This window comes from Acromyrmex echinatior, chromosome 4, assembly GCF_024713525.1.
Source record: "Acromyrmex echinatior isolate Ae372 chromosome 4, ASM2471352v2, whole genome shotgun sequence".
Classification (NCBI taxonomy): domain Eukaryota; kingdom Metazoa; phylum Arthropoda; class Insecta; order Hymenoptera; family Formicidae; genus Acromyrmex; species Acromyrmex echinatior.
Genome location: NC_141855.1, coordinates 5,251,806 through 5,739,392, shown reverse-complemented (window position 1 = coordinate 5,739,392; position 487,587 = coordinate 5,251,806). Strand labels below are relative to the sequence as shown.

Sequence of the window (487,587 nt, the reverse complement as noted above, 5' to 3'; positions counted from 1 at the left end):
CTGCAGAATTCGGGAGAGTGCCCGTCGCTATTGAAAACTTCGTAGTTAACGGCGCGGATGAAAAATCGCGAACGCACCGTCTGGAATCTTGAATCTGCGCTTGGCAGTCGATCGGTATTCTTACACCATCACTGCTGGTGGTACAATCTCAACTTCTCGTCGTCCTTCGAGGATTTTGTCAAAAAGAAACGTATGGAAAACGGAAGTAACGTTGAGCAACGATGAGGACGGCATGCAAAATGTGCAAAATGTGCGTTTCTACAAATAAACTATCGTTTTTTTACGGTTCCCATTTGACTTTGCGAATAACTGACCCTTGACTGCTGTGACTTATGTATCGTTCAGCAATAATTCTTCTCCTGGACCGACCGCTCGCCCACGTCGTGCGAAGGTTAATGGTTAGATGCTCTTATGCAATTTGAGTTAATAATTAAGAGTCTTCAAGAACAAAAACGTCAAAATATAAATCAAGCATGGCAACAATTGCCGTCTTTGTAACGTGAGAAGATATAGTGAAACGATAAACATCGTCCCGATTGTGTTTAAATCCGAAAATGCAGGAGGAGTCTAACAATGCCGAATAAGATAAAGAAAATGGCTGCTACTACACAATTGTTACAAAGAAAACACGAATGAAAATACTATAAAGAAAAAAAACATGAAAAAAAATGGCAATGTTCCGTAAAAAAAGAAATAAATACGTCTGTTTTCGCTCGCAAATCTCCCAATTGTAAAGGCATAGGACGGCAAGCTTTGTCGCGTCGTTTTGCGCCCGTTTTCGTATGCGACGAGGCAAGGTTGTATACAGTTAGGTAATAACTACGAATGCATGCCTTATCCTGGCGGTGAGTACTTAATGTAAATGATTTTGCCAAGTTTCACGGGACAAAGGGCGTAGTTTCCAAACTCACACGCCGACAACAGCCGCGCGGAAGTTTCTCTGAATTTTAATGAAAAATGGAACGGGTATCGCGCACGCTGGTCGTATTTGCGTTACGGATGCTGGTGGTAACGTAGTGTTGGAGGTAGTGTTGGAGGTCGCGATAGCTGGTGGCGGTATGGCGATGTGATGCTGGTAGCGAGGAGATGCGCAGAAAACAAACATGATTCTAGTTCGGTAAATTGTTTGAGATTATCCCGTATTATCAATTAGCCTCTGCGCACGCCTCGTGTACACGTTACGTTTCGTAATGTAATATCTCATGGAAAAAGGACGGATGACGTCTCTTTTATGGAATGCAGAGCCGACGTTTGTGTCGGGATCGCAACGCACGCCGCACGTGCCGCACTACGTATTCTCCCGAGATTTTATTTCGTACATTCGCGGGGATTCGGATCTCCGTACTATACGGAAGGGTCTTTCACAAGAGTGCTAGCAGAATGGAATAAAATCTCGTGGAATATTCGGCGCATGCGGTATTCACGAATTTTCAGGAATAAATTTTACGAGGACTTATATTTGACTGCGAAACAATTAGCGCTATTGCATTGCGTTCCACGTTTAGTTTTCAACGAGGTTTTCAGTTTCTACTAAGTTTTTTACTTTTGCACATTCAAGTGTGTTTACAATAATAGCTGTTATGCTTTTTAAATAATAATTTTATATTGTTTCTTTACTTCCAGAGTAACACAACGGCTCAAAAAATTAAATTTTTCGGAAAAGAAAATTATTTTTCAACTTGACAGGAAATTATAGATTAATCAATCAAATGATATCGGCAAAAAGAACGTTATACTCTTAGAAACATTATCTATCAAATATAATTTTCCTCACTTTTGTTTCACAACTCTTAAAAAATTCTTGAATTGTAACGTTGATTTTGAGATCCTACAAAATAACAAATCCGAAATAATTCATCAAAACGAAATATCAAAATTTATGTTTGTCTGACCAACTAAAAAAATTAAATTTAAAATAAAATAATTTCTTCTTCAAACTTTGATCACATAAATTGTCTTAACTTTAAATGTTTCCTTTAGAAGAAACTCCGTTTTTATTTACAAAAACGACACAACTGAAAATGTTTTCAATTCTTGTAGAAGATATTATTACAATCTCTTTGAAAACTTTCAAAATGACACAAGTGCTATTTAGTGGACGGATTGTGAAGTGGAATTAGTTTACAATATTAAGTGAAAATGGACCGAGAAATGTTCAACACAAATAAGTGAAGAAAGTTATATTCGGTCAAAGCAATAGATCTTAATGTCTAATAATACTTTCTTGTGTAAATTTTTACAGTTCAAATAAACTGCTCAATTATTTGTGTCGCTCGCACGAAAGAGAAACTGAGGTACGAATCTTGATGATATTTTTCTCAATAAGTTATTTACAGTGGTTTAAAGATACTTATCAGCATCAATATTATTATTGCTTGCCAATTTAATTTGCTTTTATTACGCACTCCAGCTTCGTTCTAAGATTGTATTTCAACAAATATATATATATATATAAAATCGGCGCGCAGTTTGAACTACAAAAATTTATTAGGTACTAAGACCTCACCTTAACTAAATATAGTCCTTTTCACTCACATTTATGTTTAAATTAGTTTACTTTTGACGATTGATAGAATGATCTTTACCTAACTCATTCTCATGAAAACAACATTTTTCTACTTGTGTCACTTTTGAAATAAGAGAATATTAGGAATATCTATGTCAGAGGATATAATAAAGAGTACACTCTACGTACACTTGGTTTAAGCTTGTGTAAGTACAAAACATTTGATGTAATGGCATAAAACGTTGTCAAATAACATATGAGAGGATGCTTACACGCGTGCGTAACAACTGTATAACGTGTGCCAACCATAACAAGACTGTCGCTCGGAAATCGACCGACGCGCAAGCATAAATCCAGTTTGCGTAAAAGGAACGTAAATCGTTTTAAAGCGCGCAATTTAACAGTCAGTTTATACGAGCGAGGTATGTTTCAAAGGCAGACGTACGACCATCCCGTTTGTCCTCGGTTAAATCGCGTTCGCAATCAGTCGCCGCAATCGTCGCGATCGACGACGAATTATGGTCGCGCCGACCCTGCGACATGAAACCCGGAGGGTGGCGGCAATTACACCCCGCAGGGCCGCACTAGCTCGAGGACAGGTACATCTGCCCTTTCTTTCCCCTATGGCCGAAATTATGTGTGTAATAAATATGCACACGTTCGCAACTATCGTGACAAAACAATGAATTTCGATGAAAGAATTACGGACAGTTATCTCGTATTTAACCCGAGAACAGTCATCTATAAGTTTCTTTGCATAAATGATTACTCAGAGTGATTTTACATCTCTTCAATTAAAAATACTATTATTATTTATACATTGTATATTATTGATTATTTTACAATTTATTAGTATTTGAAATCATTATATTTTATGGAAAGTATGATTTTGCTGAAGTATTTAATTTAGATAGATTCTGTTCCTGAAATAATTTTATCGAATCGTCAAAATAATTGTGTAAGATGCTCAAACTCGATAAACAATCTACTATAATCTACTGTAAAAAATTTTGATATTTTAGCTTAATTACTTTGATTGTTCAATAAAATTATTTTTCAAATCTATATCTAGCTAAATTTTTTTAATATTTTAATAAAATTTTCTATATACAGGTTTACTTAATATTTTTGAAAATAGTAAGGGAAGAAATAAAAACAATAAGTATGAATTCTCGATCAATAAAGATAATTAATATGATTGAGCTATATTTTCTCGCTACTGAGGTGTAAAAATTATTCCAGCGTGATTATTCCCAGGTTAAATGGAATGAATACAGCACGCATTTTGCTGGTTTGCTGAAGTATTTAAAAATTTAGTTAGATACAGATTTGAAAATAGTTTTGTTGGATTATCAAAGTAATTATGTAGGACGCTTGAACTTGAATTAAAACTCTTTACAATATTGTTTATTATTTTTAAGCGTACTATATAATTATTTTAATGATATAATAAAAGTTATTTTCAAAACTACAATATATCTACTTAAATTTTTAAATACTTTAGCAAAATCATTCCTTTTGTATTGATATATAATGATTTCACATACTAATAAATTGTAGATCAATCGATAATATATACATTATAATATATACATATATACTAATAATTATTATTATTAAAAATTAAAATTTAAAATTAAAATTTTTAATTATAATTAAAAATAGTAATTTTTCAATACAAGATTTATCAAAATCAGTTTCAAAAAGCTACTTGCATACGTTGGTTCATATTTAAAAAAGTATTTTGTGGCATTTAAAAAATATTATAATTAAGGAATTTATATAAAAATATTCGTCTTTATGTGCAAATGTTTGAATTTTAAATACCATATTCGAAAGATCATTTCTTTCGTCGATAACCGAGTCGATAACGCTTTCAACGTAATTGTTATTTTAAAAAATTGTATTGTTGCTACCATGTTATTTCTAATTGTTTTCAACGTAAAAAAATTCATGCGGAATAAAAAAGAAAGACTACGCTGCTGTATGAATTCCATCCTTGTGCAAATATCCGCATCAAATATTGTATCGAACGTGAGAAAACATGATAGCACGCCGATTCCAATCTAATGTTTCACGCCATTTATTGGATAACTGAGAATCGTTCATTTAACCGAGACACGATAGCAAGATTCGCTTCCATCATGTCCGTTTGAATATAATCGTTAAGTTGTACAATTAATCACTTCGCGAGAGAGAAATGCAAGAAAATACAGGAAATGGCGCGAAGAGAACTTTCGTTACTCTCATTCATCATCACAATTGATTATTACACTCGCTCCTTTGTTTTCAGAACGTTCTCTTCGCAACGGCTAATTGTCTTTATAATTCTCATATACCCCTTTGAAGTCGGGACGATACACTATATTTGATATGGCAAGTAGAGAAAATGAAAATGCGCATTACGAACAACCAAAAGAGATTCTAATTTACAATAATTATTTTTATAGTAATTTAAGTGTATATAAATTTAAACACAGACAATTTCAAATAGGTAAATAATGAAATAAAATTTACACTGGCAACTTTTTGAAAATAATATTATAATTATTATGTGTGCAAGAGAAAATCGTTGATGCAGCCCGACGAGTGATGCGAAATTCTGGTATGAATTATTATTTTCAAATATCCTTGGGATTATCTTCGCTTTAAGAAAGATGTCGAAAATATGGCAAATGCTTGCGCAAATTTCGAACTGAAAGCGTTGGTATCCAGGTACTTACCTTGTCACTGTAAATTACGCAGCAGGAGATTTGCAACACAGATTCGCAACGCAGCGTCGACGCCGGGCCTACAGCAGCCTCCGGTCTTGGCCTGACCTCGTTTCTTGGAGCGTCCATCGTTCATCTCACTTCACTCACTCGCGACGCGAGAACATTTTGAGCAGTCCATTCACGTACATACCGGGATAGCGTACGAAATATTCTCGCGCTTTGTTTCTACGGTTAAGGCTTCGGTTACAGTGGATGTGTGTTCTGATGAACTTTTGTTCTGACGTATTCGTCAGAACAAACAAGCAAGAGCGTTTTTTCTATCAGAGTTACACTGTATGTGTACAGTTCATCAGATGTCGCACGAACAAGTTTGTCATTTAAACGAGTTTGTTTCTCTGTCCGTATTCGTGCGACTGTTGAAATGGATATTGAAAGGCTACTATCAGTTTAGTTTGAAAAAATTAGTCTGTGGGATATGAATGAAAAATACTTATCATAAGAGATCTTGTGAAAAGTAGAAGATTAGTTTAAAAAATAATATTTTCCATTTCTTTCTCCTGAAACAAACATTTTATTCATGTATTCAGTTCTAGTAAAATTTTTAATAATATACTATTCAAGAAAAGAGAATATGAATTATCTTAAAATTCGAAATTTTGATATTATAACAAGACTATTATTTACAATACATTTACAATAAGTACCTCTTTTTAATGAACACGAATTCGTCAGAACAAAAGGATTTCCAATTGTTTAACACATCTTGACACAAACGTACACAGGAATTAAGTACAAACCGAGCTGCAAATTCAGACAACATGCATGTTGTAAAAAACAATATAAAAACGTCCAACACAAGTCATTTCAGCATATTACAGCAACATTGCAAATATTGCAGCAGTGTTACTGCAAGTTTCTATGTTGTATGAGCGTTTTTTAGAACATATATATCTGAAAAATATCTAAAAGACATAATATAAACCCATTTTCTAGATATGCGTGTTGTCTAGAAAGTACAGCGTTGTGCGCGATTCAATTAGAACAAAGTGAGTGATATGTAGCACCAGATAGTACATCAGATAAAATTAGGTTTATTTTTCATATCATGCCTATGTATTTTAGTATTTTACAGTATTTTTTAAATCAACGATGGTGATGGAAATTGCCTTTCCATTTCTCTCGCGTTTTCATTTATAACAGTCGCAGTTATTAATAACACAGGCTCACAAAAAATACCTGTGCTGGTGGAGGCCCAGCTATTCTTATGTATTTTGAGTCGCTGAATCTGATATCAAAATAGGATCATCCAGGGTAAATTTTCAATCTAGAGCGAAAAAATGACTCATTTTTTCCCATTTTTGACCCAGTTTTTCGCTCTAGATTGAAAATTTGTCCTGGATGGTCCTATTTTTGTGTCAGATTCGTATTCAGCGATTCAAAATACATAAGAGAGAATAGCTGAGTCTCCATTCCAGTACAGGGTACTATTTTTTGTGGATCTGTGTAATCAAAGAACATATCAAGTCTAGAGGAAATCAAAATGACGTATTTTAACATCAAAATGATGATTTTTTTGTTACTTTAACTATTTATTCACTTTAAGCATCAAAATAAAATCATTTTGAATTCTTTTTACCTTTATGCGTTCCTCGGGAACTATTCACTTATCACTGAAAAACATACTTACACAGTCAACAGTTAACTATAGTTGCTTTCAGGTTGAGGATGGATATAATGTATCGATAAGTACGGGAATTCGAACGCAACTTGTGTACGAAAGTGTCTAGGAATATTACAAATGGAAAACTCCCAAAGAGTTCGTTATTTAATTCACTGTGACCGTAGACTAATCTCGCACGCGGCCGCGTGACTTGCGGTTCCGAGAATCCGAGGTGTTTACGTTGCGAACCGTTGCGACGTACGTTGCGGCGGGCCAATTTTCTAACGGCCGTGTGACGTCTGTTTATCTATTCGCCCCGAGAATGGATAATGCAAACGAACGATCGTAAATACCCTTCAATTGACACGTTACAACGCAGCGCGTCGCCCAACAGTCTATCCAATCGCACTCTCCCCGATTATATTAGGCACGCGACGCGCCACGGACGCGGAAATAATGGCGCGCGGGGGGGGGGGGAGAGAGGGGGGGAGAGGGGGAGGCAGCCATTACTTACGCGGAAGTTTTGACGCGAGCGCGTCGGATAATACTGTGCGTGGTATTAATCAACGGTTCCCTGCTCGGATGATTAGCACGCCAAGGCAATATCTCATTCGGCACTCCTGATATTCGCACGCACATCACCGTTTGACCGATTATCAGAACAAAAGGGTTCTTTACTCACGAAAGCGGCACGAAGTCGTTCCGACGTGTCGCGATTACACTCACAATCAGAAAATATCATGCTGTTGCTAAAAAGTGAATACTCAATTTACTTTCTATACCTTTGGATTCATCGAATCTGTTGTAAATGCAGGTAAATGCGGAACGAATGTACGACCGAGTCCGAAACTGATCTATCTGACGTTGGTCGCGAATCGCGAAATAAAAGTGTCATGGCGGTCGCATGCAGCCTGCTTTACATAAAACGCGGGTCGCGCGTGTTGCGTCAGCCAATCCCGAAGCGACGCTTTTCAAATTGGCGCACCGGATTGGTTGAACGCGTCCGCGTCTTACATAGATCGAGTTTAACGCGCGATCGTTGCGCATTTGTTTCTCGCGTTGCGTATTTATTTCTCGCGTTGCGCATTTGTTTCGAACGGTGGACAAATTGTTCGGTACAGTGAAAAATGTCGCGAATTTACGTGTGATGTGTCTACTTGTGCGTATCCGTTTCAATACGAATAGCATTTGAAAACTGTCCAACTGTTAACTACGCGATCGTTCTTGAAGATAAATAAGCCGGACAGCCTATCTCGAAATAAGAACGGACTGTAAATACCGCCGATAATTCATTGGTGATCGAAGACCGCCATGACACTCGGCCTATATCAGATAACGCGGAGTGAAATGTGGTGAGTGAAATTCGATCGGTTCGCATTTTATCAAAACGCTCGTTATCGAATCAGCGAAATGCGCGAAATTAGTCGTGTTATCAGCGTCAAGCGCGAACGGGTCGCGTCGGTAGATGAGATCGAGATTATAAGTAAGTCAAGTGTTACTTGTTCTCGGAAACGTGGTACGATTTCGCTCCCTAGTCTGTCGTACACGAGGAGAGCTGTGTGTAACCGCGTATACCTCTCCCCTCCTCCTTTCCCCTTCAGAATAGCTCGATCCGTGCGGCCCTGGGACCACGACACCGCCTATCGCGTGAGGCACAGTATGCGCGCATAGTCGTCGCCTTTGTGATATATATCGCGGTCTCACTCGCACTCGCGCTGCGCGCTCTCTCTCCATCTCGCTCGTGCTCCGATGCACTCACACATATGCGCGCATACTTTCTCTCTCTCTCTCTCTCTCTCTCTCTCTCTCTCTCTTTCTCTCTCTCTCTCTCCCTCTCTCCCTCCCCCCCCCTCCCTCCCCACCAGGCGGCTGCCGTAACGCCGCGAGCCGTTGACTCGGCGTAGTACCATCAGTGTCGTGACGCGGCGCTCTCAGTCGTGCTCCTGCCGTGGCGCCATCACGTCGTTCAGTCGAGTCTGTGTTCCGTACGGCGCGGATCGGATCTACAGTTCGCTCTCTGCAGCTCACCGTGTTACTTGAAGGTGGACGGCGCCTTTCCGTCTTTTACGTGTATCGTGTGCGGGTGTATGTACCAGAGCGGCGTGTTCCTTTCGATCGTGAGATCTGACTCGCGTACTCGCGTGAATCGGCGCGTCTCACGCGAACGTGCCGGACAGCGGAGTGTGGAGAGTAGAAGAGAAACAGTGACGCCCCGCCGAAAGTGCTTCGAAATTTACTCCGCGAGTAAATTTCTTTATCGTCCCGCGGGCAGACGACGTGGTGTAAACTCGTATATAGTGTATACGGCGCGCGCGGCCAACTCCAAGCGGACGAGCGCGCGACACATGAGGAGGAGGCGAACTCGCGGCGCGAGTTCGGACGAAGAGGAGCAGCCAGCGGCCACCAGCATAAATCTCCTACGGGGAATGCAGCTTCGGGATCGTCGTCTGCGGTCGCGGACGGCCGCCACGCTTCGAGAGACATGACGCGATGATCGTCGAGGCACCTGGTGCATCCGCCCTGATCGCCGCACCACCACGCCGCCGACGCCGCCGTCGCCGCCGCTCGCGTCCTCTCCTCTCTCTCTCTCTTTCTCTCTTTTCTCTCTCTCTTTCTCTCTCTTGTTATCTCGCGCCCCGTGTGTGTATCGTGCACCGCCCGTAGCACCGGCCCCCGCAGAGTGTGACGGATAAGTTTCTCCTCGTGAAAACGCGCCAGCCAAAACGGGAATCATGGGTGATGTGCACGGGCTTCTTCTAGTTAGTGACCTCGGCCAGGAGGATATCGCCTGGGACGACGTCGGGACATCGGCAGCCGTCGACGTTGCCACGCTCCGCGGGGTGAGTCTCTCTCTCTTTTTCTCGTAACTGTTTTTTTAAATAATTAATTACGATAATTCCATCTTGATGGCCTTGTCGACGTCGTTATTACGAACAGATGCGTTTCTACCCTGCGCGAGGAATTCGAAGGACGCGCCCCTTCGCGCGAACGTTTCTTTTGTTTTTGTTTCGTGTAGATGACGTCACGCAGATGGTCTCGCGCGAAATGTTTACGTTGCAATCCGACACTTTTTACGCAGAACTCTCGTTAACACGAGAATTACACGCTCTTTTCCTATTCATCCGAGAGCGAATGTGGATCGTTATTTTATGTGATTACTCTCTTTTCTCTTTCGTAACATTTGATTTTATAGTAAGAAATTTCTGTGGAGATACGTATCGTACAGCGCGCGTTATATCTCTATTTTAAATAAAATCTTTCAAGGAACATTGTTTCTTTATAACGTTTGGTTTTATATTAGGAAGTTTCTTCTAGGAGAAATATATCGTACGTGCGTATATCTTTATTTTGAATGAGATACATAATATAACAAATTACTTTGTAGGAATAATATATCAAATTATTGCTCGTCAATATGATTTCGAGAGAATTCGATGAAAAGAGATGGCAGCGATAATATCATTAATGACAATGATATATAGTGGATTTATTTATTACTTACGCGGGGTGCTCTATATTAATTCGTTTGAGTTTCGAATATTATTGATCGCGTACAACGAATGTTCAATGTTTTCTGTAAACAATTAAATACGAAAAGCTAATGGCAATTATCACGGTGATAACATTTGTAAATTGAATGTTTTCCATTTCTTCTTTGCGTTTTTATTCCAATTGGATGTATAACTACAACATTATTTAATTATTTTACCTGATTAACTATATAGAAGTTATGAACGTGTGTATATATATATATATATATATATATATATAACGTTAGCTGTTCGAGAAAATGTAGATATGTGTAGTTTGATGTTAGATATGTGTGTTTTCTATATACTTTAGTTATTTTTGTTTCTTGACGATTAGAGATTTTCTCAAGATGTTTATACAGTAATCGTTTAAGATAACAAAAAATTCCATTTTGTCCCTTCTACGCACAAGAAGAAATTCTTGTTTTCTATTTTTTTTTGTTTTGACCATTGAACCTAAGGCGCTGCACATTATGGAGGAAATTTCCTATTAGGAATAGGAATAAATATTAAATGTTAGAGGAATTAAAATGTTAGAAACATAGATTGAATATACATACACTGAGAAAAAATGTACTCAATTTTAATAAACATTTACTAAAAATGGTAATAAATAATATTAATAGTTCTTACACTAAATAATATATGTTTATATTTTGTTTTATATATATATATATATATATATATATATATATATACACACACACACACACACACACACACACACACACATTTATTAATAATATATGTTTACATTTAATAAATATTCAACTAGTACTATTGAAATAATTTATTGAAATTTATTGTATTTTCTCTCAGTATATTATATTGTATATTATATCTCATCTAGATTCATTATATATCTGTGTATCATATTTAATCTCTTCACACAAAAAAATATCATTCTGTAAAAATAGTAATTACTCAATTTCTTTCCTTTAACAAAGAATGTCTTTTGATATAATATAATATTAAAATATAATTAAAATAAAAATAAATTATTATATTTAAAATGAGAATTAATTTTCTTTTGAAAAATATTATAAAATTGATAGAAAAAACGATTCTATGTAATAAACCAATCGAGAATTTAAGGATTTAGAATATATTTTGAATAAAGATTCAATATTCAAATTTCTGAGATGACAAATTAAAAAAATATGTAATATATAAAATATATAAATAAACGATAAACGAGCAATTAGAAATTGGCATACTACGTAATTAGCTTTAAAAAAATTTTATCTTACATAATAAAATTGAATAAATTAAATTGTACATGTTTCGACAGTATTCTAGCCTTCTTCGACAAATAGAGACACTTAACAACGATCTGTGTAGTTGTAGTTGAACATCTGTTAAAGCTTTTTTTTAAGGCTAATTACGCATCGTTCACTATGCCAATTCTCGTTTGTCATTTATTTACATTTTTTGAAATTTGAATAAATTTAATACTTGTGATGAACTTATGATACAATAGATTTGTGGATATATGAACTTTTGAAATGTTGAAACGTAAGTATTATATTATGATCTACTTACGTATAGTATGTATTTTTCTATGTGTATTCGTATTTTTTTATTTCTATAATATTTATACGTATATTTATTCTCTAATATTATATATTTATACCTGTTTTTAATATTTCTTCCGTTGTACGCGGGTTCTTATTATTTAATGGCAGAAAAATATTGTTTGTTCGATTAACCGGAAAATTAACTCTTAAACTTGCAAATCAATGTCCTTGTCGTACTGGAGCACTATGCGAATAACGCAAGAAATCTGATGATGACAATTACAATTATATTTCGAAGTAACGTTTTTTTTTTTTAATGAATACGAGACTGCAAGAGTTTCTTGTGTCGAGATGACTGCATCGGCACTTGACTTAAGAATCTTTATTATCTATAGTAAATGCAATTATGAAGTGTCTGCATGAATGAATAAAGCGAATGAATAAAAAGTCAAAGTAAAATCAAAAGTAATATCACAATAAGTAAAAGTAATTATTATTATTATCAGACCACTTAATATTTCAAAATTCAATATTTATGTTGTATTACATTTTCTTGTTATTGCAATCGCAATTGATTCGATAATCGCGCAAATACTGTTAAAAATAAAATGTTAATTTTAACAAACAAAAATAATTAAATTAATTAAAAGATTTTTAATCTTAAATGCAATAAATGTAGCATTAAAAGCAAGCTAATGAGAATTAGTCTAGATATGTGAGTGCAAAATTTTTTGATCGAAAATAATTACTCAAACGATTGTATGATGCCTCCTTTATTATATTTGAACGTTTCGACTCTCTTTAGAGTCTTCCTCAACAATATTAAAAAAGACAAAGTCACCCATCCATTGGAAGCAAGTCATTCACAGATTGACAAAACTGATGTTAATTTTGACATTTTTGCAGAATTTTCTCGGCATTTTCTCAGAAAGTCCACCATACTTCTTGATGTTAAAATTGACATTTTATTTTAAACAGTGTATACAAAATTAATCATTTGATAGTTACGTGTGTCGAAACTATTTTAATTACATTCAACAAATCGGACCTCATACTACATGAATCCAGACGTTCTAGATGAAACAGATTAGGAGTACGTGCGCGCTAATCTTAACACGGATATGTGTTGCTCCGTGCCATTAGTATTCTCGTGTTTAATTTCTATTTAAAGTTTCATGCTCAAAGTTTCGAGATTGTAGCAACTACGTCATGTAGTAATAATACATACCGACGCAGAAGCATACGCACACAAGCCCGCCGACATTCGCATCGCGCGCCCGTTAATGCGAATACGAAAGTCCCGAAGTTCCGTCTCGAGGAGTTTAAAACTATGCGTACTTACATTGTTGGACTTTAAAGCGGCGGGGTATGAAAAAGCCGCGCAAAGATTAGACGATGAATAAACGGTCGTTAAATGCCCGATATGAAATTCACGAGCGGACGGAGGAGATCGGTACTTGGCTCGCCGCTGCTAATACCGCATTACGGGATTTAAGCTCGAGGTATTTCAAGAAGATGTGCGACGGTGCCGAAATTAATTGATAATGTGTGACATAAGGTGCATTAGTGAGACGCGCATCTTGAAAGTAGCGCTCCGTGCAACATTACCGATATCGTAAACTAAAATCTTGCCAAGACGCTTCTATCTCTCTAGGGTTTTTTTTTTTTTTTTTTTGCATCACGCCTCCTATCGTATTCCGATGCATAATACATAAACTCCCGTTGACCGTGGAACATACTAATCCTCGTAATCCTCGCTCGATGCATGCTTTGCATCCAGACGAGTTTGCGATTTAATGCGTGTCGCATGATGCGCGCATTGCATTTTTTATGAATGCGCTACACTTGCTTCTCCTTCTCGAAATAACGATTCTCGGATTAACGCATCGGAAGCACAGTGCATTCTGTTTATTCGATCAATCGCGCAACTCTGCCTCGTACATACCGTGCACCATAAAATCCTTTCTGCATCCTGCAACCTAATAATAAACGTTGCCTCTCTTTCTCTTTCTTTCACTTCACTCCGTTCGCTGTGTATAGCTCATTGCAAGCTTCGAAATGATATCACGAGCAGAGTCAAAGAAAAAGAACGATGGCAGCGATACGAAGAACGACGGAGAGGAGCTATTGTAGATTGTTGTTCTTTTCTTACCTTTTTCAGCTCGATTCTCTCTTCCTTTCTCTCTTTCTATCCTCTAGAATTTCCCTCTTTCTTATGCTTAAACATTACTTAAACATAACATTATTTAAAATGTTACAATAACTATTATATTGACTAATTTCTCTCGTTAATTTTATTTGGTATTTTGTCTAATAATGTTTTTCACTAATAATTTCTTTATATTATTGCTTTTAATCATTAATACGTTTATGTATTTATTACAATTTTTTAATTATTATCTTATACCGATATCCGTTTTCGATAAGTTCCTTGCATTATTCCACACAATTTTATATTCACCGTTCTGTATCGCATTTTGTGGATTTAGGTCTTTTCACCAGCAATGTAAACGTATTCGCCTTTCTTGTTGAATCAATACTATCACAAAAGGAAATTCTATATATAGACCCATCCACCAGTAAGTTATCTGTTGGTGAAACCGGGCATTAGGAGACGGTCCCGAGAGAATGTAATAAATGATTTTCACTCTTCTTTACCCTCTGCCTCTTAGCTATATGGTTTTGGTGACGGGGCAGAATGAATTGATCCGACCAAGTTCTACGATTGAAACCTGCGTGTCTCGCACGTTTAGATTATTACACTCGGCGACGAAGCTTCCGCTGTTGAATCACGTACGGGTGAAGGATTAAAACGGCTTAACCGGCGCACACCGTGCTCGTCGTCGTAGTGTCAAAGATGTCGACGCTGCGCACGCGAGAGAGTCAGAGAGAGAGAGAGAGAGAGAGAGAGAGAGAGAGAGAGAGAGAGAGAGAGAGAGAGCAATACGTGTTTATACGGGGAACGAAGAAGTGACGGAAAATGATAAACGCGATCCGTGGACGCACAAAGTTTTGCGTGCGTTTAGTTTTTCTGTAGCGGTGACGCGTCGAAAAATTGCTTTGCACGTTTACGTTTGTCAAAAACAATGTTTTCGCGAGCGAATCTAACGAGGTTTTGCAATCAAATGTCTGTGCCATGTGATCCTTGCTTCTAGCTAAAAATTCTGCGTCCGACATTATAGTAACAAATACAATTTTTGATAAATATTTTCGTTTAATTGTGCTTTGTGTAGATGATACATTTAAGTTTTTTAATACAAACACCGAAGAAAATTTTGATCAAAAATGAACGAACCAAAAGATTCGTATCTATCTTGGTGATCTCAACTAGAATTATAATTGATTCAACAAAAAAATTCTGATTTGAAATACTTTTAAATGTCAAAAGAACAATGGTAACCCAATTCCTTGAATTAAAAATAATATTTTTGTAATTTTAACTTTCACGTGTGTTAAAATGTAAATCAATCCATTTATGCGGTTGGTTTCAAAGTAAACAACGTTCATATTAACGTATGTACTTTGTAAATAATAAACTAGATTTGATTCAAATTTAATAGATATATTTTATGAATTAAATATTATTATTCTTGAATTTCTACATTTTCTTTGTCTCTATTTTATTTTAGCGGGCTAAATTAACGACATATTGAGTAGAAGCAGCAATTGCGATCTATATATTATAGAAATGATTAAAAATAACTCAAATTGGATTTTAATAACATATTTGACATTATGAATTTAACAGTGTAGTAGACTGTATTTTAGATACATGTATACCAAGAAGATGCGTCGGACTATTGTAGCATGTATCATGCATAATTCGCGATGTTGAACGTGATTGTGAAGTAAACGCCGTGGGCGTTAAGAACGATGAGTATGGTAATGTATTTGTTACGACATTCGTTACGTGCACGTTTTCCGTATTAACACGCCGAATTAATGGAAGCCTCGAGGCTTTGAAAAAGCTCGTAACAATTTCCGAGATCCGAGATCCGAGATCCGAGATTGTGCAGCATCGCGCAAAGTAGTAACATCTCAAACGCCCGAAGTTATTCGAGGTTTACGACTGCATTTTCAAATTACCGCGGCCCATTTCCCTTCTAATTTCCGCGAGCTTGTTTCTTAGCTGCACATTATAATTATTGTACAGCGGCGCACGCTTGCACGCCAGGCGTTTCCAAAGTTTATCGCGCGGCTTGGAGGCGGTACGTTTAATATGCCAGCCGAGTTCCTCGCCGAGAGAGTTCCCTGTTCATTTCTACGATCGTCAAAAATTCGTCCGACCGTGAAGGAGCTGTCTGTTCCATGCGAGTTTCCGACTCCCGCAACTTAACTATTAATACAGATGACACTCTTCTATATATAATTCCGTAACAATCGCAGACTGGCCTTCGCGCGGCATAAATATTTATCGCCTCATTAACATATCATCGATTCTCGAGAGAATTCCCTTGTAGCTGTGAATCCCGGCGTCGCTAAAAGTCCTGTCGATAAAAGTCGATAAAAACGATTAATCATTACCTTCATGTAAAAACGGGGCATCATCGGCGGTAAAATATTCGCTGATTTGAAAGAAAAATGATTTATGCATAGTTAGCTAATAATTTAATCCAACCGACTCTCCGATTTTCCAATATCTAATTTGGATATTCATATTTGTATTGATTGCTTCCGTTATGCATTGAATGAACAATGAACGTTGTATATTTTGGAGCAGCACAAAATGTAAAAAGTATGAAATCTAATTTAACGAGATTTCCAAAATTCGATTGGAATATGTCTGAGGACGGCATTGGAATGTCTGAGAAACGCGGGTATAAATCCTCGCAACTGTCAGATGCGAATTAGAGATTGGATATCGCGACGCTGCCACCGCCATTGCCGTTTCTTCGACAAAAGTGGATGAGAATCTGAGTTACGTTAACTCGCTGATAAACGTAGGTGCGTGGGTGCCTGTCTGTGTAAATAAATCCCGGTCGCGAGATAACGCCGTAGGGGATATCGTATTCTCGTTCGTTCGGATGCGACTTTACGTTCCGAGATAAACCACCAATACGGGCCGTAGCGCATATTAGGCCTGGAGATTTTTCTTATCTTCTAGCTTCTACGACTGGATGACTAGACGACTAGAAGACTAGAAGACTAGAAGACCGTGAATGTGTTGAGCACAAATTGGTACTAATTTCTTTGCCTTTGTTGTTGGCGTTTTCACGATAATTTAATTAACGCAAGAGCAAAGTAGCGAAGTAGGGAGGGTTGATATCACGCAGTCGCGCGAAATGGAAAATTACACCTGAATTAGGTTCCTATGCGGGGCGAAATAGCGAGCCATTATATGAATTAACGTATCCAGTGGCACCCTGCGTGGCGTCGCGACGCATAGGGGACGCATATGCACCCCGCGCATATGTCGCTCTTAAACCCTCGTACATAAAAGGACCGATATTTCATCCGACACGTGGTGTTTTCGTGATCGTTCCGACTAGATCCGCCACGTAGCTGAAATAAAAGCTTTGACGGTTCTAATATATTCTCCGAGTATATGCTGTCGTATTTCTGCATTCCTAAGCCGCACTAAACCGTCAGTTGGCGATGTAAAAAGACGTTTTAAAATTGATAAACAGCAGCGTTGAATTATACTCTTGTGTCTTGAGTATTTAATATTTTTTACATTTCGATAACCATTTAACATTTACACGATTATGAATGATGATTATTAAACAGAATTGGTGGATGGTTACATTATTAAAGATTCAAACCGTTAAAGGAATTATATGGAAATAGTTAAATTATGTAAAATGTAGAAATAACAAATAGATACTTAAAATCTTGTTCATATAAACGCCTGTTCAGTATCGTTTATTAATTTTGATATATGATCATTGCTAAAGTGATCGATTTTATATAGATACTTAAAATCTTGTTCATATAAATGCACAGCATCGTTTATTAATTTTGATATATGATCATTGCTAAAGTGATCGATTGTATATAGAAAACGCAATCTCGACGCGTACCTCTATTCTTGGTCAATTCTCATCAAACGATTCCGCTTTTTCCTTTTATTGAAGTAAGACCCATTCAGAACGAGCGATTGAGAATTTTCCGCAAAGACCGACGCGCGATTAATTTCGCTCTTCGAAGCTCCGTTGAAGAAAACTCGAGATTTTCTGTCACGCGCTGCTGTACGGTAAATGGATGAAAATAGCCGGGTCGGGAATACTCTCTCGGTATCCAGTGGCACTAGCATCAGCATGGCGTAAGACAACGCTTACCTACCTACGTGCCTCCAAGTACTCGACGAGGACACGTTGGACCGGTACTACCGCTTTCTCTCTTTCTCTCTCTCTCTCTCTTCATCTTGCTCTCTTATAACTCGTCCTCTCTCTTTCTCTTTCTCTTCTTCACCGTCTCTTTATGCCTCCGTTCATTTCATCTCCCTCCTCGAAGTATGCTGTGCCCGAGCTCGAGCGCATCTCAATGCAACCGAACCGGTACGATAATTATTATCATGGTGCAGTGAACAAGCGACTCCACCCGATACACATGATACGATATGTGATCGGTACGTGAGTTTGCAATACTTGCACACGCAGTAGCGTGGTGTGTAACACGCGTGTATATAGATCACGATGGAAATGTGAAAAACGCAAATTTAAGAGTACGATAGTTAGGAACCGTGCGTTCTCAATTGTAATTTTCAGGAAGCGATCCGTTAAGTATGTGTACTACATGGTCTTTGAGAGGGCAACTCTTTTGGCTTTGCGTAATTCGAGCTTTGTGGGGAGACACTTTGTGAACGACACAAAGAAGAGCCTTGTCGATAAGATACAAGGAGAGAGAAAAACTTTTATTACTGTTTTATGCCAAGCCAGAAGAAGTAATAAGGTAAGAAAGAGAGAGAGAGAAAATATGTTTATGATCTTAGGATCAGATTTCTAAAAATCTTGAGCACTAAGTAACTAATTTACTACTTCAAGATGAAACAAAATGACAGTAATAAGTCATTTTGCATTATGTAATCAAGTTTTATTATTATATGAAGGGAAAGCAACAGAAGTAGGCAATAATAAATTCTTGGCAATCAAGAAGTATTTCACTTGATACTTTGAGATGATACTGTCATTAGTCAAGAATTATTTAGTATATAAATATATATAAATGTAATATAAATATGAATTTTAAGTTTAAAAATTTATATGTGCTTATATATTCGTCATCTTTAGTAATAATTTCTAATATAAGTATTCTAATTGCACAAGTAATACTTTAGTAATCTTTAGTAATATAATATAGAATAGAGACTTAAAAAAATTAAACTATGCGTAAGAAGGAAAAAATTGGTTGTCTATTTCTTGAAAATAATTTTAACAACCATTTCGAATTGTTTCAACTTTGTTCTACATTGTTTGAAAATTCTTTTAATGGAATTATACAGAAAAATGAGAAAATCTTTGTCAGAGAACCGAACTTCGCATAATCGCGATGAGATGCTTCTCGAGCGACTTTCTCGGAAAAGCGTGGACTGTGTCAACGTGTATCTTTTATTCATGAATCTTTTTTTTTTTCTTCGGCGTACCGTTAGAATTATGTGTTACGAATGTATTGGTGAAGTTCTCTTAGCGAAAGTATATCTTACCACAGTATTATAAGTTTCGTCCAGCAACTCGGCAACTTTTAATGATAGTTTTATTTCGCGCGTTTCCTATCGCCACAGTGCGACTACGAAGTTTATTATTAAGAGAGCTGGCGTGGAATCTGATGTCGTATATGGAGTTGAAGTACGTAAACTGTCATGCTTGGAGTTTATATGACTATGTTTATACGGACACCCTTAATCGAGTTTAATAACATCCGTAGTTGTGAAACTGACCAATCACAGCTATTTCTCTAAAGAATTAAATGACTGTGATGGGTCAGTTTTTAATAAATGTAGTCTATTATCAACGGCATATTTGTCGATGAATTTGAAATCAAATCAATTTTCGAGTGAATTTTATTTTGACACATTTTATTCTGCATTTAATTATTTTGTGCAATTGGTAATTGTTTTGTATCAAACTCAAGAAAAAATCGACTTCAAATCCATATATCGTCAACAGATAGTGCAATACAATCTAAATGCAGTGTATGAACGATACACAAGTTTTCGTTAACGATTTACTCTGATAGCGACGCAATTTTTTACGCTAACGATCGAACCAGACGGGCATTACAAATTTTTATATCGACGTTATTAGAGTTCATCAATATCCGATCCATGCACCACCAGCGCCGTTCTACGAGAGAAGTTATTTCCCTCCATTTCTATATCGGTTTCCTTCTGCGCCTCGTCGGGTTGAGAGCCCGCGGCCGAGGCAAGAAGGAGCGGTTGAAAAATTTGAATGGCTGAACTCCTGGAGCTCATAAATCTAGAACAATTCCACAGTAAAGAGAGAAAGAGAATGAGAGAGAGAGAGAGAGGGAGGCATTTCTTCTCATATTCCTTTTTCGCTTTATCGAGCCGCTCTGCCGTCGCGCTTCGCCGATTTAAGTACGGTTTTGTCACCGGTTGGTTGTGCGTTTTCCAATTCGCAAATCGCTTATTTATTAACGCGACTTGCATCGATAATCGATAGTGTACCGCGTGTGGCCGTATAATGCGATCACTGCGTAATTACGCTACAGGGACTGTAAAGCATCAAAACTATGTGAAGTATTGATCATAACGTATTTCGGAATGTGTTTTGTAGCGGATATATTTCATATATATAAATCGCATATATGTATGTCGCAAAGTTACGATACACAGATAATGTTTAATATATACATATATATGAAGAAAATTTCCCGTCGGATATAGAATATTCTATTTTAATATACGACATTAATAAATCTACTAAATTTCCCTCAGTCGACAAATTTTTGTCTTATATACTGATATTTTGTAGAAATTATTATTATCAAATCATTTTTAATTATAAATATAAGATTTTTAAAACTTCTTAGATAAAGTTATATCCGTCTATTAATGAAAATTCGAAGATGTTCTAGATTAACGAAATCGAATGTTAGAAACATCAGAAAACATTTTCCTCTGCGATATTTTTATCTTTGAAATTTCTTAGATATGCAATTCGCGTATCAGTATACAGGAGCATGACGCTAATGGTATCAATTCCTTTCAATCCCAATGTTTGACTTCCGCTCTTACGTCATTCATACGGTTTACCGAACAAAAATGGAGACGAGCTTCGTGTACAGGTTGTCAACGAGATCCATCGGAAATGTTGTCTCTCGCCTTGTCCAAAGTCGAGTTTCTCCGAGCGTTTTATCAGGGATGTCCCGCTCGTGCGGAAATTTTTCTTAACGAACATTTTTCCGTTTACATCTCACGCTTTCCTTCGTCGGACCATTTAAACGCTGCGTATTTATGGCTTCTCTAAATAATCCTATCCGCTGTAACGATGGCGCATACGCGGCGGATCATTGTAATCTCGGATAAACTGTATTTTGATAAACGAGTTTCTCTCCCGGCGGGGGAATTCCGCGCTCGCGTGCCACCGACAGCTTTGCAGCGAATCGGCCGGAACTTTCGAAGCAGGTTAAATTGCACGATAGTCGATAGACTCTGTTGGTCCATGTATGTGCAACACATGTCGCTCGGCGTGTAGATGATCCTTCGTCTAAATGATCGTAGAATATGCTTGAAATTTTTGCGAACTTGCTGAAGATAAATATAAAATGGAAAATAGTTTGAGTGGGTATTTAACGTGTCCAAGTGCACTATTAAATTCACATAATGTCAAATTATACCCAATTTGAGTCATTTTCATCGCCACTGCTCCTAATCAATATGTCGTTAACTTAATTAAAATAATGGAGTTGAATAGTTTAACTAAAAAATATATTAAATTTATTGTATTAATATGGACGTTGTTTATTTTGAAACTGAAATGGATTGATTTGCATTTTAACACCTACATTTTGATGGAAGTTAAAAAATAGCGAAATGTTATTCTCAACTCAAGGGATTAGATTATTATTTCTTCTTTCATATCTATTATTTGATATTAATGTAACTAATTTCAATCAATATTCCGATCGTATATAATCTCTAAATTTTCTAGCGTTTTGAAAAAAACATTTCTCTTATTTTGAATTTTTGTTGAGTTGGGGCAAATTGGAGTTTATTGTTATGAGAGGTTTATTTGAATGCACGTTTACATAAATTTCTCTCTTAATTTTGAACTCTTGAAAAACTTGCAACAAATTTTTTAAGATATTTCTGTATCTTCCTGTATAATTGTGCACGATTCTCGTCTGCTCTGTATCGATGCCGTGCCTTTTCGAGAAAGACGTATGCATCCTGGTGCGCGCAACGTGTACGTACGCTGTACGTCGTCGGCAGCAGGCAGCTCATTAATGTTTTCAAGATGAGGACGTGGTCCCTTTGACCTTTTAGAGAACGGCCGCGTACGCGCGAACAAGCAAAGGCCCCTATGGAAAGCCGTGAAGAGAAATAAAAAGCGCGTCTAAAATCTCCGAGAGACTCCTCGCTGTTACATCTTTCTGCTTACTCGCATTGCGAAGAAGTCGTATCTATGTGCTTAGGGTGCTTAGGGTATTCACGAATAACGATGTTTCTTTCAGAATTAATAAAGATGCGCGCCTGGTTAGCACCAGCAATCGATACTTAATTAATGTTCTCGTGATTCCAATCAACTTTTTATTACATTAAGGTACAAGTGCCGTTGCAGGTGCCGTTATACGCGAGTCATCTTTTTGAAAAAAAAAAAAAAAAAAAACTTTAATTTGCCATTTTGCCTATGGTTAAGATTCATTGGTTATAATTAATCGAATAATTAGTGCTAAATGCAACATGGATTAATTGTCATTAAATGTCAACATTAATCAAAATTTATAGTTTTTTATTGGAATATAGTTTACGATTGAAATAATCTATTTTTCGTGGAATAATAATTTTTGTATTAAATAATTCGCAAAAAATGCGACTTTGCGTCTGGTTTTTTCTCAAGAGTTAAAATAATGGAGATTCTTTTTTTGATTGATTCGCCATATATGTAATAGGGAAGAAGATGATAAAAGAAAAGACAAAAAACGCGTTAAAACGAGGTAAAATAGTTATTGCTTTCTTATTCAATCTCTTGTTTTCTATTAATGGCGGTCTTAACTCTTAACTAGTGGAATTTCAAGTTTTTAATTTTCTAGTTAACTTGTGATTTAGATTTAATTTCACTCAACTTGATGATAATGTAGAAATTGTGTTTTTCTAGCTACGATTAATCGCTAAACTGGTTTTTAATGGTAACTTTAAAAATTAGTCTTTTTGAAATCATCAGTTTAGTGATTAATCATAGCTAAAAAATTTTTTCAATTGTTATCAGATTAATCCTTCCTACCAGAATGTAAAATTTTCAATGTGAAATTTTTGATCATAATCTGTACAATCTGAATCGTTGAGATCCATAGTAATTTTTGTTTATTGTTTTGAACTCGTTCTGAACTAAATATAATATATAAATCTGAAAAAGTTTTTGTATATTTGTGAAACCTTTAACAAAAAGGTTTTATTGTAATAGGAGCCGAATTGTATTTTACTTATTTTTTTACAAATTTGAATGTAACAGTTTCGAAAAAAATGTAATATTGGATAAAATTTATAACTCTACTTTTATATGAGTGAATAAAAAAAATCCTTTTATGCTACAATACTTGAGGGTGTGTACTTAAAAAAAAATAATATAATGATGGTTTCTAAAAGTTGAATTTTTTGAGCCCTTGGAAATGAAGACTTTTATGAGTAAAGGAGTTAAGTTTTTTTCGCAAAAAAAGTAATAAAATTATTCTTTTAGCGGATTAATTATTAAATTCCTTTTATTTAAAATATGAGAGAGTACAAAAGTTCTAAAATAAAAATATTATATGGCATAGTATGTGTACAATGATATTCTTTGCTACCGATTTACTATATAAGGTTATACAGTACAGAGTTTTCTTATCAGTCGACTAATGATAGAAAAGGTTATACAGTATAGAGTTTTCTTATCAGTCAACTAATGATAGAATGAACATCTTTTGCGTTTCTCGAATTTAACGTGAAATTTTTCTCTCTGTGAAAAAGTTTCTTCTTCGATTTTGAATATTTCATGATTTATGTAGATCTTATATATCTTTATAAATATTGATTTTGCAATTATGTCAGTGAAAAAATAATAAAACTGAAAAATCTATTTTAACAGTAAAATTTTTACATAATATTAAAGTTACCGTAAAAAATATGTAAAACACGAGAATGAATTTAAATTTTTTATTTGCTCAAAATTGTACGCAATTTGAAGCATGGCTTGTTGAGGAAATACGCATGATTTTTATTCGTCCTTATCACGAAAAAAATACTGGAATATTTTGCACACACAATGTTAACATTATCTATCAAGTTTTTTTAGGAAGCAATATCGAACCCTGCTATCTATTCTTTTTCTTAAAATTTATAATAAAATCTCGATTGTGCCTTAAAAGACAACGCCGAAGGAGTATTACGTCTATAATCATAAATTAACCAGAAAATAAAAAATCGAACCCATGCATGATGTGTGTTTACTCGCTAGATTCATTCTTTTCATATGTGAAAAGCATATAAAAAAGATCAAACACGAACAATAATTAGTTTAAAAATTAGAGTTTATTTAAATAGCCATAACAAAAAAGAAAACAAATAAATACTAATTTTGAAACTATTAGATAACACGTTTCGATTTCACTTATTCATTTAGTAGTAATGGACATAAATCACACACACACACACACAATTTCTTTAAAGAAAAAGATTATATTAAATAGATGCAATTATAAATCGATTACGCTTTTCGATTGTAATGCAATCAAGGTGCAGATAATCTTGTCCATCACTCCTATCTCAAGACTAAAAAATAACTGATTAATCGTTTGAAATAATCGATTATATCCATCACTAATCTTGAACTAAATTAAAAAATTATTATAGAGGAAAATAAAAAAATAAGAAATTAAAATACATAGATAACCTTTAAAAATAATAGAATATAGGAAAGAATAAAAAGCAGACAACCAACTATGAAGTCACACGATAAGTTGAACATAAATTACATAGCAGAGATTGCAGTAAAGCAAATATTTTACACATCTCTCTCTCTCTCTCTCTCTCTCTCTCTCTGTGAAATCCATTTTACAACTTCTTCGTTTAATAAAAGTACAAGTTAATCATCAGTTATTATGACTAATTATCTCTAAACCGAATTTTTGACAGCTGCTAGTATTGCTGAGTTTATTTTAAGAACAAGCTTTCGATTGTCTCACATACCGCGGTCGTAAATAGTAAAGAGGAAAGTCTGTACAAGTTAAGATTTAAAATCGATCTCGCGATATTATCGGCACTGTAAATAATTCGGTACTTTCGAGCGTGAAATACGCTCGTCGAAGTGTATCTCGCCAGCGCGAAATATTACTTACTTCGCCCGAGAAAAAAGTATCGACTGGTTCACCCTCGTCGGTACGCTACTTCATACCACCTTATATTGGGCAGGCTCGTGCGCCGCCTCCGAAAAGATGTTTGTTTAGCCGTGCGAACGAATCTATCGGGTGTCTCATCTGGTCTATGTCGCCGCGTGTGTCACGGCGTGCCACGCTTTGTATCCGCGCTTTGTGCGCGACAACGACGAAAGCCTTCATCTCGTATTTCGATCTCTGCCCGACCGCAGATGTCCCGCGGTGTTATTATTCCGTCTTTCGTTTCGTTCCGCTCGATTCTTTTTCCTCCGCGCATAACACCGCGAGAATCGTGAAAAAAGAACCCGCCATGTCCGGTCCTTCTCGTTCGTTAGTACATACAATAAGAAGAACGACGAGGAGTTACGAGAGACGGTGGATTTGGGGACGGAAATGTTGCATGATATCTTATATACCAACCTTTGGGGTTGCCATATCAAAATTGTCAGAACTATAATAGAAGCTATAACATTTCGGTTGCAATTTCCGATGCATACGAAAATTGGTCGGAATGGTCATTGAATAATTTTACATTTAATTGTTGGTTATAGTATCAATCATAATCGATTATTCTTATATTTAATAACTATGATTGGTCAAGTTCTTATCCCTTAAGGCTTACTGTATCTTTTTTTTTGTGGATCAGAATTAATGCACGGTAACGTGGGAGGAGTCAGTCTTCAGAAAATTCCCCCGACAGAAAGAACGGTTCTGTTGAAGTATCTAAAAATGTAGCTAGACATAGATCTCAAAATAATTTTGTTGGATTGTAAAAATAATTATGTAGGACGCTCAAACTGATTGTTAGAATGTCAACAATTTTTTGCAGCATTGCCCCTGTGCTCGAGTTTCTTATGTAATTATTTTGATGACCCAACAAAATTATTTTCAGATCTACAAGTATATCTACTTAAATTTTTATATATTTAGCAAAACTATTCTTTCTTCGCTAACATAACCGCTTTAAAAAAAGACGACGGATAATCTATATATCGATATTTGGAATTAATATTTAGTATAATGTATGAATAATTAATTTGGAAAATATTAATATTTACCACTCACGTCAGTTTACCATCGGCTTAGACAAGAACATTACAGATTCTCTCTTCGTTAAAAGCTCCATCTACAGTTCGTCTAACGATCGCCTGTAAAATTCTCGTCAATCCACGTCGGAGCATGTCGACTTTTAGCATCATCGATGTAGTAACGGAACGTCGATACTTGGCATGCTTAGTCCCGATAGATTCGCACATGCCTCGACTGGACAGCGTATCTATCGGGTGTGAGTTCAATAAAGCGGCCTCAGTTCTCCACGACCGGTATCTCAGGGCCGCCGACCACCTGTCTCCACCTCTCTCTCGCTTGCCGGACGACCGATTGCGAGCACATGCCACCTATAACACGGCTGTCCCCCGGCCGTTAACAATTTTGGCACGATTCCCCGGGGGCACGCCCGCTTCTATAGCCCTCTTGAAAAGACCTTTTTCCATTCGCGCTCGCCTACTGTATGTCGCTAGCAGTCTCGTTCGCGATGGCCCATGCATCGTCGTCCCGGTAATGCTTCTGTTTTTACATCGTGTGACCTATAGAATGCGAAAGTACGAAAAATCGAGCTTTATACGAGCTTGGCTTCCGTAAAATTTAAACTCAGCGGCATTTAAACTCAAACAATTCAATAACTGTATATTGTTTTACTAATTGTTTAGATTGAATTGTTATTCATCTCTCAATAAGAAAGAAACACATTACTTGATCACCTTTCAGTGCTTTTAAATAACGATTTGATGCTATAGGAAACGTATTACAGCGTTGTTACAAATTAGCTTTTTTTTTTGATTATAAGAAAGCTTACATGGATACTGTTTATTATTTCGTGCTCGGCTTGTGCATGTTGTATTATTGATAAAGCAATTTTTTATTTAATTCTTCAACACTTTGCATACATTCGCATTTTTGTTTTGTTACTTTTTACAAATTTAGTATCGCAGAAGAAATGATATAATGTAGGTATATATAACTATAGGAATATAATGTATACTAATCACATATAGTGATTAGTAAAATAATTTTTATTGTTTTTTAAGAATCGATATTTCGTGATAGACTCTCTTTGGAATAACATCTATCATTGATATGTATGTATCAATTTTAGAAGTGCGATTTCTCATTCATTCACGAATACATCGATATTTTTGTCTATCAAATTATAAAACACCGATATATCTCGTACATATCGCAACAAGATTGCGATAATGTCGTTTATTATTGAGCTTCTCCATTTATTATCATGGCTATTATAAGTCTCGACGTCCTTGTGCGATATTCTTTTGTAACATGGTGGATTTAAATACTCTTTGTGGAGGAGTCCGTTACACGATAAGATATCAACGCGTACGCGTCATGCATATCGCACGGCACGTGCTCTTATTATATATTACACACAGATTATTCTCTGACGTTTGCATTAAACTTTGGGAGCGTATTCAGAGATTAATCCTCTTCGTCAGAAATTTAATGGAACGCCATCCTTTCCAAAATGATAGGATTTTCAACATTGTATATTTTAATTAAATTTTGAGTTAAGCTGTTAAAGTCTTACTATTAATTGAATAAGGTTTTGTTTTTATCTCTGAGGCCATAATTTGTCAAAAAATATATTTTAATTATCATCTTATCAAACATATTTATTTAATTTACGCAAAAGAAGAACGATTTATCTTAATTTTATTTCAAATTGTATTCCACATTTAGATATAGCTTAATAGATAATTTTGAAATTTGTTCGACGGATTAGTAACAATTTAAATCGAAATCATTTTTTTTTTTTAAGAATATTCAAATCAGCATATGATTGAGATAGAATAATATAACGATAAGTGTCACCATATCCTTTTTTTTGTACACGTTGATGCTCTTGCACGGATTAGTCAGGATGCGCGAATACTTTCGCGTAACTTTTTACTTTCCTTACGCCCGAGTTGAATTTAGTTAAAACTTTCGGAAGCTTTCGGTTAACGGCCGCGAGCCACTAGTAGCGAAGGGTAGTCGTATGTTTCCAATTTCTCGGAAAATTTCGACCCCGAAGTAATTTTGTTGAACGGCTCTTCGTCGGACTAGGTGTCTGCATATAGGTAATATAGGTCTTAACGCCATGGATCAAACGGATGGTGTTTCGAACCTGGCCTGAGGGGAAGGGGAGGGGGAGGGATGCTTTCTACCCCGCTACGTTTATTTAATTAAAAGTTTTCCCTCTTTCGACTGATGCCATGGAAAATGCATACATCTACCATCGTGTCGCTAATCTACCGCCCGCGGTAAGATATAAATTCCATGTTTTAGCACATGGAGATGCGATTCGCCGGCGTCGAGACGCCGTGATCCGATGCTGTTTCCTCGTGGTGAAAGCCGTTTCCATGGGGCTTCCGGAAAATAGCCCCGGTAGCTTTGCGTTAAAGAATAATGTGCACGAATGAAAGCTTCTCTCTTTCCGCACTCGAGAGAGATTTAAATAGGAGTTCGATGGGAGTCTCTGGATCGATGGTCGCGCGCCAATGTAATGTTTACGGAAGTTTCAGCCTGACCACATTTTCCGCGTGTTTTCGGCGGTGCAATCGTGCCGTACGACTACGCACATTTTCGTTTTCTGCAACGATGTTCTGCTTCGATCTACCCGAACCACATCGCTGAAGTTTCTCCTTCGCAAGTCGGTGCGAATTAGAGTCTGGCTTCGTTCCAACGTAACGACTTCATCGTTTGCTCCGCGTGGAAGAAAATATTAGTGACATTACTCTTAACAAGACGCCGGTATCTCTCGTCGACAATTAAACCACTTTTTTTCCCTCGTAAATTCCATTCATCCGTCGTCGTAGTCGTTCTTGTCGTCCTCGTCGTCCTCATCTTCATTCTCATCTTCTTCGTCGCCGTCGTTGCTGTCGTCTAATTTAACGTTGCGTGTTATATACTGATGAATACGGATGCGTTACGTGACGACGCAAAGTTGCGCATTTTATGTGGCAAACGTGCAATTTGTTTCGATATTCCCTAAACGTAAAGGCCGGCAGGTAGATCTCATCTGACGATATTTTGCGCTGAACGGATAAGCCGCGTCGATATAATCCACTTCATGTCCGTGATTGATGCCGATTGTTACGACGATAGCTCCGTTCGATTCCCGGCATAATACAGAAATCCAGCTTTTCAACGGATACTAGCACGCCGCCGCGCCCGGAAATTACTCGTTCGTTGACTTTATTCGCATCGAGTTTCCATGCGTCCATTAAAAGTCAGTTGAATACCGTTCGCGATGCGACATCGCCGTCAGCTAATTGCATGCGATACAAATCATTATTTAATTCATTAAAATTTCCGGCGCGATTAAGCGGGATTATCGGGTATTCTTTGACGCGTTAAAAGCGACCTCTTTAATTTTTATAAAACATATTCATTGAATCGTAATAACGAGTTCATATATTTATTTTGTGCAATCACGTATGAATGCAATCAGTATTTTGACGTAAAATTGTACAGCAAAATCTCTCAGATAGAGATTAATTGAATTAAATGAAAACTAAAATAATACAGTTTGTATAAGGTTATAAAAGGAAATAACTATAGTAACCCCTTTTTTCCTATACAGTTGAATATTTATTCAGGGATTCACTCGACTCTCGCATAGCTACTTAGGTATTACATCTCTCGAGACTGCAGTACATGCATTGTTAAGCCCGGAATGGTGACCTACCTTTTCGCAGACTAGTGCTGAATTTTTGTAGCTGTAGTAATATTTTTGTATATATGAAAAAGGTTTGCTGCAAAATTACTTAAAGTTTCTCTTACATTCATATATAACTTTCGGAACTACGGAACTTTTTCTCAAAGCTATCAGGAACTTCAGTTCACTCTTTGAAGAAGAAATATATAATTCTATCGATTACGTCGAAAATTTAAAAATAAAATGTCAACTTCAAGATTTGTATATATATGTATATATATATATATATATATATATATATATATATATATATATACATGCTCACGAAGAGATGAATCTTGCAAAAGAAATTAGCCACATAGAGTGTCATTCATTATTATTATTATTATTATAAATCACGTCTCTATCGTAACTAGATTAATTGATTAACAACGGAAATGTGTCAGTATACGTAAAAAATTGAGTAAAATTAATTTAAAATTAGAACGTACCGTTTCCGTAGTTGACGCTGATGGCGTTAAGTTCTCGAGAGAGTATGGCCGACCGTTCTATATTTCATTTTCAGTTGCAAAAAGGTAGCGCGAGAAAGAGACTGCCGAGCATTGTTAGCGAGCGGTTCACGAGCAGAAGTAATGCCCGACTCCGCATTGTTTCCCATTTACGTATGCCCTCGCGCCTCCGGGAACTTCTTGTTTCACGAGGTTTATATCTACGACGTCCTCGCGCCGTGCTTGGGGATCGCCGGCAACTTGTGTATTGAAACTTCTCTGGAGCAGCCCTCGTCGTCGTCGTTGTCGTTGTCGTTGTCGTTGTCGTCGTCGTTGCAGCTCGTCCGCGTCCTTGTCCTCACTCTCGCTCTGCGTTTCCTCGCAGCCGCGGAAAGGCGACATTAATTACGACCGTCAAGTTTCTCGACGACGAAAGTCCGTTTTAGCGCGCGGTGCGCTGCGCGTCGAAAAGTTTGCGGTGCCTTCCGCGGTAGCAATTAACGACACGTTCATCGGCGGTGGTTGGCGTTCGTTGTGCAACGGCCTGAAAACGAGACAGCTCTTGGCTCGTTCTTGAAAACGCTCTTTTCCGCGTTTCGCTCCCTGTACCCGCGTTTTTCGTTCGCGTTTTCCAGTTGATTGCTAATGCGCGACCATGGCGCGAAATAAACTGTCGTGAACATCATTCATCCTTCCTTGGCAAGAACCGCAAGGAATATAAAGCGAGAGGAACCGCCAAGTGGCTCGACATCTTTACACCCATCCTGTCGCGAACATGTTTTACGCGCGTTGGCGTTAACTTTTTACTAGGTCGAATGATATTGTCTTATTTCCATACTCTTGGAAAGAAAGGGGATCGCGGCAGACAAGACTCCAGGTCTTGTTGGCTTTTGTAATAATATCATTGGGTAAACAGCGATACTGTTGTGATGTAATATTCATGGATTGATTACATTCATCTATATATTATATTGCTTGAGGATTTAATTAATTTTGAAGAGAGGGAAAAAGAGAGAGAAAGATTTTCATACATATCAAATAAATATTTTAATATATTATATATCTATTTTTAATAGAACATTTATTATGTATATAAGCATAATTTTATATAAGTGTATTTTATATAACATATATTATATCTGTCGTATTTAATCTTTAATAGAGTATGATAAATTTCTAATTTAAAATCAAGGAAAACGTAAATAGAATTATAATGTAATAATTATTAGGAATAATTTTGTGGTGAAAATCTATTTGTGAATAAAACAATATTTACGTAATGAAAAATTTTATTATAAGAGATAATAACTATAGTTAGCAATATGAAATTTTCTAGTAACCCGCATCATATTTGATCATTAATCTACTTTCAGACAACGTTCTCGCGACCGTCGAAGTGAAACGCGCCGAAACTTCTGACAATCCCGCCATCCACGACACTGACATTAATTACGTCGTAATCAAAGGACTCCGCGACGAACGCCGAAAAGTTTGCGCCTGTTTACATTGCCAATTAACAGCTGCGGTATATGCTAAAACTAGATGGATAGGCGTTAAAGGCGCGCGTTTTCCGTTGAAGTAAACTTCTTGTTATCCACGCCGCTTTTTTTCTACTCTCGTATTCTGCACCGTTGCATCCTTGCAATTCCATCCTCGTGCAAAATAAACCGTCCGCGCCTTGACTGTTCTTTCAAGCAAGAAATGCGAAACGCAGAATGATGAAATGCAACGCGAAACGCACACACGATATGCTGTATAAAGCTCGTATTCCGCTTTTGGGGACGTACGCTTTGATCAATTTCAAGACGATTTTATCTTTGAGTAAATTTAAAAATTGAGATAAAATTATGAAATAATCGACTATTAAAAATTACGCGACATTGATATATATTATAGATTAAATTGAACAAAAAAAGAAAACAAATTAAATATACTTATCAATTAATTCTACTTTTTAATTAATTTTAGTGAAACTTTAGTTCAAAGATTATCAAAATATTTTTCGAAACTTGAAAGGATATGGAAAGCGTCTATGAAATTTTTGCTGGGGAAAGATCATCAAGTCTGAAGAGACACTTCTCTCAAGCTCGACAAAACATCCTCAGTATATCTTGCATATAGCTACGAGAGAAGTACGCGCTGAAAAGAAAACATGTCTTGCACATGGATGTAATCGACCGGTCATAATGCACTCGTTGCACTGCCGTGGCTGCACTTTAAACTCGGCCAAGCGGGATCGCCAGCTTGATGAACATCTCTCGGCCCGGATTTGCAAGAATAAGCGGCAGATTACGGGCCGAGTCGTAAAAAGATTTTCCGGAAAAACGGCGTGTTTAAGCACGTCATTAACGATATTAGCGGTTTCTCGCACGAAAGTGTGTTCCATATTCGCGCGCTTTCCTCGAATAAGATTTTTCACGGAGCTTGAAGGTTTTCGAATCGGACGATTTATGCGAGACGGTTTTAATATTAAAGCTTTAACGAGGCCTTGTAGCGAAGCTCTCGTATTTTCATAAATTCTAAGCGAAATTGTCGAGATATAATAGAAACGGCTCGCGGAATTGGACATTGAAACATTGAGATTCATCACAGCTGCTGTTCTTCACACTCGGAATACTAAACGAGGCCCTTTAAAAAAATCGCGCACTTATTTTTCCGCAGTATGCCGGCGCGTTTTTTCTTTGCATGAACCGCGCATGTGGCTAGCCTAATTATTTTTTCTTTAACAACTTTTTTGCCAGCACAAATTGGTGAACATAGCACGATATTAAATTAAGAGTATACAATAACAAAATAAAAAGAAAAATCATAGATTTTTTGTCTTTATAATATAATAGTCTCAATTTTGTCGATTATTTTTTTCTGAACGTACTAAAATTTCTTTATTTACCGGATAAACTCCGTTATGTTCTCGTTGCAATTTTACGTTGCAATTTGTATGGCAATTTAGAAAATGTGAATACGTCGCTCTTTAAGGATTAACTGGAAAAAAAAGTGCGTATCCGTCGGGATGCGGAAAATGCGTATTGAAATATCTCGCTTGTTTCGCTCGCCGCAAAAACGTTAAACTGCCGCGTCGACAAACTTTCGTAACCATGACGAGGGCGTGTGTGAGAAAGCTTGCTCTGCCAGCACGTTGCAATTAACAACATTCGCAGCGGTATTGTCGACAAACGCGGAGGCGTGTGCGACGCATGCACGTGGTGCATCGTGATGACGCGCGGCAGCTTCGGGAAGAGGAGTAAAGGGGGGAGGGAGGGGGGGGGGTGCGGTGGAACGCTTTATCTATCTTTCCTTCGAAAACACGCTTTTTGCGCTCGTTGCTTTTTTCTTCGCTACGCGTTTCTGTTTAACTCTCCCCCGACTGCTTCTCCGTTTCGCTTTGCGTCGGTAATTTACTCGTAGCACGAAATAAACCATTGTTACCTTGACTACTCCCCATGTCGGGTGTTCCCGTCAGTTTTCACAGTTGTGTTTTTATCACGCTGTATCGCGCTGTGCCATCGCGATGTCGGCGTTAAGAGACAGAGAGAGGGGGGAAGAGGGGAGTAAAGGGAAAGGCGAGGTCAGCGAGGGAACCCTAGGCTCGTTCGTGTGATGTCCTTTCAACGCGAAGTCTGGCACGATCACCTTTTTGGTGTTCCGTCGGGAACGGTGCTCTGCATTTCAGTTTCAGCGCGCCGATCTATGTCACTTTTTATGTTTCCCTTTATAGATTGACGTATAGTGGGTGAATTGAAGGAGAGACCGAGATAGCGACGAATTGTATGTACACGTTCATGAGCACGTTTGGTGTAGAGTTCGTGTATAAAATAGTAAAGGAGATAAATGCACGCTGATAAAATAAATGGTTCAGTTTAATGTAATTTTTTTCAATAGCTTTCTTTCATGCACCAATTGTATGCAAAGATAATTACATTATGAAAATACATATCGTGATTATATCTGGTAAATACGATTTCATTGGATCTAATTAATTGAATAACTGAAATTATCACAAATACGAACTTTGTCGAATATACAATATTCTGATAGTCAAACAAGCAGTAGTTAAAACCCGTAGTTACTTAAAAATGTATATAGCTATTACTGTGAGATAATATCTTATTTTTGATATTTTTTATTTACTTTACATATTTATTTCTAGTTTATTATTAGTTTTTTATAATTTAATTATATCATAATTATTCAGCTACATACATGCGTTGTTTCCTTTTATTTTTAAATTCTAGCAAAGCTTATCTAAAATATCACATACTTTAACGTTTGCAATTTTCTCCGAATATCTCTCTCGATTGTGCGCCGATTCCCTCTTATGACGCTATGCCGCGCGTTTATTTTATATTCCGGAAGTTTGCCGCGCCGTGCAGTGTGCCGTTTGCGACTTCCCGAGAACTTGGATTGCCCGCGTTGTACGTCTCACTGTGCCGGAAACTGCACCGTGCACGTGAAGGGTCGACATTACCTCACGGATAAAAAGGAATTCGTTTCCATTCTCGAGATTTTTCTCTGAAAATTTTGGGAAAATTTTGTAGGAGCTCTTTCTTGAATTCCTTAAACGATCGTATCTTCATCCCGATCTTTCACCGTAGTCGACAATGTCGGATTCTTCTTTTCGTATCGCAATCATTTCCGACTGTGATATTAGGGAAACAGTTAAAAGTTGAAGGCTGTCTAGTTAGGGGAAGTCGTTCCTACGTAGAATTGCAATTGAACTGGTTTCACTCGACCGCGTAAAATTTCGGAGTATCCTCGAGTGCTGACTAGGGCATAATCTAATTTTGAAAGTTGCACGAAGTTGCGCTCGGCAAGGCAAACAAGAAGCGGCGGAACAGTTCTCTCGCGAACCGATTTTTCCAGAATCAAGGAAGACACTCTCCAGGTCGGAAAAGCCCTGGTGTAACATCCGTGTTACGTAAAATCCTTCGTTTCTCTGGAAAGTATAGTTTCGTCAAGTAACAGAATTTGCCCTCGTTTGACAGCGCACAATTGTAAAAGAATCATATGATTGATATGCATGTGAGATTACTTTACTCTGTTCGAAGATTTTTAATATCTATACATCTATTTGAAAAAAATGTATTAAAAAAACTTTCGATTTAGATGACATTTCTGTTACGGCGTTACAGCTGAAATGATGTTGTATCGAAGAACATAAACAGTGGATCTAGCTATGTTACACGATTCATTCCTAATTCATTAGCGGCGGAATCTCGCTTCGTAACATTTACACATTTTCTCGGGAACCCCAGATGCAAAGTTTCAACTGTATTTTCATCCGGTCTGGAAGCAGTTGTGGTTGCCTTTACTAGATCACGATGCTGTCGAGTTTCGCATTTACACAACGCACAAATACGAGCGTGCAAATACGTAATTCAAACTAAACAGGTCAGCCCTCGGGCGGTACTTCTGTTAATTCTATTATGCTGACGGCAGAGAAGCGTCAAAAAGCTTAAAGCTATGGTTAAGTTGTATATTGAAAGCTGGAATCAATTGTGATGTAATTATTTTACTATAGATATTATATGCAAAAATATTTAATGATAATATTAACGATTATTTGTATTTACTTCTGTCGCCCATGTGTTTTTGACAAAGTATTGTCAGGAAAAATAATTGTGTTGGATTTTGTACTATATACGTTCAAAAAACAACAAGCTTTTTTAATAATAGATTAATAATAGCTTAACTTTTTTTTTTAATCGAAGTACCGGTCGTGGTATATAAATTTGTGCGATTTGAACACCTAATCAATTAGTTATTATCTAGTAGGTATTACTGATTTTTTTTTTGATGTACAAAAATACTATGAAGCAACTGTACGATTACGTATAAAGCGAAATTAAATAATTATTCAGTTTAGCGGCTTCAATTTTTAATAAAAATATGTTTATTAAACGCGTTTTTGCACCAAACAAAAAATCTAGCAGAAAAAAGCGTCGCGATCTACTCCACGAAACGAGATATTAATACTATCTATTATTTAACTGTTCAATAACCGCTCAAAAAATGCATGAAATTTCTATGAGATAACCGTCGCGTCGGAAGATATCACTTAAGATACTTAAGTCGTTTAAGTTGATGACTGTTCAGGTTAGAAAATCTGTTACATCGATGAAATATAGCGATATGAATATATTTATCTATTTATTGCCTTTCTACTGTTAAGTCATTAAGATTTGTACTTCTTTTTTATGCAGTAATTGCACGAAAAAGTGTTACATTTGGATTAGTGTCTTAAACAGTTCTGTTCAATTACTTGGCAAAAGTCAATATAACTGCTCAATAATCGAAACTGTATTAATTTTCTACTAAGGCTTTTTTTAATAATTTTCCTAGTCCGTCCATTCAGTTACTGTATATAATATTACTTATTCTTATTAATTGCAACACTACTGCATAAGAAACGGAGAACAAATTTTTAGAGTTTTATTCAGTATCTGTTCAGTTATTGTCTGGGATATTAATAGATTATTATTAGTCTGAATACTGCGCGTTAATCCATTTATTGTTCTGTTTTTATTCAGTAAATAGGTTTGGATTTCGCACATCTTTCGTGTATAATAACTGCAAAGCATTAGATCTTGAGATTCGAAGTAGTTTTACTTCTCAGTTACTAAACAGCATTAATATAACTATCCAGTAACTGCTCAAAAAATGCAATTGAAATGCAAATGAAATTTCTATGAGGTAACTGTCACTGTGTGTTGGAAGATATCGCTTAAGATACTTAAATTGACATTAATTAGAATAAATTGCTTCTTAGACTAGATTTCGATCGAGCTTAAGCGCAGCCAATGACCGACTAAACGTGTACTGAGCTTCATCAAACGATGGACCGATCAAAGGCCACGAAGTCTCTGGCGGATACCTCTCGTTTGTTCGATTCGAGAGCACGCCATTATCTCTCGCCTCTCTTATTAACGAGCTTTATGGTATCGGTCCGACCCCGTTCCATTATTCCGCGAAACGATGCTCTCGTGATGGTAGCGCGACGAGGGATTTTACGAGACAAGAGACGAAAACCGTCCGCGGCGCACAATATCGGGTTTGTCCGACGTGTTTACGGATTCGTGCATAATGTGCATCCCAACACCGCACGCCGCATACGCGACCGCGTACTTGTCCTCAAATAGTATCGGAAGCTCGGTCACTGTCAGTATGCCTTTCATAAAGTCATTATCCCTCGTAGAGGGAGAGAGAGAAGAGAGGAAGCGCGTCGACGCACTACTGGCTATCGATTATGCATCCTAGTCATTGTCGATGTACTTTCCAATATTGCATTCTATCTCCTCACACTACGTTGCTATTATGTTTATTAAGTGCGAGTGGCATATAGTGCATTATGGCGTAGAGCTCGACAATCAACGTCTCTTAACACTCTGTAGCACAAATCACGTTATACAGCAACAAAGTGATATTATTATCGGTGAATATTTGCTATTCTGTTCTATCTTTCCTTCATATTTTTCATCTTGAAAATAAAGGATTTATAATATTTAAAATAGATTAACACTAGAACCACCGGGCGATTATTATTGACCATTTCTATTTTTTAGATTAATATTATATTTTTTCCTATAAAAAATAAGATTCTGAAATTCTTTGATTTTTCAATAATCACGTTTTTTTTTTATATCGACGAAATATTTGGTTTTCCATCACTTTCTTTATTTCCATAATAATTTATTCGCTTGATCCCCATTTAATAACTAAGAAATGTTGGTAATTCTATTTAATATAAAGAAATAAACTTTATATTAACTACTTAATAAATATTTTAATTGTATCTAATATCAGTCAACATCTAATATCAATCGTTTCGTATGTTAAATCGATATGAGCGCAGACTGTAGATTTCATCGTCGTTATATTGATACTCGGTGTCTTGAAGTCTGATATTAAAAAGATCAAAGCCGCAGTCGTTCTCTCAGTACATGCGCATTTACCCCGCTCGCTTTGCTACAGTATTTGCAGTCGAGATGTATAAGCATTATGTGCACCGTCTTTATGCGCACGTCGGTGCGACTTCTCACAGAATTGCGTATGAAGCCGCAGATTGCCGCCAGCTTTATATTTCAACACACGTGAATGGCCTTTCGTATTCGTTTGTATATTCATTACTTCGAGTTAGGATACTTGATGTCAGGGTAGGGTACACTCTATTCAGATATATAGACAGATCATTCCATCGAGATGATGATTTTGCGTAAATAAATTAGCGAAATGAGTCCATCTAATCGAACAAAATTAAACATCTCTGTAAATTATGAAATTAATGAGAGTAAAATCCAGATTCAAAGCTTGGCGATACGAGATATACTTCAACACTATATTGATGTGATTCATATCTTTATTCGTTTATTTTCTTCCATTATGTGTGTATATATGTGTGATTCGGGTGTATCTGCATATGTCTCACGAATATAGGTACACTGAATTTTATGATTAAAAGAATCCAATAATTAAAATTTAGTGATTTAATTATTTCTTTAGATGGTCTAATTTAATATTAATTTAATTATCTAATATGGTATTTTTGTATTAATCAATGTTATTAGAAGACTTTAAATTTTATCGATAACAGATAGAAGAATTCCTTTTAAATATGCCGATTATAGAGCGATTTAGCAATGTCGAATTAAATTGGCTCGAAGAGTACTCGTACACATTCGTTGCCATTCTCTGTCACTTTACTGTGAAAGCGTCGATTGATCTTCTGATGAAATAAATGCAATTACGAATAATAATATTATATAGGATACATTTGATTTGAATTCTGTCAATTTTCAATTGCACTCCGGCGAATGGGTTAGATTTACATCGTGTCGACATCATGCGCCTAAGGGTTAAATTGGGCATATATATATATATGTATATATATGTGTGTGTGTGTGTGTGTGTGTGTGTGTGTGTGTATATAATATATATATATATATATATATATATACGCAACGTTGCAATACGCGTTATGCAATGCTATCTTTAGTACCATATGTGCGATCGCTAATCGTGATTTCGAGGCGTCGGTGAGCGTTTATGTATCCCTCTATATAATCCCATGTTCATTTATTATGCGGTGCCGCACGTTGCTCTTTCCGTTGATGTAAATGGTTGAATGATATCGCAACATACAATTTCAAGTCAATGTATCGAGCAGGAAGTATAATAGAATTTTTAATCTTTGAAGCACCATAATTTTATGTCCATAAAAGATAAGTATCAGTTGTATTGCTTTAATGTCAGTAAATATCATAAAATAATTTATAAGATATTTATCATCGTACTCTACAATACACTATAATCGCAAATTTTATATCTAATGTGTACTCGACGTATATATACGTGTTCTATTTAATATGATTATGGATCTTTAATTTTTTAATATAAATTTTATAATTTCGGTATGATGTGAGAATAATAAATTTTTCCATATAATTGTTGGAACTGAGTACAGCGTTATGTAACATGTGTCAATATGAGAGCGTAAGAACGCTCAAGTTCGAAGGATAACGGTGGGATCTATGGAGCAAATATTAATGCGTTTAGATCGCATTGGCGTGGCATCTGTGCGCGCGTGTCGACACGGGTATCATCGTCGACAGGATTAAGTTAAGCCGTTGTCAGATGATACGACGCCTGGTGCTACCCGTTAAAGTCGCTTGGATACGGATGAAAATACGCTACATTATTGATACGCGCGGCAAGGTAAACACTTCCCGAACGATACGTGTCTCTGCGTGGAAGTCGCGGCAAAAAACCCTCAAAGGGGGTGAACCGTGCGGCGGTATGTCGGGCTCTCTCGCCATATTTACAGTTGAGATGCAGATATTCATGTGCAAACATGCATCGTTTCTCTACGTGCAAAAACACGCATAGGATATACAAAATCCCAACTTTAATTTCAATAACAGATCTTTTGATAGATTTAACATTCCTCTAGATTTTTCAAATGCAAAAAATTGTACAAGGACACTCTCAATAATGTATAAAGTATAAGAATGTAATGATTGGCAATGAGAGCATAGCGCGCAATAAGTAACGCACAAGTTATAATTACTTAATTAAATTTAAAATACATAATTAAAAAGATTAGACGTTTCGACTCTGCTTTGAGCAATCCTCGCTTATATTCTATAAAATATGTGTAGTATACGGTACTTTCACGTTTTCCGGATAAACAACTCGAAGGTTCAAGAGAACTTCAAGACTGGGATGGTCTAGAAGTAGATTATTTCATAAGAAGTTTGAAGACCGAGTGAAATAAATTTGATTGGCCATTTAGGTTTTTTGTTCTTCAAGAAATGATATCTCGAGGAAAGTCAGCATTTTTAACTTTTCATGTTCCTTCAATATTCTTTTCATATTCTATGAGGATGTCTTAGTCGATAATTAAACTTGAATGTAAGTTTTGAAGGAATGAACTTTACTTGAATTTATATGAGTACAATAAGAGAGATTTTGTTTTATTTGAATCTCGAAAGTTCAGTTTTTGTGAAAAGGATTTAATTTTCTTACATAAGCAAAGACATACGAAATTAGTTAACGTTTTAGTTAGGAATTAACTCCGAGTTGATTAATTCCTGAGTAATAATTTCATAAGTTACGATCGGAGATTTTAGATCACACTGTACTTATTCTTCTTCGAATCATTCAGTGAAGTAGTGGTATACTTTCCTCGATACTTTCCTCAATAAAGTCATTTTTTTTAAGTTGAGATTGCATTCGAGATAGTGTCTGCTTGCTTCTTTCACTTGATAATTTTACGATATCCGAAATTGATATCAGAAATTGAATGTTTTTATACTTTCGTCTTGGTTATTTCTTTGAAGTTTACAAGCGTTATTCACTGTCAGTATAATGAAGAATATTATCTTTTGAATTCTTTACTGGACTACATACTTGTATAATCTGCTTAGACTCTTGATTTTACTGAAATAAATATATCTATCTTATAAGATCCACGTGCATGAATTATATAATACATAAGACATCACATATATGTAAATGTACGATACGACGTAGAAAATAGTAAAGTCGCTGATTTATTCGGAAGAAGCTAGATTATCCGGAAGAGAGTTAACTGTCCCTTTTGATTTTATTCCTGGCAAAATTTAAGTATCGCACGATTTATGTCGCTTTCGCGAGAGGAACGGAAAAGGAAATTTATCGCGTTCTCTCATCGTGTTCCCGAAGCTTTTTATCTCGCGGCGAATCGCCTGAACGCCTCAACAGAGTCGCTCTGTCTACACACCAATGAACACACTCCAAGTCTAATCGCGTTGGAAGCCAGCCTCCGGCGTGTATTTTTCCCTAACTTCGTTACGGCCGCGGTTATTTGCTCGCGCCTGTTTGTGCATTCGTTACATCGGTTTGCGTGCCGGTGCCGGCTTCCCTCCGACTTTTGACTTCGTTAGTTCGAGTTATGATTCGGAATCGCCGCAGGTGCGATTACGCCGCCGCATGTAACATCGACGTAGTCGATGGAAGATAAGTAAGCGGACGTTACTACGTCGAGCTTACTACACGCCAAGTTATTAGCCTCGGTTTTTCAACTTATTTAAGCATCAATTACTTTACACTTGCTTTATTCTTATTTACATCAAATTATACGTATAGAATTGTGAAACATCATACATAAACACTGCAACGTTTTTTTTTTCTAATATCATAATATCGATCGTCGTGTTAAAATCGTCGTTGTTTAATCAATTCGAATATAATATATTCGCATTATTATTCGAGTATTTTATTATTGCAAAGTTATGTAGATATTAAGTGTCATTCTTTCCCTCTTCAAAGGATCCATCATCGTATCCTCTACGTAAACGCGAGTCACAGAGAAAGCCAGTAATAGGCAATGTGCGATTTCGGAAAGCTAATTAATCTCGCAATGGTCACAGGCAAATGACCAAGCAAACGTTAACTAACGCGCGCGGCTGAAACGTTATCTTCGATCCGGCATTCGAGGTAATTGTCGCTGTTCCGATCAAAAGTCAAGCTGAAGTACCTCAAAGCCGGAGCGTGTTTGCGCGTAACCCGAGGCGAACGAAGGTACCTAACCCTCTCGAAAAGGGATGATGGCGGCGGTCGAAAACCGCGTGAGCGGCGCGGCTCGAGTCGTATTTACAGTCGAGATGCAGATACTCACCACCACCCGCGTGCAAACATGCATCGCCCGTATGTGTGCACTGTGTACGAGACGACGAACGGGCGCACCATCGCCGGCGTCGGCGTCGGCGTCGGCGTCGGCGTCGGCGTCGGCTTCGAATCGCTGCAATGGGCCCACACAGACAGCGACGAACGGCGTGCTTGTATGGCGTACGTAGCGGTGTACTTTTCTCCTAACGTCATTATCTTCGCCCGGGGGATTGTACCGGGTATTCGTTACCGTCGGTTTCGCATATGCGCGCGCGTTTCTCTCCCCTTCTCTTTCTTTCTCTATCTATCTATCTATATATATATATATATATATATATATACACGTCACCCATGCCGCGTTGTTGGTATACACATCGTCGTTGTCGTGGCCGCTACGGATTTTCTCGTCAGTATGCTAACGCATTCCACCGGTCGGGTGAATGAATAAAAAAAAAGAGAGAGAGAAAAAAAGGGAAGGGAAAAGAAAAGGAATGCAACGAAACGAGGGGCGGTGGGAAAAAATGGCCGAATCGAAACAGCTCGCGGCACCGACGCCGCGCGCCGTCTCGTCATTGTGCTCCTCGCGTTATACATAATACATGCGCGCGGGTAATATTAGTACGACGAATGCGACGACTCTTTTGACGGGACGTCGTTACCGGCGCTTCCACGTCTCTCACTCCCTCGGAGCTTTCGCATTTTCTACCCTCTCCTCCTCCAGCAGCATCCACTACCTTTTTAATGGCCCTCGTTCGCTTTTGCGCCTGGAAGTATTAATTTTCTTGTCGTTCCTTGCTAGATGATCTCACCGCACAAGATTCGCGCGGTAGCTTTCCTTCTTCCTCTCTCTCTCTCTCTCTCTCTCTCTCTTTTTCTCTCTCTGCTCCTCTTTACTTTCTTAAATAATAATTTGCATGTAGATGTACTTTGCGCGTAGCCATGATGTTCATCGCGAGTAGCCGCTCGTATCTTAGTCTCATAACGTATGCTTTAATGTATAATATTCAGAAATTAACCTTTGTGAAAAGTTGGCACTTTATTTTTAGAATTTTTGATATATAATTAATAGAGTTCCGGCTCTTCCTAATGTGATATTTGATATCAAAATTTGGAAAATTGAGTGTCAATTTCACAAAAGTCACAAATTACATCCATCATTTTGTAATTAAGAATTTTAATTGAATCGAAATTGATTGCAGGAAGAACAGTAACCATTTTAATACAGCATACCGACTATTTTATTAATATCAATAGAATCTTAATTTAGAAAGGCTCAATTGGAACCAGTTCTGGCATTATGTTGAATTAAACGCTGCTGTATTCCGTTCAATTCTATCTTTGTTCGCTCGACGAATACGCGATTACTTAACTATACCGCAAGTAATAATCGAGCCGCAGGAAACGCGTGATCGATCGGCACTTGATGCGTATGTGCATCATTAACGAACTGTAATATCGCTTCTGCGAAATCTCGGAGTTAGATGTGCGTATCGTAACTCCACGAAGTGATCAATTAGAATTGCTTCAAGGATACCGATGCCGCGTAGCGGGAGAAAGAATGTATCACCGCTTCGTTATCCGATCGCGTATTCATGTTGCATCCTCGCAAAATGTATTCTCGCGCGTTCTCGTATCATTGAAGTCTTCTAACGAGCGATGTCGAACACATTAAAGGGTTCATCCGATTTAGCCATGCCACATATTGCACGAAATTTACATCCACTCCGCCGCTATGGATTGCATAATGCTGCTCTTGCATTTTTCATGAGGCATGCGTGTTAAGCGTCATAGATGAATGGAAATGCGATTTTTAGAAAACTATCAGCTTATCCATATAACGTGTCTTTTTCTTTGATATATCACGTTCAATCTCTTTGAATACGATGAATATAACGAATCAAATAACGAGGATAAAGCAATTTAAATAAAGCCATAAACAATTGTAATTGTAATTTTTATTTAATTCCTCGAATATGTGCGCAGTATCATATTAATAATAAAAATGTATAGAATGCGAAAGAGTACAAAACTGTCAAAACCATTTTAACAAGAGTATGAAATTGCGTATTCGAATCGTATTTTTTCTGTAGAGATGCAAAGTCATGATGTACTATGCTTGCGTTTAAACAAAAAAAAAAGATAATACTTTTATCTTACACGAAGAATGAATTTAAAAACCTTCGTACACGACCGGGTTATTTTTATTATTTATCGTTTCAGCGATTTATTATATGTGATCTCTCGCGTGAGATGCGTTTTCTCTCTCGACGGATTTAAGCGAGATCGTCGCTCCGCGCGCGTCTCATAAATTCGCGCTCGTGTACGATATATAAAATACAGGCTCCGAATTTTTTTCGGCTGCACATTGTTACAGCCGACACCTTTCGTGGATCCGCAGGCTATGCGCATAATTTAATAACGCCCGATTTTCCCGCTTTCCGTCGCGGCGGTAATTGCTCCGTTTTTCCTTATAATGTATGGAGCTTTCGCAAACCGAACGACCTCGACAAACAAGCCGGTGGAATTTGCGCATACTTATGGACAATAGAAGGATCCACGGATCGTGAAAGATCGCTCTCCTCCTCTTCTCGTTGTATTATTACTCCGTCTTTCTCACTATGCCTGTTGTCTTCTTGCTCGGAACTATGTCGAGAGATCGAGAGTGAGCCTCGAGCCTTCGCTCGGGAGTAATTAAACGAAGCGCGTTGCTCCTTTAAAGACTTTGAAAACTAGCGCCGTAAATTACGCGTGCCGACGCTCACGTCGGCCGCGCGCCATCGCCTTTACCCGTTTGCTGACGAAGAAAAACGAGGCGCAAATATTAAGCTGAACCGCACGGCTGTCTGACGTTTCTACAGGGCGTTTCTGAGCCATCGGATGATACCGGACACTAGAGATATTTTAATAACGAATTCGATGGCGAACATAAAATCAATTTTGCCGTTATTAAAATTTTACAGCAGATTCAATCATGAATGTAGCTAAAAAAGGATTAAAAATTACCCTTCGCAATATCGAACTTTTATTCATAAAAATTTTATCAAAGACCCTATTTATTTTAATAAATAGGAAGTTAATGAGAGAAGAATTGTCGATGTATTAATTTTTTACATATTACGCAAATCGATAATGATGGACGTAAGACGTCTCAATGTTGCGATAAAGCAATTTTTCCTGATTTAAACAAGAGATGCTGAGATGAGTTTGAAACGTCTTGTATGATTACGTCACGCTTTTTCGACTTCTTTTTTATGGCCAGTATGGCGCACCGTGGACTTTTCTCGGTAATGACTCTTTGGCCCTTTCAATGTGCCGCCGTTTATCGGAGTTATTGCCGGCTGACGTCCGCACCCCCTCGCGCAATCCCGTTCCTTCTTTCCGGCGGCCATCGGAAAGTAATGCATCAGGGTAACTGTTTCTTCGCGTTGGGATATACGGTTTCAAAGGGTTAAATGGGACTCCGGGATTTCTAAAGTCGAAGGAGCCGTTATGAGACAGTCTGAACGCGTCGTGTTTGACTTCCGGTAATACATCACGATGTCTTTCATTCGACTCAATATTACTCGGAAAGATGAACGGAGGAATCTATCCTTGGTGCATGCTTTCATAGGAATTACAGGAAGTATTGGTATATAGAGACGAACTGTGGAAAAAAATATCATAACGTACTGACTGCCTCAATAAAGAATTAGTTTAGTTGCTTTTCTGTTATTAATTGTACACGAAAAGACTTGGACGTAGATCTGAAAATAATTTTGTTGTTTATTTTATTGAAAAATAATTATGTAGGACGCCAAGTTGGTTGCTGAAATGTTAAAACTTTTTACAGCATTGCTTATCATGTTTTACTTTTCTACATGAATTTTTTGGTGTGGTCTAACAAAATTATTTTTAGATTTGTATCTATCTAAATTTTTAGATACTTTAGCAAAATCATTTTGTCTGTGTAAAAATCCCGTTATTAACGCTGCTAAAATCTTTTAAATATAGAGAACAATTAAGAGTAATACAAAGAGATACCTAGCTTAGGAACAAGATTACAAAGGGACAGATCTGCCTTAATAAAAGAAAGATTAATATATTTTTACTTAACTGGCGTGAGTCGACAATTTAACATATATATATGAAATGGATCATAAAGATCGTTTACAAATATTTTCGTCAAATCGCACAGAAATTTCTAACATTAAGACATCCAACGTAATCGTCGTGCGAATGATAACCTTACCATCTAGATGTTATAAGCTAGAGATCCAGCTATTTCACATTTAACACCTTCGCTCTCTCTACATTAAATGACGTTGTGCACCTCTAAGCTACACCGCCGCTACGCTGAAAATGGCGGTAGCGACGTATATTTCGCAGCGACGCGTTTAATGCCCGTTTATCCCATGACTTTTGCCCGCTGAAATTCTACAGTAATTACGAATACGATATTCATTACGACGAAATTTCAGGCAGCGTTCCATTAAATTCCCCTGTCGAAATTGACATTATTAGATACAGATACTGTTAGAAGTCGCTCGGTACGTTCATGAATGAGTGAATAATCCCAGAGATTAAAATATAGCCCTAATTAGCACATCTTCCGAAGGTACATGATAAATTAATTTCGCATTATTTTATGAAATTCTCAATGTTCCTTCTTCTCCCGCTTTCGTTTATAGCGGCATATTTATTTCTCGCTGCTCATTTCATAAAGCGTACTAGTTTTCGCTTTGTATAAATTTCACGATAAGCAGGTAGTGCGAAATCGGAAAGGTTTATTTTTTAAAGCGCATATCGGCTTAACATGTCGATGAGAACGAAGGAAAACTTTAAACAGCAGCTTTAGCGCCGTATAATTATAAGCTTCTTGTACTGATTTCGCGGCAGTTGCACCGCATGGAATAATCAGATAAATTTCAGTCTCGTGGTTTGGAAAGTGCGATACGCTCGTTTAATGCACACAGCAAGTGCATTGAGAGCGCGGGTGGAGAGTTTATGTACGTTTTAATACAGTTAACGGTGTAATCGCCGCATCGCGGTGTTAACGCAACGCGGCGTGTCATTACACGGCGATTTTAATCGCTCGAGCGTTTCAACTTCGAAAGTCAATTACATCGATATCGAAGCGGCTTTGATCGCAATGCTCCCCCCCCCCCCCCCACGTAATTACAGATACGGTTGCAGACAAAGCGACGGGACATGGAATACGACTGGATCGTTTTCATTAAAAGTTAACGAAGGCGAGAAAGATTCGCTGCCAGTCCGCCAGCTCGCTTTCTAACGTCGTAAAACCTGTTCTCGATTGTCGAAGGTTACTTGTATAGGCTACGTATCTACCTGAGAATTTTTCACTCCGCGAAGTGACTGCCGATAACGAGGCTCTTCGCATAATTTTGGCGACGAAAGCGATTGTCGAATGCGTTCGTTAATTGTCACTATTGAGATTCGCACAAACGAGCGATTCCGTCATCGAATCTCGATATTCTTAAAGTACAAAATAAAGTCGAACATCAATTTATTATCAAGACAAGACAGATACGTCGAATAAGTGCATTTCAAGCGGATGCACCGGGAAACAATCGTATCATCCTTTATCACGTTGTTTCTTTGTGACCGTTTATCTCGTCGTCATAGCGCGATGTTCTCGTAATTATCTCTCCTTGCCTTGCGACATGCAGGGATGTTGTACGAAAACTTTCCTCCCTCCTCCCTCCCTTTTTTTTTGAAAAAACCTCGCCGGTTCGCATCTGCTTTGCCAGCATAATCGAACGACGGCTTTGACGAATCAATCAGTCGGCCGCGTCAGGTTCTGCAATTCAAATGAGAATTTTCCATGGGCTCGCATACGCACTCGGCTCGCCATGCGTGTACGGGGCCTTTAACTCGCGTCGTGTGTTGCGTTCGATAAAGCGGACTGTATCCACCTGGACTGCGTTCGTTATTATGGGATGAGTCCCCGCATATCCACCGCCGTCGCTCTAAAAGCCTCGATCGTACTATTACCCCTTCCCCGCTTTTAACTGCATTGCGTGGCTTCGATATCGCCGATAATCTTGCCGGAAGAAATTTTAGAAAATCATAGTCAGTGACCAATATAGCGACCTGCGTTTCCGACAATGTCTATTTGATTATCTGATAATTTCACCAGTAACAGACAAGTGTTAAAATAATATTAGCATACACATGATTAAATAAGAGAGTAATCATTGTGATAGAAAGTTTAATTCTCTTCTCTACGATTAAGAGTAAAAAAAGAATATACAATATAATTTGATTAGCTAATAATATCTTTAATACGGAAAATACTTTTTTAATAAACTTTTAATAACTAATTAAAAATATTGCAGAATGAATTAAGAACGTTAAACGATTGATTTAATATACGAAAAACGGTTTTGAAAGATCTATTGTTGGATATAGATATAAAAATAATTCTGTTCCAAATTCAAAAACGATGTGCAACGCTGCGCAAAAATATTTGATATTCTCTCTCAACCAGTTTGAATTTTCAAAATTATTTTGATGATTCAGCAAAATTATTTTCATATTTGTATCCAGCAAATTTTAGATCTTTCAGCAAAATCGTTCTTTTCGTGTATGAATATTTAGTAAAAAAAATTCCACGTAAGAATATTTTTTACGAAATTTTTGCGAATTTATCGACGAGGTGTTTTATTTTATCACGTACATACGTTGTTGACGTAAATCTTGTAAGATAGTTTCGATATCAGATTGTCGAGGACCAATCCTTAGAAGCGTAAGACTGGTGCCGAGACTTAGCTTCGGGCACAGTAATCTTAGCCACTTTGCTACTCGGTATCGCGTATAGGTTCGAGTTACACTAGGTTGCGCTATACTTTTCGCGATACTCGTTATCTTACCCTAGAAGCCACGATGTAGCGCGGCTGATCGGTTGAAATATCGCCCAAGTTGAAGTAGATAGTCCGTACACATACTCCAAATATCTCTTACCCAAGGCACGTATGTGAAATAATATTACTTACAAGAGAGCTCGCGTAAAAGTGTGAAATTATATATTTATTTGTTTACTATTAAAGTATCATTTTGAAAAGAATATGAACCGCGATGTGAACAATTAAGAAATAAAGACTAACTTCGCAAATACGTTAATTAGTAAGCCTTAAGGAATTGTTAATCATAATCAATTATTCTTCTCACATTCGACACTGTGATTAATCATTTTAATACATATTCTATTGTGTTGTATTATTCTAATCCCTAGAAGTGTAAGAGGTCAAGTTAAATCTTAATATTGAAAACAATTCCGTCTGGATTTATGTACCACAATCCAATCCTATAAACTGTGCGCCGAAATTTTGTTTCCAGTCTTGAAATTCAATCAGAACTGGAGCAGTAATATCATAAATTAAATTGACAAGCAATTTAATAATATTGATGCTCGTATACATCTTTATAAGTACATTATTTACTATTTGTTTACAAATATAATTATACACGAAATGATGATTTTGTTGAAGTATCTAGAAATTCAGCTAGATCCGGATTTGAAAATAATTTGGTTTGGATTATCAAAATAATTATGTAGGACGCTTAAACTAGTTTTGCTAGAATGTTAAAACTTTTTGCAGCATTGTTATCAAGGGCGTTTTACATAATTATTTTGATGCTACAATAAAATTATTTTCGAATCTCTATCCAACTAAACTTTTAGATATTTTAGTAAAACTTTTATTTTTTCCGTATATAGAAAAAGTAATTATAATTTGTATACAAGCATACGAACAGGGAGCTAAATAAATACACGTGCGTAAACTAAGACAGGGATTTAAGTAATTGTTCAAACAACACGAAACCGTGCATCCGCAACTGCATTGCGTCGTATATTACCGTGCATTAACAAATTTACGCGATTAGAAAATTACTACATATATTTCAATTGGTAAACTCGCCCGACAAGTAGTCCGAGCAATCGTTCTGAGTAAGTCGAAAACACGGAAAACGCGTGAATCGGTGGGGTGCATAGTCGCAACATTGGGGAAAGCAATGCGCTCGTTTGGTGCATCTCAAATGCAACGCGGGCGCTTCCACGAGGTGGGCGTTACGCCACGTACGACGAAATTTATGGTGTAAGCTCCTTCGAATCGACGTGCGCTTTGCTGAAATTCTCGAGTGATCAGTGTGTAGGAAGTTCGTCGGATATTCTGAATTCCTAATGCAATTCACGTAGAGACTAGAGCGCCTGTGGGAAATGTACCCGCGACATGTATGCATGTATGTATGTATGTATGTATGCGTACGTCTGTGTTTTCGCACAGTATGCATCTCCATATGCCGTTCGCGTGTGTATATGCATGTATGTCGACAAAGATCGCGCAAACGTAGGGTACCTGAGGTACCCGGACGAAAGTTTTGCCGCAAGAAGGTTATAAAGTGGGCAATAATCATCCTTGAGCGAGTGGAAATTCACGGCTGTGAAGAAAAAAGTTAACCAGTTTTGAGCCGAGTTTTCTTCGCTCGTTACGATTCCACGTCATATGTCTTCCCTAGATAACGTCCGTTTCCGGATGAAATAAGTGGGATCATCCTGCCCTGAGAGAGCTCCTCACAATCGTTCGACGCTCCAGATAAAATGGAAGCTCTTTGCGCACTTTCCGTGATGCTTTTAGTAACGTGTGTCGGTTAAGAATGTCGCCGAGACACTTCAATATAAGCAGATGGTCGAGAAATTTTTTGTGTGTCTGTTTGTAGGAGGGAAAATCTTGGCAACGTGCAACGACATGAAGATAGACTCACAGGCCGTTAATTATACAGAAGTCGGGAACGATTTTGTCGCCCATGGTCCCACTGACTTCCACAGAGTCATTACAAGTTTATAACGAAAAGCACTTTTTCCAATTATAAAGTCGTCTAGTCCATAATGGGGAAATAGCGTGTTTTTCTGCGAAATAGGACAAAGTTAATTTCTTTTAATTAAGTGTCATTTTCTTCTTAGAGACACGGAAAACATCGATTGTAATTATTTAAATGGAAACAATTTTATCAACCATTGTACATATAAATTTCAAATGACTGTAAATATCATGATTAAGTGAACATCTTGCTCAATTTAATTAAGATGACAATAGAATAATATTTTATTACGCCAAGATCGTCCGAGAACATGAATGAAACTACTTATACAAAGATTGTATAAGTTATATAAGATTTTTATAGTATCTGACTAAAAAATGATTCTTCTTCTGCAATCTTTATTTTTTTCCGTTCAGCCTAAATTTATTTATTGTTCTAGGCTTTCAAAAGGTGTGAAAAAGTTCAGTTACTTTTCAACATCTCTTTTATATACATAACGAAACAGATTTTTAATAAGATATCTTAGAAGGAAAGGGAGGGGGACTGGTTTCCGCCCTTCTTTATTTCGAAGAAAAGAGGGCGGTACAACTTTTTTCCCAACCATTCAGAGAGTGTTTAGAGTTGTTGATCCAACTTTTTCTCCCTCTCTCAGTCTCTCTCTGACTTAGTTTTTAGATTATTGATACAGCATAACTGTAATAGTTATTTTCTAACGATGTGTATAAAGATTTTATTAACTTAAATTTCACGATGTATTAATTTTTCCTTAGTAGCATCATTATGTTAATTTTTTGTTTTTTTTTTTTATGAAGAGAAATATATAAGAAAATGTAAGAAATAATGAAAAAAAGTTGTAGATACTCTTCTTTGAGAGTAAAATTTCACTAAAAATCCAGATTGCAGACGAAGAGTTAAAGTTACTTTTATACGTTTTTACAGACATATTGCTAGATCGTCAATAGTTGCTTATATGTCAAATGAAGAACGAGATTTATTTAACTAAAAGGCACGCAGGGAAATAGCTCGATATATCACGAAAGTGACTCGACCATATTTATCAATCGTACATACATATATATACACACACACACACACACACACAAACAGCATACTTAAACACATTATTGAAGGCACCCGGTCGTCGAACGGGTTCGTGAGAACACGAATCGTGTACACGCGGTGCGTGTAAATAACGGCGAATTTGTAAAACCGCCGATCCATTTGCGCGGCACTCGAGCGTGCCGAAGTCGTCGCCAACCTAATACTTCCTCGGAACTACGTTACGTCGCGTCGCACGGCGCCGATAGCTTTCGGCCGGGCTAGTAGCTGTCGACAACGACGGCAACGGCGACGGCGATGGCGACGACGACAACGAGGACGAGGATAAAAGCAAAAAGGACCGTCGGCAGTGCGCGCTCACGTCTCTCCGAGAGCGAATATAAAGCAAAAGCACTCAGTGCGTTTCCTGTCGGGGCCTCTTCACGCCGCCAGGGACATGGCCGAGATCCATAGGTCCCCCTCTTCGTCGTTCCCGTCCTATCCATGGGGCTCACGCACGTTTCCTACGCAAAGGGCGATGTATTCATCTAGGCGTCGTTTGAAAAGTCTTTAAAATTTAATGTAAAGCTCTAACTCTCCCGTTGTTGTACCGACTAAGGGATTAAGAGTAGAAAGGATTGGGGAGGAGTCAGAGGAGCAAAAGAGATCCACTGTAGAGAAATATCTCGGGTATTATACCACGCGGTAGGGTTTGCATTAAACGAGCAGCGGTGAATATACCAGTCCGAGAAAAAAGAAGAGAAAAATATAAAGCCCACGGTAAAGCTGGAAATGGGACGACGCTATTGCTATCGCCACTGTTTTAGGAGGGTGCGATCGAAGGTGGAAAGGAAGAAGATGAGGACGCTATGAATGGGTGATAAGTAGGAAGTTGTGTGTGTGTATGTGAGAGAGAGAGAGAGAGAGAGAGAGAGAGAGAGAAGCAGAGGCAGAATCGAAATGAAAATTAAGGGGCTAACACGGGGAAACGACGGTGAGGAGAAATCCGGCGGATTACGAGGGAATCGGTTTTTTGGATATTAACCTAGGCACGCGTGCCACAGACATGTACATACACATCCATTCACGGGATGAGTTATTTTTTTGAACGGAGAATATAGGATGCCTCGCGTAAAAGGACTGGTTGACATGTTTAATAAAAAAATACTAGGAACGAAAAAATATCGTAAAAAAAATCTTCTACCTAAATTAAACTAGGTTTGATCGTATCACAATATTTCTGTAGAACACCAATGTTATTTGCAAATAGGTGCGGAAAAATTGAATTGGGAAAAATAGACGTTTCACAAAAAAGCTGATTTTTAAGCTTTTAGGGATTTGCCAAGCTTGTTTCGCGGTATGTACATTTTCTATCAGTGACGATCTTTTATATTGATTCTGAAGTTCATTGAGTTTATTATTTTAGCGAATTTTTTTATGATAAAATACTTTCCTTTTTTTCCTCGCTAACCTTTTCAGTTCTTGTTTCAGTTCTTGTTTGTTATAGGCGGTTATCTTTTCATTTATAAAATAATACTTGTTGTTCTTGATATGTCAAGATATTGTTATAACGTTCTCAAAACCGAAATATATTTTCCTACAATGGCCTTCTGCTTTTAAATTTTTTTATACGCTCAAACTACTATTTATTAATAAAACATTGTGCTTTTATTAATAATATTTTCTATGCAATATTTTCTTAAGCGACATATAGAACCATTGACAAAATGTATTGCGCTCTTAGCTGCGTGCTGATAATTATTCCGTCAATAAGGTACTACCTGTTGCTAAATTTGGCAAAAGTGTCTCGCTAGCGACACGAGGTTACAAGGTCGGCAAAACGCGGTAAGAGGTAAATTATCGGATAAATCCAGCATGTCGCGCAGGACGAACGACGCCATGGTGAAACGTAACTTTTAGTACTCCGACCCTCCGGTCGATCTTGGGGGAAGCTAATCCGATCCTTAGAATCCTGCTTGAGAAAGACTCTCCCCGAGTCGTTCGAGGGAAGAAAAACGAGCGTAATCAGAAAATCGGGCGTTAAGGAAGAGAGCGACGAAGGATAGAGAGAGATTGAAGCGCGATTTTCCAGCATCTAGGTCAGATTCGCGCTTTGCGACATTTGCGACATTTGCGACATTTGCGACATTCGCGAACGGACGAGCGCCGGGAAGAATGGAAGAAGAGACAGCGGTGAATGAAGGAAGGAGAGAGTTGGGGGATGTAAAAAGGGTGGATCCATCTCTGCGCGGATTCTGATATCGAGCCCCCGTTGTATGATAGCATGGTATATAAGCCGATTACGTCCGGCTTTCGCATTCCGGCGCACGACGCAATTCCGTCGCTCTCTGTTTCGTATTAATGCGTAAAACGGCATTTACCAGGAGAGGGAGAGATCGGATGAGGAAGAGAAGAGAAATCGAGGGTGAGAGGGTGAGAAAGACTGAGCGGTTCCAGCGTGCAGGCTACTTATTAAATGAGCGCACTCGACTGCTCGGCGACGAAATCCCGTTGTCATGCTGGTTCACATCTCTACGCTTACGTTACATTGCTACATTTCTCTCTCTCTCTCTCTCTCTATATATATATATATATATATATATATATATGTGTGTGTGTATGTATGTATGTACGGCACCGTTCTAGTTATCTGCGCCTAGATCTTTTGTTCTCATAAACGCGCCAGATACGTCCATCTGCGGCTTTTGTTTCGGAAACGCGCGTGTCCGCCATAGTTTGGTTGTTTTATTTGCCATCCCGGGGAAGAAGTCGTAGTTTGGTGGAAACGGATCTCCATTGACAGAAATTTCGTTCTCGTAATATGCGTTCGACGCTACTTGGTTCTATACCCGTCGATCGTTCACAGCAATATGTACGTCGTGTTTAATACGATGATTTGAGTCCTGAATGAATAACACGGAACATAATGGTATTATGATAACTAAATCCTCATGGTATCTTTTGTATGACATGAAATCAGTTAGATTAATCTTCCACGGATTATCTATTATATCGAAAAGAGTGCAATACTGTAATGGGAATTTCCAAAGAAAAATGTTTGATATATTTTAAGTTCTATATTCATTTATTCCCCTCCGTCTGCAGTCTTCCTTTTTTTTACACAAATAAAATTTTACTCTCAAATTTCTTCGAAATAAAGAAGGACAGGTATATCTTCTCCTAAAATATCTTATTAAAAAATTATTTGGCAATAATAGAAACTCTGAATTTTTTTACATTTTTTGAAAACCTGAAAGGACAGTAAAAAAAACTTGGACTAAATGAAGAGAGTAAAAATATGATTGCAGACGGAGAGTTAAATTCCAATTTGAGCAGAAATATCGCATTTTATACTGCTATCATTCCAGCTTTAACGTCGTTTAATTTAGTAAGTAAATCGGAGATTAAAGACCGACATCGCGATAGCAATCCCACGTTTTATATGGTGCTTTTGCTCATTACATTAGGCACGATTCACGAATCCGATCCTTTTCGCGTCGAACGGATATGTTTTAAGATAAGACTTCAATCAATCTAACAAGACGGACTTTTCTAAGGCGGACTTTTCTTCGATCAATCGCATTCACATTAATCCCTCGATATATGAGTCGACTTCTGTTCGACTCGAGAAATAACGGGAGAGTAGCCAACGCCTGTAACAATATCGCTCGCGATAAAATCATGCGGATGCACTTTCCAAAGGGCATTCTTTCATTTTTTTTTTTTAATATATATTTGCGATGCTCGAATATGCATCATGGCGCATCGGACTATTGAGAAGCGCGATGTCAGATCGAGTGCCGCTCGTAAAATTGCGGGGGTTTATATCGATCGGATCGTTGCGCGAAAAATATGCATTCGTGCGCGCTGCGGGCAAAATGTAGTCAACGCTCCTCTACCATTGGGTGTGTGTGTGCGTGTTTATGTGTATGCGCTTACATCGAGTGGTGCCCTCCATTATTAATACGCAGTCATATGGACGATTAAACGCGGGCTTGCCCTCGGTCTCAGGGCCGATAATTATTTGTGGCATAGTTCGCGTTGGCCCGATTTCGAAAACCGCAACCGGCCGGGATTTGTGCGCCGATCGGTAGTCGACAAAATCATTTTGCCGAGTCATCATCTCCGCGTTGCCTTTACTTGCCGTTCGCTTTCCGGTTGTTCGCGCGATTTCGATGCGGCTCGTTCACCGCGCTGACGAGCTTCCCGGGACACGAGACTACGAATCGGTCGCCATTGTCGCCGTTTATTTGACCGATTAATCGCGACAGCTGTACACACACAAACCGAGCGCGGCGGAGCGCTCGAAAAACGAACGGCGTTACACTTTATTGGATTTCTGTAATGACGGGCGTCGCTTGCCCGTGTAATTCGTTCGACGACCCAGATACTCCCTCGTACGCGCGCGACCCTGTTCGTTACGTAAGCGAAGGCGACGGCTTGTCGTGTAAAAACCACGTGAGTGAAACATCACTTAAGGCGACATACTGTTGCTGTACCTGCTGCTGCTGCTGCTGCTGCTGCTGCTACTGCTGCTGCGACACGATCTTAATCGAGAGAATCGTTTTCGAACGAGCGTTTATCAAAAAGGAAATTATTTTCTTTCTCATCCGATTTTTATTTGATTTGCAAATGTTAAACCGAGTCTAAGTTGATCTTCTTCATAAAATAATAAATGTTCTCTGAAGAAATTGCACTCTGTGCAATTTTAGATATATCTTTCGAGTTAAAATGAAATGAAATGGATGGTAACAATTTGATCTTGTTATGCGTTATAAATATAATAAATATATAATAAGTTTTATATGTTTTATATATAAGATAAAAAAATTTATTAAATCTTAATTGAATTGCGAAAATAAGCATTACTATCAAATAGAAGCGTTTTTTCATTTATGAATTACTTTATATCTGCCTTTGCGATAGATTTTGTAAAAAACGGTGGAAGAATTTGTCATCTTAATGTCGCAGGAACTTGAGAAGTCCCTGCGGAGATACTTCCGCATTTCATCTCCTAATATCAATGCATTCTTGTCAAATTGACGTGCACTCTTAGGAGAGAGAGAGAGAGAGGTAGAGAGAAGAAGCAAGAGAGATCGTAACGATATCACTATCGTGTAGCATAGGGGCGCCTTGGCACGTATTAATGTCTCGACTGCGGAGTAAAACGAATGATTTGTTGGGGTGGCTTAAGCTTCGTTACTGTGGCTGCTTCAGGGTGGCAAATGGTGGTATGGTACGGAAGCAACGGAGGGAATCTCGTAAAGGGGAAGAGGGCAGACAAGACTGTGTGGGGCGTTACGGGATTGACCGAGAGAGAACATACGCGTGCAGGAAGCGTATCTCCCTGTGAGATGCTGCACTTTGAAGGAACAAGGATGCTGCGATATCTAGCCTCTAGGTTGAACGAAAGAGAGGGAAAGGGACAAGAGGAGGAAAAGGTAAAAGAGAGGACGAGGGAGGGGAGCCGACAGAGGGTTGCAGTCTCGTCTCATCTACTTGATTGCATCGCCCGGATTACAGCCGGGCTTTAACGCATCCCCCTCGGGACGTTCCTAGCGTGAAAACAAAAAGAGAAGCGAATGCGAAAGGAGCGTGAGTAAGAGAGAATGAGCGGAGGGTAGAAAGGTGCTGGACCGCTTTCTTCGCTCTCACTTTCCCCTGCCCTCCTCCCACGCTCAACGCTGCGGCGGGTGCTCAAGTGAAATTCCCTGAGAATAATTTTCACTTCTCTCCACTTCCTGGTGTCGTCTTCTTCTTCTCCTCCCCTTTCTTCTTGTCCCTTTGCTTTTTGTCTTTATGCGTTTTTTTTCCCTCTCTACCATCTCCCCCTGGTGCCCTGGCGACGTCGTCTTCTTTTGAATCTCCGAGCTTGAACCTTTTCCCTCGACAGTAAGCAGAATCAGCCGCATGCGAATTCTCGCGAGCGATGCTAATATAGCCCCCTCCCCTTCTCTAAATGAGGCGAGAGGGAGGAAAGTGGCAGATAGAGAGCGAGACTGCTTCTCATCTTCTATAGGGCTACGAATTTGAGCCGAATTGATTTTGCGCGTAATGAGCTTTCACGCTTTTAGGCGGCGCGACGGCCGCTTCAAAGCGAATCGTTCGTGCACGGGCTATAAAGCTGGATTCGATTAACTCTTCGGGGTACGGTTGCCAAAAAATTTCGAATAGAGAGAATCTGCTTAAGCGGATAAAACTTTTGAACTTTACGCTTTTTCTTGTTAATCAATATCATTCCTTCAACTAATATCGTAGCATTTATTTATAATTGATTTAAATTTCTTTGTAGGCTTTTTCCTAAATTGTTTATGGAAATTGTACATGGAAACATTCGGGCATAATTAAAAAGATAATAAGCGCGTTAATAAGCTTTTATTACATATAATGGAGAACGTTGTGCAATATTGAAGTCCGTGCACGCGTTGTCACGGGATTCAGGGTCACTTTTATCGAAAAGCTCAGATTCGCTTTATTCTATACTCGCGTTCCATTCGACGTCGTATTGCGTTTCAACGGTGCGCATCGATCTCGCGTGATACCCTGACGTCGCTTCTTCGCTTTTCTCGCTTTGCATCGGTGATCGGATAGAATTATTCCGGACGTGCCGAATGTAGTATGCGTCTTGCGACGTCGCTCGTGTGAGCAATAGCGCCGCGATTTCGATCTCGCCATCCTTTGAACGTCACGTGGGGACCAATCCTCCGCATATTCGATTGCCTATGGCACGCGTATATATATATGTATATATATATATATATCAGTTCGTGCAATAGTTGACGGCTTTTACTCCAATTTAATTAATTTCTGTGGTTATGTTTAGAAATTCACTTTATGGGGCATTAACGGGCTTGCGCTCGCGTCAGCTCGTCCCTTTCAAGACATAACGCGTGATTAATGCGAACGCGCGCGCGGGTATTAAGCTCGATGAAATTTTGAAAGCTCGTTCCGGACGATATATCTTTCCCGATATTGCCAGACCGTGCGATATTTTTGCGAGAAGATCCCCGTGACCTCGTCCTGCAGGGCGCGTTAAGGATCCCGGATCTCGCCTCACCTCGCCTCGCCTTGCCTCGCCTCGTCGGCTCGTCCGCAGATATAAACGTTTCAAACGGCGGGAATATCGCTAATCCTATTGTAGAGAATTTATGACGGTCTAATCGTCTAATGAATACTAAACGCCCTCACGCCCGGCGAACTCGCAACAGCAAAGATTCGGCCGCGCTAATAATCTCATTAATTCGTCCGAGTTTCGCGCGTATCTCGAGCATTTCTCTGTATTCATGCAATGAGGAAGCAGCCGGCGAATTCAGCCCATAAATCTATCGAGAACTTTCTTTCCACTATAACAGCACGTTTTGATTTGAAGGGAATGCTTAAATTTATTGAACAGTGTTGCGTGTTTGCTTTGTATCACGGAACGTTTGTTCCGCATTCCTGCACGTTTATAATACATACGAAGAGCTATATAAAGAATATTGTTTTTATACGCGGTCATGTTGCATTCTAAAATTAGCTAAATCCTTTAATTCTCTAAATCCTTTTAATTCGATGCTTAATTGCGAAAGCATTTAACGTTGAATATCAAATAGCAATTAGCGACGAGTCACTGTAAAAAAAATCATATATGAAAACCACGAGAGGAAGAAAATGATGGATTCTCAATCTCACTGGTAAAGATTACAGTGTCAGATATTGTTCAAAACGTGCACAATCGCCGAATATGATCTCGAAAGAAAATGAAAACGTTTAGTTAACCCCCAATTAGTGTTAACCGACGCCGGAGGGATTGGACGGCCAGACTGCGTATTCGAATTTACGGGTAACGCGCCGCCGCATTTCCCTGTATCCCACCCTTCCTTGTCCCCTTGCCTCCCTCGTCCCGAACGAGGAGGATCCTTATCAGCTCCCTCATCCCTCGTCCCTCATCCCTCGAGCCCAGGATCCCTGTTTCGCCGGCGGCGATGATTGGATCATTTTGCATAGCGTGACGTAGTCGACGCTTGTCCGACAACACCGTACATGGCGGCAATAACGCACCGCCGTCTCGTTTACTGCCCTTTGAGTGGCCGTGAAAGGGCGAGGGTTGATCGTCATGAAGCTGGCCGCCGCAACCGTGCAGTCTTCTGCTTTCAGACACTTCCACCAGCTGTCGCGAAGGGCCTTTCGGCGACCATCCACGATTTACTCGCACGCTCGACACGAGCCACTTGGCCCCGCCTTCGTCAAAAATTAAGCGTTTCCTTACGTGAAAGATTCCATTGAGTGACTTTGTACCTGCGGGACCACAATCTGTCTGAATTTACAAGCAGCAATTTCCTTCTGCAAAATATATTGATATATAATACAAAGTCTATTTGATTTATACACGTTATAAATATATTTGCGATTATATCAAATCTTGGATAAATTTTTGAGCTGTTGCAATCATATATTTATTATAAATCCTTAGATATTTAGAAATATTTTTCTCTTACTCTTTAAAAGTGGCACAAGTAAAAAAATGTATTTTTGTATTATTATCGTGAATGAGTTAGGTGAAAAGATTACTCTATCAATAATCAAGACTAAACTAACTTAAATTCTGAGTCCACCAAATAGTGCTACTCTTAATAAAGTTTTTAAGGAAAACAAGAGTGACACATTTTGAGTTGTGTCGTTTTTTGTAAATAAAAAGGAAAGTCTTCTACAGAGAACATTTAGAGTTAAGACAGTTTTAGTGATTAAAGTTTGAACAAGTTCTGTTTTGAATTTGGTCATTTTAGCTGATTAAAGTAAATATAAATAAACTGTTGGTAATATTTCGAGGTATGTCACTTTTGATAAGTTATTCTGAATTTGTCATAATTTTGTAGAATATCTAAATTGTCATCATAATTCAAAAAGAAACGTTTTTTTTCCGAGTTGTAAGATAAAAATAACAAAAATTACAATTGATCATGTTTCTAAGAGTATATTATTCTTTTTGAGAGAATACTCTTTTTGTTGATATTATTTGACTAGTCTAGAATTTTCTGTTACATCAAAAAATAGTTTTCCCTCTTTTCTTAATTTTTTGAAATAATTACATATAATTATGATAGGAATTTGGACTGAGATACGATGAGATACGATGAGAAATTTAATTACACAAGAGAAATCCTATATTTGGATAAAATGGATCTCAATGCTTGAATATTTCTGTATGAATTTATATACATATCTGATTCTATCCGCGCCCCAAAATCTTTTTCGATCTTGAAACACAATCACGAGCAGAGCCAGAGTAATAATATCACTTATTATCAATTATATTAATTTGACAAGCAATTTAATAATTTTTAATATTGTAAGTATCTTTATATAAGAATATTAATATATTAGATTAACAAGAATCATAAATTTGCGAATAATTTATTGCGAAAAACATTAACTTTTTGAATTGTATTTTGAAATAAATTAAATTAACGAAATAATTTCCTTAAAGCACAGCAGTATGTATAAAAATGAATGCTTTCGAATTGTTATTTAATAAAAAGACTAACGCCCACATTTGTGTGATAAATCACTAATCAACTGATTATTGAGTAGATCTACATAAATTCTGGTTCTGTTTATGTTCAGCTACAAATCAGCACATAAATAATTTCTAAACGATTTAGATATATATTGTTTAATCGAGTTTAATCATCTTTCGTTCTTAAAATAGACGGTGATTTTACTACTGTGATTTAAGATTTCTATCCGAACTAGAACGTTGCGACCTGCTTTCTCGGTGGCGGTTTCGCGCGAGACTCGGTGTGTCGTGCGTGCATGGAAGCGATAATGCATGATCTCGCTTAACGCCCCTAGAGTGTCGATAGGAATCGCGCCAAGGATCGATTGTGTCACGGGTTCTCAGCCGCAGCTGTGTCCACGTGTAGACGCCATTATAACAGCTGGTGCAAAAGCTCGCTCGTGTAAGCACGCGCACATACGCCCAGTTGCACACGGTAACTTATGTGACAGATGCAAAAGAGATTTGATTATTAGATCGGCTTTTTTTTTCTCTCTCACGATCGAGGGTGCATTCCACTTGACGCTCATCATCAAATCATTTTTCATCCTTGTTGTTTATCGAATGTTAAACGAGAACAAATAATGCTTGTATCAAGCATTGTGAGCATCAAATAGAACGCATTTCGAGTTGAACTTGTGATGCATATTGCGCACATTTTTAATCTTAATTTGAGATATATGATTTTAAGCGAGCCCAACTTCAACGCGGTCACGTGCTAATACGATGATTCCTCAAAATTCCAACAGCGTTAGACTAATATTTCATATTCATCGCCTGATGGCGAACTTCCCTAAACTTTTGGCAAGTTCGCACAAGTTTTTCAAGACACATTCGACAAATTTATCGTACGGTGCATGAAATATTAGACTTTGGTACTCTTGAAAATCATATGTCCATCAATATCTCGCAACTAGAACAGTAGTCATAATGCCGTTCTAGATGCAGAAGAAAGAAAATCGTGCTTCCACCTCGAAACCGCTAAATTGGCCTCTCTATCTCAAAGCCGCAGAGTTGGTCCTACTATTTCAAAGCCGCAGAATCGCATTGGTTAGCTCCTTCACCACAAAATGTTATCGTTTGTTCTAGTTCCAAAGTATTAAATCCATTACATCGTTTTAGTCTTAATATATAGCTTCTTATTATACATGTTACATATTTCAATGATTCTGCCTTTCGATTTATTTTCTTTACTTCTCTTACGTATGTAATAGCGTATACTCTATATCTGTACTATTAAATATACGATATCATTGCATATGAATTAATATGATTTCCTAAAATTTCGTTCATAAGCATTTTCAGTCACTTACTAATCTCGTACTAATAATAAGCTTATTGCCTCGGACAAATCGGGATAACTTTTCCCTTGCCGTAACTTATCCGGATGTCATTCCCCATTTATTCGAAGCAACACGAACCGCACAACGTGCCAGTTCTCGTCGTTCGGCCGGGAAAGCCCCGGCTTTCGTCCGGGACAACGTGCCCGTCGTCATCGTCGAAGGTTTGGCCCGGTCTTGGGTGAAAGATCTTATCGACTAATTGGAGCAGCGCGAGAGAACGGCGATAGAGGAGGATTCCCTCGTGCGGTGTCTCCTCAAGTTTAATACAACGCCGGCGTCTTCCCATCTCTCGGGAACCGACAGCTACCTAATTACGATCTCTCCTTTCCGACGAGGGGGAAAGAGATGGGAATGGGTAAAGAGACGGGGAATCAGGCAGGGCTGAATTGCTGGTCCGGTCAGGTACGACGAGGATTGTTGCCGCGCATCGACGCGCGCACACAACGCAGGGGGCTGTCGCTTCTGTTATCGTTATCACAACATCCCTTTTTCTCTACGGCCGAGCAAAGGACTCCCGCGGTTTTCTAAGATCTTATCGATTAATTAGAGGCTCGGCGAAGGGTGGTTGAGGGTGGAATGAATTCTCCAGCATGGGCGATGCGGTTCACGCTTTTAATATACCTGACTCACGCTGCGTTTTTTTTTTGTCGAGCAACGCCGCGCGCGGTAGATGTAATATGATTACGCCCCCTTCGCCTTGGATCTTGGAAGGAAATTTTATGCGAACGATCGCATCGATTATGCAAATGGAGAAAAGAGCTGTATGTCGGGACGGATTAATAGATAAAGAGCAAAAATGTAAGAACAACTAAATAGATAAGATAATGATAAATTATAATAGCGAATTTTCTTCATTGTTGATAGATTGATAGATTGATAGATAAATTGATTGATAATGAAAATTTTCTTTTAATAGATTTAATATATAACGCGTTGGTAGTTTTCTTGAAAAATTTAACAGATTAAAAACCTCAAATTTGTAATCTCCGCAATTCCTGAAAGTTGAAATATTTTAAACTCGTTAGTTTTCAAACGATCCCTTTATTTTGCTATGTTATTGTCATTTACCAGTAGCGAACATGCGATCGTGCAAAAAAGTATCCTGACTGGTTTATTTTAATCAACTTTCCATGCAAATATTCCACTAGGGGGACGAAGCGGGGATAAGCTCAAGCGGGGAGTTTAAATCCCCGGACATGCGAAGGGAAAGAGTTAAGCTCCGTTAATGAACACCCCGCGAAACTCTATAAAGCTCGCAAATACCGATCTTTCCATTCCTCTTTTTTCTTCTCTTGTTTCGATTGTGTGTCGCGGTTTAGTTTCTTTTCGCGAACGCGTCCAAGTGTACGTTTACCCACTGACATCGCGGACGCGCTTTAAACAAACAAACTTTAGGATTATCTCGGGGGCTCTGGGAATTTGCTCTACACGTTGTTTCTAATTCTATACGCTTCCCTGGGCTGAGGATAGTTGCGTGCAAATAAAGCCGCGAAGTGGATAGGCGTACAGAATACATGCCGGATATCGAACTAGTTAGAAACCTGCGTTCCCTACTTATTCACGCCTCTTGGAGTACGATTCTCTACAAACTGATGAAACGTGTACGAATCAGAAATAGAAAAATCGCAGAGCGAATCACGAATATATTATACATTGGGAAAAGAGTCTAGAAAAGAATCATATTAATTGGAATTCTAGTTGAAATAAATTGAAAAAAGTTGAATTCTAATTGATATGATCAGAATTTTTTAATTTGTTTATTTTTAACTAGAAATTTTTCTCTGTGGATAATTTCAAAAGTTATTCGTGGATATTGTCATAAATGTAGAATTATCGTAAAATCGTAGATGGATATTCCAATTATATACTACATAAAAATAATGTGATTAAAAAAAATCGTATATTCATATATCTTTGTAAGTATTGTTTTTTAAGAGTTAGCCGTAATGTTGTAGTTACAATTTATACATTATTATTTATACATCATTAACTATTATTATTTAAAATTGCCTTATGAAACAGATTCGTAAATAATATTTCTATGAATTACTCTATATTTGCTCTTTTAGAAAAAAAAGAGGGAAATAGTTATCGGAAATATTGATGTCTGATCCTTCGTTAGCCATGAATATTTCTCATTAGGAATGAAACATATCAATATTTTTTTACCATATTGTGAAGATTGAATTATTTTCCGTTCTATTATGAAAAAGATTTTGAAGTGTTAGCAGTCAGGAATATACGTATCATGAATAAACTTTTTATTAATGCCTTTAAATGCATTTTTTCAATTTTTTAAATATTATGCAGTAAGGAATATGAAAAGATTGTATTTTTTATAAAGCCATTTTTTTTTGTAGTACCATTTGTTTTAAATATTTTATTGCCCGAATAATATATACGTATGGCAACAAAGGTATAGAAAATTATTCAACAATTCAAAATATCAATATTTATTTCGATCCAAAACGAATCTATCTAACACAGATATCAAAAACGGAATGTATCAATATTTTATTTCCATAACTGCATCACTATAACAGTCGTGCTATCTAGATGTATGTTTCTATGTGTAGAGTGTATTTATATTTCCTGACTCACACGTTCCGCGGAAGAGAATTCACGCGGTCTGACTACAGTCGGTTCATCGTACCGCGAATCGATCGGCCGTAACTCCTTTAGGGACAAATTATTCCAACGTTCGATGATTCCTTCGTCGAGAACTTTTACGCCGCACCGGGGAATATGGAAGTGATGCTCGAATTTGCTACTTCATGGCACTGTGATTTTCACGTTATTGCAAAACGAATAGTCCTATTTCCATTTTATAAAGATTTTATTTTCATTTTGTATACATGAGGAAGTATTTCATTTGTAAAATGATTTAAAATTTATTTTTCTTGATTCTTACAACGAGAAATTATTAAATTTTTTTACATATATTTTTATACATATTTCTTTCAATAAGAGATAATTAAACTATTTACTTACAGTAAATAAATATTTACTGAATAAAAAATGATACTTAAATCAAATTAATTGGTCTTTGTATCAAATAAAATAAATATATTTCCGTTTAGTAAATATTTAATTTTGGTACTATTCAAACAAATATATATTTATTAAAATTTAAGACATTTTTTCAATGTATAAAATATAATGTTATTTAATTGCAACCATGACACATGATATAAAAAAACATACATTTTTATAACGTCACATGCATTTATTCTTTATTATCGTTGAAACGTTTGTATGCGTGGCATTGTAATAGTTCTGAGTTAATGGGTTTCGAGGATGTCGTTTCTTCAGATCCTCGTGTGCTCTTCTGCAAGTTTTATGGACTACAAAATTTCTTATCATGCAAGGTTCGCTTCGTACGTGCAATAAAATCGTATGCAAGGAACGAAAATAGAGTACACTCGTTTATTCCGCGAAACACGTTCTAGAAACTTCATGGTGGTCCAGCGATTATTATTAGCCGCTCTTTCATAAGCACCACAATTATGGTGACGAGACACGTGAGTGTAACATACTTGCAAAGTACAACCATGTTGCTGAATTTTAACGTCCCTATTTTTTTCCATTACGACGTAACTCACGATCATAAACTTTAATTTCTACGGACATGACTTCGTCTCGGTTATTCGGGATCTTTTGGAGTATATTTTTCTCAGCGCACAACGTTTATGGCGCGAGTTACACACGTAAAAATATAACACGTAGAAAATTTGGCGCGAAGTCACTAATTCTGAAGCGCGAGCACGTATAACCATAAGTCTCAATATAGATAAGTACCTACTATGATTTTGCGCTGACCATCATAAAAGTTCAGTATGGAAAAGAAAAAGGAGAACGAGGTGTTGTTTTCGAAAATATATACTAATATACATTTTTCAGCATCTTGGACGTGAATTATTAAGTGTTGGAATTAATTCGTAGCGTTTTTAATGAAAGAATGTTATTTATTTCACATGAGCATTAAAAAATACATTAATGAAAGTACTTCCCATCACTTGTAAAACGCTACGAATTAATTCCAACACCTGATATTTCAGCCGTTGTACTTTTTGTCCGACTTTCTGACATTAATAATATCTTTCAATTAATTGAAACTGTAAATTAATTGAAACTCTATTCCACAATGCCTTTTTTAATTTACCTTAATATTTAATTGATAATAAACGTGAATCTTGCTTTATTATTATATTTATCTACATCTCATTTTAGTATGTATGATTTGTTACGTGGGATTGATCACGCATCGACTTATTTAAGTAAAGAGGAAAAGAATAAAAATATGATGAAAATTGCAAGTAGCCCTGTTTTCACGCACCTCTCATAAAGAAGGGTAAGAATATTAACCGCGGGAATTATCCTTAAAATTTGAAGAAAGGAACATCGCGTCGTCGTTTGGAACTCATGCTTTTAAGGCAAGAAAAAAGGCGTTATGCAAACGCCAGATTTCTCTTGAATGGATAATGTCGGAGACATTACACAGAATATTTGAGGATTATTTTACTACTCTATTTCGTGTAAATAAATTTCCTTTTTAGTTTTTAAGAATATATTAGAAATATTGTAGAATACATTAGAATGTTTTAAAAATATGCTAGGAATAAGATATTTTTTACAAGTGACGAAAATACAAAAAATATATGTATTATTGCTACATAATATTGATATTTTTAACTCTGTTATTTTTATTCTCTCCAGCTCAAGTTTTTTACTGTTCTAGGCTTTCCAAAAATGTGGAAAAATTCAAGGTTATCTTTAAATATTTCTGTCATATTATCAAATAATTTTTTTAACAAGATATTTTAAAAGAGGAACTCAGCCTCTCTTTATTTCGGAGGAATTTGAGAGTAAAATTTCGCTTGTGTGCGCCAAAGAAGACCTGGATTAATAATATAGTTACAAATGGCAATATTATATAGTTTTTGTTAGCAATATACACATTTTTTATTATGTATACATTCAGCATGAAAAGCGATACTCTCTCAAAGACTTTCGTGATTCACCTCGTGGCAACAGAAATTTATAACTAGGCAAACTAGTCAGTCCGACGTCACAGTTCTGGGCGCTTTGTCTTAATTACGGAAAGATAATGGGGGCCGCATTTTCTCGCGTCCTTTAACGGAGCTCGGTGTGTTTCATCAGGCGTTCCGGCGGAGAGGCGTCGGATTTCGCGAACGAAGTCAAAGGTGCGACGTCCGCGCGAACGCGCGCGCGGCCATTGTAACGTCGACAAAGCGTCGTGAATGCAGCATCTCGAGCGCGAGGAAATTCCTTAAAATCGGAAGAAAGCCAGCCGTCCCGTTACGCGCCCGGCCGTTTCGCGCTCGCTAACTCGAGCTAAACGCGACAAAGGTGGCCATTGTGCGAGAATACGTGAGATTTCTCCGGGCCAGTCTGTATACGCGTATTGCGCGTTCGCGCTTATATATATATATATTCGCGTTGTATATATATGTGGCCCTATCACGAGCCATTTACGCTTATCGTCGCATGACACGACATCCGGCCTGGAGCTCACGTAGCGAAGTATCTTTTATCCGTTCCAAAATTCTCCGCCGTACCTGTTTTCTGATTCAGGTAGAAGGCTTAAGGGCGAGTCCACGTTGCGAGGATACAGCAGTAGGTAGTATTTTGATAAGAACACGATAAGATGCGGACGTGACCGAGCGTGAACTTTTTATCGAAGTACGAGTACAATCGTTAATTTTCTCTTGCGAACGAATTCAATTTCCGGTCCTTCAATTGTTCCTTTGCGAAGAGAGTCTGTTGGAAAGGTTACGTTAGAGAGAATTGCGGTGTTTTCAACTGAACGTGGAGATGTGACATTCAAGCCATCACATGAAATTTTGTTAGCGTGCGTTTAAATTAGGGGAGATACGCACTGCGGTGTAATTGGTACCGTCGGGAATATGGTATTGTAGTTTTTAATTAAACTGTGTCGTTACGGTTAACAATTAGCATCGTAATCCCAAGTATCTCGATTCGTCTTAACTTTTGTCTACTGCAATGAAATAAAATTAGATTTTTATTTTTTTTTTACATTCCCAAAATTTTACATATTTTAGCACTTGTGTTCAGAAATTAATTTTGTTTTTCACGGAAAGAATTTTTCACGGATGTTGCTAAAAGACTTAAAACTTCCTTGCTGGATACAGATTTGAAATCTAATTTTGTTGGATCATCGACATAATTATGGAAATTAAAAAATGATGAGCAATGCTGCAAAAAATTTTTATATTTTGTAGCAGTCAGAGTTTGTTTTCAATAAAATTATTTTGATGGTCCAACCAAATTATTTTCAGATCTGTGCAATATATATATATATATATAATATATATTGTATAGCAATATTTTCTCCGTACCCAAACAATAGCTTAATATTAAGCACTCTTCACCGGGACTTTCTTGATTAGTCACTTCACCTATCACGGCATGAATTGATCTTAAGATACAGTCGGACCCTCAGGCATCGCGAAAAGAGAGCTGCCAGGAAAACGTGAGTCAGATCCGAAAGCACGTCCTATTAACGATCAACCTGGAGCTGATTCACGCCACTCTCGAGGCTATTCGTTACAGCCGTCGGACGATGCGTGGCATCTGTGCGGCGCGAGAGAAGGAAAAGAGATAAAAAGGAGAGAGGAGAGGGAAAATATGATGGAACGAATGAGAGAGAGAGAGAAGAGGGAAAACGAAAAATGCGTTATTAGTTAACCCGGCAGCGTCGCACGCGTATATACTCATGCACATGCAGCGGCCTAAAATAGTAATATCGTGGGATATAACGAGGCGTCCGACGCCGTCGCATCGAACGTGTTTTATCCCCGACGCGGCCATAAATCACGCCATGTTTAACAAACTCCAGCGCGTCGGACTCCGCAATAATACACATATTCGCCGTGAATTTACACGCGCGCGCATAGGGCGCGAATGTTGCGCGCGTTCCGGTGATACTTGCGTTTTTTTTTTATACGTCCGGCGTTGTTTTATTTCTTTCGGTTTTAATCATTGTTTATCGCAGTCACGTGTACAGCATATTGCGTTCGAAAGGGGTTGACAGGGGGAGCGGGAATGGTGGATGGATTACCTCCCCCACAGCTTTGATGCACTTTTCCACGACGATCGCCATTGGCGAGTCAATCATCGCAACACGGTGTATGTTCGTGTGTGTTCGAATTTAGCAAAATACTGTGGTTTGCAATGGCGACGAAATGCGCTTTTCGCAATGTGTTTTTCTCTGCTTTTTTTTTTATTTTTGGATGTACATTGTTCAATTTCACCTGGTATTTCGTTACGTGCTGTTAACATGAATTTTTATGGCTGTTATTGCACGATATTTATGGTCGCGATTGTGCAATCACCGAATAGCATAATTCGCGGGATTAACGTGGCGCGCTTAATGGAATAGAATGAAAGATACGCCGTGCAGATAGATATCGAACAAATATGTATAAGGAATATATTTATTTTTTACTTTTTTTTCTACAAAGTACTTGCGTACTCTGATATTATGAAATCGTATAACATGATTTGCTTTTCGACTATAATGATTGTAGAGTACGATTTATTTTTTTTTTTTGATAAATAAATATATAAAATGTATTATACATTATTTTAATATCTTAAAAATTCTCTAAAGACATTTACTAAAATGATATATTATTCAAATATCTAATAGATATGTCATTACGTAAATTAGAAACGAAATCAGCGATGCTTATGCACATTAATATTACATATACACGACATATGAAATGTTTTCTTTCGTACTAAATATTAAAATAAAATTATAGAGCATAGAAGAAAAGGAGATTAGAAGTAAAATAAATAAAAATAAAAATCAGCTAATAATAAAATTAATCATCTCTAAGTCTGTAATGTGTAGTGATGTACTAACAGAGTCTGATAAAGTTTATACTAAAAGCGAGTCTCAGGCAAGGTCAAAGTTCTAAAGTCAGTGGAGGTCGATGTGTTACACACCACCGGCTCACTGCAATTTTGGGACGTTAATCATGCAACGTTAAGGCGCTGCTTCACCTTCGCATCGCGGTTATCGAGTTCGCGCTATTATGTTCTTATTGCCCGCACCATAATCATCTTTTTCTCTCCCCTGGCGAGCCTTAATTACCCTGTTTACCGTTTTCATAGGCGTCGTAACGCCGTCGCGGCTATGCACCGTCGCCGTAACGCGTTTGATGGACTTTGAAAACAACCCCCTCGGCATCTTCGTGAGTTAACTTCTAGATTAACGCGCCTTAATTTATTACGCAAAATATTACGCGGAGCTCTTAAAGTTCTCGATTAATTTCACAACTACCAAAAATCCACCAATAAAAATTTTCATTGAAATAAGCTTGAAGAAATACTTTTAAGAAAGAAAGACAGGAACGCATCAAAATAGATAAGTCGTTTCTAGGGCATTAAAAAATTTCACATTAATTAATCAAATTGTTAATAATGTTCGATGACAATTCTCGAGAGACTCATTCTTTGAAAAGTAATTATCACGATTATTTAGACGATCCGTTTAAATGGATATCCCTGAAATTCCTTCTCTATAGTTTGCTTGGCGACAAGAGCTTGGCCTTGCCCTATGTATCCCTGCCCTTTAAATTAAATCCACGCTTTACGGTCAGTACGCGGAGTGGCATTTCGTGATTTGACGCGGGACAAGGTTTACACTCGCAACTGCGGCGCATGTTTAAAGTTACTTGGCGAGGGATTTACGACGGGCACGGGACGATTGTTGTTACTGTCGCAGCAAAGCATCCCAGACGGAAAGGTTTAAATAGTCGCGAATAGAGAAATTTTCGAAATATGTGCACCTTGAAAAAACCGTTTGTAACGTACGGATTCTTTTGATGGGGCCGCATTCAGTTTCGACAAAAACTTTGGCACATCGACACGACGACAAAGAATAAATGCACGGTTTCTGAAAACACGACGGGGGCTGAACGATTATGGAAATAATATTTGCGATATATAATATTTCGTAACAAAGAGAATTATTTATGAAAAATTAATTAATATTTATAAATTATATATATTGCAATAATGTAATTTCTTACAGGCATTACACTATATTTATACAAAATAATACGCTACGAGCTTTTGTAACAATCCAATATATCTCTTACAGAAATCTAATACCGATCAATTTATTATCGAATGACAATAATTAATTATTTATTTGGAGTGCTAAAAGCACTGAATAATAATACTTTTAATACGTAAAATTAGTAATTAAAAGTATAACTGTTTTTTATTAAATTGCCCAGCATTAGAAATTTCTGTAAAGGATATTATTATTGCATTATTACGAAAGTACGTAGTCTGTTTTTGTTAGTTCATAATTTTCGCGATGAACTAACATAATGTCTAATTTTTCAGAGGGAACCCGGGGTTAATCGAGAGAAGTGTACCTATGGCTATATCGAATTCCTTAGCTAGTAACGAGTCAATACGCACGCACATGCACAGTATATACAGGAGGAGAATGTAGGGCGTTACAGTTCCGCTTAAATCGACACTCACCCTTTAGAGGTTCTCGAGAGCGCCGCTTTCCTAGTTTGAGGACGGATGAGGCTTATATATGTGTGTAGCTATCGAGTATTACGAGAGTGGCGAATAAGCGGACCGTGTCGACGAATACGGATCAGCTTTAATACCCGAATGATCCTTCGGTACTCGATATGGAATCACTCCCTCGATCCACGACGCACCGCGTTGCGTCGTTGCTCGTTTTTCATCACATTTGACGAATAGAGCGTACCGTCGGGACGCACGGAGGCTATTAAAACAATCGCAGATCCGGGGGGCTTATAAGAGTATTACATAATGTACTCTACAATTTTTCATGGAATATCATGATGTGAAATCATTTCCTGGCGTTTCCTGGCGTTTCCTAACGTTCCGTAAATTTTTGTATCGTTTCGAAGCTCAATTTCTCGCGCGTTTCTTTATAATATTTAACTCTCGAATAAATGTTGTGTGCTACTCAAGTTTTCAAACTCAATTAGATAAGATTGGCATATAACATTAATTCTCTTTGGATTATTTTTGGAATTCTTTTCTGAAAAAACATTCAAATTATTATATTTCAATGTACAATGTATACGAAAAATGCAATCTAACTTGTTATATTTGATATTTCGCAAACCACATGGATCTATAACGGAAAGTTGTTCGACATGACCTAATCGTCACGACGTGTATAGCTGCCACTCGAATCTAAATACGTTTTTCAACATCTCTCCCGTCACTCGGGTACACATTCACGGAGTGACAAACGTCATCGGTGCTCAGGCATTGGAATGGTGGGATCGAGGAGTGTGTTGGCGAAAAGTTTTATTTACTTTAAAAACGTGGCGCCAGAGATCCGCTAGTCGGCGCGCAAGGAAAATAAAGTTTTGTTGAATAGAGGCGAGAAGAGGACTCGTAGGAGGAAAGGAAGCAATAGAAATGAGAAGGAAGCCTAGAACGAAAGAAATTACGACGGCAAAAGTTGGCGGTAAAAATCCGGATAAGTTGAAGAAGTCAGTTATTGCGATAATACACCTAACTTATTCGTGCTAAACGACGGACGACTGATGACATGCGCATGCATGCACCCTTTGAGGTTGTCTGTCCGAAAACGCAAAAAAATTACCCGTAAAAAAGAGATTCGCTGACTGGCGCTTTACCGCGTGTAGCCTTACGAATAATCTGCACGAAAATGAAGTGCCTGCCTTCTCGCCTTATCTATAATTTACTCGCGTGGGCACCAGTGCGCCGTTCCCTGCACGGACTACTCGTGTAACACGTGTTTCAACTGCGAACTCTTTCCAGGGAGCAGAAGCTTGCCAGACTCGACTGGAAATATTACCTGCGAGCCCGAAGAAGTATTACTTTTGAATTCACACGAACATCTTCTCTCTTTTTGCTGTACGTTTCATTTTTATCGGCCATATATATCCGCCGATTATATTATCAGCCTCGATATTATTCGTGATTCTCTTGTCAATCTACAAAGTTGCAGCAAATAGAGACTGCACGAAGGAGAATAATTTAACATATATTCATACATATATGCCATAATATAATATCATAAATATTTTAGAGAACTCATATCGGTAATATAAATCACTATGTCATTTCTATCCATAGAGTTTCCAAAGAGTTAAATCTTTTGGGACACAAATTCCGAGAGAATTACGCGTATCGCAAAGCTTGGATTATAAACCCGATAGAAAAGAACCGCAGCTACACGCTCAATAGTGTGACGTCGTCCCCGTTCCGTTTTATTAAATGTAAAGCACAAGTTATCGCATTCGGCTCGCAAAATATCGCGGGTATCCAATTTCTCCGTACGTATTTTTCTCCCCTCTCTCTCTCTCTCTCTCTCTCTCTCTCTCTCTCTCTCTCTCTCTCTCTCTCTCTCTCTCGCATCGCGACTATCGATGCCCCAAACGAAAATTCTTCAGCCACTTCACGAGCACACTCGATGCCCCGCGATAATACCGAGAGGCATAATAGCCAGAGATGCAAGTTTTCCCCCCGTATTCCTCCCCATGCACCTCTTTCGTGACAGTGCTTTCGATTTTCCGCGCAATTTTCGAACCACAGGCGGACAGATGGCCCACGAATCACAGCCATTGTCGCTCAACAATGCCTCCGTACCTCACCTTCCCCGTGCAGCGCGCGGCGAGTCCTTGGTCGCGGTCTGCCCGTTATGTATATATTACCTATCCGTTATATACACACCCCACGGACATACACCGCGTATTATATCACATAACATACGCGCTTGGCGCGCATACGATCGCGTGTACGGGGTGTCTCGGAGTTAACACGCTAGCACAATGGTCGGAGGGATAGTATCAGTTTTATAATACGATGAATTATAAGGTATTGATCTATTTTGAGTTATCACGAGCCTTTAATAAATAATTACAATGTTATTTTTACAATTAAAGCTCGAATTAAACTTTCGAAGCTTAAAGTTTTTCCGGAGAATGAGACAAAAGGAAGACTTTATTACCCGGTTAATTTATTAAAAGTCCTTTGTCGATTTTCGATCGTTCCTCAAGTCGATAGCCATTGATACCTCGACTCTGTAGCCAGCCGTCATTCTTCTTAGTCACCTCTCTCTATCATCTGGAGCTGAAGGCTTATTCACGCGCGATAGATAGGTACAGGACACCCCGTACACGTACACCCATCTACCCACTCATACGTACCCCCTGGAGAGTATTACGTACGTACATACAGCGACTATGTGGCTGGGAATATAGGTGGTAGGTAATATTCGACGATGCCGAAAGCACGTTCGAGCGATCGATCTCTCGCCTCCCTATCCCCTGGCCCCCAATGCCCCCGACCTCCTTTACCCTTCTCCACGCGAGTGCCGGTTGCATTCGGGACTCCAGACTTCGGCGTCGCCACTGAGAGAGGAGTACCAGCCACTAAGAGAAGTATGAACAGCCAAGAGCGCGAGCGAGCGAGCGAGGGTGGATGGAAGACCGTTCCGGGGTGTGGGACGCCAAAGGGGTGCGACCGTCGGGGGTGGATACCCTACTAGGTATCTCAACTTACGATTGCCCCGGGGGCGTGCACAGAAGTGCAAAGCAATCGTCTCCCGGCCTCGACCCGTCTCGAGCTCTGCGGGCTCTCTTCTCTACCTCCCGGAAAGGGGTAACGTATCGAGATACACGCGAAAGCACCGAGGGGTTGGATATCTCTCGGCGGTCCGTTGCCGTTGTTGCTGCCTGGTTTCCAGCTCGATTTACAGCACAGGAACGCACGACTTACGGAATTCTCGTAGAAGTCCGTGGTCCTCCCTCCTTCTGTTTCTCTCTCTCTCTCTCTCTCCCTCTCTCTCTTGATCTCTGTTTTGCTCCTTGTTGTATATGTGTCTACTCTGTTTATCTCTTCGATCTTCAACGATCTTCTCCTCTTACCGGCGAAGCGAATCAGCCGACGTCGCGGATTTACGACGCGCGAAATTTGGACGACGGTCGTTCGTCTTCGCACGTTACTTCCGCTAACTTGGTGAATTTTCTTTCCTTTTCTCTTTGTGGAGCACATTTCTTCAGGCACATTGATATTTTTCTTCAAGAAGGCTAGAAACGTTGCGGGAGAGACTTTGTCGATTTGGAAAGACGCGGATCTGCGAAAAAAGGGCGGTACTCGTATTATTTTGCGGTTCCACGCCTCCTACCGACGTGAAATACACAGCCTATGGAGAAATTTAGTTTTCCACCTCCGAATTCCCGAGCTGTCGGCATTGGAATTTCTCGTCGCGTTATTTTGCGATTTTACACTCGAATTATAAGCAGATACGCGGCGCCCACGAATTTGCTTCACGTCTGCTGGAATTTTTGAGTCGTGCATATCGACGTTGTTTTCCATGTTGTTTTGTGGCTTCCACATGATACATGAATTCACGTACTTTTACTATTTCTCATGTTTAAAGTCTTGATTCGGAATTTCTCCGCTCATGCGTTAACATAAAATTGTCATTGTTAATACTGGACTAGTTTTTTAATTGCTATTTTTAAGTAGTGCAATATGTACCCTTTTGTAATTAAATTGAAATTGAAAAAGTCTATTTTTTTGTATTTCAGTATATATTAAAAATATGAGAAACTTAGTTTTACATTGGAAATTTATAACTTTAATGAATAATATAATTAAATAATAAAAATCTGAATATTCGTTTATCTACTATATTTTACATAATACTAAAATATTATTATATTTCAGTAGAAACAAAACATCATTGATATAATTAATATTTATCAATAATTGTAGTAAATGTTAATTTTATTTCAGAGATAAATTATTATCTACAGGTACACGAACAGGATAAAAGCTTTTGGGGGGTTTATCAATTAAAGTTAAATTACACACAATTAATTAAGAAATATATCTATCATAAGACTGCAGCTGGAAATTCTTTAATGATGCGCATTCGAGTTGATCTTCGTGCAGTAACTGGAAACGTACGGGCTTACGGAAGATGCGGGCACAAGGACGGGGTCGTGCGTAGCGAGATTCTGTAACAAACGACATGACTATACGTTATCTCGGAGACCGAGATACATGTCTTGGGGGAGGAAGTTTCCTCCTGTAGTTTCACACTCGAATTACAAACGGGAACGCGTATTTCGATGCTCTCTCCGCAAGTCGATAGAGCTTTCTTTCGCGCTCTATAATTCGCCATTCCCGTTTTCACGTGCCCCCTATCATTTACGCCGCTTCTGACATAGGTTTCGCGATTAGAATTGAAAAATAGGAGATGCACATTACAATCGACTTAACGTGTACATCTGAAGATATACGTATAAAATGAAAATTCTGAACAACGCGCAGAATCATTTTGACTATCTAACGCGTCAAAGGGTTAGAGCAGCGCATATTACTAAAGTATAATGAATGTTGGAACAAACTTTAGCAATATTTTTCAAGAGGAACATCCAAGGAGATGTATGAGCTTAATTAAGACCGGGCATGCATCATAAAGTTTCGTTTGAGTAACGTGAACGCGTGCGATATGCTGCAAAAAATTTGTTCGCAATTTCGAAAAAATTTAGACTGCATCATCATACATGCCTTTTTAAAACGAAAATGAGAGAGATAACTCCAATAGCTTTTCCGTTTGCACGAGTGTAAATTTTTATCAAGCACTTTTTTCAAGCACGAAAAAAATTCGTAACTTGAAATTGGGTAGATGAAAATCTCTCGCTCCATTCATCAACATATTAAAAATAATAATTTTAAAAAGATGAAGTTAAAGTGATAATAATTAGTGATATAAAGAAAAATGTAATATATACATATATATAATTTATTTTTTTACTATTCTACTTTTGTTCCTGATTACATTTCAAAACCGAAAAAAAAAATCTCGTCGCGCAATTTGCAGAATTAGATATATGTATTGTAAATTCACATAGAAATATTTAAGCTATTAAGATGCGTTTTGATTAAATATAGGATTTCTCTTATTTAATACAAGATTTCTCTTATTTAATTTTATTCTCATCGATTCAATTTCGTATTATAATTATATATAATTGTATATAACATGTATATATATATATATATATATATATATATATATATACTGAGAAAAATTCGAAATAGACATCTATACCGAAAATATATAACTTGGGGCAGTACAGATAACTTGGGACATGTATTTTCGTTAAATCATGGTATCTATTCATAGACCTTTAAAGAAAGTTTAAATTTTAAATTTTTTTTAGTGACTCATGGATGGGTGTCACGATTAAATTTAATAAAACTACATGCCCCAAGTCACATTTGTTAATGATTTATGAATTTAATCATACACCATAAAGTTTAAGAATTTAAAAAGATACACGGAAAGAACGGTTTTATTGAAATATTTAAAAATTTAGCTAGATACGTATCTGAAAATAATTTTGTTGGATTATCAAAATAAATATGAAGGACACTCAAGCTGGTTACTAGAATGTCAAAACTTTTTACAGCATTGCTCATCATGCTTGAATTTTCTACATAATTATTTTAATAGTCCAACAGAATTATTTTCAGATCCATATCTATTTAAACTACCCGCAAATTATGTAAAAAATATTAGGCTCCGATGAAATGAGTTAGTTTTCACACACATATATAATATTGTAATATAAAACTATAATGTGAACAAAAGATATTATTGCCACGTGGCTCAATAATGGATAATTTTTGAACTGTGACGTATTACAAGTAAAAAAAAACTTGTGTTTTCGAGAACATTTTTTATACATCATGCTTCAAAAAATATCCATTATTGAATCTTATGTCTATACTGAGAAAAAGATATTTAAAAATTTATTTGAGAAAAATATACTTATTTTATGAATAAATCTTTATTTAATATAGCTAAATAAAGCTTTATTCTAACAAATAAGCTAATCTATTTTATTTTCAATCAATGAGATATATTTCACAGAAATGTATATTTTATCATCACAATTAAATTTTTTCATAATTAATAAATATCAAAGAAGAAAACATCGTAACATTTGCTTCGCAATACTTTGACATTTTTCTCTCATTGTATTGGCATTTTTGTTTACCACATTAAAAGCTATATTATATGTGACAACTAACTCGTTTCACTAAGACCCAATTTCCTATGTAAATTAGTGCGGTGTCCTTTTTAAGTAAGTACTTTAGCAAAACCATTCTTTTCATGTACTTTAACTGCGAAACATGAAGTCAACGAAAAGCAAGAAAACAAAAATGTCACAAGCTCATTTTCAAGTTTGTAGTTAAAAGGTCTTATCTACTTTGGATAATCAACGATATTAGCAGCAAGTTAACTGCTTTGGTATTAGCGCGTAAACGCGTCGTGCCAGAATAGTTGGACATCGATTTTCATGCAAATGTGTGCGTGTGCATGTCTGTATGTGAGAGGGAATTATCTCTCGATGTTCCGATTCGGCGGTCAGAACAGTGTTCTCCCTTGAATCCGTGGATAGATCGATATCGAGCGATTGGAGAGCTTAGGCGGCGCGTCAGTCACCTTTGGATTCCTCAAAAATCGCCAGTTAGCGGTCAGTTTGCGGACGGGAGGTGCGCTCTATGCTCGGAATACTTCGGATAGAATCCGAGAGAGAACATTCTCGACGTCCTCGTCGGCAACTGTCGAATTAACCCCGCGGTATATGTATGTATGTACACGCCTTGGAGATACGGCACTTCCGGAGAAGCCGCGGTCAGCCGAGCCGCAATGCGATTCCGCCTGCAAATACCGCTCACCGGGTGGGTGTCAGTTTTGTCGGTTTCTTCGTCCAACTATTTCGAACTCCCGTTAACAGCTCGGAAACGACTTCCGTCGATTTGACGGAATGCATGGATCACTCCGTCGCCGTCGCCGCCGTCGCCGCGCGCCGCTGTATGCTGACTTCCCGATTTCTTTAGCCCGGAAATTCCTCGGCTGGAGCAAGAATTCCGGCCGACGGAAATTCCATCGTCTCCTCGATATCGCTCACGGTGCTCGGAATAATTCTCCTCGACGGCATCGCCTTACGCATCTTGTCACAACGATGTCTCGTGCATTCGCGAGAAGCAGAGATGTTGGACCCATTAAATTGCGAGTATCCAAATATTGTGAGATTATTCATGAAATTGAATAACGAACAAGTTCACTGATACGCAATACTTGTTCTGTGCTGACAATGAGTCAGTGTTGCAAAATTGATTGAATTTTAATGCGAATTTTATTTATGATACACGGAAAAAAATGTTTACTGGAGTATCTAAAAAATGTTATTTAAACACAGATCTGCAAATAATTTTGTTAGAACATCAGAATAATTATGTAGGATGCTCAAATCGGTTGTAAAAGCATTGCACAAGCATTGCTCATCAGGTTTGAGAATCTTATATAATTATTTTGATAATTTAATAAAATTATTTTTAGATTTGTAGCTAGCTAAATTTTTAAGTTTAGCAAAAACATTCTTCCCGTGTACCTGTGTATACAAAGATCGAATATTTCATTTTTGATTTATTTGATTATTATTTGTCTTCTGCTGACATATTTTTGCGACAATTTTTGCATAATGAAGATTAAAAGCATATAAATGATACATGGCGTCGCGGAGATTGGCATTCACGACTTTCAAAAATAATGCACCATCGGAACAAACACGCGATGTATTTCGGGACATACATTCTATCCTACTAATATGTACATATATGGATCCGCAGTCTGTCAGTCTCTTTTAAAATCCACCATACCGTGTCACGCTCGAACATTGCTCTCTCAGAAATATCGTAATGCATTTTGCGTGATATTTACTTATTAAAGTCTAGAGAGGAGTGTCATCGAGCGTTTATATTTTAGAACGACTTACCAATACTTCGACTAACATTTTGTTATTAATTAATACAATATTAAATATATAATGAAATAATTATACGTATCAAAATTACAGAACTGGATGTGACAGCGGAAATACAATTTTTATAGACAATTTTTAGTTAGATCTTTAGTTAGTAAATTTTACAAAAATGTTATTTTTGTGAACTAAATAAATAAAATAAAAAATAAATTGTACAATATTAATATTAATAATTAATTATAAAACAATTGTAATTAGTTTATATTATATAATTTAGAGAGAAGTGCATTTAAAATCACTTGTTATTTTTTAAAGAATCATAGATTAAAATAATTCCAAAATATTTTCGAGTATTTCAAGTATATGTACAAAATGCAGCATGATGTGTAATTTCTTCGATTTCGAAAGCGAAATGTGAAAAGTTTTGATTTTTCGGTCTTAGCTCGTCCTGTAAATTCAACCGCGAACTATACGTTGCGAGTGAATATTGCCGGGAACAAGCATTCGAGAGGCTTAAGTATCGAATCGATAGCTCGTAACGATCAATCCACGGATTAATCGCGAATTTCGTTGTTACAGAAATACTACGGGCAAAACTACGAGTCACTGGAGCGTCGTCAACACAACGCCGAGGCTTCGCTTTCTTCTACACGGGTGAGTTTCTATTTTTACGCTTTTTCTCTATCACTTTCTTTCGCGCACGTTTTTCATCTCTTCTTTATTATATCGCGTATTTTATATGTATAACAAAGAGAGTAAAAGTACGAATAAAGTTTTATTGTATACAACAATTTTGTAGTTGTAACAACATTGTAATTTTGTCGAATATTTAATTTCTAATCCGATTTCGGAGTACGTTTATTTATCTTTTTTCTCGATTACATATAATTTTGTTCGATTTAAAATAGACTTAATAAAAATCTTTCCAGACATAATATTACTTTTTAAAGTTAAATATCTTGGTAATTGAGCTTGAAATTACGTTTCTGTCAAAGTAAAGTCCATTCGAAATTAAATGCAAATTTCTTTTATCTTCGTTCATTTGTAAAGGAAATTTCTTAATATTCTAGTTTTTAACTTGTGCCAATGTTACTTAATTTTCAATTGTTTATAACTCGAAGTTGCCTCGATATTGCGACTTTTTTTTGAAGTTTAACTCTCGACATATAATATTCTTAAGTATATACGTGATTCCTATGACACTCTATATCTAGTTACGTGCATCTTTTAAGCAAGATACATTTTTAGCAGACTACAATAAACGCTTTCCTTACCATCGTTTTCTTATTCGTATTTAAGTGCCGTCACCGTCGTAAGAAAGTTTCGTTGCGCCGCGCCGTTGTATCGATATCGCGCTCGTAACGACGAGGGGTCGAGTTGGTTGACCCCGCATAAAGTGCGGGGCTTGTGGGTCGTGTGCCGGGTATCTTGAAAATCTCGTGGGTCAGGGCGTGGTACCGACAACGACAGAGCGGGGTCTGCAATCAGGCTGTGTCTCGTTCGCAGTGGCGGTGCGTTCAGCTAGGAGCTGCGCGAGAGCGTAGCACGCGCGAGTCTCTCTCTCTCCCTCTCTCTCTCGTTCCCCTCCCTGTGTAAACACCACCGCATACCCGCGCAAACGCACGCACGCACGCACATACGCAAAATCCTCAAAGACCTACACCCTCGCACTCGGGTCGACCGCCCATTCTGATTAGCGGCAAATAATACCCGTAACAATAGCTACCGTTTTCCACACAGCTTGTTCGTTTATATGTATTCGTGGTGTGCGTCATGTGTGCGCGCGCGCGTGACTCTCGACGTTGCGTACGTGCGTGCGTAAAGACCTTTTTGCGCCGATATGATCGAAGGGTCCGATGGCGCCCTTTGCACCAAAGCCCCGAAGACACGAGTCAGTCAATCCTTATCTACTTTCGATTCTCGTAACATCCCTTCGTCTTCATCTCTCTCCAGTTCTGTGTGTGTTCCCCTTGTGCCTTACGTCGATGGAATTTCGATGGTCTTCGAAACAGATTTATCGCGCCTCCTTTCGAGCTTCCAGGACTCTTTCGATACCTCTCGGCTGCTTTCAGTATCGATCACGTGGCGAGCGGTGGTCAGCTTGAAATCGTCGTATCCAGCGCTTGCGTTTTACCTCTTCTTTTTCTCCTCGTGTCTTCCTTTTACTTCCGCTTTGTATGAGCGTTGCGAGCTGCCGATATGTTGAATTCTTTATGAACACGGACGATTCATTCGCAGCGCGAAAATAGAGAAGAATAAGAGCTCGAAAAACCTGTTCGAAGAACTTTGGGTTTTGTCTAGTTCAATTTTTGAGGCGTGAAAAGACACGTCGTGTCTCGCAACAATGACAATAACGTCGAGTACAATGACGATGATGTCGATAAAAGCGCCGACGATTTCTGTTCCTTTCGGAACTGTTCGTCGTCTGTGAACATTGCGTTATCTCGTTCCCGCTTTTGTTTAACGTCGTTTCTTATCGTCGGCTGGAGCGACGAAAGTTATCGTTCGATCGCGACTACGGGCGAGGCGTCATCAAGAAATAAATGGCCGAGAAGCGAGGAGGTTAAGCTGCTTTTTCGCCGCTTAACCGCGCTCCTTCGTTATCCGAGTCTTGCCGAGACTTCCGAGACATTAAAGAGAAGCAACGTTCGGAGACAGGTCGACGGTTAAGCTCCGAGCTTACGGTTACGGTTAATAGCGGTGATTAACCCTTTGCGAAGCCAATCTTTAAGCGTGGATAAAAAATCACGCGAGATTAGCGAGGGATATTGGAAACTTCTCTCGAAAGGACGATACGATGTCGGAGACTTAGTGAGAAGATATCGTTTTATTAAGAAGCTCGAAAAGTGCAAAGTTGCTACAAATATTATGAACATCTATTGAATTCTTTCGCTTTAATAATCATTGATAAAGCGCCGTGAAATGTGCTTTTTATATGTTATTAAATTTTATTTTATCTTTTGTGTAATTAAATTTTTATTAATGTGCTTGCGTTTGTTATCTCAGACTATTTAATAATTAAATAATAATGTTGAAATAAAAACGTATTTCGTACATAATATCTCACAAATATTTCTGTTGTGAAAGTTTAATTTCGCAATTAGCGTTAGACGTAACTTTATTTGAATACGAAAAGCTTTCTTCCGAAAAATGATATTATTGTATACAAAATAGAAATTAATATCAAGTAATTTTTCGAAACTTATACATTAAAATATTATATTTCGGAACTTACGCGAAAATATTTTTCTTCAATCTTGTTATGTACTTTTAAATTATGATAAGCTTTCTTATTAATTTCACCTCGAACCGTTTATCGTAAAGTCAGCCTCATCGACCCCGAGTACATTCGATCTTTCGTTATCGCTCGAGGATCTCGGGTCCCAGTCAGCAGAAAGCATCTAATCCTCCGGAAAGCCCTCGTGAAAAAGCCTCGATCTTCAATTCATCCCGTCCCGTTCCGTGCGCGATCGAGCAACAGAGCGGAAAGCCTCGCCGCAACCGGAAGTCGGGACGGTCAGGACGGTCTCGGCCGGTGAGAGAGAGAGAGAGAGGGGAGAGGGGGGAGGGGCTTCTTTTTCAGAATGAGAATAATGACTCGAATTACGGTCATTTTCTGTGCGACCGCACAGGTGTCCGATTGTGCGCGCGACGGGAATCGGCCGAACGCAGACATGCACACACACGTTGCATCGCGGTGGCTAGCCACCACCGCCGCCACCACTACCGCCGCCACCATCGCCGCCGTACACGTGTCACCTGCACTTCCACTGCACGTCAGTAGCCAGCATTGCGGATATAGTAAAACTCACGCCGCGAGCTGACGAGGTGCACGACCGCGTTAAACGTGCGGCGGTGCATTTGAAGAGCCGGATTTAAAAGCAGCTCGAGTGTCGGCGGGCGAACGGCCGAATGTTAAACGCTCGAAAATTTAATTGAATACATTTTAATGTATACATGTGTATCGCACTGGTCCTGATTGTAATACCTACTTTATATTTTGAGATGTTTTATATTTTGTTTGTGAATTATATTACCGCAACGCTCAATTACCTAATGATAACGTGAGTATTGAATACGCTTGGCAGAAGGAAATGATACTTATATTAGTTGTAAAATTTTTTAAATCAGTTGCAATATTTTTCAAAGTTGAAACTTAGAATACTATATTGTGACATCAGCGTAACTTGCACTCTGATCATTCTTTGAATTGCGCGTACATCCATATTAATAACATTATTTAAACTTTAACTTCCTCCGTCTGCAATCTGGGTCCTTTTTAGCATAAGCTAAATTTTACTCTCTAATTTCACTCTTATTTTTACTCAAATTCAATTCTTATCATCCCTTTTGTACCTCCGAAATGTATATATTCCATCTATGAAAAAATTATAACTTTTAAACAAGTAATCCTGTCGATTTTTATCTTGACTTGTTTTAAAAAAGAAGGTTCATGTAAAAGTAAGTACAGAGATGAGTCGAAAAATTATCCTGAATTTTTTGAAAACCTAGAACAATAAAGAAACTTGGATTGAACAAGAAAAAAGACTTACAATTAGATTGCAAACGAAGGATTGAGGGTTAACTTTACAGTAACAAATCTATACATATTTTATTAATTTTTTTTATGCGTCTGATTTTCTCATCTTTAATTATCACATGTTTCCAATATCATTATATATCCAATATCACATGTTTCCAATATCATCATATACTCCTTTATGCTTTTTTGTCAAATTCTTGTTTTTCGTTATCTCGAATTCAGAGTTCGGCGCTCGAACCAGTATTTAATTGAACTTCTCGATTTCCCCGTTATGTGAAAAGCCTGTTCTTCCGACCTGGCGCCGTCTGGAATATCGAGGTCGCTCCGTATATCATGGCCGGAAAAATCGCCATTGACATTCGATCGTAACAGCCAACTACTGACCGAGTTCTCTATCTCAAACGCGAAACACGACGCTCGTTCGGAGTGACGAAGTAAGGCGTGCAAACGCATCGGCAAAACTGATCGATATATAAGAAGGTATTCCAAGACTTTTAGGAATCTTGATTTTGTTATAAATTCTGTAACGAATTTTACGTTCGTTTTTCCTCAGGCAAGATTTTGTAGAGAATTTAATACTTGAGATGAAATACTTTAGTAATTAAACACCCATTAATCAACGCGTTAAGCGCGATGTCTACACTCGGTTTGCATTCTCCGTTATTCGCTGACTGTCGAAAGTAAACCACTGTCGAAAGTAAACTATTGAGTTTGCCTTCACTTTGGCAACGTTCTTCCAGGAAAGCAGATGAGGATTCGGTGGTTTAGCTTCGAGGGTCAGCGAATGCCAGAGATTTGAAACGGTTTCAATGCGAGCGTACCGCGTTCACATGTTGATCAACGGATGAAAGGGGTAGTTGAACTTTGTTTCATTTATCTAAAGAGCTATAATCTAGTCTACAAAAAACACTATCCATCATTTATTGCTTTGATGTATCTTAAGACTCCTGAGTAGTCACCATATTAAGTCGTGACGTTAGAAGTGAGAAATGACACGTTAATTTGTATTTACGTGTCATTGGTAAATAAAAACAATTTGAATAAAAATGATGAAATCACATGAAATGCTTTTATTCAATGCGCATGCGTAATCTATTTTCACTTTCACGTGTTTTTTTTTATCACTTTACGATTGTTTACTAGCAGACGGGATAAGCAGTTTTCGTCCATTTTTACAAATGTTTTGCGATCTGATCATTTTGTTTTATCCAAATTGTATTTATTTACGAATTGCATGTAACAAAAATTAACGTGTCATTTCTCGATTCTGACGTCACGATTCAGTATGGCTGTGATGACTACTCAAGAGCCTTAATACCCTTAAGAAAAAATTAATACCAAGTTTAAAAGCAGAAACGGTACTTTCGAATTAGTACACGCGTGATGTTAAATAGCGAGTTAAATATACAAGAGGTAAAGTAGACGGCAAGTTAGAACCTCTCTTGAAAAATTGATCATGAAATGAAGGCGCGTTCAGACCAAAGTAAATCGCATTTAATTATTTCTTGGTTGGTCCGCAAAGACAGAAGCGGATTTGACTGCGCACATCTCGACAGTCTGGTTGGTTAAATGCATAGCAACAATTAAATTCTTCTCGAAAAACAGAAGGATTAGCGCCTTCTCTCTCTTTCTCTTTCCATTTACATCCGTACATGATAATTTTAATAGGTCGTCGTGCATTATTTAAACATTTTAAACAATTGACATCGTTGTGTTTCACCACTACTCACATCTCGCGCTGTACGTTCGTGTGCGTCGACTTTTCGTTTCGCAGCACAAAAATGAGTGCGAGTCGTCGGTACGTTTTTCCGCCGTATTTCAACGCGGATCCAGTTTTGGTCCAATCGGATGTAGTAAGAAACGTGGTGCGCGATAAGGGCCGCTGCCCCCGTTAAGGGTGGCGATTTTCCGTCACCTACTGTTGTCCACTTGCGCGAGAACGTATAATATATCGATCGAATCGTTTCCGACGTTCGATTGCGATCATAAAATCTGCTGTCGTTGTCGATGTCGTTGACCGGTATTTCTCGCTGACCGGTACTCTAAGCCGATGCGAATAAGCTTACAAGAACCACCGTCGCGTTCTACCTCTAGGACGCGAATCACGATCGGTTGACGCGTAAAAGCGATTATCGAAAGTTTGCTGACGTGTTTTTCCAGTCTTTGATTTCGAGGCACGTCGACTCGCCGGCTAGCTACAGGTCATGCAATGGCCGTCGGTGTACAACGGATACGTGTAAAGGAAAGTAGAAAAATAAAGTGGATACGCTATCTCGTTAACCTTTAAGCACCTTGTGAGCCCTTCGTTCTATGTTACACACTCGATTCCCGATTCTATATCGGATTTGCTTAATCATGACAGACTGGATGCAAGTAATGTTTCGTTTTATTGACAAATCGCATTCTGTCGTGATAATTTGATTACACAGACATTGGAAATTAGACAGACAAATATCAATTGATAGGTTTTTAATTTAATTTTTTTAAATTTAGTTTATTGCAAAACTTTATATAAAAGACTACATGTTAACAGAGTATAATAGACATAAAATATGATACATTAGACTATAGTTAACGTAAACATAAATACAATAGTAGCTTGCAAATGGTTAGACAAAGTAATTAATGGTTTCCTCTATTTTTTGTTGATCAAATTATATTTATTTTTAAAAACTCGTTCTCTTCAATTTGATAAGATTACATCAGATGGATAAACAAAATCAACTGTAAACATGTATATGTATGTGTATGTGTATATACACACATGCGCACGTTTTCTTCTATTTTCAATCGATATTAGTTATTTGAAAACCTCAAAATACTAATATAGATTACAACGAGATATATTATCGAATATAATATCTGATTCGCTTGATATACCCGCGCGGATATTATAGAACATAGATAGATTGAATGTCCAACGTTTGCGCGTTATTTGTAGACAAATATGGATCGCAAATGGTGTTTTAATCGCGTTTGTTTTGTCACGGCCGTTTCACCGTGGACGAGCGAATTAACGAACAAGCCCGGTGAAAAACCAGTCAACCGGCTGTCCGCTGTCTAATTTTTTTCCTCGATCCGGAGCACCGGCCTCCGCGCCGGTGACACGAAAAAGGTCGATCGCCGACAGCGTCAATCACGGTCAATGGACATAAAAGGGATTACCGAAACTTCACTAATGTGATTCCCTGCCGTCGTCATCCGGCCATCCTGATATGCACGTTACTTGCAGTCCGATCGCATGTCAATGGCAGCCGAGCCAGCGCAACAAGAAGGCAGAAGGTCGATAAGGCGTATCGTCGTGTCGGCCCTGACGGCCGAGATACTTTCTATTGTCCATAAAGATTCTGTGCGGTTCTATCGTCATATTTTGAAACGAGATATTGAGCTTTCAATCCGGCGACAGCGATTGTTATTAACTGGACCGTCGCGATCATTAAACGAATTGTTATTTATTTCAATGGTTTTTTTTTCTGCGTCTCTCTCTCTCTCTCTTTCTCTCAATATACTTTATATGTAGCGTTATTATTTTTCACCCAATGTGGCGAATGGACAATCGAGCCATTTTGTCCGTTAAATTAATTTCAATAAACCCGATTTTTATATTTGTGCGAACTACGAGCCGTGTTTATTCAATCAAATACATTCTAAAGACAAGTATAAAAAAAAATATCGATTTCAACATCAAAGATAAATTTTCTGATAAATTTTGATTTATATATCATTGTTGAAGGAATATGATATTAATACACGTAAATTTTTATTAATGATGCCTTGAGGCATCGATAAATTTTTGTTAAATTAAAATCGATAAATTTTTATTAATGATGGAGGAATTTGAACCTCACTAAATTGTGTCAATCTATATAAAGTATCTATCTGTCCGCGATCGTCGTAAATACAATCGTGACGTTTAATCATAATCGTTCGAACCGTCTGTACTCTAATTTCTGCCTCGAATCACGATATCTTCGACATGAAAGGCCCACGGATGCTGATTGCATCGGCGCCGTCAATCACGGCGAGGCACGAACAAAAATTGCGATTGTTAAAACCTTGGTAATGTGATTTTCGCGAGCGACGCTCTTTTCCATACGTGTCACTCGCACTTCAATTACGCGTCGCGCGACAGCTGAATTGTATACCAAAGATCGTATTGCAAACGAATAGGCGAACATAACGAAGAAGCGAGAGAAAAGCGGAACAGACGCGCCCGGAATCGTCAAAAACGCAGCGCGAAGTTTGCATAGAACGCAGAAAGATTTCTATCGATAGAATTGAAATCAATATTTGCGACAGATATGCTAAACATATTTTTATTGGATAATACGTGTCTGTAATAAAATAAAATATTCTGTATATAAAATAAGGCTGGCATGTACACAGTGCAAAATGTATTTGTACGGGAGAAAACTTTATTTTTAAAAAGTAAACATTATTCAGCGAAAAATAAATTAATGTCGAATTGATATCGATACGATGATTTCGATATCAATTCGACACCTAATTGATAGTCATTTCTTGCCGAGTGTAATTAACATATTATTCATAAAGAACAAAACAGACCGTATGTTTCTTAAAATTATACATAAAAATATGTATTAATTATTGAAAATATATTACCTTAAAAATAAACAAAATTTAAAAATTGTATTGTTTGGACGCTCAAAAAATATTCGTACAGTCGAGAAATTTAGTTTTTAAAATGAGGAATATATGTGAAGCTCGTTTGTTTATGTTAGAACAGAATGTATTTATTGTATAAAATTGCTAATTAATGTTTATTTTTTTACAAATAAGGCTTTTTTTAATACAAAATTTTATTTTACGAATATTTTTTGCACTCACTATATATTGCTTTTTAATTCTAATGAAATCATCAATATTATATTAGCAAAAGAGACAAAACAGACCTCCTATGTATTTTTCTTTTTATAACAAGCACGCATTTGATTATTGCTGTATGCCGAGAATGTTTTCAATTTCTTCTGCAATCTTATATGTTCTATGTAATATTTATCTTTTAATTCTTATAATTCTGTGCATTATAGAAACGTTTTCAAAATAATTCAGAAGCTTTAATTTAATAATCACAATGGCTAGCAAGCGTTATACACACGTATATCATGATTTTAAAACGTTATTCATCTGTAGTTAAAATACGTCAAACGTGTTGACGTCGGAGATTCTGTTCAAATATGCACATCGACGATATGCAGTTTCAATCGAAGCGCTCGATCGGTGTCTTCCAATTCTCCCGGCTAAACGATACGACGGACAAGGCATTCGACACAGGTATTGTCCACAGAATGACGATCGCCGCACTACCGCTTACAGTTTTTTTCCTATGGGAGAACGGATCCCGCGGTGATACGACACAGCATGAAAGCCGATTCCGTCGACGCCGTCAATCACGGCGCGCCGGATATAAAAGCGATTACCGAAACATCGCTAATGTGATTTTCCCGGCGAGCGGTTGTGAGCCCTCTCATATCGGCGACAGCGTGTATTGACTTTTGCTCGGTTCCTCCCGAATGAAAGATGGCGTCGTGCAACCGATCGATATACTACCCGGCAGAATTCCTTTTGGAAAATTATTGTTACGGCAACTTAAGTTATCGGACGGAGTTCTTTAAAAGTCTGTCGCGTAATTTGAAAATCAAATTTGAAAGTCGAAAGCACATTAAAATGTGGATGTCCACGTAATGTCGTTACATTATTTTAAAAGTGACACAATTAAAAAAATTAAGTTTAAAGGAAAAATTAATTTTTAAATAATGTTCTTTTTGTCATTTTCATTTTATATCCTTAAAGAATTCTTCTTTTCGAGTTGTGACGATTTTTCTTCGAAAATTACGACAAATTCAGAATAAATCATTGAAAGTAACGTAACTTGAAATATTAAAATATATATTTACGTTTATCAATTAAAAATGATCAAATTCAAAATAAAACAATTTTTTCTCCAAACTATTTTAACCCTAAATATTCTCTGTAAAAAACTCACCTATTTATTTACAAAAACTGACAAACTTATTGATGATAACATCTCGAAAGTTGTCACATTGAGTTGTGTAATTTTTTTACATGATCGTACGTAAAAATGGTAAATATGATTTTACCATTTTTTTTTGGATATTTTTCGTTATTTTTCAAATATTTAGTAGCATCCAATAGCATTTAGAGATTAATGAATTAATAACTACGTTTAAACCAACTTATTTTTTTACACGTGACGCTTCACTTCATTACATTTCTCTTTCGTTCCTTCTAGGAAGGTAATCAATTCCATAATTAACGAAACGAAGTTTGTAGAAATGTCACACTGGGACGATAACCAGTTTTTCGACGAATATTCTAAGGTAGTGCAAATGCCGCCTCTCAATGGGGATGAAATGCAAAAGGCGAAGAAAATACGCCCTTTGGCCACGGCGGGTCCTCAGCGCCCTTATCGAAAGCTTGCAGGCGGCGTCGATCTGCGTCGATGGTCTAAGCACTTTGCCAGCCAGTCTCCTTCTCTCTCTCTCTCCCTCTCTCCCCCGAAGGGAGTTCGCCGGGTTATTTACCTGAATAAACCGCTCGATAAAAAGAGTACACACGATCCCCCCGTCGGTCGACGTCGTAGCGCGACGTGCATTAATAATTTCACGGATACTTCGCGTACAAATCGCGCGCGTGCCTTCCCTTGCAACTTATTCCGTCATTCGAGCGGAAACGCGACATGAATTTGTTATGATGCGAGTTGACCGACGCGACTATACCGCTCCAATTATCGCACGTTCTTCCATGGTTATTTGTTCGCGACGCAATACACGGGGACTATAAAATTGCTTGTTGCCGGTAACATGATTAGCCGGCAGTGATACGTCGCCGTTGGATTTACGAATGGGCAAATGATTATTGTAGATACCGTACGGCGTACGGTATTTATAAATAAATAAATGGAGGAAAGCGGGAGATATACTTATGTATGTATAATGTCATAAATATACAGATTATTTCAGGGAGAAACTATGTTACAGATAAATCATTATTCCTCGTTGTATTATAATATCATCAGTTTAATAGTATGTAATGAGGTTGGCCTGTATTAAATGATCCATATGCAATATTAGGTCATACTAATGTGGCCATTGAACTTTAAACTCAATAACGTATCATAAATGGTGATATCTTTCTGTCTACTTGTTCAAATGAAAATGCCGATAATGTCACTATACTTATTTAAGATCTCTTTTGATAAAAAAACTGTTTTAATATCGAAAACATTTGCTATTTATGCATCGTACAATAGCATATCATTCTTATTGATTATTGGTCCAATATATAGTTCAATTATTTGAAATTCATTACAGATGTTACCTCATATTTCATTTATTTAATTCGTTCATAATTATCTTTCTGCAATATTATTGCATAATTTCGACTCGGCGTCATTTTGGTTTTGTTCTCTGCTAAATGTGCAAGATATCTGAAATATAATTTTAATTTGCATCAATTCCATTTGTGCATACCCATCACTCTCGCATTAAACGTCGCGTCGTATCGCTTAGTGGAAGTTGCATCGTTTACATCAGAAAAATTAGTACTCTCACCGGAGATTTACATCCGAGAAATTATCGCTATTAATATTCCACGAGAGATAAAGAAACAGCATATCGTTGATTAAGATTTCTAATAATCACATTGAAGTACATTAATGTACTGCATTGTAACTTCATTAAAACCGATACGTACCTTTCTATATCCATTTTAATTATTAGCAATCATAATACTTTATCATTTATTGTCACATAATGATATGATAATAATAATTATACAATTATGCATACTATAGTTATGATTCTCGAAGTTCTTTTGAATTCATATCTACTCATTAAATTTCTCTCTCTCTCTCTCTCTCCCTTTCTCTTTCTCTTTTCTCATTTAAAATAAAATAGCTATGCGTTTTCCATTAACGCTGGATAAGTAAGATAAACTGTACACATTACATATAATACGGTTTTAAAGAGACTAATTTTTCATTTAACTTTTGCTGTTGTTTCTTTGTAATTATTTAACTCACCGCTAATTCTTCACCAACTCCCGCATCAATCTATATTTATTATTAAAAATATATATTGGCATTAAAATATAATAAACGTCTTGATTAAATTTCACTTTCAGCTGAGATGTAATACATTGCTCATTACTGTCTCGAGATGTCACTTATCCGAAAGTCACGCTATTAATTATATCTCTAACGCGATAAGGCTCGTCGTAAAGCCGGAGCGTGTTCGGCAATTATCATTGTAGTAAAATCCTCACGACTCTCACGAGGCGTGCACGAACGGCTCTTCACGTTATTACTTTTGTCGAACATTACATGTCGTCGGCTGTCGCTTCCCTCTAATCGCAATTAATGCGAGCCGCGGGACTCTCACAGAGACCCGGCCTCGTTGCGAGACCGAAGTGGTGTCCGGTTATTAAATTCCGTGTGCTTTCTGTGTGCGCGAGCGACAGTGTCACTGTCAGTGCGTGCTTCCCGGTAATTCCGGCCGCGTGGATAACCGCCCGGCCATGCATTAGGTGGTGGATTTTATCGTCCGCCTGGGCTCACCCGACGCGCGATTATCATCGCGATACCTTCACCAGGCAGGACAGCAACGAGCACCTACCCTGGAAACGTGCTACACAACGCGCGTGACGGAAGTACATACGCTTGTTTCGTTGACGACGTATACAGGTGTTCGTGCGACGGCTACAATATACAGACCGTTCTAGAACTGTCGTGCTTTTCCCTCGACCGTAGATACTGAAATTGAAAATAAGATGAATTGAAAATAAGGAACGGAATTGGAACGACTGTAAAATCTTGTTAATGTCGAATACAAGACTGTGAAGCTAAGATTGAATCATCCGAATAAGCACTTTTAGCTGAAACCTTGAATAGATTTGCTGGAGGAAGGATTCGTTCAGACAATGGATCTTGTTTGTCTGTTTAGCGTTGAATTCAACGTTTATTGATTAAAAGTTATCACGTTGTGATTCCCTTTTTTGTCAATTATATTTATCAATATGGTTAATCTGCAGCTAATAAGTATACAGAAGATACGATATGAATAAAATTTTGTTGAAGCATTACAACATTCCAATCGATGACATTGTCACGTAATTTAACAATTTATAATTGAATGTGTGTTAATATCATTTTAAATTCGAAATATTACAATTCTATCCGTTCGTATCGCGAAATTATCGCAGAGCATTATAGGAATTTCAGGAAGCAATTTCCACGCACAGATCTGTCCTTTTTATGAGCATTCTTTACAGCTTAGTTCCTGACGGGGATTATGCAAACGTGAATCATTCTGTGCCTCCTCCTAGAAGGCATTACGTTGTACGTGGAAGAAGAAGCTACGTTGCGTTTAGCCCTGCGTTACACTTAACCCCCGGACCCAGAGGCCGGTACAGCCTGCTGATTATAGTGCATCTCTGCGCGAGACAGGCACGATGCACGCCACTCCGATAAAAGTCTTGCCGTTTTACGACGTAAACGATTTTCCGAGATTACGCGCGGTTGTTTCGCGCCGAGACCAGGTAATTGAGCTGAAATTGAAAGAATGTCGTTACTACGAGCGAGGGGGAGGTGTCGTTGTTCACAGTGTCGCTTATCGTGCCTGTCTCGTGTCTATTAATCACGACGAGAGATAATGAGGCCGTGTCGTCATTGCGGAGCGAGGGTTATCATGTACGTGTAATTACGCATTCCTAATATCTTCCGCCTTGCACCGGTAATTAGGCTCACTCAATGTGATCACCCACATTACCCGATTCAGCCCGATTGCGAGATTATCGTTTGACGAACGTAATTTTTGCAGCACGCAGAAATAATTTTGCGTTATTTCGGTTTCAAAAGAGAATTGACGCACGACAATGGAAATGCTGCGATTATTCTAGCTATTAATACAATGAGTACACTATCTAGCGCTCGATAAACGTTATTAAGTTCGATAGAAGTTCAATAGTCTCATGCTCGGTAAATATAATACAATTTTTGTAGTAGAAAATTGTCTTGAGACTATATTAATTTTATTACGTTTATTGAGATATAATTATGAAGGCTATTTGGAATTTCTGAGTGCCTGATAATGCCTAGAGTAATTTATTAAGAGAAGCCTTACTTAAGTATATTTATTTTGACATTATTTCCTCGTATTCGTCGATAAATAATGAGAAAGAAAGAGGGACTTTAAGAAATATACTTTTATTGTTTTATTACAAGTTAATATTGACTTTCTTATTACATTCATATAATGATTATTCAGAATATTTTATCTACTTCATTTTAAGATAATCTTCTGCAAATGTTACATATTTCTTGGATTTTTATCGTGGACTTATCAATATTTCACGATGGGGGATATCTCTCTAACTCATTCAGATTTGAATGGAATATCCTCGCCCTCGTATTCATGCGATCAAATGTTCCTACGTCACCGAATCGACCCGAAAACGTCAAATGATAGACATCGGCACTTTTCCCTGCAGATTTACTCTCGTCCTGTTTTGCTCCAAATCCGATTGCGTGCGTGCGTGCGTTTTGAAGCAGCCTGAAAAGTTCGCATTCTGAACCCAGCCGTCGTTCTGTTGATCTCTGACGTCACTTCCGGCCTTCCCGGCTGTTCCCTCCTTTCAAGATCCGATGTAGATTGCGAGCTGCAACGAGGCCGTCGTTCGTGCATGGGTTTTACGGTTTTGTTCCTTTGTTCGTTCCTACAGCCACGCAATACCTCTGTAGGCAGAGACGAAGAGGAGATGCGATGTATAGGAGCGTGATCGACGAGTTAACGTGACATATACTTGTAGGGTTACGAATGCCGCAGAGAGAGAGAAAGACAAAAGAATCCTCGAAGAGATTCATTGGAATTGAGACAAAAAAAAAGGCGAAATCTCACTTTCCTTTTGCATTTAATGCTATAGTTTGCTACAATACTTTTTTTCGATAGATTTGCCTGACACGAAAATCGCATTTGTACGTATCAATGAACAACTACAATTAATATTAATATGATTATTTATCTAATTCAATTTTTTATTGTAAATGTGAGAAGAAACACATCGCGTTTAATGATAAAAAAATACACGAATGTACAAAGAGATGGGACAGGATATGGCGAGAGAAGAAGGCAAACCCGATATTTGTACGATTGTGAATACTTTGCGATTACCGCAAAAGGAAGATCGAAGAAACTTCTCAGTGCAGCGAGAAAAAGGAGGAAACGCAGCGGTTACGGAAATGGTGCCGATCATTACCAAGGTACACCTGCCTTGCATCGCGAAACTGCCGGGTATAAGATGATTCACCGATAAGATGGAAGGTATCGAACGTGCACGTAAATAAATAGGCGCCCGATTCGTCTCTGTCACACTTAGAAATTCCACAACCACAATTTTACGAATATTTCTATCGCGAATTTCCTTTGATTTTTAATTAACGTAATGTACACTGAGGAAAAAATATTGTTGATTCAATTAAAGTCTATATTACGGGCTGTCATTAATATAAGTGATTAATTTATGTATATCTTTATCGATGTAAAGACATAAATTATTATTTCAATAATCAAGGCCTTTATATCAATAAAAATATACATGAATTAATTACTTATGTTAGTGACAACAGCCCGTAATAGAAAATAGATTGTAATTGAATCAACAGCATTTTTTTCTTAGTGTATTCTTAACGCAGTTCCATTAACAGAAATATCTCAGGCATTTTTTTTTTTTTATTGATATTACAAAAGAGTGCAACAAAATCTCGGTATTGTTCTTGGTGAAATCCCCGCTTTGTAAAAATACACGTTTAACATTTTCTTATTTATTTAATTACAAGGAAATTCATTATACAGGCGCACTACGTCTTCTCGTATACTGGCTTTTCCGTTTCGCGTAACAATCCGTTTTGAAATACAAACGCGGCATAGAAATGGCCTTGTACAAAAACCATCAGCAGCCGTGTACATCGGCATTGTAAACGTCGTAACTACGATGCTTCTTTTTCCGACGCGCGCGGCTTCGGGCGGATAATTTGTAGTAACACCGAACGTCTTTGTTTCGCGGCGCTAAGCGTTTCCTCGTTATTGTCTTCGTTGCAAGGTTGTAACAGGTACTATTGCGTATATCTATTCTCCGTAGATACCGTTCGTTGCCGTGCGGCGCATCGCAGTAAATACCTCACAAGAGCTGCTACAGTTGGAGAAATTGTTCGCGTAATGGTATCTCTTATTCTTACAAGCATACCTAAACCACCATCGCCCTTCGCTCGTTCGTTCGTTTACGATACCGCGCGTAGAGCGCGGCTCATTAAAAATTTATTACAATCTAGGTGGCTTCATGTAAAAGCCGTCGAGGACAAGGCATAAGGAAAACGATCGTGGCGACAGTTACAAGTTTTACAATTTCATTATCGTCGCAAAGTGATCTAACTGCTGTAGTTACAAATTATATACGCAACTATTCATTTATTAAGAGCAAGACTGAAACTTTACAGAGTCCGATATTATTTACAAAAAACCAATGGCTCGTTCGATCGACCCAATTTCGTTCTTTCTCTCTCTCTCTCTCTCTCTCTCTTTTTTCGAGCAAGCCATTTTATCTCGCCGTTGTGCCCTCTCTTCTCCATTCTGAGTTTTCTCCCCTCTCTCTCTCTCTCTCTCTCTCTCTCTCTCTCTCTCTCTCTCTCTCTCTTTAGTAGCTGTCCGGAGCAGCCTTGTCATATTTAACTATAGAATATTCAACCGCGAGATATTACGGCTTTCTCGTCATGGCTGCCTTTTATTTCGCGAGAGCTTTGCGCTCGACCGTTGTGTCGCGTCGCGCGACGGCAATTTATTTATATTAATTCGAAGTAATCTAATTCATGGTGGCTGAATACACGCTATAAAAACATGAAAAACATCGTCGACGTATCTTTTTGCAACCATTTTGTTTCACAAGCCATTTTCTGTGTAAACTCATTTATAATTTAAATTAAAATGATCCATAGGATTGATATGTCCGGACTAGAGTACATCGATAACGATATAATCGAGTATTGAGAGTATTTTCAATAAACTGCGATAAATCAAATTAACATGGTAAACATGCTTATATCAATAAAATAACTCTTAAATCTGCTACGTTTTTCAACTAGCGCGCATTACCTCTTGATTACTTATTATTATTGATGAGGAACCGTATATTTTTGTACGTAAGAGATTACAGATTTAATGTAAACTCAATTATGTAAAATCAAAATAATTTTCTATAAGATATAATAAACCATTTTCGAGAATAAAGGGGGAGAAAAAGGGACATTATGTGCTAATGGAAAGTGGAAACTTCCATCTAATATTCACGCGTCGTTGTCTGCGAACGTTTTGCTCGACTTTGTATTACCACGCCATTTTCGCAGGGAAACGATCGAAGAAGCTCTTCCATGCCACTCCTCGGCCGACTTATCTTACATCCATCTCGAAACTCCGGCAGAAGCGATCTATCGGCTTGGACGGCGCGCGAGATATCCAGTCGGTCCGGTCTAGCTACTCTCGAGACGATCGCTATTCCTGATTTATCGTCCTATTTTACTATTACAGTATTACTTCACGGTGCGCTTCGCAATTACGCTCATCCTAGTCTTTTCCTCGTGATGTTCTCTCGTGGTCGCGGATTAATACGTACACTTATCAGAGATGATTTATCAGAGCTTGACCAGGCGCGGTCGACGGACGCGCGCGACCCGTGATCGCCCGAAGTCACGGCCTCCTCCTCTTCCTCCTCCTCCTCCTCCCTCCCGAGACAATCAATTTGATGGGAATCTACCGGCGGGCGAAAATACCGTGGGCGGTCGTTCATCCTTGTCAGACGGTAATTAACGTAAGCAAAGATCGTTATCTTCTTTGAAGTCGGTGTTCTTCTTTCCTACCCGCCTGCTCGCTCGCTGTCTCTCTTTTTCACCAAGCGTTTTCCCTTCTTTCGACCCTCCTGCGTACGCGTGGGGGAACGGTCCCGAGCAGCACTTCCCACCCTCGTGTGCTTCTTGTATTCTCTCTCTTCCCCCCCCTCCCCTTTTTATCGCGGAGTCCCCTTACCTTCCACCCTTATACCCTCCTTCCCTTTCTATTCCCTTCCTCGTAACCCGCGGCTGTCGACCGTCTGCCGTTTTACTCTCTGTGTTTCTGCTTCATGTTCACGTCCCTCTTTTCTCGTCCTCCCTTCCCTTCGTCAGAGAACAACCCCCTGTGTTTTTCCTGATAACGCGACTGAGCCCGGCCAGGGATGTGTGTTTTGAATTTGCGACGCGATTTTCATTGGACCGCAACAAACGTGCGCGCACCCACCGTGTGTTGGACACGCGTGTCGCGTGGCTTTTGAAATTTCCGCACGACGTCATGACATTTCGTGGGATACGTAGCGTTAAAAAATTACTCCGGCCGAGCCGCTCTCTGCTCTGCAGGATGGAGCGTCAGAACGCATAACTGTTCCGGGCGTTAATTTCGCCGAGCTTAACTCTCTCTCTCTCTCCTCGTTGCCGTTGCGTTTGATGTTTTTGCGGTGGAAAATACTTTCAGTTAGTTCTTCTGAAGAATGTTGCATTAATCTTGAGCGATATCCGCGAACGTTAGAAACTTACTATCTCGCGCTCGAAGCACTAAGTTTCCTAGAATTACCACGCGGCTATCGAAGATCGCCGTATATTAAAGACTGAGATAGAGTGCTGCTTGTTTCAAAGTAGAAGATTTAACCGAGAGCTCGAATTGTAAGTGATTGGTATAATCGGAACTTTTACGTTCCGCAGGATTGATAATGAAATCTTATTTTTTGTGTTTTTTGATAATTGACCAAGCGTTCCATAAGATCCAAGGAGTAAATCACTGAGAGCATTACGATGTATAAATTTGGGGAGCATTACTGGGCATTACTTAAGATAATTGTGTATTATAATAAGCGGTATGAGATTATGCATTATATGCTATACTAAGGCATTAATAAGCATTACTAAAAGCAGGGTTTGCTACAGACTTGGAAAACCGAGAAAAGTCAAGGAAATTGAAATCCGATGGTCATGAAAAATCGAGAGAAGTGGAAAATGGGGAAAATGTAAAACAGTCTGGAATTTCGAAATTTGCTCACAATTTTTTTAAACTGCTTCTATTCCAAATAATTGTTGTAATTTTTTAAATATTATATCTGATTTATACTCAAATACGTTCAACACTTGCGCACTTTTTAATAAACGATTTTAATAAAATAATAAAATAATTAATAAAATAATTAAAATTTATATTTTATTCAATATTTTTATTTGATCCTTCTTTTTCGTTATAACTGCATTCTTCTTTCTAAAACTATTTTACTTTTTGCTGGTTTGAATTTGCATCCAAAATTTTACTATGCTATCATGCTAAGTATTTTTTGCGTTGTTTTTAGGAATATAGACTAGCTTTCCTTGAGTCTAAGTGTTAAAATTTACATATTAGTCATGGAAAATTTTCCATTTTCATCTGGAAAACCTGGAAAAGTGAAAGAATTTTAAAATTCATTTTCTGTGGCAACCCTGCTAGGTATTACTAAGGCATAAAATTTGAACATTACTAGGCATTAGTAGGCATTGGTGTACATAATTTTGATCAGCGGTTTATCCCTTGATAAGATCATTGCGAGCACGCGTTACATTCTAGCCACTTGACAAGTCAACATTCGTTAACACATGAAACGATGTGGATCCCGCACCGAGTGCGTGCAATAGGTACATGTACGTACACACGAATATACAAGAATGATGCAACGCACGTATGCACGGGGACGGGCACGCAACAAGGGTAGGATCGAATGAATCCATAACGGATATGACAGAAGGGTTACCGTTTTTCCCATTACTCCGCCCGTGTATCGGGATCCGGAAATTACCTGCCGTCATATTATCATACGGGGGTCAAATCGAGACCTCGTCCTCCCTCGCGTGTGCTCTCCGAGGGTTCTCTCGCACGCGAAATACCACCGCACCGTCGTATTCGCCAATCAATAGCCTACATGTCTGGCGGTCCGAATTTTCGACGGTACCAGTGCGACCGCAACGGGATAAAACTGCTTCAGAATGTGTATCCGACGGCGCGTTTAAAATATCTGCGCGTACGTACGTACGTACGTACATCCGGAAGCTGTCCATGGGAGAAATCGCATTCGCATTTCAGGGCATTGTAGAGTGCATCCTGTGCATTCTGTACGAACATTTGAATTTACATTACTCTTTCACTTTTGTATTTGTTATAAACAGATTTTGACAATTTGCTATAATGTACATATATATAGACTTCTCGATATGTATAATATATTTCTGAGAAAAAGATACGAGAATATTTTACAAAATTTAGATTTATTCTACTTTATTCTTATTTTTATATAATTTATCATGAGTTCTTTATATGGTAAATATTTTTTTTACTTTCATATTTTTGTATATAATTAATATTTATATGCAAGTGTCACATTTATATGCATAAAAAATGAGGGCTTGAATGAATGACGAACTCCATGAAGGCGTTCGGCGAAATTATATATTATACATGTGCGTAGAAATTCATTTCGAACTTATATCGTGAAATTAACACATAATTCTCTTTGTAATTTTGTATAATGCACGATATCATACGATGCATTGCATCCTCTTAATTCGTGCACTTTACGAGGGTTGATCCCCCAGCTTACCTGACCAGAATCCAACCCTGCTCGCGTGTATCTACGGGGTTCGCGGAGATTGATGGCACAGCCCGAAAATGGATGATATCTCATGAAAAAAAATAAGATGCGAGACGGAACGACTTTTTTCTCCTCCATTCCTTTGTCGTTGAATTATTGCGTGCGCGTACTCGCGGGTCGTAAAGTAATAATGGAAATGTACGGCGCGCTTTTTAATAATACTTTCTTCCTTTGCACCAACCACAGAGTGTCGAATAACAACCCCGTACCGCAGGTCGAAAGTTTAAACACGCGAAACGATATACTAACGCAATAACGAGGAAAACATGTGATACCTCTTTTGCGCAATATTCGCTATTTTTCTCACTCCAGTTTTCGCGAAACGGGTCAAAATTACGAAAGAGGTTAATTTCATTTGCCAATCAGTTTTTCATGAAAGAAATTTTTTTTTTCTCTCGGAAAAGAATTACGCCTTACGTTTCACGAAAAATTGCCGGGTCGTCTTATTTTTCCTCGTCTTATTTTTTGTCGCGACAAAAGAGGGTTGTACCCTTCCAAGTCGCCGCGTCGATTTAGGGACTCACGGACAAGGCGCTATCCTTTTATATACACATGCACGTACGTACGTACGTGTCATATCCCTGTCGTTTCGGAACATCCGCTGGCGTGGAAAAGTTGTCGAAGACGAAACTTACTTGGCCGGCTCAGTGAACTCTCTCTCGTGTCTCCCGCAGCTTCGCGCGCGCCGGATGTGTTTCCAGCACACGATCGTAAATACTTTTTATTTCTTCGTGTACACGGAACTTCTTCTATCCGTTTACCGTTGAAATCGCGCTGCACCGGATCCGCTTTCCATCGGGCACTCCTCACATTGAAGGGATTCGGAAGGTTTATGAGAATTGAAGGCCAATAATACGCAAAGCGTTGAGAAGCTTGGCTTATGTTTATTGTACGAGTTCGATGAAAGAACGTTTTCTGTCAGTAATTTAAAATTACAATATCGTTTCGTCACCTCAAAAGTTACACAATCCGAAAAATGTGATTTTTGAATTATTGTTACGATTGAGTTAGGTATACAGAGTCACTTTATCAATTATCAAAAGTAAATTAAACTCAACTTCACAATCCGTCTACCAAATAGTACTTGTGTCGTTCTTAAAATTTTCAGGTCATAATACTTCTACAAGAATGACACATTTTCAGTTGTATCGGTTCTGTAAATAAAAAGGAGAGTCTTGTACAGAGAACATTTGGAATTAAGAGTTAAGTTTTCATGAACCAACTTTGAAGATGAAATTGTTTTATTTTGAATTTAGTTAAAGTATTTTAGCTGATCAAAAGATAAATATGAACTGTTGGTAATATTTCAAGTTATGTCACTTTTCACAAATATTATTCCGAATTTGTTATAATTTTGAATATAAAAATTGGTACAATTAAGAAAGAGTGATTTTTTTTAAGGATTGTGAAACAAAAATGAGAAAAGTCACATTTGATTATGCTTTTAAAAATCTTTTGGCCGATATTATTTGATTAATTCAATAACTAAATTATTCTTTCGAAATGAGAGAACGTCTACTTTTTCTTATTTGATTTCTGATGTATAATATTTGTCAGTTTTTATGATTTTCATATTCTTTCTTTTCTGTAATTATTTCTAAACCATAGTACCGACAGTAGTTTCACAGACACCCTGTATGTCTCACGGATGTCTGATGGTTTTACGGCCTGACGATGAACCAACCCCCCGCTTGCGAGAAGACGCAGAGTGGTTCGTTAATGCGGCGCATTATGGGGTTCCATCGAGCTTAGCTTTGCGAGCGCGGTTCCCCGAGGGCATTCGCCTGAGCTGACGAGGATCTCGATACCGCTTGTAACCTACCGTGACGTGCCCGTGGAACAAATTATTTTCGAGTTAATTTAATTCCGCTTCGGTTTTATCTCCGGGCGAGAGGCAAGTGGCCGGGAATTGGATACTCGCGAAGTTTGGAATATTCACTTTGAGAGAAGACATCTGGTGTATATTTTTATTTTCGCGTGCTATTCCACGGAAGTGACTTCGCGGCTCTTCACATTGTGCTTTTCACTTTGCCTGTATGAGACCGACTCTGTCTTTTGTTACGGATAGAAGTTGATAACGAAGGCGAGACTCGAAGTAAAAAGCAGCGCGCAAAGTCACTTCCGCGGGATGGGACGCTGGAAACTTAGCTTTTTATTCGGGACTATCAATATCTAGTAGGTATGACTGAAAAACAGCAGTACAGATGTTTTAAAACCAATATTCTGAACTTTGCGTCTCCTCTTGTTAGCATTTATATCGAAGCTCTTTAAAAATAAGGATTGAAATGAAAACCTTACCATTCTCTGCTAAGCGATAAAAGATATTTATACGCGGTATGCATAGGATTATTTAGATCTGAAAAGTTCATAGAATTAATTTTTAATCCGCGAATAAACGATGAAATGCCATGCGGAAGTCCGCTCGTTTTACGTCGGAATGTCTCGCGTTTTTATGAATTACTCTCGATTTAATGGCGTGTGCGAGCTGGATTTAAATAGTAATTATAAAATGTTTGTTCTCGCGCGCGTCTCCTGTCGGAAATTTAATTAAATGTCTCGACGTACGGCGATGTTTTTGTTTAAATTTTCCGCGGTACGCGAACGCGCTAATTTTCTTCTCCAGACTGGCCGGAACTGTGTCAGCAATGCATTAAAAAAAAAAAGATCCATTTATGCGCGAATCTATGTCGAAGTTTGGTCTTAGTTTGAATAAAAATGTACGCACCCCGTGGTCGTTTATGATATCGCGACAGAAAGCAAAATTGCTTTGTGTAATTTAATATTTAACCATTGCAGCGCTATTATGAAAGCTTTAATTTGTTATGCCTCGTGTTCGTTATCGCGGTCGAGACTTGTATTCCGCTATTATTTACTATGACGTGTTAAGAATGCTTTAAAAAGCTCTCTCACACGTATTTCTCGCTTTTAACAGATGTAAATGGTGTACACGCTTTTGACGTTGTCAACTTAATATTATTAACTCTCTAAAGGTGAATGTTGCATGTTTGTTGCAACTTTCGCTTTAAAATTAAATTCAAAATAAAGGGGTAGATTCGAGATCTGTGCAGATTAGTTGCTCTTAAAAAGTGAAGATGGAAATGTATGTAGCATTGAATACTGAAATAAAATATTTCTAACTGCCAGAAAAGCTGTGGCTATATATATTATATACACACACACACACACACAATACATATCAATAATATAAATATCAATATATTCTTTACTTACAAATTATTTTTTAGCAAAAGCAATAAATAAATTGTTTCTTTTTTTTTTAAGGATAAGATGATGCCATTTTTAGAGAGTTAATGTTATTAAATTCGCGCAGCGGAATGCAAAATAAAATTCTTGAGCGAGTATCTCCTTTAGGATGATGGATATTTAAATTTCAGTAGAATGTTACTGCACTTACGTTTCCTTATTACGTCGCATTAGCGCGAACTCGAGCCTCATCTCGAATAAAGTAGACGCGGGGTAGGCGTGCTTGGAGTCTCGTTCACGCTGTTAAATGTCCAATTTATATTCGGTAGATTCAAGGTAAACTTCATTAACCAATTTTCTCATCTTCGAGATGCCGGTCTTTTACATAGCTCGTGTTTGCCTCTTACATCTTATAAAAGCGTGAATCGAGACTCATCTCAAACAAAACAAGCTCGAAGAGAGCCACGTCGCAGGAACGGTGCAATTTACGCCTGGCAGGTGTAAATTGAACGTCAAGTAGAACGGCAGCGTCCAATTTTTCTGTCTTCTGGACGATGCGAGAGATTGTGTGCGCATTTCCGCCGCTTACAATCCGTAAATTTAGTGTATTGGGCAGTTGAAAAGTATAAATGGCGAAATATTCGAATACTTACTACGTAGACTTTTAATATTACATGGAAAGGGCAGTTTTGCTGAAGTATTAAAAAAATTTAGCTAGATATAGATCTTATAGTAATTTTGTTTTTAGACCACCAAAATAATTACATAAGACTCAAACTGATTACTAGCATATTAAACAGCGTTATCATCGCTTCAACGTTTTACATAATTATTTTGATGATAAAATACAATTATTTTCATATCTGTATTACACTAAATTTTTAGATGCATTTTTTTCAGCAAAAAGTTTTTTTCATATTATATAATTTTCTGAAAATTTATAAATTTTGTTACAACATAATACGAGATATATACGAACGTGAACGAACTCTGTATTTTCTAATGACATTCTTATTAGGGATGTCAAATTAAAAGAATTTCATTTCTAGTTAGTTCGTCTGTTTCTTCAATCTCCTGAAAAATACGAATTTCCGTAGACAGCGAATGCCGGAAATAAACGATTCGACCATTATCGGTTTGCACTAGCGCAGCGACGGATAACACCATCCGCAAGCCGTTTTATTCCCGAGGAATCGATTAGAGAGTCGCTAATAGACCGTCGTAAATGCGTCTCGCTAATAATAGGTATCAAGCAGGAGAGAATTCGCGCGACGAAGGCCGGCACGGCTGCGGCGAGTCGCGCAAAAGTGTACATGGTTACGAATAATAGCGCGCGTCTGAGAGGGCCGTTAAAAGCCCGAAAGCCAACTTTGGGCATTCTATGGGTCAACACGAAGGTCCTGAGCAAGTTTCGTAGAGTGTATACATTCCATCTCGCAACATATTTACGACAGGGAAACGTAGTACAGCGGTAGCTGAATGGTTGTATCAACGTCGCCCGCTTGCTCGTTCACATATGTAGGAATATGTAGGATAGTTTTGACCAAACTGTGCGCCGTTAATATCATAAAGTTAAAGTTAAACCAGATGATGTTGATCAAATCTATCTACACTTTCGTATATTCGCGTACATCGCGATTATTGGGGTGAGTTGGAAACTTACCACACTTTTTTTTATTTTTTTTTATTTGTCATAATTAAACTCATAATTAATTAAAGTCAATATTCCTCAATATTCCTGACCCAGATTGTATGCGGTATATACGAGTATGTTAGGTGTTCGAACAATAACACCAATGTCGTTCGTAGTACTTACGTCATAAAATCGAGACTCGGATATTCGCCAGATTCGTAATTCTGCGGTTATTGTAGTTAATTACAAGTCAAAAGTTTGTTGTTACAAACTTTTGTATTGCAACTCTGCGCGGCATGTAATACCACTTCCATGGCTGCGAAATTTTAATTTTCATTTTTAAGTCCGCTTTTTATTGTCTTATTATTTACAAAGTAAGTTGATATATTAAAGTAGCGCATTATGAATCTCTACATATAATTAAAATATTAATTGAGTGAATACACGTTTTTTTGTAATTTAAAGAAGAAAGAGATTTCCATCGTCTCATCTTGTTTGAAATAATTTTATTATTACGAAGTTAAAGGATATTATAAAGTATTAAAAAGTGTTTTTATCGAAACACATTCTACTCTAATGTATTAAAAAAGGACGTGCCTCTATGTTTTTTCCTTTGTGAATTATCTCAAAAAAATGGGATGTGCAATACATTTTTTATCCACTATGGTCTCTCTCTTTCTCTCTCTCTCTCTCTCTCTCTCTCTCTCTCTCTCTCTCTCTCAGGATTAATATTCAATCTAATATCGCACGTAGATGGATATCCACACTTCCATGAAAATACTTCCGTGCTATTCAAATGACAAAAGGTGAAGTAAACGTGTAATTATACTTCTGTTTGAAATCATTCGACGTTAATAAAAATTTCCTCAGTTCACTTTGTCTTTTCGATTATAGAGTTCAAACGAGCTCTATAGCTCTAGCTAGCCTACCAGTCAGCGTAGAATATAATAAAATATTAACCGTATCAATATGGTGGATACCACTGGTTGATTAAATCATTCGATTATTGAGAAGCTCGAGAATGTGTAAGAACCGCGGCGCCCATTTCGCTGATATCGGTATCGTCTACCGTTTATCGATACTTTGTGTAGCACTATACACTTAGCCACATATAGTGCAGCCGCTCTCTGCTTTCGCTTTTACATGCACTCGTGTATCTCGGCACGTACGTGCATGCGAGAGTGCACGCGGCATAAATAACGACTACACGTGTCCGGCGAGTAATGCCTCGTAATGCATGCTGGTGTTCCGAGAGTCGAGACGGAACGAGAGACGTAGGGCCGAGAGATAGACAGTTGTGGGGAGGAAAATATGAATATGCGGGAGAGGGCGCGACAAAGAGGGTGGGCAATGAGGAGGGGAAGGAGGGTTTCGGTCGCGGTTAAAGAGAGGACTACCACCGACATGTACCGCCATCGCGCCGTCGGCGTCGCGCCAACGTCGACGTCAGCGTCACTACGACCGTCGGAGTTTCACGTGATCCACCCGCGGTGAATGCATGCCTCTATAAATATGGTCCGTGCGACAAGACGCGGTGGCCTCTTGCAGAGACGAACCGAGAGGAGAGGGGGATGAAGAACGGGGTGTACACACTTGTGCAGGATATGTATGGGAAATACAACTTCGGCCTCTCGCTCGACGGGCGAGTTATCGATATCATATCATAACTCGAAGAAGTCGGATACGCCGCCACCGCTGTCCTCTTGTCCGCGTCCGCGTCGAAGTCGTTGTTGTCCTCTTACCTTTCCTTCCGCACCTTTCCTGTATATTTTGTGTGTGTATGTGTATATATAAAATATCTTTATATGTATATATAACGCCTACGCCTTACCAACTTTTTATTTATCGGCTTTGTCGGAAAATCCTCTCCCTCTCTGCTCGCCCACTTCCACTCTCGCGTCCTCCGTCCTTGTGTACTTCCGCTTTGCTATATTCTACCTTAGTTGCCCTTCTTCTCTTCTTTCTTCCTTCCAAACCACCGACTTCTCTTGAGTACCGTCGTTGTCGTCGCGCTTCTTCTCGCCTTATTTTCCTACTTCTTGCGTCCTTTATTCCTTCCCTTTTTTCTGCCATTCCGTTTCCTTTCTCCACGAGTCATCTCGTGTCTCTCTCCGAATACTCTCACGGGTATATATCTCTCTCCAAGGCAGCTAATTGTGCTCGCTAGCTCTTGTCGTTGTCGTCGTCGTTCTTGGTTGAAAGGGCACGAAACTGGGTCTCGTCGCCGATGTCATCTCTTCAGTACGTGCGTATGTTAGTGTCGTCAAGTATCCATGTACGAATATTCAGATAGAGATGCGAGTGCGAAGAATATTGCGGGTTGCTCTAAAGAGATATGTTACCATCTTATGAAAGTCTTCGTATTATTCTTGCTATTCTTGTTTATCGATAGAAAGCGATTGAAATTTATTAGTTACATGTATGCTTATATTTTTATCGATATTTTCAAAATATTCTTTTACATATTTAAATGATATTTTACGATAACTGCAAGGTAAATAATGAGATTAAAATCTTACTATAATTTTGTAACTGGAGTTTTAAGATATTTTCATATAAAGTACCTCTTATACTTTAGCTACTTTTATATGTTAAATAACGGCAAAAATAACTTTGTTTATGTACATATTGATATAATTTTTATAAATAGCTTTCTACATGATTTGTTAATCTACATGATGTTCTTCATTAATATTATTATTATTATTGTCTTGTAATTGACCTTTAAATATAATAAGTAAATGGCTACTGCATCCCATGCATAATTATCTCGCCCTGCGAAAGGAAAATAAAAATTATTACCCAGAAGTCTTAAAGTTCATTACTTTTTTATTACTCTATCTTATGAAAGTATAAATAATGTAAATTTAATTCTATATACGTACTCTATTAAGAAATATAAAGATACAATTTGTTTGAGGTATGTTCTGAGAATTCCACTTACCTATTTAAAAAAGCCCGCAAAGATTATCAATCCGGATAATCATTTCGCCTCAGCGAATCGATGAATTCGAATTCATTCTCTCATATATCTACATATCATTACAAACTCATATGCGCATTTTTGTAACAATACAAGAAGTATTTAAAGAAAAGGGTGAAGTTATGGATACAATTACTAAAATTAAATATAATAAGAAAAACAAAAACTAACACACACGTATTGGACAACGATGAAGCAAGATAATTAAAATCAAAACTCATCTATTATTTATATTTCTTAATTAGGAAAAAAAACATTTTAAAGGAAAACATTTATTAATGCACGCCGTAAACATTTGTTTCCGTGTCGCATCTAAATGCGACTCGTTGCAACTATCGTTAACTAGGGTATCTTATCTCACGAGTAACCACATCTGCATCCAGACGCCGTGGTATCGCGTCTTTAACGACCCCCGGTGTAAGTATGCGAGCAGCGTGCGCGTGCAGTGGATGAGAGGGTATGAGGGGTGGCGGAGGACGACGACAACGACGACGACGACGACGACGACGACGACGACGACGACGACGACGACGACAACGACGACGACGACGACGACGACGACGTAAATTTAAGCTAACCGTCTTCGACTCGCACGCCGGGTGAATTAATCGAGTTAATTGTTGTGTACTCTGCCTCTCCCTTCGTCGGCGTTTCTTTGCGCCTAATTAAGTGCATTCGGCCGAGCAGCAGGGGGGTAAAGTTAAACGTCGCTTAGTGCGCACGAGCTCGACCCGAGCGTCGTTGTTCCTCCTCGTGGCGTACGAAAGTCCCGTCTTTTGTATCCGCGTCGTCTGGCGACGACGTAGCGATTCCTCCTGGGGTCCTGGGTAATTGTGAATTCGTTGCCGGGCGTCGCGACGCAGCCGTTTCGCGTGGATGACGCTGCTACGGCGAATTGGAAGTCGAGTTAACTCTTCCCGTAGGACTCCAGGACGATCTCGTTGCTGGAATAAATTGTTTTCTCGCTTTTACTTAGATATTTATCGACTGATTTTGTCGATGTCGTCGATGAGAAAAACTATTGATTCTTATTTCTCTAAAATAGAATATATACGTAAAAGAATATAAAAGAATTTATATCATTTACATTAACATCTTTTTTTTTTTTAATCATTTTCATACATAATTTTATATTCGATGTAATTTATTGATATTTTTAGTTCTATTTTCTTATATTAAAATAATGAAATAATGTAGATACATTGCAAATACGTAGAATATAAACATGCAAATTGCAAATAAAAATATATGATACTTGATAGAGCAAACATTTTGGATTCGATAAGGGAAAAATACGCGATGTGAAACTAGATAGCGCTAAATTAAATAACCCGATTAAATATTATAGTTCACAGAGAGGAAAAGCAGAACAAAAGTAACATTCGTGGTCTACCGAGATAACTCGTATTTAACGGATATCCTCTCTCTTGGCTGCGCTAGGCGCCGCCGCGTGTCACGGTTCGTGCAGTTATTTTCTGCGGCAGCATCGGTGTACATTATCATCTGTTAACACTGCCAACGGGAGATTTCTCTCCCAACGCGGCACGGGTTACCGCGACATGTTCCAGACAACCGAAATTATTCCGCGGGAGAGATGTCGACCATCTCGCTTTTGAAAATACAAACGCGATGTGGAATACATGAATGTCTGAAGCGTACGAATCCTTTCTCGCGCGGCGAGTGCATTTCCATCCGATATCTGGTCGACGTAAGTAGCATTCCATCTAGCCAACGTAGCGTTGGTCGACGATCGATATGGTCCGTATACGTCGATGGGTGACAAATCAGTGCGAAGAAGGCTTAACTCGGAAACGTGAATAACATTCGATCTACCTTGGCGGTGCGATTCTCGACATTCAACATGGTATATTTCGAGGGCGAACGCTCAACAGTACTATCTAGCCGATCTTTTCCTTTTTACAGAGTTTTTTTTTTCCAGATAAAGCTCGAATAGAATATTGGAAACATTTATCTTGAATGTGCCTATTCGCTTTGGAACGAACTTTCAGGAATTCGACTTATTGCACTCCTGACCTCAGACCTCCCATGGTTTTTGAAAAGTACCAACTCCGATATTCTATAGTTTGAGCGTAGTTTCAGGACAAATAACAGTTTTAGGATACCTGACATTAAGCGCAAAGCGGTTTAAATCTACCGATGCAGACGAACAAGCGCTGTGGCGGGAGAAGTCGGGAAGGAAACGTACGCGTCGTTGTCCTAGGCGGGCTATTAATTTTGTATTTCGCTTAAACACGCGACGATGGGACTGCACCGGCGGAAATTCATTTCCAGACTGCCTCTCTCTCGCTCTCTCTCCTTCTATTTCTCTCTTCCTCTCGATGCGGCGTGGCGCGCGACCGCGGCTCTCTTATTGCCTTCCGCGCCCGAGTAGGATGCCTCTCAACACACTCGGTTACAGAGGCGGTTTATCGAAAGTTTAAATTATTTCGCCGCACGAAGTCGACGGAGAACGACGAACGGAGGAACGGTAAGGGGCCAAGAGGGATTTTCTCGTCAAACGGACGCGGTTCGCTTGTGCCTTATATGCCTCTCCTTTGGAAGGAAAATCGATGTCCTACGACCTGGAACGATTTTCCGCGGACAGATTCGAAGTGAAATCGGTAGTTTTAACTGTCAAATTCCCGCGAGTTAACCGTTCAAATACCTGACGGATTTTTGCCACACAGGATATGGGACAGGACACGAGTGGTTGGAGATTAAAAATTTCCAGTAGCCTTGTTTCATACAAATACGTTTTACTCAATAAATGCAATGCTGTTGAAACCTCTCACAGGCACACGTGAATTGTTCCCAATATAAACACGTTATGTAGACAAATAGATTTATTTAATTTTAGGGAGAATTATGTTAAATATATACTTAAATTATGTTACAAATATCGATCTTAATAAAATAGGATTGTTAGCGATTAGGAAATCAAGGATAACCTGGAAAAGGTTAATTAAAGTCAGGGTAATTAAAAATTAGTCAGGGAAGAACCGAAAATATCGGGACAAGTCAGAATTTATTAACCTAAATTTAAATTACTGTAATACTAATTTGAAGTTTAAACTTTACTGCTTCAAAAATTTTTTAAAGAAGCATTATACCTACATATATTTTTTGTATGATTTTTTTATTTTGTCGCGAGCAATTTGCAGAAAATTACTAACACAAATTGTTAAAAAGAAAAACTTTGAAAAAAGTCAAGATAGGTAGACATTTTGTAAATCATTCGAATTAAAATTAATAAAAATGATAATTAGAACGTGTAGTGTTTTAATAAGATGATTAAATTTCAATAAGAGCAATGTGCAAAACAAAGATAAAATATGCTGCTTTTTCCCGTCAAATATTTGTTTTATCTCTGCATATTACCAGTATCGTATAATATTATAAATTTTATTATTTATATTTGCAACTTATTCTTTAAAGTAAATAATTCTTTGATTTATAAAATGTATTATAATCATGATTTCTTTAAAGAAAAGTATACATAATACTCGATACAAAAGAATATTATACCTAAAACAAAACAAAAGTGTATGTACATATATTAACAAAGTGAGTTTATGATATGTTATAGATTATAAATATTACGAAAAGCTTTATATTACGTTTATAGCGTTTTTTCAAACAGGAAATATTTTTTATTAATTAATTAATAAATTAATTTAGTACTGTTACAGCGAAGAGAATACATTTTTATGAATCTTAGTTGTCAATCATAATTTAAATATATTGATCCTCTAGAATCATTTTATTCAGAATTTCTTTTAGTCTTTAATCAGGGAATTTTAAAAATTCATAACCGCAAAAAGTCAGGGAACATTTTTTTTCTATTTCGCTAACAATCCTGAATATTCTTTGTAAATTTTGCTTTTATTTTGCACATAGATAAGGAATATTATTGATATCTAGACATTATAGTGAGGGCTAAATCAGTTCCATATAATTTTATTATTTTTTTATCGATACAAATTATACGAAAGGGATATAAAAAATAGATAAATAAAATAGATTTAGCTTAATTTTGCTTATAATCCTCTTGGCTTATTAGAAGTGAGAAGTACACGCAATAATATTTTTTCGTGGTGGAAATTCCGCGCGATGTTTATTGTCGAATGTGTTAATTGCGATTAGTATGGAGCCGACCATATCATGCTGATCCTGTAGAACGGCGAAATACGTGCCGGTCGACCGCTCGCAAGCAAACATCGCGCCATACAGGTAAAACGATCACGCCGCTAATACGTGACTGGCAGGCAGCGTGTAAACGAGATGTCCGACAGTATACACAGACAGTCAATTAAGATTGCAGTTGCCGTAAATCGACGAACCGGGTACCATCCATTTCCGATGAGAGCGTAAACGTGAGGAACACGACGATCGTTCGCGGCACGCCGTTGCCATTTCGTCGAATTCGTTTGAAGCGTCTTCGAGCGAGGAAATGCGATACTCTCCTTCGATTATCGATGCCGACGGCTAGTCGAGCGAAGCTTCTCATCGGAGCGCACTCTTGATCGGTCTCGCAATGGTACATTAAACGCTTTGAAGGGCGCGGCTGAGCAAAAGGGAAAATGAAATACGCCGGTACCTCGAAGGGCGAACGGTCGATTTAATTTCGCTCTGTGCGCGAACTCTGGACAAGACAACAGCGCGGAATCGCAGCGAGTATCTGCGTGTTTTGTATCTGCGCGCGCAGCGAACGCATCCGAGTATTTGTTAATTTAATTCAATTTGTTAACTTGACACACGCACGTGCATCGCCGACCGAGTACGATCGTTCTGGATCAAACAACACGCGGACGTGCGTTATTTTCGCGAACGGCGTTTTAGCCGAGAAAGATACTTTAATCAGTTCAACTGACCGTGTTCGCAGACAGTTTGTTGAAAAAAAAAAAAAAAAAAATTTTAGCTGCCAAATACATATAATATTGTTCCTATATTAAAATAGAAAGAATAATAAATGACACATCTAGGTGGCTTTTTTTATATCCATAAATTAGCAATCGAGACTGCCATCAAAACATTAGAGAATTTTTATCTTTTAACCGCTTTTATTTTTTTCCACGTTCTCGTTGTTATATTGATATTAACAATTATCCTTTCCATCGCTGATCGAATTATCCGTCGAAATTTGAAAAAAACACAACGCTCTAGAAATAACAAACGTTATATACATACGTATTACGCAAGCTGTATATGATGAGCAGCTTAATGAATAAATAGGAAGAACAATAAACCAAAACGCTTTTACTCTACACCGTGGAAAATGGTTGTAGGAAAATCCAGTTTAGTTACATTCTATAAATTGTGCGAGTGATCTGAGTGTTTAAGCGTAGGTGACAATCACCGTGCGATTGGTGTGTAAAAGGATTTTATTAGCGTTTTACGAGGGCCGTCCCGTTCCAATGCCACCGGGTTTGATGATTTTTTTTTTCCCCGCGGTATTAATTAGCGAAAAATTCTCGTAAACGATCAGGGGAAGGAGTGGCCGACACACACGCTGTATTTACCGGATGTGTGCAATTGCGACGCATCGCAGCACTGAGTATTCATACGTGGCACGGTTGAATTCCCATGTCCGGAACGCTCGCAAAAATTTCAATGAATAGAACAGACCGCGCCGCTGCCGTCACCCTAAATATTCGCGCCCCATCGAGAGGGGTAGGTTCCTCCCTCTACCCGGTAACCTAACCGGTGATATACCCTCACTGGAGATATCCCCGCTAGACTTTATGGCCTTCGCTTAACCCTAACCCACATAAGCGATCCCTAACTGCGATCCAGTATTGGGACAAAGACGAGGGGCGATCAGTTAATATTTTTAGCTTTCAGCTAGGCACTACAGGCGATACTAATGACGAACGAGATTATGGTGATTATCGCTTTTTCGGATATCGCGTTTGAAACGAAACCTCTTTATTGAAAGGAAAAATCCTGGCCGTTGTAGTCTTTAATTAACAGGCATTTTACGATTTTCCGCGACCCGCATGCGCGACCTATTGAATTTGTCCATCCTTTGAATTGTATATATTTTTAACGTCGTAAATATTTACGTGATTTACGGTGAATTTAACGAAGTTTATGCTCATCGTACCGTAATCTCGATGACTCGAGACCGTTTGGAGTTACAGCGAGTTTGCTATGCGGGCGTTACGGCAATTGTTTAACGCGAGTTTATGACGCGATCAGTTAAATATCAAACTTTACAGCGCGCCAGAGAGGCACACTTAAAATCCGGTGATCTGAATTTACAGCGTATTACAGAACTGAATGCGCGATTAAACAACGATGGAAAGCTCGTGGAAAGCTTTATGAGGATTTCACAATTCGTAAAATATTATTAATTCAACTATATAGGGCGGATGCAGTTGAAAATTTTGATACGAAATATTCTGTAAGCATTAAGTTAAATTTTGGAATAATTTGATCTCACTAAATTAGTTAAGCTATGTGCAATTTGTGAATTTTTGTAATATTTTATTATATATTTCAGTAACCAGGAATGTTAAATTTAGAATCTTATTGCGTCCACAAGTCTATGTAAAATTAAGTAGATAATAAAATAAGATGTCATCTTATTATAATATTTATCATAATATTTTATTAGTCGGAAGCTTTAAAAATACTTGACGTTTCATTTAGATACATCAAACAGTTCAAATGTCATATGTACCTCTTACAAATGGTTATTTTATTGTTTCTTCTGCGGATGCTAGACTCGCTATTAGAGTAACACCAACGTTACAGCTGGACCCGCATAGTCCCACTTTTCTAGGGGGAGAGGGGTGAAAGTCTCTCTCTCTCCCTCATTAATACTCCCGTTTCCCTTTGTAATGGGCGTCTCATTCCGCCGCCGGAAACTTCACAATTTATTCCCGTTGTTCGTCGGACGTGGAGAACGTCGCCGAGCGACATATAATTGGGATTATCAATCGCGCGCGCAGCGCAACTCTCTCGGCAATCGGGTCAGATAGCGCAGGGGCAAAACTGGACGGTAGAAATAATTGCGACATCAGCTGACGCGCTCGTTGTAAATCCCAGACTTTGGCCCGCCATCTGTCACAACGAACTTGGCGCCATACGCCACGGCGGTTTCTTACCGATCTGCAAAGCGAGGCAGGGCGGCGGCGACGGAAAGTTTGGTCTCTCCCCAGCTTCTGTTTTCAGCATACCAAGCTGCCTGCTGCCGGGAAAATATCGCGAGCTTATGTGTCATCAACAAATAATTACACGTTGCCACAACTACCGCTACACCGCCACCACCGTCGCCGCCACCGTCACCGCCACCACCACCACCACCACCACCACCACCGTCACCTCCACCGTCGACCGGCATGTCGCCCCGAGGCGAGAAGTTTTTATCTCGCCCAGAAACTTCCGGGTGCATAAAGACGACACGACGGGGACGATGCGATGCGACACGGGAGTCTTTTAAACGTCGACGGAAGAAAGTGCGCAATAAGCATATTTCACGCGTGCGCTTCTTCTCGGTCTCAAGGGAGAGAGATTCAGCTCGTTTTCTCGCAAGATAAACCGCGGCGAAATTTTAGTACGCGCTTTGTTCGAGGCTGGAACGATAATTAATCGCGATCCCGTCTCTCTCTCTCTCTCGTTGAATGCTGAATAGAAGATGAGTAGTTTTAATTACATTTAAATAATTTGAAAAGAATATTTAATGTATAGAAAATTTAATGGATATTAGTATATTTCGAATTATTATTATCTCATTATATTAAAGAATATGCATTTGAAATTTAGAAATATATAATAGAAAATTTAATGAATACTAATACGCTATTACTGTCATTAATAAAAAATAGTTAAATTAAAAAAATTTATAACAAATATATATATATATGCATGTGAATATTTGTGTTTATTAAATATTTGTTAGTGGATGTTGGAAGTGAAATGTTAGCCAAATCTCATTTAGCGCTCGTAGGAAACCTTTTTGAAGAGAAAAGAGATAAGTGGCGAGAGCCGAGTCGCAATGTCATGCATAGAAAGAATATATATCGCGATCCTCGTGTTTTCGAACCAATTCTCATGCACGGCGCTCAACGTGAAAGAAGCAGCATCTTGCTGCGTGCAAACACGTAAATACGTAAGGAAATCATTTCTTATCCAGCGCGTCCGCCCAGATCAAACATTTCTCCACACTGGGAGCTCTCTCTCTCTCTCTCTCTCTCTCTCTCTCTCTCTCTCTCTCTCTCTCTCTCTCTCTCTCTCTCTCTCTCTCTCTCTCTCTCTCTCTCTCTCTCTGTCTCTCTCTCTCTCTCTCTCTCTCTCTCTCTCTCTCCAATGTTCTCGACCCGAGCTCGCTCTCGGTTATTTACTAAGCGAAAAAACGACAGTAAATCGAGCGACTGGTTAGCGCTCGCGCGCTTTATCACGATTTTATCTGGGAATATTGACAAGATAGTCCGTGGAAAAAGAGATATAATTTGGTCCTTTATAGCGCGCTCAAAAGACGCAGCCATTCCCGGAAGTTTCATTATAACCGGGGCTCTATAATAAAGCATTTTTCCTTCGTTTCTATTTCGGCTTCGCCTCTCCCTCTTTCATTGCTCGCCGTCTTTCGCGTAGATTCGCCATACTTTCATCATGGCGCAAATTGAGCGACGTTGTTGAGATCCATCCGGAAGGAGGGAGAGGGGAGATTCTTACGGGCGAACGACAGAAAGTAAGTGGAGCATTCCATGCCAAATCGATCAGCCGGTCCGATCAAAGCCGGGAGCGGGGCTCCGAATGTAATTCGAGCGCGCGCGCTGCCGAGATTGCTGGGGAAAAATCTAATTTGAAACTTAAATGGGGAGAATTTGTATCCCCGTTGCTCTCTTACGATGATTCTTCGCGCGTAGGAAATGAAACTCAGCCCGGGCTCTCTCTCGTGCACCGAGCATCGAGCGCGGTGCGTTTATGTCTCGATTCGATTCTGATATTCCTCGTATACTACTCGAATATCTCTCGCTTCTCGGTGCTATACTTTGGCAGATCCTCCGCAGCATCATGCAAAATCTTAATATCGCGGAGAAAAGGAGAGAATTTTTATGAAAGAAGCGTTATATTATTTTCTCGAGTTTATGTCGAACTTTCTTACGCAATGGTAAAACAAATCGAAAAATAGAGAGAAGTAATAAAGAAGGATGAAAAAAGAAAATTTAACTGTTGAAAGCATACATTAGAAAAATTATATCGACATCCAACAGACGATTCTACCTTTATCGTTTCTACACTGAGAGAAAAATGTTTGGTATTTGTAATTATAATTATATATTACTATAATTATGATTATTATTGCTATAATAATAATAGCAATATATAAATAAATGTATATAGTTGACAATCTAAAATGACTATAATTATAATTATTATAAACAAAAAATAGTTGAAATTATCATAAAAATGATTCGAGGAACTATAATTTTACAGTTATAGTTACAACTATATACAGTTATTTACAGTTACAATTATATATATTTGTTGCTAGAACTATACACATAGTTACTGTTATTATTATTATAGTAGTAATAATTATAGTATTATAATATATATAATTATAGTTACAAATACTAAACATTTTTCAATGTATGTTTTCACAAGTTTTCTGGAGTATGTTTATACATGCGTGTTTTAAACGAATTACATTCGTGCAGATATAAAGTTTTATTTGACCTATATTTGCGAATGGCATTCTTTGCTTATCGCATGAGTTTCGTTACTATTAAATTACTGAATGTATCTATTACGATGCCAATTATGTCGAGATCGAATTAATTATGACGATAGATTCATCAACATATGATAATGGTAATAATGACAAATGTGGGATGCCGCTCTCGGTAAGTGATCGTTTGGAGTTTGCAGTAATGGCGTAGTTGTGCGATACTATCACCGGTAAACATTATCAGATGAATGGGGCATTGATATGTAATTTACAGTAATTTACAGTAATTTGCAGAGTCGACTTAAACTGCCTGTCTGTATATAACAATTACTTCGATGTAAGAAGCGAAAAATGTTACAAATAATTTTAATATTCATAATATAAATTAAAATTTAACATTTATATTAATATCTTGCTGTAAAACATATTTTGTCTTATAATATCTATACATTTTGTATAATAAAATTAACTAGACAGATTTAATTCAAGGTTTGTAAGCTACTAGAGCACAATAATAGCAAGATCAGGAATTAATGGAAACGACAGATGGTCCGCTCGTCTATCCATAATAACGAACGCATTAATACACACGAATGTAACAATAATCGCGCGCGATAGGAGTCTCGCCGGCTGTTCTTGTCGGGCTACGTTACGAGCTTAGCGGCTGGAACATTAACGTTACTAATGCGCGAATCGTTTTGTTGACTTTGAGGCTGGTTGGCCCGAAAGTTTTAGGGCCGAGGGGACGCGAATTAATGCTGGTTATCCCGCGGCGGCGCACACGTCGTGTGCGGTATGGTTTTGTGCCAAATAGAGAAGGAAGAAGAGAGAGAGAGAGAGAGAGAGAGAGAGAGAGAAGCGAATGTCTGAGTTAGCGTTAGAGAGCCATGGATTATCGCTGAGCTCGCGCGGGACTCGCGAACATCGTCGAATGCGCCGAAGTTCGTTCGTTTGTGGGCCAACGACGTTAAGCTCGCTCTCCGCTAGCAACGTTAGTCCTCCTGTGCACTTTGGAGAACTCAAAATGATCCTGGCGCGTCGCGTATAATTTCCTTAACCGCGTAATTTCCACGATGTCAATCTCGTTTCACCAAGTTTTCGTTTCACCCATACGTGATTCGCTTTTATCTCAGTCTACTACTTCTTCAGAATTTTTAATGGGACGATTAATGGTCGATTAAGATACTCAATATGTTTTTCTGAGATTTCAACCTCTCATAAATTCATTAAGACTCATATTCTCCATCTGTGTATACAAGAATGATTGATACGGTTTTATAGACGCTCTTCGATTACGTAAAGCGGTACACAAAATATATTTATTGATTGCCGCAAGAGGAGCTCGGCCTGAGCCTCGATCGCGAAACTTGTTGCTTCGAAAACCGAGCCGCGACAAACGGTTCGCGTGGAAAAGGTTTTGCGCTTCGCCTCGAGCGGCGGTCCTTGCAGCATCAGTGCGGTATAGTTCGCGGACTGCATTGTCAGGCGCGGTGCAACGACGCCGTAAAGACATACTTGTCGCCGTAAATACGCGGCTATAGCGCGACAGCTTACGGCGGCAGGTATTGTTCGGCGTGTCAGATTGTTGACTTAGTTTCTTACCTGCGGGTTTCGCGACAACGCGGGTTTTGATCCAGGGCTTCCGCTCGCCATTTTGACGAAGAAAGCCGCGATATTGCGTCTTCGAAAAGACATCGTGACTAAAAAAGAATTTCAATATTCCAAGTTAGGGTTCCTTCAAGCTGTTAGACTTTTCCCTTTATAGAATTTTATCACAATAATAAGGGCCTTAACTCTTATCGATGATAATGATAAATAAGAAAACGATAATACAAATAAATAACGTATAGAGAAAAATAATAAATATGAATTAAAGATTATGTATTTTTCAACGTCTACTCCTAATTTCTACGCGTCTCTTTTTTACCCGACAAGAATTTTACTATCAATATTTTAATTGTAATTAACAAGGAAATACAATAAAAATTCCACATAGCCGTACAAAGTGCACTTTTATATTGTGAATATTGTGAAGACATTCATGCGTATGTATCGTTCGGAATTCGGCAATTAAATCTTTGATCGTCGACGCCGATGAACAGTAAAACACAGAATGCTGCTGTCAACGGTCTTTCGATGATATTATTAATCGAGTTTATCCGCGAGCGAAGCTCCATTGTCTTTTGATTGCGCCATCGGTAAAATATCTAATTGTTTCGGCCGCATCAAGCGCGCGCGGACCGCGCCATTAGCGCATCGTTAATACTGAATTGCAACAACCACGAAACGCTTTGTGCTCGAAAGCGTGGCGCGTTCGGATAAAGAGCAACCGAGAAATATATCCCGAGTTTGCAGGGCAGTTACATTAACGGCAGAAAATACCGGAGCTATTACATCGCGTCGGTGAATTCGGAACATACGTTTTCGAACTTTAATCGGGATCGATGAATTCACTCGACTCGTCGCATGCCACGCGCGGCGGCGGAGAGACGCGATCGGCGGGGGACGTATCGAAAATAAATTCGCGCGTAATGCAGCAGCGCGCGCGAGACGCATCGCGCGCGACATAATTACGATTGCACGCAGTTATGCCGCGGGGCAACCAATTACAAAACGTTGTTTTTCGACTATTGTTCCACGTTAACTGCCACCAATTATTCGACTCTGCTGCAGCACGCACCGCCAATAAACTACCTATGTCCAAGCGTATTACGCGAAATAGACATGTGGTTATAGAGAAATCGATAGCCGATTATCCCTTGCAAAATTCCGTTCGAGTTAGCGTGCCCGCTTTCGTTTGGTTGTCATTACTGGTTACTGTGAAATGTTATATCGCGCATACGTATGTATTTCCAGAGAGCGAATCCAAGACTCCCGGGGATAGGCTCTGTGTCTGCTTCTTCTTCCGTGACCACGTTCAATTTAATTACGCGTGAAGTTCCTCCCGTTCCCGCGTTCGTAAAAACGTGTCTGGAATTGAATTAACTTCTGTTTGTCGAGAGCATCGTGTAATCTCTCTTAGATTACTTTATGACTAAAAGCTGCGCATTCGTGACGCACGAAGGTGCCGCGCCTAGCGCGCGACAACGTCGAGAGAGAAAGGGGGGGGGGAGGGGGAGGGGAGGTCGACGACCGTTCTCGATACTGGAGAAAGAACGTTCGCTTTGTCGGTTGCTTCCGCGCAGGAAATACGTGGACACGGGGGTGTTTCATTGCGGGGTTCCGCATCCCGCGGTTTTCCGGAAATATATTTCGATGCCCGACACCAGGAGAGGCATCGGATTTTCAACGTCGACTTAATCCGATCGCGATCTCTTGGCTTACTCCCACGATCCTGACCTACTTCATTTGCTGCGAGTATTTTCGGAACGTGGGTTATATCTCTTTAAGATTTCCGATACACACAGGCATTCTTCAGAATAATCTCAAATATCTACGCGCACAGCTAGAAAAAAATCGTGATTAAACGCGTCGATTTCGTCACGCCTGCGTTCCAATACGAGACTCGATTAAACGTTAAAACGATTGACAACACTGTCGAAAATGCCGTTCACGAACGAGGACGGCTCTCGTCTCGATATTGATATCGCTTTCGATATTGATCGAAGGATTCTACATCCGCGCTCCATTCTCACGCCAGCATATCGCGATATGTGCCGCGATGTTTTATTAAAAATTGACGATTTCCATTGAGTCGATTTCGTTACATATAGATACGTTACATGTAGATTTTGTTACATGGAGAATGATCTTTGGGCAGACACAAAACAATCGGATATATCTCATGAACCGCTATGCTTTGCGTAATTTAAGATAAGATTTTGCGTAAACAAGGAACGATTCATCACTGATGAGTTATTGCTACACACACACACACACACACACACAGACACACATATAGAACATTAATATTTTTACAAGACGAATATTTCGAGACATTCACAATAATTTATTCGTACAAACTCGTAAAAAGCTTTATATTTCTATATGTATTTTAATCATCTCGTCATTTTTCATATTTTCCATATTTTTATGAAAATTCGTGTAATCATGTGCGCCTCATTACGATGGGAAATGAAAAAAATTCTTATTTATATGAACCAGTAATAGTTTTGCAAAAGTTCCTGTACTCTCAAATTTTGTGTTTTATGTTCTTTTCCTCGGATTATATACATATTTCTAATGCGTAGATCACTCATTCGAATTACAGGTACATTTCTCTTGGCTTCCATATAGAAAGAATTTGCTAAAGTATTTCAAAAAAGACTAAAAATTTAACTACAGATACATAGATCTAAAAATTTTATTGGACCGTCAAAATAATTATGGAAAAACGCTTAGGCGTTGATGATAATATTATACCGCGAAAAATTTTAACATTCCAGTAACAAGCTTGAATATTTTATATAATTATTTTGGTGGTCCAAAATTATACATTTTAAATCTCTGTATGTAGATAAAGTTTTAGATACTTCAACAAAACCGTTCTTTTCATCTATATTTCACCAGGAAGCTACCAACAACGGAAGTAGATCCAAGACCGGATGACAGGAGTTTGGTTGGTCTAGTCAGTTAGTCTACTGTATAGTACTCACGGTAGAGTAAGTTCATCATTAGCGGTGCGGCTTCGAGGTTGACTTAGTCCGATACTCGATAACGCTGTTGGACGAGTTGCTCGAGAGTGTGAACTTTCCGAGGGAGAACCGGCGGGACTTAAATGAACATTTTTTTCATGCGGCGTGGCGGCCAAAAGTGGGAATTTATCGATCTCGCGTTGCATTTTCCCGTCGCTATGTAGCGAGCTGTTGCATTAACGACCGTACAGTTGTGCGCGAATGTTCATACACGTGTACGCGTGTATAAGCATGTACGCGGGTGCCACAAACACGACAATTTTATCGCGCCTCGACGATAGAATCAGACGGCCGTTCGTTCTTTAAAATGCGCTCGAACGCATTCCAAGGAAATGATGATGCATCGTTTCTAGATGGGCGGTATGAATTATTTCACGCTTAGGCGAAACGAGGTCGTCATCTTCGGCAGTGCTTTCTTCTACTCGTCGATGAGAATGATCATTTTCCTTATCGTTTATAAGAAAACTATTTATTTGTAGATATCGCAGATACTGTGTGACAAATAAGGCGATATCATAGAAGAAAAGAAAGATTTGTTTTTTTTTTTTATAGAATTATGTATTTTATGACAAAAGTAAAAGGGATTTTTGTCATTTCTATGATCATATTTCAATACAAGCACGAGTACGTAGATATTCAGTTCAGCATAGTTCACAAAAAGATTTGAGAGTTACGGCTCAATAAATATTGCCCTTCCGAACAATAATATATTCCAACTCGCTTTACTCTCTTTCAAGGGAAACATTCCATTTTTTCCGCACAGTGATTTAAATCCACACAGAAGATAAATATTAATATTTTAAAAAATCAATTTGCCCTTTTTCAAAGGCATATAAAGGATCCATCGCTATGCTGTTTACCTCATACGCCACCGATAGATATCAAACGATCGTTTGTACTGTAAAGCCGCTTCCTGCATTTGAACGCATTCCAAGAACGAAGATGCATCGGTTCTAGAAGAGCGATATAAATTATTTCGTACTCATATATACGAATCGGGTCATGTGCGCGATGTTTTCCTGCTTGTCGACGAAATATTGCTGTGTTCTTTCGCAATACATTGGTAAATAAATTGAAGATTTATTTAGGTTCCCTCTATATGTGAACGCAGACGCCATTAGCGAATTTGACAATCTAGATGATATTCCTGTGATATTTACAAGAGAAAATAATATTATAATAATAATAATTATTATTATTAAAATAATAATAATAATATTGACGGCGATAATAAAACGCGAAATATAAGTAATAACTATAAAGTAATAATAATTCCAGTTTCTAGTTTATGAGCGACGAGTTTCCATTAGCGACATGCAGTTGAGCAACGCAGACTCGTGGATTTTATACTGCGTCGCAGGATATCCACTTGATTGCGCTTTTATATGCGCAACTGCATAAATGAGTTACGCGAGTAACCGGCTTGCCAGGCGGTTTAAGTGGCAGACGAGATGATGGATGAGCGTTTTATCGGAAACGATTCTGGATTCGTTGTTTCATTGGTTTTCTCCTCTATCGATGCTCTAAGAGAAATGACGTAGAGTGCCCTGATGGATCTATCCGCGTTATCGCGATGAACTTCGTCTTATTGCAGTTCACGTCGATTAGATGAAAAATAGACTATTCTCCATTTTTCAACTAATTTATGCGAACTCGGGTAAGATGACATTGACTATGACAAATTAATTTCCGTTATTGCAAAATATTGCGCCTAAAAATTGTTACAGCGTCACACGATAAGTTGTCGATCCGCATATAAAGTTGCATAATTGTTTATTTTTCCTATTTTACGAGATACATGTTCAGAAAACATCTTTCTCTCTCTCTCTCTCTCTCTGTCTCTTTTCTCTCTTTCTCTCTTCTTCCCTCCTTTTCTCCCTCTCTGCCTCCTCCTTTTTTTATCGATACAGTTGCGATCAAGGTAAATTTTGCTATTGATTTTTCTACTATTCGACTATTTATTGTTGCACTACAATTCAAACGGATATTACTGGTGAACTGAATTTACGCCTACAAAAAGCTCTGAATACTTGTATTCGTTTTATATTTGGAGCTAAATTGGATGAACACATAACTTCCTATCTCAGCAAGCTGGATTGGCTTAGAATTGGATCCAATATTTTGTGGGACGTATAACCTAACCTATTCTATTTTGCAGAATATGAAACCTCAGGATATTTTTTTCAATTTTTAACGTAAGCATGATAACTGCGAGATACCGAGGCTCCAAGAAAACCTTAAACTTACCTATTGTCGCACTGAACTATTCACAGTCTGTTGCTTTTCGGCAAAATTCTGAAATGCAATATTCCTTCCCTCAAATATCCGCAATACGTGTATCAATAATTTTAAATGCAAATTTTATATTTTTTGTTTTGTAACCGCTCCTTATTTGATTGAATCTTTCGTGATATTCTCGTGCTAGTTTAGTATTTCCTATATGTACACTTTTACGTACATATCATTCATGCATGCATACATTTACGTGAATCCTCTCTTACATGTATATTTTTTATTTGTTAGATATTATTTTTTAATTATTCTTTTATTGATGTATTTATTCTTTTACTTGTCAGTATAAATGTTTCTAGTGCTTGAAAAGATGTTATTCTGGAACGCGCAATAAATAAAACTATTTATCTTCCCTTTTTCTCTCTCTCTCTCTCTCTCTCTCTTTCTCTCTCTTTCTGTCGTATATCTTTTCGACTAAAGTGACACTGTCTAGTATGTTTCATACTTGACATTACACCCAATGAGTAACGTAATCTGCCGGTTCTGCGAGGGTCAAGAGATAAAAGAGAGAGAGAGAGAGAGAGAGAGAGAGAGAGAGAGAGACTAGATCCGCGTAAAAAAGAGAAATGGGAGAGAGGGGGCGTTGCCGGAAATGACGAGGAAAAAAGACGCGACAGCCGAGAGTCCGAGACGGATGTCAAAATGGTTCCGGCATGCTGGAAAAGAGAAAAAAGTATTCTGCCTACAGGGGACAGAGAAGAGGGGAGGGGAGACGCAGCGAGACGCAGGTCCTCCTCTGAAAGGTCGGAGTTGCGTGTAAACGAAGAACCATTAATCAAAATCCGCTCCCGTGTCGTTCGGTATCGTTGAAATCGGAACAAACGGATCGCTTGTCCCCTTCTCCTCTCCTTCCTACTCCTCTCTCCATCGCGAGTGCACGAATTCCCATATTAAATGCGGATATATCACGTCACGAGCAGAGTCGAATGCGCGATACGTACCGTTCGTCCGCCAAGGGTAGAATCCATGGGTATCGTGAGAGCTCGCGTCGGGCAATCGTTCACGCTCGTTCATGCAAATTTCCGAAAGCAGCGAAAGCAGCGAAAGCAGCGCGAGCGACGGATGGCCGGGCACGTTCCAGGCGCGCGCGGAACAAAATTGGCTCAAATAGATTCCTGGACCCGAAACGACCCGGACCGTCGGCGTCGCCCCAACGTACGTTCAAACATGACCATTCCGTTCTCGGGCTGAGATAATACTGCGTGCAATCTTCATGTAGCAGAAACAAAACTCTATATCACGTGAATGTTCATTGTAAAATGTGAGTTACGAGTATGAATCCTGGAGCTCGAACTTATTCGACTCTAAATATGACTCTATCATTCTTTTTGTATCCTGATATTAACAATGGAAGTAAGATTTATATAATATTTAATGTAAAAATAAAAATGAATCTGATATATGTTGTCAAGGATTCTGAGTAATCTTGAAGAAATTTTAATCGTCGATCGTTATTCGTCAAAGAGTTATTAATTGTTAATAAGTTTTTCAAATGTGTGTTTAATTTTTTCAATGCTGTTAGGAGCATAACAATTTTTCATATGAGTGGATCTCGCTCGCAAAGTCATTGGGGGAGGCTCCCTTTATCTTTATTTTTTTACCTTTTAAACAAATTTATATTTTTGAGCCAATTTTTCAACTTTAGAATCAGATGATGAATAGTTAATCGATAATACATCGAAGAGGAGCATACACATATTCTGAAGAAAAAAATTAAGCTTACAATTTTTATTTAATACGAAATACATCATTTTCAAATTAATAACACACATATTGCAATACTAATTATTATAAGTGGCGGAAAATCCTTGAAATAAATCAAAGAATTTTTTTGTGAAAATAGTTTTTAAAGATTTTACGCTGTATAATATTTCTAATCCAATAATTATTCAGAACGTTGTCGTAAATCGTGATTATATACAATCGTCTTTTTGCCTTTCAAAGTAAATACGTGGAGTTAATTATATCCAATTTCACTATTATGAGTAACAACGTTGCTCTGATAGGCCTGCTACTATTGAACTACAGGATGCTGTTTTTAATTAAATCCTATTCACAGAAAATGCCGTTAATTCTATTTAAGTTTTAAATCATCGTCCGTCCGGCAGAGAGCACGAGATAATAAGTGCCTGCTAATACTCTCGCATACTCGCGTATTTCTCTCCGGCCTTTCCGCAATACAAACGACTTCCTTACTCCTGAATAACGTCGTGCGAATGCTAAATTAACCTCGGAATAAGTAAAAAAATTCTGTGCAACACGCGACGCGATATTTCACGTACGGTCGTTTCCTCTCCCTCTTTTCGTAGCTCCCTCGTTTTCTCTCACCCGTTTCCTTCGCTCTCCTAAGTTATACCGTCCTCTGAACGTTGCAGTATTAATTATCGCTTGTAGCATGTAACATCCATTTATTATATATGTACCTATGTGTACTGTATTTATTACCGAGCTATTTCGATAAAAAATAGAAACGGATAACGATCGAAAATTATTCTACAAGATGCAGACCGATTAAGATAAGGCGGTAACGCACGCGAATTTGTGGGGAAAGCGGCGTCTAGAAATCAATCGGTACAGAAACACTGAACTTGTGTGAGACGATATATATATATATATACACGTACATGTAGTAGCCGCGGTCTCGCATCTGTCGATTAACGGAGTCGTTGTTCATCACGCGATCGCGAGTCAGCAAATTAATCGCGGGCACGCCAAGGTATGTACTTTTTGCCGCGAAGAAAAGGAAAGGAGGAAAGAGAGAGAAGCAGTGGCGCGAGAGAAAGAGCCGCAAGGTCGGTTTTCTGTAATTGCCAGCAAAATAGTTTCCTCATTCTTCTCCACCCGTTTCTCGGCCGTCTCGGAAAATCGAGTTACATCGCAGCCCGGCGACCGATCGAAGCCCGGCGATTGTGTGCGCGGGTGTGTGCACGGCCTTGCCTTACCTGGCCGCTTAACACGCCCAATGAAATTCCGATGACGTAATTGCCGCGCTAATTAGATAATTGTGTATTCGACTTTGCGATCGCTCGACGGTGAATTCGTAACGAAATAACGGGGCAATAAAAGCACCGGCGTGTACAACCTGCATTTTCGCCAACAACCTTCTTTTTCTGTCCTGCGATCCCCTTCGAACAATCCGCTTTTTACATCGTTTTCAACGAAAGGTGCTTTCATTAACTTGAACGGAGATGCGACAAGAGAAAATTACAGACGAGAGTGAAGTGTGTTTTTTCGCTCTTTTCAAGTTTTATTTAGTCTGTAAATTTGAGAAAAGTTTATATGCATTATATATTGCTTCTTTTTAACAATTTCTTTCTTCTGATTTATTTTTTGATATATTATTGTTTCCTTACTATTTTTTTTTTTTTTCTGAAAAATTGTGACGAGATATTTTTTTCAGAATTGTTCATAGCGATAGACTCGTAATTATGTTTATTCTACGCTCGATACATTATGTATATCTGACTTAATATTAATTTAAATCCTACTTTTCAAAGCACTTAATTATGAAAAGTATAATAGAATTGCAACAAAGAATGTCGCGCCTTTTATTAAATTTTTATTAGAAAAAGATTCGGAAGTATTTAAAGGATAGATAAGAATATAGTAATCGTCATGATCGAGATATTATATATAGTCTGCTCTGTTTTACAAAATGGAAAGGCGACATATCGTGATGCCAGATCAGAATGAAATTACATAGAAATTTTCATGAGCGATATTGAAATCGTACGCTTTACAATTTACGCGCGTACGGGAGAATATAAGAGAATGCAGAAAAATATAAGGATACGGATAAGAACGAAAAAGACTAAATAGTTTGGAAGCATACTGGAATCAATGCCGTTATAAATCGTGATCGTTATTGGTCTATTGATCTATCATTAATCGTGTCAACTGCCGTAAGTAAATGCAAAAAGATAATTATCCCTTTTCCTTTGCGAAGTATCGCCAGCTACCAGCAATTTCGAATAATGATCAACTGCGTAAATTGTAAAGCAACAATAATATTTAGAGCAATACTTACAGGTTGTTTACAATGCATTCTTTTATGTTACAATATAACATAATAGGTATAATATGATATAATCTAATACAATAATATTGGGTCATTTAAAAAGTATCCGCGGTTTTTTCATTCAAAAATTGAACAAAAAACCGCGGATACTTTTCAAATGACCTAATATAATACATAATATAGTATATATACTAGATATAAACACGATAGATTATTTCTCAAAATACAATACAAATACGATACATTATTTGACATTACAAATAATATGATCGCTATTATGGCAGTTTCCTGAAATCGCTCATAGTAAAGAAATTTCAACAGTACCTATGAAAAAAAGTCTAGCACAGCTGATGAAGCCTGATGTTGTAATGACGCGCTGCTGAATTTTCGAAAATAGATTCTGCGATGGGCGTAGTTGTGAGGACGCGCCCAGCTGCGCACGATCCAAAGAATTCGTGGGTCAATACCTTGCAGCTGCACGTTTTTGGGCGACGGGTGTGCGTGTGTGGTTTGGTGACCGTAGAAAATGCGGAAAGATCAAATTTATCTCCTTCATCTCGCGTGAAGTTGCCAGTATTGGGTAAGATGACTTTTGAAAGAGACTTATTTCGTAAAGAAAAAAAAAATGGTAATGACAGTCGAATACGATAGGAAAAAATATCTTACGTGTGTAATTCTTTTAGAAAAAAAAAAAAGGAAAAAAAAACATCAGCGGAAAATTGTTGCGGTGCCAACAAAGAAAAGGATGTGTAATCCGGAAGCATTGATGCCGTTTGGTATGCCATTAATAAACAGCGCATATATTTATAAAGAGACTTTACTACTTGTGAATCGCCAATTCCCAGACATTCTTTTATAGAAGTAGTTGAGCTATAATATATTAATGTGTCAGCGAAAAGATAAGGTTTTTAAATATTACAGAGAAATTCGGTCGCTGAACGTGCGTGTTAGACGGCTTTAATGCTCCCGCGTGTACAATGTTAATAAATAAAACAATCGTGCAGGACTGCGCGACAATACGTAAGCTATTTTCAAAGTAGAATACGAGATTAAAGAGGCAAGACGGCACGAGGAAGTGGAACAGTGCCGAGAGAGGAAATGTAGTATAAGATCTCAACGAGGAACGGAATTCGAGAACTCGGATCGACTCAACCGGTGTATATCGAATACGAATAATATGAGAAAGTATCGGCTTCTTCAGCAGTACTTCGATAAAGTCGATCGTATCTCACGATCGTTATCGTTATGTTCGAGGAAGAAGGTCTTCTACGAAAGTATTCGATCCCGCGATTTCATTTCTCGCGCCGTACTTTCGATACGTCTCGGTACGTCCGTAGAAGTGTTATTATAAGAGCCGCCTCGTTCTTTGCCAATCAATTTCACATCGCGAGTCGAAGCATCGTATCGCAGAGAGATAGAATATGTGTGTGTGTGTGCGTATGTGTGCGTGTGTGCGTGTGTGCGTCCCACCGATCTGTCGCGAAAATGGAAAGCCGCAAAAAAACGCGTGTGCTCCAGGTGCGTTTCCGCGGCGCTAAGAATCTCATCTTCTTTTTCCTGCACGCGTCTTATGTTGTTTTAGCTGCGAGAACAGCTCTAAGCGAATCCGCATCCTCCTATATCGATATCATGAACGGTGCATCACCGAGATAATGCACGTCTCTGTTTTCGTTCTAAATTATTTTTAAATATTGTATAAAAGGACTTTTTCCAATTTTATCGAAACTCACAATTATATATTGTTCGTGCCCACAATATTGTGTTGCTTGTTTAAATTATTAAAATGTTGTTCTTAAATTAAAATCGTCTTTATGTCTTCTGTCACGTAATTACCATCAAATGTAGTAACGTGTCACGTGCATTAAAATGCATTAAAACGTAACGTATAATCTGTAGATTAACTCACCTCATCCTAAAATGACTTTACAAAAATTCGAAAAATTCTGGTGACCGCAATTTATATAAAGTTAATGTATGATAAGATTAATGTACGTTTATGAATATCGCTGTGTCATTATATTTTAGTAATACATAATTTATGTTCGTTGTTACGCATATTTCTACCGTGATCACGTAATTATGCTGGGAATGAGAGAGCTAAAGTATGAAAAGAGAATCGCAGTGCTTGCCGTTGCTAGCAACAATGTTAATGCCTTTTTAACGTGCACTACAAGAAGCACGCTCGTTTGCGCTTAGCTCATAATAGTACCGCTAATCTATTCTCTCTATTTTCCACCCTTGCGGTGACTCGAACCATCCCTATGTCTCCACTCGCTTCGCGTTCGGGGGTGCTTCTCTTCCTCTCTCTCTCTCTCTCTCTCTCTCTCTCTTTCTCTCTGACGTGCTATACAGTTTATCGGGGAGTGAAAAAAGCGTGAAGTTTTTTCGACACGCGATCGGACGCAACGTACGCACGCACGCACGACGAATCGAGGGGACACGACGTCGAAATAAAACGGACACGGAAGAGGACGGCTTTGGTAGACAAGGGCGTCGTCGCTTTTATGCCCCATCCAGCCATTCGTATCTGTTGAAGTATAAACAGAAATATGCATGCGCCTTCTATTTTTCGCGAGCGCTATCATCGTCGCTGAGTGTCGGGCATTAACGTCAAATGCGCCAAATGCGTACAGTTCGATGATGGTTTGCGGAAGCGGCGGGAAAGGGGATGAAGTTGTTGCTTATATTGGGGTAACGTGATAGTCTGCGGTCGCACCCACATGCGCTTGATCGCTGCATACTATCAAGGCAAAGGTATACAAACGCGTGGAATGTTCATCGGATATGTTTGAACGAAAAAATCACGAAAAAAGCTCACAAAAGAACACTAAAAAATATGAGTGTGGATTTAACATCATGAGTGTTAAATACAACTCACACCGTGTGTGAGGGTTCGTATAAACACCAATATGGTGTATTTATAACATCATGGTTTCAAATCCACGTACTGAAAAAAAGAATCTGGTAACAGCTATCAAATATTGAGTATTTGATTGAATAATTTTAATCAAATATTCAGTTAATATAACTAAAAATAATTGTACTTTTCCAGATATGCAATAAATATTATCGAACGTAATAATGTAACCGTTTGATAATAATTATTAAGTATTAAAAAAAAAAAAAGTAAAATTCTTTTTGGTTATATTAACGGAATATTTAATTGAAATTATTTCACTTGATATTTGGTAGCTATTACTAAACTTTTTTTTCAACGTAGTATTAACTCCGCTGCATATATCATCGTTGGTATATTTTTTAGAGCAGACATTTTTTACATTTGTGACGTTTTGCAGAATTGGGCAAAAGCATTTTCGATACAAGACAAATTTCAGATTACGAAAAATATTTTGTATTTTTTAAATAAATACGCAACGAAACCACGAAAGAAATAACACATCCGCGCAATCCATTATTCTAGATTGTTTTCATATTGCGTTTCTCGCTTGCAAACGAAGTCTCATCTCGTATGAGATATCGCAATGCGTTGTTCCGTGTGGACGAGAGATTGTCGAGCCGGTTCTCCGACGTTTTCTGCGTTATTTGATTTAGTCTCGCGAGAGTCTCTAGATACTCTCGTTTGCGAAACGAAATGAGAAAGTTAGGAGACGAAGCGTGGTCCTCCACTTTGGTAAAGCTTTTCAGGTACCAGAACGTTATAGTTCGGCACAGATGCAAACTCACAAAACGAATCCGAGATAGATTAGATAGAAACATGTAATTGTGTAATGGAAAATTGTGCCATGCGTACATGTTGTTTTCCGTACAAGTACGAAAGTTCAAATTCTCGTAATAAAAAAAAAATTTATTATTTTAGTTTATAATTTTGCAGTCTACAATTAATATACGCGAGAGCTAACAGCTAATTTCATTACATTCAATTATATGAGTAATTATAATTATAAGAAGATGTTATTACCTACTAACTATATTACTTTTTTATTACTTTTGCTTATTATATTATAACATTTTTTTTTTAATTCTGGAAGAATAAATTTCTTAACATTAATTACAAGGATTAAAACAAGCTTCCTAATATATGTAATCTCTACTTACATGGAATTGGAAAGACACGCGATAAGTTTGGTAACATAATACGTGCATGCGTGTGTTACACGCGCTCTTATGTGGCACGACATAATGTCCGGTTACAATGTTCTCTAGTGGAAAGTGTAAGGCGATAATAACGCACTTTAGCGCACGATCAATTGGATTAGTCCGCATATACGGTTGACTATTATTACGGGCCTGCTCGTACCTCGAAACGCTGTCACGCTTCGTTTTATAGAATGGCATTCGCTACGGCGCGTGTGTACACGCACGCCGTTCCTCTCCTGTCGATTTTATTCTCTGCCCCTGGGCGCGTATCCAAAGTGACATAATGCGGATCAAAAGGGAAGACAATGCAAGGACGATCCATTCATTATTCAGCCGGCGGTAAATTTTAAAGATAACCGAGCTTTGTGAAGCAAAATCCATTCAGGATATCCTATGTGTTAGAGGAGGTTTATTATTATTTTGCTTTAATATTTGATACGAAATTTTCTATCTTTTTTACTATTATATTTATATATATTATATTTATACATATGTTACATAATTTTTTGATTGAGTTCTCTGATATAAATATAATAATAAAACAATAATAACGGAGGAAAAACTTTCATGTTCTCTCATTTTTTTTTAAGTAAATTATTCGATTCTTAACATTTGTCGAATTTCTGTTCTCGTATTTGAGCATTTCTATTGGTAACTATACATATAATTTCATTTAATATCGTTGGCAACATTTTGAAATTATTTGGATAGAAGAAGAAAACGTATTATAGAAGGTGCAGAGAGTACAGTTGTGAGACCGGCAAAGAGGTAGAGAAACGGCTCTCTACCGTATATTATTCATCGATTGGCTCTCGACACGCAACGATACAACTGCGCCCGGCCGCGAAAATCGCGATCGTCCCTAGACAATCGGATCCTTCCGCGCGGTAACGAAAAAATGCAATTCAATTACGGGCCAGCAGGGACAGAGAGAGAGTCAGCGACGCGGATCGCTGATGCAGCAATTAGCGCGAGTAAACGCTCGGCGGAGCAACTCGCATTTCCTATCCATCGCGGCAACAATTCCGCCGAGAAAACGACCGATAATTAGACGATTTATCACTCGGGCCCGAGCTTGCGCCCGCGCTGGCCGAGTGGCCGACCCATCTGCACGATGAAAAAGAATCGCGACAACGAACATACACCGTACTTGCCCGCTAATAAAAGAACATTTGTCAAAGCAAACCGCCTACGCAAAGTATGTGGAAATGAATTTAATTGTTTTTGCCCGGGTAAATGATAAAATGGAAAATTGTAAAGAATTATGTAATATTTCAAACCTAGGGGGATTCTAAAGTCCGCTTTACTGATTAAACGCAATTTTCGTAAAGAGTTTTCGTATGTCTTACTTTTGCAGATTTGAAAATCTTTTTTCAGAATTAAAATATATTAATATTAGTCTAGTGATTGAGATTATACCAACAACGAATTTTTTTTTTTTTTTTTTTTTTTTTGAGAAATTGAGATTTTTATCATTTCTTATTAGTCTTAAATTCCGTCTAGAGAATTGAGTTGAAATAACATTTGCTTGATGTAAAAGCTCTGTACTTACGAAATTGGAAACTCCAGACTTATTAGTAGGTAATTTACTGATGTACGAAGAAACAATGTGGAGTTCTTAAAATTAGACTTAGACATCTAATTTGAAACGAAAATCTTTTACAAAAATTTTCACGTATGTATTGATGTAATTATAATGATGTGTTGATGATACATAAATCATATATGTGTAATAGTTTCAATTGAATTAATGAAACAGCGATTCTGTCGGTCTCTATTTTAGAATCCCTTTAATTATAATATAAAAGATTTTTCCTTTTTTTGTAAATACTATTTTTAATAATACTTTTTGTATCACAAGATATTCAAACTAAATCTATAATGCAAAAGGATGAAATAACGTTGATGATAAAAATATTAATAAGAAATGTTAACTGAGACGTGCGAAATATGATATTTAACTCTTTGCAATTTTAATTAATACACTGTTGGTTTTGTAGATGAGTTTATTTCTGTTTCTGTCAAAAATTATTCGAGAATGCGGATATAAGGGCGAACAAGCCATTTAGAGGAACGTTTTGAGCGTAATGGTTAACCGATAAAGAGTAATTAGTTATTATTTTATGTTCCACGTAGTTGGCGGTCGAATTTGTCGATCGTATCGCAGTTACTCGATAAAAACAAAAAAAATTTTCGTTTTTGCGAAAATCGAACTCATATATCCTCGACGTAATTTGCGTACCGCCGATTAGATCGCGACCAGGCTTTACCTTCGGAGATTTTCATTTCGATATAGCATAACGTTCGCGGCGAATTTTCGCGGAGATACATCCAGCTTCGTTCGCCGTTCGATTTTCGTTCGATTTCGTATCATCGGGCGTTCACATCACAGATCGTAATTTCTGGTACGGCTCATGTATGTACGTATTGTCGATTATATCACCGACGGTGTCTGTCGAACGCGGCCGAGCAAATTTTTATTATTGACATCTTGAGTGGATATACATTTCACCGTGCTCGACTTTGAACGATCACCGCGATCGGCACCAAATGGAATTTAATCAAAATGTAATTTTGAACCGTTGCCAATACGATCTGGATCCGAAGGAAACTTTTGTCATTGATATTCGAAGTGAGAATGCATAGTTATCTAGCCTTAATTTGAACGCTTGCCAATCGCAACCGAAGAAAACTTTTTATTATCGATATCTTAAGCCATCGGAATGCGCACATATTAGTCAATTCAATTTTGAAACTTTGTCAATCGATCGCAAGCGACGTTTTCAATAATTAGAGAGGTCATATCAAACTGTAAATGATAAAAATAAAATTTTCCAGAAACAAAACATAAAACTTTTTTATATTTAAGAAAAAAAAATGCAGAAGAAGCGTACTTTATTCTATTCGTTTATTTTCTAGCCTTTTAAACAAGCGTGTAGAATTCTGTTGAACCTTCAATTTTCGTTAATCGTCCTGAGCGAATGCGCATTTTACCTCACTCTGATCGGTAACTTTATTGCGTTATTGTTTTTTGGACAACCATAGCGTTATCAACGCGATGATAACAGCTCGGACGCTTTATTCGAACCGACAAAGAGCCGATAGCACACGGGAGTGTTTTCACGGGGTGCGCGCCACTCGCGATGAAAATCGGGACACGAGAGGCCAGAAGAGGAAAATCGGCACCTTTGTACACGGTCACAGTAGGGCGCGACTATGTGCATCGGGGTAAATATCGATTCGTGGTAAAATACAATCAGTCGCGTTCCACACACACACACACACACACACACACACACACACACACACACACACACACACACACACACACACACACACACACACACACACACACACACACACACACACACACACACCCACATACGTCTCTAGTCAACGTATATAAACGACAGATACGAATTCGTCGTACAAATTCTTCATTACAGGTCACAGTTAGGCGAATTTAGATCTCCGAACGATTTTGTTCAGTCTTGTTTTCACTCGAACGAAATGTAAGATAATCATTTGAAAATACGTGTTGAAAAATAGAAAATAGCATGCTGACTAAATATTGCATGCAGAAAATAAATAATCTTTATTTTATGTAAAGGATATATAGAATGATGAATTAAAGAGAGAGAATACTGTTCGTATTTATGTTATTTTTAGAAAATCCGAAAACTAGGAATTCTTCTCATTCGTGGAGGATTAATCTTAACATTATATGAAAATATTCGGATTATTATAATTTTTTATATAAACGTATTGCTCTTTCTCTTTAATATTTTTCTTTTTTGCAAGATACGTATATCCGAGAAATTGGTATGTGTTTGTGTGTTGTGTGTTGTGTGTGTGTGTGTGTGTGTATGTGCGTGTGCGTGTGCGTATGCGCGTGTGTGTGTGTGTGTGTGTGTGTGGTGCTCATGTTAAAAGTACAGTACGTTTTTTTATAGAAAAGGAAAATTTAGAATCCATATTGACGCATTTATAATTACGGTGCCTCGAAATGGATACAACTTTTAATTAAGGCATTCTTCCGTACGGTGCGGCGTTCGCATTACAATGAAATAAATCAATCGACAAGGGAGATGGAGAGCGTACGGAAATATCGAAGCATTCGAAACATTTCAATTCCATGGAAAGACGGAGTGTCTGCGATCGAATTATCTTTTTAATCAAGAAGGTCTCGGCTCGCTTAGCTTTGCAAATTCGGCGATCGTAGAGCGAAGGAAATATATGCCGCGATCGCGGGACAATTCCTCTCTTTTCTCTTTCTCTCTCCCTCTGTCTCTGCTTCTCTCTCTCTCTTGTTTTCTCTCTTTCTCTCTCTCCCTCCCTTCAGTTAAAATTCAATCTGACGATGTCGGTAACGCGTCCCGCTCTCGAGCTGACGGTATACGAAATCGGAAAAGGATCGCGCGAATTTTCAGAATTTCATCAAAAATTCAACGGGATTCTCGTGCCGGAGCTTAAACTGATTCCGCCCCACGTGGCCACGATCGTGGCTGCCGCCTCACAACGTTTCCCCGATTCGCTCTTCTAATCTGACGACGACCAGACATATCACGGAGCAAAAAAGTGCTAATTGTCCGATAGTCATTCTGGAGAGATTTTGCATTATGAATTTATCAAATTTTCCTCATATTCGTTCTTTATATATTTTCATTGTAATTTCCCGAAAAATATTATCTATAATAGTTAAAAATAATTATTACTAAAAAAAATCATCTTTTACGAACAATAATTAAATACGAAATATGTTTTAAGCCCTTCATACAATTCTTTATTACTTATTTATTTATTACTTGTTCCTAAATTTAGAACAAGAATGACAAACAATAAATTTCTATTATTTCTTTGCACACTTAATTATTTTTATTACTTATAATTTATCGTATGTTTTTGCATATATTTATTAATTTATTATGCGCTTCTATTTATACATACATACATTTTTTTATCACGTTTCATTAATATTTACGTATATTCTTATTGTATGCTTGAAAAGATTATCCTTTCAGGATATACTGAAATTCTCTTTCTTCCTGTCTCTCGAAAAACCGACAGCATTCACGCGCGAGACGCTTTTGTAATCCAAACTTTGGGTGCGATACGGCGAACGCATCGACGCTTAAATTCTCCACGAAGACTCCCCTCCCTCCCACTCTCTCTTTCTCTTGTCCTCTAGTTACCGTTCACTGCAATGAGGAGCCCAACGCGTCGGTACATTTTTCACTGTCTTACGGTCCTCCCGCTATAAATCTTCCCTCGTTTGAGATAGAAGAAGATAGAGAACGGAATCTATTTGCGGATCTATTATTCATCGTTGCGCATTGTCCGGTCCCCAGACGGGGCTCGCGTTTCGCTCGCTCAGCTCGCTCTCAGCTCGTTTCCGCTCGCTCTCTCGACCTCTTGCGAATTTCGCGAGCTCGCGGATCGCCGATCGCGAGTCAGAGCGTGAGCGGGAGATTCCGCTCACGTTTCGAAGACGATCTTATGAATGCAGGCGAAACGAAAAATCGGTCCCACGAAGAAACTTACGGAGCGCGCCGTGATTCATGCACAAGCTAGAAAAGGTAACGGGAAGGATGAGAGGAAATACTGAGAAGGGAGGAGGTTGACGGCAAATGTAAACGGATCTTATCTCGGTCGATGAAGCACGCCGTTCGATATTTCTTTATATATATATATATACATACATGTATGTGTGTTTATGTGTACACGCATGCACCCCACACATGCATACAAACACATCGTATCGTGGATATCGAGATCGGTATAATGGAATTCCTCGTTATATAAATTTCGGTGCACATTTTTCCCACCGCCCATCGATCTTTTCTCTCGCACCCTTCTCTCGATTTTCTCGTCTGCTCTCTCCTCTCTCTCTCTCTTTCTCTTGAAGTGCGCGTAGCCTCTTACCGATACGTTTTATTCTACTCTCCGTACTCCATCCCTCGCACCATCCCTCCGCGACGATTCCTCAAACGTTTTCTCCGAGAAAACGAAATTCCATCGATAAAACCGCCGTCGTTTCTCCGAATGATTTTAACTTGTGGAACAAAATGCACCGCGGTGATAAAAAGTGATCCTTCCCCCTCCTCCATCCTTTCCTTTCTCCTCTCTTCCCTTGTCGATTAACTGTCGTTCCATTCGCTCACTTCGATCGAGAGAATAGTGAGGTAGTTATTCTCTTCCGAGACTGACGTTTTCTCTCTCTTTCTCTCTCTCTCTCCAACTGTATTACACTTATCTCACCGCTCTCTTTCCCGCTTGCGATTACGGTTTCTTATTTTTCCTGTTTGTTCTAATAATCGAATAATTCCCCAAGTTCTATCGCGTCTCTTCCGATCCAATTGACAATTCTCGACGATTCTTAATCGTTCATCGCGTAATTTTTTATTCTCCCCTTCATTCTTTGTTTTGTCTCGTGCGCGCGCGCGATAACCGTCCAAATGGTCTCGTTCAGCGACTATTATCACGAGCTTGGAATTCGGTAACCGTGTGCGTGATTTATCGGGCCGGAAATAGAGTTCACGAGGTTACGCGGTTGTACCTGGCTCGACCATAAACAATCGTTGGCGTCGAAAAATTTGGGCGCACCAACGATCCGGTGCATTTATCGGCGAGGTCCGGTGGCCCCATTTTGTCCGCACACCCGGTACCATATCTCTCTCTTTCCTTCCTCTCTCTTTCTCTCTCTCTCTCTCTCTCTCTCTCTCGCTCGCTCGCTCGCTCGCTCGTTTATGTATTATGCATTGGCATCTCTAATATCGGTGCAACGTGCTATTGATTTAACACTACTTACGTATGCGCGTTAATTTCGTTATACCACGCGTGCCAAATATTTTGTGCGAGACTACACATCCTGGAATATATTAAAGTCAGCTTATGCTGTCCTTGCACGAGACGCCAATCCTAGCTTCGATCAATTCAGTTTGTTCGCAAAAAATCATCTTTTGTGATTTATCTTTCGTTGTCTTTATCTTTTTATTGTGGATATTACGATAATTGGTTATTCAACTTGATCTTGTTTTTATCTCCTATGTATGCACATATAATTATTCTATATTGAATACATATTTGGATTTTTAATCTAATCATAGATTTCCTTCTATATCTAATTTATATTTATAATGGATATGATGTAGAAGAAATGTAAATTCAATTCATTACCGGTGAAATTTCGCTTTCTAAAATGCTTTTTAAATTATTTCTATTCCGTAATATGAAGATAATCTTACCAGGGCGAACTGATAATATCTCAAATTATGACGTAACAACATTTTAAAGTTGAAGATGTGTACGAAGCTCTTCAAGATTCATGCAACATGGTGTACCGTTCTCTCACTCTAGTATTCCATTACTCCGAATATATTGCGTAATTGCGGCAGCAAAAAGTGATGTTGGAAGGGAAGTATCCCGTGACAGTCATACCACCGCCGCACATTGTATAAAGTCATATCCATACATGAATACCAATTAAGATCGAGCTTGCATAAACAAAACGATTAAAATTATTCGCACATTTTAAGTATACATGATCCAAGCAGTGTAGCAGACCAGGAATCCATGCAGCTACACCTAAAGAAGCTTCCATAAGAAGCTACTTTGATACTTTTTCCAAAACTCGTGATTTTTATTTGCAACTTTACATGCAAGAGCTCGCGTAAGCTACATTTAAAATCAACTACCTTTCCCGTTACAAGATCACGCTTGTATTTCTCGTTCCACCGGAAGATGCCGGATTACGTTATCCATTCCAGACCTGCAGAGCTAAATGTGCACGTGACGTATAAAGCAAATCGAGAGCTCCGTTCTCGCGCCGTGTACATTTTCCGTTTATCTTTTTTTTTTTCTTCTTTTCAAGATTTCCGCATCACCGAGCGGCCCATCTCGAAATTCACCCGACGGGAAAAGGAGGCGCGCGCATCAATCCTTTCAGTAAATAATTTTCGCTGGGCGGAAGGGGCCGCTTAAAGCCGACGGGAGCAGAGATTTTCTCCGATTAATTTCCGCCTCCATCCTCGCCGCTCACGCTCGTCGTTCCCGCTTGGCGTGGTTCTTAGTTTCGAGTCCACCGGGGCGTATCGCATCTCTTCCTCCTCCCCCGGATTCTCCTCCGGGTTGTCATCATTCTCCTCCTCCTCTCTTTCTTGCACCTCTGTCTTTCTTTTGTATTATGCATTCAGGTTATTCGTTATTTATAAGTATTGCCTTTAAACTTTTTCAGACCTTATTGCTCGCGGAAGTTAGCCAACGCCGCGGGTAATACAAGTATGATTTATCCTCGCCTCGTCTCTGACCTCGTTTGTGCCGTTTCCACTTACGAAACGCGCGGCATTTTCACTGTCAAGAAACATTTGTGCATTATTCTCCTTCGAACCTCTGTTTGAGGTGTAAATGGAAGTGATTTTGACATTTTTTTTTTTCTTTATTATTTCTTCTTTATTAATAGAGTGCAAGTTTAGAGGTCGAAAGCAATCTTTGACATATCGTGAGAGCTGTCAGAAATAAGAGAAAATGTTTTTGTGCGATTTTGAAAGCGGAAGGAACAAAATGTGTCTAAAAAGAAAAAAGAAAAATATGTTTTTTATTTTTAGCATTTCTTTTTGCGACACTTTGATAATATCGCGTTCGACACAGTATGTCGAGATAGTTTCTGTCCCGTTAAATGTCAGAGGTCGATGGTGAAAAAAAGAGCGCTCTCCGATTAATTTCCGTTTCTCGATCTTCCGTGCAAAGCGCATCCGGCTATTTTCGGACTCGACGAGGCGTGTTATACATTCGACGTATTATTGCCGCCCGTCGTACCGTAGAATTTGCGTTTCATCTCTCGTCGGAACTTTTGACAATTTACAGTTATTAATCCTTCATTTGTAATCTGAATTTTTTTGGCAAATAAAATTTCATTCTCAAATTCCTTCCAAACAAAGGAAGACAGAGTCCGTTTGTGCAGCGCTAAGTTATTACTTTTTTAAAGAAATTTCCATTTTTTCCTCACTTTTCAATTTTTCAAATTTCAATTTTTATTACATAAAGGTAACATTTAAGTTAAAAAAAAACTATTTGCTAGTGTAATAGAATAACTTTGAATTCTTCCACATTTTTTGCAAAGCCTAGAATAATAAAAAACTTGGGCTGAACAAAAAAAATGCTAAACAGGTTAAAATTAAATAATAATAATCTCTGTGCACTCTATTTTTCGCTCGTAGAAAATCGTAGGTCTCTAGACAGTTTCATTATATTCACGTTTACGTCGGAACGAATCTATTAATTCAATTAAATTTTAGCGTTGTCACTGTATCCGTATTAAGCTGTCGAGTAATGATGAAGAAATGACGTTGGAAAATCAGTCAGATTACTGTGAAAAACTCGCTCCCCAAGTAGAAAATATATAGTGATTGCACACAACTACTTCCTGAACCTTCCTGAATGATCGAGAGAGTTAGTGATTAAGTTGACGTGAATAGAGGCGATTCGGTGAGCATGGTGTTAAGATAAAATCTGATTCAGTTCCTCTCCCTCCGATTCTATTCACGCACCTTCGCTACGTCTCATTCTGCCTCAGATAGGACGCGCACGGTCACTACAATAATTGCTGCTTACGTGATTTTATCTCCCTCAGCACGGAAAAGATCGAGGTCTACCAACAAAAAGTAATGCTCTACGCCGATTAATTTCCATCTCCTCCTCGCTTTCTCTCGCTTTCTCTCTCTTTCCCTATAGCGTGCTCGTTCGCGCGAACGCGCGAGCGTGTTTTCGAGTCCGCCGAGGCATATTATACTCGCGACGCATCGTCGTGCTCCACCGCCCCCGCCGCCATCATCCCCTTTCCGTTTCTCGTCCCCCAAGCCACCCGTCGTCCCTCGTTCGCCGATCCCGAATTCGTTATAACCAGCCGAGAGCCACGCAACCGTAACTTCGCAGGATACGATGTACGCTACAGAGAGCTCGACTAAATCAAATTTACAAGCTGCTGAGTGTTTCTCTCCCTCCCTCCCTTCCTCCTTTGCTCTTCCTCCTCCTCCTCCTCCTCCTCCTCCTCCTTGCGTCTACAGCCGCTTTTCTGCCACCCCCCCAGTCCGGTATCCTCGGCACCGACGACTACGTGTGCTTATACTGCGGCTCGAACCGCTATTTTCGTCAGAAGTCATTTAAAAGTTTTTCGTGCCGCCGTCTGCGCGCCGAAGTAGACTCTGAATTATTTATTCGGTGCCGGCTGCGCCCGGGTGTGCACGCGTCGCGTTCGTCGGGGGTTACGGTCATTATTTCCACAGTCGATCGTTGCATTATATGCAACCGCGTTGCAGCACCTTTCACGACCGGCGAGATGTAGGAGATGAGAAGCCGAAAACTTTTATGGCTATCCGATGGACGTCATGGAGCCACTTCCTTTGCGTCTTAATCGGCTCGGGCTGAGTATATACGATGCGGTTATTGCTATTGCATATTACATCGCGTGGAAGTAACTTGGGAAGATATAATGTAACGCTGTAAGACATTTCCCTCGACGGATCATTATTTAAGCATTATTGAATAGATTTGATCGAACTGTAAGTGATTGAAATGAATTACTTAACGATGATTATGAATTATCGAAAATATTGTTTAAAGTCAACAGAAATAAAACAATGGTTTGCTAATAACAATGGTAAAGGAATATAGAAACAGAAATGTGAAGGATAAAAGAATGGAATTAATACACGAGTGCAATACACGAGGTTTGTAATTAAAATTTATGCAGTTTGTGAATAACTATGAGTATAATATTTATGCCCAAGAAATTCGCCTATTTTAGTGATACATTATTACAGAAATCGATTGATAATATTATCGAATAATATTATTACCGGTGACAGAGATACAAATACAATTATGTATATTGATAGGAGGAAGGAAGAACGAGTTTTAACAATGATAATATTGTATATGCGTTCGACTGTTATAAATAGATGTAAATTTTAATTGATAAATAGTTGTAATGCAAATAATTAATTCACTAAAAATATGTGTGAGAATAATAATAAATTATTTTATAAATATTATCGATTCTTTCTTACAATCCTACAATTATATATGCATTTTGTTTATAAATTATTGTTAATAAATTTTAAAATAGCAAGATTATTGAATATTGTTTATAAAAGATTTTATGTATTGATAGAATTTGATTTATGATAGATACTACTTGAATTCAATTAATAATCGAAATGGACAAATAATTTTTTGTTTTACACAAAATTTGATAGCAATGTATTAGTAAAAATTAAATGTTAAAAGTATATACAGGAAGTCCCGAATTTAAATGTTAGAACTTTGGGGAAATATATAGGGAATTAATAGTATAGTAGTAGGTAGTAGTAATGGAAAGGGACCATATCAGAGTTCCTGTATACTTAATCAAAGAGTCACTTAAATCTAAAGAGTTCTGATTCCCACTAAATCAGTAGATACGGATTACGAAATTCCGTATAATACGGAACGCGAAGTTCAAACTCGTCGGTTACGAGTTTGTCGTTCTCACGGAGCCCTATGGCATCTCATAGGAGGTCGATAAAGAAAAAAAATTGTTAGGGATATCGTTTTTGCTTCGTTTTGAAGAAAATCGCAAAAAAGGATAAAATAGTATTCATTTTTGTACTTATTTATTATTCATTCATATTTATTTCACGTTGTCACTTTCTTTAATATAGATATTATTCAAAATGTGGACCTCTTGTAGCAGTAGGTCTGTTTTTTAGCTAAATTTTTTGCACCGTTTAGGTTTTCATCCTCTTCAAACGAAAGAAGTGAAAAGAAAAATAGGAAAGATGAATCGTGCAAGGAGTTCTTAAAAAGAACAAGCCTATTGACTCGTCGTTCCGGTATTTTTCCGTTCGAAAATCGACACGTACATATACCTACTTTTGCATCATCTCTGAAATATTATCATCGCAGAAATCATACAGAAAAATATTTCTTTTTTAAACAACTCTTTTTTAACTACTTTTTTAAGAAAGTTACATTAAAGAAATAATGTGATTAAATAGACGTGAATAAGTAAATACAAAAATAAAAATATGTTTTGTCTTTTTTGGGGATTTTCTTCAAAATGAAGAGATAGTTTATTGGTCCTCTATATTCTCTCAAAGTTTTGATATTTAAATTCAAGACCCTATATATATATTTGATAATAATTGTAATATTTTCAATCTCTATGATTGAAATCGTATTTAATTATTGCTCAGTTTCCGTTCAGTGCTTCATGAATCATCTCTGTTCTATAAATTGTTATATTTAGAATTCGTCGTGTCGCGCTATCTCTTTAATACGATTGAATCTTTCGTTTATCAATCTTCCAATAGATGAGTTAATCAGTATTTTATGAAATGGTGTTTCCTGAGTTTGAGATTATTTGAAGATTATTATAAATTATTGCAAGGTATAAGCAGATTGATTGATGTTTGTGGAATTGTATAACTATTGATTAATCGTCGAATAATAACAGATTATGAATAGTCAGGTATCGACAGTTTACAAGCTGGTATTGGTAAGCTCTCGGATAATCGATGCTTTTTCTGAACTACAATATACATCGCCTAGGAAAGGAGAAGATTAATAGTAATCTGTATTTTGTGCAGAATAATGTTGATTACTATAAAGCCGTTTCTGTTAATTTTTTTTTGTAGCTTTTATTACTATTTTAAATACAAGAATATTATATATCTTTCTAACATTTCGAAATTATTATCATGATAAACGTTCGATATTATACGCTATATTATTTATAATAAATTAATAGATATATACGTTTGAAATAAAAATTGTAGGATCGATATTAAAATTCGTTAATATTTTAAAAAGATCTTAACTTAATTCTAAATATAGTCGTTTAGATAGCGTGATGATTATTAGAGATAAAGATATATTCCAATCACAAGAAATAATCACCGTTTACCGAACATTTCATTTTGGTCGGTTATCTGATGACGAATAAATTCAATCTAAAGTGATTATTAAACTACTACTAGTTACCAAAGAAATATAACTGAGTTTAGTTGTAGATGGAAAAAAAGAAATAAAGTTAAAGTATAGTTACTGAAAAAGAGTAACTCTAACTAGAACTTCGTTATAAGCAACGAGTTGCTTCCCAATCCTAGTCTTGTATTAATTAGCTATCAGAAAAAATTCATATCTTTTAGCATCAGATATTCATAGCGTCGTTAATAAAAAAAATATTTCTTTCTTTTATCGTTAATATGAACGGATATCACGTCACCGTCTTATTATAAAGTACGACTCGTGTAACATAAGAAGCACACGTTTGCGTTTCTTTCTGGTTGTGCAAACGAGTAAACTTGGAACATGCATGATTAGCATATAGCTGGTCATACTATGAAGCATATATACGCGCATGCATATGCATCGCATAGGCTGGAATTAGCTTGAAATGTTTAATTGAACGAGCATTATCGACGTGCAAGTCTGTTCGCCGTCGCCGATTGATGTATTGCGTAAACATGGTGCTCAACCAAATCGACGCTCACTTTAATAATATTCGCAAGTAGCTAGACATGCGGGCGGACAAATCGGTCAAGTATTCTTCCAATTTAATTTATGATGACTCGGTAATTTTTAAAAGCAGTGAATATAATTAATATTTTTTATTTCCGATTAATTAATTGTTTGTATCGTCTTACTACTAATTTTGAATTTGCATAAAATGTGAAAATAAAAAGAATAAAAAAAGAATTGTAACACTAAGTTATGTAAAATAATTAACAATGTAGGTTATTTACAAAATTGCATTTTATTGATTAACATACAACTTCTCTTTATGCAATCACGCAGAGAGAATTTACATTATACAAGCTTCACAAGCGTATACGCACGAAGCGACATGCGTGAGGATGAACGAGAGACTAACAGGGACGGTGAAGCAAAAACCTGGTCCATGATAAATGTCCCGACACCCATCACGGCGCAACATCACGGCGTATCCCTCAAAACAGAGCTACAATCGTGGCCTCTCGTAACCATTATGCTAAAATGCAATCTCCTGATAACCACAGTCGCGCCATCGCGGAGCTTAATCTCACCTATCTCTGTACAGCCGTCGGGGAACGGAAACAAAATGGGAATGAGAGACTGGTTCCGCCTGGCCGGATGATTCGGGATAAAGAGGGCGGAATTGGGGATGTAGGAGGGATGGCAAAGAGAGACACAAATCCAGAGGAATAGGAGGAGAGAGAGAGGGGGGGGGAGTGAGAGAGCGCGAGGGCGGACAGTGGTAGCCGAGACTGGAGATACGAAAAGAAATAAATTCCGCAATCGATAAGCGTCCGGTTAAACGTCACAAAGCGCACCGGTGTGGGTAGACGAGGCACTTTCGATCCTTGACAAAAAACACAATCGCCGATATCCAGAGGATATAGAGCGCGCGCGCTTGCTTTGCCTCCCTTTTCTGGCTCGCCCGCATCTTTTTTCTTTCCTAGCGGAAAGTCGAGTCGATGTCGGAGTACACGTTGTAATGCCCGCGATCTCTTTAGATTCATTTCTCTTTTCCTTTTTTCTGTTTCTCCTTCTCTCTCTCTCTCTCTCTCTCTCTCTTCTTCTTCTCTGTCTCTAGAGGGGCTCTGTAATTTTACTACATTGCCAATAGAGATATCCGGTCAAGAATTATTTCCGCTGCTTGAAGGATTGTAAATTTTCTAAACGAGATCAAGTGTTACGTAAATAATTTTCTGTTATTAACACAACATAAGACTTTTTATATCATTTTTTAATTAAAATATAAATACAATCACTTGTTTTTGTGCTGACGAAGGCTAGAATAGCCGAAACGTTTTATGATTTAATGTTAAATATTGAATTAAATATTTATGTTAATATTAAAGCGCACTAATTATAGCGCCGATTCCTGTTAGCTTTATTTTCTTTATTAGTTTCGTTATTATAAGGAATCTTATTGTTTTTTTTAATTCTGTTTTTTTTCTCATTTTGTAAGTATGACTAAAATAGAATTTACAGATACAGCATGAACACAATTTACATTTTGCTATTCCATGTTTCTGTTTAACATTTCAAAATTTAAATTCTCTTCATCGAGATTTTAAATTTTGTCGAGATAGTTCAGAATAAACGCTGTATGTGTAGTTTATTTAAAAGTTAAAAGTAGTGCAAGTCAAATATCAAAATGGTTTCATCCTATTTGCACGACGAACATAAATGCATTCATGGACAACACGTGAATGTTGAATGTTAAATGTCGATACCACTAAATTTTCTATCGATATATGAAGCGTGACCTATTTATGGTACAAATCAACTGAATAAAACTCAACTGCAAGTTAAGATATGCATTTATTTCAATGAGTTTCAAAATTCGAAAGTTTTTGCTGTGACTTTCTTACGCGAGCTATTTATTATGGAGATGTAAAATCGAACAGGAATGTTCGTACCCTTCTTCCGAAATAAACAGCTCATATATCGACGTCGTATCTTCCATCATGACGTAATTCGCTTAGCTATCGACATCCATTGCCACGACTTAGTCAGCGGAGGAAAGAAGTATTCCCCGAGTAGCGGCGGCAAAATCGTTCGGCGTTTAGCTCTCTTTCGGAAAGTTTAGATACCTCTTCGGGATCCTCTTCCAGGCGAGCGAATAAGCAGGCATTAAAGGCTTAGACCAGAGATCGAATTGGAAGTACCTACGTAGTCTTCCTGCACCTTTCCTTTCCATCTTCTTCTTGCAATTCTCTCTCACACATACACACACACACACACACACACACACACACACACACATCCACGCACACACTCTCCTGATCGCCATCGTTCTGTAACGAGGACCAGGTATGGTCGCACTGGGATAGGTTAAGCATCGAGAATTGCCGAGATCCTCGAACGGGTTCGCAAGGCATACCGGAAGCAGAGGATCATCTTGCGATTGTATTCGAACTCCAGATCAAACTAGATCAGGTCAAGCCGAGCCAGTTTGGCCAAACTCATATTTTACTATCAAGTACTACTCTACTTTTTTCAAATTGTGAATAATATTGTGTGAGGTAATACGATGATTCCGAATGTCAAAATCATGTTGATACATATATACGAGACAATAGCGCTCTTTCACATGCAAGTGTATGCTTGAATAAGTATACGGCGGTAGTCAATGATTGCATATTTACACAACTATAAACTGGCTTTATTCTAGTATTAGACAAACGTTCTATTATTCTATTACTACCGATTGTAATTATGACGTACCGTTAATACCGGAAACTATTATAACAAATTTCATACTAATTGATCAATTGATACATATATAAATAACTGATAATTAGGAAATATCCTGTCTTCTGTATAGAGATTAACTTCGGAACGTACCAAACATAAAAATATATAAACATAGCATATAATATGTATTGTCATGCGTTTAATATTATGCAATGTCTGTCATTGTTATGTTGAAACATTTCAATTTGCCGCCTGAAAGCACGAATCTGTAATTTTACATTTTAATGCGCGTTACGCTCTGTCGTCTATGATAATTGCAACATTTTTGACTGTTATTTTTTAGATTAATATGAACACTTTTTTTTTCAGTGTCGCCGAATCACTGCGAAGCAATCCAAGCTGAATTTCGACGTTTTCAGAACGCATTTGGTGAGTCGACATTTATTTTGCACAATTAATTTGCCCATTAATCTCACGCACGCAGCGTATAAAATAATTAATGGAGTTAGTTCCATTAATGGCGTATTATAAGCATATTTATTTTTAATTTATTAAGCAATTAATTAAAAAAAATAAAAATAGCTTTATCTCTTCACTTTGAATTTTATTTAACTATAATTATATGAAATTTTATTGCCCAATATTTTCGCGCGGCATCTGGAAAGTGTAATATATAATATCTACAAATACGAGCTTAAGATAAGAGTGCATCTGTTTGTTTTTCCATCGTACATAATTCAGAGAGTATTTGTGCATGAGAAATTATTTCTCTTTTCCACGAGAGATATCGTCCTGCTCGCCCAAGCACTTCGTCTGGAACAGTTATGTTGTCCAATGCGTTCGAAAACCTCTCTCCGTGATTACCTTCCGCGGTGTCCCTTTCCATTCCCGGATAAAGAAGTGGGCTTAAAATCAGAGCCGAGCTTAAAATTGCTCTACCAGCGAGCGCCGCCGACCTACAAGCTCGTTCTGTCGTGGCAGGAAGCGAGAACGTAGGAATGGCTGAGGTTAAGTATCGAGGATCGTCAAGCTACTCGACCGATTTCGTTCCAAAGATGAAAGGGCTCTTAATGGAGTACCATTGTCTGGTTTCGTCCAAGTTTCGTCTCGTGACGTCTCTTCTCCTGGCTCAACCGAGCTGAGACACTCGCCGTTTTATCGTTCGGGATTTTGGATTCGACCAGCCGCCGCTTACAAGGCGGTCCGTAAGACGAGGGAATTGCTTGAACCTTCAGTGTAATTAATGGCTTCATCAGTTCGCCCCGCCGACTAATTAATTCGTCGTCTTCTGAAGACGTGTCACTCTCCCCCCTAAAACTTTCCCCGACACTTCTAATACGGAGATTCGAATATTAATCGACTGAGCGTGAGAAAAAACGAAGGACTTGTTGCCGAAGACATTGATTGAAACTCTGGCTTCATGACAAATGTCTTGTCTTTGATGACAAGGATGTTACGTATGTTACTAGCGAATCTCCATTTTAAGATTCGAGAGATATACTATTAGGTGTTGGAATTAATTCGTAGCGTTTTACAAGAGATGGGAAGTACTTTCATTAATGTATTTTTTAATGCTCATGTGAAATAAATAACATTCTTTCATTAAAAAACGCTACGAATTAATTCCAACACCTAATATAAAATAGCATATTCAAAATAATGGCGCAGAATGTTTATTTCGCAATTGTTGGAAGTTTTCTTTGTCGAGATAAAACTAGTCCTTTAGTTTAAAAAGTATAATTCAATCAATGCAAAGCGCTTAAGTGCTGTCTTCTGCTGAAAGAAGAAACAACCAAAGAATATACGTACTTTTGTGTATATTTTGTATTACAGACTTCTACAATATAATGTATGTGTAAAGTGTTTCAGAATCCCGATTTTAAACTCTTTGCAGTAATATAAAATTTTACGGAAATTCAGTTTTTATAGTAATATTTTTATATCAAAACCATCTTAAATAAATGTAAATAAGATAGAGATCTTACATTTGAGATTTAATACAGGGTGTTTCAAAATTCTTTCTAGTTTAAAATACTATATTGATTTCAAAAAAAAAAGTAATAAAAAAATTATTTATAAATTTTAATTTTAAGATATAGCTTTTGAAGTAATAAGGTGTTTAAATATAGCTAATTATAGACTAAGTTTAGACGATCACTTGTGAGTATTAATGTGCCAAAGTGTGCACTTACTGTAATACTATTGCATATGACTCATGGATAGATGATTGTCTAATCATAATCTGTAATTGGCTACATTTAAGGGAGGATCCTGATTTAGAACCTTAAAACAATTGAAATTGATTTTTTTTTCGTTATTGGTTATATTTTTATAGTGAAACATTCAAGTAAGAAAATAGTTCCTAAGGTACTATTTTAAAATTCAAAAAATTAACAAAGTTGTAAGCGATTTAACAGGTAGCCGACTATTTGACACACTCAGGTAGGGATCTCCGCACAGCTTGTGGAGATATGTTTGTGTTCGAAAAACCTCAAGCATTCAAGGGAAATAGAATCACATGCACAATAAAGAACATCTATTTTACGGACCATGAACAGATTAACCAGAAATTAACTGTAAATATACAAAAATTTTGTATTAGTATCTAAAACTTTAAACGCGAGCATTTAGCATTTTTCTTGAATTCATGTTTTCCAACTCCGTTGACATCATAACTCACAAATTAATAATCGAGTCGACTTTATCTTGCGCGATATTACGTCCTGACAATGTACATAATTCGGCCAAATATTAATAAAACCTTTTAAAAAAAATTTGTACTTGACTATTAATATAAAATGTATATGTATACCTCTAAAATTGATTAAAGTTATAGTTTAAAAACGTTCCTAAATTTGCTCCACTGCTTAAAATAAAAAATAAATTTTTTCATAATATTTTTCGAGAACCATCTTGATATAGCATTTTAAGTCGCGAATTTTGAGGTCCTATATATTTACCTAGCAATATATTCAAAGCTGGAGAATTAGACAAGATTTTCATAAAGCAATTGTTTGATGAAGCTTTTGTGAGAAAAGCGTCTACAATATGGTTCAATTGCACAATTATTAGTTAGCTATTTCGATATATTATAAAACGAGAATTGCTATTGCGTGTCGAGTCGCACTCAGTCGAGGAGCGATAATTTGCGAAACTCATTAGCACGTTCTCAATTCAATTTAAAATATATATATCTCCCTTTCTACCTCTCTCCCTCTCTCGTAATCTCACCGAATTTCCTGACGCTGAGATTCCCGCATATGTATTATTATATGCATTATGCATATGTTTCCGGTCGCGCCCCAATGCACCGTTACGTCCTGACGACCGTGATTCAAAGATACATATCTCAGATATGTATATGTCTCAGAACTGCGAATAACAGAGGCGGAGGTGAACCCAAGGAGAACATTGCGCAGTTCTTGAAATATCAATATTTTGACCTTTGTAAATCTACCTCCATCATTAAAACGTGTTATATATGTTAATAATTAAGTGCTAATTTATTGCTAATTTATTGCTTTAGTCCCGAATTTTTATTGCTCCTATCTATTCATAGGAAATTAATAGCAAAAGTGGAAGTTCTGACGTTACGCTAGCACTCCCACTTCCGAAAAACACAATTTATTTGTTTACATTTGTTATTCTATACGTGTCTTTTGAAAGTTGGAATGCTACGTAGCATAATATAAAATCAGCATTTTTACTTTTAATATTCGAAACTAGAGTAATAAATTAATAATTATAGGAAGAATGAAGAAAAAATTCTAACATATCGATTTTATATACTCAAAACTCATTTTTAACTCAAACTTATTTTTAATAAGTTTTTGATTAGGTTTTGATTTTATAGCATATTTCATGATTACAAATTATTATGTTAAACTTCCATTATGCATGCAATTAACAAAAATCAGTTTTAAAGTTTTTTTTTAAATATAAGATTTTATTTCTTCTCTTTTTTTCTAAGATATGTAGCATTGAAAATTACAGTGGAAATTACAGTGAAATTACCGAAAAAAAATTGAGAAAAAGTATGCTGACAGCCAACATTGTGCATATTAATCGATTTAAGTTTTACTAAAATTCGGTCATGTTCAAAGAATTATCGTGTTAATCCTTAAATTTATCATCGTCTTGTCGAAATAACACGTCTATACTTTTCAAATATGCTGAAGGAAAAATCGCAGCAGGCATTAAAAAGAGAGCTTCAACCTTCCTGAAATGAGAAACGCAGGTCAGAGAATGACTCGACAAAGTGGAAAAGGGGATTAACGAGAAAAGAGGGGTGGATGAGTTACTTGGGAAGGTTACGGTAATCCGACGAACTCATCGTGTAATTTCCCATAAGGCAGCACGAAGGAGGCTTGTATTCCGCTTTTGTCGAAACTTTCAGCAAAGTATATTTCACCATTCTAGTGTACCTACGTATATCTACGTCGATCCGCCTCTCACAACATTTCACATCGTTTACACTTTCTGTTTGCAGTTTCACTTTCTGTTTTAACTGATTTGTTTTTTTTTTATTCCTAATATATTGTTATAATTTGTTTGCGTTTCCCCCCGCTTTGACTTTCATGTTTATTATTATTATTTCATTTTTTAAATATTTCTTCTCTCACAGCGTCTGTCTCGCCGAGTTACATCTCGGAAACGGTGCAGTTTCGCGCGCGTGTTGCGAGGCTTAATTAGGCTAATGGATATCCGTAATTGATGCAACGAGTGTCCACTCGAGTGTTGAATAACGTCCGCTGCCGACCCCACCGCGTCGTGATATAATTCGTCCTCTCAGCAAGAAGCCCGTCCGGTCTCGTGAATTTTTCGGGCGTACGCTTGGCAGTAATCTTAGGATGCATTATTCAAAATTTATCTTGTCTCGCGAGTTACAAAGTTCCGTACTATGCGTACAGTATATAATGTAAAAATAGGCAACTTTTATCGTGGGGTCGAGTCTGAAAGATAGCATGAAAATCTCGATAATCGAAAAATATGGAGTGTCAAGAGGATAATGCTAATCTCAAGATTTTTCGAATCTTCTGATCTATCGCAAAATTATAAGTATAACATAATTTAGAATATTTATTAATCTTCTGGCAATTCTGTGTACATATATACTGGAAAAAGAGTTTGATTGCTTTAATTGGAATTCTTGTAAAAATGGACAAATCAGAATTTTCTAGTCGAATCTATTATATAATTCTAATTGAGGTAATCCTAGAATTTTTACCAATATGATCAGAATTTGTACGACCATCTTCTGGTTGATCCATTTTTAACTGGAGAATTTTTCTTTCAGTGTATAAAGTGATAAGCTCTAATATCAATTCCGGCAATTCTAGCAGGGGGAGATTTTGTGGTCGCAAAAATTTATTGAGATTCAAAACAAGAATGAAATTGAGATTAACAAGTTTATACGCGGAACGAAATAGAAATAAAAACTGAACGTTCAGGCAATACTTCTACGTCGATTGTTGCATTAATAACTCCCGAGAGATAACGTTGCGTTCTACGTTTCTCATCTCTTTCTCCGACAGCGAGCATGGGCGCGTAAAAATTGCGACGCATTTCTCTGTGCCACGGCTTCGTGCGAAACCGCCGGTGCTGCGAGAGAACGCACGGTCTGAAATATTAAACCGCGCTAAAAGCCTAAAGTTAAACATCGCACCCGATTAATTACGAAAACATGACCGCGGGCGTAGAAGTGCCAAGCTGTACCAGCCACTTCTCGGTATCTCCGTGCGTATTTTTCGCGCGGGGCTTTACCTTCCGCTCTTGACATATCGCCCTGGCGAAGGTTGGCAGCGGAAGGACTCGACGGGCAAGAGGATAGAATAGCATAGTACAAGACGCGATGGGACAGGACACGGAACGGCGGTGTATTCGGTTTCGCGAAATGCAACGGAGGTGCATTAAGCGCGCTACTCCTTTGGCCAGGAATATAATAGAATTTCCTGAGAGGAGAGAAGCCGTGGAGAAGATTAGAGCTGGCCGTTAGCTTGAGATCAGAGAAGGAGGAGTGCTCTCGTCTTTTATCCTGATTCAAGGTTCAATTAGAATATCGTCTGTAGTCGAGTCGAGCGATATATATTATCACGTCATCCGTCTCGATGACGATATTGATATTGGCAATGCCTTTGGCGATTCTGGAAAGTTTAAATTTATTGTACGTCAAAGTATATCAGCTGAGTATTTAAGATATCAGCTAAATTATTTTCTTCCACCGAAAAAAAAAAAAACATTTCCGTCTAAATATAAATTTTTAATAAAAACGCGAGAGTATTTCAAATACCAGCAGGTAGTAGTTCTCCATCGACAATATGAAATTTTCATCCTTTGTTTGCAACCTGGATTTTCGAACTTTAGTGCACATTTTTATATTGTTCTGTTTCTCGATTCTATTCTTAAGAAATATAGAATTGAGGTACTGGACTGTATAAAAAAAGTTCTTACATACTTATGAAAACTTTAACAACGAGGTTTTTACCATCGTACAAGTAAAATTTTTTACTTATTTTTTTACAGATTTCAATTTATCTACCAGAACTTTCACAATCAAAAAATGGATAAAAATGTTTTTTATATCCCAGCAGCGAAAAGAATGTGAAATGTTGTAAAATAGTGTTTTGTATAGATATTATTTACACATTTTTTAAGTATTCTTTACGAACTTTTAAATATGCAATTCCATTGAAAGCTCACAAAAAGCGTTATTAATGAAAATCTTTATTTGTTAGAAAAGTACTAACAATAAGCTATTTAACATGCTTACAATATCTCATTTAATATTTGTTTCGTTTCTTACTTTTTTACTGAAAACTGTGATTAAATATCCATAATATTCTTCATAAGATAATAAATCGGAAACCAATTAATAACGTACAATATATTATTAATAATAATTGCAGATTTTAATTGCCGTGTGAAAATACTCTAGATTGTTTATGTAAAAAAAATTAAATGACTACTCTCGGATTAAAGTCCAACAGTGTCAGTGGACGGTTAAAAGAATATTTTCATTTTTGCTCTTTTATACATGACGATAACGTTGAACAGCCCCGGTGATTAAGTAGTTTGCGCGTAAAGCCAACATAATCTCTCTAACCTATAATAACTTGATATCCAACAACATTATCGAAAGTGTTAGAATCCACCGTCGTAGCGAGTTCGCGACCGGCAAACATCACGGTAAAGTGGCGCGTAAAGAGGTGCTTTCGTACCGTTTTGCAATAGAACGGTACACGCAATAGAATGCTCCGTCGGCGGGCGCGATAAAAGGCGTGACAAAGGTAGATACGCTAATGTCGCCGCTCGCGAGCAGGAGAAATATAATGGAATCTATGACGCGTAAGCGCGTCTTACGGGGCTGCGAGCGGCGGGAGATAAGCTGCACCACCACCGCCATCGCTGTCGTCGTCTTTCGTATGCAACGAATAGGCTAAGTCACTCTCGGTGGCACTCGCGAAATCGATAACGAGCCTCGCCCGCCGTCGCTGCCGCGCCGCGTCGTCACGCTGAGGAGAGACAGTCGACCGACGGGCGAGAAACCGCGTCGTCGAGGTTCTCCGATGTGGAATTAAGCCTTCCGATATTATAACTTCCGCCTCACGAAGTGCGGAGGAGGAGGAGGAGGAGGAAAGGGATTCTCGAAAATTGACAGACTCGTGAATACGAGTCATTAAATGGAGACGTCCTATAAACGCGATAACAATAGGCAACATTTGCCTCGATATATGGAACAGATATACGAGATGTATATGAAGGATAGAAGAAAAATAAAAAAGAATCTTATGTAAATACATATGCATTGAGAAAAAAATGTCTGGTTGAAGCAAAATTTTCTAGTTAAATCTAATTAAGTTCTAATTGAGATAAACGGAATTTCGATTAATATAATAAAATCTTCTGACTCATCCAGAAGATCATTTTCAACCAGATCTTTTTCTCAGTGCATTAATAATAATCAGAAGTATGCGACCTAATGCAGCGAAGAAATTGTAACGAAGATAGTGTAATTATACCTATAGAAATGTGCAAGAGCAAAACCACAACCGCATTTCATAGGTAGACAATGCGGATATTATCTGGTGTCTTGGGACAGGAAGTTCCCATTAAATGCAACGTAATAGACAAAACAGTTCTTAAGAATCCTTATCTTTTCCCGTAGCCCGCCATTACGAGTGGCAAGCATTTGCGGAATTTATTTTTAATCGGATCGCCACGACGGAGAGAGAATAAAAAGATCCTCCCGCGTTGCGGGAGGCTGGCCTCTTCCCTTCTCCCTGTCGTTATTCCTACACAACGCTCGAAAATTCTCTGGACTGTAGCGGTAGCGGCTACCTTTCTACTTGATAGAAGGGGTGTAAGGGGGATGAAGGGAGGGGTAATACTCTCCCAAAGTTTTCCAACATTGTTTATCGCGGTTGCCGCGAGAGAATAATCGATTAAGGGAGCGCCTCCGATCTCCCGTTCTCTTTTTCCCCCCCTCCCCCTTCCGGAAACTTTCGTCCTTCCGGCTAACGCCAAATTACTGGTTTCGCCCGGGCCGCATCTGAATGGAGGCTGACAGCACTTCGCAGCTAACGTGCACTCAACTACTTAATAATGTAACAGTCAGCCAACCACTATGCGCCCATTATGTTTCCATGCACGTTGCACAAGAACCCAGAGGTAATAGCTTGCCGGTGGTTGTAATATAGGATTCGCATCCTGTATCGCGTTGCGTCGCTGTGTTTGTGCACGGCACAACCGACTTGCGTCGAGAGGGGGAGGGAGAGAGGGAGAGAGAGGGAAAGGATGAACAGAAAGAGATAGAGAGAAAGAGAAGGAAATTTATTATGTTCTGGAATAAATCCTCTAAGAACAAAAAGCAAAGCGCAACTGCTATATATAGAGGTGAGTTGGCATTTATAAGATAATAATAGAGAATATAATGTATCTACATAACAAATAAACATGTCGGAACAAGAAGATATAAATTACTGTTATGATGATAACTATATAAAGATTAGATATATCTGTATCAAAGAAATTTTATATGTTACTGTATGCTGTACTTATCTTTTTATTGATTTATTATTGTATTCTACAAATATTTTTTTTATGATTACGATTAGCGTGGAAGAAAGTATGAAGAAATATAACAAGAAAATATTTAAGAAAACATGTATACCTAGTTATTAAAGAAGTATCAAAAATTTCAATCAAAGTATCAATTTAATATCTAACGTAAATAACAGATTGATTTTACATTTATGAAACTGATGATAACAAATATATGTATCAGACAGTTGAAATGTCTTTGTTTTTCTGAAGAAACCAAAAAAGTCTTTGGAAGAAGAAAAACTCCTTTCTCAGGCATTTTCTTTCTTCCTTACATGCTTCTTTTTCTCTATTATCTTTTATCTACGAGTAAGTCAAGAACACACTGTCTTGTTCGCTTTTTCTGAGCTATTTTTTTCCATCAAATGATGCGTCGCGATTATTTTTGCGGTAGAACTGCACGACAAACTCGTTCTTCTTAAAATATGCTTTATCAGATCCTCCCGGTTTTTTTTCTTCAAAGATACGTGCACATGACATGCCTGTCGGCTCTCCTTTGATATCACTGTTTCGTGCTTCTCATAAAAGCCTTTAATCCAGAAATGTAATATGTTACCTAACGGCGCTGTTAAATCTCGTTTAAAAACTTTAGATAGACGCGACTGCGTGGAAAAAACACGTTTACAAACGTCGTTCGGGACTTAATTACCGTGATTTCTCCATTTAAAATTTAATCTTTCGGTATCATTCTCGGCTTTTCATAGATCAGTAAATCTCCATATGGCGCGCTTTCAATCTTTAATCCTGATTCGATAAAGCTCGAAGAATTAGAACGCAAAGTTTAGCTCTTCAATAATGCAAAGGGAAACGGTCGTTCTACGTGCTTCTACCTTAATTACGTACATTCGCGGCTACAAAGGAGTACAAGGCTATGCGAACATGCATGATTGGAAACTATCGTCACAATTGAAAAGTAGAATAAGCCTCTAGATATCACCGTCCGAACGGAACGTGCTTCTCATCCTGATTCCGCACGAACTTTGACGTGTGGGCGCATCTATTTTTCAACGTGCGTCTTTCGATCGGATTGAGATGTCACATAATATATATATGTATTCAGATAGTAGTTAAATCACGGACGATTTTATTATTAAATGACGATGCATAGACCACCCATCATACCGCCTTTCCCATTAAAGTCTACTCTTTTATCGAACGTATATATATATATATATATATAAAGTTCTTTTATATAGATACACTGCGTTAAAATCCTGATAAAATTAATATTTGAAAGTGAAAAAATTTCGAAATGAAAAGCTTTATTAGATAAAGTTAAAGTGCATCTCAAGGAAAATTTACTTTATAATATGATCATCGAGAAATTTAATATTAAGATTTGGACGGATAAATTGGACAGATGACAATCTTGTTCAAGAAAAGTCGATTATATTGATAGACGCGATTAGTAGATAGTCTCGTATTACGGATACACGAGATCAATCAAGTCATAAGGTATTATTCATGATATCTCAATTGAGACAGGATTACGTCGTTCGTTGGCGAAAAAATATCGTTTGTAAGCTTACAAAATTGAACGTATACACGTTGAAGATCGCATTTAATCAGTGAACGGAAGCGACTGTTGTGTCGCTAATCACTCACTGGTTAACCGGAAAAACCGTTCTTGAAAAAAATCACGTCGTATTTGGTATCGCGTGCGGAAATTGGACGCTTTATCGAGCACAATAAAAATTCGGTGATAAATATTACACACGCTCGATCGACGTGTACGCTTCGATATTTCGTACGCCTGTTGCGGGAATAGCGAATACGTGGCTTCAACAAGCCACTGCATGTTTTCGACGATAAACTTTATAGTCTGAAATAATAAAACCCCGACGATATTGGCGAAATGGCGCAAAACGGGGGCGTGCCGCGAGGAGATTGTCCTCGCGAGAGGAACGATTTAACACGTTCTTCTCGCGCGAGGGGATAAACGGGGGATTTTCGATAACTCGCCGATTATATCCGGACGGAACGTTTTACGAAGCGCATTACGCGACGTAGCGGGCGACTAGAAGCAGGATAATCTCGATTATTGAGACGGCATTTTGCTGGAAATTACGATCTCGTGCGCGATCTGTCGTCGCGAGTTTCGATCAGGCGTGAAGGAACTTGCCAATATAATTCGATTCTCTCAATATATGATTAATATATTAAGAAAAATAATATGATTAATATGATTAAATTAGTTTGTACATGTAGAACTTGATTAAGTTAATCCATCTACTTAAGAATTAATTTTATCGAATTAAAGGACTTAGAGGATACGATTATCCGGAAATTCAGACGATGGAAGCTTTAAGGATATTTTGGGATTAAGATATAACAGGAAATAATCGGGACAAAACCAAGTGATGACTAGTGTTGGACATTAAACATTAATCGTTTAATTTATTAGTTAACTAAAATAAGTCAACTAAAAATTAAAAATATATATTATAATTACGATAATTAATGTAATCAATTAATGAAATTAATTGTCAAACAATCTTGTATAATTAATTGATTAAAGTCCGGCTTAACTAAAGTAATTAATTAAAAATGATATATAGCACAATCACAATTAATTTAGTCAATTATTGGAGTAATTAAATGCAGTTGATTAAAAAAATAAAAATCCATCATTAATCATTACTAACTTTCAGTCACGTTTCAAAAAATGTATTTATTAATTTTTATGGTTATTATTGAAGAATGTGTTTGTCATAAAGATATTCAAATCGATGTTGACCTATAAATTATTCTATGTAAACTGGGAAAGACGTTACACACATTTCCTTAATGCTTAAGTCTTACGACTCAAGTTTTTTTATGTGATAAGGCACATATCGTTTATAAAAATTTATGTTTATGTTTATGTGTGCATGCGACATTAATGTAATAGTAGATAATGATGTGTCGCATTTTATCGGTAGAACGATCCAAGTTCGAACCTCATTTTGGATGCTTTCCGATTGTAAAATCACTAGACACTTGTTAAATTCACTTGCAAAGAATTGTGGTAAAGTAGGACAATTTCGAGATCTCCTTAAGAGGAGAAACTACAAACTGCTTATCACGAAAAGTATTCATGGATTATTTCTCTCAACGTATTAAATAATAGTCGATCCAAGTTTTTTTCTTTTATATTATATACATAATAGTTTATATGATTATTTCGTATTTAATATTTAAAAAAACATTATAATAATATGTAAAAATTTTTTTTTAGTGGAAGATATTAATTATAGATTTAATCTGTGCTTAATTAAAAACTAATGATTAATAAATAACGATTAATCTTTTAATTAGCGGCAGATAATGATTTTCAATCAATTGATTGAATTAATCACAGTTATACGTAATGATTTGTTTTAATTGTTTAATTTAAAACTACTGATTAAAAAATTTAATTGATGAATCCTACCTATAAGATTTATTTCAGGGCAACTAAAAAATTTTTATCATTTACTATAATCAAGAATTAAACTTTTAATCGTAATTATTAATCTATAAATTGATTAAATTTCGCCCAACGCTAGCGATAACTTGGTATTTACAGAGATAGATATATATTTTATTTTAGTAAACACGGCAAGAAAGTATCAGCGATTCTAGAAAACTTAACGAAACTAATTACGATTTGAACTTAAAATTCTTCATTTTCCTGGCATTTAACATATTATCTTACAACTGCTTTATTGCTTCCATATAATTATTTCGTGAATTTTTTAATTGTCCCTAGTTACTTAAAAACTAATAATTTGAATAAATCCAACTACACGTTGCCTTAAAGTTATTTTCTCTATTCTAATTATTGGCTACACACACACATTCATACAGTACATTTAGATCTATACCCTAAATTCAACTTGTAATTATTTAGATCCCTTACTGTAAATATTATACTTGGTAAGTGACTTGACCTGGCTTTAGGCCAAACCTCATTTTCTTTTGTAACCTGATCTAAAATTGTCTGTAACTTCAGGCGTTACTCAATCTAAAACTTACTAATTTTCTTGCTAGTAAAGGCGTAACAGCTGGAGGCGTAACCGGTAAATAGTGCTGAGACCGTGAAAAGGTCACTTACGTTGTAAAAACGATTGGTGGCTAGACTTACTTACTTTAAGTCATGATATAGGTCAGATCGCGTATAGGTCTTTCGGTATAAAGGTAGTTAAATTAACTAAAGATTAATGTTAGGAATTATAAAATTGTCTTTATTTTTTTTATTTTCTAACATTTTAAGAATCATGAAATGAAACGATCTTACTTTGTAAATCTCTTTTTTTATTCAGAATTACGATTTAACAATTTTCCAAAAATTTTGCAAATTGATTATTGCTTTAAAGAGAGACTTTTGTAAAAACGCACTTTTGTAAAAACAATTGGAGCAGAAATTTCTTTTGCATTTATTCATATCATTCATTCAATTTTTGCCTGAAAACATGATTCATTAGCATATTTTTTTCCGAGTCATAATCGGGTCAGCCATAATCGGGCTGCCGGTAAATTTTGCGTTTCAAAATTACACGAATCCGAGTAATGAGCCGTTTTTTTTTTCTCCAACGAACAGCGGTGGTAAAACGTTGCGCTCGTTTAAGCGCGATACTTGAAATTTATCACTCGGCGATTCTTGCGCAGATAAATGGACGGTAAATCGCGGATATCGCGGCTCGCGCACGACATGAGCGAGCGTTCCTCTTTCGCCATCGCCCGATATCGCGAATTGGTTCGCCCGTACTGAAACTTTTTTTGGGGCGGAGGAGGAGGAGGAGGAGGGGGGGAGGGATACGTGCGAAAAAAAAAACATTAGAGAACTCTCCGGTTCGCGATGAACGGTCAGAGAGTTGGCGAGGAAAGGGCGGAGTGAGAAGGGGGTAGGGCGGGAAATGAAGCACGTGTGAACGCTACGCGCGGCATAAAATTCGGGGCTCCCCTCCCCGTATGGCGTATGTAAATTGCGTGTGCAGCGCGCGACGCGCATGAATTTAACTGCCGCCGCATGTAAATTCAGCGCCGGTGCATGTAAATTTTATTGCAATCAGCTATTGTAAACAGGATTACCACACAGGCGCGACGTCGAAACTGGAGAGCGAGCCGACCAGTCGATGGAATCCTACGAATATTTCGGATTCAGGAACACGCGGCCGCAGATAGGCCGATCGGGGCATGCTTACGATACTTTGCCGCTGTCGAGATTGGGCATCGGTATTCGTGTCGAACTGAAATATCTTGGCATTTCTCCGGAGAAATGAGAAACGCATGAACGATCTTACGAGCTGGTAATAATCCTGAAATGTTTTACATATATTTATCCCTTAAACGGCACTGGTGCGAATTCCCACCCAGAGCAAAATTTCCAAAACATTGGCATTTTTCCTCGCATCATTTTTGAATAATAATTTTTTTATTACTTAATAATAATTTAATTAAATTTGATATGCACCAATCGCTTTGTTGAGAAATTTTACCCCAAGAAAATATGATTTTGTAAAAGTATTTTGGAGAATATTATCATGGTTAAAGAAATGAATGGAATCTCACACAAAATCTCAATTCACAACCAGTGTGCTATTTGAGGATTAAATATAATATGTGTTGTCTTAAATTTTGTATTAATTTGCAAATTATTCTATTATTATAGACTAGGAATATTGTTAAAGAAATATGAGATAATAGAGGCGCTTGTAGTATTCGAGAGGAAATGAGATAAATTATCGATCAAATTTAAGCTGCCCTAAGGCCACGCGATCCAAAGTGTAACTTGAGTAAATCTCTCTATTGGGCGTTGTCTTTCTCATTTCTCGCATCGTACAAGAGGCGTGCAGATCCTGGAAATAAGAGAGGGGCGGCGTTTAATTTCAAGTAGTTACGTTGCAAATTCAGTCGCTGGCGGTTTGCAGATTGTGCGCGCAAATATTTGCGCGCCGCGCACGTTGAGCATTTTATCGGCGCTGATATTAAATGGCGAATATTAATTAGAAGAAAAAGGGAGATATATCAAGACGGAAGACGAAATGACAACGAAATTTATCATTCTTTAAAATACGCTTTATTTAACTTTTAAAAAAGCTTTTTTTTTTTTGTTTATTTGCTAGCTAAAGCCAGAAAGCAAGAAGCAACGTTTAAACATTAGAGTTAAATGTCATGTACTTATACATATATTACGTAGATATATAAAAACATTTGTAATCTTGTATATTATGTTATGCAATTTTCAGTGTTTTATGCTTTTTGAAGTATAAAAAAAATTGTAATTCTTTTTATAATTATAATATACGGGATCTCGTTTAAATCTGCATCGGTGTTCGTTGATATTACTTTGTTTTTATGCTAGATCGTTGCATCCTGACGTTAATTACGTTCACTTTTGATTAATATTTGCTAATAGTAATTCTGATCTACAGCATGAAATCGTTCTAGCTCAAAGCTCAACCTCTCTCAGAGCTCGCGGTGACCTTTGGCTCCCATCGTGCTTCGGCTTTAGCAAAATCGCTAAAATCTTTCGCTTTGACTCTCGCCGCCGTCACCAATGCTGTTATATATGTCTCCAAGCATCGTCGTTCAAAGCGCGCAATAAGCAAGCAAGGCATGTAATCGACTATCTACTGGCAAATCCTGCGGCGAATGCAGTATCGCAGATTCTCTCTCTCTCTCTCTCTCTCTCTCTCTCTCTCCCTCTCCCTTTCTCTTTTATTCATCTATATCTATCTCACTTCCTCTCTTTCTCTATATAGCAATGTCACCAAATTTCGACTCCGTATTTACCGAACTATGCGTTATAACCAACCAAGCGAGTTGTTCGCGCCGTTGGCGTATCAGTCACAGTGCCTTCGTATATACATACCCGGCGGCATAAAACCCATTAGAATTCACGGCCCGCTGGGACAAAAGGAGCGAAAGGGAGAGGGATGCGAATTTATTAAGTTCTGCTGAATAATGCGTCGCACCACGATACGTGGCCACATTTCGCCACGGGTCTCATCAGGATTAGTGAGCGGTCGCTTTGATTTAGAACAAGCATTTCTCAAACGCACGAAAATAATTTGCGTTGATTATATATTGTTAGAAGAAATATATACGATATATAGGTACATTTATTTTGCCTACGTACAAAAAATAATTTTGCTGAAGTATCTAAAAATTTAGTTAGATACAGATCTGAAAATAATTTTATTTGGAGCATCAATATAATTATATAGGATGCTTAAACTGGCTGCTGGGATGTTAATATTTTTTGCGGCATTTTAATTAACGTTTAAGCGTTCTACATAATTATTTTGATGGTCCAGCAAAATTATTTTTAGATCTATATCTGGTTAAATTTTTACATATTTAAGCAAAATTGTTTTTTCTGTATAATTACATTGAATCTTGATTAAAGGAAGATAATCGGGGGAAGAGAGGGAGGGAGGGGGGGAGAGAAAGAGAGAGAGAGAGATTTGAATATATGCAGTTCCATACCATTTACTAAAATACAGTTGCCTTAGTCCACGAATCCAATTACGCGATTTTACGACACAGATGTAAGATAGAGGAATGTGAAAACGGATTGTGATGTCCGAATCGATCAACTTTTCAGCATGATTGACCAGGCGTAAGATCGAATCTCGGTCTCGAGAGATCGTGCGTCGCACAAATGTAAGGGCGGCCGTTTCATAATGGAAGAATGACGAGGAACCAGTCGTCGTTACGTTTACACGTCAACCAGCATGTGATGATATGGGACGGTTGTGAAGAAGAATTCCTCGAGTCCTTCGGCGATAAAGAAGATTTAGATCGATTTAAGATTCCAATTTCCGGGGTTTCTCGCGGGTTGGACCTTTCCTGCCCACCAACCCCCCTTCGATGCGACGTCGACGAAGTCGGGAAGTGCTATGGGCATATCGCATTGAAAGAAGTAAAACAGTGTTTCTCAAGTTTTCTCGTAACAGATCTACTTTTATTGTTCTCTTTCGACACGTCAATAAAATTAAAAATATTGATATCTCTCCATATGCAATTTACGATCCTACATGATTTTATGAAACAGGGAAAATTGATAACTTAATTAAAAAGTGACATTTTGATTTTGTTTGAGAGAGAGAGAGAGAGAGGCATCGAGGTTATGTATCAAAATAATTCCAATATAAAATTGATTTTCGATGTTTATTGGATACTGAATTATTCACTGAATTATCCATACAAATAATTTTGCGCGGATTTTAATAAAATGGCTCACGAGGTCAGATGGTTTCGTTTTTTAAAACATTTTTTCTTTAATACTGAGAGACACTGAAGTAAAGGGTTATTCAGTGACGTAAGTCGTTGGTGCCCCAGCTTGCGTAAAGAGAACGGTCGATCCTCACCGTGCGAATTACCTCTCTCTATTTCTTCCTTTTCTCTCTTTCCCTGCCCCTTCATCGTTTCCCCTTTATCGCATTCCTATTCTTCGAATCTGCTTCATCTTCCTCGCCTCGCTGTTCTGTGCGGACGACTCGGGTTTTTATCCCTGGCCGACGTTTACTTTTTGCCAAGCCGTGTCGTATCCACGGAGATTGTAATTTTAATTCCTACGGTATTTTACCTCTCATGCCACATCGTTCGTCGTCCGAAGGCGGCTGTTCCTTGTACGTCTACCTATGTATACGTACGTGTATGTGTTGCGTGCGGATCTTTGGTTCGTGTATCACACCGGCTAACTCTTCGTTGAACACCTCTTCTCTTTTTCTTTCTTTGCCATTCCTGCCCCTGGGCGAATTCCGATCCTTATTCTTCAGTACGCTTAGATACTTTCTGATAAGTATTCTAGCCACACGGTAGTTGCGATTTTAATTCTTACTTTTTTTTATGAAAAAGTAAGAATTGATCCGCAATTGTACCGCAGCAGTATCAATCACCGAGTTAAACTTCGGCAACATTTTATCCAATTTTGTTTTTCTGTGCCATCCAAATTCTTTTCCTCCATTTCCTTACCGGATTTCTTATCGTATCAGCACTCTATCTGGCTTTATAGGCTACTTAGATCGCGGAAGATCGAGATTTAAGACACAGCTAGATGGACACTGCTGGTTCCTCCAGTTCACACTCGATTAGATTCGAATTACCAATCTCCATTTTCTCGTCACGTTCCGTTTTTTTCGGTCTCTCCTCCCTTCGTATTTTCCTCAACTCGTACGCTTTTCTCATTGCTCTGTCGTCATGTTTTCTCCTCCTCCCTCACTCCTCCCCCCCCCCTCTCTCTCTCTCTCTCGCAAGCTCTTTCGTTTTGCCCTTTCCTTATACTGACTTTTTGCAGCGTTTCCCATTCAGTGGAATTCTAATTTTAATTCCGCGGCTTTTAGCTTCGTCTCGCTGCAATCTATCCGTATAATCGTCCACAAAGTTAGATAGCGAACTAATCTCATTTCAACCTTTTCTATAAAACGCCACGTTTCGCTATTATATTATAAAACAATTAAAAGGTTTTTAATTTATAGAAGCTTATTTTACTTAAAGGTTTAAACATTCAAGTTACGAGTCGTACCAATAAAGCCAGCCAGAATATTTATCGAATATAGCGCACATTTAGTTATTATTGAAACACTTTTATGAATTATTTAAACAAATTACTATGAATTATTTTAACAAATTATTATGAATTATTTAAATAAATTACTATATTATCTGTTAAAGAGAGATATTTTGATTTAATTGAAGTTATATAGATATTCTATTATTCTTAAATACATAGAAAGTACGATTTTGCTGAAGTATTCAAAAATGTATAACTGAAAATGTATAACTGAAAATGTATAATTGAAAATTTTGTTGGACCATTAAAATAATTATGTAGGTCGCTTAAATGTTGAAATGCTGCAAAAAGTTTTAATATTCTAGCAACCACTTTAAGCATCCTATATAATTATTTTGATGTTTTAAACAAAATTTTCATATGGAAAGAATGGTTTTGTTGAAGTATCAAAAATTTAATTAAATACAGATCTGAAAATAATTTTGTTCAATTATCAAAATTATTATATAGGACGCTCAAATTGGTTGCTAAAATATCAAAATTTTTTACATTTATTGCTTTCATCATGCTTGAGCTTCTTAATTAATTTATTATTTTAATTATTTTGATAGTCCAACAAAATTGTTTTCAGATCTGTTGTATGCTAAATTTTTATATTAATATTTTAACAAAATTATTCTTCTTTGTTGTGTCTCTTACGATATATATGAATTGTTTTTATTTTTATGGTTCTCTTTCTTTTTCTCTCTTTTTCCTCTGTTTCTCTCTCCCATCTCTTAATTTCTTCAATTTTGTAGGACGATAAATAAACGAGATACAGATATATATTCATGCGATAATATTTCTTTTAATAAAGCTTTTAGAGTCTATTTTATACTATTCCTATTCGAGGTAAACGGTTTATATATTCGTGTATTTACACATTTATACGCGTAATCTCATTCCTACTCTGGCAATGGAATATCTTTGCGACATACTTTTGAATCGGGTCGAATATTACGCGCACTCCACGTTATCCTCCAAACAGACTATCCTGCTTTAAGGTCTACTTAGATCGAGTAAGATCCAGATTTTAACGAAGGGGTACAAGGGCGAGTCGGCTGCCACTAGTACCCGGGGTTTGAGTAGATGGTCGACTCGATCCAAATTACCAGCCTCGGCTTCTCCCGCTTCTTCTTTTTTTCCCTCTTTCATTCGTCGCCATTCCCTCATCCTCCCATCCCCTGTCCCCGTTTCTCTTCTAGTCTACCTCGGTGGATATTCGTCTTTTCTTTTTACCCGACCCTCGTCTTCATTGTTGTCTTTCTTCTCTACCCTCTCTGACTACACTCCTTTCACCCATCCCCAGTAGCTTCCTCTCATTTACTTTTTCTTTATTTACTTTTTATATCTGCGTTCTAACCCGTGTCTGCCACTACCTGTCGTAACTTCTTGACTATTTTAGGATTCTTGCATAATCTAAATATGATTTATAATATCATCGAATTTTTCTCTTTACATCGACATGAGAAACATCATCGCGTGCTGTTCACGTTGATATATAAAACTTCTCTTACTTATTAAATCAAGATAGAGACAGTCAATTTATTCTAAAGAAAACTAAAAATATAATATAATTTTTATAGTTCAATTTAACTACAAACACATTTAATTCTATACATAGTTAGTTAGGTGCAACTCAAGTTTAAAATATACTAATATATTAATTTGTGCCCTTTTAAAATACGTTTAGTAAAACGGGTTATTATTAAAAAACAAAATTGATAGTCAGATTAACAGAATTAAAATATTTGCCAAATAGAGACAATTGTTACAGTTTTCTAAAATGATATTTCATAACAAAATACGCATTTTGTTAACGAAAGAGGTACACAATCTGTATCTTGATGTCTATATATATATATATATAAAACTATGTAAAGAAATAAATTATTTCAGTTATTTTCAAATATAACAAGTTTTATATAAGATTTTATAAATTATTTCATTATCGCTCCGTATCCACTAAAAAATGTATCACAAGATTGCGGTTTCAGCGAATGCCTTGGGATTAACTCGGGCTGACTTGATTCGCATTGGACACTTCGAATTACTTGTCACGATATCCTTCTTCCACACGTGTTTTTTTTTTTCTCCTATTTTTGCTGACCTACCTTGTTGATTGTTATTTGTGTTTTTTCGGACTTTCCTTCGACGCCCGCCGCGATGATGGCGTTCCTTTTTGCCACCGCTCTTTTTCTTAACCAGCTTTCGCTTGCTTCTTCTTTTGTCCAATTGCTATGTACATTTTTAGCGTCCAATCTCGTCCGGCTTTGATGCTCCCTAAAGCTCCTTTCTCCTTATCTGCGCTCCTTTATCCGGTCTCCATTGAGCAGGTCTCATTTAAAAAGTGCATTATTATCTTCACACACACACACACACACACACACACACACACACACACACACACGTATATAAACTATATTTTTCGCCGTCGACGAACGTGAACGATAGAACGCAGAATTAAATATTTCTTCGTCTAACACAGGTACTCTTTCTTCTCTTCATCGATTCTTCATTTTCTCTTTGACCGTGATCTCTTTTCTCGCTATAATTTACTATTCCACTCTGCTTTCCTTTCGAGTCAGTCGCCTTTGCCCAGCTCGCTATAAATTACTCTTTCGTTACTCTGGGCGCACTAATCGATCTAGCTCGCGCCTTTATCCTTTCGCTGAAACTTTCGACCGCACCCTCAATCCTCCATTCCTCTGTCTCCGCGTCCCTTCTCGACCCGCCCTGTCGGTGCGTCCATATTCCGCCTTTCCTCGATAGTCTGCGGTCCATCGAGTTCAAGATCCAGATCTCCGTGGAAATACCTTCGTCTAAAATTCCCGGCCACCCCGACTCTTCACGATCTTTCGTTCTCTCAACCATCCCCCTGCTTCTATACTCTTCGAGTACTCCCTGCCTTTTTCTTCCACCTTTATTCCACTCCCCCCCCCCCCTCTCTCTTTCTCTCATCCGCCCCTTGCGTCGTCTACTCGTTTCGTTTTCTTTCTTTTCTCTTTCTATCTTGACTTTTTTCTTCATCGCGCTCACCCTCGTTCTCCGCCTCCATCGCCTTCTCGTAAGGAAGGTCGTAATTGGCCCTTCGGCCACGAGCGACCACGGTGGAAAGCAGCCGAGAAAGCGAACTACGGGAAAGGATTGGGGGTTTGCGGGGATAGGGTAATAGCGGGAGCAACGGTAGCGAGAGATCCTCGGGAGTGTCTACCCTATATCACGGAGACTGCCGGGAAGTACAAGGGACACGGGGTTCTTCCTTCTACTCTCCTGGGAGCGAGTCGGCCATCCCGTCGCTCTGAACTTTACCCGGGGTGAGATATGCAGAAATTAAATATTCATTCGGGTTACCATCCCTCGGTCTCTATTTCTCTTTCTCTCTCTCTCTCTCTCTCTCTCATTCATTCACCATCCACTTTTCTCTCTCCTACGTGTGTATCGTCCCATCTGATTCTTTTCTTCTTTTTTCTCGAAAGTAATGCCCTGGCTCGAAGCCAGTTCCGCCGAAGCTCTCGATGTTCGACATCCTTTCGTCTTGCATGCATCGTACGCGCCGTAGAAGAAAAGTGATGATGTGCATAAATGTACAGAGAATACAAAATTATTCATGCCCCAGAGATTATTCATTCTCGAATCTTATAGATACCAAAAGCAAAATTGGCAAAAGAAGATATCTATCAAATATACTGATATCACAAGTGCCACTGTCTCCGAATATTAAAGAATTTCATTAGCATGATTTTTGCGACTTAACTTAATAATTAAAGTTCTCTTATTATTCCCCGATTAGTTTTTGAGCAAGTATTTTATCATTATTTAAACTTACTTTAACGAGAAATTAATGAAGACATCGAATGCGTGAAATTTGACAAATCTAGCTTAAAACTACGCCAATAATAATCTACAAACATCGTGCTCCACTTCCGTGGTATCCTGTACAAGTATCGTTATTCCCTTCGCCGCGCATCTGACGCTCTCCGTTGTTCCGCCGCCTTTTCTACGAGCTCGACTATTTCCATGAACTCGGAATCGCGTCGGAAACGTACCTGTTGAACCAACCACCGACTTCGATGAAATAATGACGAGTGGCTTATGCGCCGTCTGCAGCCACCGCCGCGTCGCGCCAGCGGGAGGGCCGCTGGAGCATAGGGCAGGATGCAGCCGTGCTGCGTTGCGCAATGTGCCATGCCATCCTTCCCATCTCACCTCTCTATCCTCCCACCTGCATCCAGAAGAGGTATTCTCTGTCGGTGCGGAATTGCATCGTCCTCTCTGCATCCTTCATCCTGAACACATCCTGCAGGATGAACGCGGCTGTGGTTTTGAGGAGGCGAAACGCTTCGCTCGGGATAAAAGGATTTGTTTTACTGCTATGAGGCGCCGAGTGAGGAGCGAGGACAGGGGAGGAACGAGATTTGAATAGCGTTGTCGTCGTGTCGTCGCACAACGGGCGGATCACTAAATTGTCGGAATCGCACGGCCGATAATTTGCGCCGCCTCACCATCGGCGGTTTTATCGCCGGGATTGCTCTCGGAACTCGCGTTTAAGTACATTTGTAAATGTGACATTTTCAGTGAATATGAAGGGAATATAAAGAAAATGAAGTTAAATTAGTTTATTTCGACGTGCACGTATTGATACTTTGAGATTAAAACAATATTACGTGAAGCTTTAAAATTTACTTCGTGATTAAACAAAATATTTTCGTAATGGCAGAATTAATTTCATATTTATTTTAGATAGAAGAAACGAATAATAATTTCCTTAGTTCTTTGGTGTTTCGTTTATATACAAATGAGTTTCATATTAATTCTTTGTTCATTTTATTTTTTTCTTTGTTCCTTCTGGAATAAGTGAGAAAATTACGAATACAGATTTCAGAAACTAAAGGTTCGTTTTCCCGTGTGTCCTGGGAATGGTAATATCTACTCCATTTATATCCCACGCGACAAGATTTCTAATTACGTGAATCTAATCCACTCACGACTATTTCCCCGGTAAGAATTGATAACTTCTTTCCTCTCCCTCATCTCCTTTCAATTACCATAATCAACATTCTACGTTATTGGAACTTTATAAAATAAATTAAATAATAATTTGTCGATCTGTTTTAATTAATCGTAATTATTTTAAGAAATTTATTAATTTCAATATCGAGATTGAAAATATTGTGCGAGATTTAATAGAGAAAAGATTATTAATTTGCGAAATAAAAATTCGAAATAAGATTTCAGAATTTTCAGTGGCACATGATATTTTATACCTGATGAATGGCAAATTAATCAGGTTTCATGCCTTTATTATTATATTTTTTTTTACTTTATTATTAAATCTGTATTACAATATTTATGACCATATTAAGTATACATGATATACATATGTATACAAATCCAGAGCTAGGGAAAAATTGAAATAAATTCTGTAAAAATATTTATTTAAAGGATGGATTTATGAAAAATACTATGAAATAAATATTTTCCATAGTAAATGTAAAAATACTATTTAAAATAAGTATTATACACAATAAATATATAAAAAAGAGGCAAATTTAGTATTAACATTTATCTGAAATATTTACTTGAAATAAAATACTTGGCATTTCGATATTTCATGGTAAAACAAAATGTACTTCTATTTTCTACTTTCTATTTACTATTTTCTATTTTTTTGTTAAGAAATAGAAAATAGAAAATAGAAATATTCTTTTATCCGGAAATATCGAAATATCAAATATTCTATTTTAAATAAATATTAATATAAATGGTAAATACTATTTGTCTTTTTTATATTTACTACGCAAAATATTTCAAATAGTATTTCTATAAACGCATTCTTTAAATAAATATTTGTTTAATCTATTTTAATTTTTTTCCTGCATTAAAAATATATATTTATTATTATTTTCTGTTTTAACTATTTTCTCCAGCACAGTATAAATCTTTTGAAGAAATTTCAATAATTTATCCCAAAACGAATATCCTTCGATATCTTCTAGCGCGCCAGCGAATGCTTCTTGCACGAGAGAATAAAATTCCTTTCGGATGTTCTGGCTTCTCACGATTAGTAATAATGCGAACGAGTTTCATCATACGATGATCTCATGTGCGTGTCTCGGAGCATCGCTTTTATACCGTTTCGAGAACGTAACGATTCATAGAAATGCGTTATTACCACATTTGTGATTCGTCATCTGAGCAGTTATATGAAGGAAGTCATGTAGGATTAAGAATGGAACGTCAAAACCTATAAATTTTATTACACCTATATTCCATTTTATTTGAACAATTTTCTCTCTCTCTCTCTCTCTCTCTCTCTCTCTCTCTCTCTACTTATTTAGTCTTTAATAATCGTATCATAAATTATTTTTTATGATAAAGATGTCGAGAACGAAATGACAACCAAAATTTGTGGGATGGAAATAAAATGGAATTTTAGCTTCAGAAACATTTTCGACGAAAAGTTAATTCTCATTCAGAAATTTATGGACAGTTTTGTAGGAGATCCATTTTGTGATGAAAATCTCTCCTTCTACATTTTGGACTTCATAATACGACGAGACATTAATCTTTTAAAATGACTAAAATTATCGATGTTTTGCATGAATTCATCGATAATGAAAGGGTTAATAATCCGACAAGCTGATTTCATGTTTCAGCCAGAATCGTAACGACCCGACCGGTGATCATGCCGCGCGTTTCACGGCGTGGTTTGAATTTCGACTTGAATGCGAGCCAATATGGGGTACATAACTCTGTGCCGACCATTAGTTTCGCTTTTACGAGGCAAATGAACCATGCCCGTGCTCGTAAGATCGTGAAGTTTACATTTTTAACGACGGAACACGTTCGCCCCCGGTGTGCGTCGTGAATTTGTTTCGCGGTGGGCGAACGAGCGAGCGAACGAAACCGCAACGATCGATTCTCCGTGCTTAGAAGAGCGCTTCCTTTCGCAAAAGACAGATTTAATCCTAGGAAGAGTCTGATTTACAGCGTAACATTCTTAGGGTAGATCTAGCGATCTGTTATCAATCATTAAAAATATATTTTCCTTTTAAACTTAAATTCAGATTAATGCATCAATAAATGCACATATTCGTACTATAACAGAACTATGCTCTTTATACATTTCCAATGTAGCCTTTCATACTTCAAATATTTGTTCTTTTAAGGGAAATTTTTTACTAAAATTTTCTATGGTCAACAATCAAAAATAGTTTGTAGACTTATATTGATCAAATATAATTTTCTATAATTTTTCTAGCCAATGATCTACTTAATACTTTTATTAATATTTGAGTTTAGGTATTTATTATATTTATAAGGAAAGTAGAAAATTGTTGTATAATAAAAATTACAAAATAATTCTGTAAAGGTAACAAACAAGAATTATAACGAATAGTCTCATGGAAGATCTAAATATAAGCCAGACGGTTTAATTCGTGTTAGTAACACAGATAACTTTTGGTAATAAAGGGCAATGTTACAAGGGCATTGTGCCATGTTACAATCTCTACTGTTACTCCTGCGCTCCTCTATAATATCGATATATCGGAATCCCGATGAGACTCTGGCATTGTCGACTGCAACAGCGCGGTTAGAGGTATTTCCTATCGACAAGGGAAGGACTTTAACTAGTTAAAGCCACTTTCAGTAAGGGTCGCATTGCCGTAACCTCTTTATGGAATTACGACCCTTATGGAAAATTCCGAAGGAATTCGTCGGCGACGAACGGAAACTCGTTAAATTAATTTGCCTCAAGAACGCGATACCGTCACCGACGTAATTATAAAATTACGAGACTTGCGGCAAATTGATTTATGTGCATCTTATCAGTTGTGTCTGATTAAATACATGACTAAATATGTTTACAACGATCACTAATTCCTGTAATTTTGATTTTATTTCAGAGCGATCGGCAGAGAAGTGAACAACAAAAAACACACGTAGTAAGTCTTTTTATAAATATCTTTATAAATTCTATCCAGCCAAACGGCACGTTTGTGAACTGAAAATTAAAGTTTTTTTAAATTAAATTCTAAATTAAATTGAAATATTTAAGCTTTAAAATCCAGCTCACGTTGATAAGGCCTTTTCGTTACTTATTGAGTATTTACATTGTGATCTTATAACATTTTGTTTGTTTCGCGTATTTTTAACAAACATTTCGTTAGTTACCAAAATATTACCACAGTCTCAGTGATCGAATTGATTGAGACACGGAAAGTTCGAATTCTGGCTGAGGTGATATTTTTTGCAATAAATTATTTACAACTTTTTAAAATACTTACTAGCATTAAATTATTCACAGCTTTTTAGGATGCTTATTAGCTTTAATATAATTAAATTGCTTGGTATTTAAATTTAAAGATATTACTATCGTTTGATTCAATCGCTTTTAAAGATTGAAAATAATTTCGAGTGAGAGAAGGGGAGGGGAGTAGAACTGGATATGTATATAAATTCATACCACGAAATATTATTTAAGCATTAAGATACAATTCAGACCGTGAAAAGACGTTTTTTTCCTTTAAAATTTTTCTATTAACCCCGATAAAAACAAGGAGCAAAAGGAATCCGACAGTGTCCTTTGACATCGCTTACAAAAGTACAAACATACTGACTTTGGACACCAGTTCATACCAATCACAAAATCAATATCTCACTAAATTGACGTAACATTGTTTGCCGTTGCTCCACTGTATCGCAATTGTATGTGTACAGCAAACGTTGACGTAGATGGTCACTAAAGTTCAAAGTAATTTCAGGTCGCGCGGCAAAACATTTAGCACAGATTCCTTAGCGTCCATTGACGATCTCGGAACACGTTCGCGGCATTGTTTGAGTTTCGATTTGAACACGGTCCAATATGTACCGTGTGATACATAGTCGTCTATATTAGCTTCTCATTTGCCTGGTATACGCGATGTTACTGAGAAAGCAGCCAATTAAATTAACTATAATAATACGCGTCATAATCACCTTACATCACGCACCGTTCGATCAATTATCAATTACTTGACAGTGAAATGTCGCGATAAATTAACAATAGGATTATCATCTATCGAGGATTATTGTATAAAGAATATGATTAATATTAAATATTAAAAAATTATAATTAATTATGAATATTGTGTGATTATGACCCATATAAAAATTGCTCTTTTTGAGATATCTATATATAATCAGATATCAATCGAAAAAGTCGACTTTTAATTGAAAATCGTAATCATTCTCTTTTCGTCATGCGTGTAACTTTTTAAAGTTACAATTTACTACTGCGATTTCTATTTTACTCCACTGCGCTATATATTAGAAAGTATTCTCATTTTAAATCTGATTGCGTGGAACATACAAGTAGGATGAGCCAGATTACACCGTAATGTAAGAGAACCGAGTTATTGCTCCCGATTTTATATAGCGTAGAATCTTCAGATAAAATGAGAAAGCAATAGGACGCATCAGGGGGTTAATGGCGAAACGGTAACATTTACCGAGTCTTTCCGGGTACGCCGGGTATGCTTCGCGACATCGTCGTTCGAGTCTTGAACGACGATGTCTTGAATCCAAGCCAATCTGCGGATCGCTGTTTTGCTCTTCAGAGCGCGACGAATCGCATCATAAGGACGATCGTTATGGCGATTCCTTAAAGTCCTTATTCCATGGCTCACCACTACCATCGTTGCTGCCATCGAGAGAGAGAGAGAGAGAGAGAAGCGAAACCACTTTCTTAAATATTATTCGTCCCGAAACGTTCTATTATTCCACGCAAGACAAAAGCGGCTGGCAGGAATTTCGATTGTGCCACACTAGAGAATTTTCACCGAATACATGGGAACCAGCGGCTTCGAGCCTCTATTTCTTTTTCTCTCTCTCTCTCTCTTTTCTCTCTTGTTTCTCTTATCCCTCTTCTTTTTTCGCCAGGACGAATACGTCCCTATCGACGCGAATCGAATCGGCAGAATTATGTTGTTGCGTCGGCAAAACGAGGTATCTCGTTCCTCGCCTTCGACGGGCGCTCTAGTGTTTTATGTAAAGATCGAACAATTTTATTCCACGTCCTCGAGTACATACACTCTTCTTTTCTCTCCACATGTTTTTCTTTTTTCTCTGTCTCTCTCTCCCTATCTCTTTTTCTCTTCCTATCTCTCTTTCTTTCTCCTTTAGGGATCTCCTCTCCTACCGTTGGTGCCATAAATTTCATCCGCGTTACCCCTCCTTGCTTTGCACTGTTACTCGCCCATATATTCCGATATCCTAGAACTCAACCTTGTTCCCGCAACCCATTTCGAAGCACTCCCGCGGTTACTTTGGCTCACCCACCTTATACGTATATCGCGAATTCCGATATCGCGACCGCATCATGCATCTATAGGTATATTTGGCAACTATATCTTCGTGTGCGTCACATAGAACAGATAGGGCTTTCAGTTTCATCACCGTTTTGAACACCCGAGACAGAAAACACGGTTATTTTATTCATTTAAATTGCATTAACACCTCTGATCTGTAACATGTATTCAATTGAAATTTAATCAATTATTGTATAATCTTCAAAAACAAATTTTATTGATAGACAGAAATAGATGAATCAACATCTACGAATTAATTTATAAAAAAATCTTATCATAAAGTAATATTTGAAAGTATATTTTAATATTTATTGTAATTGTGCATGAATTTAATATACTTTATATATAAATTAATTTTATGATATATTATAATAGATTTTATATACATACAATTAATATTTAATATATGAATTTATTATGTCTTATATTTGTAAACATCATTTATTAAAATTTATTAAAAGTATTTACAGTTAGATATACAGGTTTTTAAATTTTATAAACTTTACAACAATGAGAAAGCACAAGTGGCATACTTGATATTCGTGCTATTTTTTGCTGGAGCACAAGAAAAGGTATGATGTATGAAATAGACGTCACATTAAAGATGATCTATTATGAAACGCCAGAGTCCGATGTTATAAAAATCCATCGTCCATCTACCGAGCGGACTTTTTAATACATCCTTTTTTTCTTTGAAATCTCGCGTTTCTCTTGTTTTGTTTTTACATGCAACATCAACAACGATGTGTCGTCCTTCGCTTTTAATCCACCCGGGGAAGTCGATTCTCTCGTGCAATTCTTCTCCCCTAGAACGATTTTCATTCTATTTGCTTGGCTGCCGTTTAACGGCCGTGCGCTGCTAAACCACCGCAATACGATGGATGCGCCAAGGAAACCGTATTTTTCTCGTCTTTGATTTTTCTAAAAAACGAACTCCATTTTATTTGTACAGTTACATCGTATTCCGTACGAATCTCTTTTCTACCTCGCCGGACATTCCGATATCCCAGTGCTTAACCTTGTTGCCCAAACCCATTTTGGAGCTTTCTTTGCTAGTCTTTCGTTTTTCTTTATTTATTTAATACAAAATCCCATGGCATATTGGTTTAGTGGATTTTCAAATCGTAAATTTTAATTTTTTAAAGCATATCACATTTGAATATCCGAAGTTCGTAAGATCATGTTTGTTTTTATTTTTTCTGAGATATGTACATATAATTACGATCAATGTCTTTTTATATTTTATCTACGATCTATGTTTTAAGTATTGAATTTATTTTTTATGTCCGTACATCCTTATTGAGATTAATTTTAATTATTTGTGTTGCGTATATAATATATGCCTTAATTTACGTTCTCTGCATATTTTACAAAGACAATTTTTTAGATGCGATAAAGGAGGATGTTAAAAAAGCGTAAGTAAAAGAAATATTCAAATAATATAAACTAAAAAGACTTACGGTACTCTAACAAATTAAACTAATAGCGGGCATGAGAATCAGGCGTGGTAAATGCTCAGATTAACGTTTTTTTTTTTAATAAGTCATATTTATTCAGTAAGTCAATTATTTAAAAGCTTTCAACATTGAAATTTGGATAACATTTTTGTGCTCAATTTTCGAGGTGTTTCTCAAACGTTACGAATTTTTAAAAAATTTTATCATATCCAGATGAAAATCTACAAAAACACTATCTCTTTTACTCATACCTTTTTATGAAAAATAATCATTTTATTCTTTTTTTGACATCTTCCTTTCTTTTCTCCTAATTTGTATGTGTGATTCAATATTCGATATGGTGATTTTTACCTTTCTTGCCAACGATCCGCCTTTTCAGCGAGACGGATCTATTCGACCCGACGATTTCCGTAATCCGTAATCCACTCGATTCTCGCTTGTCGGCGTGAAATTTTAATACCAAATCGATCTCACCGCCACGGCTTTATCGCCTGGGCGTGATATCGATTTCGACCGTCGCGACAATTACGATTGACGTTTCGATACGTGATCGAGGAGCGGCCCGATCGGATTCCTCGCCTCGACGTTGCTTTCAACAACAATGGGGGCTTCACCTAGCACAACCCGTTCTCCTCACGAGTTACCGTTCAGCGTCGAGTTCCATCATCACGAGAGACACACTTTCTTGCCAATAGTGTAACCCCGCAAGTCTCGAGAGAATCTTAGCATCGAAAGGAAAAAAGAGAAACGAGACAGGAAGAGATAGAAAAAAAAATAAGGAAAGAAAGCCAAGAGAAAGAAAAGAATAAATCTGTTTATTATTCTGAGACACATACAAGTCCCATGAAAACAAAGATATCGTAGAAACCAAGACTGAACGATACGAAGCAGCGTACGGTAAGAAATGGTAAAAATCGACAGAAAAGCAATCGACAGAAGCATAGAATAAATATGGAGGCCGATATATCGGCGTGAAAATATTTGCTTTATTTAGGAATTACTATGTAAGGTTGAGAATATCTGTGAATAGGCAAAGCGTTTATACAATGATGAAGCAAAATTACATGCGTTTGCGACTGCATAAAAATAACTTGAATAATTCATTTTCGAAAGAACTCGATGGGGAAAAAAATGGGATAGAAGAACAGTGAATCGAAGCGGAAGATAAAATAATCGAAATCGTGTGGTCATCCGAAATAACGGACGAAGGGCTCTCGTCAGCCTCTCCTGCTGCTGCAGAAGGTACGCTGTAAAAGCGTGAATATTACGTCACTGTCTCTCGCATTCACGCGCTTAAATATTCGGGCCGCGTCATAAATTTCGCCTCGCCGTCGTATGTGCCCTATACGCCGTTTCGTTATTTTGCCATGAATTCCGATATCCTGAAACTTAACCTTGTTTCCGGCAACCCATTTCGCAGTTCTCTCGCTTGTTCCGGTCCGGCTTTCCCGACACCGACGCAGGCTCGTACACGTTACGTTTCCTCGAGAGAAATACGATCTGATCTGACGTTCACGTCGATGCTCTCCCTATCTCCCTGTCTCGTTGTAATTCGATAACGTACATCTGTTCGAAAGAATTCGGCACGAAAATCCGGGATTCGTTCAAGCCGGCGAATGAATGTCAAATCCAGAATCGTCAACGTCCGTAAAACAAGCCAGTGTACATTAATTCGTTGAATAACACGAATCTTCGCACGTAATTTCAATCGTATAACTTTAAGTTTTGAACGTTAAGTTTTGTAAAATAATAATTGAACCGAGGAAGAATGGAATATGGTTGAATTGTGTTGAGACTCAAAAATCAAAGAGTATTAATAAAGTTTGATTAAACGAAAAGACATAAAAATTAATCTTCCTAGTCTAATATAAAGTTAACGTTTTGACTGTTGCATGAATTTTTGTCACGCTATTATTTTGTCCCTAAGTTTCATAAAATAAATGTAAATGATACACGACCAAAAATTTAATATTTTTCAAAATATTTGTGGATGTTGGATCCATGTACGTAAAAGATACGTAGCGTGGGGATAATAAATACCATTTCTCTGCGCCGCATCCATAAATGCAAATACACACATATTTATCATCCTCATGAATTTGCAAAATGTTTTTATAATATAATTTTAAGTAAAATTTTCATATTAAAATAGATTTTTAAATAAAATATGCTCTTTTAAATAAAAATCTTGACTAAGTTAATAGATCTTTTTAGAATTCACAATAAAAGCAATGTTCTTGATTCATATGCAAATGGCATTAAGTAGAAAATATGTATATATTCAAATTGATACATGCAGCCCATATAGATTTATATCCAATTGGATACACATGGCAGTCAAAGTGTTAATGCGAGCTTAAAGCAAAGATGATTTTGAGCGTTGATTTTTGATACAAAATTTAGTAACTGATAAGTGAACTTATCGTAATAATAGCATGAGGAAAGGGAGAGGAGGAGGAGGAGAGAGAGAGAAAGAGAAGAGGATTAATGTGCTTCTTAGCAATAATATGTCATCTTCTTATCTGTCATAAACGTACGTTAAATAAACGTCAAAGAATCAGGAAATGCATATCGATTATTCAGCACCAGTTATTGACAGATCTGTCAATAATATTCTTGCAATCGTAATATTAATAGTTGACAGTGGGCAAAATAAGTATAAAAGATTTGCTACCACGATCGAGGAACCGCAATCGGACTATAAATAATTAATGAACTGTATCGGGTGATGAATGGTATTTACCGTCAGATAGAATCGTCAAAACCGCGAATACTGCTTTCTGGGATATATGTATTTATACATCATTGAATCGGCGATCGCGGGTGCGGTTCGTGCACGTTTCAATCAAATCTTCGATGAACTTCGACGAATGTTGAATTCTTGACAGTACGGATGAACTGAACTTCACTCTTCCGGAAAAATCGGAAACACCCGGACGCTTTCTCCGGATTTTGTCGTGCACTGAGCAATTTTTCCTCCCGGTATATATTCCTTCGGTCATGCCGTTTGTGCCATAAATCCCATTTGGTTGCGAACATACCACCCTGTTGCTTTTTCCTTGAAATCCTCTATAAACATCCCACGCGATATCCTCGAACTTAACCCCGTTTCCGCCTGTCTCTCGTTTATTTCAGTTTGACTTTCCGTACACGCCGAATCCCATGACATTTCGGTCCCAGGAGAACGTAACCCATTTGTACGCGCGGGTCATTGGCGACTCGATCGTTTTACGGCTGGCAGAAATTATTGAAAAACGATCCAGTTTCTCCCTCTCCTACCATTCCGTTTTCCTATTGCTCTGTGAATAATGTACGCGACAAATTTTCTCGATGGCAAGTTGGCGAACAAATTCTGCAGCAAATTCTTATAGGCGCACTTCTACGAAATCCGTTTAACGAAGAATAAGTGTAAATTACTTAGTTAAATGTACATTAATGATATAGTTTTAAAAGAATTTAGCATAAAGAAAAATACATTAATGAGGCGATATGAGCATAGATCAATTTCATTCCATTATTATCATGTGAATTCTAATATAGAGCAGTATGATATAAAAGAAAAGGATTCACAGTTATAGACACGTTAGCATAAATTTGAGTGTAGATTTAACACTATGGATTTAAAAATCCATACCATATTAACGTTCATACATAACATTATGAATTTTAAATTCACGCCATGTTGGTGTTGATATAAACATCAATAGAGTGAAAAGTATATAAACACCGCATGTTAATACTCTTAATTTTTAGAATGTTGAGTAATTTTGATAAATCATGTACAAAGAAATAAATTAAAAGTAAGAATTTATTGTAATATATATTTTACAAAATTTTAAAGTTTTTTCGTCATTACAGAAATCAATGAAATATTACAGAACGTAATAACAGGGTCGTCTGCACAGATATAATGGAATAATCCGAGATCCAAGCGGTTCGCGACTTCGATCAATTGTTGTTGATATGCCATCATCATAAACCGCATTCCCTTATCGTATCACTGTGCATCGGGATACGTCGGATACAAACTATTAAATTACAACGGGTGTCGGTGCGCACGGACGTCAGTCCGGATATATTCCTTGCCGAAAAGGGTGCGCTAAGGAAGTTATCATGTTGCGTAAGCCGCCTGCAATTCCGTATCTCGTACGTGTCCTCGGCGTTCCGGAACACAGACTGCCATCCGGCATTTCTGTAATCAACGACGATGCTCTCCCGCTTATCTCCGCGCGAGTCCTGCCACAGTCACAACGTTGCGACGACTTTGCGTGATCTTGAGCAAAGGGTCGCTCGAGAGAGAAATGGAGAGGTAGTAGAAAGAGAGAGCCCAGAAAAGGAGAGAGAGAAGGAAAAAGAGACAGAGAAAAACATCCTCTCAGCGACATTGCGAGAAGATTACTAGAGCATTAGCAGTTAAATGTTCCGTTAAAGAGAAGGCTAAACGCGAATTTTCTTCACGTCGCGCAGGTAGAATTATTCACGATTCTACGGCGGTTCACAAACTGACGACAATTTAAAACACTCAGGCGTCGCGTTTTCAAAATCAAGATCTGTATTCATATGCCACACTTTTAGCTCCGTACGCGGCCATATATATCATTCCCAGCTCGTGTACCATATTAAATAAAAGTCTGAATCTGACGACTGTATTTAGTGCGACGTGCGGGAAGTATGACCTTTCGCTTTAAATTTAGCGCGGAAGAGTCTTAAATCATTCGTTGAATAATACGGAAGAGGCATTAAAAATTGGTCGTTCTATTATTGGGCGTTCTTAGAACAGAAAGCTCACGTTTCTCCAATGCAGGAGCGGTCCTTATTATAAATAAAATTGTCTTTTTTTACGTCGGAAAAGAGAGAAATTGTTCTCGTTACAGTTTATCGATACTTTTTCGATACGTCCCGCAAACTTGAAGTCTTATCTTAATGGAATGTGTCCAATACATCCAATACGACTATCTTAATAAGCCAGATCGCAACTCAGCGAGAATCATTCGCTCGCGATGTACAACCACCCTGAAATTGCGTAACCTCGTTTCCTTCCTATCTCGTAGGCAAGCAGGTATCGAAACTTTTCTATTTATCCTAGGCAAATCCACGGCGGCGAACTCTTTCCCGTGAGTTCGGCCGATCCCGGATATATACCGTATACCGGAAAGACCGTGTTTCGCCACATCCAAAGTAATCCAATCTCGCGCTCTTCACGAAAGATTCACCTTTTTTCATTTTTTTTTTCTTTTTGACATTCGTGATTATAATTTTTTTCTCGTTGATACGACGCGGTCTTTTCGCGAATTTCGAATTCGGCGTGAAGGTGGACCGACAACAGTGACGTAACAATATAATAATGGAGGTCACCGGGCTTGTATATCAAACCTCAGAAACCTTATTGCAAGAGCAAGAGAATGAGAGAGAGAGAGAGAGAGAGAGCTGCTCTTTTATTGTGTATACCCTAAGCCTGCACCAGTATTCTGAAACTTGCGCTACGGCGAGAGCTCGTTTCCTGTAACCCGCGTCGAATCTCGCTCGTTTATTCCGGTTCGACTTCGCTATATGTAGTATAGCAACACGCCCGCTCTGGGGAATTGCAGATCGCGGGAGTCTCAAAGTCCGTTCGTCTCGTTCACGGTAACCCAATAATGTACCCTTAGTTTACAAAGGACAGCGACGAGCGAATACAACATTGATCCGGTAATTAATTCTTTCGACCGGAAATCATCGCGTATGCCGGTCGTTTGCAAGAAATCTGAGTATGCAAAGTTGAGATTCAATCTGCAGGAATATATACATACGTCTCCATTTCTTCAGACGATCGTAAAATTAATCCTTAATCACTTTCTATTTACGAAAGAATTTAAAAAACGATATAGAAGTAACTAGAATAATTATGACAGCGAGAAGAGAAAAATACTTGAATATTGTTCAGTGATATCAATCTAATATATGAAGCATAATGACTACTCATTTAACAATCGTCATAAAATTATAATGAAACCGTGATTGCTAATTCATTGGAAATATTGCAGTGTCATATTTAATTCACTCATACATAGTGTCACAATCACTGTGATTGATTCTACATTATGAGAAATATACTTCAGTCAATTTTATTTATCGATCCAATTGTAATCTCTTCAATATAGTTATTATATATCAATTATATGAACGTTTCACGGAGTAAAACTTTGTGTCTAGTCATAGACTGTACATATTCGTGTACAGAAAATTGACTTTTGTTATTATCTTGCCATTTCTCCGCTGGAAATTTAATCTTTTATACGAAAATTTGATAAACGAAGTCCATTCATATGGCGAATTCTTACTGCGTCTTGGGAGTCGGCGGAAATAAAGAATACATCGCGCGTATAAATTTTTCACACTATCTGTTCATTGATACGTGATCCTTTTATGAAGCGCCGAATCGACTTCGAAGCCAACCGCGTTCGCAGATCGAGCTGCGGTAACGAAGGTTTTTAGAAACGAGATCCAATAACCGGTGCGGAGTTTTACTTGCCCGCGTGGCTATGGGCGCGTAATTTGCGCGATTTACGAGCGTATCGAGCGTGGAAATCAAAATTGCAGCTCGTGCGATGGGAATGTGAAGCTCTCAAGAAACCAGTCGAAGAAAACCTATGAAGCGTCACGCCGCAAATTCGAAGTCTCAGAAAAATTTCCGCTTTATTGGAATTTAACATTTCTGATAGACTGTAAATTTCCTGTAAAATGCATGTTTCTAGATTTTCGAGATTTGCTTAATATCTTTGTAATTTATCACGCATAATTATTTATTATTTTAGAATTAATTTTTTGTCTACAAAAAGGGCATTAAAAGTAAATTAAAAGATCGGCAATATTTGTCAAATTTATGAGGATGAAATGTTTGTTTTCTTCACATTATAAGTGAGAGTTAAATTGATAAAAATTAATCAAATAAGAGACAAATCCTTTTTTTCGATTAAAGCAGATCTTAGTACTTAATGCTAATATTCAAATTTATAAATATTATATAACTAAAAAATATATTTGCTAATTTACATATGAAATTATTGAGCACCAAATCATTTTACTCTCACATTCAGATTTTCACCAAAAAAATTTAGAATTGGTTATTAAGATTTTGATGAATAATGACTATCCATTACATTTTATTTTTAAGAATGAGAGAATTAAGTGCCTTATCAATAAAAGAAACCTCCAAAATAACGAAATAGATAATAAAATTGTGAAACCATATACAAGGTACCCCGGGTTCATAAGTCTATTTGAAGTCGATTTATTTTTATGATTTGATATCTTACATTTTCTATTGATTCTTGAAAGAAAATTAATATTTTATCGATGCAGCTTTGATAAAACATGGATTTTCTCGATGCAGCATTGATAAAATATCGATCTTCTTCAAAGATTAATATAAAAATGTAGCCGATATCAAATCAAACGATCCGAAAAATCAATATCGATATTGATTTGATTTCGATTTATGAACCAGGAGTGACTCACTATTCCGTGCGTTAAAGATAATTCTGAAAAATTTAAGCATGTGTTTAATAACATACAACAAAAAATTACATATATTAGTATTAATAAATTAATCGGTTCGTCAAAGTGCATAAAGACTACCAAAGATAAGATGAACATTGTTTACAAAATCGAATGCAAGGATTGTGATGCATCCTACGTGGGATAAACCAGTAGAAAATTAAAAACGAGAATAAAAGAACACTACAAAGAAGAAAAATTACTATACCATACTCGATTATCACAGAACATCACAACCAGGATGCATCACAACCATGAATTCGATTGGGACAATATTAGAATTATGAATGTAGAAAGATATTACAACAAACGATTGATATCGGAAATGCATATAAAGAATTAAAAGTACGGCTTAAACTTGAAAACGGATACAGAGGGCTTACACCATGTTTACAATGACTTGATTAATTATTTACGAATTTAGGTACGCTTGTTTCGTCACCCGTCGCGTTTGACTTACACGTAGTTAGATCCGTTGTAATTGTTTTAACGAACTCAATTATAATTTTAATGTGAGACGATAAAGAATTTCTATAATTTTACGTTTGAACAAATTTGCTGCGGTAATGGAGGTGAGTTTTTTATTTTCGTTCTGAGTAAATAGAGGGTACTTTAACTGACTGTCGGGATTGTTTCAACCATTACTTTCTTTAACTCATACTCAATTACAGTTGAAGAATTTTACAATCCTTCCCATTCGGTCAAGGAACTTGAGGGCAACAAGAATTGTTTTCATGTCTTCATACCTGCATCACTGTAGCAAGTTGGAACAAGAATAGAAAAATAGATTACTTATGGCGAATTCGATTGGAAGAACTAGTGCGCACTGGTGCATATTAAAGCCGTTGTACACTGATTTAATTTGAGTATAAAAGTGAAATGCAAATATTTCGAATTATAAAATACATATTTTACCTAATAGTACAATAAAATGTAATGAGTATTTCAGGATTTAATCGATTTCTATGTTATGTATAAATATATATCTTTGCATTATTTTGTGTACGACGGCTTTAATGTGCACCAGTGCGCACTGAGTGCGCCCAATCGAATTCGCTAATAGATTAATACATCTTGTGATAATTTTTTTTCTCCTTCTATTGTATTTACGCTGAGGATGGCTTGAACTTGAACCGAAATGTTCGTGTATGTAAGCATTGACTAACTGTTTTAAATAATTTAAATTTATATCTGGAGACATGGTAGCGTCCTCGGCGCTAAACATGGCGTGAGTAATTTAAACTGCTACTATTTTCCGCGCTGATTCCTAAAGCCTCTTTATTAAATTTTGATTTTGATTTAGAGAAGTCTGTTAATTGTTTGAAGAGTATTTAATTTTTGACACATCATTATTGAATTCCTGATGTTTTTTTTATTCTCGATTGCATCGGTTGAGTGAGTTTACTTTCTGTTTCTTTAAAGTTTTAATAAATTATTATTCTTTCTTTTTTTTTTTCCAGTGTTCACTCAGTTTAAGAACTAATAAACACTTCTCAAATTTGGACTTGGAGAGACGTTAATCATTGCATTTGAAAAATTTATAAATGATTTAACGATTTCTTTTTTAATATGACATTGCTGATGATGGGCGAGAATTAGCTGAAATATCCGATCGATTTTTGCGTTCACATATAATAATAAGTAAGTAATAAGTAAGTAATAAGTTTTGTATATACACACATTATATTTTTAATCATAGTGCATTGATTACAACGCAGTTTATATTTACTCTCTTGCCTGTAGTTATAATTCATTGTTTGAATTTTGAGACTCCATTAATTAGTAGATTTTATTATTGATAAGATCTCAATTAGAACTTTCACACTTTATTTTGGTGTAACTTTTAAACGATCAGATAGACTTCTTTTAATATTAATATTTAATTTACAGTTTCCATTTAAAACTGGGAAATTCTATAACAAGTAGACAGATGTTGTTCGTTAATCGAAGTTAGATTCTGCAAGACATAAAAGTAATAAAACTTGTGATCCCTAATGAACATTGAGACACATGAAGCTTTTGATTTAATGATCCCATCAATCGCGAAGGAATCGGAAAAAGCAATGTTCAGTCACGCCCAGTTCCGGTCTGATTCCTACCGGAAGTAAAGATCGCTAAGCGCCGTTCTCCAAAAATTATGTGTCTAGGTATTACGACCTGAGCATTATAGTCGAACGACGACTTACTGCGAAACCGAAAAATATGGTTCGCTCGTTTTCTCTCTCGGTTCGTTGTGTCGAGCTATGTAACTTTAAAACACATGGTCTATAAACTAAATTTTTACGTTTGACAATATCCGATCTATAATACGAACATAACTCGAATAAAGTAAAGAACGCCGAACGAATATAACATTTCTACTGGTCAATTTATAATAGCAAAGATATTGCAGTGTAACATTGCATTAATTTCTTATATAATACATTTATCTGCGAAATAAAATGTAACGACTGCATCAAAAGATATGCATTGTCGAGCCAAGATACTTCTCCTCGAGAATCTTCGAAGAGGAAAAGAGCGTTGTGAAATTTGATTTTCTCAATTCAAGCATTTCACTCTGAGCGATTGTCTGCGACCAATAAAACCGATAAGCGAACGCTCGCGGGGGTTAAAAGTAAAACTCGTTTGTGAGTCGCTACTCGTGAATGTGGTGATATATCTAATGCGCCGTAGCAGACGGTAGTAACGCAATAATGAACGTACTCCGGAATTTCCTGGAGACCATTCCTCCCCCGTCGCCCCCGTTCGCATCGTAAATTTCACCGCACTTTGTGCTGCGCTCTGCAATTTTACCACGGATTCCAATATCCCGCGACTAAACCTCGTTCTCGTAACCCATGCCGAATCTCCCTCGTTTATTTCGATTCAACTTACTGCAGCTTTCCCTCTTAGTCCTACCCCCCGCTCGTTCGCGCACCCCGTACGTGCTCCCCGTAGCCATTTCCTCGGGGGAAGGACGCCCGTTCGCCCCTCTAGACTCTTCAAAGACTATTTGTGCCGTTTGTGGTAATTTAGTCGTGTCTTCGGATCACAAAGGCCCGCCCGGTAGAAAATATTTAAATTCTAATTCGCCCCTCTTATACGCGGCACTCTCTCTCACGAGTATGCCCTTGCTTTAACGTGTAATAAAGCCGCGCCTAGTAACCCACGGGAAATACATTTACATGGGGAAGAAGGGGGTCAACAAGACCTACTTCCGCGCAAAGAGGCGAAGTCGCTCGCTATTTCGCGAAATGCTAAACGCGGCTTTGTCCCGTGTCGCATCTACGATCCGACGACGAGAGTATTTGTTGAGAGTATTTTTTATACGTTTTCTTAACGTTGCTCTTTATTATTCTAGAGGAAATACATTAACTTGCACCTTCTTTCACCCTCTTTCTTCCAATACTTTTCCCCTCGATCCAACACTTATTTTCTTTCATCTGTTATATTTAAAAAACAACCAGGCAAAAGTTACTTTTAGCATTCTATGCATACATACGCATATTTATGCAGCAATTGCGAAGTCTTATCGCCATTAGATTCTCGAGGCAGAAACTTCGATAATTTAAGTAAACGAATAATCTTATTTAAACGTGTGCTTAAGCTACGTATAAAACGATGGCTTACATATTTCATTTCTAAATTATGCATGAGTGCTCGTTTTATTCCTTTCTCTCTCTCTCTCTCTCTCTCTCGCGAGATGTTACGACAAGCATTGCGTTTATTTATCGAGCTTGCGCTCGCTCGAGAGCTTCCGTACGAGGAACATAATTTGGGAATGTTATCCAACGTTTCGTTATCAGAGGAATCTAACTGCGACGTACGCACACTCTCGTTTAGCAGACGGGAAAATGGTTTCTTCTCCATTTCGATCTGCCTAATCCGAACGCATTAGTCACGCAATGGCTACCTACAGATTCTCCTGAGTCATGCTCGAAGGTTTGCTTGAGGGAATTCCATCTCCCATTGAAAGTCCGCAATCCGATTTGTTCCTCGCTGTAGTGTGCATTGACCGACGGCAACTCGTCCAGTTGTAACGAGCCGCTGACTTCGTGACACCAAACGATCGGCAGAAATTCCCAGGTATCGTATAGTTAATGCAGACTACCCGTACTTTATTCGCATTACAAAGGCTTATCCAGATCTCCCGGAGAACCGTCCGACTCGACTGTCAAGGGATAAATCGAGCCTTAGCATTCTGCAGCAGCCACCCACTCGCATCTAACGCGATACATTTGTCTTTATCTTCGGTCGTTATCTCGGTTGCGAGCGTATCTCCCGCAAACTATTCCCACGTGAGTAAGTAGCTCGTTACGTGCGTGTAGCTGTATATGGCGTCGTCATCTCCCCGCGCGTTTCGTCCTCTTTCGGCGGAAAAATAGAGATCTTCGAAATTGTGCGAAATTAAATATCAACTCCTCGGCGAGATGATTTCTTGAAACCTCGATCGGGATATATTTGTGTTGAACGGTGTCTTAAAATTTAATTACGTATAAGCTATGTAAATTTCATAAGCTACGCTCTTTTGTGTATATAATCAGACAAATTACATACATACGTAAAAGAGGTAGATTTTATGTTAAGGTATACTGTGTTAAAAATTTTACATTTTACATGAAGATATGTATGCCCTACGGACGAACGAGATTAAACCTTCGCCAAGCGAAACAGCCTCAAAATACGTACGATACAACTCCAATTATATGACGTAGATCGCGGGTAGCCTCGAGGGCCAGTAAGTAATCAGTATACACCGTTACGAATTAATGAAAGATTACTCTCGTAGGAACTGTCGGTTGTTGTTACTGTACATTCGGAAGTACTTTTACACGTTTACAAACGATGCAGCGGAAAGCTAGGGTATACAAGCAGCACGGTGCTGCATCATTTATAGATTTTTTTTCTCAGTGCTTAATAACGGCGCGATTTATATAATATTACGCGACTTCCTTCGTCGACGTTCACGTGAATATAAATGCAACACAGATGTAAATGTGCAATGACGTGCGCATCATTATCGCGGTACTTCTCAGGTATCAACACACGCTCGATATCCATGCGGCTCCTAACGAGACTCCGGAGTCACGATCCAATTTCGACTTGCGATTCAAAATAGCACGTCCTCCCGTAAATATGTCGAGTAGTATGACGAACTCTCGTAGCTCAAACCCGGAAAGTGGAATATAAGAACTCGTTACGCATTCCATTCCACGACACATTTCAGTATCGCGGAGAATCAAACCTTATTCTTCCTAACTCACGTTTCCCTCGTTTATTTCAACTTACTCTGTTCTACCTCCAGTCACCTTTCTCTATTTCTCTTTCTCTTCCTCCTCCTCCTGCTACCCCCGTTTCTTTCGCCACAGCTGCTTCCGCGGGCCACGGCGTATTTGCTCCTTCTACGTTCAAACATCACGGAGTTACCTCTCTACCCACTTTAACCCGCGAACGAAGTTGCGCGCGATGTTGCAACGTCTTCGGCGATTCTTGAAGCTGAAAGAAACTACGCAAGAGATATCTACTGTTGAAAGTATTTTTTTTGCTCTCTCAGAAGATTCTGATTCTAGGCAAAAGCAGGAAATCTACGGTCTGTTTCAACATCGTAATATACCATTAGGTAAGCCAGACATATTATATCAAGTGCAACACACGCTCGCTGATGTCACAGTCGTAGATATCTTTAGCACAGCGGAATATGACTCAGTGTACTCAGAATCGTATTTCAGCATCAGCCAGAAAATAGCCGAGTCAATTAGAGATTAAAGGGCCACGGGAATAGCGCCAAAAAGACACGCGCGAATATATTTGTAGCAGAAGTTAATTTAAGTATAATCAGGTATTACTAGGTTCTTCGTTCCCAGCGGACCAGCTGGGTCGGTTACCTATTTTAACATGTACCGTCACGTACTTTAGCGCGACTACGTGCGGAATTAATTAGACTTGACCGATCTTGGTCGACCCCGGGATGGATCGATTCTGATTGCGAGAAGAAGGCGAGGGGTATCCCGAAAGAGTTCTCCGCGAATTCTATCCTCGTGCGCGTTCCTGAGCCACCCTCTATTCGCCCTGGGAATGTATAACGCTCGTTGGTCCTTCAGATCCCGCCTGCGGTAGTCACTTCTCGTCCGCGCCCCGGCGGGCTCGAAGTCTGCCGGTGACGGAGCAGATACTCTAACGCGTCGCTCTATCTCCCGAGCTCTCTCCCTCTCTCTCTCTCTCTCTCTCTGTTTTGTTGCGAGCAAAAGCCGAGAGATCTTCCCTCCTCTCGCTCTCTCTCTTGTCGTTTCCCTTGGCAACAAAACCGCCCCTCGTCAACCCCCCCGCTTTACCAACGTTGCCAACTTTTCAACACTACACTCCGAAATCGCAAGAATTATAGTATTTCACACATTGCAATATAGTATTTCGAGTTTATAGCGAGGGATGGTTACAGCAGATGAAAGTATTGCACGACTGGTGGAGAAATATCTGAATATAAAACACGCGATTATAATTGGAGATGACAATTTCCATTGTAGAGTGGAAATTCGTGAGAAAAGGGAGTTAAGTATAGATACTTTCTTACAATTTAGGAATCTTATTATCCATATCGCTTGTCTTTCGATGCACCTGAAAACTATATCTTCCATGGCACAGCATGTTTGAAAATGACCTAGACTCAAACGAGATTGAGTGAAACTGGAATTCGGTGACCCAATTTGACGGGGAATAATAAATTTTGGTTTGAAGAGGGAGCTCGGCTTGGAAAGTTACAGACCTAATGTCAAGTGCTGTAATTTGTGAGAGATTGCACAGCACGTCACGACAAAACCATGGCGTAAATGCTATAATTATAGTGCGGTTGGTAACGACGCCCTGCCTGTCCTCTCGACGTGCACATGTCTGACACGACCTGGTGTGCGTCCGATCGTTATTTGTGGAAGTAACCACCCGCTGTTGTCCTGCGATGGTCCCGAAGAGAAAAACGCGTCGGGCGGAAGTCACGAAAAAGTTGCCAAGTACAGTCGACGACACTTTCTCGACGATCCCTCCCACGAACGTGAACACATCGTCACGCAAGGAGGGTTGCGAAGGGACGAAAAGGAAAATGAGAGCGGTACCCTTTCTCTCCCTATAACACCCTCCGGTTTTTGAGAGGGCAGAAAAAGATTCAATTAAAGAGAGCCGCTTTGGAAACTGGAATTTTTCCTCGAATAGTTAACGTCGTTAACGTCGAATACGAACTTTAGAATTTAAAAGTCATTTTTTTAATTCCCTCGAGTGGCTGCGTATGCTGACTGGAAAGTAGGTTTTGTTGCTGAGTACTTTTTGTTCCTGATTCTCAGTTGTGAATATGTTGTTGATTTTATCGGAATATAAATCTGACAAAAATAAGGAAAACATTGCTATGTTATAGAGAAATGAATTTTTTAATAAAAAAAAAAAGATTTTTACAAATCCTCCAAGCGAATAATAATTATTTGAAATAGTTATTCGTAATTTTCAAGATGTAATTTGGAAAAAAAAATTGAAAATGTTCGCATGATACAGACATTTTTCTCTCTCTCTTTCACTAAATATAATATTTGTTATTATAGTTTGTTATTTTATCATATGTTATTTTTAAACGAGAAAATATAAACATTTTCATATGATCCATTGAGTGTTCAATTAAATAATAACGTATGAATTCAGCACGTTCGATTATATGTCACATCAAATGATTGAATCGAAAGCGATTATAAAATAATGAGCTTGAAGTGATCTTTTAGAAAATAGAACGCGACGAGCATTCGATATTCGAGCATTCGATATATTTAGAACGTTGCTATTTGGTTATCCGATTTTAATAATTAAAACAGGAAATAGGATGCGCTGAAAGTTCGGCCTGGCGCATCTGGCGGTGCGTTAATTGAAGGATGAAGGATAAGTGATCTATGAACCATTAAATTGTCTGATCGGCATTTTAACCGAGTCGGTGGAGAATACGTGACAAACGAGCGTCGCGTCGATGTCACGAGCAGAGAGATCAATTCATAGCGATTTATGATCTACGAGCAATGCTGATACTGCGAGGAATATATGTTTCTGAAGGAAAGATGAATTTTAACAAGATTATGTGTTCAATAGAGATGAGTGAAGAGAACCATATTCATCAAGGCCAGTCTTAATGCTTAATAATATTTTTGTGTGAATTTTCACAATTTCCAGTTCAAGCAAGCTGAGCGCCAATTATTTATTATTGAAACATAGTCTTAGAACTGGAGCACGTAATATCACAAATTAAATTGACGAGCTATTTAGTATTACTGATATTCTAATAAAAATCTTTAAAGCACTATAAATAACTTATTACGAAAGATATCATCTCCAAGATTCAAACCTGAATTTCCTAAATTTTATTATGCGTAAGCATTAATTGTAAAACCCGTCCTTGATCAAATATACGCCCCTACAGATTTATGTTGAACATTTCTCAATCCTTTTTTATTTAACAAAGATTATATCATTTGTTTTATTAATACAATTTATATACAGCATTTTTTTTTGTTACATCTATGTACACTAGGATTAAATTTTGCACATGTAAATACGATCGCGATAGCGTAAAGATTATTTGCAGACTAGTTTCTGACCAGAATCACATTTTGCAAATTTGATCGCTCTTATCTGACTTCTCAATTAACCGATTCAATTGCTTTCAACTATCCGCATCCGGATCGCCCGTTCGGTCGATCCGGACATCTCGAGATATCGCCGCCGGAACAATTCGTGAACGCGCCATGAATATAGAGTAAATAGTTCCGTACAGTTATTATTACACGCGTTATTAGGATCGCAGCCGCAGGAATATTGAAACGTATGCTCGCATAGGAGATATTTGTAAGTGGAGAGTTAGCGATCATGCGGTTCGGATCGCCCAGCCAATTCCGCCATATTGCGGATCCGTGCCGAAAATATTTTCACGTTGATTATACGATTACACTCTTAACACGATAGTTAGGGCAATTACAACGAGTGGGCACGGATGCAGACTCACCTCGGAGATTAAAAATCGCTGATGTCCCGGCGCACTTAATCCACAAAAGTGCACTCCACGATACAAAATCCGCGTTTTTAAACGCGATTATTCATCATCCTCTGCTACCATTAATAATTTTTATTACGCCTTTATCATAATTGTTGAAAAGTCACGATATCAATGTATCCGAGATACATAAATTCGGATGCTGCGATCGATAAAATGTTTACGCGATCTTTTCCGTTAATTTTTCATTTCTGATTTTTCAAAATTATTAACGGCTTTATCATCAATACAGACACAACCATTTGCGGTAAACAACAATTATCATAAGTCTCTGTGATTTTTCTTGATAATGTATATAAGGAAAATTCGCTCTCTCGCGAGTTTTTGTTTGCCGACAAGTCTCACGAAATTCTCTTCTATTTTTTTTTCCCTTCGCTGACGTTCGTGTAGCTCGTAAAACAAAACGCGATCGACGGTTTCCCGAGACGTCTGCGTCGGAAATTTCGATCGATGGGGCGCATTTAAGCGGTGGACAAAGCGCTTTCGGAAAAATAAGCCGCGAGTTTTTCTCGCTCGGTGAGTCAGAAGTTTAAGTGGCCGAGCGCGAAAGTAGAAAGAGAAAGAAGAAAAAAGGTCCACTCGGACCGAGAATACGAGAAAGAGAATAAGGACGGTACGAATGGGCTTTGACTTTCTATATTTGCGGAGAGAGAGACCGGCTCGGGATTCGCGCGCGTGGAAACCTTTCATTAATTTCACAAAGGACGCCACTTGACCCCTTAACCGTTGCCAGCGATTCTTACATTTCTTTTTTTATTCTTTCGAGAGCGAGAGCGCTCACTCCTGCCAAGAAATTGGATAAAGCGCAATGGCGACGAGCGGCTTACGCTTAACTCGTTAAACGCAAGCCGGACGAACGTGGAAACTTGTATTTCCGCACAATCAGCGCCGAACGTAGCATTTAGCAAATAAGATTCAAACTGTTGCTATAAATAAGAATCAAGCGGTCGCATTAGCGTTAAACTTGGATGGAAACGTAATACTCTCTAAAAGTGAATCAGTGACTTCAACTACACTCTTGTAACTGATGTAATTATCAGCGAATATTTACTGTTTTTTTAATAATAATCAACTGATTCGCTTTTACATTTTCACTGTACATTATTTTTAAAAGTATCGCGCTCGAGTTCACGTTTTAACATTACCTGTTTTTAATTATTTGTATATAATAATGTCTAATTTTAATTCTTATGTATTTTTATTATACTTCATTCTATTTATATAATATAATGAAAGACGAGAATGGAATACAGTTACTTTTATGAAAATCGATCCAGTTAAAACGAAACGACATCTTTCGTAGACGAAAATGGAAAATCGACATATTTGATCCTCTCGGTCGTGCTCGTTTGTAATTTTCGCTAGGCTGTGGTGGCCTCCTCTCTTATTTACATGTACTTACACTATCAGTTTCTATTCGCGGCACGATTCGCCGGTCCCAACTAACTGAATTCGCCAAATTCTCAATCGAAAGTCAATAATTGCACAGTTGGATTTGAACTCGTGTAATTCGACTGTGATCGGGGGAACATCGGTTAATCTCGACCAGGTACACAGAGCCGAGGCGCTTTTGTACAACATTTTCGCTTTATCTTCACGCCGCCACACGTTGAGGAATCCTCGTAGCTTCTCTCATCGCGAACTGCCATTAATGTAAATATTGTCTCAGCGCGTTAGTTAACCGCGTTCACCTCGTCTATTCGACACGTTCCCAAGTATTTCACATTTATTTTTCCACGCTAGTTTATCTATCTTCTCTGTCCGATTAATAATATTCACTCGGTTGATTTGCCACGCGGCGAAAATTTCTCACCCTTTTATCGCTAATCTGATTTGCTTCGCGAGAATTCGATTTTCATATTCAAGTCTTGGTAACCGAAAAGATTTTCACCGAGAAAAAGCGAAGATTTCCATGTATATATATATATATATATATCTCTTCTTATACTTTTTTCATAACTTCTTCATTATTACACATTTTTTAATCGTGACTCAATAATCGAAATTTTAGTATCAGAAATTGCGATATCACAGTTTAATGTTATTTGAAAAACATTTCTATTATGACACGTACACGTCATTAAATTTGAGGAGATTTCATTATATTATATGGTCGATTTTTCTGTATTATATTTCTAATAAAGAGAAAGATTAATAACTTTGTCGATTTAATGTGGCACAAAAGACTTTCACGATGAATTGGTTACCATTAATTCCAGGTGCTCCTCGTTACTAATTCAAAGAATTCACGGAGAATAAATCACAGATCCATCGGGTTGCGAATAAAATTGTATATATTAGATACATTGCTTAAATTTTATGTAATTATTAAGAAATAAATATCACATAATTTAACTCTTATTGAGTGTAAGATAAATATTTACAATAGCAGGTATTAGTCGCGTGTGATGTAATTCTAAAATTATTAAGCCTTTGTGGTCGGTAAATGGCTCGTGAATTATATTGGCGACAGCGTTAAGTTTCAATTATTACAATTTCTTCTCCGCGAAAATTACAGACCACGGTAATGACTAAAAGGAACAGATTACAAGGCTCGTTACTTTCCCGCGGTGTCGATAAATTTCCAAAGGCCCTCGTAAACTAAATGGAGCTTAAAATTTTTCGCCCGTGCTTTTCTCGCATTGACGTTCTATATAATTCAACGTCTACTATGTCCATCGACACGTCGAATAATAGAGAAGCTTTCCGTCCCGAAAGTGATTCGTCGTAATCCGTTTAATATAGTGCGTTTGAGATTACGAGTCGACCGCGGCTCCGCTAATGGCGGAATTTTTTGCTCGCGTTAACGACGCCGCGAGTGATTAATAAAGTGCAAGAGCGCGCGGTGCGGAGAGCGATTGGCTTGAATCGCCCTCGAAACAATCGTATCGCAAACTCGTTTTATCAACGACTACGCCTCCCTTGCACCTGCACTCCGCTGTAGCCTATATTTTTATCGCCACTTTTGCTCGCGCGTTTGTTCACATTACGAAGTGGGACTTTTATTCTTCGATAAATCTCATAAATCAAGGCGGAAAGTTCCCCCGACGTCTAAGTGAATTGGACATTTGAAAAATAACGCGAGTTAAGCCGAGGTAAGTGCGTATGCGGGGACAAGTATGTAGGGTGATTGAGAGTTACCGAGCACCTCTCTTCCAACTTTGGATAGAGATTTCTAACTTCTCTAAGGTGGAGGACTGGAAGAGTAAAATAGCATTAAATTTATTTAAAAAGTATGAAGATATTACATGCACTCGCTCCCTACGTGCACTTAGTTTTACGCGTTCTAAGTCATTGTTACTGTCAAAAAGTTGCAGTCGTAATATTCGAAGATTTCGTAGAAATCGAGATAGACCCAGTTTCGGTCAAATTCGTTCGTACTATCTTTTACTTAGATACTAAAAGATATTGTTTCTCAGTATGATGAATGCGGTAATAAAATCGTCCGCCGTGGTCGTATCGTCTCGATCGTCATTTTCATATTTATTCTCGTGTTTCTTGCGTTTACAGTGAACAGACAATAATAGCGAAACGCTCCGATCGAAGTGCCGAAACGTAATAATAAAAATAAAGAATAGGATATACGCGCGAGAGATGAATGTAGGTCGCTTGTACATGTATATGGCGCGATGCAATAATCGTGGAAAAGCAGCGGGAGTCCTTGAACGCGCACAAAGGAAACGTAACTTCCGGTGCCGATAAAAGAGTGCGAAATCGGCACTGCGCTCGCCCATCGCTGTCGTCGTCGATGTAACTTGTGAAACGCGAGCCCTCTCGCGTATAAATATCTATAAACACCGTGTATTTGCCCACGCGAAGAGAAGCACCTGTCTCCAGGTGAGCGTCGCTACGGAATAAATTCGCGAATGCGAGAGCATGCATTCAGTACGGAATAGTATCCCATAACGGAGATGTTGCAATCTTTGGAAAATAATATTTATTGTGTCGCGGAAAAACTTGCCGAGTATTTTTACGCGAAACTCCTGAAGAGAAATGAAACACGGCGACGCGCGCGTGTTTAACGAAGCGCGGTTACGTCACGTAACTGCAAAAATTGTCTCAGGATTCTTCCATTGCTCTGTCTTTTGTCGTAATATTTTGCGCTTTCTAAACGGATGTATGGATTTATTTAGACAGCTTATTCCCGGATATATTTAATAATGCATTTAATTTCTCGCTACTTTCGAAATCGAAAATATTAAAAGGCAGCAAATATTTTCCACGGATACGAAGCGTTTTGCCATTTTTTAGTTTCACAAGCAACGAAATTTAGCTCGAGGATATTGGCATGTTATAGACTTTTTGAGGAAGATGCATATTTTTCTAACTTCAGATTTAATCGAAATCCGTCGAGCCGTACATCTCGTATATAGATTACATAGGTATTTCAATTAACTTGCCACTTCATGCAAATACATGCACATTCTTGTCGATCGCGACTACAATTAATCGCGCAAATACAAGCAGTCGCGTTCGAGAGGTAAATATACACGTTGGGAAACGTCACGAATCGGACGCGGATTTATTTATGCAGCGATCGAATGCGCGTTTTATGTTTCGACGGTCGGATACAATGCAGATTTATTCTGTAAGCTGGCGTTTACGCGACGCTTCGCTGATCGAGGAACGATTTTTCCCTTGCCGTGAAAACGGACAGGCGGAAAAGCCGGATGAGACGCGAAAACTCGATACGTATCCGATGCGAATATGCCGTTAAATCGACGGATTTCGCGCCCATCCACCCGGGATAAGACCGCTTAATTAACCATAATTACTTGTACCCTCCAGAGATCTTTTCTCAGCAGACCTGCTGTCTGCAACTTGGCTTTCCACTTCGCCTCTCAATCGGGATTGCTAATTAAAATTAATCCTTAAAGTTTTTATCAGTCCGTGTCCATCAATTGTGTAGATTGGATTCGTTAATGCAGATTTGCCTCTGAAAATACTTTCAATATATATTGCTCTTCATAAATGTTTGATGTATGTATAAAATATTCAAAAACTTCGATAATAAATATCCCAAAAAAATTATTTTAACTGATTATACTATCGATTTTTCATATTAATAGAAACATATTTTATTCGTTGGAAAAACTATGAAGAAATTATTTATATCATAAAAATATTTAAAAAAATATGTAAGATATTCACTATTTGGGATGTAAAAAGATATACCTTTGATTGTTTCTATATCAATGTTATTAATTTAAAATCTTATTAGTTGTTCAGATCTTAAGCAATCGCAAATATCGTAATGAAGAAAACATTTAGTTGTATGCGGCGTTACAAGATCGAGGCTTTCGATCATTGTGGATTATAATTTGCGTCATAAAATAGTCGTTAAGCCTTAATTTATTTGACCAAAGCAATTTTATCGTCGAGAAATTAACTTTCGAGCTCGTTTACGGTTTACGATGTTTTCTGCGGAACGTCGCTTAACCGCACAGCATGCAATATCGAAGTACATGTTATTGCGTGCAGGGTAATTCCAAGTACCTTGGATGGAATCGCTACGTCCCAAGCATTCTTATCTTATATTTGCAACTGTAATAAAATGGCCACTTAAAAACATCTCCTTACATCGTTTACATCGTTTTACGCGTTCAATCTACGTCTAATAATATTATTACGCGTTATAAAAACGTTATTAATTTTAGTTTGTCACAGCTAACTTAGATCATCTTTCTTATTAAGTTTCTTAAGGAGATCAATCATTAATATCGACAAAATTTGTATAACCTACGTTGCCAGACGAAGGATCAATTTAGACGTCGACATACCCGCAATTTCGTGCAGAACGCCATTATATAAAAAGCCGTCCTATCGTTTCCTCGCCTCTATGGCGCTTAAAGTCACCGACTAATTGACTATGGTAATCAGTTAATTATTATTAATAAGGATCCATCGAGATCGCGTGAGCGGCCGTCGATAGGCGATGTCCGCGCCTCTTAATTCGCCGCGAAAATTTATGAAGCCCCGAGTTGGCACTCACCCTATCGCCGATCCAACGGCCTCTCCTCTTCTCGTAAATTATAGAACGTGGCATCCGATCGAGTGACATCCGCCGTGGCGTGGAGACGGAATTAATTACTTAAAACCGATATCGCCGCCCACGCTGCCGGCGTTGCAGTGTGTGAGTCGCGTCGTTTGCTTCCTTGATTCCGAAATTTCTCGTATTTATTTCCAGCTTGAAACTTCCTGTCGGATTACTAAAAATCGCAGATTCTAAAATCGACTCATCCTCTCGAATTTTATCTGTCCTGAAGGGGCGCGTCATAAAGCGAGATAACGTTACTCGACCCGGGGACGCATCGGGTAAACAAAAGCCGCTGCGTAAACACCGTCTAATCCGCTCATTGAACGTGATTAACATATTTGCGCCTGTACACTGTCGGAAAATATGTATTGACATGATTCTAAGCGTTTAATTCTCTTTTAAAATAATTACAGGAATATTAACTGGTTTTATCGAATTTATTTCTTTCATAGCTTCACGTACCGTTGCGCAAAAAGATTAAAGCCGATGCGAATTCAATGACTTTAATTTTTGATATTGCAACTTTGGGAAAACACGCTGCACGTCAATCGCCAATCTCCATAATTGCGAAAAGTCGTAGAGTGCGGTTTCTTGTGTATATATATATATATATATATCTCTCTCTTTTTCTCTACCATCAAAATTTGAATCCATAGAAACTTTTCTGCTTTCGCTATTATGTGACAAGTACGTGCATTTCTTCGTCAGAACACGCTAGTAAACGTGAATCAGCTTTAATGGGCCACTCCCTCCGCGATCGAGAGTGTAAGATGTGTAATTAAGCGTGATTAGCCGTCGCGGCTGTTTAAAATCTCTCTCTCTCTCCCTCCCTCTTTCTCTATTTCCCTCTTTCTCTCTCGTCCTTGTCCGTCTACTGTTTGTAATCCGATTTTCCGCCTCGTATAGCACGCGCACGACGAGACATTGACGCTCCGAATTTTGCGCGTCGTATCGCGACCCAAGAGCAACCTTCGTGTAAAAGCGTGATACAACTTTCGATGGGCCGTTTATTTGTACGTTTTGTTCGCTCGACAACAAGGATAATACTATATCAGAGCTTCGTGTGTAATGTCGAGTGAAAGCTCCGAAAAAATAATTAGTTAAATTTTAAAAGTTGATCACATGTAGTCGTTTCAAGCAGAACAAAGAAGCGCAATATACGATCTGATTCTTAATGATTTTTTTTATAAAGAACACTGTAAAATTTAAAATTTCATTTTAACTTAAAAACGTACAGTGAATTTTCTGAGATATGCAAAAATGTTAAAGTTAACACAAGGATTTTACCTTTTATTAATTAAAATAAACATTTTATTTTGTACAGTTTTACAAAGATGTTGTATTTCAAAATAAAAAATTTAAAACTTTTTTATAAAGATATAATACGTTTAATTAAATTTAATGTTTGTATTGTAAATAATAGTTTAAAAAGTAATTTACGGAGACCCAATGTTTTCTACTATATTCATATTTAATATAACGTTTTATATTTTTAAAATACACAAAATGTGTATTAATGTCAAATAATGTAGCAAAATGGTAATCCAATCCCTTGAATTAAAAAATAGCATTTCGTTATTTTCAACTTTCATATATGTCAAAATATATATTCAAAATATAAATCAATTTATTTGTGTGGTTAGCTTTAAAATAAATTATATCCACATCAACGATCTACCTTGTAAATAATAAATTAAATTTGATACATTTTCATTAATATATTTTCTTGAGTTAAATTGTTTAATTCTATTGTTTTAATTAATTAATAACATATTAAAGTACAAACAATAGCGACTTATAGAAATGATTATTTAATTAAGAATAACTTAAATTGGATATAATTTGATATAAATTTAACAACGATTGTAACAGTGATCGATGATTTACTGTCTTTCAGTGATAACCAATAAATTAACTTTTAAATGTAAAGGATTTAAATTTTTGAATCATTATACGATATTTATATTTCTCTTAGTTCTTTAATGAAAAATTCCTATTAAGTATTCCTTGTTGCCATTCGTTCATTTAATTTCGTTCGCATCGCGCATTATTTCGCGTGGATTGCAACAACGCAACGCGTGCGGGTAAACCGCAACGCAATTTCACGATGGGGACGCAAGTAAAGTGTATAACCGGCCCGCGAAATGTGCCCCATAGAATACCAGCTTCATCCGTCTCATGCCCGTTCAGTAATCCGATTTTCCACTCGGTATCGGTGGAAAACTCGCGCGGCATCGCGACAGTCGAATTTAAGCGACGCAACGGCGAAAGGCGGAATTTTCATCCTGCCCTTCTCGGCCGGATACATCCGCTTCCATCGCAGCGTGTGCATCCGGTCGTTCCTCCTCCTCTCTCTCTCTCTCTCTTTTCCCTGTTTCTCTCTCGAAAATCCTCTCGATATGCTAATACTCTTGATACCCATGTCGCACGTTAACTGGATTTTTTCGCGGAAACGTTTACGCCGCTTCGTTAGCTCGTAGAGAGAGCTCCATTGATTTCTTTCGCGCGCAAAGGAAAGAACTTCCATTTCCTCTCCGGCTGTTTAGATTCTCTTCCACGCGTTACTGTTACGCGTAATTTGATTTTCCTGTCACAGTTTTAGACCGGTATAATCAAAACTGTTTCTATTGTAGAAAAACGCTAAGCGGACAGAGCTTTTTTTTAAGGGAATAGATACACGTATAGTACAATGATATTTTGTTTTTATTAAGTTTGTACATTACTGCATGATTACAACCGCTTTTGAATGACTAGTAATTACTTTTTTGCGCGTGAGGAAAATTACAGCTGAAACATTAATAGGCGTAATTACACTGTTCAACAGAAAAAAGCACAAGAATGAAACTATTCATAGATATAGTCACTTCCTATAGTTTATTTGGATACTGAAGTTTTGTTTTCAAATTGCTTCATCATGTTATAATTTTGAGAAATTTGCAGTTAAAATTGTCAAAAGGGCTATTTTTACGTATTTTATCGTATTATAACTACCATATGTAATATGCTGATGAAGTTTTATTGTAATCAAAATTAATTATGTTATTAGGACTTTCAACCCTAAGCTGGATTTTTAGTAGGATTTTTGAAAAAGATTTTTAATATTGGCTATGTTATAAGAGAGATATTCATTTTTTTATTTGAGTTAAATATGGGATCTATCGCGGAAACGCTGTGAATATTAGGTTATTGACAATTTTTTTTTTTTTTATCAAATAGCTTTTAATTAAGTTTATTTAAATTTGAGGGCTTTTAGCCTGCTGAATTCGGTGTCAAAATTGGCAAATTCAAAATCATAGAAGATCTCTTACTAATAATTTTTTGCAACAGTTTCAAGTTTTGATATCCGCCATATTGAATCTACCATTTTGGTATTATGGTATACAATAATGTTTAAAACTTTTAAACACTTCTCAAAATTACATTGGCGGAGGAGACATTTTTCTCGTCAACCATACTACATATCACTTCGTTCTATTTAACTGCAGAATACAACACGCACAACACAAAATAATACATGTGTTGAGATTAATGTTAACCAAAATGTTAAGTATGTTTAGTGAATATAACTAGAAGTTTAGTATATTCAACTAGAAAATATTAAATAAATCTTTACACAGTATAATCTACTAAACGTTCTAGTTGTAAAATCTCAAGTTTTGTCATAATAACCAGAAATTCTGTTTCGTTTAATCAAAATGTATTCAACTATGCGTTTCGTTGAATCAAATCATTTTTCTCATTACAGCTTATTCGCAATAAACCTCACATTTAATCATGAATATTTTATTAACCATGAGACTAAAAATTCTTTTTGAGGGCTTAAAATTCTAACAACATACTTAATTTTCATTATAATAAGACTTTTCCAAAACATTACACATCATGAATATAATATAACAAAATAAAATCCTTTTTTAACTTTAATTACAAATTTCTTAAAATTGTGGTGAAGCAAATTCGTATTTAGTATCCAAAAACTAGAGAAATGACTAATCTCGTTCTACTGCTTGAAAAAAGACATCTTTTACCGCGAGCACTTATACATGAATATTATTTAAAAATTTTATAAGAATTTATTGTGATATAAATCGATTGTATTTGTAATTCGAATATGTGAAAGACATGCAATAGATGCTCGTATTAATTTAAACGCAGTAACGAGGATTATACGTCGCAAATGGAATTCGAAACCTTCGCTATCCGTATCAGTAATCACGGACAGTTTGGGGCGTAATTCACTTTGATCGCTTTTCGCACCAGTCGTTAAACGGCCGTTAATATCACTGTTAAAGGCCCTTATACGAGACCTATATACAGCCACTGTTACACAATAGTGATTAACCCACATATCAGAAAAGCGCTTCTCACTTAAATACACTGTTAATTCGTAATTTGCGGTAAATAATCCCTATTCACTTTAAATAGAATTTACGCAAATTCTCTCGATGGTCACATCGATTAGTAGAGACGAATCAATTTTACAACTATATCCGTGTAATGTAAACAAGTGTATAGAAATTTTGAAATATCGAGAATTAATAAAAATTAATAAAAATTGACAAAATTCCGCGACATTTATTTTATGACTGTAAATTAATATCGAACATAATTATTATAAAATTGGAATCATTTTTGTTTATCAGCCAATCGCTTGCATATGTTTAACCAAAAATATGAAAAATTTCTTCATTCATTCGACAAATTGCAATCTAATGTGCAAGCTTTCAGGCAGCATGGCACATTTTTACTTCCAATTGCTGTCAAATGTAGCTTCATTCAACAAAACGAATTTAATCTTTGGCGATTTAATGTTATGCTTTCACGATTATTTAATGCAATATATTTTTAAAGTGTTGTATACCTCATAAATGTTTACACTCTGGTTAAAACAAATGCTTTGCTTTCATTTATATTATACTCACAGTTCTTTTTTTTTAATTTGGGGTGCACTTTCGAAATAAATGGCTTCACTGCTAGCTACCGTATCCCCGTATGTTTTCATCATAGATTTTCAGGAACTCGTACATTTTTAGCCGCTTTAAAGATTTATATTTTTCAAGGAATTTTTATAAAGTACCATTGCAATTACAGCATAAACTTTCGCAGGGAAACAATTCGGCGAGGTGAAAACTGCAGAATAATGAAAGAATCTCTCATTTTAAATTTTCCAGTGGTTCGGTAGGCCCCGTCCGAGAGACGCGTAATTGGCACTCGTAAGCATCACGTTAAAAGTATACTCGCCGTCCTGTTCCATATGTCGCATGCCATTATTAGCCATTGGGCCGAATCCTCGAACACTACGACCTCGACAAAAGCGTTGCGCACTTAACTCAATCATGTATCGCGCGCGACGAATTCTCGTTTAATCAGCACCTTTTAAGCGGGCCCGAGATAAGACTCGTAATTAGTTCTACAGGTCGCTTTGAAGCGCTGTCTGGCCTCTCTCTTTGCCTCTTCTCTTCGACTACGAGCTACCCGACGCTTGCACCTAATCTGATTTTCCACCTCGCGTGTACGAGGCTGCCTTTCTTGAAAGACGAATTCGACCGGTGAACCGAAGACGTGCGGTGAACCGGGGCATCGTCTTCAAGGTCTTCGAACGATCTTCCAATACCACCAAAATATCGATATTTCAATGTCCGTAAATTGGTATTAGTTCGCCTCACGAGAGGAGCATTTTCAGGCCCCCTCACCTCGGCTTGAACGCTTCGAGAATTATGGAAATTGTATAGGAAAGAGGGGAAACACGATTAGTTAATTCTGTTTATTTAATCTTACCTCTTTTAATAAACAGTTACAGTTAACTATAATGAAATTCTGATAAATTCTTTTTCTTGATTTTTTTTGTTTTTTATATATATCGTCAGTTTCACGATTCTTTGGGCATTTTATTCGCCTGGAAAATTTCGAGCGATACGTATTCCCTTAAGTTGAAAAATATAACACGTCACAATCTCTTACCGACGACTTGTCAAAGTATCGAATACGTGGCACGGGACGTATCTCCGGGGATGTCATGCGGCAGATGAAGAAAGAAGAGAGAAGGAGAGAGAGAGAGAGAGAGAGAGAGAAAATAAGTAGGTACCTCAGGAAGACGGAAAAGCTGAGAAAATGCAGCAATCGAGACGCGAACACGCTTTCATCCCGCGTATCGAAGAAGCTCGATTGATTCGTCGAACTATCGTTATCCACCCTGCTGACAACGCGTCGTTCCACATTTCCGAGATCGCGATATTTCGTTCGCCTCCATGCGGTTTTGCCCTGGCAAATTTCAAAAGCGCTATTTCATGCGGTCGCTATTTAACCCCCTATTCGTCCCATTCGTCATCGCGTGTAGATATCGTGCGATTTTGTCGGTCCACTATCGCGCGGATGATGACGAAGAGCCGCGGATCGGGTTCAGTGTGGAGTTTTGCTTTAATGTGTTTACAATGGTTAGTGCGTTTTGCGGCATTACAGCGAGGCGTGCACATTCGTGTCACGTATTCACGCGGTAATTGGCGTAATTGGTGGATAATGGTGCCGCGCCATGCTGGATATTCCGAGGCGATGTTTCGGTTTGCGAGTAGACAACGCTATCTCCGCATACGAGATAGTGACTCGCATTCGCAAGACTACATTTCGGTAAGCAGAATGGTAACCTGGGCACGGATTTTGGAGTTTTGCCCTTAGAGAACTACTCCCTGGATAGTAGAACTCTGGTATGGACGTTCGGTCTATACGCATATGGGAAAACTGCAGCTTCTTACAGTTACCGTTGATAGTAAAACTATCCGATCGAAATGGAGGTGTCGGGGATGAATACCAATATGTGAATTTTACTCCTTGAAATGTAATATTCTTTTGGAAAGGTGCATTGGCCTGGCGCAAAACCCGACATTTTTATTTTAACTCTGTATTAATACTAATAAGGCCACGATGTCGTACACCAATAAATGCGCGCATGAAAAATGAGATATCTCGCGTGTAAGAGCGTAAAACGCTAACGCGAATTTTATGGAGCGTCTTCCTAAAATGGCGAGAATTTTATTCCCACCGTAACAACCGTCGGAGCAAGGCCGTAAGAATTGCACTCTCGCTTCGTGACAGCGTTTTATTTCATCTTTGAAAGTCCCCCGTTCGCGAGATATACAGCTATGAACGCGTTCGAAATGGAACGCTCCGTGGAAGCTTTGTCATCATCCATAGTTAAAGTTTTCCCGGAGATTTCGCCGAGGGATGCTGGATCGACGTCAACGGCCAGCTTATTGACTTCTATGTCGACGGACGTCAATTCGCAGTCGAAAACGATCGGTAAAATTTTATGCTGCTTAACTTTATTTTCGCGTCAAATCTATGACAAAAAATAACGCCAAGATTAGTGACGTAATCGACTGTCATTCAAGCGGATATGTATAACAAGAATGTTGTGATGCGATCTCTTTCAGCAATTTAATTTTACATCAATCGAAATTTTGTTTTTGTGCGCAATTTGCCTTGCAAATATTCGAAAAATTTAAAAATTCTGACGGTACACGCAAATACTTTAAACAACATTCTAATTCTTGTTAAAAATATTCGATTTGCTGTTAAAAAGTTTTCTCACTTTGTTGGTTATTGCGATAGGTATTACTACGTACTTCAATGGACGAATTAGTAAGACTTATCCCGCAAAATCGGGACTTCCGGGGGAGTTCAAACTCTGGCTGTGGTGATATTTTTTGCAATAAATTTCAGCTAGTCTGAGATAAAAAATTGTTTTAATAATTTTAGTTATTTTTAATGTATTTTTGCCTGCCAAATCCATTTTTCAATCGTGATTATCATGATATAATTTAAAAAAAAAGGCATGAAACATGTAAAAAATAACAATTTTGAAGGTTATCATGAAGTACCGACAGTACAGTTTTTTCTAATTTTTTTTATGCCATGCGAGAATATCAACTTCAGTTTTAAAATTTGTTTTGTTCCATTTTGTTGTGATTTTTCGTTTTTGAGATAAAGTGATAAAATAGCTCTTTTCTTATGTAATACAAGAAAAATGCATTTTATTCCATTTTAATACGGAATGTATTTAATTATGTGGAGAGAGAGAGAGAGAGAGAGAGAGAGAGAGAGAGAGAGAGAGAGAGAGAGAGAGAGAGAGAGAGAAAGTGCTTTTGTACTTATATAATATAATTGGATTGTATTAAATCAAAAAGCAACATGAAATAGCAAAATATAATATAACTATTTTATAAATAACTATTTCTCGAAAATGAAAAATCACATCGGAACGAAACAAAATGCAATTTAAATCTTAAATTGATACTTTCATGTAGTATTAATAAAATTGAGAAAAAAATTTGCTATCGGTGTTACGTTACAAAAAAATCTTCAAAATTATTGTTTTTATCTCATTGACATCATTTTTCTCAAAATTGTAATGCAATAGCCAAATTAAAAAAAATAAATTTGTGTTTGGTTAAAAAAAACGACGGTAAATGGTAATTTTCGTTCAGACAATGACCGCAAAGTATAAATTCACAGACTAATATTCTTTGCAATGTTTTAAAATGCTTATTAACATTCTTATTAAATTAACGATCCATGTAATTTGTGATATGATTTCCAGTTTCAATTTATGATTACGTTTCAAGTCCGACAAACCGAATCGGCGCGCAGTTTATAAAACTGAAAATATATTCATAAATTTACATATGAATTATTAAGCATCAAGATCTACTTCGACCAAGAAATAGAAATTCCTTCTCTTATTTGAAAAATAGTTGTAAACAGAAAAATATCTTTTCACATCGACGATTTCTCACATTTGAAGGATTCCCAGCGAAGGATTGCGAATGCGGAGACTTCATACATTTTTTCCAAAGAAATGAAGTCGAGTGTTCTCTCGGAGAAAGATCGGGTAAGGTTAAAATGCTTTGTTACCGATGCCACCATATACAGATGTTAAAGCCGCGTTCCATTTTGAAGAATTTTGTCAAGCGAGAGAGGAAAACGGGAAGCGAAAGGGGAGGGTGGAAACATTTGGCGAGAAGCTACCTCAAGTTGAAACCGTACAACACCCGTTTCACACCCCCTACCAGTCGCTTGTCAAAGCGTGACAGAATATGTGACAGCGGGATTGCATTTTCGCGTGGCGCTTCGCTGGAGATAGAAAAAGGCGACGGAAGCTCGCGTGTGCACGCGTGAAGAGAGCGACTCACGCTGCTGCTGCGTGAACAGACAGATAATACACGTAGCAGTCGAGACAGTTTGAAAACTGCATCCGGGAAAGAAGCCTAAGTAGATTTTGTCGTCGGCTAATCCGCCCGTCTATTCTGTCGGCGCGCGTTGCGCATAAACGTCCACGGTGAAATGTTATTTAAGGTACAACGATTTCCGCGGATGAGAAAGAGAGAGAGAGAGAGAAAGGGAGGAAAGGAGAGATCGGACTTCCGGGATTTGCGGGAACTTGCTGCGAGCGCCGCTTACAATTCGATGTAAATTGCGTTTTTAAAATTCCCACCGGTGCATTGTAAGCAAGAGAGGTCTGCTAATACAGGTGGCACGTTGGAAAATATTTGAGAAAATAGTTTATACAGAACATATAAACGTACATTAAGAAATTAATGCGAATATAATAATACTGTGTATTTCGTTATATTTTAAATATGCACTGAAATTAGTTAATTATTTTGTTTGTACGAAGCAAAATCTGCCTTTGAGCGAGATAATTTCTTTGTCACGCAGAGAAAATCCCCGCGTTAATAATGAATTAATGCAACGCGCGTGAGATGTTGAGAAATATTTGTTACAGGTTGTTTCAATGAAATTCAGAAAATCCATTTCGCTATGCTCCCATAGAGGAGACATAGAGAAATATTTCTGTTTCCCCGCATTGATGTAATTTATCATAATTACGCAAAGCAACGTGCATATATACCCGAATCTGTCGCAAATTGGGCTGCATTACGTCGCGCGGAAATCTGCGCAAACAAAAACCGCCCAGCGGATCCGCGTCGGCTTTACAATGTTATCTTGCCGAGCGTTACCAATTCCGGATCGTTACGCGAATAATAATTTCGACACGACGCGACAGACTAGCGGTATACAGCTTTGTTCAGTTTTTGACTCGTCGAACACGCAACGCAACGCCCAACGGAGATTGGGCGTTTTTTAATTAAAAAGATAGAAAAAAAAAATGCAGACGCTTCGCGCACAAGCGAGCTCGTCGTAATCGAATTTGCGACGACTTGCAATTACATGTGACGCTTTATGGAAATGACCGATAAAAAAAAAGTGGCGGGAGGGACATATGTGGGCGTTGGAGAATACCCGAGACTAGTCGAGCGAGATCGCTTCCCTCCCCCTTCCCCCCCCCCCCTCCCTCCTTCTCCCTCCCCCTCGGAAAAGGTGTGACGGCTCCGCTTCTTGAAAAAGTTCTGCCATTACCGTTTCCCATCGTCGTTCCCGCCCTCGCGGGAAAGCGACACGCCGTCAATTTTTTTTCGGGCCGTTTCCAGAAGAACCGTAAATCCAACCGCGGGATCGTTCGTCCATTTCCGGACCGTTTATTGAACGTCTGATATACGGCGCAGTCGGATAGCGCGTTCTAAAATATCGGGACGTCACCTTCCATATTTTATTTAAACAGAATTGGCGTCCGTTTTGTAGAAAAATTAACGTCGTCGCGATTGCTGCATTCGTTATTAATTGCTCGACTTGTTTTTTCATCGATTTAATCAGATGTTTCCTTAAAATGTGATTCCTTCATCGGGTACTTCAAGAAATATTGTCTCGAAATTGACTCTTCGAGACAATATTTTATTTCTTTCGATGCTTGTTGACGTTGATAAAAACGGTTAAAGTACCTATCTCTGCTGAATGAATATTATATACACTAATAAAAGCGCGAAATATTGCGTTTCAATTAAATCCATCAGTTTATTTCGGCGAGAATTGATTCCCACCACTATATACCGTGTTAAACGTTTCGCGCATCCGGTGTAAAGTTCGTGTCGCATCCACTCGGGTTTCGACGACGCCGAGACGTGCTTGCTTGCTGGGAGTCGATGCTTCTTCTTGAGAGAATTCACTGTCTCCACTTTTCAGCACGTTCGAAGTCACGACTTGTCTATCGAGTCTGCCGCGAACATCTTGCGCCAAGGAGAGAGGAAGAGAGAAGAAGAAGAAGAAGGAGAGAGAGAGAAAGAGAGAGAGAGAGAGAGAGAGAGAGTACTATGGATACAAACGCGTCACGTTCGATCGCACCGGCGACTTATCAAACCCGGCGATATGCGATGGCAGCGATCGCATTTCACCAGGTAGCGATAACTGCGAACGAAAGAAAACAATAAGTCGTGAAAATCCTGCCGTGCCGGCATTTGTCGCCTCCTCCCCCCTCCATCCAGAAGCGATGGCGAAAATTTGATATTTTTCACACACATTTAAACAGATAAATATACTCTGACAAATATGGATGTAGATTTAATACCATCAGTGTTAAATATGCATAAGTTTTACCGTATTGGTGTTGATGTAAGTATTAACATAGATTTAATATGTGGATTTAATATTATGAATTTTAAATCATGATGTTAACTCTATTCGACGCCAATCTGGTATGGCATACCTAATTAACTTTCTTTTTTCAATGCTTTCTTCATTATGTAATCATTTTTTATTGTATAATAACGTTAATACAATAACTTATATAATAATTATATAATAATTTTTTCTTAATAAAAATATATACAGTAATTTTATACCGTTATTTTCTTTAATGTTTGGTGTTTTAATTGAAAACAATTTTTTTTACATTGTACTCATTTTTGTAATAGTTATAAATAATGGAATTGAGCCATACCTACGATAAAAGTATAAGGTGTCACCATATCATATTTTCTAGAAAACTGGTTAAATTGAGGAAGTTAAAACACATAACGTTAGACGGCATTAATCTTAACATCACGTATATGAAACAAAGCTTTCTGTAGGTGCATTATTAATTTTAGTGATATGGTTTTCTATATTCATACGCCATTTTGCGTTAACTGTAGAATGTCCTCAGGAAATCACAGTCATATTTTATATGAATAGAGAGCCTTACACTTTCACATCGTTATCCAAGTGTGCCGTTTCTCTAGTGTGGCATCAAAGAGTAAATATGCATTATACGTTGATGTTCATATCAATACAAATTATGTTTAACATCTATGATGTTAAATCCATACTCATATTTTTTAGAATGTAATCTAATAATTAAAGGAGAGAGAAAAAAAAAATCAAATTTTCGCTATTGCTTCTGGAGGAGGAGGGACTACAAATGCACGACAGAATTATCACAACTTATTATAAATTCATGTTGATATCTACATCAGCATCAACACGGTGAGAATTATAAACATCGTGCATGTATGTTAAATCTAATCCATATTTTTTAAAAATGTAACCGTATCTACTGAAATAGATATTAATATTGAACAAAAAAACATTACAGTCACATAAATTAAAATTAAAACTATATTTTAGTAATGTCTTTGCGCATTGCTATTTGTCGAGATATTTAATAATAGAAAATAAAAAAAAATTAGAAGGAATGATTATGATGATTTATCTGCAATAAGATAAATTTCTGTTCAAATCATTTCTATGGAAAAATATTTGCGACTGAGAAGAACGATTTATATAATAAACGCTCATACCTGGGATGTGTGTTGTGTATTCAGAATTCTCTAAAAGATCATTCTTCTGCGAGTTATTTTGTATGCAATACCATCTCCGCGTGAAATTAGCAGCTCGGAATTTACAGGTATCTCGAGCTCTGAAAGTTGCAGATGCTAGAATTGTTGAGACTGATCACTCGGTCGTCTCAGAGTGGTAACTGAAGAGAACAGAGAGACACCGTCGCCGTCGTGAAGGAAATTATAACTCCGCTACGAGAAATTAATTATTACGCGACCGACTTTAACGAGCGACGTCTTTGATAACGGGCGTCGCGGTGATAAGCATTTATCGATCGTCATTATCTCTTTGTTTCGCTTTCTCTCTCTTTTCTATATCGTCTGAAATGATTTAACAAATCGGCAATACAGCGAGTTTTCTCAATTACGAAGCTGACGTAATTGTGGCCGATTTGTTAGTGACCCTCTCTCACATGCATGGAATTGAAGCCAAAATTTGATTTGCGAACAATCGATGTGGGATCAAGATACCCTTTTCATATATAGAAACATTGCAAAAAAGCGATGAATACTTTAGTTGAAATTTGCACGCGAAATTAACTCTGCGATGTGAGTCACGTGGAGACAATAAAACCGACAGAATTGGAGAAGTGAGTATAGAATGCGGTGAAAAAGAAAGTAGAAAAAATGAAAGACTATTTTACGACGAAACGTGCTACGAAATCTTTCGATTCTTCTTCGAATACAGTATTTCGAATACAGTACACTCGCAAAATCATCTAATCGCAACGCTATGTAATCTGTTAATAATGGCAAAATGCAATTGCGCGACGCAGTATGTTCACCGATGTGATCGCGGAATTTCGCGAATATCCGCTCGATCTATCAATAAAATTCGCAGTAATTTTAACTGGAATACTACTGCTCTCACATAATTTCCTGTGTATACGCTTCAGACACGTACGTTGTGCTCTGAAACTATGGAACATTGTGTAAATTCCATTCCGTAAATTTCTTGACTCCAGTCCGGTAGATCGAACGTTACCATCGGCACAATTATTTTTCGTGCTGTTACTCCAAACGCGCCGCGCGTTTATCCGATGGCCGATGCCGAAACGTTGCCCATAAAAAAATCACGGGGGTGTGCAACCGAACAGATTTGCAACGTGCCGTTTCGTCGCATCGTTTTCGCGAAAGGGGTTAAAGGTCGGTCACGTCGTTTTCGCCGGGCGAAAGTTATCGCGAATAAAAAGCGCGGGGGTTGCGGGGGTTGCGCGCGCGGTCGCTTTTAACGGACGGCGAAAAACAGATTCCGCGACGTTATTTTTCATTCCCGTCGGAAAAGGAGCAACGCTACGTTTCCCTCCAATCCATATATCCGAGCGGTTGCCACCAGTATCGAGCGAATGTCGATAGACTGCTGCGGCCCGACAGTCGGAATACAAACGGGGCGGCGATATTGCCATAAAAATATCCAGCCGCGTGTACAAAGCTGCCGGTTTTCCACCCCTCCCCCCCCCCCTCCGCGTTCCTGCTTCGCGTGCACGCCGTGTTCTCCCCTTTTGGCTTTTCCCCTCCCTCCGCCAACCCCCAAGACGAACACTCTCTGTTCAGCTGCTCTGTTTGCATAAACCGCATAAAACTCTGTCCGAGTTCAGTTAGGACGCATTGATAGATGTATCATAAACATAGAGACCTAGACACGAAAGTGCAGGCAGAATATTAATGATGCTTTTTGGAAAAGTATTTTCCAACCCTTCCCGTATATATCCAAAGTTTTAATATAGACATAGATAAAATGTTTAGATCGTTTCATGACAGCGTTCGTAAATTCTTTTTGAGTAATAGAACATTTTATGAATGTGAACAGAAAAAAGTATATAAGGATATACGAAGGAATGTAAAAAAGAATAAAATCGTATTTTATATATTAATTTTTAAGATAAAAATTTCACATTTTTTGAGTTGTAATTAAAATATGTTTATGAACTGAAAACTGAGTTTATATAGATCATAAACATCGTAATCCAGATACGAAAGCAAGCAGAATTACAATGATGTTTTCGAAAAGTATTTTCCAACTCTTTCTGAGTTTTAAATAGATATAGATAAGAATGTTTAAATCGTTCTCCTGATAATTTTCGTCAATTCTTTTTTTGAATAATAGAATATTTTTTTACGTGAACAGAAAGAAATGCATAAAAATGTATGAAGGAATATAAAAAAGAAAACCATACTTTACATACTAAGTTTTAAGATAAAAATATTACATTTGGAGTTTATTAATTTAAAAACGCCAAATAACGCCAATAAATTAAGATCCGAATATAATTTTCAGAGTACAAAAAAATTAATTAAACACTAACTTTAGCTGAACGATAATCGTGATAAACGTGTCGATGTGAGATGAGTGCAACGACAGTTTTTTGTAATAATGAGGAAGAACGACGGAGTGAAAAATGAAAGCAATTCGTTGTATATCTCGACAAGTTATTACGACCGCATCAACTTCGATACGTACCCATGATGGACTTCAATTAGCGTGCGCATATTAATGCTTCGTACATGTATGTACACGTCGTACACGTATACGCTAGGCGTTACGTGTGCACGTTACGTGTGTGTATGCGTGTATATGTGTGAGATGTCCGCACGAGTGCCGAGTGGAACAAAAAGGGCATCCGACCCGGCACCGGGAAAAAATTATAACCGAAATCGTTGTGCGCCTACGAAGCTGCTTTGTCCACTTTCATATGCGTACGTACGTGCTCGAATGCAAGAGCATGGAGTGGATACGTTTGCATCGTGTGTGGTTTGCAATTTGGATGAAAAGAGAAAACCGGGAAAAGCTTACATCGATCGCGTTATCGCCGGCCTTGTGTGTGTAATCAAGGTTTTGCTTTCCGAAAGCGTCTCTCGACTTAATAAAGTTTTCAGATGAACGGAATTTAGAGTGACCCTCGAGGAAAATGACATGCGAGCTTCGTGTTGGGCGCAGAATCGAGATTGCATTCTCTCAGAGCGACTCTCGATATTGAATCTCGCAAATGGGCAATCAGTCACTCTCGGAGAATCGAAGGATTTTTTACTTTAAAAATAGCGTATGAAAAATATAATTGTATATTGATTATACAGTTCCTCATTTCACTTGTATTTTTGTCCGATATCAGTCTAATGTTATTCTTTCTGAATTTATTGAATTTTACGATTTATATTTCAAAATAAGTATATATTATTGTTTAATTTTATTTTTTTTAAATTCTTTTATTACCTGGAAAAAAATGTTTACTGCGCTTAGAATTTGGAGAAATTCTCATCGAATGCGCATGTGAAAATTTTAGTTGCGAGACCGACTCTCGATAATAAAATTCTCTCGCTAAAGCATCTAGTTAAACATTACGTGAAGTTTTACGAAGTGGAAAATTTCGAGCTTTGAAAATATTGCATATTTCCATGTCGAGAAATTAGGTCACTTTTAGCTTGAAAATCCAAAAATGTTAGCATTAAGTTTATGCATTCACCTGGATATCATTCTAATAAATTCAGAAAGATTATCTACTGCCCATTATATCACTATTGATATCAAAATAACGTTTGAATCTTGAATCTAGGGAATGGGATTTTAAAAATATGCTGCTTCCCGTTTAAAATTGCGCGTTCTTTTGACTTTTATTTTTCCTCGCTCTCGATACTCGGAGTTCAATTAACGCACATATATACACACACACACACACACACACACACACACACACACACACACATATATATATATAGAAAGAGAGACAGAGAAGTATTGCGTTTCACCTATCAGGAGCGTAACCAGAAACGAATTTTCAGTCACGAAGATTTTTTTATCTCGTTAATATAGTTAATAAAATTGTATATATAACAACATTTTGTACTTTATATTTATCATTGAACACAAGAGTGTATATACGGAAAATACGACAGAATTAATGTGTTTTTTATTTATATGTGTTATGTTAAAAAATAAAACATAAACTGATGATAGCCTAAGGAAATGCATTAGTGTATCGCTCTCCTCCTACGGCTATAACTGTACCCGTTTTACCACCCGTTACGCTCCAGCCATGAAGCGTACCGGAGGTTCGCACACCCGTCTTTCCGATTTTTTTTTTTCCCGTTGCATAACATCGATACCGAGAGTTCAATTAACACGCACATAAATGTTTTGCGCGGGTGTGCGCGGACTGACTGGTAAAAGGCTGGGGTTCAGGGAAAAAGTTGTCAGAGAACGCGTATATATTCGCGGATGTGTATCTACGTACATAAGCGGTATCGCGTACACAAAATACCACGTGTGTATACAAAGGGTGCGGATTACGTAACTTGTGATTTAAGGTTGTATAAAAGGCATAAATCGAATTTTGGGAATCGCGCGCGACGAGACTCACACTGCCGTGTCCGACGTGAAATCGCGGCATCAGGCTGCGAAAAAAATCCACCCCTTTCGTACCGTTGCTCGGAAAAAATAGTGAAACCCGGTCCAGTCTTCCGCCACGCGGTCGCAACGATGTTGTTTGTTATTTTTTTCAATTACCTTCGTTTGCGCCGCACTGCGTGTTCGTTTTTCTTAGCATCGCGTGCATACGATATTTCCGGGATATTTTCGGTGATATTTTGATCTTGTGCCATTAAATACGTTTATTGCCTTTAACCACTCGAAAAAATATATCGTTCCCTTACACTTTGAAAATGACACAACTTAAAAAATGAAATTTTTATTATCACTGTTGTTACCATGGATAAATTAAATAAACGTTACCCTATAAAGTGAACTATATAAAAAATCGGGTTATGAAACGAAAATAATAAAAACATTTAATCGTATTAAAAATATATTCTTATTGCCAATATTATTTAGTTAGTTAATAATTTCCTGTTAAATTGAAAAATAATTTTTCTCTTTCCTGAGAAACTTAATTTTTTTTTAGTTACATTACTTGTGAAGTAAAAAAGCAATATTATTTCTTTTTGAATATATTATTTTTTTTATCAATCGGGAATTTAAAAGCACTTTGCTAAAAATCTTTACTCGTCATATCGTTATATTATTATATCGAATAAAAATAAGTATATTCTTATTTCGAAAAAAACGACTGAAACAAAAAATTATTGAATATCAATAGTCTTATACATTGTTCTCACTGGAACTGTTCTTCTCCTGTGACACAATTTCAGAAAGTTATACAAGCATATCCGTTGCTGAAACGGCTTATACTTTCGTGACTACCACTCAGTCAAAATAATTAAATTTTCTTTTTAAAACCGTCGTGTGGCAATTTCTCGAAATAAACGTTGAATAACGAACGCGCACGGAGCGATTATCGATTCTCGACCATTTTGGTAATTTCGAATTTCCGCCACTCGTGTTCCTCTGTTCTTTTTTTTTTCCTCTGCTTGCGAGCGTTCCAATTAGCGCTCACATTAACATCGCCGATCGCCGTGCTCGCGAACGAACGAACGAAACCATTCGCGTCGCAAATGCTAGAGGACGTAACGCGCGAAAAACGTCGCAAAATTGCGTCGATGGTGGGACAGGTCGTTTCATGCACGCGGTTTCAGTACGGCGAAACGCAAAAATCGAACAAAAGTTATTTGACAGTGAGGCTTATTTCCGCATCGCGCACCCGAAAACGGTCCCGAAGTTCGACGTGTCGTTAGAATCGATGATCATCGACGTATCGGCGGAATCGACAAAAATCCGGCGTACACGCGTATTGAGAGATAAAGCCGATGCGGCGAGCCGATCGGTCGGAATTTTCAAAAGCAATCGAACGAGTTTGTTCGCCGTCGTGACCGTTAGTCCAATTGAAATTACGAATAGTAGTGAAACAAATGGATTTGGAGCGCCGCCTGCCCTTTTCGTCCCATTATTGCCGTCGAGGGCGATTAATACTTTACCGGAGGAGGAAAATGGAAAACGAATACACGAGGCGCTCCATTACTGCCGAGCGAAATTTTAATGCGAGATCCTTTGATGAATTTGCGGTCGATTTCCCCGAAAGAGTATCTGATGGATTTGATGGCGGAGAGGACTCTCTATAGACGGAGAAGAGCGTGTTCGATGGAAAAAAATTTCGAGCCGCAACGTCGCTAGTCGTGGAAAAATTCGAGGGTGTTAGCGAATAACGAGAACGATACCTTCCCTCTTTTTTTTGAATGAAATAACGATATCGGCTTGACAAAAATCACAGCCTTGTCAATGCGCATTATTGTTAGAATATTATCCCAGTATTTTTTTTTTTTCTGTAATTCTCTGCACGGCCTATTGTCGTATTATAGGAAAAAAAATTAGACAAAATCGTTTCGTCGGAATTTCGGCAGAAAATATTCGAGTTGTTTTTTCTTTTTTTTTTTTTTTTTGTGTAGAGTTTGCATTGGAATCGGGCGAAAAAATTTTCAATTGAAAAAGGAAGCTAAACTAAAAAATTGTCCTCGTAACGCTTTGTCAACAGAATCACGTTGGCGGAAAACGTCAAGGGTTTAATCAGATACGTTAATATCGAGTATACGTTTCAATGCTCATCTGCAAGCTGATAAGCGTAATTCATAGCGGTGGACATGTCCGAAACACACGGGAATTAATTCAAATGGTCGAGAGAGAGTAAATCGGACGGCGCAAAAAATTAGCCATTTTCGCGCGATCGCCGAAATTCGAGCAGGACATTCGACGAACAGCCGGCCGTCCGGTGGGACCGATTCCCGAATCAGGGACAAGGATATCATTATCCAATCGACTGGCAGGCAGAGCCCGAACCTGTCGGCGCGGTACGACTATATCATTGTGCAGTGAGTAACGCTCGGTGCACACAGTCGATATATGCATCGCTGACAGATGATTGAGCGCGACGATTGCCGGATGGACCGTAGAATGTGGAGTCGGCAGGATCGGTAAAACCGACCGGCGAAACTGGTGAGGACATCTCGCGAAAACGCAGTAGCTGGAGAAACACGACGGTCAACAAATCTATGAAATAAATTGGAGACATTTGTACGCGATTTGCAACTTCGGAACATTTTGATCGTGAGTCGAAATCTTGACTGAGAGTTAGTGTTAGCTTATTCTTATCCTGAACATTCAGTGTACTTATTCCGTAGACAAAAAAGGAAAAAGGCAGAAAGGAAAAGTCCACTTTATTTTAAAAAGAATCACTTATTATTTATGCATGGAAGAGACGGTTTTACTATAGTATCTAAATTTATACCGAGAGAAATGTGTTTGTTGTAGGAACAAAAAAAGGAATGACAAATGTGATGGTTTGGTATAACAAAATCACGATCAGTTATTGTTGCGAATAATTTCTCATTACTCATTAATATAACAAATAATACACGATTTAGGATATAAATCAAAACAAGTAGTATTGCTAGAATAATAAAAGTCTATCAAAAAATAGATTGAGTTTTACACAAATTACTTTTATTACTAATAATTTTTTGGGATAAGTATTAATCACAAATTAGTATCAATTACAACAAATATTAAAACAATTGTTTGTTGTAACTATCTACAACTCATTTGTTAAAGGGCGGCTTATTAAGTTAACAAAATCCTTTCTCTGTGTAGATACAGATCTGAAAATAATTTTATTAGATCAAAATAATTATGTAAGACTAAAATTGCTGAAATACCAAACCATTTGAAGCATTGTTTGAGACTTCCACATATTTTGACCCAACAAAATTATTTTCAGATTTGTATTTAACTAAATATTTAGATACTTCAACAAAATCATTTTTCCATGTATGTATGTTTAAACTAATGATTATACATTCATACATCTCGTAAAGTAAACAAATGGCAATTTAATGTATTGCATCGCTACGGGCACGAGCCACTTTTTGACTGCGTAATAATCTCCCCATCGCCATGTCGCCGTTCATGCTTCATCGGCCTGTTCATGACACTATCAAAATTAACGTACGTTATGCAGGGTGTTCGTGGGATTATGATTTTGGAACAAGTATCATCAATTTCGGTAATGAAACAATAGTCACGTTGTAGCGCAGAGGAGTTTTCGACCACGACGAGGGACCGCGACTATCGACCGGCGAGTTACGAGACAAGCCGAAAAAAATACGCGAGCGTAATTGCGAGACTTAATTGAGACGCGCGCAGGTGCGCGGGCTTCAATTAAGTGTCGCCTTTCGGACATGTACGCGATTTAATTAAATTTACAGAGGACGGTAATTTTTTAGACGACCCGTAGATGCGCCCGGGCCATTTAAAGGTACCGCAGAGTATATGCATATTTACGCGCGAATTAAAATCGCCGGGCGGATCCGGTGAGCGTGGACGGAACTGTTATTTCTCGCGTTGCGACCGTTTAAGCCCACGCGGGACACTTCACGTAAAAGTATTACAGCACCGAGTAAAATTAAGATTAAATGTAATAAGAAGAATTATAAACGCGCGCGTTACGGGAAATGGAAAGATAATATCTTTTGTGCTAGATACAACAAACTACTCAAGGTAAAGAATTCTAAACGAAAAGAAACGATTTTGCTGAAGAATTGAAAAACTTAGATACAGATAAAAAAATAATTTTACTGAACCATTATAATAATTATGTAGGAATCTCGATTATGATGAATAATGCTGTAAATAGTTTTTCTATCAGTTTGAGCTTATTTGGATGGTCTAACAAAATTATTTTTCGATTAGTATCTGGCTAAAGCTTTTTAGATATTTCAGCAAAACCGTTCCGTTCATGTATGTCTTTTTAGAAAAACCAAAAAAAAAACGTAAAATTGCGACTTTTATGAGTATGTAGTTGCAAAATGATTACATCTGGTATAACCGAGTTCGATTAACGATTTAGTGTCACCGACCTGATGTATCAAAGGTCTTTTGTGTCCTCTAATAAAAAATGACCGAGCGATATCTACATCAAAAGTTACAATAGCTCACCGCGACGGGGTAATACGCAGAGTAATATTCTCGCTCGAATTTTTGGCATAAACGCTGCAGATGCCCCGAGGGGTAGTATTCAACGCGACGGGGCGGCTCGAAGGGTCAAAGGGCGTCGTTAACGCGGTCAGCGCACTCCGGTCGCGTATCAAAGTGCTCGAAAGTTCAGCGGTTTCAGCCTCGACGGCGGATTACTCCTCGGGATTAAATAAAAAAAAAAGAGAGAGGGAGAAAGAGATAGAGTGGAGAGAAGAAACAAACAAAAAGGTTGAGGCGCGTGGGTGAAGATCGCCGCGCGAGTCTTTTATTCGTTTACACTCGGCCGTTTCGTAGCGAAAAACGGCCACAAACTCGTTTCGCGCGTACAATTCCCATTCGAAGTGCTTTGCTTTTGGCTTGTTCCGAGATTTAATTACAAAAAAAAAGAAAGAAACACGCCAAGTTTCCAGCGCATCCGTTGCCTACTCGTTAGAGGAACGTGATGAAGTCGATAAGGTCGTCTAAGATCGATCGTGCGTATCGTGTTTTGAATAAGCAAGCGGCTCGATACTCTCGCAATACCGTTGAATCTTATCTAGAAGATTAAACGTGAAAAAATAAATTTTCGCTCTTCGAATTAAGAAAAAAAAGATCAAGTTATACATCGAGAAAAGGCTCGATAATGACTAACAAATATTTTTTGTTTAGCATATTAATCTATATTTAGCGCGTACCAAACATAATAATAGTAACTAAGAGTTTGATAATAATTACCAAATATTTATTATATAGAAGAACAAAAGTAGCGTTTATTAATTCAATTAAACGCTAAATTTTTGGTTATATATTAATTCTGAACATTTGAAATTATTTCATTCATTTGGTAGCTATTATTAGACTCTTATTTTCAATGTGGTCATGAAGCGTGCAACTTATTGTCGCTATTTAAATAAAAAGAAAGCAACGTCACGAAAAGTCTGGAAAATTGAGAATCGCTACGTTAAAAGTGGTTATATTCTAATAATGGTTATTCAAATCTCTCTCTCTCTCTCTCTCTCTCTCTCTCTCTCTCTCTCTCTCTCTCTCTCTCTCTCTCTCTCTCTGCCGATTCCTGACGAATAGCTACGAATTAGCTAAGGCGAAAAAGATGTCTGCGAACTCCTTAGAAGACCCGATCGACTTCCACGTTCCCAGGTACAGGATTCTATCGATCGGATCGATATCATGGTCGCAGATCGCTCGTCTGAAAGACAGGTTCCGGCGAACGGTCGAACGTGGTCTTTCCGTCGCTCGCACAACGAAAGTAATGGCTCTTTGAATTTAGCTGGCACAGAAAATGGAGACCTGCTCGAGGAAAAAGATAGAAATGCAAATGCTCCGTACACTCGAGACTCGAGATGACGACGACGACGACGACGACGACGACGACGACGACGACGACGACGACGACGACGACGAGTTCGCGTCGCGTGGTAGCATCCCGTACAATTGCAGTCGTGCGCTTTTCCCGCAATATCATCGTCCTTTTCCATGGAGAATTTTAGGACGAGAGTAAGACGTTTATTATATCTCCGGGAGCTCCAACATCATCACTAGGAATATCATGACAAGGATAAATATAATAATAATAGTAAAAATGATGATAATAATAATAAGAATAATAAACAACAATGATATAAGATTATCAAAGAATAGAATTTATTACGTATTTCTTGAAAAAAATTTTTTTATATATGAAATATTTTGTCAATCTAATCGCTTACGTATAAATTAATAAGATGAAACGTAAATTATAGTTTTGCAGCACTAACACACAGTTTAATCTGCTACTAATTAGTAGCTTTAACGTAGCCTCTGGAGAGGAATATCTGCCGCCATGTTCGCAGATAAAATATCTTCTATTCCCTTGGATATCTCCGTGCTTGGTAATGCCAAAACTGTTACGCAAAATGTTAGGTAAAATTTCACTAAAACTCTCGAAGGACCGTTAGCTGTTCGGGTATCATAAATTGTTATTCTATTCTACTCGATAAATTCTGGCGAGTCACGAACGAAATTTTGCACGGTGAAACTTCGCCTTCAGGCCTTACTGGACCACGTAAATCGCGGGTAAAGAATGGAAAAGCGCCCGCCCAACCACATCAAAAACTTAAGAGAGGTCAAGCCCGATGGTGTAACTATAGGTAGAGAATGCGAAGAAATTTATCAAATTTCTCGATAGTATCAAATATCTTATTCATCAATATTGTAGATTTTTTACAAGTTTCTGTACAATAATAAATTTAGTTTTTAATCATAAAGAGTTCAACTAATATCTTTGCAGAAATTCAGTTCTTTCTTTAAAATAAAACGAAATTATTATTGCAAAATAATATCATAAAATCTGCATAAATGTACAAAATTAAACTATGAAATTCAACAAATTTTACATTTTACAAATATTTCAATTTTACGAGTTGCAGTTGTAAGAAATAATGCATCATGACGTTCTCAATTCTTACGAAGGAATTCATAAATAATAGAAAATACGTAAAATATCTAAATTATAGATTTAAACTCGAGACGTATCAACATCGCGTCCAGTTTAATTTCTTTCTCCGTATATTATTTAACGCATTGTCAAAATACTTTTCTGTCGTGCATGTAATGAAAATAAATTGCAAATAAATGGCCGTTCGGAGGAAAAAGTTCGGGTAAGCTTTGCAAGGTAAAAAGTATGTGTTCGCAGGAGGAAGAGGCGCGGAGATGCGTACTTAAACTTCAAACTTGCCTCTGGTTGCACGTTTACTCGGTTAACGCCACCGGCCAGGCCGAGCTCTCTCGTGTTCTTGGCGCCACGCGCAAAAAGCGAATTCCATTTCCGCTCACACCCGCGCGTTTTGCACATCCGGCCCGTTTGTAAACGCGAAATCTGGGCGTTGCAAATACCGCTCGCGTCCAAGCGTCGGATGAGCGTCGCCGCCCCGGGGGCGACATCGAGCGTCGAGAGGGTAGAACAAGATTATTAACCCTTAACAGGCCAGGTTGAGGGAAAAAAATTGCACGTGTCTGCGTGTAGCGCGAAATGGCGTGACAGTACCGTGATCACAGTACAATGACTGATCCGTTAACGAAATGAAAAAGGATGTTGGATTGTTGCATTTTTTTTTGTCGCTAACACCCGGATTGCGTCAAGCCGAATTGTGGTTTTCGTAACGATTAAACTTTAAAATGATAACCTGGTCGACATACGTCGCGCGAAAGGTAATAAAAACTATAAAAAAATGAGAGCATATTTTTCGTGACAATAAAGTTGAAATATGACGTGACTCTTGCAGTGATAGATTTTAGAGATTAATCCGAGAGTGATCACCTAATTTTTTTTTTTACGTAAATGATCATCTGGCGTGTTTTTCTATCGTAATGAAAATCACTATCATTAACTAACATATCGTTGACTGTTTTTCGATTTATTAGTGTTTTAGAATTGCGGATATAAATTTAATCATACTTTTCGAAAAAAATTAGTAAAAGCAAACAATTATTAAATAAAATAAATACGTAAGTAGTTTGTTATGACATAATTTCTAAAAAAATAAAGATTTTACTTAATATATCGTTTTTTTATTTCAGACTTTCGATGGAATTGCATATTTAAACATTTAAAAGGTCCGTAAATATTAGTTACTAAAAAAAAGGAAGAAAATATGTTTAACAAATACCCATACAAAACAATATTTTACAAATTCACATTTTCTCGTTGTCGCTGGAATATAAAAACATCCCAACGACTATTCCCGGGTTAATTGAAGATGCGTGATTGTCGAAAGCAGATAATTTTCCCACGGTTCTCAAATATTATCAAAAAAATAATCTGTTGTTGAAAACATTTTAAAACGTAATCTTTATTTCACTAAAGATGATAGAAAATTTGTGAAACATGTTAAGTGAGGATACCTCGTGTTACGTGTGAATACGTAATTAACGTTATGTGCCGGGTTGATTTTATCGATGGCTGCGGTGAAAAATCAAATACATTTTTCAAGCGAACGCGAAGTTCGTTTACCGAATAATTTTGAGATATGGAAGTCGTCGATTTAATGGTCACCCATCGAATGTATTTCGCACGTGTGATTAAAAGGGTTCGACCGCAAAGCGGTTAGTAACATACGCTCGTTAAATCCACAGCTGGCGACATCAATTTAGTGGCACAAGAAAATTGACCGCTTTCACCTAATAAGATTAGGATTTATTTAATTCTTGCCACCGTGCGTAAATCCCTTTTCGGCGAAACTCTCTTCATTTACACGAACCATTTTCGAAGTAATTACAGCTTAAAATGTTACCGAAATCAACGGCACTATTAATGGTATTGATGCTATATTTCTCTTATTCGCCAAACGCTAATGCAAAAAGATAGTAAGTAAACATAATTATGGCTTTACATGTTTTACATTATTTAATCAGTGGCATGCATGAACAAATAAAACGCAATACAAACTCCGATCATTAGTCCTCGATATAAATTCCGTTTGCAATAGTCATAAAGAGCACACCGATGTACAAACGCGAAACGGCAAACATTCGCAGTCGCGTCCGGGTCGTCGATAAATTTGATCAAATTAATTACGTCCCAAAATAGAACCGCGTGTTTCAAAATCGATACGAGTGTTTCATTCTTGGAACAAACGTCTTGAAAAATAAGAACGATCGCAGGAACGAAAGAGCGAGTGAGATGTACGAAAGTGTGTGGGTTTAGGAAATTGGGGGTTCGAGGCATCAGGCCCATTGCGAACACACACACACACACACACACACGCACACACACACACAGTAGGCCAACTCGGAGCTCCGGTTTCCGGTGAAACGCCTAATCTGTATGTATGCGACGCATTTACATGAGCAGAGAGGCCGAGCGCGCATATCGCGGCCCATGCTAATGGACGAAAGGGTAATCTGTAATCGCTAATTACATCGAGTTAAACCCGACGTATTCACCCTGAAACGAGGGCTGGGCGTGACGTTATATTCCATCCCGTTTCACCCCGCCTCGCGACTACCGCGTTATGATTAGTGCGAGCGATAAGTCGAGATGTCTGGCGTATTCTCTCACGCCGGTTATCCGGGAACGATTAACCCTTTTCGACCCAGCGGCTCCAATTCAATTCGCATATTTTACGTCCTATCGGGATGCATAGTCGCACGATCGGAAAATAGCCTAATATTTATGTTCTGAATCTATACGAATCCAAGGTTGCGTCATATTTTTTATTGCTATTTTACGTTTACGCTAGATTTTATTAGGAAAGTAATAACTATGAAATAACGTGTTACTTATAACGTCGTTACAATTATTTTTACTTTTTTATAATAACAGTTTGGTAATGACTACAATTTTTCACGTCGATAACATGTCACGGTTGGAAAAGTGACTCTTGAAAAATAACTCGTTACATTTTTTAATGAGCAACGCATAATGATAACGAATTACTTTTAAAAAAATGACTTTTCCTATCCCGGCATTATTGTTACGTTATGGAAAATTGTAAAGTTATTAAATCGTTATTATAAAAAGAGTAACAGTAACGGCGTTACAAATAACGCGTTACTTCCTCTCCTGTATTTTGTAGTTTACGTGCAAACGAAATACGAGGAGCCAATTTGACAGAATGTACAAACGCGACAAATACGATACGCACTTCACACTCTTTATCCTTTTCTTTGTTTAGTGCAACTGGCTAATGAGTGAGAATAGCGAAGCGTCGGAACGTGGAAAAAGATAACAAGTCGACTTTACATGATGCATATCCACGTGATGACACTTTCGACACCGGCGAAGATAAATTCATAAGCAACGAATGAACATTCCAGCTCAAAAGACTCGGGCGAGTGTATCTTTGAAAAAAAAAATAAATAAATAAACAATTTTCACGTTGCATGAATATGTTGGCGACTGCGTTTCACCCGTGCGACGGCAGTCGTTCCGCTGTGATAGAAAAAAGAATTGTCACATGATACGCTACGATATCGATCAGGTGTTTCGTTCGAGAGCCCGTATAATTCGCGTTTCTGCAGTGGCGAACGGCGCGAGTGTAAAAAAAAAAATAGAAAGAAAAAAAGGGGGAAAAAGATAACGACAGAGCGAGACGGAAAATAGGTTGAAATGCCGCCGTAAACATTCGTATAAATAAATGTAAATCTGTCCGGTGCGCGCGCGAAAGCGTTTCATGTATAAAGCGGACGAATAAATGTAAATCTCGCTTTTCGGAAAATGGCATGCTTGAATAAAATCTCCGAGCGATATTTCGTTTCCTCCAATAAACGGGTGGGAGAAAAAGATCGGAGAAGCAATGGTCAGACTTGACGATCAGGTGCAGAATAGGTTTGCACACGTGGTAATTGATAGTTTTGCCACACAGAGCCGAGCTGATTACGCTATGATGATAATTAACTGCGTTTATAACCGCGTTATGGGCGCGTTGATTAAAGCTCGAGGTGACGCAACGCTAAAACGACCCCGGCAACTTTTAACAAAATTCCTCCGGCCGGGTATAGGATCTCGATTAAAGGAGAAAAAATATATTTCATCTTTTTCGAGAGGAGAGCGCGCAAACCATTTGCTAGGAGTGAAGAGGAATCCGTCACGTCGTGCGATACGCTAAACTCGTTATCGACGACGATATATATACCTCATATACACTCCGCGCGTCGACCATAGCTTTTACGGAATTCCACCTCGTGTTTAGAAATGTAGATGGGATAAGATGCTTAACTACGGAATATAGTTGCTCAATCCATTGGACTGAGGAAATTCTTGCATGGAAATTCAAATGCCTATCTCATGAAATGTAAAATAGAAGTACTAAGGAATTCGATTTAAAAAAAGATTCTTAACGGAATATTTCGGATCTGGCTGGAAAAACTTTAAATACTCGTCTTCATTTTGAAGTCGCTTCTTATTTAGCAAAAGTAAAGTCGGAGGAAAGAGCTCCATCTGAGTTTTTGAGTCATCCTTAATGTTTAACGTAGAAACCCTCAAGTAAGAGTCTGATCAGTCGAGACAAATTTCGTATGACGATAATATTTTGCTTTATATCGTAGAATATATGGGAAGGTGTTTATTAAGCACTTAAAGAACGTGACAGTCATAAAGTATTACAAACTATTATTTGCATTATAACAAAACATCTCGTCACCTTGCAAACCATGCAAGAAAAAATGTTACCAATTTATATTTATAAGAAAAATATCCAAATGTTGTATAACCAGTTTTAATGTTTCCGTGTTTTATTTAGTTCAAGATTGTTCTTAGGAAACAATTAAAAGTGATTAGATTCTTACTTGAAAGTCTTTAATTTAACATTGAATCTTTTGGTAAATAAGTACATTTACCTGGTGAAAGCACCGCATTTTAAAGACGTATCTCGACAATACTAAGAATACGACAATAACAAAGAAATGTACTATGCTTTTTACTCTAAACTAAATGGATATGCGATAGCACGAATCACGGGCGAGACCAACTGGCATGATTATTCGCCGTGGTTATTACACGTTGCTCTATTAATTTCTCCGGTTGTCTCCGCAGCAGACGATGACGTCTGAATCGGACACCGGTGTTCCGATTTCAACCGCATGTTGTCGCATACGTAATTCGCGCCTCGTGCACGCCGATGAGTCGCGTTGCTCTCTACCTGCCAACAGCGGCCTCCCCGAACTGCATAAATAATATCGAGACGCGGATGGTCTCTAACCTGTCCATTCACGTGGCACTATACATTGATAGCATCACTTTGTCGATAAGTTTGTTGGAAGTTTTAAGAAGAACAAACGGGATAGAACTAACGGAAGTTTAAAAGAAACTGAAGAAATAAATATATAAGTTTACAGTTATTTCGAGTGTCGAAAACCGTGCACATACGTAGTTGATAAATTTCCGTAATTTTTGTATCAATTTAACGACTAGATGAATACCTATGTTAGAAAGTGATACAAATATTATATTTAAAAAATGAGAAATATATAATAGTACACAATTTATGAACAAGTATTATGGTAATATATTTTTTTAAGTAATTATATAATAATTAACAATAATAACAATTAATATTTATAACAAGTTAAATTAACATTGCATTTTATTCGTTTATCTTAAAATTGTTTTAAAGCAGATTATTTCTACATTTGTTCATTTATTCAATTTATTTAAATTGTGTTATTTTAATACTAAGAAATGTTGAATATCAATTTAACACATAATATTTGAATGAACACAATTACATTATGTAAAATTAATACTCAGATATGTTAAAATTTCAATGTAAAAATTTTAGGACCGGTTAACATAAATAAAAGATTTTTATTGTGTAAGAATATAGTTTGTATTTGTGAAAGAGAATATCGGAAAAATTTTTAGATAAGTACTCCGCATACAGATACACGATAATTGAAGCGAAATCGAATTGAACTAATGAGATAAGAGAAAACGTGCATGGAAATATTACAAAAAACACAACAGTGATTTATAGCAATGAGCCAAACGACTAATTGAAAATAATGAATATGTAGGTAATGCAGAGAAAGAGAAAAAGAGAAAGAGAGAAATAGAGTGAGGCTGACCTAGACAGAAATTTATTGTGGAGAGTTTTTTGGTGCAGATAGAAATATAGATATACATTTATATAATAATATATTATATCTAAAATTAGCTGAAATAATAAGAGGAGAAACGTAGAATCAAGTATTCTATTATAGTTATAAAAATTACACTGATTATAAGAAAGCAAAAGTTGGCGCTTTCGATTTAGAAAATAAAAGGTATTAGGCATTTCTTCTTTGAAGATGCAGAGTTTTTGCACATAATAAATCTCACAAATCTTTCTAATAAAAATGATGGATAGATAATTTCCGTTTGGAATGTACCGACTTATCGAGGATAACAATAGTACTTGATTCTTCCTAGTAAAATCATTGATTATCTTTTTTATTCAAATTAAAGAAGATAAACGACGAATAAGGAGATGAGGGAGAATGAGGAAAAGTCTATTTGTGGCCTAAAACCTCATTAATAACGGCCGGAACTCGTGATGCTGCGTAATACGGCTGAAATGAGAAATGAGTAACGGGGTCATGCGCGCGTGGAGGACGCGCGGAAGTTCCGCATTCGCATAATCCTTTCCTAATGACGCGACCGTTTTTAGCTTTAATACGCGCACCGACACGCGCGGCAGTGATATGGCGAATATCCGGACGCGTTTCTCTGCGCGGCTCGCGTATTTCGTCGCGCGGATTAGCAATCCGCGCTGAAACGTATGTAAAGTCGCGCGTTGTGTACGACGTACTTATACGCGGAAAGGGGACAGACTCCACGTACTCCAGATTTGCTTTGGACTGTCCGAGAACAAATACCCGCCTTCGTCCAACTACGCTCATCCATTTAGACTTCAACATTGAGCAACTCGGCAATTAAAGTCTCGCAAATTTCTGGCTCCGCTCGAGAAGAGTGTTTGAAAATATGTTATACTTCCCCCGTGTCCTCCCATGGGAGTTTGTTAAACATTTTGCCGTTTATGTTGCACGAAAATAGTCTCGAAAGGCAAATATATCTCTTAGATTTAGTTTTCGATATCTGTCATGTTACACACGTATATTGGTGATTCCCGAGTAATGTATATGTGACTTAATGCGGACATACGGAGTGCATCAGTGCCCCGACACTGGTCCGACGAGACGAGGCGAGTTTTCGAAATAAATCCTTCCGTACGCGTAAATCATACGAGCTCTTTTTTTTTCTCTCGAAACGCCGTTAATATTCCCGGCATTTTTCGTGCGACTGTCACGCCGGACGATCGATTTCGCTGGATTTTTAGACTTCTGTTGACCCGGATTGTTATCGCAAGAAAAATACTCTTATCAATCCGACGAATCGCGTTCCCGTGATCGTGCATGAATGATGAATCTCCAGATAAACGAGGCTGAACGCAATCCATCAGATCACCGGCAATCTTGATTGAATCTGCTTGATCCGATAGAAACTCGCTTTGTGCTGTGCGCGAGGATTGAAACTACGTGAAGCGCGTAAAGATCGTGTTTAACCTTTCCGGAACCAGGTGAAAAAAATCAACATGGCGAACCATGTAAGGGTATCTCATACCTCATAGTATACTTCATCATAAGTATACTAATTTAGTACGACAAGCTACATAAAACGGTAACTTGCGCGTAGTATTTTTTAAAAAGTTAGAAGTTTATATCTTTCTTGCGGGGATATGTCACACCTAGTCCACCGAAGATTAACAATGTTATAGTTGTATCAATTGCTAGTCACAATGAGGCACCTTAGCAAAGAGAGGAAGAAAAAAACATCACCTGAGATCATCACCCTTTCGTTAAATTCGGAACATGCGAGAGTATACCCCAGTTTCACTCGATTGACATAGTGCCTATATCAGAACCCGTCTGGGTCGATATCGAATTTTTCTTTCCGAGAAGAACCAACTTTCTTTCCGTCCGAAACGACGCCGAGCGTCTTCGCCCATTTCGGGGATCAGCCATCCCGTTTAGGTTTTACGGCGTACTTGGGGCCACGGTGCGCTCGGACTCGTCCGGACGACGGTGTGCTCAGGCGTTTCCATCTCGAATAGAAGTTTTTACGCCCCGGGAGCTTATTATCCGCGGAACAGCCGTGGGCGCTCGTATTTCCGGATATAATTTAGCCAGTCGAGCGTTTCAGCTGCGCGCGGCAGGCTTAATTTCGCACCTACGTGCGCGATCGCGGCCAACGAAAACGGAAATAACTTCACCCTCACGTTACGAGCGCGGAAAGAGAGAGAGAGAGAGAGAGAGAGAGAGAGAGAGAGAGAGAGAGAGAGAGAGAGAGAGAATGAACGAGCGCGTTGCTGCTCGTCGGCCACGGCGCGGTGAGCTCCACGGAAAATAATTCAACGCTCTTGTCGTAAAACCAGCATAAATTGGGTGCGGTGTGCACCAGACGGTATCGATTCCCCGAGGCGACTGTCGACAGTGTTCTACGCTAGACTTGGGGAATTTGTCCACTGCACTCTCCAACAGTGATTCTTGAGTGGACGAAACTTGAATAGGTCTTGAATTAATGCGCGAATTTTATTCGAAAATTATTCTTGGTGGTATAAGAGTTTAAGTGTAACTATCGCAGTATTTATTTGCTGCTCCCAGTAAGACTTTTTTATTGCTAAATTAATCAAAATTTCCTCGTTTATTTTTTGCAGACGTCACGACGCAGCTTCACCGTTATCGGCGTTCTCCATCTGCTCGTCTTGGTTGGACTCTTCGCCCTCGGCACGGCCGAGGCGCGGACTTTCTGCCCTAACGGCTGTACCTGCGACGATGACACTTTAGTGGTTTCCTGTGTGGGTGCCAATCTGGATGTGATACCTATTGCGTTGAATCCCAGCATCCAGCGAATAGTGTTGAAGGAGAATCGCATCAAGATCGTGGACGCAGCAGCCTTCCAGTTCTACGGCGACCTGAAGAACGTTGATCTCTCCAGCAACCACCTGTTCACTATACCTAATGGCAGTTTTGACGCTCAACGACACCTTGTGGAGCTCCATCTGAAGCACAATAAAATCTCGGCGCTGACCGAGAAGACGTTCCAAGGTCTCAAATCCCTCACGGTGTTGAATCTACGGGATAACTACCTGGAGACGCTGAACAACGGCCTGTTCGCCTACTTGTCGAAGCTCGAGGAGCTTGATTTGGGTCAGAATCGCATATCGAAAGTGGAACCAGGCGCGTTTCAGAAATTAGGCACCCTTCGGGTACTGTATCTCGACGATAATCAATTGCGAACTGTTCCATCGTCAGCTCTGGCACCATTGAATGCCCTCGCCGAACTTCATATCGGTTGGAACGCTTTCTCCTCGTTGCCGGACGACGCGTTCAAAGGTCTCGAGCAATTGGCGGTGCTCGACATCATGGGCGCCGGTCTGGACAACATCAGCGATGGAGCGTTTCGCGGCCTGAATGCCCTCCGTACCTTGAAACTTGGCGGTAACAAACTGCGCGAAGTACCGACGAAACAGTTGGCGGTGTTGCCACGCCTTGAGGAGCTTACCTTAGGCCAGAACTTCTTCACGATCCTGCGGTCAGGAGCCTTCCAAGGTCTATCGACGTTGAAGAAGCTCGATGTATCTGGCGCCAAGCTATTTACTACCGTGGAGAAGGGGGCCTTCTCAGATAACGCTAATCTGGAGACTCTTGTATTGAACAGTAATAAACGGTTGGCTGTTATGGAGGAAGGTTCTCTGGCCGGCTTACCAAATCTGAGGCATCTAATGCTACGTGACAACGCCTTTATCACATTCTCGGAGTCGCTGGTCGCCTGGAATGAACTGCGCCGTCTGGATCTCAGTGAGAATCCATTAGTGTGTGACTGCAGTCAATTATGGTTGGCTGAGATACTCGTCCCGAGAAATTCAAGCCCAGTGATATGCGCCGAGCCGCCCGAATCTAAGAGCAAGCCCATCAAAGGCATGACCGCAGACGAGCTGGGCTGCGCCTTCTCGGATTCGCGCAAGCAGGTTCTGCTGGTGACGGTGTGCACTACAGGACTAGGCCTCTTCTTTGGTCTTATAATACTCTTGTATTACCGATATCGCAGACGTGTGCGAGACGCGCTCAAAGACTACAAGTGGAAGAACCGTGCGATATCACGAAAAGAGCACGAGTATCAGAAAACCTTCTCCGATGACGAGTACATTGTCCGTTCGGCACATGCCCATCATCATCATCATCATCATCAAACACCGCCGTCTCAGCCGGTGCCCACGCATCACCATCATCATCACCTTCAGCAACTGCAACAGCAACAACAGCAACAGCAGCAGCATGCTCAGATAGCAGCCGGTATCAAGCCAATACCGGTGACGGAGCTGTAGCTAGAACTACGGGCGGCGAGCCCCGGGACCGGTGGAGTTTGGTTCCTGCCTCATAGCAGCACCACCCTCGCCGAGGGCTTCACCTACATCGACGGTGAGACGGCGCGCCAGATGCGCCGCCCGGGGACGCTGCCCGTCACGAACAACGCGTCCGGTCACCGCGGAGCAGGAGGAGGAGGAGGAGGAGGAGGAGGTGGTGGTGGTGGTGGCGGCGGCGGCGGCGGTGGTGGTGGAGGAGGTGGAGGTAACGGAACAGGAGGAGGGGTCAGAGGAGTCGTAGACGATGGTACAGCATCGCTGAGCGCAGCGTCGATCGACGGAGTCACATCTAACAGCGCGAGATCCCATTACTCCAGTCACTCCCTGCGCCGTACGCCGCATTCGCAACCGCAACTCTCTGCCAGAGAGCCGGACGATCGGATACGGACTCTGGAGTCCGGACTTCAAAACGGAGTCCCAGCCGGTGGCCGCCATCAGTCGTCACCGCCACCGCTACCCTCCAGGCATCAGCCCAACTGCGGCCAATCTTCGTATCCTACTCTACCGGTCAACGGCCACGCTGCTCATCACTATCATCATCACACAAGAGAGCGGGAGAAAGATAGGCCGTCCGCTCGCGAAAGAAATCGTGAGCGAGACGGCGGTCCGCCGCCACCTCCACCACCGCCACCGGTAACGTCGCACCGGTCCGATAAGCACAGGGAGACCCAACTGGAGATGGAGTTGCGCGACAACCTGGACATGGGCGTGATCGGCACGTACCGAGCGTAGATAGTAAATCGGTCGCGTCACGTTGCAAATAGACAAACGGCAAACAGGATCTGTAGTCCAGAAAAGACGTGATCGTATGATTACCGTGGACTCCTCCGTTGTGTTTTACATCATATGGAGAAATTAACAATTTGAAAAGATGAAAGAGACCAGCGGAGACCAATCAGAAGGAAGTTCCTTTCGTCGCGCAATACAAAAAGAATGAAACCTAGTAAAACGGGAAGAAGACTGACCATGCTGACGAAGAATATCAAGAAGCGAGACCAAAAAAATCGCACTGAAGTGTAATCGCCATATCGCCACGATATACAATCTATTCAAGACTTTTATCCGTATACGATCGAAATATTAATATCATCGTGGATCGGCCATCGTAGATCAATTTCAAGATCAGTCGAAAGCCAACGATCGGTGCTAGAAAGACATTTGTTAGTTGATACTTTTATTTAAATTTTCGAAGGGAAAAAATGAAACTGAGGTTTTAGATATAATACATCTAATCGCCTTTACGACATACCGTTATTAGGAAAAAAAATTATATTAATTATTGATTGTGAGATTTTTGTAATATAACTTGATTAATGTAAAGTCTAAATATTAGCAATTCTTCGCGGATTACATTTTCACATCTGAAATATTTTTCGAAATTTTCAATTTTTTTTTTTCTAATTTTTAAAAATCAATTTTTTGGCCTGTAATGACGCAACAAACAAGCAAATAACCAATAGGCTCCTCATCGTAATCAAAAGGTGCGGATAAGCTTTGCATTAAGTATATCTGTAAAAGATCTGCCGCATCTTTTCCGGAACGAGATGTCATTCCGAAAATTATACACCTCGTCTGTAATCCTAAGCGACCCTTAATAAGCCCATCTTCCTGCGCGACTGCTCGAAGATTAATATCCTCTCTACGTCACCGTGGGGAGTCGTCTCAGAATCTCGAAGAAAAGAAGACCCAACGGACGCGGAATGACTTTCGCCAGGATTTTTATCACGTCCGTCTTATCACTGATGACCACAAGATCAGCACTGCCGATAAGTGTGATGCCAAACGGAAATCCCTCGCGCGAATAACCCGTGGGAAAACAGGGTCGGTCCACGATCTCCTTCCCTCTCCTTTTCCAGAAATGACGGGCCATCCGGCCACATGGAGCCTGTTGTGTTCCATATAATACATACATATACACGCGTAAAAATTCTATATGCGCGGTCGACTACTTGATCGTGCTGAAGACCGTCGAGCTCGATCGAAACTGAAGTTCGATAGCGCATCGGTCTACACCGAGTCATTCTTAAAGCCGATCCGAGGGCGAGAGCTTAACGAGTCCGTCTGGCTCTGAGGATCCCAAGATCAGATGATTCGAAGAACAGATACAACTCGTTAAGATCCATCGATCACCACTCGATCGTTTTATTCCAGACGGACGCGCAACTGAGAGTTTGTGTCGCGCGAGATGAGACATGTATCATATGCGAGGAGATTGACGTACTATAAGCAACGTAGGACGCAGCTATATAAATATATACATATACAGATACATATACAGATATATATATAAAAATAAAAATATATATATATACATAAATTATATATATATATATTCTAAACGGTCGAATTATTTTCTAAATAAAAACACCAATGTACAGAGGCACGACGGAGACGGTATAGTTGAGCTAGTGTCAACGCGTCCTCGACTATCTTTAACTATAAGAAATTCTAGATCGTCGTGGAGTTTCCGGGTACCTGCCTACTAAAGTTGAAAAGAGAGAAAAATAAAGGAAGAAAGAGAGACGATTGGTAAGCGGGTATCCGCGTGCGATTTGATCCCTCGATCGTTGAGGGATTGCGGGGATGGAGAAACTATCAAAACATTATCTGATATTGCGATGCGAATTAGCGATGTAAGGACGGTCGTTTCTTTTTTTCCTCTGGTCGATATGTAAGTTAAGGATAAGATCGCGTTAAGAATTTAACCTTAAGAAGGTTTACGCTGTTATTAGGGAACCGCGCAGGTTTCTAAAACGCGGGTATCGTCCGTTCCCCTCGTTTCAACGGATGAGTGTCTTTCAGATCGTGAGGTCACATCGATCTCTAACTGGATACTGCAGAGAATTCTCGCGGTAATTGTTCACTGTTAGATATCAAACGAGCAATGAGGTAACTCAATTTTTTGAGTTAAATAAAATTTTGTTATTTTTAACTTTCATGTACGTCAAAATTAATTCATTCCCGTGGTTAGTTTTAAAATAAACATCGTCCACATATTAATTATAATAAATTATAATAAATAAATAAATTATAATAATTATAATAATACAATAAACGTCTGTATGTGTGCAGTTAGTAAATAATAAACTAAATTTGGGTCAAATTTAATACATTTTCTTGAGATAAATTGTTTAACTTCATTGTTTTGATTAATAAAATATTAAGTAGGAACAATGGCGCCTTATAAAAATTATTAAAAATAACTCAAATTGGATATAATTTGACATTATGAATTTAACAGTGCAAATTCACGTTTATACTTAAAGATTGATCTAAATTGCGACATTCTAGAAGCTAAAGTCTTCTTCGTTACCGATGCTTTCGTTATCAAAACGTCCGTTTCTTTCTCTCTCTCTCTCTCTCTCCCGAACAGTAAATAATTAATAGATAATTAACAGATAATAATTATTAATTATTAATCTATTAAATTTATCATTAATAAATTAAACTCATCAACAATAATTATTTTTACAATTTTTCGAATTTCGATTTTGTTCCTCGTAGAATGCGTCTGTCAATCGCGAGACAATGCATCCCATGAGGAGGAACCGAGAACAGAGACACGATTCGTTTTGCCGACGTCAGGATTTGAATCCTCGAGAGAAAGGTTACATCTCCCCCCGCACTCTCCCACCGCGGTACAGTGAGTCGAATTCCTCTGGTCCGCACGCCGCCGAAATACTGCCATTTAATCGTCCCTGAATCGTGGTACCGATTATACCCGCCACGTGGATAATTTTCCGGTCGCTTTTACTTTCGATATTACACGAGGGAAGGGCAATTCCCGCGGCGGCGGTAGCGACACATCGGAAATCCCGCGGCCCTGATAAATCGCAGCTGCATTAAAATGCACGGGGCGCGGCCGAGTTTAAGTTAGTTCGCCGACCGGCGTAATGGCCGCGGTGGAGAGTACGAGAAAACGAGGAGAGGAGAGAGAGAGAACGGAGAATGGCGAGAGAGAGAGAGAGAGAGAGAGAGAGAGAGAGAAACGAAACGTGTACGGCGAAGATGTACTTTACGGAACGAGATTATTTTTCCGCCCGAGTGTACCCAGTGGAATTCCACGGTCACCCGGCCTGAGAAAGGTGACTGCACCTTGAATCGACTCCGGCGGCGGCGCGATGCAGCCGCTCGCACACTCGAATCGCTCGCTCGCTGCTGGGCGTGGAGAGAGAGTGGCAGAATTTCAGAGCTCCGGTGGAATCTGCAACGGGTTTAGGATTAGGCTTGGAGGCGTTTAACTTCGCGACACACCGGAAATCGGACGGAAATTGAGCACCGTTTAGTATTTGCAGAAGACGCATGATTTGCACTCACGAAGGGAGGGGGGGAGGGAAGAGGCTATCGCGCGTAATGTCGCGATTACTTCCGGCGCAGCAATTGCTTCTTTCGGACGATCTTCAATCTCGATAATAATGCAGAGTTGATTCGTTCTCGGCGAAACTTAATTCACGAAATTATACGTTAAATGCGGAATAATGTGTGCTAAAAAGTTGAAGGAATAAATCTCGCCGAATAAAACACCGGACGCGGTAGCGATAGCGGGCGGTGATTTATCGGGGGTAAATTACGGATGCATCGAATGGCGAAGAAAGAGACACGGGCGGGAGTGAAAGTTACTATCGATAATGGAGTAGTGCCGTCGTTCGGCGCCGCCGCCGAAGGAAAATATATTGCAGCTCCATTTTTAGGTATAACCGCGTAGAATTCTCTCTCTCTCTCTCTCTCTCTCTCTCTCTCTCTCTCTCTCTCTCTCTCTACCGTTGGATACATCTGCACATGTCTCAAGGACACTCATCCTCGCTCGTAAAACCCTTTCCACCCCGTTGACGCCGATTTGACGTCGGGAATTTTATTATTTGATACGCGACGCGAATTTGTCGGATAAAAGCAGGATTTACGGCGTACGACTGCGTTTCGAGATAGAATTAAATGTGTACATTGTCACTTATCACAATTAATAGATTGAATTGCGAAGGGAGAGCGAAATATATCTTTGTAACGAGTTTCGGCTGCCGAGGTTCGAGATTCGCGAGCAAACTTTTCAGGCAATCGCTGGAAACTGTGAGATTTTTAATTTTCCCAATATCGATAATCGAACTATATGTCGATGATTTTTCCGAATAGTTCGATGGTTTTGTAAGCATTCCATGCTGCAAAAAAAACGACAAAAAAGCGGTTGAGCGGCTCAAACTATATACATATATATATATATATATATATATTCACAATATAACTCTGACGTTTATGAAATATCGTTTTCGAGCCAACAGCTCTCAGAAATAAGTTCGATGCCAAATGAAACCGCGTAATCTACGCGGTTTCGATAGCCCGATAGCATGAAAGCATCATCGATTCTGAAAAAGATTTAGACTATTATTTTCGCTCAACTTTTGACTGCCACGAAGAAGAGCCAAACATACGATACAATTTCTATATTTTATACCGAAACAATTTTCAATATTTTATATCGAAAGGTACTTCGTCTCAACGTACCATAAAACCGGTGTTAAAGATTGCTTCAAAACTCACAATGTTCGCGCCATGTTCGTTTTGCAGAATAGGTTTTGCGGCATAAAAGATGACGCAAAAAATAAATAATCTCTTATTCTAACGTAAATATAACCTTTCTTGAAAATACGATTACGTTTATACACACTCAGAAATATTGTTATATTTGTACGAAAGATTGCAATACTGCTACATTATATCGTGCATTTGAGGATATGTGTAATGCACGTTTGGTGATGTGGCCGTGCTAAAGACAAGCGGGTGTTTCCGGCGCTTCAACGTTGAGGCATCGACAGAGAAAACTAGCGTAGGGACGTATCTAATTTCGCAAGTTTCAGAGAACCAACCGAAATATCCGGCGAAAACTTTGCAAATTTTCACCCGGCGTCTTTATCTTCGTCGAACTTTGCAAATCGAAGAGGTTTGCGCGACCTGCGCAGTCTCCTGCTCTCCCGATAATCTCATTCTCTTCTGGAATGCATATTTCGCCTTGCTCATTTCACACGAAGGACCTTTTTATATTCTTATTTATTATGATAAGACACAATCTCGAGGCACGATGAGAATTTTGCGTGCATCTTTCGCGAGATGACTCTTTTGTTTTTCCCATGTCGTCATTTTAATGAAAAAAAATTCCTGCTCTCATTTTTTTAATTTCGCAACGAACATAAAAAGAATTCATCGTAAATATATGCAGATATGTTGCAATATGAAGATGTGTAATACTATACGAATTAAATTGAATCAAAATTCGATACCGTATTGGCTGCCAATTTGTAATTGCGATTTTATTTATAACTTTTTACCTATATTGTATTTAGCCTTATTGTCAAATTGTAAATAAATGTGTATATTTTATTATTTTAGTATTAAATATTTAATTTTAAATATATATATATATTTTAAAAATCACTTAATATCGTATTAATCGTTACTGTTTTTCTTACACAGAAACGTTATTTATCTATATATTAAAATTTAACCTAACAATAATTATATTGTTAATTGAAAGTTATATTTTAAGAATTCAATTCGATTCGACGTCAAAAATCTTAATTCGCACACTTCTAATACAAACATCTTACGAACATCAAATGTATGATGATGGAAGAGAATTTGGAAAATGATTGAAAAAAACGTGTACTTTATAGAAATTCTCATTAAAGTAACGAAACCGCCTATTTTCATGTATTTATATTTTCATATATAATATTTTATATGTAGTAGAAGTTACGGTGCGTTTTCCATTTAATTTTCTGCCAAATTCGTATTGCGATATCATCGAGAATCGTTAACAGCGTGGACAGTGTGCAAACGGCGCCTAAGTTAGAATCATTGCATATATTTTCTCACCCGTACAATCGGTCTGGGGCTTTCCTCGTGATTTGCGATCCTGGTTAACTCTAACCGAGGCAACCCATTGGATAAATCTTAAGTAGCGTGTTTGTAATTAAAATGCATTGTAAATGTCGGGGTTCAAGTATCATAGGTAGTTCCGAACGGAAGAGAGAGAGAGAGAGAGAGAGAGAGAGAGAGAAAATATTAAAAAGGCCGTCGCGATAGAAGCGGGACGGCGAAAAAGTGTATATTTTACGATATGACCATCATACTAAAAATCATTACTGTAACGTTATCGTATCGCTAGTCAGTCGACGCGTTTCGAAAAGAGGAGAAAAAAGGAAAAAGGGGAAGGAGCGAAGAGAGTGGAAGGCGAGGAGCGTTCGAACTATCGAGTAAAATTAATTGAGATATTAAATTATTGTACAAAATTGAACGCCGGTAGTTCGTAAGGCCTATTATATAATTTTTCCATTTCGTATCGATTGCGTATGACACGCGCTTGTAAAATGATACGTACGAGCGAGATGTACGAGGAAACGTTTTAGAAGGAATATAAGCTCAATATTAAGTACGAAGAGAGGCGTCCGTTTACACTCTCCATAAAAATATCGAGTAGGAATATTGAAACTGCCCAATAAAAATACGAATAAAAATATAAAAATCTCGAATCAATCTTTGATTGATTCGAGATTGCGGACGCAGGACCAGTTATACGTTCCGTCTTTCAGTATCTAACATTCCTTACGAAAAACATTGCGCAATGTGTCTATTCTATCTATTTATATATAACGTCACGTATGTTCCATTTCTCACGTACGTCTTGTTCGTACATTTCATTGTAACTCGATCCCCTGAATCGGCGCGACGTCAAAAGGCGTGCGCTACCTCTCTTGTCTCATATCTCGTCATAACACACGACTCTCATCCGAGTTCCTTCTGCCGTTCGAGAGATAAGCTCGAGTTCTGCCATTCGACCGCGAGCTCGCGACGCCCGTTATCGGGCGACGACAGGGTGTCGATTGACGAATTCTGCGTACTTAACGGCGCGCAATGTAATCTCTCGCCGGAGGTGCCGGTGTGCAAGCACTGGGGCTTATCGACGTCTCTCGATAAACTTAGTATCAATGCGCGTTCTGTGCCATTGTGATCGCGATTCCCGGATGTAAGTATGCACGTGATAAGCGGGGAACTGTACGCCACGAAAAGGCAAGCATAACGGTCGATTCTATCTGTAACGCGACCTTTATTTATCTATAGAGAAATCGAGATTCTCTTCGTGATCTTTTATTTTTTTACGTATAGATGTAACGGCGATCTCTTGCGAATCTTATGGACAATGAACTGGTTTTGAATTTGTATCAGTCCTGTCTCACGTGTGTTCTATTTTGGACGAATGTATAAAAAATTAGGATACGGATGCGTTGTTATAGTTCTTTTTTTTTTTCCTGCTAAATATTCAGTTCGATCCAGGAAAGTAATTTCGCCCACAATGGTTTCGCGAATGGTTAAATGAATTTCCCTTAATAATATTCCATGTATCGAATTTAAACGACCTAATCTTATATTGTGATATATGTATGTAGTACTTGAGTCAAGCTTGAGTGGAACTGTGAGTTTTCATCAGGATGAATCAAACGGTATGCACATTCCATGAGAGATCGTATATCATTAGGGTGATATTTCGCGCTTCTTGGATGGCGGAACTTAAAGCTTCTTCTATCGATCGATATCTTTAGACGATTATGTAATTCTTCAATCTCGTCTCCACGCACTTTATAGATTCGGAAGACGATCATAGAGGATCAAGATCTGTTCCGAGTCGAGATTTGATCAGTGAACGAATCGGGACACACACACACACACACACACACACACGACGTACGCACACACTACACTGTACATTCGTGTAAAGCATAGCGAAGCCTTATTGAGAAAGCAATATTCATCCTTAAACCGCTTAAAGTATTTTCAAGCTGCTAATCTATCGAGCGATTTCTTCCTACGCTAGATAAAAAAGGAAGAAGAGGAGACGCCTCCTTCGAGGCGAACGGGAAGGCCTCGATGATCGCGGATCGGTTCCGCGATCGGCGACGGTCCAAACTCGCGCGAGAGAATTGGAAGCTGCGACCCACGGGATAACACGCGCGTTCGCGAATTTATCATAAAAATGTTCCTTTGAATCCGATTGCTATACGACAAAGCAACTTTGGTCCCCAAATTTTGATAATGCCGAGATAGCACGCATGTCGAAATCAGAACACAAGAGCGTCTCAAAAACGTCTTAAATATGTCTTTTATGTCCTGCGATTTTGGACTGTTTTTGTTTTATTTGGGCCAAAGTTATCCCATTTTACAGTACAGTTATTGCGGACAACAATTGCGGACAATGCGCTGAGAGGTTGAAAAGCTCTCCTTGATTTTTCCGCGCATTTTTTGAAATTATTATATTGTCTCGCGAAAAAACGACTGCGTTATTGTCCGAAACGAATTGTAGCAGAAATAAAAGACAAAGAGCACGCGTACTTTCTGAACCGTATACGGCGTTAGAATTGGATTGGAAGGACAAGTTTAATTACCGAGGTGAACTCTTCCGCGTTCGCGCGTAAAACACGCGCGGAATTTCGTTGGCGCGTAAAAAGCGTTTTGAGAACTGAAAAAATTCGGGCCGTGCGTTTACCTGTACCTAAGCCACACGCTGAAATACATCTCCCCGCGAAAAATAAGGAGGAAACAAAAAAAAAGGAATTCAAGTGAAAACTAAATTAAACTCTTAAGTCACCGGCGAGGTGAATGTGGTACCTGTAGAAATATCCGCTCGAGAGAAATTTCTCTTTTTTTTTTTTTTTTTTACGCGATAGTCGCGATCGGAATTCGCGAGTTTTTTCCGCGATAAGCCTGGACGCGCGCTCTCTATCTGTCTCTCTTTCCTGCCCTGAGAGTGATCCGCGTGCAAACGCGATCCGCCGTAACGTTTATTAATCGATAACCGCTCTCCTGCGTCCGAGAGCTGGCACTTCTGGCCGCAAACGGGCGTGCGGCAGGACTTTTTTTTTTTTTATACATTATTAAACGGCCGCGTCGCGCGCGTTCCGGAGAGGCAGCAAGACCAGCGTAATCTCCGGCTCGATGGAGAACGGTTATCACTTCGCACGCGTCATGTATCGATCACACATCAGCCGTCTCTCGCGGATTAACCGCGACGGTCGTCGACGTCGTTACACCGTGGGTACAAATAGCGCAGTTTCCCTCCGCGACTCCGCCCCCCCCCATCCCCGCTGTAAATACACCCCCGAGTTGTTCCCCGAGGGTGGTAGACGGCCCGCATTCTCGTTGCGCTTTGCCGAGCGCGAAAGTCGCGGAAAGTACGCGCGAGAATTTTTTTCGAATAAAAGGGATTCAAAATTTAATTCGTTCGCGATCGAAACGATTCGTGTCCGGCTCAGTTCTCGTCAAAATTTCGTGGTGAACGAGCCGAATTTCATTTCTCACACGTATCGTGTGATAGACACGCCAATCGCTAAACGACGGCTTAGTCCGTCAGTGTTTTTCGTTTTAACTGCAATTATAAAGTTAGTTAATATAAGCTGTATTATGTTTTTTTGCTTAAACTGTAACTTGTAAGATTTCTTCAAAGGTATATTATTATATTTAGACACCAACATTCATTTTGGTCAAATATTGGCCTTCTTCGTTTATGTGTATTTTTTCATCTATAAAATAAATAAATAAATAGAGACGTAAATAGAGAGAAGTAAACAAATATCTATAAATAAATAGAGGAGAAAGTTTCATATTATCATTATTATTTATTTTTCTTACCCACACTTTGTACATTGATTAGATGAAAAATGTACAAAACAGAGCATCGAGTCGGGTCTGATTTCACCTTCTCGGATTTTAAAAATTCACCATACTATTAGAGGGTAAGAACGCGACCGAGAATTCATCAGACAGAAATGATTCGATATAAATTTAATTTATTTTAATTTCAAAGTGACATGCGCCGTGAGAATGCGGGGCGACACGCACACGCACACACACAACACGCGTTTATCGAAATTCGCATTCGTCGCCTATACTCGATTTTCTCTTTACTTAACGAGGATCCTTTATTAAGATGTGTATCATAGAGGCGAGTATGGCGCGGACGTGTCCCATTGATCTCGCGGCCTTCTTTTCGTCCGCTTTCCGGTGGAGGAGCCGATCCGATCGCGATCGGTCTGTGTAAATATTATTCGTCGCATTTGTGCGAGCACGAGGGAAAAGAAGGCAAGCGGGAAAGGCGCGTGGCGCTCGTGTTTTTCGGCATGGAAAGGATAAGCGAACATACTCCGACTCGTCGAACCGAGCGGAAAGAGGGCTTCTGTTTCGAGGAAAAGAGGGGAGTCCCCCTCCGGGCCATAACATAGGTCATTAATAATAACATAATAATAGTAATAATAATATTAATAGGGATATTCCAGCGTTATTTTGTACATAAACAACTTTATCAACGGATATTAAGAGAAGTCATCAATAAATCTATATATAAAAAAAAAAATGTTGGGATCTCTTATTGTATTTCCTCCATCTATCCCTCTTTTAATCCTAAAATTTTCGAAATCGTTCATAAATGTAATTATGTTAATCACAAAGTGTAATCGCTGAATTCTAAATATTCCAAATGATTTGTTTTGCGCTGCTTATAAACCTGCGGTTTCGGACGCATCACGCAAACGCTGTTTCACTGATAAGCAGGACCAAATATTTGTTGCCGGGATTGCCAGAGCCAATGTTCGCATCTGTGTTTGGCGGTGCATTTAACGCTAGCGATGGCTACCTATATAATTCTGAGTTTCATATATCTAATATGGTAATCGTATTCAAACGTAAACACGAAGGGACTCAGACAGTTACATCTGGCATAACGCAGTTGCATTTGCGTAATACAAAAGATGATGGTGGATGGTAAACATACAATGCGAATCGGGCAGTCAGATTTTACGCTGAATGCGCGTTCAACGTATAGATCAGCACTTTACAAAGGAATCAAATTTCTGTTCTTCAACGTCATATGTGGTCTGAACTCAAGAATAAGGACGCGCCGTAAAATCCATTTGACGTGATTTGTGAATGAATACGTTACATGTTCAGCGTAATAAATCCATGTGCGATGTCATAAATGAGAAGTGGAACGTTGTTCCATATTCCGTATAATATAATTTCATTACGATGGAATTGTCAAGTTTCAGTAACGTCGAGTAAAACTGTGTATGTACACGGCAATAATTCGCGTGGAAAAAGCATCATCCGATATAATTTTAAACATTGACTTTTATTAAAAGGATCCAATAACGACATAAATCCACATATATAATCCTAATTATATACAAAAGTTATAATTCTTAAATAATATTTTGTAATTTAGTTTAACACTTTGAGGTACACTTCGGTTAAACATACGCGCGTATAAATAAAATTTTAAATACAAAACATGCGATATACATATATCAATATACGATATAGACATACCCATGTGTGATATTATGCATACATATACAATACAAAAAAATCATATGTAGCCTTGGAATGTAAAAAATAATCGCATACAATTTCGATAAGCATATTAGAAATTAAATTAGTTTCACTGTTAGAGATTCTTTTGATAAGCACAAAAGAATCATATTTTGAACGATGTGCTTAAAACGGTAAATAAATGTTAAATAAAATATAAATTAAACAAATCATATTCATACGCTAGTTTTTCTCCTTGTTCTCCTTTTCTGTGATTAATAGAAAAATAACGTTACAAATTACATTTATTGGATTTGGTCAACGTTCTAGTACATTTGAGACTCTTCAATCTCAAACAGCAATTATGACGCAAGCATTATTACACACCATTTCGCGCAAACACATTACATCACAATTGTAATTGCATAATTATGATTCTAATAGTTCTTTTAGGGGTAACTCTGTCTAATTTTTTTTTGCCATCGCGATGCCCAGGCCTAGAATACCTGCAACACCGATAATAACACCTCCCGCGACAGCCATACCCATAAGGCCCTCTGCAAAAAAAATGAAACAAACGGGATTCAATGCCAATTCCAGTCACGAAAATATTGATTAAGCTTCTTAGGTGAAGCAAGTTTAACAACCAAGTTGGTTGATGCGGTTAGTATAGCGAATCATTAAAAGGAGAACAATATGACATATGATAGCAAGATGTGGTATTAAACGGGTTTTTTATCTCGTCCGTATAAATTTTTATTACTTATTATTACAGAATATACAGATGTGAAATACTAGAGATAGATGTATTGCAAAAAATATAAGCAATGATTATTAACAAAATAACCAAATCTATGCTAAAGCTTTCAATTTGTATATTGAGATATGAAATAAAATATCTGCTATCAGAAGAAATTAGGAAAGTTAACAATCATAAAATTAAAAAAGATGAAAATCTTTAGAGAAGATTATGGAAGAGGTTATATACAATTACAAGATTGTGCTGCAAAAACATGCAGAAGATTAGTTATTTTTGCCAAAGTTAATGAGTTATGGATTAGTATGTATGAATCGTAAAGACACAAAATCGTTAAGTGGAATCTATATAAAATTTAGCAATCCAAGAGAACAAAAAGATTAGCAGAAGCAACCAGAAATAGTACGATTGCGTAAGGAAATCACAGAAATCTCTCAGCGATATTGCTCCTAGATAAATTACAAGCTTTATTCTCTTAAGTCGATAAAAAATTATAAAAGGAAAACCTTTTTCCATCTTCTTCCTTATTAACGATTCCAAATGTTGCACTTGTAGATTTGCAGGTTCAATCTGAAGGAATGCTCTGACGTATGAGAGTGCCTTGGAGTATTCCTAGAAGGAGACATTAATCTCATCAATGATCTCATCAATGATCGAGAATACTTTATAACAAAGTGCTTGATATATTAATTTATAATTTACATATTTTTACCTTTATTCTAGCATTTCCAATGGCCAAATAGTATAAGCAATCACGCCTCTCCGTATCATGATTGTTATAAAGGTCCTCCAACAGCAATATTCCTTTCCTAATGTCCGCTGAATATTTGCTCCTCACAAGGCACCAGGCATATTCGAATTGTGCTTTTTGCGTGACATACGACGAATGCAACTGCTCATGATACACAGTTTCGAATTTCTAAAATGGAATCACGACAGTTGTCACAAAGTGATGCAACATTTGTGTACTTCGGATTAGATTTCCCGATCGATGAGTCATCCCAACTTCGTCTCGATCCGCAAGTGTTGCAAATGTCAAATTAATTATAATCCGTTCGTGGAATAAAAGAATATAATGTATCTACGTTTTTTTTGGAGAGAACGTCATCGAGTATCCTCTTCGCTGATAAAATTTAAAGTTCCGTAAAAATATTAAAATTCTACGCAAAGAGAATCGCTTGAAGGCTTAAAAAAATGACACGAACAAAATTTATCGCGCAAATATACATAAATATAAATAGACTCGACGTAACCTAACCTAACTTTCCAAACGTACGTCGTTGTTGTTAGCTATTCGAGACGAGAGCGGGGGGACGGATAAGCGTGAGAAATAACTAGAATGAGAAGCGATATCGGCAATGCGAGAATTAATCCTTCGAGTATTTACCTTCAAATCCTCGGAAGAGACGACTTCGTTCAAAACGTCCTCCATTTCTTTTCCAGACTGACGCACGTAAGCGGCGCGCACTTTGCCCAACTTTGTCACACACACACGGACACTCAAACGAGACGGTGTACTACGTTACGCGTGTAAAGTTTCACTGTGATTCCCGATTTCTGAAACGCGATGCAGGTGCGAAACTGCGAGATGACTTGACGCATTGCAAGGGGCGAGATACGCGAGATCTACTAGCTCGATACTGCCTCGCAAATGGCGCGATTTATGAATTTTACTGAAAAGAATGAAAATCTGCGGTACATACAAAAATTTTTTGCTAAAAAAAAAATGATTACTCAATTCACTTTCTTTCTGTTAAATAACAGTTATCTTTAACACAAAGTGTTTTCCTGATAATAATCCTAAACTTATTATAAATTTTAGAAAATTCATTAATGTAAATAATAAAATAAATAAAAAAATAATGGTTTAAATGAATGAAAATCAATCATAAAACAAAGGGCTATAAATTAATTAAAATATATTAAGGCTAATCCACTATAAAAACAAAATGCATTTTAACAAATGTTTCGACTCGTACATGAAGTCATTACCGATCAATGTTATACAACAGACGATTAAAAATAATACAAAAATTTTGAAATCGAAAAATGAAAAATGCCAAAATAAAAAATTCATTTTCATTCCATTATTGGTCTTTTAAATATAAACGACCATACGATTTGCGACAATTTAATTTTACTTTGCAAAACAGTTTAATTATAAGTTTCATAATGTGTGTTTTGATTTTTCACGATGCGAGGATCGTGTGACTGCCTGAATAGTGATGTATTATACCCGTCACTAGATCTGTTATTATTCACGATTTCACGGTTTAAAGGCAGAATAATCATGATTCTGAACATCATCGTTGTATTGCAATAGTGCATTTAAATTAAGGATTGTTGATGCTATTTTACGAGATTAAAATGAGTGTCAAAATTGTAAGAGCTTTTTAATACTGCTTGACAATTATATCATTAACTTGTAAATGACACCTGGGTGCGAATTTGCATCAGTAAAATTTTCAACTTGTGAGTATTTAGTAAAATTGATTTTGCTTAACACGCAGTTTTAAATAAATAGCACTTTATTTTTTGAAAATTCAATATAACCAATCGATTGATTAGTTAAAAAAATTTTACATTGAAAAACATAGGTTTTACTTTAATTCTGTTTTTAACTTTCAGAAGATATAAAACATTAAAAGTGTCTGGTGCGAATTCGCACCCATCAGATGTTCTTTATGGATACTCAAAAGGAACATGTTTCTTACAGATTAATGCTCCTTAAATTGGGATGGAAATGGGTTTTTTCACATCGAAATGATTTTTCAAATTTCAATAAATTTGATAAACATGATAGATTTGCGGACAAATTAATTTTTGAAATATTTAAAACAAATAATTATTATACTTTTCTATGTATAACGTTTCACGCAAATCGCATATTCTGCAAATTCTTTCAATTTCGAAAAAGTGCTTTGACTAGAAAGTAAAATTATGAACAATATTATAAAAACAAAAAACTTTAATGGATCCAAAGACCCATATGTTCCTTTAGTGTTACAAAAAATAAAATGTTCTTATTACATTTAATCACATTTATTTATAATCATATTTCAAAAGATAATTCTGAATCAGCATCTCTCATTTATATCTCACTTCAATATATTTTCATGGAAATTAAATGCTGTTATAGGATTTGAATATTCCTTTAAAAAAATGGAAACATTTTAAGAAAATATTCACTCGAATGCTAGTATTTTAAAATATGTATTTTAAAATATGTTTTCTTAAATAACGAATGAACATAGTAATAATTTCACTAAAATATTTTTTTAGATGATGATAAATTAAAATAAAATTCAATTATTTTCAAAATGCGACGCTAGCAAACTTGAATATCTTTTTTACATGGAAAATCTTGCATTAATATGACTAAAGCAAAGAAAGTTTTGCCGAATGAATATATAGCCTATATGGTGGGTAATTTAATTACAATGCCAACGAGTGATTCGCTTTGTGTCTTTGACAGCGCGCGATACGATCATGAATGTTAATGAGCGCAATATCAATATTAACGCGGGGTTTAAATATATGCCCATTAAGCCACAACGTTCGAACTATTAAATACACAAATAGGGAAATTCATAAATTTATGAGGCTTTTAACGTAATAAAATTTATTCACGTAGAAACGACGATACAATAGTTCAGGTACTGACGGATATACAACACGATATTCTATTACACGTTGGAGAACATTCGATTGAGTTGTTTGGCCAACGAATACAGCGGTAGACCCGTTATGGTGTAATAATCACCATCTATTTTTTCGATCAGACAACCCCCTATACCCTGAAGACCGTAGCCTCCTGCTTTATCCCTGAAATAACATCTCGCTTGAATGCAAAGACTAATTGTAACAATTGCAATGCAATATTACAATATTTAGAGTGTTTACTGAAATCTTGTGAAAGAATTTCCTGAGAATACCTGGATTTTCAAGATATTTAGAGAATAGTAACATGACGACCGAACTCTGGGATCATGCAATTTACAAAATATCAACACTACATACTACTACATCAATATCGCATGCACATATATGCACAAATTTTTTTTTAGACCAAAGCTTCTAGGTTCTTTTATAGTGCAGTGATGGTTCTTTCATGTAGTCCAAAGCTTATTTTGTCAGTCGAACGCAATAATTTTTATATATATATTTATTTTTACAGACATTTTTGAAGATCTTTCTCCAGAATTAAATTAGATATTAATTAAAGTAGACATTAAATTAAAATAGATATCAGGATATCTGTCTGAATTCTATATCTAAAATCGAAAATCGAAAAAGAATTGAAAAATTACAATCTTGTTACCGAATTCTGGCGTTGATTTGTGACAGCATATGCTTTATATATATAAAAGTTTTAAACATACAAAGTATAGGACTTTTATCTAAACCATATGCTATCACAAGTCAATGATAGAAGTCGATAATAAAATTGGAAATTTTCAGTTCTTTTTCATTTTTCATACATATAGAATCCGGATTGTGTTAATGTCTATTTTAATTTAATGTCTATTTTAATTAATGTTTAATTTAAGTGTGGAGAAGGATTTTCAATCTGTAAAAATAATATATACAAAAATTGGTATAAAAATTATTGCATTTGATTGATAAAACAAATGACGCTAGCATTTCCTTAAAGTTCCAGGTAAGATTGAAGAATTTTTGATTAATTGTTTGCAATTTTTAAATAAATTGAAAAAGCAAACACAAATTGTATATTATAATTTTAGTAGAAGACTGGGATTCTACAACTATATTTACACAATTGAAGTTACGAAATCTATAAGATAAAAGAATACACTCAGAAAAATATGATTCTATTAAGAAAAGTGATTACTCAATTTATCTTTTTTTTTTTTAAGTAACAGTTATCTTTAACAAAGAATATTTTCTTGATAATATTTTCTTCATAAGATATATTTATATTTTCTTCACAAGATATTTTTATGACATATTTTAGAAAAACTCATTAATACTCAAAACAAGGATTTATTTTTTTTTTAAGACTACAAAATTGATTAAAGAAACGACTTTATATAATAGGCCTATATATTATATGATAGATTATATAATAGATATAATTTCAAATTTTTTTTAATTTAATAATCTTGATTAAAGTATTACACTTGCTAGGATTTAAAATATATTTTGAATAAACTTAATACTTGTGATGAACAAATTTGCGGATATATGAATTTTTGAAATAAATAATTATTATTTACGTACAATAATGTCTTAAGATGTTAATATGGCCCTTCCATTTATGATATCTTAAGACGATTTTAAATATAAGAATCAACTCTAATAAATTTGGCTAAAGAGTCATATTTATATCTTAAGACATTATTTAAAACAATTGTGAAATAAGAACAAATTATGAATATTGGCCTATGCGTGTAAGTGAGCTACTTACTTCTACTGTGTATTGTCTTTTACTGTCACCCTCACTTTTATATAAGAATTCACAAGGTACATAGGAATGTACATATGCTTGTTTAATGCTGATTATTTTTTAAATTTGTTCAGCAAATTATTTTATCAAGCAAATTGAAGAAATAATGAAATAACGTTTTAATAAAGATACGGAATTTAAATTTAAAAGTAAAATTCCCAAAATTCTCCAGAATGCTGATAAAATTCCAATGACAATCCCTGACTTTCAAAGGTAAAAGAGAAATCCCTTGAAAATTTCACGTTTTCCAGATTTTTGTAGTAAACACTCTGAATATTGCAATGCAATATTGCAATGCAATATAGCAATGCTACACTCACATAGGATCACCAGTTTTAATGTACTCTCTGATTTGTTTCTCCGATACATCTCCGAACTTTACTTTGGCAGATTCATAAAACTGGAGTTCGGTCTTTGGTGTTTTCAGACATACGCCAGTGTAGACAACGTGTTGCTTATTCGCTAAGCTAAGAAAGATACGTTGCATACTACGTATTACATTCAGATGAGTAATCCAGGATAAGAGTTATTACCTGGACAACATCTGAAAAGCTTCCACTTCGTTTCGAGGCTTTCCATAAATGACGTCGCCCATTGTCACCAAGGTATCTGCCCCTATTATCAGAGACGGTGGCACCGGATCCCCTTTTAGACGTTCATACACTTCAAGTACTTTGTACTTGGCTATGTCCTGAACGTATTCCCCATGTCCCTCATATTTAGACCTATCGAGCTTCTCATCGTAGAGGGATGGCATCACTTCTACGTTAATGCGCTGATGAACATTATTATTCACGTTAATACGATTAACAGCTTACCCGAATGATTATCGCGCAATCATCCAGGTCATCGTTTATATTTACAGAGCGCTTAAAAAAAAAAAGATTCTCTGCACGATTGTCTTTACCAATTGTCTCATTATGTTTTGCCGCCTCGGGGAACCGCTGGCCAAGATCGTCCTACCGCTTGCCAAGACTTGGGCAGTCGATTCCAACATCCTGCGCGACGTGCAACACAAAAGTTCAATGCTTATTGTTAATGACACCTGCTACGACGCAAAAAAAACTCGCGAAACACCGTCTGATCGTAAAACACGTGGTTAGCAGAACGCGCGAACGTAAACACATTAACGGAACGGCCTGTCGGTAAACACGAACTGTTGCGAGCCGCTTACATCTCGATGATGCCGCAGAGGACGCTGCAGTCAAAGGGAAAAGTGCACTTGTTCTTCAATAGAGGTTTCTTTTTTTACTTTATTATACAGAATATTCTGAAATTTGCATATCAAAATATTACGGTAAATACGAAAAATTAAGATAAAGTGTTACATGTACATTTTTATTTTAGTAGTTTTTGAGATGTAAAGATTTTTAAATATAATTATCGCGCTTGCGATACACTGAGAGAGAAAGGTACTTATATAAAAATTTATATATTTGTGAAAAATATATTTATTTTATTGAAATAAAAATTTATTTAAATATTTAAATACGGCGAAATAAAAATTCCTAGCAATTCTTTTTTTTTACAATTAATAAGATATGTTTCACAAAAATGTATATTTCATAATCTAATCATAATCTAATTTTTTCATAACTAATAAATATCGAAAAAAAGTATCATAAGTAACATTTGCTTCGCAATACTTCGACATTTTTTTAAAATGCAATATTAGTGTTGAACATCCAGCGTTTAAATGTAGTCTATATCTAAACATAATTTATAATTGGCTATATTTGTACTCTTATTATTTCGCAAACTATTGCTTAAAATTTATAAATAACCTTTTTACTCATTTTTTTAAAAACTTCCTTAGTGTAGTATTTTTATTTGCGAATTTCAGAAAGTTCTATACATACGCTGCGTAAAGTATTTTAGTGTAGTCGAAATTTCGATATTAATTTTAATACATTTACTAGATTGTCAGTTCAAAGTTGAGGTACGTATAAATAACACATATATATATTCGAATGTAATAAATTCCTGGAATATTTAAGTAATTATAATATACTTAAATATTAAAAGTTGAATTTGTTTATTAAAAGTATCTTTTTAAACATTCAATATTATCATTTCAAAACTGATGGAATTATATAATCGGGATTAATTTTGTATCAATTAATCATGTTATTTCAAATTAATATTAATTTTATATTATATAATACAATATCGAAATTTTAATTGCATTTTAAAACCATATTAATTATAAACAAAATAAATTTAAATAATAAATAAGATACATTTTAGATTGGCAGAATTATTTCTCAGCGTTTCAATGAATTAAAATTTTAATATTTTAACGCTATCTGCAATCTTTTTTGTTTAGCCAAACTCACACAGCACAAAGTCAATCATATAAGATATCTTGAAAATATCTTTATTACGTCTTTTACAGAAAATGTCTTTAAAATTTCTTTTAGACATCTTTAAGGCATCTTTAATCTTATTTTTAAGTTTCGTCTATTTTTTAATATGCATATTACATTGTTTGTAAAATTTTTTTATTGTTCTATATTTTCAAAAAAAAAAATTAAAAATTTAGGGTTACTCCTCAACATCTTCATTACATTACCTAATAGTTTCTAACTTAAATGTTATTTAATAAAAATTGAAATTTGAGCAAAAATAAGGAAGAAATTTGTAAATGAATTCTGCTTATACTATAAAAGATTTAGATTGTAGATGGTTAATAATCCTAAGTAGGAAAAGAAAGGAAGTGGCATCAAATATAAACATTTATAAATAATATCTATAAGTGTTCATAAATAGAACAATGTAACGCTAATTCGCTGCTATTTACTCCATCGTTATCAGTAACGTTCATCTATTTTTGTTTATTCCTTTCTTCAAGACAAGATCAAAAACATTACTTTGCTCAATTAATACTTAAAAATTCGCATAAAAAATTATTACGTCGATTGTTCACAGATCGTATAGATACATATACGTAATATAACATGCATACACACACATATCAAAATTATACATATAGATTATAGATATTCAGTACATACATATAGTATATAAGATAATATATGTATTCTTATATTTAATTCGAAAGATAAACGTGTGTTGTAATCTGGTGCACGTTTGAAAATATATCAGCGTTTGTAGGAGAACTCTTCTCCAGGCGCAACTCAAGCCAGACTCTAATACATCGTAATCGGTAAATTACGTAAATGCCGCATGCCATGAACGAACCTAAAGGTCAGTCAGTCCGAGGCCTTACATAATCGCAAGGCGAAAGGTTGACCCATCTTTACGCCGCGCAGCCTTCTAGTTGAACAAAGATTTAGCGGCATTCTTTTTTTCGCATGTCACTCGCGCTCGTATTCTACCTCTAATCGATTAGTTAATGATCTAATTGCTCGTCAGTATGAAAAGAAAACGTTGCGAGAGGTACTGCAACTTTGTTTTAGTGAATATATAATCTTTTGAGAGGCATAAATATGAATAGCTATATGTGACATTTTAATTTTTAGCAGAGTCATTTGCGATAAAGTTTATGAAATATGATACGAAGTTATTTAACAATCATTTATTCTCTCGTTGAGAGATAAATATATAAATGGATGGCTGGAGGGGTTTATTAATATTCTAGGTCAAGCTTTCTAAAAACATAAAAAATGACAAATGAAAAAAGAAAGTAAAAAATCGATAACAAAAAAAAATACAAAATAAGGCAACATAAAACAAAAATAAAAATAAAGAATTATGAAAATAATCGAAAAGGAGTAACAAAGGAGAGAGAGAGAGAGAGAGGGGGGCGGGGGGAGGGAGGGGGAGGGAGAGAGAATTTTGTTATAATTTTGCTGAAATAGCATTGCATCGGGTATCGACAGATTTGTTTAATTACATTTGTTTTCCGAAATTTGGTTTACACACCGTTCTGCTAGAATAAATATCCAACGATTATGTATTCGCAATTATTCGTTCAGTTGAAAATCAACAAACGTACACGTCCGTCTGCGGTAAACAATCCTTGTAAACAAATAATCGCTTTAATTTAATATAATGCGAATACAAGCAAGTAATAACAGCAGGGTCAAGTTTACTAATGAGTGCACGTGGCGAGCGGCCTGTCGATGTTATTTATGAGATAATTGCTGCTTAGAGCCGAGCGAGGATGAAATATCACTTCGTTATCCCTTCGATCGACGGGACTTCAGCTTGATCTGCAATAATTGACAATCGCGTTTATATAACCGGCATATCTAAAATCTCGAAAATGATAATCGACGCACGATGATGATTATCGCATGATTATTTGTAAGTATGATTATTTGTAGCTCGGTGTAATTATTAATTTTTTAGCTGGCGCGGCGTATTGTCATATGTAAATGAAGTGTATTTATGATTGGCTGATAAAAGAATAAATGTTTTAAAATTATAATGGCCAGGGACTTGAAGGATGGGAAAAACAATGTAAAACGAAATCACGCGATGTTTACAATCTTTTTCTATTAGGTGTTGGAATTAATTCGTTTTTTAATGAAAGAATGTTATTTATTTCACATGAGCATTAAAAAATACATTAATGAAAGTACTTCCCATCACTTGTAAAACGCTACGAATTAATTCCAACACCTAATATAATTATTAAATAATTCTTATGAAAATGTTGTTTTGTGCAAAACCCTGTTAGATTCCGTCTCTTTACATTCTTGTCTTGAAGGATTAGAAAGGAGCACGCATTAGGATTATTACTTCGCGATGCAATAAATAACGTATATCTTTTCTGTGCTGTTAATGGAAACATTAAACTAAAAAAAAAATAAAATAAAATTATCAAATTATTATTCTCAGCACACGTTTATTTATGTATTTGTAAAGTAGTGCTCAGTTAATTATGGTTGTTCACTAAGCAATTAACTTTTCCATGTAAATCCTTGTTCCTGGACACTAAACGCTTAATTAATTAAAGTTTCGGATAAAAATTCGATCGATGGGGAATATAATAAGAGAGAGGGGCAGCGAGTCAAATCGCAGGTGTTAGAAAGGAGAAACACAAAATACATAATTCACTTACATGCAAAGTGCATCAGATATTAATGCCGAAGCTATAAGCCATGAACAGGATATCGCAAACCAGTTATTAAAAGCACCTTACGCGGTTGTACCTCTTCTCGCTTTTCGATCAAGTCGCCTCGGCGCGGATAAAGCGATGGCTGGCATGTTTATTTATACATATGTATCTCGGCCGACATTCATGAAATATCCGACCCGGTTCAACCCTCGCGTGGCAGGTGTATACCGAATACGCGATGTACACCGAATATCACCGAGGATTACGTCATTGGGGTAACTCACACGAAGGACGTTTAACAAATGTCCAAGAGCGGTCAAATAAATCGAATAATCTGGGACGAAGTAGTTTATGAGAACTTGCCAGAACATGTACCAGTTTCTTAAACGCAAATTTCTCTCTCGACTTACCGTATAATCGATCTATCTTATGACAAGTTTTTATCCTAATAATTTAAAATGCAAGCAACACGAAGCGTGAATCAGCATCTTTAATTAACTTCATATATCAGATGTTTGAAGAAATACGGCCTTGACCATAAGTAAATAAGTAAATAAATAAAGCAACCCCACAAATTGACGTAAACATACTACTGTTTGAATAAAAAATAAATTAAAAACAGTTTTATTAAAAAATAATATTTATTTTTTTAATAATTTTAATATTTTATTAGCCCTCTAAGAGAATTAACAATTTTTCAATAAAACTGCTTTTTAATTTCTTTTTTCTTTAGAATAGAACGTTTACGTCAATTCCTCCTTTAGCTTTTATTACCGTTTTTTTTCCAAGAAAATACAATAAATCGAGCTTTATATTTATAGTCAAGGCTGTATGTTGATTAAAAATGTTTTAATTTTAATCGACCGATTTAAAATTCATTCTATGTAATAATCCAAGTTTTGTTACAGAATATGACATACGCTTTTCAATGTTCTTTAGAAAATTTTAAACAACATCCAGTTATAAATTATCTAGTTATAAATTATCATATGAATTGATTCATAAATAACTTGTGGGAGGATTCACACATATGGCTAAGATACGTGCCTGTCTAAGCAGTAAAATTAACGAGTTGGCCAACAGGTAAAATTACTAGCGCAGACTTCCACTTTTACGCGTCTGATGAGAAGTGGCTTTTGCGTCGTAAAAAGTTTTCAGCGATCAAAACCTATGTGAATGGTAATTGCAAGGATTATATTACACCGTGCTTGTCGAGAGTTGCGCAACGATATTAGGCGCTTCTCGAGGTGACAGGAGTGGCGCCGGTTATGAACCGGCCAGCCGTCGATATCACTTCGGTCGCGACTATTTCTGCACTATTATGTACGTATTAAAATAATTACGAAGGCATGCACGCGAGAAAGGTGAAAAAAAAAGAGATACATAAAGAGAAAATCTTAGTCGTTGGCCCGATCGAGCGCGACATGGCTTAATTCGACAAATGTTGCAACGTACACGTTGTCGTGTAAATTTTTTGTGTAAATTCACCAGCTGAAATTTATTCGACTCGTTCTGCTGTGAAAATTCGTTAAACTGTCATAAGCGTCCGCGCGAGCTGCAGCGAGTACGGCAATCGCGCCGGGGCTTACGTTATTAAATGCGATTGCGCAAGAAGCCGCGCGCGAGAAGCCGCTCCAAAGGACGCGCGCATTATGACACCGCGGCATGTAACGCGGCCTCTATGATGCCCCGACTACGTCACGCCTGCGGAGTGCCTGCGGTTTTGTATTACATGTAATACGCCTGCACACGATTATCAGGAGCGTACCTCGATCGGAACCCTGATCGTACCCTGATCCCCGATTACTTTCCCAGTTGATCCTTTCTGCGATATCGCGCCTCCGATAATAGGAGACCCTGCTTCGATCTGTCACAATAGATTAACGGATTTGTCAGAAAATTCTCTGTCTCTCATATGTACATTTTTACCAATGTAGATTAACTCTAACCTCGGTTTAATAATTTTTTTATCTTCTTCTAAAAGATGATTTTGCTAAATTATGTAACAATTTAACTTGATACAGATCTGAAAATAATTTTGTTGGACTATAGAAATAATTATGTGGGACGCTCAAGCAATGCTGCAAAAAATTGTGACATTCTAACGATCAGTTTAAGCTCCCTACATATTTTTATGTTCCAACAAAATTTATAGATACTTCAGCAAATCACTTATTCCTTCTAGTTTTCAAAATTTGGGAATGATAAATTACAAATTATAAATGTTTACATACTTTGGCAAACTTATTCTTTCTATGTAGTTTTAGAAAAGGTAAATCATACAGTAAACTGTAATTTAAATTAATATACATTGATAAAAATGGGCTTTTGAAATATATTTTTCATAGGAAGAAATTAAACGCATTTGCCTGTGTATTAATTAAACAAGTCGTTTTTTTAACGTAAAAATGGATGACTGAAATTGTACATTTAGGCTTTCACGATGATTATAAGGACAATTTCTTAATTACTTTTTATATAATGATTTATATAATGATTGTCATATTATTAAATATTTCTTTTTACTATAATAACAATTAAAAGTCTAGATAACGAAACATCTACATTACGATGTCATTGCTATAAGAATTATAGCAATGACATCGTAATGATAGATGAGGCGGTCTGTCCGTGCAATTATTAATAACGCAATCCGATATCGACGTCTTCCATCGTTGAAGGAGGAAGCGATCATTCGTGGCATACATCTAGACACTTTTATTTAATTAATTCAATTTGTCATTACTATTTTATCACCTGGTATTGCTTGGACAGTAATTTAAAAAGACGGACTTCCTGCATTCCAGCACGATTGTCTTGCCTGCCGCGTACGTGGAAAACCATCTTTATCTCGAATTCTTTTTATTCACTTGTAGCAAGTGTTTCCTTGTCGTGGAAAAATTAATTGACATTACGTAGTAATATTACTATTTGTAGCCTATAGCGAAATACCGAAGGTATTCGTTTGTATCATCCTAGTTAAGGTAAGCTCTATTGCAAATCAATGGGGAAATCTACAACTTTGAAATGAAGCAAAGGCGTATATCCTTGGTAATAATTCTTTCAAAATTCTTTACTTCTTCCGTGGTAATAATTCATATTGCCAATCGAGTGAGTGAAGAATCTTGTCTGCATTGGCATTTATGTAATATAAAAAAAAAAGTAATCTCTCTCAAAGAGAAAAAGAGAGAAGGAGAAAGAGCTACCGCCAATACATACCACGCGTACCAAATATTTCTTATCCATACCAAATATTGACGCGGTACTCGACGAGCTCAAAGTTAAGAGCACTCCGTAGTATAACGATCGGATTGCCAGAATACAGTATATCCTCGTGCGCTCGTTCCTTCATTTGCGTCTCGGTTTTCCGAGAGTCCGCAAACCGCAACTCGAGATTGAGGCTGCCACTTCGTTAGCTCGATTCTGCGATATGCGTGTACGTACACGCGTGTACCCACACGACATATATCCCTTGTAAGTAGGTACACGCGCGACTTACGTGACCGTCTCGTCTTCTCAGCTGACTCCTCTCGATTTGCGGCATGGCGATTTGTTCGCGTGTGCGCGTGCAGTCCCAACCGAGTAATTCCACGGGGGACGACGAGGCTACCACCCATCGGAATGCAAATTGTGACTTTAAACGTTGCGCCGATAGTAGAGTCGGCCTGAAATGTTTCAACGGTCGCGCCACAGCTGCACGTTTTTTCACGTTGGATTGTGCATCTCATCTCCTACGAGGCGCATCTCATCTCCTACGAGGAACGCCTTTCATTTTCCCTCCATCGACATTCTTGCCAAAGTTCTTCCAACAGATAATGCGATCTCGCATTATCCGTTGGATTTTTATATCGCTGACACTGATACCGCGATTAACATCTGTGCGTGTGAACTTGCATGTATTATTAGCGTTTTGAATTTTAGTCAGAATCAGGTATTAAATCATCAGTTATTAAATCGATTATTAAATAATTTTTATACGCGAAGGTTTATTTGAATAAGCTCTGGAAAAATAAAAAATAATGTAATTTTTACGAATTTTTATGAAACACGAGAATATGTAAAAAAAAAATAGAAAATATACAATAAATATTTTATGCATTTATATTTTTGAAAGGATGAAATATTTATAAAAAGTTTAAATGTTTTACAAATGTATATTTACAAATCGAGAAAAGCGTTATTAACTTTTAATAGATTTTCCAGTTTTTTACTATACATTAGGTTATTCGTGTTCTGAATTAATTTTCGTCACTTTTATAAGTATACAAAAATTTAATTAATTCTTATATACTTCAATATCTTTGAAAAATATTTGTAAAGTTGCGTATTTAAAAAATTGTGTATAAATGTTATAACTTATTTGGCATAATTACTTGATTATAATTATTTGGTGCTCCTATAATAGTACTTCATACAAAGAAAAGGAATGCGCAGGACAAGAATAACCTAATCGTGTACTAAGAGTTATCCAATTATGATATTTATAGTCGATTTTCATTTCAAGCCATCTTAAGTAATGTCTTAAAATGCTAATGCAGCTCTCTAATTGGTTTATGACATTTTAAAACTGTACTTAAGACAGTCTCAAATATAAGGATCAACTATGAATATTGGCCTATATTAGTACCATAAGTTTTATTAGTTATCTCCAACTATATAAACAAATCGACAACATGAAACAAAAAATGCATATTTTTGTAAGCATATATAAAGAATATGGGATAAATAAATGAGTTATTCAGTAAATAAAATTTCTGATTTTGAAATACAAAAATGATTCATCCGATATTATTACAAAAAAGATTACTTATTAATTCATGATGCGTCTTAGGTTTCTGTCTGCCAACATTATATACATATATGTACGTAAATTATATACGAAACGTGACTTGTGCGAATATCCATTTTGGAGGACCTGCACAATGCACGAGCTTTACTCGTATTCGCGAGTTTATTAAATAGTAAGGATCATTCTCGCGCATACCTTTCCTTTGGGAAGTCTCGATTTATTTCTCGTTTTTCTTACTAGCATCCCCGAAGGAATGCTCGACGATTTAAACAGCCGGATGCAATCTTAATTAGAATTTTTCAGCAGGATTTATGTCTCAATCGTCCGCATTCCCAGCGCGCCTTCGCGATTGAAATGTGTCGGTGAGATGAAACCGATTGAGACCAGAAGATAACTATTTCAATCGTTTGCTCATCGCCATTGGCACCGAATGAAGATTCGATGAAATATCATTCACTGATAGCGATAGGACATTGATCTTCTAATCTTGTTACTCTGAAAAGGCTATGTCACACACAATTTTTCTTGGTCAACGTAGATATAAAGTTTGAAGATCTATTAATCTTCCAATTTTGAAAGCTCCATTCACTCTTCTTCTGTTGTGAGCCACTCGGTTTCGCCCATGACATTCTATCCTCGTGGACAAGATCGTCGATGTTGATACAAGCAGGTCTGATAAGAATGAAACGGGACAATCGCCACGTGCGCAACTTGAAGAACAAATCCTTTCAAGCCTTAAAGGCAGATCCTGTCCCAGCGCGCTCGGACAAATCGCCTTCCGAGAGAGACCACGCGCGGTATCCTCGTCGAGGATGCTGCGTCACACGAATGACACGATGTAAATGTCGGTGTATGGCCGTGGAGGCTCGCGAGAAAGGTACGTTCGACATGAAGATTAATAAAAGGGATTGCGTCGCACCGTCTCGCTCGAGCTCCTCGAGGGTTACTTCCGTTCGAAGGGCGAGGTAAACGATCTTATCGTTAAGCAGCCACGATATTATTATATTCATAATGTCAAATTATATTCATTGATTTTTTAAATCTGAATTATTTTTAATCATTTCTATAGGTCGTCATTGCTCCTACTCGCTATGTTGTGTCACGGCTACGTTTTACTCCATGCATTTGCGGCCTAGCCTAAATTTAATTTTTAATTATTTAGGCTAACTGCTTGTAATAAATATTTGGTAGGTGACCTAATTTGGCTTTAGATCAGGTCTCAGTTTTTGGTGATTTGACTTAAAATAGATCACCTGTTTAGTAAACGCGCGTTACTTGACTTTAAGAACTTGCTAATCTTTTTTTTACTATACATATAAGAAAACTAATTTTCTCGCTAAGATAAAAGCACAATAGCTAAAGACATAATCTGAAACGGCGCTGAGCCTACAAAAATACTTTAAGTTGCTTATGAATTTAGGGTTCCCAGGTGCTCGAACTTTCCGGGAAAAAGTCCGGAATTCATCGGACTGATCCCGTATCGAATAATTGAAGTTTCCTGTTCTGGAAATATGTAATTTTAACAGAACCTTCTTAAAGAATTCATCTCATATTTTTAGGCCGCTTATCGAGATTGCAATCGTCGAGATATTTATATTAAATTATATGAAATTATGTGATTCACACTTATGAGTAATATGAGCATGTCTACAATACTGTATTGTGCTTTGTGCGGCATCACTTTTGATATACCGTCATTTAAACTAAAGCAATTTTTATATTTTTGAAGATAGAAAGACGAATCAAAAATTAGGTTGTGCAGTTCTCTTTTTTTTTAAATAATCAGAAAAAAACTTTCAAAATGCATCTTAGTTTTCGAATTGCTTTTCTATTATCTTAAAAAAAAGTTATTTCAATTTAAAACATTAGCATCAAAAAATGATCATAGTACATCACAGTTTATATGAAGCACTAACTGATACGAGATTTAAATATTTTAATAATCTATTTATCAACCATCGCCTCAGACATGTCCTGGAAAAAATTGATATTAGGCCTGATAACCCAACTTACGGTGCAAACAATTAATGGCTAGACTTTCCTTGAGTGACGGTGTAGGTCATGTTGCGCATATGTCTCCTGATGTAAACGCAGCCTATAATTAATTTAATTAAAACAATTTAGCTTAAGAAGTGTTATTAAATTTGACTCAATTTAACTCAATATTTAATTTAGTTCATTATTTACTTACAACAGAACCTCTCGAAGTGTTAAATAACAAATAGAAATGGATTAATTTATATTTTGACACATATGAAAGTTAAAAGTTAACAAAATGTTATTCAATTCAAGGGATATCATTGCTCCTTTGACTTCTAGTAGTGTAGACGCCGTGCAAAAAAGTAAAACGCCGTTCCGTACACGTTAATTATTCATGAGATTACGGAAAATGATAAGAACACGTAGTATACCAAGGCTGGTGCGGCGGAGGCGTTCATTCTGGGCCTCGTGGCACTGAATGAGTGGAAATTACGCAAAGTGCGCGCGGTATTGCTAGGGTACTTGCTTTGATACGCTGTACAATATCTGCGGGCGTGTCGGTTGTTTCAACGTTATCCGCTTGTTGCGTGTACCCGCGAAACCGATGGTTCGATGCCACTCGACACATGACTGATAAGCCAGCTGTAGCAGCTCTACGAGGGAACGTAATAATTCTGTGTTGCAGCATCGAAATTGGCGATCCCTGCGGTTCTTAAAATTTGAAGAGAGTTAGTCCCGTGTGTTTTTCCCGTGACTGTTAGATAAGTGAAACTCCAGCGTAATCTAATTTTAATAAGCGCGGAAATAAAACCAGGTATATATTTCCCAATAGAATAAGAAACTTCTCTACTCAATTACGTTCCCGCGCAAGCAACAGTTTTTAAATTTAAACTTTGTTTCTCTCTCATTCTCTCCTCGTGACTTTCTGTTCCAGTCGTTACGACGCTATCAGAAAAAAGAACCGGACCAATTCGAATAAAGTATTAAGTAGCGCGAAGTCGGTGACGATCAATGAGTCGCTCATTTTTGGTCTTTCGCGTCGTTATGAAAGTGTCAAAAGCGAGAGCGCAAAATCCCGCTCGCAAATTCTCAGGTGAAAGGGGCGCTGCTACCGTATAAGTAACATAAAGAGTGCCTAATTATACGGACAATAAAAGTCAGATTGCACATTCGGGAATCGAATGGCAATCTCTCCCTCGCAATCGCTAGATTGCTTCTCGAGATGCAGCTGGAAAGATCATAAGGAATGCGTCGCGTAACGATCAACGTAATTCGTTTCAAGGACTGTGCACACAGATAAAAATGAATTGCAACGAATAAAACCGCTGGCAGTTCGCGAAAATTGTAAATCACGAGACTTTTTGGAGCGCCGACGACAAATGTCAGGGTTGAACGGATGGTTTTGAAGTCAACTGTCTTCGTGTCAAAACTGAGAAACAGATTTATTGATTCTTTATAAAAAAATTAATATAAGAAAAGCAATAAAATAAATATTAGCATAATAAAAGCATAATAAAATAAATATTTAATAATACATTTAATATTACATAAAATATAAAAAAATATTTAAATAATTTGGAATATAGAAATATAAAATAAATATTTTTTTTTATTTTAGAAAATATCCAATATTCGATACTTGACGTACTTTTTCTTTTTCTTTTTCAAAAAAAATTTTTTTAGAGTAAAAGGATACGAGAAAGTTTCACATCGTGAATATAATTTATTGCAAGCTTTTTATTAAATAATATATATAAATCTAAGTAATTTAAGTTTGTAATTAATGTTTAATAAATAAGTTAACTAAATTATCTTGTTAGAAAATTTTTACAATTTTTAAAAAGAAGAAAAATTTTTTATATTTTACATAAAAAATTTTTTATATATCTTGAAGTGTGTTATATTTTTAATAATAATTATTGGAATTGTTTTTAATTCAAAACAAACAAGCAATAACGATATTACGATTTTTCCGCGAAACAAAACTATGATTAATTTCAGCGAATTGTTATGCGAACAGTTAGCAATTCTTTGCGATTTGTCATTTTTTCTAATTGTGCTTCTCTTAATAATTCACTCACGTATTTACGATCTGGTGATAATTGTAAAAGTCGAAAGTAGCCGATAGCGATCGCAAAGGTCAACGCGTGGTTCAACATTGGATACGTTTACATTACATTAGAAAGAAACGGGAAACATTTTATACGTAAACGGCTGTATCCGTACAACGGAGCTGTGAAGATTCCGATTTCCAAGAATATATTGACACGCGCGCGTTGAAGCATGACATGTGGTACTGCGTAATAATCTTTTGATTTCTGCGATTCCTGAAAACGGCAAGCTGTTATTGCCATACTCTCTTTCAACACAATAATGATGTCATAAATTCAACCTCAAAACTCAATCGTCGACGAAAACTTCATTTATATATACGTGTATGTATATACATACATCAGAGGAAGAATCACTGCGTGAAAGGTTGTTTGTTATTAATTTTGTAACAGATGCACAAGGAAGGTATAATTTACAATAATAATAGAAACAGAAAAATGTTTATATAATGTTTATATATATATATATAATATTTATCTACATTTATATTATATTTCTATTACTGTTGCAAATTATACATTTAACAAATGATTTTGATAATCATTTAATAATCATTGTAACACATTGTAAGTGTTTATATATCTCGTCTATTTTTATTGTATCTATTAATTATTGTATCTATTAAACTTTACCTAAATTTTCTTCTCACAAATTTAAACATTATATCTTATATAAGCAACTTATAAGTAATAACTTGATAAGTAATAACTACATATGAAGTCTTAAGTAATTTATGTAAGTAATAACTTATACATGTAAAATCTATACGTTATTACAACTTATGTATATTTTACATAAGTTATTATTTCATTAAAAAAATTATTTAATATTTTATGACAATTATCTTCTCACTCAATTAATATCAGCCTTATTCTTTCTCTATTGTTAATACTTTATATACAAGAATTGCTTATAAATTATATATAAGGATATAATGTTTAAATTTGTAAGAAAAAAAAACTAAAGTTTAATTAACAAACAAATAGAATGAAATAGATGGACTACACATATAAACACTTACGATGTGTTACGGAGATTGTTATCAAAATCGTTTGTAAATACATGTGTATATAAGAATACATAAGAATACATAAGAAACAGGTAAACACAAAATATATCGTCGCGAAGAAATATACGTGCCGACTGTGTTAGGATTATCATTTGTAGGTGGAATTCAACAAGCGGCTTATCAGCGACTAGACACGCGCGTATAAAGTATGCGCTTCCCGCGTGCATGCATTACCCTGACGTGCTATCGCGCTACGTGTCGTGGCGTTATGAATGGCGCGAGGAAATCGCTTCCACGACGCGACGCTACGGCGTAATCGACCTAGACATTGCCGTCCCTACGCGTATTTCAGGCGCAACGCGCTTTGCTCCACTTCGCGGAATCGCGATTGTACAATCGTACACGCAAGTCAACACTATTTCCGCGAAAGAGATCGACTTATCAATTTATCTATTTATGACGATACTATGTTTCTAATAACTGAGATTTTTTTATGCATAAAGTGTCAGTCTGGTCGCCTGATATTTTTTTTTTTTTTATAAAAGAATTAGATTAAGTTTCCTTTATTATGTGTATTATGTATGCAAAACTATTTCAAATAACTATGATGTAAAGCGCCTTAAAAATTCCTAATTGCGATGTTTCAGATATAATATACTTACGATAGATTTACGTTTCTACATTGTTTCTATGGAATAATGTATTTTTCAAATTAATGTAATTTGTCTTGCCTACTCTCTTGTTTAATATCCAATTAATTGGTGGAAAAAATTCAAGTTCATGAGCGATTGTAATTATTTTATGTCTCGCCTTTTCTCTCTGTCTCTCTATTTTTTTAGAGAACACAGGCCGGATGTCGGATCGTCAAAAACCATACCGGTATCGATCTAAACTGCGACATGCGGAGGAGGGGGCGGGAAGTGGGGATCGACAAGCCAGAGGAGAAGAGGGAGCGGATGAAGAGGAAGATGGAAAAAAACGTACGGAGTCTCCACTCCTGATTCATCCCAAGCATTTTTCCGAAGATGCACTGGTCAGAAGAAGAAGTGTATTGTGAAGAGAGGGCAGGGATGACCCCTTTCACTGCACCACGTTGGCACCGTCGCGTATATAAAGAGCCGAAGCGTCTGACGAAGAAGCACAAGTACTACTATCAACCCATCTGCATCTCAGGCAAAGCTCCTCTTCATCGTCTCGGTGCCCGTGTGACAGAGAGATTATGTATACTATTAAGGTAGGTACACGCATATTACTCGCCGAGTGCCGCGAGTTGGGTCCAATATCGTTGTTATCGCGAGCGGGCCTTCCTTCGCGAGAATAGGTAGAGAGTGCAAATGAGAGAAACAGGAGAGAAAGGTAGAGAGAGAGAGAGAGAGAACATGAGGAAACTTTTGCCTCGAAAATTTCGACTCATCTATCTTACGCGAAAACGCGTTCGCGAGGCGACGTTAGGTAACGACGAATGTCAGGTCCCTCGGGTGAGAAGAGACGTCCTGCAGTCATGAGATTAGTTTAAGTCGCGACGTGTGTGTGTCGGACCAGACTAGACTAGACGTCTTCGAACTCACGCGCGATTTGTCGACGGCGATATGGGATGACATTTTGGCGAGACGTCTAAGGGTTGCGCAATTCTCATTGCATATCTTTCACGTTATGTATATCGTATAATTAACGGCGCTCCGATAAGGTATCGTTTTACAATCGGGTTAAGTCTGGTCGCGATGAGCTATCAATTATTAATTAATTGAATGCTATAACATACAGCTGAGCGTAAAAATGTTATGCGTGTCTTATATCTCTCGGGAAAAAGAATTGGTTTTTTTAAAGCAATAAATGAAGGCAGATATCAAGTATTATAAATACAAAAAAATCTCTTGTCTTCTCGTTAAAGCTTGATGTCTGCTTAAAAAATTTGCAATATTTCAAAAAGATGCGTAGAAATCGAACGTAGCTAAATTTAAAAATGTTGCACGTATCTTATAGTTATAACTTACTCACTCAGGGAAAAAAATTGAATGTGTGACGCGTTCATATACTATTTCCGAGACGATAAGAAAAGACAAATGTCGCGTATTATTGATAGGAGGAAAGTATCTCTTGTCTTCTTGTTAAAACTTGATATCTTCTTAAAACGACGCAATAGAGTTCAAAAAGATGCTTAAAAATTCTAAACGTTTCCTTAAGCAATTTTTTGCTCCATGTAAATGTGTGTCTTTTAATATTTTCAAAGCAAATCATAATGCACAGTCAGTAATTCGTAATCTAAAAAGACGTCACACATTCGCAAATGATTAATGTAACAAGATTTCATTTCGCGTTGCACGCGAATCGTAAGCTTATCGGTAAATGGAAAACGTTAAATCGCTCTTTTGGCGAATTATTAGAGAGTTTTTGCAATAATGTGAATTCAGATACGGTGAATGCTAAAGTCATGTTATCCTTTTCTTAATTATTTGTTAAGAAGAAGATAACCTGATCTTAGCGTTCATCGTATCTGGATAAACGGTATATTGCAAAACTCCCTATTATAAGAAAGAGACTACCGTGTTTCCTATTTTTTTCCTCTCTTCGCGTCTCGCCCGTCTGCTCGTCGCTCGGAGGAATAAATTTAAACGATCCTCTCCTCGGCTCGCGCATCCGATATCAGCGGAATTTTTCACGGAGGAGAGAGTCGTTCGCGGAAACGAACCGATAAACTTTGCGCGACTTCGGCAATTTTTCCGGCTCCGCGCGCTCTCGTATATTAGTAAATATGAAATACGCCGTGCGCGCTATCAAGTAAAGAGCGACGTATCGTGTGTGCGATGTATATGTAACATGTATGCGCCGTATCGCGCACGAGGACGGATCGTGCGTCGAGAAGAGAAAAATTTCTTAAAATCCACTGTATCACGTTCGAAAAAATGTGCCGTGCGTCTCATACAAGTCACATTTCAGAAAATGCGTGCATTTCTTTCTCTTTCTCTCCTCATCCGTCTCTCTCTTTCTCTCTCTCTCTCTTTTCCTTTTTCTCGCGCGTCGCTACTGGAATATTATTACCTTCAGTTTGAAGATACAGAAATTTTGTTACGGGGAGAAGTTTCCAAATTCAATACAACGTTTCTCTTGCGCTCTCGAAAATAGGGGCAAGAGTTAAAATACGTTTTGCGAATTTCCGCCCGATCGAGATACAGATCATATTCTTATCTCGCATTTAACGCCCAAATTTGATTCTGCCTGACGCGGGATTATATGACGCGTGAAAACATGTAAAATTAGAATTAGACAGTCGAGTTTAGTCGGATATGATATAATGTAATAATGAGTAATTACGAGCGTCAGTGCTCTCTCCTCGTAATTTTGCATACGTTAAAGCCAATTGAATTAAATACCGTATGTTACAAAAGATTCATCTAAAATAAGAAAGTAGTTAAAAGTATATTCGCCACATTGCGATGTGCGGTACATCACCTTATTATGTCACTTGACGCATACGTCTTTTCACGATTTCTTCATTCTTTTGCAAGTTGTTGCTTCTTCGCCGTCTAATTCATGATTCCATGTTACTCCTGATGGTTCTGTCTTATACTGAGACTTTAATATTCCCAATAGCCACCTTTACGTTATTTATTCTTTGTTTTAAAATGCATATAGCATTATTAAATTGACGTAAATTAATATAATTTGTAATATTATCAGCTTTGGTTTAATCAGATTGCAGTTCGAATCCGATAAATCGAATCAACGCGCAGTTTATAAAACTAAAAAATGTATTTAGAAACATTAAAATTAAAAAAAATTACATCGCGGAATATTATTAAACATCAAGATCCGTTTTTTTCTGGATCAAATACAAGTTTCTTTCTCTTATTTGACTTTGAAAGAAATTACTTCGTAACACTGTAAATTGTAAGACTGCACTGGGTCGTTAAGCGACGTAATAATAATTCAACAGCCATTTGAGGTATCTTTCACAAAGTGTGACGTAATATGTGGCATGCCGAATAAATGCAGAATTGTGAATATAATTGCATTGTAACAAATGGGACACTTGACAGACGTTACATCACACAACGCCTTCTTGGCGACACCTTTTTCTTCACAAATGATAATTACCGGCATAAGTATTCTTAGAGTTTCGGTACGCGTATGTACATTACGGTCTGTGTGCCATCAAGAAAAAGAAATGACAGGCACTACTTGCACGATTCATTATTAGTTAATCATGATTACTTTATATACATACGTTGTGAGAGTTGTATAAAATTAGACGGTATATCACGTTTTTAAATTCCGACTTAATATATGTTTAGTAAATGCAAAAAATATTCATACACGAGAGATTTTTATGAAAAACCTATTTGTAGAAAATAAACATTAATTAGCAATTTATTAACAAAGAAAAAATTAGTACAATTCTCAAAATAATTTTATCTAAAAGGATGTAATAATTAAAATATAAATATGAACATATTAATAATAAGTATAATTATTTTAATAATAAATGGATTATCTATAATAAACAAAATTATCTATAATAAACAAAAGGGAAAATGTATTTTTCATATGTGTATTTGAATGCACTGCACACTAGATATGTTTTATATTAGTCGTAAATTATCAAATTTTTCAGAGCGCGGCTCGTAAAAAAAATTCGCGAATTATATTTAACACGATACCTTGGGATTTCCAGTTACATGCTAACAATTTACGTGCGTAAACAGTGTGCAGATTTTTCAAGGCGGATACGCATTTAATACGTTATGCAGCGGAAGCGCATATCCGTATGTTCCCGTATGGCGTGGAGAACGTCATTGAAATCGGATTTCTCAATGTCAGCTCATCGAGTAAAGGCATATCGATTTCCGCGGTAATCTTCAATGAAGTCGGCGCGCCATAGAAAAATCATCATCTCATATCTCGCTAATCATATTTCATTACCATCGCGTAACACAATCGGCTACACCGCGAGATTATTTTCAAATTACAGCATCATCCGCGCCGCACGCTTAAAGGCAAATCCTGATTATTGTCGTTACTACGTAATCAAGCACACTGCAAAGATCAACATTGTTAGCAATCTCGAATATCTCGCCCTGAGGGCAAACGCGAGATTCCAATATGCTCTTCGATTTTCATATAAAATTCAAGCAGATATTTATACGAAATTTTCACACGTGAGTGGAAAGTTTGAGAGGCGTTTTGCTCCTCGAATCTGTCTCGTCAATGAAAAAGATTCGAACGGAATTCTATTTACAGCTACGTTAGAAAACCTTCGAGAGGAGCGCTCGATTTTCGTCTTGAATTCGCTTCGTACATGATATACATAACTTCGACGTTTGCTATCGAATGATAAACGACATCGAGAGAGCGGCTATCGATCTCGCAAACGACCTTGTCGTTAAACGCTTAAATCGGTCGACGAGGCACTCAACATCGGCCGCTCTTTCGAACGAGCGTGCATTTCTTGCGCGATTCTGCGACTTTATGTCAGAGAAGGCAAGAAGCTGCCTTCGTTCCTCTCCCGCTTTCATAATTCGTCACGTTATTGCACGTTGCACATAACTGGCGCTTCAACACTGGCGACATCGTCATTGTTACGATAATTCTCGTCGCGTCTTGCTTTCAACCACGGAGATTTTCCGCGCTCTGTCGTTTTCCCGATCGCTTAACGGATGCGTTGCCGATCAATTAGCATTTCAGATAACGATTCGTTTGCCGAGATAATCATTACGTGAGCGCGAGGCGTGAAACAATCCAGCGGCATTCGCGCAATCGATCGAAAAGAGAGGAAAAAAAAAAGAAGAGAAGATGATCTTGCGCGAGCCTGGCAGCGCCTCGGGATGCACCGTAACGATCATTAACAACGTCGACCTTCTACCTCCCTCGAAATTACGTGTATCGAGAGGCAATTAGCAGTTCTCCGGTTGGCCGATTAACGGGAAAGCAAATGTCGATTCTCGATATAAGCACGTTTGCATAAGTAGATTTCTCGACGAAAGTTCGTGACCGCAGACTCATTCCCTTGCACTCGTCGAAAGTATCGATTTACCTCGATTAGGGGATGGAAAATATGAAAGGATGAAGCTTTATTTTACGAAATTCCTGGATAGCAGTTTTAATTATCCCTCCGAGATACTTGCAAAGGATCTTAATCTCAAATTCAATCTTGATTTCCCTCGAAGACGAACAAAAAAAAAAGGGGGTTCGATTATAACTTCATAGATTTGAATGAAGGTCTTCGATAAAATATTACGAAAATTGACTGAGAAGGATCGATAGTCTTTTCCCTTGCTTGTATTACACTCGCAAATCCATCGGTGATTTTCTATCGCTTGATTAACGCGAGCGATGCTGCACGAAAATCATGGACTATTGTAAATTGCATATGACAGCTTCGTTAATCCAACGAGCTTTGCTCTTTAATCGCTCGTTGCTCGATTAACGGGAAATCAATCGAAACGATCCTGTGATGCGCGTTTCATCGCGTGATATTCGCGTGTGTTTAAATTGAAATTCAAAAATCTAGCTTGCGCGACCGAAATCCGTAAAGCTAACTATTATTAATTGGAATTAACTGGGAGAGTTTGAAATTAGCGAATCCGCTTCGAATGCAGGAAAAACGACATCTAACGTGCAAAAACGATTATATAGTTTGCTCCATTATATTTCCTCATAAATGAATTATTTTACACATATATGTAAAAACAATAAATCAAATGTATTTAAACTAAAATTATATACAGAATTATTATTTCAACTTGTAACTTTATTCGTAGTTGACGCTTTTTCTTACTTACGATTAGTTAAAGACATGAATTTCAGAATAAATAAATAATACAAATATTATTATATTTTAACAAGGAGTTTTATAAAGTAAAATTTTTTTTTATAGATTTAGCAATTCTTATCAAAATAAGTAAATACTCCATTTTATAGTATTATAGTTATACCGTAAATATTCTATTTTTTAACTTCTATTTTTTAAAGTTTTTAAACAATTTTGCATAAGAATATTGTAATACATGCAATTTTTTAATTGTAAATTTTTTAATTATAAGTTCTGTTTTACGTTTTTAATAAGTGAAGCATCGAAAAAGCGGCGAACAAATTGAAATCGTTAACATTTGAAACACGATGATATTTTGCATATTCTTATCATATTTTAATAAGGAGTATCGTAACATTTTAATCATAGATTTAGCAATTAAATTTAGCAATTCTCGTCAAAATATAAGTATTCCATTTTAGAGTTTTTAGAGCGCTTAGACAATTTTGCGTACAAATATCGTAACATGTATTTTTTAATTGTAAATTTTTTAATTACAAATTCTGTTTTACTTTTCTAGAAAAAAGTAAAGTAGCGAAGAAGCGGGGAACAAATAGAAACCCGTTGACATTTGTAACACGATGATTTCTGATCTTTACTCCTTGTCTCCTCTTATCCCGCCTCGGCTGGATTGAAGCCTGATGAAGTTCGTGAATGAAATTATACGTTCACTCCGCGCGTTCATGAGAAAAACGGGCGCGTTGCTCAGCACCACTTTCGTCCTGTCATTACACACTGTATTTCATAATGTCATTTGAAACTGATGTAACCGTGCCGTGCAGTTTCTAAGCATTATCGTCCTCAGTTGCCCTTTGCAACCGTGCTCCGCACACGTGCACGGTCGACCTAGTTCTCTCGTGTACTTTCACGAATTCTATGAATATTCGAGCAAGCCAAAAGGTTTAGCGATGTCGAGCACTGTCACACTATTGTCCGCGGATCGTCCCCGCGGATCGTTCCAGTGGATATTCCCACAATACGCGAAAACTCGAAAACACGCCGGGACACTCGATCTCGACTATCGTCGATCATTTTTACATCCAGGAAATTGGAAGGGACCTACGAAATATTTCGCTGTTTAATAATTAATTTACTACTGGAAATTATGCTCTGCGCTAAATATTATATAATCGGACAAATTAACTTTTTTTCCATTTCCATTTGTTCCTTGCAAAAATTCCACAATTTTCGTTACGGCGCGTCATGATTGGGGAACCGTGGAGATTACTCGTTCAACGCGATAATAACGATAAAACCACGCGCCTCGCACGTTTACACTACGGTCAGTATTGGGGCATTAAAGCGACATTACTCGCGCAGCGTGCTAACAGAGCAGCTAGAGAGAGATTTTCCACACTCACGAAATGCGAGTTGAAATTCCGTGAGTTCTAGCTGTGAATTTCGTAGCGTCACTTTATCTCGCTTATATACACCTGCGAATGCGATTTCTTTTTAATTTTGTAAAATATCCTACCTCTTAGAGAATTTTCAATAATTTTGATTTCGCAAATTTGAAGTATTATTGGATGATCGATATATGAAATGATTGTTGACAGGTGTTGGTGGCGGTCGTACTTTGTACGACAGGTACATTGAGCGCACCCCAAAGAGGACCAGTAGGTGGATCGGAAAAAGATGCGGTAATTACATCTCAGCAGCTCGAAGTCAACTTTGACGGCAACTATGTCAATAAGTAAGTTATGACATTTTTCATACACACTTTAATGGAACTTTAATAGGGGAAAGTTGCTGAAGGTGTACCGGTTATCTTGTTGTAAATTATATCTCATCATTTTATATTATTACTTAATATAGGCAATTTTAATAATTACGAAATGAATGATAAATGAGTAACATAAACAAAAAATTTATCAGATTACATCTTGTTTTGCGCATATTAAAAGCACTTCAAAAAAATCGGAACAACTGTTCGATGATAATTTTATTTGATCAATTTGTGTAACTGATAATAATGTAATTATATTATTTTATTTTAAATTTTTATGTTTAGAAAAGAAAGGATTTAAAACTGACTAATGACAAATTACAGTTAAATAGCTGTTTGTCCATGAGAAACCACGTGCGATCATTAACACTACCTACGCATGACTTACGCGGATAGATAGTTATTTAATCATAATGTATAAATAACTAATTTTAAATCTTTACATCTCAAAACCTACTGTTTGGAACATAATGGCAAATACTTCTTTCACTTATATTTTTGAGAACTTTCTTACAATACAATTTAGACGTGATTGATAATAGACCTGATTATCTAAATAATTTTTTAGCAATATGTTATAAAAACCTACAGAAAAACTTACACAATAACATATACAATAAATTTATTTGTTATTGATAAAAGGTTAAATAGATATCTGAAACATCAAGTTACAATGTTCATTTGAGTATAAATCCGAATAGAAAATACTAATATATAATAAAAAATTACTTAAGTGATACGCATTCCATAACTCCCCAAACTCTCCGTTTAAACAATTTTAGTAGAACACTGTCGGAAAACAATTTAAAAGAAAAATGCTTTACTAATTATTAAAAAGAATAATGCTTTATTTAATTGAATATAAAGTCAACATAGGAAAATGACGAGATAAATGAGTTAAAAATTTTTTCCTCCTCATCATTTAAAAAATCATGCCATTATCGATGAATCCACAGTCATTGGTGAATCAGTGACTTCGCGAAAATTTCTTTTGTAACGTGAACATTCCGCTCGACCCACGCAAATATTCAAATCCTTTTTGCCTATCGAGGAAGACAATCGATACGAAGATGGTCGACAGGTATCTGCATACATCAGATATCTGATGACACCAGTTTATCGGCGCGTTACCAATTGTTGCCCACGACAATCTGCCTTTTGCATAACTTCATTGTTATGCGCGAGTGGGAGCATTCGCTACTGTGCCGAGGACTCATCTCCTCCTATCGTTTCTCTTTTTCGTATCTAATATCATCCGAGGCCTCATGACGCCTCTTATATATATATGCAAATTGTGAATGCATTCATCAATCGATCGCTGAAACGATCGCTGACAGCAGAAATTTGATTTATTCTCGTCTGTCACTCTAATTGAACTGTCAAACTATGAACTGCATTCGATGAATATCTTATTTCAGCAGTAATGATATAGATTCCGATAGACCATTTAAATTACTAAAGTTTTTTTTGTATTATATTAAAAAAATAAAATTTTTATTTTATTTTTAACAATTACTTACATGTATTATTATTTATAATCATAAACTTTTCTACAATTTATAATATATTTTATTTATTTTATACAATAAAATATTTAAAATTTTATTATTGTTTTATTGTGTATTTTTTATATTAAATTTTATTGATTATTACTTAATTTTTTTAATTTTATGTAACAACATACAAATATTCAAAAATCTTAGATTTGTATTCCTATTTTTTTTTGCTTTTTAAACTTTGTTTTTTATTTTTTTTAAATTTCTCTTACATATAATTCTCTTACGTGTACCTGTTAAAGTCATAAAAACTGTAACTAGATACTGAAAGAAGAGACCAATTTATGTGGAAAAATAAACATGTAACGAGTCATAGTTGACTCGTCTAATAAATTTATCAAAATTCTCAAGTTTTACAGAAATGACATTCATTAAATTATTATAACATATTATAACAACAAAAGCTATTATTACTATAATTATACATCGAGAGCAAACCTACCGAAAAACTGTATCGATTTGAGATAATCGTCGCTTTACCAATGATTTAAATACTTCAAGAATAAAATCCGTTGAATAAACTTTGAAAAAAAGATCGCGTTAACTTAAATGATAGAAGACAGATAATAACGGGATTAACGAACAGCTGATGTGTTATACGGAAGAGATTGTACAATAAACAAACTTATCGCATATTCCACACATATAGAGAATGATTTTTTTAACACCACGATTTCACTGATTTTTACTTACGTAGTTCCCAAAGCTTAAATAAAAACATTCGTCTGATGTTGTTTATTACTATGTCACATGTCGTTTATTGCGCAGTTTTGAGACGAGCAATGGGATCAGCCATCAGGAAAGGGGCGAACCAAAACAAGTGGAACAAGAGACACCAGTAGTCTCGCAGGGCTCGGATCAGTATGTGGCACCAGACGGCCAACAGGTTAGCATCAATTGGGTAGCGGACGAGAATGGTTTCCAAGTGCAGGGCTCCCACATCCCCACGGCGCCGCCTATTCCGCCGGAAATCCAAAGGGCGCTGGAATGGAACGCCGCTCACCCCGAGGAAGACGACGGCGGTCAGAGACCACCAGGAAGAGGTGAGAATCGTCGTATCGTTAAATAATGAAGAACCCTGAACTCGTGTTCGCGTCAGTGTCTGAATTATGAGATTAACACAAAAAAGATACATCCGTCGATTTTGACACAAAAATGACACTTCGAGACTTGTAAATATTAAACAAAATTTTTTTCTTAACATCTGATCATGATTTAATTTGACACTAAATAAAATTTTAATAGAATGATAAATGAAATAAAATTATAAATAAAATTTTTTTAGAATGAGATTTTTTTCAGTTTCAGAAGTAAAAACAAATATAACTTTTTTGTGAGAAATATGCGAAATTTCGAAATATGTTCGCACGGAGTCAATGTACAAGATTTATCGCGAAGTCGAGAATACAATTAGGGGAGATTAATAATCAAGTGTGTGACTTCAAAAGGCACGGTGCTTGAAACAGCGTTTCTACCCCTCGAGGGATATCACTCGCGTGACCGCATCGCGCTACACGGTAAAAATGAAGTTTCTTTGTGTCTCAACCGGAGGTTTAATTAATTTCGTAATTGGAAGAAGTGCCTTCGTCTGGAGTGGACAATTAAACAGCGCGGTTTTTCTTTTTTGTTTCGCTCGCTAAAATTCCGCCGTGTGATTCTTCTGCGTAAAGGAAAACGGTTGACCAAAATAACCGAATTACCGCACGACGCAAGACACACGACTTTCGGGGGGTAAGTCGGACGGCAAAAAAGTCGCAGCAGAACCCGCCGTGAAATTGATTTATGTCGGACGATTCCGATAGTCGTTTCTCCCTGCAACCCGTTTTGATCAAGCAGCCATTTAAATTTCCCTGTGCGTTAAGCGACGCCTCATCCTCTGTTTCCGGCAAACAGTTGAGGAGAGAGTGGAGGGGTAAATCAGTTTACTCAATCGCAGTTCGGCGGCCAGCAGTAGCTCACCGAGACTCGCTGTGGCACCGTTTAATTCACTTTGGTCCTGAACTCGAAATTGAAATTGGCCCGAATACGGGCGCACCGGTGAACCGAAAATATCTTTGTGGCGACCGTGTACTGGGAACGAAAACAATTTCGACGTACGTTAACCGCTTTTACGGAGTAAAATCTGGTTATTTCGCTTACGGGGGAATACATGCCGTTGACGTCAGAAGACTTTCATATTTCCTTGATAAATAAAAGTTCAGCTCAGAACCTGATTTACAAAGAAACGGATCCTCTTTAGGATAGGTTGCGAGTTACGACAGGAGTGTAATTGCGAGTGTCCCTGTAATCTAAATTTCTTCCTGAACGTACCACTATCTTAAGACTATGACACAAGAAAACGACACTTAAAAGCAGTAAAACGTAAGCGGTAAACAAATCAACATTTTGAACTTGCATTTTATCTTTATTTCATCAAGTTTCGCATTTATTAGCTTCTTTTAAAACTAGCTTTTCTTAGGAATGTTTTATATTAACGATTTAATTTACAAAACCAGTTTGTATCTCACTGTCATGATTTCTTTATCTATACGTGCACAAAGTATATATAATAACGCGCCTTTCTATAATTGTATTATTACTAGCTACCGTAATGCCGACTCTCTGCAACGCGACTATGTTAAATATTTCAGGCACCGTTCCTCACAGTCTCCCTTCTGTTGCAGGTTAATCAGCCCAACTTTACCTCAAACGTGACCTGATTCCGAGCCAGCTTGCCATGGACAGAACCGACCCCGAGCTTTCGAAACACAAACACAAATAAAAATAAATATAGTGTGGTATATTAATCTAGGATACAAACGTAACACGAAGACAAGGCATGAGACACCAGTCTATAATAAGCTATGTACTCCCGAGATGATTCTTTATCTTACCTTGTATAGATGAAAAATAAAGCGCACTGTTCAGCAGTTCATTAAGGCAGAGAGATGCCCGTGCTCCGATGCACGCGCGTCGTCTCCGCACGCAAGAAACGAGAACGACACGCGCGTGCGACACCCTTCATGCGTGCGTCGAACGTTAATAGTATATATGTATACTTAACTTGTGATTTTTGTATATAAATAAAAGCGTTTTGCCCAAGTTGGAAATATTTTATTTTAATTATAATTGCTTCCTTTGTTTTCCACCTTTGTCATCCACTGCTATCTTCTGAAAAAATTAATAATATAAGAGAAAGCTAGGAAAGAAAATATAATATAATATAATAATTAATTTTGTTAAACTGAAATTAATTCACATTTTTTTAAACGTTACATATTACTTTTCATATTTATTAGCAGACTGTGATAACATTTGAATTTTATATTACTCTCTGAAACTATATCTTTCTTACTATCTTGTAATAAAACTTTTCTATGGATTTATTTTCTTTCTCTTATCGTATAGTAATATCGTAAAGAAACTCCGAGAGAGGAAATGGCGCAAGCGCTCTTTGGAATAGTTTCTTGAGCCACTTTCGATCGCGCAAATTGTTTTCTGGCTCTTTATTTTTTACGAGAACGTGCGTTCTCCAACGTGCGTTCTCCAATAAGAACGTTCATTCTCCACTCTGTTATTTAGATATCGGGCTTCTAGAATTGCGTGCGCACGGATAATTTTACGAGGAGAAGAGGTTCTCGCGTTTTACAAACGATATGCTTCACATTGGCTATAAAACGACATAAGTATAAGCGAATGTTAAATAATAGCCAGAGTGCGCGCGCGCGCGCGTGCTTTTACGCCATAAAAGTATTTCCTCTTCATGCCGCTCGCTCTTGCCACAGAAAGGTTAAAAACTGCAAGTACGTCTTCGCGCCGTTATTATGCAATTTTGCCTCGTGCAGATTTTCAATCTGCCCATCCTCCGGAGTAAATGTTACATCGTCGGGCGCAAATAAGCCTGACATACCTGCCAGCGAGCCTCACTTCAACAATGAATGTTAAATAAAAAAAAGTTAATAACTTGTATCGAGGTACTATTATATCGCAAAGAGTGTCGCGGGAAAGCTCCGGCTTAGATTTTTAACGACCCTTCTACGAAATACATATCGCTATGATGCGTATCCTGTTACGGGTATCAGGTACATTTATGGCAACTGACAAGGTAATTCAATAGTGAGTAATGAAACTGCATTACGCAAGCGATTGAAGAAAACCACTAAAATGAAATGTCCAGTAAACGTGACATAATTCTTTCTATGTAATAACATATTGCATTTACCTATACCATTTCGATAATAAATAGCTTTCGATTATCTTGCTTTCGTCAAGCTTGTATGTTTTTCATTGTAATTCAAATGTGTGCGACGTACATTTACATAATTAAAACATTTATACAAAAATCATACAGACTTCAAATATTACAGTTATATTTAAATGTTTAACATTGCAAATCGTTGTTATTGTTGCGGAAGGTAATCTTTTTATAGGATAAATTCATTTCAAAGAATGAACGATTAATGATATTTTTGATATCTTTCATTAGAATTAGAATCGATTAGCGATTAAAATGGAGAATTGATGAGCAACTTTAAAATAATTTTTTAAATATATGTTTGTGCTATTTCAATAACTATTTCAAATTTACATCTTTTCCGAAAAAAATTGCTCTTCCTATGAACATTAACTTTAAATTTAATTAAGCTTTAATATATCTGCATCTTTTTCTGGATTATATGTACACTTTTAAGAAAGAGGAAACAGAAAATCAAAATACGAATTGATTTTAAAGTCAATGTTGTAATATTTTCGAAAACAACGGTATTAGCCCTACAGTTCCTGCAAAGCAAATTAAATTTGGAAGTTTAATATTTATACTTCAAATAAACTATATAGATATGAAAGTTGTGTGAATAAGATTATATTTTTGTTCAATAACACATTTTTGTAGTTTATTTATTTTATTTATTATTATTCTTATCGTTAAAAATTAAAATTTTCAAAAACGATAAAAAAATTCACTTTTTTTTTTATAAGTGCTTTAAATATTCACAATAATTTATGCAAAGTTTCATTGCATGTTTCAAGATTCACTGATTAATTATAAAGATACGTTAGTTATAAAGATATAATTAGTTAAGATAAAACAAATAAATATTTTGTTTATTTACTTACATGGACTAGTTCATGTATCGCAATGTAACTCTACGTAAATAATCTTGAATACATAATGTACTCATATTAAAAAATTGAGATTTTTATCATTTATTTTATAATATATTTCCATATATTTTTATTATAAAGCACACATTAAAAAAATACTATTATTTATTAAAATAACTTATGATCCAGATAATAAACCGTCACCAAATTTGTCATATTATTCTTAAACGTGATTTAAAATATTCTGTAATTTTTACATAATATTAAATATTGTCATTTTAAAAAAATATATAAAACATCCTTAATAGTTTTGTATAATAAAATAAATATGTAAAAAACACATCTCAATGAATGCAAATCAATTTTTAAGAAGCATATATCACTTAACGCTTAATAAAAGACGCGGTTATAAAAGAATATAAATGACCGCAAGAAAGTTAGATGTGCACGAAAATTGCAACAAAAGAACTATAGGGATAAACGAGCTAACGACCCATCGTACGTCGCAGCTGTCGGGCGTTAACGATAAAAAATCATCCGAGTGCAATGCACATCGATCGCGAAAGGAATCCCGAGGAAAAACGAGTGGGTATACAACGTTTCAAAGGTTAAAACACTACGTGCATTTGCAACGTACTTAAACTCTATATCTATTTATATACCTTTGTAGTCTCTCAAACAACTGCGATACTGTTTAACTTTTTTTAACTTATTCAAAAATTATAAAATTTAGTAAAAAATTTTTTAAAAATTTACACTACAATATTACACATACGATTCCGTTCACGTGGCGTTTGTAATGTCTTTTTTGCTAATCCCGAAAAATAATTATTACATTTAAAACGTCAGTGATAAATTAATGATAACGAATAAAATAAATTAAGAGTAAAATGAAAACGTAGTGACAGAAGCGCAGAATTTCTGATCTCAACTATCCCGACATATAAATGAAAACAAAAGCTTACGGGCATAAAAGAGTTTCTTTTGCGGTATGCATAGGTCTATAATAAAGATTCCAACCGGTATCATCGTGGCATTTGAAATAATACGCCGATAGCACAGGGCATTGCTATCTATAAAAGGAGGACGCGGCGGATAAACGCTCGTCAGTAGTACCGTGCACGTAATATCTGGAAAACGAAGCAGTTGAGGTAAGAGTCTCGCAGAATCGCTTGTCAGTCAAATCTTAAACGGCGCTACATTAACCATCGTTCTTTTATATAATCTAATAAGCTTCAGCAAATTTCAAAATTATTTGCTACGGACTTCTCATTTACTATTTCGAATTACACTTGCCAACAGCTTTTACAAAAAAAAAAAATTCGATATACTAAATAAATACTGAATAAATGAAACTCGTAAATCTCGGTAGGTTACAAAAGGAAAATTTATAATTCTCGTACATCATTTCTAGTATTTCATTTATAAATTCTTTTTATTACTTTATAAATTTTTGTTGTTCGAAAAGTAACTGTAGAACAAACTTTGTAGTAGGAATTTTAATAGAAATTTATAAATCACAAACAAAAGCAGATGCACGGTTAGTTATCAGGCGTTAGACGAATTTCTAATCTATTTTCGATCCTATCCAGGATGAATCCACATTCAATTATCTTGCTGAGCCTGGCGGCGGTAATATCGGCAGCAAATGAGCCGATAGCCATAGTCAAGCAGGAACAGGACATCAGCCCGGACGGTAGTTACTTTCTGAAATGGGAGAGCGCAAACGGGATTACCTTCGAGGAGCAGGGCGTCCAGAAGAATTCTGGCCAGAAAGACAAGGAGGCTGAGGAGGTACACGGCAAAGCGTCGTGGACCGCGCCCGACGGGCAGAAAATTAATCTCGGCTGGCAGGCAGACGAGAATGGAGCCGTTTTCCAAGGAGCGCATCTACCGACCCCGCCATCCCCGCCGGCAATTCCGCCTGCCATCCAGCGAGCCCTTGACTGGATAGCCGCTCACCCTTACCAGGGAGAGAAAAACAAAGTGTAATTGATGCAGTTCTTGCTACAGACATGTTGAAAATTCGTACTAGCATATGTTTAGCTTGACATTGAATGTAAAAAGACAAGTTCGTATAAAAATGTCATATGCCGAAGGAAAATGTGATTTAATTCCCGATTTCTCATCAACCACTCTTGTCGTAATAAAATTACATTGTTTTAAGTGTATTGTTTAAGTGTACCCCCGTAAAGTGCGATTAATTACTATAATTGTGATATCGCATTGTGTTTGAACAAATGCGATATTGACAGATATGTTTAGGAAGATAGACTTATGGTTAGTTACAAAATCATTAAAATTGATAATAGCTCTAATATATATATATACTACGAGATCGTTAAGACATAAATCAATTATATTGGAATATATCATGTTGTCATGTTTACTTCAGTATCGCAATTATCCCGGATAGATATAATTTAAACGATTCCATCAATCTGATTAACCACAGGCAGAGAGAGTTATTTGTTTAAAAGCAGAAAATTGTAATAAGAGAGTTAATAAAACTTTCAATATATTTATTTATATCTAGCAATATATATAATAAATATACAAGTTCATGAATGTGAATTTATTCACAGTTATTGACTTCGAATGTGTGCAAAAATAACTATTACAATATCATGAAAAAATTCTAATTCTATAATCGAGTATTTATTTTTAACTCATTGTCAGTGAAAGGATCTTTTAAATTAAGAATAAATTACTGCCTCTCAACAATGGCGACACTTTTTTAAACATTGGAAGAAGAGAAAAGCAAACATTTATTCTTTCGGGATGTACGGCCGCTTTCTTCGTCTACTTCGTTAAGGAATTGGCAAAAATATTTCGAGAGTGGCTACTTGACGTGAGACTAGCAAATTCACTTAAGTTGAATGTGGACAGACGACTAAGCGATAATAGAAAAATCGAGGTCAAAAATGGTCATTGCGGCGATGGAGGAAGACAAATTGTTACATAAGCGAATGATAGCGAGAGTTCTTGCTGCTGTCTACACCGTTTTCTTGAAATCTGAGATAATTCGGCGAGACAGTTCGAGCAACAGGGCAATTACGTTAATGGTAAAATGCGAATTGTGAACCGATTTTCTATTTGTTTTCACTTTCATTAAATACTTATACGTTCTTAACAATCTAATTAGTTTTTACATATACATTTGCAATAATTTGATGTTGTTATATGAAATTAAATTAATAATTAATTTAAGAAGAAATTTGAAAAATGCTCTAAGAAATATCTCTAGTTTAATATAAAATTATTTAATAAATACAAATAAACACACACACAATATAAACAGTTTACACTGTATTATGCATATATGTTATCATACAACATTTATGCATTAATTGGCGTTCCGCACTGTTACTCGTCCAAATAAATATGCAAATATTAGTAGATTAATTACTCTCCTTTTCCAACCTTTCTGTTTTTCTGTTCTCTTTTCTCTCTTTTGTTCCTCTGCTTTCTTTGCAGTTAAAATGATTATAGTTGTCAAAGTGAACACACGCGTAAACAAACACGGATTGCTCATTCTGCGGAAATATTCACGTACACCAATTATAATGTTAAATTGTTTACAGAGGCGCGCGTATATATGTATATATATATATATGTTTCGCCCGTGCGCCACCGCGTTTAATTTGATAATTAATACCAAGCGGTCGCTTCATAATTCAGTTATAAATTCCGCGAATCATGTTTCTTGATTGCGGCAGCAATTTCGATTCGACGGCACGATCATAATCGGTATTTGTTGAATCGTGAGTGCAAATAAGACTGCGATAGATGGAATTAATCGAGGCCGGATAATCGAATTTATGGTACTATTAATAAACATTATGAGTCGCCGGCGATATCACGCCGATGTATCGCCGATATACGCATTCTAATGCGAATTCAGATTAATATTTTGACTAATGCGAAATTGTTATAATATTTATGAATTATAGAGGTACTGGCTGGCGCGCCAGCAGTTACGTTTCATGCTACATAAGTATACTACGTGACGTATATACCGGAAGAGACACGTTTTGAGGCACACTTTCTCTAACCGCGGATAATAAAGCTTCGTGCTGTAAGAAGAATGCTGACAGAATAATAAGTCAACAATTAAATAATTTTCTTCAAGCAATTTAACGTAAAACAATTTTAACATAAGACTTTGTGTAAGATTTATCTCTTTTTGATTATACGATATATTATTCTTTTACTACAAAAGTAACACAAAAAATTTGATTTTTGCATTATTATCATAAATAAAATAAATAAAAAGTACTTTATCAATCATCAAAAGTAAACTAATTTAATTTCACAACCAATCTAAATTATATTAGCTTATACCATTCTTAAGGCTTTCATAAAAAGATCATAAAATACGTATCTTCTATAAGAATGATACATTTTGAGTTGTGCCGTTTTTTGAAATAAAAAAAAGAGTTTTCTATAAAGAACATTTAAGAGTTGAGATAGTTTTGGTAATCAAAATTTAAAGAAGAAATTATCTTAAATTTAATCATTTTAACTAATCAAGATAAATACAAATTATTGGTGATATTTCGAGTTATGTCGTTCCAAATTTTTTTATAATTTTGTAGGATAATCAAAATAATCACAACTTAAAAAGATTGAAAACAGTTTTCTCTTTTTATGAAAAATTCAATTTTTTTGAAGTAAGAGAACGATATTGTTACCTGAGATCGAAGATTTGCGAGTAAGAATTATAGAAACTTTTTATCAAATGTTGAGCGATATAAAACTTCTATCAACTAATTCTTAGTCAAAAGGAACTACACTTTTGGGAAAAATAATTTGAAGCTTGTATACAATTTGTTTTCTTCTCTCTCTCTACGGGAATAAACTTTGAAAGATTTAACCTCGCGCGAGCTTGCACCGAGAAGATTTATATAAGTTGCTGTTACGTGATGCTATAACAAATTTAGAACACGACTCACGTCCTGCTAAACGGCAATATATGACGAATATCGCGGCGCCTGAGGTGAAAGTTCAACGAGAACGCCGCGAGGTATAATTAGTTCCGGTTTCTCCACCCTCGCGAAGCTGTCGGATGTCAACGTCAATGTGTCGAATCGGACCTCTAGGTCGACCTTTTTGAAAGTCCCCGGATAGATGACTAGCTCGCGAAAACGACATCGCACGAAGATTATCCACGATATCATCATGACATATTAATTCTCAATATCAGGGAAGCACGATGTATATCGCTGTTTGGTCATTAGAAGAGATGAAAGTGATCGAGAAAAGAAACGCGTTAGCACTGATTCGTATCTCCCATGTCTTGAACGTGACGTGAAGTGACAGCCTTTGGAGATTCGATTGCTCTGTACATTGTTCCTTTTTAGATAACGGATCTCTTTGTGTGGCTGAAGGTTTGAGTGTCAGTAATAACGTCACTCGTACAAGATGAAAAGAGTCAAGAGAAGTACGTGTCAGAGCTAATTTATATTTGTCATGTCACCGGCGTGAAGTGACGGCCCGTTCAGATCACCGGGAAAGGAACATTTTTATTAACTCCCCGATTACCACAGAGAGATCGCAAGATTTATCCGAGCGCATATCATTATAAAGAGATATTGAAAAATACAGTATAGACTGCTGTCACGAAATCGTCAAGATAAATTATAACGCTGTATGCATTTATATAAATTGAGATTTATCTAACCCTGCTGCAACAGTTATTTTATCCGAGCTTGATCGTCGCGAGTTTATATAAGGATTAAATTTAATTAGATTGTTACCCAGTGCCATGAATACGTGGATCTTTATTATAACGCGCGAGTGGTTAAGTAAACAAGGCTCATCGAGACGTCTAGACTCTCGTTGCACCAAACGCAATCAAAGTTACCGACGGTCCCCATATGACGCACGTTACATAAGGCGCATGTCTTTGTCCACTCTACGCGATTGATTAATGATAGCGAGCAAGGTCTGCTGTAATAAAGACGCGCGCGGCAGCTGTGTTTACAGCGATGTAATATTTTACAGTAATAGTCGCGCGACTTTCTATCGTAAATCAGTCTGACGTAATTGCGACGGCCGGCGTCTATTATATCCATGATGCTCGAATACAGGATTTACTTTAAGTTCATCTTTAATCGCGCGATACATCGTACATTCCGGAAACAGCAGATTCGATGGCAGATGCGAGCACGTTGAAAAGCATCTTCGATCAAGAATTAATCCAATCAAGGATTAATCCAATCAAGGATTAATTTTGTTACGCGTATGTTAGGGAAATGAATTAATTCTTGATTTGCAGAATGGAGATGTAGAAAGAGGGAGAGAGAGAGAGAGAGAGAGAGAGAGAGAGAGAGAGAGAGAGAAAGATGAATAAATATGCGCCACCACTAACCGCAAATTTGTCCCGCATCCTTCCTGTAACGCGAATCTGGAGCAGAATTTCGCGTACATTTTCGCGTGTTTCGTCGAGGATATCAGGCTTATTAATAGCAACGTTTCTCCTAAAATGCAACGTTTATTCTTAATGCACCGTGACATAACTACAAGTCAGTTACAAAATCGTGGTACATATGTCTCTTTGAATATATATTTTAATACAATACAATATATTTAAAATACGCATGTGTATAATATCGTGTACAATAAATATTTACAACAATTTGAACCAGAGTAGTCCGTATGTTCATTTCGAGGGCGAGGACGACAACGCGGGGCGGCGGCAACACTCGTTGTTCGGCGTCACCGTAGGTTCGTGTATCGTGGATCGTCTTCCATATTCTCGTGGCGGAATAATTACTCATGGAGGTGAGATCACATGCTGGACGGCGGCGCTAGTCGCTGTTTTACACCTGATTCTCATCTTCCTTAGACGGATGAGCCGCGTTCCACTCGAGAGCCTTCAGTATTAGCGGCGGGATTTCCGGCGTGGTGGGTAGATGAGCACCCACCGGTTGAAAACCGTTCTTATCGGCCACGTACGTTAAAGAGATCGCCTGGCCGTCGTCGCTCGAGTAGCTAAAGCCGCCCTCTGCCTTCATCGCCTCGTTGTCGGTGCCGACTTCCTCCAGGTGACCTTCCTCATTGGCTTTGATACCGTTACCGGTTTCATAACTCCACTTGTACGACCCATCCGGGTTAGGACCTTCCTGATTTTGGCTGACGATTGGTATCGGTTCGTCGGCAGGCGCTGCCGCGGTGCAGGCTACCACTGCGATCAAGATTACCTGATAAAAGGAAAAAGTATTAATAAATAATCAATAATATAGAAATAAAACTATAAAAGTTGGTTATTGATACGAAAATTTTTACAATATAATTTTATTATGCAATTAGGTTTGGGGAGAGCGCTATTTGTGTCAGTCTATCTTCATTGTTCATTAGACGTAAAGGATAAAATATAGCTATAATAGGACACAAATAGCTATAATAGCGATTCCTCGAACACACCCTAAGCACCATGATACAGAAAAATTTACACAGTGAGGAAATCAGCATGGATTTGCTTACATTGTTGCCTTATAGTGATTGGTTTACGTGATGAATTAGTGATTGCCTCTGCTGTGATTGATCAATTCTCTTACTGTTCACGTTTTACTGATTAAGGATCGGTTGTTCCATCTTTGGATAAACTACGTGATAATTTACGTAATAGATAAACAAAAAAGTACAAAAGTAAAAGAATAAAAGGATAAGAAGATAAGAGAGTGAGTTAAAGTTTATCGAAAAGTAGAATAACCTACCCGAAGTATCTTTTTGTGCTGTAATCCTCAAAATATATTTCTCTCTATATAAACGGACGTTTCGAATTCGCGTGAGCTATCTTCAGAGTAAATTAATTGACGAAAATCGATTGTCTTATCCTACGTTTATAGTTCCATAGAAGTGAGTTCCAATTACATTATTCAAAAGTTCAAACTTAGGTAAATTTATTATGGAATAAAAATAAAAACTTAGGTAGATATTATTATTATTGGAAAACATTCGATTGTTAAAGAATAAGTGTGAAACTCATCAACAGAATAAATGTCATAAATGTAAAAAAAAATATAGAAGTAAAAATTACTATTGTATCCGTTAATTGATAAAAATTTCTCGATATAAAAATTAAATTATGTAAGTCAAAAAGTATTAATTGGGCGGAAATAAATACGTGTTTAATGCGGGAAAAATAATTCATGGATGATCGAGCTGTTCGCGATGATACATTTATTGTAGGAATGAATTTTAGTTGGAGAGTTACGTTTGATGTTAAATTTTTAATACAGAGAAATATGCATTTAATTGTAAATTCAAATATTAAAGTCTAATTAATGTAATGTAATTATCCTGCTGACAGTGTAATATGGTATTGCAGTACTCTTGAACAAAATTAATTGCTTTTGTAAAATTATGAAGACTGATGAGATTAGTATTTATTTAATAGTCATTATTATATCGTTAAAAACGCTCACTATCAATTTATCACTCGGAAATGCTGCGGTGACAGATTTACTGTCACGATTATCTTAATTAATCTTTTTTTCCTTAAATCATGTTTCATCCGCATGTTAACCTCCTATATTTAGTAACTTTCACATCTCTTAGGATACACATGTTTTAACAGCTAAATACAAATTGTGAATACACGATTCTAATATTGATTTATTGAAATCGCTTGAATGTGACATTATGTTACGAAATTCCACGGTATCGATCGTTGCATCAAAGTCGAGATTATCGGGAAAAGATCTAATACAAACACTAAGATGAAAGTAATATTCATTCTTAGAGATTAAAGATATAACAATTAATTCCGAAGATTGACTTATCAAGTAGGATCTCGATTAAAGTGATGATTACGTGAATGAGAATTCAACCCGCGGCGAATAATTTAATACCGATATTTTATTTATATATTAATATTTTATATTTTATACCGGTATTTTACGATAAAGTTACGGTATTCAATAACAACGCTGGATCACGATACAGAGAACTAAACAGCCTTAGTTAATCGCCACCGGTTATGTTTGCCGGTACGTAAACATCGTATGAACATTAGCCTTCTCGTTTAGCTTTCCTGCTTGAGACTCACGTTGTTGCACAAGTGTTTATGCGTACGTACTAATAAACTATCGCTATTTAGATATTTTCGAGGACGCAATTTGCGCGACGTGGTAAAAATGAAATAATTAAGAGTAATTAATTATAAGAACAATATGTCTGCAATCTCCAATATAATCATATTAATATATAGTATAACATATTAATATCAAAATATTTGTATTATCGAAATATTAAAGTTATTGAATTCTGCCTTTGTTTATTATACTACTGATTTAACTTTAACAACAACATTTGAAATTGCTAGGTCGGTCATGTTGCGACAGAGAAAGCTTTGCTTTGAACCAATGGAAACGGACTCCGCAGTAGTGATACCGTTTTGAGTCAGACACGACGGGGATCGCGGTAGTATCAGCGTTATTAGGTCAGACGCTGCACTTTGAATAACCTTCACAATGCTGACGATTCGTGTTATTATTATATAACTCTACAATTTTCTGAATAATTATTTGACACTACAAATAAAACATTATCTTGAATTACAATGTACAAAAAATTCTATAATAGATTATTATTGAGAACATCAATATTGTCCCAAAATTATTCAGTAAAACTGAATTGAATTCAATATGTTGATTATGTAGAAACTGTTGCACTAAATAAATTATACTGAATACGCTGCTTGTCGAAAACGGAAATGAACAGATATACACTATGATTTATGGAAATGTTGTTATGCTTAGCAACTCTTCGATTTTACGTGATTAATATTCATTCAGTCGAAACGCTATTTACACTAGAATTATCGATGATAAAGGTATATCTATTTCTACTATTATTAATAACATATAACATATTTTTTAAAAAAAAGGATAAAAAAAGGAAAATATGTTCAATTGATTTGTAATTTTAATTTATAAAACTTCTGTTTTAACTAGAATTATTAAAGCCAACATTGAAACTACTAAGAGAGTAGTTCTAGCGTTGGTTTTAGTAATTCTAGTTAAAATAGTTTTACAAATTTTAATAAAAAAGTAATTCTAGTATTGGCTTTAGTAGTTCTAGTTCAAACAAAAGACAGTTCTAGTACATGAAAGTAATTAAAGAATAAATATTGCTATCTCACACGTTAAGATAAAATTAATCCATGACTCAATATTTTCTAAAATAAAACTATCTTAGTTCGCAGTTAAAACATGTTGTATTATCCGTTATACGTATTGCTATTATATTGCTATTAAACATATACATTATTTAACGTACATTATTTTACACGTAAACGCGGTAGATTTTGAGTGTATCCCGACAGTGTCGATCGATATCCTTACACCAACTATCCTCCGGGACACGCTACTTACCCTCCGATCCCGGCTCGCCCCACGTTTCTACCCACCGACATCCGAGTCCCCGGAGTCCTCGGAGTTTCCGGACTCGCTCTATACCGGATATAATCGAGAAGTGTCACTTACAACAACGTAACTCACAGAATGTCCCGATACGCGCACAGGAATCCCACCGCAGAGACCGGAAATGCACGTCAGATTCACACGACCCGGCTACGATTACCCGCGAATTGTCTCATGGCGGAAGTTGCCCTCCGGCATTCTTGCTTCCCAATCTCTCTTTCCCCCCCCCCTCCAGCCCTGAGCTTTTTTTTTCTCTTAATTAAACGCTTACCAATGACGTGTACATGCTGCGGCAGTAATCGCTGATGGGCAAGTGTTTATCAAGCCCCGCAGCGCTCGTCGTATATATACCCCTGGAGGCATCACCAACACCACCGACGGTCCAATGCACCGATAGCCACTACATTACGATAGTACGTAGAATACACAGAGGGGCCGTACAGAGGGACAGACAGGGGGGTTTACACGGATCCACGATTTAACACAGCATCGTTACGTATGTGAATGCGTGTGTGTAAGTGTCGCTGCCGCAGCGTCGGTGAGCTGAGAAACAACACACTCCACATAGCATCGAAGAGAGACCATCTTCCCTGAGATCACCATGTCACACTGCGCTAAATGTCATCGGGTTCCCCGTTAAAGGATGCTTACTCAATTGTCGCAATTCTTTCTTTAACGACGATCTGCGCGGGGATCCGTTTTCCTTTTCCATTAGTCGGCCGGAAACTCGGACTCGGTGAGTTTGCGGTCAGTTGTGGTATTCTCTTCGACAGACTCATCGGCACGTCGGCATTCAAGTATTATACGAATATGTATTCCCCATCGTTTTGAATTTATGCGAATTTTTTATTGTTGTTTTAAGAAGACAAAACGATATACGCGTAACACTGTTATATAATTTCTCTCGTTGCTTCTTTCGTGCTTGGGCTCCTCCTGTTTTCTCTTACGACAAGGTAAGACTCTCTTATGGCCAGTTCAAGGAAATTGCCGTTCGGTAATGCTTCTGGAAAGCACGAAGCAGAAATCTGGAAAGTCTGGTAAATAGAAATAACTTTTCTGTTAGTGGCGTCTACCATATTTTCAATCATTCGTATGTATTTGAGTACCGTCAGATTAAAAGATCGAGAGCGAGTGCTCGAGAGACTGTTTCGCCGTGTCGCTGTCGCGTAGATTTATGTTGTGGATTTTTGTAAAAAGTTGTACCCTCTTCATAAAACAACGCATGTATGTGACACATATGGGAACAGCTTAAACTCGTATCTTCTATCGGATTTATTAATCAGACACCGCCCATCGCTTTGGCATTTTCCTAGCAGTAGTTTCACGGACACGGTAAAATTCAATTCTTCTTCCATTTATTTTCCACTTTTTTCCCAATCTTACCGCTTCATCGCTCACGCAAATGTTACGTAATATTAATCGTCAGTGCTAACGCGCGTTTCTAATCAACAAATCGCGCCATTAAACAATCAGTTGGTCAAATGGCTATTTACCTCGAATTTTTTTCTAATTGCAAAATCTAAATCACGATCTGACGTAAAATCAAACTCAATATCCCCTGCAGTCCCTAGCCTGTGAATCGACTGACAAACGCACGACACGCGCAGTCGAATTGTCCACTCTCTAATCAATCGGAAACGGCCTGACAATCTCTCATTATCGACCGATAATTATGTGAAGCGCTGCGCTATATCGCATTTACCTCGTCACGGCTGAACTTTCCGTATGCTGTGAGAATAACGAGCTCGCGTTAAGCGTTTAATCGAGGCGATTGTAATCGAGGGGTTTCGTAAAAAAAAAAAAAAAAAAAAAAAAATAAATAAATAAATAAATAAATAAAGGAAAGGACGTGACGGCTTCGGTTCTTGGCGTAACGTAATTGTGAGAGAAACAACAGCACGCCAAACTTTCTCGTTTGAAATGGGTTACGCGCGATTCTGAGAACATTTTCTCGCACGCGCGATAGTGTACGTTTACAAAGTAAAAAGGTATTTTTTATTTTAAACTCAGAGCCGCGTAGTAATATTGGGTCTTTTTTATCTTACGACATTATTATGTAATATAAATATGCGCGATAGTACATGATGGTGTATTATATAGCTGATACAAAGCGATGCATGTGCCGGAAGATGCGGAATTATGCATGCACCTAACATGCGTATCTAATTAATAATCAATGCCATTCCATTGGGATGTTTGAGATTGTCAGTAAATATCGCCGATCAGATATGTTAATGTCTCCGCACAAGATAGAAGGGGTTATATTTGTCTGGGAAATTCCGCATTCGTTGGAAGTACGTAGTTGAAAATACGATTAATACCGCTTACCCAGATTCGTATATCTCACCGTAATAGAGTTTTATCGACAGCATATAGATAACCCAGTAAAAAAGGTTTATATACTCCAGTATAAATATACATAATTATATATAAAATATGCTCATACATTTTTTTTCTTGTATAATTTCCATTCGTATACAAGAAACATAATAAGAAAAATTGAAAAATAATTAGAAGGATAAACTTTGTATTGTTTTTTTTTTTTATAAAAAAGAAAAGGTTTGTGGAAATGATAAAAAATTGCTTATATATAATTATATATAATAAAATTATGTATGTAATTATACATAGAATATTGTATAATGTGTTCGTTTTAATATTTTGTGTAGAAAAATAATACAAAAGTCATTTTTCCTTTCCAATTGTTCTTATTATTTTTTTATATATAGAGTTATATGAGAAAGAAAACATATATATGAGCACATTTTGTATACAATTATATTTATTTATATTTAATTATAAACTTTTTTACAATATTGTGTAATTAATTAATTTCATTACGTAATATAGTTAAATCAGACTGCGCCTTTACGAATATAAAATAGTCCATTTTTACATTGTTATTTAATTATTTATATTATTTCAAATTTTATATTAGGTAACGTTTATTTTTTGTAAGCGTTTTGAAAAATTGTGACAGTGTTACAAATAACTATCAGGTGTTTTTAGGTGTTAATAAAAAGTCAAACGCCGCGCTAGATTATTATCATGATAGTTAGAGTGTTAAGATACAGAAAAACGATATGGGATAATACTTGTACATACAATGAAAATATTAATTATAAATTATCAAGATCTTCCGTCAAATCGAAACATGAAAATATCGAATCATGGAATTAATTAAGATTAATTACGTTAATTAGTAGTAATTTAGCTCCGTCATAATTCCTCTCTTTCGTTCTTCTTTGAGGAAACTTTGGAGAAGGCCGTATATTTTCCTACGTGCGATTATTGATCGTGGACATTACCGGCGAGGTACATTCGATATAACATTAGACAGGATCCGACGGGGGAACAGTGAATTATGCCTCGATAGGCATTAGTTTTCTTCTTTTACGGGAAATGTAAGGGGCACGTAGCACGACAATAAATTCTCGTGTGTCTCTAGGAATGCCAGCTGCTCGCTGCTGCGCAGCGCCATGTACCTGCGTGATTCACAAAGTCACGTCATCGATATATCCGAACAATTTTCTCGCGAGATCGCATTTACATTTTGCACTCACGAGTCGTAATAGAACGCAAAAAAAGCCTAGGGGGTTGGTTTAAAATAATCCGTTAATCGGAACTAGGAAGGGAACGCGAAGAGAAGAGAACTAGGAAGGTGAACATCTCTCTTGAAAGTCGAGGACGCTCAATATGATAAATGCTAAAATACGTCTCACAATTGCTCATTGAGTATATTTTAGCGCACCGTGGATTATAACGAAACGTCAACTCCGTGCAATTACAGTAATTTATAGCGCAATAATTTTGCAGTGAGATAATATTTATGTTATATTATATAAAAACAAGAACTCTGTCCAATATCTATACATCATTTATTTTGTGGTCTGATTTACATTTTAAGAAAAATTTACCGTAAAAATTGATTTTTATATTTATTTAAAAAAAAATTACAAGTTCTATACTTTTTATTTATAATTAATGTTAATTATATAATAAAGTTCTTGAAAAGATATCATTAAAAATTAAATAAAGTATGAAATACTTCGCGCAACGCGAATATTTTTAAATCTTCGATAAAAATCTAAATAGATAATAAATATTTTAAAAATCTTAAGAATCTTTTCAAAAATTTTCTCTAAAAAACTTTTGTTAAAAAAACACGTCGACTTTTTCAACTTTTGTAGGTCACTATCGCGCGAACACGGTCTAAACTCGTGAAGAGACCTTCTGGGAACATGGGTTTTGGACAAAGAACATTAATTGAATGCAAGGGAATGAACGATCACTATCTGGTCAATCGCGAGACGATTGTCCGGTAAATATAGAGGAAAGTTTACGCGATATGTTTGAAGTTTTAATTAGCCATATTACGTAACGCGATGCGTAGATATTCAAAAGATATATGAATAAATATCAGCTGTGAAAGCGGCTAACATTCTATGTTCTTATCTCGTGATTTACACTGCTAGATATCAAAACAGCAATGTAACCCGATCCTTTGAATTAAATAATATTCTATTTCTTTTTACCTCATGTTTGTCAAAATATAAATGAAAACATTTCTGTATTTAGTTTCAAAGTAAATAACGTTCATGTCAATGTATGTACTTAGTAGGTATAAATAACAAATTTTTGAATCAAATTTAGTATACTTTCTTGAGTTAAATCGTTTGACTGTATTCTTTAAGTTAAATTATGACATATTGAATAAAAACAATGGCAACTTAAAATAATAGAAATAATAAAAAATCATTTAAACTGAATATAATTTGATATTTTAAATTTAACAGTGTAAGAACACATCTCTAAAAAAAGGTCTCTCAAGGAGATCAGCCGTGATCATTACGTGAGATTTAATGCAATCGAAATTCCTCTTCGTCGTACACACCGCGCTATACACCGTGGATCATTAATTTCCCACATCACCAGGTAACATTTTCGCGGTTCTATCTGATCATTTGTTAACACGACGAGTCTCTCGAGGCGGATATCACCTGCGCTCTGGGTGTCACGTCGCTTTGCAAAAATTAGAGAGATGTTTCACGAAGTTTTATTGCACGTTCTTCTTGCCAGATTCAGGTCTATTATAAAAACAGTGAACACATGTAGAACCAACTTCACGCGCGCGAAGTGTATTATACATTCATACATTGATGATTTATTTAAGTCCAATTTCTTCAGGAGATTCTCCTGGATAAAGTTATCCGCAACTTATTCTGGAAATGAAGAAATTGGGTATTAGATGATAAACTATCAGCTCTCTTTATATTTAGTAAAATGTACTTGCAATTTAAATTCGCAGCTTCATTTTGCATTTTTATACGCGTACCTTGTAAGATGTCTCGTTACTCATTGCACACACGTACAACGCGAGATAAGAGAGGGAGGGGGAGGAGGTAGCTTAAGGGCTACAATCGATAAAACCTGCTACAGCTCCGGGCTACGCATCTCTCGCTGACCAACATCGCGGACGATGCACCTCGATGCACCTCATTTTTATTCACTTGACAGATCGAACACCGTCCTGATACGGGAGTATCGCCACGCCGCCTACTTTTCTTTCTACCTTGCTTTCTATCTTGCCGTATTTATGGTACGATTGCCGTGTCTTCTCGCTGTTGCATACGACTATTGCGACGGAAAAGTTGTGGACTGTTTCGCCTTATTTTAGGAGGTATTTATAATCGCCGTATCACATTCCTGATTTTCGCGCATTTCTGCGATGCCATAATCGGCCGTATCTTAAAGATTGATATCTGGGCTCATATTATTCTTGAAAATTATGGCATACGAAAATGTAAAAATATTATACTATATTTTACGTATATTATAGATTTTCCTATAAGTATTTTCGTATGCGATATTTTTTAAGAATGAGGCTGGTTCTCCGCGAAATATTAGGTATATTTTTTGTCGCTGCACTGAATTGCAGTAAAACTTTTTAAAACTTTTACTTTCGTTGAACTTCAAATATGCAGATATCTGTTTTATTTTACATACAAATGTATTAGTTTAGCCATAAAGAACCTCTGAATTTGCAACTTATAAGGCTCGTCGTTCCAGATAACACCCTCGCGTGAACGCAGGTCAATTTGAGTATTCCTTTATATCTTTCATGCACACAAACAAATAGATCGAATACATCGAAATTCTATCGTTTTATTTTATTTAAATAATAGATTAACCCCTTCAGATCTGATTTTATTAGAACCATTACACATTAAATTTTTTTTAAATTCATTTCAAAAACATTTAATAAGTAATTCATATTAAACAATAAATTTTTTCCAAAATTTTGATTATTTTGTCAACATACATACGTTATGTACTCTGATCTCAAATGATGTCAATGGAATCAAATAATTTTAATGAATAACGTCTTTAAATTTGATGTACATTACAATGTACACTGCAGGGTCTGAAGGGGTTAAGAGAAATAATCCTATTTTCGGTCAAAGCGGATCTTAGTGCTTAAATATTTAATGTAAATTTATATGCATATCCCGTTCTACAAACCGCGCGTTGAATAATGGAGAATTAATAAATTGGATATTTTCTAAAATTCTTTAATTTGTCCCGAGGTAAAGAAAATTCTATGAATTATGTAAATTTGGTATTTTTAATACTTGGAATTGAAGATTATATTTGATTCAAGAGTTCTCAAGAAGATAATATCATCTTTGTTGCAAAAAGAGATAATAGGAAGAAGAGAAAGTTTTAACGAAAGAAATATGACCAAGAAGCATTACTTTTATTAGTCTTAAATTTATTCACACTTTATTGGATTACTTAATACAGTACGACTTCTATCTCTTTGTGACATTGAAATTTTTCCGTAATCGCACGTTGATATCAAAAGTTACAGAATCGAAGTGATTGTTATAACAACAGCACTCTCACCGAATATTTTAATTGGTGATTAAGAGGAGTTCGAGTCGCACGCGTGTCTCGTTACTACGTGTAACACTTTTTCTCCTCGTTTTTGGTCGACAGTCTCTGATAAAAAATTGCCTGAGGATGTACCAAATTAAGCGTTGAACATTTTTTTCAATATTTCATGAAGCACACTTTAACCGAATATAATTTGCATCTTGACCGAACATTTTCTCGGACCGTATTTAATTTTATCACCTAATTGATTGTATTTCAGCAACTTACGACATTAATATTTATGAATTAAGAAAGAACGCTGTCCATTTAATTAAGAATTTTGATAATTTCTAAATATTTTATTGAAATATCATTATTATATTTATTTTTTTAGGTATTTATAAAAAAAATTTGTAATGTATTTTTTGTAAAATACATTACAAAATATATAAAAAGTAATAAACAATAAATTAAAATATATCTTAATTATAATAATTTTCACTGTATTGAAAATTTTGTTTTTAAAGACACACTTCTTATAAAAATTTTCTAAACTTGCCATTGGAGTACTATAAATAACGTTAAGATGTTAAGTAATATTATACGCTTTCATATACTCGCGTCAATCATTGAGCACGCAATAATATACTCCGTATGCTAAACTTGCGTAAGGATTTCACTAAATGATGCCTGAAATATCAAAATCTCGGCTATATGTGTGTACATCCGAAAGGTTATGTGTACACGCGTATAAATAGATAATACTTCAGCATACGACGACGGTCACTGATGCAATCGTCCGAGCATTATCTTGTCTCTTGAGAGAACATAGATACAGGAACGTATAGAATGATCAAATATAATTGCATCACTATCGGCCATTTTACGCTCTTACCGCGCGCGCGCGTATGTATATATATATATATATATATATATATATATATATACACATATATATATATACCTAATCGATGAGAATTACAATCGCGTAGATGTTTTCCACAATCTTTTTGAACAATATAATTAAATTGGCATTAACTACTTTTTTCCAACCAATTAGGAAGCTTAAATCCTCATCGCAAGCAATCTGCGTTCTCGCAATCGGGATTTACAAAGCGATTTACGGGTTCCAAGACGTTCCAGCTGTGTGAATCTGCAAGGCTAATTTTAAACGTTTTCTTTTTTTTTTTCTGTTTATACAAAACGAGTCATTTTAAAGAAGTAGCATACAATGATATATTGAAAAGTTATAAAGACTATTTTACGTTTAATTTGCTTTGCGACCGCAGGTTTGTCTTGTGATTCCGTTTTATTAATCGAGTATTCGCCTGTCGATTTCCGGCGTCGCGTTTCTCGCACGAACAAGCCCAATGGGTACACGAAATGAACAACGGCGCACGAAGTTATTGATCATTAGTCGAAATGTCAGCGATAAACGCAGGCACTTCGGCACCAGGTACTTAGTTTCTTCTGCATCGATGTAAACGGATAATTTGTATTGCAGTTAAACGAATGTCGCTCGCACGCTGGAAGAGAAAAGTTTATATTATAGATTGTTCGAAAATCTCGGTTTTAATTTTAACGGCGTTAGCAATTTGGATATTAATTTGTTTTAGATTTAACAGTTTTAAGATTATTTAGACATCTAGATATTTATAATATTTAGATACTTTTTTTAAATGTAACTATACATAATTTTTATAATATTCACATTAATAGTAAAAGGCATAGAAGTGGCAATTATAAAAGTAACAACCATACTAGTTTTATATGTAGAGTTAATGATAAACAAAAATATTAGACATCTTATTATAACTATTATTTAAAATTTTAATTTAAAAATTGATTTGTGGCATTTGCTGTAAATGATGTAAATTATTCTTTGTTTCAAGCTTATGTATAATGTCAATGATTAATAGAAAACAATGTAGGTAAAAAAATGTTAACTCAGTTATCGAAACTGTATAATAATTTTTTCAATGTACGTTAAAACTACATTCTAAAACGACCTTTTTGAGGAAGTTTGCTTGATATAATATAATATATATTATGTATACTACATATTTCAAGCAAAACTTTCCTCGGAGAGGACATTTTGAAATGTAGCCTAATTCTACATAAAACTTGCATAGTTGTCATTTACATATATAATTACTATCACAATGTTTTTTAATAAGTATATAAATTATTTAAAAAATTACTTAAAAAATTATTTATATAATAAATGTTACAATTACAGCCAACATCGATTGTATCTGGACAAGGGTCAAACAGTCTGTGTTTACTCACTAAATGTGTACGATACGAGAGTGGGCGATGGGGGGAGTTTCATGTTCCGTTTTATCCATTCGAAACCGATCGGTTATGTACGCGACTTCTTGTACATACGTTTGCCTTGTCCATTCACGCAGTCGTACGACTCCATATAGTCGCACACTGCGCCTGTTCTCTCCTCGCTCTTCATTCTGCCAATTTCTGTCTTTCTCCCTTTCTCGCGAATGTCTTTCGCAGCCGACTTCCATTCAAGCGCGCATTCCTCGGGACAGAGGAGCTGATAGGCGCATCCGCGTGCAACCTTTCCTTTTCGACGCGGCCTTAGGAACAGCCGGCGTGAAGACGTGCCTCTGTATTGCGACAACTATCCAACATCGTACTTATAAGGCCGCAGCTTAGCAATGCGCGTCTCTACCAGATGATATTTCGACTCGTGTCGAGTCTCTCGTGCGATGCATTGCCGCGTATCTCTTCTTCGTTCGAGCGAATCCTTCACCCTTTGTCCATCGCTATCTAGGTCTGTTGACGCAGACGGCAGCTTTTGTTTCTACAATTTGTTTTCTATGTACAATAATACATAATATTATAATACGCGATCCCCAAGTCAATGAATTTAAATGCTAAATAAATGTTTACCGTATCTATAAAATAAAAGATGACGTGAAGATTTATCAAATTGTTTTTTTTAAATTGCTCTTTTAATCGATTGCTTAAATATCTTTTTAAAGTTGATGCCAAAGTCGATTTAATAGATATCGTCTATTAGACGAAATTTAGATTTTATAATAACAATCTACGATATTATATAAATTTCTAATAATTTTTTAATTTTTTATATTCAGTAGATCTGTTAAATTTGAAAAAAAACCTATGTTTTTTGTCAATTTAACAAGAATCTCTAGAATTTTACGCAATAATTAATTTTCTCTCTTTCAATTTTTACAATTACAAAACGATGTTTTATTATTATTTAAATTAATAAGAAAAGGAATGCAAATATTACATTGTCTGACGTCGATCTAACTATTTTCATGGATAAGCTCCTACAGTTTTCTTCAGAGTTTGATTAATTTTTAATGAGTCTTTGGAAGTTAAGAAATTTTCATCAGTGGCAGTCAAAGTGTCTATATATTTTTAAATTTCTATTTTGAACACATCGAGATTATCGACAATTTATTAGTTTGATGTGCACACACATTTGCAAAATATATAAATAAGATAGTTAATAATGTTATATGTCGTTGTTATCGATTTTCGATTTTTATTACAATTCGTATATCTTTTTTATGCCGCGTTCCGATTTTCCGATTTAAATCTAGCTTTTTAAAATATCGCCAGTGACTGGCAAACTTAAACATAAAATACACGTTTATGTTAACCACTTCGTAAATACGCTCGTGGTTGTTACATCGTCATGAATGATTAATGAATTTTCCTACAACGTGGTATTTCTACCTTAACCCAAGATGAACCGATACTTGAAGATCTTGGCCGTTTTATTTTTTTTACCTGTAAACTAATGGCTGTTCGAAGCTACGGCTTAAAAATGTTGTTTCGATGATTCATCGCTTGGTTAACATATTTGCGTCGGCGATGATGCCTGCTAATTATGAAGTTAATGATAATACGTGCGCTCATTATTCCGTCATATCAAAATTGCAAATATAATTTGTTCAACATTTTTAATGTTCTCTTACCGAGAAAATTACATAACTTGTGAAAAACATTTTAGGTATACTATTAGACAGGTCATCATTAACATCTTTTTGAATTTTTAACCTAAATATTAATTTAACATAATATGATTATGTCATTTGAATGTTTTATGTTAAATTAATAGTTAACATTTTTTAGCGTTAAAATAACACAATTTAGGAATAAGTGAACAAATAAATAATGTAGTCTTAAAACGTATATTTAATTAAAATAAATGAATAAAAGATAAATGTGTGTGTTAATTTAAAATTCCAAGTATTAATTTTACTGATAAAATACGCTTTCACAATTTGTTTCTAAACTGTATCTGAGTATTACATTTTTTATGTTAATTTTTACATATAATGCTTTTGTTACTGTCTAACATATTCAAAATTGAATCGTTTAAGACACGTGTAAATTTGACAGAAATTTTTGTCGACTGTGTGGGACTTAGATTTTTCTACAACAAGATGTTATTCCTCGAAATATGAACAACTTCTTCACCAAAGCACAGGCATGTCCGGGATAGTCGTGGCGATTTGTGTCGAACAAGCTAAGCGCGTTGCCGAGGAAGAACGACTGTCTCGCTGATGCCAAGCCGATTGTTGATCGGGAATTTTAAATGTCGCGTAAGCGAATGCGGGAGGGAACAGCTGCGTTCTCGCGTTAATCAAGCACCTTAAAAGTCGGTCGCACGGCATCCCACCTCTCACGAATTGTCAAAGTAATTTTCGCAGCGTATCCGAGAGGAGCGTTCCGCTCTCGCGCGGGATGAAAGTAAAATTGAATTCGGCGCGAGTTACGTCTTCTCGCCTGCGGCCAGGCACTCTCTTAGGAGCGTTCATGGTGGGTACTTATATGTCAAGGTCGCTTTCCATATACACGTGCCTCATACTCCCGCTGTCGTCTTACATTTCGTTCGGAATAAGTTCGCATGCTTATTACTGAGAGATTTCCGATGTATTCGCGGAATATTTACGCCTGATGTAATCATCAGTCGATTTCGAATTCATATTCTGTCATCGAAATTAAATTTATTTATTTATTCACTTAAAAAAGAATAACCAGTATATGTGTTCTTCCCATATACTGGTTATTGCGGTAAATATTACCGTATACTTCAGTGGTTGAATTGATAAGACACTGAATGTAGGAGGTCCAAGTTTAATATGGCATATTTATCGCAATAAATTCTTTATAATATTTTAAGAAGCTCATTAGCATCAGTATTATTAAATTGTTTGTCAACATAATTTGTGACATTATTCCAACTTCAATTTAGGACTGTGTTTCAAGTTTCAAGACCGACAAATAATCGGCGAACAGTTTGCTCGAACTGGAAATTGTAACGTTCATGCAAAAATATTATTATACAACATCTGCTTTAACTGAATATTCTTCTTTGCTTATTTAAATTAAAACTATTAAAAATTAGCAACTTTGAAATATGTTGCAAATGTCTAATTGTGACATTATCTTTTTGGAATTTCTTTTTTAGACAAAAATTTGCAGTTTCTTGTTGTTTTCACGTTTGAATAATTCATGATCCATAGAGTCGTATAATCATGATCTATGATCTATGACATTATGTTGCAAGAGGGGCGCGTTGAGAATCATCTCGTCTAATTGCGTCGAAGCAAAACTCTAGCTGAAAAAAAATCTCATAGTTCTTTATGAGATGTATTATGTCCTCATGTTTATAATGTTTTCAGCGAAACACGTAACGACTGGAACGGAAAATTTATCAGCTGCATAAAACAACCAAAATGTCATTGCGATGAAGTAATTGCGTCAAAGTTCTCTTGATTACAGCCATAAATTAAAAGAAATTATTTTAAAAAAACTTTTTATCTACATTGGAAAAAATCTGACATAAATTGAAAATCTAATAGCTTTAACTATATATTGAAAAATAAACGAAACAAATTTCTTTTTAAATTATCAGTGAATGATTCACTCCTTGCTTTAAGTATATATTATTAGAATTTCTTGGTAATAATTTATTTAATAGGCGAACATAACTTTTTACTAAAAGAGTCGTCTGATGAATGTAAAAGTATAAACGCTCATTTAATAAATGGCAATATAAACAAACAAAAAATATAAAAATTATTTTCATATTTTATATTAAATATTTATTACGTATGAAAAGAAAAGCATAAATGATGATTTGAATTTATGATGTATTCTGATCACACAAATATTTATTAACTCAAAATAATATTTTCTGTACATTTAATTGTCGTCGATTTGATATTACTAGCATCTTGAGCTTGTAAAAGACTTATTGCGAAAAATATTACTTCAGCCAGGATTGGAAACTGGGACCTCGATCCTAGTTGTAACATCGACAATCAATTTAAAATTTGTGATTATTATTATTTTAGTCGATTGTGTTCAAGAGAGTCCGAAAGTAATCATAGATCTAAAATAAATGTAAGATAGACTGAAGAGAATTGGATCACAGGACGAATCGGATTAATGTAAATATTGAATTAGTTGACATTTGTGGTTAATTTTATTACTTTTTTGTCCCAGAAACAGCTTTAAAACAAAAAATAATAAAATTAACGAAAAATCTCGACTAACTGTCTCATGAAAATTTATTATATTGATCCAATTCTCCCTGTGATCCGATTCGCCTCAGTCGAAATGTTATTCCAACATCTTGCTTTAACGATAATTGGCGCTCCTCTTATTTATTGTGTTGATTTATTTATATAGTGGTCTTGTTCTAACTTATTATTGTTTAAAATATAATATTTGAACTCTCAGAATTCGCACCACAATGAACTAACGCTAGCATATTAATCAATGTTTATTTGACCACTGACACACTGTCTCTTGTTTTTGTAGACTGCGAGATTGTTTCTTCTATTCCTCTATACACAATTGTAGAATAGAATGGGACACACTTGTTCACAATTTTTAACCTTGATTAAATGTTTGCTTACTCTGTTTTGTTATGTATCTTATTTTTTCTTTGTTTCATTGTACAGGAACTAAATTAAAATATAGAACGTCAATATTTTTCTTTGATTAAAACATAGAAAGGATCAATACCCAAGATAAATGCATTTGGCAAGCAATTATTTTACGTTTTTTTTCTGCAAACAACAGTATTTATTGAAACTCTTGAGCGATACTGTAACTAGAAATTTTATAGGTTCAACCTAAAATACTAACAATTGAAATCCTTATACAGTTAAATCTATTAAACATTTTAACTGTACAATGTCGAGCAATCAATAACCAGAATTCTGTTTGGTTTTAAATATATTCTATAATATTTCATGTTTTATTAATATAATCAAAACATTTTTCTCAGTGTGTAATATAAATTGCAGAAGCTACAATTCTAAAATCCGCATTGCAAAGCTGAATTGTAAAATCAAGAATATTTGAGATAATTATAAGTGTTTTCGAAAACTCAGTAATTAGCAATAAAGCAACACGGTATATCAACGCCTTTACTTCGCTTATATTATTTTTCGTTCCTTAAGCGCGCGATCGTGACTTCGTGATCACGTTGACCGATATGAGAATCAATCGTCGAAAAATCTATAACTGGTATCTAAGAAGTTCGCAGGCCGACATCGTGATGAGGAAGACTTTCTCCTCGGCGGGGGCGCGTGCAATAAAGTGACCTGCATATCTAGAAGGAACCGATAGAGTAATCGAATGACCCGGTGGTCTAGTTATAGTTGCATAACCGCGTTGTAGCGACATCTTTAACGAGTATCGAAACTCTCTTGTTTGTTAAACAGACGTACACTGTTAAATTTATAATGTCAGATTATATTCAATTTGAATTATTTTTATTCATTTCTATAGGTCATCATTGCTCTTATTCAATATGTCGTTAATTCGACTAAACAATAGAGGTTAAAAATAAACAACGTCTCCATATTAATGTAATAGAAGTAACCGATTTAACTCAGGAGATATATCTGGCTCTTTTATTATTTTAGTTTATTATTTATTAAGTAAATAATTATTTTAATTTATTATTTATTAAGTAAATAATAAACTAAAATAATAAACTCTCTCTAAAGAGACAGATATATCTCCTGAGTTAAATCAGTTATTTCTATTGTTACATTAATATGAAGACGTTGTTTATTTTAAAACTAATTAACCAATTTAACTATAGAAATGGATTTATTTGCATTTGACACATATATATAAATTGAAAATGTTATTTATTTAAGGGATTGAGTTACTATTGCTGCTTTGACATCTAACAATGTAAAATACAATTAATCAAAGTAATTTTTTGATTATAAAATTATTTCTTATGTGACTGCTAGAAGAATAATAAACAAAAATGATAAATAAATATTCAGAAGACTTTCCTATGTCCTGAAAAAAATTCCCACGTCACAATGCTCCCACAATCTCGGAGTCTGCAACTCCAAGCGTCTGTTAATTTGTTTGTAGAAAATTAACTCGAAAATCCCGGTGAGACCTTTGAAACCATTCCGTCCGTGCAACGATTCGATCTCCAGGTCGTGTCAGTTGCAACGCAAGAAGAGGAACCCACGGGTGTAAGATCAGGATCAGATCAGATCCTTCGAGCGTGCAACCAGCTATTATATTCGCCGTCCACGGAGGCGGATCACAGATCCATGTAGAGATATTTCGCGCAAGGCGGTTTCGTACATTTAATGATGGTGCTCGACGATTAAAGAACGGACTTTTCGAAAATATAATATACGATATAATTGAAATAACGACATCTCCACACGAGCAATGATTGTTAAAGAACGATTATTATCTCGTTCTATTGTTTGTCATCATATTTTACATAAAAGGAAAAGATTAGATTCAGCGACAAAATTTAAAATTTGTAAATAATTTAAGTTTAAGTTTTAATTCCTTCGTGATTCTGGACTGACTATTTCATAGCAAAAGCCTTACTCGTTTCCGTGAAGCAATTACCTCGTGTCGGGGACCACCCATGATGGTTAATCACGACGGAATTTTTCATACAACTACAGGGTGTTTGAAGCATCGCTCGTGTCAGCGTATCTAGAACTGTCAATCGCAGTAATTTGGGGTTGTGATCTACGTGATGGCAGAACGTGAGAGATCTACGATGATCGAGCCGGCGATTAGATATTTCGAGGTGCATCCAATCGTTGCATCCGCTGATTGCGAGACTCGTATGCAGATTCCAGCGCGGATACTACGAGGTACAGGGCTTGTAGAGATGTAGGGAACTTCGATTGATCGGTATACACAAGGTAAGAGATATGAGGCAAGAATTAATAGGAATTTAACGAGATTCAAAACGACGAATGATTATTATAATGATGTTCTTGCAAATTAATAAATATTAATTACCGTAAGTTTCAGTTGTATTTTTATATACTCTAAATTTCGTAGAGTGAGATTTTACTTCACGAGATTTAAAGAGTATATAAAGCATACACGGAAAAAACGGTTTTGCTGAAATTATCTAAAAATTTGTAGCTAAAATACAGATCTGAAAATGTTTTTGTTGGACGTCATCAATATAATATTATGTAGAATGTTTTAACGTTATTGACAACGCTGCAAAATGTTTTGGCATAGCAATCAGTTTGTGCGTCCTACATAATTATTTTAATAAAATTAACCAAATAAAATTATTTTCAGATCTATATCTATTGTAGTAAAATTTTTAGATATTTCAACAAAATCATCCTTTCAGTGTAACGTTTAAGCTATGATTGCGTAGGCGTCTTCAATTACTGTTTAAAAATCAATGATTAATGAACAGTATAATGTGATGTAGATAAATAAAAATTAAAGAAACCGAATACATAAGAAATAGGAAAGAAAATATCATCTTTCCACCATCTTCTAAAACACACTCCAGAGTAGAGTGATTTACGGGAGAGAAAAGATGTGCCACTCCGAGATTGAAGAGGCTTGTCTTGCGCGAAAAATATTTTCAATTTAACATATGAGAGACAAAAAGAAATACGAGAGTTTCCTCGCAATTTTGTACTATTATCCACGGTATTCCTTGAAAGCTCAGCAACAAACCAGTGATTTAATCGTTCTGACCACAAATATTTACGTTGTGCGTGTATGTGTGTTTGTGCGTGTTTGTATATGTGAATATGGAAAATATCTTAGGAATAAATTAATTTCAAGGATCGCCTCTTCCTGAGCGGCTCATAGTCGAGCGACTCTCGTTCGGTTAGTTACGTTTCGTCGTATTTTACGTCTCTATTAATGCATATGTGCATAAAAGGATTTGCGTGAAGGATCGTCGGCATGCACAATTTTGTCTGACGTAAGTATTAATTCTTTAATCCACATAGACGTTTCTTCTTTTTCGACACTGCACGCCGCGCATTGTCCACGAATAGCGAGCGTATCCTGTACGTAACGGACGTCGGACACAGGCTAATGCGATGTCGTAATTCTCGTTTTTATATCCGCAGCACGTCCCGCCGTAAGACGCGAGCATTTATCTTATTTAAATCGCACGCTTTTGTGTATCCGCGAGGATACGTGCCACGCGAGGATCGTGTCGCTCGTTTTGGATTAGCGCGCGCGTTCCGTTTCCGCCGGGAGAGATTGCTCGCCCGGCGCTATTTCTCAGCTGGAATTGCGAAAATCCACCTTCGGGGATATTCCTGGACAAAGAATTGTAACTCACGTGGCGATTCTATGAAAATACGACGCGTGAAATTTTGACAAACTTCTGTAGAGTTTTTCTTCGTAAAATTCAATCAATTTCTGAAAAAGTATAAGAAATATAAATAATATAAAATTGCATTAATATGGTCTGCACTGAAAAAAGTCGGAATATTAGCAAGCAAATAGCTGCCTTTGATAGAAATAATTTTGCAATTTTATTGTAAAATTCTTTTAGATAACAAGGCAAGATCAATTATGTTAAAGAATCTTATAACAGTTGCAAAGCTGTTTTATCTGATGAACGCAGTCAATGTTATGTGTGACATTTTCTTCGATATTCAATAAAAAAATTTGACTGTGTGATGACGAAATATATATTTTTGTAAAGTATACTTCATTAATTGTAAAAAACAGAATAAATGATTTATTTGCTATAAGAATAAAATTTTATTTTACCATATTTAAAGATTCATTTTAGTAAAATAAATATCATATCCACAAATAAATTTTTAAGTATCTTTTTCTCATTGACAATGTATTTGTTGTTTGTAGTTTATATGGATAATTAAATCTTACAGCCACGTAAATATTCAAAATGTTTCATATTTTTAATTAGTGTTCAGAAATAAACATTTTCTATTTTGAATCTAACTACCAATTTTCAATATTAGACTCAATAAAAATCGTTTAGGTAAATTACATATAAATATATTGTATATAAAAAAACGATGTTATAATTAAATCAATTATAAATTCAAAGGAGCTGTTAATGTGAAACAATTTTAATATAAGAACCAATGCAAGCGTATATATATCCTCCTTTTGATTTATAATTAATATCGGATTAGTTTATATCAGAAATATAAGAAATATAAAATTATATACATCAAAACATTACGTGATGTGAAATTTTGCAAACCAAAATCTATATATTCGACAATATTACTCGCCAATTTTGCCACTATCTTTCGCTATTTTGTCACATTTGGCGATCACATTGTTGCGTCACCTATTCAGCTTGCCATTAAATATCACTTCGTGTTTATTCATATAATTACGAATTAGCCAATCGGGCTCAATCGCGATCATCGACGTATTCAAATTACAAGCTATCTATGTTTTAATGAGCGGAATAGTGATGAGATAAATTTCAGTAGAGGGAAAAAAGTACATGAGTCAACATTCAAACACGTTTATTTTGACGGTTAACAGAAATAACGTTTAATATAAACGCAATTGTGGTTTTGTATACGCAGTATGTGCGCTACGCGACTCCTTAATTAATACAGCAGGTGCTAATTGACTGCACTAATTCAATCCTGGGACAACGTTCTCGCCAAAGGAAATTTGCTAAATTATTTGAATGTGCTAGAATTATAAATGCAGCTAAAGATTTAAAGCCCAAAAAGTCGTGATAGACATTACACGTAATTTTGATATGTTTAATTTCCAATGAAATCTTTAACTCATTGTAATTATATATATAATGATACTGGATTAATATTTGATTGTTAATATATTTACTATTTTGAGCACGACAAATGAGACTACAGCATTGTGAAATAGATAAGAGAAAAATATCATCCTAATTTGACAATTTGTCTCTCTCTTGATTTGAATTTTTCTAAATAAGTGCATTATACTTCACACCTCGCGTATTTTTATATCAGCAGTAGAAGATATACATAATTTTGAACGTAATACTAACGATTGTAAGATCGAAGGATCATTGGTAAAATTTCAGTCTGAATGATCTGTACGTTACTATGCTTCAGGGTTGTCTTCCTCGGGATGCTGGGCATTGTACTCCAAGGCTCTCAGGATAGCAGAGGGGATTGGAGGTGCGACTGGCAGATGCTCGCCCTGAGGATGGAAACCAGTTTCATCGGCAATGTAGCTCAAGCTGATGGGAATGCCGTTATCATCAGTATAGCTGAAAGATCCCTGAACGCGAAGAGCGTCCTCGTCTTTGTCGATATTGAAAAGTTGACCCTGCTCCTGTGCTTGGATGCCATTTCCGGTCTGGTAGCTGTAGCTATATGAACCGTCAGGATTTGGTCCGTCCTGCTGCGAAGCTACGATGGGAATGAAATTATCATGCAAAGAATTCGGGGGTGCAGCAAATGCAGCCACTACGAGCACGCAGAGAAGTGTGGCGATCTGAAAAAAATTGTTTCTTTTTTTCTGATTGATTCAAAACTACAAGAAGTATTTCGGAGAAGAAGTATAGAATTTTGAATAAAATGGATTACACAATATTCTTTAATTAAAAAATATGACTGATTTCAGATTTTATTATACGCTCACGTTGTTATAACCGACATCAACATCATTTGTAATTCTTGACAGTAGCTAATTTAAAACAGATTTGTCTGTATGAACAACATTTGATATTTTTCAAAAATTGTATGATAAAAACAAAAAATTAATGATAGCGTGAATTAATTCTTTATTAATTTTGTTAAGACTTACCAGAGTCTTCATAATGCTGATGACGATTGTGTATCTCGTTATAAAATCGAAATTGAGGAGACGCCTTTTATATAGTATTGCCGAGAAACCTGCTAGGTTAGCGAAGATCTCCCTCTTATTAATAGATTTTTGGCTATGGTATGTTGATAAATATGCATGTTACATCATTTCTCGATGAAACTGAGCGGGGCGTGAGGCAAGATGACTATAAAAATAGCAATATAGTGTCTTTCAAATGTTATTCGTGTTTTTCAAGTATCCATCGAATTTTACACGAAAGTCGAATATAATTTAGAAATCACATCGAAGACCACATTCGATAATTCTTTCGCTTCCAATTTTCAAACTGTTTTTCTATTTAAACTTCCGTAATGATTGAGAGAATTTGTTCAGACAGAAAAATACATACTGCATTTAAATATTAATTTATACATATAAATATTAAATACTTTAAGTATTTTATAAGTTTATATATCCATTCATAAATCTATTGAGTGAAATGTTCATCATACAAGTATCAAATTTATTCAAAATATTTTCTATAAATCCTACTAACAATATATAAGTTTACTATATACTTGAATTAAGATTATTAAACCGAATTTAATTTGCTTACATAAAGTAGATTATATAAAGTAGTTTCTTCGATAGAATTGTATAATGTTTTAGCAAAGATGAATTCTTGTTTTGAGTATTAAATAATGAGTTTTTCTAAAATTTGTAATAAATCTATTTTAAAATCTATTTTTAAATTATTATGAAGAAAATTATCTTTGTTAAAAATAATTATTAAAACAAAAAAGTAAACTAAAATAATCACTATTCATAGCAGTAAAATGATTTTTTGTATGCAGTAACAGTTAATTCATAAACACTCGGAAAGAAATATTTAAAAAAATATAGATTTCTTTTAATTTCCAATGCTTAAAAATTATTATTTTATGCCTAAAACATGTTTCAGTTTATAATTATTAATAAATAAAAATAAAAATTTTGTTTACAAAAAAATTTTATTACATAAAATAAATAAATTTATATATATAAAATGAATAAATTAAGATATGGGTAAAATTGAACTCTAGTACTTGAGTATGCGAACACTTATGGATTAATAATGAATATAGCTAATAAAAATTCTTAATATGCACTTTGAGTTTGCAAATTCGTATATCTTTAGCAAGTCTGCCTTCGGGGATCACAAAGTAAACATGTATGGCATGTGCTTACCTGAGGCTGTCAAAACCCGAGACCAGTTTAGCTAAAATAGCTACGTGTTTGTAGATAAGCTAAATAGCCTATTTTCGAAAATTAATTAGAAATTATTTTAAAACGGCTAGATAAATTACTTTATTGCTGGTACAGAAAATTTACAACAAAATTCAGGATCCGATACTTGTGCGCGTTTGAAGGGTAATCACGTTGTAAAATATTAAAAGACGACAAGGTAAATCTTGTGAGGCAAACACGCCAGCAACAAAGGATTATCCTTCGTGTGGGCGCCGGAAAAAAGATAAAATTTTCCTTCGCTAAGTCGATCATAAATTTTTCTTTCGGCGGAGAAGTGCGGGACCACTTAATACGACATGAGTTTTCGCCACATTCCATTGACTCAGTAATGTCGTTGTGTGAATTTTCGTTACTTCGTGCACCGTTGTAAATTCAGCCAACGTGTAACAAATCCGTAGATCCTTGACAGGCGCAACGTAAGCCGAATACCTAATTTCGGTTATCATTTATCGTGATCGTGCGACAGGATGATTGCGCTATTGTTCCTTAGCTATTTTCTCAAAAATAAAAACTATGCAAACGACAGTATTTTAATTGAAATAAATCAGAAAATAAGATGTTAAAAATTTTATTACTTCGCAAAATAGATATTTATCTTGCTTTGTTTCATTAATGATAAATACAACGAAAAAAAAGATGTTCTAATTTAAATAAAAATTCTGATTGTACTCACGTATTTTGTCTCTGCCAAAATAAAATATTTCTGTTTTGCGAGAAACGCTTTGTAATTAAATAGTTTAAATATTTTATCATAAAATAATTTTGTAATAAATACCAATATAGTTTGTAGAATGTAAAGTAAATGTATCAAATATAATTTATATATATAATACATAAAAGGAATCACTTATAATAGCAGGGAAAGGAATGCGCGCGATTCGTTTCAGTATAATCTCTTTTCGAATACTGCGAATCTTTAATATTGTATCTAAATCTGAATGTAGCGCATTGTTGATTTCTGAGGAGGAAAAAGAGGTCATAAGTCGAAGGACTCGTGTCAGCACGAACATATCCTTTCAGATAGTAGTCATCCTTTCTCTTGAGATAAAAGTAGACTTTTTATACAAAAGTAAAAACAAAAGTCTTTGATAAAACTGAGTCACAAACGTAAGCGAAATAATTGGAAGACACGAATTTTATTAAATAAAGGTCAATGCCTGATCTCTGATGATGTATTCTGGGATGCAATCATGTTGCCTGTTATGGGGTTGCACCCATCGTTGCTCATGAAAGAACATTTGCAAAAAAATATAAGCTGCAATAAAAATACATATGTACGCATATATGCTAAACAGCATATATATTTCTTATATTTCTTATCGAATGTTCGAGAAACTTACCTTGTACCTTAAATAGACATCATAATTTTTTGAAACGTTCCAACATTAAATTGTCTTGCTAATGTTTTAATCGCCAAATTTTTGCCGGAATGGAATCTATTTAAAATTAACAGAGAAAGTAAGCATTTTTATATCCTTGAAGTTAAATTTATGAGAATTTCAAGGTTTTAAATGCTTATGATTCAGGGATTGTTGACAAGAATGTACATTAATTGAGCATCTCTTCAGAAGAATCTATGAATTGATTAGAGAGTCGAAAATCTTGGTTGAAAATTTTTCTATGTGCTGCTGCAGTTTGAAAACACAAGACTTATGATCAAATTTACGACGTTTTTTTAAAAATTATTATAACTTTGCGATGTTGTTTCGCCAGTCGTAATTGAAAATATTAGCATATTTAATATCGTATTAAAATCATCTTTGAAGAGAACGCAAAAAGAACAGATCTGTCCTATTTCTATATGTTAATGTCAAATATTTTTATAGCTAAAACTAATCCTTAGAAGAAATTTGCGCGTTAATTACGTTCTTGTCATCATTTTAATTTCGCGCACAAAATCTGCAATGAAAACATCAGTTTTGTTGAGTCCTCTATCTATTTCTTGCAGGATTTCTTGCCGATTTCTGCCGATAAAGCAGAATTGTGATTCAAATGATCTTCTCATAACTTGAATGAAAAATATGTTATGATAAAAATGAATAAAATTGAATACGTCATATTGAAAGGATCTACAAGTCTTCCCTTTCTCTTTAGAAATTGAGTATTAACAATACTAATATAGCAATCATGATTGTATTCGTCATTTCTAAGGCCGACTGGATGTTAATGATCATAAGAACTCAAAGAGTGAGTGAAAGGTACCATAGATCGCGCCACGAATAAAAACACCACATATAATAATTCTCAGCTTCCTTCAAAATATGCGGAAACTTAAACACCAATCTCATATAATTCAAAAAATCAATTATTAGTTATTACTGGGCAATGAAAAAGATAAAAATATCGAACTGATTTGGATTCCAGCTTATCATAATATTTAAGGAAACGAAAATGCGGACGTGTTAGCCAAGAGGGCCGCCTCTGAAAGTGATTTGCTGGAGGTATCTTATTCGGATATCATTAGTATTTTTAAAACCGAATGCAATAAGGATAATGAAGATTTCTTGAAATATAGAGCTAATGTTCTTTATAAAGGCACTGAATATTTTTAATTATACTATTTTCAATCAGGTAAATAGTGATTTATTTCCAGTAATTTAAGCAGGAAAGCTATTGTAACTATCAATCGCCTTCGCTGTGGTCATAATTCTTTGAAATCTAGCTTATTTAGATTTAAGATAACCATTGGCGATAAATGTTCTTATGATCTCATCGAAGACGGGAATCATATGCTATGGGTTTGCAATAAATTTATCAAAAAAAGAAAGAATATGTTAGTTAAGTTTAATAAGTTGAATATAAAAGCTCTGATTGACGTTAAAGAAATTTTAAAAAGAATAAAAACGAATGAAATTGAGATTATAACTGAATTCTTTAATGAATGTAAGATCGATATGTAAGTTTTTTCTTCTAAGTTAAAAAGATCTTTTAAGTATGTATTTTGCGTTATTACATTTTATAGCTTTAATTATTGTTTTATATATTAGGTTTAAGTAGTTTAATTCTTGAGTGTGTAAAATATTATAAGTTGTGTTACCCCGTCCAGTTATATTGTTATTTCAACGCTATATTGATAGCTGCAAAACTGCGAATGTATGTAAAATGACTGTGGGCCAATAAACTGAATTATCTATTTATTCACATATAATAAGTGCATATTTTGCAAATAAATTCGTAGAAAAATGAAAGTTACAATTTGTTTAAAATACGTATTATAAAATAAATTTAATGAAATATTTTGATGAAGATGTGATTAAATAATAAATATGCCAAAACGTTTCTTATATAATAGATCCTATTAATTTTTCTTCTCTTTAGGATCTCAGAAACTATTAGAACAGAATTAAGTACCTATATATAATTCTATACGTGAGTTAGGAAAGGTTGAGTTAGGAAAATCGAACTTTATCTCTGTTCCAATTTAAAGGCAGATTTCTTCTTTCTCCTTCTCTCTCTCTCTCTCTCTCTCTCTCTCTCTCTCTCCTTTCTCTTTCTTTCTGTCTTTTTATTTTTTATGTTTTATTGTAACATCTATTATTATCTTTTATTTTATTTTTATTTATTTTCATTGTTATCTTTTCATTTATCTTATTTTTCTTATGTTGCGATATTTTTTTCTTTGAACGGTTCGTTTAATTACTGCGCGCGCGCGCGTGTGTGTGTGTGAATGTGTGTGTGTGAGAGAGAGAGAGAGAGAGAGAGAGATAGAGATAGAGCTTATTATAAAACAGTAATAAATGCTTTATTTATTCATCTCTCTCTCTCTCTCTCTCTCTCTCTCTCTCTCTCTCTCTCTTCGTCAAATTGCCAAGATTTTCTCGTTTCGCGTTCAGCAATAAGTACGGTTTAAGGGTACAGTTACAGGTGTCGAAGTATTTAAATAATAATGGACCTTCAAGGTTATACCGAAATATTTCGATAAAGAAAGATCTCACGTCGCGACGAATTGACTTCCTGCAAAACGCGGCTTTATGTCCTGTGTATCAGTAATTTCGCGAGGTATCATTTTTCATGTAATCCTTTCGCCGCGTGGGCTGAACACGCACGTCGAACACGCACGCCGAACATGTTTATCTGCCGTGAAGTATCAGGTGATAAATTGTTATCGAACCCGCCGTTCGCAGCTCTTTACTCATCCGACTGCGTAACAGTCCGTTGAAGCAACTCAAGTGAGTTTGACTCATCTGCCGCGCTGTGAAAGTAAAAATGCTGTGCTGTAGTATTTGAGTTAGCAAATGACCTCTCCACGATCCGCGGTATAAAATAATGGTATGCCTTATTCCATTACGAAGAATAAGCGAAACGAAACCTCCGAGTGTCGGCCAATCACAATTAATTTGTCTCTTTTTTTTGTAATACTCCAAGTAATGATGATACTGATAATTATTAACATCTCTGTGTCCAGTGTAATACATTAATAATATATGATAATTGTATTAATTTTTGTAAGTTCATAAATGTCATTATATTGCAACCAATTGATAATATTCTTGAGGCTTCCACGGGTGTTTTCTATATGAAGATTATGCGTTTCGCGGGTTTCCTCCGTGTCCAGATCCATTCTTGGAATGCCAACGTTTCGTGAACCTTGCAGTCCACTTCATCAGGGCGAGGAGCAGCCTGATACTGTACAGATGAAGTGGACTGCAAGGTTCACGAAACGTTGGCATTCCAAGAATGGATCTGGACATGGAGGAAACCCTTGAAACGCATAATCTTCATTGTAACCAATTGTTCTAGGAAGCGACTCGATCGTAAATTTGAATTTGCTTTCCTTAGAGGTAAAAATTAATTACTTTAATTGTTATTATTTGAAAATAATTTAATTTTGTATAGTATGATTAATTTAATTTAAGTAATATGAAGCTTATTCTGGCTTATAAAGCTTAACATGGCTTTTATAAAGGAAAAATATTCATATGTAATTACTATTAAATTTTGAGTTACGTATTCTTACCCGATTTCATATATATTCTCATAGATACCATATTAAATAAGAGTAGGCATTTGCAAATTTTTATTTATTTTTCTTAATATAAATTTTTCTACATTATATAGCGTACATTGTTATCTATTATTATTATACTCGCAAGATGATGGATTTGTTTTATATGTAAGAAATTATTGTTTTACTTAATAAATTCTTGTTCTTTTTCAGCAAAATTTATGAAGTATTTTTGCGTATTTTTTTATCCGTCTTCCTTCTATTCTTATGATCACCTGCAATTATTCTTCGGAGGTGATTTGTAACTTCAATTTGCTTGCCTCGCGGTTTAACATTGAATGATCTGTCTGCGCGGGACAGTGTACGTGGCTGTTGTTTATTCGATGATCTTGAAATGCGATGAGCAATCAATACTGAAGTATATTAAGAGAGTTGCGCATCTCGTCATTCATTTGCGTCACAATCTGCGAAGCCGCTGGGATGATTACGAATACGGTGACTTAATTTAATGAGCATATGTATCCACATCTTGAAATTCGGCAAAGAGAAGACTAACGAGGACGCAAAAGCGGATACTAGCGCGTAATTAATTTGGAAATTCATATATACGCACGTTTAATTTCATTGCGAAATACATTGAGAGACATAAGGGAAGGAAGAGGAGAAGAAGAAAGAGGAGAAGAGAAGAAGACAGAGATAAGGACGTCAATGGAGATCTATCGAGATTTTATTATGATGCAAAGTCTAACATCTTCGACTTGAAATGATGACCTTCGGTCATTTGACGGCTTTTGTATGTTTCAGAATTAAATGAAAATTACATGATCGTAATTGTAAAAGCCGTCAGACTAGAGATTGAGATTGAGATTGGATTGGAATTTAACCAATCAAAAGAAAGAAAACCAATTTCAAGTTTAGTGAACTTTGCTTTGATTTGTTGAATTTCAATCTATTCTCAATCTCTAGTCTGATCAGCTTTACATAACTACAAATCTCTCGGCGATTGTATGTGGAATAAATATCCACCAATATCATGCGCGACGATTTTCACATTAAATAATAATGTTATTAAATAATAATGATTAAAAATATTAAATAAATCTGCTGGAATACGAATTTTTTACCGATTCAGTTTATAACTTGTCTAGTTGTGATACGCGGTTCCGTTGTCCTTCAATTCGAATGTCTTTTTCTTTTATTAATACAGTAAATATAAAAAGCATTCGTACAAGAGAGATATATTTAAAAAACTTTATTATTAAAAGATTTTATTAATTTATAATAAATTAATTATAAATTACTTAAATTTAATAATTAATTAATATCATTAATTATATTTAATTTAATGATAATTTAATAAAAAAAAATTATAATTAATTATAATTAAATTAATTATTTACGGGTCAATTCTAAGCAGAATTATAATACTCGTAACATGTTTTCGTAAGATTTATAAGAATTTGCAAGTACTTTATTCAATATCTTTACAGACAGTTCCTTGCTAACCGTAAGATTTACGAGAAATCGTAAATATTTACAAATGATCGTCTTACGATACATACGAATGGAATTACAACATCAACCATAATAAGTTCTTATAAGTTTTACAAGAACAGGTTACGAGTTAACGATTTAAAATTGATTAAAATTGATCCATTACTTTAAAAAAAATCCTCCATCTGTAATTGTGCGTGCGCGCGCGCGCGCGTGTATGTGCGAATCTCTTTTCGAACAAAATTTTATTCTCAAATTTCAATTTTTATTAAATAAAGTTTTTAAGTTACAAAATTATTTGGTAATAGAGATGTTAAATAGTAACTTTAACTTTTTCCACATTTTTTTTTAAATTTAAAAGAGAGTAAAGAAACTTTGGCTGGACAAAAAATTTAGATTATAGATGAAGAAATATATCAAAAATATAATTACAGAAGATTAATTAGCAATTTCTTAACAAAAAATAAAAACCCTAAAAAATTATATATCTTTAAAAATTATTTTACCAAAAAAGACATGTAATAATATTATTTTAATAATAATTTTAATAAAATGTGAAAAATTGTATTATTTAGATACAAAAATTACTTATTTATACTAAATATATAATTAAAAAATTTATTTTTAAAATTACGAACACAATTATTTTTACGAAGCTTTTTTATTTATATTAGAACAGAACGTACTCGTTGTTAATAAAATATTAATTAATTTCATGTTTATTTTCTATAAATAATAAATTTTTTTAATAAAAACTGCTTTGTATGAATACTTTTTACATTCACTGTATAGGTATATACTTTCATATATTTCTCGCGATACAAGAATGACGCTTTTTTTCTTTTCAAATACTGGGGCGCATATGCTTTACCATGTACTTGTAGTATTCCGTAATGACCGTGATGCCTGCTTGATAATAATGACATCGTTCAATAACTTTTTTCACGGCAACACGCGTGTTCACACGTGTCCGAAGGTTATGCAGTAACTGCGGGCGGTGTTACTCAAAACCGAAAGTTACCATCGCTAAATAATATTATTAAATTTACGATACATCGGTATGCTTGTTGTAAAACTCCCAAGAAGATTGTGTCCACAGATAATTTAGCCGAGGTTTTTCCCAAATAATTTCTCTCACACAATTACTGCGCGAATGCCCATTAAATGGACGCCCACGGACGGAGAAACGTTCTCCATCCTGTTACTATTTTATTTTACCTTCTATTTCCTTTTATCCTTCGTTTTTCCATCTTCAGATTGTGTACTTTCCGTTGATTTACTTTTATCACACATTTGCGTAGCACGTAAGCTTAATTTATTACAAAAATATTCTCACTTTTTCTCTTTCTTCTTGCACACTAATATAATTTATGTATTATAATTTTTTAAACATTATATTACTAGCTAATTTTATTATTATATGTGCATTTTTTTGCATATTAAAAATTCTTTGAATGGTTTGAATTTACGAATAATGATTCGTAATAGTAATAATATAATAGCAATGCAAATATAACTGGAAATGATCTAGAAATTTGAAGATATCGATAAAAGATATTACATTTCTTGGAGAAAAATGTTAAATAAAAACGATGAAAATATTGTTGAACTACTTGATTATTAACACTTCGAGTGACAAAATATATGCATTTGACATATATTTTACGCAGAGACACATGCCATTTACATTTAATAAGTTGCCATTTCTCGCTATGTCGGCTAATTCATTTTGCGAACACTCGGTTACGAATTCAGCTACCAGAATAAACACCCAGAATAATGTTACTTGACACAAATGATTTATACATTTTAAATATTATCTATACTACCAGATGAGTTCGTGCCGTTGCGAACAATTAGCAACGGTGGTTTGACAAATCTAATTTTTTATTTGAACGTTCTTTTACTTGAAATACAAGGCTAATATATATAGGCTGATATGCAAGGTTGTGGAAGTACTTTATAAATTATTTGATAAATTATTTTTTTATTAGGGATGCATTAAATATCTGATATTCGGTATTATCTGATACTTTTTCTACTATCCGGTCGGATAGCCGGATATTAGTACCCAGCAACTTTATATTGAAAGTTTGCATCATTTATAATGCAGAATTTTATTCTTTTCAACTGGAAAACGTTAAAATGTTATTGTCTATTATGAAAAATTTATTAATATTAAACTTTGATTACTAAGCAACTGTGTTGAAACTGTTGCAAACGATCCTGTTCCACAGCTGGTCAATTATTGTGATTTTTCCTGTTTTTTATTTTTTTTAATTTTGTGGAATTTATATCAGATATTCGGTATCCGGTAATTTCAGTAACAGTTCGTACATTTTATTAAGTACAATAAGATTTATTTTATTTTTTATATTATAATATATTTAATTATAATTATTTACTCTCTATTTTTGTATTACTTTTTGTATTCAATTTTTGTAATAAACACATGTAAAGTGATCTGAAAAATAACTTATAAGTAACTTATAAAATAACTTTCCTAATAAATATATAATGCTAAGTATATACCTGCTTACGTGAGAAAATTAGCGACACTTACGTGTTTGCGACGACAGACAGACATGATTCGTAAAACACCATCTGTATATTTTCGGAATTCCTGGCTTTAAAATTTCAGATCAAATTAGAATCGCGAGGGCGATTTAGCTAATTAATATTATTATGAAAGAAATATTGTGAAATATATACGAGAATAACCCTAATAACTAAATTTGAATGTTTACATTGCAATTGATATATTATACCATACTATTTTTAACATGTTATATGAATACATGGATGTTTCGATGATCATGAGTTGTCCTTTAGCATAGATATATATATCAGTTTTTTTATATTCCAAACGACGCATTCGACAGTTGCATTTTATTGGATAAAAAGAAACTCTGTTATGGCTTCATCTATTTTTAATGACAGTTACTGTATTTTTTAGATATCATTTTTTGCATTTATCCATTTTTAAATATGTCATGTGTGAATAAGAAACATATTTTTTTAGATCAAATGCATTTCCAGAAATACCAAATTACATTTGATTAATCACGATTAAACCAATAACAGATATGACAGTCAAGAGATTATTTATAAAAAAAAATCACATATTATATTGTGTATAAAGTTTCTATTTTAAATGTGTGTGTGTATGTGTGTGTGTGTGTGTGTGTATGTGTAAGCACATTTTTTACTTTAAATATACAAAAGAATACAATATAGAAATACTCTCATAAAATCGTTAGAGCTTTTAAAAAAATATTGTTATGAAATTCTATTTTGACATTAATTAAAAATAAGCGGAAAACGATTTGTTTTAAACATTTTTCCAATATATCCTAAAATTATAAATTAAAATTATCTCTAATTTTGTATTATATTAGAATGCTAAGCTAAAATTTATTTTTGTTAGAAAATTTTAAAAATAAATACTAATAGTTATAAATAATTATCAAAAGGACTTCGTATACATATACATATAATGCTAGAAGTTTTTTATGATTTTTTTTGTGTGAATGTAATTTCATTCCTCAGCCAGAAAAAGTCAGATATATTTATTAAAAAAAGTTAGCTATATTTAACTATTAAAATTATGTATGAAATTATGAATATATGTATATACGTCTAAAAATACTTTCTTAAGATAGATATATATTGGCAGTATATATTAGGTGTTGGAATTAATTCGTAGCGTTTTACAAGTGATGGGAAGTACTTTCATTAATGTATTTTTTAATGCTCATGTGAAATAAATAACATTCTTTCATTAAAAAACGCTACGAATTAATTCCAACACCTAATAGATGCATAAAAATTAAAAAAAAAAGAATGTACATGAATAGTTTTACGAAAAAGAAAATATAATATATTCACTTTTCCAAGTATAATAGAGATATTATATAAAAAAATGCTCAACATGCATTTTATATACAATAGGTTTTAAAAAATACGACTAACATAAAAATAAAGTCAAGTTATATGATATGATTGCTATCTCTTTTTATAGAATAATATCTTTTGACAAATCTGTTTTACATTGTGTTTTATTTTGATATTTTTTTAAATTTATATGTATCATGATACTTTGTGTGATACTATTCGTATTGATCGTTCTTTATTATTGCACATTTAGAATAGCAATTTATGTGGCAATTTATGCGGGTTTCATAATTTTTAGCTTGGAGCTGATAAAGTGTACGCTATTTTTTTCCATAATAACAGGATTATTTAGTTTTTATTCTAAGCGAGTTCACCTTTTTTGCTAAATTGAGGTGACGACTTTTTGCGATTTTAGGATAATAACTTCAAGTTCGAAATCTTCCCGAGAAGATCAGATCTGTCACAAGTGTGTGTGCGTGCGTGTGTGCGTGCGTGCGTGCGTGCGTGCGTGCGTGCGTGCGTGCGTGCGTGCGTGCGTATGTGTGTGTGTGTGTGTGTGTGTGTGTGTGTGTGTGTGCGCGCCTGCGCGCGCGCTTTCAACTTATCCGCAAAATTTTGATGTATGCTACGACTTATTCAAGTGGGAGAATGAACAAGAGGACCCAGAGGATAGAGGGGGCTAAATAAGATATCACCAGAAAGTTCCCGAATGTTCAGCTGGAGGATATATAAAGCGGAAGATGTGCAAGAGATGTTAAGTCAGTGCATGACAAGTTTCCGAGTGGTAGCTGGAAAACAAAATATCTTTCTTTCAATATGAATCTATTGGTGAGTTTGAGTTTTTGTGCGAATAAAATACGTAACGCAGTACAATTATTTATAGACATGATTTCAAATTTGCAATATTTTTGTAATTCGAGTGCCTTTGTAAATCAATTAAAATATTTATTTTAGTTAATTAGTGCAAAGTTCTTTTAATTTAAATATGTAATCGAGGATCTTTGTTATATTAAATTAATTAAATTATTTAATTTTTATTGCTCACAAATAATATAGTTTAAATTTTTCAATTAAGCAGTAAATAAGGATAAGCGTTTATAACAAATTTTACAACATTATAATTAATATAATAAATATATGGTATAATATTCATTTATTTTCTATATTTTTACTTTATAAAACGTTTATTTTTCTTCTAACATAAAATAGTATTAAAATCTCTAATCGAGGTGTCAATTGTAGAATTAATATATGTTATTGTAATTATAATAACCGGATATTATAAATTATTTAGATAAAGTTAAGTATTTTTAAATCGTGCACTATTTAAAATGAAAATAGATTATATTGATAATATCTTTGTTCTTTCAATACTCTTTTTAGAAAAAATCCTTATTCTAACACAAAAATAAAGTCGAAATGTATAATATATCTTATCGAAAAGTAATTGTAATTGGATTAATGAAAAAAACTACTAAAACGAATAGTGTACAATATTCGATTTGATTTTCCAATTATTTCCAATTTTTTTGTGAGTCCAATAATATTCTTCCATAACGGCAGAAGGATTCTTTATTTCATCATTGCATGATTCTTTATCCTTTTTAGGTAACCGCTTTATGTGCTCTCGTGACAGTGGCAATCGCCGCTCCCGTTGACAACATCAGCCCAATTCCCATCGTCAAGCAAGCCTTGGATGGACCCAATCCCGATGGATCCTACAATTACAACTACGAGACTGGTAACGGTATTCATGCCCAGGAGGAAGGTCATCTTAACAACGTTGGTACTGACAACGAAGCCCTGGAGGCACATGGCAGCTTCAGCTTTACTGACGCCGATGGTCAAACTTACCAAATCTCGTACATAGCCAACGAGAATGGATTCCAGCCAGAGGGTGCTCACTTGCCGACCGCGCCTCCAGTGCCACCTCAAATTCTAAAGGCTCTTCAGTACATCGCCGAACACCCCGAGCAGAACGAGAAGCATTAAAGGATTCCGAAAAAGGCTCTATGACGAAAGAAAGATAGAATTAATGAATCAAAGGCGAATTTCGACGAGACGAGACGATTGGAAGAAGCCTAGTGTGAAACCGATCGTGATTGTAACGAGGATTGACGAGTATTCGGTGCCAACATTGACTGGCAACAGACTCGGCTCTTCGCGTCGTGATTATTTTTGTATTTATATGCGCCTGTTAATTAGAACAAATTTTTTTGTATAATATTTGTATATGAATATAATCTTGATATGCTGTAAATAAATTTCATCGCAGTGCAAGTCTTGTTGGTATTTATCGGAGGAGAGATGAACAATACTCGGTTCATCAATCACATTAACAATATTTTTAAGAATATTTTTAATGAGAAGAGCGTTAGTGAAACGCTGGGACAAAGTTATGAAAAGTAAAAAGCAGTGCGAAAATTTCTTTGCGCAGGTGCATTGTGCAATTCTTTTTAAGAACTTCTTTTATGGTCCATTGCTTTATAGGGATACAACGCAAAACAACAAACTCTCAATAATGAGTAGTGACAATAATTAACGTCTCTATCGTGAATATTAATTGCATCCTTTGACATTTTAAATTTCACGTTATGTCAAAATAAAAATGTTAGGTATAATATCATAGAAAAAATGGCAATAAGTTAATTTGCACGATGCAAGTCGTTTCATTATTTAAATGATCAAGGATAAAATTTACATGATTGAATTATGATAATGCGTATATAAAAAATGAATAAATGCAACCTATTTATTGCTTTTATTGCATAACTTAGAAATAATGTATATAGTTGCAGACTAAAAAACTGTGCTATTTTATATAAAGCTTCAAGCCTTTCAGAGATGAATAATACGTTAGATTATAGAGCATAAAGTATAGATTAAAACTGCATAAGTATCAACTGCTACAACAGTTGCAAATCAGTGTTACAATCTCACCTGTCGATGTAGCATATAAGGTACATTATTTTGCTAGTTACGCTTGCAGAATATAATATATGATATATATATGCTTTCAATCAACTGATTCTACTATATAAATAAACATACATCTATTGTAGATTCTTTTTTTATCCATATCTCTTCGTCCCACAAGATTTATTTCTGTGTCAAGAACCCATCCTCGTGGTGACTGCGGTAAGAAGCAAATGCTGCAAATCTTTCGGTGCTAGGATATAATCTAGACATATAAATAAAATACGATACCATGTTTACGTTGTAAGAGAATGTGGTGAAAGAAAAGACACTGTCAGAGGAGAAGATGGTATTATGGTACTCCAGTTACATTTTACATAATAACTTTGTTAATAATCAATATTTAAATTTAAAATTTGACAATTACATTCGTTAAGATGTTGTCGAATCGATTCTGAATTCAAAGATACGAAATATTTATTACTTATTATGGTACTATTAATAAAAATGTGGCATTGTATAATAACTCGAAGAAAAAAATAGATGGTAATGTAGCCTTCCATAAAAATAGTTTTAAAATATTAGATTTGTTTAGAAAACAGTATTAGGTTACAAAATTAACAAAAAAATAAAACATTTTAAAATATATGTATATATATATATACATTCACATAATTTCTGCATATAAGCTGCTCAGTACTAAAAATCTCAATACTAAAAATAATACACGTAGTATAAATTATAGACTAATAGTAGAGCTACAATTGATTATCAAATAATTATTTTGATATGAAAATCTCTAAAAAGAACTCCTGAGTAATTAATTCATAGAGGGCCATATCAGCAAATGCTATGCTATTGTTTAAATTTGTATAAATCAAAATATATACAGTCAAATAAAATGTTAAATATCACAGCAAATAATGCACTCAAAAATACATATATTCATATAATAATACACTTAAGTTTATAAAAAATGTGAAAATAGATGTAATTAAATGCTAAAATGTACCTCAGAAACGTTTTAAAATACTTGAACGTAAAAATATATTATAATAAGTGTTGACTATTGAGTATTGGTATATTAGTGTCAAACAGTTACTGAACAAATAATTCCATAAGTAATCATTAAGATTAGCTATATAATAGCGGGGATATTAAGGGAGACTACAATATATACACTGACCATAATACTACCTTCTCCTCTACTGCATACGTAAGTATGGTGCCCTTACTGTAAATTGCTGTCCTCACATCATTCACTTAGTATCTAAGATGCCGAATATCTTGAAGACGTACGGATATCTTTTAAAGATGTAAATGATACATATTTATCAGCCTTGACAACTTTGATGATGAGCAACCGGGCAAGTAAGACGCGATATCTTTAAAGTTTAAAATATTAAAACTACTTTCCGTACGCGCGGGTTTAAGAATTTAAAACTATTTAATTTTTAATTTTTAATTTTATACTTCTATTATTATTATCTACAAACTGAAATACAATTCTACGCAAGGAGCCCAAAATGAGCGAAGTTCTTTGTTCGTCGAAACTTAACATTTTGAGAAAAGGCAGGTACGTGTAAAAAATGAAGCACACTTATCAAGTAATCTCAGTGTATACTCACTTATTGTTTATACACGCTTGAATGTTACATCTCAGATGTAGATCATTCACTTCAATTCTAGATGACAACGGCAAATATGCTATACCACATGTATAACAAAAAGAAGAGATTTATCTCTTTATATATCGAAATTTTATAACCTGATTATGAGATCATGCGCAAACTACAAGAAAGCAACTATGAGAATGAGTCACTATTATTGATAGAACCACTCCTTAATTAGTACGGGAATGTAGAGGAAGGATAAATTTTCACCGATAGATAAAATCTGTCTCCACCGACAACATAACCCACGAAAATTTCTATAAAAGTACAAATTTTTATTGGAAGCGTATTATCTATGTGAAGCAACAGGAAGGATAGAAAATTTTAGATGAACTTAACGGTACTTTGTGCAAGCACACGCATTCAGTTTCGTTTATTTGAGGATAATCGAAATTGACGATTGTCGCTGCGAGGAACCGCGTTTTGCGTTGGATTGTTCTTCTCTATCGGTTCCGGGGTCGTAGGCTGCTTGGCGATCCATTCAAGGGCACGCTGAATCGCCGGCGGGATCGGTGGCGGGGTGGGGATGTGACTGCCGGATACCTGGGTGCCGAATTCATCGGCGGTCCAGCTCATGGCGATGGGAGTACCGTCCGGCGCGTTGTATTGCACGGAGCCCTGAATGAGTTGCGTCTCGTCGGAAGTGCCGGCATATTTGCGGCTGCCACTCTCTCGTTGAAGTATGCCGCCCTCGGTCTCGTAAGAGAATGAATAATGACCGCGGGTATCACCGAGATCATGTGAGTAGCTTACGATCTTTTTCGGTTCCTGGAAGTATTGGCTGTGAACGAGCCCGAAAAGGGCCGCTACCAACTGAAACGAAGAAATGGAATTATTATCTGTTTTTCTTATACTAGTACTTCTGAGAGATTGTTTATCAATAATTTACATTAACTCTTAATATATTCGATAATTTTCCTCTTTTACACAATGGATCGTTGGTATCCGGGCTAATTTTTGTCACTTTTACAGAAATTATTATTAAGTGATTCTTACATATACTTTAATATCTTTAAAAAATATTTGTAAGATTAGGTATTAAAAAAAAGAAAAGGATGATCATTATTTAATTAGGCCTATTATTTCAAAGGAAAGAAATGCAGGAATGCCCCAATCGTGTGCTACAATAATTTTTGAAATCGAAGATATATCTTTGCGAATTTTAAAATTGCAGCATTAATTACTTTTGTTAAAATTTATAATGTCTGAAGACTAACTCGTAAAATAAAAGATTAATTTGCAAATTATACATTCAATGGCTTTTTATAGTTTCTTGGTGATTCACGGTGATTTTATTTCTTAAATTATTTATTGTAAAAATAGAATAAATTTATTTAACAAATTTTTTTTAATTTGCATCAGTTTATATCCGCTCCGTTCTGTTAGACTCACGATATTTCAAAACTAAGATTCGCACAATTCAAAAACTATAAAGCTTCTCCGCAAAAATGATGATTCTATTTGATTAATGATTCCTCGGATGCGCTATAAATATTATCGCTGAGTTAATTACATCATCATTGTAAATGAATAACGGACATGATGTTGTTTTCAGGATGAGGCGATACCGGGCGTCCTTCTCAGCAAAGGACTCGCGCTCATCACTGTCGAGTGCTAAACACGCTGACTTTCCGTGACGAGCATTTACGATCGCATTAAATTCACTTTTATGTAGATTTTTCTTGAAAGTGTAAAGACTGCAAATAATTGATAAACATGGCTTGCATTATTTTGTGAATATTTTAAATTCGCGAATGGGTTAATCATAATTGAAATGATGTCATTCGAGTTAAACGAAAGATCAGCGCAATTAAGAAAGATCGGGACATGCTATGTCTATCTTGAGGAGATACTTGCGGTGTTAGTATACGACGGGAGTGTAGAATATCAATGCACGTCTACACACAAAGTGCTTTAATCCTCATGTTCGTAAAGCCATCGAAGATACCTTTCTCTGCGAAAGGTCAGGACAAGATAAATGTATTGGTAGGTAGGTCACGATTGCAATCGGTAAGGGGAACAAGAGGGTACCTTGTGTGCTAATGATGTCGTATTACGTTACCCACGATCGAACGTAGCTTTTTCCCATAGTCGCAGTCTTCGATTAACATCCGATGACCGAGACCGATTCGTTTTGTGCCGGTTTAGAGTTCCCGTCATACAACTACCATTCACTGTACAACGTGAACAACTACGTTCAATATAAATGAATACATTCCCTTGATACGATGACTCATAATCTCATAATATTAATATTATTAATAATATAATAATTATTATCAATATTAATAATGTTATTATAATTTAAATTCAATTAAAAATTTGTCAAATAACAATAATATATTACATTAAAGTCTTTGTTATGTGAACATTTTTCTAAATAATTTTTTTTAATATTAAAAAAATTTCTTAGTTTATATTTTAGTATTTTTTGTTTTTTGTACTTTTTTTGACATTTTATCACAATTTTCATTTACTCAAGACGCTTTTATACATTAATATAGAATCAATTCATATACAATAATATATAATCAATTCATATAGGAAACTGACCAGATTTAGTGGTAATACATCATATATTAACAATAATATCGCCAGCAGGTATCGAACAGATGTCTCGGATTAGTTAGCCAACTTATGCTTTCTACAGAGAAAGTGGACAATTAGAAAATACACAAGTATATGCAAATTGACGACTCGTTCGTCATGGTCTGCGTTAGTCATCATCGATGCAAGACGCGCGCAACAATATTGTGTGACCAGTATGTGAGCTTTACAGATTTAATGAGTTATGTAATTTAAATAGATTATGCAACGTCGTAATGGATGTTTCGCGCCGCGTAACTTTCATACGATGATGAATAACCCTACCATATACGCACATAACATTAAATCACACATGGCTGTTCATAAATATGTACGGGCGATCAACTTTGACTTCGCGATTTAGAGAATTCAATGATTGGACGTGTTTATTGTTATGGAAATTAAATGCATGGAGTGTGACTAATGCGGAAATATATGTGAAAATTGAACGTGTTCTCCATTTTTTCTGCGAAAGACTGTCGCAAGGAGAAATTATTGCGCGCATTTTTATCGATGCGTTTTTTTAATCGGAAAATTTATCGTAGCTGTACGATAAAATAACAAAAATAGACCGACATAAATAAACGGCTTTTAAACAAAATAAATAAAATGCATTGTTTAATAGTGCCAATTTGAAACGTATAGATTAGTGATGGCAAAATGAATACGAGGTAATCTATGTCAAAGTTTAATGTAACGATTAATGTTACATATATATATATATATATATATATATATATATATATACACGAAGGATTAAATGTGAAATATTGTGTATGTGTGTATATATATTTATTTATTTCATATCCATATGCAATTTATGTGTATTTTTCCGTGACCTAGATACGTAAAGTCTCGTAAAATTACAAAAATGCAGTGGCACATCATACTTCATCTGTGTGTTACACATAAAAGCTTTTTCTTCGAAAGAGTACCTTTAAAATTACAACTTATATTCATGCATACGTTATATTAGTTTCATGCATTCGTTAAGCAAAAATATTATTATATCTTTTTCTCAGTTTCGATCATTGGTACGACCACAAACTGTATCATTCATATTTGGCAGAGAGAAGAAACAAATATTGACAAATATTTCTCTTTTTTTAATATTGACTATTTCTTAATATTGATTTTTCTGTTTATTTTTTGCCCGCTATATTTATCGCAAATTGAACAAACTGCATTATGATAAAATCCAAAATTTAATTGTCGAAAACGAATTACGCGAGATTTATCGCGTTTTAATCTAAATTATAATTATTATATAATATTATTAATATTAATAATAATTATTGTATTATTAATATTATTAATAATATTAATATTATGAGATTATAAAATTATCACATCAAGGGATAGCTAGAATCTATTTCATGCAAGATCCCAGAAAGACTTCGAAGAAGAGCAGACTTACCAGGATACGCATGTTGTCTGCTCGATGATGATAGCGCGTTTATACGATTGTAGTACGTGTGGTCAAAAAAAAAAAATGAGAAGCGTCCTGAGCCTTCACTCAATGAGTGTAGCGCGTTTAAGCGGAATAGATGACAAGAAAAAGATAATTGAGCACCACGAGCAAGCGGTCACATGTAGAGCTCGTCTCTCTCGATGGTTGCCGGCGTGAAGTTCGCGAGCAACTCTTGGACCGTTGGGGGCAGAGCCGACCTTTATACTGGCGCAGTCCACGATGTGGAGACGCTAGCTTTTACATAACCCGGGAAAGTTTATTTCGGCTCGACCGTCCGCATTGCTCCCTCTAAGAATTCATAAAATCGGGAGCATACCTTATGACGGTGACACCCTCTTGGATGCATGGGTGTCATCGCCATGATACGGCGTGTGGTCACCCCCTACGCGCTTTCCCTGCGGGAAACTTACGGAGGGACCACCCGCAGACACCAGCGCGGCGTAACGCGCGTCCGTCTATATATACGCGTGCAATTACGCTCCGACCTGGAGATTTTCCTCCTCGGCCGCAACGACAGTTCGGTCGACGGTCCATACGGCTTGCAGTTTTCGCCTTTACGTAATGACATATATGAGGCGACCGCCTTGCGCAACCTGCAGACTCGAACTCGAGAACTCGGCGACTTCTCCTTTTCGATTGCCGCCAGCGGCTCGATACGATCTCGCGGAACCATCACTTGAGGGAGAAAGAAAAAAAGGGATAAAAAGAGAATGATTGAATGAAGTCGAGAGAAAGAGAAAAAGACAGAGAAATAAGGTGTTTATTACTATTCTAGGTACTCTGTATATGTTCTAGAGCAAGCTTTCCAAGAACAATACAGGAGTAACTGAGAGAAAATGTACAAAGAAAATAATATAGAATATATAAGGAAAATAATAATATAAATAAAAAAAATAATAAAGAAAATAAAATTAAAAAGCGACAATAAAAGATATGATACAAACAGAAAAAAAAATAAAGAGCATAATCAAAGAGACGAGAGAAAGAGAGAGAGAGAGGGGGGAGGGAATTATGAGGGTAAACGTTTCGTTCCTGAGATAAGATAAATTAATCTATCGGATAAAACCAAATGCATAATTGAAAAGTACAGGCAATAGAAATAACAAATTTTAATCTATTAGGTGTTGGAATTAATTCGTAGCGTTTTACAAGTGATGGGAAGTACTTTCATTAATGTATTTTTTAATGCTCATGTGAAATAAATAACATTCTTTCATTAAAAAACGCTACGAATTAATTCCAACACCTAATATGTATAAATTGAAGTGTATAAATTGAAAAAATAAATTGAAATTTGTTATTCTTTCTAATTCCTCTACTTTTTAATTATGCATTAAATTTAACTTAAGATGATTTGTACGGATCAGCGAATGACAAAGGATTTTTTAACTGTTTTACTTATTGAGACAGCCACATATACTCTCGAAATTCTTTAAAGTACATAGAATCTCAGTTTAAAAAATAAAAATTGAGCTAATTTTAAAAAAGACTGGTCCAATTTTCAATCTTTAAAAGTGAGATTTTATTCTTCGGAATAATAATTTACCATTTTAGAAACTAGCGTAGCGGGTCGAAAAACCATTCGTATCGGTTTTGTTATGTCTGTAGATTTCGCAGGAAAGATCTTCATGAAGCAATTGAAAAACATATCACGTTGAAATACGAAAAAAAACATTAGAGTGTTTTTTTTATGTTATGTGACATAAGTATTGTATTGCGCCTCACGGAAATGTCGAGACAATCTTTATTATCACATAAATGAGACGTAAAATCGGTCTCGGAATAGAAATCTCTATTTTTTGATAAATCGCGGCGTCAGAGAGATGGGCGCGTTCGCGAGCCTAGACAATGACTATAGAGATTCGACAGGAAATTACAGAAATATTCTACGTGGGCTTTAATGTCAAATGCAAACGAACGCGCGCGATGTTCCATTCGTAAAAGGCACGGGCTTCTTATATGCTGTGAAAAATTCCAAAAATTTGAATTGGTCTTGTATGCAAATTGAATAAGGCAAATACATTTTTTACTTTACCGTTCAACATTCTTAATCCTTCATGTTATATCATGAGAATGATACACTTGAGTATAGCATATCCAATTTAATTAATTTGCTTATAACTTCTATTATATAATTGAACATATTGAAAAAAATTTTTTATTAAAATGCCAGACGTTAAAGAACAGTAAATATATGTATGTATAATGTATCTTAATTACTAAAAAAGCTAAGCAATAAAATATAGGAAATTTAAAAAAAAAATTGGAAAGAAAAGCCAGGTTTGCCATATCCAAAGTGACATTGAAGGGTTTAAGAATTTCCAACAACATTACAGCGATTTTGTTATGCAATCAATGATTATGTTGTCGTGACTGACTGACGTAAATTTAAACGCGATAAATCACTGAAATTCCAATCGTGCAGTTTATTTTCCGAGCGCGCGGATATTTTCTCTCTTCAAGTGCGAAGAAGGCAAAGGTTACGCTCAATAGTACCTATCACTTAACCTTAGGGTAATGACACCGGCGTCTTAAGCATCCGTTACCCGGTTTTCCGTGGGAATTGAATCCATAGACAACCGCCAGGCTTGGTCCTTGGCCCAATGATCCCAGCAGCGTATGGTAGCGTGCGTGGCTGCAAGTTCACATATAGACAAGGGTATTACGCGATAATCAATGTTTATCGCATAAAAGGAATCGCAGTGAAAGGAAATGGAACTTTCGCTAACTGGAGTGTGAGCCAAATGAGAAAAACACCTAAGATCGGTCGGAATTTTGTTACTTTTTTTAATATACGGGTTTACAATTCATATAGATTTTTATGAGCTTTCAGATGGCTTTTATTAATTTCGTTAAACAATAAAAAAATTATTTGCACAAGATGTTGTGTATTCTATAAATGTATTGTTGTTAAATGTAATTATTATAAATAAATCATTGTGTTAGACTTACAAAATGAATAAAAAAATTGCATAGAAAAATTGATAATTGAATGTTCAATTTAAGTTTACTGTTAAATTCATACAATGTAAAATTTCTTAATATTCAATTTTACTTATTTTTAATTATTTGTATAAGTCATCACTGCTCCTATCCAATATGTTGTTAATTTGACTAAAACGATAGTGTTAAACAATTAAAAAAAAAATAATTATTAATTATTCAAATTTAATTTATTATTTACTAATTATAAATGCATAAAGCAATATGGATATTTAATTTAATTTAATTTAATTTAATTTATTGCAAAGCTATATGAAAAGACTACATGTTAACAGAGAGAGACATAAAGTATGATATGAAAGTCTATTAAACAATTACAAATTGTTAAAAACTAACCACAGAAATAGATCGATTTTAATATATATAGAAGTTAAAAATAAGATAATATTATTTAACATTGCTTCTTTAATATTTAACACTGTTGAAGCTAAAAAATCATTTTATCTTTAGCTTTTTTTCTCGAAAGTTTAAAGTATATTATAACTTTTTTTATTTCAAAATTTTCTTCTTTATAAACATTATTTTGAAAAATATCCTATTTATAAGAATAAATCAGAGATAACATACTATTAATGATATAAATAATATTGTAAATAAACTAATCTAATAGTCTAATCTTTACATATTTTAAAATAGATTTTTATTGCTTTTTATAAAGACTATTAGAATAAAATTAAAATAACGTTTTTTGATAAAATAAAATAAAAAGTAATTAAAACATAAACAATACAGCTTCATGGCTTGTCGCCGTACCATCTACGGCTGTATTTTACATTCAGTAAAATAGAAGTTGACGCTCGCTTTGTGCAAGCTTAAAGTCACCGCAGTAGATATGGTTGCTACTGAACAGGCGAAAACCAATGTTTCATTTGTCTATATGTAAGATGAAACTGTATAAGCAACTGTATAAATTCTGATTATTGTACTGTATACATACATATATACTGTACAATAATAATTTAGAGTATCATTAAGTATAAGCGAAGTATTGTATTTAACTTTTAATAATAATTTGAAAGAAATCTCATGCTTGATAATCAAGTGGTCTTAGAAACATTCGTTGCTCAATCACATCTGAAAATTCTGTGTGTGTGTATCTAATAAAATCTCTTTTAATTATACTTTCCACTAGATTTATAGACAGATAAGCAGATATCAATGCTATTTTAACGATGGATAAATCGCTTCGGAACTTCAGACTTGAGAAAGCGACCTTGTGTCAAGAAGAAAATGCGAGGCTATCAACAGCCTACATTAAAAGTTGGTCAATCATTGGTGTTAACAGTGATGCGATATCATTCTCAATCAAATATACAAAGTGCAAAATTCTAGATATTTTAAGTTTTCATTTGCAACAGAAAATCGTAAAATAAAATCTCAACTTAATTAATTATGCAAGAATAGAAAAGTAGAATCTTTTTGTAATTAATTTACGAATAAAGTATGTGTATCACACGTACTTTTCTTTTGAATAAAATTAAAAAATTAAAAATTTTTCTATCTTGTACTTGAAAGTAATACAAAAAATTTAAGCTGCGATTTAAAATCTGAATAAAAAATTATTTCAATAAGAAGATATGTTCTTAAGAAGTAATTCAAATAAAATTTAAAAAATTGTCATTTAAACTACAAAATTGTATCGTTAAATATAAATGTTGAATCATTTCATATGTTTACGACATTCATTCTTATACGGAAAAAATGGATAAATTTCCGATTCCAGTAATTTTTTACAGTCACTTTTTGCAGAGATTATACACTTGATGCATCTTTAAATCCTGACACCGATAACAATGAATGTTTGTTCCATTTATCAACTTGAAATTTGGATATCAATCTTTTTCCTCTCCGCAGTCGTTATCACGTCTTTCCTACTCTGATCGTTTTGCTAATAAACATTCGATCTTTGATCCCAGAATCTGAGAAAACTGAATCATTCACAATTCAATCTATCTATTCATTTTCCTCTCTGATGACATGACCGAGTAGTTGATATCTCCCCCTACATGACCCCGCTAAATAGTCGTCGAGGCGCTGACCATGAGAGAGGTGGGCACGCATCCAGAGGAGGATATCAGCGGTCCCCCCCCCCCTCCAGAACCAGCCGAGTAGTTGTACGCGAGTCATACGATTCGGACTCGAGTCTCTCAACTATGCACACGTCGCGAATCACGCACGTACAACGGCGCTGACGTCGCGGTGTGGGTATCACACGGTGTGTGATGTGTGTGCATGCTGTGCACGCGTATATACGTGCGTGCCGTGCACGCGTGTATGTGTGTCACGAATCGCGGGCAATCGCGAGTCGCGACGCACAGGCGTACACATGAACCCGGATCGTTGTGAAACGCGGGTTCACGACGGTGTTGTCGCTTTATAGTCCGAAAGCGGTCGCTTTGAAGCGATTGTGTACTTTGATCGTGCGATTTTGTTCTGAGAAAAAGAAACAGAAAAAAAAAGAAGTGAACGGAAAACGAATGTGCGCTATACCGCGCAGATGAGAGTACACGTGATACGTTCGAGAACACGCGCTCGCGCGTGCGTATGTGTGTGTGCGCGCGCGTACAGTGGATGTAGTCTCGTTATCACTCGAGTGATACGCGGATGACTTTTGCTCGTCTCGTCGAGATACATCCGATCAGGATTTTCAGGCACGCTGCAATCTGACAGGTAACGCACTTCGCGTGACGTGTGACGCGCGTGGAAGTATCATCGAATGATGATGCTTACCTGTGACAACTCGCTCCCTCCAAAAAGCGCGCGCTCTCCGATCTCGATTTCTCGCAGTGTGACGCACGATTGTTTTTCGTTGTAGTGAAAGTGCAAAGTTTCGTTTTTATATAACAACACTTCGTAATTTTCAAATATATTCCCAAATTTTTTTAAGATTCGATTTATGAATTTTATTTTTATAAAATATATGTATGTATATGTATGGCGTATTCCATGTATCAGTTTATCTAAAAGTAAATTACTAGGATTTTTTAAATGATCATGATGAAAGGTAAAACAAAATAAAATATATGCCTTGCATCTAAGATATTAGAGGTAGTCATTTTTTAACAAAATTTTCTTTTTTTTTTACATCTGTAGTAAAAATTAAAAAATATATTTTTATAATAACTAAACATAAATTTTTTAGAATTTTTTATTATTTTACGTAATAACGATAATTTTAGTAAAAAAAAAATATACAAAAACATCAATTTTAAATAATTAAATGAGAAATTATATCTACTTTTAAAAATCTGAAATAATTTTAAAAAATATTCTAATATACATGCAAAATATGTTACCTTAAAGAAATTTTTGGATCGCAATGGAATTCATTCGTAAACAATAGGTCTGTTTTCTGTGGCTGAACTAGTGTACACTTTTGGAATTTAAAGTGAGATAGATATACATTTGATATTTGTTTAAAGCGAGAAAAAAAGTTGTAGAACAGTTTAGTGCAGGAACAGACCAAAATATTCTTTGCAAAACAAAATTGAAATTTTAGCCTAATCATAGAACAAAAATATTTTAAGGTACTTTCTTTTACATTTAATTTTTCAATATATTTTGCTCAATTATTTAATGGTCGTAAAAAATTTAACGTTTAAATCTAAAAATACGGGAAAAATTCTTAAAAAAATTCTTAAATTCATAAAAATTTTATATGATTCGAAATTTTAGCTACAAATGTGAAGAAAAAAGAATGTAAGAAACGAATTATATCCTCAATATTTTGGATGCAAAGTATATAATACCTATTTTTTTAATCTTCAATCCTCCAAATTACATGTTTTTATTTAAAAAATTCTAAGCAGTGTATGTTCTGACACGTAGAATGTGCCATATATATATGTATATATATATATATACACAAATTGTGTCCCGAAAAAAAAACTTAAAACTTGTATTTCGTACACAGCTTTACGTTTTTTAAAAAAAATTTTATCTTTACAGTTCTATATCTTAACAAAGACTTGATTACAAAAGATTTGAAAAACAATTTGAAGTTCGAAGTTTATACTTTAATGTTTTTGATCATTTTTTAATTTAATTCTGCAGAACTAGAGGGATAAGAAATTTTTACAATGTTTTTTTTTGCCAAATTTGAACGTTGATTGTAAAAAATGCAGGTTTCAATCGCGTAATTTGGTTAAGAACAATTGTAAGAAAATTTTTAAAGAAAGATTTTTAAAGAAAATTTTATAGGTAAAGCCCTGCACTTTTTTGTAAAAGTATTAAATTTTTGTTGAGTAGTATATATACGTAATAACGTCCATGTTAATGTATAAATTTAATTAATAATAGACTAAATTTGAGTCAAATTTAATTTATTATTTATTAAATTCATATGTTAATATGAACGTTGTTTACTTTAAAACTAATTATAAAAATGAATTGTTTTACATTTTAACATATAAATATATAAAATAATATAAAATATATAAATATATAGAAATTAAAAATAATAACATATTATATTTAACTCAGAATGATTACTATTATTTGGTTATTATTGTTCCTTTCAAATTTAACAGTGTAGATATATATGTAAAATATTCTTCTTTATAATTATTGCCTTTCTCTAACTTTTCGTTATTTGTCCATATTGCAAAAAAATGCTTGTTTCTTTAAGTAATTAAAAAATTATAATTAATGCCATTACTATTTCACAGCGATCGTTTGATGTAACGCTTGATATAACGGCTGTCCGCGTGAAAATTGTTTAAGCATCGTAAGACATTTGTAAACATTGTTGAACGTAAGAATTTTGTAACAAATCATATTAGATTGATAGCCGTACGCACCTGCGATGACACTATCTCTAGCTATCAGAAATGTCGTAAAGAGTCGCGCAACATAGTCAGTCGTATCTGCAAGGAGTACGCGCGCAGTCACGTGGCTGTTTCTCATCGTTATGTCAAGATGAAAGAAAGTTGTTTTAGCGGATTTAAGTTTAAAACGGAACAAGAAAAAAATCGAAGTTGAACGGGTAAATAAAATAGAATTAAATAATATTAACGTTTAGAAATCTAAAGTCAAGGTACTTAAGACAAGCTGAAACAAATCGAAAAATTTAGGCTTTTGAACTTATGAGAATGTTAACGTTAAAGATTCTTTATAATTAAAGATTCTTTACAATTTTTAATAAAGAATGTTAACATTTTCATGTGTTGCGGTATTTGTTTGTTTTATTAGAAAAACGATTTTTGAATAATGATATCTTCTTTATGTTTAACGATATTAACAGTAGAATAATAATTTACGTACATATATATTTTTATTATTTAATAATATTTGCATAAATTTAAATATATTTATCAATGGAAAGAGATAAAGGAGAAAGTAAATTGATTAATTTAATTATTTACATTTTGCAACAAAAGTCATGACAAATCTCAATAAATGAGCCACAATAAATTTGATAAAAAATTAGTAAGTACAAATCAATCACTTTGACAGTTTTCATAGTTTTAATATTAATAAACGTAATAAATATTTATATTATGTAAATAGTTGAAGTTTCATAGAATATTACTTGATTTCTATTAGTGATGTAATGAATTATTCGTCAGTAAATAATTTAAATAGGTGGTTGTACAAATTTCTCGAATTGATATTCGTCGCGAGATGACATCTAATACATATATTCGACAATTTATGTTAATCATGTGAACTACCACAGAGAGAAATACTCCTCGCACCACTCAAAGCTTGTTCGCACCGGTAACCATGTTATGGATGATACAATTCGCGGATGTGTGTATTAAATTGAATATTTCATTGAAAACATCCCAGAGAACATTCGTAGAATATACATAATTACTCGTAAAATGTAGATCAAACAATTAAAATTTATTTAAAAAATTTCATGAAAATCTTTGTAAGAGAGACTTTCTCTCTCTCTCTCTCTGCACAAAAAGAAAGAACGATAGGAAAGATAAATGCATGAAAAAATATATAAAATACATTTTTATAAATAATAATAAATGGAAAAATTTTTATAATATCATACAAATACGAATATTTAAAAAAATTAAATTTCTAAACAATTTTTCAAAACACATGATCAGTTTCGCAATTACATCATATTGTAATGTGTTATATGTCATTAAGGTCAATCACAGACTATCAATCCGTGTTATAGGTCAGTCACAGACTATCAATCCGAACTTTGATCACGCTGTTTGATACGATGCAATGTATTGTTTTCGTTTGAACTCTACAAGTATTTCATCGCCTCACTACCACCTTCGATAAAATCGGCGGCAGCCCAAACAATGGTTTGATGTCTCTCGTCATCATTTATTTATAAGTTCCTTTCTGGGTGTCTCAAGATTGTCGAAAGTCTTCTATCTTCTGAATTTTACAGTAAATCTGGAGCCGACCTCTCCTTTATTCGACGGATGTGCGCGCGTATGTGTTTGTGGTTATTTAATAATTTCTGTATTTTGTTTCTTCTATTCACATGTCTTTCGAAGAATCGTATGTATGTAATTTATGTACACTGGACCAGTTGTCAATTTGGTGATTTGCGATTTTGCACTATACGATGCGCCTAAAGGTTTAATTAAAATTTAATACCCTTTTAACTATTAACATTAACATTATTAAATTGCTTGTCAGATACTATTAAATTGCTTGTCAGATATTATTAAATGACTTGTCAATTTAATAATATGTGATATTACTCTAGTTTTGTTTATGATTGCGCTTTAATATTAAAAAAGATTTTAACACGTGGTTTACAAAATTGGATATATATTATATAAATTTATACTGAAATATTTAAGTACTAAGATCCGCTTTAAAAATAGGATTACTTTTCTTAATTAAAAAATTTAATTAATTTAAAATTCAAACTAATTTATTCGATTATTTTTAATCGACATTTAATCGTAATTTATCATCAATTTTTATATATCGTTAAATTTTAATTTATTATTAGAATACTATTCGTATTGTGCTTTCCATTTTTATTTTAAAGTTTTATTTTACTGTCAGAAAAAAGTTGGTCGCTCATAACTGTCAATTTTCCTAAGACACTAATAGAGGTCTTTTTCCCCTTCCTCAATATAACATGTATACATATATATATATATATATATATATATATATATATATATATACTCTCTCTCTCTGTCTGTAGAAGTGGTCATGCGATTATGGACACCGAGAGCGGTAACAACGATAGCGGCATCAATGGCAGCACCAGTGACGAACCGCGCAACGAGAACAAGTCCGTCCTACCGAAGTACGGGGATGCTACCCACGGCAAATTCCTCGGCAAACAGGCCGGCTGCGTGCGTAAAATGAGCACGATGCTTGAAGAAGAGGACGACGTGTCCGACGATGCGGATCCAGACGTGATCGGAATCCGCCGTCAACATCAAAAACGTCCCGAGATCGAATCCGAGTGGTCCTCAGAAGAGGAGAGAGGTCGTTTGCTCAACACCGCCAAACATGAGATCCTTGTTGTACCGAGCACTAGTGGTAACAATGTCAAAAGGGTGGCCAGCCACGACGACAGTCCCGAAAGTATTCCTCGAGATAAAGGCCATCGTCGGCGGCCACGGCTGGTGCTTGATCAGGCTGACTCCGGATCGAGTTCGGATCGCGACAACGGATTGCATAGCCCTGGCAGATCGAGCTCCAGAAGCATCGATCCACGACACTATCGTCATTATTGTGCCAACGTGCGTTCGCCGAGAATCTTCAGCATGGATGAGAACCATCAGCACTGTCCCTGCTGCCATCAATTATCACCTACCTGGACCTCTCTGTACACGGAGAACAACGGAAGTCAGGCTCGCTCATTCCCCGACACGATCTCGATCAGATCTCTGGCGTCGATCGGCCTGGGTTCTTCTGACGGCCGGAAGCTCACGATACGTAGAGTTCCCACTTCGCCGTCGGAGCTGCTTAACGTGGTACATCCGCCACCGTAAGTGAGACACATTGCCTACGATTGTGCCTCGGTACTTTCGAAGAAACGACCGCGTGAATCACGCTCCACGTGATAGCGCGCACGCGTGCCCGTTTGAACGTGAGTACGCTTTCGTGCAAAAGCGAATAGCGGAGCCTATAAAAAAAAAATGATCAGGTTACGTTCGTATTTTATCTCTTAAAATGAGATGCAGAAGTTTGGTGGCGAACAGAAGATATAGAAATCAGTTCTATGTTGTTTCTGAAATACGTGATTAATCTCACCGCAATTAATCTCACTGAATTTATTCTTGTATTTCTTTGAAGAATGTTTATCCTTAAAAAAGAATTAATCTTTAAAGAGATAATTACGATGCTACACGGTTTTGCTAAGGTTTCTAAAAATTTTAAGCTACATACAGATCTGAAAATAATTTTATTCAACGAAAATAATTACATAGGAATCTCAAGCTTGATGATCAATGCAGCAAAAAGTTTTGATATTTTAACAGTTTGAGATCCTACATAATTATTTTGATAGTTCAATAAAATTATATTCAAATTTGTATCTATATAGCTAACTTTTTAGAGATTTTAGCAAAACTGTTGTTATCACGTATACACAGATTTAAAAATAATTTTATTTGGATCATCAAAATAATTGTATAGGTTCAAACATGTTACTAGAATATTAAAACTTTCTGTAGCATTGTTATCAATTCAAACGTTCTATATAATTACTTGGATGATCCAATGAAATTATTTTTCAATTTGTAAATTATTTTCAGATCTAAATTTTTAAGTATTTTAACAAAATCGTTCTTTCCATGTATAATTATTAGAGCGCTTGTTTTGTGATAACATAAAGTATAAAATAAAAAATTTCGTGTTTACACGTCTGATGAGGACACGCGTGATGAAAATAATATATTAGGAGACAAGACTTATTTTAAGAAAAATAATATAGCGCTCACTTGAGATAACATCTAAATTCCACTAAATTATCGAGACAGTTTTATCTAAACAATTGGCAAACACAATCGAGGCAATCGATGATTGAATTTTAAATTATTTTCCCGTCGCGTTAAATTAAATTATTCCTTTGTTTGACGTGTTCGTTATCTCCAATTCTAAAATACATAATCGTGAATTAGCAGCATGATTGTGTGTCAAAAGCTCTATCACCCATATGTTTCTTACATAGGATCTAATATTTTGTATAAATATCCTAAATAAACTGAACCGTTTTACACGACACATAAAAATAAAACTGTAGCTCGACGTATCCTTCAGTAAGAGAGCTCCGCGAAGCAGTTCGAGAGTACATTGTTCAAGAACTATCCTAACGATTATCTCCAAAGAATAAAGATAAAACGTTCCGGAGTTGCTTGCCTAATGCGTGTGAATTGTACCGCAAATTGCAAATTTGCCTCTTCGCTTTGTCGCGTTGATGCACAATTTCTTTACACTATTCAAGGTTAGTCGCATCAATTATTAATGGTTAATTAAATTTACCGTTCCTTTCTAGATTATAGTTTTAAAATTAAAGAATAGAGAATGTGAGGTAGAAGATAAATAAAATAAATTTTAATGTAGAAGGATTGAAATATATGTCAGATTGAAATAATTATGTAATAGATTACATAACAATAATAGATATAATAAATAAATAATAATAGATTGAAATATTACGTTTATCCTTTGTGAAGCCTTCGCTACTAAAATTGACTCTAGAACACCTATTCAATTTTCCATACAAGTCACCTTAAGTGCAATTTAGACTCGATCGCGTTATCAACTAATATTAATTGCTGTTGATAAAATTTTCACACTGCATACCTACATTGCAATCAGGACTATAATCCGGAAAGGAGCAAGGGTCAAGTTAGTTAATCGACAGCGTCGATGAAATTGGCTCTCAATTTACCACGGATAGCTCTAATCAACGTTTGTCGCTATCTGTTCTAAAGCACGGAAGCTGCTGCATCAGATTCATCTCGTGTCCGCAAATTAGAGTCGAGAGATCGAAACCGGTATAATTTCCGATATAATTTTGGTGAGTTCAAATGTCGGTGTGCTATACACGTACGAAAACGATCTCCGCTCGCGAGATACGAATCCACTGTCATCGAAAATTGAATTCACCTATTAATTAGACCGGTCTAGTTAGACCGGTTTCGATTGCTCTGATTAGGGCCTCGTCTATCATCGGGTTGCGGCGGATTCTACGTACGTGACGAGAGATGCGCTACGCGTCTAAGCTCGACGCGAAGCCGTCAGATCTCGTCATCCAGGGTCTGCAATTCCGGCGTATCGTCCCGAAGACGTAAGTGGATAATAGGTGTACAATGTAAGACCCCACCGGTTGTTGTAAGTAGGTGTGCTTGTGCGGTGTGACATATTGTTGCGATTCTGTCCTGCTTCTTCCATTGAAACGGGACAGCGCTTGAAACGACCCGTAATCGTCGTCCTACATTTAGATCTTGTCACATCTCGTTTTTGAAGCGGCGCGCACACGGGTCTCCCGCGTGTGAAAACGGTACCCGTCTTCATGAGATTCGTTAACGCGAATAAAGAACGAAGCGCTCTGCATAGAGAGAACGATTTTGATGAAATATTTAAAATTTGATTGGAGAGAGTTATACAGAATTGAAAATAATTTTCTTAAACTACCAAAATAAAACACTCAAGCATGGTAATATCGTAGAAAATTTATAGTTATTGTAACAATCAGCTTAAATAGTATCTAATTTATTTCAAGAGTTTAACAAAATTTTTTTTTGGATCTGTATTTAATTAAATTTTCGCTTTGTAAAACATTTGTAAAAATGGATCAAAACTATCCTTACTCCATTTTCCCTTGATAGTCAGTAAATGATCGTCAAAGACATACAAAGTAAGTTTAAACCTATTTTCACTATAATATACATATTCTTTTTATGACTATTTACTGACTGTCGAGAGGGGGAAGAATAGCTTCGGCCTAAAAAAATGTTTTAAAGCGATCTCATTATTTGATTTCGCCCAAATTTTCTTGATTTATAAATGGCATGTAAGAAACTTCATTTCTTAAATAATTTAATGACATCTGACATGATCGCGGCGACTAGTCAAGAGCCTTAACATCATTTATAAATTTACTTTTCATCAATTGTTAATTTTGCAAATATTTACTTACTAGAAAAAATTTGTAAGTTGCAATTTCACTTACGCGTATGTGTAAAAATACCTTTAATAGTAGGTTACCTAAATTATTCACTATAATTGTTGTTACATAAAATTTTTTTACAGCGTATAAAATAGAGAGAAACGAGAAACACTTGCGATACAATTACTATCCATTAATATCACCTTTAAAATCATAATATGCAGTAATTCATCTCAAATTAGTTTGTCTTCTCCAGTGCGAAAATTCTGTCGATCAGTGCCATCTGACACTCGTCTTCGTTACTGTCATATTTACGATGACATATACGGTATATCTTCTTTAAAAAAAAAAAAAAAAAAAAAAAAAAAAGAGCTGACACACCGTATACGAGGCGCATTATCGTATCCGCGATGCTTCCGCGGCGTGGTATATTAGTTTTCCGTTGCGAAACGAACGGGAATGTACACAGGTGCGTCGCGTATATCTTTCAGCATTGTCGACCGCCCTTTCCTCCGCCCTGTTCCTCCGCCGCCCATGGCGGCCTGACACCATTTCAACGCTCACCGCACCGTAAAGTACGAATTTACGCGATAAATGCATAAAAATTCCTCGATCCCGACGCTTACATAATGCACCGCGCAAAAGTCGGTTTTTATGTTCCATACTATTTCACGCGACGCTTTTATCACGGTAACACCGACTGGATTCTTTCCGGTATTGGCTCTCGTTCGTTTGCGTGCGCCCTTCGCCCGTGAACGCAAACACGAGCGGAATCGGCGAGGTATAATTGGTGATCGTAGGTATAAATCCTACGATATTTCGCGTAATACATGAACTGTTACCGTCGCTAATCGGTACGTCACGTTATGACGCTCGAAATCGACCGCTGTATAAACAATGACGATGAATATTTAACGGTCGCCATTGGACTTTACGTGAATGCGCGTCATGCAAATGAACCTGTAAAGCACGGCTGACACGTGACGCGCCTTTGTGTGATTTACCGTCAAATAAATTTTTACAACATGCATTAGGCACAATTTCCGTAGATGCATAATACGAGGCGCGAAATCATTATGCACTTGAAAGAGTCGTCACGATAGTAATGATTCTTCGCTGATCTATTGTTCTGAGGGAATTTATAGAGACGTACTGTCCGCAAGTGATATCCTTCCACTTCACGATGCGAAGATTAAATTATATTATTCACCTGGCGAAATATTTAATAAAACGTTTATTGCTGTTTTTCCATTAAACTGTCATAACTCGTAACATTTTTCTCGGAGCTCTCTCAATTTTTCTTTCGCATTCCACGCTGTAGATGTCTTTCGTTCGAGCACCGGCTACATTTGCAATATAAAAGCTTGACGTCGTGCGTTGCATTTTTGCAGTTTCGAGGATGACGTTTCTACGTGGACCAGCTATGACGATCTGGACGCGGACGATCCCGGCGATTATCGGCAACCCAGGAGGCTTCACTGGGCGAATAAAATGGAATTCGTTCTCGCCTGTATAGGCTACTCCGTCGGTCTCGGTAACGTCTGGAGATTTCCTTACTTGTGCTACAAAAGTGGCGGCGGTGAGTCTCACGATAAATGCATGAATCTATTACGTAAATTACGCGTAATCGTGACGAGAATACCCAGTTTTACTGAAGTGTGAAAGAAGTCTTACAAGATAAAAGAGCGAGAGAGGGGGAGGGAGGGGGAGAAAAGAGTTCACGCAGATATTGCCTGCAGTTATAAGGTCGAAAAAATAAAGCAGATGTCAAATAAGCAGACACACAATCGCTACGTATTCGCCACGATTAGCATTGCCGTGATAAGAGCACGCGATTATTTTGCACGTTGCGAAATACGTCAGTGTCGAGACAGCTGACGGAGCAATCAGAATCCGTGATATTATCCTCCAATTTTTACGAGCTTGGAGCAGCTTATTTAAGCAACTCTGAAACACTGTGCAATGTCTTTTCGTTTCCCTTTAAAAACATTCTTCAAGTATTTCTTTCTATTCTTTCAACGTTTTATCACGGGAATAACGCGACGTGAAAACGTGGCGAATCGTAAACGATAAATTGTTGCACGTATTGAACCAGCAAATGATACTCTTCTCGTAGACGCGAGAAGAGTATTATTATCGAATAAAAATCGCGCGCGTGCAGTACGAGGAAAAAATTACACCCCGTCGCGGAAGGAACAAATTGAAGCTCCTATGTTGAAAATCGCGACGTCTTGCGTAAGCCGAGCTTTAGATTCAGGGCAACGCGACGAGCTCTCTCGCAATCCCGGCAACGTGACCGCGTATCGTGTTGCCGGTAATTTTCAAAGTCTGGAAGCATCCGGAGCCCGGATGCGTGGCGCAATTCGCTCGCGGAACTTGATACATGACCTTGCCGGAACACGGCTTACGCCGCCGGGCGCGGTAAATGATTTCAATGACACCGGTGTGGAAATAATCGGCCGAGTATCATCTCGGTGCTACGTGCTCTGTCGGTCTAAATTGAAGAGCCGGAAAACCGGCTCGGATAACGCGATCCGATTTAGACGATTGGAATGATTTATTGTTTCGCTCGGACGACGTCGATCTAAATTTACGCGAAGATTGAGGAGATCAAAGTGGATTAGAGATCTCTCACTTTTATCAGACAAGCGCGTGTCATACATGTGATCTTCACCGCACACTCTGATATCTAGATATAATTTTGACATTTATTTGACTGTCTTATAACTTTTTATTCTGCCTTCAGTCAAGACTTATATTTCAAAAGTAATTATTATAAATAAAAATATACAGGGAAAGAATTTTTTGTTAAAATATCTAAAAATTTAAATACAGATCCAAAAATAATTTTGTTCGCTATCAATTATATAAGAAATTCAAACATGATGAGCTCATCAAAAAAGTTTTGACATTTTAACAATTAATTTGAGCGTCTTATATAATTATTTTAATAACCCAACAAAATTATTTTCAGATCTGCATTTAGCTAAATTTTTAAATACTTGAGCAAAACTGTTCTTTTTGTGTAGGATAATTAGATAAAGAGAGACGAATTATTTTTAAATTAAATAAGTGGCAGAAAGAGAGACGGATTATTTTTAAATTAAATAAGTGTCATTTATTTATTATTATTATTTTGGAATTAATTTAATTAATTAAAAGATCACTAATAAAAAATGTAGCATCTTATAAAAGTTATTTCCATTTGTAGAATATTATAGAACACTTTTATTTAATTGTAACTTTTGTATAATACATTTCCATGCTTATAATGAGCTGGAAACTACTCTGTAATTTCAACAGCCTATGCATGGGCAAGTTAATTCGTTATACAAATAGCACATAGTATTGATGTAAAAATACAGTGCATAATTTTGCAAAATCACATATTAAACGGAAGACCGGAAAATCAGGGGAAATAATGCGGTTCTACTTGCGCACGCGAGATGCACGTTCCGATAGTCATTGTTACTGCGATGCTAAATTGCATTTTCGTGATAAAGACGATACTGTAGTGAATAACTGTAACAATATTAATGCGAGTGTGCGTCATTATCCGCCTTGTAATGCGACGCGATTGGATTTTCGCTAGAAATTAAATCGCTCGTAATCATTACTGATATGTCACATTAAATCGGCTCCGACTGTTATCTCCGCATTCTCGTTTAATATCGATAATTTATTTGGAGTGTGTGATCGCGTATATTATATCGTCTGCAGCGAACTAAATGAAAACTGTCATTCGTGTCGTTGCTCGGCTCGGATTGAAGCGACGGAGAAAAACAGATCGGATAACGCCATATGATTTATGCTCGTGACGTGTTGTATAGCATTCCGTCGAGATTGGGAAATTTACATCTTTCCGCGAGATGTAAAAGAAATTACCGTACATGCATGACTGTCGTGCATTTTACACAAATGGATCAAAATGTCCCAAATATTAAAAAATTCTGTGTAACAGAATGAGATCAAATCATAATAATAGTCACTGTAAGCGCGACAGTACGATTCGTTCGCCCGGAAAGCTGTATCAGCGTTTGACAATGGAAGGAAACTTGCCAACAGCTGACTAATCATCACCTCTGCCGTTCTCGCGGCAGCTAAATGCTCGATGTCAAATTAAGTCGTAATCCGTAGCGCCGCTACGGATCATCGTTTATTGCGAATAAAGAGTTACATCCAGTGACCTTGTCGCTACCCACAGTATGATTAATGTCGAGGCACTTATTACGTGCACGCGCGAACCTTGGTTTAGCAAAACGCTAAGTGAGACCTGTGTCTCTCGCTAACTGGATTAATCTTTTCTTTTTTTTTTTTGAAAGAGAGAGAGAAATAGGCCATCATTGTTCTTTACAGTTATACGTGGAAAGAATGATTTTGCTGAAATATTTAAAAATTTAGCTAGACACAGATCTGAAATTAATTTTGTTAGTCTGTCAGATCTAAAAATAATTAGGTAAGATGCTCAAATTTGTTATTAGAGCATCGAAAGTTTTTGCAGTATTGTTCATTATGCTTGTGAGTTTCTTACATAATTATTTTAATGATCCAATAATATTATTTTCACACACAAATCTGTATCTAGCTAAATTTTTAGATATTTCAACAAAATCGTTTTTTTTTTTGTGTATGTTTAATGTATAGCACCGAGGGAATCTCACTTACATCGATCGCATCGTTTCAGGTGTGTTCCTCGTGCCTTACTTTTTAATACTCGTAGTATGTGGAGTACCATTGCTGTACATGGAACTCAGCATCGGACAATTCACTCGTCGCGGCCCAATCGGAGCCCTGGGTCAAGTATGTCCATTGTTGAAAGGTAAATGGATAAGAGTCACGATGTGCCAGATTGCCGATTAAATCTCCAACGACTATTTGATAAAAACTTCTCACGTGCTCATTTTTATAGCGTCGTAAAATACGTTGACTGGAAACATGCTTAACTTGAAAAGAACATTGAGTGTGTGCGAATATAATAGGATTAAAATTATCACTGTTTTATCCCCTTAACGTCATTCTATCTTTATAGATCTTTTTTTTTTATTATTGACTTGGTCTCTTTTTTTTCTTTTAACTACAATTTTATTATCTGGACTAAACCTGTTCTCGTCGCCGAACGACGAACAGATTTTTTACATTTTATTTTGCTGGCTGACTACTGTATATTTTTATATTCATTAGTTTTAAAAATATGACGATCATTTACATACACGTTTTATTTTTGAACTTTCATAATTTATTGTTTGTTTCATACAATGTTTGTGCCGCCATGTGTTTACGCACTTTTAATCTCAATGTTGGTCTCTTATCATGTTCTAATTTAGGTATCTTTATTTTTAATTATTGACAGATGACATTTGTAGTTGATTCTTATATTTAAGACCGCCTTAAATAATGTCTTAAGATGTTAATACGGCTCTATGATTGACTTATGACTTAATTTTAATACTATATACTTAAGATCTTTTTAAATGTGTCAAAACGCTAATACGGCTTTATGATTAGCTTGTTATTTAATCTTACTATATACTTAAGATAGTCTTAAATATAAAAATTGACTATGAATACGACCTTATCGTCTATCATAATAATTTAATTCAACATCTATTTATTTTTTACGAATATTTTAATAAAGATAAAAGATAAAGATTTTCTGATAAAGAACTATAATGTAATTGAAATGTTCAAGATTAATTGTTACCATCTTCGTAAATAAAGATTATTTTTTACAATTATATTTTAATCGACACCCTAAATTAGATCTCGTTGTTGACCTTGTTTTTGACCTATTGTTTTGCATATTACGAACTACATTAATAATCATTATTTATTTTTAATTACTAATTAATTATTATATTAATGATGAATTTACTTGTTTTTATTCTTTATTGCGGATATTTGAACACTTTAAAGCTGTAATTTTAATAATCGAGCCTCCTCGGAATATATATCCTAAATTGCGTGTAATCACCTACAATATTATATTAATTATTAATTTCTGTTTTTATAGGAGCAGGTTTATCGTCAGTCGTAATATCATTTTTAATGTCTACCTACCACAATGTGATAATAGCCTACGCAATCTACTACTTCTTCTCGGCATTCCGATCGGAGCAACCATGGTCACGTTGTGATAACTCGTGGAATTCGCCGCGCTGTTGGCTGCCTAGTTATGGGTCCATCGATAATCGAACTCGGCCGAATCTGACGAGAACACCATCCGAGGACTTCTTCGAGTAATTTTCTTAATATTTAGACTAATTAATTCAGTTTGTTATTGTAATTATATAAATATATGGATAATAAAATATGAATACATGTATATACTTTCTAAAAAAAAAAAAATTTTAAACGTCTGTGGTTATTATATCGCGTGTAAGATAGTTTATAAAACGATCGCGTGTTGTAGCTTCGAAGTGTTTAAAGTAAGAATAATTGCCTTTCTATTTAGCAACAAGGTCCTGCAAATTAGTAGTGGCATCGAAGAGCCGGGGATTTTGAGATGGGAGCTCGTGGCGTGCTTGATAACTGCATGGATCATGGTATATTTTTCCATCTGGAAGTCCATTAAGTCATCAGCACAAGTGAGATACCTGACAGCAACGCTGCCTTTTCTTCTGATCGTGGTCTTCCTCACGCGATCCCTCACTCTGGAGGGAGCCGCGAAAGGTCTGCAATTCTTTTTCCATCCACGCTGGGAATTACTTGGCGATGCAAAGGTATCGCAATATCGATTTCTCGATTAACAAGAAAGAGAAATATGATGAGTAATAGAATAATAGAATAGCCGTAATTAATAATAGAAATTATTCTATTAGTAAAAAATGTGTACGTGAAGACGTACACAAATGAAGTAAATATACATACATTATTATTGTGCTTAAAGTTTAAAAATACATTAACAAATTAGTTTCAAAAAAAATCGTATCTTCTTTACATGATAAAAAGTATCTTATCTTGAATTTTTAATTAAAGTTAAGATAATAAATGTTCAGTTTAAATGGACTGAATGTTTATAAATTCAAATTGAAATTTTATTAACTTTTATAGGATGAGAAAGCTATTAGTGGCGCTGAAACAGTATATTTATATTTTGAGACAAAGAACGTAATCAAATAATGAATTATAATAAATCTTATTCAAGGAAAAAAGTTGTAAAATAGATCCCCATCCTCTAAAGGTTAAGCACCAAGATTTAGTTCAGATTAAAATGGCATTTTTCTATAATTAGTTGAATTATATCAGTCTAATATTTATTGTTATTATTATATCATTTATTATCAATATTTATTGATTAGGTCTGGATTAACGCCGCGGCGCAAGTCTTCAATTCTGTAGGAATTGCTTTTGGCTCAATGATATGTTTTGCGAGTTACAATCGATTCCACAACACAATCCTAGTAGACACCATTGCCGTTTCACTCATAAACGCCTTCAGTAGTTTACTAGTTGGAATATTCTCGTTCGCCACAATCGGCAATATAGCGCTGGAGCAAAACATGTCTGTCGATGCTGTCCTAACCGATGGTACGTATAGAAATGAAGTTTACGTCACGCTAAATATGATAAATTATGTAAGTATCAATATAAGTATGTCACGCGCGTTATGGAGAGAAAGGGTATAAGACGTAGAATTTGCAGTCAACGAGATTGTTGCATTTTTTTTTTAATTTTTTCCTCATTTATTTTACATCGTCAGATTAACTCCCCCTGACATTTTATAGATAAATCATAATTTCCGTTCAAGGACCTGGTCTAGTCTTCGTCATCTATCCGCAAGCGCTAGCCAAGATGCCAGCTTCTCAACTCTGGGCTGTGCTATTTTTCTTTATGCTGGTCTGCCTTTCGTTAAACAGTCAAGTAAGCTTATATGAGAAATAATGACAGATAAAGTCTTATTTCCTATCGCGATGCTGTGTACACGCGCGATTACGGATTAATCTGTAAACAAATGCAATTACATCGAATTGTATCATCGTACGAATTATTTACGGAGATATAAACAATGTTAGTCATGAAACGAAAAACAAATGCTACAGTCACATTACTCAATAAATGCAAATCGTATTTTAACAACCTTTCTATTTCGAAAATCGTATAATAATTGGACTTTTGCAATGCTTTATTACATAAACTTCGGAATTTCAGTTTGCCGTTGTTGAAGTGGTTGTTACGTCAATCCAAGACGGTTTCCCGAATTGGGTGAAGCGTCATCTTCTCTGCCACGAAGTGCTGGTCCTCCTCATATGCGTCATTTCGTTCTTATTTGGATTGCCAAATATTACGCAGGTAAAACGAATGGATGTTTACTCAATATAATAAAAACTAACACTCTTATCCCTTACTAAATGATTTTCTGACTGCCTCAGGGCGGTATTTATTTTTTCCAACTAATAGATCATTACGCCGCATCGATGTCTATCATGTTCTTGGCGTTCTTCGAAGTAATTGCAATCTCGTGGCTTTACGGCGTACGGCGACTGTGCAATAACGTCAAAGAGATGACTGGACGTTTGCCTTCGAAATACTTCCGATTCTGTTGGTTCCTTGCTGCGCCTCTTCTTATAATGGTATTCAAAAATATTAATTTTAGGATATTAAAACTATTTTGTATCGATAATCTATCTGAGTAACGACTAAAAAAATGTTGACTGCAAATCAAACAAAGTATGACATTCCGGATTTAGAAACGGATTCATAGACGTCAATTATTCACGTTCGCGCAACTATTATTCTCAGAAAAACATGATATATCTTGTTTTTATCTGATGATAACAATTATATAGATAATTGCTTGCTTTCAATCCTGCTCCCTTGCACTTATCTTCATGCAGTCGGCAATTTTCAAGATATATACGGCAGTATTATTATAATTACCTTATCTTCTTAGGCTGTATGGGTATTCAGCTTAATTGATTATGAGCCGCCGACCTACCATAACGGTGATTACATATATCCATGGTGGGCAGAAGCGATCGGATGGGGCATCGCATCTCTCTCTTTAATTTGCATACCCGCTTTTGCCGTTTATGTATTCGTCAGAGCGGATGGTGCGACGTTTGCTGAAGTATGCTGAGTTTTATTGACACTGTTGAATTGAAGTCAATTAATTTATTACAAAAAATTAACATAGAACTATCAAAATAGTTTGATTGTAATTTAACTGATTGTAATTTTTTATTAAACTTACAGTACTATATTTTCTGAGATTTACCATAACTTTTATTACAATATGTATATAATTAAATTTCTTTATATGTATTTTTTCTCTTTATCTTTTAAAATACGTTAATTGTTGGTAGTTCTAGAGTTAATTATCTTATGAAAAAAAAAAAAATAAAGATATTAATAGATATTACTTTAATCATTTCTTTATTGTAATGAGAAAATTTTTTTGAAAATTGATAGAAAATACCTTTAAAATTTAACAACAAATTTAACATATATTTTCTATATATTTTATATATTTTCTATATTTTTTCATATTATAAATAAAAAATCTTATTTTTTATTTATACCGTTAAAAATATTGTTAAATTGCTAAAAAAATTTATTAAAAGTAACTTTAAAAAAGTATCGCTAGAAAAGAAAGAGTATTTCGTTTTCTATATAAGAACTTTTATCCGCAGAGATTCAAAAATTCCATCAAACCACACTTCGAGGCGTGCAAAGTTTGCGGACAGGAATATTGCATGGAGCCTATGCACAATCTACCAGAGCCGCCAGAAGATATGCTCAAGGAGCCACAAACGGATGTGAATACATCCATACAACTGAATTCCTACAATCAAATGAAGCCTCAGACGTGATAATATATCGACTCGCAGGAACGACTCACTTTTCACAGTTGCGTTTAATCTACAGGATGCCAAAGCATTTTGAGAAATGATTGGTTAACAAGAAATATCATTCGCTCGTGTACTTTTGTCGTCGATCATTACGATAACTGTCGTGGCAGTCAACATTCCATATTTATAATCTCGTTATAAGGACAGTAATCACTTGCGAAAGAGTCATTAGGATAAGAACATATCTATTATATATTCTCATAAAATGTTATTACTTCTTGTAAACTGTTACTCTTTACGCCATTGTCATGTGATAGACTATATAGACAAGCACTGATTTGACATAAGAATATATTTCTGTATATATCGCAGTCAATACGCAATCTAATGTGTACAACATCGTTAACCATAATTTTAATAAATTATTATATATTGTCCAAGAATAAAAGTATTTCTCTCAACGGTATCCGACTTTTCCATATTGTTCTCTTAATTTCTTTAATAGCATTTTATCTTCAAAAAAGTTGAAACAAAATTTATCATTGTCACAACAAATATCATTTTTTTTCTCTTTATAACAATTCACGGGTCATATTTGGCTATTAAACGACTATATAATACAGCAAACCGTAGAAAAGGTTTTGCTATAAGCTTATATTTAGAATCTCCGTTACGCAGCGGGTTTCCATCGTATTGAATCATACGGTAAATTAGATATAACTAATTGCATTATGCGTCTCTGGGACACAAGTCCCGCGATAGCATTTTCTCATTTGAGCATCGGGCAAGCTCAAGTTCGCATTGAAATTTACCTTAACGTCGTTCCGCTTAAAGTTGCCGAACCATGACAAAGAAGTTCGAATTTAATTGGCGCATCGAAGTGCCGGAGCTCTTGAGAAATGGCTCGGTGTTCGATCGATGGTTTGAAGACAAGGAGACTACTGAATACGAGCCGAATTGCCTATTTAAAGTCGATGAGTATGGTTTCTTCATATATTGGAAAAGTGACGGCAAGGTAGCTTACTGCAGAATCCTTGTAGATTTCTTTCTAAACAAATAAATTTTGTTCGGTTATTATTTTTTAATAATCGAATTCACGACGTAAATAGCTCATGACTTTTTATAGGATGGCGATGTTATAGAACTGGCTCAAGTGAGCGACATTCGTTATGGGGGCACGCCAAAGGTAAAAAAATTCGTAAAGAAAAATAATCCATACATCATAAAAGCTTGCAGTGACATTGCAACATTTACAATGTTACCGTAATATTGCTGGATCGTTGCAATGCTGCTGGAATAATCTGTGAGAACAATATTAGTAATAATGGTTTGTTTCATCGAGTAACGTCGACGATCGATTTATTTAGGATCCAAAGTTATGCAATAAATTAAGTAAACACGGAACATCTGAGCAATTAGACCAAAAAAGTTTAACTATCTGTTCCGGAGTGGATTATACGAATATTACTTATCAGCACATTGTATGCCCGGATGCACAAATGGCTAAGGTAACAATCAAGAAGTTGTGAAAGAATTAAGATTGTATACATAAATTCAAACTTTAGAAAATCTATGAATATTATTGCAACTTTTTTTAAATTTAATTCTAAAATGTTATATTCTTATCATAATTAAATTACTCAAGCTGAGCATTGATCGTTAACATACAGAATTACATTACTTATAATTTAATATTTAATTTAATTATTCAATTTGCTCTTTTATCTTTTGTTTTAAATATACATTTGATTTCCGTTTGCATTTATTTTGTATGGCTTTATCGATAATGTAATTAGTGCTCTCAATTATCTTCTTATTTAACTTCTCTATATGTTAATGTTAATCTGTGGTTAATCAATTCAGGATTGGCAAGCCGGTTTGCGTTTAATTACGCACAATACAAAAGCAAGTAACGTTTGTCCAACAATACAGCTTATGAAGCAGTACGTATTCATTAATTCAAATCCAATATAGCTGCAAAAATATAACAAATATTTGTTCGAATGCTGATGTCGTTTATTTTGATCATTAAATAAAATTTGGCTGCTCATTAATCGGATCTGCCAGTTGGATGCGGCTAAGTTTTCAAGTCGATTCGAAAGGAAAGGTTCCTGTGAAAGTGATATCAAAGACTTTTGCATCTGGAAAGACCGAGAAACTCGTTTATCAAGGATTATCGGAACTAGGTCTGCCCAGTGGAAAGGTAAGTCAATAAGAGAATTTTCAAAAGGAAAAAGCCTTAATTAACGTTTGTGAATGCGATCAATAAAGTTTACTTAAAGTTCATTTAAGAAAATTCCAAAGTTATCGCTGCAAGTTGTACGACTTTTTCCTATTTCAAATGGAATAGAGAATGAATAGCTTTTTCATTAATTCAATAACGTAAAAGTGTTTCGCTTACAAATGATTTTTGCACGTAAATCTATTTTTTACACGTAAAAAAATAGTATTATTTTGTATATTTACAAAGTTATTACTTCGTATATATACGAAGTTTGTACGTTTTTAAATATTATTATTTGATATTTAATTAGGCGAATATTATTCGATATTTAAATATGTTGATATTAATTGTAAATGAGAATTGATATTTATATTCAGATTGTAAATATCAATTCTCACTTACTAAATAAATATAAATTAATAATATAAGAAAATATATCAACGCGCGCGCATATTATATTTTATAAATTGTTATTTCTCACGTTTTAGAACGACAAAATAGAACCAGAAGCCTTCACGTTTGATAAATTTTATAGTTTGTACTTCAAGATATGTCCTAGGAATGATATAGAGGAGCTTTTTCAATCCATGTAAGTATTAAGTTGGATTTTGTATAATTTCTCACATTATAAAAGACATATCATTATTTTCTTGTTTATAGCACGAAAGGGAAAATCGATACCATAAGTTTGCAGCAATTGGTGGAATTCATGAATACAAAGCAGAGAGATCCGCGACTCAATGAGATCTTATATCCACTGTATACAGAAAAGAGATGTATCGAGATTATTAATGACTACGAAACGGATGAGAAAGAAAAAGCGGAAAGTGAGCTCCCACAAAGTTTAATTTATTTTTCGTTATCGTCCATTTTTTATGTCATGTTCTAATTTTATTATTTTCAGAGAAACTGACGAAGGACGGTTTTATACGATACTTGATGTCAGATGAAAACGCGCCGGTATTTTTAGACAAATTGGAAGAATGGATGGACATGGACCAGCCGCTCTCGCATTATTATATCAATTCGAGCCACAACACTTATCTTAGCGGCCGTCAGATTGGTGGCAAAAGCACTGTTGAAATGTATCGACAGGTTCTGCTTGCTGGTTGCAGGTAATACAATCTTTCAATTTCTAACGACATATAGATCGAATAGAAAACGATATACAGATCGAAAAATATTTCAAAATGATTTCGGATGGAAAATGAAAAAAGACTACTGCAGGTGCGTCGAGTTGGATTGTTGGGATGGAAAGGGTGAAGATGAGGAACCGATTATAACTCACGGCAAAGCTATGTGTACCGACATCCTTTTCAAGGATGTGATTTATGCTATACGAGACACTGCATTCGTCACTTCCGAGTATCCCGTAATTCTGAGTTTCGAGAATCACTGCTGCATGAAGCAGCAATATAAATTGGCTAAATATTGCGACGAAATATTTGGTGATCTGTTGCTGAAAGAGCCCTTAAAAGATTATCCCGTGAGTGAGAGATGCGTCAAGAGACATCATGTTTAAAGCTGCTTTTACAGTAGCCGCGTTGCAGCAATCAACATCAAGCTAGTTCAACTTTAATTGGACCGCAACGCTTGCGACACTCTTGCGACGCGCAACGTTGCGATGTGACTAATGTAGAACCAGCTTAATGATCCAATCAGCAAAATTAAAATTAATCATATATGTGAACGTGTACATTATTTTCAGCTTGAGCCTGGATGTCTTCTCCCTCCGCCAAGCGCATTGAAAAGTAAGATATTGATAAAAAATAAACGATTGAAGCCGGAAGTGGAAAAAATCGAGCTCGAGCTTTTCCGTGCCGGACAATTCGAAGACAAGGATGAAGTGGTAGAAGATGCCAGTGCACCCGCAGCTGCTCCACCTCCAGAACCAGAGCCACCGAAGGTGATTAACCACATTAATGAATTTTCAAACAGTTAAATTTCATTTTATCTTTCTCATTCTTTTTGAAAAATTAACTATTTTACACATTACCTTTGATACGTTGTGCAGGAAGGCGAAGCTCCTGCCGGAGGCGAAGGTACTGAAGAGGTACAAGCGATCCAATACACGGGCAGTACAATGCAAGTTCATCCTTATCTTTCGGCAATGATAAACTACGCGCAGCCAATAAAGTTTCAGAGTTTCGAAGCTGCAGAGAGTACGTGATACCATTTATCGAAACATTCTACTTATCAGTAATTGTATAATAATTGTAATAGTTAAGATGATCAATGTATAAATTTGTAATAACTTTAAGAATTTATGAAAATCATTTTTAACATTAGAGCATTAAATTAATCAAAATAACTGGTTTATAAATTTTTAAATAACGGTGTTTTTTTTAAACTTCCGCATTTTTGCACAATCTGTAAATGATTAAACTGATTAATTTATTTTTTCTCTTTATTTCTTAAAAAATATATATATATATGTAGTATTATATATTTAAATAGTAAAAATATATAATTAGTCCAATTTTTCAATTTTTTTCAATTCGCAGTACATTAAATAACGAGCCAAATTTATTGAAGTCATCAGAGCATATGTTCAGCACAGATCTATTTATCAAATAATATCGTTAACACCACAGAAATAAAAAATAAATTTCACAAGTTTTTATTTTTCATTTCGTGTTAAAAGTAATTTTATTATACTGACAATATATATCGCTTTGATTAAAATGAATAAACACGATATAATTTAAATAATTTTCACAATTTTAAAAATATTTTTTACCTCGCATCTCATTTGCTTTTATATTTTTTCATTTTTTTTTGAAAAACAAAAAAAATTCTATATTAGTCCTACTATTAAAATTATTATCTATGTATATTTATTCCTTTTTTGGAAGCTTCTAAGATATTGTAAAATCATGCAAACATTTTATCCAGCGAATACGTCCAGTGAATCAGTAAATGCGTGAAATTTATTATACTTTCTTTCTCGCGATGAGTTTTGTGTGCCATATATGTTTTAAATTTACCGAGGTAGCGGGTGTTTATGTGGTAGTGCGTACGTCCTGGAGACTTAAGGAGAGTTAAATGAATGAGCGTACACGTGCGCACGTGTCGCGCGCGCGACATGTACTAATGTCTCGACCCCGACGTTGCAGGCAAGAATATACATCATAATATGTCTTCGTTCTCCGAGACTGCCGCTCTTAACTATCTGAAAACTCACTCCGTGGAGTTCGTTAATTACAACAAGCGGCAAATGAGTCGAATATATCCAAAGGGCACGAGGGCTGATTCGTCGAATTACATGCCTCAGGTAACTGCGACGATACACAAACGCATTTAGATTCCCCGCAGTTATTATTCACGTTATATCTGTATATCTCTGTATAGAAAGAACGGTTTTAATATCTAAAAATTTAGCTAGATACAAATCTAAAAATAATTTTCTTGTACTCAAAATAATTATGATTATTAAGTTAGAATGTTAACATTTGTTTGCAGCATTGCTGATCATATTTGAGTTACTTATATAATTATTTTAATATATATAGTTCAATAAAATTATTTTCAGATCTTTATTTACAATACTTACATTTTTAAGATTCTTGGCAAAAGCGTTTTTTTTTATTGTCTAATATATATACGAACTGCATCGAAAGTCACACGTTCTTTCATTAAATATTATTTTAAGAATAACCATTTTGTTTTACATATACTTGTTTTATGCGAGGTATTCTTATCTATTTAGATCTTTTGGAACGCCGGCTGTCAGATGGTGGCTTTGAATTTCCAAACTCCTGATTTGCCGATGCAGTTCAATCAGGGAAAATTCGAGTATAATGGTACGACGGGTTATCTGTTAAAACCGGATTTCATGCGAAGACCCGATCGAAGCTTCGATCCCTTTTCTGAGGACGTCGACGGAATCATCACCGCGCAGTGCGCGGTTCAAGTCATAGCCGGGCAATTCTTGTCGGATAAAAAGGTGGGCACGTACGTAGAGGTAGACATGTACGGTCTACCAGCAGACACGATCAAGAAGGAATTCAGAACACGGATGGTGCCGGCGAACGGTCTGAATCCGGTCTACAACGAGGAACCGTTCTTGTTCCGGAAGGTTGTGCTTCCTGATTTAGCAGTACTCAGATTTGGTACTTGGCCTCTTTCTTTACGTGGATATCCATTATAATATAAATTTGAATAAATTTGAAATAAATGTTGATATCTACAACTCAAATATTTTTCAATCATTATGTTTCATTTCCGGCAGGTGTGTACGAAGAAAATGGCAAATTGCTCGGACAGCGAATCTTACCTTTGGACGGTCTTCAGGCTGGTTACAGACACATCTCCTTGAAGACTGAAGCGAACTTTCCGATGGCGTTGCCCATGCTCTTCTGCAACATAGAATTGAAGATTTACGTCCCCGATGGATTCGAAGGTAGGTATCCCAGCGGCTCAAAAATAGTAGCACTCTTCACGGCGTTCTCTCACAAGCACGCTTCCAATTTCAGACTTTATGGCCGCCTTGTCGGATCCGGGTGGTTTTAGCAAGGCCGCCGAGAAGCAAACTGAAACGATGAAGGGACTCGGAATAGAACAGACCGATGCTAAAAAGAAGAAAGAAGAAGAAGTGAAGAAGGGTAACAAAATTATATATAATTATATTTTTATATTAAAAAATAATGATTCAGTTAAATGATAAGAGAACAAATTGCACCAAATATTATTTAATTTTTACATATGTAATATGTATATAATTCTTACATAATTTCAGCAGAGACATTGAAACTGGAACCTATTACGTTAGAATCCTTAAAAAAAGAGAAAGGTTTTAAAATAGGCAAAAAGCACCAGAAAGAATTGGATACTCTAAAAAAGAAACATGCTAAAGAGAGGCAAACTATGCAGAAGAATCATTGCAGTGCCATCGAGAAATTAACTAAAGGAAAAGAGTGCGTTGAAGTTTTCTACTTCAATGTAATTCTATCGCGCGAAAGAAATTTGAGAAATTTAGAATATTATATTTAATATTATATGTATAATAAAATATCTCAGGATCATTTAACGGACAAATTACGGGAACATATTTTATAAATAAAAATAGAAAAAAATGTTACTTATGTGAAATTTGTGATTAGAAATTCTTTATTACAAAGTTATAAACAAATATTAAAACGAAACATGAAAAAGGAAACAACGTATTTTCCATTGTATAGAATATAAAAGTGTACATTTCATGTATGGAAAGATAAAAGATGTTAGATTTCCATCGTCATAAAACAATAACTGCCATAAAATATCAATATTCTATATCGTTCCGTTTCAATATTTGTTTATAATTTCGCAATAAAGCATTTCTAGCTAAACTTTATATAATATTTTTTTATTATATTTCCTTTGATAGAACAGGCTCTTATAGTTTGTCCGTTAAATCATGAGACTCTGTATATTTAATATGTTATTTAATGTAAATGATATTTTTAGCAAAAATATTCTCGCGCAAGATGCAAATGTCAAGAAAATTATAAGCGAACAAACAGCTCAATGGTCCACCATAATGGAAAAGCAGAGGAAGGAGGAATGGGATTTATTGAAAAATCAGACACAGAGTTCTCGTGACGAGTTAAAGAGACTGATCGAGATCGTGCAAGCTACACAAATTAAACAATTACAGACGAAGCACGACAAGTTGGTTCACATTATTTATTTGTTTTGTTATATTTCCCAAATCTTTCATACTGTAAAGATTTGGGAAATAAGTTCTAATATTTTTTGCCATATTGTTTAAACACGTTATTATTGTAGAGACATAAAGGATATGAATACTAATCAAGCGAAAGTGTCTGTGGAAACGGCGAAAGAGGTGATGAATGATAAGACTTTGAAGACAAAGGGTGAGAAGGACAGGCGACTTCGCGAAAAGAAGCAACAGAATACAAAGAAATTCGTGGAAGAGAGAAAGACTATAGAGATCAAGCAGGGTCGTGAGAGAGAGAAGCTGAAGGCTACACATGAAAAACAAGTAGAAGAGTTGGACAAGGACATCAATATAGTAAGTTTGAGATAGCTCTTCGTCCTAACGATCTTTGTTAATAATATATCGGATTTTCTATAAGTAAGTTTGTAGAACGTAGAAGCCAGTAGCATTCTTTTCTTCATGATTCTCTTTAGAGTTTTCAAATTAAGTTTTAACGACTTAAAAATTAATTTCTGTTCTTTATTGAATGAAAAAAAAAATCTATAATTCTTATTATTTTATTGTTTAATGTGAATAGAAAAAACGCGTAATAAATAAAGTACAATGAAAGAATTGTAATTTTTATTTTTAAAATTAATGTAATTTTGTAAAATAATACACATTGATTCGATAATGTTGCAGAGTATTGAAATGTACGAGAATGAAGTGGTTGAGTACAACTTATCGCCTAAGGTGGAATTCTATATATAATTTTTTTTAACATTTCTAATCATTTCTAATATTCATTTATTAATATTATTATTTTCTATTTTATGTATTATATATATATTATATATATATATATATATATATATATATATATATTCATATTTTTCATACTTATGCATATAAAAAAATAATAATTGTAATAATAATTGTATGAAAAATTATAATATAATTTTTTATACAATTATTAATTATTGCCGCAAATTATTTTTAGTTATATATGATACATCATAAAGTTCGTGTATCATTATTAAACAAATATTTATGTATTGATAAATATATGTGGATAAATAAATAAAGAAGGTGTTAAAAAAATAACCTTGTTGAAATATTTTACCTTAAATTCTGTCATAAATTATGCTATTGTATCAGTCATCAATTTCTTCTTCATGAGGGATTGCAGAGGTAATATCGATTAAATTATTATATAATATTTTTAAAATATTTATTAATGTAGGTTAATAATTTTAGAACACTTTTTTGTTTCCAAAGTGTAATCAGAACTGCGAAACAAGTTCATAATTATTTACACGACAATGGGAATGTATAAAACTATCATTTAATTTTGGCACGCAATTTTGTACATTGTTAGACTTTTATGCATTATTAAAGAGGTACTGACGATTATAATTATAACACAAACCTTTAAATTCTCTTGAAAATAATTTTACATTTTTTATCTAGTAAACGGTATCTGTATTTTCCTGTACTTGAATGAAATTTTGTACAAACGACATACGGTACACGTGCAAAGAGGCGATAGATCCGATGCATGCTCCAATCCAATAAACTATCACATGCTCCATAGATGAAGTTCCCAGACAGCCATATTTTAAAGAAGTTGCCAGTGCAGGATTAAAGTAACCACCGGTGTAATTGAAAGCTGAAATACATTTTAAAGATTAACGATACAGGCATTCTTTCACATCATAAGAAAAAATATAGAAACATTCATCAACCTGCAACTACTAAAGACGTCCCCACGAAGGCATCGATGACCGTGCTAAACCTCGGGTTCAGGTCACCCAGCACGCGGGATATCACTCTGCACACGCACGTTGCAATGCATTCCACAAGCGCTCCAGTTATAGCGGATACCTGAAAAATCATCGCAGGTGCTTTCCAATTTATAAAATTATTTACAATCGCATCTCAAGTAGAACATAGAAGTCATAACATCATGAGGACATTATCATTCATCACTTATAAGTCAATTTTTAAGTATAAAATGAAGACGTTCTGTGATATCATTTTGACTAAATTATGACTTCGTGTTCTACCTGGGACGTATTGAATTATGAACACGTACTATATATTGCGCAATACGTCGAATGAATAATGAAACTCCTACTTAAAATATTATTTAAAAATTAATATTAGTTTATAATTCGTTGATGAGATTAAAAATGACGATTCAGTCTTACCTGCAAATCTGTAGTGCAATCGCCATAGGCTCTATTTTTGTGCGTAGAAGCGAATTGTAACGCCCACAATATTTGGATATATTTAAATATAAGAAGACCGCCGGCCAATTCCGCGCATATCGATAAAAATGCGATAATCAGAGGCTTTTTACGTATTACTACATCCTCCATGTGTGTATAAGGACACGCAGAAGCTTCATCCCAGTTTATTGACCACCAGATTGTTAGTAGAAACAAATAAAGCGCGTACATCCATACTCCCCAATTGTCCGCAACTAAAGAAGTTCAAACTTTTTAGGGGGAAAAATACTTAGGACCAGTGCTATTGTAATATGTACAATAAAATGACAAAAAAATAATATAAAACATTTTAATCAATAGTTTAAAAATACATACAATGAAAAAATATAATTATAATGCTAACATATATATGTAATAATAATACGCAATATATAAATATAATTGCAATATAAATAATAGATCTCTGAATCCACAAGATTATCATTCATCAAAGTTAATTATAATATCGTCAATTAATACTTATACTTATAAAACAGAGTCGACTTACTTATAATGAGCTCGAAACATGCCCCACAAAGTTCTGCTGTAGCTATGAATTCAAAAATCAAAGCTCTTGTGAGAGGATAAGAATCAAGATAAAATAATGCATATAGCCTTAGCCAATACGCTATCCAAATCGTGACTCCAATGTACGCTGTAGACACTATCAAGTCTATTGATCCAGGCATTATCCTATTGAGATACGTGCCATTTAAACAAGTGCGGCATCAAGCATAATGAAAACGTATGAGCGTAATAAAGCATATCCGATGAACAATCATATACCACACATTAAAGAGAGATCTACAGTTATACCATCCAATACAGTGATATAATTAATATTTTTACAACGGATCATAAATTTATAAATTATTTATGCGTATACCATCTTTCTCATTAAGATTAATTTTATCATGTAATAATGTGCATATGATAAAACGCGAAACTAACGATGCATTATGTAATTTATGTAATTGATTCACTAATTCTATAATATATTGCATAGTTTAATAGAGAAACACAGCAAAAACTTACAAGGTAATCACCAAATCACACAGGCTACTATTTTAACTTTTATTATTTCGATTTTCATAAAACTTCGCGCACGAGACATTCGCATTAAGTAGGGCTTCACCTAGCGGTTATTTAAAACTAAGAGTACCAAATATATCTGCGCGAATATGTCGCGAGGCTTTAAATAACTCGCCGAGATTGTCTCGAAGCATAGTACTATGAAGCAACGAATTTTTATTGATTCGGTTTAAAGAATAATATATTCGAAATAATTAATTTAAAAAATTACTCAGCAAAAAAAGATTATATCTCAATAAAATATAATTTGGAAATACATTATACTTTCGTGAGTACATAATCGACGAAGATTCTCGTAGAGAACTGAGTGGCGCAATGCATCAATGACGTCGTGGATGCTGCAGAATGTATATCTGTTGTTTCCAAAATATTCGCTTTACATATTCATACAAAAAGTTTATAAACCTATAATAATAATACTAGAAAAATTGTTATCTAACGTACATATCAAGGTCAATCATAAAGGGGACTGCACGTATACAATCAGAAATCATATCTGCAGTTTTATTCGGTTCATGATTTAACTACATTATTTTATATACGTCGAAATAAATGATCTCATGTATTGTGAGAAGTAACATTAATCTTAGCACTGTAAAAAAGAAATATTTATTTACAGGAATTGAGGGACTCCCCCCCTTTATGTTTTTTAGCAGTGCTGGGAGAGTCATCTTGATTCTGTGTCCTTGATACTATCCTATGAATTCGTTTAGATTTCAAATACGACATTGTTTCGGCCGATGATCTAAAAATCGATAAAATGATCGTTAAATTAATGTGGTAAATTTATTAATTTAATGATATGGGATTAATACATTTTCATGTAATTATACATTATACATATTCATTTAGAAGGAATGTCTAAAATGTACTTCGAGAAAATATTTCTGGAAAAAATCAGAATATCCATAGAAAATTGTAATGAAAAAACTCAAGAAATGTTTCATATATGATCGTATTGTAGTAATGTCAATAATAATTACAAAAACTTAACTACAAAAATATACTTAATCAATTATAAAACTAACTTATATAAAAGATGTATGTATATATATATATATTTTTTTTTATATACCTAGTCATTTTCTGTTCTGTCAACATATCCGAAGAATTACTCTCAGATGAATTAGAACTCAATGAATAAGGAATGATCTGATAAGTTCTACTAACGACTTCATTAGCCGATTCATTATTTTCTGTCACAAATGTAACCATTCGTGTATCTGCATCACTCGTAGATCTTCTTTTATTATTCTCAGACTCCGACTTCACAGTCTTTACATCTGTCTGATTTTCAACTTTCGGTTTTAACTTGCCATCTTGCGTAGGGAAATTTACAGTAGGTAAGTTAATAGTTTTATCCCCTTTAGTATTCATCAATTTAATTAACAAGTTCGATAATTCTTCTCTTTTTCTCGTTACAACAATTTCCTCAAACCAAGCTTTCAAGGTTTTAATTGGCAAAGTATAATCTTTAACAGGATCCTAAAAAAGAAATAAATTATAATCACATTGATAATTTACGTAAAAAATACAATAATAAAAAAATATTAAAAATATTTCAATATACTTGCCTTAAAAAAACTTTCCACATATTGTAAAACATATAATCCGCAATCAGTAAAATTTGATTGCTGGGGTACTTTTGGACACGCTCCTTTAATAGTATCTTTCGAGAACGCCTTTTCTACACCAAGTTTGGCAACATGTTCGCAACTTAAATAATCTCTTAACGTAGCGACCACTCGTGATCTACTAGCACCAGCAAGCGAATCGAATATCAATATACAGGGACTGTAAATTAAATTATTCAAATATTAAAATCACAATAGATTGCATTACAAATACATGATATAGATCTGTTGCTTACTTCCTGACGGTTTCCTTCTGCTCTTCGAGTTTAACATTAATTTGGATTTTATCTTCTTCTGATTGATCTATCTCGTCCTACACGTAAAATATATTACATTATAACCAACTGTTTTAAAATAAAGAAAATTATTAAAGTATTAATTTACAACTTAATTTTACCTCTTCGTCACTGTCCGTTTCCATTTCATCATCATCGCCTTCTGCTTCGTCTCTTTCAGATCCGTCATCATCTAACTGGTCTATCGTTATGGTCGTTGGTACAGGAGTGATTGTTGTAGAGCCAATTGTGACAGCTTTTGCTTTTAATTCTTTTATTTTTTTACTTTTTTGCGGAGTCTTATTAACATAGTTTTCGCTAGTTTTTGCAGTACAGGTGGATACTTTTCCAACTAACCCAGGAAAGCAAATAATAGCCAAGAACCAATGTGCGCTATAAAACAATATTAATATGATACGAATTTGGACCATAAAAATGAATATATATTTAAATAAGAGAAATTCTATATCCGATCAAAACAGATCTTAGTATTTAAATATTTCTGTGTGAATTTATATACATATCTGATTTGCAAACTTCGTGCCGAAATCTTTTTCGGTCTTGAAACGCAATCATGAGCAGAAAATAATTTTTTATGCTAATAAATACACTTTATGATTCTGAGTGAATCCAATTGGAACATTAGATAAAGAACTGCATCTTAATTATTAAATTTATAGGATTCATAGGGATGCACCGGATATCCGGAAAGTATTCGATATCTGGTATTATCTGGCACTTTTTTACTATCCGATCAGATAGCCGGATATCATTAGTATCCAGGAATATATCCAGTTAAAATTTGATATCATTAAATTATTGATTTTATATTATATAAATGTTCTAGAAATAAGTATGCATTATATAATGTTCTAGAAATAAGTATGCATATTCATAATGCTATAATATGTTATACATTGTTGCAAAATTCCAATTTTTTTCTCTGTATAGGCTTTTTTTAGAAGTCATTTTCCCGGAATTCGGTCGGATATTCAGAAAATGTCGGATATCCGACTCGAAGAAATTGTTTTCTCGGATATCTGACGGGATACCGAATATCCGGTGTTACATTTTGTCCGGACAGGATACCCGATATCCAGTATCCGATAATTTTATGATCCGGTGCATCCCCTAATTCATAAGATCATTTACGAAATCAAATTTACAAGATTACTTACTGTTCGTTTATGGGAATTATGACAAAATCTTTTTCAAATATATTGACATTTTTCGTCCACTTCTGTACTCTCGCGTGCCGTTTGGCGGCAGGTGTCATTGGCACGGTGCTTTCGGCAGCTTGGGCATGTGGGCTAGTTAAACGTTTGTAAAAATACGAACTAAACACGTGAGTTCTATGTTGATCAGATTCTGATAATACCTCTAAGGTCAAATACTTTAAATAAAAATCTATAATGACATCATTCAAGAATTGATCTTCCGCAAGACACAAGTAATCTTCAGTGTTGATAGCTATTCCTCCTTTTGCAGGAGGTGGTGGATATACAGTTATTCTATAAAAAGAAATTTTTATGTTTAAAAAATTCCAACAACCATATTTATAAATTTACTGTACATGAAAAATGAAGTAATATTAAATTATCGAATAGATAAAATTATAAAATATATTTTATTCAATATATATCAAATTATTAAAAGACAAAATTGATTATTAAATAAGAGTCTCACGTTTGTATATCATCACTAACAGCAGTAGTGTTTGCTACGTTTTGACTCTGTTTTCGTGTAGTATTATGTGATTGTAAACACTGTAAACATAAAAATATATAAAAATATTTGTACTGCATAACATACGTTATAATGAAATAAAATTTAATTTTAAACACGTACATCTCTTGGTGATGCCCGTATAAGTATATCGTTAGCTTCTTTAGGACTTAATTCGTCTATTTTATCTCCTCGTGAGAATAAGCTTGTTAATATCACCTTTGAATCATCCGGTAACTTATCTGGTAATAATGTAATACGTTTATGCGTGTGATCTAAAAAATAATAAAAACAAAACATTAATCATCATTTTTGCAAGAATCTTTTTTGTGTATATATAATTATATCGAAAAAAAATTGTGGAGATTAAATACTATCTAGAATAATCATTAAATTACAGAAACTATAGAAAATATTACAGAAAATATTAAAAATACAGAAAGTTCATATAAATGTCATGTAAACACCTTTCCCAGCAGGGTCATAATATGGCCCCTTTGGATCTTGCATTCCTAATAATTCACGTATCATGGCTCCTGTATTTACAGATGTATAAAAGAATAGTACTGGCATTGTTTTTCCAAAATGAATTAAAAGCTTAACTATATCTTTATACTTCACGTCGAAAGTAACAAAACTTGCATCTGTAAAATATTGGAATATTTTAAGAAGTTTATGAAAAATCTTGTACTCATATTTCCGTTATAGAATAAAATCAATTTACCATCTTCTAACAATGGTACGCTAAATCTTACACCACTATGGGAAATCACTACTTTTTCCCGAGGAATATATTTATAAGAACCTATTCTGACTGTTCGACATTCTAGAGCAGTTTGTGGTAGTTGCCCAACATCCAAAAAGTTCTGATTTTCATATATTTCTAAAATTCAATATTTCATTATTATATTATTATATCAGCCGTAAATTGTGATAATCACTTATGCATCTTTATAAAATATTACCTTTACTATTTTCTTCATTATCCATAACATCGTCATATAAATTAAAAGCAGAAGTATTTGTAATTATTGGTTCCTTATCCACAATAGTGTCCTCTTCATTAAATGTGTTACTTGCATTGCCTACTACTGCGTTATTATTAATGCTTCCAGTTTTTTTAGGTCTACCTTCTTCCTCTTCATCAGAAGATATTGTCAAACATTCTAGAAATTAATAAAATAATCATTAATGTATAGATATGTTTCATGCATAAGATATATGTATAATGTTATGTACCTGGTTCTTTATGAATAGGCTTTGGTTTGGAAGCTGTACCTTTAGCTTTTCCCTTTGACCGTTTGGGACCATCTCGTTCTATTTTCTCTGATTTCGTAGCATTTCGTTCGTTGTTCTTCTTATAAAACATCTATAAAAATATACAATCGTAATACATTTTTACAAACTGATACAGGAAATATTAGTAGAAAAAATGGTTGACGAAAGTATATGATACGCTACTACTAAATTACCCTAATAGCACATTTATTGGCACAGTTATTGGCACAATGATTCAAGATGTCTTTAATTAATCAACGTTATCGCCAATAAATGGCCACTAGGATATATGATACATTATATGATATATTAAGATGATCGTAGTAAACTGCTTTCGATATGACCTGTAATGACATGATAATGATATAAAACGTCTTAGTTAAAATTAATTCTTGGCTAAATTCTTCTCTAAACAAAATAATACTTCTTAATGACCATACGCTGAAAGCGCTTTAAATTTGCTATATTAAAATGTTATGTTAATAGTCTTCTTAAACTAAACTCTTAGTTTTAAGTAAATTAAATTTGTTAGCAACATCAATCAAACAATAAATTATTGTAATAAGATCTCATTATAACAATAGTAAGAATATATCGGTCTTCTGGCATCGCAGACATAATCCTTACATCGACAGACATCCCAGCCTCCTTCCTTTCTGCTATGGGTATCGATTTGACTCCATCAATATTTATTTTTGTATTACATCGTTCACATCGGTTGAAGAATAGTGAACTGTATCCGCAGTGTGGACAGAGAGCAAGCATTCCTTTGACCAAAATAGGTTCCTAGTAATAACATGGTATACTTCGTACTTGTAGAATATCATTTAATACTTGTAGAATATCATTTAAATGATGAACTTTAAGTGTACTCCCTTAATTTCTTACGGAAATTCTTATCAATCGCTATCAATGTGATATTATTACATATTATATATAAATTATCATTAAGCCTTAACTACAGATACAAAAATTATATATAAGCTTTAAAATGTTCCGTGAAGAGTACAGAATGCAAGTGAATCTCCGCTTTATTTACAATTTAGAATTATGTAGTATCAATTATACAGATTATATCAATCGTGTCTAAAATTTTTGCTTTGGGTTCAAACATCGACAAAATATTAATAAAGACCAACATTATTATGTCTGTATCAGACTGCAGATTAACGATTAACGATTGCCTGATTCTATTTCAGTCAATGCGAGTCCATCGTGATTAACTGAAATAGAATCGGACAATCATCAACCCAGTAGTCCAGGATTTTACGAGAATTAAGAATCATTTAGACTGGTCATAATCTGTTAACTTATGCCGTAATCTGTAAAAAATTATCATAATTGATTATTCACATTTGACTGTGATTAGTCAATTCTTACAGATTACGGCATAAGTTAACAGATTACAGCCAATATATATCCTTTAACATAATCATCCAGAGAGCCGATATTGAAGAATGTTGACATTACTAATTATTTTAGTTGTTCCAAAGATAAATTAATGAGAATTTTACTTTCCTTAATAATTGTTTCATCATCAAATATAAATTTGATAATTTTGAAATCTGTCTTGGAAGTCTTGGAACAACTAAAATAATTGATGTCAGCGTTCTTCAATTACCACCACACTCACGCGAGGTAATCACTTTAACTCACATAAAAATATCGGTCTTTAGTAATATCTCGTCGTCCAAATGATCCGCTATAGTCGAGAGTTAACTACTGTATACGATATTTCATTTAATTCTATCTCTTCCATTCTGTTATTTTTACACAATACATAATCTATTATATCATTTATATAAGTATCGAACATAATACAGTAATATTATTGATATGTTAAAATAAAGAAATTGGCATAGTATCAACAAAATAATATTACTGTAAATATATAAACTATATAAACTATATATAAACTATATAAACTATATAAACTATATATTTTTATATTAAAGTTAGATATTATCGAATATTTCAAAACAATAAATTTTTTAAGAATTAAATAATTTAAATTTTAAATTTTATAAAAATAAAATTATAATTTGCAATATAAACAGAATTGAAAAGAGTAGCATAATTTTTATGCCAATATCTTTATTTAATTAAATTTTTTTTACACTGAATCTCACCTCAATAGTTTGTGAAGAGGTGTTACTATTTTCATCCGATGCACTGAAAATATTGTCATTTTAGAATTTTTTGTAATATAATTGGATATTACAGTATAAATATAATACAATTTCATATCTTACTTGTTACTTTGGGATAAATTTTCAATTTTTGCAGTGGAGCTCACAATTTCCTGAGTAGTGTTACAATCACCATCAGTACCCTCGAAGGATGTTGAAAGCACCCCGGAATCTCTTGGCTCCACTATGTAGTTTATACCCAGTGCGGGATCATCCACCAGGGAAACTTGCGTTTCATTAGGGAATGGAATATTCACCTAAGAACATTTTATGTAATATATAAAAATAAAATACCTCGAAAAAATTCGATTACTAATCATTGTGGTTGCCTTACAATTCTGGAGCCATGTCAAAACAACATATAATTGCAATTACCAAATGCAAAATTTTCTTATGCTATTCATTGCATGAGAAAATTTATAGATTTTTTAAACATTGATATCGATGCAATAAATATTCCTTTAATATTTTGAAATATTTTACAAAATTCTTCGAAATTTTCAAATTTTTCAAACTATATAGCAATTTGTCAATTACCCTGTAATTTTTCTACAAATCAAACATACCTGGCTTAAGACTGCACGTACCTGATCCAATAGGTCGTGTACAGTGCAGTCCTCGTTCGGTATGTCGAACGTGATTAGTCTCTGTTCTCCTGTGGCTAACATTACTAACATTTTGGCCGTATTTCCTTGAATTTGTTGCTGAACTACGGCATTTGCTGGGTCATTAATTGTATTTTTAAGGTAAGCGATGCTTTCACTTGAACTGCTTTCATGTTCTAATCGTGGTGAAGAAGATTGTTGTGTACCATGCCCTTTCTCTTGAACAAGTTCCGAAGGATTGACTTCCATATCAGTATTAGTAACGGGTGTATTATGTTCAGCTGATGAAGAGACTGACATTACCACGGATGGTTTCGGTACTTGTTGTGTAGAGATTGAAATCTGTTGCGTTCTTTGTTGCGTAGAACTTATAAAATGACGCGTGGGATTATGCGACGAGGAATGAACATGCTGCAAAGTATGAGAGAGTTGTCGTGTGTTATTTTGAAAAAATCCTTGTTTCTCGAGTTGTAGTTTTAACTGTTTAATTTTGGCTTGCTTGATTTGCTCATTTAAATGCTCCATATCCGGAGGTTGCATTCTCGTTGGTGTTTTAGAAATTTCAGGAGGAACTATTGCCACAGGTCGCACGTGCGAAATATTCGAATTAGGAGTACGAACAGGTCTCACAGCCACAAGATGTCTTTGTGAACCGATAGTTTTACAGACAGACAGCGTAGATTTAGGACCAGTAGTATTAGAATTTTGAATCCGGTTTTCCATCGTAGTTACTACCTTTATTCCTGGAGTTTGAGATACGATACCCACAACGTTATTTGTTAACTGTCGACTTTTAATCTGACAAGGTTTAACACTTAATTTTTTTTCCATCTGACATGGATATGATTCAGAATTTACATAAAAAGGCGGCTAAAAGTAAAAATAATTGTAATATCATTATTAAAAGAGCATAATTAATTTTTTTTAAATATTATTATAATGTGTAATAACTTACTGTAATATTATTTTGTATATTACTTTTAGTTAAAATGGCAGTCTGATTTTTTTCTAACAATGCATTTTGCTTCACTACTGTGGAAGTATTAGCGTTTGGTATTTTCATAAACTGTATCGACTGCCCTTCATTTTTACATTCTGCCTTAATACCTGAAAAAAAATAGCTTATTCATTGTATTGTAAACAAGAAAAATACTATAGACCAATGTTATGCACAATAATGAAATGTAAAATAAATTAGCAGCTTTTACAAAGCATATTAATAGCACAATCATTTACTTACCAGTATTACTTGCAATGCTCACAATATTTTCATTAACAATATGTGCATTCACGGTATTTAATACTTCCTGTTTTAGTATCTCCTGGGTTTCAGATAGATCATTCGTTTTGATTATATAGACATTTTGTCTGAAAAGTAATAAACACTATTGCATATACTGTTATACAAGTGCACTTATTTTAGCCAAATATAAAAGATATTAACATGAATACTATATGTATTTATCGGTAAAAAAATGTACTATTATTATTTTATTCTACAAAATATTATTTATGATGAGTGATTAGATGAAATTAATAACAAAAACAGAATTGGAACAAAAGTTTGCTCTGGATGCGAGATACAACTTTATAATGGTAAATTATTATTCGATCAAAACTTCAATTTAGGAAAAAAAAATTTTTTTATAAAAATTAAATACATTTTTATTTCAATATAATTATTTTTAATATAATTATAATTATTTTAATACTAATCCTTCTTTTTTTTTAAGAATGAACTGTATCGAATACTAATATTATTTTTTCTAATATTATTTTTTCTTATATACTTGACGTTTCTAATAAGAGAAAATATTTGTGTGCTAGATTAAAATTTAAACTCACATACAAAATACTCGATAAATTAAGAAACTTAAATAGAACTAGAATAACCACTAACATAAAAAGATCGCTCATAGGCCACACATGTTAAGGATGGATTGTATCAAATATATAAATTATTCTTTAATTATCATTCACAGTTTCTAATCATTATTTCTGATTATTTCTATTCCGTAAATACATGTATATTTAATTTCAATTTGTATTTTATTAATTTGTAATATCTGCATTTTGTCTTAAATAAAAATTTTATATATACACAAAAACGCACATACATACACAACACACCATAATCAATAAATTAGTATAAACAAATTTATAATACAAAACTTTTTAGTAATATTTTCTTTGAGGCACACGCATACAAGGAAAAAACTCTTACATAAAGTATAAAACATTCAATTTTCTGAACAAACAGAAGAAAGAATTATTCAAATTCTTATCCTCATAAAAATCGAAAGTTAAACAAAAACATAAATGTGAATGTAATATCATAAAAGATGAGATAAACATAATAACTATAATAAAAAAGTTTATTGTATTCTTAATTCTTAATACATACGAAGATTTTCCAATCGTTTATTACATACGACGAGTTGTTCGTATTCCGAGTTAATTTTCATTACTTTTACAAATATATATATACGAAAATTATTTAATAATTCTTATTTATACTTTAAAATTAAGTATTTCTTATATATACCTTTAAAAACTATTTAGCGTTATATTTAAAAAATTATATATAAATGTTAAAACTAATGACTTGGTGCTCTTAATACTAAAAAAGAAATGTGCAGAACACGAATGATCCAATTATATACTAAGGATTAATTTTTTTACATTTTTGCAGTTTTGTTATGAAATTGTATTATATAAAATAGAATTGAATATAATTAAATATATACTATTATTTATATACTACTACGTTTAAAAAAAAATATATATATTTTTTTTATATTTTATATTTAAATTTATAAAAAGTGCAAAAATATAGATACTTTTTACTATTTTTATCTTTATCATATTTAGAACACAATTATATATTCATATACATATATATTTACATATATGTATAGTATACTCGTACATATATGGTATGTTCAATAGAATGATAGAAGACTACTTTAAGAAGCACTTGTTACAATAATGTTATGCAATCCTGATATGTAAGGAAAATTATTTTCATGTTATACGTTATACTTCCATGTTAATCCTGATACGTATGGAAACATTCGCATATGTAAAAAGTGTTATCAAATTAAGTGCGTTTTCTATGAATGTTCGAAAAGTTATTATACAACTTTAAAAACCCGAAATAACATCTTAATCTCAAAATGTATGGCCCATTATATATGATATTTAAAATATCAAGATACACGTTTTATAGATTAAGATATTTATATTATTTTAGAACCATTAAAGTTTATCTCTTACAACCAGTATCGACACTCTAGACTGTTTATTTTTTTGAGAGATATTAAAATTATACAAATTTATTATTAAATCTTTTGAATCTATATATTTTTTCTAAAATATCACAAAAGCTTAGAGCTCTTCTACTCTATCCCGGTACAATTCGAGCAATTGAAAATGCATGCTGTATAAGTTACCCTTGTTCCAATCGCGTCGTAGATATTTGATTTCCTAAATTAATAGTTTGCGGGGTTAATATTGCCTGCCTGTTTTGTGGTGCAGTAGTATAAGTCACAAGCCGTTGTGAACCATTACTGCTATCACTAACATCTTCAACAACAAACTGAATATGTTGGCCGTCTGCAGTACAGATTCTTGGTACTTCTTCTAATGTGAAAGTACCACTGGCATTATGCACAACATTATAATAATGTGTATCCATATTATTCAAAACTTAGATGTTAGCAAATATGATCCTTTCTCAATTAATAAAGATCAAAATTGGATTGTGCTAATACACTGATTTAGACCAATCCATCAATATCATGTCTGTAGAGGAATCTGCTAGTATTTATGCGGTACAACCTATGGAAAATAATAACTAATTATATTCGACTTTTATGTATAATTTCAAAAGGTAAGCAAATATACCGAACAATACAATTGTTGAGAAAATAATGTTGAAATAATATAGAAATACACTGTAAACTTAACAGCGCAAAGATTTGATAACATAAAAATAATGTAGTGTTGTGTAAAGTAGACTTTAAATGCTGTATTATCAAAGCACATATAAAAAATCACGTTTGTAAAATTATATTGTTTAACTGGAATCTGATTGTGTTTAAGTATTTGTAAAGTGCACGAATTTTATAGTAAACGTATGTATTATAAAATTATATCAGAAATTCTAAAATGTTTATATATACATACACACAACACACATACATATATATATGTATAGAGGAAAGTCATTGATATCGACATATCACTTTGTTTTTAGACAATATTTCTTAAACAAAAGGTAAAAATAAAACTTTAAAGTATAAAAAATAAAACATAAGTATAAACTAAAAAGTGTCTTTCATCAGATAATAGATATAAGCAGTTTTTATAATACTGTTTGCAATTTTGCAATAATTAATTTTCTCATAAGGTAAGCAAAAATGAGCGTTTGATAAAATAGGCTCCAAAACTGACACAGTAAGCAACTGATACAGTAGGCAGTAATGCTAGGTATTCCTATTCTTTTTCTTTTATAGGAATTATTTACATAGAATACCTACAAGTGAATATATATAAGATAGTCTAGAATCTTTTCACTCTCTTCATTATAAAATATTTTTATTGAATTATATGCATATTTACTTTATGCTGTTCTGCAAGATATAAATATATAATGAGTAGTTTTTCAAGAGTTATTCTATGTACGCATAATTGTCTTCAGCTTCAATGAAACTATTTGACACTATAAAGCAACATTATAAAGATTAAGTTAGCTCATGATCTGATTTACAGACAGATGTTGCGGTTTACGCTGCATCCCAATTTTATATTTAAAATCATATTATAAAAAAACTAAAAAAAAAATATAAATAAAATTGATTTAAGAAACTACAAGCATTTAAAACGTAATATTATCAATAATATAGTCACTGTTATTTAAACTACGCAATTTACAAAAAAAAATCATAAGAATTTTATTTTCACAATCGTAGAATTGATTTTTAGTTGATTTAGTATAGAAATAAGCCACAAATATACGAATTATAAGTTTGTACTTCTTTAATTAGCTAAACGATTTTATTAATATTAATATAGTGCAATAGTTAGTTTCTGAGAAATAAGAGGGTGTCGCTTTAGGAGACCTATGTTAGTATCGGCAACTTTCCTCTATACTAACAAGGGGAACATCAGGTGATAGGATCGAGGATTTTGATGCGCTTTTTACAGGCTGTTCTTGAGCGAAGAAAAAAACGATACGTATCTGGCCGTTTCAGCCATTGGCCTATAGTTTCGAAGAAATCGATTTTTTAAATAATTATTATAGTAATTTGAAAAATGTATAAATGTAAATATCAGTAGCTTTATAAATTTTATTTTAATTTAATGTTATTAATTTTAATTATTTTTTGATTGTAATGAAATTTCATGGTATTACATATTAGTATTATAAATAATAATTAAACACTTATTTATGGAATATTTATTATTATCATTGTTATCACCGTCGTTGTTGTTTTTCACCGTCGTTGTTATTCACATGAACGTATAAATAAAATTGTAATGAAAACTGTTACAGTTTTTGATGAAATTAGAAATTGAAAATTATGATTAGGAACTTAGTAATCTTCTTTTGATTAACATTAATTGATTTATTAATAATAATAAAAAACTAATTATGTTTTGTAGACGTACATTATACGGGATGACATAAATCATAAAAACAAAAAAAAATAAATATTTATTGCATTGTAAATATCTAACGAATGAATTTTAGAATGCATTTTATTTTAGAATAAAAAATTTTGTTCTCATCAAAATTGATTCCTGAAAGAAGTTATTTTCATAATGTCAATCAAATGCTTTCCGCCAGATATTAGAAAAATTTATTGTGTCTGCAACAAAAATTAATTCGTAAGATGTTCACAATGCAGTAAATATTTATGTTTTTCTTGTTTTTATGATTTATATTATCCCGTACGTCTACAATGTACGTCTACAAAATATGATTAGTTTTCTATTATTATTAATAAATTGATTAAAGTTAATCAAAAGAAGATACAATCATATGACTCGCTTGTTCCTAATCATAATTTCCAATTTATAATTTCATCAGAAACTGTAACAGTTTTGATTACAATCTTATTTATGCGTTCATGTGAATAACAATAACGACAATAATATTGATAATAATAAATAATAAATGTGTGTTTAATTATCAATAATATTAATATGTAATTCCATGAAATTTCATTACAATCAGAAAGTAATTAAAACTAATAACATTAAATGAAATTTATAAGATACTGATATTTTCATTTACACAATACGTTTTTCAAATTATTATTATAATTATTTAAAAAATCGATTTCTTCGAAACTATGAGCTAACTATGACTGAAATGGTCGGACACGTATCGTTTTTTTTTTTTTCGTTCAAGAACAGTTTGTATAAAGCCCATCAAAATTCCTGATCTTGTCTGGTGTTCCCCTTGTAAGTAAAATACACAATCTTTAACATTTATTGAAAAGAAGCATAAGAAAATAAATATTTTCACATTAAAAATGGAAACTTTTAAAGTAGTCTCCTATAGAAATTAATTTTTTTTCAATATTCTAAATACAAATTCTGCTAACTGCTAATCATTAGCGTCAAAATATATGTATCTATCGCATCTTTTTTCGATTCAAAAATTATAAATTTTTGTACAATTTATGTGCTTCAAAGATATCTTATATCATAATAAAAAAAAGTAACAATATGACAATGATGTATATATTTTAGTTGGGTTATAAGATGTGTTAATTTGTTTAAACGTAAATTTACAAACTATAGTAGCATGAGAGAAGATAATTTGAAATATTAACATAAGGAAACATTATTGTAAACATAACTGTTTAATCAAAGGTATAAATTTTAATAAGAGAAAATATAAATATATTATATTATTTGAGATTATATATATATATATATATATATCGAATTATATATATATTTTATATAATTTTATGTATAAAGAGCCTCATCAGTAACACAATTAATTATTAAGAACATGTTAACAAATTTGAAAATAGTAAATATGTATATTACTAGCTCACTTGTTAAGGTCTAAACACTACAGGCCTAGAAACTATACTTTCCATTTGATGACAAAAGTTGTCACAAATATCATTCTGTCTTTATTATTCATTGAATGTCAAGAAAGAAATGAAATAATGTTTGTGATGATTCGTGTTACATTAAATGGAAAGCATCCAATAGATAAATCCAATAGTGCAATCACTCATTAAAGGCCTTGGCATATAAAAAACTTAAAACGCAAGATTTAGTCCAGATCTACAATAAGTATTTTAAGTTTTAAGCCATAAGAAATTGACCAATTACAGTCGAATATGAGGAGAATAATCGATTGTGATTCGTCCATTTCTTATGATTTAGAAATCTATTGTAGATCCAGACTTAAGCAAGGTTGTGGACAAGGTATCAGCTACTGCCATAGCACAAAAAAATACTTAAAACTTAAATTTAAACAGTAAGCAAATCGACCAATTACAACAGAGACCGTAAGACTATAACGTAAGCAGTAGCAAATCCAATGTTTTCTCAATCCACAACCTTGCTTTAAGAGGCCGTAAGCAGTAAGTCTTGAGGACTGTCGCACACAAAATTCCGCAACAGTGACGGTAAGATGTAAACTTAAGCTGATGAACCAATCAAGTTATTACTTTAGGTCTACGTAATCTAACGAAAATAAGAGTAAACTTAATATCCATAATCTCGCAATAAGATGAATTTCAACCGGTTGAAACTCGCCTTATGGATAAGTTTACTGCTATTTTTATTTCCGTTAAAGTATGTAGATCTAAAGCAATATTCTGATTGGCTTATCGGCTTAAGTTTACGTCTTACGATCAATGTTACGGAATTTTGTATGCGGCAGTCCTAAGAAATTGACTAATTACAGTTAAATATGAGAAAAATAATCGACTGTGATTAGTCAATTTCTTACAGCTTACGGTAAACCTCTTAAAGTAAGATTGTGGACAAGGTATGAGTAGCAATTTCATTGCGTTCCGTTATTCACTATGAGTACTGAAAATCTAGTATGTATGTAAACTATAAATTTTCAATACTCACAATGAATAATGAAACACATGCTTCATGTGATTAGTAAATTTAAAGATAAGAATTAATCACATTCGACTATTACTTAGCTCTTTAGTGAGTAATTGTACTATTAGATGCATTAATGAAAAGCATAGGCAATAGAAACAGGGAATAACAGATTTCAATCTACCGTTACATCAGAATATATAGTTTTTAATAGGTTGAAATTTGTTAATTTCCTGTTCTTATTGAATTCTTCTCTGTGCTCTTCATTGTGTCTACATCCTTAAAAGATATAATAATTTGTAATCTTATATATAGTAAGTAACAACATAAATTACATCACGAGGTATATTCCAACAAATTTTTTGGATTATACGTAACTCATAGTAAATAAAACGAGAACAACTAATGTAAAATTCTTTATATAGGTCACTTTTTTTTTATATTAGTTTCAAATTAAACAAAACGATGTCTGCAGGTATACCAATCATTAAAGGACCATTTATAATGGAGATAGTATACCGTAAGTTATAAAAAATCGATGTGATAATCGATTAAAGGACATGATATAGAAAAATTTAAATAAAATGTAAGCAAAAGAGATTCAACATGTTGGATTCGTTGCTGTTTACATTATGACCTTACGGTCATAATGTTTTCTATTGTGATTGGCAAATTCGCTTACTGTGTATGTTTTAGAACCGCACACATTTAACATTTTCTTTAGCCAAGTGGATTTCGGTCTCTATTGTGAAGCCAAGTACCATTTAACATCATACAATAGAAATAGTACGATGTAGTAAGTTGTCGGAAGAAATCGACCAATCACAGAAACACAGACAACTTCAACTGTAACTGGTCATTATTCGTCAATTTCTTGCAGCTTAAGGTTCAAAGCTAGGTAATGACTTATTGTAGAAAACTCATTACAGCTTATGGCTTGCTACACAATATTACTTCCATTATAGACAGCTTATAATTGGCCAATTCGCCTACTGCTTACATCTTATTCCCTTACATTTTTCTATGTTTCTGACCTTACTGCTTAAATCTTTTTATGCCATAGCCTTAATTACTTTCTTCACATTCAATTGCGATTAGTCAATGTCTCATGGCTTACAGCCTCTATTGTAGATGATCCTTAATGTATTAACTAGACCTATATTCTACACATGTCTCACCAATTGTTGGAGTCGTTATGTGTTGTTGTACAGATATTTTGAGCCCATTCTACAATTGCAGTTGTAGTTGAAAGAATCGATCAATCATAGTTGAATATTCTCCTTATAACTGTAATTGATCAATTCTTACAACTAAAATTACAATTATGTTTACACAATTATAAAATAGGCTATATGTAATAAAAAAAGCTGTGAAATAAGAGAGAGAGATGAATTATTCGCGTCGCATGCTTCAATATTCCAATACGTTCATAGAGCGAATAGGAATGATAGGAGCTTGCGACATAAATAGGTTTAGAGACACATAACGATATCAAAAACTGTTGAAGGCATGTACAGAATATAGACTCTGATCACTGAATTCACACTGATCATACAACTTGAGATTTGAAATTAAGAAAATCAAGCTTAATGAATTTATTTCAATACATGATTAAAAAAATTAGTTTACCCTGATTGTGAATAAGGTGAGATAAAATATTAAATGGAGTGATGTAACAAATTGATTTTCAACATAATGAACAGATATGATCTATAAAGTGACTAAACAGCTGTAAGGAATACAAGAACAGATTGTTTAAATTTAAATATTTCTTTGTGCAAAAGATGTGAGGAGACATGATGCCTTATGAGAAGATGATGCCTTAACATTATTATTAACATGTTATATTCGACAATATATTTACAATGATCTGACGCCACATATAATTAGGACAAGCTGATTTAACTTCCACAAGACACTTGTTGGAGAAAGCTACGCGATGCGATTGTCGAACATGAGAGCTACAGCGATCTCAGTGCAGGAGCCAGTGCAGGATTCTTTTAGAGACGCGATGGAGCAATATGATCGAGAGCAATGGAACGTCGCGACAGCGTACAGTTTAAAGCTCGTGACGACCATAACCTAAAAGCCAGAGCACAAAGGGAGTCGCGACCGTGCTTCCTCGTCTTCTCGCCGCGACGTCCGTCACAGAGGATAAACAGGAAGCTTTGAATATTCAGGCGAACTGGCCGATAATGAAACGAGAAATTGGCACGTTTCTAACGATTCAAAACGGAAAAATCGACCGCGGAACTGTTCTTAAATGGAATCTCATAACCTCGTCGCATGGATTAAAGGATTAATCGTAGGGACGGGGAGGGGCTTCGAAGACCGGTATCGACACGTTATCTCATGGAGAGGCACGGCGTGGCGCAACTGACAATTCGCTGATTGAAGAACACATGATCGAAAAACGCATTACGATGAGCACGACAGCGACGACGATACTGATCTTTTCTTCTCTACTTACACGGGACAACCGATATGTCTCAATAATGAGCGTACAACGATGATACTCACGAGCATTTGCACGAGTTGTGTTTTATAAACACGCCGTAACAAATTCGAGCTAGTGACCGTACTCAGCACTTTGACTCGTTTTTCCTCCGATCTCACTTGGATGCGTTCGGCGAGAGTAAATAACAACTGCACCTCGCCATTTTACGTATCCATTCGCACGGGCGAACCCCGCGCTGCGATGCGATGGTTGCGATCACCAACACCACGATCAACGAGGAACGGACGGACGGTACGTTGAACGGGGGGAAAGATGGCGCGATTACTGCGCAGAACTTTTCTACGCCGAACTTCCGGGACGCCGTTTGATCACGAACTTTAAACTTGCGTGTAGATTCGCAATCCAAATATAAATTCCGCGACTTATGTTTATTTTTACCAATATAGATTAACTTTTGCGTTAATTCCTATAGCCTTCATAGTTATATTTATTATTTTTGTATTAATAACTTATCTTTTTTCAATAAATATTCTAGTATATAAATTTTCTCCGTTTATTCGGTATTTTTTAAAAAATTGATATAGCATTAATAAAGTGTACACACAGTCTAATTTTATTATTTCAAAACATTTTATTAAATAAGTTATTGTATATAATTTTTCGATAAAACGTAGCAATTTACAAAAAATAGCATTGCGTAATTCTTGTTTATCTTTTAATTTCTATAACAATCGAAAGAATAAAAAAAATCTACCTGTATATACTGATTTTAAATGTACACAGAGAAAAAGCTATGAACCAATGAGCCAATTCTACGCCAATCATAAAATCGTAAAATTATTTGCAGATGTAACAAATACTTATTTTTTTAATATTTGTTACAAAAATTATTTACAATGCAAAATATTTGTCAAATATGCTGTACAAGCAAATTTAACAATTAAATTTTGTAATCCTTTGTGCGTCCATAGCAAATTTTTTCTCTTTGTGTGGCATCATAATTTTTTTATATATACATATGTAAATCATATACTTCTTTCCTTATTCGCATTTGTTAACTGATCGACAATCAATATTTGCCATATTATTATAAAATAAAGGAGTTATTCTTCGTCCACTATGTTCTAATGTATAAGATTCGAACGGAAAAAAATTAGGAATTAGAACGGGCAAATGGGAGTCCATTCCAAAAATGGGTAATTGATTGCGCTCGTTATATTCGATTACAGAGTCGCAGTAGGCTAGTCCATATGTTCTTGTAGTTTGGGCAAAAGCGTGAACGATCTTGGTATCGCACATCTTCAAGGGATTTAATTTACAAGTAACGATTTTGGATATTGAAAGAGAAAGATTCTGAAGAAATTTCTCTGAAAAGAAAAAAATTATGTTTGTATAAATTTATCTCACTGTTAAATTTGTAGCTTTCATACAAGTATAAATGACTTACCATATTTCAAGTCAAATACAAAATGCTTGTACCTCGCGACAAATAAATAAAAGAACGCTTGACAAACAGAATAAAACACAATGTGTTTTGCATAATCCTCAATATATTCCGAATATTCTTGCGAAGTGATATATTTGTTTAGCCATTGCGTCAATTTAAATATCATCGTCTCCACTAATCTGAAAGAAAATGACATAACAAATATTAGATATGTTCTTTTTTTTAGATATGTATTATTTATATAATGTTATCAAAGATATGTATTAATTACTGCGGAGAAATAAATGAAGCATTTGCAAGCAGACTAGAAATATAGCAAACAGCTGTTTGCCGATAAATCGGTGGTACTGTAGAATTAGGTTTCACAACCACTTCACGCCACAACCAATTCGTAAACTTTTCCTCAATTGAAATTCGCAATTGTCCAAAACTGCACATGTAGAACATGATATATTGCACATATCGAATGCCATACATATTTAATATTTCTTTTTCAAATGCATAGACAATATCGCTATACATTATCTCCAGGTTCTTCATCTGTAGAACGTCATTCACAAAACAAAACTCGTGCATATATTTAAAAAATAATTCCAGGCACGAGTCTAGTATACGTGCAGTTGGATGTGTAGTCCTACTTTTGTCTATGCCACTGTTAATTTTGGTCAAATTGTCATTATCACCTATTCCATTATTGATACAATCATCTTCTACCATGTCTTCATCATTGTTTACTTCTTCACAAGGTACATTGGCATCCAACGTCACTAGCCTACAATACAGATATACTATTTATTCTCTTACTAGTAAAGTAAAAAAAAATAATTTTGTACGAGAACGATTGATTTCAAATTCAAATCAAACGTTCATCTCATGTAAGCTTTAAAATTTTATAAGAGATTGATTTTTCTTAGTTAAAGACTATCAGTAAAAGAATAAGGTAAATAGTTCTGAGGTAATCTGTTTCTATATTTCATTAATTATAGTAAAGTCAAAAATTTACTGAATAATACTTTTGTCAATAGAAAAACTTACTTTCTAATAATAAGGCTCAAAATATTTCTTCTTAGCTGAGGTGCATAATTTAGAATTTCTAATAATGCATAGAGATAAATTTCATGTATATAAGTACCATGTACAAGATAGAATGGAAAATTTGAATCGAGGGCTTCAAGTAAATCTTTATTTGACCTAAAAAAATTATAACACGTATATATGTATATATGTTAATGATGACAAAAATTAATAATTCATAATCACTTTTCCATATCTTACATTGGTACTACTCTCAAAATTTCACGTAATATATCATGTATGTGATTTAGTCTTTCCACATCTTCATCTTTAAATTGTCCAATTTCATGTTCAATATTATTCTCTGTTACAAAAATAATATATATAATAATATTATAATAAATGTTATATTATTATCAATAAAATATTATTATAGACTAGTAATAAATATAAAATTTACTTGGTTTAAATAATTCGACGAGACAATTTATTACAATATTTGTGTGAAATGTCTGCATACACGCTAAATTTTGCAAAAAGAGTTTATACGTAAAAATCACTTGTGATGATCTATTCGTCCAGTTAATTTGAAGAAGTGCTTCAACAAACAATTTGCGTTCAATATCTAACAAGGGTATATACTGCATTACCTCAGTTATAAATTCTACTAAATTGTTATTCTGAAAAGAAAAAAAGAAATAAAAAGAACATTTTAAAGAAAGTATCTTACATCATAATACACAATTAATATATAAACTATATGATACACACACACACACACACACACATATATATATATATATCAAGCATTGTAAAAGCAGGTAAATTTTCTCTGCGCTTTTGTCTGTCTTACCTTTATAATACCATTTTTAATCGAATGTATCAACTTTTCGTATTCTTTTTTTCTAATACCTTTATAATTATATAGTATATCTTTAATATCTTTCGGGAGTATGCATATTTTGTCAGGTTGTTTAATAAACTGCGCTCTAACTCCGCTGTCTTTCAACATAGATGACACACTACTGATTCTTGAGGATACCACAGACATCTATTAAACAAACAATTTATCGGAAAAACTTTATTACGATTTAATTAATGATAGATCTATCTCATAAAGCATTGTTTTAAATTCAACTTGTAATCAAGAAGCTTTCGTCGATATAAGTAAAACAGCATATGTGAATGCGAGGTAGCATGTGGAGCGGCAAAAGAAGTAAGGTTAAGTGCATGTTAAAACAAATTAGACCGAACTACTTACTTCGACGAGTATGTACGATTTTCACTTCACATAGAATAAACTTTTTCCAGCAATTGCCGTACACGCGTACGTTTCTAATTTCTATTCTTTGGATGAGTCTTACATCCCACGTGTTAAAAAATTATTTCACCATACGTGATCATACAGCCGATCAGCAGTGTTACCAATCCATTGCTGAATCATGTGCTGAATTCGGATACCCATTCGAGTGTCACCCAAGCATCGCTTCATCTTTGTTTTATCGTACATTAAACAAGGATGACATGACACCTGGAGTGCACCGAGGTGACCCAGGTAAAAATCTTATACGCTTATGGTAAGATTGAACATCACAAGCACTGAAGGGTTTCCATTCGCGCGTCGCGTCGCAAAAGAAAAAGAAAGAGACAAAGGTAATTCTTAAGTCAGAGAGAAATCGGAGAGCCCGGCCTTTTTCCTGTTATCATTGATGTCTCTAGAAATCGTACATTATTCTCAGTGCATCAATTTTCGATTTGGAAACTACGGCTATATCTACGTGATGAGACTATTTTCCAATGCCACGTACATACATTAATATACAAAAAACTTAATAAAAATCTTTCATTTCACACACAGCATAATTATTATCATAATATATTTAATACGTAACAATATAATAAAACTCAGTGAAATTGTATATTATATTAATATTTTGATTTAAAATTTTGCTATAGAACTTTAAATAATAAGTATATTTCTATATTTGCGCAGTGTTTAAATGATCCACAATTTATTATAATTGCATATTATTTTATAAGTTCAATTTTTCTTTTATACAATTTCTTCAATAGTCTTCATTTATTTATTCTAATCAGTTTATTTTTGGAAAGAATATAATTCTTGGCCAGTATTCAGAACGTTTTGTTTGCCATTCTACAGCATACGTAACGTGAACTATATGCTAAATACGAACTAATATCCTAACAGCGCATTCCGAGTACGCACAGGATTATCTATCGATACGACACGCACGGTGTCAAATTCCAAAAATGACTAAAATTTTCTGCACGTCACATTTATATACTCTAATCGAAAGCTAGCGCGGTCCAATGAGCGCTCGAATACGCACCCGCAGAGACTCAGCCGCGTTCATTGGCTGGTATGCGAGTGGTGGGGTTCGAAGTCTGACGGGGCATATAAATAGCGCGTAAGTGAGACTTTCATGCATTTGCAATTCGGCTGGGCAACAAGTGTGTCTTGTCATATTGCGTTGAAATAGTTCGCACCCTTGGCTTCGAATCAATTGATATCATGGACCTGCATGGACCTTTCCTTTAGAAGCATCCTAATCTCCAGAAATATCCTAATTCCTGCACCGTAGAGAATAAAACAACGGGTTCGGAAGGATCGTTCAAATTACACTAACGAGGTAACTAATAAATACTAAGTTATTAATATTTTCACACGCGGCGCGAGAAATATTTAAAAACTGATCGCTCTTAAATTCTCTTAACAGTTTTAATGTCTTACGTGTTAAATAAAATGTTTGAGCTATTATTAATACGTACATTATTAATACCGCAATGTTTTCGCGATGATTTCGCGGGTGTGAAATTTTTAAGTTACAATTTAATGCGACACGAAGTATAATTACTTTGTATTTATTTCCTATAATATTTTAAGTATCGCGTAATGTAGAGCTAATAGTACTAATATATTGATTGTCTGGCCGAAAATATTTTTTCGGAAAAGCAGTACGTCGCGTTAACTTTGATGATGCATGAAGTTGATCGTACGCGAAAAACGACGCCATCTTGATAATCGACAAACGAAACAAGTGACAGCACTCCTCGTTTGTCGATCTCGTGTCCGCCGCGATCTCATTAAGATGGCGAAGCGGCGTCGTTTTTTTCGTCAACTTCATGCATCAAAATTAACGCTACTTTTAGTTCGATCGAACGAGTATTGCAAAAATTACTTTTGGCGTTTAATTGGTAAAAAACTTATGTTTTCATTGTGTTATCATTTCATTTGCAATATTCTATTGATGCGAAACATCAATTTGACGCTCGTATATTACTAGTAAACGCACATCTCTCAATGTTTGTCCGACTGAAGATGTATTGTGTGAATAATTGGCAAAGCAATAATTCGTAATAATTTATTACGAAAGTCACAAATATCTTTATATAGTTATGATATCAATACGATTATTTTGTTACGATGTAATGCTCGTATACTATTTGTAGCTTGAAATGCGAAAAATGCATAAACGCGAAGTTAAGAGTGAGACACATAGTATCCTCGTTCCACGTTTTTTTGGCGTGTGAAGTTCGCGCTAGAAAAAGAAGCTTTCTCGCTATCCTAATGTGTTCACGTTTCATTTGCAGGATGCGATAGTTCAGGACAGAGTTAGCTCCGGATGAGATGACGTCGTTACTCATTTAATAGGTAAGTAAAACTTGCATTTATTTATTAACTTCTTCATTCTTTCAGTGAAATACCGTATAATAGATTTCGAGAATCGTACACTGATAATTCGATCGCATTTCGCAGTATTTATTCGACTGGATATCAAAACGTAATATCGCAATGGCGAAGCATTACCGCAGTGCCATCCCATCGTTTTTGACGTAAAATTGATCGTGTAAAGAACAAGCCCCTTTATTAGCTTACGATTAAATACAATCCATTGCGTTCTCGTTTTATTTATGAAATATCGCGGGTATCAAAAGTGCCGTAATTCTGCTCTGATTTTTCCATTATCGCAACATGCAGATTACATACGTGTTAAGTGTAATTAACATCAAGATTGTCGAATAAAGTATGATAAAGCTACGCGATTGTTATTCTAGTGACTAATTGTAACTAATTGTAATGTAATTAATTGTCATTAATAATGTATTTGTTTTTAAACAGATGTAGCACGAAGAAATAATGATTCACAAAAAAACAAATAAAATAAAAGCTGGGGCAGTGATAGGGATGACCGCGTGGAGAATCGCGAGGTGAGCATTTCATAATAATTATAATAATAATTTTATTATTTATTATTGGTGAAAGTAATTATTTATATGTGTGATAGAGCATTTTAAATTTATGTAATATAATTGCTATACTATATGTAATACTATCAAATAAATAAAGTATTTTATATTATATTTTAAGAGTTTTTAAATATTTAGTAAAATATTTATAGTTATAAACAAATATATATAAATATTTCATAAAATGTTTAAGATATTTATAATTAATATAAGATAAATTTTTAAATTAAATTTTATGTCAAAGATTTATTTAATGACAAATAAGATTGCTTACGTACGCATAAAAACTTTAATAAAATTATTTTTTAATATATTTACTTTAGACATTATTTTCATTTGAATATATTTGTATGTATTACAGATTAGTGTTGTGGAGATACACTACAATTCCGCTGTTGTGTATCATATGTGAGTACAACCTAATAAAGAAATTCGATAACATGTGAGAAAGTAAAAGAAGAAATTCAAAAATCTGAAACGAGGAGGAAACTTACGAATATGTCAGTACAACCTAATAAAGAAATTCGAAGAAGCTACAGCCGAGATACGAAGTAATTCCCGGGACGTTAAAGAGGTTTTGCAGAAAAGAGATCAAGGTATGATAAATGTACTACAATAATAAAATTGGAGAAGAAAGTTACATTAGAGAAATCAAAAGCAAATCATTGACAATTTGTAGAACAGGGGGAAAAATGGCATGGGAGTGGATACTTAATATTAACGAGCAAGCATTTGAAACATTTTCGAAGAATTCTTCTTAATTTCTTCTTCGAACGTTATGTTTGGAATTTTCCTTCTGTAGCATTATCTTCGTTTCAGTTATTATAATTTGTTTCGTTTCAATAATTTTCTATGATTTTCGCTAATCATTTCGTTTTTCTATTGCAGCTTCTTTACGGTACGTGCAAGGGACATTGCGTTTTTTTGGGGGATTCTTTTCGGATTAAAATTTGCTTACATACGAGATACGGTCCGATATGTGAGATCGTTGCAATACGTGCTCAATTCTCGTCACATTTACCGGTCCGTCGAGCTTGTCTCGTAAGACTAGCGTCTAACAAGCCGATAAGCCGAATTAACCACAATTAATGCACGAGGGATGTGGGCAATACCGCCCCAGAAAGTAGGATTGCCTCACGTCGCGTCTATCAGCCAAGCGTTTGCACACTTGTTGTGACACAGACTACTGTGGTTCGCAAAGTATTGTGGTTATGAAGGCTTCGTCGACGTTAGACGCGCGTTAAACGTGACACGAGAAGCCGGTCGTATTCGCAACGATCTCACTGTCGGTCCCGTATCCACCGCGTCGATCGTAGTAAATTGTCACTTCGTGCAATTCGCATTGTCTCTTGCATGTGCTATGAAGAAGCTACAGCCGAGATACGAAGTGATTCTCTGGAAGTTAAAGAGCTTTTGCAGAAAAGAGATCAAGGTATGAGAAACGTACTACAGTAAGAAAATTGGAGAGGAAAGTTGCATTGTAGTAATCAAAAGCAAGTCATTGACGATTTCTAGAACAGGGGAAAAAATGGCATGGGAGTGGATACTTAATATTAACGCGCAAGCATTTGAAACATTTTCGAAGAATTCTTCTTAATTTCTTCTTCGAACTTTATGTTTGGAATTTTCCTCCTGTAGCATTACCTTCGTTTCAGTTATTATAATTTGTTTCGTTTCAATAATTTTCTATGATTTTCGCTAATCATTTCGTTTTTCTATTGCAGCTTCTTTACGGTACGTGCAAGGGACATTGCGTTTTTTTGGGGGATTCTTTTCGGATTTAAATTTGCTTACATACGAGATACGGTCCGATATGTGAGATCGTTGCAATACGTGCTCAATTCTCGTCACATTTACCGGTCCGTCGAGCTTGTCTCGTAAGACTAGCGTCTAACAAGCCGATAAGCCGAATTAACCACAATTAATGCACGAGGGATGTGGGCAATACCGCCCCAGAAAGTAGGATTGCCTCACGTCGCGTCTATCAGCCAAGCGTTTGCACACTTGTTGTGACACAGACTACTGTGGTTCGCAAAGTATTGTGGTTATGAAGGCCTCGTCGACGTTAGACGCGCGTTAAACGTGACACGAGAAGCCGGTCGTATTCGCAACGATCTCACTGTCGGTCCCGTATCCACCGCGTCGATCGTAGTAAATTGTCACTTCGTGCAATTCGCATTGTCTCTTGCATGTGCTATGAAGAAGCTACAGCCGAGATACGAAGTGATTCTCTGGAAGTTAAAGAGCTTTTGCAGAAAAGAGATCAAGGTATGAGAAACGTACTACAGTAAGAAAATTGGAGAGGAAAGTTGCATTGTAGTAATCAAAAGCAAGTCATTGACGATTTCTAGAACAGGGGAAAAATGGCATGGGAGTGGATACTTAATATTAACGCGCAAGCATTTGAAACATTTTCGAAGAATTCTTCTTAATTTCTTCTTCGAACTTTATGTTTGGAATTTTCCTCCTGTAGCATTACCTTCGTTTCAGTTATTATAATTTGTTTCGTTTCAATAATTTTCTATGATTTTCGCTAATCATTTCGTTTTTCTATTGCAGCTTCTTTACGGTACGTGCAAGGGACATTGCGTTTTTTTGGGGGATTCTTTTCGGATTTAAATTTGCTTACATACGAGATACGGTCCGATATGTGAGATCGTTGCAATACGTGCTCAATTCTCGTCACATTTACCGGTCCGTCGAGCTTGTCTCGTAAGACTAGCGTCTAACAAGCCGATAAGCCGAATTAACCACAATTAATGCACGAGGGATGTGGGCAATACCGCCCCAGAAAGTAGGATTGCCTCACGTCGCGTCTATCAGCCAAGCGTTTGCACACTTGTTGTGACACAGACTACTGTGGTTCGCAAAGTATTGTGGTTATGAAGGCCTCGTCGACGTTAGACGCGCGTTAAACGTGACACGAGAAGCCGGTCGTATTCGCAACGATCTCACTGTCGGTCCCGTATCCACCGCGTCGATCGTAGTAAATTGTCACTTCGTGCAATTCGCATTGTCTCTTGCATGTGCTATGAAGAAGCTACAGCCGAGATACGAAGTGATTCTCTGGAAGTTAAAGAGCTTTTGCAGAAAAGAGATCAAGGTATGAGAAACGTACTACAGTAAGAAAATTGTAGAGGAAAGTTGCATTGTAGTAATCAAAAGCAAGTCATTGACGATTTCTAGAACAGGGGAAAAAATGGCATGGGAGTGGATATTTAATATTAACGCGCAAGCATTTGAAACATTTTCGAAGAATTCTTCTTAATTTCTTCTTCGAACTTTATGTTTGGAATTTTCCTCCTGTAGCATTACCTTCGTTTCAGTTATTATAATTTGTTTCGTTTCAATAATTTTCTATAATTTTCGCTAATCATTTCGTTTTTCTATTGCAGCTTCTTTACGGTACGTGCAAGGGACATTGCGTTTTTTTGGGGGATTCTTTTCGGATTAAAATTTGCTTACATACGAGATACGGTCCGATATGTGAGATCGTTGCAATACGTGCTCAATTCTCGTCACATTTACCGGTCCGTCGAGCTTGTCTCGTAAGACTAGCGTCTAACAAGCCGATAAGCCGAATTAACCACAATTAATGCACGAGGGATGTGGGCAATACCGCCCCAGAAAGTAGGATTGCCTCACGTCGCGTCTATCAGCCAAGCGTTTGCACACTTGTTGTGACACAGACTACTGTGGTTCGCAAAGTATTGTGGTTATGAAGGCCTCGTCGACGTTAGACGCGCGTTAAACGTGACACGAGAAGCCGGTCGTATTCGCAACGATCTCACTGTCGGTCCCGTATCCACCGCGTCGATCGTAGTAAATTGTCACTTCGTGCAATTCGCATTGTCTCTTGCATGTGCTATGAAGAAGCTACAGCCGAGATACGAAGTGATTCTCTGGAAGTTAAAGAGCTTTTGCAGAAAAGAGATCAAGGTATGAGAAACGTACTACAGTAAGAAAATTGTAGAGGAAAGTTGCATTGTAGTAATCAAAAGCAAGTCATTGACGATTTCTAGAACAGGGGAAAAATGGCATGGGAGTGGATACTTAATATTAACGCGCAAGCATTTGAAACATTTTCGAAGAATTCTTCTTAATTTCTTCTTCGAACTTTATGTTTGGAATTTTCCTCCTGTAGCATTACCTTCGTTTCAGTTATTATAATTTGTTTCGTTTCAATAATTTTCTATAATTTTCGCTAATCATTTCGTTTTTCTATTGCAGCTTCTTTACGGTACGTGCAAGGGACATTGCGTTTTTTTGGGGGATTCTTTTCGGATTTAAATTTGCTTACATACGAGATACGGTCCGATATGTGAGATCGTTGCAATACGTGCTCAATTCTCGTCACATTTACCGGTCCGTCGAGCTTGTCTCGTAAGACTAGCGTCTAACAAGCCGATAAGCCGAATTAACCACAATTAATGCACGAGGGATGTGGGCAATACCGCCCCAGAAAGTAGGATTGCCTCACGTCGCGTCTATCAGCCAAGCGTTTGCACACTTGTTGTGACACAGACTACTGTGGTTCGCAAAGTATTGTGGTTATGAAGGCCTCGTCGACGTTAGACGCGCGTTAAACGTGACACGAGAAGCCGGTCGTATTCGCAACGATCTCACTGTCGGTCCCGTATCCACCGCGTCGATCGTAGTAAATTGTCACTTCGTGCAATTCGCATTGTCTCTTGCATGTGCTATGAAGAAGCTACAGCCGAGATACGAAGTGATTCTCTGGTAGTTAAAGAGCTTTTGCAGAAAAGAGATCAAGGTATGAGAAACGTACTACAGTAAGAAAATTGGAGAGGAAAGTTGCATTGTAGTAATCAAAAGCAAGTCATTGACGATTTCTAGAACAGGGGGAAAAATGGCATGGGAGTGGATACTTAATATTAACGCGCAAGCATTTGAAACATTTTCGTAGAATTCTTCTTAATTTCTTCTTCGAACGTTATGTTTGGAATTTTCCTCCTGTAGCATTACCTTCGTTTCAGTTATTATAATTTGTTTCGTTTCAATAATTTTCTATAATTTTCGCTAATCATTTCGTTTTTCTATTGCAGCTTCTTTACGGTACGTGCAAGGGACATTGCGTTTTTTTGGGGGATTCTTTTCGGATTAAAATTTGCTTACATACGAGATACGGTCCGATATGTGAGATCGTTGCAATACGTGCTCAATTCTCGTCACATTTACCGGTCCGTCGAGCTTGTCTCGTAAGACTAGCGTCTAACAAGCCGATAAGCCGAATTAACCACAATTAATGCACGAGGGATGTGGGCAATACCGCCCCAGAAAGGATTGCCTCACGTCGCGTCTATCAGCCAAGCGTTTGCACACTTGTTGTGACACAGACTACTGTGGTTCGCAAAGTATTGTGGTTATGAAGGCCTCGTCGACGTTAGACGCGCGTTAAACGTGACACGAGAAGCCGGTCGTATTCGCAACGATCTCACTGTCGGTCCCGTATCCACCGCGTCGATCGTAGTAAATTGTCACTTCGTGCAATTCGCATTGTCTCTTGCATGTGCTATGAAGAAGCTACAGCCGAGATACGAAGTGATTCTCTGGAAGTTAAAGAGCTTTTGCAGAAAAGAGATCAAGGTATGAGAAACGTACTACAGTAAGAAAATTGGAGAGGAAAGTTGCATTGTAGTAATCAAAAGCAAGTCATTGACGATTTCTAGAACAGGGGGAAAAATGGCATGGGAGTGGATACTTAATATTAACGCGCAAGCATTTGAAACATTTTCGAAGAATTCTTCTTAATTTCTTCTTCGAACGTTATGTTTGGAATTTTCCTCCTGTAGCATTACCTTCGTTTCAGTTATTATAATTTGTTTCGTTTCAATAATTTTCTATAATTTTCGCTAATCATTTCGTTTTTCTATTGCAGCTTCTTTACGGTACGTGCAAGGGACATTGCGTTTTTTTGGGGGATTCTTTTCGGATTAAAATTTGCTTACATACGAGATACGGTCCGATATGTGAGATCGTTGCAATACGTGCTCAATTCTCGTCACATTTACCGGTCCGTCGAGCTTGTCTCGTAAGACTAGCGTCTAACAAGCCGATAAGCCGAATTAACCACAATTAATGCACGAGGGATGTGGGCAATACCGCCCCAGAAAGGATTGCCTCACGTCGCGTCTATCAGCCAAGCGTTTGCACACTTGTTGTGACACAGACTACTGTGGTTCGCAAAGTATTGTGGTTATGAAGGCCTCGTCGACGTTAGACGCGCGTTAAACGTGACACGAGAAGCCGGTCGTATTCGCAACGATCTCACTGTCGGTCCCGTATCCACCGCGTCGATCGTAGTAAATTGTCACTTCGTGCAATTCGCATTGTCTCTTGCATGTGCTATGAAGAAGCTACAGCCGAGATACGAAGTGATTCTCTGGAAGTTAAAGAGCTTTTGCAGAAAAGAGATCAAGGTATGAGAAACGTACTACAGTAAGAAAATTGGAGAGGAAAGTTGCATTGTAGTAATCAAAAGCAAGTCATTGACGATTTCTAGAACAGGGGGAAAAATGGCATGGGAGTGGATACTTAATATTAACGCGCAAGCATTTGAAACATTTTCGAAGAATTCTTCTTAATTTCTTCTTCGAACGTTATGTTTGGAATTTTCCTTCTGTAGCATTATCTTCGTTTCAGTTATTATAATTTGTTTCGTTTCAATAATTTTCTATAATTTTCGCTAATCATTTCGTTTTTCTATTGCAGCTTCTTTACGGTACGTGCAAGGGACATTGCGTTTTTTTGGGGGATTCTTTTCGGATTAAATTTGCTTACATACGAGATACGGTCCGATATGTGAGATCGTTGCAATACGTGCTCAATTCTCGTCACATTTACCGGTCCGTCGAGCTTGTCTCGTAAGACTAGCGTCTAACAAGCCGATAAGCCGAATTAACCACAATTAATGCACGAGGGATGTGGGCAATACCGCCCCAGAAAGTAGGATTGCCTCACGTCGCGTCTATCAGCCAAGCGTTTGCACACTTGTTGTGACACAGACTACTGTGGTTCGCAAAGTATTGTGGTTATGAAGGCCTCGTCGACGTTAGACGCGCGTTAAACGTGACACGAGAAGCCGGTCGTATTCGCAACGATCTCACTGTCGGTCCCGTATCCACCGCGTCGATCGTAGTAAATTGTCACTTCGTGCAATTCGCATTGTCTCTTGCATGTGCTATGAAGAAGCTACAGCCGAGATACGAAGTGATTCTCTGGTAATTAAAGAGCTTTTGCAGAAAAGAGATCAAGGTATGAGAAACGTACTACAGTAAGAAAATTGGAGAGGAAAGTTGCATTGTAGTAATCAAAAGCAAGTCATTGACGATTTCTAGAACAGGGGGAAAAATGGCATGGGAGTGGATACTTAATATTAACGCGCAAGCATTTGAAACATTTTCGAAGAATTCTTCTTAATTTCTTCTTCGAACGTTATGTTTGGAATTTTCCTTCTGTAGCATTATTTTCGTTTCAGTTATTATAATTTGTTTCGTTTCAATAATTTTCTATAATTTTCGCTAATCATTTCGTTTTTCTATTGCAGCTTCTTTACGGTACGTGCAAGGGACATTGCGTTTTTTTGGGGGATTCTTTTCGGATTTAAATTTGCTTACATACGAGATACGGTCCGATATGTGAGATCGTTGCAATACGTGCTCAATTCTCGTCACATTTACCGGTCCGTCGAGCTTGTCTCGTAAGACTAGCGTCTAACAAGCCGATAAGCCGAATTAACCACAATTAATGCACGAGGGATGTGGGCAATACCGCCCCAGAAAGTAGGATTGCCTCACGTCGCGTCTATCAGCCAAGCGTTTGCACACTTGTTGTGACACAGACTACTGTGGTTCGCAAAGTATTGTGGTTATGAAGGCCTCGTCGACGTTAGACGCGCGTTAAACGTGACACGAGAAGCCGGTCGTATTCGCAACGATCTCACTGTCGGTCCCGTATCCACCGCGTCGATCGTAGTAAATTGTCACTTCGTGCAATTCGCATTGTCTCTTGCATGTGCTATGAAGAAGCTACAGCCGAGATACGAAGTGATTCTCTGGAAGTTAAAGAGCTTTTGCAGAAAAGAGATCAAGGTATGAGAAACGTACTACAGTAAGAAAATTGGAGAGGAAAGTTGCATTGTAGTAATCAAAAGCAAGTCATTGACGATTTCTAGAACAGGGGGAAAAATGGCATGGGAGTGGATACTTAATATTAACGCGCAAGCATTTGAAACATTTTCGAAGAATTCTTCTTAATTTCTTCTTCGAACGTTATGTTTGGAATTTTCCTTCTGTAGCATTATCTTCGTTTCAGTTATTATAATTTGTTTCGTTTCAATAATTTTCTATAATTTTCGCTAATCATTTCGTTTTTCTATTGCAGCTTCTTTACGGTACGTGCAAGGGACATTGCGTTTTTTTGGGGGATTCTTTTCGGATTTAAATTTGCTTACATACGAGATACGGTCCGATATGTGAGATCGTTGCAATACGTGCTCAATTCTCGTCACATTTACCGGTCCGTCGAGCTTGTCTCGTAAGACTAGCGTCTAACAAGCCGATAAGCCGAATTAACCACAATTAATGCACGAGGGATGTGGGCAATACCGCCCCAGAAAGTAGGATTGCCTCACGTCGCGTCTATCAGCCAAGCGTTTGCACACTTGTTGTGACACAGACTACTGTGGTTCGCAAAGTATTGTGGTTATGAAGGCCTCGTCGACGTTAGACGCGCGTTAAACGTGACACGAGAAGCCGGTCGTATTCGCAACGATCTCACTGTCGGTCCCGTATCCACCGCGTCGATCGTAGTAAATTGTCACTTCGTGCAATTCGCATTGTCTCTTGCGTGTGCTATGGAGAAGTTGCAGCCGAGCTATGAAATGAGTTTTGAAAAATTAATAGGAATTATTCGATGAGAGATTGAGGTATTCGATATACATGGAATTTGTTGTATAACAAAATCGAAGGGAATGATTGTAGAAGAGTTGTCATAAGTAAATTCTTGTTGAGTTATGGCAGAACATATAATATAAATATTGAATATTAACGGATATATATTTTCATCGTTTTCAAATGTCTTTTGTTAATTCCTACTATGATTCCTCCGTTTTATCTTTCTTAATCTCTATGAATTAAATGGTACAATTCATTTTTTAATTGTTTATGTGGAACATTTTTTATCTTTTAATACTTTGATAATTATTTCCAAAGAGATTTAAAAACGAATCAGTTATGAAGTCATTTTCTTTTTTATATATATTTGCATCATTCTTTCAATAGTTTTATTGACGTCTTTTATTGAAATTTTATTTAATTTCCTAACGTATAATATGGTATGTAACTGCCGACCACACAATAATTGTATATTAGGATATGTATGTTTTAATATTTTTTATCAGTATAATAAAATTGTATGCCCGTTTGTAACTTATTTCTTTTTATCGTGTATATGTATACAAACACACACACACACACACACACACACACACACACACACACACACACGCACACACGCACGCACACAATATGTATATATCCATTTTCTATTCGCATTTTGGAATATATATCGTATCTATTATATTCTAATAGGCTGTAAATGTTAATAACATCTTCATGTTTTATTCCAATGTTCTCTCGTATTTGTAAATATGATTTTACTTTTGTATAAATTATTTTACAATTTGACATCAAATGTTACATATTATAAGTAATCTGGATAGGAAATGAGAAACTGAAAACATGTCTATATATCGGTATTTTTATAATTACGTATTTTATTCTTAGCAACACGATAATTAATTATGATTGCAGTGTTTAATGTTTTATGTTTAATTCTTTTGGATCTCATATCATGTATTTTGTTTTGTGTACTTTGCTTTATAGTGCTGTGGGGTGCGTACAATATTGTTGTCTACACATGTGGAGTAAGTAGTAAGAGTAAGAAATTAACCAAGTTAATCTCCACACACACACACACATTCTTTCCATGGTTGATCATTTTTCTCACATTCGCACGTCATATGAACATGTATCTTTACATCTTTTCTGTTTTTGTATTGTCCAATTTTTTTATCACTTTTTTATTTACTAATTTTTCATTGTTATATTTTATTAACATTTTAAATTTCTATTTTTCACGAAATATGTGGAGTAATGTTATCTATTTATTAGAACGGCAATCAATATCAATCAATAATACGATAAGTAAATTCTTTTTAAATTTTAATAATATTCCGTGTTAAGACATTGTGCGTCGTGGAGAAACATTCGATCGAAATTCTTACGTGAATGGAATAATGGAATTTGCGAATATCTTCAGTTATGTACAATTTTTACAATTATTATTGATATTCTCTTTTAAATAATTTTTCGTTGTTTTAAATTTTATTTGATACGATTATGTATAATCGCATATGTACATACGAATCGAACGCAACATTGTTTGTCGGCGATAAGTGAGCCGGCAGCTAAAAGTTTTCTCTTTCTTATCGATTTTTAGTTGAAATGATCAGACTGTAGCCAGATGTGACGAAAGATAAGTCCAATCTGGCCTAAAAATAAAAAGAAGGTATATGACGGAAAGAATAAGTTAATTCAATTTTGATCACGTAGGGTATACATAAGATAATATACAAATTGGTTTGTGTATCTAATTTTCTTTATATTTTCTTCTATTTTCTCGTATATGTACGAGATTAGAAAGGTCCCATTTAAATCTTAATCGTGAGCGTATAATTGAAATCCCAATTCTTCAATTTATCGCTTGAAGTAGGTTTCTGATATCCCGCTAGATTAACTTGTAACAAATCGGTTCCCCGAATAAGTTGTGTGTCGCGGAAAGATTTTAATTAAAATATACGTATAGATTGGTACTCATAAGTGAGTAGGACAAAATATAGACAAATAGGAATAGATATTGTTATTTATTGAATTTACGGATAGATAAGGATATAGTGTTAGATAGGAATTTGGTTAGAGATATAAAATAATTTAGTTGGAAAGATCGTATTATAGACAAAATAATCACATGAATATTAGGTGTAGTAAAAAGAAATCTATTATTTTTCCAATAGATGGCTTCAGTAATCTGTATCACGCGTAGATGAGATACAGATTACTGAAGCCATCTATTGGAAAAATAATGGATTTCTTTTTACTACACCTAATATAATAATTATAAATATGATGATATATTTTTTATTATATTTTTAACACTATTAACAACTTAAAAAATAATGTTATTAATTTTAAATCAATATTTAGAGACACTGTAATATGTTATATATTGTTGTAAATACTGTGTATTGTATTTGTAATTTATGAAAAATAATTGTATATTATTTTATGTCATTTATATATAATTATAAGTATTATAATTGTAATTTACGTAATAATAATTATAAATAATGTTATCTTAATAATTATGTAATCGGATGCGATTAATAAGACAAGGATTGATACGTATTTAATAAATATTCGTTTTGGAAAGCTTTAAAAAAATTTTTTTTACTAAATGTTTATTGATAAATTCGGGAAATATTTTATTCAAAATTCCAATTAATGTAAATTTCAATTAATATATTAAAAGTTATAGTTTTTGTGGCATGTATTATATTCAATTAATTGAAGACGTTGAGACAATGATAGTATGTGTATATAGTTTTTGATCACAAAATTTAACATTTATATTTTAAATATTACAATGCGACATGTAGATTTAATATATCTTTTTTAATTGCAAATTTTGTAATATTACAGCTGGTTATAAAATTCGCGAAACATCTTATTTTATGTCGCTCTTACGAATGAAAAGTTCTCGCAAAATATATAAAGTATATACTAATAAAGTATATACTAAATATCGTCTATAATACTAAATCGTCGCTGTTCCTCGCGTCAAGACATTAGTAAATGTTGTAATTCATATCGATGGAGAGTAATGATTTTTAACGTGGAGAGTTATTCCTTATCGGTTTTCGTAGTATCCATCCGAGATATTTATTTCGGTACCTCAATAAATCTGGGTATTCTCTGTCGTTGCAAGGCTGAAATTAATCAATTAATTAATTAAGGGTTTTTTGACATTTTCTAAAAACAGTGATTTCGACAATAAATTAACGATGACGGCAATATAATTTTTTTAAATCTATTCATAAAATCAATTAAATACAATATGTATTGAGAGAAGAATTTATTCTCATTAAATATTCTTTCATTAATTAACATTAATACTGCTTTGACAATAATAAGATTTAACGGATTGAACATGGATAGCAATTGTTTATAGACAAATGAATTATATAAATAAATTAAAATTATAAGTTTCATTTTGTTAAATAGTTGTTTTTACGATTTCTTTAAGAAAAAATGTGACTACAAATGAATATATTTTTTTATTTTAATCTTTAGTTTCTTTTAAGAAACTATTTTCAGGCACTGGACATCCCTTTATTCTAAAGCATTAATTAATTTTAAAATGTTTTAGGTTAATTTATATAATGAAATACATATGCAGTATATATATTTTGAAAGAAATTTTTAACTTTTATTTATCTGATAAAATTTTATTAAAAAGATTCATATTTATTTAAATAATTTATTGTAATAATATAATGGATGTAATTAAAAATGTGAGTACTTAAAAAGTCAAGACGAATCGATTGGGTACCCCGATATTAATAAGATTTTGATAATTTTAATTATCTAATATCTAATAAATATTACATTAATTATTTAGATAATTCTATTTAATTACTTGACTACATTTGAATATATGTTGCAGAAAAATAAAGATTGATATAAATTTTATATTATTAAATATTCGATTGTAAAATTAAAATAAAATGAAAATATAAGTTAAATTTAAATCTCATTGTTATCGGTTCGATTCGCCTTGAACAGTTGGTACCTGAGAATTTTTGTACTCACACATATAATAAATTCTAAGATATATGTATTTTATTATAATATTTTGAAATATATTCATTTGTAATTGTTCTTCGATAAAAGTTATGCTATCCATGTTTTTTTATTTTGATAAAAATGCTGTGTTTTGTGATAATTGGTGGAATACTTTGTTGTAAATCTTGATCGTATACTAAGAGATTGTAATTAATGTTGATTAAGTTACCGTCAAAATATTCGGGAATTGCATAATATTTGCATTATGCAGAAATTTTAAGAAAATTGACAATTAATTTACTTTTGATAATTGACTTTTTTTGCGTTGATGCCGTGGAATTTGATGAGAAGTAGAGCATAGGTCACTCTCCATGGAGATCATTCTTCTCTCTGTTAGATATTATCCAACGTCCTCGATAGAAAGGCCTAGTTACATTGTTGCCATTTTCTATTTAACGCAGTGTTTTATCGCAATTTTTTGAAGACTTATAAAGTTTTTTTTTACCTCGCTGTTAAAAATAAAGCGGGAAATAATAGAATTTATATACGCGCAATTAATCGTTTGATTTATTCCATTATAATATTTGAATCATAGATGCGATATTGCAATACATTAATAGTTATCAAATGACATTTATTATTATTTTACATAAAGAAATAATAATTACAGAAGACGCGTTGCAGAAAATTATATGTATCGGAATTGATTGGATCGTTTCATTCACATTATCTTATATCGAAGTTTTGCGTACTTTTTTGCACATTTTCTTATTTTGAAAAATGTAGTTTCATATATACAGTTAATAATAATAATTGACATTCTTTTTTATTGAAAGATATATATAATTAATTTATTAATAATCTTTTGATCATGATTGCTCACATAAATTAAAAAAAAGGTAAAACAAATTTTACAGTTGTATGTATTTGATAATTAATAATAAATATTAGTAATAGTCATTTGTCGATTGGACATAGTCCAATATTTCACATCGCGATCGTGAGAATTTTGTGTTATTATACGCATACCGAATGTTTTCTCTGTAATTTCATATTAAAAAGAAATTTTGCGCATACATATTGTATACATACTGTACATTATATTTTCAGTTTTATAATGTAATTTTTTTTATAATATGTTATGTATAATGTAAAGTAAATTGTGTAAAAAGTAATATAAGTAATAAAAATGTAAAGAAATATACTATAAAATGAGGTAACTTTATTTTGTAATTCTCACAATTAACGACTGTAAATATTGTTATATATTGTCGTTGAGGTTTCATACATGAAAAAACTACGCAATGACAATATAGTGACATCAACCAAGAATTACAAAATAAGAGCCTTTGTCCCAGAAACTTTAACACAAATTATAAAAATATGCTATGTTCAAAATCATGACATAAGACTTTCGAAACTTCTTTAAAATAATAGTTGGATTAATTCTTTATAAGATTATATTTTTAAGATTTCATATGTTCAGATTTTGCGTGTTGTATTGTTAAAATTTAGACGAAATTTATTCTGATTGTGGACGACAATTATCTCATTTTATGGTATTGTAAAGAAAAGAAGAGATTATTAATCGGATAGTCGGGAATGTGATGGAGAGGGCCTTCATAAACTAACTTGTTAATTAAATTATCTGGAAAATATATATGCGTAATTTTATTGTAATATATTTTAGGTTTTTTTTGTATAGTATATTGGTTTAAAAGTTAAAGAAAAAAAAAATAAATGGAAGAACTCAAGCAAGTTAACGTTGCCGTCTATTGTTTAACGTCAAAATAATATCTTTAATATTGTTTTAATATCAAAATATGATAAATAAACGTGAACTTGCTAAAGTAAAAAAAAAAGAGGACCGTTGATTATAATCGACGGGGGTGGTGGAGGGCCTTTACAAATTAAGTTGTATTTATCACATTATCTGAAAAATCTATATAATATTTTGATTATAATATACTTTATGTTTTTTTTCTATAGTTGCGTTGTGTATAGTATATTATATTAAAAATAAAAAAAGGAAAAGAAAGAATCGCCAAGTAACAAGCTAATGTTATTTGTTATTTGACATCAAAATAACAATAAATAATATCAGTTTACAAAAAGAGGACCGTCGATTGTTATCGACGGGGGTGGTGGAGGGCCTCTCAAAAATCTGTAGAAAAAGATCGTGAATGTGTTACCCGTCAGAAATATCCACGGTTATATAATTGTATGTGCACATTCTATACATATAGAAGAGTCAGTAAATAGATTTTATTCATTTAATACACGGACATCTATTCTCAATCGTTTCTCCCTGTATTATTATCAGAGAGAAGGGCCATCCCGGCGTTTTTCAGATTAAATGGGCTGAAATTAAATTAGACATTTTTTTAGTGTTGACATATATATATATGTATATATATTCTTAAAGTTATTTAACATCTTACATTATTTAAGACAATCACAAGACTACTTATTAATGGTTATACGTTCAGCAGAGAAAATAGCTTTGCAACTGTTGTAAAATTCTTTAATTTATATATTGAGTCATTTAAAGTATCCGCGGTTTTTTCATTCAAAAATTGAACAAAAAACCGCGGATACTTTTTAAATGACCTAATATTTATAGCCATAAAGAAATCATGAGATGAAAGTAATATTATTTCCATCATGAAAGAAACGAAGGGAAGAACCAATCGTTTTGAAGAATCTTACAATAGTTGCAAAGCTTTTTCTGCTAAACGCAATTAATATCTATATTTAAGATAAATCCACTGCGTACCATATTCGAATGCCAGCTACGTAGTTACCAGTAGTAGTATATTTGTTCAGGAAATCTCTCTATAAAAAAATTGCCGTTTGGAATTGGCGTTTAAATCATCGTAAGTCTCCATTCCCCAATCATATCTTGTGTACGGCGATCAATGTGCGTACACAGGTATATGAGATAGAGGTATGCACTGGTGACAGCGTATGGCATTTGAAGAAGAAAGAGCTTTTTAGTTCTCAAAGTGTTAAGGCAAGATTCTGCAATAATTTGTGTCAAAATGTAAAAAAATAAAAATTCTTGTACAATGGTATATTATCCAATGGGATTATTAAGGGATATTACAGGTTGCCATTTTCTATTTAAAGCAGAAAATTTGCATAAAAATTTAAAAAAGTATTGAAGCAAAGTTTCTGCAATAATATAATATGTGTTAGAAAATATAAGAATATATTTGACTCCCTCACATATTATTGCAGAACCTTGCTTCAATACTTTTTAAAATTTTTATGTAAATTTTCTGCTTTAAATAGAAAATGGCAAATATATTACATAATATATGTGTTTACAGGTTGCCATTTTCTATTTGAAGCAAAAAATTTACATAAAAATTTTTGTACAGTGGTATATACTATCCAACATAACATATTGTTACAAATTGTTGCATACTACATCATATAACAATATTAATCCAAGATCTAATCTAATTTCTAAAAATAAAAATTTTATTATAGATAAAAAAAATAACTTCAATAATAAGTAATTTTCTCTTACTTCCAAGTATCTATTTTTTATATGGATTGATATAAATTATGTTTATTTTTATATTTTTATATTTATTTCTATAATAAACTTAATATAAAACTGCTAGAAAATAGAAACGATAAAATTCTTCATGTTAAAATTACGTCCCTTTGTAAATTGATATTTTGTAAGCATATTAATTTTTTCAAATTATTGTAAGTGAGATTTGATTATGTGCAGAGCTGGATATGTATATTTGAAATACTTTATTTAAAACACAGTGTTTGCAATACAAATGTATTTTATATTTTGTATTTCAACAGAGAATATGAAAGCATTATGTATTTTGTATTTAAAATTGAAAGATTGAAAGTTTTTTGTATTTTATAATTCAAATAGTAATTCAAATAATAATATATTGTAATAAGATTAGTTGTCAATTGGTATATATTTGAAATACAAAATACAACAAGTATTACTTTAATTTATATCCTCTTATAAAAAGATAAAATATTTAATTCATGTGCTCTGCTGAAATACAAAATACAATTGCCTCCAGATGATATGGCCAACTTTGCATATTCGCTAAATATTGACTATATTCAATATAGATAATTATGTACGTCATATGTATATTTAATATTGGCATACGTTGGCCATATCGTCTGGAGGCGCATTTACAAAGAATGGTTTTCAAATAAAAGTATTACAAATACATGTCCAGCTTTGTTTTTCATGTATTTACTTTTAATTTAATTTCATGGAAAAATACTAGTTGCTTTTGTAACAAGCATATCTGCGTTTATATAAGTTTGTATTGATGTATCCTTATGACCGAAAAATTTTAAATGGAAAATATAAAGTAGGAAAATAGCATAAAATTGAAATGAAGATAAACTTAATTTTAGAAGATAATAGTCGATTAATGAAAAAAGAATTAAATGAGATATATATATATATATATATATATTAGGTGTTGGAATTAATTCGTAGCGTTTTACAAGTGATGGGAAGTACTTTCATTAATGTATTTTTTAATGCTCATGTGAAATAAATAACATTCTTTCATTAAAAAACGCTACGAATTAATTCCAACACCTAATATATATATATATCATTAGAGAGTTAAGTAAATAATAAAAACAGTACCACGTGGATATTACTTTTTAATTTAATACAATAAAGATAGTATCACTTGAGTTTTATAATCTAGTACAATAGTTTTTTTCGTGGAGCACATATTTTTTTTACTTTTTTTTTTTTAAAGCTACTACGGAATTGACATATGTAATAAACAAAAATGTTGCCTATACCTAAAATTAAAATGAATCACAAATCTAAAATGTGTCACAAATCTATTCTAGAAGTTACGTAAATCTATTAACATTGAAATATCATTATGAAACAATAGTTCTCGTACGATCGCAAAGGTCAAGTGACGCTATATATGGATATAACTTAGGATGGGGGTAATTAGCTTGAGAGAATTGTGAAATTTATTCCCAAATACGTTTCATCATAATTTTGCCATTTGTATATAATTATATATATATATTATATATATATATATATAATTATACAGTATAAAAAATTTTTTTACGAAGGTTACTATACGGTTGGAGTTAAATATTTTTATAAAATACGAAATGTTACTTCATTTTGATTATATTTTCATTATCGATTAGAAAACTTTTATTCGTTTTAAATAATAATTCCACTTTAAAAAATTTAGAGAGTAAAATACGTAAAACGCTAATGCAATGTAAAAAGTTAATTAAATATAGAAATTTTTAAATAATGTCTACTAAATTTTTAACTTTGCGTTTTGTCATTACACTTATAAGTGGGACTTCCATTTTTTTCAATTAATCATTGATTAAATTAATCCTAATTAGTCAAAATGTTTCAAATCAATATATCTATTTCTCATTAGGAAATTATCCCATCTTTTATTTTATTTATTTATTAGTTTATTTTATTACCAATTTCTATGTTATAAACTGAATAAAAAGTTGATAAATAATTTTAGGATATATTATAGGATTTGATTTGTGATTTTGCGAAAAATTCTTTTTATTAAAACTATAAAATCACTTCTTTGGATTACACTAAGGATCGAAATAATACGGTATATCTTTCTGTTGCTCCAGTAATGTAGCTAAAGCCCTCTCTATATTTTCTGGTAAATGATCCAAAAGCATGCGTGGCATTACTGTTAATTTTATAAATTCCTCCGCTTGTGCCCATCGCATCTCGTATTTTCTCTCCTTTGCGAGTTGTTTTTTGCTAATGTAAAAATTAAAAAAACATTGTTATTATCTAAAATTTTGTAATCCTATGACACTTAATATATTTTTGCAGTATTTTGGAGGATTTGATTTATATTTTTTTATGAGAACCATAAAAATTAATACTTATAATAAGAAATTATGTAAGAGCAATGCACCTTTTTCCTTCCGTTTTTTCGAGTTTGCATCTCACTATATGAAGTATACGACCAGCGTTAAACAGTTTCATTTTCGAATATCTTCTTTTTGTTATATCGCGTTCTATTATTTTATCCTATTGGAAAAAAATAAATTATTCCAACAACAAAAAGTTTAAGTTTAATTAATCATTAAATTCAATATTACATAGAATCAATATATATTACAAATGTTTGTGTTCAACACTTTCTATAAATTTTGTAAATGCACTTTTTCTTACCTTATCATTGTGCTTGATTAGCAAAGGCGATTGACCTGGGATTGTATTAATTATGTTATGATTGGCCCATGTTTTACTCAGATCTCTTTCAGGAACTCCGAACAAAGCATATCCGAATCCATTCAGGACAACTCTGTACTAAAAACATGAAAGTATTTATCGAAACAGTTCGATTTAATAGTCCGAGTGTCATATAAATTCCAAAATACCTTAGGCAATCGACAAGCATGAAGAGTTGTCAGTAACGACGTCCTTAAATTCTCTATACTATCCACACTGAGTCTCATTACAAGATCATCGCCAAGTCCTACGGTCAATACGAATTCTTCCGTGATCTTAGCAGCTTCTCTACTGAGCAGTCCAGCTTTTTGAAGAAATACATTAGAAATTGTAAATCTATTAATAAGTCTATTATATGTGTGCGCAAAATTAATAATTGGCGATAGTATATCTGTCAACTTTCAGCTTCAACTTTTTTAGTATTAATTAAACTATGATATTTGCACAAACAATTACCAGGTGTAGCATACGCGTAGACTCTTAACTCTGGATAACGAGGACGTATCAGTAAACCCAGCAAAATGGCTAAACCGGCTCCTAAACTATGACCTAAGCATATACATTATCTCATTATAGAATTATGTGTCACACAGTTATGCGTCAGCGGCAGTTAGTACGGAGTACGTTCTTACCAGTAAATGTCAGATGATAATTAGGATACGTGGCGAACGCTCTTTCTAGGACTTTATAATTTTCCAATTGCTTTAAAATTACTTTTACTCCTATTATCATGCCTTTGTGGGCCTATAAATTTTACATAAATTTATATATTAGGTGTTGGAATTAATTCGTAGCGTTTTACAAGTGATGGGAAGTACTTTCATTAATGTATTTTTTAATGCTCATGTGAAATAAATAACATTCTTTCATTAAAAAACGCTACGAATTAATTCCAACACCTAATACAATTAAATTGATTTATTTATATATCTTATAATCAGAGATTGGAAATTGAACGAACCATACTTCCTGATGGAATACCAGGACATTCAAATAAATCAGATGAGGCTGCAAAATCAGTAATTATATCTCGCAACGATAACGATCCTCGTATAATCACAACAATACTGGCAGTTTTGTGATCCACCATTACACAGAATGGTATCTGTAAAATTTCAAAGAGCAATACTTAATGCTGAACGAGCATAGAAAGAGTATAATTTAGACACAATATACAAACTTCGCATAAATGATTCTTGAAGGAAGCGAATAGAATATCATCCTCAGATATCTTTGACAGGTATTTTACGCCAGAAAGATAACAGAGACAACAGTTATCGTCTAGAATAATATTACGCTTTCGTCTAAAAAAAGAGACAATAAAATAATAAAATAATAGAAATAATTAAAAAATATGTGACGATTATTCTATCAAATAATAATAAAAATAAAGAGTAATATTGAGTTTTATGTTGTCTTTTACCGAAAACAAGCACAGCATCTCATGCCGCGTATCAAACGAAAACATCCAGTACACGTATGCTGATATATTACGAAAAGCCAGCCGTAAGAAGCGATCGATAGTTGCAGGAAATGATGGGCGGCTTCCAAGGACATCCAGTTAGGTGCGCTCGAAAAAATCTTGCTACCATCTAACAAAATAATTAGCAAATACTTTATAAATGACAAATATTATATAAACATATTTTTTGTATCTTTTTGCAATATATAAATGACGATACCTGAAGTGTATTTTGGACGAGCAATTAGATTTAACTTTCGTAATTCATGAGTTTCTCGCTTCTGCCGGACTCTCAGTAAAATACATCCTGCCATTACATCCGAAGGAACCAAATTCGTGCCTCGGAATAAAGCAGTTAAAAGACCTATAAAGATATTTATATCAGCACTTATCATGAATTATATTATTAAAAAGTAAAAAAATATATAAGTTGCTTACTCTCTTCTCCTGTTTCTTTTTCTTTCTATATAATATTACATTTAATAATATTTTATAATACACATAATGATATAAACCGCTAAAAAACGGTATAAATTACGTGTACAAATTAGATTTATCGAATAAAATTATTACAACTTTTTATCGTTTAATATTAATCTCACCCCAAATTAAAATTCATTCCTACCATATCGCATTAATTATGCATGTTGCGAAGCGTTCGCTACCTCCGAGCGGTGAGAGATCAACGAACTCATCACAAAAAAAATTCTACCGACGCGGCGCCAAAATCAGAGATCAATGATTTGGTTTATCATCGGCCTTTTGATGACCGTTCGCGCTCGGTTTCTGATTGGAAGCGATACCTACGCGATTCCAGTTTCGAATGCGGCAAGACCTCTTTGTAGGTCAGCCGTACCTATGTCTCACCAGCGACTTGTTGAAAGGCCTCGTTCGCACTCTCATCCTTACGCATCCACCACAGGAATTTGAATCTTCTTAGCCAAATACGCGAGACCTTGCCGTGCTCCACAGAGTTCTCTAGCTGTTTCTTCTCCAAAGAACCAATTGGGTCGAACACTAGGGCGAGGCCGAAGATACTGAGACCGATTAGGATCCAATCGAAAAACACCAGGGCCTCCACGACCGTAATAGAGTATGATTCGTGGTTGCATTCAACGCTCTGCCCGAAAATCCATAGAGTACCCAGAATGTTCCATCCGATCTCTGGCAGTAGCATCAATATCCTGAATAAGTCGAAAAGAAATGTCTAGACTTATCATTAATTTGATGATCGTCAGTTGCTAAGCTAAAAAAAAATCATGATTATTGCTTATAATATAGCGAAATATGACAACAATGTATAGTGTTGAGCAAGGTATTTTATTTTCAATATCTAGATACAGGTATACTCTGGAAAAAATGTACCGAGGTATAGGTACTTCAAATGTATTTTAAATGTATCTAGATGTTTTTATTTACATTTATTAACATAAAATTTCAGAATAAATAATCATTTATGATTTTATATCCGGGGGACGTATATTTATGTATTATACATAGGTATTATATATATGCATATGTATGTTTTTTATATATAATATGCATACATATTCTAATAATATAAGGGTTAACCATATTATATTTCTAGACATATTTCGGATGTCCAATGACAAATTACTGCTTAGATAGCTGTCTGTATAAAAATCTCAAACTAACCTAATTTGTATATAGTGTTGCGTCAAATAAGTCAGCTGATATTGTATTTATGGCGAAATCTTCCAAAAAAGTGTTACGTTTATATGTTTGCATTTTGCATAACAGCATAAAATATATGCGTATAAATTAACAAAATACGTTTTACTTCAAAGTAAAAGAATTTTAGAAATTCTCATATACATGTAGATATTTTATAGATGACTCCTGTGAAAGGAAAATAGAAATGTATACTGCCACTGTGTCAGTGTTTGAGTCCGATTTTATCAGATGCTTATTTTTTCTCGTCTTATGAAAAAGTTAATTACTGTAGCATTATAAACAGTATTATATAAAAGCTGTATCATCTAATAGAAGACTTTTTTTGTATTTATGTTTCTAAAGTTTTATTTTTAGCTTTTGATTAAGAAATATAATTCAAAAATAAAGATGATATGATAATATTGAATAATCTTTCTATAATTATGAAGTTATATATGATATAATACATACAGAGTCTGATAAAAAATTTACCACGTTTTGTTATAAATGATTAAAAATAAGAGGAGAAAACACGTATTATCAAACTTGTAAGTAGGGGGACATTTTGATGGCATTAACCTAAAATGTCCTTGGTTTTTTACTACCTACTAATAAAAAAAAGATTCTTTTTTTAATTTGAAGAGGTATTTTTTAATCATTCAATCGATAGTACTCAATTAGCTGAACACTTTGTATTTCTCTCTCTCTCTCTCTCTCTCTCTCTCTCTCTCTTCATAAACTTAACTATTTTCAGGATATAAATTAAAAGAAGATATAAGTCTGAAACAAATTTTTTTATTATTGTAATAAATGTTTAATATATTCAACATGTTAATCTAAACATGCCTGTAGTCTTCGCGGAAAGCGAAGCTTACTTGATCTTTTTTTATCTTTTGAATTATCATTATAATTCTACATTTAAAAAATTAGTAATTATATCATTCGATAAAGCAAAGTTTTAGCTTTAAGAATCTGATTTTTTAATTTGCGATATGATGATTTTTAACGGAGTTAGCAATCAAAATCAGAATGCTCTTTTATTTAATTCGCATGTAATTTGGTAATAAAAAGTCGTAGGAACATTTCTTAAAAGCGAACTTTTAGGAAAAATTTGAAATTTTCACGTCAAATAGTCGAAAATTTTACAACGAATATATATATATATATTCTGTATATAATTTTAAGCTAACAAAATATAGAATTTTTCCTCCGACCCAATATATAAAATATATATGCAGAGTGTCCCATAAGTTTGGCCAATCGCTTTTGTGTAGATAGAGCGGACTAAACTGAGTCGAAAAGTCCTCTATCATTTTGCAATGGTTTGCAATTTTCACAATGATTAACAAGGTATTAATTACTAAAAATTGCCAAATATTGTTCTTTATTCTAATAATTTTTTTACTCAAATACAACTTTACAAGAAAACTGCAAAAGATAAAAATCATGTATTTTCTTCTCATAAAACTAAGAATTTTTTCAGAATTTTTTATCAACTTTTTAATACCGCATTTTCTTATTTTTACCAACATGAGAAAATACGATATTAAAAAATTTTGAAAAAATTCTGAAAAAATTCTCAGAATTTTATAAAAAGAAAATAAATAATTTTTGTCTCTCGCTATTTTTCTATAAAGTTGATAGTATTTGAGTAAAAAATTATTGAAAATCAATATTCAGCGATTTTTAGTAATTAATATCTTGTGAAAATTGCAAAATGATAGAGGACTTAGTTTAGTTCGCTCTATCTATATAAAAGCGATTGGTTAAAATTTATGAACACCCTGTATATATATATATATAAAATTTTATATATAAAATTATGATGAAGAGAAGTTATGATAAAAGGCCTCTAGCTCATAACAATGAATGAACCGATTGCAAATAATTGGGCAAATTATTATTAAAAACAACATACAGGAGTTGAAAACTTTGAAAAAGTGTCCCATGAAGGTTATCGATCTAGAAAACTGATTAGACATAACGCTGGTTTACTTTTGTTGCTTACTTGACCAGCAGAAGCGGTTCGACATAGCGTCGGGCATGCGTGTCCATAATAGCCCCCCTCGCGCTATGCCTGATAATGATGAATATCAAAAGCGTGACGATACCAAGCATGACCGCTTCACCGAGGAGATACACGCGCACTAATTCACCTCCCAACCGACAATTCCACGTATCCTCGTAGTACCTTGCGCAGGCGATCCCTATAAGAATCAACCTGTAAAACACACAGCCGATTACGAGAAACAAACTAGCAACAATCCGCGCGATTTTAATCGGGCGATGCGCTCCTGCGAAAGAACTTAATATTGAGAATATTCAATGCTTCTAACAAATTTAGAGAATTTTGTATATCGAGTTTACAATGAGAGTCTGTAATCGGAAGTCTTAGACTTAGATCAGTTCTACAACTGACGATTAACTCATAACGGAGATTCAACTTATTCATTGTCTCTTTCCAATATTATAATTGGAAAAAGATGAGAAAGAAATTGAACTTCGATTAAGAATTAATCATGAATGTTGTGAAATTGGGCCTTAATTGGTGAAGTTGACCAATCAACGTTAGTCATACAAGTTGACTATTATATCAACTTCACCGATTAAGTCTAAGACTTCCGACTGTAGACCCGGCAATAGAATTTAGTTAAAATTTGAGCCTTAAAGTTCTTGAATTTTTGCATAGTAATTTTGAATTACAATTTACATGTTACGTTGTATTCGTGATTAATATTATGCACTATAATTTCAACATACTGATAATCGCGGTAATTGCTTTTCGGGGATACTTACCATACAATACGGATAAATAATTCGAACAAGCCTGGATACACGAGGTCGTCGGTTGCGGCCAACCATTTTCGACCGAAGAGTTTCAACGCAGGCATTTCCCTGGAGAAAGAAATTTTGCTATAACTCTGTTACGATATTTCGAAAACGTTTCTTTCTTAATCAAGTGGAGGTAAAAGTGAATGCTCATTTATAAATATTTTATTTAGGAAGTTGAAATATGTCTCCATCTATATCATAACATACTTTATTTATCGAGATTAATCGCTTCTGTCACGCTCTTGTGGAGCACGCACACCGCGAAAAGACTTAACGAAGCTCTCGTGCGCGGATTTCATAATATTATAATATAAAATAGCGGATGCGGCTTTCTATAATAATAAATATCTCCAGAATTCGGGCGATTACGTGGTTATCTCCTTGATCACGAAATCGTCGGAGAAAGCGTCGAGAGAAAGTTCCTGTGTCCATCCCACATCCGAGACCGTTGACAGTCTTCCGATGTGTTTAAATGGACCTTCAGCCTGTGATTTTCGTTATCTTACGTATAATTTACTTGATTTAGACGCTAATAACATGATTATATCAACTGATTATAGCGATACTGATATGTTCGATTGGACAGCGATAATGACAGCGATACGCTGAATATATCTTGTTCAATCGCGCTATATCTTATTATTGTTAACTACTTTGCAATTTTCTGCACGATATAAAGGGGAAAAAAATCAAATGATATCACGTAATCAATATCAATTTACTCGAAAATTATGAATTTTCTAGATGTGATTCTTTTTCATTATTTTTGGGAAAAGGAGAAAAGCTCAAATTAAAAATAGTAAACTTTTTTTGTAACATATTTTTGTTTACTAATGTATTTTTTAATCCATCGCGTGTAAAATTTCTTCTACTGTTCATGATTTTTTACTTCTTGCATTTTTCTTTCTTCTTCGATTTTGATTCTTTTCACTGCTTTTATTATAAGTTCGCACGCGAATTAGCGCTCCTTAAGAATTGCGTAAATTACTTTGGAAACATTTAACAATGAGAAAGCATACATTACGTCATAACAATTAATAACGTGTACTTTTTGAATGCATCAATTAGTTATAGATATGATTATCTAACTACTTTCTTTCATAAAAAGCATGAGAATGCGGAAGTTATAGTGTACGTATGTTATTATGATATTAGGTGGAGGAGAGAAAATTGACATTATCATCGTAATTTCACCGGTAATAATGACGCAGGCCTCGGATTATCTACTTATTGATGTCGAAATATTAGTCATTACTCTGTCAGATCCCATGTCGCAGCTGTTCGACACGAATACAATGTACCGTTTGAATAAACAAAGAAATATGTTGCAATACTTTTTGCGTTGCTTCTAGGGTCCAAACACATAAGGGATTTCCTAGAAGATTACAAATGTACAAGAAACCGTAAACGCAACGGCATGCAACTGAAATTGCACCGGCAGCAATTAACGCTTCCTCGAAACTTGCCGTAGGCTTGCATAATGACAGTGTAGAAAAGGATAAAAACTATTGTAAATCACGTATCGTTCGACTTGTGAAAGAGTAGAATTTTTACAAATTATTTCAAGATATAATATTTGCGAAAAAATTTTTATAATAACGATTACAATTCAGACACAATTTAGCAAGAGATCGTAGAAAATGGAAACACGACATTCAAAAAACACTATGCTGTAACTGCATTCATGTTCGTGGTAGATTGAATTACACGAAATAAAGTGCATCGCGTGCATTCCTTAATTCGAAACGCGCGCACTAACAGCGCGTTGCCGCGAGTTTTGACGAAATAATACGCGAATCGAGAACTGGCGTCTTTCAACGCGTATATATAACCCGCTCTTTGCTTGGGAATATTCTGCACAATGGAGAAAAAATTAATCGATTTTTTTTTTCTTAGATAGTAAATTCCGATTGACAATATTTTATGCCAATTTATGCGATAAAAAACTGATCCAAGTAACTCATCATTTGGATGCAAATATGATAATTATGAGCAAAAAGTTTTCAATGACGCGTAATATTGAATATTTCATATCTCGAAGCATGTATAAAAATAATTTATATTTAATAAGTATCTATATCTTATTTTCATTCTTATAAATTAAATTTAATGTATTATTATTTATTTGTATGTACAATAATGTAAGGTATCTAAAAATATATCTTATCTTATTGTGATAAATAAATAAGATTTTGTATATTTATAGTTTGAAACATTATATTCAGCAATATATTGTGTGTCATTCAAAAGTACATGGGTTTAGTCTGTGTTATCTTCTGATTATTGTAAAGATAAAGATTCTAATTATCATAATGATTCATAGATATCATAGCAATTAAATCTCATTATTCGATATTATTGCTTTTTCTACGAGTGCAAAAGGTGTTCTTCATTAAGCTAACAATGCAAGAATCTTACAAAAATTTAATTATAAGTAGCACGAATTACCGCTATAGCGAATCATGATGTACGTATAATTTTATACGATACTGTTACGCTACCAATCAGCTCGCATATATTTAAGAAAGTATTAGACAAAATTGACAGAAAAATTTTCATATAAAGATTCAAATATTACGTTTAAATGTTATTTATCCTTTCTTTCCTTCTTCGATACGCTGAGAGAAAAAAATTTTAATATTTATGACATGTTACTATAATTGTAATTATTATTGCTACAATAATAATAAATTTTATATATAATTTTATATATATATAATATATATATATATATATATATATATATATATATATAATAGTTGGCAAACAAAAATGACTAAATTATAGTTAAACTTTCTCAATCTAAATATTACTGATTCATAATAATCAGCAAATCTTATAAAAAAAAGTAGATCTCTCTTATGACATTGAAACATCTCATTTCAACCGGATTAGTTTTTATAATACAAGGTTTTTATAATACATATGACTTGCTAAATTCATAGACTGGCACTATCAACAGAAGAAAAACAATATATGAACTTCTACTCACGGATGCGCGAATCGATATCCGGCGAATCCGGACGCGTGTTACACGCGCGTTGAAATCTCCCTTCAATCGACGTGCCGCGGCCGCGGCACTCCACCTCGCCCACCGCGCACTCCAACTACTAGTTCAACCACCTCGAGAAATTCAGCGCGGTCCTGAGAGTTGCAAATGAACCGGATTGGAATTTTCGTCTAATCACCGTCAACCAAGCCTTTCTCCAAGTTGTAGACTGCAGCGAAACTGGAGCGCTTCCGCTCGGATTCCCGTTAAGTTCAAGCGTCTCGCGATTCTCGCGAAGATAACTATTTTCGCGCTCGCACGCTATCTTTTCGGGAAATCACGAATATGATTCAAAGACTGTTGAATCTCTCCTAATTTTACACTTACTTTTCGTTGTTTACGATTGCAAAGCGGTGCGTATCGTAATCACTTTGTCTAATTCGTTCACTACAAGCGCCGGTTTTGCCACCGCTGTCAAAGCTGCGCTTATCGCACGTACAAAGATATGCATAGCGACCACGAGATACGAGCGTCTCTCAGTAACCGGTGCCAGCTGGTCCTTGAACATTCGCATAAACTGCAATAATGACAATAGTGGCCGCAATGCGAATGATATACTGATGCGCACGAGAGATAGCTCAATCCGTGAGAGCACTTCAATATTATGTCGGGGACGGTTACTCTCGAAGTAGAATCGCACCGAACAGAACGTTTTACACTATACACTGCGACTTGTTCACCTTGCTGCGCGCGACACCCCGAGCGGCCCGAGCGAGCAACCGAATCTTAAGAACTTGTTAACCACAACTGGACCGGTACGCCACTAAAGAGAGAGAGAGAGAGAGAGAGAGAGAGAGAGAGAGAGAGAGAGAGAGAAAGAGAGAGAGAGAGAGAGAGAGAGAGAAAGAGAGAGAGAGAGAGAGAGAGATGTGAGAGAGACCATGAAGAACTTTCCCTCCGTTCGTCAGGTTATCGTACAGCGTTCTGACCACGCGAGAAGGAAAAATGCAATGAAAAAGGAGAAGAGGAAGGAATGGGCTACTTCGAGAGGGATAAACGCCGAGTCGAGTCGAGCCGAGCCGAGCTGATGGTGGGAGCGACGAATCGGCGACGCACCTGGCGATCGTGCCTGACCGTTCCTCTCGAGGAGATAGAGAACACGGTGAATGTCGATATCCGGTGATGGATCTGGAGAAGATTAGTCAAGAAGGGAACATGTTATTTTCACAATATTTTTATTATCAAGAATATAAATTACATACGTTACACATAAGATAAATGTACCAGTTAGTAATACGATCCTATTATTAGACAAAATGACAAAAATTTTGAATATTAAGCCCTTTAGTGATGTGTACGACTCTGAATTAATTTATTTTCTTAAATTTTTACAAACAATAAATTTACGTATCGTTAAAAATTTAATATTTAACTTTTTTTCTAATAATTGGGTCACGTTCACTAACTGGTACATTTACCTTATAAGGCGATGAATCTAAATTCGTTAATGTCTTATTCAAAATTTTGATATTAAAATCTAAAGTATAAATCTTATGGTATCAAAGCTATACAGAAAGAACTATTTTGCTGCATCATTAAAATATTGTGTAGAAAACTCAATTGACGTAAAATACAAACAACTAACAGTAACATTACATCAATGTTACAGTTTCCTATTCAAGAATATAATGTTATATACATAACATGTGTTATATTACATTATTGAATAAAAAATTATATTGTTATTGATGTAACGTTATTGTTGGTCTGTATTTTGCGGAGAGCAACACAGTCAAAAAGTTTTGATATTCTTCAACAATTTCAGCCTGAGCGTTCTACATAAATATTTTAATAAGTTAAATTTGTATAAGATGATCATTTTTTACATGCCAAAAACATACTTTAATTTTTGTCATCTATAATAGTGTTATATTGGTATCTATATCTTTTTCGTATGGCAGAAAAGATATACAAATATAACATTATTAAAGATAGCAAAAATTAAAGTATGTCTTTTTCATTTTAAAGATAATCATCTTACTTAAGTTTATTCTAGTCCGATAAAATTATTTTCTGATTTATATCTAGCTAAATACTTCAGCAAAACTATTCTTTTCGTGTATATTATTTTTCTTAACGTTATTTATTATATACTTATATTTAACGACATTTATATTTATTTTATCGCATTCTACACGTACTTGGGAAATACAAATTTTTGTTAAAGTTTTTTTCTAAAAAAGTTTTCAACGATTAAATTATGGATAATCTAAAGAGGTTTCAATTCCCGTTATATTCTCGATTGAATAACTCTGCTTAGTATCGACTTATCTCGAATGAGTTTTACATAAAATGGAAGTCAATCTTGTAACCGTATTACTATGATATTCGAGCTGAACCACACGTATATGTGCACATACAATGATAATGCTGCATACATTAAGTATAACATACATCAATTCCATGATTGTATTCATGTAATTATAAATAGCTTGCAGGTTTCCGAACTTTTTATAAAGCGATTTGTATGCCAAAATCTCGCAATAACTTTTCAGCAGATTTAGAAATAATGATATTTTTAATAATTCATACTGTGTGAAAAATATGCAAGAATATTAATGTTTTATAATTGAATTATAAATAGAAAATTGATATATAATTATATTAAAGATCGCAGAGCTATAAAGATCGCAGAAGGCAAATATGAATGATTTGCTTATTCCTCTTTCGCAAAAAGCAGCAGAAGCAATAATATGAATAAATATATAAATTTTGCTTATTTATAACTAAAGCATGAATAAGTGTTATTATAAGCAAATGAACAGAAGTTTATGTCTGAGAAACTTCATTATAAGATTTGAAGAAAAAACTTTTATACACATTTGAATTTATCACACAGGAAAAAAAATTCAAATTCCCCTAAATTTCCTTTCCAAAATCGTTCTTGTATTATTTCATGTATTCTATTAAAAGGAGATAGAATATATTGCGTTTTTTTAAATATTGCGGTTAAATAATTGCTTATACATCAGTATACATCAGTGTGTTTTATCGACTTGTCAATTTTTATCGTTGCGACAAAATGATTCGTAAAAATAAATATGATGCAAAATCTCGAAGAGTTAACTGAGATGTATGCTATAATAAATAGTGACGCGAGGATAAATATTTGGAGGATAAATATTGAATAATTCTGTTTGAATACGTTGTTTTTATAGACGAAATAAATAACCTTGGGTTGGAAACGTCTTCGATAGAACAACATAATGCTCGTAAGAAACCATATTATATAATCTTTTCTCCTATTTGAAGAACGCACCTTTTCGCTAAGATTTGTACAGTGCTTTTTTTTTACATTTGCGAAACCGGCTTGGAATTCAATTTTTCCATTCAATCACAATTTCTTCCATTCTTTCTTTTGGACTGTGATCGCCAGTACGAACGTCATTATAATGGACGTTGTTCTCATACAGGAAAGTTGCATTAATATCCTTTCAAGACACGTTGACATTGCAGAACGCGTATTAGTCACAATAATAGTCACAGCAATTAAATTAGCTCATCAGAAGTGAGAAGTAGTTGCAATATGTAGTGTTCCAAGCAGCTTTTAGAACGTGACGAAAAAATTTTATTTTGTTGATTTAACGCAAACAATATGTATTTTTAAATATCTTCTATTTTTTCTCAGAGAATTCTTTTTCCTAACAGCGCTACCACGTACTATTTGCATACCACACATATATAATTGATTTTAGTTTATTTTTATTAAAATTTAGTATGAAGAATTGAATACACACAAATACACACACACACACACAGCACTTTAAATATTAATGTCACATCTCAAAATATTAGCAAAAAAAAATTTCATTGTTCTATTATTGCGTCCGAATATCTATGTAAAAAAAAAAGATTGAGTATAATTTTTTACTGACTTAAACTGACTTAATTTTTTACTGACTTTTTTAGTCTTAAAACGCTTTTATAAACGGAATTAAAATAATAATATCCATATTAAATCATGAATATACTTTAATAAGCATCTGTATAAGAATATAAATATTAATAATTTAGGCTCGTATTCAGAACGTTTTTACGACGTTAGCGCGCATTTAATATATAGTTACGTACGATATTTGAAGTTCACGCATAACAGCGCGTATTTATCAATACGAGCATATTCTGAATATCGATCTTATTGTTAACAAGAGTCCTAACAACTGAATAATTTCTTGAAAAAATATATTATCTCACTCAAGATTTCGAACCCGAATCTTACGAATATTTATTATTTATAAATTGCACGGAATACGAGATCCGGGTTCGACTCCCGGCCGAGGCAATATTTTTCGCAATAAATTTATTACAATTTTTTAAGACTAATCTGAGAAATTTGGGAGGATTATTAATATTTCAGATTGATTGCGTTGAAAGTCCGACAATATCGGCACACAACTATCATTTCTGAAATTAATTCATTTATATAAATATTTACAATAGTTCAACATCTAAACATTCATACCGTAGTGGCGCTTCGTATTTAAAGTAATATATTTATTATTTAATTTTTTGTAGCTGGTTTCAGCTTATTCACGATCAATATTTGTTTGATATGGCTTTATTGGTTTTATTTGATTTTTTAGCCAACGTTTTTAACTGATATTGTAAAAAGATACTTAAATTAAGAAACAGTTGCATGTTATTTGTGAGAAAAATAATGTTTTTATACTGTTAATATAATTCTTAGATAATTTTGAGGAAAACAATGTAATATTAATATATATATATATATATATATATATATATATATATATATATATATATTAATATTACACTGTTTTCCTCTACTCTCTATTAAATATAAGTAAATACATAAGCCTCCATGATTATCATATAAAATATCTAATATAATATAATATATTTATAAGAGATGATAAAATACAGTATAATTCACACACAGAATATTTAATTGAGAATTATATACTAATATGTAAGAAAAAAATTAATAATAGATATGTAAATAGGTATGTAAATAGGCAAGTATTTTAACAAAGGCAAGTAAATTAACATATTCAATTGACTATATTCTTATGGAAATATTCATTTATATAGCTATGTACCAAATTTGTTAAATATAAAATCTGTAAACACTTTATAAAGTCATATTTCATTTTAATGTTACAAAATATCAGTATATGAATTTTTTAATTTTATACACACTTTTTTTTTGCAAATTTGATAATTGCTAGTATTTCGAGAATAAAAATTAAAACATATTTTTGAAAAAGAATTCATTTATTTAAAAAATGTTTTTTCTTATTCCGATTCTATTTCCAATTATTTTTTGTTATTCTTGCTGATATATTAACCGCGAACTTAATGGTCTAATTAATCCTTTAATTATCTTATTTAGATATTTATGTTTTCTGTTTTTCTCTTTGGACATTAATGTAAATCTTACTAGAGTACACGTGCTAATAATTTTAAAATTTATTATCTAATAAGAAAAATACAAGAAATCTTTATATAGGGTATCCCGATTCGAGAATAATATTATTGCAACGTGAAACTTGTGAAAAATTAATAAAAGTATAAGCGCTATTTTTTTCGTGGAATAGTTTTTTAAGTATAAACGTTTAAAGTAATCATAAGCATTAATTAAAAAGTCATTTGTTCATATATAACGTGCAATGCTATATTACATACTAAACAAAACATTGTTACACGTACATTATCACATGATAGATGACTTTTTAACTAACGTTTATGATTGATTATCAAACACTAAACGTTTATGCTTAGAATTACTTTACGGAAAAAAGTAGCTTATACTTTTATTAATTAATTTTTCACGAAGTTTCATGCTGCAATAATATTACCCTCGAATTTCGGGATGGGGACACCCTGTAGATTAATTTTTTTTAGTTATTAAAAATAAAACTTCGAATTTCACAAATAAAAATGTTAACTTAAAAATTTCAAGGAACTGGTAGCGTAATACAGTTGTCGGAATGTACAGTAATGAAACGTGTAGTGGCACGACAGGTTCGCCTTGCCTTGATAGCATTGTAATAATCATGTGAGGGCAGTGAGCTCGTTTGTCGAACGAACGAACGAACGTAAACCGATCGGACGAGCATTTCGACTTGTTTCGTTATATCTACGTTCCGCAGGGACGACGACGTGGACTTTCACTTGCACGACGAGCCTTCTCGATCCCTACGCGTACCTACATATATATATATATATATATATATATATATATATATATATATATGTATGCGTGTATGAAATGTGCAAATGCGTACCGCGTAATTGCTGCCGCGCGACCGATTGCGCAGCATCAGCAAATCTGTATGAATAATTAGCTGACCACAAATTTGTAATTTATTTCGTTCGCAAAATCAAAAACGAAGAATAATTGCAGAATATTGGTAATTTCAAACATTGATATCACAACAAAAATTGACTTTACTATTTAAAAGCAAATGATGATTTTTTTAACTTAATAGGTTATAGATTCTTTTATATTTTAGATTTATAAATTAATTTTTTTAATTTTTTTTTTTTTTAATATTTAGCCAAATATTAGACAAATAGATACTGTACTGGATTTGAAATATGTATAGATACTCGAATCGTTTCTCCAACCGTTTAATTATTTTATAATACAATAGATTAGATTACAATTTGAGGATTGATGTGTGTGCGAGATTTTACTGTTTAATTCTTGAAACTTTCAAATCTTTAACGGTGACCATCTAATTTTATATTTCGATTTTCTTCCTTATGTTATTTAATCGATCTTTCGTTCGGTTAAGCGCTCTTGCTCACAATCCCGGAAATAATATTTAAACAAGATATTATGACCTAGTTTCTCAACAGTTACCAGATTTATATACATTAAATGTATAAATGTATTTATACATATACTGTTAGATACACATAAGTGAGTGCAATAAGTATTCAACAAAACATATATAATATATATAATAATACATATATATAAAATATATATAATAAAAATTAAAACGAAATTTGCATTTAAAATACACTTGTAAAATATATTAAAAATTCCTGCTTTTATTTCGGAATGGACTACAATTATATTTATTTCAAGCTATTATATTTAATACGTTTCGTGCCAGTTCAATTTTTAATGAATTTCCATTTAGGCCACATGAAATGTACGCCTCCCCCTTTACTATCATATTATTCAGATGTTAATTTATGACACCACAAAAATATTTACACATAATCAGAATTAAAAATAAAGTTCTATTTTTTCGTTTTATTTTCATACTTAAAGGTAAAAAAATAATATTTTAAACTTCTAATCCTCTCTGGATGTTATATATTATGTTCTATATACTTATTATGTTAAATTTAATCAGTGTCGACTAGGCAGGAACTGAATTATACATGTTTCATAATATTCGAAAGATCTGTAACATTTCTTTCTATTGTGTCATAATTAAATGGTATTTATATTTTTCAATTTATCTTTTAATTTCGAGTGGTTTGAATTAGGATGAGAGATTAGAATAAAGCGTTGGGGCAATTGTTGTAATTAAATATCGCGAATGATTGGCGTGTATTAATTGTATTAATTAGTGTTGCCAATCCGATTTTCAACAGGATAGTCCGGTTTTGGAAATTTTTGTCCGGTATCCGGTTATAAAAGCAAAAAAAGTCCAGTTTTACGAATAGTGAATGTTTGAAAGTTAATAATTGATAAATAAAATGCATTATCTTATAGCATTGATCATCGAAACATCTATACGGGTTAAATTTTGAGATGAAAAATTTTTTTTGCTTTTAAATGTTTGTTTTATTATATCTTTCCAGTGGAGAAGTCCTTGCCAGTGATGCCAGAGATTGTTCTGAATTTTATTTATTTTGAGGTGTATTGACTCAAAAAATAATAAAACAAGTTATTTCTTTTATGCATTAACAGAAAACACATGATTTTAAAGATGTTAAAATTTAATTTTTTATAAAAATAAATATAGATACATGTATATATTCATAGGTTTCGCATTTGTAATTCTCTCTAGGCAAATTATCTTAAATTTTAGAGATGTTCCGATTAGTAATAAAAAAAAAGTTGATAATACGAAGATTAATGTATGCAAAATCTAATGTATTCGTTTCCGACGTTGCGACTAAAATTTTTGCATTTTCTCGAATTTTTTAGTCGTTTTAAATTAGTTACGCAATTTAAGATGGAGGGGAATTTGGCAATTATTAGGTGTTGGAATTAATTCGTAGCGTTTTTAATGAAAGAATGTTATTTATTTCACATGAGCATTAAAAAATACATTAATGAAAGTACTTCCCATCACTTGTAAAACGCTACGAATTAATTCCAACACCTAATAGTTTTACAGTTTTAATCGAACATTTTGCATTATATGTTCACGATCGGATTAATAATTTGTTCATCCTTGCAATATTCATCCTTGCAAGGATGACGTATATGTTATTTCCAAGTATTGAAATTTATGTTTATTTTACAGTCGTTAATTCGTTTTCTGTCGGAATACTCTCGATAATGTGTTTCAAGGTGCCGATAAATAGTCACATCTTTTTCTTCACTCTCGAAGAAATCTTTATATAGTTGAGGAAACACCGATTAAAATGAATAAGAATGCTGATTACTCGCACAAAAACTGACAGTAAATTTTATATAATGTATTAAATAGTGTATTTATATAATGTATATAATGTATTAAATATTATATAATGATTTCTCTCTTAACAATAAAAATGTAAATAATATAATATATGTTATACATACATTCCTCGCGAAAATAAAAATCAAAGTGTAAATCGCTTGATTATAAAGAGAGAGTAATATAAGCATAAAGGCTCTGGAAAATGGGCAAAAATTAAGACAATAATGTAAAAATGAAATTTACGCTTTTCTTATCTTTCATTGTTTCAATTTTTGCTTTCTAAAAGCTTTATTAAAAGCTTTATGTACGTTTTTATTCTCTCCTTACATTCGACTTAAGATTCGATTTTTATTTTCGTCAAGAATAACAGTTGTAACATTGAGTAGGAAATTATGATGCATTAATATTATTGTTTTCTTGTATTCAGTGGATATGACGATGCGCAATCAAAAAAATACCAAATACAATATCGAATGATTGAACAATCATGTTATGTGTGCGCATTTTTTCAAAGCGAGATTATATCTAGCTGACGGGATATTTTTTTGTAGGTCGCAGCAAAAATCGGAGTCCATAAAAATGATCGATAGAATGATAATGCTGCAGCTGATGAGTGAATTTAATATCTTTTGCATGAATAATTTCTTGCGTTTTTGTCTAATTTTTAATGATTTTGATTATATCATTAGAACGATATTAATGGCTCATTACTGTATTCGAGACTTACAATATAATAATAATCATTTACGATAAATTGATAGATTAATTTTTTTATGACAAAGAATAAATAGAATATATTCTCTGTTGAGAATTCGCAAAAGAAATCTTATTTGAAATAGAAACTTAAAGTTGTTCTATTAATCGCTTTCTCTTTGCAAATACTTAAAATTTAATAAATATAAGTGTGTATCTTTTGCAGGTAAATATAACAAAAATTATGATAATAAGAATGAAATTTTTTGAATTCGTGAAGTTATTGAAATGACAAATATATATATTATATATTTACTGCTATCAATTAATAATATTAGATATTGTTATTATTTAACTTTTGTTATCATACATCGGTAAATAAGCGATCGCCAACTAATTTTTGTAGAATTATTTCGTATATTGATTAAAGTTTTATACTTTCATACATATCTAATCATAATTAGTATAGTTTTTTAATTGAAACTTCTTCGAGTGTTCTTTTTTTATTTATAAAAATTGTATTCTTTGTACATAGTATCGTGAGAGAAACGTATTTTATATTACATAGTCAATCATTTGCACGTTAGATGCCATTACTAGCGTCATAACAATCGATGATAATAAAAGTTTAAAATAATAAACATAAATCAATGTTATAATAAAACCTTAAAAATTTTGTTTATCTTTACGTTTTAAGTGTAACGTTAAAAGCTTAAATAAAAATTATTTAGCTTTATGTTCGTTAATTAAATTACTGTTCGCTAATTAAATAATTAATTGGAAATAGAGTTTTTAATGGACAGACTTTATTACGTCAAATATACATCTAAACAATTTTTATATATAAAATATGAAACATATTATGATAGTTGAAATACGAAACATGACGTTTCTTAAGTTAGGATCAAAATTCATTTTTTTTTACAAAGTTAATCTTTAAAAAGTTCTTATGTTATATAATTTTTATGATCAAGTATGATTATATTAATTTTTGTATTTAGGAACGAGTTAATGACAGTATACACACATTATGTGTATATTTACTAGCTCGGAGAAATTTTTTTATTTCAATTATTTTTACACTTAATAAATTCCTATTTATCACCAATAAAACATTTGTTGTTGTCAACAGAACATATAAAAATCTATTATTAATTAAATATATAAAGGCGATATTTTATATATAGTAATGTACATATCAATCAATTACATAGATAATTGATTTTGAAATAAACATATTCGTACATAGTCAATCATATGATTCTTCAGATTCAGCGTTACATTCATACAAGTCGCATGAAATAAATTCCTAAATGCCTATATAATTTTGAACGTAAGTCTTCGACAATTTCTTCGTCGTCGCTAAGAAACAAAGCATTCGCTATATCAGAATTAATCTCGTATCGATTATGCAAGTTGCAAACGAGAGACGACGACACACGCGAATATATGTACGCGCCGCGGCAGCCCCACGTGTTCCCCAAGGCGAGCACGCTCGGCGAGCACATACAGGGTTCTAAACACGAAACGTGATTGGGAAGGATGAGGGATAGAAAGGGAAAGAGATTCGAGACTTGCGTGTCGCTTGAGTTAGAAGGACAGGGGAGGAAGAGAGGGATATGGAAGGACCGGTCTGCAAGAAGATTCTTCTAGTTGGGGGGTAGTAAAGGTTCGTGCAGGGTAGTCGGGGTAGTTGGGTGAAGGAGAGCCACAGAAGGACGATGGTGGCTGGAGGTGAAGAAGGTGGAGAAGAGGGTCGAGGGCAAGGGGACGGTGCCGCGAGGGGACGGGGCTGGCGAGAACTGGAAGAGGGTGGTGGAGGGTGGTTTAAGCAGTGGTGGGAGTGGGCCGAGCTAAGACGCGTAATGACGCCCTGAATCAATATGTGAGGCACTGAGATATGCATACGAACTAAGACAACCGCACACCAACCAGCGCGCCACGACTCCTCTGCCCGGCGTCGCGGCGCGGCGTGGCGCGGAGTAGAGCGGCGCGGCGTCAGCGCCGCGCCGTGCAAAAGGTGGGGAGAAATTAAAGACGAAGCAGGCACAAAAATAACGACCCACCGGCCGTACACCCCTCGCCATCCCCTTTCTCTTCACGGAGTCTCCCCGCGCGTACTACCACCATCCCCTTGCCGACACCCCGCGTCTCTCACCACTCCCGACCGCTATCCTCTCGTTCGTCCCCCGTCCCCTTCTTTCCATCTTTTAAGCTCATTCTTCCTTTCTCTTGTAAATTCACCCGTCCTTTTTCCCCGTTCATCCACGGAAGACGTGACTGCGACGACGGAGATGAGACGCGGAGGAGTCGGGACGACGTCGGTCGTCCGCGGTGCAAAAGAGGGTGGTCGACGCAGCAGGAGCGCGATCGGTTTAGTGGATCGTTTCGATCGGCACGACGTCCGGACGGTGGCGGTTAGGGAGAAGGCCTCGCCACGATCCAGCCCGCGCCGATTAATCCGCGTTACACCGCGAATCCCATCGCGTGGCAGGTAGGAATATAAATCCTATTATCGTAAGAGCGTACGGAAATACGTAAACGCCGCAGTCGCGACTCCAGGTGGACCGATTAGCGATGAGTAGTTCTAGCAAGAAATCTTTCTACTATTTTTATAATTAAGATATGTGGAAAATAATGTAGACTTGAATCACATTTAAAATAAAAATTAATTGATATCTAACATATTTTCATTCTGAATTATTATGCAATGGCATCAACTTTTTTTAATTATTTACGATTAATTATTTACAGTTAATTAGGACGGGGATTGCTCAATACATGGCATTGAAATATATTATTAGGTGTTGGAATTAATTCGTAGCGTTTTACAAGTGATGGGAAGTACTTTCATTAATGTATTTTTTAATGCTCATGTGAAATAAATAACATTCTTTCATTAAAAAACGCTACGAATTAATTCCAACACCTAATATTATTACAATTACTAAGTTTGTACAAAGTTAGATGGTTGAATTATTAAACATCTTCTCATACTCTTTTTTTTTTTATCTTTGCACATTTTTGCGATTTACGTCTAATATGTCACTTTAAGTTCATACATTGGTTCATATATACTATAAAATTAAACAGTATCTTCGTGAATTCAAAGTCTATATCAAAGAATATCTGTATGTTCTTGTAATATTTTTGTTTCTGAAATTTTTATAAAATATCTTTTTTTATACGGTAAAATTGTTTTTTTTTTAATAGATTACTATTTTAATGTGATTCCTTGTCCCATGATACAATCTTAGTTTGTAATATATTACGTTGGCCGTTCAAGATATAATTCGGGACTTCCGACTTTAAGATGACTTTCATGAATCATTGTCGAGCACAGTAAAGAGCTCGACAAGGCGCGAATAATTGAGCAATCCAATTCCGAACGTAAAATTTTTGATGTGATTTAAAAAAGATTTCTTTTACCCTAAGAAGAATAGATTTTGTACGTCGAAAGGATAACCTTGAAACTTGCTTACGATCAAAAGTATAGCTAAGGTAATTTGATGGCGGCTTTAAGTACTTATGATATTCATTCTTATCGCGTAGTTGGTTTATAAGTTTAATCGGAACCGATAAACGGTCTTACAACGATAGAATTTCTTTATGCATTTATTTTAAAATGATACGAGTGGAAGTAAATTATAAACATTATTTATTTATACAGGCACGTGGTAATATTAATTAGATAATGTTAATAGTATAACGTTTTAAGGTTGTTTGATAGTTAGGAATACATGTCACCACCTGTTGCAATTTCTAAAAAGAACGATCGTGATAACATTTATTATTCATCGTGTGATATCGCGTTAAGTAATTAGAGATGAATGTTTTATCTATAGTTAGATGATTTCTATGGTAATTTGAATAATTTATAAGAAAAATAAGATCACGCGCTCACTCTGGTACTGCATTGACTCTGCAGACATCGAGCGTATTGAAAGATATATATAAACCGTGTATTATTTCTATATATATGTATCTCTCTATGCACTATAATCAATATCATAAAACTAAAAAACGAAGATTCGAAAGGATCACTTAATCTACCTAAATTTGGGAATTGGTCATAAAATATTGCTAAACTACCGTGTATTTGCATTTACATTGATTTGTATTCGCAAACGCTATGCAGACTATCGTGAGATTACGCACGTCAGATATTGAAGGGTAGAAAATTTAAAGCCACAGAATTTCCGATTGTTTACATTTTTAATATTCACTTTCACTTATGTTTCATCGTGTTAATTATATTATTAATTTTTTTTTTAATAATTAATCTATTGAGTATGTTTTATATCTTATTTAATGTGTTTTCTAAATCGAGTTGAAATATTTTTTCATTACTGCTCGAAATGTTAGTTTTTATATTTCACTTTTTTTTATTTTCAACTTTGTGTGTATATCGAACGTATGCATGTGTTTTCGACTCATTAATTTCACGCACAACCCATTCCTATTGCGCGGCATTTTAATTTCGGTGAGTGTGCCAGTGAACAATCCGAGAAAGAATCGGGAAGGGGCGGGGATAGATTTACGGCTTTCATTTACATGTGACCTAATTCGTTTGGATGTAATCAATGGCCAGGACATACGAATCAGATTGGAACTCCGATTTGGTTAACTACACACGAAACGGTAATAACTCCCCCTTGTAGACTAAATTTAATGTACAAGGGAACCAAGTATTGATCATGGAGGTCGAAAGTCAACGATCGTATCCATTTTAAATATGCGTCACCCTGCACACAGCGCTTGGCAATGAGGTCGCGTTGCACCTTATAATGTGATCCGATGTCAAAGATCGTCGCCATTGTAATGCTTAATTGTATTTACCGTGCTTGGCAGTTTCAAAGTTTTCACGTGTAATATTATTCTATACAATATTTGGTTAAAAAGTTCTATATAACGATAATGTAAACAACAAAATTAACATGCAAGTATCTCAGAACTGACAACATTAATTTTAATAATAGCTGCAAATAAAAAAAAATGTAAAATTATACATTAATAACATTTGTTAATAAATTGTAAAATTTTACAATTTATTAACAAATATTATTAAAGTTATTATTAGACAATTATGTAATTTAAATGACAATTTTCTAATAAACATATAATTCCATATACTAATTAATTAATCGTTAATTATTAATTAATTAATGGTTAATTATTAATTAATCTATAGTTGATGATGAAAATAAATTTAAAGATAATTATTGAGTGATCAAGATTTTAATTTTAAATTGAAATTTATTTGTTGATATGTTGATATGCGTTTGATGTACATAGCTTCGTTTCACAAATTTACTCCGAATGAATAGGACACTATATGATTCCACATGGCACCGCTAAGTTGGTAAGGGTTAATTACAGACTCGAACTATCTCGGCACATACATTCGCGTCCCGAAGTTCGAGCAAGTTTCGACTATATTCAACGCCGCGTATTTCTACTTTTATAAGTAACAAAAATTATTTCCATTTACCGCAGCGCAAGCTCATAAATCTTGGCCTTGTTTTTATTGTTTTGTACAAGCTGTATACAAAAATATGCCCGGAGGGCGTCGCGGCTAATAAATACAAATATCTCGCTGCTCTACTTGCAAAAAAAAAAGAGTTGAAGCAGAAATATTAAAATATTCAAACAAGAGCGACAATAGTAAAATTAAATAGTATAAAATAAGATTCGAATGTTTTAATTACGTTTCATGAATTTAAAATATTTTATTCTTCTAATACATAAAAATACACTTTCGGAGACTCCCCAGTTACTCTTTATTCGTAACGGAGAATATCCTTTCTCTTGTGGCGGCAGATAGAATTTATCGACAAAGGACAATACCGATGGTCTCCCGACAAGATGATTTCCTCAAGCCGTCCCTCTCAAAAGCTCACGTACTAGGATGCCTGTAGTTGCTAAGGACGAACCTTCATCTCTGCGGTGTAATCAATATTAAAAGTCTAAAATGTCTCGCGTGTGTGGCGAGCCGGCCGCGTGTAGGGGTCGTAGTTCGTCGGCGGGAGTCGGCTGAACCCCACGTTGCCGGTTGGAAGGAGAGGACGGTGGAGAACGGGCAGGCTTGGCGAAGGGTGCCGGGGGATGGCCAAGAGTGAGCGGCAACGGCGGTAGTGGAAGTGGTGGTAGTGGTAGTGGTGGTGGCACGAAGAGGTGGAGGTTCTCATTAAGCAGCCCGGGCACCGCGCGCCGGGGGTTCAAATAAGAAGAAGAAGCGCCGCTGGAAGAAGAAGGGAGAAAAGGAGAAGAAACCAGTAAGACTAAGACACAAGGGTGGAAGGGGGTGAAAGCGGGTGGCGAGCGAGCAAACGAGCGCGAGCGTGAGCGCGAAGAGGAAGAGCCGAGGGATACAGAGGGTGGAAGAAGGGTGAAAAGAGGGAACGCGAAGGAGATAGAGTGCCAGGGGGTTGGGGAATTATCAGGGCTCGCGCTCTTCTCGCGCGCGTGAGGGGGTTGCCGCGGAGGAGTGCCGGGGTGGCAATATGGCCGCTACTGATGAGTGATGCTCGTAACCCTTACTGCCATCCATCCCCAACAGATCTGTCAGTCAGTCGGATCTCTTAACGCACTTCGGAATTATGCCTGCCACGACCCTTCTTTATCTTCATTGCCGGCATTGTCCTGCCAGGAAAAGCGCGACGTCTTTGGTCCGCTGCGTTGTACCGACTCTGTACATTGTCTTCTTAATTAGAGGGAAAGTTTCCGCTGATCGGGACCATCTTACTTTGAGTTCTTTCCTTGGACAAAGTCGCTCGCGAGTAGCATAGAATCTGCTGCATTTTTATTAATTATTCGTAAGAGCTTTGCCGACGGTAGAAGGATTAGTATATGAATAAACGAGTTGATGCAGAGTTCTTGCAATAATATGCAAAATTAATAATAGAATATAACTCTTAATTACAATCATATACATATGTATGTTACTATATCACTTATTCTATGATATTTTTTCATCTATTAGTTTGTGTTAATTTTAAAATGTTTATGCATTTTTCTGAAAAAGTTATGTCGAACAGTCACATGTCATCTTAAAATCCATTACCATTCTAAATAATATATAGTTCTTCACATCTAACAAATTATTCGTAAAACGGACCGTCTGTTCTTTTTTACTAGCATTAATGTTTAAATGTACAGAAGGAGAAGTTTGTTCCATACGTTTCTTCTCACGATTTCTTATTGCACCATGTTGCATGTCAATAAGAAGTCAGATAAGTATCTTTAAAAAAATCAGAAGTTACATGGAAATTAAAAATTATACAATATTAATTAATTTTTTTGCGGATAAATTCCCTATAATTATTCCAAAAAGATTGACATATTTATTACAAATTATTCTAAATCTTGAAATTAACTTGAGCGTGTTTCCCTTTTAACATCGATAGTATTGATACGCGGAATGGATTTTAGGGGTGCTTTCTGGAAGTTGTTTTTCTTATAGCGATCGCCATAATCCGCGTCGCGGTACTTTCTGCTGTAATCCACGGGCAGTAAATCAGAACGTGATATCATTGTCGATCTCACAAGACTCGTACGGAATCTCTTTATGCTTCCGTGAGGCAACTGAAGCTTACCCTCTTACTCTTGAGGATGCATTCTCGCGCGAGACACAGATCGCTCGCCATGCTTTAACGACCGAAAGCCATAGGGCTACGTCGTATAGGGTATATGGGGACCGCCGACGAAAGGTATTAAGAAGGTACAAGCAGCCCTAACCTAACTGCAGCAGCCCCTGGACCGATCGTCGTCTTCGTCGTTTCCTCTTCCTTTCTCTCCCCTTTCTCTTTCTCTCTCTCCCTCTTACTCTCATTTCGTATCCTGTGGCCGTCTTACTCCGTGGGCCGAAGTTAAGGGTGGTCTCTCTCTTTGTCTCTCGCAACCCTCCCGGTCCCCACGAACCCCCGCGTCGTACGCGTGATACACGGACGAGGGACACGCGTGTGCGTGAAACCTCGCAAGACGGACAACGGGGGTTGTTGGGTGGATGGCGTCGTTGGGGGATGAGGACGCGAAGGAGACGACGGATGGAGGGTCGAGGGGGGGTGAGGAGTGCCAACGGAGGGGAATGCAAATTAGAAACGCTTGGGCAGAAAGCGGGAGGAGGAGGAGGAGCAGGAGAGGAGGAGGAGGAGGAGAAGAGGAGGAGGAGGTAAAGGCGGCCGGGGGGTGGCGTGGGAGGACAGAGGGGTATATAAGAGGTGGTGACTGAGGGTGGTGGCCAAGGAACTTCACTTATGTAAACCAGTGAGACGGTGTGCGCCGGCCGCTCCGCGCGTGTGTACCCCCCCAAACCGTGCTTGTACGTGTGTCCTGCGTGTGGGTGTTACCGGTAGCGTAACCCGGTTGCGTGTGTGTATATATCGATTGCCGGCCAAGCCACCCCCTTCCCCCCTCTTGCGCCCACCTCTTCGCTACCTATAGTAATTATTGTGCTTCTCCACACATGTGTGTATTTGTCGTGAGATTTCGCGCAGGATGGTATGCGTGCAGCCGCACACACCGACGTGTCCCGCGTCCCGCGTGTGTTCGTGTATATCTGAGTTCCTTACATGCCTCGTCCGATAGTCTCCGCACCAGGGAGCTCCGGCATTTAACGGGTGTCATCCTGTAAAGTGTACTCTCGCACGTTGCCGCCGGCGCGAATCGGTCGCGCGATGTCGATCCGTTGTATCGATCGTTCGCGAAGGGCAACGGCGATGACAGTTGCGACGGCGGCAACGGGCGTGCTCTTTTTCCATCTCTTGAAGAACCGTTACTTTTCCGCGATGGGCGTTCAGTTTCCTGCGAGAGGAAGACGCCTTCGCCGTCGCGGATTGCTCGAGTTATCGCTTCGTAGATAGAATCATGGCAGCGACGGTTATTGCGGATTTACCCGTTTTGTAAAAAGAGGGTCGAGAAGTTTTTTTTTTTTTTATGATGGCGGCTGCGATAGGAAGTCTTGATATGCGACATGCAAATTGAATCAGAATTTAGTAAGACTAATGCTGTCTCATTCTAGTATGAGAAAGGGTGCTGTAATTTCTTGTTCGCAAGTATGATATATTTCTTAATACTTACGTTTTAAATTATATACCTATATTAAGAAATATATCATTACATCGAAAAAGAAAATAAGAACAAACTTTTTAAGCTTTTATTATATAAATTCTTCACAAGTTTAATATAACATTTTTAAATCATATAATAATTTTAAGTATTCAAGTTTTCATTACTTAAAATTAATACAAATCTCTTACCTATAAGTCTTGCTAAATCATGAATCAAATATTTTTCATAAGCGTTTTTCCGAATATTTTACACATCTTTTATAAATTTCTAATAATAGTATGAATACTCGTGCTATATCTACTCGATAAGAATATAGGTATAATGTATGCGTTTAAACGATCTGGCAAGTCACCGAATTAACACACGGCGCCCAAGTAGTCGCGCCACCTGATAGATCAGTCCAGTGCTAATGTTCTTGTTCGAAATAAATGGTCAGGCGAGTAAGCGCGCGCGAGAAAGCGAGCGCATGGTGGTTTCTAACTCCTTAGTCGACTCTCGGGGCCCTGCACGCACACATATACACACATAAATACCTATGTAGACGCATATATACATACACACGCGACATGGCACCGCACGGTATTCTTGCTTCGGCCCGCACGCGCACATGTATGATTCACTAACACAATGCGCGTGTGGGTTCACACACAATTTCACCGAGTTGATGATACACGCGAGAGTCTAAGCTACTAGCGAGCGCAAGAACATCTCCTGGAACCCTTCGCGCGCGCGCCACCCTCGCGCGCAACCACCTCGTCCATCCTACCCCTCGGACACGGACCTTAAAGGAAGAGGATGAAGCGGGTGAAGTGGTTAGAAGCCGAAGCGGACGAGAAACGAACGGACCGACGGACGCAGGACAGAACGCGAGGTATATAGCAACCCTATCTTGCGACACACAACCACAAGTCATCCTCCTTCACCCTCCTTCCCTCTGTCCTTCCCTGCGCGTACTACGGTCGCATTCTCAGTCCGGTTCACCCTTGACTCACCCCTTCGCCACTTCGACTCTACTCGGGTCTCCCGTACCCTGCTCTTTCGGTCTCTCTTTGGTCTCTCCCCGTTCCTTCTTCTCTCTCTCTCTCTTTCTCTCCCCCTCTCTCTCACTTTGTCTATCTTTCCGTCTTACTCCGTCACCCTTACCGGTGCCACTTCATCGTGAAACCTCGAAGGCAATCAATCCTCCGCCTTACAGCGTACTGACCACCTTCCAGGAAACTTCCATCGTTGCGGCGAGGCAAGCCTCCAAAAGAAGCAGACGCTGAATTTTTTGTGCGATTTGCCCTCTCTCATCGATTGGTTAGATGAATTATTCCCTGGGATAATTAATGCTCCGATAACGTCGCTTTGTCGCTTTAATTATGCGCATGTAATTTTAATCGCTATTTCAAAGGTAATTGAAATTTTATGGGTCGCATTTGCAGCACCTCTGAAAAAAAATCATTAAGTGATTTTAGAAAGCGTAATTAAAAAAATAAATAAATTATTTGAAGTTATATAATTAATTCACAAATTAAAGAATAAATAGTTGTTCGTACAAAAGCAATTCTGCTTTTTTCTTTATTTTCAGATATGATAAGAGTAAAGATACACACACACACACACACACACACACACACACACACACACACATGTATATATGATTATCTCAATTAGAAATCACAATTTTACATTTATGATTTCTCCCCACTGAACTTGTAGTGTGACTATTATCTAGTTGAGAAAACATGGCAATTTTGTTGTTGCACTTCTTTGCTTGAGTCTTGCATCCGGTGCATTTTCTTAACTCCGTACCCTATGCTCGTAGTATCCACCGTTCTCTTTCTTCCTTCATGCCTCGCAGACAATCGATTCACTGTCTTACAACGTGCTAACCATCCTCCGAGAAAATTCCAGCAGCCGTTTGCAACTGCTGGAGGTAGACCCGACGAAAAAGAATCGCGAATGCTTAATCGTGCGTTCTATGGATACGACGAATTTGCATTATTTCGCTCCCTCAGCATTGTTTTAATCGATCTGCCGTTTCACGACTATACGTTTCACGAAAGTTTCGCTGAGATGAATCTACAGCGAGAAATCGTGAAATGTTAATCGCCGATTCTATCGACTGTTGCCCGTTGACGATGCACCGCATTAAGAAATTCACTGCTCGATTTGTCGAAAGTGTATCGAAAGACGAGTGCTTGGCCGGCGAGAATCGCTTTCCAATTTTTCGTATTTTCCTGCGGCATCACTTTGCCTCGTCTTCGCACCAAGTCGCGGTTAAAAGTTTCGCAGGCAATTAATCTTTGGCTGTACAGAGTATACTGACCACGTTTACAAGAGAACTTTCACTATATTATAACGTACCGACTATGCTCCCAGAAACTTCCACCCGGTTGCGCGTGATGGCTTGATCCGAAGAACAAAATCGTGAATGGTTAATCGTTGGTTGCGCCAGCGATAAATTTACATTACATGGTGCTCTCAACGTCATTCCAACACGAAAGTTTCAAGTTACATTGCATTGGTTAAATTGCATTTTTTAGCATTTTGCATCTGTTTAAATAACTGCGCCAGGACACGCATCATGTGCCTGTATTTTTGTTCTAATTATATAATTTGTATTATGGAACTATATTTGAAAATTCTACTGCAATGAAATCTGGGATATTATAACATATAATCAGATAATTTTTTAGAATATTGGAGAAATAATTACATTTAAATGATGATACACACACACACACACACACACACACCACTTAAAATATGTAAAATAGTTTACTACTGTTATCACAATTCTAAATATAATTCTATCTGAAATTATATTTTACTACCAGATTTAGTACAAATTTTTAATTGTGGAATTATTGAGATTTAATCGTCTTTTCTCCAAAGAAAATGTCTACGATGATAAGCGCAGAGCAATACAAAGCCGGCAATTATCGGAAATCGTCGATTCATCATTTAAAACAAGACGGACTCTTCAATCAGAACTTAGGATAAATCGCGGACAGTTAATTCGTTCGGTTATTCGAGCTTTTTGCGATTATTCTTGCGGGTGGTCATTTCATCTTGCCGTCATACCTCGCTAAAGGCTACAAAGTCAAATCGGGAACCACTCAATACCGATAATTAATTAGAAAAATCAGGAAGAAAAAAAAGAACTAATGAAACTCGAGAGCTCGATCACCGCTGTAAAAATTGCCGGAGGCAATCGTTTGACTGTACATCGGCTCTTTCCATGACTTTTCACCCTCCTCCTGCTCAATCCTTCCCTGTCCACAATATCCTTCGCGCGTATCTCTCCTCCGTTCTTCTTCACCGTTGGGCTCATCTCTTACGGCGCTTTCGTATCTTCATGCCTTTTTGCCATTGAATAAATTAACGTTTTTAGTTTGCCGATATTCTGAGCCCGGCGAGCGCGAGCGAGCGTTATATCTTTCGTTCTATTGGAATGAATGAACTTCTTTTTCTTTCAAAGCCAAGTTGAGTCGGTTGGTAGCCATCGAGCCCATTCATCCGCTAAAATTCTGGAGGAATTTTAATAACTTGGATTCGTGCTGATTAAAACGGAAGTCGTGTCTACCACCGACCCGTCGGAGGTGCGGTGGTGACGGCGGCAACTTTGGGTTCCTCGATATTTCGCTTTTGTACGTTTACGCTTTATAGGTGTATGTACTGTGGTTCTTTTACGTGCATTTAACAAGAGCTTGCTTTTGTCTCCCGTCGAATTAAGTTTGCTGTACTTACGGATTCGGTTTGTTTGGTGCAAGGAAGCATGGCATAAAATAATTAGGTTCGTAACATGAAGGCCTTGTAATAGTAATATGCGCACGCAGGTAAATCGATTTGATATAAAGTCTTCATGTAATGTAATTTGGATAGGTTTATTGCTTCATCTATATTTTAAATGGTCTTCGTGTTAATGTCTATATCCATTGTTTATTCAAGTTTGATACATTTTGCGGAATGAACCCTTCGGTGCCATTCTATTATATATCGTTTCGTCACATTATCTATCACATTAGATACTGTGAAAATCAACGTAAAAATGAACATGTTATAATAAATTTTTTTTCAATCAAAACGCCAGACATTAAAGAATATAACGGTAACAAGTAAATGTATGTATCTTCATTACTAAAAATTAATATAAATTGATAAAAAATATATAATGTTCAGTTTAAATTAATAAAAAAAGTTGTAGCAAAGTAAAAGGAACCATACCTTAGAAGTAGCACCAAATGATAAATAATGATATAATCATACAATGTTCTCAGTTTCATAACATAAGACAGACATTTCCAGAAATTGAAAACACATTTTCTCTTAAAACATCCTATCAAAGAATTAATATTTCCCAGTTTAGTTTATTTGTTACATGCATAAGCATATGCATGTGTGTATACGTATTGTAGATAAATATTTATAAAATATATTTGTACTTATAGGCATTTCACAGATCGCTTTTAATTGCCTTCTTGACCTAACATCTCTGGCCAAGTATCTCCAATTCATAATGGACTACGTGACTTTACGATCGCATTAACCATTTAATTCCACTCTACAAGTAGTATCAGCAGCACCACCAACCGACTGGCACTTCGGGGTGAGGGTGTCATTCGGTCTACTGGTCTGTCGGTCTGTCGGTCGGACGAGGGACAGAGAGAAGGAAAGAGATAGGGTGAGAGGGGGAGGGGGCGCATGGCGCACGTCCACTATCAATTTATCACCCAACCCTCGGCAACTTTCCCTCTCAGACCTCGTTCTCGTTTTCCCTCTTTTCTCGGGTCGTCTACCCCCTCTTTCCTCCTTCTTGCGATCCGTCCGTCGGTAGGGGGACAGAGGGGGGCAAACGGTCGGGGCAAGAGGGAGCGAGACGGAGAAGAAGATGGAGCGAGAAGAAAAGAAAGGACGATGAGGAGAACAAGAGAAAAAGAGAGGAACAAGTCGAAACGACCATGACCAGCGCAATGTAGCGTATGGTCAGTTCAGGGGAAGGAGGAGGCTATAAGATCTACGGTCTTGCAAGCGGTGCATTCACGTTTCTCTTCTACCGTCCCCTCTCCAATTCCAGTGCATGCCACGAATGCAACCTGCTATACGCGCGCAAGAACGACGTGCACGTGCACGTTCGTCGTTCGTTGTAGATGTCTGTGTAAGTCAGCGCCTTTCAACCGGGGACGCTTATTAATCCAGAGGAATATTAATTGACTACATTTGACCTGTCGGAGAATCGTCGTTGTGTCTATTTGATGCAACCTCTCGTGCAAGATGGAGAGCCGTCGCGTGCGCGCGGTCGAGAATCTTAACTGAATACTTAAGTCACCGTACTTGCGATATTATACCTTAAATAAAGCGATGAGTTTAATGCTTTGCAATTAGTTTCTTCACATACGCGAGCTTTAGCTTTCAAGATTAATAGCTAATGAAATGTGAAGATTTCTGAGTAGAAGTACACGAAATTCATAATTCGTAAGATTCGCTTTAAATACGAAGTCGTATCTCGAATGAATCTTATAAATTATGTATTTGTTCTACTTCTGCTTTGGATTCTGTGTATAAAAAGATGGTATGAAGAGCAGTAAATATAAAAATCCAAGTAATATATTGATGCACGACTTATGCATTAGAAGTAGATATTTATTCACGTTTTTCACTTATTTTGTAAAAAAATTTTTTTTTTCTTATATCATTTTGACTTTTATTGTTTTATGTGTGTTATATAATGTTAATGATTAAGTGAAGATTTAGTGAAGAGAAATCTTGTTGATCTTTTACATAAATAACTTACAAGCTTATGTATATAATATAAGATGCATGTTTAAATCAAAGCATCAGAATAAACAGTGTTTTTAAATACTTGTCATTTTCTAAAGAAATATATATGTTATAATTTTCAATGACTTACGAAAAACATCAAATGTTTAATTTTCAATGATGGCATGATAAGAATAACGATCATTGATACTGAGTTCAAATTATTAATAATTAATATTTGGCCTCAATCAGCCCTTTTTTTCTTAGCTTATTAAAGGGAGTGCATTAACATGGGGACATGTTAACTCGAACGTAAAAGCAAGGCTTAAAGACACAAAGAGATGTGCAAGGAACGCTCTAACAGGGCGATTGGGCGCATTAATCTGAAAATAGATAAACATTGTCTTAAGAAAAAAGTAATTGCATAATATACTAAGGCGTAAACTATAAATAAAACTGATTACCCGTATCTCATATTTTTAAAAAGCTTATCGAATAAGTAATTTATGTAATTTTATTTTATTGAAAAGAAAAATTATCTGTTTTTTTATATTACTTAATTGATATAAGCATTTAAAATTTCTACCTATAACTTCACGTGAGTCATACAAGTTTCAAGTTTCCTTGCGGAAACGAATATCGGAAATATCAGGCAACGATCTTGACCTTGATGGAGAAGAAGCTTTCTCTCGGTCATCGTTGTGCGGGTCAGTTTGACCTTAAGCGATATATAAAACGCAGGACATAACCAGATACAGAGAGGAAACTTTTCTACGTCGGAGAGGTTGGGACGTAGCCGGGCGAAAGGAAGAAAAAGAAGAGGAAAAAGAAAGCGGATCCCCAGCTCGGTGAGCAAAAGCACTAGGATCCTGGACGGTTTGGGGCGGTGAGGGAGAGAAGTCGGGTGGCGAGCAATAAAATCAAGCACCGACGCTACAACCCTTCCGCTGGAGTTGAGTCGTAATCTTGCCCGCTGCCAGAGGGTCGAGGCCTACGAGATCTCATTTTCTTTTCCGCCGGAGTAATTAATTAGCATTACGTTGGCAAATCGCGGAAGCTAACTTTAACACGTTTCATATACTGATGTCTAAATAAACAATGCCGTTAAAAAAAATTTTCTTTGAAAATACATCTGAGAGAGAATACATAATAGCTAAATAACTAAATATTAATATACATACATATACATATTTAATTCTTTAGTTATTACATAATTAATTGCACTTTCAAAGAAATTTCAAATATATATATATATATATATATATATATATATAATACTTTTGCATTAAATTATTTATAGGACAGAGGGGGACTATTCCATTAATTTCAAACTTAAAGTAATATCAAAATTTACGGCATTAACTAATATCTCTTTACAGTATAGCGCATGCTTATAATTGTATTATATAATCATGACTACTTTTTAAGAACACAAACATGACCTTAAAATATTCAATATATGCTATGTAGAAACATAAATATTATCATTCAAAATGGACAAAAAAACTTTGCTCTATTTTATATACATATTTTTTTATTATATATTTATAATATCTATTATTTATGTAATGTGTATTACATATATGTATATATATGTATTTTATATATATATATATATATATATATATGTAATACACATTACATAAATAATAGATATTATAAATATATAATAAAAAAATATGTATATAAAATATATATATATATATATATATATATATATATATATATATACATACATAATGTGTCTAATGTTCTTAAATAAATTTCTATACGCATTGTGGGTTTTCATGTGTTACAAATGAAACATTTATAGGTAAATTAAAAATTTTATTGACTTGTAAGGGACACTAAGCAATACGAAAATTCTGAAAATTTTGAAACATGGTGTGAACAGTTTTTTTTTCGAAACACAAAACTATTTTTTGTTTATGCGAAATTACGATTTTTTAAGAAACACTTCTTTTAAATGGTTTCAAGAGTACTTTATAATTATAACAAACAAATTTTTTTATTGTATATTTCCATCCCTAATTAAAAAAAGTTTTTATTATAATCATAAAGTACTTTTGAAACCAACTTTCTGAAACAACTTTCATTTAGAACATCTTTTTTTATTTCTTAGAATATCGACGATATTCGCTTCGAAAGAAAAAAAACTAATTTTTTTTTCAAAGGGGTATTTTACTCTTTATAACCGTTATATTCTATATGAACAAAAAATAGTTTTACGTTACAAACTACTCTACTTGCACACAACGTTTCAGAATTTTCTGAATGTCTAGTGTATCTTGTTATATATATTCTGAAATATAATATAAATATTGACAACTTGAAAAGATGGAAAATGTTTTATATGCTGTAGAAAATCGAAGTCTTTCTTTCCATTGCGTTACTTTATTTTGCACTGTATTGATAATACAATACACTGCTATCGTATTCTCAGAGATACGCGAATTATATTTTGCTAGCTTTCTAATTATTCAGTTATCCATTAGAGATGCGTGGTTGCATAGCTCGATTATAATTCCGATCTGTTTTTACCCATAAATCATTAGGACGTGGAAGCTATTCGTATATACTTCGTCGTCTTTCGTATATACTTTTAATGGCGGATTTTCTTTTTTAACATTTACAAACGCCTTCCCCTCTTTCCACCGTGTAATTGCAGAACCCCCTGGAAGTAAATGCACGTGAATGCAACGAAATACGTCTTGTCGTCCGATGGAAAAAGAATTTCCGCAAGATTGGTAGAGGGTGGGTAACCAGGGTTGGAGGAAAAGAGGATAGACGGCGTGCTGCATTGGCTGCTCAAATTAAGTACCGCCTGGTAATTTGAGGTATTGATTTTTATAGCTTCTCTCGGTAGGCATATATTAAACTTCTCTTTCTCTTTCTCTCTTCCTTTCTCTCTTCTCTCTTGCTCTCTGTCTCACCCTTACAACATTCATCCCTTCGCGAGCTACCCTTCTCTGCGGGAAGAGGACGATACGAACGCGGTAGTGCTTGGCAATCGTCCGACTCTCTCCACTTTCATCCCCCTTTTTCACTCTTTTCATGAAAATTCGCGACGATACGTGCTCCTTGTGCGGTGCCCCTCACGTCAATTAAACGGTTCTATACGAGAAAGAATTAATTTGCGTAATAATGCACGATCCGCTAGCAATTAAGCAAATTTATCCTATTCATGATGCTCCGAAAGAAAAATTCACAGTTACATAAGTTCTCGAAGTAGTTGGTACTCTTTTTACTTCACCGAGTAATTTAATGGTTTCGATATATGCATGAAGCACAATTTATTTGTGCAATTGATGCAATTTGCGATCATTAATTAAAAAAACACCTCTGGATATTCTCGTCTCTACACGAAATGTATGCGCCGAGGATTTATATCTTCTGTGAATTAATGAAATTATTCGACCGTTTCACCCGTCTCGTTGTGGCACGGTTGTGAAATTATTTTAAGAGATCTTGTGCAGTTGAAATTATTTTTCATTTATGACAGTCGTAGGTACAGACAAGAAGGGACCTAAATGAAACGTATGACGGCGAAGTTATGAAGGAGGTCAGGGGTGAGAAGTTCAATGGAAAAGTGGTCGGATGACACGTGATCCGGTGGTAAAAGACGGGGAAAAGGTCGCGGAAAGCCACGAGCGGAGGCTGTGTACGGTCCGTTTACTCTTCCTCCGTCTCGATGTCGGTATATAGAAGCAAAAAGAGAGAAGAGAGGAGGGAACCTTTCCCGTTCCCAGTTCATATGTGAGCGTCGATTTCGCGGTCCGCTGCGCCGCGTGAGTGGTTTGCCTGCCGCTTAAAAGATCCGAGACACGGTCGTAGCGATGGGTACTCGACACCGCGCAAACTCACTCGAACAACTCGACGAACGACAGATCGAACTCGTGATCTCGAACGCTATAAATTTCATCATAAATCATCGTTCATTGATCATTGATTTTTGAGAGTGTGTTGTAATGCAATTCTTTTAAAGAGATTAAAATGTAATTATAACGTTATTAGTTATTAATATATAGAGGTTTAACTTTATGTCTTTGCAAAAGATAAAAAACATATTTTCTTTTATATCTTTATCTTTTATTAACTCAACCAATTATGTTTAGTTCATAATTTTTATTGCTGCTGATTAAGACTAGCAGTCGAAATGTTCAGTACTTACGGAATTGTTTAAATATATATGAAATCCTTTTTATTTTAAACAGTTCACACATCAATCATTGGTTGTTTTTGATCTTTCCTGATTATTTTGAAAAACATACTGCTATATTCGAATTTTGATTGAGATAATATTTGTTGCAATAAGTTATTTACAGATTTTTAAGATACTAACATAAATAACATTATTATTAAATCGATAAATTAATTTAATTATGAGATTATTATTTTAATTTATAATTGTGTTTCAAGTCTGACAAACCGAATAAGAGCACAATCTATAGAACTGATTGTATATGAGTTTGCATATGAATATTACTGAGCATGATTTTCTTTTTTCTCATTTATATTTAAACACTTTTCGATCTATTTTATTATATATATATTGCTGTATATTATCTCTACATTCTCTTATGTATTTGTCCGTATTCAATATAATTGTGTGCTAGATATTCACGAGTTTATTCACGTAGAATATATCCATAAGCGGAATATACAATTTTGAAGAGATAGGACGTTTAGTCATGGTGCTCGGCGTCATGTATATACTGGTAAAGGAGATACCGGATACATAGGTATAGTAGCAAGGTGAATAAAAGATTTCTTAAAATGATTTGCCCCGACAACGTACGTATTACCTGAGCTTCTAAAGGCAGCGACGTAAAGGCTAGAACGTCGCACCTGTTGCTTCAGTTCTCAGCACCAAATCGAAGACCTCGGCTCCGACGAGATACCATAAAATGGAATTTCATAAAGTGGAGAAGCATTCGCACAGTTTGCCTGCGTTATATATTTTCGCGCGATATGTACACGTGTGCGTATACACGAGCAAATGTGATCTCGGATTGATTTGCAGTCTTGTTTTATTTTTAATTTTGTTGTTCATTAATATACTAATTGCAAATTTATATCTTCGCATAATTACGTTATGATTAAGATATTTATAGTTGAAGATAAAATATAACTAAAATTTTCTTCTATTGTTATTTTTTTAATATTTAAACATTTTCTCTTACAATTATTCTCAAAGAAGAGAGAAAAAATTCGAATTTAACTTAAAATTACCGCAAATGTGGCTGTATTATTAAGAAAAAAAGAATTTTATATTGTATCAAACTTGATACATATAAAAATGATTGAAAAATAGAGGAATTAATCTATGTTACAACATCGCGAGAAGAATAGTTTGTTGGTACGAAAGAACGTTCGTTCAAATCCATCATTACCCGTACACTGTACGGCGTACCTATTCTACGGGACGAGGTAAAAAATGCTGATGCCAGGCCAGCGTGGGGTCCGAGGTTTATGCACGCTTCAAGAACCCGGACACTTCGGATTTAACGGAGAACTCGCACGAATAAACAATTGTACCTCCGTGGGTGCTGCTTTATTAAAGGTCGTGAAAAAAAAAGAGGCTCCAGCTGTGGCACGCGAGCGATTAATGTCGTCCGGCGATAAGCACGCTAACTAAGGGTGCCGTAATTAGCGCGTCGCCCTGCTCGCCGGGCCAGCGACGTCCATGAGATTATTATTCTCGCGTGAGGACTGTCCCTGGGACATAATTGAGATATATCGTGCAATAAGATATAATGAACGCGGGGCCGATATTTTCGAGGCAAGCACACGAATCGCACGTTTCAATTACAGAAATCTGCGAGGAGATCAAACGGATGAAACCGGTCTCGGTAAACCGCGATTCCTAATCACGGTGAATCGTGCAGCTCGCGGGATGCGTCAAACGTCGAAACATCAGATTCCTGGATTTTTTTCTAACTTACAAGAAAATACCGCCAATCGAATTTACGCCTCCAATTTACAGAAATTTTTATGAAATTTTTCTGCGAAAGAAAAATGAAGAAAGAAAGCTATTTGGCTTTCGTGAAAGAAGACCTTCTTCAAGCGATTTTTCTAATATTTTGTCCATAACTTTTTTGGCACTTGATTTTAACTTTAATTTTACTTTAACTTAAATTTAATTCCTTCCCCCTTCATTACATTTAAAAGATTGGTAGTGTTGCTTTGATCCTGAGGTTAGATGTCGCACCTCTTTAAAGGGCAATTGGCCACGAATGAAGCATACCATTATTCATGTCTTGAGTCACTCTCTGTCTGTTTACAAAGTTCCTTCCAAATTGATGGCTTCGGATCAGTCGTGTTCTCTTGCCTAGTCAGCTATCTTCGCTAAATTCTCACGTTTTGAATCAATCGTGCAGTCGCTCTAATCTCGCGTGCGACAGCCTTCTTCGATCCATCGACTGTTCGCCGCGGCATCGTCGGGATTTTGTCTCCCCGGTTTCCCGATTCTTTGAAAAATAGGCAGTATCATTAATAGCGCGACGAGCAACAGGAAATCCACGTTCTTGGCGACGAAAAAACCTGTCATCAGGCGACGGGTACACATAACCGCGAAAGAAATTGCCGTCATTCGCAAGTAGTAATCTTTCCGCCCAGGCAATATATCCATTATTTGCCGACGTGGTATTTCGTACCAAACTGCGTGGTGCGCGACTTTCGCAGCTTCCTCTTCGTCTCACGCCCGTTCTCATCGAGAAAACGAGCGTACAGTATTTCATAGCAAAATTTCTCACGCGAGCGAGAAAATGCATACATGATTCACTTTGGAAATAACATATCTAAGTGACGTCGACGAAATCTTTTTGAAATAAACACATACTTGAGTTTCTGCTGCCTTTTATTAAATATTTCATTCGAGTTTACTACACCTCAAGTTTTGAAACCTCTATCAAAATAAAGAGCCGATATATTTGCGTATAAAGAATATAAAAGAAAAATTTCCATTCATATCCGCGTTAATAACAGGTGTATTATTTTTCATTTTTTACATTTTTTATTTTTTAGATCTTTTAGGAATTTATACGAAGAAAACAATTTTGCTGAAGTATCTAAAAAGTTAACTAGATTCAGATTTAAAAATAATTTATTAAGCTATCAAAATAATTATATGTGTGTGAGAGAGAGAGAGAGAGAGAGAGAAACTCAAGCCATCGACTCAAATACATCAAGTCGCGGGCACGTGGTTTTAAGTGCTCGTTAACACGTAAGCATCGAAAGGTTTCGTCGCGCTGACGGCAAACAAGTAGACTGTCCATATAGACTTCATGTACATACACGCGTGCGCATGTATATGTGCATGCATGCAGACCGTGTAATCTGTATCCAAGAGGTGGCGCGGAGCAGGTTTTCGAGCTGATATCATTTGTATCTCCCGCGGCCACGACCCGGAGGCCTCTCACACCTTGGCGTTCCCCTCGCTCTCTTCACGGCTTCCTTATCCTCGGGGATCGTCTACGTGATATTTATTTCGCGTAAGCTTCCCTCTGACTTTATATTTGGATATCATTTATGCTTTTAACTGTGGTAGTGTCACACCGAGGCGTTACGCACTGACAAGATTCATCATTTACTCACATCACGTCTGGGATAATTTAACACTCAAAACCGAGTTCGTGATAGTTGTAATTCTCATGTGTGTATAAAAAAAATTAATTCATATTAATGCATGTATTACTGAAAAAGAATTAAAAAAAAGGAAGATTAAATTTTTTTTTTAACGATATTTTCATGTTACATCAATTTTGATTAATATATATGAATATTTAAATTTTCTTTCATCAGTACATATTAATTCTTTTTAATATATGTAAGTGTTTTTAAATATTTTCATATAAGATTAATTCTCATTAGTACACTTTTACAAATATCTGATAATTATATCAGTATTATTATTAGATAGAATGGGAAGAAGAGTATGTTACATTTTGTTTTCAACTATAAATTTTGCATGTAACATCAATTCTCATTAATATATTTTTACATAAATATCTGATAATATTTGATACCTTATTCTTTCCCATTATACAAACCGCACCATTAACTGTTTAGACATCTTTTCACCGCAACTTTCACGATCCTGTAATGTAAAATATCCATGTCATAGAAATCGTGTTGTTTTTTTTGCAAAAAGTCTTGCGAAAAATATTTGAAGATTTATATAAATAATCCATATCCTATTTCGAATCATATAATCTATACACTCAGTGCCAACTTTAGTTGATGAAAAATACAAAAATTCTTACTTTTCCCTAAATAATAACAATAATTCGAGATCTTATTGTTTCTATATTAAAGACATTAAGAATTATTGTCGTTATTATATTATTATTACAATGAATTCTCTTCTATACGGTTGCTACATTTTTTGAGTATATTTACGACGTAAGTGTCTCGTTATGATTATTCCTGCATTCCTTTTCTTCTCCAAGAGAAGACGAATTTACCGGATATATATCATGTCCGAGCTGCAGTCCGATTTTATTTGAACGTCTGTCCAGAGTACCGCACGGTTGCAACGCGTCCTAAGCGTTCAATGTGCAACTGTGCTTTTATCTGCGATAACTCGGTAGTTAAACTTTCGACTCGAGTAACGTAACACCTTAAACTTCGCTCGCATACGCGTCACGTGTGCACGTATACTCGTGAGTACAATAAACCATGGGCTTCAAGGAAGCCAGGGCTGGGTACATCTCCGGTATAAATGCATTTTGCGAATCTCAAGGAGAAAACATCACGGGGGAAAGAATCGCATTACAACTTTTCATAAAATCAATTTGCCATGTAACGTTATATTAGGAGGATTTCAAAATGTACGTTAAAAAATAAAAGTATCCTTCTGGCAAAACCTTTTAGTATGATACATTATAGCACTAATATGACGCGATCGAGTTAGAAACAGAGTCGTAGAAAGACACAAAAGTATAGTGGTATCCCGCGATCGATTTTTTTTTTTTTTTTTCAGATAAAGCGAGAATTAATGCTTCCAGCAAAATATACAAAAGGAAAAATCACGGCGCACCCAGAGATAATAGTCCATTTAGCCTAATGGTTAAGGCAGCCCTGCACGGAGGGCGGGCCGCGAGAGAAAGATGAGGCCGCGTCCGCGATCGTGACTGCCCGTGACATACACGCTCACGTTATACATACATCTCTCCTCCGCGATGCCGCGCCACGGACTTTCCACGGAGAGCGTTCGGTTACTACAACGATCAAACTACCGATGAGCGCCGTCCTCGTTTAGCCGATGAATCCGCCTCGCACGACCGCGCCGATAAAAGTCCTTATCCGGGCGTGTATCATCGCCATCCCCGGGCGAGTTTGCCCCTCGCGAGGTGACGATAAAAATTATTACAGGGTGGATCTACTCTGCGTCGAGGGCTCGCGTGATTTTCGATAATTAATCGAGCCACACGCGCTCACATTACGCGCCGATTCGTTTGTCTTCTTTTTTTTTTTAATATTGTCCGTTAGATTAAATCGGACGCGCCGGTATCGTGTTCGTATTATGTTTGATCACGCTCGTGTTCTTGCTTGGAAATTAATACATGTTTAGAGCTCAGATATAAAAGAGATCCGTACTTGGAGGCTTCTCCCTCGTCTTGGCAGTCGCGAGTTATTATCGCCGTAATGGTTCTTCCGTTGGCCAACGAGCTATCGACATCTAAGCATCTTGCGCGAGCGGATGATAAAGAGAATTATTGCCCGAGCGATCATGATGCCTGCGGCGTAAATCATACATCGTGCGACTGCCGAGACAAAAATTACGAGCACAAACGTAATTCCTCGCTTTCCTTGAGTAGGCACATCCCCTTGCGCCCTTGGCTCTTTGCCTCTTCTCACGAGAGAACGATAAAAATTACATGAAGCCGTGGCACGCTTTACAAAGATTTTAACTTCATAGACTGCGTTGATGCATACTTTGGAATCTCGGTGGCTCTTGCAGAAAACGTTGTAATAACTTTTTGTTATCTGCGATAATAAAGTCGTCTTGATTGCGAAAGATTTCTTGCACATCCATTCGGTCGTGTGTCTTGTAATATTCAACGCTCGAGCATCGCGCGTTTAATCGAGTTGCCTTCACATCTACAAGAGCAATGTAAACTATATATAATATAAAGCTAATACACGCCAATGTTGAAATAATTTTCTGGGTTAATATTCTTGATGTTACTTTTTTACTTAAAAAATAATACAATTTAAAAAAATGCCATCTTTTAACTAGTATCATGTTAAATAAATATTGTCCTATCGGTCATAAAAAAATGAATTAATTTAAATAATATTAAGTAAAAATGAATTGAGAAATTCAAACTGAATGAGTGAAGAGAAGCATTTTTGATCAAAGCGGGTTTTAGTGCCTAATAATATATGTATAAATTTTTACAATTGTCAGGTCAAACAAACTGCACGTCGATTATTGTCAATCTTGACAACACAATCTTAAACTGAAGCTACAGTACGTAATATCACAAATTAAATTAACAAGCAATGTAATATTATTGATGCTAATAAGCAGCGTTAAAGAATTGTAAATAACTTAGCTTCATAAAAAAATCGTCAAAACCGTCACAATTAAAAAAGGGTAATTTCATGAGCGCCGACTTTTGTAGGGAGTGTATGGAGTCTACTCGAAACGTCAGAATTTTTTATGTATGGAATTTCCTTATTTTTCGAAGAAATTTGAGAGTAAAATTTCTCTTGTACAAGAAACCCAGACGGAATGTTAAGAATTTGCGTTATTCCGCTCTTGGTAGAAGGATAAATATTCCACACTCAAATTTAAGCACATTTCTGTTATTCAATCGAAGTAAGTAAAACCGTTATGTAGATTTCAGCGATATTAAAGTGAAAATAATAAATTTAAGATCGAGAATATCGAATAACGCACACGAAGGCGCAATTTTGCAATCGTATTGACCGCGACAATGCCACCGCATGTAGCTCCTGATCGAATTGCACCTTCCGAGCGCGGCCGATACGAAACCACGTGTCACGTATTATCCGCGATGCGTTTTCTCACGCGGCCGATGGAATCGATCGAGGCGAGAGATATCAGGGCGATCGTCCGGCAGACGGGGAAGGTGAAATCGGACGGGTTGGGGTAACATAAGATCTTCATCTGTAACATCGCAAATTGAACGAGGGTTTGCTACGACCGCCGAGTTGTACCGCAAGTAGTCGATGCATATCTACGGCGTGATATTGGCCGGTAATACACGTATCAACTTGATTTAAATTACTTCGTCCGGTTCCCTGTTATTTGCGACTCGACTGTCCTTTGCCAACGATAAATTAGACGAGCGTTACGTGCGGATGTGCGTGCGGTCTCGAACGTCAGCTCGTCGCTTCGTCTTTTCCTTTTTGTCCTTGTCGTTGCGCTTGATGCACGAATTACGCTTTACGCTCTGTATGATGCCGGTAATTAGTACATATACGATTGCGCGCAGTTGATCGTTTGAGGATTATATCATAGAAAGTGTACGGTGGCGAATCGAAAGATCACGCTGGTCTCTCGCGCACGTACGTATGCTACCACTGCACGGAGCGTGTAAGATTTCCTTAATGGAACTTGCTGCGATCTGGCGAGGGCGTGATACTATTTCAATATCGGTTTGCCTGCGGTTCTTCCTATACATCGTTTCTTACCATCGAAGATCCTTCGGCAATGAAGTACGTTCCATCGTCATGCGTGAGTTTCGCTGATAGAATAAGGTCCTGCGGTCAGCAGCATTTATGTTACATTAAAAATGATTAATTCTGATTGCGTGCGACAGCTAGTAGTTATATGATTTTTTGATACGTATACAATTATGTAGTTATGTATACAATGGAAGAAAAGTTTGGTTATATTTTGATTAGAATTTTACTCGAAAATGGATAAAATTTTTTAGTTGAATCTATTATAATTCTAATTGAAACATAACCAGAATTCTTATTGACATGATCAGAATCTTTTCTCTTCTGGTTTATTTTCAATCAAAACTCAGTATATGAAAGATATTTGAGATATTTAAAGTATGTACTATACTTACACAATAAAAAAAATTTATTGTCTTTAGCAAAATTATTTATTTCGGGCATTTTTTAATAGCAATCAAATATTTTGCTTATATATGTATATGCTTTGTAAAAAAACAGAAATATTTGTTTATATCAACTAAACAATTTAGTTTTCATAAAATTATTTTATTCGGTACATTTTAATCAAAAATTTTTGTTCGGTATATTTCAATTAAATTTTTGTTGTTACAACAAATCAAAACATTTTTCTTAGTGCACTTTTTTTACAATATTTTTTGCATTCGCGATCAAATCCTTTTTTCTGAGTAATATTTAGAAATAAGTTAAATCTTTTTCAAAAATTTAATTTAAATTCGTTAAAATTATTTTTCTGAAATTTGTAATATTTGTAAATCTTTATCAGGGAAGCACATAAATTGCTCAATTGTTCAAATCTCAACAATGAGAGTCTTGCGTCAGAGGTCGCTTACTTGTTCCGTGAGATTTTCGCGAATTCTTTGTACTATACTGTACTGTTTAACAGGTGTGTTTCGCTTCGTAAAGCAAGGGATGGGCACCGTGCACATGCAGATTACAGTCGCGCTCATTTTTCTCTATTGTTTTTCTTCCGTCCCTCGCCCGCGCCCAACGCCACTGACGTGCTCTCTTCTTCCGTCACACGCATGCGGTGCCACAATAGATGTCCCTTTCGAAAGGTAACGGCATTAACTGTGAACGCACTAAACATTCGCAAGTAGCAAATAGGCGGTAGAGGTGCAGTGCCCTAATTGTCGCCTTCCTTCTCGAGATTGTATGGCATGCCAAGCATGAAGTAACTTCTACTCGTATGGAGAGTCATCGCCGAGGATGCGAAACGCTCCTTCCGAACTCGCTGCAAAAGTCGAATGCTTCATTAGTGACTTTCCAATCAACTTTCGAAATGCGCATTGAAAACGTTTCTCGTGGCCTCTTCGAAATCGATCGCGTTCGACTTACACGGATCACAGATGAACGCGCGGCAGAAAAAGCATAAAAAAAGCGAGAGTGTGACCGATGGAGTAATAAAGTTTCTACAGAGAGCGATAATACCACTTTGGTAGATTTTATTCCGCTGGTCAGATTTCTTTCTTCTGCTCCGTCTTTGCGAATCCGAGATCAATGATTAAGTCTTTTTGTAAAAATCTGCCAGTTATACGCGTTCCTCCTACTAATGATTTTTATTATATTATTCCGAATTGTGTAATTAATTCTTTTGCTCATTTCAATTTCACAATAATTTCTCGATTATCAATTATATCAAGAGTCCGTGATTTCGCGATTTCTATGTCGCCGTAAGTAACTCTAGAGATTTTCCAAGATGCCACGCTGGCTCTCGTCCGACGTCGACCGTGACATAGAACTTGCGTGCCAATCGAAGGCATAGTCGCTCTTCTAACAGAGGGCAGAAGGCGCGGCGTCTGTCAGGTACGTTTAAAGACAAGTTAAAGACTGAAATTACACAGCGAAGCGCAATCTATCTGGTCTTGCAAAATTTCTTCCCACGTTTGCCATCCATCAGTCTGTAACATAGAGAAGATCTTTGTATTCATAAATCCACTCGGTGTAAATGCTGCACGAGAACAATTATAATTACTTTAGACATATAGGTTTTATCAAGACTGTTTAATCTTCTGAAGCTGACGGTGGGTCTCTTGGACATATGTCAATTATATTCTTTATATTACATCTGCAAATTTAAATTATTGTTATTAAAATAAACTTAGACATCAAGATTCGCTTTATGGAGTATCTTTCTCGGTTTAACAATAAATTTAATACTTATCCTTTTTTATTCAAGTTATGTCATTTTGGGCCATTGATTGAAATTTATCACAGGGCCTTTTAGTCAAAATAAATTAAATGAGTCTCATAGATCCAGCATCAGTAATTGTGTTATAGATTTTAACGTCATCTTCGGAGGGTTAAAAATAAAAACAGATTCTGTCTCTTTCGTGCGTTCGGCTGAACGTAAACTTTTACCAATCATATTTCGTTCGCATTCACTTTACTTCACGTAGGGTGAAGTAATCGGTGGCGAATAGTAGCGGTGAGTAGCAAAGCGAGCACGTGAAGAAGAGACAGTAAAAGAGAAGTCAACTGAGGCAGAGGAGAAGTAAAGGTAGTACTTCACTCAGGGTGCCAGTCGAGGAGTAGGATAGAAGGGGAGGGGGGGTGTCTTCTCCAAGCAGGCCGCCGCCACCGTCGTCACCGCGGCGCGTTAAGGCCAGTAGATATGGCCTAAGTCACCGGACGCGAACAACGGACGTTCAAGCGGTGAGCTCAGTGATTACGAGGCTGATTGGCCGCCGCCGAGATGAGACGGCGGCGTCTGTCTTGTCGACCGCAGCTCGTGACGGAAGAAACGCGCGCTCTTGAAAGAGAAAGAAAGAGAGAAAGATCTTTTCTTATTTATTCGTACCGCCGTGGCATACGCTGGCCGCCGCTGCCAGCCGCGACTGCAACCGGAATATAGTGGCGTATGCGAGGGAGGCGATCGGGGGAGAAAGAAAGAGGAATATACCCTCTACCGCGAAGCCCGTATATAATTTCATATCGCGGCGACCCGGTGCGCCGCGTAGGGATAGGCGCCACGCCCACCTGTGTGTCTCTTGGGCGCCAGCCCAAGTCGCGTCTCCTTTCGCTGCACCGCAGCGCTTGATGCTGCCTGCCGTTGCTCCCGCACGAGTCTTTGTGTCGCTTCTTCTTTGCCGACCTGTTCCCCGCGGACGAGATATCCGTAACATAAGTATTCAAGACAGAATGTATTCCTTTTCTGCGTAATTTTTGCCTAAACCTTGAAATTTTTGCGAACTTCAAAAATGTAAAAGAAATGGGAATATAATAAAATCTATTGATAATTTTAAATATACATTATGTGAATTTTTGATTGAAAATAGAAGATTCTGATCATATTAATAAGAATTCTGATTATCTCCAGAATTGTGATAGATTCAATCAGAAAATTCTGATTTGATCATTTTCAACCAGAATTCCAATTAACCCACTCTTTTTCCAGTCTAAAGATATAAAAGTACAAAAACATTTCGACATTTGACTCTGGCAAAAATCGAGACTGCATCTTCATACATGTGTCTCTTTCCATTACTTATTCATTATATTATACTCTTTGATCTCACATTTCTAATATCACTGTCACCATTCTATCAACTCTGTTCTATTCCACCCGTCACTCGAATCCGCTCAATTTCCGCCGCAAATACCGCGAATCTGCTAAACCGCAACGCGTGACGACCTAACTGCTTTTCGTTTAAAACCTTAAGGCCGTCTCCACGAAGCCAAATAGATCCTCGTCCTCCCCCGGCCTCCACTCTCTCCACTTCCTCTTGTTCGCCATCCGCGTGATTCCGCGCTCGATTCCATTTAGCGCGACCCGCAAAATGCGAGTACGATGCCCCCGTCTTCTATTTGTCTTTCTTTCCTTTTTAAGTTTGTGTGAAGGGATATTCTTTACGTTATATACGCACATTTCAATATATTTATTTATTGTCATGTATAAGCTATTTATTTCTTTTTATTATCTTGGTTGCACATAGAGAATTATTTGCACTTGTCGATTATTCACATTTTCATATCAGATATAAATATATTTTTCAAGTTCTATAATATGATATAGAATGTTGACTAAAAAGAGAACTTGAATCTTTTGACCTTTTATTTGAACGAAAATATATTAATTTTCATCATTATTATTATATTTACGAGAATATATCTTCTTCAGAAAATCGTGAATACAATTAAATTATTTATTCATCAGAACTGAGGCTAAAGTAAAGAAAAGATGCGAAAGAGTAGAAGAGGGTGGAAAATGCGATAGGATGGTTCAAAGACATGGCCGAAATCTTGAAAGTCTCTGTCGAGGAGAGGCCAGAAAGTCTAAAGCACCATAATAGCAATTTGTATTAAAACGAAAATTCTTTGAATATGTAATACGAGTTGACTTGAAAATATCAAAAACTTCAAAATTAAAAGATCTATGTACAAGAAATTCTGCATAAAATGCAGAAATTTGTCGTTAGAAAATATCTTAAAATCTTAGTTTATTAAATTTTATCGCATCTTCAAATTAAGTTTATAATTTTATTATTTCATGCATTGAACAGTGATTGAGTATAATTATTTTACAGTAAAAATATCATATTCCATTGATATTTGATACGACATATATATTTATATAAATAGGAGATTATCAATTAATTAAAATCAATAAATTAATTAGATATATTTACGTATCACTAATCATAAAATCTATTCAAGACTTAGCGAGATGCCATCTTCAAAAAAATCTCTCCTTAAGATGCATGTTCGGCGACCAGTGTATCTAAGCAGGTTACGAATGGATGTATAATCAGGCGATTAGCGAATGTCGAAAATAACGCGGAAGCAGTTAAACAAAGCATGAGCTCTCCGAAGAGGAGATGATAGAGAAAAAATGTTGATTGAAGGGTTTGCTTAATAGATGGAAATGAAGACCGTCCGCGAAGCTATCCATCGCGACAACACGAAGAGAACCGAAGAGTGAAAGTGGTATGCAGCAAAATATTAATGAGACCATTTAGTCGATCGGTTACGATGTGCCAGATTCATCGGTCGATTACAAGCAGTTGCTTGTGCTACGATTTGTAACTGGAATTGGCCGCGTGAATGCAGTACATAACGAGAAGACGAATGTAGAGACCGATGAGAATTTCTGAAAGAACGGAAATGAAATGATTTGCGATAAAAATACATGAAATTTACGAAAATAAATGTGATTGAGATAAATTCTTATATATGTGTACGAGAATATGTGTAAAAACAATTGCTAGAGACTTAATAAATTCAAATATTTTTTTATAACATAACATTTCAATCGTTTATTAAACATCAATTTGAAAACTTAATTACGACAAAACCATTTACGACATTTCCAATTAAAAAAATAACAATTTTGTTCCATCAAAGAAATGCGATACATCTACGTACATTTGTTCGAATAAAATCTCATTTCTATAAATGATCCAGTTAAGCATGAAGAGAAACGTGATACAGTACATCGAGTAGGCAAACAAATCGGCGAGGGAGCAAACGGTGAGGAAGGAACTCCTACGGCGTCGAGTTCACGAAGGGCGAGGAGATGGATAAAAGAAGGACGAAATACATGGCTGTAACACCGATCAAGAGACAAAAGGGAGGGCGGACGGGGGAGAGGAAAAAGGAGGGCGGGCGGTAACGTTCTCGCGGAGATACCAGAGCACACACGACGAGGAAGATTATTGTGTAGCGCGAGAGGGTAGGGCATGACCTTGGGCGGCCACGAAGAAGATCGGTACCGCGGCAGCCTCGCCATCCATGTTCATCCGCATGCGCACACGTGTATATACGGAGCACATGTGTGCTTCACACACGAGAACCGACACGTTTCACCGCAGTGGAGTATGCGAGGCCGCATCTTCGTGAGAAAAAGAAAAAGAGAGAGAGAGGGGGGGGGGGGGAGAGAGGAAGCACCATGCATCGTCACGGAATTCTTAACCGTTCTCGATCAATCTCGCGACGTCCATATTCGATAATCGCTGCTCGACTCACTGATTTGACAGGTGTCAGTCGTTCGATCGTACTCTCGATCTATTCCTGACGCATATAAATCATCGCCTGTTCCAGGATTCGATATACTTTCTCGGAAATACCGAACGATTGACTAAATTCGAATCTCAGGAATTTACACGAAAGAAACAGCTATGGAATATATTAATTGTAAAATATCTTGTATCTAGTACGCTCTTAGATTTAATTGCGATTGATCTCGTCTAAATTGTATTTCTCATTTTTGACGATCGAACTTTATCTTATCTAGAGAATGCTATATATGTGTCCAATGTTAAATAGTATCTATGCAGGTCAAAGGTGTACAACTTTCACTCTAAGTGATTTTATGTTGGACTTGATATTTTACTTAATTTCGAATCTCATACAAATCCATTATACTGATTATAACTTACGGAATGCATACTGACATATATTATACATATAATTAGACTTTGCATTACATCCATATGATTCGCATTATAATGCGAATCGAAAGGAAATATACAGACGTCGTGAGACTCCACGAGAAGAATTGCGCAGTACAAATAAGATTAGTGTATCGTGATAAGTAGATATTATAGTCGCGATCCCACACCTTCCACACGTCTCATAACTCGCAACAGGCTTTTACTTCGCTAACATATCGTTCCGAGCAATCTTTCACCAGTGAAATAATATCGTGACATACGCGGCGGGTATCGCTTCACTTTGCTATTTCATAATTATACAATTCTCGTACATATTGATTGAAAGGTTCATAATTCGTGTTTCTTGCTTGTCTATTCCAATCCAATTTGTCTCGATGACAAAATTATTACGAAATAATGTATAAGCTGTACATTCGGATGGGATAGGATTCAGCCTGCTCTCTCGTAGGATACAAAAGGATACGCGCGGTCCAGCGCGGCGCAGACACAGGCGTCATGAGAGCCAGGCAAACACAATGCCCGTCACGGATTTCTTAATCGCTCTCGATCTATCTGAACCATAATATCTGTTGCGGCTACGCGCGCGTTCGCGTTTTATGTATGCGGCCTGTATATGGACGCACATCTGAACGCTACATACGTGTACATGTACGTATGTAAGTACGTATGTGTACTCTGCATGCTCTTCTTATCCGGTACCCCGCACGGCTTATCCCCTTGTTCCACGGGTCAATGGCTCGCTGCCTCGACTGCTCCGTTCCGATCTACTCTGGCGCTCTACTCTGCTTCATACCTCCCCCCCCTTGTTCCCTTCGTTCGCCAGGCCGCCCCCTCCTCTCATCTCCACTCGGTGTCCACCTCTTCGTCTTCTCTCTTACGTGTTATACAATGCCTTGCCTCACTTGATTCGTTTGTTCTTTCCTTCGTTCGTTCGTGTTACTCTTGCCGAGAACAGCCCGGCGTTTCGGAGACTTCAATGCGCGACAGCTCCTCTTTTCTCGTCTCCTCTCTCCATCCCTATCCGTTTCCTTTCGCTCTTCCGTTCCCGCCCCCACCCGCGTCAGGACACCCGCTCCTCTCTTTTCCGCGGCTCCGTCCCTTCCCCGTTCCAATCCGGCACGTTTCCACGGTTAACAGGTATTTTCGGAGCGACGTCTTTCGGTTATCGATAGTAGTTCCTCTCTCTTAAATCGACATGAGTTCCGTGAGATTTTCTCATCTCGTGTCTTTTTCAATTGGTTCGACACAAGACTTTCTGCAAACTTAAACGAAATTAATAATGTATGCAATGATTGAAATTTCTATATTTTATTGTCTAGGTTTTTCATTTTTTTTTTTTTTAGTATTTAAAACACATTTTATATTTTATACTTTGTATTTTATAATATATAAATATGTTATTACATACGCTTTAATAATACATTTTATATTATATATACATTGAAAAAAGTTTGCTATATCTGAATACATATTTCTTTGGATAGTAGTAAGTAAATATTTATTTACACGCACATTAAATAAATATTTACTCTATTAAAAAATGATAGTTAAATAAAATAAATGGCTTTTGTATCAAATAAATATATCTATTAATATAATATATTTTTTTTAGTAATGCAATTTAATTTAATTTAATTTATATTTACTTAGAATTATATATTTAAACAAATATTTATTAAAATTTAGTGTAATTGTTGTAACTGAATCAGTTATTTGAGAAATCCCATAACTTAATTTTTGTCCAAATTGATTTATGCGATAGAGAAGATAAATGCATAATTTTTTTCAAAAATCACATTAGTTGCATGCCTTTCCTAATCTAGGTTCCTATCAAAGATACCTAGGATTACAAATGTTATTCATATTGAGAAAATCAATGACTATTATATTATTTTTCCTGGAAATAGCTTATGTAGTAATCATAATACATCAGCATTTTCAGCTGATCAGTTGAGAAAAAAAGTAGTCTTAATGATCATACCTCCAGACTAAGGAATTTTAACTAAGAGCCAAACTAACTAACTATGTCAAGTAATAAGACATATCTTTTCATGCCTAGAAAACTGATAGAAAAAAATGAACGATATTCAGGTATTCCATTCTTGAAAAATATTGTATATGAAAATACTTATAGAATATGTATACATTATAGATTTTCATATATAGTATAAATTTAAGAATACAGACCCAAAAAATTAAACCATCTATCAAAAGAAAAAAAAATCCAAATATTTTATAATAAGGCCTGGATAACCACTAATGTATAGGAAAGAGAATTTTTAGATTAAGTATCATAAGAGAAGATTGCATGTTTTTTCAATAAATTGACATATTTTCACTTTATATTAAAGTTTAACAGTTTGTAATATTATATTTCTTTTACGTTACATTCTGTAAAAATATATGCTAAAAAATGAACATACTTTAACATATATATTGAAAATGATATTACGAATTTAATGAATTGTGCATTTTTCAACAATAAAATTAAATATACTTAGGATAAAATTTTTTATTTTATAATATCCTCAATTTATTATTATACATTTACAGAATTTTTTTAATAAAAAAAACTATTTTATATGAAAATACTCATTTTCTTGAGAAACAACATCAATCAACAGTTTCAGAATTGACTTTTTTAAAAAATAAGTTTTAAAAATCACAGTTTCACTCATTGTAAAAGATAATAAAGCATATTTTTAAATTATTTTTACTATAGGAAAAAAAAGTAGAAAGTTTTTTCAGTCTTTAAAAGTTAGATTTTTTTATTTATAGGGTTTCTCAACTAACTGAATTAGAGATAGCGATTGTTGCGAGATTTGTACACTTTCGACATTTTACAAATCAAATCGTCGAAGAATTGAAAAATGAATGAATTAATCAATGAAAATTAAACCGTATTAATTTAGACATTTAAATTCAATATAATTCCTCTTGAAAAAAATATCCAGGTATTAGAGATTTTAGCGAAGTGAAAAATTGCGCGATCGCAAATATACGTAGGGATATTTTTGTGCTTCGCGTAGATTTAACGATCCAACGGGGATTAACGATGATGTTTCGATGGCCGCAGCGAGAGACCGACTCCGTTGATGGCTCAATTGTTTCCGACGAATGAACGATCGTTTTTACTGCCATGGCTCTGGCGTCTAATTGCGTCCACGTCGCGGTTCCATCATCGCACTGAAACACTTGGCGTTTATGCTTCCTTCGAATTGTTGTCGCTCGTCACGAACGAGATATATATACGCGACGACGTGTACAAATGACGGTGCGGGAGTTGTGCACCTTCCTTTACGACGACCGCTCATTTATATTACGATGTAACTACGTGCCGGTCGTTTTTAATGCGCCGCACGGTATATTCCTTCCACGACGCGCGAGATTTGGACTCGGACATGGCCTTTTCGTCACACATGAAGTAAAACAGGCCAAGTACGTGTAGATATTGGTCGACATACACCGTATCAGTAGACGAGATGTAATAAATTTCAAACAACGCTTTACAGTCTCACCATCGATTATTACGCTCGCTTACGTGGTGTCGGTGAACAAAAAAAAATATCGTGTCCCTGAAGAAATGCGCGACGAAACAAAAGCATCGGAACTGTCTTTTTACAAAATGCAGTCGCAAGATCTCCACAGATACACGATTCTGAGAGAGGTAGTTGGTCTGTTCGACTTGCTTACATTTTTTACTTTATTACACATTTTACATTTAAAATGAGATAGATATATATTTGGCGCTGAAAAGAGAGAAAGCGAAGATGCTGAATGTAAAAAGTGTAAGCAAGTCGAACAGACCTAGTATGCCACTTTTTGCGAAATACTTCACCGAGCTTCCTCGGCCGTCAGCCAGGAAACGATTTGTACGAGATAGTCTTACGCGCCGGGACCGAACAATACACATCGATGTGCACCGGCCGTGGGGATCAAAAGTGCAGCGTCGTGATTGCATTGGGTCCGGCAAAGAATAAACATCCACCGATACTTTGTACTTACACGACTTTATGAGCAATCAGCCGACGCTGCCCCGCGCAAATTGTTTGTTCCTCAAACCCATTTAGCTCCATTCCGTGAAATTCTACTCGAATAATCACAGCTTCAGTGCCTGCCAATTACGTTTTTGCGGAGCCGTACGAACGCGCCACGGTAACGTGTATATACGCGTTCTCGCCGCACATTGTTTCAAAGAAGTCTGCGTTGCTCTGCGGTATATGGATACGATATTGTTGCTCCGATTCGACGAAACCTACGAGCCAACATTCCGCCGGGTGCATTGCGCGAAACCATTCTCTTATGTGCACCTGACCGTGAGTAGTACGAATGAAATAGAGGAAATAATTTTGCTCTTATATTTATTGAGGGAAACTTCTCGAAAAAAATGAGTGAGTAAAGATAGTACAGCAATTATTTATTTACTGAAAAAAAAGTATTCAAAATTTTAGCAAGATATAGATCTGAAAATAATTTTATTCCAATCACTATCAAAATAATTATATAAAATGCTTAAGCTGATTGCTAGAATGTCAAAACTTTTTGCAGTATTGCTCAATTATGCTTGAGCGTCCTATTTTAATAATCCAATAAAATATTATTTTTAGATTTGTATCTAACTCAATTTTTTGATACTTCAGCAAAATTGTTCTTTTCGTGTATTAAAACATTTGTTTCCGTAAAGCCTTGTGTCCAAATATTGGAAATAGGTCCAATTAAGATATCAGAAGGAGAGAAAATTGATTAATTACATTGGTTATGTGACCAAATTTTTCAAATATGTTAATTCTTTTTCTATCCAAGATCTTAAAGCGATTTTTGACATTATGGACACATAGTTTTATAGATTGTTTACTGAGAAATTTAGCGAATTCTTTTACCAGATTCTTTTAAACACAAACTTTTCTGAAATATTATTGTATAAAATTAATTGAAATCGATTGAAATATATGCAAAAATCTTACTTTATTATTCTTATATTTTGAGGCATTACATCCTGAATACGCTCGAGACATCAAATGGAGACTAAGTCGATACGATCACGGCGATAATCAATCTTTCATCGAAGATATACTATATCACGGTGCTCGCCTTGATTGGGCGGTGAAACAAAGCGTAAGAGATGCCATTACTTCCTTCCGTCCGCGGTTGTGTGAAACAGACTTGACGAGGGCAAATTCAATGACAATCGAAATGTTAAATGTCTTTGAAGTATTCGTCTCGATAGCTGCCGACATGAAGGAGTCTGATATCGATTATAGAAAAAAAATAGATAATCGATTGGAATACATCCATTTGATCTCTTTGTCATGTCAACCCATGTTCATCGAGTTGCATGGCATATTCGAGGGATCTGATTTGTTTATAGCCACAGTTATTCAACTTACATAATATGAAATTGAAATAACGTTCGCTTGAATATCGAAGATATACATCGTGGCTTTGATTTTTATGATTATTCATAAAAGACAGATACGCAATTGGAATGTTGTGTATAAATAGTTGCGTTGGTTAATAATTTCTTATGAAATAGTTTGATACGCCTTTGTAATCTTTAATACACTCACGCCATTTCTGATACATCAGTGATATTTAATATATTAGCGCCATTACCAGATAGACGCGCGAGATCGATATTTACCGGTAATAGTGTTGCCGCGTAACATCGAGAGAGGTCACATCGCCTGAACTTCTGTCGCTAACATTAACAAGTATCATGGTCGATGTGCTTAATACTATGGTATTAACTTAACGTGCACTAAGTAATAGCTAAGATAAGTCAAGTCTTAGTATTGTAATACTGATTGTGAGTAGGCGTTAGCGTATTATCAGTGCAATTTGTCATTTATTATCCAATATTGCGATCTAACTGGTATTGTTCGATCTATTCCATCTATAAAATCGATGTACTGTACATATGTTTATATCAAATGAAGATTTAGTGATACATCAAATCCTACCCAGGAAGAATGATTTTATTAGTATCTGAAAATAATTTCGTTGGAATAATTATGTAAGAATCTCAATTCTGATAAGCAATATTGCAATAAATTTTGACATTCTAGCAACCAGTTTAAATGTTCTATATGATATTTTGATAGTTCAATGAAATAATTTTCAGATCAGTATTTAGCTAAATTTTTAGATACTCCAGCGAATCTCATCTTTCAGTGCAAAATCGTCGATAACAATTACTGAGAAACAACTATTTGAAACGTATCTTACCTGTTAGAAATGATGTATTAAGCTATCAATGTTATCCTTTTACATTAAGAAAAGTATATATATATATATATATATATATACCGAATAATTGCCACAATAAATTAAATGAATCATTGATACATATAATGTGTATCAATTTCAAAAGTTTAAAGACATTAACTTGTAGAAAAAAAATTACAATCTCATATGTTCATAATACGCATAGAATACATTGACTATTTCGGAAACACAAGAGCTGACAGATTTGAATTTATCGACGCCGAATCGGAAATTCGAGACCGATTACAGGGATCTCGGAGAGGTCCACGTAAAAATGAGAGTGATCTTCCGGATACGAGAAGCCTGCGTCTGATATGCCACGACGCGCCCGTCCTGTTGCCCGTCCGTTGCGCGTCCCACCTCGCGCACTCCGGTGTGGAGAAACAAGAAACAAACTGTAGCATCTCGGACCGGCCGGCGTGGACTTCCACTTGTGGGAACCATCGTGCGCGTCGTGGCGTGCTCTCTGGACCACGAAGTGAAAGGTCTGACTCGGAGTTAACTGACTGACTCGCAGTGTATTTGAGGTGTACCGGCCGTGTGGTGCAAGGTGATGTATCCCTTTACCGTCCTCTCCCGAAGAGCTACGGGAAGAAAGAGAGAAAGAGAAATAGGGAGAGAGGGGGGGGAGGAGGGAGAAGAAACACGCATGCACGTACGCACGTGGAGTGGCCGCAAGGTGTGCGTAGATATCCGTACGGCTCACGTTGATGTTACATATGTATTATACTATACGTGCGTATGTAGTATATAGAGGACGTTACGGCCTCCATGGTAATCGCCCATAAACCGCGAAACTATCCTTACATACTTGCCGAGCTATTCCTCACCCGCTTCCCGTTGGTCCTGCAACTGTACTCAATCTTCTTTGTCTATTGGAATCGTCTCGGCTTCCGTGAATACTCGGAAAAGTGGATATACAGGATGCCGAGAGCGCATGAAGACGCGTACGTATCTTGTGCGTATCCGAACAAAGCCTCGCATTGTCCTCTCGTTAGGACTTACCACAAAGCTTACCACGAACCGCGTTCGATAGTAATTAGTCAAAGGGAAGGGAGAAGGGGTGCAAATTGTTTCGCTCGATTCTGCCGGATATTCCTTATGTTGCACGCTCTAGTCAGAATATCTTTCTGTATTTTCATCTTTCGTATCGTTTCTGGTATTTTTGCGCTGAACACAAACTATCGCCGTATCTACTGGAATAAAAGTCAGAATAAAAGTTAGAATTGATAATGAGTCTCATTTGCGACATTGCACAAAGAGCTAATAAGAATCGATTGTTTCACTCGATGATTAATTTTCCCTTGGGTTGACTCTATTGTAACTACGTCTCCAGCAGCATCAATTCACGCTGCTCTATTTAAAACAACATTTAATGATCTTATTTAAAAATTAACCCCTAACGAGTCTTCTGTCCGGCTAAGTAACACTTTCTTTTCTTACGTTTCTTCGGAATAGTCAATCGATGAAAAAAAACCGAAAGTCGATCCGAAATCGCGCAACGTCTGATGAATTTCCATCTTGGGTTTAATTTTTCGGGGAAAAAATGAAAGACACACCCGAGACGAGCGTAACGAAACGCGCGAAAGACCAAAGACAACGCCCTTAGGTATTTATATACGATGTTGGTGGTAAAGATGAGAAGTAAGAAGCGGGAGGTCGGGGCCTGGCGGGGGTGCGCGGAGGATGGTCGAGGGTGGCACAAGGGGGTGGATGGAGATGAGGACGAAGGCGTGGGTAGGGAAGGGGGGGGAGGCAGAGCCGGCTAGGTATGTATAAGCAGAAGAAAGCGCGGGTCGATTAAAAGTAGCGAGGGTGTTTCTCCTCTCGTTACCGGAGAGCGAGTGAGTCGAGGCGAGGGAGAGATAAAAGCCGGGCAAGTGAGAGGGGAGGATCGAGGAAGGAGGACGTGGTGGAAAAAGGAGAGCAATTGCCTGGGAGTGAGACGGACCTAGAGAGGGTGATCTAGATGGTCGCGAGAGACAGAGATGAAGGGGGAGTTGCGCGACGTAGAAGTAGGAGACCGCGAGACGAGGATGAGGAATATACGACTAGGGAGAGGCGACAAGGGAGAGAAAGAAAAAGGTCTGGCAAAGCGAATGCGACCAAGAGAGACGGAGAGGTATGGTTCCAATCTGAGAAGGTTCGAGAAACGGCGCCTTCGAAAGGCGGGCTTGGTGACGCGAGGGGCAAGGACCCACCGACTCAAGAATCTCGACCTTTATTTGGATTTAAGCAAGGAAAGGGTTGTAAGACACGTCGAGGGTTGAGTGGGAGAGGACGGGGTCTCGGAGGGCGCGGACGGGCTCGTTCGAGATGGCGAACGCATACGGAAGGAGCTCGGAGGTACGCGAATGTAAATTTTACGATCAAAGTGGCGGATTAATACTGCCGTGCTTATGGTGAGAAGAAGAGAGACGTTCGTGGAAAATACTCGGATTGGCGAAACACCAATGACGCTCTCGTTGGAATCGACTAATCTGTGCGAAGCAGTCGGTTAAAAATTATTAACGGTTCTCAAGGATGCGTCTTTACTCACAACATATGTCGCTTTTACCCGAAAAATATTATCACTGCTAAGAGTTGTTTTCTTATATAATTTAAAAAAATAAAGAGAGAAAGGTCAAAAGATAATCTTCTTCTCTGGTTTTTAATATAACTGTACTAATTATCTTTCTTGTTGCATCGATCATCAGACACACTACTCTCTATCTACTTATACTATTATAATATTTCGTAGCAATTTTCTTTATTTCTTAAAGTAGAGATATCCGAATTTGCGAAATTCTTTCAATTAATAATTAAAATAAATGCTCTATGAGACAAATTTCTCATCAGAGGGAGGCACGGGAAGGTGAATGAATGAAGTTTGAGTGCGGAAATACTTTCCCGCATCTGCCGCGCTGCTTTATCAAACGAATCGTTTGAAAAGCGTGCGCGCCAATGGTGAAGACGGAAGAGGGAATCACAAATTTCATCTCTAAGGCATCGGTGGTCCCGGCCATCAGCTGCTTCGAAGTTAAACTTTAATTTAACGCATCACGGACAGCCGTACCCTTTTTCCTCCGTTTCTTCACTCCAATCCTCTGTCTTACCGTATCCTAATCCGTGCGGAAAAAAGTCCACGTTTCATGTAGATCGAGACCGATGTGGTCTCATCCCGATTACCACTTCGCGCTTCTGTCTTCACGATCCAATGCGTACGAATTGTGTCTCGCGTCGCGACTGCCAGGTAGAACTAATAACACCTGCTGTCCACGATGATTAACCATTGATTAGACTCCATTCACGCTCGATCGTTCATGCGAAGCTGACGGCTCTATTTGTACTTATTTTCGATGAACAGATACATAACTAAAAGTTTTAAGAAGAGACGAGAAAGACTCGTGTTAGCTATTTGATTAGTAATCAATGATTATACGAGTCAACAATGGTTGCGATAAGATTAATAAAACTTCTATTTTGTGTTTTTCTGTTAATTTTGTTTTTCATGTTTGGTATTCAAAAAATCGTAACACGTTATTTTTGTGTATTTTTTTGTGAAGTGGTTTGGCCGGGACGGGCGAATTCTCGCTTCGGTCCGAATGTTGCATCTTCTTTAAATTTTTGACCGATCGTATAATAAGTTTATGTAGACAGCTGCCATTAAGAAAAAGAAGAAACACTTTCCTATAGTCAAAAAGGTTTATTTTGTGAAATATGAAGTTTTTCCATAGATCTTACATAAATGAACCAAGTAATTTTTTACATAAGTAGCAATTTCATTATCATAAAGTAGATCATTTACAAAAACTTTGAAGAAAGCTTATAATCTATATTTCGATTGTCAAGGTAAAAATCAAAATAAAAGTTGCGTTCTTCATGTGTGCTGTATATGTTGTCATATATCTCTTTTCACGTAGTTGAAGGGAAAGAAAAAGAAAACTTTAAATCTATTTTGTGAAGTAAAAGTTAAAGGAAGGTATTTTCATTAAAAATGATATGCTGATAAATGTTTCAATAACAAAAAGTTATAATTATTTTTATTAATATGTAATTTTATACTCAGCGCACAAAATCAATTAAGAATTATTATTTTTATATTATTAAAAAAAATTGTATTTGTTGACTATATAGTGTTATTTGATATGCCTTATTCGATGTGATAGAAAGAACAATATATTTTACAAAATTTACTTGAAACATGATCTCATTTTTAACTAATTTTTCGGAGTTTACAAGACTATTTCTGATACTTCCATGTTAATTGAGTATAGAATGTTACAATGTGCAACACAATTTCTATATTATGGTTGATCCTGGCAGAAACATTTCTGAAATAACTTGAATTGAGGCAGATTCCTCGCAACATATCTCTTGTTACTTTGCAACACTATTTTCGGATGTTATTCGTTAAGAATTAAAAAAAGATCTTTATGAGATTGCGGACACCCTATCTTTTGTCATTCCAACAAAATTCATCGCTACGTTCTATAGGGAAGTGGCGCGTTAATTGAACACGGTTTATCGGCTTTCTTCGATCGATCATCATGACCGAAAATACATGCCGTCTGGCCATGAACGAGCACTACTCGCTCGTCACTACTCGCGTGTGCACGCTCGCGTAGCATGACTTAGGGAGACCTCGCGGCCGTCCGTGTAGTTCCTTTTAAATGAATTACCACGATAAAGACCCCGACAAAGGTGGGTCTATGTACACTCACGCTTACGCTTGGTCATACATGACGTGCGTGTCCGTCATGTGTCCGTGTGCGTGATACATCCGTACGTTACACTCGGTTACATTTAGTACCTCATGCTTCGTCTCCACCTTCTCTTCATCTCCTCCTCCCCCTGCCACCCTGGGTTTCTTCAACTTCGGCCATGCGCCCTCTTCCTTCTCCGGAGGCACCCACCTTGCAACTCCACTTCGTTCCTCTGCGCTTCTCTCTCTCTCTCTCTCTCTCTCTCTCTCTTTCACACTATCTCGGATCTGATTCGATTTGTCGTACAATGCTGTTCACGATGTGATTACATGCCGGAGGTCCCTGCAGCTTCAGCGAGAGATGCCGGAGCTTAGGCGGCGTGTAAGTTTACAAAGTACGACGCTTCTTAGCACCTAGAATGCCGACCAGGCCGTTGTACCGCGAGCTCGAGCGTCAACTTTCGCGGATCATCGAATGTATTATATTTAGTCGATTAATAATTTTGCAAAATGATCACTTTAATTAAATATTACGTTAAAAATGATGTCATTGGAGAGAAATGAATTAGTTAATTAGATCAAGCTCATTAATCTTGGAAGAATTTACGTTTTCTAATATGATCATTAATAATTAAATTATTCATTACGAAGCTAGTAAGTGTTGCAAAAAAGATGCAAGAATTAGTGTGTGTTATAACTTAAAAAAAAAATATATATATATATATAACTTAAGGTAGGAAATAATTAAATATATTAGGAGATATTTTGAAGAAATAAAGAACAGCATATATTTATACTACGACAGTTTTAGCTATAGTAAAATGATACAAAACTGAGGAATGTCAATATCAATTCCTAAAAAAATTAAGGAATTAAATAAAGTAAAATAATTAATTTATCAAGACATTTAAGATTGATTCTATTAAAAAGAACTATTATAAAGTAAGGAAACATTATATATGAATGAAGACAAAAAGAGAAATATCGATAGATATCCGATCCCGGTTCCGTAATAGTCGATATATGTTCAACGCGAATAAATTACTTGGCATGGCTTTTTGCGCGCAACTTAGTCGAAAGGAAATCTCAGTTCCAACATAGTTTTAATCAGCTTGAGTTTTGGTCTCGTCGAACAGCGTCCGATGCTAACGAGTGGTAACAAGACGTAGAGGTGTAACGTTGGCAGTTTCAAAGACGACTCGACGACGGCGATGGATTCATAAAAGAGCGGAGAGGAAGAGAAAAAAAGAGACCATAGGTACAATCGATTAAATCGAGAAATCATGTGACGGTGCGCGTCCGTTGTCTGCTCTCGTGCCCATCGTGCACGTATGATTCGATGTGTAGCGACGACCGATTGTTCCACGTTGGCCATTGTGCTGGGGACGTAAACCTATTTCATGCGCGGCATAGAGCAAAGTAGAAACGTCCCGCGGTGAAATCAATGACGCGGCATAAGAGGGAACAAGTATCGCGCCGCGATCTTAATTCATTTCGCTCGTGTGAGAACGTGTGTTTAATTTCGCGACGACGCGAGATAGGAACGCTGAACGAGGGAGGGGGGAGGGAGAGAGAGAGAGAGAGAGAGAGAGAGAGAGAGAGAGAGAGAGAGAGAGAGAGAGAAAGAGAGTGAGACTGTTTCGACGATGACCAGCGAGAAACTCGTTAACGCAGCCGATAACGTCCATTCGCATTATATTTTTCGATACAGCAACCGATAACGACAAATATCACAATGGGTATGCGGGCCTAATAGAAACTGCTGTTAATTATAAAAACCTTATCGATGATTAACATGTTAAACAAATTTTATGTCAATGTCAATATTTTCATTGAAAACGTAATACGTACTACGTAAAAACAATTCCGTAATATTCATGTACACTTTACTTGCATTTTATTTTGACAATGTTACAATTCTATAATATTGCAGAAAGAAGAAAAGAGAGATTCAAATACATTTTTAAATTAAATAAAAAAACGTTAAACATACGATTGAAGCTAGATCTTAAATTGGTGTCTATAAAAATATTTCTATGTAAATTTTAGATATATCTTTTAATTATAAACTGCGCATCGGTTATTATCGCAACGCAATTACAAACTGATATAATAATTTCATAAATTCTAAATTGATTGTTCATTTGATAATAATAGTAACATCCTAAAATAGTGTAAAGAACTTATTGTGAGAGAAAAATATTATCTCAGTCAGGCAACGATACTTTCATATATAAAAATTTTCACTCTTTGTATATTTTATATTAAAAAAAAAGCATCATCTTAATCAAGCAGCATGTAACTTTGTCTTCAGAGTAGAAAAGAAAATTTTATATATACGCGCGCGTGTGTAACACACACACACACACACACACACACACACACACACACACACATATATAAAATCATACATAAAAATTTTCATTTTTCATGTTTTGCTCTACTGTTTGTTCTACAATAAAGTCGCAAGTCGTAAGCCGTAAGAAATTGACCAATCACAATTAAATATGACAAAAATAATAGAGTACGATTGATTTCTTACGGCCTATTACATATGGACACAATGAATGATGAGTGATGAATGATATCCAATCTAATAAGAACTCTGCTATGCATCGTCACGTGCAAAAAAGAACTTTGGATATCGCTCATCACGTCCAATGTGCAAAAGGCATAAACCATAAGAAATTAACCAATTATAATCGATTATTTTTGTTATATTTAACTGTGATTCAGTATGTAATAGGCATTACGACTTGCGACCCTATTATAGAACAGGCTTAAGAATAATATTACGTGATCAGTTCTCATGATACGAACCTCATGTATGTTATTGCTTACATGACGTCGTAACTTCTCGACTATCCAGGATGGATGTCTTTCCCATAATTCGACTACTTTCAACACTACTGTGGTAATAACTATAATAATATACATATATCATATATTATATATATATATATATATATATATATATAAATTTCTAAATTGTTAAAGGACGTTACATTATTGATTTGCAAATTGCTCAGAAATAGGTAAAATTCGAATATATATTCAACAGTAACATCTAACCATACCGATTCATGCACCTGGTTCGCGCGAGTAGCTAAAAGGCGCTATGTTAACGCGATTAAGCGACAAGAATCCCGAGCGGGTGAGAAGAGTATCAGGTTAGAAGGTATCCCGTTCCGGGAAGACGCCGCGAGATGATAAAACGCGATGCGCGGGGATGTTCGAGGCGTTCGTAGGCCGATCTCTGCACGACTCGTCAGCGGCGCAGAAAATTGCGCTCACGTGACACTGGATAGCATAAGTACTCCGTGAGCACCGGCGCTGCGCTGCACCGGGGTTGTGGAATCGAAGAAGAGAGGAAGGATGGAGGCGGAGAGACAAGGGAATGCGGCTCGAAAGTTGAAAAAAAAAAAAGCAGAGGCGAAACGAGACAAAGCCACGAGGGGTGAGCTCTAGGAAAAGCCTTAAATCCCTGAATGAACTGGTCAAATAGCAGCGCGGACCGAGCCGAAGAATGAATGGTTTGCGGCGGCAGTTTCTGTTCTCATCGCAGTTTGCGTCGAGGCCGAGTCTCTTTCCTTTTCCCCCCGCTGCCCTTTTCACTCTTCTTCATTCCACCACTAGCTTGGACATCACCATTTCGAGCGAGAGTATTACCACTACCAATGCCACTCGGATCGCCCCTAATTATGTCATAACAATTTAACTGTACGACTGGTCCTTCGCCTCATTCTACTCCCCTCCTCCCTTGTTCTCCCCTTCGTTCTACTGTCGTAGACCGCGTTTTCGCAGTACGAATTCTCCGTTGTTTGCGTCCTTTTTCTGCAACTTGGTGAATGCCAGTTTTACGTTTTTGACGAACCTCCCGACGGAAATCGCAGATGCGCTCGATCGATGGATTTCACGCGTCGACATGATCTCACACTACTTCGTTTGCCGACGAATCGAATGGATGCTACAGTGTTTCTTGCATGAAAAGAATATAATACGCTATTTGAAATGTAATAAATTGCGAAATTATTCGATTAAATCGTGAGCTTACTAGAGAAAGAAACTAAACCTAAAAACTAGGAGTAACTAGATTTGTGTGGGAATGGAATTGTAAAAGTGTTTTAGACTCTTCTATACAAGATATTGAAGTAGAATGTATTCGATATTACTGGTCAATAGTTGATTTTGTTAACATTAGTAAAAATTTACTTCTAAAAAGCGTAATCTATGTTATTATGCTTCTCTAGTTTTAATTGTCTGCAGATATTCAAAAAGTCGTAACACTTCATCTTTGTGTAATCTTGAAAAAGATTTATCTTTTATCTAAATATGATAAATTTTTTCCGTATATTTTATATAAATGCACTAAATAAATTTTGTCATGTATACAGTTGTTTCATTATAAGATCGCAAGGTAGATCGCTTATAAGAATTTTAAAAAAAGCCTATATTATGAAGTTGAAAATCAGAATAAAGATTGAGTTTCTCATGTGTGCTGCAATGTATACTTATATGTCGTTACGTAATTCTCACGTGTTTGAAAGAAAAGGAAAGAAACTAAACGTGGTAAAAGTTAAAGGAAGATGGAGCGAATATTTTTATTAAAAATGACGTTCTGATAAATATATTGCAATTACAAAGAGTATTTTAATAAAAAAAATTGCATATGTTTTAGTTTTAGTTTTTATTGATACTTTTATATTCAGTAAGTAAAAATGATTTAAAACCATCTTATTTGGTTCATGTTATAAAAACATGTTATTTAAATTATTAGAATATTAGAATATTAGAGAATGCATTAGCCAAATTGAAAAAATTTCATGCGAATCTTTATTAACACAATAGCAATACATTGTAATACATTTCTTTGTGATCTCAAGTAAATATTTTTATCAAATTTTTCGAAATTACGATAGTTAACATATGGGAAATGATCATGAATTGATTGTTCTAGAGAGAAAGAAAATATGACGGAACCCAAATAACTTCCTTTCGCAGAAATAGCGATTCGACATTGGCGTGAAATCCCCTACGATCTCTATTTCCTCTTCCCACTTGAATTTAGCAACGTCGGTCTTTTACTGTACTCTTCATATCCTGAGTAAATATTAAATTTGTGTTTCTCGATAAATTCGTGAGACATAATCGCGCCCGCAGGTCGATTCTTCATGCGTTTCACCGCGCTTGATTGGGCGATTGCTAATTTCACGCCTCGATCTTCCGATCTGTCGATCTCATTCGGATGAACGTCGTTCGTGACACCTTCTGTAATTATTTTCCGTGTTCCTTGCGCGAAAGTGTTTTCGGCGACGGTGATTTATTCTGTGCCTTCTTGTGCCGTGTACCATCAGGAGCGACGAAGAGAAACTGACCGTTCGACCGTATAGTAGAGGCGGTGCGAGTTACACAAAAATCAATCTGCCTTTTGTTAAAAAGTGACAACTGTCTTAATTAAGATATAGATATCTTAATTAAAATATGAGATATCTTAGTTCTCTCATATTCTCGTGCGACAAATGATGAGCTTAAAAAGGTTGCACGATTTACTTATATAATCTCGTTCCTATATCCATTTCTATTGTACTTTTACATACACACTTGTAACTGTTATACTTAAATCTCACGATTCTGTTGCATGCATCTAGTTTAATTCGATTTATCCTTCGGGAAAGGACGGCTTTCATAAAACCACAACACGCTGCCCTCCTCCATTTGCCTCTCTAATTAGTTCGCTGCGAGGGAAAGGGTTTGAGCCTCGAATAAGTCGCCGTAGGTGGACAGCGGCGTGTTCGTGGGCGGTACCAACGAGAGAACAGCAGGAAAAAGTAGCCTCGCCCCGCTCTTTCGTATGTCTATATCGGTACGCTTTTTACCTCACATTCTCGCGGGCTAACAGCCGGGAATGAGACGACGTCGTCGTCGCGGTGGGTATATCCGTCACGTTTATCACGGAGGCGTGCTACAGAGAAACGTGGACACGCATGCGGACTGTAAAATCGCAGGTCGCGCAAAAAAGAGGCGCGCGACGAAAGCGAGTAATTTCGTATCTGTGATCATGTCATGTTTCCACGCGGGATACTCTTTCGAGAGGCCGCATGGTGTCACGCCACGTCTCTTCACGAGGTAAAAAGCGGGATTCGACGGCTTCATCACTTATCCGAGGATTTACAGTTATCGTTATCGTCACGCATGAATGGCAGTATCTAAAACGCGCGAAAGATTCTCATGCCGCATTATATTGCAGTTATCACGTAATATATTTCAAAGCGGAAGACCTATTTACTCATCGCCATGGACTATCGATGTAAAATATTCGACTTCGACGCGCTCGATCGTTCAGGTTGGCTAAGAGAGACTCGTCTGAAGATCAAAGAGACGGGGAAACCAAAGCTTTCCGAGTAATAAGGTTAAAGGATCAGAAAATTCAAGGCACCTCGTTCTGATTTGCGGTTAAAATCTGAAAATTGAACTTTATGAATGTCCACAGCTTGAATCTACAAGAATTTTAGCAATTTCAAAAATAAGAGAGATTCAATCGTATTTTCGTCAAAGCAGTAATCAATAAAATTAAGATTCGAAAAAAATTTTTACAATATAGATTTGTCCTACAAAATGTGAAGGACATTAGAGAATGCGATCTTAGTTTGCATTTTACATTTCTGCAATTTTATTTGACATGTTTTATTTTACATTTCCATCGTGAAAATATTTCTCGTTAGACATATTTATATTTAAATCTTTGAATAATTCAGAGCTTGTGTATCACGTTTACATAATTAAATTCTGATTTTAAATATATAAAAATAATAATAATTTTATAAATGCATATACAATTTAGGATAATGATATTTGCTGAGATTGACAGATTATATATACATTATATCGTTCGCAAATGGCGAGGCAATAGCGATACTGATACAAAGTCTAATTAGAAAAATAAAAACCTACATAAAGAGATGAAAACAAAAGAACAAGAAAGTCTTAGATTTATGAACAGTGAGATAAGATATGTAGAGAGAAGCAGCAAATCGAAAGAAAGAAAGAAAGTAATGAGGAGGAACGGATGACGGAAAATAATGCATTGCAATATTTAGCAGTATTGTATGAAAAAGCAGTAGTTTTGTGGAGACGGAATTTTGTGCGGAGGCATGTATAAAAGTAGATGTGAATATACTGATATTAAAAGCTTGAATACTTTTAATGGACGATTTTTTCATATTTCCGTACTTTTCATAATTATCCTTAGAAAAAGCTATTGCAATTTTTCAAAAAAATTACGAATATTACTGTCAACCCTCTTTCATCTGACGATGATTCTCGGCATGTTCTGGTTTTCTACGATTTAATTGTGGTGCCTCATTGAGAAACATTTTTTTTCTTTTATCAAATCGCGTTAGTCTTACGAGAACTGCAAAACTATCATGAAACTCCGCACTCCGCACGATCACTATCAGGTCCGAAGACCGAAGATAAACTTCGCAATCGCGTTAGAGATTCGTGTACCGGATCAACTGGACGGAGGGAGTAGCGCGGAAGGAAGCGGCGCGCCGAGGAAGCTCACACGCCGAGCCGCATTCATTCAGCGGGAGAGACGTAAGTTAAAAAGAGGAACGCCCGAAGAAGCCGAAGAGCAAGAAGAAGAAAAAGGGGGATGGCCGCCGGAGGGAAGCCGATCGATTCTCGTAATACACTCGGGCATGGTTTACTCCCTCATCCTCCGCTTCCCTCTTCCTCTTCCACCTGCCTCCGGCTTCTATCTCCCGGACACGCATCAGTCGCGCATCTCGGCGTGGTCCGGGCTACGAATGAAGTTAAT

At 35.8% G+C, this 487,587-nt stretch overlaps 16 protein-coding genes and 6 long non-coding RNA genes across 36 annotated transcripts; 10 read left to right on the top strand and 12 right to left on the bottom strand.

Moving 5' to 3' along the window:
* Window positions 1-8,782: 8,782 nt before the first annotated feature.
* Window positions 8,783-239,002, top strand: LOC105153322 (uncharacterized). 2 transcript variants are annotated; one of them, XM_011068081.2, is made up of 5 exons: window positions 8,783-9,720; window positions 81,992-82,066; window positions 151,863-151,922; window positions 178,023-178,061; window positions 237,327-239,002. In XM_011068081.2, the coding sequence occupies exons 1-5, from the start codon at window positions 9,613-9,615 to the stop codon at window positions 238,995-238,997; spliced, it is 1,953 nt and encodes a 650-aa protein (XP_011066383.1). In that variant the 5' UTR covers window positions 8,783-9,612; the 3' UTR covers window positions 238,998-239,002. The 2 variants fall into 2 exon arrangements, with proteins under 2 accessions (XP_011066383.1, XP_087261554.1); XM_087405428.1 differs by lacking the exon at window positions 178,023-178,061.
* A 91-nt stretch (window positions 239,003-239,093) lies between these two features.
* On the top strand, window positions 239,094-250,428 carry LOC147909886 (uncharacterized). The gene has a single exon (XM_087405429.1). It carries the CDS (start codon window positions 239,109-239,111, stop codon window positions 239,766-239,768), a length of 660 nt encoding a protein of 219 aa, XP_087261555.1. The 5' UTR covers window positions 239,094-239,108; the 3' UTR covers window positions 239,769-250,428.
* A 755-nt stretch (window positions 250,429-251,183) lies between these two features.
* Fis1 (Mitochondrial fission 1 protein) lies at window positions 251,184-253,768 on the bottom strand. The gene is made up of 4 exons (XM_011068084.2): window positions 253,526-253,768; window positions 252,851-253,057; window positions 252,645-252,750; window positions 251,184-251,938 (listed from the first exon to the last, which is right to left on the bottom strand). The coding sequence occupies exons 1-4, from the start codon at window positions 253,568-253,570 to the stop codon at window positions 251,847-251,849; spliced, it is 450 nt and encodes a 149-aa protein (XP_011066386.1). The 5' UTR covers window positions 253,571-253,768; the 3' UTR covers window positions 251,184-251,846.
* Window positions 253,769-255,743: 1,975 nt separating this feature from the next.
* Window positions 255,744-258,792, bottom strand: LOC105153324 (uncharacterized). 2 transcript variants are annotated; one of them, XM_087405430.1, is made up of 4 exons: window positions 258,513-258,792; window positions 258,139-258,380; window positions 257,926-258,093; window positions 255,744-255,963 (listed from the first exon to the last, which is right to left on the bottom strand). In XM_087405430.1, exons 1-4 carry the CDS (start codon window positions 258,600-258,602, stop codon window positions 255,825-255,827), a joined length of 639 nt encoding a protein of 212 aa, XP_087261556.1. In that variant the 5' UTR covers window positions 258,603-258,792; the 3' UTR covers window positions 255,744-255,824. The 2 variants fall into 2 exon arrangements, with proteins under 2 accessions (XP_087261556.1, XP_011066387.1); XM_011068085.2 differs by having other exon boundaries at window positions 257,926-258,072; window positions 258,513-258,789.
* Window positions 258,793-273,619: 14,827 nt separating this feature from the next.
* Window positions 273,620-285,692, top strand: CPR14 (cuticular protein 14). The gene is made up of 4 exons (XM_011068086.2): window positions 273,620-273,755; window positions 280,886-281,022; window positions 283,380-283,654; window positions 285,275-285,692. Exons 1-4 carry the CDS (start codon window positions 273,741-273,743, stop codon window positions 285,277-285,279), a joined length of 432 nt encoding a protein of 143 aa, XP_011066388.1. The 5' UTR covers window positions 273,620-273,740; the 3' UTR covers window positions 285,280-285,692.
* Window positions 285,693-288,759: 3,067 nt separating this feature from the next.
* LOC105153326 (endocuticle structural glycoprotein SgAbd-8) lies at window positions 288,760-289,797 on the top strand. The gene is made up of 2 exons (XM_011068087.2): window positions 288,760-288,844; window positions 289,286-289,797. The coding sequence occupies exon 2, from the start codon at window positions 289,287-289,289 to the stop codon at window positions 289,683-289,685; it is 399 nt and encodes a 132-aa protein (XP_011066389.1). The 5' UTR covers window positions 288,760-288,844; window position 289,286; the 3' UTR covers window positions 289,686-289,797.
* A 4,372-nt stretch (window positions 289,798-294,169) lies between these two features.
* LOC105153327 (cuticular protein 22) lies at window positions 294,170-298,530 on the bottom strand. The gene is made up of 2 exons (XM_011068088.2): window positions 298,395-298,530; window positions 294,170-294,898 (listed from the first exon to the last, which is right to left on the bottom strand). Exons 1-2 carry the CDS (start codon window positions 298,407-298,409, stop codon window positions 294,518-294,520), a joined length of 396 nt encoding a protein of 131 aa, XP_011066390.1. The 5' UTR covers window positions 298,410-298,530; the 3' UTR covers window positions 294,170-294,517.
* Window positions 298,531-306,173: 7,643 nt separating this feature from the next.
* On the bottom strand, window positions 306,174-309,693 carry LOC147909885 (uncharacterized). 2 transcript variants are annotated; one of them, XR_015544781.1, is made up of 3 exons: window positions 308,783-309,693; window positions 307,289-307,820; window positions 306,174-306,525 (listed from the first exon to the last, which is right to left on the bottom strand). It is a non-coding gene; the product is annotated as an uncharacterized LOC147909885 (long non-coding RNA). The 2 variants fall into 2 exon arrangements; XR_015544780.1 differs by lacking the exon at window positions 308,783-309,693 and having other exon boundaries at window positions 307,289-307,835.
* Window positions 309,694-309,739: 46 nt separating this feature from the next.
* On the top strand, window positions 309,740-316,975 carry LOC147909884 (uncharacterized). Its single transcript, XR_015544782.1, has 2 exons — window positions 309,740-309,817; window positions 313,972-316,975. It is a non-coding gene; the product is annotated as an uncharacterized LOC147909884 (long non-coding RNA).
* On the bottom strand, window positions 316,784-318,203 carry LOC105153328 (endocuticle structural glycoprotein SgAbd-2-like). Its single transcript, XM_087405287.1, has 2 exons — window positions 318,080-318,203; window positions 316,784-317,767 (listed from the first exon to the last, which is right to left on the bottom strand). Exons 1-2 carry the CDS (start codon window positions 318,089-318,091, stop codon window positions 317,372-317,374), a joined length of 408 nt encoding a protein of 135 aa, XP_087261413.1. The 5' UTR covers window positions 318,092-318,203; the 3' UTR covers window positions 316,784-317,371.
* A 12,218-nt stretch (window positions 318,204-330,421) lies between these two features.
* On the top strand, window positions 330,422-331,979 carry LOC105153329 (larval cuticle protein 65Ag1). Its single transcript, XM_011068089.2, has 2 exons — window positions 330,422-330,527; window positions 331,308-331,979. Exons 1-2 carry the CDS (start codon window positions 330,516-330,518, stop codon window positions 331,689-331,691), a joined length of 396 nt encoding a protein of 131 aa, XP_011066391.1. The 5' UTR covers window positions 330,422-330,515; the 3' UTR covers window positions 331,692-331,979.
* A 2,236-nt stretch (window positions 331,980-334,215) lies between these two features.
* CPR17 (cuticular protein 17) lies at window positions 334,216-339,257 on the bottom strand. Of its 3 annotated transcripts, none has more exons than XM_011068090.2 (3): window positions 338,292-339,257; window positions 336,355-336,462; window positions 334,216-335,101 (listed from the first exon to the last, which is right to left on the bottom strand). In XM_011068090.2, the coding sequence occupies exons 2-3, from the start codon at window positions 336,397-336,399 to the stop codon at window positions 334,652-334,654; spliced, it is 495 nt and encodes a 164-aa protein (XP_011066392.1). In that variant the 5' UTR covers window positions 336,400-336,462; window positions 338,292-339,257; the 3' UTR covers window positions 334,216-334,651. The 3 variants fall into 3 exon arrangements, with proteins under 3 accessions (XP_011066392.1, XP_011066393.1, XP_011066394.1); XM_011068091.2 differs by having other exon boundaries at window positions 336,351-336,462; window positions 338,292-339,252; XM_011068092.2 differs by lacking the exon at window positions 336,355-336,462 and having other exon boundaries at window positions 338,292-339,245.
* On the top strand, window positions 334,939-336,014 carry LOC147909883 (uncharacterized). Its single transcript, XR_015545055.1, has 2 exons — window positions 334,939-335,028; window positions 335,844-336,014. It is a non-coding gene; the product is annotated as an uncharacterized LOC147909883 (long non-coding RNA).
* Window positions 339,258-343,017: 3,760 nt separating the features above from the next.
* Window positions 343,018-362,649, top strand: ine (solute carrier family 6 member inebriated). Of its 2 annotated transcripts, none has more exons than XM_011068096.2 (12): window positions 343,018-344,018; window positions 348,490-349,284; window positions 353,805-353,992; window positions 357,098-357,232; window positions 358,424-358,649; window positions 358,865-359,132; window positions 359,712-359,940; window positions 360,161-360,273; window positions 360,562-360,702; window positions 360,783-360,983; window positions 361,304-361,480; window positions 362,043-362,649. In XM_011068096.2, the coding sequence occupies exons 2-12, from the start codon at window positions 348,506-348,508 to the stop codon at window positions 362,220-362,222; spliced, it is 2,637 nt and encodes an 878-aa protein (XP_011066398.2). In that variant the 5' UTR covers window positions 343,018-344,018; window positions 348,490-348,505; the 3' UTR covers window positions 362,223-362,649. The 2 variants fall into 2 exon arrangements, with proteins under 2 accessions (XP_011066398.2, XP_087262192.1); XM_087406066.1 differs by lacking the exon at window positions 343,018-344,018 and adding an exon at window positions 346,041-346,332.
* A 260-nt stretch (window positions 362,650-362,909) lies between these two features.
* On the top strand, window positions 362,910-370,880 carry LOC105153332 (no receptor potential A). 2 transcript variants are annotated; one of them, XM_011068095.2, is made up of 19 exons: window positions 362,910-363,216; window positions 363,328-363,387; window positions 363,569-363,709; window positions 364,065-364,144; window positions 364,269-364,404; window positions 364,914-365,014; window positions 365,086-365,252; window positions 365,330-365,540; window positions 365,653-365,911; window positions 366,134-366,331; window positions 366,440-366,587; window positions 367,542-367,699; window positions 368,135-368,537; window positions 368,657-368,827; window positions 368,901-369,029; window positions 369,167-369,341; window positions 369,874-370,077; window positions 370,195-370,441; window positions 370,769-370,880. In XM_011068095.2, the coding sequence occupies exons 1-19, from the start codon at window positions 363,046-363,048 to the stop codon at window positions 370,835-370,837; spliced, it is 3,228 nt and encodes a 1,075-aa protein (XP_011066397.1). In that variant the 5' UTR covers window positions 362,910-363,045; the 3' UTR covers window positions 370,838-370,880. The 2 variants fall into 2 exon arrangements, with proteins under 2 accessions (XP_011066397.1, XP_011066395.1); XM_011068093.2 differs by having other exon boundaries at window positions 362,915-363,216; window positions 369,164-369,341.
* On the bottom strand, window positions 367,679-368,823 carry LOC147909882 (uncharacterized). Its single transcript, XR_015545054.1, has 3 exons — window positions 368,702-368,823; window positions 367,979-368,611; window positions 367,679-367,768 (listed from the first exon to the last, which is right to left on the bottom strand). It is a non-coding gene; the product is annotated as an uncharacterized LOC147909882 (long non-coding RNA).
* A 511-nt stretch (window positions 370,881-371,391) lies between the features above and the next one.
* AQP (aquaporin) lies at window positions 371,392-373,760 on the bottom strand. Of its 2 annotated transcripts, XM_011068098.2 has the most exons (5): window positions 373,372-373,760; window positions 372,845-373,029; window positions 372,277-372,551; window positions 371,812-371,950; window positions 371,392-371,735 (listed from the first exon to the last, which is right to left on the bottom strand). In XM_011068098.2, exons 2-5 carry the CDS (start codon window positions 373,023-373,025, stop codon window positions 371,533-371,535), a joined length of 798 nt encoding a protein of 265 aa, XP_011066400.1. In that variant the 5' UTR covers window positions 373,026-373,029; window positions 373,372-373,760; the 3' UTR covers window positions 371,392-371,532. The 2 variants fall into 2 exon arrangements, with proteins under 2 accessions (XP_011066400.1, XP_011066401.1); XM_011068099.2 differs by having other exon boundaries at window positions 372,845-373,760.
* Window positions 373,761-373,906: 146 nt separating this feature from the next.
* LOC105153335 (uncharacterized) lies at window positions 373,907-392,017 on the bottom strand. 6 transcript variants are annotated; one of them, XM_011068100.2, is made up of 20 exons: window positions 391,746-392,017; window positions 384,587-384,974; window positions 382,375-382,502; window positions 382,090-382,241; window positions 381,096-382,004; window positions 380,593-380,786; window positions 380,470-380,512; window positions 378,968-379,126; window positions 378,302-378,431; window positions 378,028-378,228; window positions 377,787-377,945; window positions 377,530-377,706; window positions 377,186-377,337; window positions 377,024-377,103; window positions 376,516-376,848; window positions 375,460-375,730; window positions 375,299-375,375; window positions 375,003-375,222; window positions 374,504-374,913; window positions 373,907-374,173 (listed from the first exon to the last, which is right to left on the bottom strand). In XM_011068100.2, exons 2-20 carry the CDS (start codon window positions 384,829-384,831, stop codon window positions 374,038-374,040), a joined length of 4,176 nt encoding a protein of 1,391 aa, XP_011066402.1. In that variant the 5' UTR covers window positions 384,832-384,974; window positions 391,746-392,017; the 3' UTR covers window positions 373,907-374,037. The 6 variants fall into 6 exon arrangements, with proteins under 6 accessions (XP_011066402.1, XP_011066403.1, XP_011066404.1 ...); XM_011068101.2 differs by having other exon boundaries at window positions 381,117-382,004; XM_011068102.2 differs by having other exon boundaries at window positions 384,656-384,974; window positions 391,746-392,015.
* Window positions 392,018-392,294: 277 nt separating this feature from the next.
* Window positions 392,295-395,580, bottom strand: Tif-IA (RNA polymerase I-specific transcription initiation factor RRN3 homolog Tif-IA). Its single transcript, XM_011068105.2, has 8 exons — window positions 395,406-395,580; window positions 394,998-395,195; window positions 394,605-394,824; window positions 394,406-394,508; window positions 394,166-394,321; window positions 393,402-393,902; window positions 393,131-393,309; window positions 392,295-393,050 (listed from the first exon to the last, which is right to left on the bottom strand). Exons 2-8 carry the CDS (start codon window positions 395,193-395,195, stop codon window positions 392,725-392,727), a joined length of 1,683 nt encoding a protein of 560 aa, XP_011066407.1. The 5' UTR covers window positions 395,406-395,580; the 3' UTR covers window positions 392,295-392,724.
* Window positions 395,581-395,814: 234 nt separating this feature from the next.
* On the top strand, window positions 395,815-399,134 carry LOC105153338 (uncharacterized). Its single transcript, XR_847089.2, has 4 exons — window positions 395,815-396,795; window positions 397,757-397,817; window positions 398,286-398,374; window positions 398,775-399,134. It is a non-coding gene; the product is annotated as an uncharacterized LOC105153338 (long non-coding RNA).
* A 16,928-nt stretch (window positions 399,135-416,062) lies between these two features.
* On the bottom strand, window positions 416,063-427,695 carry LOC105153237 (diacylglycerol lipase-beta). Of its 2 annotated transcripts, XM_011067964.2 has the most exons (14): window positions 426,568-427,582; window positions 423,540-423,638; window positions 422,752-422,964; window positions 419,937-420,253; window positions 419,290-419,433; window positions 419,031-419,199; window positions 418,788-418,911; window positions 418,569-418,712; window positions 418,240-418,351; window positions 418,064-418,156; window positions 417,757-417,911; window positions 417,548-417,685; window positions 417,288-417,403; window positions 416,063-417,127 (listed from the first exon to the last, which is right to left on the bottom strand). In XM_011067964.2, exons 2-14 carry the CDS (start codon window positions 423,632-423,634, stop codon window positions 416,950-416,952), a joined length of 1,998 nt encoding a protein of 665 aa, XP_011066266.1. In that variant the 5' UTR covers window positions 423,635-423,638; window positions 426,568-427,582; the 3' UTR covers window positions 416,063-416,949. The 2 variants fall into 2 exon arrangements, 1 of the variants encoding a protein (XP_011066266.1); XR_015544744.1 differs by lacking the exon at window positions 416,063-417,127 and having other exon boundaries at window positions 417,548-417,680; window positions 426,568-427,695.
* A 13,717-nt stretch (window positions 427,696-441,412) lies between these two features.
* On the bottom strand, window positions 441,413-457,649 carry LOC147909881 (uncharacterized). Its single transcript, XR_015544745.1, has 2 exons — window positions 456,997-457,649; window positions 441,413-446,433 (listed from the first exon to the last, which is right to left on the bottom strand). It is a non-coding gene; the product is annotated as an uncharacterized LOC147909881 (long non-coding RNA).
* Between the last annotated feature and the right edge of the window lie 29,938 nt (window positions 457,650-487,587).

Bases quoted from the DNA above. Each gene is read 5' to 3' on its own strand.
- LOC105153322 (XM_011068081.2), top strand. From the start codon at position 9,613: ATGGGTGATGTGCACGGGCTTCTTCTAGTTAGTGACCTCGGCCAGGAG. The intron at 151,923-178,022 runs GTGAGTCGACAT...ATTTTATTTCAG, and splicing joins ACGTTTTCAGAACGCATTTG to AGCGATCGGCAGAGAAGTGA. The intron at 178,062-237,326 runs GTAAGTCTTTTT...TATTTTTTGCAG, and splicing joins AACAACAAAAAACACACGTA to ACGTCACGACGCAGCTTCAC.
- LOC147909886 (XM_087405429.1), top strand. From the start codon at position 239,109: ATGCGCCGCCCGGGGACGCTGCCCGTCACGAACAACGCGTCCGGTCAC.
- Fis1 (XM_011068084.2), bottom strand. From the start codon at position 253,570: ATGGAGGACGTTTTGAACGAAGTCGTCTCTTCCGAGGATTTGAAG. The intron at 253,058-253,525 runs GTAAATACTCGA...ATTCCATTTTAG, and splicing joins TCTCTTCCGAGGATTTGAAG to AAATTCGAAACTGTGTATCA. The intron at 251,939-252,644 runs GTTTTCCTTTTA...TTTTTTTTGCAG, and splicing joins AAGGAAGAAGATGGAAAAAG to AGGGCCTTATGGGTATGGCT.
- LOC105153324 (XM_087405430.1), bottom strand. From the start codon at position 258,602: ATGTTGGAATCGACTGCCCAAGTCTTGGCAAGCGGTAGGACGATCTTG. The intron at 258,381-258,512 runs GTAAAGACAATC...AATGTTCATCAG, and splicing joins AAAACATAATGAGACAATTG to CGCATTAACGTAGAAGTGAT. The intron at 258,094-258,138 runs GTAATAACTCTT...TGTAATACGTAG, and splicing joins GCTTTTCAGATGTTGTCCAG to TATGCAACGTATCTTTCTTA.
- CPR14 (XM_011068086.2), top strand. The intron at 281,023-283,379 runs GTAAGTTATGAC...TTTATTGCGCAG, and splicing joins GACGGCAACTATGTCAATAA to TTTTGAGACGAGCAATGGGA.
- LOC105153326 (XM_011068087.2), top strand. From the start codon at position 289,287: ATGAATCCACATTCAATTATCTTGCTGAGCCTGGCGGCGGTAATATCG.
- CPR17 (XM_011068090.2), bottom strand. From the start codon at position 336,399: ATGTTAATCGAAGACTGCGACTATGGGAAAAAGCTACGTTCGATC. The intron at 335,102-336,354 runs GTGGGTAACGTA...TCTTCGTTTCAG, and splicing joins GGAAAAAGCTACGTTCGATC to TTGGTAGCGGCCCTTTTCGG.
- ine (XM_011068096.2), top strand. From the start codon at position 348,506: ATGGACACCGAGAGCGGTAACAACGATAGCGGCATCAATGGCAGCACC. The intron at 360,703-360,782 runs GTAAAACGAATG...TGACTGCCTCAG, and splicing joins GATTGCCAAATATTACGCAG to GGCGGTATTTATTTTTTCCA. The intron at 360,984-361,303 runs GTATTCAAAAAT...TTATCTTCTTAG, and splicing joins CTGCGCCTCTTCTTATAATG to GCTGTATGGGTATTCAGCTT.
- LOC105153332 (XM_011068093.2), top strand. From the start codon at position 363,046: ATGACAAAGAAGTTCGAATTTAATTGGCGCATCGAAGTGCCGGAGCTC. The intron at 365,253-365,329 runs GTGAGCTCCCAC...TATTATTTTCAG, and splicing joins TGAGAAAGAAAAAGCGGAAA to AGAAACTGACGAAGGACGGT. The intron at 366,588-367,541 runs GTACGTGATACC...CCGACGTTGCAG, and splicing joins GAGTTTCGAAGCTGCAGAGA to GCAAGAATATACATCATAAT.
- AQP (XM_011068099.2), bottom strand. From the start codon at position 373,025: ATGCCTGGATCAATAGACTTGATAGTGTCTACAGCGTACATTGGAGTC. The intron at 372,552-372,844 runs GTAAGTCGACTC...GAACTTCTTTAG, and splicing joins ATGTTTCGAGCTCATTATAA to TTGCGGACAATTGGGGAGTA. The intron at 371,951-372,276 runs GTAAGACTGAAT...ATGATTTTTCAG, and splicing joins ATTGCACTACAGATTTGCAG to GTATCCGCTATAACTGGAGC.
- LOC105153335 (XM_011068100.2), bottom strand. From the start codon at position 384,831: ATGGATACACATTATTATAATGTTGTGCATAATGCCAGTGGTACTTTC. The intron at 380,513-380,592 runs GTAAGATATGAA...CAATATTTTCAG, and splicing joins AATTTATCCCAAAGTAACAA to TGCATCGGATGAAAATAGTA. The intron at 377,707-377,786 runs GTAAATTGATTT...AATATTTTACAG, and splicing joins CGTACCATTGTTAGAAGATG to ATGCAAGTTTTGTTACTTTC.
- Tif-IA (XM_011068105.2), bottom strand. From the start codon at position 395,195: ATGTCTGTGGTATCCTCAAGAATCAGTAGTGTGTCATCTATGTTGAAA. The intron at 394,509-394,604 runs GTAAATTTTATA...TTTTTGTAACAG, and splicing joins CGTCGAATTATTTAAACCAA to AGAATAATATTGAACATGAA. The intron at 393,903-394,165 runs GTAAGTTTTTCT...TCTGTATTGTAG, and splicing joins TTGAGCCTTATTATTAGAAA to GCTAGTGACGTTGGATGCCA.
- LOC105153237 (XM_011067964.2), bottom strand. From the start codon at position 423,634: ATGCCTGCGTTGAAACTCTTCGGTCGAAAATGGTTGGCCGCAACCGAC. The intron at 417,404-417,547 runs GTAAGAAAAAGT...TTTTTCCAATAG, and splicing joins TAATCAAGCACAATGATAAG to GATAAAATAATAGAACGCGA. The intron at 417,128-417,287 runs GTGCATTGCTCT...TTTTTACATTAG, and splicing joins GAAAAAACGGAAGGAAAAAG to CAAAAAACAACTCGCAAAGG.